The sequence below is a fragment of the Orcinus orca genome, chromosome 3, assembly GCF_937001465.1.
Source record: "Orcinus orca chromosome 3, mOrcOrc1.1, whole genome shotgun sequence".
In the NCBI taxonomy this organism is placed as follows: Eukaryota; Metazoa; Chordata; class Mammalia; order Artiodactyla; family Delphinidae; genus Orcinus; species Orcinus orca.
In genome coordinates this window covers 147436608-148013323 of record NC_064561.1, presented here as the reverse complement: position 1 = coordinate 148013323, position 576716 = coordinate 147436608, and the positions used below count along the sequence as shown (strand labels likewise).

The window sequence follows — 576716 nt, the reverse complement described above, 5'->3', positions numbered from 1 at the left end:
TAAGGCTCTCTGCTTCATTAATGCACCCCTCTTGCCTCTGGGAATTTGGGGTTTTGACCTATTTCTCTGTCTATATCACTCTGTTCATTTCTCATTCTCCCTTACCAGCTTCTTGTATGTGTACATAGTATATACATGCATTATATTTATTATGCTTTTATTCTCCCAAACTTGTAAAAAATACATCTTAAAAGTTATGTTTGTAATTACTTCTCCATAGTATTTGGCATGAAGGATTTCAGTAACTGTATATAATCATAGGAAGTTGAAGAATGTTTTTTGAACAGGTTCAGGAAGGATGTTATTCTCAAAAAGAGAGTCAAAGACTAGTACTTAGATAATGAAGGATTTCTCCCTTAAAAATATATTATCAATAACTGCCGTCTTTTGCTAGCCTGCTAATTTGTTAAGGAGAAAATAAACCAGGGTTAAGTAAGTTCACAGCGAGAAACTGTTTTTGTTCTGATGCAGGTAGGAGGCTGGATATTATAAAGGGTCTAGATCCTGGTTCTTTTAGGTGTCGTATAATTTAGGGTTTCATTAGGAAAAAAGATACTGCTCTAACATATTTCAAGCAGAAAGGGATTTAAAATAGGAAATTAGAGAGTTATAAAACTGTCAGAGGGCTGAGGGAATCAGATCAGGGAAGCCAATACTGATGTTTAGGAAATAATGAATTACAAAAACAGCAGGGCAATAACCCCAATGATTGTAGTGGTCTGAGGCCCTGAAATGGGTGATTAGTAGAAGAATGCAAAGAAGCCCGGGCAAACCTTTCTTATTTAACTGCCAATGTCCATAGGTCTCCCCAACTCTGAGTGGAACAATAATGGTTCTACTTCTCTTCCTCTTTCCAAATCTTGCACATGGAAACTAAACCAGAATCCCTCTTTTGTGCGAGTCTGGAAAATGTAGTTTCCAGTCTTCCAACCCCAGCAGTACAGGGACAAGCTTAGACAGGAAGGGATGGTGTTGATTACCAGCATATAATACATGCTAAATTAGGTAAAACCATGTTGACGGCTACCGGAGTTGAAGAGTATTTGTAAATTTTGAAATTAATCTATAGAAGCCACTCTGCAATGCAGTTAGTTTATACAACTGTTGAAGAAGGAGAACTGATCCTTTTCTATGGCAGTATTTTTCTAATATGTTAAGATGATATTGTCAGAGAGGTTTATTATAAATATGACTATGAAGTTTCATTCTATGAGATATCTATACAGACGTAGAAATATTTCAAATAATTAAAAAGGCTGAGAAGTGTTTTTCTTCAGTATTAATGAAAACTCTTCTGTGTTCTTAAAGCTTTGCTTTTTTCCAAAAATGTTTTCTTGTTTTTGTTAGCATGTTTTGCTCAGTTATTACTTTTCAGGAATGACTAACCGTGTACAAAGGCTAATAGAATCAAAGGCTAAACAGCTACAGTATGAGAAAATTGAATTATGACACTCATTTAAAACATGTTTTAAAGTATCAACTGTGAAGAAGACACTGGGTTTTGTGTTAGAATTTCAAAGAGGGTAAGATAGCCATGTGACTCAACTCTGAATGACTTAAGCCTAGTGGAGAAGTTTACAGACTAGTAGAACAACCAGTGGACAGAGAATGATACCGATCATTAATCTGGACATGGCAGGGGCCTTATTAAGAATAGTGCACAAGAAAAAGGCTTATGAAAATCAAGTGTTGAACACTTACTTCTCTGAATTAAAGATTAGTAATCCATGCCTCACTCAGGTAGCAAACCAGATAGAACTTCCAGAGCTTCTAAAAGTGCCTCATTTACAGTAAGAAGTAGCTGCTTAGGAAATGAAAAACTATGGTTCAGTTATCTTCTCAATGAAAATGCAACCTACTCAAGAAATTGTTAAATAAGACTGGAAATTATTAAACAGGAAAATCCTGATCATTGGCAGCTCAGGATCTCTGAATGGTGTTACACAAGAAGTTCCCTCATATCCATAATTCCATTAATGAGAGGCCTATATTTAGCCTGGAATCCAATTAGGCAGCACTGTTAACAGAAGAAGTGGAATATAATCCTCCTCAGAGCCAAAGCCTAGACACCTGCATTTTTGGTGACATAGGGCACACAAGGGCAGGTTACAGACGTCCTCGCAGTTTGTGGAGATGTTGGTGGAACAAATCATGGAAATCAAGACATAATGGCTTGGTATAATTGAGAAGATATCTGAGCAATGCATTAGGAAAATTTGAGACTAATCTGCAAGTAATAGCTCCCAAACAAGTAAGTGAATCAATCCCAGAGGAGACGGTATAGGACATACTGACAATGAGCAAAACTTGGACAATACAGTTAGAAGAAACTGGGCAAAAAGCACATTTGTCTTGGCCAACTTTTTAAATATCCTTGTCCATGTTTTATTGAAGAGGAAGTGAGAGTTTACATTGAAACACACTGTAAATCCTTTGTAGTATATACTTATGCACAAGTTTGTGTCTAATAAAATAGTATCATTACAAAATGTTGGTTCAATCATCCTCACTTAACCTAGTTATTGAGACACATGGTCAGGGTAGACTCTCATGTCAAATTATCTCATGATTCTGGTGACCATAACTAAAGTTCTTATTTCAGTTTGGTCATGCTATATATTGTCCTTAGCAGTATGTGACCCAACTTTTGGATAAATTTACCAACAGAATTAAAGTGAAGCTAAATTATAAAAAGCATTTGTTGTTAGAGCAGAACTTTATCCTCCAAGGTTAAAAATTGTTGGTAGAGAATCTTGGATTCCCTTATTTGTTATCCTGCTTTCACACAAGAGAATCGATATTTTTGAAAACAATCATTTTTCATGGGATTGATCATGCTAAGTAGTGAGCTTCTGAGTAATGTTACTTTCAAATCCGCATTTGACTGAATAAAGACAAAGAGCTAGAATGAAATATAATTTGCTTTATGTGATTTCTCGGCTTGAAGCAATTTATATGTGATAATAACATATAGATCATCTGAAAATTCTCTTCAAAAAATCAAACTTTATGACCTTTGGATTCTTCTGAATCTTCTTTTTGAGTGAGGCATTCTATTGGATGTAATAATAATTTTGATAACAACACAGATATATAAGTAGATGTAATTTGCTTTTATATAATAGTATAAATATATATTTAAAGCACAATATTCTATGTTATAGTAGTTAAAAGAGCACTGCATTTTCCAGTACAAGGAAAAAATATGAAAAAATAAGTATATTTTACAATTAATTTTTGCAACTTGAAAATGGGGAACTTATTTATTTGGTAATAATGAGTGGTATGAATATTTATCTTTCATGAAAAGCTCTATTTCAGGTATATTTACTTACAGACCAGGTGGGGAATCAGTCAAAAGGGGGTTCCCTAGTGTATGACAAGATCACCATTTCCCAAAGTCAATTCTGCAGAGTACTAGTCTGTCTGTCTATCTGTCTATCTATCATCTATCTATCTATCTATCTATCTATCTATCATCACCTACTGTGTGCTGTGTGTGTGTTAGCCTTTAGTAGACTAATCTATGTAAATCTCAGAGAACAGAATGCTATAGGCATAATTTCCTTGACTTATTTCACTTTTTGACCTCAGAGACCCACTTCCCCATATATTGTTTTGTTGTCTTTTGAATACATTTGGGTGGCCCAGCAACCTCGCCCAGTTTGACATAAATTTTATAATTGCTTCTTTAGAAATTTGCCAAATTTCTAAAGGCCAAGGCCAAATGCTAAGAGATTAAGCCAGGCAGGCTAAGTGTTACTGCCTGCTGACTTTATTACCCACTTTGATTCAAAGGTCATGAGAATCAGCCTTGAGGAAGTGCCTTAAAAACCAAGAGACCCACAAAAATAAATATTTTTTCTCAAGACCTTAAAATGCACATGAATTCTCTAAAACTGGTGGGTACTCTGAATATTTGAGAAATAATGAAAAATAAGGAATGCAATCAAAATTTTAAAAATAGTTTGCAGAGACAGAGAGATAGAAATAGAGTGATAGAGAGATTAGAGATGATTCTAATATTGTCTTTTTGAAATTTTATAAGACTTAACTCTTGCAAAATAAATCCTTCATGAAAATGATACACTTTATGGAATAAATCTTGTGGCATTTTATAGGGTGATAAACATTGCTATATATCTTTCAATAATATTACACAATATGGGTTTCTTGATAGATTAAATAAAGTCCTTTTTAAGAAGCAAAACCCACAAGAAAAAAATAGAATAAAAAGATTTCATGTTTTAAATTTGCTCTGTTCTTTCAAGGGAAAATTATTTTGCCAAACAGACTGCATATTTTTTCAGAAGTGGTAATTCTGTCTTCTCCACCCAGGCAAGGTCAATTTCGCCTCAGAAATAGTAATCTATCTTTGACTGTGGCAAATTCATGTCATCTCAAGGTGGGAATGAGAGGAGGAATCCAGCCCATTATTTTGTTAAGTTCCATTTTCTCACTGAGATATAGAAAATAATGGCAAAGGAAGAATTCAAGATTCCAGTTCCTAAACCCTGGCTATTATTACTTTTCTTTCTTTATCTTTTTATTTTATGTCTGACTAGACTGAAGAAATAATACATATGTACAATCTGAATAAATTATTCAATGTTAAGGGAATACTCCGCGTAATTTTCTATGGAAAGCAAACCATAGATTAGAACTCATTGCCAACGAATGCTGCTGGAAACAAAATGTTGTGACCACCTGAACCCAAGCCAGCACTGAATTAAGCTGAAACTTCTCTGGGCCAATATATGTCAGAGCACTGTCACATCTATTATTTCTGAATCTAATGATTCATCAAATAAGAGTAAGAAAATACAAGTCTGTAGGGGTGATTAGAAAGCTGAATATTTAGGAATTGTTATATTAATGGTACTTTTTGCAGTCACAAATCTAAAAATGAAATTTCAGAGCCAAATATGAAAAGATTCTGCTGTTAAGTGACTTAAAATGAACTTCTGTTTCAAGCTTTAAACATTTTATAGGGGGAACTCTGTCAGGATATTTGTTCCTACTGATATTTAAAAATAATTTAAAGGGGAAAGAGTTGAATGCTTTTTTTTCTCTGAGTTGTTTAAAATAGCACACATTTTTCCCCACTCCCAACAGCTCTTTTGGGACATTCTGCTATGGGAAGGCCTTACAATGACAAGTGCTATTGTCATTTTACCCGGATGCTGTCACTTCAAAGATTTGATTTTAGTCATTTCTGCCTAATGGGTCACAATTATTTTAATGCAAGGAAAATATGTCTATGAATACAAGAATCACACTCTGAAGTGAGGATTTCCCAAATAGTACATAAATATATTGTGAACCCACTGTGCTCCTAGGACTATAAAACATAATCTATTATTGAGCCTGTGACACTGTAGTGGACTCTGGACGTTCCTTATTAACTCATTTAATAGTAAAAAACACTTTAGAAGATTCCACTCCCAGATATCCATGTACCTTTATAAATTACATATATTTAGTATATATTTTTATTATGTTATTTTCATTAAAAACATAGCCAAGAATATACACTAAAAAGATAAATGAATATAAATTAAATAAATAATATTTTAAAAGTATTCTTAATTTTAATTATTAATCAGAAATATAATGACAAAAGTATGTTTATAATTTCTTTATGTTTTTGAAATTTTGATTTAATATTTTGTGGTAAGGTGATTGGAAACCCTGATTCTAAGTTCTGTATATTTCTGTACTTCATTTTAATAGCTGACATACCTGTAAAACTTACTTGTAAAAGAGAAATAGATCTGAAAGGCTTTATACATTGACAAAATTTATTAAAGCAGGACCCACTTTTTTTTCAATTATAAAAACCATAACTTAAAAAAAAAACTTGGTTCTAAGTTTTCAACTTTCCTGCTTTTAGTCTTTGTTACAAGTTTATTATAATGCCAATAAACTTTTATATTGCTAACAAATTCTTTCAAAACTCACTACACTCCATTTAAAAAGTTAAAAAATTCAATTTTCAGGTCCCTTAAGAATGTAGATTTGAGCAATTTAGAAATGGCTCACTTTACTTATTAAAACTAAAAATAATTTTAAATATTTTAAGAATCTCTTTATAGCAAAAGTTTTCTTTTGCTCATTTTTTAAAAATATCTTTGAAAGGATAATTAAGTTTTTTTTATAATTCGTTTTACAAATTGAAAGAAACCATGCCAAAGAAGCTATGTACCATATAATCCTATTTATATGACATTCTGGAAAAGTTAAACTAGAGGATAGAACACAGATCAGTGGTTGCAAGGGTTGAGCTGGGGGGGGGACGTGCTGACTACAAAAGGGCCACACGTGAAAAGTTTTAGGGTGATGGAATCCTTTTGCATAATACTGTAGTTGGGAGATGTGACCACGCATTTTTCAAAACAATAAAGAGTGTATTTAACTGTATGTAGATTAAAAATCAACTGTGATGTTGAGAATCTCAGGATAGAAGGCCCACTGTGACAAATATGTCACACATGGATGACATTCCCGAAAAGGTAGCAAAAAGGAGCTGACCTAAGAAACTTTGGAAACCATTATTTTGACTGGCTTCTATAGAGGTAAAGCAAAAAATTAAAGGTAAATTCATTCTGCACTAGGGCATGTGTTAGTAGTTCTGAAGCTACATGTATACTGAGGTTGAACAAAAATAAATAAAATGTACATAATTGTAGTCAAGTTTCTCACTGTCAGAGAAAGAGGTTATAAGTAAACAAGGAGGGATTAGAATAAACTCTGTGGTGCTGGACTACACTTATTTAATATATGTATACAGATAACAGACACAGAAATTAATATATCTGTATACATAGGATAGTAAATACATATATCTCCCAGCTCTCTCCACCAAGAAGTCCTTGAAGCAGTAACAATGAATGTACTTAATTCCTGGACTTATTCTGTAAATACCATTCTCCATTAATAGGCACCAGTGCTTCTGGAGAAATCAGCTGATTCTAAGGTTAGGGCAGGATAATACCGGTTGAGGCTGGGAGCATGTCTAAATGACACAGGAGACAATCTGAAAAAGCTCCCAATGGCCAAGCTGAAATAGTATGATCAACAAAATAAATAACCATAATATTGGATTAAAAACCAAAGAATAAAATAAGCATTCATAAATCAACACTGATAAAAATGATTGAAAAATAAATAAATAAACTGGGGAGAAGGGACAAATAATAAATGTAGAAGGATTTCAAATAATAAAGATTTCCAATATTATTCAGAAGAATTCCATATAATGAATGCAGAAGGAGTGAGGAAAGTAGAAAATCACCCTTACTACGTCGCGATAATTGCTGCAGACACAATCCATGGATGAATGCTAAAATTAGTAGACAAAACTTTAAGGAGAATAAGAATATTTGCATGGCCACAAAGTAATTCTCTTCCCAAATATTAGTTATCATAATATCTTATATTCTTTGATACTTCTCCCTCCAGGAAGTGAGGCTTAATTCTCCTTCCTTGTGTAGAGGCTAGATCCAGTGACTCACTGCTTTTTTTTTTTTATAACATCTTTATTTTTTTAAAAATATTTTTATTGAAGTATAGTTGATTTACAGTGTTATATTAGTTTCAGGTGTACAACAAATTGTTTCAGTTATACATACCCATATAACATTTTTTTCAGATCTTTTCCTTTATGGATTTTTATTACTAAATATTGAGTATAATTCCCTGTGCTACATAGTAGGTACTTGTTGGCTATCTATTTAGTATACACTAGTATGTATATATTAATCTCAAACTCCTAATCTATCCCTCCTCCCCTTTTCCCTTTGGTAACCGTAACTGTTTTCTATGTCTGTGAGTCTCTTTCTGTTTTGTATATAGATTCATTTGCATTATTTTTTAAATTCCACATATAAGTAATATCATATGACATTTGTCTTTCTCTTTCTGACTTCCTTCACTTAGTATGATAATCTCGAGGTCCATCCATGTTGCTGCAAATGGCATTATTTCATTCTTTTTTATGGCTGAGTAGTATTCCATTGTGTGTGTGTGTGAGAATACACACACACACACATACCACATCTTCTTTACCCATTCACCTGTTGATGGACTCATTTCTAATGAATACAGTTAAGGAAATGGAAAGACAGTAACTTTGTAATGAGAAATCTGGCAGACACCACCTTAACAAAGTGATCAAGGTTAACATTGCGAGTAAAGAGGAGCTTCAAGATGGTGGAAGAGTAAGACGTGGAGATCACCTTCCTCCCCACAAATACATCAGAAATACATCTACATGTGGAACAACTCCTACAGAATAACTCCTGAACGCTGGCAAAGACCTCAGACCTCCCAAAAGGCAAGAAATTCCCCCACGTACCTGAGTAGGGCAAAAGAAAAAAGAAAAAACAGAGACAAAAGAATAGGGACGGGACCTGCACCTCCGGGAGGGAGCTGTGAAGGAGGAAAGGTTTCCACACACTACAAGCCCCTTCGCGGGCAGAGACTCTGGGTGGCGGAGCTGGGAAGCTTCGGAGCCGCGGAGGAGAGCACAGCCACAGGGTGCGGAGCGCAAAGAGGTGAGATTCCCGCACAGAGGATCAGTGCTGACCCGCACTCATCAGCCCGAGAGCCTTGTCTGCTCACCCGCCGGGGCGGGTGGCAGCTGGGAGCTGAGGCTCGGGCTTCGGTCGGATCTCAGGGAGAGGACTGGGGTTGGCAGCGTGAACACAGCCTGAAGGGGCTAGTGCGCCACAGCTAGCCAGGAGGGAGTCCGGGAAAAGGTCTGGAGCTGCCGAAGACAAGAGACTTTTTCTTCCCTCTTTGTTTCCTGGTTCACGAGGAGAGTGGATTAAGAGCACTACTTAAAGGAGCTCCAGAGATGGGCGCGAGCCACAGCTAAAACAGCACGGACCCCAGGGAAATCGACAGTAACACAATCATATTAGGGGACTTTAACACCCCACTTTCACCAATGGACAGATCATCCAAAATGAAAATAAATAAGGAAACACAAGCTTTAAATGATATATTAAACAAGATGGACTTAATTGATATTTATAGGACATTCCATCCAAAAACAACAGAATACACTTTCTTCTCAAGTGCTCATGGAACATTCTCCAGGATTGATCATATGTTGGGTCACATCAAGCCTTGGTAAATTTAATAAAATTGAAATCGTATCAAGTATCTTTTCTGACCACAACACTGTGAGACTAGATATCAATTACAGGAAAAAAATCTGTAAAAAAAACAAACACATGGAGGCTAAACAATACACTACTTAATAACCAAGAGATCACTGAAGAAATCAGAGGGGAAATCAAAAAATACCTAGAAACAAATTACAATGAAAACACGATGACCCAAAACCTATGGGATGCAGCAAAAGCAGTTCTAAGAGGGAATTTTATAAAATACAATCCTACCTTAAGAAACAAGAAACATCTCAGATAAACAACCTAACTTTACACCTAAAGCAGTTATAGAAAGAAGAACAAAAAAACCCCCAAAGTTAGCAGAAGGAAAGAAATCATAAAGATCAGATCAGAAATAAATGAAAAAGAAATGAAGGAAATGATAGCAAAGATCAATAAAACTAAAAGCTGGTTCTTTGAGAAGATAAACAAAATTGATAAACCATTCACCAAACTCATTAAGAAAAAAAGGGAGAAGACTCAAATCAATAGAGTTAGAAATGAAAAAGGAGAAATAATAACTGACACTGCAGAAATACAAAGGATTGTGAGAGATTACTACAAAAAACTCTATGCCAATAAAATGGACAACCTGGAAGAAATGAACAAATTCTTAGAAATGCACAACCTGCCAAGACTGAACCAGGAAGAAAAAGAAAATATGAACAGACCAATCACAAGCACTGAAATTGAAACTGTGATTAAAAAATCTTCCACCAAACAAAAACCCAAGACCAGATGGCTTCACAGGCAAATTCTATGAAACATTTAGAGAAGAGCTAACACCTAACCTTCTGAAACTCTTCCAAAATATAGCAGACGGAGGAACACTCCAAACTCATTCTACGAGGCCACCATCACCCTGATACCAAAACCAGACAAAGATGTCACAAAGAAAGAAAACTACAGGCCAATATCACTGATGAACATAGATGCAAAAATCCTCAACAAAATACTAGCAAACAGAATCCAACAGCACATTAAAAGGATCATACACCATGATCAAGTGGGGTTTATCCCAGGAATGCAAGGATTCTTCAGTATATGCAAATCAATCAATGTGATACACCATATTAACAAATTGAAGGAGGAAAACCATATGGTCATCTCAATAGATGCAGAGAAAGCTTTCGACAAAATTCAACACCCATTTATGATAAAAACCTTCCAGAAAGTAGGCATAGAGGGAACTTACCTCAACATATTAAAGGCCATATATGACAAACCCACAGCCAATATCATCCTCAATGTTGAAAAACTAAAACCATTTCCACTAAGATCAGGAAAAAGACAAGATTGCCCACTGTCACCACTATTATTCAACATAGTTTTGGAAGTTTTAGCCACAGCAATCAGAGAAGAAAAAGAAATAAAAGGAATCCGAATCGGAAAAGAAGAAGTAAAGCTGCCACTGTTTGCAGATGACATGATACTATACATAGAGAATCCTAAAGATGCTACCAGAAAACTGCTAGAGCTAATCAATGAACTTGGTAAAGTAGCAGGATACAAAATTAATGAACAGAAATCTCTTGCATTGTATACACTAATGATGAAAAGTCTGAAAGTGAAATTAAGAAAACACTCCCATTTACCATTGCAACAAAAAGAATAAAATATCTAGGAATAAACCTACCTAAGGAGACAAAAGACCTGTATGCAGAAATTATAAGACACAGATGAAAGAAATTAAAGATGATACAAACAGATGGAGAGATATACCATGTTCTTGGATTGGAAGAATCAACATTGTGAAAATGACTATACTACCCAAAGCAATCTACAGATTCAATGCAATCCCTATGAAACTACCACTGGCATTTTTCACAGAACGAGACCAAAAAATTCACAATTTGTATAGAAACACAAAAGACCCCAAAACCCGAAAGCAATCCTGAGAAAGAAAAGCAGAGCTGGAGGAATCAGGCTTCCAGACTTCAGACTATACTACAAAGCTGCAGTAATTAAGACAGTATGGTACTGGCACAAAAACAGAAATATAGATCAATGGAACAAGATAGAAAGCCCAGAGATAAACCCACGCACATACGGTCACCTTATATTTGATAAAAGAGGCAAGAATATACAGTGGAGAAAAGAGAGCCTCTTCAATAAGTGGTCCTGGGAAAGCTGGACAGCTACATGTAAAAGAATGAAATTAGAACACTCCCTAACTCCATACAGAAAAATAAACTCAAAATGGATTAAAGACCTAAATGTAAGGCCAGACACTATCAAACTGTTAGAGGAAAACTTAGGCAGAACCCTCTATGACATAAATCACAGCAAGATCCTTTTTGACCCACCCCCTGAGAAATGGAAATAAAAACAAAAATAAACAAATGGGGGGCTTCCCTGGTGGCACAGTGGTTGAGAGTCCGCCTGCCGATGCAGGGGACATGGGTTCGTGCCCTGGTCTGGGAAGATCCCACATGCCATGGAGCGGCTGGGCCCGTGAGCCATGGCCGCTGGGCTGCACATCTGGAGCCTTCCCTCCGCAACGCTAGGGGCCACAACAGTGAGAGACCCACATACCGCAGAAAAAATAAATAAATAAATAAACAAATGGGACCTAAGAAAACTTCAAAGCTTTTGCACAGTAAAGGAAACCATAAACAAGATGAAAAGACAACCCTCAGAATGAGATAAAACATTTGCAAGTGAAGAAACTGGCAAAGGATTAATCTCCAGAATTTACAAGCAGCTCATGCAGCTCAATATCAAAAAAACAAACAATCCAATCCAAATATGGGCAGAAGACCTAAACAGACATTTCTCCAAAGAAGATACACAGATTGCCAGCCAACACATGAAAGAATACTAAACATCATTAATCATTAGAGAAATGCAAATCAAAACTACAATGAGGTCATCACCTCACACCAGTCAGAATGGCCATCATGAAAAAATGTATAAACAATAAATGCTGGAGAGGGTGTGGAGAAAAGGGAACACTCTTGCCCTGTTGGTGGGAATGTAAATTGATACAGCCACTATGGAGAACAGTACGGAGGTTCCTCAAAAAACTACAAATAGAACTACCATATGACCCAGCAATCCCACTACTGGGCATATACACTGAGAAAACCATAATTCAAAAAGAGTCATGTACCACAATGTTCATTGCAGCTCTATTTACAATAGCCAGGACATGGAAGCAAGCTAAATGTCCATCGACAGATGAATGGATAAAGAAGATGTGGCACATATATACAATGGAATATTACTCAGCCATAAAAAGAAATGAAATTGAGTTATCTGTAGTGAGGTAGATGGACCTAGAGTCTGTCCTACACAGTGAAGTAAGTCAGAAAGAGAAAAACAAATACCGTATGCTAACACATATATATGGAATCTAACACACAAACAAAAATAATGGTCATGAAGAACCTAGGGGCAAGACGGGAATAAAGACACAGACCTACTAGAGAATGGACTTGAAGATATAGGGAGGGGGAAGGGACAAAGTGAGAGAGTGGCATGGACATATATACACTACCAAATATAAAATAGATAGCTAGTGGGAAGCAGCCGCATTGCACAGGGAGATCAGCTTGGTGTTTTGTGACCACCTACAGGGGTGGGATAGGGAGGGTGGGAGGGAGGGAGACGCAAGAGGAAAGAGGTTTGGGGATATATGTATATGTATAACTGATTCACTTTGTTATAAAGCAGAAACTAACACACCATTGTAAAGCAATTATGCTCCAATAAAGATGTTAAAAAAAATTACGAGTAAAAAGTCAAGTTGATATCCAATACCCTCTGATGTAATGCGATGAGAAGGATACTTCACCAAAATCCATAACCCCAGTCTGATCATGAGAAAATATCAGATAATCCCAAATCAACATTCTTCAAAAGTGTCAAGGTCATGAAAATAAAGAAAAACGAAGAAGCTGTCATAGATTCTAGGATTACAGGAGAGTAAGGAGACTTGGTGACTAAATGCAGTATAGTGCCCTGAATTAGATTCTTCAACAGAAAATGAACAATAGTGGAAAAAACTTGGGAAGGCTGAATAAAGTCTGTATTTTAGTTATTAGTGTTGCACTGATGTTAATTTCTTAGGTTTTATAAATATATATAAAATTACATCACCTCATACTGTTATAATGAACATTAAGTAATTTAATAATGTAAAGCTCTTAGAACAGAGCACACACTAAATATTTAATAAACGTCAACTGTTATTTTTAATTTTATTTGACAATCTTATCTGTAAATAGAAAAGATAAAAGTTTTTTTTCCATTAGATTGGTTGAATATTTTAATAATATCTTTCCTGGTATTAAATTGAAATTCTTTGTGAAGTATTGAAAGATGTTAAGAGAAAAGTGAGATAATTTCAATTGCATGAACTGGACATAGCCACTGTTAACTTGGTGTTCTATTCCTTGCCAGCATTTTCTGGTATAAACATATATGTACTTGTGTGTAAAATATGATAAAGATAGTTTTTTCACCAAGTTTTGCAATAAGAGTATTTATGGGTGACTACAAGAAGGGTGTCTTCCTCAGAATGGGATATCAATACAAATTAACACTTAACATCTAATGTGTGTCATGCAATCTTTTAAATACTTTATGTGTATAATGTAATTTCATTTAATCCTCACAACAGTTTCATAATGAAAGTGCTTTAAGTATGAACCCGATTTTGCAGGAAAAGAAATGCCCTCACTTCTAGTGGATGGGGAGCCATGGCTTGATCACAGACTAGATTCCAGAGTCCACGTTGTTTACTGCTGGGCTTACAATCATCCGTCCCTCGGTATTCAGTATTCATGGAGGAATTGGTTCCAGGAACACCCATAGATACCAAAATCCACAGACGCTCAAGTCTTTTATATAAAATGCTGTAGTATTTGCAAATAAGATATGCACATTCCCCCACATACTTCAAATTATCTCTAGAGTACTTTTAATACAGAATACACTGTAAATGCTATGTAAGTAGTTACAAATTCAAGTTTTGCTTTTTGGAAATTTCTGGAATTTTTTTTCAAATATTTTCGATCCACCATTGACTGAATCCATGGATGTGGAACCCACAGATACGGAGGGCCAACTGTAGTGCCTCCATAAATTTGCTCTTACAAGATACCTCAGGCACTACAAAATTTAAACTAAGTCATGTCTTGAATTTGATGGGTCCCGGGGTTATACGAAGTGGAGCTACAAATTCCCCAGAGTCCTGGCTGGTATTTTCCAACCTCTCAATCTGTCCTGTTCAGGTAAATCCCAAAGAAACCATTCCCTGCATTTTACCTAGGAAAAGTGGTGGACTTGGGTCTACTTCTCCTTATCCTGCAGATGAAATCCTTGGAGTCACAGCTGGATGTGTGAGGAGTTCTAGCTAATGTCCCATCTTGGGCAGGCTCTGGGCTGGGATGCTTGCTGACCTTCCTGCTTCCACTCCTGTATGACAATACAGATTTGTAAAATGTAGAAACAATGAATAGAAATACTTATTGTAGACTGTATCTGAGTCTTTTCCTCTAAGGAATAAGAAGAGCTCAAAAATATAATCTTAAAAGTTTCATAAAGGAGCTTATTTTGATGCTTTGGAAAAGTAACAGAAACTGAGTAATACCAGCTGCCATGAACATATACTTTGAAATAGGGAGTGAATACCAGCCCACAATCAAGTCCATAGTTCCTTTTCATTTTTTCCAAAAGACCTTAACTGCCAAATACTGAAAATAGGATTTTTAAAATTTGTGATACAGAGTCGTGGCTGCAGATAAGAAGAGACTGATGCCTAACCAATTCAAAAACTTTTCTTGGCTGAAAATATGAGGGAGTAGAAATAGAGGGTGCAATTATTTATCGGCAAAATTGGCACATATTGAGTAGTACTTTTCTGAGTGCCTTATTCTTGATGAACAGCATCATGTGTTAAATTGAATTTGAGTTTTTGTGGATGACTGAGCTAAATTTATTTTCAAGCTTAGAAGCTTTCTAATTGTCTGTATAACTACATAGTGGAATAGATGCTGTATGTTAAAAATAACCAACCTGAATACATTTAGTGTTTTTTTCCTGTAGTAGCATAAAGCCACCTGAGTATCTATAAAAAATAAATTCAAATAGCCATATATATGATAACTTAAAATATTAATATGATAATATTTATGCTTTTAGGCACAAATGATTCAGTCACCTCATCAATTCCAAAGAGTGCAATGTTCATTATAGTACTTGAAGTAATATAATTTGTATGACCTGGTCTTCTTTCACCTGCAGATTCTTGGGTTTTGGCTACACCGTCCCCACAGTATCATCACAAGAACCCGTGTTCCCTGCATCAGCAGGCAGATTCTCAACCACTGCGCCACCAGGGAAGCCCAGACTTTTTTTTTAAGTGTGTGCTCTGTTCTAAGAGCTTTACATTATTAAATTACTTAATGTTCATTATAACACTATGAGGTGATGTAATTTTATATATATTTATAAAACCTAAGAAATTAACATCAGTGCAACACTAATAACTAAAATACAGACTTTATTCAGCCTTCCCAAGTTTTTTCCACTATTGTTCATTTTCTGTTGAAGAATCTAATTCAGGGCACTATACTGCATTTAGTCACCAAGTCTCCTTACTCTCCTGTAATCCTAGAATCTATGACAGCTTCTTCGTTTCTCTTTATTTTCATGACCTTGACACTTTTGAAGAATGTTGATTTGGGTTTATCTACTGATCCACAAACACCATCCTCTACACAAAAAGCTTTCCTGGTTAGAATCCATCTTTCCTCTGAGCTATCTTAAGATTTATTGTGGCACCGCTCATATTACAGATGCTGTGTATGGAAATAAAGCAGTAGCTTTATATCACAGCTATATGCATAATCATGCCCCACTGTTTGTACTTTTCAGATAAGTGCATTTTTATTAAAGCAATCATTATTAGAATATATTAACCATAATTAAAGTAATTATTCTTATATTATGGAAAACATGTTTTAAGTGTTCTTTCTTGCATTTTGCAGCTATCCAAGTCTCTGACTATATGAGATGATCACTAAGAACCTGTTAAATAAGCAAATTAATGAACTTGCACCTTTTAATTAATAAACTTTATCCTAAGAAGATAATATAAGAGGAGTGCACTCCTCTGAACTGACAGAACTGAGACACTTTCTTTAGGATGCTGAACCAACCCACTTATTTATTCAGCCTGCAAATTCAATGTAAAATGCAATTGAACAAGTAGCAGAGAGAGCTTTGTATAGACAAATATTACATTTACTAAATGGGTCTTTAGTAACTCATCATTTACTGAATGCTGAATAGCACGATTAGTGCTATTAATAGTGCTAATAGTGCTACCTCTGTACCATGGCAGTTACAAAATTTAATTGTACGAATAACTCATACTGTATGTGCTGAGTTATTTTTATTCATATTCTATAAATCAAGGAAAATATGTAACTTGGTTACTTATACAACAGAATACCCAAATGATATAACCACAGAGTAATTTTAATAGTCTTTAATGCCATTTTAACAAAATTCTGGAGAGCGTGCTGCTCCAGTATTAACAATTTATGGCAAGGACACATTTTTTTTTTTCCAATTTTGGAGAATAATAGAATCACCCTGGAAGACGTCAGCAAAACTGTTCACCGTGCTTGTTATTCATTGGCTTTAGGTAGCTGAAGAGGATCAGACATAAAAAAATTACATAAAGGTACAGTACAAGTTTCATTGCCAGGACATACTTCCCATTCAAAAAGTTTCTTGTATTTTAAAAAATGCACTAGTGTACAACCCATTGACTTAACTGGTGTATTATGTAGCATTCAAAACAACTAGGAATATAAAAGACTTGTGAAAGGTAAGGAAAGCCATGAGGCAAGAAAGAAGACTGGACAGATGACTCACAAGGTCAACATCTATTCCTTTCCAAAGATGCAGTCAGTTCTCATCTTCTTCATGTCAAGACTCACTGAGTTAAAAGTTCATGCTCCCTCAATTTGTATTATCCAGGGTTTGGGACCAACTACTTCATTTTCTTAAATCAAGACACAATTTATATTGTAGCTCTGGATTGTGACAAATAAGCACTTCCAAGAAACAAATGATTAAAGGACAAATAAGGAAACATTCCTATGCTTTAAATTCTAAAATATAGATAAAAATAAAAGCAGTCTCGCTTGTGGATAGCAATGGGTAAACACTGGGTCTATTTGAGAAGGAGTGTGGATGCAATTATCAAGAGTACAAATGTAGCTAAAAGCCTTGAGAGACAGCCTTTTAAAAAACCATTTCAAACATATTTGTATCATCTGCATGTGACAGCAGAACACAGTGACGGAGCTAAAAGCAGATATTTTCAGAATTCTGTTGTATCCTTTGTGTCAGATGAGGGCCCACAAGAACTGGCACTGTGGAGCACAGATTTCCTTTCTGTGTCTACAGAAAATGGTGAGAGAAATGGACCAGGATTTCTGTCTATCACCCTCTTCTTCAAGTAGATTTTGAATATGGAAGTTTTATGACCTTCTGAAGTCCAAATATAGAAAGATTTATTATATTTCATAGCAGGAGGATTTTAGAATGTTGTGACTCTTTCAGAAAGATTTTTTTTTAAAGATGTTGGGGGTAGGAGTTTGTTAATTAATTTATTTATTTTTGCTATGTTGGGTCTTCGTTTCTGTGTGAGGGCTTTCCCTAGTTGTGGCAAGCGGGGGCCACTCTTCATCGCGGTGTGCAGGGCTCTCACTATCGCGGCCTTTCTTGTTGCGGAGCACAGGCTCCAGACGCGCAGGCTCAGTAGTTGTGGCTCACAGGCCCAGCCACTCTGCGGCATGTGGGATCCTCCCAGACCAGCGCTTGAACCCGTGCCCCCTGCATCAGCAGGCAGATTCTCAACCACTCCGCCACCAGGGAAGCCCAGACTTTTTTTTTTTCATTCTGAAAAACACACCTATAGTCTTGGTGTGTTGCTTAAGGGAGCATTCTTTAATACCAGTTTCATCTATGCTCCATAAGGAAGGATTATCCCAGTGAATGGCAGCAAGATATAACTCATGTCCTCATTTAGGACAATTAGGTTTTTGCTGTACCAATGCTTTGGTCTGTGAAGTGCTTAGAAGTCTTGAAAAAACTATATTAGAATATTCAGCCTAAGAAAATACTACTATCAGCCGTACACAAATCCAGTATTCCAGAATGTGATCATTATTCGTAAGGAAAACTGCGGATCATTTCCTTTCTCTATAGACCCAATGAGGTTATTTGCTAAGAGTTACAGAGGAAGTTAATAGCAACAGAAGATAATTCCACCTTTAGAGTCATTAACAGTTTTCAGTGTTCAATAACAACTTCACAAATGTTGTTAATCCACAACAGTTTAAAACTGTAGGGCTCTCTGTGAAAATCTAACAAAAGAAAATAGTTGATAGTTGTTGATAATGTTTCTTGGATTGTTTTCTATTTTTTTTCTATTGCCTATACAGTATGAAGTAATACTAGTAGTAGTAGCAGCAGCAGTAGCTAAGTAGGTATTAGTAGTAGTATCTGTAGTAGTAGTAGTAGTAGCTGCAGCAGATATAGTAATATTGGTAGTAGCAACAGCAGTAACTGTAATTAGTAGCAGTAGCAGTAGTAGTAACTGCAGTAGTAGTAGAAGTAGTAGCAGCAGCAGCTGCAGCTGCAGCAATAATAGTAACCAAAGTAGTAGCTTTAGTAGCAGCAGCAAAAGTAGGACCTGGAGGTAAAGGAGAAGAAAGAATATATACCCAAGTACTAGGTAATGCACTAAGTACCTTACATGCATTAGCTCATTTAATGCCCAGTTTATATTTTATTTTTAGGATTAAGAGGAAGTTTTAAGGTATTAATAAACTTGAATTTGAGAAACACCCCCCCCCAAATATAGTGTTTATATTACTTGCCATGGTTCTGAACCAAGTAATAAGACAGATGGTGGCCAAAATTTTTTCTTTTTTATTGATAGAGGGGACATAGGAGAATGTCACTTATATAGGTGAGCAAGTGAGTTTCCCAACAGTGATCCCCTACATCAGACAGGTTGATCTACCCTGGAGGGGCAGAGCAGCGTGTGTGTTTCTTAAGACACCTCACTCCCAGAGGAGGAAAACATGGGAGGACTGAGCTATGCAGCTTCTCCTTCCACTCAGGTTGGTGATTCCATTCTCTTGGAGCAGAGAGAATGTGAGACTGGAGATAGGGTAGGAATGAAATGCTAATGCTCTTCAGGAGCGAGGGAAGAAACAACCTCCATGCCCCCCAAAGTTTTCAGATTTGTTGTTGGTGTTTCTTCCTTGCTTACCCTGCTAGGCTTGACCATTAAGTCAATATTCAAGGTGTGCTGAAAGCTCCCTCAAGGTATGAGGCTAACCAGCCATCAGGGGATCCTACTTCCCTTCCAATAAGTTCATTCCCTCTATGTACATCTCCAAGGTTTGGGCTACGCCTTTGAAACCACTGGTTGACAGTATAGATTTTGCCCCCAGTGGGCTTTGGCCCAATACACTTGGGTCCTTTCGCAGAAGATTAGGCACTATATCACAAGATACATTAAAAGAAAAAAAAAGCTTACTTCATTATATTGTATTATTTTAATATTATATTCCTCCAGGGTGGCGGGATTCATATTAGATTTTCCATTAGCCCTCAAGTCCTAGTTCATTTCCATCCATCATAGCAGATATTTCTGGAGCTACTCTCCCTATGAATACTGGGGAAGTATTAACCCGGTAATAAAAGGAGAAGATATCTTTTGAGAATAAAAGAGGACAAGCTCTGAAGTGGTTAAGGATGTGTTGGGGAAGAGATAAATGGGCAAGAAATATCTGAAACTGGCTGTTGGCCATAGCAGATGTTTTCTTACAGAAGAGTGAATAGAAGCACTGCCCAGACCAAATGTGACATCAGTTCCAAACTCTAATGAATTGTCTTTAAAAGACAAGATCGTTTTTGTCAAAATTTAAAGTGTTAAAGGATTTGACTACTATCACACTATCTGTTCCTTTATTTTGGAAAGTGGCAATTTGGTCCTTTTTCAAGGCCACATTTTGTTTGTGTGCCTTGTTTACTTCAAGATGTAGCAAGTAACATGTCAAGCAAATCAGATTTAATTGAATCTTTACCTGGCTTCCTTAATTAAAATAAAGAGAAGATGAATTCTCTTACATTACCTAAAATACATCTTTCATAAATAGAGCATTTATCAAAGTGCTGAGTATATTATGAGTAATGAAGTTTATTCAAAATTGAAGTCAGAAGATGTTCATTCATTGACACATCTGAGGCAGTATCTTCAATGTCTATAATAAGAAACTTTTCTTGTGGGACATTCTTGTAATGGGTTTGATATTCCTCAGAAAGAGATACAAAAAATTATTTTCTGAGCATGATGAATAAATTTTCCTCTTTTAATTCCTTCCTTCCTTATTGTAATGAAATCATTTGGTGGTTCCATTAGTGGGTCATTCATACTCAGCAGTCAAGGAAAGAAATCCCTAAATGTTAACTTTAAATCTTTTTTCTTTTCTTCTTTTGGGGTGGAACATGAAACATCAAGATTTGACCTTTTTATTAACACTAAAACTTTGTAAGGAAGGTGGAAAGACTAACTTGTTAAAATAGCACTCAGCAGTTTTTAACTATGTGCCTAGGACAATGCTAAAAGTTGGGGATATATAAAGAACATAACCCACTATTCCAGGATAGTAGAATTTGGTTGTAATATGTGATCTAAATTATATTTCAGACAAATAGTTTAAGCAAAATTAGGAAAGATTATGTGTGGACAAGAAAGAATTAGGAATGAGGGAGTCTGATATTTAAGGATTGAATACATGGATGTTGGAGTGTTCTTGTAGTTTCTGATAATGAGTCATTTGCATCATACTTACATCATTAAGTGAGTCAAAAACAATACCAATAAGAGAAAGGTCTTGGGTGATGAGGTCAAGATATTGAATTTATTTCTGGACACAATTTGAATATCATTGAATATGATTGTGAAAATCACCAGTGAGCCGTTGATAATCTGGATCTTGTGCTCAGTAAAGAGGACCAGACTGCAAAGGTAGATTTAAGATACATACCTTTCTTAGTATTTGAAGAATAACAAGTGAGGTCACCACACCCATTGATGGTATATCACCCGTAAAGAAAAAAAGACAAGAAGTTTCATGTTTATACCTGAACATTGGTAAAAATAATAAGAAAGGTCTTAGAAGCAGTATCCTTCAAAGAATCCTGAAGAAAGATCAGAGTGACTTTAGGGACAACCCTCAATCAATAGGCTACATATAATATCAAACATGTTCCTGTTAGTGTTTATGCTAAATTAGATAAAGTTTTATATTACTATTCTGAGACAAAGGGAAATAAGAAACAGCTGTATGGGTATAGATCTATTTTGTTGAATGCTGATGGTGACCTGGGCTATAAATAATACCTCAGAAGTGAAGGTCTACAATATGCTTTCCTCATCAGGCTCAGACAACCATTCCTCTGTCTTATTCAGGTTACACTTGGGAGGCATCGACTAACTACTATTAGCCAAGAGGATGACTCAGACAGCTGTCTGAGTCCATATGCCCTATACACTGATAGGTTTGTCCATAGCATGAATTTTTTTATTCGTAAGGGTCATAATGACTCACTCTGCTTCTTTTCAGTTTTATATACACTTTCAACCGTAAATCTACTTCTAAGTCCCCAACTGACAACTCGGTCAGTATGGAACAAACTTGGATACTGCGAATTTGCAGTGAATTAAACATCTGCCTTTTCATCAGAGGAGGTATGGGCCCAGCTCCAATGCAGCAGCAGATGTGTCTTAGGAAAAAAAAAATTTCTAGCTTCATACATCAAATACATTTACCTACCTCTAAACAAAAAATAGCCAAGATGACTTCCTCACCCCTGTGAACTTACCTACTCTAAATTGGAAGGTAAATTTGTGATACCATTAACAAATCAATTTTTTCCCTAAATCCATGTGGAAAATGTTATTTGGTTAAGGACAGAGGTAAAATCATTTAGTAGAATTCAAAGCTTTGGAACAGGAAGTTATATGTTGAGTGTGTGTGGGCGCATGTGTGTGAATACATCTAATTTGACCCTTTTAATATAGTCAAGATTGCTAACACCCTTATTACAAGGGAAAGGGAGAAAAATCTCATATTACAGGTTAGAAAGCTCAGAGAACGTCCAGTTACAGGGTAAGCTCCCTGTCTAATTTGACTTTGTATTGCACTTGGCACAGTGCCTGACCATCAGCAAGCCCATCAAGAAATGTGCTGTGACTAAATGTCTGTCATACAGAGTGCAGTAAGTCAGAAAGAGAAAAACAAATACCATATGCTAACACATATATATGGAATCTAAAAAAAAAAAAAGAAAAAACAAAGTTCTGAAGAAACTAGGGGCAGGACAGGACTAAAGATGCAGATGTAGAGAACGGACTTGAGGACACAGGGAGGGGGAAGGGTAAGCTGGGACGAAGTGACAGAGTGGCATGAACATATATACACTACCAAATGTAAAATAGACAGCTAGTGGGAAACAGCCGCATAGTACAGGGAGATCAGCTCAGTGCTTTATGACCACCTAGAGGGGTGAGATAGGGAGGGTGAGAGGGAGACGCAAGAGGGAGGAGATATGGGGATATATGTATATGTATAGCTGATTCATTTTGTTATACAGCAGAAACTAACACACCATTGTAAAGCAATTATACTCCAATAAAGATGTTAAAAAATAAATAAATAAATACTGGGAATGATACTAAAATAAAAGAAATTTGCTGTGACTAAATGAACGACTATGTGAATAATCACACTACCTTGCCTAGTTACAAAGGAAAATTGAACTCAATTTATCTAGCTCTATTTTTTTAGTGTACAGGAAAGAAAATAAAAGCAGGCTGATTTTCCCTGAAGAGCATAAATCCTAATCCTTGCATTTTCGTGAATGATATTATACTACATGGATCATCACAGCTTGAACAATAAAGATCAATGAGAACACTGCACTCTATTTTTCACCATTTGTTGTACACAGTGCCAATGCAAGTCAGTCTATAAAATTACTGATTTCTCCTCCATATACATTGAAAGCAGACATCTGGACTATTTGGTTTGATAATGTTGGCATAAGTTCGATTAACTTGAAAATTGAAAGACTGAATGAATCATAATGCACTTTATGAAAATATCTATTTAATCAAGTATTTTAGTCTTACATAATGCCAATTCACATATCATGACATGAACTCTAAGTTTTATGTTGTTATAAAAAATGTTTTTGGTTATGGTATTATTGTCCTGACATCTATTGGTTGGACAGACTTTAATGGTGAATTCAATTATCTAGATTTGAAAGTGACCTCAGAAAAATCAGAGAAGCTCAGAGAATGTCCTCTACCTAGGTCTGCCTCAGTTTTCAGTTCTTCTGAGAATGGCCCTTTGGGCACCAATGTTTCTGCAATTTAATACAACCATGCATTTTTATTCTGACAATACCAAACGTGGAAAACTTCTTGTAATGCCATTTTTAAAATCTAATAATATAATTATCATCTAATGTAATACTATAAGGAAATATGAGGAAAATTTTTAAATAGAAAATTGTATCTCAAGAGCTAGGTGTCCTGTCTGCAAATTTGAATCAAGAATTTTCATCTTTACTTGCAATACGTTTTGAGAATATTTTATTACTGTTTTAAGAGGTACAAACTACCATAGGGTCAATGCTTTCAACTGGTTGAGAAAACACAAAAGGCTGATTATTTCACTTACGAAATCCACAAATATAATACTAGTTTGTTGAAGAAAATAGCTAGATACCTGAATTACCATCCTCATGCATTTTCACAAACATTTCAATTTTTCATTGACACGATGGATTTGACTGAACTCCTCTACACTTTCAGCAACATAAATGTTCTCAAAAGCCTATTGTGGGCTTCCCTGGTGGCGCAGTGGTTGAGAGTCTGCCTGCCGATGCAGGGGACACGGGTTCGTGCCCCGGTCCGGGAAGATCCCACATGCCGCGGAGCGGCTGGGCCCGTGAGCCATGGCCGCTGAGCCTGCGCGTCCGGAGCCTGTGCTCCACAACAGGAGAGGCCACAACAGTGAGAGGCCCGCATACCACAAAAAATAAATAAATAAATATAATAACATATAATTAAAAAAAAAAAAAAAGCCTATTGTTCATTGGTCAACAACAAAAATTGTTCAGCTCCTGACTTTATTCTGAGAACAGAATGTACTTTTATCCTTTCCCCATCAACAGCAGACTTTGGTATTTTGACAATGAAAAGGATATGAATTGCATTATATTGTGACCAAAATCATTTCAGAAATTTTGTTCTTTTGGCATAACTGGTATTTTTCCCCTAGAACATAAAAAGCTCTCCATGATGTAAGTGCATGGTTGGAACTAATGTAGAGCTACTGAGGCAATGCCTAAGAAATCAACAGTGGAATCCCAGTTTATACAATACTCAGCTAAAAGGAATTCTCTATAGCATGTAGACATAGCAAGAACCGTTCCATGGTAAATTTTCTAGCACTAACCAATAATTACAGCTCACTTCATTTGTGTAACTCCTAGGTGGTCTCATTTATTTCAAAACTCTTATATTTTTCTGCTTCTCAGATTCATAAAGGCATATGGAGATATGATGGATACACCTGAAACACCAAAATTAACTTGGTAAAACTTCTAGGATCTCCCATTTGACTCAAATATTTTGCATGGGATACCAGTCTTATATAAAACAAATTTTAGATAGAAGAATTCAAGTATCATATATTTTTTAAGATAATAGAGGAATCCTACAAAGAAACTTCATTACTTTCTGCCTTTTCAGACTCATTTCCGCTAATAGATACCCGTGCTCTAGTCCATTCAGAGGAGGTCCCATGATCTAAATATGACTCCTCTCTCATAAATCCAAGTCTTTTTCCTGTAAGTCCTCAGCATTGAATACAATTTTCCAGCATCTTTCTTTGGCCAACTTGTAGTTCTCTAAGACACACAACCAACCTCATCTCTTCGCTCAGAAGGAGACATAGCTGTACTCTGGGTTAAGATAGCTTCCTGTATATATTTCCTTTTAAAAGTTTTCTTAGGCTCTATTGTTCACTTACCTGCCATTATTACTCGACTATATGCTCCTTGAGGGCCAAGGTAGTATATCTTTTTTTTTTTTTTTTTTTTCGGTACGTGGGCCTCTCACTGTTGTGGCCTCTCCCGCTGCGGAGCACAGGCCTCCAGACGCGCAGGCCCAGCGGCCATGGCTCACGGGCCCAGCCGCTCCGCGGCATGTGGGATCTTCCCGGACCGGGGCACAAACCTGTGTCCCCTGCATCGGCAGGCGGACTCTCAACCACTGCGCCACCAGGGAAGCCCAGTATATATATTTTTGAAGGAATTAATCACTTCCATCTCTCCACAGCCTTTAGTAAGATATTCATGTCATGAAGAACCTAGGGGTAAGACGGGAATAAAGACACAGACCTACTAGAGAATGGACTTGAGGATATGGGGAGGGGGAAGGGTAAGCTGTGACAAAGCGAGAGAGTGGCATGGACATATATACACTACCAAACGTAAAATAGATAGCTAGTGGGAAGCAGCCGCATAGCACAGGGAGATCAGCTCAGTGCTTTGTGATCACCTAGAGGGGTGGGATAGGGAGGGTGGGAGGGAGGGAGACGCAAGAGGGAAGAGATATGGGAATATATGTATATGTATAACTGATTCACTTTGTTATAAAGCAGAAAGTAACACACCATTGTAAAGCAATTATATTCCAATAAAAATGTAAAAAAAAAAATGATATTCCATGCTCAGTAAATCCTCAGCATATGCTATCTGGCTGACGTCTGATTTATTGAAATCACTCCATTATAAAATATTTTACATATGAAATATTAAGATATTTATAAGTTACGTTACAACTGTTTTCAAAAATTATGAGGCTGCTTTAAAATATACCTAAGGACATATAAATCACAAACCCAAGACCAGGTAAGCAAATTGAATTGTATGACTCTCATTAAGTTGCCATTTACTTTATCATCTTTGGGTATGTAAAATTATAAATTGGACATTAAACCTTAATGTAAAATTTTTAAAAAGTTATCCTTCATCTTATATTAGACAGAAAGTGAGAGCGAGTGTGTTAGCAATGTTTTGGAATTTCGCATCACAGTGTCATGTACCAAATGTAAGGGGGACAATCGAATAACATTACAATATCATTCTAGGAAATAATTCTTGTCAAAAGTATTTCCAGAGGTGATTCTTGATTTAGTTACTTTGCCAGATGGCTGTATCAAGTTCTATATAAATGAATACTGGTTTCCCTATGGAGGGAGGAAATTAGCAAGTAAATCAAGTATGAAGAATTCTTAAGAGAGGAGTCTTTAAAGCTGAAAAACTTTTTAAAAGTGACCCATTTCCACATAGTGTTACACAAAAGAATTTGGCTTGAATACTTATCATGAAGAGGCCAATATATATCATGCTTGATTACTGGAATTCTATAATAATTTCAGAGAGGAAAAATTGAGGTTAAAATATTTTGTAACACATGAAGACTATTAACAGTAAGAGAGTGGTGGAATATATGAGAAGAGAAAAAATATGATTTTTATGTTTTTCTTCTAGCTTAGAACAATCTTTTCACTTACCCATACCAATGGAAAGTTTTCAACCTTTTCAGATAGCAGATCATGCATAATTATACTTCTTAAATACATATATGTAAAGTTTTTAAAAAACATCTTAATTGGAGTATAATTGCTTTACAATGGTGTGTTAGTTTCTGCTTTATAACAAAGTGAATCAGCTATACATATACATATATCCCCATATCCCCTCCCTCTTGCATCTCCCTCCCACCCTCCCTATCCCACCCCTCTAGGTGATCACAAAGCACCAAGCCCTGTGCTATGCGGCTGCTTCCCACTAGCTAGCTATTTTATGTTTGGTAGTGTATATATGTCCGTGCCACTCTCTCACTTCGTCCCAGCTTACCCTTACCCTTCCCTGTGTCCTCAAGTCCATTCTCTACGTCTGCGTCTTTATTCCTGTCCTGCCCCTAGGTTCTTCAGAACCATTTTTTTTAGATTTCATATATATGTGTTAGCATACGGTATTTGTTTCTCTCTTTCTGACTTACTTCACTCTGTATGACAGACTGTAGGTCCATCCACCTCACTACAAATAACTCAATTTCGTTTCTTTTTATGGCTGAGTAATATTCCATTGAATATATGTGCCACATCTTCTTTATCCATTCATCTGTTGATGGACACTTAGGTTGCTTCCATGACCTGGCTATTGTAAATAGAGCTGCAATGAACATTGTGGTACAGGACTCTTTTTGAATTATGGTTTTCTCAGGGTATATGCCCAGTAGTGGGATTGCTGGGTCATATGGTGGTTCTATTTTTAGTTTTTTAAGGAACCTCCATACTGTTCTCCATAGTGGCTGTATCAATTTACATTCCCACCAGCAGTGCAAGAGCGTTCCCTTTTCTCCACACCCTCTCCAGCATTTATTGTTTGTAGATTTTTTGATGATGGCCATTCTGACTGGTGTGAGGTGATACTTCACTGTAGTTTTGATTTGCATTTCTCTAATATTAGTGATGTTGAGCAGCCTTTCATGTGTTTGTTGGCAATCTGTTTATCTTCTTTGGAGAAATGTCTGTTTAGGTCTTCTGCCCATTTTTGGTTTGGGTTGTTTGTTTTTTTGATATTGAGCTGCATGAACTGCTTGTATATTTTGGAGATTAATCCTTTGTCAGTTGCTTCATTTGCAAATATTTTCTCCCATTCTGAGGGTTGTCTTTTCGTCTTTTTTATGTTTTCCTTTGCTGTGCAAAAGCTTTGAAGTTTCATTAGGTCCCATTTGTTTACTTTCGTTCTTATTTCCATTTCTCTAGGAGGTGAGTCAAAAAGGATCTTGCTGTGATTTATGTCATAGAGTGTTCTACCTATGTTTTCCTATAAGAGTTTTATAGTGTCTGGCACATTTAGGCCGTTAATCCATTTTGAGTTTATTTTTGTGTGTGGTGTTAAGTAGTGTTCTAATTTCATTCTTTTACATATAGCTATCCAGTTTTCCCAGCACCACTTATTGAAGAGGCTGTCTTTTCTCCATTGTATATTCTTGCCTCCTTTGTCAAAGATAAGGTGATCATATGAGTGTGGGTTTATCTCTGGGCGTTCTAAACTGTTCCATTGATCCGTATTTCTGTTTTTGATACTTTCCGATTAGTAAAATATCTAACATGTTATCAGTGCTATTTAAAAACATTATCTGGATAACACTTCCTATATTAATAACACAACATTTTGATTATTCCAACCAAATCAACGTTTTCTCTTTTGTGGCCTATATCAATTTATAACTACACCACTAACTTTTAGTACTTACACCAGTTTCTTTTACTTCTCTCTCTCTCATGTATCTATACAACAACAAAACCAAGGCATACAACAGGGAACACTCCTCACTCCTTCAGCTGGGTCCAAGGCCGTAATCATATTCCTTGCCTCCTCTGCCAGCCATTCTAGTTTCCCATCAGCCTCAGGTCTCACTTCTGTGGGTCTGGGATGCTTGCCTAGTGGGGAAATCACTGAGGGGTCTGAGCACCTGGATACCATACCCTTGTCAAGTGGTAATTGCTAATATTCTCTATGCCTGTTTATTACTAGGTATGGAAGCACCAAGAGCTGCCCTAGTGACTTCCCTGAATTCCAGACATACTCCTTGACACCACCATTATATAGAAACTACTCTGCTTCTGAAAAGTAGGATCAATTACCACTGCCATGACAGTAATGCCCTTTTGAACTTAAGACAATCAGGCAATATGAACCATGAATGACTAGGTGGTAGCCATGGCATTAGGTTAGGTGGAACCCTTACTGTATCACCTGATAGAAGTTTCTCCTACTGGGAATCAGGATCTTTAACCTGGAATATCCTAAAGTTGAGAAAACTGGAAACATAATTTCCCCGAGTGAGCATGAGAGGTTGGGACAGATGCAAGTAATGTCTTACCGAAACCCTCACCCTGAATACCCCAGGGCTTAGCCTGACTTCCAGCTGCTAACAACTTCCTTTCTTTGCCTGAATTCCAGGGAATTAATTAAAGCTGCCAGGAGCAGTGCCCAACAATGTACTGACTGGAATTATCTGTGAATATCCCAGATTCCTTGCTTCTTGATGGGAGAACTCTGAGCTTGTGTGAGTTCACAGTTATTCCACCAGATGCAAGCCTGTGGTTCATGGTGAAAGCTGTGTGATAGAGCAGCATTGTCTGGCTCCCTTCTTCCTCTATCTCATCTCCTCATACCCTTATTATGTGCCCTTTGCCTCTCCAGTAAATTACTTGCCTAAGGGTCACTCTCTGGAGGAACCCACATTAATTCAAAGAGGCACTTGTAATTCCAGCTCTTGGTTGTTGGATCCAAGCATTCTAGTTATTAAGATCATGGTACCGTGTACTGTTACTAGTTCAAAATATGTATCACATTCTGAAAGACAGTATCCTGAACCTACAGTAACTTTCTTCCTGATCTGGTACTTGTAGTTGTACATTTAAAAAAATACTTATTTATTTGACACATGCAGGATCTTCATTGCTGCATGAGAGGTCTTCCAAACAGCATGTGGGATCTTTAGTTGCGGCATGCAGGATGTAGTTACCTGACCAGGGATGGAACCTGGCCCCCTTCATTGGGAGCATGGAATCTTAACCACTGGACCACCAGGGTACATTTAAGAAGCATTCAAAATGCTATCATTCCAGTTGCTTCTGGATGATGGGGTATAGTCAGAGAACCAATGGATTCTGTGGTCATGTGTTCGCTGTTACACATTCTTCATTATAAAGTGGGTCCCTTGGTCAAGGCAATGTTACATGAGATCCCATGATGATAAAACATTCTGTGAGCACTTAACATGGTAAGGCTTGCTGAGGGACTATGAACGCAGATGGCAAACTCCTATTATCAATCTCAGTATAGATGAATTGCTGCCTCCCTCCCTGGTTAGGTGGAAAGTTCATTTCAGTCAACTTGCCATCCAGGGGCTGGCTTGACTCCTTGAGGAATTATCTTCTCAAGACTCAGTGTCAGTTTCTGTTGCTGCTGACAGGTCACATGTTTCAAAACAGTAGTAGCAAAATCAGCCTGGTGAGAAGTAGCCCATGCAGTTGGCCCATGCATAGTCGTAATCCCTTCTACCATGGCTACTCTGATCATGGACCCTTTATGAAAGCACTGGAGTGGCCAAGTATAGAAGCTAAGTAGAATTCAGTGGATGTCATCCTATCTACCTAACTATTGAGAGCCTCTCCTAAAGACTGTAGTGGCCATAGAAATCCTCCAGGCAGAGTTGTAGGTGCTTGTAATTGAAAGTCAGTGTACATGAATATGCTTAGTGCCAGGCAGTGTAGATAGAGTGACAACTGTGTCTGCCACAGTAGTCGACACCATATAATACATTTTTCATTTAATCCTCCTCGCAACCTCTCTCAAAATTCACTCTTAGTTTCTCTTTAATCCAACTGTAAACTTTAAACCAATTGGCTTAGAAAATCTAAACAACTTTCCTATAAAACTTCAGTATTTTAATTCTAATTGCCATGCTTCTTTCACTAAAGCCCAGCAACAGTTAGAGTTATCCAATAGCTGACTTCCTCAATAAATCCCTATCTCTGATTTCAGAAGAGTGAATAGAATATTGGTCATAGCTGGGCCTCAATCCTTCCCAGAATATGTAATTTAGGTAGTATGAAGAGATTAAGAAATGCTATAGGAAATGACAGAGTTTCCAATAAATCTCTAGAAAGCTGAACAGAAGCCATAATGTTTCCTGTTCAAGCTGAAAGAAATTACTTTCTGGTCAGAAATCAGAAAAAAAGAGAAACTTAGAAGTTATTCTTTCAGAGAAAGAACCAGTATCAACAAGTTAGAAAGCCACAAACATCATGCTTGCCCAGATACATATTGTGAAATGGTAATTTGGTGTCAGCCTGCTTTGTGGAATGCATAGTGAGCACATTTGCTTTGGTTGACATTCCCATTCCTTCCTTTAATAGCTATTTAAGACTAAGCACATGAGGATGAAGGAAAAATATCAACCCATCCAAAACCAGAGAGAACACAGAAGGCTGAAAGCAATCTCAGAAACAAATATATGGGGCCTCATACTGTGAAAAAACATACTGTCCCTGCTACCTGGTTGTTTCTGTTGATTTAGAGTCGGGTTAGAAGCAGGGTACAAGTCTCAGAAGGAGGGAATTCTCAGCTTGGTACTTCATTACCAGAAATGTAATCTCTGCTTGAAGAGCTGTGTACCTCATATAGCCCAGCCTGTGTATGGTGGCAATTCAAAGCAACGGTCCCAGAAAAAACACTCTCCAATTTTGGTTTGTTTTTCAATAAAATAAAAATCAAGGTATCTTAAAAATTTCATTTTCAATCTCTGACACTCTCAATATCCTCCCCTCAAACTTTCTCTTTTTGCCATTTACAGTTTCTGAACAAAAATTCCAAGACATCCTACCTCTGTCTTTTTTGGGCTCCTTGGTTCTTGTTCTTTCTCCTTCTACATTCTTGGTGCTGTTAGTTTTCTGCTGTGAATAACTTTTCTTGTTTCAAAAAATAATTTTTGTTTTTGTTACACATTCATAGTTTTCCTCATGTCCTTGTGAGACATTAATATTTGTCCTTGATCATTGCCCAAATGATTGAGGAATAGGAACCCCTCAGTTAATCCTTGTTATCCTATGTGGTTAGAAATTCTAAATGCTTATATATTATATTAAAATACACACTGATAATATGTAAAAGCAATGCTAATATGAATCTATATTTATATATGTGTAAATATAATTAATGTAATTAGTAAATGCTTATATAGAGAGAAATGTACTAAGCACTATTGATAGTAATTTACATACTATAAGTCATATATGAACTTATAAGAACTCTAAGAAGTAGTACTCAATTAGTCTCACAGTTATGAAAGACTTAGTCTCAGTGAACTTACACAAATTGACCAAAGTCAACACATGGCTAGTGAGCAGCAGAGCTGGAATTTGAAACCGGGGAGTTAGGTCCTAGAGTCTGTGCTCTTAATCACAATCTGTACTGTACTGTTTCTCTCAGAAGAGCTTTGAATGTCTTGGATGCTTGGATTCAGGAAACAGGTGGTCCCACCAAAACAGCTGAATAGGACGCAGCACATGCCTGTTACGATGTGGTACAGGAGGTTTTAGTCAGAAAATTACTGTTATTATTCTGTTGTCCAGGATATAGCTATGAATTTTCATTTATGTTTTATAAATCTCACCCCTGTTAATTGGTAGTCCGTTTGTAAATTGTGAAGTCGTTGTCGGCCAATGACGTTGCCTGGCAGAGTGATTGGTTCCGGTCTCTGAGAGGGTGAGGTGCTTAAACAGTTAAGTGTTACAATCTCTGAATCAACTTGGAATCTGCCTTAAAGAGGCATTTATGGAAAAAGAGTAAAGTATTTCAGTGTCATTCCTAAAATACCTAGACTCATAATGGTTAGCTCATGAATTAAACATGAATTGATTTTTATTTTTCATTGCATATCCAGTGTTCCTTGGAAAAACTTTCAGGAAAAAAATAGGCAAAATGGAAACATATAAAAATGATGTAATGTATTGGATTCTCTTCCTTTTCTATGCATGCAAAATTTGTAATCTTATAAAAGTCAAATTATATCTTATATCATTCCCTTCTTAATAAATAATAGCTCTAGATCAATATACAGTACCTATAGATCAATAAACTCAATTCTATATCACAAAATAACATCTACATACTCTCTGTTTTAATATTTTAATGAAAATATTTATTAGGCATATGCTACATTGATACAATACTATTAGGTCTTGTTGATACAATTATGAATTTTTAAAAGTCCCTGTCTTCATGGAGTTTACAGTCCCTTGGAAAGAAGCTACCATAAGCAAACCAGTGAGTAAACCATGGAGTATGCCAGATGCAGGTTAAGTACTGTGCAGAAAAATTTTAAAAGACTAGATAAGAAGTATGCCAGTTTCCCTTTTAATTGGTCTGGTAAGAGAAAGTCTCAAGAAAAAGACAGTATTTGACTTGATTTGACTAGTCTTCTGTAGCGGAGGCTTCGGCTGTAGTTAACAATCATAAACAATGAAGCAATGACTACCTTTGACTTTTGCAGAGCTGACCATTTACTCTCCCAGGCCAAGAGAAAAAAACAAAATTTCTGTAATTTCGGAAAGAGCATATCATGGATTCTTGATATACTTTGTAAATTGTTTTCTTGAACATTTTATATCCTCACCAACATTTCCCCAAATCCTCATCAAATCTGATCCTCTCATCCACTCTTTTTATAAACTTTGTTAATCTGATGGGGGAGAAATGTTTCTCTTTCTTTCATTTACTGAGATTATTAATTATAAGCATTTTATATTTATTATTGCACATTAGCTAAGCCTTTAAAATTCATTTTTAAGAAAAATGTCATTTTTTCCAAAGGAATACATGAACACAGTTTAATAATTCAAATGGTACTGAAACACCTACAACACAGTTACCTGTAAGAATTTTCCCTACTTCATCCAACCTAGGAGCAACCACCTTGAACTTGTTTAACTCTATATTCTGGCACTTATACATCACTATATTTTTAAATACTTAATATGTATCTTTGATTTATCAATTTTAAATATTATTGTTTTCCCATTATGGTAGATGATGATTTAGCCCACTTAAGCTGCCATCTTGTCTAGTTCTCCTCTCCCATCTCTGAAAATCTCATATATTGAGATTCAGTGTTAAAATTTACACTCAGAAAATGTTATTCACAGATGAGGATTGTGAATGTATTGTGATTATGTGTCATATCTTAAGTTTTTCAGGATATAATAGCTTCTTTGTTTTGCTCTTTGATTAATTTCCTGGTCCCTGCTGCTAATTCTTCCTACACCCAGCAAGACTTTTCAGTACTATTTTCCACACAGTCAATCATGTAGGGTGACTTACTAGTTCAATTTTCCTTTTCTTGGAAACATCCATCTTGGAAATCTTTTACCTAAGGTAATTGCACTGCACATATGCTCCACTATTATAATTCCATGATTTCCCTTCATCATTATCCTCTCTAAACCTGCATCAGTGCTCCTGTTTTCTGTACACAGTCTTGCTTTCTATGAATTTACCCTATTGATTTGGTCTACAACATTCTCCATTAGCTTACTGAGAAAGTGTTTATGGGTGATGAATATCTTGAGACACTACATGGTTCGATTCTACCCTCATATTTGATTGAAAGTTTGGCTGTGCATGAAATTTTAGGTTGCAAATCATCTTTCTTCAGGATTTTGAAAGCATTACTCCTTTACCTTCTAGCTCCCAGAGTTGTGGAGAAGTGAGAAAGCATTCTGATTCTTCATCCTTTGCATGTGAACTGTTTTTCCCCAACCCTCTGGAAGCTAGCAGGATCCTATCGTTACCTGAGTGTTTTAAAGTTTTAAAATTGTGGACCTTAAGCCAAACTGATTTTATCTAGCTACCCTCTGGGCCCTTCAATCTGGAAAACCATGGCTTTCAGTTATGGGAAATCGTTTTGAATTATTTCACTAATGCTTTCCTCCCTTCCATTTTCAATATTGTTAAAGAGGAGGTACAAGACAATACATGTGTGTAAGTGGGACTTGATAGTTTAATTATGCTAAGGGTTAATATCAGGGACTTTATATTCCTTGTATTAACCTGATAAATTTGATAAAGCATCACATAATCTTCTTTTTTCGAAGATAAAAATCCCTTCTTTCTGAAGAAGTTGTAGAGATTTTTACTTGAGGGCTTCCCTGGTGGCGCAGTGGTTGAGAGTCCGCCTGCCGATGCAGGGGACGCGGGTTCGTGCCCCAGTCCGGGAAGATCCCACATGCCGCGGAGCGGCTGGGCCCGTGAGCCATGGCCGCTGAGCCTGCGCGTCCGGGGCCTGTGCTCCGCAACGGGAGAGGCCACAACAGTGAGAGGCCCGTGTACCGCAAAGAAAAAAAAAAAAAGGAAAGAAAAAAGGTTTTACTTGACATTTAATCTGTGTTGGAGATTTTAGGGTACCAATCCATAACCTACACATCCTGAGCTCTAACCAAGTTGCAAGAGGGAAAATGAAAAAAAAAGTAACAGCTTTACTACCTACAATCTAAGAGTTTCTGATAACGCTGGATTTGATGTGGAATTGCTTCCCACCTCTTCCTCTAAAGTGAATTTAAATACCCTTTCACTGGAGATTGCAAACCTCCCCATTGAGGGAGAGTTCCTGCCTCAGCCGGTTTACTAGTGAATGTCAAAAGAGGTGGAGAAAAATCATTCTCCTTGATATAGTGATGGTTAAAGAAAAAGGAAAAATAAGAGAGCCATTTTTATGCTTATTTCATTTTAATGCAGTGATTCTGCCTTTTGTCAAAGGACTCTATGGACTTTCCCTCATTTCACCAGAAAAGATATACTTTCTCCTTACTTCCTGAAAGTAAAGGTCATGGAGTGTTCTAGAGTGCTCATTCTAACTTTCTTCAAATGGCAAAGGAAACAAATTATTTCGTTATTGATATTGGCAGGGACATGGGAATAGCACCCCCCTGACACTGTCTCTACATTTGTGATTCTCAAAATGCAGTGTGCATAAATACAGACAGGGAAGTTTATTAAAATGTAAAGATTCTCATTCCGAGAATTCTCATTCAGTATGTGTGAATGAAAGATGCTGAAGTCCAGGAATATACATTTTTAATAAGCTTTTCTCTGGATTGTTTTTCACATGGTCCTTGGATTCCACTTTGAGAAACACTCAACACAGTGTCAAGTACCCGTACATAAATATATAAGTTCAAAGAAATAATAAACTCAGAAAAAGCTTCAAAAGTCTATGGTTTTTGTTTTGTTTTCAACAAGATGTGCGAAATATGAACACAACCTAAAACTTAATATTGTATAGATTTGTTTTGTTTCATGTTCACTAGTTGATACTCACTAATATGGGCTCCAAAATGGCAGGTAATATATTTTCTGTATCATTTTTTTCTTGATTACACCTATGTGCCAGGATTCTTCTCCACTCATGGCCTAGTTATCACTACCTACAACACCCTCTTTTCTTTCCTTCCATTCTCTCCTTTTTATTGGCCTGTCTAACTCCCAACAGTATTTTAGATTTCATTTTAAGTGTCACTAACTCAGAGAGTTCTTTCTGCACATCAAGCCTGAGCCACATCACTTTTATTAATTCTTGAAGAGCCTTGTATAGTTCCACCATTGCCATTTCCACAATTATGGTTATGGAGCTCTTTATCTGAATACTTTACCAATACCTGTCCCCATTGTCAGACTGTAAGCTCCAATAGAATATATTCATATTAATTATTTTTTAGCCTCCATTGGAAAATACCTCCTATGTGTCTCCTGTTCTTAGAAGAGTTCCTGCTTCATTATAGCCACTAATTCAATGAGCAAAGTAGACAACAATGAAGGTGATAATGCTAAAAATACCATTGTGTATGGTATTGGTTCTTGGGCGTTTATTGTAAAGTCTTAAATCTGTACTTTAATAATAATTATAGCCTAATAATTGCATTTTAAATAAGAGTGTGCCATGTAATAATGTCACCATGTTTTCACTTTCTGGGTTAAATCATAGCCAATAAATATTTTTCCCCACAATTTAGCTTAAACTTACCTCTTCACCTTCTTTGTCACTGTTTTCTTGACTAAGATCTTAACTGTCCTGAACTTACCATCCCTTAATATCAAAAAATTGCCCAAACTATGACTTTTTTTTTTTTTTTTGCAGTACGTGGGCCCCTCACCGCTGTGGCCTCTCCCATCTCGGACCACAGGCTCCGGATGCGCAGGCCCAGCAGCCATGGCTCACGGGCCCAGCCGCTCTGCGGCATGTGGGATCTTCCTGGACCGGGGCATGAACCCGTGTCCCCTCCATCGGCAGGCGGACCCTCAACCACTGTGCCACCAGGGAAGCCCAAACTATGACTTTTTAAATATTGTTTTCTCTACTGAGAATTCCTTCTTTCTTTTGTCCTCCATATAAATTCCTACTCAAACTTAAGTGATCTATTCCTGATTCTCTCAAATAATATTAATATTGCAATATTTCTCTTATCTAATTAAATGTATTGTATTATATTGTAATAATCCATTTAGTCCAATTTCTACTACATTGCACCTTTCTAGTTGGCACGGTATCCCTGTGTTCCAAATGGTTAAAATAGTGCTTAGCAATGAGTATATGTGAATGTACAATATATGTATATTGGGACTTAGTTGAAAGACATGTATATTCACATGTTAAAATTTGCCATAATCATATAACTTTTTGATGGAAGTCACAAAATTTTATACAGAAAAATATTTAGACTATATTCTTAGAATCACTAGAAAAACTTCATAAATAGCAAGATTCCGATTATAAGGTACAATAAGCCTGTGTTACAAAGTGGAATCAGAAATGTCAATAAACATAGTTTTTAGAGGATTTAGTATTATATGCAGTATATAAATAATTTGTTTTCTAAATTTACTCTTGTTTTCTCATTGTATCAGTGGGACATATTTTTAAATTTTCTCTTTATTCCAAGAATCATTACATAACCCCTCTTTAGTGGCAAGAATAATAACAATAGTATTAATTAATTGCTTTATTTTATTGTTATAACAGTCCTATGAAGCAGGTAAGACAATTATTGAGTTATATTATTTTGATTAGAATTTTACATATAGGTGATTCCTTTTAGATTTTATTACTATTATTTAGATGGTACTGAAAAGTAAAAGTATTTTAATTGTAGGATTTATATATGGAATACAAATTTTTAGAGATTAATACTTGTTTTATCATGGCAACTAAGGTTTATTATTATTATTATTATTCTGGCGATAGGAACACTACAGTTTTAACATTACAATTGCTTCCTATAGTAAGGACTTCACTTTGATGTTGTATGCTGAGGGATATAATTAGAATCGTATTTATGAAAGTTATCTCCATATTAGCCAGTTTATATTATACTACTGTTAAGGGGTTTTACAATCTAAAATAAATGTCTTACATTTTTATCAATAATTTAAGAAGAAATAATTAGCTATTTTCTAAGAAAAATACTAATATCCTATCTATGTATGATTTATTTCAAATTAAGTTTAACAAAAACAAATTGAATATTTTCTAATTATAGATATACGTGAAAAATAATTTTAGAGAATCTATTTCATCTTTAACAAAGTGTTTTTTGTTTAATTTAGCTCTGCAGGATATAAAAAATAAGGAATGAGAAAATAGGTCTAAATGGAAGATGTCTAGTAAATAAATTTTGAAATAATAAAAAACTAAAAGTCAGTCCTGAAAAACATAGCCTTTTGAATACAGTACAGTTTTGTTATAAATTGTATTTCCAAAATAATTGGAATTTGGCTCAATGCCTCTTTTAACTGAAAGATTTGTGAAAATTTTCTTCAGATGGAATTCAACTTGTATTTTTAAGTATTTGCAAGTTAAAAGTTAGAAATGGAATTTATATTCAAGCTGAATATCAATCTTCAGAAACAACTCTTAAATTAGTGTTGGTAACTAAATTGTTATAATTAGTGTTTATTATTATATCCTTGTATTTTCTAAGAATTCAAACTTCACAAGAAGCCACTCACTTTCTCTCTGACCCTTGGGCTTCTCTTTTTACACATGAGCCAGATTTTGCTTGGGCCCCAGGGTGAGCGAATACAATGTGAATGACCCTAGAATGCACACCACGTGACCCAGCATGTCTGCTGCCATCTTAGCCCCATTCTAGTTCTTTCTACACTTGTTCTTTGTGCGGTAAAGCCTGGAAGCCTGGAAATCACATTTGATCGACTCTCTTGCCATCGCCAGCTGAGGTTTCACCACTGAGAGGTAGGCGTGGTTCACAAGGTGGAAGAGAGGTAGACATCACTATTCCTTTGACAGCGGTGGATGCTGGTTAAACTTCAGTTGAGAGCAGGTAGGTGATTTGTCAGATTTCCAGGCAATCTGCAAATCACTACTTCAGGGCTACAGACAGTGAGCACGTCAGGGGTGGTTTTTTGAAACCCCTGCACCCACTTGATTTCCTAAAAGCTGGAAATGGTTTTCTCCGACCTCTAATCATGCAAGCTTTGTCAGGATTTGTAAACAACTAATCCCCACATCTGATACCATCCTATTTGGTATACTTAGGGTGTTTTTTTTGTTTTCTTAACTGAAAACTGACTGATATACCATTTATGGACTGAGCCAAATGTAGCCAACCTCCTGGTAACAAGTCTCTTAGATTTATTAATAGAAAGAATATGACTTATAAAGAGAGCACACAAAAAAAGAAAAGCTTTATTTCCACATGGCTGATTCTTTCCTCTCAAATTATATTCAAATTTACAAATATACACACACAGTACTAAAGAAGCAGAGGTAACATCTCAAAAAATGTCAAATCAAGGAGTGTTTTACTGACTTACTTTAAAAAAAAAAGTATTTTCTGTAATTCTAGGAGAAAAGCAAAAAGCTCCAAATTTTTGTTTTTCTTAAAATACCTGGTAATCACCAGTTGGAGATAATTACATATTTTTTTAACTTTTTAGGCTATGGCTCTTTTTATTTATTTATTTATTTATTTTGCGGTACGCGGGCCTCTCACTGTTGTGGCCTCTCCCATTGCGGAGCACAGGCAGCGTGTGAAATCTTCCCAGACCGGGGCACGAACCCATGTCCCCTGCATCGGCAGGCGGACTCTCAACCACTGCGCCACCAGGGAAGCCCAGGCTATGGCTCTTTTATCTACTTGTTTATCTAAGCATAAATTGTTCTCCTTGTTACTTTTTGGGGGGTAGACAGGAGGGAATGGAAACTCTCAGAAGACAATGGCACTGTGATTTGCCCCAGCACAGAGGAGAGGCCCCATTTGTCAGAACTATTCAACTCTTAACAGGTCTCCCCAGCCTCCAGAGTTGGCACCTCTAAATTCTGCCTCTGCTTTTTCAAAGCAGGTCATGCCATGACTCTACTTGAAATTCTTCAATGTCTTGCCATTGTTCGTAGGATATGTTCAAGCTCCACCAGGGCTCACAAGGCTGCCCACTCCTGGGTCCTGCTGCTGGCCTCACTTCTCTTTCTACTACTTTCTCCATTTACATGACACTCCAGCCCTAGAAAACAATGGCAGCTGCCTTTACCTGCAATTGCCTCTCTTGCCTCCGAGAGTCTCTCCATGTTCCCCCCTTTCCCAGAAGACATTGCCTCCCATGTGAATTTCTAGTTCATCACTTTGAGTGCCAGCTCAGCACTGACTACTCTGTTGAGTGTGTCTGATTTCCACTCCATGGTAAGGGAGAACATTTTATATGTTGTTTCACTTCTTCCTATTCTGTTGTACATCTCTGTGTTGATAATTATGACAGTTCATTGAATTTGTCTGTTCCAGTATCCAACTTCATCACAGAATGTGAGATACTTGAGAACAAGGAATACATCTTTCTGTCCCTCTGTCCTTAATATGTTCCACAGTACATACTTGGTGCTTATAACTAGTGCTACAAATGCTCATTGAACTGATAAATAAATGCATGTTTATTGACATACATTCATGAGCTACAGTTTACAAGTATTATTTTGATTTCTAGAGCTGCATCTATGACCGGTAATTGTGATGAAAATATAAAGAATTCATCCTACTATCTTATATATAATACATGCTTTAAGAAACTGATACAATTCAGCTTCTCTTCATATCCTGGATGCAGACAGAACTGACTATTTTTAATGAAACCATTCCCTGGGGCTATAAAGACAGGCTATTTTTTCCTTGGGTTTCATGTCTTAATCATTAACTTCTATGAACCAGTTAACTATATTTTATATGTATATATATCAGCTAGCACATTTCCAGCTGTGTGCCAGATTCTGCTGGGGAACCCAGAGTCCAAGTACACCCTTCCGTGCCTTGGTATTTGGAGGCAGTCAATAAGCATTTGTATCATGAATGAAGGCACTAACTGTCCAGTTGGAGGCAAAAAGATTAACACAGTTAAGCTAACAATGACCAGACAACACAGAAAACAAATTTTATGTGTGTGATACTGCCTATACAACACCTATGCTCTAAAGAGACACATCTTCATAAGAAGCGAGGTGGTTTAAATGTATGCCAACATCATCTGATAGGAGAATGGGATAAGGTGAATAAACAAGACTAACTATAACTAAGAGGGAAGAGCAAACTAATGCTGGGTCCCAAGACTAAAGGGACTGAGTGCAAGAGAGCAATGCTATCCATTGCCTTCCGTAGGATCAGCAAATGATACTCCTGAATGTGGAGAAGAAAATTCTTGTTACATTTGGAAAGCTCTGATAGGCTTTCTTTTATAGGAAAATGTAGGCAAGTGTGGCTGACTGTTGTACTTATTTTGAAGTATTGATCTTATAAGTTTTATCAGGGTCATCCTGGGATAAGGGTGGGAGAAGGGATAAGAGAGGGAATTAAAGTTGAAAAAATTAATGACAAGAACCACTTTGAAAGAGGAAGTAAAGTGCAAAATATGAGTTTAAAGGGAAGAACGCCTGTGACAGTTGTAATAAGTGAAGGGAGCTCTGGGTCCTGGTTATCCAGACAGCATTTTTCCACAAATAGGTGTCAGTAAATAGTGACAGAATTAAAATAATTCTGTAATTTCAGCTCTGAGGAACATATTGCACAATTGTAGCATGAAACATTATGAGGATTACAAATGCTTATCATTTATTTATTTACAGCTCAGGGCATTCTGCAAAACCAATTTTACTGTTTGCAAGGGCCTTATTTTTATTTGAACAGTGTTTTTTCTGCCTTTTTTTTCATTGTATTGTGTATCCTGAGTCACCAGTCTATTTTGTGTTGTCTTAATAATATCTGTTTAGATACATTCTTTTGAGCTATAGAAAGATCATGAACTTTGAGTCACGTGGTGCTTGGGGAAGTGATTTATTTTTTCTAAGTTTCATAGCCCTCATCTGTAACATGAGGGTAATAAGGCGTCTACCCACCATTGGGGATATTAAATGAGACTGTTTATGACCATGTTTATCTGACCCCAAACCCAGAGTAGGTGCTGTGGACGAGCTAGCTCCCCCTTCTCTTCTGTGTAATCCCAAATCTAAATGAGACAAGCTTTCATTGCAAAATAGAGTAAGTCCCTTTATTTGTCCAAAAATACTGATTCATGAAGTACTTCCCAATAGGGCTGCCCTAGCCCAAGAGTCCAAAGAAACATTCTGCTATTTCTCAAAAGATTTTTTAGCTGAGATAGCAGATTACTTTCACATAAACAATGAAAAGACCTCAATCTAGAGGAGTGTGGACCCAAGCTACTTTCATTCAATAATAATAATAATAAAATATTATCATATATAATCATATATAATAATAATATTTCATTACAAATTAGCTTAAATACTATGAAGGTGATCTAGCAGCTAGGGAAGATGGAGAGTAGGGCAAGAGGCAAGAGTTTTGGAAGAAGGAAAAAATAAGAATACTAAGATCAGTGTTAATAGCTGACACTACTCTGTGCCAAGCTCTACATTAAACATTACATGGAATATTGTACTGATTCCCTCCAACAATGCTGTTGTAGATACAAGTTCTACTACAACTTTACAAAGAGGGAAATTAGTTTGAGCTTGGATTTGAACCCTCCAGCCTGACTCCTGTAAAACCATCTGTTAAACCAGGAAGAGGTCTAGAAGAGGCAAACTGAATCAGATGAGATAAGATCAGAATCTTCGGCTACTTTCGTTCAGAAAAGGGAAAAAAGAGAATGGGATTACTGCCAGGAAAAGTGCTACTAATATTTATGAAATTTATCCTGGTCCTTAGATCCCTTTAATCCAGTCCCCATATTAGGTTAGATTTCTGTGCTGTCACGGAACCCCCCCTGACAAGTCATTTCTTCTCCTCCATCCTAAGAACTTTCCAGGGTTATTTATGAAATGGGCCCGTAAAGTGAAAGGTCCTCAGTACTATTGATTTTCTGCTTCAAATCCAGATCCGCAAGGTAAATTCATGCAAGCCATCGCGTTATTCAATAGCTTTCAAGCATCTACTCTGGAGCTAGATTGCTGGCTCAAATTTTGCCACCAATATTTACTTGCTTTATGACCTTGAGCAAATTGCTTAATCCCTGCACCTCGGTTTCTTCATCTATATATTTTAGATTAAAAAAATTAAACACGTCTACTGGTAAAGTACATTTGAGGATTAAATCAGTTAATCTATGTACTGTATGGAGGACAATACCTGACACATTATAAATGCTCATAAAATTTTCAGGCAAATATTCTTAGTTAACATAATGATATGCTAATAAAACTGTGATATGTTTCCTGTAAAATTCTCATTAATAAATTCAAAATTATTAAAAACTAGAGACAAAAGTTAAGAAAAATCTAAAGTTGATGAAATATTTTACTAATTACCTTATGTCTAGAAAGAGATCGTGATGTACGATGATGAGTCTGTCCCATTCCTTATACTATCTGAAAAAAACAAATAAAGCCCTAACATTTTATGCATCCAATTCTGTCATGAAGTGGTCACACTGACTGGTGGTAAAAACAATGCTTTTCTTTCACCTTTGACTGAAATGTCTTCGGAATCAGCCACTAAGCCTTGTCTCCTTCCTTACTCCCTGTCCTTCCTCCATCAGCTGCGTCCTTATTTAGTACTCTCCGAAAGTCGAACCACCATTATGAGCATAATAAGTAGAGGAAGTAGGGTAGGGAGAAGCTTTATAAATGGGAATAAAAATCACTAGGTTCATTTCCTCTCAGGGCCAAAAAAGATTACTCCTTTGTGTACAAAATTTTTCAAGGAAAAATTTCAAAATGCAAATTTTCCAAACTTCAAATATTTTAAAGAACTTCAAATTTGAAATTCCTCTAAAGTCAGAAAATCCAATAACCAAACCAGAAACTCCAACTTCACTTAGCTCTGCAGACACATAATGGGCATGTGTATTCTAAACTCAACTTTGTATAACAGTGTGGCCTCAGGCCCCTAATATTTTTACCAGAATCTAAATATGCACAGTGATATTGAATTCACAATTCTTGCTTCTTAAATCACAATAGGATCATTGCTGTACTCTAATCCCTCCAGCACGGTGACTGGCCAGTGGAGAAGAAAATCACCAAGACTTTTGCAATCACAGAACACTTAACTTAGATAATGGCATTTCAGAATTTAGAAGCTGAGTGGCATAAGCAGGTTCCAAGGTTTCTGGAGTGCAAAGGACCATGGGATCACTACTGGCTGCACAGTCTTGAGCAATGGGACTTATGACCAAATTGAAAAACTTCACTATAGATAAGACTCTTCAGCCTATGGTTTCAGCAATAAGGCAAACATTTTTTTTTAACATCTTTATTGGAGTATAATTGCTTTACAATGCTGTGTTAGTTTCTGCTTTATAACAAAGTGAATCAAGCTATACATATACATATATATCCCCATATCTCCTCCCTCTTGCGTCTCCCTCCCCCCTTCCCTTACCCATCCCTCTAGGTGGTCACAAAGCACCGAGCTGATCAATAAGGCAAATTTTTTTTTTTTTTTTTTTTTTTTTTTTTTTTTTTGCGGTTCACGGGCCTCTCACTGTTGTGGCCTCTCCCGTTGTGGAGCACAGGCTTCGGACGTGCAGGCCCAGCGGCCATGGCTCACGGGCCTAGCCGCTCTGCGGCATGTGGAATCTTCCTGGACCAGGGTACGAACCCCTGTTCCCTACATCGGCAGGAGGACTCTCAACCACTGCGCCACCAGGGAAGCCCAAAAAGGCAAACTTTTAAACTTCAGCAATGTTCTTATTGGGAACCTAGCAGGGATAGGATTAATTCGAATGCATACAGGGTCTTCCACCACTTGGGATTTTGGCGTTCTGTAGCAACTATTGCTTACCCTGCATGGTGACATCTGTGACGGTGTATGTGTGGGCAGGACAAGGGGGTAGGGGCGTATATCTTATAATTAGAGTGTGATTGGAGTTCTTGGCCTGTTCAAATGTGGTAGTAAAATAGAGCTCCCCTGACATTCTATAGTTGTAGAGATAATGGCAATGGAACTCCTTACAATGGTTTGATACCAGGGTATCCGAAGTACCCAGCAACCACACAAACCAGTAAATAGAATTAACCTGTGAAAATTATCAGGTAATGATAATTTCTTCTCTCTTCTTGGTATGGGGTATCACTCTAGTCCCTTTCTGCAACAGAAAATGCCTCCAAAGTGTAGTGCTTCTTTTGCGTTGATATGTTGTTGTTACGCCAGAAACACACTACTTTGATTTTTTTTTTAGTTTTATAATATATTTTATTTTATTATTATTATTTTTTAACATCTTTATTGGAATATAATTGCTTTACAATGATGTGCTAGTTTCTGCTTTATAACAAAGTGAGTCAGCTATACATATACATATATCCCCATATTTCCTCCCTCTTGCATCTCCTTCCCACCCTCCCTATCCCACCCCTCTAGGTGGTCACAAAGCACCAAGCCGATCTCCCTGTGCTGTGCAGCTGCCTCCCACTACCTATCTATTTTACATTTGGTAGTGTATATATGTACATGCCCCTCTCTCACTTCATCCCAGCTTATCCTTCCCACTCCCCATGTCCTCAAATCCATTCTCTACATCTGCGTCTTCATTCCTGTCCTGCCCCTAGGTTCTTCAGAACCTTTTTTTTTTTTTTTTTAGATTCCATATATGTGTTAGCATACGGTATTTGTTTTTCTCTTTCTGATTTACTTCACTCTGTATGACAGTCCTTGGTCCATCCACCTCACTACAGATAACTCAATTTCATTTCTTTTTAAGGTGGAGAAATATTCCATTGTAAGTATGTGCCACATCTTCTTTATCCATTCATCTGTCGGTGGACAGTTAGGTTGCTTCCATGTCCTGGCTATTGTAAATAGAGCTGCAATGAACACTTTGGTACATGACTCTTTTTGAATTATGATTTTCTCAGGGTATATGCCCAGTAGTGGGATTGCTGGGTCGTATGGTGGTTCTCTTTTTAGATTTTTGAGGAACTTCCATACTGTTCTCCATAGTGGCTGTATCAATTTACATTCCCACCAACAGTAAAAGAGGGTTCCCTTTTCTCCACACTCTCTCCAGCATTTATTGTTTGTAGATTTTTTGATGATGGCCATTCTGACTGGTGTGAGGTGATACCTCATTGTAGTTTTGATTTGTATTTAATGGTTAGTGATGTTGAGCAGCCTTTCATGTGTTTGTTGGCAATCTGTATATATTCTTTGGAGAAATGTCTATTTAGGTCTTCTGCCCATTTTTGGATTGGGTTGTTTGTTTTTTTGATATTGAGCTGCATGAACTGCTTGTATATTTGAGATTAATCCTGTGTCAGTTGCTTCATTTGCAAATATTTTCTCCCATTCTGAGGGTTGTATTTTCATCTCGTTTATAGTTTCCTTTGCTGTGCAAAAGCTTTTAAGTTTCATTAGGTCCCATTTGTTTATTTCTGTTCTTATTTCCATTTCTCTAGGAGGTGGGTCAATAAGGATCTTGCTGTGATTTATGTCATAGAGTGTTCTGCCTATGTTTTCCTCTAAGAGTTTTATAGTGTCTGGCCTTACATTTAGGTCTTTAATCCATTTTGAGTTTATTTTTGTGTATGGAGTTAGGGAGTGTTTTAATTTCATTCTTTTACATGTACCTGTCCAGTTTTCCCAGCACCACTTATTGAAGAGGCTGTCTTTCCTCCATTGTATATTCTTGCCTCCTTTATCAAAGATAAGGTGACCATATGTCTGTGGGTTTATCTCTGGGCTTTCTATCCTGTTTCATTGATCTATATTTCTGTTTTTCTGCCAGTACCATACTGTTTTGATTACTGTAGCTTTGTAGTGTAGTCTGAAGTCCAGGAGCCTATAATATAGTTTAATATTTAATATAGGAAGTACTGATTATAAAGGTGTTATAAAGTATGATTCTAATATTTTTATTAAAAGTGCATGGATTTCCCAACTTTCTTTTATTCACAGAATCCTATTTATGAAATATTATGTGTCACCTTAATGCATAAAACAGAACAAAAATGGAGCTGTCCCTATTCAGTTTAGGTGGAAATCCATATTCTTGACATCTTCTGGAAGCTGGATCCTGAGAACAGTTTGAAATGACCAGACCAGGCAAAAGTGTGGAACATGTTGAAATGATGAATTAAAGGATGAGTGGAGAAGAGGTGGAAGACAGAGAAAGGGAAGACTTGACAAGGCATAATCCTTGTAGAGATGGCAAGGGAGCATCCAGGTCACAGATGGAGAGGGAAAAAGCACTATTGAAGGAATATTAATCAAAATGTTAAATATATATGATACTTTTAAATTTAAAAATATTTTTAGTGTAATGGAAATAGCACAGGCTTTCTGGTCAGAGAAATTTACATTTGAATCCTAGATCTTATCTCTTCATTTGCTTTTATAAATTTATTCAATCTTCTTGAACTTCAAATTCTTGAATTGTATGGGTTGGGTAGTTATATCATAATACTTATCCCTCAAGATTATTGGGCAATATATTGTCAATGTATATGATATGTTTGACTAAAAAATAATGTAGGCAGTCTATAAATGCCTGTGTCCCCCTATATGATATTTCTTCCCTCCCTTTAAAACAATATATTAAATAGGTTAATATGAATAATCTGCCCTCCAGTATACCTTCTGTATTTCATCTTCCAAATTGTTAAACACTCTACCCAGTACGTAAGACTGGCTTACTGCTCTTTTAGTTCCTGCTAAATTAGCACTCTCTTTCACAAAGTAGCCAAGTGACCCTGAAAATGCCCTTGACCTAGGAGCTTCCATTTCTTCCTCTGTACAAAGAGTACAGTGGGCTCTATCCCTGTTTCCCAATGCTAATTCACAGACCAGCTGCATCTAAATAACCTGGACAATTGTATAAAAACACAGATTCCTTTGTCCTCACCCTAGAACTACCAACATACACTGATTTGGTTTGGTAGTTTATGTTTTTAATCACTCTCTGTAGCACCTCTGATACCACAAGTTAAGGGAACCCCTTCTGAAATCCTTTTAGTTCTAAAATTCAAATGTTTTTCTTCTTTTGTTTCCTTCTCCCCTAAACAGCTACTTACATTTTGATGTTTATTTACATTTTCTCTGAAAAAAAATTAAGATATGAAGAAATAAAGAAAAAGAGCTCTGCTTATATGAACTTTTCAAATGTAATGACATTTAGAGAAGTGGTCAGGCAGAACTAATTTAATTTTCCTTTTCACATTTGACTCCCACCAAGATTATCATTTGCCACCAGTTATTTAATATATGCAATAGCTAATTTTCATAAGTTGATATGGATACCTACCTTAGTACTTCTTCCCTGATATTTGAAAATGATCTTTGACAGAATTTGAGATAAAATATCATGAGCAACAAAAACTGATATGTGAGTAACAAGAGTATGAAAAACAACCCCATTTTGGCAAACTGTACCTTTTATATATTCCCTACTGTGTAGACTTTGCTCATTCATTTTTAGTCTCTGCTCTATGTGGCTGAAAGTTTGCATGTCATGTTGCAAACATAAATCTAATTTTTATTAAAATGGTTGATGTTGGGTAGATATGTAGCTATAAGAAATTCTCTTTAGCTAATTCTAGAATTTTTCATGTTGGAAAAGTAAGCATCTGGAGTCCTAAGACTCTGTAATAAAGTGAGAGAGAGAATTGAGGGTTCAGTTTGTTTTATTTTTTATTTTTTTATTTTTTTTTAACATCTTTATTGGGGTATAATTGCTTTACAATGGTGTGTTAGTTTCTGTTTTAGAACAAAGTGAATCAGTTATACATATACATATGTTCTGATATCTCTTCCCTCTTGCATCTCCCTCCCTCCCACCCTCCCTATCCCACCCCTCCAGGCTGTCACAAAGCACCGAGCCAATATCCCTGTGCCATGCGGCTGCTTCCCACTAGCTATCTACCTTACTACGTTTGTTAGTGTGTATATGTCCATGACTCTCTCTCGCCCCGTCACAGCTCACCCTTCCCCCTCCCCATAACCTCAAGTCCGTTCTCTAGGAGGTCTGCGTCTTTACTCCTGCCTTACCCCTAGGTTCTTCATGACATTTTTTTTTCTTAAATTCCATATATATGTGTTAGCATACGGTATTTGTCTTTTTCTTTCTGACTTACTTCACTGTGTATGACAGACTCTAGGTCTATCCACCTCATTACAAATAGCTCAATTTCGTTTCTTTTTATGGCTGAGTAATATTCCATTGTATATATGTGCCACATCTTCTTTATCCATTCATCCGATGATAGGCACTTAGGTTGTTTCCATCTCCGGGCTATTGTAAATAGAGCTGCAATGAACATTTTGGTACATGACTCTTTTTGAATTTCGGTTTTCTCAGGGTATATGCCCAGTAGTGGGATTGCTGGGTCATATGGTAGTTCTATTTGTAGTTTTTTAAGGAACCTCCATACTGTTCTCCATAGTGGCTGAACCAATTCACATTCCCACCAGCAGTGCAAGAGGGTTCCCTTTTCTCCACACCCCCTCCAGCATTTATTGATTCTAGATTTTTTGATGATGGCCATTCTGACTGGTGTGAGATGATACCTCATTGTAGTTTTGATTTGCATTTCTCTAATGATTAATGATGTTGAGCATTCTTTCATGTGTTTGTTGGCAGTCTGTATATCTTCTTTGGAGAAATCTCTATTTAGGTCTTCTGCCCATTTTTGGATTGGGTTGTTTGTTTTTTTGTTATTGAGCTGCATGAGCTGCTTGTAAATTTTGGAGATTAACCCTTTGTCGGTTGCTTCGTTTGCAAATATTTTCTCCCATTCTGAGGGTTGTCTTTTGGTCTTGTTTATGGTTTCCTTTGCTGTGCAAAAGCTTTGAAGTTTCATTAGGTCTGAGTTGTTTATTTTTGTTTTTATTTCCATTACTCTAGGAGGTGGGTCAGAAAGAATCTTGCTGTGATTTATGTCATAGAGTGTTCTGCCTATGTTTTCCTCTAAGATTTTGATAGTTTCTGGCCTTATATTTAGGTCTTTAATCCATTTTGAGCTTATTTTTGTGTATGGTGTTAGGGAGTGATCTAATCTCATACTTTTACATGTACCTGTCCAGTTTTCCCAGCACCACTTATTGAAGAGGCTGTCCTTTCTCCACTGTACATTCCTGCCACCTTTATCAAAGATAAGGTGTCCATATGTGCATGGGTTTATCTCTGGGCTTTCTATCCTGTTCCATTGATCTATTTTTCTGTTTTTGTGCCAGTACCATACCGTCTTGATAACTGTAGCTTTGTAGTATAGTCTGAAGTCAGGGAGCCTGATTCCTCCAGTTCCTTTTTTTGTTCTCAAGATTGCTTTGGCTACTCGGGGTCTTTTGTGTTTCCATACAAATTGTGAAATTTTTTGTTCTAGTTCTGTGAAAAATGCCAGTGGTAGTTTGATAGGGATTGCATTGAATCTATAGATTGCTTTGGGTAGTAGAGTCATTTTCACAATGTTGATTCTTCCAATCCAAGAACATGGTATATGTCTCCATCTATTTGTATCATCTTTAATTTCTTTCATCAGTGTCTTATAATTTTCTGCATACAGGTCTTTTGTCTCCTTAGGTAGGTTTATTCCTAGATATTTTATTCTTTTTGTTGCAATGGTAAATGGGAGTGTTTTCTTGATTTCACTTTCAGATTTTTCATCATTAGTATATAGGAATGCCAGAGATTTCTGTGCATTAATTTTGTATCCTGCCACTTTACCAAATTCATTGATTAGCTCTAGTAGTTTTCTGGTAGCATCTTTAGGATTCTCTATATATAGGATCATGTCATCTGCAAACAGTGACAGCTTTACTTCTTCTTTTCCGATTTGGATTCCTTTTATTTGCTTCTCTTCTCTGATTGCTGTGGCTAAAACTTCCAAAACTATGTTGAATAAGAGTGGTGAGAGTGGGCACCCTTGTCTTGTTCCTGATCTTAGTGGAAATGCTTTCAGTTTTTCACCATTGAGGATGATGTTTGCTGTGGGCTTGTCATATATGGCCTTTATTATGTTGAGGAAAGTTCCCTCTATGCCTACTTTCTGCAGAGTTTTTATCATAAATGGGTGTTGAATTTTGTCAAAAGCTTTCTCTGCATCTATTGAGATGATCATATGGTTTTTCTCCTTCAATTTGTTAATATGGTTTATCACATTGATAGATTTGCGTATATTGAAGAATCCTTGCATTCCTGGGATAAACCCCACTTGATCATGGTGTATGATCCTTTTAATGTGTTGTTGGATTCTGTTTGCTAGTATTTTGTTGAGGATTTTTGCATCTATGTTCATCAGTGATATTGGTCTGTAGTTTTCTTTCTTTGTGACATCCTTGCCTGGTTTTGGTATCAAGGTGATGGTGGCCTCGTAGAAGGAGTTTGGGAGTGGTCCTCCCTCTGCTATATTTTGGAAGAGTTTGAGAAGGATAGGTGTTAGCTCTTCTCTAAATGTTTGATAGAATTCGCCTGTGAAGCCATCTGGTCCTGGGCTTTTCTTTGTTGGAAGATTTTTAATCACAGTTTCAATTTCAGTGCTTGTGATTGGTCTGTTCATATTTTCTATTTCTTCCTGATTCAGTCTTGGCAGGTTGTGCATTTCTAAGGATTTGTCCATTTCTTCCAGGTTGTCCATTTTATTGACATAGAGTTGCTTGTAGTGATCTCTCATGATCTTTTGTATTTCTGCAGTGTCAGTTGTTACTTCTCCTTTTTCATTTCTAATTCTATTGATTTGAGTCTTCTCCCTTTCTTTCTTGATGAGTCTGGCTAATGGTTTATCAATTTTGTTTATCTTCTCAAAGAACCAGCTCTTAGTTTTATTGATCTTTGCTATCGTTTCCTTCATTTCTTTTTCATTTATTTCTGATCTGATTTTTATGATTTCTTTCCTTCTGCTAACTTTGGGGATTTTTGTTCTTCTTTCTCTAAATTGCTTTAGGTGCAAGGTTTAGGTTGTTTATTCGAGATGTTTCCTGTTTCTTAAGGTAGGATTGTATTGCTATAAAATTCCCTCTTAGAACTGCTTTTGCTGAATCCCATAGGTTTTGAGTCATCGTGTCTCCATTGTCATTTGTTTCTAGATATTTTTTGATTTCCTCTTTGACTTCTTCAGTGATCACTTCGTTATTAAGTAGTGTATTGTTTAGCCTCCTTGTGCTTGTATTTTTTACAGATCTTTTCCTGTAATTGATATCTAGTCTCATGGCGTTGTGGTCAGAAAAGATACTTGATACAATTTCAATTTTCTTAAATTTACCAAGACTTGATTTGTGACCCAAGATATGATCTATCCTGGAGAATGTTCCATGAGCACTTGAGAAAAATGTGTATTCTGTTGTTTTTGGATGGAGTGTCCTATAAATATCAATTAAGTCCATCTTGTTTAATGTATCATTTAAAGCTTGTGTTTCCTTATTTATTTTCATTTTGGATGATCTGTCCATGGGTGAAAGTGGGGTGTTTAAGTCCCCTACTATGAATGTGTTACTGTCGATTCCCCCTTTTATGGCTGTTAGTATTTGCCTTATGTATTGAGGTGCTCCTATGTTGGGTGCATAAATATTTACAATTGTTATATCTTCTTCTTGGATCGATCCCTTGATCATTATGTAGTGTCCTTCTTTGTCTCTTTTAATAGTCCTTATTTTGAAGTCTATTTTGTCTGATATGAGAATTGCTACTCCAGCTTTCTTTTGGTTTCCTTTTGCATGGAATATCTTTTTCCATCCCCTTACTTTCAGTCTGTATGTGTCTCTAGGTCTGAAGTGGGTCTCTTGTAGACAGCATATATAAGGGTCTTGTTTTTGTATCCATTCAGCTAATCTGTGTCTTTTGGTGGGAGCATTTAGTCCATTTACATTTAAGGTAATTATCGATATGTATGTTCCTATTCCCATTTTCTAAATTGTTTTGGGTTCGTTATTATAGGTCTTTTCCTTCTCTTGTGTTTCTTGCCTAGAGAAGATCCTTTAGCATTTGTTGTAAAGCTGGTTTGGTGGTGCTGAACTCTCTCAGCTTTTGCTTGTCTGTAAAGGTTTTAATTTCTCCATCAAATCTGAATGAGATCCTTGCTGGGTAGAGTAGTCTTGGTTGCAGGTTTTTCTCCTTCAACACTTTCAGTATGTCCTGCCACTCCCTTCTGGCTTGTAGGGTTTCTGCTGAGAGATCAGCTGTTAACCTTATGGGGATTCCCTTATGTGTTATTTGTTGTTTTTCCCTTGCTGCTTTTAATATGCTTTCTTTGTATTTAATTTTTGACAGTTTGATTAATATGTGTCTTGGCGTATTTCTCCTTGTATTTATCCTGTATGGGACTCTCTGTGCTTCCTGGACTTGATTAACTATTTCCTTTCCCATATTAGGGAAGTTTTCAACTATAATCTCTTCAAATATTTTCTCAGTCCCTTTCTTTTTCTCTTCTTCTTCTGGAACCCCTATAATTCGAATGTTGGTGCGTTTAATGTTGTCCCAGAGGTCTCTGAGACTGTCCTCAGTTCTTTTCATTCTTTTTTCTTTATTCTGCTCTGCAGTAGTTATTTCTACTATTTTATCTTCCAGGTCACTTATCCGTTCTTCTGCCTTAGTTATTCTGCTATTGATCCCATCTAGAGTATTTTTAATTTCATTTATTGTGTTGTTCATCGTTGCTTGTTTCATCTTTAGTTCTTCTAGGTCCTTGTTAACTGATTCTTGCATTTTGTCCATTCTATTGTCCATTCTATCTCCAAGATTTCGGATCAACCTTACTATCATTATTCTGAATTCTTTTTCAGGTAGACTGCCTATTTCCTCTTCATTTGTTAGGTCTGGTGCATTTTTATCTTGCTCCTTTATCTGCTGTGTGTTTTTCTGTTTTCTCATTTTGCTTATCTTACTGTGTTTGGGGTTTCCTTTTTGCAGGCTGCAGGTTCGTAGTTCCTCCTGTTTTTGATGTCTGTCTCCAGTGGCTAAGGTTGGTTCAGTGGGTTGTGTAGGCTTCCTGGTGGAGGGGACTAGTGCCTGTGTTGTGGTGGATGAGGCTGGATCTTGTCTCTCTAGTGGGCAGGTTCACGTCTGGTGGTGTGTTTTGGGGTGTCTGTGGCCTTATTATGATTTTAGGCAGCCTCTCTGCTAATGGGTGGGGTTGTGTTCCTGTTTTGCTAGTTGTTTGGCACAGGTTGTCCAGCACTGTGGCTTGCTGGTCGTTGAGTGAAGCTGGGTGCTGGTGTTAAGATGGAGGTCTCTGGGAGATTTTCGCCGTTTGATATTATGTGGAGCTGGGAGGTCTCTTGTGGACCAGTGTCCTGAAGTTGGCTCTCCTACCTCAGAGGCAGAGCCCTGACTCCTGGCTGGAGCACCAAGAGCCTTTCATCCACACGGTTCAGAATAAAAGGGAGAAAGAGTAGAGGGAATTAGTAGAAGTATGAGGAAAGAAAGAAGGAAAGGAGGGAAGGAAGGAGGGAAGGAAGGAAGGAAGAAAGAAAGAAAGAAGCAAAGAAGGAAAGAAGGCAAGAAGGAACGAAAGGAGGGAGGGAGGGAGGGAGGAAGGAAGGAAGGAGGGAAAGAAGGAAAAAGAGAAAGAAAGAAGATACAGTAAAAATAAAATAAAGTATAATAAACTTATTGAATTAAAAAATTCTTATTTAGGAAAAAAAAAAAGGGATGGATAGAACCTTAGGACAAATGTTGGAAGCAAAGCTATACAGACAAAATCTTACACAGAAGCGTACACATACACCCTCACTAAAAGAGGTAAAGGGGGAAAAATCATAAATCTTGCTGTCAGAGACCACCTCCTCAATTGGGGATGATTCGTTGTCTAAAGGAGGGAAGGAAGGAAGGAAAGAAAGAAAGAAAGAAAGAAAGGACGAAGGTAAAGTATAATAACGTTCTTAAAATTAAAATTGATTATTAAGAAAAAAATTTTAAGAAAAAACCATGGACGGATAGAACCCTAGGACAAATGGTGGAAGCAAGACTATACAGACAAGATCTCACACAGAAGCATACACATACACATTCACAAAAAGAGGAATAGGGAAAAAAATCATAGATCTTGCTCCCAAAGTCCACCTCCTTAATTTGGGATGATTGGCTGTCTATTCATGTATTCCACAGATGCAGGGTACATCAACTTGATTGTGGAGCTTTAATCCGCTGCTTCTGAGGCTGCTGGGAGAGATTTCCCTTTCTCTTCTTTGTTCTCGCAGCTCCCAGGGGCTCAGCTTTGGATTTGGCCCTGCCTCTGCGTGTAGGTCGCTGGAGGGCGTCTGTTTTTTGCTCACAGGACGGGGTTAAAGGAGCCGCTGATTCGGGGGTTCTGGCGTACTGAGGCCGGCGGGGAGGGAGGGGCACGGAATGCGGGGCGGGCCTGCGGCGGCAAAGTCCGGCGTGACCCTGCACCAGCCCGAGGCCCGCCGTGCGCTCTCCCGGGGAAGTCGTCCCCGGATCCCGGGAACCCGGCAATGGCGGGCTGCACAGGCTCCGCGGAAGAGGGGCGTTGAGAGCGACCTGCGCTCGCACACAGGCCCCTTGGTGGCGGCAGCAGCAGCCCCAACGTCTCCCGCCCGCCTCTGGGGTCCGCGCCTCCAGCCGCGGCTTGCGCCCGTCTCTGGAGTCCGCGCCCTCAGCCGCGGCTCGCGCCCATCTCTGGGGTCCACGCCCTCAGCCGCGGCTCGCGCCCGTCTCTGGGGTCCGCGCTTTCAGCCGCGGCTCGCGCCCGTCTCTGGGGTCCGCGCTTTCAGCCGCGGCTCGCGCCCGTCTCTGGGGTCCGCGCTTTCAGCCGCGGCTCGCGCCCGTCTCTGGGGTTCGCGCTTTCAGCCGCGGCTCGCGCCCGTCTCTGGGGTTCGCGCTTTTAGCCGCGGCTCGCGCCCGTCTCTGGAGTTCCTTTAAGCAGCGTTCTTAAACCCCTCTCCTCACGCACCAGGAAACAAAGAGGGAAGAAAAAGTCTCTTGCCTCTTCGGCAGGTGCAGACTTTTCCCCGGACTCCCTCCCGGCTAGCCGTGGTGCACTAACCCCTTCAGGCTAAGTTCAAGCCGCCAACGCCAACCCCAGTCCTCTCGCTGCGATCCGTCCGAAACCGAAACCCGAGCCTCAAGAGCCTCAGCTCGCAGCCCCGCCCGCCCCGGCGGGTGAGCAGACAAGCCTCTCGGGCTGGTGAGTGCCGGTCGGCACCGTTCCTCTGTGCGGGAATCTCGCCGCTTTGCCCTCCGCACCCGTTGCTGTGCACTCCTCCGCGGCTTCGAAGCTCCCCCCTCCGCCTCCCGCAGTCTCCGCCCGCGAAGGGGCTTCCTAGTGTGTGGAAACTTTTCCTCCTTCACAGCTCCCTCCCACTGGTGCAGGTGCCGTCCCTATCCTTTTGTCTCTGTTTATTCTTTTTTTCTTTTGCCCTACCCAGGTACGTGGGGAGTTTCTTGCCTTTTGGGAGGTCTGAGGTCTTCTGCCAGCCTTCAGTAGGTGTTCTGTAGGAGTTGTTCCACGTGTAGATGTATTTCTGGTGTATCTGTGGGGAGGAAGGTGATCTCCGCGTCTTACTCTTCCGCCATCTTCCTGCTCTCTTCCGCCATCTTCCTGCTCTCTCCAGTTTGTTTTAAATGTGAAATGATACATGTGTGGAAGTGAATATTTATGACTTTATAGGAAGAATAATGTGAACAAATTAGATGCTGAATGCAGGTGTTGAATAAAAGTTGTAATGTGTCCTAAGGCAATGGCTGTGATGTAGAATTATTTCTAAGACAGGAATCCTAAGACTTGGGGGCTGAATGTAAAGGGAGGGGCTAGGCCTTCAAGGAGTGTCTTAAATTGAGATGTGTTTTGGTGTCATTAATTAAATGATGGAAATATAGGATGAAACACAGATTTCAATGGAAGTTTGTTTTGCGACATAATAAAGCTTAGAAAATCGTAGATTTTATGAGTAGACACTTATAAAATCTTCCTTTACATTTACTCTCCATGACATGGCATATAGTAGATAGAAAATAAAAATTAAAAATAAAAAAGTAAATAGGTTGATTAAATAAAGGAATAATCTGTTGGCCATCCCAGCTGGAATGCTCAGGGGCAGTTGACACTATGAATCAAGAGTTCACGGGGCTTCACTGGTGGCGCAGTGGTTGAGAGTCCGCCTGCCAATGCAGGGGACACGGGTTCGTGCCCCGGTCTGGGAAGATCCCACATGCTGCGGATTGGCTAGGCCCGTGAGCCATGGCCGCTGAGCCTGCGCGTCCGGCGCCTGTGCTCCGCAACGGGAGAGGCCACAACAGTGAGAGGCCTGCGTACCGCAAAAAAAAAAAAAAAAAAAAAAAGAGTTCAGGACTAGGAGGTAAGATCGGGATCTCGGGAGTGGAAGCAATTGCCAAATTAAATAGTCTGTGGAGCAAAGTAAAGTCTAAAATGGCTCAAATCTGATAACTGTAAGGCTGAAAAAAAAAGTCATAATAATCAGCCCCATAGGCATAAAAAGGTTAGAACTAGAAAGGGATCACACCACTATTTATTGAATAGTAATGTTGCTCCGCCTAATCCCCAGATATACACACACACACACACACACTCATTTTACAGCTGAGAAAACGAGTCCAAATGTGTTAAGTGCCTTGCCCGTTTGTACCAGGTGGCTGATTCAAAACTCCTACTCTCTGTTCAGGGATCCAGGATAGCATCAAAACAGAATTGTTTCCAAGGTTTATTTACATCACTGTATGCATCACTGTTGGCACTTACATGGCCAAATATAATATTTGTTTATTCAGAGGTCTTTAAAATTTTTTTCTCAAAGTCACTACTGACTAGCAATAGCAGAAAATGAGGTAAATGTTACAATTACATATGGAATATGTTTTTTGCATTTTAGTATTTTCAGAGAATTATTGTTGGGGGCTATTAATTTCTAATTGTTCAATAAGTTAAAGTTTGTATTAGCATCATAAAAAGAATGGCATTCATGGGCTTCCCTGGTGGCGCAGTCGTTGAGAGTCTGCCTGCCAATGCAGGGGACACGGGTTCGTGCCCTGGTCCGAGAAGATCCCACATGCCGCAGAGCGGCTGGGCCCGTGAGCCATGGCCGCTGAGCCTGTGCGTCCGGAGCCTGTGTTCCGCAACGGGAGAGGCCACAACAGTGAGAGGCTCGCATACCACAAAAAAAAAAAGAATGGCATTCATGTGTATGCAAATCATTCTTCATTGTTTATGAATATTAATTTCTGTTTAGGCATTACATAGAAAACATAAATATAAATCATAAGGATAATTAGATCAAAACTTTTAATGTGTAAATAGCTAAATACTAGAGCTTCATAAAAGTTATAACATAAGACTAATGTGAAGTGTCCAAAGATAATGACAAGACAATAGAAGGCAATACAGCAGTGTTAGTGTATTGCTGTAGATTACAACCTGCATGTGATTGGAGAGTATTCTTTTATTTTTGGTAAGTCTTAAAAAATGGGACTGTATCTCAGCAACAAGTAAAATATCTATGACTTGAATTTGTGAACACATCTCAACTTAATAGTAATATTTCACATAGAAAATGGTATTTTCTTAAAGGAAAGGACTAGGTAAAATGATTCATATATTCTTGTTCAGGGCTTCGGTAAAAAGCATTTTTCTCTCTTCTGATATTTTTCAATACAGAGATTGCTCATTTTAGAAAACTCAGTTTTAATTCATCACACATCCTTAGCCTGTTAAGAGGACTTAATCTACTGTTTTTATAATCCTTACATATAAACCTAAAAACATGGTTTAATCAAACACTTTGATCAGTACCGTTTGAAGTATGGCTTCAAATGAATATTTCACACTTCTCTCAGTAAATAACTTTATAAGTATTTAATAATCAAGGGATAATAATAATATATAATAACTCTGGCACATAATAACTTCCAGATTTTCTTCTTCCAACTTTACAACAGTGAATACTGAGGAGTCAGGGGGGCAGAACACATAATTTAGAAAGATCAATTTCTTTCAGACAAGAAAAAAACATAAATATTGCCTGAAGATTAATATAGCATCTATGATTGGGGAAATATTATCCTCTAGCTGAACACAGTAGCTAGAACTTATGCAATAATCCTTCCATGAAGTAACAAACAAAAGGCAACAAATTCCACAAATGTTTTGGCTTTTTCACTGTACACAAAACATTCATTCGAAAATAAGTTTTATGGCCCAAACAACACACCATTAGAAGTTAAAGGCCACTTAGATTTGACTAAGGGTATTCTTTTAGGAATAGGTATAACTGCTTCTGATTTTGAAGGAGTAGAAACAATTCTATGTCAGGTATCATTTGAACTGTGTAGCAACAGAGATAATTGACAATTTAAGGTAGTTTTCATTTACGCCTCATCAAGTTCTTTCCTGAGCTTCCCTGGTGGCGCAGTGGTTGAGAGTCCGCCTGCCGATGCAGGGGACGCGGGTTCGTGCCCCGGTCCGGGAGGATCCCACATGCCACGGAGCGGCTAGGCCCGTGAGCCATGGGCGCTGAGCCTGCGCGTCCGGAGCCTGTGCTCCGCAACGGGAGAGGCCACAACAGTGAGAGGTCCATGTACAGCAAAAAAAAAAAAGAAAAAAATGTATGTACACCTAGTACAGGACCTGTATTAATCAGCCACTGGACATGGGCTGCCTCAGGGAGGGGTGTGGCCCTCAACAGCTGAGGCAGTCCCAGGAGGGATGCTGGCTGGAGGTTCCTGCTGACTGCATTCCCACAGTGGGACAAGTCCTTTACTTTGGGCACTTTGGGCAGCTCTCCTCCTTATCCACCACAGTCCTGTCTCTCGCATCACCTTTGTTCATACACATTATGGGAGCATTTCCTCCAGATTCCATTGAATCTCCCTTCCTGGAGAAAATGCACGAGAGGAAAGTCATTGGGCTGTACTACAACCTGCTCTCCAGACTCTGTGGTGAGCCTTGGGATCCAAACCGATCAGCTCCTTCTACCATCATCCACTCAAGCTCATGCTCACTCTCAGCCAGCACCTCCGCTGATCTTGGTAATTTCTCTGGTAGCTTGACATAGGTCTTCATCCTGAAGGAGTCTGAACCCCTGGTCTCCATGCCCTTCTCAGGCCAAGTTTGCTGCACTTGTCTATTTGCCATCCAAATTGGGCACAGCAATACAAAAAGATACACAAATGAATGGCCTTGACACTAAACCTAGTCCTGTGGTTCAGCAATGCTGGATAACATGGGGAAATACAAATTCAGAGGGATAGCAATCTCAATAACCATGGCTAAGAAGAAGATCCTACCCCCCCGCCCCAAACTTTTAGTGTATCTGAAACCTCAGCTGAATAGATAAAAATTTAATTAACAATGGTTTGAGAATCCTATAAATAGTCAAAACTCTTTTTGTAAGCAAAAATATTATGTTGCACTTAAATTCAATTCTTAGGGATGGACACTGACAAAATATTAACTTTACAGAAACCCATTCCCATACATATAGAAAATGATCCATGCTCCCACAGATTTAGAGTATATGACCATACCCTGTGAGTCCAATTTTATTTAATATTGATTTTTCAAAAAGAGTAAAAGGAACAACTTATTATTCTGGACTTGATCCCAGGACACATGATACATGTGAAATGTAAATTTTTTCGAGGCTACATTTGTGAAATGACTTTGATGAGCTGTTTATAAAAGGATGTTTTAATTGCAATAAAATTCTTACAGAATTGATGAAAATTGATTTCATAACAATAATATAATCATTGTAATGGAATTCATATTGAAAAGTGGATTGCTTTAGTATCTATTTTCCGATTCTTCAGGAGGAAAAATAGCAAAAAAAATCCAGTATTTCTAATTATAAAAGAATAATATAAAAATTTGTACATGTATGTGAGTGCAAGTATATTTATTCATAAACTCTGACTATTCCAGTGAATCATTCATGGCAAAGACATTGATATATAATGGGGAAAAAAGCCTGGGATTTTTTAGTTGGCAAACTTTGTTTGGAAACCTCTGCCACTTTATAGTCATTTGGAAAAGTCACTTGAGCTCACTCGGCTTCAGTTTTCTCATCTGTATGATATAGTTGAGGAGATCAGATGGGACAGTGCATATAAAAGATCCCGACACTATTTATCACAGAGAGGGGCTCAGGAAGGGCTGCTTCTCCTCTCTGTCCATAAAAGTACAGCAGAAACTGGCTTATTTCTAGCCAAATGGCAGTTGTTTTCTCTCAACCCGAGTAATTCCAGTAAGTAAAAATATATTCGACATCAATAGAGGTTAGAGAGTAAAGCCTTGAAATGCTGAAAAGATCAGACCTGAAAAAGCAGTAGGGTAGAAAGGGATCAAGGTTCAGATTGTCACTTTTAAAATAGTATTTACCGCGTTTGTCAAGTTGTGTGGCATACATGTTGTTATATATTGCTTAAGCTGTGCATGTTTTGTTGTTGTTCTGTTTTGTATTGTATTGCTTTTGTTTTTCCTTCAGGGAGCTTAGGAATACTGAAGCATATTTCAGGCCCACATGACCTGGTTTGGCTGGATATCAGCCTGTAATCTTTTTTTTTTTTTTTTTGCGGTACGCGGATCTCTCACCGCTGTAGCCTCTCCCGTTGTGGAGCACACGCTCCGGACGCGCAGGCTCAGCGGCCATGGCTCACGGCCCAGCCGCTCCGCGGCATGTGGGATCTTCCCGGACCGGGGCACGAACTCGTGTCCCCTGCCTCGGCAGGCGGACTCTCAACCACTGCGCCACCAGGGAAGCCCCAGCCTGTAATCTTAATTAAAGTGTGCAAAGCATGAAGTAAAGCTACACCCCATTTAGTAAGATTGCGATTACTTCTCCCTTCACTCCTGGCCTCACCCACCTTCTCCTTCCTTGTTCCACTTCCTCGCCTCAGGGATCACGACAGCTGCCCCACAGTGGGAAAACGACATCTTGTCTTTTTGTTTCATTAAGTGACCAAGCCACTCACCCAGCACTTCCCTACTTCACTTTAGGAGCCTGAACCATTTTTATATTTAAGATTCCACCAGGCCTTTCAGTGATACTGCCCTAGATTGTGTGGTGGATGGAGAGGAAAATTGAGATCTTTATCCTCCCCACTCCACTGGATTAGGAGCATGGGGAGAATATATAGTCACTAAGGGATGGTTTTTTTAATGTTCTATCTCTCTTTAACTGGCCAGCATGATATAATGGAACAAACCGTAGTCTCAGAATCTGAAGGAATAGTTCCAGTCTGCCACTGAGTCATGATGACTTCATAAAAACGTCACTTAACTTCTCTGAGTGTACCTTCTTCATAAATAAAATGTGGGGATAATATAGGATGCTCCCTGAGGGGCCATTTTAGCTCTAAACTTGTATCGCTCTACCTCAGATGGTTCCAAACCCATTCTACCACTTTCAGCGTGTAATTTATTTGTCGATTAAACACAGTTATGTCAAGTGAATAATCACTTTCCCTCCTCTCTCCCTGTTCACCCTCTAAAAAAGCTCTAACTAGAAGTTTCAATTCAGGCATGATTTTGAAAAATATTAACTTTAAAATCTTTTGTAAGTCTAAGATTCTAAGAGTTTAATGTTACAAAATGTATAAATTATGCTCTGAAATACCGAGGCAGAGAAGCATCTTTGTCAAATTTCATGCAGGCTTACTCCTAATTTCACTGTCATTTAACAGGTAAATGTTCAATTCCACACATGTGTATTCCCACTTTGTGTCAACGTGTGTGGTGAACTGCAGTTCTACACAGTATTTCAGTTACCTTTTCAGTCTTTCCCAGCTCTCTTTTCTTTGTATATCTCAAGAAAGAGAGAGGCTCTGGAAATTTCACAAAATGTGATGGTGCAAGTATATCCTGAACAGGTTAAAATTTTTCTCTCTTTTCTTAAGGGAAGATTTTGGAGAAAGTGATGGATGTTTACTGAAGGATAAATACTACTACTTTTAATAAAGTGGAGCTCTTATATCAGGGTCCCTTTCAAGTCTTACCTTCTCATAGTGATGAGTGAGTCAAGGTAGTAACATTTAAATACCAAACAAGATTTCTTATCAGTAGGGAAAGAAACAGAGTATTATTACTCATATATTTATTGGATGCCTGAGTGTTTTTCAGAGGAATTAGTAATCCTTAAAGAGTTGTTGTACTATTTAACTGAATAATAATAAACTAGATATAATTTGGGGCACAGGGTTCAAGTATATATATTAAGCAAAGAGGGCAGTACTCCTCCTTCCTCCAGGCCCTCTTACTGTCTTCTGTAAAAGGTAGAAGGAATATATCTTGCTTCTGAGATTTCTTTTAAACATTTGGTGTCCCTTCTCTTGTGTTATGCAGGTATGTTAGATCACTTTTCCATGTCACTTTCCACTTACTGACATGCATGTCTATTCCTAATACAAATATTGCTAAGGTTAGTAATAGTGACCATGATAACAACAATCAAATATGAAACACTTTTGTAGTGCCAGGTACTAAACTGTTTTATATGGTGTATGTCTTTAATCCTCCAACAACCCATTGAAACAGTGATAACATCCACATCTTACAGATAAAGAAATTGCAGCTTAGAAAGTGTAAGTGCCTTGTCCAAAGTCACAATGGAAAAAGAAGAGTTGGGAGTTGAACCCAGGAGTTTAACTCCAGAGCTCCAGATCCCAAATCGCACGGCCTACTAGGTATCTCCTGTTAAGTGTTCTGCACATGCTTCAAATTCAGCATATCAAGACACAAACATTACATATCTTTAATCCCTATCTATCAAACAATGGTTTTTTTAAAGTCCAGTGAACTTGCTTTTTCTCCTATGCTTCTCTTTCAGTTAAAGGTTTCACTAATTCCCAAGTTCCCTTGAAAAGGATATTTGATGTCAACTTTCATTCTTCCTTTTCTCTTACCCGATTTTCATATTCAATTTGTCACTCTTGTTGACTCAGAGTTTAAATATTATTTTTTCTCAATATCCTACCTGTAATTAGCCTTGGTTCTTTTAATTATGTCATTGAATTATGGCAAAGTATTATAACTGGTTGTTATAGGTTGAATTGCTTCCTCCTCAAATTCATATGTTGGAGTACCCACCCCCGGTACAAAATGTGACCTTATTTGGAGATAGGTTGAGTGTGGGCCTTGATTTGGTATGACTATTGTCCTTATAAAAAGGGAAAACTTAGAAACAGTTAAACACACAGGGAGAATACCATGTGAACATGAAGGCAGAGATTGGGGTGATATGTCTACAGATCAACGATCACAAAAGATTGCCAGCAAGCCACTAGAAGGTAGGGGAAAGGCATGGAACATACTCTTCCTCATAGCCCTCAAAAGGAACCAACTCTGATGATACCTTGATCTTAGACTTCTAACCTTCAGAACTGTGAGGTAATAAATTTCTGTTGTTTAAGGCACCTTGTTAAAAGTACTTTGTTACAGCAGCCCGAGCAAACTAATACACTGGTTTTCTGATGTCATGTTGCCATCAGATTTGAGTCATGAATTAGAGCCACTGAAAGCTGCTCTTTGCCAAAAGATGCTGCCCCTTCTTAAGCTCTGCCTTGACATATATACACTAATATGTGTAAAACAGATAACAAATAAGAACCTGCTGTATAAAAAAATAAATAAAATAAAATTCAAAAACAAAACAAACAAAAAAAACCTCTGTCTTTCCCAGAGCTTGTCCTTCCCCAAATCCATTTTCTCTTCATCAAGCAAAATTATGCTTATCTTTAAAATGCCAGTTTAAATAATATTTCCTTCTCTAACTTTCCCAAGTCTCAACCCACTCCACTTATGACAGAGGTTTTAGCTTCCTTAACTTTCCCAAGTTTGGGGTGTGTATCAGTTATGATCTGGACAGAAAACAGAAATTGCTGGACATTTGGTGAAACCATAGGTAATCACCATTTTTGCTGATCAGATTCAGTTCAGTATTAGTAAATGTATATGAGTCAACATAGTATTTTAAGCAGAGTAAATTTAGAACAGATAACTCTTTACACATAATGAAAAAGCTGAAAAGTTAAACAAAGGATGGTGAGGTGACCCAGATATTAGCAACACTGAGAAACTGTTGGTTCCCCTGAGACTGGAGAGACAAAGAGCGGAGCGCAACCCGGGAGCCAGCCTACCTGGTGAAGGTTGGAGCCATTGCAGGTCTGGAAGGCAGGAGCTTCAGCCACAGAGAAGGTTCAGAGAATCTCTCCAAAACAGGGAAAGAAATACTCCAACTTATCCCCTCATGCTGTCTTCTGCCAGTGCCCCCCATTGGCTAAACTTAGCTAAACACTAGAAGCCAGTGGAGCTTGGGAAGTATATGTTATGATACGGAATAGAATGGATAAGGGTGGGGAAGAGATGAGCGAGGAAACAGGTGAATAAAAGGCAGAGATTAAAAGGTTCTCTTCTGTTTGACTTCAATTTGTCAGCCACCTGCTGGGTCTTAGGCCTGATGCTGTTCAGGATCTATTGCTCCACAGAGCCAATTCCTACATTGTCTGTGCTTTTTGTATACCCTGAACTTAATCCATACAGACAAATGTGACAATGGAACTTGCCAGAGTTCTCACATACAGTTTCTGGATGAATTAACATCAAAGGACAAAGGAAAGTCTCCTAATAATGAGGTCATGCTGAGCCGCCAGTCTACTGGCCTCAAAGTAATGCTCAGCAGACTTCTGCTTCCCAGGGAGAGAGATCAGAGGCAGGACCCAAAATTGTGCACCTGCCTGTGGGCATCCGAACAGATGTAAGTCAGCATGCAGAACACGGGCCGCAGGAAATCATGACACGGCAATCCAGTATGGACTGGAGGTGAGTGGCAAAGAGCACACCCGCGGCAACTCAGGGACCGGGGAGAGGGGGGCTATTATTTTACAGGATCTATAGCATCTCTGGTACTTGAATTTTGCAAGCTGTGTGACTGGGTTTTAATTTTTAGAGATGAATGCCGCTACAGAGTTGAGGGTGGGTATCATTAGGTTTTTCACCATTGGGATCTCAGTAAACCCAGAAATGGTTCTCTAACTAAGGACTTTCCATCTAGACACCCAAGGGTAGGGGGCAACTGTACTCACACCGTGACATGAAATAAGCAAAGATTACTCAGCACTTAACCAGAGTGGAATGTTCCTACATGCAATCCGAATAAAATGGGGCCATCTTGTTCTCGCTTCCAGATCCCCCCTTAGCTTTGGATCACGTTAAAATGAAACATCAAATGTCACATAGTAATGAAGTTCTATTTAGGTTAGGGAGGGTGGGGTGTACAGAAAACTTTTAAACTTTCTAAAATATTTTGGGTATTTTTTCTTCCAAAAGTTCTAGAAAGAATGGCTACTGCTTAAATTAGTCATTCCTTCTTTCATTTCCTCCTTTCTTCATTCTCATTCTGAAGCTTCTCTGGGTACCTGTGCCCTTTCTACTACAGATCTAACTGCTGCACTCATCTGTAAACCCATCTATCCCTGCTCCAAAGAACAAAAGGAAGAATCCTCAAGACCCATGCTTCTTTGAAAGCTGAGAAGGAGCGAATCCTAAACACACCTTTTATTCTCATGTTTCTGGTACACATAAAAGGGATTATATGTAGTGTGGAGAATATTCTGGTATTAATTTTCAAGTTCTCCTCATTAAATAAAAATAAGTTTATTGACTACAGGAAGCTAAAGAAAATATCTCTGCAAATTTCTGCTCTGACACCTCGTCCTGATTTGGCATTGCACACTTTTATTTAGTCTTAACAAGCTGGTCAAGGAATATAAGAAAACATAGCTATTCTTAGGTCTAGTGGGACCTCCCTTGAAAGTCCAAATGTTACATCTGGATCAAAGACGAGTCCATTGAAAGACAAAGAGCAAGCAATTTACCAGATGGCTCTGTCATTGGTCAAAGTTCATTTCATAGCACCTCAATTTTTCTACAATCTCTGGTTGTATTATCTAGTGCTTTCAGGCGGCCAAGAGCCTCTGTATGTCAAGCTAGTTTGGATTTGGAAGATGAAGTTTCTGTGCCACTCAGTGGAAGCAACGAAGGCCATGTTAAAGCCCAACCCTCATCATCAGCAGGCTGAGACTGTCAGTGGCATTAGGAGATGACGGGAGTAATACATAATTTTCTCTGTCTCTTTCTCTCTTTTTTATACATATATGTATGAGCTATATATAGATTTGTCAGAATAATTCCTTGTCTTGATCATTTAAATTAAAAACTGTAAAATGCAAAATGATACAAATTCTACTTATAACGTTTTGGTCAGCGTCAAGCTAACGGCACCTGTTGTCTGTTACTGGGAGTAGAAGTCTGAACACTTCTGTTGGCTGAATATCGGTATTGGAGTCTCCATGGAAAACACAACGCAGTCAAGCACTAGATGAAACAGTGCTTTTCTCACATGGAGAAGAAATGGGGAAAAGTCAGCTTCAATTGTGGGTGTCAGTTCCCCATGACCAGCTGGTCCCTTCTAGCAGCTGCCACAGGGCACATGGCCTGGGTTGCACCCCTCTTGTGCTGTAGCAGAAGGTCCCTGTCCCCTCCCCATGGGGGACAGATATAACAGTTGGGTTGCCCAGGTGCCTTATGCACAAGCTTAAGTAGAACAAAGGAGCACACACTGAATCGGAAACAGGGAAAGATATTCCTACAGGAGGTGATAAGTCCATCACAAGCCCTGAGGACTCATTATCTCCTGATAAGGAAGTAATCCAGGTCCAAGACCCATTCTTCTTTTTTAACATCCTTATTGGAGTATAATTGCTTTACAATGGTGTGTTAGTTTCTGCTGTATAACAAAGTGAATCAGCTATACGTATACATATCTCCTCCTTCTTGTGTCTCCCTCCCACCCTCCTTATCCCTCCCCTCTAGGTGGTCACAAAGCACTGAGCTGATCTCCCTGTGCTAAGTGGCTGCTTCCCACCAGCTACCTATTTTACATTTGGTAGTGTGTATATGTCCATGCCCCTCTCTCACTTTGTCCCAGCTTACACTTCCCCCTCCCTGTGTCCTCAAGTCCATTCTCTACATCTGCATCTTTAGTCCTGTCCTGCCCCTAGTTTCTTCAGAACTTTGTTTTTTCTTTTTAGATTCCATATATATGTGTTAGCATACGGTATTTGTTTTTCTCTTTCTGACTTACTTTACTCTATATGACAGACTCTAGGTCCAATCACCTCACCAGAAATAGCTCAATTTCGTTCCTTTTTATGTCTGAGTAATATTCTATTGTATATATGTGCCACATCTTCTTTATCCATTCGTCTGTCGATGGACGCTTAGGTTTCTTCCATGTCCTGGCTATTGTAAACAGAGCTGCAGTGAACATTGTGGTACATGACTCTTTTTGAATTATGGTTTTCTCAGGGTATATGCCCAGTAGCGGGATTGCTGGGTCATGGAGAACAGTATGGAGCTTACTTAAAAAACTAAAAATAGAACTACCAAGACCCATTCTTATGCTGCCAGGTGGAGATGGAAAGATTACATCCACAAGACTGCCTTTCCCAACAGGCAGCATGAGAAAAAATATATTTAGCTTGAGGTATATAGATAATTAACTCATACCACATTGCACTGTTTGACATAATGAAATTAAGAAGAATAAAATCTGCCTCCTGTCAAGCAATTCCTGTCCCCATATTGCATATGCTTGAAAAATATTGACTAAAAATAGCGTCAAACTTTGAAAGAAGAGTATGTTTAATCCATCAAATGAAAATGTCTAGAGATCACAGAGGAGCCGTGATTTTGTCCCAACTGAATGGTAGTACACCCTAATATGTAGAGGATATCAGTTGCCCTCTTGTAAACAGCTCCCACTAAGAACTGTAGACTGGTCTCTGTAAGAAAATAAGGAATGGGCTTCCTGAGACCCACTGTCAGGAAGGCAAGCTGCCCAAATAGGTTTAAATCACAGCAAAAAGGGACGCACTCTGCAGTGATATTAAGGGTTGGGATGAGTGGATGGAAATGAGAGTCTTGGTTTTTTTAAAGTATAGATGTTATAAGCATAGCTGTCAAGTTTAATGTGGACTAAGAGAGAAAAACAAAAAGTACTGGGGTGAAAAATGCCAGTGATGACTGCATGTATGAAAAATAATAAACAAGTTTTATAGTTCAGGATTAAAGTTCAAAAAGTAGAAGAATATTGTCTAGATATATTTGAGCCTTTACAGAAATACCTAAGAATACACACCGACACACACCATCTAAATCTGTATTATAGAGGCACATCTCACTTTATTGTACTTTGCTTTATTGTGCTTCATGGGCATTGCAGTTTTTACAAAGTAAAGGTTTGTGGCAACCCTGCATCGAGCAAGTCTATCAGCACCATTTTTCCTACAGTATTTGCTCACTTTGTGTCTCTGTGTCACATTTTGGCAATTCCTGAAATATTTCTAATTTTTTCATTATTATTATATTTGTTATGATGATCCGTGATCAGTGATCTTTGATGTTACTATTGCAAAATGATCATGACTTGCTGAAGGCTCAGATGATAGCTAACATTTTTTAGCAATAAAGTATTTTAAAATTAATGTGTGTACAGTTGACCATAACCAACACAGGTTTGACCTGTTCAGGTCCACTTATACACAGATTTTTTTCACTAAGTTCATACTACAGTCCTACACAACTGAGGCTGATAGAATCCAAAGATGCAGAACCGTGGATACAGAGGGTCAACTGTAAAGTGATACTCGGATTTTGACTGCATAGAGGGCTAATGTCCCTGATCTCCACATTGTTCAAAGATCAACTGTACATAGGTTTTTGTTGTTGTTGTTTTTTACTTAATGCTATTGCACACTTAATAGATAACAGTATAGTGTAAATATAACTTTTATATGTCCTGGGAAACCAAAAGATTCATGTGACTTGCTTTATTGCAACATTTGCTTTACTGTGGTGGTCTGGAACTGAACCAACAATATCTCTGAGGTGTGCCTGTATTCATATCTCTATATATGTAATTATATATACACAGAACTGTGTGTGTATAAATGTATGGATACATCAAATGAGTGAGTGAAGAGCATAGGGTGAAGAGAAATTGGACTATTGGGTTCAAATCTGGATTCCTCCATTTACCAGCTTGTGATCTTGTGATTTGGGGCAAGTGACTTAACCTCCTTTCATATGGATTAGGTTGAATTATATGAAATTTCCATTTCTAGGGGTCAAAATATTTGGACAGTAGCTATATCTCGTTGTCCGACCTAATCGAATGGTGTGAAATAAGAGTAAAGCTTCATAATTGTTGTTGCAGGAATTAAACAATGCACATAGATTATATAAGATAGTCCCTGCCATATATTAAGTGCTCAAGTTTGTTATTAAATATGCATTTTCCATTTTCACCACAATATTGAACTCCAAACAGCATGCCAGGGGCAAGTGAGTTCTTGATGGTTTTTGTTTGTTTGTTTGTTTTTGTTTTTGTTTTTCAGTACGTGGGCCTCTCACTGTTGTGGCTTTTCCCGTTGTGGAGCACAGGCTCCGGACGCGCAGGCTCAGCGGCCATGGCTCACGGGCTCAGCCGCTCCGCGGCATGTGGGATCTTCCCGAACCGGGGCACGAACCCGTGTCCCCTGCCTCGGCAGGCGGACTCTCAACCACTGCGCCACCAGGGAAGCCCTTGATGGTTTTATAACCTTCAGTTCTAGCCTATAAAATACGTGAGTGGGAAATACTGGCAACCAAATATCTAGATAAACATGAGAATAAGCACAACTGAGCAAAATGCCCTCACAAAACCGGTCATTTTTGCCTGTGAATTATTATTTCCTCCCATATGAGACCTGATATCTGAAGGTGCACCAAATTACTGAGGTGACAGAAATGAAATTCCTTTTCTTTGGCACACTAAAAAAGAGAACCCCCCATTCTCTTTTCCGTATATGGTAACAAGAGGAAATTACCCTTTACTGAGGACTTTACTGAGGAAGAGGAACAGAAAGAAAGAAAGAGAATAAAATCAGTGAACGGCCTGGAAACACAGCCCTGCTCATTCCACAGCCAGCTTGCTCATCACAGAGAGGAATGTGCTGTGGACACCTCTCCCACTGTCTCTGGGAACTTGGCGGCTTTGCACAAGGATACTCATTGTTCTGAACTCGAGCTTGTCCTCAGCTGGGAGTTTACACCCTGCATCTCTGAAAGCCACTTGTGTAAATGTCAAGGCTCTCCTGACAGATGATCATTCACTCAAGTGCTGGGAAGGTGTCAGTGGCAAAAGCAGGGTTTTCTTGTGGTGGTCTCAACAACTGAAGGTGGAGTTGGTACAAACACTGCAGTGCCTGGAAAACCCTCTGGGGAGGTTTATCCTCCAAGAGGAATACGGCTCACCACAGTCAGGAGGAATAGAAACTGTGACGTGTCCTGAGTGATGGAAAATTACATTCTACCTGAAACACATATGTACAAGGATTGCTGGAACAATTGAAGTGCATTTTACGTAAAATCATAGGTCCCCATTTTGAAGAACACTCTCCAAAAATAATAAGCAAATACTTTAATCCCACTAAGTATGGTGTTTAGAAAACTGCTCAAGGTTCAGTAAGTCTTAGAGTCAGCCTTCCGTTCAGGGGAGAGCTTGTTCTTTGCTTTTACACTTTACCTGTAGAAAAAGTCCACACGGTAGGGTTTTAAAAAAATATTTTCTTGCTTAAGTTGAACTGTCTTCCCAAATGTGAATTTCGCTTCACAACCTGATGCTGACATGTAAGAATTTGTAACGTTCAAAGTGAGAATTAATCACATGCCAAGCACGTTAGAAAGACCATGTTTCCCATAAATTCAGTGCAATTATTCCCCTATAGAATTCCTGACCAGCTATGCTTCAATTAAATGCAGTGGCTGTTTTCTTCAACTTTTTTCCTTTTCCTTTTTGTCTGCCAAATATTATCTATAGTGTGCTATTGAAGCAGATATAATCTAGTTCAAAACAGCATAATTACAGCTCACTACTTGCCTTTTAAAAATATAGGAATGTTAAAAGATTTTCCTAAGATTTTGTAAAGATGGCCCTAAATAGCAATCTTTCTCTAATGTAAATAGTCTTATTTTGGCCCTCTTCAGATCAGTGGCTATAGGTCATTCACAAGATATGAGGGGAGAAGTACAGGAAAAGAGTAGGCCAAGTGTCACTACTTGTTAGTCTTTCTATTTTAACAGATGCTCCAAAGGAATCATTAGAATCACTATTTTGGCTCACATGACCTCTACCAATGGAAGAACTAACCTGAATTTCCAAATATTTCTTTTGCTCTGAGATTGAAAAACATTCAGGAATGTCTGTGAAATATACCTTGCTTAAGACACTGGTGTTATTAAAATCACTGAATGGTGTTATGTAGGAATTTGATTAGCTTTACTGTGGTACTACCACTTAACTGGATGTCTAGAAAGTGTCTAGTTCCCAGCTGGTAACCTGGAAATAAGTAGTGTGTATCAGAGTAATGGTTCTAAACACTTTGGGAGTCTAATACCCTTTAAGAGTCTAAGGGATGTTTTAGATTCTCTTTAAAATATATATATATATAAACAAATGTGCTTAAATTTTCATAAAATTTCCATCTCCCCAGCAAGACAGTTGACCCCAAGTTAAAAAGAACAATTTTAGAAGGATTTGAATCCTTGATTGCTAGCTTTCTTCACACTTCAAATGCCACTGGAACTAGGATTCTAAATCTTGAGCAAAAGGAGTACCTCATGATAATATATTTTCCATTTAGCACATGAAAGCAGTAATTAGTATGAAGTTGAAAAAAATGAGGAAGAAAATAGCAAAACTGGAAAATGTGAGATTAAGTAGGCTTTACGGCCTCTTCCTTTACCATGGAAGACTTATATCTAGATATGATGCATGACCATGTCCACCCTAGGACAGCTGACTGGCAGGGTAAAACTGACATCTTTCCAAATACGTATTTAGTATAAATAGAAAACAAAACTATATAATTACAGAATATTCTTACATTCTGCTGAAAATGACTAGAGTCTCATTTCTTCATTCACTCATTCATTCAAAATGAACTTGTCAAGCATTAAACACTGTAGGGAGACATCAATAAAAATAACACATGCTCATTGTACTCATGGAATTTTAAATCTATTTAAGCTGCTCACAAATTTTTTTGGCAGTTGAAAGTGGAAAGAATATCACATTTACCTGCACCACTCTCCCCTCATCAAGGTTGTTTTTTTCTAATAGACTCATCATAGATACCAGAATAAACCTTTAATCTATTTAATAAACCTACAAATCATGTGATGACCTATAATCTGGAGCACTGTATTAGGAATGTGCTATATTATTTTTTTCTAACCTATGTTATGGGGGCAAAGAGATTGAGAATATCTTTTATGAGCATTAAAATCTGCTTTATCGTAATGTAAATTTAATGTCATTATTTGAAAAAGATAAAGTAACATTTGGAACTGCATATCCAATGATCTGAATTTGTTTAACAAATTTGATTTTCATTTAGGTTCTTTCTTCCTGAAAAAGAACAAAACTATTAAATGAGGTTAACATTAATGTGTAGAGCTCTTGGGTAAACACTTCCACCTTGAAAGGAAATCTGATGACCTCTCAACTGAAGAGTGTTGAAGAGGGAAAGATAGAGTGGGTGTTGAAAATAATTTTTCTGAGAAGAGCACCAAAGGGCACAAATATACTCCTGTATCTTCCATGCTTTAATCCTGGTAAACATGAGAAATTATGGAGAGGAATACAGCAGATCTGTTTGGATGACAGTGATGGCTGAACCACAGGTATGCTTTCGGTATTTAACCGCCCCCCACGCTATGACTCAAGATTTTGAGGGAGTCTTTTGCAAAAATCCCAATCTACTTATTTGTGCCCAATTTTTTTGGACAGTTTAGTACATATTTTAAATAGGTAAATGTATATAAGAGCAGAGGCTAAAATCATTTCAGATCATTGCCATATTAGTACTTAGGAAATTACTTTGAATGTAGGTTAGTGGTGAAGCCATATGTATTCTACATGGTCAATCTGGTTTATGTCTTAGAGCAGAGGAAAACGTTAAAGCAATGTGGCAGTCAAACGGCATCGTTCCTTCCAGAACTGAGAATTTATTTGTATAGTACATTGACACAGGTCAGCTATATAACGACTACAAAAACAGGAAGCTATGTGATGTACTTTAACTTTCATAAATATGAACCTAGAGGGTTTTTCAGTCCACTCAGATACTGTTGTTTATCTATTGTCTTCTCCATGACGCTGCCCGAGTAGATTCCCTACTTTAGGAAATCCTTTTAAAAGCTGCAGAGGCTACAGTGTCCTTGTAATGGGGAAGGATTTATTTGCAACATTAAAACTCTACTCAGACAAAATGTCGGAAACACTTGATACAGATGAAGTACTTCTAGTGCTTGGCAACACATCTAGTTTTTCCTGTGTTCTGCATTGCCATCCATTTGCATTAAAAACACAGCCAAAATATCTGAAACAAATGTCGTCAACTGTCATGAAACTTTTCAAACTCATCAGCACACGGGGCTTAAATCACTGCCTCTTTAAATGGTAGAAAATCGAGGCAGCATATGAAGCTCTTACCTACTACCAAGAAGTTCACTCTCATTCTCAAGGACAAGTCTTAAAGGACAACATTGAACTCAGAACAGAATTTTCACATTTTAGAAGGTCTCTATTAAGACTCTTTCAAACAGAGACTTTGTTTTTCGTTTCGTTTTTTTTTTTTGCGGTACGCGGGCCTCTGACTGTTGTGGCCTCTCCCGATGCGGAGCACAGGCTCCGGACGCGCAGGCTCAGCGGCCATGGCTCACGGGCCCAGCCGCTCCACGGCATGTGGGATCCTCCCGGACCGGGGCACGAACCCGCGTCCCCTGCACTGGCAGGTGGACTCCCAACCACTGCGCCACCAGGGAAGCCCTAAAATATACATTTTTAATTCAAATCTGTATTAATCTGCTCAGGCTGCCATAACAGAACATCACAGACCAGGTAGCTTAAACAACAGAAATTTGTTTCCTCATAGTTCTTGAGGCTGGAATTCCAAGATCAAAGTGCTGGCAGGGTTGGTTTCTGGTGAGAACTCTCTTCCCGGTTTGTAGATGGCCTCCTTCTCGCTGTATCCTCAAAAGGCCTTTCCTCTGTGCCTGTACATACCTGACGTCTCTTCCTCTTCTTATAAGTATATGAGGCCCATTAGATTAGGATCTCACACTTTGCCTGAGTTAACCACCTTAAAGACCCTATCTCCAAATACAATCATCTTCTTTTGTATCTTTTTTTTTTTTAGATTCCACATATAAGTTATATCATATGATATTTGTCTTTCTCTGTCTGACTTAAAGACTTATCACTTAGGATGATAATCTCCAGGTCCCTTCATGTTGCTGCAAAGGGCATTATTTCATTCTTTTTAATGGCTGAGTAATATTCCACTGTATATATGTACCCCATCTTCTTTATCTATTCATCTGTAGATGGACATTTAGGTTGATTCCATGTCTTGCCTATTGTGAATAGTGCTGCAATGAATATCAGGGTACCTGTATACTTTTGAAGCATGTTTTTCTCCGGATATATGCCCAGGAGTGGGATCAATGGATCATATGGTAGCTCTATTTTTAGTTTTTCAAGGAACCTCCTTCATTCTGCTCTCCACAGTGGCTGTTACCAATTTACGTTCCCACCAACAGTGTAGGAGGGTTCCCTTCTCTCCACACCTTCTCCAGCATTTATGGTTTGTAGATTTTTTCATGATGGCCATTCTGACCAGTGTGAGGTGATATCTCATTGTACTTTTGATTTGCATTTCTTTAATAATTAGTGATGTTGAGCATCTTTTCATGTGCCTCTTGGTCACCTATATATCTTCTTTGGAAAAATGTCTACTTAGGTGTTCTGCCCATTTTTTGATTGGGCTGTTTGTTTTTATGATATTGAGCCACATGAGCTTTTTGTAAATTTTGGAGACTAATCCGTTGCTGGTCACATCGTTTGCAAATATTTTCTCCCATTCTGTGGGTTGTCTTTTAGTTTTGTTTATGGTTTCCTTTGCTGTGCAAAATCTTTTGAGTTTAATTAGCTCCCATTTGTTTATTTTTATTTTTATTTCCTTTACTGGGGGAAACTGATTGAAAAAGATATTGCTGTGCTTTATGTCAGAGAGCATTCTGCCTATGTTTTCCTCTAAGAGTTTATAGTATGCAGTCTTACATTTAGGCCTCACAGACTTAGAGAACAAACTTATGGTTACTAAGGGGAAAGGGTGGGGGGGGGAGGGTTAGACTGGGAGTGTGGGATTGATATGTACACACTATTATATTTAAAATAGATAACCAACGAGGACCTACTGTATAGCACAGGAAACTCTGCTCAATATTCTGTTAATAACCTAAATGGAAAAGAATTTGAAAAAGGATAGACACTTACAAAAGTTGCTCAATGATAGACACATATCTGAAGATGATCTCATTGTTATGATAGCAAAGGAAATCATGCAACTTGAATTCATTTTGAAGAGTTTTCAAGAATTACAGTATTCTTTGACACAGCCTACTCTTGTGTGTTAGTGGTAACTCTGGTCTCTTTTGTTACTATATATCTGTGTGTGTTAGGGTTTTTAGCATATGTTGCAATAAAAAAGTGAAAAATTATTAGATATCAAAATAAGTGGACATTGCCAAGACATAGACTCTTCTACAATTGCAATTTTATTTTTATTATAGATAAATAAAAATAGACAACAAGATTAAGAGGATTTGTATTTTGCAAGTGGCCACTAAATTTGCATTAAAGCAGAAGAAAAGGAAAAAATCAAACTAGTAGAAACAGAGTAGAATAGTGGTTGTCAGTGGCTGGGTGGTGGGGGAAATTGGGAGATAGTGATCAAAGGGTACAAACTTTCATTTATAAGGTGAATAAGTTCTGGGGTCTAATGTACAGCATGGTGACTACAGTTAACAATATGGTATTGTACACTTGAAAGCTGCTTAGAGAATAGATCTTAAATGTTCTCACTACACACACATACAAGGGTAACTATGTGAGGTGGTGGATGCATTAACTAACTTTTATTGTGGTAATCATTTCACAGTATATATATATATCAAATGGTCATCTTGTACAACTTAAATTTATACAATTTTATTTATCAATTATGCCTCAGTAAAGCTTGAAAAAGAGATATTACTTTGGAAAGATTATTTTTACATTCAATCTTATGAAAGGGATACACTAATACTACAATCGAATCAATTGCATACAAAATTTTGTGTATCTACATCCATCACTGCTGCCTGGCAGTTCCCATAATTGCTGTTATTGCGTGCATTCTAATGTAACAGCAGCTCACTTCATTTCTTAATCACATAGACATAATTCCACTTGGTTCTAATTAACAAATAACCTTTGGCAAAATCACTCAGAAGTTTTCTCATTAGTAAACAGAGAAAACTCTTCAATTTTATTCAGAGCTGTGTTTGCGATTCTAGAAGTTTAATTGGATTCCTCAGGTTAATCTTACAAGAATTGTGCTTTTCTCTAGCAGACACTCATACACCTCTAACATGCTTATAATCACATTACCCTCCTTAATTATTGACTTTTGGAAGGGTATAGATTCATAGTAATTACAACAGATCAGATATACAGGTTCGATCATTTTTCACATGATTTAATAACTCATTGAACTGTCTAATCTTTGTGCCTCTACCATGTTCAGAGTAAAAAAGGCAATTTAATTGGATGACACAGTCGTTCTTCTTTTTATACTTGTGAAATAGTTCATACAAAAAGGCATAGAAAATAGAAATATAGCAAAACACGTCTTAAATGTGTGGTGTGCTGGGTTTTTTTAGCCTCAGGCAGCATATACACTCTAGCAACCCCATTCCGAAATTTTGATTCCTTTCTCCACTGTCTTCCAGGGCAGTTCTGGCATTTCTTCATCACTCAACGTAGGCCATCTTTTTCTCCACGCTTTCAAGAACCAGCCTAGCATAGGTTAGCTACACTTTCTAAGGTCCTTGCCCAGGTATTGTCTTAACTCATAAGACAGAAATCCACTTTTAATAATTTCCCCTTTATCCAATTTTATATTCCATCACCCTCGACCCAGCACTGGAGTATATGCTCCTGGACCTTGACAGTATATATTGACTTACCCTGCATCTTCTTGGTATATAGTTCCTTGTCTTTCTTATCCAGTCCAGCAATTTCCTGATCAGGCTATGTTGTGACTTATTCCTAGTCATTAATTTGCTGACCTAGAGGGAGAGGGAGAGAGGATACTGAAGTGAGTTGGGTCATGTTGACTTGGAAGGCAAACGCCTCTGATCATCTTAAAGCAAAGAGGAGTGAGTGACTTCTGTATGCTTAGAGCCTTTTGAAGAATCTAGAGATTCAAGATTTCTGAGCACAATGACCTATACATTTCCATTCCAAGTCTCAGGGCTTACTTTACCGTCATGATCTTGGCATAGTAGGGTTGAAAATTAAACCTTCTCTGGAGCCCTTATACCTCTATAACTAAGGGTTGAGCCTGATCTTCACCTTTTTCTGTCTTCCTGCTGCAAGAGATGAGTCTTTTTATATATTTCCAAAGAGGTCCCCTGGCTTTCATCATTCATCATAAATGGGCCATCCTCAGCCTAAGCTTGTCTTTATCCTATGACTTAATAATCTTCATAGCCATCTAACTCCATAATCTTTAAAGTGAATACTTTCACCAACCCCCTCAACTGTCTGGTATCTATCAAATTATTCAATTATACCTCATTTTAACACCAATGAAAATTCTAATAATTGCACTACTACAGTATTTCAGGTAATATCAGTACTCTAAATCCAGTCATGGGTAACTGGCCAGAGGGTGATCTCGTTCCAAAATCTGATTTTATAGTTTGCTTCTTAGAATCCCTTCCATTGCCAACATTCTTTCTCGTTTGGGGGATTTTAAAACAATTGTTTCTGTTTTGGTTTGGTTTTCCCCAGTAAACTAGCTCTATGAAGGAGATTGGTATGCAGGAGTATTATTAGTGTGTGTTTTTAGAAACAAAACCTTTAAGGAAGTAATGGACACGGGCTTGAGAAAAAGAACGTGAACTTTCATAAATTTTAAATAGAAGCAGCCAATCCCTCAGGAAGCCCTAGGGCTGGAATGGCTCTTCAGACTCGTTCTAAATTGAGGAAAGGGGGCTAGGGTTTTTAACCACACATCTCTCACTCACTGGATGTTGCCTTCACCAGAAAGGGGCCATAATTTTGGGCGAGATGACTCTCTTCAGCCAACAGAAATTCCTAGAGATGGACCCAGTCGTGAACTATTAGGAAGTAACATTCCTAGCAGTTACTAGGAGTAACTGGGGAAATGAGTGACTTGGCCTACAAGAAGTAATCTAGGTAGTGGACCACAGTATCCACTACATATGGCTCCAGGGCAAGAAATAGCTATTAAAGATCATATTTTTAACAGAGAATAAAATTACCTTGTTTGGGAAACCAAATATCTTGGGGACTGAAACTCTAAGACAGATAGCTTTTATAGCTACGTGTAATTTAATGTTGTTATGTGTAATTATGAACTAGTAATTTTTTATTCTAATAGAGTCTACTTTAGCAGAGAAAACTGTATGTGAGTGAAACTAGTTTAGCATACATAATGCAACCACTAAAATTGTGCTTTTGTGGCAGTTATCTGGCTTATCACATCATATCTACTGTAAGTAAATTACTGTAATTTGCATGTTAGAAGTCAGAACACATATCAAATATGCATGTAAGATATGTTTTAAAAATTCAAGATAAATTGACTCTAAGTAATAAAAAATAAATGTGTATGTATTGGTTTGCTAGGACTTCCATAATAAAATACCACAGACTGGGTGGCTTAAACGACAGTAAATTATTTTCTCATAATTCTGGAGACTGGAAATCCAAGATCAAAGTGTTGGTAGGTTTGATTTCTCCTGACGCCTCTCTCCTTGGTTTATAGATAGCCTCTTTTTTGCTGTGTCCTCACATGGTCTTTTCTCTTTGCATGGATATTGCTGGTGTCTCTTCCTTCTCTTATAAAGACACTAGTCATATTGGACTTATCTCATTCAACCTTAATTTCCCCTTTAAAGTCTTTATCTCCAAATATAGTCACACTGGTGTTTAAGGCTTTAACACATGAACTTCGGAGGACCTAATTCAGTCTATAACAGTAAGGTTATACTAGTATGTTCATTTCCCCCAGAGAAGCTTCTGTACCTATTGGTAATTCTCTCACCCACAAGTATAAATTCTGGGTCCTTCTGGTAATATAATAAGGATGAAGAATTCTATTTCCCTTTACTTTCCTACTCCACCATTGTGTTTTGTTCATACACTAACACACACACACACATACACACCTCACCTCCTTGGTCCAATAGATTTTTTTAGGTCAGAGGCAGGTTGAGAAGTGAGACTACAAAGTCATCAGAACTGGAAAAGAGATGAAAGGAAAAGGCAAAGAAAGGAATCAGAAATGGATTGGTCTCATTTTATTCCCAAACAAAGGCAATATAAGCCTTTTCTCTACAGCTCCTTGTCAAAGTATAATTCTCAAAATAAAAAGAAATAATTGTCACACACCTAGATAGTAAGCACATGCCATGACTTAGGGATCTAAAAGGATGACAGAGCTATTTACAAAGACATTTTGAAAAAATGCCATTATATAGTTTATAAAAACAAAATAAATTTTGAAATGAAATGTTAAAGTACTACAAAATTGATTACCTACAGAACAATAAAACATAATTTTGATACAATCTTCTTTAATAGACAAAAAAGAAAATCACTGCATTTTATCAGTTTTCTATAAGTTAGTTTCTAGAGTTAAGAAATGTCTAGACAATCAATAGTAAGTAGTATGTTAAACAAAGTTACAATTCCCTGAAGGGTAAGATGACCTGAGGCAGGCCAGTTAAGACAATGCTATAGGATGACGTTAAATGCTTAAACAATCATCTTTGCCTTATTTCCTATATTGTAATATTTGTTTCTTTAATACTCTGGTATCATCTCCATGTAACCCAACCAAAGTGTGGCCAAAATTACAGGAGCAAGAAAACATCAAAATATTTTTGTTTTATACATTCTGGTAGGCCTAGATTCTTATTATTAGCACCGAAGAGGCTGTCATTATCTTGTAACTATAGTTGATAAATTTTGAAGTTAATAGGTCAGCCATGTTTACATTGTTAGAAATGTACAATCTAAATGTTCTTCCTCCACATTATAAATGTTGGATCCCTACTTACAATAATATTGGATATATTATAATCATTAAAAATTAAGGACATGTGCACATCTCTTTTACTGCTTTATAATACTTGAATTTAGTTCTGTAAAATATTGAAAGCCAATCATTAGGGAAAAAATCCCCACAATCAATTGCGTGCAGCATATTTTAAAAATTTAAGAAGTCATTGACCAGGTGGCCTTCACATTTCCCTCAGCTTGACTAAACTTTAGATGCATTTCTTTCCGCCTCTAAGTCCCTGACCTCTCTCTCACCCTGGCTTTATAAGAATTCTATAAGCATTCAGATGGCCTAGACATAGAGGTCCTTCTCCTCCCTTTACCTAGAGAATTTTTTAAGAAGTGTATGATTGTAAGTGATTTCTCTGCCTCTATGAAAGATAAATATCTTTAAAAGCCTCTTGCCAGTTTTACAACCCAAGGAATGTCTTTCTCCATGTCCTGGGTGTCATCCCATTGAAATATAATCACCAAGGAAGATAGCACCCATATCTCCCAGTCTCTGCGTAAGCGTAGGAGTCTACATTTCATGGACACTGATTAGAAAACACAGATGGCCTAATCACAGAGAAAAATGTTTGCAACTTCAGGAAACAACTCAATATACTTAACACGTGCCATTGATCAACCTCGTCTCTGACAACTTCCAGTACTTTTCCACTAGCTCATCCCAGTCCGTCAAGACCCTCCCATGCTTTTTTTCAACAGCTGAATCCAGACTGAGTTCTGTTCTCTCTTCCTCTGATAATAGCTTTGTATAAATCTTTGCCTATTTAACTTTGATGAAATTTTTGCTTTAAAACCATTTTCTGTGATGACCTCCTCATTCCCCAAGTAACATATTTCTAAAATTGTTCTATAGTTTTCTGTCTCCCTTTCTGTATACTAAACCAGAGTAAAATATTCAATCAACATTTTCCCTTACACTTTTATTCATAGGAAAGAAAATTCATTCAATGAGCTGGGTAAAGGTTGTGATGCTTATTACTTAAGAAAAATAACTTTAAAGATAACTCTTTGATATTCTAACTCTAAAACGAAAGGAGAAGCAAAAGTTTAAAGTTTATTTGAATCAGATGATTCTTTAAGTTAGACTCACAAAAACATATAGTTTGACAAAAGTTTACTTTTCCATAATTTTAACTCAAAAATAAAAATAAAAAATAATTTTTTCACTTGATAATTTTCAGAGATTTTTTAAAATAGCACACTGTTTAAAGATGCAGCAGATAATTGCAAACCTATTAAAATTTCATTTAGTTGAAAATTATAGTAATTTTTTACCCTTGAAAATTGAGAGTGTATGTGATTTTTATGATTTCCCAAAAATGTTTGGAAGAAAGGGTAATGTCTAAAGAAAGAAATGTTGATGATTCAATTATTCATTCTTAGGAAAAATTATTCTGGTCTTGTAATTTTCTTTTCCCAGCAGTAGATAAAGATGTTATCCTCTTTGGAGAATTATCTGTTCAGATCTTCTGCCCATTTTTAAATTGGGTTGTTTGTTTTTTGATGTTGAGCTGTATGAGCTATTTATATATTTTGGGTATTAACCCCTAATCCGTCATATCATTTGCAAATACCTTCTCCCATTCAATAGGATGTCTTTTCATTTCGTTGATGGTTTCCTTTGCTGTGCAAAAGCTTTTAAGTTTAATTAGGTCCCGTTTGTTTATTTTTGCTTTTGTTTCCTTTGCTTTAGGAGACAGATCCAACAAAATATTGCTACGATTTATGTCAAAGAGTGTTCCGTCTATGTTTTCTTATAGGATTTTTATGGTTTCTGGTCATTAATCCATTTTGAATTTATTTTTCTATATGGTGTTACAGAATGATCAAATTTCATTATTTTACATGTAGCTGCCCAGTTTTTCCAGCACCACTTATTAAGGAGACTGTCTTTTCTCCACTGTATATTTTTGCCTCCTTTATCATAGATTAATTGACCATAAGTACGTTAGGTGTATTTCTGGGCTCTCTATTCTTTTCCACTGATCTATGTGTCTGTTTGTGTGCCAGTGCCAACAGGCACATGAAAAGATGCTCAACATTGCTAATCATCAGGGAAATGCAAGTCAAAACCAAAAAGAGATAACACCTCACATGTGTCAGAATGGCTATCATCAAAAAGAACATAAATAACAAATGTTGGCGAGGATGTGGAACAAAGGGTATCCTTGTGCACTGTTGGTGGGAATGTAGATTGGTTCAGTCACTGTGGAAGACACTATGAAGGTTTCTTAAAAAACTAAAAATAGAACTACCATATGACCCAGCAATCCCACTCCTGGGTATATATCTGAAAGAAAGAAAAACACTAATTCGAAAAGATACATGCACCCCAGTGTTCATAGCAGCATTGTCTACAATTGCCAAGATACAGAAGCAACCTAAGTGTCCATCAACGATGAATGGATAAAGAAGATGTGGTATATATGTACAATAATATACTACTTAGCCATAACAAAGAATGAAATTTTGCTGTTTGCAGCAACATGGATGGACTTGGAGGATATTATGCTAAATAAAATAAATCAAACAGAGAAAGACAAATACTGTATGATATCACTTATACGTGGAATCTAAAAAGTACAACAAAGTGAATAAAACAAAAAAGAAGCCGACTCACAGATATAGAGAACAAACTAGTGGTTAACCATGGGGAGAAGGATGGCAGGAGGGGAAATACAGTAGTTGGGGATTAAGAGGTACAAACAATTAGGTATAAAATAAGCTACAAGGATATATTGTACAACACAGGGAATATAGCCAATATTTTATAATAACTATAAATGGAGTATAACCTTTAAAAGTTGTGAATCTCTATATTGTACACTTGTAACATATAATATTGTACATCAACTATACTTCAATTTAAAAAAAGAAATTAAAAAAAGATGTTACCCTTTTCGTATCTTCTCCAATTCATGGAAAAAAAGAAATAAAAGCTCAATGAATAGAACCAAGTTTATCTATCATCAAAATGGCAAATATGTTATTTAAAACAATTGATTTGGAAAAATTGAGCATTGACCATTTCATTACATTAAGAAGAATTCACTTAAACCAGCAGGGGTTCTTTAAATAGCATGCTCTCCTATTGTATTAAAAATGTATTTACACATCATTAACTGCTTGAAAGAGGAAAAGAGATAGAGAAACAACGCTTAAAAATTAAAAGCCACTGCTATGTAAATAGAGATAAAAACGAGCAATTGGTCATATAATGCTTCTTAGTATTAAAGTGAGTAAATTCACAAATAATCCATTTATACCCAACTTTACAGACAGTAAAGTTAGTACAGTTTCTAATATTCTGGCATCAGCAAGCAATTTTGGGTCTCTCCGTTTCATAATTAATGAGTTTGTTACAGGTAATCAGAGGCCATGACTTACATAATCTTTAAATTATTTTCACTAACATACTGGAAACTTTTCTCTCCTGTCCACCATGCACCCCACGAAAACAAACAAATGAAGACTTGGCCTCTATTTCATTCAACCATTTAACACATATGTATTGAATACCTACTATGTGCAAAGAAGGTTCTGTAGAATCTATAGCAGTAAACACGAGTTAACATAGTTAAAATCAAACTTGGAAAGTTTGAGTTTTATTACTTGCCTGCATTTGAGTTGAGCAAGTCAGTGCAGAGCAATATTATTTTCTCTTAGTTCATATCATGTCAAACGTTGAAAGAAAAATTTTCTTCAAAGGAGCAGAGTAAACAATGCCACGAGAGATTATTTATGACTCAAATAAATTTCCCAAAAGAAGTTTGAGATTTACTTCATTTCCAACAAGAACTTAGCATGAAATATTTATAATTACCCCTTTTACCTGTATTTGTAACCAATAAAGGGAACATTTATAATTATACAGGATCTTAGGATTAGGAAAGAAAAAAATGGACCTAAGATACAGAGGTTTGTTAAACTTCAGAAGTTATGTTAATATGAATACCTTTTCTTAATCTTAAAATTCAGAAACTAAAAATAATTTAAATATAAATGAACATCATCTTGAGCCTAGCAAATTCTTTCAAATATTTATCTAAAAATTCTTCCTAACAACGAATCTAAATGGTCAATAGAGATGGGAAATATGGGAAAAATAATAAAAGATGCTTTTTTAATCAATAATTACTTATAAAACTTTGTCCTGAATGATGGCCAAAATGCTGAGCTTCCTCTTATGGGATTCTGTAGTCCATGTGCATTCATTAAAATTGATTCTGTTTATTTGTTTTTAATGTAGGCCTGAGGTATGCTAATTGGACATATAAAGTATGTAAATAACTCTGAAGCTCTAGTAGGGAAGAGAAATCAAATGCAACAAAATGTTATAAATGAGTACAAGCAAATGTGTTTAAGTGGCCAAAACAATGTTAGTTTAGGAAAGAGAGAGGGAATCTGATACTTCCCTGGAATTTAGCAGAAGCAAATTATTTCAGGACCTGAGAGGGACACAACAGTTTAGCAAAACTGTGGATTGCACCAGTGGACTACTGAGTTAGTGTATTTCTAAACCTTAGGTCAGTTATGGAACGTCTCAGGGTCTAGAAGAAAAGGGGGTCTTTAAACTGCACATAGATCTAGCCTGGCAACAAGGGCAGAATCCCTACAATTCTACCATATATTTTGGGCTAACTCCCTCACAGTCCATTTTCAGAACTGGCTTATTTCAAATTTGTGTACCACTTTATTTCCATTAAGATCAAAAAAAGACAAAAGACATGTTGGACATAAGAGAAGAGGTTCCATAGAATATTGGTTAGCTTTCACGGATTTCTTTAAACTGGCTTCCATGGATATGGTCCCCTGTACCCTGGTAGACACTAGGGATAAATTCTAAACAGACACTGGTCCTATCCTCATGGGGCTTATAGATTATCCTAATAAGTCACTGCAAACAGTAATAAGGACTGTAAAGGACATGACATTTGAGTTGAGATCTAACTAAATGAAGAAGAAGAAAAGCTTTCCAAACCGAGCGAAGCATGTGTGCACAGACTCTTAGGCTGGAAGAAACATTCTAGGAAACAAGTGTATTTACCTACCCATTTCACACAATGGCTTTCATCTGAAGAGCAGTAAATGTCTAGCCCTTGACAAAGATGCCAAGGCATTTCAATGGAGAAAGGATATCCCATTTACAAAGACTGCTGGAACAATTCAGTGACCATTTGCAAATAAATGAATCCAGACACAGAACTTCTATCATTCAAAAAATTAAAATCAATCATAGATATAAATGTAAAATATTTACAAAACTATGCAACTTCTGGAAGGAAAGATAAAAGAAATGCTACATGACCATGTGTTTGGTTATGAGATTTTAGATACAAGACCAAAAGCACTATCTATTAATAAAAAACTGATTAACTGAACTTTATTAAAATTCAAAAAATTGGCTTGTGAATGTGACACTATTAAGAGAATGAAAATAGAAGCCATATACTGAGATAAAATATTTGCAAATCACATTTCTGATAAAGGTCTTGTATCCAAAATATACAAACACCTTAAAATTCGAAAGTCAGAAATGACAAACTGAGTTGAAAAATGGACAAAAGATCTGAACAGACACCTGCCAAAAATAGATAAACAACAAATAAGCATATTGGAATTGCTTAACATTATATGTTATTACATAAACGAACATTAAAATAACTATGAGAGACCATTACACACTTATTAGAATGACTGAAATTTAAAAATTTGACAATAGCAAATGTTGGCAAGAATGTAGCACAGCAGAAACTCTCATTTTTTTGTTGTTGGAAACACAAAAAGTTATGGCCACTTGGGAAGAGAGTTTGGCAGTTAATTACAAAGCTAAATATAGCATTACCATATGATCTGGCAATAACACTCCTAGGTACTTACACAACTTATTTGAAAACTTATGTCTATACAAAATCCTGAACACAAATATTTATAGTTGCACTATTAAAACTGTGAAAAACCAGAAGCAGCCAAGATGCCCTTCAACAGGTGAGTAGATAACAAACTTCTTTTCTCTGCCACCCGAGAGGGTCTAGAAAAAAATACCTCCATAGCAACAAACACATCTTACACTCAAATCTTTTTTCTAATATTATTTTCCAAAAAAGAGTAAGCGAACGGTCCTTCAAGAAATAGCTGATTCTAGTGCTGGAGCAATAAATATAACAAATGAGCCTGGAACATCAAGCACTGTCTGAAAATATGGAAGTACTCAAAAAATTACACTGATGGGAGTGTGTTAAAAGGACACAGGAACCAAATGAAAGAGCTCCCATTGGCCAAAGTGGAAAAATTTGAGCAAAAAATATATATAGTAATAATAAATTATAAACCAGAGTATAAGTATCAACAAGGCCATACTTACATAAATGAGTAATTGAATAAATAAATAAATTGAGAGAATAAACAAACCTCCCATGGAGAAGAATTCCAAACAATTTTTGTAGATGTTCTGTTCTCACAGAGGTGGATCATAGCTACTCACCCCTTAAGCGTGCATAGTGACTTCCTTCCAAAGAGGATGGTATGAGAAGGAAGAAAAGAAACAGTGCAGTAACCTGTCAAGCACCGCCTCAAGCCATGTGATCAAGGTTCACATAAACAGTGATAAGTCATGTTGAAATATGTACCCTTTATGTGATGTGATGAGAATGACATTTTACCTCTGTGGTCATTCACACAAAAACATACAACCCCACTGTAATCATGAGATAAACATCAGATAAATTCCAATGAAGGGGCATTCTACAAAATACCTGACCAGCATGCTTCAAAACTCTCAAGGTCATCAAAAACAAGAAAACTCAGAAACTGTCACAGCCAAGAGGAGTCTAAAGGAGTCATAATGATGATATGTAATGTGTTATCAATAGGTAAAGGCATTAGGGAAAAATGAAGGAAATCTAAAGCATGGGCTTTAGTTAATAATAATGTGTCGAGGAGACCTTCAAGATGGTGGAGGAGGAAGACGCGGAGATCACCTTCCTCTCCACAAATACACCATAAATACATCTACATGTGGAACAACTCCTACAGAACACCTACTGAACGCTGGCAGAAGACCTCAGACCTCCCAAAAGGCAAGAAACTCCCCACGTACCTGGGTAGGGCAAAAGAAAAAAGGATACACAGAGACAAAAGAATAGGGACGGGGGCTTCCCTGGTGGCACAGTGGTTGAGAGTCCACCTGCCGATGCAGGGGACACGGGTTCGTGCCCCGGTCCGGGAGGATCCCACATGCCGCGGAGCGGCTAGGCCCGTGAGAGAAGAGGGACGGGACCTGCACCAGTGGGAGGGAGCTGTGAAGGAGGAAAGGTTTCTACACACTAGGAAGACCCTTCACTGGTGCGGATGGGGGTGGCGGGGGGAGGGGGAAGCTTCGTAGCCACGGAGGAGAGCGCAGCAACAGGGGTGCGGAGGGCAAAGCGGAGATATTCCCGCACAGAGGATCGGTGCCGAGCAGCACTCACCAGCCTGAGAGACTTGTCTGCTCACCCGCCGGGGCGGGCGGGGCTGGGAGCTGAGGCTCGGGCTTCGGTCGGATCCCAGGGAGAGGACTGGGGTTGGAGGCGTGAACACAGCCTGAAGGGGCTAGTGTGCCACAGCTAGCCGGGAGGGAGCCCAGGGAAAAGTCTGGACCTGACTAAGAGGCAAGAGACCATTGTTTCAGGGTGCACGAGGAGAGGCGATTCAGAGCACCACCTAAATGAGCTCCAAAGACAGGCATGAGTTGCTAAGGCTGCTTCTGCAGCCACCAAGAAGCCTGTGTGCAAGCACAGGTCACTCTCCACACCTCCCCTCCCGGGAGCCTGTGCAGCCCGCCACCGCCAGGGTCCCGTGATCTGATCCGGGGACAACTTCCCCGGGAGAACACACAGTGCCTCAGGCTGTTGCAACGTCACGCCGGCCTCTGCCGCCGCAGGCTCGCCCGCATTCCGTGCCCCTCCCTCCCCCCCCCCCGCCCCCCCCCGCCCCCCACCCCCGGCCTGAGTGAGCCAGAGCCCCCTGATAAGCTGCTCCTTTAACCCCGTCCTGTCTGAGCAAAGAACAGACGCCCTCAGGAGACCTACACGCAGAGGTGGGTCCAAATCCAAAGCTGATCCCCAGGAGCTGTTCAAACAAAGAAGAGGAAGGGAAATTTCTCCCAGCAGCCTCAGGAGCAGCGGATTAAATCTCCACAATCAACTTGGTGTACCCTGCACCTGTGGAAGACCTGAATAGACAACGAATTATCCCAAATTGAAGAGGTGGACTTTGGGAGCAACTGTAGACTTCGGGTTTGCTGTATGCGACTGACTAGTTTATGATATTTATGTTTATCTTTTTTTTTTTTTTTTTCCTTTGCGGTACGCGGGCCTCTCACTGTTGTGGCCTCTCCCGTTGCGGAGCACAGGCTCCGGACGTGCAGGCTCAGCGGCCATGGCTCACGGGCCCAGCCGCTCCGTGGCATGTGGGATCTTCCCGGACTGGGGCACGAACCTGTGTCCCCTGCATCGGCTGGCGGACTCTCAACCACTGTGCCACCAGGGAAGCCCTATGCTTAGTACAGTTTTTAGCTCTTGTTATCATTGGTAGATTTGTTTATTGGTTTCATTACTCTTTTTTTTCTTTATTACTTTTTTCTATTTTTTAATTTCAAAAATATTGTTTATGTTAATAACTTTATTTTATTTTACTATTTTTTTTCATTCTTCCTTTTTTTTCTCCCTTTTCTTCTGAGCCATGTGGCTGACAGGGTCTTGGTGCTCTGGCCGGGTGTTAGGCCTGAGGCTCTGAGCGGGTAGAGCTGAGTTCAGGACATTGGACCACCAGAGACCTCGTGGCCCCAAGTAATATCAGTCAGCGAGAGCTCTCCCAGAGATCTCTGTCTCAATGCTAAGACCCAGCTCCACTCAATGACCAGCAAACTTCAGTGCTGGACACCCGATGCCAAACAACTAGCAACACAGGAACACAAACCCACCCATTAGCAGAGAAGCTGCCTAAAATCATAAGTTCACAAACACCCCAAAACACACCACTGGACATGGTCCTGCCCACCAGAAAGACAAGATCCAGACTCATCCACCAGAACACAGGCACCAGACCCCTCTGCCAGGAAGTCTACAAAACCCACTGAACTAACCTTCCCACTGGGGGCAGACACCAAAAACAACAGCAAATACGAACCTGCAGGCTCTGAAAAGGAGACACCAAACAAAGTAAGTTAAGCAAAATAAGAAGACAGAGAAATACACAGCAGATGAAGGAGCAAAGTAAAAACCCACCAGAGCAAACAAATGAAGAGGAAATAAGCAGTCTTCCTGAAAAAGAATTCAGAATAATGAGAGTAAAGATGATCCAAAATCTTGGATATAGAATGGAGGAAATGTAAGAAACGTTTAACAAAGACCTAGAAGAGCTAAAGAGCAAACAAAGAAAGATGAATGAAACAATACAAAAGACCTGTATGCAGAAAACTATAAGACACTGATGAAAAAAATTAAAGATGATACAAACAGATGGAGAGATATACCATGTTTTTGGATTGGAAGAATCAACATTGTGAAAATGACTTTACTACCCAAAGCAATCTACAGATTCAATGCAATCCCTATCAAACTACCAATGGCATTTTTCACAGAACTAGAACAAAAAATTTCACAATTTGTATGGAAACATAAAAGACCCCAAATAGCAAAAGCAGTCTTGAGAAAGAAAAACGGAGCTGGAGGAATCAGGCTCCCAGACTTCAGACTATACTACAAAGCTACAGTAATGAAGACAGTATGGTACTGGCACAAAAACAGAAATATAGATCAATGGAACAGGATAGAAAGCCCAGAAATAAACCCACCCACATATGGTCACCTCATTTTTGATAAAGGAGGTAAGAATACACAATGGAGAAAAGACAGCCTCTTCAATTAGTGGTGCTGGGAAAACTGGACAGCTACATGTAAAAGAATGAAATTAAAACACTCCCTAACACCACACACTAAAATAAACTCAAAATGGATTAAAGACCTAAATGTAAGGCCAGACAGTAGAAACTCTTAGAGGAAAATATAGGGAGAACACTCTATGACATAAATCACAGCAAGATCCTTTTTGACCCCCCTCCTAGAAAATGGAAATAGAAACAAAAATAAACAGATTGACCTAATGAAACTTAAAAGCTTTTGCACAGCAAAGGAAACCATAAACAAGACGAAAAGACAACCCTTAGAATGGGAGAAAATATTTGCAAATGAAGCAACTGACAAAGGGTTAATCTCCAAAATATACAAGCAGCTCATGCAGCTTAATATCAAAAAAAACACCCAATCCAAAAATGGGCAGAAGACCTAAATAGACATTCTCCAAAGAAGATATACAGACTGCCAACAAACACATGAAAGGATGCTCAACATCACTAATCATTAGAGAAATGCAAATCAAAACTACAATGAGGTATTACCTCACACCAGTCAGAATGGCCATCATCAAAAAATCTACAAACAATAAATGCTAGAGAGGGTGTGGAGAAAAGTGAACCCTTTTCCACTGTTGGTGGGAATGTAAATTGATACCGCCACTATGGAGAACAGTATGGAGGTTCCTTAAAAAACTAAAAATAGAACTACCATACGACCCAGAAATCCCACTACTGGGCATATATCCTGAGAAAACCATAATTCAAAAAGAGTCATGTACCACAATGTTCATTGCAGCTCTATTTACAATAGCCAGGACAGGGAAGCAACCTAAGTGTCCATCGACAAATGAATGGATAAAGAAGATGTGGCACATATATACAATGGAATATTACTCAGCCATAAAAAGAAATGAAACTGAGTTATTTGTAGTGAGGTGGATGGACCTAGAGTCTGTCTGTCATACAGAGTGAAGTAAGTCAGAAAGAGAAAAATACCGTATGCTGACACATATATATGGAGTCTAAAAAAAAATTAAAATATTTCTGAAGAACCTAGGAGCAGGACAGGAATGAAGATGCCGATGTAGAGAATGGACTTGAGGACAAGGGGAGGGAGATGGGTAAGCTGGGACAAAGTGAGAGAGTGGCATGGACATATATACACTACCAAACATAAAATAGATAGCTAGTGGGAAGCAGCTGCATAACACAGGGAGATCAGCTTGGTGCTTTGTGACCACCTAGAGCAGTGGGATAGGGAGAGTGGGAGGGAGGTGCAAGAGGGAGGAAATATGGGGATATATGTATATGTATAGCTGATTCACTTTGTTATATAGCAGAAACTAACACACCATTGTAAAGCAATTATGTTGTGATAAAGATGTTAAAAAAATAATGTGCCATTATCCTTTCATTAGTTGTGACAAATATGCCATCTTAATATAAGATGTTAATAACAGAGGAAACTGGGTTTGAGGTATATAGAATGTCTCTGTACATTGCTGTAACTTTTCTGTAGTCCTAAAACATTTTCAATAAAAAATTGTATTAATAAATAAAACTGTGGTTATGCTTCAGTAAAGCTGTTTAAAAACACAGAATAAAATTCCAGAAGTACTACAAAATACTTATCATTTCCAATTCATTTAATATCCAGGAATTTCTTAAAACATAGTTGATATTAAAAAGAATGCCAGCTATACATTAAAAGGCCTCAATTATTTTTAAAAATGTACTGGAAATCTCAACAGAGAATCACATCAATAATTTTTGAGGATGACTAAATAAATAATGGAATCTCCACACATCTCTAGTCATGCATATTCATAATTATTTCTTTATTCTGACCTGTGAGGGTAAAATTTAAATGCAAATGCCATGACTTTCTGATTAAAGCATGCACAGTTCAAGCTCTTCAGTTATCAAATAAGTGCATTCCATCTTCTGGGTAAGCACTAAACATGTTGCACAAAATTATCTTTAGACATTTAAAGTGGTGACTCTAGAGATCACTTAGTTAGTGAAGGCTCCTACAGTCATTTCAAAAGATTGTGTTTTCACTATGAGTAAATGGAAAATGCTTGCTTTTCCTTTACCCAGGGAAAATAAACTGAGATACAGAGGTGAATTTACAGTAACTCAGTTTTTATCCAGTTTTCTACCTGTATTGACAAGGTTGAAGCGGCCAAATTACTTGTCACATCACGATGATCCACTTGGGATTTCATCTAATGAAGGGTGAAGCCCTCTCAAAGATTTCTGAGCAACTGCAAAATGGCAGTGAGAAGGCTGAGAAATTCTTTTTCGTTTAATCTTATGTTTCATGGTTCTCTAATTGAACTTTTCTACTAGAAATGTTCCCTATGAGACTATTTTGTTCACTATGTTCTAAAGGAAAGTTTTGATTGTTTATTGAAATATTTAGAAGAGGTCCTCAGTGAACTGCAGCTAACTTTTGAGTCAAGAGTCACCAGTGAGATGGGTTCTGCATTCTCTGCAGCCAAATTCAATTACCTAAACAAACCTTTACCAACCACCTTATAATAAAAGGACCTTTGCTAGGCAGGAACTATACACCTTCATGAACTAAGAAATCAACAAAGAAGATATACAGATGGCAACTTAACCCATGAAAACATGCTTCACATCATATGTCATCAGTGAAATGCAATTTAAAACAGCATTGAGATACCACTATGCACCTATTAGAATGGCCAAAATCCAGGACACTGACAACTGCAAATGCTGGAGAGGATGTGGAACAACAGGAACTCTCATTCATTGCTGGTGGGAGTGCAAAACAGTACAACCACTTTAGAAGACAGTTTAATGCTTCTTACAAAAGTAAAGGATGGCCATATAATCCAGCAATCCCAGTCATTATTTAAATAAAGGAGTTAAAATCTTATCTCTACACTGCAACCTTCACACATGTTTCTAGCAGCTTTTTTCATAATGCCAAAACCTGGAAGCCACCACAATGTCCTTTAGGAGGTGAATGGCTAGATAAACTGACGTACATCCAGACAATGGAATATTATTCAGAAACGAGCTATCAAGCCATGAAAAGACATGGAGGAACTATACATGCATATTACTAGGTGAAAGAGGTCCCTCTGAAAAGGCTATGTACTATGATTCCAACGATATGACATTCTGGAACAGGCAAAACCTATGGAGACGGTAAAAATTTCAGTGGTTTCCAGGAGTTGGTGGGGAAGGAGGAATAAATAGGTGGGGCACAGAGGATTTGGGGAGCAGTGAAACAACTCTGTGTGTTACTATAGTGGTGGATACATGTCATCATACACTTATCCAAACCCATAAAATATACAACATGAAGAATGAAACCTAGTGCGAACTATGGACTTGGGGTGTTTATGTTGTGTCAATATAAGTTCATCTTTGGTAAAAAATGTACCACTCTGGTGGGGGATGATGAGAATGGGGGAGGCTATGCATGAATGAGGTCTGGGGATATATGGGAAATCTCTGCATCTTCCACTCAATTTTGCTATAAACCTAAAGCTGCTCTAAAAAATAAAATCAAATTTAAAAAAAGAAAAAAGCACATATTAATTTTTGCTGTGATTATTTGGATTAATTAAATTATTGGCATGGACAAGTCATAGATTAATAATACATCCTCTACGATATTGTTGACAAAAATTCCACAGGCCTTCTCCTTTTCTTTAGAGAGGGGTCCATAAAGTTTTGATGCCATAAATCCTTTCAGCCCCCTGATGAAACTATGAGCTCTTTCTCAGAACAATGTTTTAAAGGCATAAAGTCAAAAAAAGTAAACCAATTATGATGACATAGTCATCAAAATATTTTAAAGAAGTTTGTTACAGCAGTATATATGCTATTTTTATTAAAACATTAAATAATAACACTTAGCAACAGACATAATAGCTACTATAATTTTGAAGTAATGATGAGCATAAATATTACTTAAATTTAGCTGCAAAACCTATAATTTAATTTGAAAGTGTGTTATTTCTAATGATAACAAAATAAGACACTTCAAATAACTATATTGGTTTTTTTTCCTAGGTTCATAATTTAAGAAAATGATAGATTTCAGTTGCACTGTCCTCCTATTATTTGCTATAACAGAGCAAGCTCTTCACCAAGAAAACTTGTACTCGTTTTTCATCCTGCCTTGAATGGTCTTTCTCTAAAATCAGTAGAACTGATTTCTACTTGCCCTTCACAACTGAACTGCAGCTTGTCTTCCTCAGAGAGGCTTTCCTTGACTCCAAAACCAAAGCAGCAATTCAATTATTTCCTATACGTGACCCACCCTAAATCCTCTGCCACACACTTACTCTTATTCCTTGGTGGCTTTGGTCCTTCTCTTTCACCTCTATACCTTCAGTACCTAGCATGTTGCCTGGCATGTAGTAGTTAATGAATATTTGTTGAGTGAAAAAATGGACGGAATCTTTCCATTTGTGCCCTACAGTACCCAGCTGCTTCCTAAACTTATAATGTGATAATCCAAGAAGGCTAATGCACAGTGGGAGGAAAAGAGGAGAAAATTCACGATGCTGCCATCAGCTCTCCAGGGAGAAACACTCTTTTAGATCTGTGTATTCCTATTCTTCGCCCTTTACTTTAGCATAAGCCCAAACAATTATATACTAAAAATAGAAACGCTGTGGAATCTCCATATATTTTGATGTGTGTTTTCTTTCCTTAATTTGGCTTTTCTTCAAGGGTTTAAAAATACCACAAGAAATAGAAAAACATTAAAACTCTGATACCATGATTCCACTTTTATAAAATTAAAGAAATAATAGTTAATATAGGAAAAACTTCCTGTACATATGATTGTGGCAGTGTGACTGATACCAGGAAAAAAGGATAAAGTGAATCGAGATAACAATTTGGAAATGGTTAAAGAAAGAAAGAATATGTACATAGCAAAATACAAGGCAACCTTTAAAATTATCTCTATAAAATATTTTCAGTAAATAATTTGCTTATGTTGTACCTGTCAGTGAACAAAGTATATAAAAATTATATATATAGGAGAATCACATTATCTATCACATCATCTATTTATCAATCATCTATTTATTTTTCTTGTCTTCACTCATTAACCAACAGACTACTCAAAGGAATAAGCACATATAACTACAAAGAAATAGCACCAAAATTTTAATCATCTTTGGTTGGTAGAAATATAGATGCTTTTATCTTCCACTTGCTCCTTTTTAGAATCTTTTGAATTTCTGAGTCTGCATTATTTTATAATGCGTAAATATATTTAAGTCAGAGGCAGTACTAAGATGTTTATGGGTCACATCCTTTTCCCTGCTCCATTATTACTGTCATCTTGTTCTGAGATGGTGTGGCCTGAAAGAGATAATAGAAATCTTGATTTTACATATTAAGACCCTAAGGAAGAATATCAGCAGAGGGTGCCTCTGAGTGGCCAAAAGATGACATCAATTCATCTGCTTCACCATGCGTACTAAAACTAAGAAGTGTGCCCAGGAGATTCTAGGACAAATGTGATTCATGCTTTTATATCTCAGAGTACCTAAACCCTCTTTCTTATATCTATTTCCCTCACTCTTTAACACTTTGGTTCCTAAAATTGCAAAAAAAAACCCTGCTTTGTCTGTACCTTAGTCTATGAGTTTACATAACAGAATTAAAACTTCTCAGAAGTGAAATTGAGCAATGCTGAAAGCCTGGCCTCTCTGCTCATGTCTGTGTCTTCTCGAGCTCATCTCTAATCATGACCTCAGATCCCATGAGCACTGAGACATGTCTTTTTAAGATACCTTGTATTTCAAGTGGGTGTGTCATTATTGACTCCTGCTGAGTCCTAACTGGGAAATGGAAAGATGTGAAACTTAAATCAATCCATTTTCTCATTTAGTACCAATCTATGATAGGAAAATATTGTCTATACCTGAAATGATGTATAATTACAGGTTTTATTTCTGTCTATAGAACTGTCCTCAATCACTGGCAAATGGAAGTTGTCAAATTGAGTGAAGCGATTACCTACAAAACCTAAAAAGCTACAGTTCAGATGTTTGGGAGGCCATCTCATAAATATCTTCTGTGAGAAACAAAGAAAGATGATCAATAGATCCCAGGGCAGGCTCTATCTTTAAATCACAGGAGAAATTTTTTTAAAACACAGAATACTGGGTTATACCAGGTGTACTGAATCACCAGTACTCAAAAGATAGAACTGTAACATATTTGATTTTTTAAGTCTCCACAGGTGATTCTGATACGGTCCATTCACAGACTGGTACGTGAGGACTACTAAAGTAAATGATCTTTAACAATCAATCCGTTCATTTGTTCATTGATTCATTTATTCATTCATTCAATACTTATTGAGAACAAATATGCATAAGGCACAAGAGATTCAAAGAGGAAAAGATAAACAGCGTGCCTGCTCTCCCATGCACCATGTGTCTTACTGTCTGCCCTAGTGTATTCTCTGATTTGAAGGAGCCAACTCAGCACCGCCTGGAACTATGGAGCAATCCTCAACAATGGTGGATAACAGCTCATGGATAAATGATCCAGCTCCTGTCCTTTAGGAGGAAAATTCTGGGAGTTGTTTATATCCTTCTCAGGAGGTTCTGGCAGAATGGAGTCCCCATTGCCCACTACAGTAGTCTTTATAACACATCCTTATACTGGCTTTGCTTCCTTTCCTGTCTTACTTTCTCTGCTTCTCCAGTCCAGCACCCTGGGATTATCTTCCAAATAAACTGAACCCAAGAAGTTATCTCAAGTGTTGCTTTAGGGAGAAATCAGACCAAGGCAAAATTGAACGGTCAGCCTCTCTTCTTCTGTTCAGGTCCTTCAAGAAGGCACCAAGATATGAAGATGGTAAAGTGTTTGGGGGAAACACCTATGAGGTAAAGGGAACTGACAGACTGTGATACAAGTCTAGCCCCTGTGATGAAGATTGGGTCAGAAAACACTTAGACTGATGTGCAGTTCTAAGAACATTTTGACAAAGTCAGTAAGAAGCCGTTGAGCCAAGGTTGCCAGTCAAGGAACCCCACATCTCCCAGGGATAGACCTGCCTTATTATCTCTTCCTGCCAGTCATTGAGAAGTACCAGCCAGTGAGAAATGTAACTTTGTTGCAAACTCACTGATGAGTTTCAAACGAAGTGTTTGAAAACATCTATATCTATATCTATATCATCTATCTATATCTATATATAGAAAGAGAGAGAGAGAGGGATTTATTATAAGGAATCGCTTTACATAATTGTGGAGGCTGAGAAATCCCAGATCTGCAGTCAGTCAGTGAACTAGAGACTCAGGAGAACCAATAATGTAGTTCTAGTCCAAGTCAAAGGCCTGAGAACCTGGATGGCTTATCTAAGTTCCAGTCTGAAAAGCAGCAGGCTCAAGACCCCAGAAGAACGAGTATTTCCATTTGAGTCCAAAGGCAGGAAAAGACTAACGTACCAGCTTGATCAGTCAGGCCTTCAGTGGATTAGATGGGGCCCACTCACACCAGGGAGGGCAATCTTCTTTACTGAGTCTACTGACTCAAATGTAAATATCATCCAGAAATATCTTCACAGACACACCTAGAATAATGTTTCACTAAATGACTGGGTCCTCCATGGCCCAGTCAAATTGACATACAAAATTAAGTATCATACATATCTAGATTTAGTTTGCTATTCTGCCTCTGTAGAATCTAAATGAATCCAGGAGAGTGACGATGGAATGTAGACTAGTGTAGGCTTAACTAAGTAGAAGCCCTGCTTGCATCCATTGCACTAAATGTGGTGTCATTGCTAGAGTATAATCTTGAAAAACAGCTCCTGGTGTATGACTGGGTCCTGATAAAGAGAGAACGCTTGACCATGGGCGCCGTGTGCCAGAAGTTCATTTATCACCTGGCTCTGACAAGCCATTATTCTACCATGATGAAAAGTTTTGGTTCTCTGGATATCAAATCAGACACTGTGTCTAATTGTCTTCAGAATGTCTGGATATTCTTATTTCCCCAGGGTAAATACACCTAAGTAAATAGCCACAGGTTCCTTTGGGGAAGAACTGGGAGAATCTTCACAGAATCTCTTTGCCGTGGTGTTTCATGCTGCTTCCATTTAGTGAAACAACCACCTCTTCTGTCGATGGGTTCTGAATTTGAAAATGGGCTTAGTTCTAGGGTCTAAGCAAGAGAGTGACCTTTTACCACTTTCAGTCTTCTGTTCCTCCATTCTTGCACTCTTTCAGTTTTTGATATTAACCTTAAAAAAATACTTGCCCCCCTGCTTCTTTGTAGGGATACAAAGTTCTATTAACCATCTCCACAACTCAGCATGGGTCAAGTAGAGCCCACTGATGTCCCTTCAACCTTGATGGCCATTACAGAAATTGTTAGGCAATTATGCACCAACATTTGCCCTCTATTACTTTGAGGCATCATCATCTCCATGGATATTAATGATCCCAAGTCTATAACTGCTTCCCCTACCATCAGCCCTGACCTACAGAGCCATCACTGGACTTCTTAGTGCTGCTTGATATTCTTAGATCATTTCGGATAGATTTTGTAAATAGTGTGTCCTCTGAGCCCTTCCCTGGCACACAATCCTCTGGGAGATTTTCTTAATTTGCATAATATATCCATTCCAGCTTTTCCTCTTCCCTCAATCTCTCTGTTCCTTCTCTACCATCTTCCTAGGCAACTCAAGCATTCTGCTTTGCTCAGCATTGGCCCAGTCTTTCTTTAGACCTCTAAGAGCCATCTTAGCAGTGAGTTTGCCACATTTCTGGACATCTTTGCCAGAATTTCCAGTACCGTATCCTGAGAAGATACCCCAAGACAATAAATTATTGCTTATCCAGTCTTATATTCTGCCCCTTTCACCCAAATACATTTCCAGGAAGTCTCCTGACTCCTGTTAAGCAAGCAAAGCCTATGCAATAGTTATATCGCTGAGGTTCAAATCTTAGTTCCATTTACTTGGTTGTGTGGCATTGGGTGAATGAGTTAATTTTCCTATGTCTCAATTTCCTCACATGCAAAATGAAGATAATAATGTTAGTACCTATCTCAGGTACTAAATTTAATAATATACGCAAAGTGCTTAGTGTATGTCTACACACGGTAAATACTGAAGAAATATTAGATGCTGGTGGTGTTATGGATCCCATATAAAGGACGGGGCCTTTATAGGGGGCTTCTCTTTTGCCTACCATAAATGAGGTACTGGGATTTGAAATGACCCTGGATATTTCAACCACTTACCTAAATTACTGGACTACAAAAATAAGCTCCTAATGACCCCATTCTAAGAACTCTGTGATGGTTATTACAAAAACATTTAAAAAGCTGATATTTGTAATTTGCAGCCACTTTTCAAAACATTACAGAGTAGCACTGCTACAGTGGTGTCTCTTAGCTTCCAACTCTGTGTAGCCAGCTCTCATTACAGGGGAATGTGATGCATTTTAGAAGCTTCTGTCAGCTTTCCTCAGGAGTTAGGGGTTTTCACTTGATTCTAAGGCTGCAAACCATGAACTGTCTGTCTCTTTTAGCACATGACCAGCTGACCTTTCCCATGTAACAGGGCCTTTCAGTTGTGTGTCTTTGAGGATTAGACTGAGAACTTGGGCAAGATAGATGTCAGGAAAAAAGGTACAGATTGCATGTGAAATGACATGGCCCAAGAGCAGAGAACGTTAGGGAAAAATTAAGTACCTCCCCAGAAGAAGACATACATATAAATAGGAGTTAACTAAGTACTATGAATTAAGCTGCAAGGGGGATAGGTACAGGAAACACACAAAGGTGCACCAGAGCATATTGCAAACAATCCAAGTAGGACTTTTTCATTGATAGATACAAAGGCACCAGCCAAATTGGACTGGGGTGCAGTCATCAGACAAAAGGGTGGTAAAAACAGTGAGGCTTCTGGGAGGCTACTGGGAAAGGCTTGCAATGAAAATACTAATAAAATGAACAGTGGGTATTTCCAGAATTACTTGGGAGGGTTTATGATCTTGTTGGCTACACTAAGCCCCTAACAACTCTACACTCAACAAATAACTGTTTATTCAGAAAATATTTGAGGGCATACTGCACACACTCTAGTAAGGAGTAACTGATGACTTTTACATGACTTTGAATCTCGACTCCACTATTTACTAAGTGTGTGAATTAACTTCGTGTTTCTGCTCTTTCACCTATAAAAACATAATCATCCCTAATAGAATTGTTGTGAAGACTAAATGACCTCATGTATGTCAAGTGTCTAAAATTTTACCATGTACAATAAACTTTCAATAAAAGCAGCAATTAATATCATTATGATTATTCCTTTGGTACTAAGCTCTGAGTAAAACATGGCCCATCCCAGTTGATAATCTATCAAAATGAATAACAATCTAATAGTTCAATAAGGGCTATGGTACAATAGAACTCTTTAGAAGTATTTTAGCCAGGGGTAAACAGATGGCTTGATGAGCAAGAATAGATGTAAGAAGTGAAAAGGTAAAGATAAATTTTGATAAGAGAAGTTGAAATTTTCTTTTTCTTGTAAAAGAAGAAAATTAGGATCAGGGACTGCCGCAGAAAGCTGTCAGAAATTGGAAGTTCTTTTCTTTAAGGAGGTCCATATAGAGATAGCACTTTGCAGACATAGTGCTAGATACAAGTTTTGAAATGTACTTTTTCTTGTATCTTATTACTTATTAAGCGTGGGGAAAATTATTCCCCAAACTGTACTGCCCAAAATTTAGGAACTGATAAACCGCTATAGAGAAACCTTATACTAATACTAAAGGCACACTAAGTAAGACAAAAATCTAAGGAGCATCTCTAACTCAAGCTGGGCATCGTTCATGGCTTTTAATGGTACTTTGCAAAAAGAAGCATAACACTTTTTCCTGCACTGGGCACCCTGCCAGGCTGTTGAAAGCATCTGTACACTTTTGTGTAAGGCTAAATCAAGAATCCCCTCCCAGAAACTGGAAGGTAATATGGCACTGCTGGGTCCTTGGGATCTTGGAAGTTGATCCTTGTCCCAGGACATCCTTGTGGTCCAGTTTATGTACAGCAAGTCTGAAAGGGTCGTGGGACCAGTTAGTCTTTAAAAGGCAGGTCAAGTCAGTGTTTATTGATGGGCTGAAAAAACCTATATCTGCTAGAGCCCGCTCAAGGCCCTGTTTCCATATCTTTAGAGAAGACAAAGTTATTTTTATATTGGACCTTGAGATGGAAGACACTCAGGCCTTACTGTTCCATTTAGCTGTGCTTTTTTGTTGAGAAAATTGTCATCACCTCCGACCAAAAAGTTGTGTCTCCAGTGAAATGAGGAGCAAACTGAAAATTTTTTTCTAATTCTTCCATTAAATTTCAACTTATTTATCATCCAATAGTACACATTAGCTTTATATTTTATTTTGAGATCTAGGGCTTTCTCATAATCTCATTATTAACAATTAGAAGGAAAAGTTCACTGTCTTTCTCAATACATCCCCACAGATATGCAAGGAAGTATAATAAAGCTGTACCATTTGTTTATTTCTTTATTTTGGGGTTTTTCTTTCAGAGCTCTAATTAGAAAAACAATTTTTGATTGGTTGTCAAATTCATGCTTTCATTAATGCATTTACTCAATCAAAAAATATTTATTAAGTACATATTCTTTTTCACAGAAGATGATCATATAAGCCACTCTTAATTTCTGTTTGTAAGTCTATATGTGTGCTTATTATGCTGGAAGCAAGAAAACAAATGTGTATGATAAAGCAAACCACCACATTTTTCAGCTACTTCTATAATCCATCTCTCCAGCTAGGTCATTTATCCTTTATTCAACAAATATTATTAAATATCCACAGAGTTCCAGACACTGCTTTAGGCACTGGGGTTGCAGTAATAGATAAAAGCAGAGTCCTTGCTCTTATTTTGAGGGAGGGGGGGATGGAGACAAACAATAGCTGAATAACAAATTATAACATAATGGATCAGATGGTGAAAATACAAAGAAGAAAATTAAAGCAGGGTAAGGGAATAGAGGATCATGGTTGACTAGAGAAGGTGACAAAGCTAAAGTGATAAAGACCAGAGTACTGAATGGAATGAGATCCTCATTTGATCTCCAGAATTATTCCTGGGAAGGGGATCAGCAAGGTTATGCATGGTTAGCTCCATTTCTATCTGAGTTCTCAGAGAATTCACATGAACAAGGAGTCCAACTGTTAGGTAGCAGTATTCTGCACAAGGGTCTCCTTTTCCACCCACCTGAGAGGTGAATATGAATTCGTCTTGGGGAAGAAATACTGATGGTAGTCAGAGAAGCCAGCCGTGGCGAGCCTGCAGAGCCGAACGGGGGCAGAGTGAAGCTGTGTAAGCTTTTCAGAGGACAGTCATTCTTGAGAATTTCTAGTCTCTTCCGAACACAGCCTAAACTCATTTATTATCTCAGTCTTCTGAGTCAAAGCTGTGAGAAGGGAACATGTCAAGATAACAATGGAACAAGATAATGGGTGTAAAATGACAAAAAACAGGAAACCTCTTCTTGAATGATTCCAAGTATTGTCACAAAGAAGTCTGTTAAGCATGGGAAAGGCAACTAAAACTGTGGTTCAGCATCTATGAAATGACATGATAACTTTGCCTGGGTAAGAGTTCTGGTGAGTTACTGGCACAAATCATATCCAATTAACACAATAGCAGGGTTGGGGGTGGGTGTGTGGATACAGTGAACTGAAACAGTAGAAGCTTTAAGTGACATACTTTTGGTTAATGATTAGCTGGGAGGTGCCTCTACTTACATTATAATAATCTTTATTTTAAACTAAGACAAAAATAGGCTCTTAACAGAATATCAGTGTTGTGTTCTAAATTATAAAGTATTTTATACAGGATATATATTTTATACAGGATTATTGATTGATCTGAGAATACAAAGTTATAGTTTTCTTTGGTGAGACTGAGGGTCAATGATTGCATATTTCATGATGTACAGGAACAAAATAATTCTAGCCCTAACAAAGCAGACCCCATTGTAACAAGACAGGCTGATAAGGATGGTCACACTTACTGTGGGCGTTCTCAAATTTTCCTGTCATTTCCTATCATAAACAAAAAGTTTAGCTTGGTGATAGCTTGAATATATCTCCTCATTTGTTCTCAAATTCAATAAGAAAACTGACTGTGAGAAATAATTAATTTGAAGAGTGAAATAAATTCTAATAAGTAACTTTTATTCAACTGTTTCAGGGAAAAACGTTTTCATATTCCTGGGATTATGCGTAACACTTTTTCTTTCAACTTCTTTCAATTTTTCAAAATTTCTGCTATAAATACCTATCAATTTTATTATTTTCAAAGTCTGTATTAAAAAAACAGTAAAATTTTTTCATATAATGATTCAAATCTGTTTCAATTAAATTCCTTCTGCTGGTTCAGGTTCAAACTCGTAGGTCTACAACTAATTCTTCTTTAATTGACAGCTAGGCCACTTAAATATTTGAAGAGAATTCTCTTTTTTCTCGTTTCCTCTGACTGTTAATCGTTTATTAATCAGAACATTTTTGGTAACATAATTAACACTTACTAATGATTGCCCTTGCAATTGACATAGCAACTTTAAAAATAGGTAGTGAAGAATACTGGCCCTATTTCTACTGAGAAGATCAGAACGTTAAGATGGCAAGCTTGATTCCAAATCTAGATGTTCTGACCCCCAAATGAAGGTTTTTAACCTCTGCCATCCATAGTTGTCAATGATTCTTGCCCTTAATTTTCTGGCTTTGCATCACTGTCAGAAACCTCTGTGGTTGCTTTGTTTTGCTTCTCATCTTGCTTCTCTAGTTTCTTCCTCTTATAACTTGTTTAGCTCCCACCCACTGCTTCATGACTTTTCTATAAAAATACAAACATGTTAGGCTATCTTGAAAATTAGATCCTGTTAAAACATCTGTCCACCTTGATTTAGGAATTAAATATATTTGCATAAGACAAAGAACACCCTCTCTTGCTTAACCTGGATTCAGTCAGAGCTCCTTGTTAGAACATTATAACATTTAAATAAACATTTAAATGTACCAGCTGATCTGAGACATAAGGGAGAATAAAAACCATTTGGAGAGAGTCCACCCTGGGAAACTCTCATATAGAACGATAATCAAGTAACCAGATTGGAAACCTAGAGAATGAGGGAATTCGGGGCCTTCTGCCATCTGACTGGAACAAGTCAACAAAGTTCAGTCTGGCATACCTGGGAGACTGAGTGGAACAATTAGCTTGTTGATGACAGGAGAAAAATATGCTTCCAGCTGGTGCTAGAGAAGAACCTTTGCTCAATGTATCCCTCTGTTCCTTTACCTGTTTCCAGAGTTCTTGAGAATCTTTCACCCCCAAATCTCCAACCATAATCTCTGCTTCCACCTTCTCCTACAATCCCCTCACTTATTTCTGCACAGAATTCATGGGAGGGGAAAGGAAACTGGAGGGTGGATCAAGCCAGGGAATCCAGGGCAGAAGGCAAATTAACTACATGATAATGAGGAGCCCAGGATTCTCACCTCATCAGTAAGAGCTCTGTGGGCATTTCTGACATTCTTTTAAAAAAAATGCAGTGTTTTAAAGTTCTTAAAAATTCAGGCAATATGTATTTCTGTTTATTTATGAGGCAAATTTAAATTTTTAAAAGTTCATCCTTCATATTAATACCTGAAAATTTGATAATTATAAGTAATATAATGATGGTCACAATTTCAGATTCTGGATATTGATAAATTCTTCCCTTTACAAAAGTAAAGAAAAAAATATAAAAGGATATTTGCATTTAATACACACATATCCCTTTGACCATCAGTCCTGAGTATATTGAGGTCACACAAAAAATTTCCCAGAAGTGAAATAATGTTTCTCTAGGTCATCCACATCCTGTAGAATTACGAATAGCTAAGCTCTATCCAAATTCTTGACTCTGCCATGTGAAGATTTGGAGAGAGAGAAAGGTCTCAGAGTATGTCACCAAATAACATTATTTCAGATCCCCACAGGAGGCTAGACTTCTCGCATCCAAAGGCAGTGTATAGACTTTCCCATACTACCATCTAGCCAGAAATACACACTATTGTTTGAACATTATCTACCCTGTCTATCATTTGTATAATCTCTATGGGAGGCAACAAGGTGGAAGTGTCAGGATGGCCCACTGCTTCTATAGATTTCTGACTCCTTCCCTTTACTCCACCCCACTCTAGAGACTCTGTCTTCTCCATTATGATCGTGAGATCCATATGGGTCCTAACATTTCCTCATCTTATTTACCACAAACATGCCTGTAGTTTATCAGGAGGTAGGATCTGTTGTCTCCCTCTCTGTGTCATTGTGCAGTGGACTGAGCCTCAAGTATCTACTCTAACTCAGGATGGAAATACAGTCTCTGTTCTTCTTACATCCTTTTGGGGAATTTAATTAGCAAATTCATCCCCATGAATTTTCTCTTCGAGGAGCTACGTTCAAAACACGAAACAAATGATAGGGAATACGTTCCAAAAACAAAGATAATTTCATTAAGATAGTTTTGAACAACAGCATTCTGAATAACAAATAGTTAATGCTAATTTGGGACTTGGAAATTCAGGAAAGAGGTTCTTAATTCTGATTTCACTTGATTGTCTATTCCTTGGAGACATTAATTCAAGCAGTGCAGTGGAAACAAATACACCATGATCACTGTATGTTTAGCTTCTGCATAAATTAGTCAGTGATGGGAAAAGACCCTCCTTTTTCCTTATACAGTGTGTTCTTTTAGCATTCCTGTTTAGACTAATGATTTCCCTTAAGACTTGCAAATATTTATTTTTCATAAATATTTTTTATTTTTATCCAGCTATCCTAATGTGATTGTCTATTTTCCCAAGAATGAGAATTTCCTTCTCTCGGCAGATAAGCATCACATTTAGCAGTTCTCCTAGTTGTTTTCTTTTAAGGCACAAGAGCACACATTTAATAAGAAGAAATTTTTTTTAAAGTGTCAAATTAACTGCTTTCATTTCTGCAAACAATTTTCCCATACTACAAAGTCATATAACATGCTGTAAAGAGAAAATAGAAAAGTTGAAACTACAAGTAACCTTGGAAATGTTTCGTTATTAAACCAGTGACATCTTTTCCATTTTTCTTGACATAATGGAAGGAAAGGATCATATTCAGTTCTAACTTGTAATATGTTAAATTTCTTAAAATATATTAAATTTTTTACCAATTTTTCTTTGTAACAAATAATCTTATCTCAAGTTTTCTTTCAGTTTTGGAAATAAAGGAGAAACATGAGAACATCTTTATAATTTTTTCTCCCCTCATCTACCTCTTGTTATCCAATGAACAATTATAACAGAAATATATGGGATAGGGAGAGGACTTAAACGTTTGTTTTTAATTTGGCTCAAGGAAAAAGGTCCTATAGTTATTGGAAGTCTGATCATCTCAAGTTAAGGAAAAGAGAGACCCCTCATGGAATTCTAAAGTGGAAGTATGGGAATGATCTATGAAGCTGCACCAGTTGAGTACCTTCTCCACTCCCCTGTTTTCAAGTAGATATAGTGGCACATATGAAGTGATCACTAGGTGTTGTGTATACTGTGGAAGGTTTTTGCAGTATCCGGCCCGTTTTCACCCCTGCTGTATAGCAGCTTGTGGTTTGGGTGAGAGTGACCCCGGCACAGGCTCTCGTGATAGATATTTTAAATAAGCCTAAGACAATAAGTGTGTGCAATCATCGGGCTATGTTGTCTGATTCAATGTAGAAATGTAATCTAAGTTGGCCCAGAGTGAAGCACAGAACTATTGCTTAATAGTTAGTGCATGGGATGTAGTCTCTCCTACTGGAGGTGAACAAGAAAGAACAAGGTGAATAGTGAGTCATGTTTGCTGCTTGGAGACATCTTGCAAACATCTTGGTAAAAACTGATACTATTGACAGTAAAGAAGAGAGACAGAAGAAATCCAGTTCTTGGAGACCAAGTTAGTCCGTTGGATCAAGCCTTTTCCCCAAAGTGGAAACTTTTTTTTTTTTAAACCGGCCAAGATCTTCTTTTTTTTAAATTAATTTTTATTAGAGTATAGTTGATTTACAATATTGTTTTAGTTTCTACTGAAACTTCTGATTCGAGTTCTTTGAGCCAATAAATTCCTTTTTTTGTTGAATCTGGTTTTTGTTGTGTTGTTACTTGAAGATGCAAGTATCCTTACTATATAAGGAGCATAGACTACTGATCCCAGCTGGAAGACACTTTTCCAGAGCAGAGGTTTTGTCCTGTCTTTAACTGTCTGTGAGGTCACCTCACCCTACAAACTTCTTACTTAGACACCCCTTTATTGATGAAGAGGTTTTCTTATTTAGTAATATAGGTGACATGATTCAGCTTAATTTTAATAGCTTCAGTTAACATGCTTTTCAGACTCTATTTTAGTAATCTGTAGAGGCATTATATGTATATAAAATATATAATACACAATATATTTCCTATACTATATAATTGTCTGTCCCTGTCTCTCTCTTTCTCTCTCTGTATATAAACTTGGATATAGACTGGATATAGACTGCTTTACATTTTTCTCACATAATGATAATTCCTATTATTGCTATTGTTCAGTTGTATGCCTAACTTCTTTTAGTTCTTACAGATGCTTAATACTTAATTAGGATATACATATAAGGCAGAATATACAGCTAAAATATTCAGATATTTAATTTGGAAATATTCAGAAATTTAATTTACCTGTGACATTGATGAAATGCAGAACTGTGTACAATGAATATATTGCACAACAATTAAAAACTACATCTTACTTTCTTCCTACAACCATCTAAATCCATTATGTTGCTTCCTTTCTCCCAGCTCCTAGATGAATTTTTGAATAGGTTCCATTTCTGCGTGCTCACTTGCATATACCAAAAGAAATCTCCAGTCACCCTTAGTTACAAGAATAAATTTCAATTATTTCAGTAAATATTTTGTCCACTCTCATGTAATAAGCAGAAATCTGAAACTTATTAAAGTTAAAGCTTCTGAAAAATGTTGGTAACAATGCAAATTTCCAGAAAATGGTTGAATAACCTGTGTATCCACTCAACAGAATACTATGCAGCTGTATAAAAGAAAATGATACATTTCTATAAATGAATAAGGAACAATTTCCAGAATATGTTTTAAAGCAAAAAACATAAAGGCAAAAAAGTATCTAAAATAAGCTGTTTTGTGGGGAAAAAAAGAATTATCAAAAAATATAAATATCTCTTATCCTTTGTGTGAAAACTCAGGAAAAATAAACCAGAAATCAATGAAATATGTTGTTTACAGAGAGTAAGAATGAGGTGGAAAGGATGAAGGATGGATACAGTATAGAAAGGATGGGAGGAGGGACACTTCTTTGTGTATTATTTTTTCCATAATTTTGACTTTTAGAAACATGCTATTTTTACCACATACTCAAAAAATGTAAAAACAATAGAACAAACACAATTAGCCAGGTTGGGAGAAAAAATGAAAATGAAAAACTGTGATAAATGAAATAATCTGTGCTTAAAATAAATTACAAGACTACATAAAAGGGGGTGTTAATCCAAGTAACTTTGAAAATAGTATGTTGAGTGTATACCCTAAAGCTGAAGACAAAATATACTATAAACATATATTGAATTCTACTTAGGAAGTTTGTTTTTTGTAGTAGTATATATTTGAAATTCTGAATTATTTTATGTTTATTCTGAGAATAAGCAAATATATAAATGTTGTGTTCTTTATGAGGGTGAGATTTATTACTGTTGAAAGCTAAACATATAGAAAGGAGAAAGGCTAGAATAATCCCTATGGTGCCAGACTGAAATTGAAGGCACAGTTAAGAAATCACATTTTAAATTTAGATAGATAGATAGATCGATAGGTAGTGTGGATACAGAAGTAGATGTAGAGGTTTGTGTGTGCACATGTATTTCATAACATTGTCTGTGCTTAGGCCTAGAAGCAAAACGCTGCAGTTACAGTGAGCATACCTGTCACCCAGATCTTGATTTCTAAATATGATTTTCCAATAAAAGCAACCTGTACTCTCAAACAAATGATTGAGTCTTGAATTGGTGGAAAGAACATATAAAGATCAGCTTAGAACCAGAAAGAAACAGAGGACTCAACGAATGATGGGAAAACAACATAGGAGTGACCTGGAAGTAGCTTCTACTGACCAAATCTGGGAGAATGTAGGTATCAAAAAATAGTGATACTGGTAGATCATAACCCATAGAGTAAGTTAGGATTCAAGGGTCCATGCAATATAAATGAATATAATAAATAAACGGAGAGAAAGGAAATGCTTACTTAACAGGAGAATTTCAATAAACATAGAAGAAATGATAGAATTATAAAATTACCATTTCCCAGACATTACTATCATAATATTTGTTTAGGTAGGAATTATGTGGGTGAACTACAGTGGATGAACTTGTGACAAGAAACAGGATATTTACCATCACACAGAATTTCCCCACAAAATATTTATTAAGTATGAAGAGTTATAACAACCTTACAGTGTACAAATCTAGTAGATATCAGCTAAGCAAGTGACAAAAGTCACCCAGTAATGAGACAATGTGAGGTGCTTCCTGATATCATTCACTGAAAAGGACACATATCACTTTTGGGATACTCTTGCCAAAAATGCAGATCCTGAATCTAATCATAACAAACAAACACACACAATAAGAGATAGTTTACAAACAGTCTGGTCCAAACTCATCAAACATGTCAAGATCAGGTAAGATCATGGAAGACTTTTCCAGGTTAAAGACATCTAAATATAAATGACCTATAAATGTAATTTGTGATTTTGCATCGAATGTTGGACCAGGAATAAGTATATACATTATTTTGCTGTAAAGGTGACTAGTGAGACAACTGATGGAATTTTCAAATAAGGTTTACAGATTAATAATATTGTACCAAGTAATTTCCTATTTTGATCATTGTACTATCATGTAAAAGAATGTCCTTGTTTTTAAGAGATACACATTGAAGTATTTAGGAATTAAAAGGTCTGCCATAGCTTTAAGAAATGAGATATTGTTAGCTTCTTTATTTCTTCCTCATTTATTCTCCACTTTGGCTCTTCCAGGGATGAAACAGGAGAAGGAAACAATGTAAGGGACAAATAATATCCTTTTAAATTGGTATCAGTGTAATTTGCATTTGTGCTTTCTGGGTTTAGTGGGTTCACCAGAGAACAGAGAAAGAATGCTTCTATTGCTTCACTAGAAACCTTCCTCCAGGACCATTTAACAGGCTTCCCAAGAAGTGGACTGTGTATTTTCAGTTAGCTAAGTACATTTCTCTTTTTCAGTCCCTGGAATTTAGTACTTCAACATGTATACTGACGTTGGGCATATACCCAGAGAAAACCATAATTCAAAAAGACACATGTACCCCAATGTTCATTGCAGTACTATTTACAATAACCAGGACACGGAAGCAACCTAAAGGTCCATCGACAGACAAATGGATAAAGAAGATATGGTACATATATACAATGGAATATTACCCAGCCATAAAAAGGAACGAAATTGGTCATTTGTAGAGGCGTGGATGGACCTAGAGACTGTCATACAGAGTGAAGTAAGTCAGAAAGAGCAAAACAAATATTGTATATTAACGCATATATGTGGAGTCTGGAAAAATGGTACAGATGAACCAGTTTGCAGGGCAGAAATAGAGACACAGATGTAGAGAACAAACATATGGACACCAAGGGGGGCAAGTGGATGTGGGGTGGTGGGATGAACTGGGAGATTGGGATTGACATGTATACACTAATATGTATAAAATGGATCACTAATAAGAACCTGCTGTATAAAAAATAAAGTAAATTAAATTAAAAAAAACAACAACATGTATACTGACGTTACATCCCACTTCCTAGAAGTACTACCAGGCAAGGTTTAAAGCGTCTCCATATTCTTCTGTGAGAGGTGTGTCTTTGGCTTATGGTCTCATAAACGACCCTCTGTCTTGTCTTTTATAAATACTGCATAAGATGTCTACCACCTCTCTTTGAAATGGGAGAATATTTGCCATCTATTTTTTCTTGTTTTTGGCTTTCTGACACCTTAGCTAAAACTGAGAAAAAAGTTCCATCTTAACATCTTATTGTGTTACAAGAGTGTTCATCTGAAAAAGCAGCAGGATCTCCTGCAAGTTGAAGATGTACTGGGAGATGTATCAGGAGATGGTCTAGAGCACATATTTATTTCCAAAATTAAAATGCATTAAATATTAATTGTATCATGTCTCTTGGGACTTGGTGCTTTGTTCTATACAGTTTTTATGTGAAACACAGATGAAGATAGAGTGTCTAGTGGGCATCAATAACCATGTTGTCTCAAATGACAGGATCTCCTCCATTTTTAAGGCTGAATAATATTCCATTGTCCCGTCATTCTCTTACTGGATGTTTGAACAAATATTTAAAGAATAGTTAATGACTCCAGATGTTCAGCTTTCCCAGGCACCAAATTATTATTCTGCTTGGAGTTTTTACTTGTTTTGTCCCCTCCAGTTCTAGGCAAACATTTGTTGTGCTAAATTACATCAATCATCTTCCCCTCCAGGCATTAACTAAACTTAGGCTCTTTCTCCTTTCTCTTTTCTTTATACACACACACACACACACACACACACACACACACACACACACACGCACGCACGACTCTCATACATATTCCCTTCTTAAAACTTGCTGGCAGCAAACAATAGAAAGGCTCTGATAAAGCAATTAACACCAGGGTGTAAATAGCCGACAAAGCCTGAAATGTGCCAAGTCAGAAGTATTTACACGTTAATAAAGGACAAAGCATTTTCCCCAAAGACATAAGCTTTAATGAAGGAATTTTAACAAAGACATAAGCTTTAATGAAGGAATTTTAACAACAGGAAAATACAGACAATTTTGGAGTTAGGTTCTGTGTAGTTTCCCCTCTAGGTCTGTTAAATCCAACAGACAATTTTGGAGTTAGGTTCTGTGTAGTTTCCCCTCTAGGTCTGTTAAATCCAACAGACAAATACTGAGCATGGGAAGAATGACAGGTTTAGAAAATTCAGAGATATATATACAACCCAGATCCAGCTTCCAACAACGCATAATCTAATGGCAGAAGTAACTATAACAGAACGTAATAATTGCCATAATGAGAAGAGAAGTACAGAAAGCTAGGAAAGAATGGGGAAAAGGAAACTAATCAGCCTTGGTAATTAAAAAAAAAACTTCTACGACAAGGCAATATCTCATAGTGGTTGCTTCAGTGTTTGTGGTAGACATCTTTAACTTACTACTCTATCTTTAAGTAATACACCCCTTCACATACCGACTTCAGGGTTGTAGCAAGGATCAAGTGCATTAATATTTGTAAAACATTTAGAACAGCTCCTGACACATAATAAGTGCTATTTGTTTGTTAATAGTTACATACATTTTTAAATTGTTTGCCTTTTCCCTGTAGACTATAAGCTTAAGGAAAGAGGCATTTTTCTCTATTTTGTTCAATGTTGAATTCCAAGTGCCTAGAACATTTTGCTGATGAATTTTAATCAGTAGTTTAGTTTCAAAGATACTGATTGAGCCCAAATGCTTAGGGAACAATCTATTTTATAATTCCTTTCTTGGAATTCTTACTATCACTCATCTCATAGTGATGTGGTGAAAGTGAACTTAGCTCTACTTACAACCTGAGAAACTGGTTGCTTAGGAAAACTTAAAGCTATGGAAAAACTTAGCAAAGGAGAAGAAATCCTTCGTGTTGGCATGCTTTTCCTTGAGCTTATCTTTCTTATCTTGGATTTAGCTTGGCTTGTCTTTAGATATAGAGCTTGAAATATGAGTATATGCCTTTAGCAAAGGCTCTGATTTTGTCTGGTTCCTAAGTCTTTCTAATATAAGATAGAGGACTCTTGCATTATCATGTGAACAACATAGGAGACCCAAGTTCTAGTAAATTTCAAAAGATTAACATTCCTTATCTTGTCCTCTCTCCTTCCATCCCCCACCTTCCCTTCAGCCTACCAGTCAATATATTATTAATTGTTACCTGAAATAAACCTTGCAAGAGCTCAAGAAATAGACTGACTTCTGAACATTGATATAGTTCATGCTTTAGATTGCCTCAAATCTGAAATTGACAGTCTGGTATATAAGGCAGTTTCGGTATAATTTTAATTACAAAAATTCATTCAAGCAATATGCTGTAACTTGTAATAGTAATCTAATCTACTTATTCCCTGCTGGTGGAAACAAAGGCAAGAGATTGTGCTATCACTTATCCTCCTCGATATTCTAATTCTAAAAAGAAAAGCAGAAGTGAAAAAAGTCCCACAACAGCTCTAATTTACTTTCTAACTGAAGGAAATGGTAAATTATAAACTCAGACATTCCTGCAGTTCAACCATTAGTTATTTTTAAATGCTTTGGGGTCTAAATATAGTTAACTGATAGGAGAGTATTGGCACATATACTTTTACTTTTAATCCTTCAACTTGGGCTTCTTCCTACAGTTCTCATATTTCAAAAATCTTATGCATAGGTTACAAGGAGAGTGTGTTTGACAAAATACAACGACATCTCCAAGGAGATCAAGCAGGTGAATTTAGCACTCATCCTAAATTAAACTTTTATCATGATTTAATGCATCTGTGCATTAACTATGCACCTGTGCATCTGTGTGTGCGTGTGTGCTATGGCATTTGAAATCAATTTTCATTACCAAATATTATTCAAGTAATGGTTATTTTTCATCACTCATCTCTCAGAGTCCATAAACTAAATATTGAGATTATGGCCCATGACCTTCTGGTAACTTTCTGTTCTGCCAGCATCCTGCATTTAGAACATTAGTCTCATTCATGCCACCTTCCTTAGCCAAGTCTTCCATTAGGTCAAGATTGATGTAACTAATGAGCATTCTGTGCCTCTATTTAAACCCCACCCCAGCTCATCATTTGTTCTTCCCCTTTGTGATCTGTCATTATGACACAGTCACCTTTGAGATAATGGATGCTGAGCCAAGTTAAAAATCCTGTCACAGGCTTGATTCTCCTTGCTCTCCACCTCACTCCAACAGCCACCACCCTCTAGCATTTATGCTGTGACTTCTGATTAAAATAATAAATGCTCCTTTAAGAACTCAGGAGAAGATAAAACGTTTATTTAAATGTTGCAAGCTTTGACCTTAGTTTACCTGGCTTCCTGGTTATTTTCAAATCCTTCCTGCCTTATAGTTGGACGCACTAATGAGAAGAACAACTACTACTTCCTCCCAAAATAAGTCTAATTGGCAAGTTTATGAAAGTAATTGCAAGGAATTTTTCAAAAAGTTCTTGTCCTAGAAACGATCAAGAATTTGGTAACATAAATGCATTTTTTTGAATTCTAATCCGTTGAAAGCGTAAAGCTACCTTGTCCACTTCTCTACCTAGTATCTGTGGGCAAAACTCCACTTTAAAAAGCAGTAAACTAGGCAGCTGCTCTACATAGTTGAATTAATTATATGATCTGATTTGATACAGAGTAAGCACTTCCTGAAAATGACATGTAATGTATGGGAAATACATAAGCAAAGTCATACAAACTAGCTTGCAAGCATATAGCACATTTATTCCCAGAAATAAACAACTTTTGCCTTGGCTTTTTTTCAGTCTTCCTCAAGATGACCCCCATCTGTTTAGGTGTCAGAAGGTTAATATAGAAATTGTGTATGCTTTCTTCAAAATGAAAGAATCCAGACTAGGCATCTAATTAATTCTCTTGGAATCCTCCCAGGAACTCCTCACTTCTGGTCTTGTAATTTCCCTTGAAGAACTCAGATGCTGAGATGATAAAGAGGAAATGAGAGGGGAAGAGCAAAGTGGCCTTGCCAATCCTTGTACATCTCTTCCCATTTCTCACTTGCTTTCTGCCTCACTATAAAAGCACCTGGAACTGCAGCTTATCTGAAAAGCTTACCTGTGGATAAGTTCAGTGTAGAATGGAGGAAATTCAATAACTAACATGAAGCATAATTTCCATTATCTATTCCTGAAGGTTCTTATCATTCTACCATCCCCAATCCCTTTCACTTTTCTTCTTTTCCCCTTACCTAAAATCCTGATGTGAATTGAGAATCAGCAAAATACAGTTCAACACTTAAACCTATACTGTCTTGTATAGTTACCTAATTAATTCTTGGTTAAATGTGTCACTTCTCCAAGTCTATTAAAGTTCATTGAGAGGAGGTTATGTTGTCGATAGCACTGAGGTAGTGTAGGTAATTAACAAATGCATGTGTTCGTTTGATTGATTGGACAGTATTGAAAATCCATTGGACTTGGCAGAGTGAAAGGTATAATTTCTTTTTTTTCCTTCTCAGGTCCTTACAAGTACTACTTGACTTTTATGAAGTAAGATGCTTGTACCAGGAAGTCACAGTGAAAAATCAGAAAACAGAAATATAGTGGGTTTCTTTTCAGGCTCTAGAGCATCAAAACAACATAAGGGTAAGAAGGGAAAAAGAACATGGTGGTGGGAAGGAAATCAAGTTAGCCTGGTGTCTCTTAAGGTCATGAAATATCTCCTATCTTTTACTTGTATCTCAAGGTTGCTCTAATTTTTAGAGTGGAAAGCAGTGAAATGAAGAATCCCTGACTTCAAATTTTCCTTTAGCCCACTGAGGGTGAAAGCACATTACTGAGTTTAGGATGTCAACATTATAATAATTTTCAACCCGAATGTGCAAATTCAAGTCTTATCAAACTATTTCTTAGGTCTCTGGCCAGACTTTCTTAATGCCATCCATTTGTAGATCAATTAAATTAACTGCTCAGAATACTTTAAGTACACTTAGCAGCCCTTTAATGAATACCCAGGCATAAATATTCCTTAAAAACACTATTTTCAGAAACTAACCCATCAATAATTAGTGTGATATTAGAGAGCCTTCTCTTTAGCCTAAAAATATCAGGAAATCAGATCCACAGATAATGTATATTGTCATTTGGAAAATGAGAGGATGTAACCATTAAAAATTTCCCATCTGTCTTTTATGATTTAAGAATTGCTTGTGTTTCAGTGTAGACTTTGATCAGTTCTGTGTGTATAATTTCACACTGGTTTGATTTTCTCAGGGATTTTTTTTTGCCTCTAGCTTTCTACATAGGTATAAAATTATACATTGTATCTGATAAAAGATTGATGATGCCCATGTAAATTATTTTGCTTGGTTAGAGCAGGTTTCTCCTAGCTTTACCCTGCTAGTAGTTCACTGGGCTCCCAGGATTGCCTTGAGAGATTAGCCAAGCACACTTCTTAATATTTCAAAAGGCAACTTTTCTGTCAATCCAGGAATGAGACTCAAAAATTCATTTGACTTTTCTATGACCCCATGAAATATTGGACAACACATAGAACTACAGTTGTATACCTCCACCTGCCATCTCACTGTTCTGATTAAGAGACATTACTGTCATTCTATCATTTAGTCTTCTCTTTCTCCCCTAAATTCCCTTACTCAGTTTGCATGTGTATTGGCATGAATGTTTTCTTCTCCTTCAGACCGTATTCACTACTAAGAATTCTTCAGTTGTATATCTCAGTCTCAGGAAATGAGTCCACTATCTAAAATCTTTATATGTGTATATATACTATGTATTTGTCATGAGTAATTGATTTGTTATTTGTAAAGATGGTTCTGTTTTTTGTGTGCATTTCTTCTGATTTTCGGGGGGCCCTAGTGGAGTGTTCTTTGTGTGTCCAGATTCAGGCAATGAAGAATAGCAGGAGACTGAGATGGGACAAACTGTGTCTTCTTTACCTTCAATCTCATGCTTTTTTTCCTCTTGGCAAACTCCTGTTCAACATTTTCAGTATCACCTATAAGGTTTCACAACATAGATTTCTCAGCTCTTTCCCTGAAATTTCTCATTCAGTGGGTTTGAAATGATGCTTGAAATTATCTTTTTAAGAAATAATCCTAACCTGAGGACCAAAACTGTCTCAGATTTATTCAGTATGGTAATCTCAGTCCTTGACATAGTGGTTATTCAATAAATAACTTAATTAATTAGAAATTGAGGTATTACTCAACAGTGCTGTACCTATTTTTCCACTGATTGAAAATTGAGTGGGGTACAAAAAATATGACCAGTTTCTTGACCTTGAGGGGCTATACACATTAAATGATTAAGCAACAACTAAAGGCAGCAGCACTTGATTAATTATCAAAACACTGCGTCCAAGTGCTACATTTTTCAAAGACCAAGAAATTCAGAGAGCATAGGAAAGTTACACCCACCCATTAGCATGTCATTATGGAGCACCTGCTATTTGTGAAGCTAGTTTTGGGGAATCAGCAAAGAATAAGATGAAAAGTCTGATCTACAGAAATTCTTAGGCTAATGTGAGATAAATATGTAAAGTAATCAATAGTGCTATGATATCAACAAAATTCTATGGGAAATCAGAGAAGGGAAAGATTATTTGTGGCTGTGGTGGTAGTGATAGTGTTCAATGAAGGCTTCATAGGAGAGGCTGGAAGTGAATCATGTTATCTTTAGAGATACAAGGTCACTTATGCTTCAGTACTGCTAGTATCTCCTGGGTAACTTTGCATGCAAGCAATCTTCCCCTACGATGAAGTTGGGGGATCCCAAGGAGATAGTAGATCACTTAAGTATCATTCCTGCCTTTATAGATTTAGAAATGTCAGGCGTAGAGGTCCAATATCCCAAACTTTTATACATAATTAAGTTATTTTATCACCTCTAAAGACCACCTGAAATATAGTTTCAAATCAGTTGTAAACAAGATTATTCCATTTTGAAAGGAATTTATGATGCTAATGTTAAGCTTGTAAATTAACACAATCTCTTGCTAACTGAGAAAGATCACAGATTATTCTGGTCAGCGAGTTATGTGGCAAACAGTAATTATGAAATGAGGACATATATTCCAAGACAAAATTATATAGTTATAATTAACAGGCCTTAGAGTAGTTAAAGGAAGATGTATCTTTCTACATAGCAAAGAATTAATCTTGCTATTTCTTTAGTTGTTGTTATGGCATATAGTTTAAGAATATTATTGTCAAAATACTTAATCTATTAGTCTAAAACTCAACCACTAAAAATTCCTCAGTCCGCCTAACGTCCACACAGGGCTTCATATGATACAAGGATTAATACGTGTACCTTGACGAGTGTAATGCTGGTTGGGGGCTGGGGTGAAGAGGAAAAAGAGCATGTTACCTTAGAAATAGAAATATTTTCAAACTGGAGTCCATTATGATGGTATCCGCATTGTGTATGTGTGGGGGGATTCTCTATGTAATAGTAATAATGCATTTTGGGGCAAATTTAGCATATTAATGGTATTGATGTAGTCTCCTCTCTTCAAGACAGCTCACCCTGTCTTGAATGAAAGCAGAAAATTTACTTAGACCATTTTAGCTGTCTGGTGAGATAGCAGAAAGAAATTAGAGTAAGATAAGAATGTTTAACATGGGACTTCCCTGGTGGTGTAGCGGTTAAGAATCTGCCTGCCAATACAGGGAACATAGGTTCGAGCCCTGGTCCAGGAAGATCCCACATGCCGTGAAGCAAGTAAGCCCATGCGCCACAACTACTGAGCCTGCGCTCTAGAGCCCGTGAGCCACAACTACTGAAGCCCGCGCATCTAGAGCCCATGCTCTGCAACGAGAAGCCACCGCAATGAGAAGCCTGCGCACCGCAACGAAGAGTAAACCCCGCTCACCGCAACTAGAGAAAGCCCACGCTCAGCAACGAGGACCCAACGCAGCCAAAAATAAATAAATTTATTTTTTAAAAAAAAGAATGCTTAACATGGACACAGGTTATCAAGAGAGGCTCTTTAATCTTAATCCTGAATATTTTTAAGAATAAGATCGACTAGGGCGTAGGGAATATAACAGTGATAAGACGGGTAGCATAAGTCGAATCACAGTACAGGAGCCTTAAATACAGATGAGAGGATTAACATTTTGCTCTGTAGGTAACTGGAGAGTGACTGCATGTTTCTGATCGGGAAATTATATGATTGAACCTGGGCTTTAGTCGTATTATTTTATTAAGCCAGCAATAAAATCTTCTGCGTTTTATCTAATTAACTATTACAATAACGTTTAAGAAACTGCCAGAATTAAATATTTAAGAAGCTAAATTATAGTCTTTCAAATATAACCTTCCTGGCAGTGCTGAAGATTTAAAATTTTCAAACAGGATCTCTAACATCTAAGCCTGTAGAGACCTATTATAAACTGTATTTCTAAGATAATCCCAACTATCCTAGAGTTTACTCTACACTTCTTTTCTACGTAAGTTGACAGTTCAGTTCAGGTTTAAATTAAGGTTTATTTTTCCTATAAGTAGGACTTAAGTTATTCAGGACACAGAATAGGAGCCCTATACTAGTAGGAAAAGAAGGGGTTAAACGTCAAACACTTTGAGGCTAAAAGAAAGTAATAGTAGCATTATTCAGTAATGATGCTTTGATTTGCTGTTCAGCATTTGTAATGAGCATACACTATTTTTTTTACTAAATATAGGAGATTTTTGTTCTCATAAAATATAGCCTTGCAGGAACAAGAATTGCAGAAGCCATACAGGGAAATGTAATTCACACGTGGTTGTATATTCACGATGCTTCCTACAGAAGCATCTTCAGAATGTATTTCATGAGTCTGCTGACACAAGGGTTGTGTTTGTACATCCGAAGCTGGTATGCTGTGAAATAATCAGGGAAATTACTTCCATCTGCACAGCCACTTTTTAAAGAAATCAATATTTGCTTGACTTTTAACATAAAAGCTTGAGTAGAAAATCTGAGGCAAAAATTATTATTTTATTTTCAAGTTAAAACTAGAGGGAAAAAATGCCTTTAGTTAATTGTGGCAACCTGAGCCATATTTGAAACAATGTGGTTGAGAGGACAATTCTGGATTCTCTCTGAAATAAAGGAATTATACTAAAAAATCCTTTGACTTAAGACAGGCATGTGCAGTCACTGTGTGACAGTGAGCATGGTCTACAACCGCTGTCATCCATTTAGCAAATGTCTTCAGTTTCCTTGAATCTGATGTCCTAGAATGGAAGGTTGTATGATGCGGAGCAGAGTGTCATTAGAACCGTTATTCAGAAAGTAAGGGAAGAGCCTGGTAAATGGTCAGCAGTGAGCAGGTCAGAGATCCATTTCTACTTCTGAAGGCCCCAAAGACAAGCAAAACCTAGATAATCATAACTTGTTCAACCTGTATGGCCTTTAGTCTAATCTGGGAAAGGAAAGTTGGCAGGCTAAGTGCAATGGACTTTGTATGACGTAGTTTTTCACATGAATGCATTTGTCTTTTCTCAGGGAGAGAGAAGTAGAAAATCTTTTTTTTAATTTTTAATACAATTTTTTAAGATTACTTTCCATTTACAGTTATTACAAAATACTGGCTATATTCCCCGTATTGTACAATACATACTTGTAACCTATATTACACCCAATAGTTTGTACCTCCCACTCCCCCATCCCTATATCACCCCTCTTCCTCCCCACCAGTAACCACTAGTTTGTTCTCTATATCTGTGACTCTGCTTCTTTTATGTTATATTCAGTAGTTTGTTGTCATATTTTTTAGATTCCATATATAAGCAATATCATATGGTATTTATCTGAGAAAGAGAGAATCTTAACATAAATTCTTAACTGATTTAAGTGAATGGAATGTACAAGAAAGGACATCCTATATTTGGCACCAGTACTTCGACCCTGGGAGTTTTCAACATGAATAGGTGTGACTCATGATGCATCAACTTTAATTTTGTCAATGTCAGATCAGTTTCTTTTATAAAGAAACTGATTAGGTATTCATTCATTCTTAAGGTACATCTAAGATATCAAATATCTCTAAAAATGCATACAAACAGTTTGACATTGCTAATTTTGTTACAAAGTTAATCAATTGGTTATTTCTTTGTATAACAAAAATAGCCCCATGCATATCAGCATTCAGTAACAGGGACAAGGTAATGGAAGTAAATATGTAAAGACTTTAACTGCGATGCTTAATAAATGTCCTGAACTACAGAGAAATACAAATCCACCATTTTCCTATGATGATATCAAAGCAAGCAAACAAACAAAAAGAAAACAAAACAAAAGCTATAGGTAAAAAGAAATCCACCCGACTGAAAAGTCAGAAAGAGAAAGTGAAATATCCTGAAGCTTGTCTGGAAGGGGTGCCAGACACTCAGCCCATAACAACATATTTTGCCAGAAATGCAGTAGATTTGCTGGAAAAGATGCTTTAAGCTCACTAGAAAAACATTATTTCAAGAGTTCATTTGAGCACAACAAGCATTATAGTCGATGAAACATTAGGCACATACTGCCTTTGACTGACGGTATTGTTCTGTACTTCGCTTTCAACTACAAAATATAGTAATTTGTTTTACACTTCGCCAGAAAACTGTCATAGTCAAGAATATATACTGGAGGCAAACTCTTTGGGTTCAAATCCTTTTTTTGCCACTTAGAAGCTGATATCTTTGGTCAAGCTTTAACCTTTTCATGCTTTGTTTTCCTGGTCAATGTAATAGAGAAAATAGCACCTTCGTTATTGTTACGATGATTAGATGAGTTAATAACTGTAAAGGGCTTGGAACAGTGCTTGGCACATGATGAATGTGAAGAATGAGTCAACAATTATTACTCACAAGCCCAACATTATGAGAGTGAGATATACAAGTTAGATTGTAAAGGTCTGGGTGAATTTATTAATCTCTGTAGGATCATATGTTCTTCGTCTCTTAAATATGGATTCGAGCTGTGCTTTCCAATATAATGGTCACTAGCTATATGTGGCTACTGAGTACTTGATATGTGACTAGTTTGAACTGAGATGCACTATAAGTGTAAAATGCATTCCTGGTTTTGAAGACCTAAATTACCCCTTCAAAAGAAGAATGTAAAATATCTGAATATTTTTTTAATATTGGTTTCATGTTGAAGTAATTATATTTTGGTTATATTAGCTAAATAAAATATATTTTTATAGTAATTTAACTTGTTCCCTTCTTACTTATATTAATAGGTATACTTATACTTTACTTAGGTTAATATGGATACCAGAGAATTTAAAATCACATGTGTGGCTCATCTTAAATTTCTATTGGACAGGACTGGTTTAGAGTGTCTCAGCCTATCTCTAATATACTAGAACTGTCTGATTCCACTCTGAAATTGAGGTATGGATTACATATTTTTCTAAATAAGCCAGATAAATACAGAAGGATAACATAAATGTCTGTTACAACCATTCATATCTCAATTTTTATTGTAAAATTTCAGGAAATTCAGAGATTATGAAATCACCAGCCCATTCCTGAAGTGAGAAATGTCAGGTCAATTTAATTCCTCAAATCCTTCAACTTCACATCTCAAAGAAAGACTTTTGTAAATGTTTTTATAAATGCAATCAGCCTATTCTTTTGTTAGAAGAGCATTAAATGCCTTCATACTATGTTATCTTTAATGAAAAATTTATTGTTTATGTGTATTTCATTGACATTCCTAAATTTCATTAGGAAGATTCAATCTGTTTAGTTCTACTTAGCAAAGGCATTAATTTGGAACTCTAATCTCTCACCTTCCCATGATGATTTAAGACATTTTATAATGTAGACCCTAATATACTCTAATGTATATTATATATTAGTGTATATTAGAAGTAAAAACTAAGAGTCATTCTCTACAAGTGCTTAGCTAATATGAAGGCTGACAGCCAAAGATACCTGAAGGTTATAGTGAAAATGGAGCCAGCACTTCTGGCTTGCTCATAACCCATTCAGGAGATGAGTTTGAGAGAGAGAATCCTCTGTTGCTCTTTGAGAGGATACAATAATCCAACTCCAAGGTGAATCTTCAGCTAGCTAGAGAATTAAGCTATTAACAGGACAGATATCAAGAAGTGGGGCAAACCTTAGTGTATGCTACTGTTAAATGCCCTTTTCTCTTTCAACCTGGTGAATTCCTCGATAGCTCCCAACACTCAGCTCTAGCATTCATTCTTTCATTCAAAAGTTATTTATTAAGAAGCTACATCAGATAATCTTTGCTTCTCTCTTTCCCTGCCCTACTCCAGCATCTCAACTGTCAGCCAGTCCTGTCAATTCTAAATTTTAAATTCCTGTAAAACCCATCCTAAATCTATTCTCTTCCCTCTATTTTAACTTCTACTAACCTAGACCCAATCACCATCATTTCACATCTGTAAATTAACTCTTCATGCTGCTTCTTCCAGTATTCTTCTTCTATACTGTCCATAAAGAAATAGTAGTAAAATAAGTTAAAATGGAAACTAAATCATTTGCTCTCCTACCAAAAACCACCTTAGAATGAAATCTCGCTCCTAACTTGCTCTGGCTTTATACGGTCCAGCTCCTGCTTACTTCTTTGTCCTTGTGATATGATACTCTGTCATTCAAGTTTTGCCTGCAGCCTCAAAGGTCTTTTCTGGCCACATCTATAGAGCTGTTTCTCAGTCACTATGACAAAACACTATTATATTTTATATTATATTTTAATTACAGCTGGTATTTTGAATACTGCCTGCCTATCCCAACTAGAGTTAAAACACCTGGAAATAAGAATCATTTTTTTTTTCCGAATTATAAGTCAATACCTAAAATAGTGCCTAACACATAGCAGATACTTAATAAAAATTGTTGAATAAATACTGAATGTTACTCTGGTCTTTGGTACCATGGATGTCTCTAACACAATGGTTGTATCCGGAAAGATACTCTCTGATGTTTATATGTTTTCTTCTTTTCAAAGCACTTTTATATGCATTATCTCATTTGATCATGACAATCCTTTGAAACAAATAGTCAAACTATTGATCTGTTTTGTCCTTTGTAGATAATGAATTACTCAAGGGAGTCAATTTTTAATTTATATATTCCACCATCTTACACACTCAGATATTTATTACTACTGCTCATTTAATGATCCAAGTAAGAATAATTGCCCTCACCCACACGCCTTTACAACTGGAGAGTGCTATTTTTAGAAGAGTACCCAAGAGAACTCTGTGATTAAGAACTGAAAGAGAATTTAATGTTACTGTCCTTAATAGTCCCATGTACAATCACTTAAGTTGAGGTCCAGAGAAGGTGATTTACTTTTTCAAACATGTTAGTAACTGTTGAGGACTTGATTTTCACACTCCCTAACTAGTGTTCCTTTCTCATTACCAATTAACCTGTCTTAGAATTGGCATCTGATTTTATATTTTAAAAACTATGCTCTGATTCTAATTTCTTTTAGAATGCCTTCATGGATTGTACACATCAAAGCTCTTAGAAGCATCTGTAGCAGAAAACAATAAAACTTTGGTGTTCTTCAGTCTATCTGAATGAAATATTTCTACCCATTTTAAAACAAACACTTTCAAGCAAATGCAGTGTTTTTTTTTCTGTCATCCTGTATAGCCAAATCCTACTGGTTTGATTTCCCAAAATATCTTTTCAACCATTATTTTATCTTCACTTCCATAGGAGAGGTTCTCATTCTTTTTTATGTAGAATTTTCAAATAGCTCTGTTTTCATGTTAAGCCCCGCAAATGCAAGCTTGATATCACTGCCAGACTCTTATTCTAAATCAGCAATATTATATTATCAATATTACCCTCTTTAACGTATTTCAATAATGCTGTAATGGTTACCAGAAGAGTTGAACTCCACTATATGGCACACAATACATTTGAATATGCTATTACCCTCCTCAAATTCCTTTTCTTTGTTGCCTGCTTGTCAAATTTGTCATCTCTTCTGATATCTGGGACTTAACTGCCTATGTTAATTCTGCCAATAAGACTTTTCTGATGCCTTCTGTAGATTTTGGTTTCATTTTTCTCTGATGCCATAGAACATTGTGGACACCTCCATGATACGATGAATATATTGTGGTTATTTTATATATAGTTTTATCTCATTCATTAATTTCTGTTGTGGATATTTGTTGATAGTTTTATTTCACTTGGTAGATTATTATCTCAAGGTTAAAGGCCATATCTTCTGCTAATTTTTGTGACAACTATCATTTAGTTTAGAAAGTTTAGATTGCATTTTAATACTAGATGAACATGGCCTGAATTTGTTTTTCTAGTCCCATTGGTTTCCAATACAGTCTTTGGTTTCTAATTCTGTTAGTTTCTTCATCTGAAAAACTGAGGTGATATTTTATGATAGTGTTGAGAGAATTAAATGAGTTAACAGATGTGAAGTGTTTACTGTAATACCTAGAATCAAATTTTGTGCTTTTCTTTGTTAATGATGAGTAACATGAATAATGCCTTAAGTAAAAGGGTCATTCTATTACCATGCAACTTGGCTGAGATGCAATTTTAGGAAAGCCTTGAAGTTGGGATTATACTTGCAGTTTAATGATGAATACTGACCAAGAGATTTTTTTCTTTTCCATTCCATACATTATGCTTATTAATCAATTTTATTACTACCTGATTTTCTGTATATATGCTTTCTTAGTAATCGCTACAATTTACTCCACTGCATCTTTTACAGCTTTCTTTATTGGCTGCTTTGGATCAAGTGAGGCATTGCTTCACTTGACAATGGCTGATTACAGTGGCTAAAATACTTAAAATTGGGAAAAGATACCAAGGAAAGTGATAAAATAATTTTCTTAAATTATTTCCTAAATTTAGCTTCTAACAAAGGTAAAGCATTTTCTCAATATTAAGAGGATGTACAGTCACAAATTATTATAAAGGGGAAAACAAGTTATATTTTATAAATACTTCTTAAGGTGAAGTCTATCCTAGTTTATCAAATCAAGTGATGCACTGTTTGTTTCTGGCAGGTTTATAACTTTCATGATTTAAGTAATGGAATATATACATTATCTGAAGTCTTCTAGACTATGAAAGATTTGTTTTACTGCCCATTTAATCCACTTATAAGCTCAAATAATGGATTTTCTTGGGAACTGTATGAATTCAGGAGTAGAAGTTTTACTTGTTTCTTTTAAGTGCAGTTATTCCAAAGTTGATCAAAGCCGAAATAAGCTTGAGAATAAAAATAGAGGACATTTTTATCTGAGCATTCTATATTTATTCTCCCTTTCAACTAAAAGAAAATGTATTCTCTATATTGGTGATCCAAATTTGGTCATCATGCCCATCCTAGACATTAAACTGAAATAGCTCTAACACATTTAGTTTCATCATTTTCTGTATAGTATTCCAACTCTTTTAGATAATGTGGTTGTAAAAATAATTTTCCACTGAGCACACAGAGAGTGCTCAAAATCCCATTTTACAAAGCCCCCCAGATGTTGGATCAACTTTACTAGCTTGAGGACTTTGCAGACATACTCAGAGATGCTGATATTAGCTCTGTGGCCTGGTGCCACCACAGAGTTATTAAACAGACTTTACTCCTGGTATGAAATGGCAGGTACTCCTTGTTATGTTTGGATGATCTACCAGCAAAACTTGTATCCCTAAGAAACAAAATCCCAATCCATATAAATTAGTACCTGCTCCTGAAAGTAAGATGGAGATATGGGTTAGTTTCTAAAACATCACCAGTATTAGAGTGAAAGGGATCCCAGAAGTTGCCAAGAGCATGTAATTAGCATCACAAACTGACAAAAAGAAAGATGAAATAGTGAGTGTAATGAGTTCCAGCCTTTGACACCATTCAAATCTATAAGATGCCCCTACAAGCAATTAGCTGTACTCTCTGGATCTACAGCATCTGCAAGCCAGTTACAAAGTATTTCAAAATTAGACCTTCTTATTTTAAAATCCTGTTCTAAAATAAGAATCTGAGTATATCCAGCTGGAGAGATCCAATGAAGTTCAATTTAAACGAGCAGTTTGGAGACACTATGAAGCAGGTTAATTCAAAATGTGTTTTCCAAATCTTTGCTATATCAAATAGCCTTAACACTGGGAAGTGTTATATATAGTGTGGATAGAAAATGTCATATCACTTTTGAAGATGGATTCTTTTCTGCACATGCCTATTTTCCATTTGCACAAATGCCCACAGATGGTCCTATAGAATCATGGCAAGCATGAAAAATATTCCAGTGGCAAATTTCCACCAGAGCTGACTTTCTCCTTGTGTCTTTTGTTGGAAAATGTTGTTCAGGGCCTTCTTCTATGCTTTGGATGAGCCAAAAAATTAGCTCATGGCCTTTTCTGATAATAAGTTACACTAGGAAAAAACTAATCTGACATATGGAAATGAAATCCTCATTACTTCCTTAAAGTTCCCTGGGGTACATCTTTATAATTTACTCAGTGAGAAAGCCTGAAATTGAAATTCTGAAAAAGTCACTCTTTTAATTACCCTCAAGGCTGGCCAAGTCTGGTTTCTAGAGCCATTATCATCCTAGACAATCGTACATTCCACAGTAAATCAGTGATTATTATTCACACTTGATGGAGGCTTGGAGAAATAATATAAAAATTTTAAGAATAATATTATATGTATTCTGTTACATATAATATTAATGATATATAAGTAATATTTGAAACACACACCAAAAAACTATATCTACTTTGCTTAAAAGATAAATTTCAATTTTAAACTCTTCATTTGCAGGAAACACTTTCAAGTAAGAATGTGAGGGCAAGTGGTACTAACTAACTGCTATCATTATGTAACGTGATAATTTTCACATTGGTTAATAACACATAATAATGGTGGTGATCAGGGCCACAGATGGATACTTATCCACCTCAAGAAACACAACCAAGTTTAACTCTATAGAGAAAAAATGCCAGGGGAATCCATTCCCACAGGAGAGGTGGGAGGTGAGTAGATAATTTCTGTACACGATTCCTGAAATACATTTATTAGTGTGGCTGTGCTTATTTTTTATATTTAATTACTATATGTGACACGGAGAAATGTCCTTACTTGCTATTTTCTCTTTGAAACGTATAGGAGCTATTCATCTCAGAGTGAACTTTTAGAACACATTGCAGAAAAAAGGCACACTAAAAGACTGCCAAGGAAAATAATTCTTTATCCTCATATTTCCATTGCAGTCTGCATGGTTTCTGAGAAAAAGAAAAAACAATTAAAATAAGTATGACTTTTTATTTCATTGAGAAAGATAGCAAGAGAAAAAGATGTAGAGATTATTTATTATGTAATGAAGCTCCTTGGATGTCTCAGACTATTCTCTAAGGAAGCTTTCAACATGGAAAATATTCATTACAGAAGACATCTAAGGCTATTTACATAATGCACGTGTGTGCAGCTGAATATTAGCAATGGTGTATATTAATGCTCTATTTAGTAAAAAGCACCAGTGGTAACACGATATCTGAGGTGATGATATTATCTTTCCTACATTATTGCCTTTCTGCTACCACATGAAACCCGTGGTCCAACCAAACTAGACTGACCCATTTTGAGCCTGTCACTTTCCATGATTTATTTCATGCTACTTCCTCCATAGATGGCTCACTTTTACTCCCATGTGCTAATTCCATTCCTACCAATGCCTCAAATGTTTCACAAACTTTATAAACCCTGCCCTGCTCTTGGCACTCTGTTTCTAGACTTAAGCCCAGAGACAAAAAAAAAATTAAAAAATAAAGTCCAGCTTTTAAAAGAACTAATCACCATCCTTCTACCCCCTCAGAAAAGAAAAAAAAAGATACGCAGCAATCATTAGAAGAAATAAAACCATAAGTTTACCAGGGTGCTGTTAGTCGTGTTTGTAATTGGGAAAAAAAAAAAAGCAAACAAATATGTCAGTCAGTCTCTTCACATGATTATGCATCTACAAGAGTTATCATATATCTTCAGAAATCATATTGCAGTATTCAGGAACAGATTTGTTTTTACAAGGGCATTAGTACCTTTCAGTAAAAAAGGCCCAAGCCTTCATTAATTTAGGGGCTAGTTCTAGACAGGATGGCCCTGTTTCTGTTTGCTGCTTTGTTTGTATTTATTTCAGAAACAAAGGTTACTATGTTTCTATTACTATGTTGCTTTTACTATGGTATTGATGTGCTTAACTATAACAGAGGCAGAAAACAAGTCAGTTTTGCTTACTCAACTTCCAGAACTTTTATTATTTTAATAATCATTTGGAATTTAATCATGACGATTAGTATTATTATTGATGTTCTTGGTGTTGTTTTACCCTGACTAGAGCTCTTAAAATGGCAATACAGTGCTTTTTAAAAGAATTATCCAAAGAATTATTGACCATATTTTGAACTCTGAGCTGACTGATGTGTGCTAAGGGCATGGATCCCAGCTGATGAGAGGTATTAATTAGTAGTTGGGCATTAGCTAGTGGAGACATAATGGAATGTATTAGTGCAATGGAGTTAGAAAGAATGAGTCACATCATGTGAGTCTATACTCTAAAGAGGCAATGATGCTTAGAGGATCTGATCAAAGCCACCAGAATTAGCTTTTTATGTTTGCTTTTTACCTCCTCTCTCTGCTACCCTAGGCATAACTCATGTGGTTGGCTACTGCTTCCTTCTCCATACATAGTGCCCAAGAGTTCTTATAATAACTTTGCTAAGTGCAAATTCTCAGTACTAATTGGTATCTATGGACAGTATAAGAAATGTATCTGAAAAAAATTTTTTTTCAGTTTAAAACAGTGAGACCAAGGCAAAAATTCTCTAGAAAAGAGATACCAAAACATCATGAAGCTTTGGAAGACGTAAGGAAATAGAAATATAAAGCCAAGAGAAAGTGAGACAAGTTATCTAGAGGTGGTGGGAGCTGTATGAACAGTCGTCAGAGGCAAGTGACTGGAGGCAGGGCACTGGAGCAAAGACCTGTAGAGGTCCATTGTATTCTCATATATTGCTTACAGCCCTGGAAAGTCTGGAAGGGAGGCCAGTTCCATGATATCTTTACTTCCACGAATATTCTTATCCACTAAATAAAGGTGTTCTGCTCCTCCCTTCCCTGTTACCTGGAAGAGGCTATCATAGACTAAAATTTAATTTCATCAAAGAGTGTCAAACTTTTGCATCGGATCCAGCAGAAAGTGCCATGACATCAGTCAGTATTGCTTATTTAATGAACAGCTATTTACCCACTCATTCAATTAAAACCTGAATCATTCGACTAATAAAGAACCTACTGAGTGCTGAGAACAAAGTTTCAGTGTTCGTCCTCAAAGTGTAGAAGACAGATCAGGAACTAGAGAAATATAGTGGAAAAGGGTAGTATGTTGAAAGCTGACATGGATTGTTATGGGAATACATAGGATGGATACTTAACTTCATCTGAGGAGTGATGGAAGCATTTCTAGAGGATATGACGTCTGAGCTGACCCTAAAATGTTGTAGAGTGGTCATCCAGGTGAAGAAGGGGAATTTCTTTGGTAAATCATTCTTTCCATTTTTTTATACCAAATTTTTGGGCCAAGTGGATTGCTTAACACTACAGAATTGCTAGCTTAGTGAGAGCAACTTAGAAACAAACAAAGTACATTCTATTAATTCAAATTCTTCTGTAATCTATGTCAATCTCGTTTCATTTTCTTCTCAGTACAAACAGAGAATTCATCAGACCTGAAGAGAATGCAGCATGTTTGGGAAGCACTCCTCGTTTTCCCAAGTATCAGAGCTTTAATACACCTAGAGTACAGGTTTAGAGCCTCATCTGCAAGTATGAAATTCAAAAAGCTCTGAAATTTTTTTGGCTCCTTTTTTAAGAGAAAAACTTGATCTGACAGGAATCGGTGGGAGGTTATTTATAGTCTTTATTTATCCCATTTGTTGTAAATGTCTATATATTTCAGTTCAGATATATTAATATATTTGATTATGGGGCACCACCCATGCCACTTTGGAGATGTATTTAAGGCATATATACATAACACACCTTTTTAAAATCTGAAATATTCTGAATTCTGAAACACATCCAGCCCCAAACTTTTTGAATATCAGAATGTGACTTGTTGATGTAGGAAAGGGAAGAGAAGGGGAGCTAACTCTACCTCTTGAGTTGTGTAGGGTGGGAGGTACCGCTGTGCCCTCCTTCCTCACAATCGCCCTCCCTTCACCCCACCCAACATATACACCCCCCCCCCACACACACACACATACACCACAAAGGGAAATTCTAATGAATAAATGGTAAAGGTAAGAGTTAGAGTTAGGTCATGTTAGAAATGATCACCAGCTTGTGACCAAATTTCAAAATCCATTAAACTTCCATAAATGATGTTTCTTGAAAAGAAAGGAAAAATTGCTTATTTATGCCAGACGCCACACCATATCCTAAAAACTTGCACGTGTGTCTCAAGCTGGACTTGCTTCATATTAATTGAGACTAGGACTAGTAATCCAAATGTAAACATTAACTAATAAAAGGGTCACCTCTTTAGGAGTCAGTAAATCTGAATTAAGCTGTGATTCTGCCACTGACTAGCTATACAATTTAGCAGTCCCCCATCCATCTTGACTTTTGATTGTATTTATCAAATTCATTCCATTCATTCACACAAAAATTTATTGAGTACAATAATCTGCCATGTAATGATGAATTTGTGCTTTATAAACTTCAAAGCTTTTTCTAACTCCAACATTCTTTCTATTTTACCCAGTATTTAATTTTAAAAAGAGAAAGTTATGTATTTCATAAAGTCAAAACCATCATACAGTGAACCACGATATACCTACCACCTAGATTCTTTAGTGAATAGTTGGCTATATCACATATATACCTATCTACCTGTCCATCTTTCTATTCATCTGTCATTCCAACTTTTTTGTGTGTGTGTTATCCTATTTCATTCTGTAGGGCAGTTTGATGTCCACATGGATTGTTTTTAACAAGATAAGAATACTCTCAGCTACTTCACTGCCTCCATTAAGTTAAATAATCAGCTCCTTATATACAAGCCTTTTTAAAAAAGTGTTAAGGGTGCCACATATCATAACTCCTTCTTTCAAGTAAATCAAGAATTGAGGAGATTGGAAATGGTAGAGGACAAAAGGCAATTCATCCAGTGCATTAGCCATCAGGGAAAAAAACAGCAGAGAAAAAAATATGTATATTTATATATAAATTAATTTTTTTTCTGTAAACAAGAGGTTTTAAGTGATGTCACAGCAACAGACTTTTACCTTGTTTTGCCATGTTCCTTAGATTTATTAACATACTGTGTTAGTCAGTTTGGGCAGTTATAACAAAGTACCATAGATTGGGTAGCTTATAAACAACAGAAATTAATTTCTCATAGTTCTGGAGGCTGGGAAGTCTGAGATCAGGGTGGCAGAATGGTTGGGGTCTAGGGAGGGATCTCTTCTGGGTTGCAGATTGCTGACATATTGTAATCTCACATAGTGGACAGAGCAAGAGAACTCTCTGGGGTCTCTTTTATGAGGGCATTAGTCCCATTCATAATTACTCTGAAAGGCTCCACCTCGTAATACATCACATTGGGGATTAGGATTTCAAAGTATGAATTTTGGGGAGACAACAACATTCAGTCCATAGCACATATACTGCTTGAAAAGGCAGTAACTGGATTATAAGAGCTAAGTTTACACTCACAATTAATACCCACTCACAATTAATACATCTCCCCACCCGCTCACAATTTGTCTTACATCCACATTTAGCCCTTCAAAAGTTTCTCTAAATAGCTTTATAATATCACATTAACTAATCAATACCCATTTGAGGTAGGCTCATTACCTTTACTACACTTGACAAAACAAATGTAAAATAGCTAAATAGAGACACAGCTAAGGTCGCATCACTTGAGATTAAAAGAGAACGTTTTATATTTGTTCCACTACTGCGCTTCTATAATCTCCGTTCTAATGATACAACTTTCTTACTGGGAAGAGGCAAAAATCAGATTTTAACTAAACATTCTCAGCATATTATCTGTTATACCTTTAGCCTCAGACAGTTTAAAAAGTTGAGGAAAGATTCTGAAACTTGTATCAGGGATCTGAAGGAATCTAAAATAGGACTTCCAAAAGTTTTAGGCAAGTGAGCTAAATAACTGGGGACATTTGCTTGTCCATCCTTTGAAAACTCTTCCTCTCTGGAGTACTCCCAACTACATGGTGATTGGCAGAGCTCATCCCTTTTTATAATGCCTGACAAGAGTAGATGTCACTTTTTCAACTGCCAGGGCAGCTCAAGTATATGCACATCAACCAGGTATATGCACATCAACCATTCAAGTGCATCCATTTCCTGATGTTGAATTAAAAGGCAATAATGACATAAAAGAGTGACCACAGAGACTAATTCCTAGTGATGGTGGTGGTGGCATTTTGAAGCAGTTGCTAGGAGCAGTGGGGTCCGTGGTTATGACTGTGTTGTCCAGTGTCTAGAGCTGGCAGAATCAGCAGAGCAAGCCATATTGTTCCATGGGAGGGATAGCGATGATGTCATTATTACGTTAGTTCTCAGGCATGTTTTTGGCTAAGGAATTTAACTTTTGTTCCTTGTCATTTTCTGAACCTGTTTCTTTTCCTTTCTCTTCATATCATGAGGTACTTATCTCTTTAATAAATCTATATTAAAAATCTACTTAAATCAGGCTGAATAAGTTTCTGTTAATTACATTAAGAATTCAGATTGAAATAGGAATTGGAAAAAGTACTAGTTTCAGACACAAATTTTCAGGAAAATTATGATTTTAGTTTTCTGTCTTTGCCATAACAAATTTGCCAGAAATTTAGCAGTTTAAAACAGCACCCATTTATTATGTCACAGCTCTGAAGGTCAGAAGTCATAGTACTGCATGGCTGGGCTAGGACTTCTCCTTAGAGTTTGACCAAGCAGAAATCAAGGTGTTGTCGGGGTTATCTTCAATACGTGGTCAACTAAAATCATTTTCTTGCCTTAAGACCTTGATTGAGATAATTACCTTGCAAAGGAAAGTCATTTCCTATATGTCTAAACTCCATCATCCAACACTATCTCCAAAGCTTAAATACTAAATACTGGTAGATCCCCCTGTGAGGGGTGTGTGTGTGTGTGTGTGTGTGTGTGAGATTAGGTCAATAAAGCCCACATCAGATGAAGAAACATTCATACCAAAAAGAATTGCAAGACATTGATAATTACAGTAAAAATCAGGAAAATACATGTGAAAATTGCTTCAGAGAGCATTCAATTTGGTAGAGAAGAATACAATTGTCAAGTGAATTTTGTATATCAAAATATTACCTGAAATTTTAGTTCTAATGTTCTTGGTTAAGCAATTTAAAATATTTCTAATTGTCATCTTGACTGACTGACCAAAACCTGGACTCAGTAGTGACCTACTTTAAAAGAATTTCAAGTGTCAGAAGTTCTTGATATATTACGGAAACATGGATCTAAAAACTTAGACACTAAGGTAGAGTTATCATGCATTACTCTTCTCTCCACCTCCTGATCATGACCGTGAGAAGTACCTTGGTCAGACTAAGAAGGCCAGCATCTGTGAAATACATTTTAGTGGCTGTTCTCTATAGGCCAGCAGTCCTTAGTAGTTAAAACAGGTTGCCTCATTTATCAATGTGATCTTAAATGAGTTTCTTATCCTCTATGTGCCTTAGTTTGCTCATCTATAAAGTGGGTGGGTAGCAGTGGCTACCTCACAGGGGTGTTATGGGAATTATAGAAATTAATATTTGCAAAGCACATAAAAAGTGATTGACATATAGTAAGCAGTGTATGAGAGTTGTTAAATAAAATAATATGATTTCGGACTTCTGCTCCAGGTCAAGATGGAGCAACAAGTACCAAATATATCTGCTCACCTGAAATGATTAAAATATTGGGAAAGCTCTATGAGAGAAATCCCATTCAAGTCATTGAACAGCATGCAACGAGGGACAGCAATTCTTGAGAAATAGGAAACAAAGGAGATGAGACCTATAATTGTCCCGGTTTACTCCTGAGGAAAGTTTCCAGGTGGTGACTCAGGAAAAGGATCCCAGGCAGAGCCCAGTGGACCTCTTCAGTTGAGGAGACAGTGCTGTGAATCTGGGGATGACAAGGCGGATAGAACTTACAGGTCAGAGTATTGGACAGAAGGAAGATGCACCCGAAGACAGCTCCAGACAACTGCAGGGTCACCCTCAAGTACTCAGATCCAGATCACCACGTGAAGGTGAGGAAACTATTCTGGGCTGGGGAACAACAGATGAAAAGATTAGAGGGAAAAGTCTGGAAGCTTACACAGGGCAGAAGGAAAATGATAAAGATGGAAACCTGGATCTACATAAAGGTATGAAAAGGAATGGTTAATACATGCTTAATTATATTTTTTTCTTACTTTATCCCCTCCATAGATAATCAACTGTTCAGACATCAACAATATATGGGAAGTTTATAGCATATATAGAAGTTAAATGTATAAATAGTAAGAGCAAAAAGGTCTGGAGGAAAGAGATGAAAGTATAGAATTGTAAGGTTCTCCTACTATATGTGACATAGTATAAGAAAACTTGAAGGTGAAAGTGATTAGATAAATGCATATCATATAAACCTTAAAGCAACCATTTAAGTAGGGCAACAAAGAGATAAAGCTAGTAAGTCACTAGACAAGGTGAAAGACAATCAGAGAAAGACTCAATCCAAAATAAAGCAATAAAAGAGGGGGAAATGGGTAAAACTAAATATATATCATAAACTCTCACTTTGCATTTTCTTCCATTTTAGCTCCTTGGAGAGTTCTATGTTCTATGTTCTTTTTGTCTACCAGTTCAAAGGATTTAGAGTGGGTGGGCTCATGCAAATTTCTACAACTCCATTGTGTAGTATTTATAGCTTCTTAAGAGCCTTTCTTGATCTTGGTGTAATGGAGCAGTAGAGTGAAAATTCCTTCCTTGATGACATCCCAAGTCTCCTTATTGTCAAGACTTTTGTTGCTACCAACCCACGCAATGGGGAAGTTTGACCCTGGCTACACTTCCAAGCCTTACTATCTTCATTTCTATTCTCTTCCTCAAGCATGGTGTATTTTACTTCAGCTACTTTACTGGAGTTAAAGTAAATCAAAATAGTACCAGATAAATATAGGTAAGCAAATTGGAGACACACAGAGTGTTTATTGTCAATCTTTTATCTATCTTGTCCATTACTATTTCCCCAGAACCTGTAGAAACCATGGAATGTTTAACATTGCTCAAGTAATTTTTGAATAAATGAATGAATCTTAGATTATATAGTTTATACATTTCCAAACTTGTATTTTCTTCTTTCAGGCCCCATGAATTTGTGATTCTTAATCTAGTTGCCTTTTTGGCAGAAAGAAATAAACATGAAATTTGGGTTTAAATATTGAAATTCCATGTAGTAGCCACGTGATCTTGGATGAATTGTTTAACTTCCCTGAGTCTTAGATTCCTCATTTGTAAATAGAAACCTGTTAAAAGATAAACTGAAGCATACTAAAAATTTTAGGAGTTTATTTGGGTAAAAATTAATTGGACTCAGGTAACAGAACCAAACTTGAAGCAGGAGTACTCCCTGGACCGGAGGTAGCTGAAAGACTTACAGAGAAAATGAGGAAGCAAAGCAAGGAAATTATCTGATTGGCTACAGCTTAAGCATTTGCCTTATTTGGAAAGCCTAGTCACCTGTGATTGCCTTTAAGTTTTGATTATTTTTTTTATAGTTTCCTTTTTTAGTATGTGTCTTTTTCCTTTTTTAAATATCTTTATTGGAGTATAATTGCTTTACAATGGTGTGTTAGTTTCTGCTTTATAACAAAGTGAATTGGGTTTTGATTTTTAACCTTGAGGCATTGACACACTTAGGTTTCAGTGTGCTTGCTAGGCTGCTAAGGTATTAGACCCACCTCAGTCTCAGGTCCACCTTGTTTAATTGATTTAACAGACCACTATAATTACCTTAAATAGAGGTTGGAAGGGTAAAAGAAGATTATTTTCTTAAATGTCAATGGCAACTAGGGATAAAAACAACAAATATTTACAAATATTTCCTTTTCTTTTCATTTTTCCCTGGTCCATGAAGGACTGAGAAAAATATAATGTGTCCTCATTCTCCTAAGTCACTAAGACAAAAATTATGTCAATTTCTCACTCTCTTGAGTTTACAGTTCATAGAGCACTTCAGTTTCCTTTTAATGCCCCAACTCCCCATATATTTTCCACTTGTCTCATTAACGTACTGTCTTCTACCTGCTGACTCACAGTGAGCTTAATTAACTCAGTTCTGGGGTTACCTATCTGATGACTCATTTTATCTCTTACAATTCCCCCCTAGTCCTTTGACTTTGCACCTGGCTTCCACTTATCTCTCTAGGCTTATTTTGTATCCTCATGGACGCATGAAGTAGTTTTTTTTAGTTCTTCAGAATGAAACATGTTCATTTATAAGCATAAATGTATAAAATTTAAGGTGGTAAGAAGTTGACTAAGAGAATCACTCCTATTTAGAAACAAAAGAAAAGTTAATTTCTTCTCAATAGTGAAGATAGGTTTCCTATCTTCATGGGAGCTCATGACATGAGGAAAGTTAGACAGAGAATGCCAGCAAGAAAATATGTTAAGAGCGTGGAGGACAGAAAATGGACTAGTTACTTCAAGAGCACTCACTAGTCGAGAGGAGAAGACTGGAGATCCAGGAATAAAAAGAGAAGAAATTGTTGGAGGCATGGCAAAATAGATATTTCTGCATGACTTCTGATTTATTTCTCGAATGTCTAAATAAAGACTATTTAACATTCAAGGTTGTGGGTTGTGTCCAACAGGGAAAGATTCTGCCACGCATGATTTGAGGTTGTGATTTGAGATACATATAGAAGCTATATCTCCAGGTACTATATCTAAGTTTGAATGGTAGTCATCTTTAAATAATTTCTGTGTTTGCGCAGAAGTAGATCTTAAATAATATGGAATTTCTGCCATCACAGCATTAAAGGATTAGCCTGGAAATGTCAACAGAACTTTCAACTAGCTTTCCCATAGAGTATAATTAAGCCCAGAAACTTTTAATTCAAATGAAAATGCACAATTCAAGAGAACCAATATTTGGAAACCAACTCCATTTTATTTCTCCTTAAGGCACTGTTTCTCAAAGTGTTGTCTACCACCTACCTGCTACACCCTGGACGTTTGTTAAAAATGTAGATTTCTAGGCTATACCTAGGTCTCTCAGAATCACTGACCTATAACATTAAAAAAAAAGATTCCTCAATTAAGGTAGTAGTGCTTGAGTTAATAAGAGAGTGATGTTCAAAGTACCCAAAAGACATCTGACTGTTGAAATACTGATGCTACACTTGATTTAAGCTATTTTTAGTTTAGGAAGCAAGCAAAACATCATATTCTAGTCCTAATTATGCTAGCAGGTGTGCACCAGGTAATCAACTTGATTGATTATCCATCTTGGGTTCATACAGCCTGTATGAAAATGATTAAGGTAAAACTGCCAGCCTTGCTATCATGGCCATGGAGTTGAGGAGAGGGGATCATAGAAAACAATGCTCAATTACAGCAATATTTGTTGGGGGAAGACCTGCTTGTCTCACTAGTTATATTTCAAGATGCTGCTTCATGGACATAAGTTAGGGGCCTATGTTCAAATGTAGTTACAAAGCTTAGTTTAAAGAGTCAGGTCCCTAATGAGATAAAGAACATTACCAGATACTCTGAGTGTGGGAGGATTACAGATAGTTAAAAATTGAGTATTAATTTTATAATTCTGACCTCTTGAGCCAGTGGGAGTAAGCCTACTTCTTAGGTACTTGCAGACAGAAATCTCTCCACTGTTTGTCCAAATCTATGACTGAGACAGTTCCAGTTATGACAAGTCTTTTTAATACAATATGGTTTTCAGTTGTTCAACAAAAATCTATTGGGCACCTGTTTTCTAGGTACTTGGGAAACTGGTGAACAAGAGAGAAAAATTTTGCTTATCTAGTAAAGCTTGCGTTGAATGGAAGACATACCATTCCTGGTTGCTCCCTTCTCATAGTCATCAGAAAACAGTATGCTAATGTTAGCACTCTCCTTGTTCTGGACAAAAACCTCTGCTAGGTTGTTAGCGTCATTGGCAACCATACCAACCTTGTTGTTCTGTTAATCTTATGGTCAGCTGCAACTTCTGGTTGTCAAAGTTCAAAAATTTGAGGATCATTGATAGAACAGGCTAATATAGTCTGGGAACTAGACTCTTCCCAAAAGGGCAATAAAAATATTGAGGGGGTTGTTTGAGTAATACATGCTGAAAGAGAATACAGTCTACTCTGAGTTGAATGGTTTCTGAAGTGCCTTAGTCAGGGATCATTTTATTTCCAAGTAACAGAACTCTTTCAATGCAACTTAGGGATCTAAAGGTGAATTTATTTGAAGAATGAAGCTATATTTCACAGAGCAAAATGGCAGCAACAAAGGGTTCATAAGGTAATAAATTTTGGGTCCAGAAAGTCAAGAGGTCATGGTTTCTGGTTTATACTTTGTTCATATTGCACATGCCTTTATTCTTCCTGCTCATGCACATTCTTTTCTTTGTTAAATAAACGACTAATCCATCTCCAGCTTCACCTTGCCTTTTTTAAGCTTTATTAAGTTATAATTGATATATAAGAAGTTGCACACATTTAATATACACCTCTAGATGAGTTTGGATATATGCATATACCCATGATGCCATCACTACAATCAAGGTACTAAACATATTCATCACCTCCAAAAATTTTCTTGTGTTCTTTTGTTTGGTGCATGTGTGTGTGTGTGTGATAAGAACACAATATGAGATCGACGCTCTTAACATGCTTTGAAGTACACAAACATTGTGTTAACTATAGATACCATGGTGTTAACTATAGATACCATGGTGTTAACTATAGATACCATGGTGTATAGCAGATCTCTAGAACTTATTCATCTTGCAAAGCTGCAACTTTATACTCACTAAGTAACAACTCCACACTTCCTCCTCTCAGCCCCGAGCAACCACCAACTCTATTTTCTGCCCCCATGGGTCTGATTATTTGAGAGACTCCATACAGGTGGAATCATGAAGTACTTATCCTACCAAATACCCAACAGAAATTACCTAGTCAATTCAGTCTCAGGAGAGGAATTGATACCGTTTACAACCAGGTGTTTACCCTTAGTCCAATCCAGGATGATCATAGTGACAAGTTATATGCGCTCCCTGCATCAATCATACTTGTCAAAATGCCAACCCTTGATAAACCTTATCATCTAACTTCTCCATACCTAGAGGCAGTAGTTGAATTTTGCTGGGGAAAATTATACAACAGTGCCAAATATTTCCAATGCAATATGTCATCAAAAGAGTCAAAAGACACTTGAATGTGGCCAACATAGAAACAGTTCTTTTACAAGGCTCCCTTTTCTGCATTTCAAGATTTCATATCTTTTCTCTCCATGAATGCTACACCTTCCCTCTTCACCCTCACTTGTGAATGACAGGCTGGTCTCAAAGTTCATTGAGAAAACAGAAATCATCACCTGTATCTCCAGGCCACCCTGGACATCATCATTAACATCATCATCATTGTTGTCATCAATCACAACATTAACAGTGGCATCAGCAACAACAACAACGGCAACTGCACCTGTATCATTTCTTTTTTTTTTTTAATCTGTTACAATGGAAAGTATCGCTTATCAATTCTTCTATTGGCACTTATGGCTCCATTTCCTTTCACTTTTTAAGAGACTTTTTTTCCTTCATCTATCCTTATTCTTCTGCACTATTAATCTTTCCTCTTTTGGTCATAACCAGAAGTCTATCTATCTGATTACCTAGCTAGTCAAATATTGTAAAGCATTATATGTAATGGCTACAAGCACAGGTTGTATCATTCTTTTGAAATTTTTCAACTCCTAGAAGAAAACATAGGCAGAACACTCTTTGACATAAATCACATCAACAGCTTTTTAATCCATTTTCTAAAGCAAAGGAAACAAAAATAAACAAATGGGACCTAAGTAAACTTAAAAGCTTTTGCACAGCAAAGGAAACCATCGACAAAACAAAAAGATAACCTACTGCATGGGAGAATATATTTGCAAATGATATGACTGATAAGGGGTTAATATACAAAATATATGAACAGCTCGTACAACTCAACATCAAAAAAAAAACCAATTAAAAAATGGACAGAAGAATTGAATAGACATTTTTCCTAAGAGGAAATGCAGATGGCCAACAGGAACATGAAAAGATGCTCAGCACCGCTAGTCATCAGGGAAATGCAAATCAAAACCACAATGAGATCTCACCTCACACCTGTCAGAAAGCCTATCATCAAAATGAGCACAAATAACAAATGTCGGGGAGGATGTGGCAAAAAGGGAAGCCTCGTACATTGTTGGTGGGAATGTAAATTGGTGCAGCCACTATGGAAAAGAGTTTGGAGGTTTCTCAAAAAACTAAAAATAGAACTACCATATGACCCAGCAATTCCACTCCTGGGTATATATTCAAAAACAATACAAAAAAAGAAACACTAATGCAAAAAGATATGTGTATCCCAATGTTCATAGCAGCATTATCTACAATTGCCAAGATATGGAAGCAACCTAAGTGTCCATCAAGAGATGAATGGATAAAGAAGATGTGCATATATATATGTAATGGAATACTACTCAGCCATAAGAAAGAATGAAATTTTGCCATTCACAGCAATATGGATGGACTTGGAGGATATTATGCTAAGTGAAATAAATCAGACAAAAAAATACTGTATGATATCACTTACATGCAGAATCTAAAAAATGTAACAAACTAGTGAATAAGACAAAAAAGAACCAGACTCACAGATATAGAGAACAAACTAGTGGTTACCAGTGGGGAGAGGGAAAGGGGTAGGGGCAATATGGAGGTAGGGAAAAAGTAAAGATTTATTATGGAATTAAATGAAATCATGTGTGTGAAACTTTTGAAAATCGTTCAGCACTATAGAATTTAAAGAATTTTTCTTCCAAAAAAAAAAGACTAGGTTAGGGAGCTTTCCAGTGCCTCTTGTCTCCTGATTGTAAGGCTTAATTATGGATGTACAGGTCTATCCTTCCTACTTGAATACAAATCTTTTAATAATAGATCATATTCCCGTCTCCTAACTTGGTGTCTTATTTAGAGTGGATCCTAAACAAATGTTTATTGATTAACTGGCTTAGTTTATGTGTGAGGTATTGGGTTGTTCAGTAACTCAATTACATTTTATTTTGTTTCTTCCTGATTGGCTAAACAGTCTGAGTAAGGGCTCTTTCAATTGCATGTGATGGAAACCCAACTGGAACTAGTTTAAACCAAACAGAGGAATTTATACAAATTGACTTATAACCAAACTTCAGTAAGGAGGCAGAAGTGGACTTGGCCTTAAGGGAAACTTTGATTCAAGGATGGACACACTGTCAAAAAGGGCCTTCTCACTCTTTGCATCTCTTGTTATCATTTCCTTGTATTTAAGATTTTTTCTATTTTTTCCTGCAAATGGTTTTCTCCACACAGTAGGACACCTAGGTTTATATGTACTCATATACAACCAGTCTGACAATCTAAGATAAAAACAGTATCTCTCACCCAGTTCCAGTTGAAAATATTCTGAGGAAGAACTTGTACTGATCTATTTTGGTCTACCACAAGGCTCAGTCACAATAGCTGGGGAAATGAGACTTTATCAATTAGCTCTTGTTGCAAAACAACAAACTCCAAAACTTAGTGGATTAAATTACAGCCATTCATTTATAATATAATTCTGTAGGGTGGTCATTTGAATTGGGTTTGTTGGATGTTTTTTCTGGTCTTGACTGGGCTCATTTATATAGTTGGGGTCAGCAGCTCATCACTGGACACTTGCTGGCCTAGAATGGCCTCAACTGGCATATCATGTCTCTGCTTAATGTGGTTCTGGGACTTCCCTGGCGGCGCAATGTTTAAGACTCCACACTCCCAATGTGGGGGGCTCGGGTTCGATCCCTGGTCAGGAAACTAGATCCCACATAGATGCCACAACTAAGAATTCACATGCCACAACTGAGGAGCCCCTGTGCCACAACTAAGGAACCAGTGAGCCACAAGTAAGGAGCCCGCAAGCCTCAACTAAAGGGGTCCACAAGCCGCAACTAAAGGAGCCCACCTGCCACAGCTAAGACCCGGTGCAACCAAATAAATATTTTTTTTAAATGTGCTTCCTCATACTTTACTAGGTTATTTTGGGCTTCATATATTGTGGCTGGACAGAACTCCAAAAGACAGAAAGCAGAAGTGTGCAAGGATTCTTGTAGCCTATGCTTGGATCTGGACTTTACCAACTTGTACTGTACTGTGTCCTATTGGCCAAAAATGTCATAAGGCCAGGTCAAATTGAAGAGGGGGAAAAAGAGAGAGGTTTCATGGTAGGTTAATTGTAGGACTTGCAACTAGTGAGGATACAGGTAAAAGTAAAGGGTATGGCCATCTATGTAGTCTACAGCAGATGTACAGTTTTGATAACATATCACTTGTATGCATTATAAAGTATGGGTACAAATCAGAAGAAACAGTACAGCACGTACATAGCTAGTGGGATAATTCCTTCAGCTTCACATTTACTTCTGTTTCTGGCACCTATTTTTCTTCTATGCATTATTCAACAAATATAACTTGTGCTTTCTTGCCTTAGTGTCATTCTTTGCCTAACTGCCCATGTTTCTGATGTTCCTGACACATCTCTGCATATCTGTTACCTCTCTAGCCTTTAAACTCAGTTTGACTGTTTGTCTATGGAAAACCCACCACCTGTGGGAAACTTTCTATGATTATTCCAGGTGAAGGTAACTGTTTCTTCTCAGGACCTGTAGCAATGGTTCTCAGTTTTGGTTACACATTAGAATGTTGTGGAAAAATTAAAAATTCTCAATGCCCAGGTGACACCTCAGACCAACTAACCCAAATCTCTGGGAGAGGGATCCTAGCATCAGCTCCCCTGGTGATTCTAATGCACAGCTAAGGCTGAGAACCACTTTTCTAGATTAATTTCTGATAATCATTTGTTAATTACCAATGTAGGGGTACAGTGGTTTATTTCCATTTATACTGTAAGCTCTTTGAAGGCAGGAATCTTGTTTGTTGCTTCATACCTAGCTGGCACTCAGTATGGGATTGCTGATAAAGTGAGCTAGAATTAAGATCCTTTTTTTTTTTTGCAGTACTCGGGCCTCTCACTGTTGCGGCCTCTCCCGTTGCAGAGCACAGACTCTGGACACGCAGGCTTAGCGGCCATGGCTCACGGGCCTAGCCGCTCTGCAGCATGTGGGATCTTCCCGGACTGGGGCACGAACCCATGTCCCCTGCATTGGCAGGCGGACTCTCAACCACTGAGCCACCAGAGAAGCCCTAAGATCCATTTTTATAATAAAATCCAAAATGGCCATATAAATTTTAAATGAAACATCTTTTAAAAAAAGTCATAACATATTCTTATTTTAGAAAGTAAGTTAATTTCTCAGAAATATTTGTAAAGTCAACAAAATTTTTAACATTAAGAAACTGATGTGTATTTTTTAATATGTTAATTTGCAAATCTATCGTTTTTTCCACATAGATGTATTTGATTTTGTCTTCCCAACTGCTGTTACATTACAGGAAGTCTTTATTTTACATTACTTTGCAGCTATCCCCCTCCTTGGCCCAGCATAGTGTTAGGTGACTGATGTATTTCTTGGTATATTTTTAAAATCATTTTTAATGGCCAGAATACAAATAATTACTGTATATGTACAACTTCCGTAGAATTAATAATTGATTGTTGCAATGGCAGTGTGGGTGGCTTTTAGAAAAAATGTGTTACACTTGCCTTCAGACATTAAGAAACAGTATTCAGCTAAGCAGGAAATCAATTCTAAAATATAAATGTACCTTAACAGCAGCAGCTGATGAAGAAATGATTGACTTGAATTGCTAAGTCTTTTCACACAATGATACCAGGGTAAAATATTCCAAAATTTTTCTCACTGAATATTCTTCTATTCCTCCCACATACACAGAAGAAAAAGAAATCACAATACAGTCAAAGTCAATTTACATGCATATATACAATCTGAACTTCCTCAGAGGAACAAGAACATTTTTCTTTATTTCCTTGGAATATATTTGCTTGAAGAAAAGAGATCTTGCTCCTGTTATACTGAGTATTCATGTCTTCTATATCTAGAGGATAATGGTGGTTAAGAGAATAAAGAGGAAGGGCAAATATAAGATTTCTTTTTGTGGGAGTGTCTGTAGGTGCTGTATGTGTTTACACTTATTTGACCTACACTTTAAGAAGACATTAATTCATCACTCAATAAACACTGTACTGTTTCCACTTCCCTCAAAGTAAAAAAGTAAACAACAACAACAACAAAAACCCGGTTAGGTATATCTAACAAAAGGCAAAGAAGGACAGATGTTTTCGAAAAGAAAAAATCGTCCTCACTCACAAAGTCCTTGAAATACAAGTGGCTTAATATATATCAAAACTTGATTTAAGACCTTCAGATTTCATAACTGAGAAATAAAAAAGATCTTCTACCTAGACTCACTCACCTATATTTGGGAAGAGATGGGCAAAATGGTACAGTATTTATTTATAATAAATATTTAACCTGTTTCCCTATATCCTTTGACTTTCCCATGGTTTTGGAGTCATTAGTGATCTATATGAAAAGAGTAGACTAGGAAAGACTAGTGGGGAGCCACGTCAGGAAAATCAAGTGTTTTATAAAAAATAACAACACTGTTTTTCTTTATTATGTGAGCGGGAGAAAAGAAATATATAAAATTATGAGTTTTCACAATCACCTCCCTTCCTCCCTCATAGAAGAGAGTTTCTGCTAGTACTTGATCACCCAGGTTTTTGTTATACATAATAAAGATAATGGGCGATGGAGGAGGAAACAAAAGACTGGCTGGTTTTACTTTGGAAAGAGCTTTTGCTCAGAGAGGTAGTCTTGAAGTAGAGAAAAAGGATTCAAAAAACAGTAATAGAGTAGAACCACTAATACTAATGGAATTGCTGACTGCATTAGGCCAAAGGAGAGAAAGTGTGGGTATGATTTTCAGATTCAAGGTTTGGGCACCTATGGTATAGTGGTATAAAAATATAAAACATAGGAAGGACAGTAGGTTTGAGCATAAAAATATAGAGTTTAGTTTTGGACATCTTTGGGTAATTGTGGAATACACATATGGAGAAAGCAGTTGGATGGATGGGTCTGAAGTGCAGAAGAGAGGATTAATTGGAGCTGGAGACTTGGCAGTCTTCAGTATCATAACAACTAACACTTGAATAGTGTGTGCTGTGTTTTAGGTACTGTAGGAGCATTCACACCAAAGGTCTAGTCATTCAGTACACGAACCTTGTGAAGGAGGTACATCATTGTTATCATCATCTCCATTTCACAGATGAGGAAATTTAGGCTCAGAGAGGTTGAATAACCTGCTAAAAATTATCCAGGTAGGATGTGACAGTGGGAATGGCAATTGGTGGGTAGAATTAGTAAAAAGGAAGATATGAGTATGTCTATGCAGAATAACTTAAAGACATTAACTTGATTACTTTGGAAATCCCCTCAAACCTGGGTAGCAAAGTGAAATAAGTGGTATGTTAGGAAGATTATGTGGAACGTAAAGAGGTAGGAGCGTGTAGGTGGAGGAAAAGTTTTGCAGAAGCCAAAATTGGGAAAAACAAAGTTAGGGACAAGGGCTTTGATTGGGATAACAATAGTGAAAATAGAGTTGGCTGATTGAATGTAAGACAATTTGGAGGGAAAAAATGAAAAGGGAAATGTGACAAACTGTATTGCATAAAAACAGGAAGGGGAAAAAGTCTAATTGTAGACCATAGTTTCTAGTTTGAGTGTTGGTAAAAATCTGGTACCACTAAAAAATGTAGGAACATGGAACAGGGGACTCTTGTGGTTCAGGAGAATAAAATAATTCAAACTTGAACACTTTAAAACTGAAGGGGATAAAAGACAACAACAAAAGGTGTGCTATAACTAATGCATTGGAAAATCGAATCATGGAAGTCAAGGGAGAAATTTCAGGAAAGAATTGTATTGGGTTTAAGGGTAGAACAGACGATTACTTCAAAAGAAAAGAGATTTATGAAAATGAGAACTGTGAATAAATTGAATGAGGCAATAAGGAAACTTTTATAAAATGGTGGCAGAAGCAGAATTTTAGAAAATGAGGCAAGAAAGATTTGAGAGTGCAAAGAAAACAAGTCTGAAGTGAACTGAGAGAGAAAGAAGCAGGACTGGATTGCAACTATAACGTGTAAAAGAAAAATTTCATCTGACCAGTGAACTGAGCAAGGAAGACTTTATTTGAGACTATTGCAGTAGGGGAGAGATTGAGCTCAACTATGCTGAATGAAAAGCTGGGAGGATTCTTAAATGTAAGGGTGAGCTAATGGAAAAGTACCGGAGGACATTGCAGAAAGATTGGTCAATGTGATTAGGCCATCCGTGTGTTTGTTAACTGGCACTTACTGAAATTAGTTTCCTACCCTCCCTTAGAGACTGGGAGGGAGGAGCTCTAATTTTCTTGATGACTACATTTCAAATGAGATGACCTCTAGTTCCTTGAGAAAGACATTACAGGTTTACATCTCAAAAAGGGAGACAAAGAATTTACAGAGCAAGTTTTCTAAAATAAAGCAAATGAGGAAGTCAGGGGCCTACAGTTAGGAAGAAGGCTAATTAAAGTTTAGTTAAGCTTAGAAGAACACTGAGACTATCCTGGTCAAATGGGAGCCACAGGTAGGTTTACTTTATTTAAGATGAAAAACATGACTCTATGGTCAGCTTTGCCTGATGTTGTCTGACCAATGATTGTCTTCTTTGGTACAAAAGATAGAAGCTTTACTTCTCTTGTGAAATGATTATCAGGTCACAAAAAGCTACCATTTTATATTCAATACATAGCTGTTTTTGAAACCCTTAACTTCAGATTTATCAGTTATTTCAGACTCAAGACACAATTTCTGGAAGCTAACTTGTGTTGCCAAAAATACTGAACAATAAAGGATGATGCACTACCTCAAAGAATTTTGGTTTTATAGATAATATCTTAAATGGCTATATTCCTCCAGTTATTCTTTAAGAGAAAGAAGCAACAACTCCTAATACAAACACCAAATATATTTTTTTAATTTCTTCTAATAGGATATTTAGAATGGTTATACTTCATTCATTTATTCAATCAATCATTATTTATTGAGTATCTACTATGTAGTTGACACTATGTTTCAGTTTTTAAAATTTGTGATTTGTACAAATCAGGAGATCATTTGTATAAATCACCAACCTCACTGAAGTTCAAACCGCAAACTGAACTGGAACTCTTCACAAATCTGTTAACTCTTCTGTAAGATTCAGGCCTCTGCCACCTAACTCATCCTTTACAGTCATCCCTTGGTATCTGTGGGAGATTCATTCCAGGACCCCCAGCAGAAACCAAAATCCAAAGATGCTCAAGTCTGTTATATAAAAGGGTGTAGTATTTGCATATAACCTATACAGTTCCTTTGTATACTTTAAATCATTTCTAGATTACTTATATTAAGTACCTAATACAATGTAAACACTATGTAAATAGTTGCCAGCAGGCAGCAAATTTAAGTTTTGCTTTTTGGAACTTTCTGGATTTTTTAAAATATTTCAATCCAAAGTTAGTTGAATCCACAGATGTGGAAACCATGGATACAGAGGGTCAACTGTAGAATGATATTCTTTCTAAAAGGTTTTGGTTTTCTACTCATATGCCATCAATGGCATCTGCCTATCTATTAAGTTGAAAGTTTTTAGGGTTACAATGAAGGCTTTCCTTAGTCTAATACCTTCTTCTCTATAAAATTACTTCCCTCCAGTCAAATACACCTGGAAGAATTAAGAGCTAATTAACTCACTTTAAGTTTTTAGCGATATCAGATCTATTTTATTCCTGGTAAAAGTACTGAAAGATGGGCTTCCCTGGTGGCACAGTGGTTGAGAGTCTGCCTGCCGATGCAGGGGACACGGGTTCAAGCCCTGGTCTGGGAGGATCCCACATGCCACGGAGCAACTGGGCCCGTGAGCCACAACTACTGAGCCTGCGCGTCTGGAGCCTGCGCTCTGCAACGACAGGCCGCAATAGTGAGAAGCCCGCGCACCGCGATGAAGAGTGGCCCCCGCTCGCCGCAACTGGAGAAAGCCCTCGCACAAAAACGAAGACCCAACACAGCCAAATTTAAATAAATAAATTAATTAATTAAAAATATATATATACATATATATTTTTAAAGTACTGAAAGATTGCAAAAGGATGGAATAATATAGAACAGGGCAGTTAGATGATTCAAAGATGAATTCACTTTTATCATATCTACACTAAAATATAAATTGTAGGTTTTGCTTATGCATGACAAAAAAGAACTTGTCACTGAAGTAAGAAGTGTGCTAAAAAAAATGACTCAAGTGTTAATAATTGGCCGGTGTCTAGGAGAATCAGGTATGTTAAGAGCATGGGAAACATTTAAGCTTTTCATGTCATGCCCAATGTCAAAAATTCACGTCTATAAATTTTAGGTTAAGCTAAACTGCTAGCCTATAAAAGCGCCTTGTTTTAAGACAAAAAGAGGCAAAAAAAAAAGGGTCACAAAATACTACAATTGACATGTGTAGTAAGTTATCTCCCTAAAAATAGTATGTCTCTTTCCTAGTTATATCACCAGTAAAATGAAGTAACTAAATTTAATCTTTAAAAATAAAGGGAAATTTAAAAGTAAATTTCTCTTTCTGTCCTAACAGGGATTCATTCCCTCGACCCTAATCTATTAAATCTTACTATCTATTTTAGCAATAAACAGTGCATGAAGTGAACAGCTCTGGCCTTCTACTGATGGGCCAAGTATTCGATTCAATAGATGCAGCTGATTTGAAATTCCTGGAAGCTTCAATTTTCAGACTTCATAATTCTTTGATTATTTTAGTTCTATACTTTTATCACCTGTCTAGAGATCTCTAACAACAATGTTCACCACAGTAACACTAAAGCACTCTGAAATGAGATGGGTGTGTGTATGTATGTGTATATATATATATATATATATATATATATATCTCACAAAATAATAGTGAGAAGTTTAGATCTCAGCTCCTGCTGGGAACAAAGCTTTAAGAACTAAGTTCAGATGATTTCCTGCAGAGTTTACCCACCAAAACATGTTATGGTTTTGCAATTGCAGTAGGAGATTTTAAAGTATCAGTTCTAAAAAATGGTCTTATATCTCCCCCCTAAGATCTTGCTGCCCAGCCAAGAGCCTGAATTTAAAGGGAAGGGCAGGACAGAAGGTCAGATTCTTAGGGGCAGGATGCTTGCTTCATGCCAGAGGAGTTGGACTACACTTAGACAGCTATAGAGCTTCAGCTGCACAGTTGTCATCTCTCTCAGAACATCAAATAGAAATAGGCACTAGACACTTTAATTGGATCTGTACTTCAAAGAAGAGAGTACTTGGAGTGTGATGTCTTTCAGAAACCTTCCTCTTCCTAAATAAGTCATAAAAGACAAGGCTTTATATGTGGAACCAAACTCCTGTGTGTGTGTGTGTGTGTGTGTGTGTGTGTGTGTGTGTACTCACACATTTTAGTCATCATCAACATTACCAACAACATGGTGACTACTGCACTGTATTACAGATTCTTACTTTAAAGAGGCAAGATTATAATAATGTTTATCATCCCATGTGTCACACGTGCTGTCCTGTTTGGAGCTTCTCCTCTCATGCACCATGCCTACCTGGCAGTAGGATGAATTCTACTGTCACAAAGTTTATGTTAAGAGCAGGCTTATGCTCCCATTTCTGTCTCATATCTCATGGAGGCTCTTGCTGGGACCAGTGTGTTAGTGGAGGGACATTGCCTTATCAGTAGTAGGACTGATTGACACCAAGAAGACTGGATATGTGGCTGTCAGCTGTTTACAAAAGGCACCTGAAAATATCAGCTGCCTAACACCTGGAGGTCTTGGGTCCTGAGGAATGTTGTAGCGATTAGAAGCCTGAATTCCCCTGGAAAATCAAGACTGCATGCATAGCTCCTTCCTCTAGGAAAGCTGGGTTTGAGATGTCGGCCTCACCTAGTTCATATTCCAGGTAGCCCTGTGTGACTTAGAAAATTCTGCTCATTGCATCTAGAATGTTTGATGTGAGTCAAGAGTTGAGATAAACTTTTTTTGCAAAGCTTATCTCAGTTGATACTGCTAATCACCCTAGGAAGCAGAAACTATTTCCAGTCTTCATTTTCCAATTATGGAAACTGAAATATAACAAGATTATGTAACTCTACCATGGGTACACAGTGAGTAGGAAAGCCAGTTTTTGTAGCCGGGTTTTTGAAGCACTGCAGATATATGGATTTGGCAGGTGAATAGAAGGTCATTTACAAAGCATTGACCAAATTTATTTATTTTTATAGCATCAATGTATTTTTGTTAGCATTAAAAATGTTACAAAAAGCAATAAACATGTTGGATTGATGTGCGATTAAGAAATATGGCTGCTTATGGCGCCAAATTTATCCCAAATAAGGAAATAACACCATTTCTTCCTATTTATTTCTAATTAAGAATGCCAGGAGGCAGGCGTGGAAAGGCAGTGTGACCAAGAGTAAGTCCACGGACGGTCATGGGTAAAATTATCAAATAGGTAGTTTGTCATCAGTTTCAGTATCTTCATAAAAACTTCAAAATTCTTGGCATGAATGACTCTGTCCAACAACCCGTAACCCTTCACACAATGAGATTCGATGAAACTCTAGCATGGCTTCTATTGGCCCAAGTCCATCTCCCTAGAAGTGACCCCAGCCACCCTCAAAATACTTGCCTGAGAAAATTCAGCATTGCCAAAGAAATTTACTGTTTGTTCCAACCAAAATATGACTATGGTCCCCTCTCTTCCCTTAGAGTAGCTACTTTAAAAAAACTTGCAGTTATAAATCATTTCTCTCCCCTTTGAGATGTAAATACTCTACCACACTAGAAATATCTCCTCAAGAACCTAGGAGTCATCTCTTTGAAATGTAAACAACTAGAGACACAGCTGTCCTGCCTCCCGGTTCCTGTGCGAGGGTAAGCCCTTAACTATGGTGGGCACCTTGTCCAATTTGCAAAACTAGCTTCTCTCCTAAATATAGGAAAAGTTGTTTCTCTGTCAGATAAGCACCCATCAACCAACCACACTGACCACCTCCACGCCTCTTAACACCCTTACTACTTTTCTTTAGCACCCTTCAGCATTTAAAAAGCCTCCCACTTTTTTTTTTTTTTTTTTTAACCTCTGGTGGAGTTGAGTGAGCTCAGTTTACACTGAGTCTCTCTCCCCTACTGTAGTTGTCTGAATGAAATCTGACTTACTGGCTTTCACAGGTGTTCAGCTTTGTTTCTGTATGACATTCATGCTTATGTCAGGTCTTAACGCCCTTCCTGTCTAGCCTAGATCCCTGGCAGTGATATCCAACATTTGACTTGGTATCTCCAGAAATGTCCTTACACCTGAAATTTCCCTAAAGTGCCCCTATAATGTATTTACCTCTCCTAAAACTTTACTAGCCCTGTACTTTTCAAATATTAATCCACTTATGAATCACCTAGGGATGTTAAAATTCAGACTCTTGCTAGTAGGTACAGGGTAGGCTCAGGATCCTGCATGTCTTTCAAGGTCCCACATGATACAGATGCATGAACCTACTTTAAGTAGCAAGACACAGGAGGAGGCCTAGTTATATTGATTGATAGACCCTCTTGGGCCATTGTTTACTGTTCAACTCAGTGATGATCTCCTTGATCATGCTGCTTAAAATAGCAAATCCTTGACATGCGAGTGAGGGCACAGGAGAAGATGGCGGAAGAGTAGGACGCACAGATCACCTTCCTCCCCACAGATACATCAGAACTACATCCACACGTGGAACAACTCCTACAGAACACCTCCTGAATGCTGGCAGAAGGCCTCAGACCTCCCAAAAGGCAAGAAACTCCCCCACGTACCTGGGTAGCGTAAAAGGAAAAAGAATAAACAGAGACAAAAGGATAAGGATGGGACCTGCACCAGTGGGAGGGAGCTGTGAAGGAGGACAGGTTTCCACACACTAGGAAGCCCCTTCGCAGGCGGAGACTGTGGGTGGCGGAGGGGGGAAGCTTCGGAGCCACGAAGGAGAGCACAGCAACAGGGGTGCGGAGGGCAAAGCAGAGAGATTCCCACACAGAGGACCGGTGCCGACCAGCACTCACCAGCCGAAGATGCTTGTCTCCTCAACGGGCGGGGTGCGCGGGGCGGGCGGGGCTGGGAGCTGAGGCTCAGGCTTCGGGCGGATCCCAGGGAGAGGACTGGGGTTGGCGGAGTGAACACAGCCTGAAGGGGCTAGTGCGCCACGGCTAGCCGGGAGGGAGTCTGGGAAAAGGTCTGGAGCTGCCGAAGAGGCAAAAGACTTTTTCTTGCCTCTTTGTTTCCTGGTGCACGAGGAGAGGGGATTAAGAGCGCTGCTTAAAGGAGCTCCAGAGACGGGTGTGCGCCGCGGCCATCAGCGCGGACCCCAGAGTCGGGCATGAGACGCTAAGGCTGCTGCTGCCGCCACCAAGAAGCCTGTGTGAGAGCACAGGTCACTATCCACACCTCCTTTCCGGGGAGACTGTGCAGCCTGCCACTGCCAGGGTCCCGTGATCCAGGGACAACTTCCCCGGGAGAACGCACGGCGCGCCTCAGGATTGGTGCAACGTCACGCTGGCCTCTGCCGCCGCAGGCCCGCCCCGCACTCCGTACCCCTCCCTCCCCCCAGCCTGAGTGAGCCAGAGCCTTGGAATCAGCTGCTCCTTTAACCCTGTCCTGTCTGAGCGAAGAACAGAAGCCCTCAGGAGACATAGAGGCAGAGGCGGGGCCAAATCCAAAGCTGAGCCCCTGGAAGCTGTGAGAACAAAGAAGAGAAAGGGAAATCTCTCCCAGCAGCCTCAGAATCAGTGGATTAAAGCTCCACAATCAACTTGATGTACCCTGCATCTCTGGAATACCTGAAGAGACAACAAATCATCCCAAATTGAGGAGGTGGACTTTGGGAGCAAGATAGATTATTTTTTCCCCTTTTCCTCTATTTGTGAGTGTGTATGTGTATGCTTCTGTGTGAGATTTTGTCTGTATAACTTTGCTTTCACCATTTGTCCTAGGGTTCTGTCTGTCCGTTTTTTTGTTTTTTTTACTTTAAAAATTTTTTTCTTAATAATTATTTTTTACTTTTTATTTTAATAACTTTATTTTACTTTATCTTACTTTATTTTATCCCCTTTCTTTCTTTCTTTCTTTCTTTCTTTCTTTCTTTCTTTTTCTTTCTATTTTTTCTCCCTTTTATTCTGAGCCGTGTGGAGGACAGGCTGTTGGTACTCCAGCCAGGCATCAGGGCTATGCCACTGAGGTCGGAGAGCCAAGTTCAGGACACTGGTCCACAAGAGACCTCCCAGCTCCACGTAATATCAAACGGCAAAAATCTCCCAGAGATCTCCATCTCAACACCAGCACCCAGCTTCACTCAACGACCAGCAAGATACAGTGCTGGACACCCTATGCCAAACAACTAGCAAGACAGGAACACAACCCTACCCATTAGCAGACAGGCTGCCTAAAATCATAGTAAGGCGACAGACACCCCAAAACACACTATCAGACGTGGACCTGCCCACTAGAAAGACAAGATCCAGCCTCATCCACCAGACCACAGGCACTAGTCCCCTCCACCAGGAAACCTACACAACCCACTGAACCAACCTTAGCCACTGGGGACAGTGACCGAAAACAACGGGAACTCCGAAGCTGCAGCCTGCAAAAAGGAGACCCCCAAACACAGTAAGATAAGCAAAATGAGAAGACAGAAAAACACACAGCAGATGAAGGAGCAAGGTAAAAACCCACCAGACCTAACAAATGAAGAGGAAATAGGCAGTCTACCTGAAAAAGAATTCAGAATAATGATAGTAAAGATGATCCAAAATCTTGGAAATAGAATAGAGAAAATGCAAGAAACACTTAACAAGCACCTAGAAGAACTAAAAGGAAACAACCAATGATGAACAACACAATAAATGAAATTAAAAATACTCTAGAAGGGATCAATAGCAGAATAACTGAGGCAGAAGAATGGATAAGTGACCTGGAAGATAAAATAGTGGAAATATCTACTGCAGAGCAGAATAGAGAAAAAAGAATGAAAGGAACTGAGGACAGTCTCAGAGACCTCTGGGACAACATTAAATGCACCAACATTCGAATTATAGGGGTCCCAGAAGAAGAAGAGAAAAAGAAAGGGACTGAGAAAATATTTGAAGAGATTATAGTTGAAAACTTCCCTAATATGGGAAAGGAAATAGTTAATCAAGTCCAGCAAGCACAGAGAGTCCCATACAGGCTAAATCCAAGGAAAAACACGCCAAGACACATATTAATCAAACTATCAAAAATTAAATACAAAGAAAACAAATTAAAAGCAACAAGGGAAAAACAACAAATAACACACAAGAGAATCACCATAAGGTTAACAGCTGATCTTTCAGCAGAAACTCTGCAAGCCAGAAGGGACTGGCAGGACATATTTAAAGTGTTGAAAGAGAAAAACCTACAACCAAGATTACTCTACCCAGCAAGGATCTCATTCAGATTTGATGGAGAAATTAAAACCCTTACAGACAAGCAAAAGCTGGGTCTTCTGCCCATTTTTGGATTGGGTTGTTTGTTTTCTTGTTATTGAGCTGCATGAGCTGCTTGTAAATTTTGGAGATTAATCCTTTGTCAGTTGCTTCATTTGCAAATATTTTCTCCCATTCTGAGGGTTGTCTTTTCATCTTGTTTATGGTTTCCTTTGCTGTGCAAAAGCTTTTAAGTTTCATTAGGTCCCATTTGTTTATTTTTTATTTTATTTCCATTTCTTTAGGAGGTGGGTCAAAAAGGATCTTGCTGTGATTCATGTCATACAGTGTTCTGCCTATGTTTCCCTCTAAGAGTTTGATAGTGTCTGGACTTACATTTAGGTCTTTAATCCATTTTGAGTTTATTTTTGTGTATGGTGTTAGGGAGTGTTCTAATTTCATACTTTTACATGTACCTGTCCAGTTTTCCCAGCACCACTTATTGAAGAGGCTGTCTTTTCTCCACTGTATATCCTTGCCTCCTTTATCAAAGATAAAGTGCCCATATGTGGGTGGGTTTATCTCTGGGCTTTCTATCCTGTTCCATTGATCTATATTTCTGTTTTTGTGCCAGTACCATACTGTCTTGATTACTGTAGCTTTGTAGTATAGTCTGAAGTCAGGGAGCCTGATTCCTCCAGCTCCATTTTTCATTCTCAAGATTGCTTTGGCTATTTGGGGTCTTTTGTTTTTCCATGCAAATGGTGAAATTTTTTGTTCTAGTTCTGTGAAAAATGCCAGTGGTAGTTTGATAGTTTTTCAGAAACAGACATTTCTCCAAAGAACATATACAGATTGCCAACAAACACATGAAAGAATGCTCAACATCATTAATCATTAGAGAAATGCAAATCAAAACTACAATGAGATATCTCACACCGGTCAGAATGGCCATCATCAAATAATCTAGAAAAAATAAATGCTGGAGAGGGTGTGGAGAAAAGGGAACCCTCTTGCACTGCTGGTGGGAATGTAAATTGATACAGCCACTATGGAGAACAGTATGGAGGTTCCTTAAAGAACTAAAAATAGAACTACCATACGACCCAGCAATCCCACTACTGGGCATATACCCTGAGAAAACCATAATTCAAAAAGAGTCATGTACCAAAATGTTCATTGCAGCTCTATTTACAATAGCCAGGACATGGAAGCAACCTAAATGTCCATGAACAGATGAATGGATAAAGAAGATGTGGCACATACATACAATGGAATATTAATCAGCCATAAAAAGGAACGAAATTGAGTTATTTGTAGTGAGGTGGTTGGACCTAGAGTCTGTCATACAGAGTGAAGTAAGTCAGAAAGAGAAAAACAAAGACTGCATGCTAACACATATATATGGAATCTAAGAAAAAAAAGGTCATGAAGAACCTAGGGGTAAGACGGGAATAAAGACACAGACCTACTAGAGAATGGACTTGAGAATATGGGGAGGGGAAGTGTAAGCTGTGACAAAGTGAGAGAGTGGCATGGACATATATACACTACCAAACGTAAAATAGGTAGCTAGTGGGAAGCAGCCGCATAGCACAGGGAGATCAGCTCGGTGCTTTGTGACCACCTAGAGGGATGGGGTAGGGAGGGTGGGAGGGAGGGAGACGCAAGAGGGAAGAGATATGGGAACATATGTATATGTATTGCTGATTCACTTTGTTATAAAGCAGAAACTAACACACTATTGTAAAGCAATTATACTCCAATAAAGATGTTAAAAAAAAAATGCGAGTGACAGAGAGGTCTGCCACCTGCTTAAGGCCAAAAAAAATCCCCAGTGCCATGTTCCTCTCCTTGGTCTGACACCTCTGATTGCCAACAGTGTGCCCATGACACATATCTGTGAGAGGGGAAAACTGGGACCAATAAAGGGTTTCTTTTGACATTTCTAAAAAAACCCAAAAAAGTAGCAAATCCTCCTCAATCCCTATTCTTGACTCTGCCTTTTCTCTTTCCTGCATTGTTTTTCTCCAAAGCTCTTTTCACCATCTGAATTATTATATATCTTATTTACTTATGATGTATTCCTTCCCAGAAGGATATAAGCATCATGAAGGAACAGATTTATGTCTTTCTTGTCTACAGCCATATCCACATCATCCAGAATACTTTTTGCCACACCATATGTGTTTAAGGAATGATTTTGATGAATTAGTAGACCATTCTAAATTATATAGTTCCAAATTATAGGTAGAACTAATGGCTTAGTGTGATTGAACCACTAAGGCAACATGTATGTAAGAAATGGACACAAATGAAACCAAATGGAGTGATTAAATAGCAGAATTCTAAGCAACACAAGGGAAATATTATGGATAAAAGGACTAACAGACCTTCTTTAGATGTTACCATCCTGGTGAGTCCTCTGGCTGTTCAAAGAATCAGCTACTGCTGGGCAGTCTGCAAGATTGAGTGGTTGATTAATTGATTAATTAATTATTGCAAAATAAGGCCCATGATCCTTCTATTTTTAGGTTATTTTTTAATAATTATATTCTGCATTTTAAATTTTATAAATCTGATAATAGGAAGCCTGTAGGAAATATAGTCCAATTCTCATTTTCAAATTAATTTGACAACTTTTCCCTTGCTGCTGCCTATTCTTACTCATGTTTATTCTTCCCAACTCCAAATATTTACTTTCTATTATAAAATGTACTGTTATATAAAAGTTAGAAATCTGTTTAGCAGTAATGCTAATACAGAGAATGAAGCACAAATCCCTACACATATCAGTATTTAGGACAATGATTCTTAACCCTATCTATACCCCTTTCTTATAACTAATATTTTGTAATAATCCCATTACTCTTCTGAAATGAGTGTCATTGATGGAATAAAACAAATTTTTAATGAACACACGTTGTTTCTTATGTGCAATGTGAATCAGACCTTATAAAAAGGTATTTGTGGTAAAATAGTTTAAAAATTAATGTATAAATATTAGTACATAGATCAGAAATTTTTTTTTTTATTTCCTATACAAACCCCCACACTCTAGGGATTGGTACCCATTAGATTGGAGCTCTTTACAAAAAAGAATTCTGCTGTTGTAAGTACAGGAGACAATATGATAGTATGCAGTTTTGTGTGAGTGTATATAGTGTTAGTGGATTTCTTGTGTAATCCTTTGACAACCTTTCACTCTTGAGTATGCTCTAGTAGTAGCAGAAACCCTCTATGTGTCCTGCCCTAATCACCTAGAGATATCCCCTCCTGCTGAGCCATTCTTTGTCCACCAATGTGTTTGCTTCTTTTTCAGTTGAAAAGCTGCATTTTAGTTCTTTCTTATTTCTGAATAGGCCACATTTTCAGGCCTTTTCACAGTCTTAGTTCAATCTATACCCTTCCCTCTCCAAAATAGTGACTTTTTTTTGAAGGGAAGTACCCAGGATTTATATTGATGCTATGGTTAATATCTCATAGATAAGATGTAAGATTAGTTCTGAAACATAGGCATAAAAATATCTCAATGTTTCCTGAAAATTTCCTCCTTCCTAATGTATCTTATATTTCTAATATGTTGAAACTGAGTTCCTATAACCTATGGCTTCTCCCTTCACTTTCACCGTTATAAGCTAACTAGTTCTGTCTCATTATTTTATTTGTTACTTATAAAACTTTGTGATTTCCTTTGAAATGCGTATCTTTGCTTAAGGAATACATTTTTAGCTACATTATAAACAAGAGTATGTGATTATTTGAGAAGACTTGTCATAACAAATAAGGAGATTATTAGGTACATTGTTACAAAAGGTTCATAGAAAACATCTTTAAAGAGATTGAAGAATCTATGAAAATATAGCAGAAAGGAAGTAGGAAGAGAGAATGTGGTAATAAGTGAAGACAACAATCAGCCCCTCCATAATGAACCAAGTTCTATGCTACATATTCTAAAGTAGATCTTCATAAGCTCTTCTATGTCATATTCCTTTTTGTTCTTTAGAATTAAAGGTGACACTCTTCACTATCAAAATGAATATTTAAACCTCTTTTCATGTATATATTTGATCTCCTTCAGTGTCACTTTTCCTCTTTTCATGCACTGTACTTGAATTGCTCCTGCAATGTATATTGTTGGCAGAGTTTGTTTCCTTGTGAATCCAAGGGCCTGTAACCCCTTTGGATCCTAAAACAATTCCTGGTAAGGTGGGGAGGTAGAAGTCTTGATTTGCATTGATGTATAGAAGATTAGGTTAGGATAGCTTAAGAACGGAGATGTGAAGTGTCAGTTTTTGGCTGGTGGTCAATTCCCCTAATTTTTCTTGCTCTCAGATCTAAAATAAATGAAAAAAGTCAGTTTTCAAAATTTTCAAGTCATGATCTCCTTATATAACATAAGCCTTTCTGTCAAATACTTCATAATCTGGAGAGATACATCATCTTTAGAAGTGTCACAACTTATTTTTGCAAGAAACTATGCTATTTTTTGCCATGAAAGAAACATGTGTTTTGAGATTATGCTAAGAAAATAGTCAGGAATTACTTTTGATGGGCTATCACAGACACAATATTTTGCAGCTATAAACTAATTCTTTAGGTAGATATAATTATTGAAGTCACTTGAAAAGTGTGCAAAAAAGTTTACCTTTTACTGTCATATAATATATTTTGCAACTTAAAGGAAAAAGGTATATCTTAGACCTACTTAGGGCCAGAACTTTTTCTGGGACATATTTTACTGTCCTTTTGGAAAGCAGTTACCATTCATGTTAAAATGCTTGAGCAATTTTCTGACAGAATTTCAAGAAGTTAAGATCTTTACTCAGAATATTTCCTCACTCTACTAATACTCAAATTTATAAAGAGGTTGGTAATATTTAACCAGATAATTTTCTAAAAAGTGATTGTTAAACTGATTTTTTTTTTCTTACAAAATAGTTCAACCTAGATGGAACGTTTGGATTGGCTTACTCAGAACTCTCTTGTCAAGTTTGAACTAAAATTTTGACATACGTTTGTAATCAATTTATATGACAAATTGTTTTAATAAAAAGATAAAATCTCAAAGCTTGCCAACATTCATATCTTGGAGTAATTTACAAAATCATGTAGTAGAATTCTGCTTATGTGGTTCATGTAAAGCCTAATAATAAACTAGCTTGGGAAAGACTAAGCTTTCATTACGGGTACCAGCTTAAGGAGCTATTATCTGAGAGTTTCAAATATGGAGAAATTAAAATTTAATACTGTTTATTCACATAAATATAGGATGTCATATATAAGGTAAATAATCATTCCTTCAAAAAGAACTATGCAAAACAAGCCCAAATCAATAGGTTTGATCATTGTTCTTCTATTAGCGTAAAAAAAAACCCCCAAAAACCTTAGGTTATATATACAGCTATAGTTACTAGACCTTTATAGATAAATATTACAGATGTTTAGAATCTTGAGAGTTTGAATTTGGGAAGCTATACATATCTAAAGGGTCTTGGAACATGTCTAAAAGGCCTTCAGAGACAATTTATGAGCCACACATAAAAATAATCATAATTGTTTTTGATCGCAAATAGTGATGCCAAGCTAGATCATTGACTGTATGAAGAAAATTGGACTTCAAATGAGTTTTGGCTGACTCCCAAAATGGAATTTACTGTTACCCAGTAGAGAAAAACCACAGTTGTGGATACTCATATCAACTTGCTACTGGTCCTTAGATGTTCTGAATTGGGTGGTCAAATATATTTTGACTCATGCTACTGGCTTTGGGATATATGTTTAGCATTTTAAGGTAATTACTGTGAAGAGGACAATTACTTGAATCTTTCCATATGCTTGTTTATAAGCCAATACTGTTAATATCTATTTTTGATTTTTAGCATGGAGTTATATGGAGACTATATGCTATATAGTGTATGCAAGTTTTTTTATCCATTAAATACTATTTAATATTTCTCAAATGAAATACTTCATTATGTTAGATATCAGAATATCATACTTTGAGCAACTCAAAACTGCACCTTTTCAATACAATTGAGGGAGTTATCAATACAGAAAAGCAATCAAGTATTACAAAATCACTAATATTTTCTTCTAAACAATTATAATAAAATTATCTTTTTCTGGTGGCAGATTTGTGAATATATCATAAAATTTTTCCTGTATAGAGAAGTTCGTGCTTTCACACCCTGAAGCTATGAAGGAAATGATGAAGAACAAAACGACAAATATTAATGGAAATGTCAATTGCTCCCAGAGAAGGAAGGAATGTGGCCTCTGGTGAAAAACTCCAAAATGGGAGGAGGAGGAATATGGCCAGTTTGCTTCTGTTATAAATCCTTGATGAATTTCGGCAAGGTACTTTCTACTTTCTTTGTTCTCTTTTAAAAGCGGAGATTTTCCTCATGATTGACTTCAGTGTTGGCCAGTTTATAAAATATAGATGCTATTTTTTAAAAAGGATCAAAATTACTTAAGAAAGTCACTGCTTTTGAGTGGCAGTAGCAGGTATACTTAACCCTGAATACAACAGCAAATCTTCTTTCTTCCATCCGATTTTCTTGGAAAAAGGACAGAGTGAATAAAGTTATAGAGCTAACAATTCAGGGACTTCTCTGGTGGTGCAGTGGTTAGGAATCCACCTGTGATGCAGGGGACATGGGTTTGAGCCCTGGTCCGGGAGGATCCCACACGCCGTGCACGGAGCAACTAAGCCCGTGCGCCACAACTACTGAGCCTGCGCTCTAGGTACCGTGAGCCACAACTACTGAGCCTGTGCTCTAGAGTCCATGCTCCGCAACCAGAGAAGCCACCGCAATAAACCTGCGCACTGCAACGAAGAGTAGCCCGCCCTCACTCGCTGCAAAGCCCGTACACAGCAGCGAAGACACAACGCAGCCAAAAATAAATTAATTAATTAAAAAAAAGAAAAGATCTGAGTTAGAAGCACATGATGCTCAAAAAAAAAGAACTAACAATTCAATGCATGCAGCCAGTCACACTTTTAAAAATTGTGACCATTCCTTTCAGCTATTGATGCTCAGCACCCAATTATGCTATAAGGACCTCATTTCTTTCATATTGTACAGTATAAGCAATTTTTCAAATAGAGCATGTAATAAAACTTTGCTAGGTGTAGTGCATAGGAACAAAATAATCACATCTGGGTTTTAGGGCACATATTCTAGAAGGATAAGAAGGATAGAGGTAGAAGGGAGAGAAACCTTGTTGTAAACGATGGAAGTGAGATCCACAGTAGCGAAGTAGCATAGTAAAATTAACAAACATAAACACTTAAGTGAAAAAAAAAGGCGTGGAGTCTTTAAAAAGAAGCCTGAAAGACAGTAGAGATCGCTTGTACTTTGAAGTGTAAATAATTCAGGATTTGAAATAATACACCTAAAATTCAAAACACATCATATTGTTTAAATCACCCAAGTCCATTAGGATTACTCTAGTAACTCGACTGTGTACTTTATAGTGTCTTCCAGATGTTATGCTTGTTTAAGTTTGTAACTGGAAAAGCAACCACCTTTGGAAAGTGGAGCAGCAGCCATCTGGGAATTATTCACTTAAGGAGTGGTGATAGAGACCGGGAGACAGGCTATTTATTTGATGACTATAATCTATTTGCACTCCTGCCATTTTTCCTTAGAGTTTTTGAGAATCCTTCACTCACTGCAATATACTCTATCTCACGCTTCGGGTTTGATTCAAAATCCACTTGTATACGGAGGTTCTGTCACCGTCCGAAGCCTTTGCAAGACCGAAGGCTATCATAGAATAGGTTTGTATATGTAAACTATAGGGCAATTATTTCTCATCCCCATATCCAATAATAGCACAGAAATGCCTGTATTTTGAAATTGGACAACAACTGCGTGCTATGGAAGTACGGTGTGAAGAACTGAAAAAAACCCCCTCAACTTGTACATTATAGAAGAGGTAAAAAACACAGGAATAGCTGGAAAATCCATGTTCTATTTAAGTTCTTTTCTTTGTACAGTTAGAGAATACCTATAATTAATTTTATGATGATTACCAAGTAAAAGCCCTCTTGGAAATCTTATGATGTAAAGATAGAAAGACAGAGGCAAATCTGTACTCTTTAATAAAACAAAATGTTTGATTAGAGTATATTGATAAAATAAAATATTCATGATTTTACTTTATTTTCTGTTGAATTTATTAATAATCTTTATATATGTATGGCTTTGAGCAAAGACAAAAGAAATTCTCTAACTCATCCCTGATCATACAGTTGTTGTAAGAATCAGCTATTTTACTATTTTCCCAGCAGCAGAAAGACCAATCTTTTCAATAATACATTTCTTTCTGTACAGTTTAAAACTCCATACTTATGGGTTTACCTATGTACAGAGAAAAGAGGTCACTTTTCAACTAGCAATGGACTTCTATGTTACAGGAATGTGAGTCAATTTTTTTTTACCTAAGTATATATATTCATACATATATATGTATATAATTTACCCTGTACCACTTTATTAGTTTGACATATAAACCTTAGGGGTTTTTTTTGTCCATTCTATTACAAAGTGAATAAAAATTTTATGGTTGCACTGAAAGACCATGCAATTCAATTTTGCTTATGTTTCCCAATAGTGCTCAAAATAAAAAAAAATTTATATATATAAAAATATTTCACTACCAAACCCATTAGTCCTATCAAATGTAAACCTTTAATAATTTAAAGGACCAATACATGATCTTAATAAATTGAAGTTAATTCTCAATAGTTTAATAAAATAAGAGTTTTGTACTGATATATAAATGGTCTTGCAGCTTCCACATAGGTTCTAGGTAGACTGAACAATCCCTTTTTCACACTGTCCCTGATGCGCCATCAGAGGTCACCAGCACATTCATGATAACATCGCACTGACTAGCATGGTTGATTCCTTCCACACAAGCTGGGATCTGTTAGAAATTAAACATAACAACTCATTCTGATATTATAAGTATTATATCCATAAAAGGCATAACAGGCAGCATGGATCCATTTTAGAGTTTTTGCTTTTGTTTTTGTTTTCTGTCCTCAAGTCTATCTGGAGGCCCTGCCCCATTTAATGTGTAATCTTTGTTAAGTTCTTCTTAAATGTATCGCCAGTGTCAGAGATACGGAAGACTTCCACTTTAGGTCATTCTCTTAACGGGTTATTTACGGAAGTCGGTTATTAGGAATCTTCCAATTGTGTTCCAGTCATCACCACATTCGTGGGTTGTGTTAGGCACAAATGCTTTCTAAGGGACTTCTTTGAGAAGAAGCAGATGTTCACAGATCATGAAAAGAGTCAAGGAAACAGACAAACAACAAAAACGATGCTCACAGACATTCAGTTTGACCCCTGCTTGCTGTCACCATGTCTGTACTTTTTTCAGCACATTTAAAATAACAAACCTCCCATCTAAGGGCTATGTTAGTCACCACATGTCTTAAGATTTACTAACCATTTAGTTACAATACACAAAGAGCAAAGTGTGTGTTCCCAAACAGATATGATGCTATAGTGTATTTATTTTTTAAAATTAACACCGCAGTAAACTACCAATTACAGTGAAGACACAGAACACACTGGCAACTCCAAATCAAGCTGTGGTTTACAAATCATTATTTAAATGATGATAATAATAATAATAACATTAAATGAAAGTGAAAACCTCACTTCTATACTTAAGTCAGAGATCCAAGTCAGCCTTATAGGAATTTTAAGATAGGCAATTAATGAATGGTTATACTTTTCCAGAAATGAGAAATACTGTAAGCCTTTCCCTACAATGACTGCTTTGAATGTATTTTCTTTTTTTCCAAAAAGCATGCAGGGACTATTTTCAGATGCTTGATTATGGCAAGAAGGAAGAAAAGTAATGATTTTTGGTGTAATACAAGCAATTTGTAGAATCGAGCATACAATTTTGCATAAAACATTGCAGGTTAAAATAATATTGTAGGTTTCAAGCCATTGCATTACAGTTGACTAACTGTCACAATTAGGTGTTGTAAAATTTAAAACTCTAAGTTTTGAAGTGAAGCAATAAAACTAAATTCTTAAACGATGAATTTTACCTTCACACAGCACAGAATAGCTATCTTTGTTTGGGTTGAAAAAGTTATTTACAACTAACATTGATTGAGTCTTGGTAAAAGTCCGATAACACATGAAGAGAAATATCCCCTCAGCTTTCTGAAAGATCGATGGACATGTTTGTGGTTAGAGACAGTCATAACAGCATCAATGCTAGTCTCCTACCATGGCCAAGCATATGGTGTGTTCTTTAACCTAATTCAAAATTCAAAGCACCAAAATACAATTTAGATCTAGAAAATGGGACTTGCTATTTAATCCTCCGTAACTGATGATTAACAATTTAGATGCAGAGACACTGCTAATGAGAAAAGTTTTGATTGGTGCTGTTTAGTAGCTCATTTGAGTTGCCTTTTTAAAATCAGAGTTTTGCTTCCATTGAATCCAAGAACTCTTCATAAAATAGAGAAATACATTTATCAAAGGAATTAAGTAAAAGTAGGTTAAAAATAAATAATCTTACAACAACATTTTAAATCCTTTAATGATTTAAAGAAAGGAAGACATAAAACACTGAATGCTAAACAAGTCTTTTGAACTTTTCTTGAGATTTTTAGATATAGATTTAATAGTATATGTGTGTATATATATATATTTTTTACATTTTGCATGTAGGCCAGAGCTGTCTAAAATATCTCTTCATAGTAGGCTATAGGGATCTATCAGGAGATAGAATAAAATAAGATCTGAGAATATTCTCAGTTTATTAGAGTATTTCTTTCTGCTTTGACAATCAGCAGGCATCATAAATTTGAAGCAAATCTTGGCTTTTCTGTCTCTGGGTCTGTATGTAAGACTGAGGAAGACTCCCTCTGGTGAGCAGCTGCTGGTGGAGGGGGTGCCGGTGGGACTCCCCGGCTGGGGGGGATGGCTCCCGATGACATCTGTCGGAACAGGGTGACCCGCTGGGGGACCGTGCCCCTGATCCCTGCCTGCAGGCCCGAGCCGTGCACCGTGGTCACGGGTGGAGGGATGGACGCCAGGGACTCGCCCACAGTGGGATGTGGTCTGGAAATCAGGGTGGAAACCTCATGGGGCAGCGAGGGCTGCGAGGCCGAGAGGGGCCTGACTTCTCGGGTCAGGCTGGTGTTGTGAAGCGCCTGCGTGCTCTTGTGCACTTCGTTTTTCGGTGCGGAGCTGCTGGGTGTCTGTGGAGTCTGGGGCTGCTGCTTGGTCTGCGGTGGCTGCTGTGCCTGCTGCTGAGTGAGTGACAGCTGGGAAGCAGTGGGGGAGGCGTAGTGGAAAGTTCGAGTGGCTAGCGGGCTCTGAACGGGAGGGCTGCAGACCGCAGTGGCGTAGGAGCAGGGCGAGAGGATGGCCGACGGCTGGGGGGTCTGTGTGCTGGGGCTGGGGGAGTGCAGGTTGCCATGAGACAGACTGGTGGCTGTGTACACCGGCGGAGATTGCGTCCTCCCGCGAGAGGTCGGGGTGGTAGTTGAAGACGTGGAATTCAGGGCTGTCATTTGAGGGTAACTGATGGGACCGATGGCCTGCACCATCTCCCTGTCGTGTTTCACAATCTGCTTCAGGATCTCGTTCTCCTGATTGTTGAAAACTCCAGTGTTCAGATCCTTCTGGAACTTTTGCAGAAGAATTGAATTTTTCTTTCCTGTCAGCGAAAGGAAGATAGGCACTTAGAAAGTCTATAAGTGACTGATGACAACTCCAAGCGCGACTGGCTCCTGCAAACAGAATGATGGCAGTGTTTCATAGAAGAGGCTTAAAAGCCAAGCACTCACCTTTAGACACCAAATAGACACATGGCTCCTGTCTCTCACGCTTCCTGTATCTTTCTGGGAAATCTCACCTTCTGTACGAGTCAAGTTGAAAAGTCTGTAATATGGCAAAAGCCATCTTACAGAAGAAATGGAGAGATCTGCATGAGGGTTACCTTGGGAGAAGAAAGGGCATTTGGAGCAGGATGGGCCCGAAGTCAAGATTTCAGTTTAAAGCTTCTTTTTCAAGAAAGGGCAATGGAATACATACTATGTGACAGGCACCCTACCCAAGGCTTTAGGCAGATTTATTTTATTTAATCCACAACTCTTTGCGGTAAGTGTGCTCATAATCCCACTTCACCCAAAAGGAGACTGGAACATAAGAAGGTTAAGAGTAATGTCCAAGAAAACATAGTTAATAAGTGACAGAGCTGGGACAGGAAACCGGTAGATCTGATCACAGATTTACTACGGACTATGAAGCAGCCACATCTATATCACGTTGAGTGTTTGCTGGAAATGAAGTCTCCTGGACCTCATCCACTTGCTGCACCAGATGCTGCCTTTTACTATGATCCCCTGGTAGTTGTCACATGCAAGTTTGAGAAGCAAAGGCCTTTGCTTTTGACCAGTGCCCTACACCAGTGGTTCTCTGCTGTACCTGCATATTTTTGTCATCTCTAGAGCTTTAAGAGTTACTTATTTACATCTGCACCCTAACAATTAAATCAGAATAAACAGACATGGGTCCAGATTTTGGTACTTTAAAATAAACTTTCCCCAGGGGATTCTTGTGTGCAGCCAGATTGAGAACTATTTCATAATCTTACTTTTTTTTTTTTTTTTTGCGGTATGTGGACCTCTCACTGTTGTGGCCTCTCCCGTTGCGGAGCACAGGCTCCAGACGCACAGGCTCAGCGGCCATGGCTCACGGGCCCAGCCGCTCCGTGGCATGTGGGATCTTCCCAGAGCGGGGCACGAACCCGTGTCCCCTGCATCGGCAGGCGGACTTTTAACCACTGCGCCACCAGGGAAGCTCTATCTTTCCTCTTCTGAGAGGTTGTTGTGAGGATTCAGGGGCATAATGTATGGCAAGCTCTCAGCTCATTCTAGAACCTCAACAAGTATTACCTCTCCTTCTCGCTATTGTCTTTGGAGTGGTTTGCAATAAGGAGATGTTCTTCGGCAAAATAACAATTAGCACCAATTGTAGGTTGATGTAAGAGGGGAAAATCAGTGACTTTTTAATGGCATCATCACCTAGGTAAATATGGTAACTGAAAAGTAAATCAATTTGCCATATCACTAAATAAAGTATCACATCTAAACTAACAAGGAATATTTTCAAATGGAAATGTATGATATAATTTACTTGGCTGCTGGGAAAGGCAATCATTTTAAATGACTGCCAAAATGAATAGTTCTCTCTCTCCTTACAGAATTGTCCTAATTTCCCAAAGAACAAAGACTTCTACGTTAGTAGAAAACATAGATGCTTACTTTGCATATACCCTTAATTAACTATAACATATGCATTTATAAGCAATGGCCACAGCACTGAGAAGGATAATGTTTTTTTGTGATCATGTGAATAGTCAACATTTCATAATCTAAGTATCTGGGACCTTGTGGAAAAATACTATAACTTTTAATGCACTGTTAGAATTTTGTGAAGATTAAAAATGGAAATACTGGTGCTCACTAGCAATTTTATTGCCTATATTATTGATTGCAAACTGTTTCATGCAAACTTTCTTATAAAAAATTAACGGTAATAAGTTAGATGAAAGTGATGCTCTATCAGATTAACAGAAATTCTCTATTGAAATATCCTGATTTGATGCTTTTGCAAAATATGTTTAGCTGGCTTAGGAAGAAAACTCATATGCTCAGAAATTAGTCTCTGGCTCTACCATGAACACTCACACACCACAAAGAGGGAAGTTATTTTCAAATTAAGTAAAGATGCTTTTAGGTATACTCGCTTCTTTTATGGGCACTGTCTTCTGGACACTCCGTCCTGTTACATCTCTAAGTTATCAATAAGATTTTTAATATGTGTCCTGTGTCTAACGGTAATGTCCAAATACTACATTTACTTCTCCTAACCTAATTTCAGATCCTTATGCACTCTGTTGTCCTACCAATATAGAAGAAAAGAAAGATGTAAAGTGCAGAAGAAAAGCTGACACAACCATACGTCAATCAAAAGTCCTTACCTTTAATAAAAATGAAGCAGTTGAAGTATCTCTTTATTTACTTTCCAGTGATCCCAACCCCAATCTCCTTTGAGTTCACTGATTCCTTCATCCCTCCCTAACTCTCTTCAACAATATTCATTGTGTACTAGGCACTGTGAATGTAATAGTAAATGAGATATGATCTCTACATTCATAAAGCTTAGCATCTCTAGAGCAATTTAAATAATAAAAGCAGTGCTGTGATGGAGGAACTTCCCAGTAGTAAGGGAGAATATCTCCAGGGTACTCAGACTATTAAGAGGGTAGAAGGTCAAAGAAGGTTTCTACAGGGACCTGATGTCTAAACTGAGATATGAAAGCTAGTAGAGTTAAGCAGGGAAAGGGAACAGAGGAGGGTAGGGTGCAGGAGGAGGATCTGGGTGTGGAAGATGAATGCATATCACCTTCCAACATCAGAATGTTCTAGCATATCTTGGGAAGTTAACAGCAAGCCAATCTGATCTAACTTTACTATGGCAATTATTCAAATCTTTAAACCAGTGTAACTAGTAAGGTCTAACTTACATATTTTTATTTGAGAGCAGAGAAGATTTTTAAGATAAGTTGATGTTTGCAAAGTAAAGCATCTATGTGGGCACTTCTATTAAGGTTTTTTCTGCTTGAGTCTGTATTACAAACATTTCAAGAAGTTTCTACTGAGACAATGAAAATACACAAGTTTTCAATTCTTAATATAAGAATAAATGTAAAGTTGGTCCTTAAAAATGAAAAAAAAAGCCTTGTGATAAAATTTAGTTTGTAATGTAGACTCATACTATTGCATTTTTAGTTCTATTTTAATGCTGTGTAGAATTTTTAATCATTGTTTTTTACCTTAAGATTCAAATTGTTTTGGTATCACTGGTGAAATCAGATTGCGTAGCTAGAAAAAATAGAGATGAATAAACAAACCTAGAATACTTAGAAGAGAAAGTTAGATAGAGCCTCAGATCTTTCTAGAAATATGGCTAGAGCTAATTGCTATTTCTATATTTCTATGTTAATTAATAAGCAATCTATATACTAGCATTTGGGACTTATGATTGCAAATATGTATCAGCCCACTAGATTAAAACTGAATTGTGGGCTTCCCTGGTTGGCGCAGTGGTTGAAAGTCCGTCTGCAGATGCAGGGGACACGGGTTCGTGCCCCGGTCTGGGAAGATCCCACATGCCGCGGAGCGGCTGGGCCCGTGAGCCATGGCCGCTGAGCCTGCGCGTCCGGAGCCTGTGCTCCGCAATGGGAGAGGCCACAACAGTGACAGGCCCGCATACCACAAAAAACAAAAAACAAAAAACAAAACTGAATTGTGCACAAAGAAGAAAACTGAACAGAGTACCTATCCGATCTAGTCGGTCAATGGCTACTGTCTCAAAGGCTCTTCTCATCATTGGATATTCCTCCAGGACCTCATTGAAATTGTCCACAGAAAGCGAATAAAGACGACAATATGTATCAGCTCGAACACTGGCAGTGCGTCGTCCCTTGGTCAACAGGCAAATCTCTATAAAAACAAAGAAGAAAGATTTGTTTGGCAATTTTCTTTAAAAGGCCATTAAGACCTACCACAACTAAAAGAAAAAAGTCTCATGGTGTGAGAAACCAATGATTAGTAACATTTTCTATTTTATCAGGAAATCCTTTCTGATAATTAAAAGTGCCCAATTTCTAATACTCAATCTTAAAATATTATTTTTTTTAAACAATTGAGACTTTTGGTTCAAAGGGAAGGCTGTAACAAAATTATCTTCTTCCAGCTCCAATTCCAATTCACCTGAAACAAAAATATGCAGAAGAAAGAAAAATAAATCCAAAATGGAGTTGAAAACAGGAAGAGACTATTCTCAGATAGAAGTTCTTATGAATTCTGGAAGGCAGAGAGCAGATGGTATTATATAGACAGAAACCAAAGTGAGCCCAAAATCATTGGCTTAGAAAGTCTTATGATTAAGCAAAATTGAATCACAGGTTCAGATGTATGCATTATAGGAATGTTTTATGTAGTTCATATATTCCCAGTAAGATCAGTATAAAAATTATATTCCAAATGTACAGAGGGGATTTTCATTTAAGTAATTTCTAAGGAAAATATTTTGTTGTAATTTTGATTCCCAATATATGGTAAGTAAATATTTGCAAACGTGGATTTTCTTATTAGCTAGATAAATAAATGATAAAAGTGAAGATTTTCTATTTCATTTCCCAAAATTTATGTATTAAAATCCTATAGACTTTGCTTCTTTAAAAAATTTAAATAATTGAAAAACTTTCCTTCAAAATAACCTATTTGAAAAAAGGAATGGGAGAAGTGTTTCTGAAATGCACTGTCTCCTAACAAAAGGAAATAAGCAAAATAATTATTGAAAGGGGCCTAAATTCATACTCCTCTGAACTTATTTAAAGAATTTCAGTTCATGTTGATAAACATAGTGAGTAAATTATATGGTAGGCATTATGTCCTTGACGTTAGGGCTGGAAACATGAATCAAACATCATATCTACTTCTGTATTACTTATTTGCTGGTAGTAAAAAGAAAAAGTTCATTTGAATTAAGATTTCATTTAAAATGCAAGCTGGTGAGAGCAATAATATAGAAGGCAGGCACTCTGGGAGTACTAAAGAAGTGCATCTGAACCAATCTGGCAATTGAGAGGATTTTAGGAAATGCCACCTAAGCCACCAATTATGTTGTTACTGTTCGTGCTCGTAAACATTTCAAATTTAATAAACAATATTGTGGTCGGGCCAACATGGCAGAGTAGGAAGACCCTGAGCTCACCTCCTCCCATGGGCACACCAAAATTACAAATACATACAGAGCAATGTATGTATGAGAATGACCTGGAGACTAGCAGAAGAGATTTTCTACAACAAAAGATATAAAGAAGGAACCACAACGAGAAGGGTAGAAGAGGCAGACATGCTGTATAGTCAAGACCCATAACCCTGGGTAGGTGACCCACAAATGGGAGGATAATCACTATTGCAGAGATTCCCCTTAGGGAGAGAGGGGTCTGAGCCCCACATTGGGCTCCTCAGCCTGCGGGTCCTGCACCAGGAAGATGACCCCCAGAAAGTCTGGCTTTAAGGCCAGTGGGGCTTGCATTCTTGAGAGCTGGAGGGTTGTAGGAAGTAGAGACTCCGCTCTTGAAGGGTGCACACAAAATCTTACACCCTCCAATACCCTGTGCAGAAACAGTAATTTGAAGACGCCTGGGTCAGACCTACTTACTGATCTTTTAGAGCCTCCTAGATTGGCAGGAGGCAACTGGGACACACCCTGAGGACACAGACGCTGGTGGCATCCATTTTGGGGAGCTCATTATACCCCAAGGACACTGATGCTGGCAAGCACCACTTTGGAATCCTCCCTCTACCCTATTAACACTGGAACCCAGCCCCATCCACCAATGGGCCAGCGCCAGCCCTGGGACTCTCTGCGCCATGCAGCCTGCCATGCTGGGACCCAACCCCACCCACCAGCAGCCAGCAACCTCTGAACCAGCAGGAATCAAAGGTACATTAGATGATACAGAGGACTGGATCAGTAAATTGGAAGACAGAGTAGTAAAAATCACCCATCTGAACAGAAAACAGGAAAAAGGATTTTTTTAAAAAATTAGGATAGTTTAAGGGACCTCTGGGACAACATTAAGCATACTAACATTTGCATTATCGGAGTCCCAGAGGGAGAAGAGAGAGGAAAAGGGAGCAGAGAACACATTTGAAGAAACAATAGCTGAAAAATTCCCTAACCTGGGAAAGGAAACAAACATCCAGGTCCAGGAAGCACAGAGAATCCCAAGGAGGATCAACCCAAGGAGGACCACACCAAGACACATTATAATTAAAATGGCAAAAATTAACGATAAAGAGAGAATATTAAAAGCAGCAAAGTAAAAGCAACTAGTTACAAGGGAACTTTGCATAAGATCACCAGCTGAGTTTTCACCAAAAACTTCGCAGATCAGAAGGGAGTGGCATAATATGTTTAAAGTGATGAAAGGAAGAAACGTACAACCAAGAATACTCTACCCAGCAAAGCTGTCATTCAGATTGGAAAGAGAGATAGAGATTTTTACAAACAAGAAAAAGCTGAAAGAGTTCAGTACCACAACCAGTTTTACAAGAAATGTTAAAGGGACTTCTCTAAGCAAAAAAGAAAAGGACAGAAATAGAAATATGAAAGTTATAAAAGAAAAAATCTCATTGGTAAAGGCAAATAGACATTAAAGGTAGCAGCCCAACCAAACATAAATCTAGTAGAAAGGTTAAAAGAGTTGGGCACCTAGAACTAACATAGTGTTGTAGGTTAATTGTACTTCAATTATTTAAAAAAAAATATGTAGACACTGGGAGGAAATGCATCAGAATGCTAATGGTAGTTATTTCTGGGGGATGGGGATTATGAGTGATTGTTCTTTTTTACTTCATGCTTTTATGTAATTCTAGCTGTCTGCAATGAACATTCATTACTTGTAAAATTAGAAAGAAAACAATAAATGTGATTAAAAATGAAAAAGTAATATTGTGGACTGTTCATGTTTGTGTGCACGTTTGTGGGTGTATTTGTGTGTGTGTACCTTTGGTGTGCGTAGCAAGATAAACCTCTATTGGTCAGTGTTTAAGCATAAAGCATATTATCATATGATGGAATTTGTCAGCTACTCTAATTTTAAAAAAATGTAATAAAAGTATTTTCGACACTACCCCCAAATTAAACTCCTGTGTCACTATAGTACTAATGCCATATTACATAACTTATGATTGCTAAATTATGTCAAACGTACTGATGAGAAATGTTTTTATTGCTAAGTGTTGCTTTCAAATCTGTACAAGTTGTCATATAGAATGGTTATAAGCCTCTTGGAAAATAATCCAATGATACATAACAAAGACCTTAAAATGTATCCATACACTTTACCCAGAAATTTCACTTGACAATCCAGCCTAAGGAAATAGTCTGTAATCAGAACAATGTTATTTACATGGTGATATACATTATGCATTTATGTATGCATCTGAAAATATGGGAATGCCTTAAATGAATAATAAGTCAAGATTCATAATCAACTATGTGGCAATTATTAAAAGTAAAGCTTTTAAAGTCTATGTATTAATATTAATAGTAGAATGGTCATGAAAGTTTAACAGAGAAAAGCAGGATACAAGGTTTTAATTATAGCATGATAAAAATGATCACATATAGTATGAAAAAAATGACAATAAAATCTACCAATATGCACTGCTCTGTTGAAAAATATTCCTTTATGTAGATATACTGTTTACATTTTTTTCAACTTTCCTTTATCTAAATTATTTTTATTTGTGGATATATAACTTTTATTTTTTAAAAGTTACTTAAAATTTAATATCTAAGTGCACAGAAGAGAAAAAAACCCAAGATATGAAGGAATATAAACAAACCTAAAAATAGTGATTATTATTGTAGGTGATTTCCTCAACTTTACCTTTCATTTTTTTTTAATGTATTTTTAATTTGACACTTATATTTTTAATTTACAAATGCTTTCCACTTTCTTATATTTGTTGCTTTCTCATTATATCGTTCTCTTTTGTTGTGAATGTAATATCCTCTATCTTCTGGTAGTTGTTAGAGATCTGGTTTTGAATAATGAATATATGCTACAATATGGATATATTGTATGTGGATGAACCTCAGAATGTTTCACAAACATAGTGAAAGAAGCAACACATGACAGTCCATATAGTACGTGCTTCCACTGATATAAATAATCCAGAAAAGGGAAATCTATAGTGACAGATAACATATTAGTGGTTGCTTGGGGAAGTGGGTGGAAAAGATTAACAATAAGTGGGCAGGAGGAATCTTGTTGGGGTGATGAAAACCTAAACCTGTTTGGCTTGGCTTTCATAGTGTTGGTTTCATAATTTGGGAAATTTCTAAAAAGATTGAATTGTATACTTTGAATTATATATACATGTTGCAATAACACTGTAAAATGGAAACAAAAAGTTTTGTCTTTATATTTTATCTTTATTATATTTTAGTTTCTGTTCTGTTTTCTGAATTCTTTCTCTTTACTCTGGAATCATTGTTTTTGTCTCTGTGTCTAGATCTTTCCCTTGTATATTGAATGTTTTCTTCAAGTTACCTGTTGATGTCCATTTCTGTTGAGGATGAAAACTCTAGTGATGTGGCAGCATTTACTGATCTGGAGTTTCTCTTTAGGGTGAATAGGTGGGAAGTTTATCCTCAAATTTCCCTAAATGCCAGAATGAGGAGGGCTGTACTCCAAGGTTACCAACATCTCTCTCAATTGTTCTAGTTCTCTGCCTTGTTCAGTTACTTTAGAGAAGAACCACTTGCTTTTTTCTCTCCTCAGGAAAATAAATGCTTGGTTACAGCCTGTTCTGCAATGTCAAGGGAGGGACAGAGAGTCCACTGTACCACACAGAGACCTTCCCTAAGTCACTGTTTACCCTCACTTTTCAGTTGGCCCTCTGTCATCACACTGTCTCTTAGCTAGCAGCTTTTCTGGAGTTTTGCCAGGAGCTTTGCTCTCTTCTTGGTCATAGCCCTCAGCATTATATTCCAAGTTCCCTCTACTTTTCCTTCAAGTTTCATCAGTAACCACGAGCATAATTTTAAAAAAATTGTCTTAAACAACAGAAATTTATTTTCTCACATTTCTGGAGCCTGGAGGTCCAAAATCAGGGTGACAGTATGGTTGGGTTCTGGTGAGAGCTCTCTTCCTGGCTTGCCGATGGCCAAATTCTCACTGTGTCCTCACATGGCAGAGAGAGCCCCCATCTCTTCCTTTACCAACACTGTCACTAATCCCATCAGGAAGTTCCCACCCCCAGTCACCTCATCTAATTCAACTACCTAAGGCTCCACTTCCAAATACTACCACGTTGGGGATTAGGGATTCAACTTATTGAACTTGGGAGAGACAAGGACATCCAGTCCATAACACCATGTCTCTTGTCCTGAAATACTATTTATGTCCCTCTTGCTCTTTTAAAAAAACTAAGCTAAGAAACAAAAAACCAGCTTTATTGAGGTATAATTGATATACCAAAAATCTGCACATATTTAATGTATACAGTTTGATAAGTTTGGACATCTCCATGTACCTCTGAAACCATCAGCATATCCGTCACTTCCAAAAGTTTTCTTAACTGCATGTTACAGAATACCTGAATAATACTGGCTTACCAATAAAATAACTTAATTATAAAAATCTGGGAGGCAGGGCTAGTGTGGATTTAGTATCTCAGTGATGCTGAGGCACTGTGCTGGCATGACTTTATTTTCTTGGCCAACCTCTCATGATCACAAGTTCAAAGCAGCAACTACAAGAATTTACATCCTCATACAGTGTCCACAGAGAGGGAGAGACTTCCTTCCCACATTTCTTTCTTTTTATTGTGAAAGCAAAACTTCATAATATTCCTTTACTACTTTTAATTTGGTCTCTGGAAAGGGAAGAGATAAAGACAGGTATTGAGGATCATCTTATGTAAAGAAATGGATTTGTATTTACTTTTCTGTATGCTTAAAAATTATCTGAATATTTTTCACAACGAGCCTGTATTTATATATTACTTTTGTACTTTAAAAAATAAATTTAAAAATTAGAAAAAATATAGCTACTCTCAATACTTATAGTCATTTTGGAGACATAGTAAAAATAGATTTATTTCAGCATAGATATAAATATATTCATGTTTTCTCTAGATTATTCTTTGCAAATGATTTTCTGGTTTCTATTGTCTGGAGTCCTCGTATAATGGATATACAATATATGTAGCTAAATGGAGTAGATGGACATGTGTTACATGGTATAGGTCCCCATAATTAACTGATGAATCAGTTAAATACTGTCTTTGGTATGAGAAGAAATCTTCCTAGAGGATGGTGCTTAAATAATATTTTAGGCCTATATAAAAAAATGAGTACATGTTTTATGAGAAAACTTCAGAGGTGTTATTGTCCAGCAAATCTTACTTCTTAATTAAATTCTATTTAAAATACAATGTACTTATGTAATTCTTTACCTTTTGTGATTTTTTGAATGAAAACTGATATTTCAATTTGGTTGATTTCTTGCCAACTAATGAAGTAGAATGCTATTTTGGTGATTTTCTGCAGCAGTGATGGTTACCTGCTGATTCTGCTACCTTAACAGACATCCAATTTCTTAGGTTATTTTAGAGATTTTTTTTTTCTTTTTGGTGTAGTATAAAGAGTATTGGCCTGGGATTAGGAGTCCAGTGTTACAGTCTCAGACTGATTGATCTTGGTTGTGAAGATTTGGACAAATACTTATATTCTCTGGACCTTCATCTATTTATCTGTAAAATGTAAAATTCAATTATATCTCTAGAGTTTTATCAACATTTAGTCCATAACTTCAGACTTCGGTCATATTTTATATCTAAAGTTCCACTGAGTTTTATATCTTTAGTGCTTCCATGGCATCTGGTAGGTGTTTAATGTTTGCTGAAATGAATCATTGAACCAAAGAGCAACATGTTCTACAAAATGAGTTTCAATCACCTGTGGAAAAACTAAGGGCTAAATATAGATTTTCACTAGCAAAGTCCTTTCAGAAGTTATCTAGTGAGCTGTGCTCATTCCCAACATAAAACTCTTCAGTCTTTATCTCTCAACATCTCTTCAATAATTTCTTAGTGAGAAACAGATCAGATGAGGGTATATTCATGAGGGTATATTCTAGAAATAGTCACTGGTCAGTGTGAAAACCTATTTAAATAGTCCTTTCTTCTTTTAATGCCTCCATACTCTTTGTTTCCAAAACAAAATAAACAATGCCACACACTTAGCAATGAGAAAAAGTAACCCTGATCATAAAAGAATCTTAGATTTCATGAACTGAATTTCCAGATTCCATATGAATAGAGTAGGTGTTTCTTTGTAAATTAATTTTCTCTTGATAATAAGTTATTTTGGGGATCTACTTATTGAGTGAAGAGAGTCCTGTGTTAGGTGTTACAGATTGAGTTTTTGTGTATTTACGCTGTGCGTGCGTGTGTGTGTGTGTGCGTGTGTGTGTAAAAGACAGAGAGAAAAACCAATTTAGTCATTTGTATCTCATACTATCCTTTGGGCTCCTTAGGAATTATGTAGATATTAGTTCATCACTATTTTTAATTTCTTGTATTGTGTTTTCTACTTGTTTCCTAACTATTGACCTTATCTCCCTAGCTAGTTTAAGACATTTTAAAGACAACAACCATACAGTAACATTATTTTATCCCTAGCGGTGCCTGCTGCCTTGGGTTCTTAGCCCAGTGAAATTGTTTTAAAATGCTGATGAGTACATCAATGATAGTGGACAAACCCCAGATTGACACTAAATTCTAGCCTTAAGTTTTAAGATGGCATAATAATGGCTCCCCTGCTGAGGATCTTCTCTTTGCAACAGAACTTGCCGAACACTTTAAGCACCTTCTTTAAGCAGCACAATATATCTTTGAGGTTTTTGTGTAATGTATATAAGGAAGAAAGTACCTAGAAGGTTTGGTAATGTTTTCTTCAAGGTGGATATGTTATTACTCACTATCTAGAAAATTAACTTGCTTTTGGGTGCTCAGATTGACTTCCCAAGGAAAATAAAATAAAATATAAAATGAAATAAAATTGAACTCCCAAAGAACAGCTGAGTGCAGCTTACAGATATAACCTTTTAAAAACAAAAAAATAAAAATAAAAACAGAGTCTTCTGGCATATTTTCTAGACTCTGTTGCTTCTTTCAATCTTTCTGCCCTTTTTCCTTGTTTGTCTACTCTCTGAGAACTCAACTAGCAATTTCCTAGTGGTGTAATCACTGCTTTAAAAATCTTAATGCAAATTTACTTGGAAATATATCCTTTCATCTGGATACAAATTTCTAAATGATAATTAAGTTCACAAGTAATGGGAACTTGGCATATTAATTTTATTTCTGCATTATTCTCCTGTTTTCCTCTACAAGATAACTTATTTTCTTTACAGGTTAAGTTATTTCACTTACTCAAGAGGGAAACCGAGAGTAATGCATTCCATCACAGGAGTATTATAAATCTCTGTTTCCGTTTTTCAGCATCATAAGAAATGTGTCCCGGGAGATTAAATTTGGCCTACCACACTATATATATATATACTTTTAATAATCCTTAGGGTATGAGATATATCAACCACCCAATGCTATTTTTGCTGACATTAGTTAACCCTGATTATAAACATTTCAGTCCACCTGACATTACCATCACCTATATAAACAGTCATTTTATAAGGTAGGGCAAATGGCCTCAAGAATTTTGCAACTCAGAAATATTTCTCTGACCTCTAAAACAGAGCTTGATATTGCAGTAACACAGAGTTAATCATGAACTTATGACATGTTTTGTAAGGTAATGAAAGTGTTTAAACCTGAGTTTCCAGAATTTATGGGAAAATTTGTGCTCGGCTGCTCATAGTAACCTAAGCAAGAGCTGCTTCCATCTTTTATACCCGATATGATGAACTAAAAGTAACTCTCTGCTGTGCATTAAAATACTGATTTCCTAGAAATTATTTGGGTTTCTAATCCAGTGCCTCATAATAACGTGCAAGAGGAAATATCACTTTTTTTTTTTTGGTACGCAGGCCTCTCACTGTTGTGGCCTCTGCCGTTGCGGAGCACAGGCTCCGGACGCGCAGGCCCAGCGGCCATGGCTCACGGGCCCAGCCGCTCCATGGCATGTGGGATCTTCCCAGACCGGGGCACGAACCCGTGTCCCCTGAATCGGCAGGTGGACTCTCAACCACTGCGCCACCAGGGAAGCTCGGAAATGTCATCTTTTAGTTTTCTATTTGTATTTGTAATCTTTCCATATTTATATTAGTGAACTAGTAAAATATCACCTCTTATGGCATGGTGAGGTAACATTTGGCTTAAAGCAATTTGTGTATCAAGCTTGGCTGGTAGAAGAAGCACTTTAAGTGTCAAATGGATCTAAATAAGGATCTAAAATTTAGAGTAGGATAAAACATAAAATAGATGTAAATTTTGTAGTATTGATATTTGATGTATTTTGAAACATTTCACATTTTTAAAATAATTTTCTGAAAGAGAGATTAGATATAACATATTTCCAAACACAGATATATATTATATATAGATAGATTTTATAGCATGACAGCTATTCTAATAAACAGAAAACCCAATTCTGCTTTTTCTTCTAAATATCTAACTGAATATTTCAATTCCCAGAGAAACAGTGGTACTTACACAATTATTAGTGTCCTCTGCTGCAGCTCATGCAGTTATTTGTGATTATTTATTCATTTAAAGTTATTATCTTGTCAAACTAATCTTAGCTCTCCCCATATGTTTGGTCAATTTATTTCTCTTAAAACACAAGATTAGGGTGGTCACCTGGGGCTCTGAGTATTGACTCTAGTAGCGACACCTCAGACAACTTATGCACTGGCAAAATTGTTATGAGATTTACCTAAAAAAGTGCCAAAAAAGTGCCCGGTACAAGCCTACTGCAGTATGGACACGCTCACAACATAAGTTCCTTTTTCCCTTATGTTTCTACTCCTTTCTCTGTATTTTTTCCTGTGATTTTGGCTCTACCTGCTAGAACCAAGGAAAAAGTAATGCTTCATAGATCAAGTAACCTTCCAAATTTGTGAAATATAACAGCCACCTCCCACACCCTCCACCCTCTCATAAACAATTTGTTCATAAACTAACCATCCCAATTCATTAGACTTGTCTCAAGTAAGATGGCTTCACACCGATGGACACCTTTTCTTAGTTACCCCAGGGAGAATTCATCTTTGTGCCTCTACTCTACTTTGATCATCTTGCATCTTAGCCTCTACAGCACATTATTACACTTATTTGCCTATGATATTTCTCGATGCTAAACTATAAGGTATTCAATGAAAAGTACAACAATCACATTTGCAGTGTCTAGCCCTTACCATAGATTTAGTCACACAATATCACTTGGTTCACGGAGCAAGGAATGAATGAGTCAATCAACTGATGAGAAGCAGAAAGACTTATACACTGGATTGGAAACATTCTTCATAAAACAAGGTGCTAACATTTGAACGCAACATCCCAAATAGCCAGATCTTTTTGAGGAGCATTGGTCCTATTCATCAGATGCTACGTCACGCTTATCTTTTATCTGGTTCCTATTGATTATACTTTTAGGACATTACTGTTCCATTCTGTTGGATATGTGGAGGTTTCTATTAAGGTTTATACTTTTCACTCCTTAACCTCTCTCCCCTTCCCCTTCCTTAGGATGTCTGTGTCTTTACATTCCTAATGTCTGCATAAAATCAGCTTCACACAATACTATTTATAAACTGATATCTACTATACATTTATACTACTTGTCATCGGCAAATTACAATACTTATGGACTATCACAGTGATTTTCAGAATATCTATGGGGTAGATAAGAAACAATCACTGCTAGCCCCATCTTAGCCCACATGATATACAGAAGATTAAAGAGGATGTGTTATGGGATTGGAACAAAAATCACATAAAGATATCAAAGCTAAGAAGAGTAAGACTACAGTTTTCCTGCTTCTATCCATCTTTAAAAATCTACCAGACCACTCCAAATCTTTCCTTCTGATTTTAAATCTACCAGCACTCAACTCTTTAAAAGTTAATCAAACACCTTGAATTATAAATGCCTTTAGAAAGCAGTCAGCTTTTTAAAAATTCATCAAACAATTTCGGCTCTTAGATACCTCAAGTGTGTTTTCTAAAGTAATATCTTGACAGCTCTGTTTTCCTATGTGGTTTAACAAAAAATTTTAAAAAGTATAGCAGGAATAATAGTCTAAATAGAAAATATATTCACTAGATAATTATGAGGTGAGTCTACTACAGGAAAAAAGTTGTTCGTCTCCAAAATTTACCCTGGTTCTCTCTCTTTATTCTCTTTTTCACACAACACACATACACATGTGGAAGATAAAACAGAGATTTAAATACACATTTTCTTGGCTTATTGAATGTAAAAGTCAATGATCAACTGATTCAGACTGGATTCTTTAGTGCAGTGTTTCCCACATTTTAATATGCATAAGATCACTTTATGCACATTAGTGTCTTGCTGAAAAGAAGATTAGGATTTAGCAAGTCTGGAGTGGGGCCTGAGACTGCATTTCTAACAAGTTCTTAGGTAATGCCAATGGTGGACTTTTTTTGGAAATGAATTCTTGTAGCTGTCAAATTTGCATCTAAAATAGGGTTCTTAGTTTAAGATAAGTTGGGAAAAGGTGGCAAAAAGAAATGGAATTTAAGGGATAGCATAAATGCAAGTCAATGAATGATTTCCTTGTACCAGCACGTTGGAGGAAACTATGGGAAATATAAAAGAAATGAAAGATACTGATCCTGACTCAAAGCTTTTATAATTAATTAGAAATTCAAGTACAATATATAACAAAAGCTTGAGAATAATTCCAAAGCTAAAGCATTTGCTAGTGACTTTAAAGTTTATAAAAATCTAAAAATCCAGTTCTGTACAACTTTGGTGGCATTAAAGGCCTTAGGCTCTGAAAGAAGTGTAGAAATTGCACTGCTTAGACCATAAGGATGGAGAGGACAGGAAAAAAAGGAAGGGGGGTGGGGAAACAAAGGACATTAGAATGAAATAATCATGAGCACAGGTTAAGAGAACAGTTCATAAGGAGGCTTTCATGCAATTGCAAAAACAGCAGCTTCACAGGATCGTAGGATTTTGATTAGGCATAGAGAATATTCCTCTAAAGATAAGAAGTTGGGTCTCAATCCACAATGGTATTGCAATGCTCTTAAGGAAGAAATTTGTTTATAAAATATTGTCTTAGGAAAGGAGATTATATGAAATAGAGAGGGGAGTTCTAACTCTCTAGATATCATGCCAAATATAGGAAAGACACTCAACTTCTTTTTCTCTTGAAGGCAAATTTATTCTCTTTCAAATCTTTTGTTTCATGGCACAAGAATACTAATTTATAATTGGCTTGTAAAATGAACTAAGAGGGAGGTTCTTACCAGTTGAAATTAAGAGTTGTAAAGAAGTTTTGATAATAATTTGGGATATGAGGTGACGGGAATTTGCCTGAAATAAAGCTATAGCACCCAGAAATGATCTCTTCCAAGAATTCCTGAGAAATGAAGCTTCAAAAGAGCTTGAAAGGTGATGAGGCATCCACAGTTTTGAACTAGATGTGAAGGAAAACCACCTACGGGTAACTCTGCTGTGAGTGAAAGGCTGTTTTGGGAAAAAAATCAAGCAAACCTTTGGCATCCAGAGAAAATCAAGCAAAACTCTGGTATCCAAAGGATTTTCATTCCGCAGAAATCTACCTGACATTAAGCCAGTAGCTCGTGTCTATCAGATTGGTTAGAAGCAGTAGTTATTTGTGTGTACAAGTTTGCAAGCTTTTACCATATGACTCTGAATATCTGTGATAACTGATTCCAAGATTGATGCCTATCTCAGAAACAGTTATCTGTAACCTGGTCAGCAGCCCATGGGATGGCCTGGTTGGAGAACTCTTCTCGATGGGGACGCTTTATATTGGATTGTGACTAATTGGCCTAATTATATCTTCTCATGGGGAGGCTGAAAGTAAGGTATGAACATCCAGAAAAGCCAGAGAGTGCATAAGTTACGGGACTGATGTATCCCTAAAGTGGTTCTTGGACCTCAGGAATCACTGCATATCCTAAGGGGCATTCTTGCTTGCCACAAAGTTGGCCTCTGACTGTCCTGAGGTGATGTGCTGTGCTTCCTTTCTTCATGTGCTCCCTTACAATAGACTCTGTCACCTCAGCTGACTTGGGCTTGACTCTGTGCCTTTCAGCTCAAAAGCACCTCACCATCCACGACCTCTTTCTAGATGTTCACAACCGTCCATTTTATTAAAAGCCTCTACCTTTTCAATTCTTTCCTGCTCTTGAGAGACTGCAGTGAGTTCTTCATCCATAGAGAGGCCTTGAAGTGAGCTGAAAACTAATATCCTACCGATGGAGTTTTCATTTTCTACTTCTGAGTAATCCAAAGTATCAGAAGAGAGGTCAGCTGGAAATCTCTTTTTGTGCAAGATAATAGCAAAAATTTATTAGGCAAAAAAGCAATCCTACTAACATCTCCCCTCCAAAAAAAAATGAAAAACAAACCCAAAAAACAACCCAGGCACATTCAAAAATTAATACTAACAAAAGCAAATATCTGTTTATCTCTTCTCACCCCAAGAAACCTTACTCTATGTGACAGCAAATGAGCAAATTTAAGGTAATAATTACAATCATAAAAATGACACTGAAGTTTTGAATTTAAAAGTTTGTGTGTAGGTTCAAGTGTGTACTGAAATAATCTATGTCAGTAATTAGTTGGTTTAGTTAGCAGCATGTATTAGTTGACAGGGGTAGAATGCATTAAAGGGATAATAATAGTAAGTAAAGTATGTTTTATTGAATGCTTTTACCTATATTATCTTATTCAGAATGAGTTAAATTTGGAAGAAAGGATAGTTTTAAAATGAGAGGTTATATCAGGAGTCCTTCAGGCAAATGCAACAAGCATTTTTTTTGCTACTGAGTTAAGAATAGTTTTCATATTCTTAAAGGTTTGTAAAACAGTAAATAAATAAAAAGACAAATACGTGACAGAGAACACACATGGCCCACAAAACCTTAAACATTTACAATTTGGCTCTTTTCAGAAAAGGTTTGTCAACTCCTAGGTTAAATAGATTGTTTTCCCTTCCACATAGATGACCTTTACTATATCTTAACTTAGTCAAATAACAAAATCTGGAAGGAGTAGAAATCAGTGAGCTAAAGACGCATGAACCATGTTTTAGCTTGTTATTTTAAGCAAAGTGAACTGAAGAATTGGGTCAAATGCCCCAACAGTTTATCTGAACTACATTTTAAAAAATTCCTCCCTGACCTACTTGGTCAGTATGATAAATGGACACCAGGACACTCTTCCACCAGAGATGGTCTGGCTCCCATCCTGGAGAAAAGCTTTATAAGCCTGAGATGTGATTCCATCCTTTTCAAACCATATCCAATAAAAGCTTCACTTAACCAGATACTCAGTCAACCAGCATTTTCTTCTCAGGTTTGTGCAGAAGTTTGGGGTAGAGGGAACACATCTAAAAAGATGAAAGATACAAAAAGGGCTAATTTTTTCTTAATATTTTGATTGTTAAGGTTTTTATTTTAGAATATTTTAAATACATAAAAAAGAAGAATAGTATAATAGTATACTATTAAATACTAGTAGGATAGTATAATATCATAGTCTAATAAACTTGTATAGTAGTGTAAATAATAACAGTAAAATAAATCCCCATATGTTCATCACCTGGCTTAAATAATTACTGACTCATAGCTAAACTTGTTTCACTGATACCTCACATATTTCCCATCTCCTTTATTATTTTGAAGTAAATTGCAAATATATTAATTCAACTGCAAAATTTCCGTATGCATTACTAACATATAATCCTTCAATAAAAATCACCATAAAAGTTAACAATAATTTATTAATATTATCAAGCATTCAATTAGTGTTCAAATTTCTAAACAAGAAGAAATTTTGTACGGAGGCAATTTCCATATCATGTCACAACTCTCTCCCCTTCCTAGAGCAGCCTAAACAGAAATGTCCCCTAGAACCTATACACTTAAAATAATTAAAAATAAGTTTTGTAAGATGAAAGATATGCAATCCATTATAATACCGTACCAGCACAAGAGAAGTATATTCATGAGTTTCAAAAAAAGGATATTAACCTATTTTAAAAGAATATCAATTGAAAACAAAAAGGGATTTTGTTGCTGTTGAACACTAGTAAAATATAACTAAAATACCTTATGCCTGGAATGTTGACTTATCAAGGTATATCCTTATTTACTATTTTTTTGCATCATTATCATGATCATTATCAGAAATCCATAAACAGAAGGATGGATGACAGTTGAAAATTCAGACGCCATGTGAGAATGAAGGAAGAGCTGAAACAATCTCAGGAGAAGAAACAAATTCAAGAAACCTAGTTCTTGTTATCGGACTTGTATTTAGTATTGGACCTGTGTTCTAATATTATAATCAAACTGAATTAGAGTCTTTAGACCAGGGTTTCAGGGTTTCTCAGGGTTTCTTTGTCCCTTCTGGCCTTTGGATCTGGATAATTATTCGACGTCAGGAGTTGTCCTCTGTGTTGTAAAATGTTTCCCTGAATCTCTGGTCTCTGTCTACCAGATGCCAGTAGCAAACCAATCACACTAGAAGCACCATTACTATTGGATTGACAGTAGTGCTGATGAGGACATAATTTTGGTCTCACATCTCCATAAACCCTGCTCTAAAAATCTAAGGTGGCAAAACACTGTTGCTTTGTGTCTCTACAACTTTTACATCATCTCTACGACAGAAGCTTAAAATTATGTTTTAGATATCAAAGTATTCATAATTAAACTCTTTGGGACATTTGCTTTCGTTATGCCGTCTTTTTTGTATAATCTTGGAACACTGTAAAGGGAATGCTAATCACTTTGCTAATGAGAGAAAGCTATTAAAACACATTAAAAATGCTTTTTTGAAAGCTCCATCAATTTTCCTTTCCCATTCAAGTCTCCAGTAACTCCAACTGGTCTACTAGTTTAATTAAACAGGATAAAAGAAATCTGCTGAAGAGTTCATGACATTTAGATACAGAAAAAAAAATAAGAAAAAGGATAATAAAATTTATATTAGTGTCAATAAATAGTAACCAATGTGCAAACTGTTTATTGCAGATAAAGTTTGATTAAGTTGGGGCTTTCTGACAGTGTGTGGGGATACAAAATCATTTTAAGCTATGCAAACAAAGAATAGAGGGAAACTCTATTATGTGGACACAGCTCACATATGAAGGTGTTTCTTTACCGTTGGGATGCCTGGTTAAATTTATAGTATTTCCTCTGATATAAAAGCAGAAACTTTTTTTTTGGTAGGGAAAAATGAATGAAATATGTCCACTATGTACCATGTAACACTATCATATAATACCACAAGCAAGAGCCCCGGCAAATTGCTTATTGTCATGGTGATGACTGATTCCATGGAGTAGATGGGTGGGTAATCTGTGTCAGCCCAGTTAAAAAAGGTGCAGTGTTGGTGCAATATCTATCCATGGAAAGCCCTTACCCAGAAACTGTTTTGTTGTTATTCTCCATTTACAACTATCTGGAATTATCTTACTATTTCCCATTTTTATTGTCTGTCTCCTTTGATGAGAATGAAAGCTGCAGGAAAGCAGGCTATTGTTTCTCTTCCTCACTACCGTATTGTCATCACCTACAATAGTAACTGACACTTTGCAACTGTTCAAAACCTATTTGTTGAGGAAATAATAATTTAATTAATGAAGTGGTTATGATATATTTAGATATTATGGACCAGTAACATTAAGAATTGTTTAAGTAGGATTTAGAAATTGTCAGTATATGTTTTTTTCTAGGTTTGGACACAGATTAAAAAACAAGAAAAATCAATAAAATAATCATCCACCCAATCACCATCAGTGCATAAAAGAAAAAATATTTTAACATAGAAATAGCGAGAGTAATTTCAAAATAAAAAATAAGCACAGAATAAAGGACGGGACAGTTAAATAAACTCATCTTTAAAGGATAGCTCACTCCACTGTTATTATATTACTTATTTCGTCATAGACCAATGATATACGAGCTTGTCCACTGGGCTTTAGGGAGACAGCTACAAAAAGTGGCTTTCCATCAAGAAACATGGAGAGGAAATGAATAACTATTAATTGTTATTTTTATCACGAGCGCATATGTTTCTTCTGAGCCCCAAACTACTGAGTTAGTCTAACCATAAAATGTCAAAATATATATATGGTAAAGAGTGCTCGGTAATTGGTTTTAGGGTCAGAGGTTTGTCTTTACTCTGCTTGTCCTCATTGCCATAGCCCCTTTTGCTGAATAACTTTCGCTAAGGTCTGGTACGTCTTCTCAGCTCCCTTCGTTCTCCTACATAAAGGTTTAATGATGGCCTGTATCTTCCCACAATAGGAATAAATTGTCTTTTCCTCTGCAGAGACAGAGGCATTCTCTCAAAAGTGTTTGTTTTCATAGCCTAATTGACAATTAGCTTATTAGAGAGCATAACTGGATAGGGACCTCTGTTCCCTCTCTCCTATTATGTAACTTCAGAATTTTATATAAGAACTCTGAATGTTGTCAAATTCAGGTATAGACTTGGCCTTTTTGAGAACAGAAACTTCTAGTAATATATAGAATAGTTATAGAAAAAAAGATAGTGTTATAAACGTGGATCCAGAAACTCGCGAGAGGTGGATAAGGACACTGAATTGTACCCCTAATGATAGGTACATCAAAAGCTTCTTTTGTTTTCCCTGTCAATAGCTCAGAACACTTCCTATGGGAACTAGGTTGTTCTAATATTAGTGGGAGGAGGAGAGACTTTTTCAGCTAGGGCTTCTAATCTAAACCATACAACACAGAAAATCATTTCAGTGACTATTTTATTAATTCTCACAAGGATGGTACATAAGTAGTACCATTCTAGATACATAAGTGCTAAGTTAATTCATTCTTGCGATACACGCTTTAAGATAATAGAGATTGATTCTGTCTAGGCTCTGGTTCATAAGGGCTAGAGAGTAGCAGACTAAATTGGGAGAGGAGTTAATAAGTTACAATAAGTTGTAATAGCAACAGAGATACACATAATTTTGTGAGAATTCCTGCTCTCATGTTAGTGGCAGCTTTCAGAAGGGAAATTCATTTTCCTAATTTATTGTGAACCAGGTTCATCTTAATCTTTATTACGTGATTTCAGGCCCCTGGTACTCCAAACAGACTATTGATCCTCCTGGACATTTACAAGCTGCTTGTTCCACAGGCATTCATTCATCAACTCAACAAACAGATACTGGGCAAACACTTGTATTAAATAGTTGCAAACATGGCAGATGTGGCTGATATACTATATGATGCGTTCTTAGAATGTGTAGTCTACCAAGCCCAAAACCCAACTCATCTCTTATTTCCTCTCACTGTAACCTTGCAAACCTGCTTTATCTATACTCACTGTCATGGCAAATGGCATCACATCTACCCAGTCATCCAAACCATAAATATGCTACCATTTGTGAATCCTCCCTTTCTCTTATTCTCCATAAAAAGCAGGACTGCAATTTCCCCTGATTCTTTTTCTTTAGTATCTTTCCTAATCCTCTGCTGAAGATTAATTTAAATCCTCATAATTTCTTGACTGGGTTATTTTAAGACCTTTCTAACTATCTATTTACTTGTGCAAGTGCCTTCCTCTGTGAGGATACTTATTCCCAAACGCAAATTTGACCATTCCAGTCCTCGTTTTAAAAGCCTTCGATTCTTGTCCATTGCCTGTAGGATGAAATCCTAATTTCTTGCAAAGACATAGATCCACATTCACTCATCTGCTGCAGCCTGGCTCCCACTCTACGTCCCAAACGTTACGACGACTGTACGCGCATTTCCTCAAACCACAGTGCTCTCGCCATCCTCTGCTTCTACACTTGCTGCTCCTTCCCTGTGGAACGCTCACTCCACAAACATCCCCTCAATCTGCCATCTCCTATTCAGCCTTTGGAACTCACTTTAGGTGTCACCTCCTTCAGAGAGATTTCTTTTTATTTTTTACAGATTCCTCCATCTTAAGTTGTCTTTTTTTTTTTTTTTTTTTTTTTTGGTGGTACGCGGGCCTCTCACTGTTGTGGCCTCTCCCGTCGCGGAGCACAGGCTCCGGACGCGCAGGCTCAGCGGCCATGGCTCACGGGCCCAGCCGCTCCGCGGCATGTGGGACCTTCCCGGACCGGGGCACGAACCCCTGTCCCCTGCATCGGCAGGCGGACTCTCAACCACTGCGCCACCAGGGAAGCCCTTAAGTTGTCATTTTATCTTACGCTCTTAATGCACTGAATTGTGCTGATCTGCATGTTGGTTTGACTTCTTACGTGTTTACTTTCTTGAAGGCACACTGATTACAGGACACAGTAACTGGCATAAAGCAGGGTCTCCATAAAGCTTGTTGAACAACTGAACATTAGTTAAATCATAAGCTGTTAATATTCTGTTGATTATATTATTTATAACAACATTGGGATTTAATTTTAATGATTATTAGTATGCAATAATAGGTGGAAAAAAATTTTATGATGATAAATCAGTTAGGGAGATATTGATATGGAATGGGGAAGCAAATGATGAATGAGAAACAAAATACATTTGTATGTATGTATGCATGTATGTGTATGTATGTATAGGTATGTATGTGTGTGTGTATGGTTATTCCAACACACATTATTGAAGATCTGCAAAAGCCAGGGCCGGGGAATAGAGTTACAAAGTTTAAGAGGATCTAGTCCAATTGTCAAGCACAGATAATTTAATTGTAATATCTTCAGTAAAACGATAGAAATACACTGAGAATACTATGGACCAGCCTAGAGGTTCAGAGCAGGCTTGTTGGGAGACTGAATATTTTGAAGAATAAATTCAAAGTAGACAAGTGAAAAAGAGGAATGACAAGTTTGCGCCACATCTGAAATGTTACTAGCTATTACCTTTGACCATGAAATCTATCTAAAGAATTTCACTGGAAAGTGTTATTTTTTGGAGTTACCCAGACCTTGGGAGAATGAAAAGACATTGAAGGATAGGGTCAATCATTGCAAGCACACCACCCTATGGCAAATATTTATTTAATGAAATGGATATTCAGATACATGTGAATATGCTGATAGAGATATGGACCATTATAACAGATGAATGTTTGAATTTTACATCTGTATCCACTTGCATCCACTTTACCAAACCATGTCTGGTATTTTACACACACATACACACACACACACACACACACACAGGTATATACATACTTATTCCTTGCAACTGCCCTACAAAGTGAGTAGTAGTATCCTGATTTTACAGACTACCGTGCTCAGCTAAAAAAAATTGAATTAAGCTACTCTAAGGCCAAATAACTAGTTGGTAACAGGGTCAACATTTGATTCTCTGTGCAAGGTCATTCCTGTTACATCATGCCACCTTGATAGATATTTTATTGGGCTGATTAAAATGGCACTAATAAAGAAAAGAGAATATTTTAATACATGGTCAGCTTTTTCTTTCCCTACAAACATTTTTGAAATATCTTGAGGAAGACTGCATTCGTATAAATTGCTGTAAAGATGAAAATTAAAAGGAACGGAAACAAAAATATATTTAGTTGATAGCTAAGTAGGAGCAAAGTGATCCAAAGCATAGCTCCAAAGAGACTTAGCATCTGTGCACTGAAACACTTGTTTTAACAAGTCCAACTGTGTTTCCTAACTATGCCAATCCTTTCCCTTGGCTAATGCAGAATCCAGTTTACAGAATATATCAAACTGCAGCCCGCTTGCTGAGAGGAGCTGAATGCTGCTTTAATTTCCCAGCCGGGAGCTGGTATTTCATCAAGAACCAGGCATATTAAATTGTTGTGTAAATGGAAAGACCACAATGTCGGCCATATGGTAGTTTCTCTTTGTAGAAAAGGAGAGACCTTTAAATCAAACTGTTAAGTCTAATGTCACAGTTATTAATTTGGAGATAGGGATAAGAGATTTCTTTATCTCTTCTAAGTGTTCTTTCCTTCTTCCTATGCCCCCAAAGAGTGATGGGTCCATTTAAAGTTGAAAAGGCAGTGTAGGTCAACTTTAAATACATTACATTATGAACGGGACTTTCAGAAGTTTCCATTCTATAATAGAGGGGAAAATGCTTCTTTAAAATCCATTTTCCAAGTCTGTGTTTAGGGTTGTACTTCCACTGGAATGAGCTGGATTGGTTTCAGACTATCAGAGGAGGGTTTCCTGAGGTGAAAGGGCAGAAGTGGGTCCATATCATTTCATAAAACAGGCCATCCTTTCTTTTAATTTTGCTCTTTCCATCCCAACCTTTCCTTGGCTCAGCACACTACTGTCCAGTTTTTACAAATCAGCTCAGAAATTACTTCATTTATCCATCCAAGAAATTTATATTACGGTCTAGTGTGTGTCAGATTTCATTCCAGGTGCTGCAGGTGTACGACAAATTCCTTATTCTCAGAGGAGATGGAAAACCTTAAATAAGTAAGGTGACTTGCATAATGATGACTACTGTAGAAAAATAAAACAGGGTAATGTGATGGAGTGATAGTGCTTGTCTAAGAACATGATAATCACAGGATTGTGGGTGTTTTAGGACTTTTGATATCTATATTAATCATTTTTATTTGTTTTAATGATTAGATTTTTCTTCAAAGGTTTTCTTCTCCTCAGTTCAAAACATGTAGCAGTTTCTGAAGCTTTGATCTAGATCGAAAGTTCCTCACTGACATGTTCACAACCTCATCTTGTCTCCCCACTGCTGCCGTAGCAAATTCTAGTCCAAATCCCTGCAATGATGGCGATGCCATTACAGTTACTGATGGGGATCTTTTGAGAGAAGGCATATCCACTCCTTCAGAGTCACTGCAGAGTCAAACCCCTGAGGGTCATCTCTTTCACAGAATAATCATTTCCCTCTCACGTGGGGCTCTACCTCTTCCCTCTCCTGGTTCCTCTCAGGCCCTCAGGAATTTGGTTCAGGCACAAGTTGAGCCAATGAAAACAGCAAATGCAAAGAACTGAGCATTAAATCCAAGATCTTTCTAAATTGTTATCCTCTGGGCTGGAAATGAAATTTCACATCCCCTGGTGCCATTTGTTTCTCTCATTTTCACTCTTCTTATATCATTATAGACTTCTCACTCAGAAGCTGGTGGGAATTAGGTTTATTCTTAGGTATTCCTGAAGCCCTATAGAGTTAGACACTTTAAAGACACTAAATTTAATTAGGAAGGGTATTCCACTAAAATATTTTTACGGAATCTTTTCAGCTTTCAGTTACTAGAGGTTTCTATATTTTGACTTCTTACTTGTTGCTGCGGTCTCTGAGGAAAATCTCAAGACAACCATCTGAAAATGTAGCCAACACCAATTATCACCTGTTTCTCTTTCTTCACAGTTTTAGTGACAAAAGGGTTTGGCTCGAAGATGTTCAAATTAATGATGGCAGGGATGCTGATTTTTTTCCTCTAAAACAATACATACCTTCCAGCAAAACTGCAAGGTATAAGGCTATATTCACACAAAAACATGGTAATTATGACAAACGAGTGATTCAGAAGGGCTCCATAAACCGGAAACAACCTAGGATTTATTCAGCTGGATTCTATGATTCCCTTATACATGAGATATCAGACACCAGCCATTCCCAATTTTCTCTGATAAACTCTCTTTATTGTTTTGGGGAGACCTACAAAAGGCAAATTTAAGCTTTTAAGCAACTGCATAGTTTAGGAATTTATAACAACTAAGGTTTTGGACAACAGCAAACTTTTACTGGATAAGGTTCCTATTTAAGGGGGAGGAGTTATGATTCAATTTTTAAATTTTCTTTCTTGATCTCTCAATAATATATTCCCCAGGAGAAGCCCAAGATGCAAAATGATACTTTCAGAATGTATTTGCTCAAGTACAGTTATTTTCCCTAATTTAGCTTGCCTGAAATTTTCCATGTAAGATTATCTGTCTGGAGCAGAAGCATTTTGAAATCCTGTAATATATATTATTCTTTACTGTAACACTCTCTTGTCCTTCCACAGCTGATCTTATTGCAGCTCAAAGAAGTCATGTCTAGTAAGAAAATAAACCTCCATCTATGGTTCCTTAGAAAACTAAAAATAGAACTACCATACAACCCAGCAATCCCACTACTGGGCATATACGCTGAGAAAACCATAATTCAAAAGGAGTCATGTACCAGAGTGTTCACTGCAGCTCTATTTACAATAGCCAGGACATGGAAGCAACCTAAGTGTCTATCGACAGATGAATGCATAAAGAAGATGTGGCACATATACACAATGGAATATTACTCAGCCATAAAAAGAAACAAAATTGAGTTGTTTTGTGGTGAGGTGGATGGACCTAGAGACTGTCATACAGAGTGAAGTAAGTCAGAAAGAGAAAAACAAATACTGTATGCTGACACATATATATGGAATCTAAGAAAAAAAAATGGTTCTGAAGAACCTAGGGGCAGGACAGGAATAAAAATGCAGACGAAGAGAATCGACTTGAGGACATGGGGAGGGGGAAGGGTAAGCTGGGACGAAGTGAGAGAGTGGCATGGACTTATATATACTACCAAATGTAAAATAGATAGCTAGTGGGAAGCAGCCACATAGCACAGGGAGGTCAGCTCGATGCTTTGTGACCTAGAGGGGTGGGATAGGGAGGGTGGGAGGGAGACACAAGAGGGAGGAGATATGGGGATGTATGTATATGTATACCTGATTCACTTTGTTATAAAGCAGAAACTAACACACTATTTTAAAGCAATTATACTCCAATAAAGATGTTAAAAAAAAAAGAAAATTAACCTCCATCTATAACACAGTGTCTTGGTAAAGCTGTGTTCACACAATGCAAGGACATGAGCAGGCACCTGTGTGTTTAATTGAACCCAAGATGAAGTCAAATCAGATAATTCAGACTCTAGAATGATCAAATGGCTTAGTTCAAGTCCTTTCTTTACTCTGAACTATGCAGTTATAACCAGAATGCTGCAGTACTAAAGGCACTGAAGCCAAAAAATAAGCTAGACCAGGTCAAGATTCTCAGAAACTAGGAATCAACTTTTCTCTAGCTCACTTCCTTCCTAATTAGATAGGAAAAGGGGAAGATATATAGAACACAAGATATGGAAGTGCTATTTTGGTTGCTTTCTCACTGGTAAAGTTATAATGATAATAATAATGATACACTTATCCATTTATATTGTTTCTTTAAAAAGAACCTGTCAAAAATTATGAGTCCAAACACTGATATTGTAGCATCTCTCTTCTCCAACTTATAACAGTACATGTACATACATGCATATTACTTATATAAAAATGATTTCAGTACCAATACTTCCAGTTTCTTGTTGAGGCAGGAAACATTGGTGATTGTTTTACAACTACAAGTATCTCATAAACTCCAAGGAAACAAGAACTTTTAACATGCTCATATTAAGTCCTTACAATAAGAGGATAAATAAATATGAACTAATTAATAAGTGAACAATTGCATTGTGCAATAGATTCAATTAAGATTTCAGATGTTCTTCCTTTAAGGAGTCTGATCTGTACTAGACTTTAACTAATGTTCTCATTCAGTGCAGTGTGACTGTGTAAGTATGAGTTGCTGTTAGTTGACTCGCTAACATCAAGAATATTTAGACACACCCTTGGAACCTTGATTCCTTCTTTTGGGGCACCCATACATATCCCAGCAAAGGGAACCACTCACTGCATGCCCCTGAAACATCAAGTGTTGTTAATGTGTTTATAGTATGAGGTACAAAGAAACTTTTTAAATACTTCTGGCATTTTTAATTTGCTAAGGATATTAAAATATTTCAATAAATTTACTATATCCTACAAAATAGGTGATGAAAAGCAATTTAAAGTGACTAAACTTTTCCCACTTCCTTATCTTTTTGCTGAACTATTCTGACCGGTAATTTCACTCTTCCCTTCTAAGTAAATTTGACCATGGAGTAGTATCTCCACGGATAACAGATAGGTCAAAACAATCACACTTAAGTGGAGCATGCTTAGAATTAGTAAATGCAGATTATTTAGCAATAGGCTAGGAAGAAGGAATTGTAGGTGTGTGTGTATGTGTGCGATGTGTTTCACAATTCAATCTAACAGGAAAGAATTCTTGTTTTCTGAAATGCTATAAAGCAATAACATTGTAACAACTTGCAGATAACGCACCTGTTACTGTGTGAAGAGCAGTGGCCTAAAGTGACAGTCCATCCCTGTCACCACCGATCTCTGTGGCCCAGGTACCTCTTAGACTCCTCATTTGCACAAGGGAATGAGATAATGCATCCCTCCTAATTCCAAATTTTACAAAAACGTTTCTGAATAATTTAGTTTTTGAAAACTATATGTCTGTTCTTCCATTTCCCTTCTAATGCATTTGGGAAATTCATATTGAAAATGATAAAGATTATATACTTTTATAGTTATGCTAATCTAATGTGGAGTTATATGATACATTTGAAATTGGTACAATGCCTGGCACATTAAACTCCGGTTATTTGGAGAATTTGGATGTTATGAAATCTTAAGTATTATTTCTTGGGTGTGTGTGTGTGCATATGCACACACACACACATGTGTATATACAATGAGGGAATTAGGATTTTCCGAGTTGAGGTTACCTTTAATTTGAAAAGGCTTTCAGGTTATTTATTTCATCCTCATATCCTCACCCTCCACTATACACACAAATTGATTTCTCATGAATTTCTTTGCTTTTGCATTAAGACTAACTAACAGTGACTCAGGAGAATATACATATTGATTATTAGATTCCTTAGTGTTGATTAACTTGACATGAGCACCTATTCAAGAAAACCTCAGTAATGTCGTACACATGTGTCTGCTGCTCTATACGACACAAGCCTGGTGGCTTTTGTTGCTACCTAACATCATAGCACACATTATGTTCCAGGTGCCATTATAGGCATTCTGTATATGTTAAGTTACTTAGTCTTCTAAGCCAGCTAAATGAGGTAGAAATTATTATTATCCTGATGTTACTGATTTGGAAACAGGGACATGGAGAAGACTGGAGACTTTCTCAAACCCCAACAGCATCTCAAGACCCAACTCTAACATCTACACTCTTAAACAGTATCCTTCTGTCACACTTCAAAGAGCTTCACAACCAGCCCCTGATACTTTCTATATTTTCACTACTATGAAAAAGAGTTGTAGTTAATTTTCATCCACTAGAATATGAATCATCATAAATATCACCTGCCTCCATTTTTTTAATGCTGGGGTCTTGTCCTAAAAAATATCCTCAGTGATAGTACTTCAAAAATACCGTGGACTCGAGAATAAGCAAGACTGTATTTTAGATACTCAGAAAGCTATTAAAACAAGCAAGCTGGCAAAAAAGGAGATGCTTCCCAAAGTCGTCCCATTCCAACAGAATCATAGACCTGGAAGGCTGCAGATAGTGTCTATTTTAATAACCTCATTTTACTGATGTTGATCCCAAGCCCTAAAATGTTAAACAGGATGCCTGGGGACATGCAGTTGGGTTGGGTCTTATTGACAGACATGGGATTAGTACCTGGTTCTGTGGATGCTGAGTACTCTGCCACATCATGTTGCTTCCTAATCCTCTTATAGTTTTGTTCCTAAAGATAGAATTTGATCATTTGATTTGCAATATTATGAGAGGGGAACAGTCAAGCAACGAAATATGCTTAAGCTACTCAGACATAACCTTTTAAATTGCATATCATGCACAGTTCAATAGGTGATGCCTAGTTATATAGTAGTTGTATAGTTTCAGCAATGTGGACCTTCAGACTTGAAGGGAGGGTCTAAATTTAAGAGTAAATAAAACCTGGGCACAGAATAAAAGGCCTCTGTTATCAGCCCAAGTGGATCGTCACATAGAAAAGGAGCAAGCTAGAGACAGAGTTGAAATGAGGACAGAGTGAGAACATATCCATCTGTCCACCAGCAATTATGCGCATGAACTAACCACAGGACATCACTCCAAATGACCCTGTTAAAAGAATGGACTTTTTAAGATCATAATCACTATGTGTTGGAGGCGTTTATCAAATAAGACCTCAACAATGTTTTACACTGAAATAATACATTATGATAAAGAGCCCGGCATGCTTCACATGCATACCTGTTAACTCTTTCATAGGATAAAAATATGACTTTGAGAACATCATAAAATTTTTAATCGCTTCCAAATGTATACCTAATGCCTCAAAAGATAGCACTTATTATTCCCACAGAAAGATGGTCTTACTTCACCTCACCCCACTCTGGGCTGATAGTATAGAATAGAAAAGGTGAGAGGAAAACAAGGTAATGTTAAAAATAAAAACTTGAACTCCAGCTCTTTCCATGCTGTTGCTGTACTTTTATACTTTATAGAATATGCCTACTCAAAGACAGGCTTCTCTCTTGTTTTCTCTCCTAGACTCCACAAATACAATGAAGTATGATAATGATCCTTAAAGAAAGTGTCACAACAGACTAATAGTTTGCACAACTTTAATCCAAAGAACTCAAAGTATTTTACTAACGTTAGTTCATTCATCACACCAGGTTCGGACAGGGGGTGAACAGATCTGCTGAAGTAGGGCAAGAAGGTCTTAGCGATGTGTATTGAGTCTCTGAAAGCTAAATGTGAGGCTGGAGAGCAAAATAAAAGAACAAAGCCAAGAGCACTGAAACAAGAAACCAAGAAGAAATCTTGCTACTCTATTCAGCACTAAGTAAAGTATTACCAAAATACAAAGTGTAATGATGTGGTTTACATTTATGACGTCTGTTACAAATTGATAGGTGAAACAAGGAAGAGCAGACACCATAATTTTATGTTTGAAAAATTGAAAAGAAATATGAAGAGAGATCATTTATTAAAAGCTTGATCACCGGGCTTCCCTGGTGGCTCAGTGGTTGAGAGTCCGCCTGCCGATGCAGGGGACACGGGTTCGTGCCCCGGTCCGGGAAGATCCCACATGCCGCGGAGCGGCTGGGCCCATGAGCCATGGCCGCTGAGCCTGCGCGTCCAGAGCCTGTGCTCCACAATGGGAGAGGCCACAACAGTGAGAGGCCCGCGTACAGAAAAAACAAAACAAACCAAAAAAAACCTTGATCACCGACTTCGTGATATAGAATATTATTCAATTAAAGTTAGACTCAATGCCACAAATATTTATTCAATAAAAAAGATATATCAGGGAATGTGCTAACGATGAAGATACAAATAAAAACATAAAAAACGTAGTTTCTGTGCATCTTTTATATAAATGTTGTAAATAAATCACAGAGAAAAATTTGAGATGGAAAGAAAATAAGAAAATGAGTATAAATAATATATGAAAGAAAAAAGGGTATTAAAAGGATAATATCCATGAATTCTAGCGTTTTTATCTTATTTAATACTTTATGACAAATACTTAGAATTCTGTCTGGAATGTTGAAGATTTTCAAAATCTACATGTGAAAGAGAAAAGGAAAGAATGAAGGAAGGAAGAAAGAAGGAAGAGCAATATAATTTATTCCATTTATGAGATAAATTAACCTTTAGGAATATTTGGGGATTAACATGAAATAAAGATTTTTTGGAAGACTGGAAAATTTCTAAGAAGATAATAATAGAGGAGCGATAACACCCTTATACATTGTACTATTCTAGATACAATTGCCTCGTAAAGCCCTTTCACCCCATCCAGTATAGTGGGCACTAGCTACATATGGCTATTTATATTTAATTTAAATTCACTGCAAGAGGAAACATTAAATTCCTCAGTTGCACTAGCATCAAATGCTCAACAGCTACACATGACTTGTGGCTACTTTTTGAACAGTATTAAGTAGAGAAGATTTCCATCACCACATAAAGTTTCTACTTTACTTTTCTTCTACTTTACTTCTACTTTACTTTTCTACATTACTCTAGATTCTATTGTTTTAAATTCTAGAACCATATTATCTGATCCCTAATATGGTGAGATTCATTTAAAATTAGACAGAAGGTAATTTAAAATACTAACACTGAATTTCTCAGAAATAGGTAATGCCTTGTGTTTCATTTAGTTTGGTTTATAATTTATCATTATTATTTGTATTGGTTTCCTATCTTGAGATAAAGGTAATGAGTTTTAGCACAGTATAATGCCAAAGTGAATGGGATGTTTGACTGCTTTTCTTTTTCTAGGGCTGGAGACACAGCAGAAGAGATAGAGATAAACAGTAGGGACAAGGGAAAATACATTCATCCATCCATCCATTCATCCATTGACTCATTGTACAAGTTCTCCTTGAGTTTGTGTGAGAGTTCAAGCACTGTTTTTTGGTGCTGTACATTTGAATTGGAAAAAATTATAGTGTCAAAGCTCAGAAAATTCATAATCTAATATGGAAGACTGACATATAAAATTATAATAAAAACAGCTCAATAATAGGTTAAGGTCAAAGTGCTATGAAAACAGAAAGAACAAAACATCTGCCTGGGAGAGACTAAAAAACTAACATTTGAGTGGTGTCTTAAAAAAATACGAGAAGCAAAGTGTCAGCCTGAAAAGTGGAGAGGGTTTTTTGCTTTATTTTGCTTTGTCTTATTTTTTAAATCAAAGGGATCAATCTCTGCAAAGGCAACTTTTGTTCTTTGCCAATATAAGAACTAGTAGTCTTGGGGGGTTGGTTTAAGGGTATCTGGAGGGAAAGATATGCATTGAGATTAGGAAAATAAATTGGGCCAGATTGCATAGGGTTATGGAGATTTTGTTAAAGAATTTGTGTATTATTCTTCATATAAAGGGCAAGGGACACAATTCAGATGAACCTTCTTAAAAGAGGAATAGCTGCAAATGAATGAAAGCACAAAGAGCTTAGGGTTGAAGCCTCCTCTTCTGGAATCCTGGGATACAGGCATGAATGGGAAATGTTGCGCTTCAAAATAAGAGGCCCATTGGTCACTGTCAAATCACTAATGCAGAGTTACTCTAAGGAGAACCCTTAAAGAAAACATCAATCCAGGAGATAGTTTTTTTCTTAGACTGTCCTTATTGGTGATGTATATTCTGCTTAAAGAAGTTTTTCTTCCAGTTATACTTGATAGAAAGCCCTGCTTCTTTCTAACCCCTGAGCTATGCATACAAAGTGAAAAAAAAGTCTTCCATCTGTTCTTTATTACCAGAAATTCCCTTAAGAGCATTACAGAGTTTATTGTTACAGAAGTTAGCATTTGAATAATACAAGTAAAATGTGAATACCAAAGAGTATTGGTAATCAAAGCTTCACAATTTTTGTTTTCAAAAGAAGGAGAAAGAATATTTTAAAATATTCAAAACAACTTTATATTCTGAAGTGAATCATAACCTGCTAGATTTGTTTTACCTTGCAACAGAACCCCATACTTTTCACTAAAATCATTTACCCCAGTTGTTGATGGATACTGAAATTTAGGAACTAAGCAGAGGCGCATTTTAGAAATGAAATGCATGGATTAGAATGACACATTAGAAATTAGAAAGTACACTCGCCTTACAGAGTTGTTTTTTTTTTGGGCGCGGTTGCTTGTGGGATCTTAGTTCCCTGACCAGGGATCGAACCCATGCCCCTTGCAGTGGAAGCATGCAGTCCTAACCACTGGACTGCCAGGCAATTCCCTGCCTTATAGAGTTTTTATTTTAGTAGGTTCAAGATATGGTCTGGCCTCTCTAATTATAAAAGCTCCAAAGGTGGTGCCTTGTGAAAAACCACAAGAATACAAGAGAACCCAGAATTATAATAAGGACTTTTTCGTTTTCCTTTTCTTTTACCTCTTCCTCCTTTTCTATTTTATTAAAGAGGGAAAGACTTCATGACTTCAAAGTAAAATGTCTTAATGCTTATCCTGATTTTCATAAGTCTCTCAGACATTTGGATTTAATCCTTTATTATGCATTGATGTATTTACACATGACTATAGAATCATAGAACAATAAGGCGAAGATATAGATGGGGATTAACACCTTTATCAACCCAATGGTTTAGCAAAGGTTCATCCTGTGGTTGTACATTATCTGGTATTTCTAGGTGGGATAGGACCTGCAAAAAGATCCAATAGAGTTGTCTTATCAGTGTTGAATCAAATATTTCATTAGTCTGGCCTGAGGAGAAAACAAATGAGGAAGCAAAAGAAAACAAACAAACAAAATCTTTAAGAAGATTCATTGTTTTTCTCTGCTCCTGCCTCTTCTTCCTCATAAATATAATGGGAGAATTGAACTAATCAAGTTGTAACTTATTATCAACAGATTCCTCACATCTTCTAGAAAATCAGTAACAGCTTTTAGAAATATACAATGGACTGGAAGTGGAGTAATCTGTGGATTGGCAGATGTTTTAGTCCTCTTACAAGTAATGAATAGTCACCAAGACAGGGATTGCCTGTGCTTTTCCAAACCTGCAGCTCTTTATTTAAAAATGCCAGGTGAGGGCTTCCCTGGCGGCACAGTGGTTGAGAGCCCGCCTGCCGATGCAGGGGACACGGTTCGTGCCCCGGTCCGGGAAGATCCCACATGCCGCGGAGCGGCTGGACCCGTGAGCCATGGCCGCTGAGCCTGCGCGTCTGGAGCCTGTGCTCCGCAACGGGTGAGGCCACAACAGTGAGAGGCCCGCGTACCGCAAAAAAAAAAAAAAAAAAAAAGGCAGGTGATTTTAATCTGGCCAAGTGATTTGAGGCATAAACATCATAAATATGTACTCTAACTACATAAAGTAACTGGCAGTCTCCTTAAGTTGGCAAAATGTTAGACATGATTAAGCAGCATTTAATACCAAATGATTTAATGGCAAGCATCAAGGGAAGTATTTTCTTTCTGGTGGCTTTATTGTACACTACTATACTGTGAGAAGAACTTATGGGACAAACATTTTGAAAGAAGCAAAGTCAAGAGATTGAATCAACTGGAACACTTTGGTGTGGAAAGACAACCGCTATGAGGTGAGTGGACAGAAATATTAACGACGAAACATTATATTAGAAAAACAAAAGCTTTTCTTTAAAATCATGAACTATTGAATACAAAGATACATTATTTGAAATTTTAATATGTATACTAATGGCATTTTATCTTAGTGGATAATATATTAATGATATGATTACTTTAATAGGAGGGTCAGGTGGAACATATGAATAGATTACAAACTGGCTTAACAAAAGCATGTATAAAAGGGCCATGGGGCTTCCCTGGCGGCGCAGTGGTTGAGAGTCCGCCTGCCGATGCAGGGGACACGGGTTCGTGCCCCGGTCCGGGAAGATCCCACATGCCACGGAGCAGCTAGGCCCGTGAGCCATGGCCGCTGAGCCTGTGCGTCCAGAGCCTGTGCTCTGCAACGGGAGAGGCCACAACAGTGAGAGGCCCGCATACCGCTAAAAAAAAAAAAAAAAAAAGGGCCATGGATAGCTCTGAAGAGAAGATAAGGTGTACTCATGTTTAAAGGTTATATCCTAGGGGAGCATCATGCCCTCTCCTAGGAACCAGTGAGGTACAGTGGAGAAAACACAGGCTTTGGGTTCAGATTCATAGCTGAGTTTGGAACCTGGCTTTGTCCCTTTTCAGGTACATGGCCTTTGCCAGGTTAACGTCTCCGAGGCTCATTTCCCTCATATGTAAAAAGAGAATTATAAAAACTTTCCTCATAGGAGGAGACAAGGAGACTTTTCTTACAAGCAAGACCCTCACTTCTTAAGCACCCCAAACTCATCATCCACCTGGCCTGAGCCATGAGGACCAATCTCATTAGGTTTTTTAACCCCCATTCTCCATCACTCTCGATAGGAAGCCTAGAACTCCTATGTAATCCCACATGCCTGAATGCTAATCCCCACCTGGCTGTATGGGCAAGGAGGATTTCCATATCCTTCTTCCTTGCTTTAATTTTCCAGGAAGCATTTATAACCATCTGGTAATGTGGTTTACTACTTCAGTAATTTCTAGGTTTCTTTATTACATTCTTGTTTCTAAAATGTAAGTATCCAGTAAAATATAAGTTCCATGACTGTGGATAATTTGGCCTATTGTGCTCAATGCTGTATCCCTAGGACCCATAAACCTGCCTAATGCACAGCAGGCAGTTATCATATATTTATTTTCTTCCACTCTGTCTCCTAGAACATTACTTGGGACTCTCGGTGAGAACACTGAATACAATGACGCATGGGTTAATCTAACACATTCTATCTCCCACGTCCCCAAAAAAAGGAAAAAAAAACCTTTCTGGGTTAATACATATGCATATATATGTGTATATATACATATACATAATATACTATATATATATATCTGGATATATATGTATATCTAGAAATATAGTCTTATATTATTGTAGAAATAAATCAAGTTAGGAAGTTAGGTACAGAACACAAAACTCTGAATTTGATCTTTGAATGCCTCCTTATCTCAATATTTTGCTTGTCATTTAGTTGGGAGTGTGTTCTGTGCACTGATTATGTTTACTCAATTCAGACACTTTAGAAGATTGGAAAACATAACTCAGTTGATCCCAGGCTCTTCTGCTTAAAAGTACTGTGAACTTGCCATGCTCAGCTGACGCAAATGTAAAATTAGTGTACTACAAAAGTCTGCTTTATCAATTTCAAAATTTCATATTAGATATTTAAAGAGGTATAAATTGTAAACCCTAACATGCTAAATAAATACAAGTTGTTATTATTAGATTCTAACAGTCTTTACCTTCTTTGGTGTTTACATTGAACAAATATCCACTGTATGTGTAAAAGAACTGAAAGTAATACAGACCTTTTTTTTTTTCCATTAACTGTCCATCAAAGGACAGGTCCACTAATAGCCATTTGAGGTCACCATAGTAAAAATATGAATGACACTAAAAGCACTGAACCCAAACAAAGTATTATTTTACAGAATTTCTTACTGAAGTGAGTTGGGTTGAATAAGTAGATATTTGACTAATAGGAATAAACTATAGAGGAAATATTTGTTAAATGGTTAAAATAAGGGATAACTTCATCAGTAATTTTATAAAGCTAAATTTAGAACTGATCATTTATGTCCTAAAAATTTAGAAGGAGGATGGAGAAAAAATATATTTTATATAGAATTACATTTTGGTATTTATAATTACATTCAGCAATTGAAGACAATCTCTCTCCCCTTTTAAAATAAACCTCATCTTTCTTACACATCATGTATTATCAATGCAATTTATCTAACATCTTTGATATTCTGTAATTCTCCTATTCAAACATATTATATGTGTTTCTTTTCTCTCCACCATTCCATCCCCAAATGTTTCCATTTAAAATTTTTAAAAAGAATTTAAATAAAAGATAACTCATGTACTATACAATGAATCCAGATGGAAAGTGTAATCTATTTTTAAAAAGCAATATTGAATCACTATATTAAAAATGCAATGGAATTTAACCAAAGCAGTATAGCCAGATTTACGTGTACTATAAATTGCAGTTATCAAACATGAAGAGTGGTTGAAAATAAATACACTAGTTTTTAAACTCAAGAAGCTAAAAGAAAAAAAAGCAAAAACTAAAATGAAATGAAAGAATAGATTTAATACAGAAAAATATAGAAATTTCTGAAATAAAAACAAAAGTAAAAACTATTTCTTTGAAAAAACAAATATTTAATATAAGTAATTCTGAAAAAAAATTTTTTTAATAAAAAAGTACAATATTAGGATGAGAAAAGGCATAGAGATCCAGAGGAGATTAAACAAATAAGAAGGGACTTCTGGTTTTAGTTTTGACATGACTGGAAGATATCACTCCCTTCTTTCTGACAAGAAAAAGCTGTACAAACCTAAAAGCAATGACTTATCCTGGACCCATCAGAGACTCAGGTTTCAGAGCAAATGACCAACCAAATATCTGGAGAGACATGAATCTAGAGTGTCACAGCAGATCTGTTCACTGGAGCAGAAGCCACTGGAGCCATAAAGTGGGGCAATTACAAAAGATGTGACACATGCATAATTTAAATTCTATAAGGAGAAAAGAGACCAAAGCAGAATAAAATTTTGAAGTAATAATGGTTGAGAATTTTAAAAATTAATGACAAACGCAGATTCAGGAAGCTCAGACCAAAAAAAAAAGTACACCTAGGCTATCATATTCAAACTGCAAAAAACCAAAGAGAAAATTTTGAAAGAAGCCAGAGGAGGGAAAACATCTTACCTATGGAGGAACAAGGATAAAAATTACAGTGAACTTCTTGTAGGAAACCATACAAACCAAAGGTAAACAGAACAAAATATTAAAATGTTGAACATAAAAAACTCATCAAAGTAGAATTCTATGTTCAGCAAAATTATCCTTCAAAGTGAAGGAGAAAAAAATTTTCTCAGAAAAATAAAAACTAAGCTAATTCACTGTTAGCAGACCTGAACTGTAAGAAATGTTAAAAGATTTTCTTGAAGTGGGAGGAGATAATATAGATCAGAAACTTGGACCTAGAGAAAGAAAGTAAGGTAAAGAAGGAATAAATGAAGGAAAAATAAAATATCTTATTGTTCTTTTCCTTAATTAATCTAAAATATAGTTGTTTGTTTAAAGTAATAATAGTAACAATAAATAAAATAAATTAAATGAAATTAATGAGAGCAATGCTCCAAGAGATAGGAGGGAAGAATTGCTAATACTTTAAGGTATCTGAATCACATGTGAAGTAGATAGATGGCTAAGATGGTGAATTTTATGTTTGAGTATTTTACCACACTCAAAAAAAAAATTGAAAAAAAGTAACTATCTATAAAAAGATATATTATGCTAATATTAACCAAAAGAAAGCTGGGGTAGTTATATTAGTTTCAGACAAAGCAGATTTCAGGACAAGGAATATGATCAGGAATAAGGCAGGGTATTACATAATGAAAAAGGGTCAATTTTCCAAGAAGATATAACAATCCTAAACATGTACGCACCCAACAATAGAATGTCAAAATACCTGAGGAAAAAATTGATAGAGCTGCAAGAGAAATAGACAAATTCCCTACTATAATTGGAGACCTCAACACCCTTCTTTTACTAATTAGTAGATCAAGCTGCTGAAAATCAGCAAGGATGTAATTGGCCTGAGTGACACCATCAGTGAAACTGATCTAATTGACATTTATAGAATGCTCCATCCAATAACAGCAGAATATATATTCTCCTTAAGTTCACATGGAATATTCATCAACAAACAGAGCTATAAAATTTATAATTTAGCAAATATAAAATAATGGGAATCATACAAAATAAATTCTCAGGCCACAGTAGAATTAAACTAGAAATTAACAACAGCAAAATAGCTGGAAAATTCCCAAATGTTTAGAACACTTCAATAGAATATAGGTTAGGGAAAAAGTCTCAATAGAAATTAAACAAATATTTTAAACTAAAGAAAATTAAAATATGACATTGAATTTGTAGGAGACAGGAAGAGCAATGCTTAGAGAAAATTTTATAGCATATAGCATTAAATACGTATATATTATGAAGAAAGATATTAAATCCATGATCTAAGCTTCCACCTTAGCAAAGTAGGGAAAGAAGAGCAATTTAAGCCTAAAGCAAAGAATAAGGAAATAACAACAATTAGAGCAGAAATCAATAAAATTGAAAACAGAAAACAATTCAGAAAATCAATAAAAGCAAAATCTAGTTCTTTAAAAGGTTTTAAAATTTTTTCTAGGAAAGCTAGCTAAGAATAAAAGAGAACACACCAATTATCAACATTATAAATGAAAGAGTAATCATCACTACTGGTCCTGGGAACATTAAAAAGGATAATTAAGGAATACTGAAAACAACTCTACTCCTATAATTTGATAATTCAGATGAAATGGAGCAATTCCTAGAAAGTACAAACTAACAAAATTCACACAATGAGAAATAGATAACCTAAATAACCTTACATCTATTTTAAAAATTGAAAAAAATAATTAATAACCTTGCAGAAATTAAATCACCAGATGCAGATGTTTTCCCCAGTACATTCTACCAAATATTTAAGGAAGCAATGATACCAATTCTCCATGACCTTTTCCAGAAAATAGAAGCAGAGGGAACACTTCCTATCCCATTCTCTTAGATGAGAATTATCCTAAAGCAAAAATCCATAAAAATACATTACAGGAAAGAAAAAGTACACAGCACTATCTCTCAGGAACACAGACATAAAAACTGTGATCAAAAATTTAGAAAATTTAATCCAATTATTTTTGCCTACTTTAATACATTTTTATACATTAAAATTATTTCAGGTGTGCAAGGCTAGTGCAATATTCAAAATCAAATTCAAATAATGTAACACACCACATTAATAGGCTAAAAAAGAAAAACCATATGATATCAGAAATGACACAGAAGAAAATGATAAATATACAAAATCCATTCATGACTAAAAAAAGAAAGCTCTCAGAAAAGTAGGGGAGAACTTCCTCAATTTGAAAAGGAATAGCTATAGAAAAAAACAACACTTTCAAATAGCATCATATCTAATAGCAAGAAAGTAGATGCCTTACTCCAAAATCAAGGGGAAAAAATTCTCTAGGAAGACTAAGGATCAGGGAAAAAAATCTTCTCTATTTCCACTCCAGTATAACATAGTACTGGAAGTCCTCTCCAGTAAAATAAGAAAATAAAATAAAAGGTATATAGATTGGAAATAAAGAAATAAAACTCTGTTTGTAGATGGCATGATTGTAAATGAAGAAAATTTCAAATAAGTGACCTAAAAAACTCCTATAACTAAAAGCAAGTAAGGAAAGTCACTGCATAAAAAGTTAATATACAACTAAATTTCCTATATTATGGTGATTAACTATTGAAATAAAAAAAATTTCAAAACGAATACCATACTGTATGATTCTAATTATATGACATTTTGGACAAGAAAAAACTCGAGATAGTAAACAGATGAGTGGTTGCCATGAGTTTGGTACTAGGGGAAGGTTGAATAGCTAATAAATAGGTGATTTTTTGAGGGTGAGGAAACTATTCTGTATGATATTGTAATGGTGAATACAAGACAGTAAGAATTTTTCAAAACCTGTAAAACTTTACAACACGAAAAAGTAACTCTGATAGTATGGAAATTAAAAAAGAAATAATTTAGGTAGTCATGAGTTCTCAGGAACTATACTATACTAGAACTGAACAATTAAGTACTGAACAATTAAGAACTGAACAATTAAGTAAATGGATGGTGGATTGTGGGAACCTGATTTCTTAATTCTGAGGGGTGTACTACAGATAAACAAGGAAAGGAGGCTAGAATAATCTATGTGGTAATGGATTGGAGTTGGAAATATCAGTATGAACTCATATTTAGCTTAACTTAGAATCAGATGGCTACACATAGAAATATATATATATACATATATACACACACTATATATATATATATATATACATACACACAATACACATGATAGATAGATAGATAGATGGTAATATGTACATATGTATCACTTTGATTTGTCAGCTGAGAGAACGTGGAAGTAATAATAATAACTCGGTAGTAATGAGTGCACCTAGTGTCCAGATCATGGTTTCTAAAACCATTCTCCAATGAAAGGAACCAGGAACCAAACCATTGGAAAAATGGCTGATTCTAAGACTGAGTAAGGAAATATATAAGATGAGCCTGGAGCATCATCTAGTGCTAGAAACTAAGATAAATCTCAAACCAAAACAAAAAAAAAACCCAAATCCATAATAATGGGGTATTTCAGAGGGACACAGGGGCCAATAGAAAGAGGTCCAAATGGCCAAAGCTGAAATAATTTGAGCAAAACAATTAATAAAGTAGTATTGGATTATAACCCAAATTATAAAATAAATATCCTGGTGTTCATATTGATATAAAAAAAGGGGTGAATAGGGGCTTCCCTGGTGGCGCAGTGGTTGAGAGTCCGCCTGCCCATGCAAGGGATGCGGGTTCGTGCCCCAGTCTGGGAGGATCCCACATGCCGCAGAGCGGCTGGGCCCGTGAGTCATGGCCGCTGAGCCTGCGCATCCGGAGCCTGTGCTCCGCAACGGGAGAGGCCACAGCAGTGAGAGGCCCGCGTACCGCAAAAAAAAAAAAAAAGGGGGGGGCTGAATAAATAAATAAATGCAGGAGAGTAAATAAATTGCCTGTTTAGAAAAATTTCAAATAATTTATGTACATACTCTGCCCTTTTGGAGCATTACTCCTCAATTCTTAGTCATGAACTGTGCAGACTGGCTACTTTCCAAACAGCAAAGTATGGAATGGGAGGGGGAAAAAAAGAGTAACTTTACAGTGGAGAAGTCTGACAAACACTACCTCAATCTAGGTGATCAAGGTTAACATCAATAGTGGAAAGACATATTGATAGTATATACCATGGATATAATGTGAAGCGAAAGACACTTTATGTCTATGCTCTTGCTCATAGACAAGATCAAACTTACCCCAATCTAATCATGAGAAAATCACCTAGCAAATCCCAAATGAGGAACATTCTATAAGATAACTTACCAGGGCTCCTCAAAACTGTCGAGTTCATCAAAACCAAATAAAATCTTAGTAACTTTAAAAACTGAGAGCAAACTAGAGGACATTACTACTAAATGTAACAAGGAATTGTAGATGGGATACTGACAGAAAAAAGACATTGAGTAAAAGCCAAGAAAATTTGAATAAAGTGTATGCTTTATTAAGTATTTCTTAATAATACTGTATCAACATGGGTTCATTAATTGTGATAAATGTATTATAGTAATGGAAAATAATAATAGGGAAACTGGGTATTGGATAAATAGGAATTCTCTGTATAACCTTTGCAATAATTTTGTAAATCTAAAATTATTCTAAAATTAAAAATTAGGTCTATTGAAAATAAAAAATCATATGTACAAACATATAATTTGAAAATTATTTGGAATTTTCTGGGAATTTTTGTTTTTTTACATGCTGATGTTTGGATCTCAACTTTACTCAATTCCATCAGAAACTCTAGGGTGCAATTTTGGCTCAGGCATCCGGTTTTTTAAAAGCTTTTCAGTGTTATGAACAAAGGATTTAGATGAGCTGAACAATTACTCATAAAGAAATAGAAAACCTGATAATTCTAATGCCTATAGACAACAGAATCAGGCAGAAGTGGTTTTACTTGTGAAACGTAATAAACCTTCACATAACAGGTAATGCCTAGATTATTTCAACTTCCTTAAAAAAGAGAATATATTTCCTCTAAGATCAGGAACAACATATTATTCAACATAGTTTTGGAAGTCCTAGCCACGGCAATCAGAGAAGAGAAAGAAATAAAAGGAATACAAATTGGAAAAGAAGAAGTAAAACTGTCACTGTTCGCAGATGACATAATACTATACACAGAAAATCCTAAAGATACCACCAGAAAACTACTAGAGCTAATCAATGAATCTGGTAAAGTTGCAGGATACAAAATTAATGCACAAAAATCTCTTGCATTCCTATACACTAATGATGAAAAATCTGAAAGAGAAATTAAGGAAACACTCCCATTTACCACTGCAACAAAAAGAATAAAATACCTAGGAAAAAACCTACTTAGGGAGACAAAAGACCTGTATGCAGAAAACTATAAGACGCTGATGAAAGAAATTAAAGATGATACAAACAGATGGAGAGATATACCATGTTCTTGGTTTGGAAGAATCAATATTGTGAAAATGACTATACTACCCAAAGCAATCTACAGATTCAATGCAATCCCTATCAAATTACCAATGGCATTTTTTACAGAACTAGAACATTATTTTAAAAGTTTTCTTGCTCTCTCTAAGAAGTGAGGAAAACCTTACATCTAAAGTCATCTAGCTAGGGGATCACAAAAATAATCACTATAACAACATTACAGACCAATCTCACGTATAGATAGAGATGCTACAATGTGTTAAAGAAAGAATACATTATGACAAAGCAGTTTTTAATCCCCCAAATGATCTTATGGTTCAACACAAGGAATTCACTAATGAAACTGACCTTACTAATAGTTTAATCCATATAAATCCAGAGAAGTACATGTTCCAGTCTTTGTCATATTAGCAAATATAATTGTCTAGTAATTAAAGCTCCTTTGAATTCAAAAAACACATGTCAAATTGTAGAAATATATTCTTAATGCATAATAACAACTTTCAGAAATTCCTTTCTAAACTTTCATGTATTTGTCACACCTCCATTAATTGCCTCAAAAACCTTTTCCCCAAAACTACCTTCCCACAAAGCTGGACTATACTTTTATTTCTTACTATCAGCCTTTTATTTATTTCCATCAGCTTTCAATTTCTCTTTTTTTCTTCATTCAAACACTAATTCTCTGTGCTTTCTAAAGTAGACTTTTTAAAGTTCTTAGCTTTTCCTAATTTTCTCTTTTTTTTCTTAGCATAATCTGCACAAATGTGTAATAGGCTGATGAGGCAATGCAGAATCATGACAAAGAAGAAGAGGAAAGATGAAAACTTCAAAATTATTCTTAGTGAATGAGGAGAAAGTCAAAGAAGCTAATTATTTTGAGCTGATATGTTTACTCAGCTGCAATAGATTAATGGATAAGAACCTTATGGTCATTTTGATAAATTCCAAAAAAGCATTTGATAAAATTAAAACCTTTCCCAATAATTTTTTTTCAGCTGTTACTGAAGAAATCTTCTTAAACTCAGTGTGTTATTGTTATTATTATTTTAAAATCAAAAGGAATTTATTGTTTGGTTCCCAATTCCTATTAATTTGATTTGAATACGTTCTATCATTATCAATTTTTAGGGGATCAGATATACTGGTTGTTTATTCTCTAATGAACAAACAAATAAGATATTATCTCTAGCCTGGATTTATTGAATCAGACTCTCTGATGGGTGAACAGCTTCTCTAGTGATTCTGATGCACACATTGTTTGCCATCTAATATCAGAAGGAAATAGGTAACTAACTACAGTGTTAATTTCAATATGAGATAGACTGAGACCAGGACCCTGGAAAGCTGTGAGAAGCTATGGAGACACAGGGCTGGGAGCCATTAATTCTGACTGAGAAGCCTTCTACAGGCATACTATAAAGTCTGTGAAGAATGAATACAAAGTAATAAGAACCATTTCTTCTCACTCATGAGAAGAAAAAGAGTTCCACTTGAATTTCTCTTGTAGGATAAACCTGCAACTATTTGAAGGCAGATTTCCTGCCTTTTTTCTAAAGGAAACATTTCAGTTTCCGGCTATTGAGTAATAGTTAACTATTAAGCTTGCCAATGCCTGACACTGTGGTATTAATCACTGTCTTTCATGTTATAACAGAACTGGCACTAAGAAACATGAATAGTTGTTCGCCATCACTTCTTCTAACTTGTTCTAACAAGTTAAAATGGTAATAAAAATGTAGTGAAACTAAATAAAATATAGAATAGGGAAAACATTTTTACAATTTTGCAGTGTACAAAACCCAGTTAAGAAACACAAACTCTCTAATGCCTTAACGCAAAGGAGTGAGATTCAGATGAAATCAGCGATAATGAAAAACAGAATGATGAAAGAAAAATTAGAAAGAAAGTTAAAAAAGTAGTAACAATTTTGGAGAAAATAGTTACAGCATATCAAAAATACATTAGGGATGTTTCTGTAAATTGGTTTTAAAAAGACAAACAACACATTAGAAAAATATGCAAAAATAGAACCAGAAAAATAAAATACAAATGATCCATATCTATGAAGAAATGCCTCAACATCACCATTAATAGTGGAAGCGCAAACTAAATATTAAGGGGATGCCAATTTGACTTATTAAGAGGATAAAAGTAAAAGATCAATGGGCAAAGCCATGTAGAAATGGGCAGTCTCATCAAAGAAATAATTTGATGTTTATTTCAATTTGAACATATGCATAGTCTTTGACCCAGTAATCCAACTCATAGGTAAGTTTTGTACATTTGCACAAATATAAATATATATCTTATTATAGTAAAAAGTTGGAAACAATTCAAATTGTCAGAATTTTTAGCAAGGCAAACTGCCACTTGTGATGGTCAATTTTATGTGTCAACTTGACTGGCCATGGGGTGCCCAGAAAAATATTATTTGGGGTTTGTCTGTGAGGGTATTCCTAGGTGAGATTGGTATTTGAATCAGTGGACTCAGTAAAGTGGATTGGCCTCTCCAGGGTATGCAACCTCAAAATCCACTGGGGGTCTGAATAGAAAAAAAAGGAGGAAGGAGAAATATTTTTTTCCTGTCTCACTGCTTGAGCTAACGTCTCATCGCATCTTCTGCCCTCAGATTGGATTTACACTGTTGGTTCTCAGGCTTTTGGAATCAGACTGAATTAAACGACCAGTTTTCCTGTTTTTCAGTTTCAGATAGCAGATCATAACATTTGTCAACCTCCATATTCATGAGTCAATTTCTCACAATAAATCTCCTTTTGTGTATATATATATCCTGTTGGTTTTGTTTCTCTAGAGAACACTGACTAATACACCACTCAACTAGAAGCTACATTTCCCAGCCTTCCTTATACTTAGAGGTACGTTTGCAACTAAATTCTGGCCAATCAGATGTGAATAGCAGTGATGTTGGCTATTCTGGGCACACATCTAAAGAGAAATTGCTCACTCTTCCCTTCCTCTGTCCCCTCCTCCCCATACTGTGGTCCATATTGTGGAGAGAAACCAATTCCTCTCGTATAAATGAGGAAAGCACTCTAGAGGATGGCAGACCAGCAAAATAAATGAAATCTGGGTACCTAAAAACTGTCTTGGGGAGAGCCATCTAACCCTCCTGGGACTTTTGTGTGAGAGAAAAATATGCGTTCGATCTGTTTAAGCCACTGTTATTTGGTTCCAGTTTAAGAGGATGAAAGGATACTCTAACTAATACAGTAGTAAATACACATGCACTGAATGTGTGACACTGAAATGTGAAAACATACCACTCAGCAGTGAAAAACTGTTGCTTGCCATATCAGTAAACAAAGGATTTGCAGCCATCGAGCCATCACATTACAGCCGCTTACATTATGGTGAGCTCTGAGGGAACTCAGGATAGAAAAAGGATGCCTGCCACCTAGCAGTCAACTGCTGCAGCCACCCCAGATGGTGCACCCTGAGGAGACTCAGGATGAGAAAGCACAGGATACTGGCTCCAGATAGGTGAGGTGCACATCAAGGGAATAATTTCAGTGACCCCAGACTCTTGCATTTTTCCATACATAGAAAAGCACTAAATTCCTTAACTTGAGATATCTGGTTTTCTTTAATTAACAGTAATCTTTCAATGTTCCTACTACCTGGTCTTTGTTACAAAACTCCTATATATACTGGCTTCTCCCTTACCTCTTTGGAACAGTCTCTCAGAGCTAACTGAGATGCTGTGTCCTGGACTTAAGTCCTCAGTTTTGTCTGCCAAATAAAACATAATTCTCAACTTTTAGGTTGTGCATTTTTTTCAGTTGACACGCTATAGACACTTTTATCAGAATTCAAATACAAGTCCATATTCAAACCCCAAAAATCAACATTCTGACATCTCCAAAATTCTGATAAAGATAAATATTGTGAGCAAATTAGACTTCATCTCAGTTATATTTTCTTTTTTTACTAACCTCCAAAGTAAGAGCCATCTGTCAGCTTCATTTCTTTACTGGATTTTGTGATGACACCAGCAACACCATGCTGAATGAAATACATTTTTTTACCCACAGCTCCTTCTCGTATGATATAATCTCCAGGTTGAAACACCTCAAATCTCAACTTGCTCAGCATGGCAGTCACAAAATTAGGATCCGCATTAGCAAAAAGAGGCATTGTAGCCACTAGTTTTCGGCAGTTGAAGTTGACTATCTCCTAAAGATGGCAAGAGTAAACAAATATTAAGAGAGAGATTAATCATATCAGGAAGAAAAACATGCTGAAATTAAAATCTATACATAGCATAACACTGCAATTTAAATTAAAAACCAACAACACATAAATTCTAATAATCTAAGTATCTCTTCAAAACCAGGGATCATGTTTTATTATTGTGTTGAAATGTTGTATTCCCAACACATAGAGTAGTATAGGCATATATTAGACATCAATAAATATGAATTAAATATATACAAGTTTACATTTTATAACTTCCCATTCATTTATTATTTTTTATATAAAATTAGAATGAAAATGTGGAAGAGTTTTAGTCTCCCTTTTATCTGTTTTTATGACGAAAAGAAGCCACATCACTTCCTATTAGCCACGATGTTACCGCTTCTGTGGTCCACTGTGTTGAACAATCTAATTTGTACCTATTGACTAGAGTTCTGAAACCAGGGCCCAGCTGCCAACAAAATGCCAACAGTATTTTGATGTTTTTTCTTAATGTCATTCACGTTAAAGCAAGGAGACTTGATGTTCACATTACACAAAAGACACTCAAACTATAATCTCTAATTATAAATTCAATCTGTTTCTGGGTTAGATCAGAAAATTACTCTTTCCAAACCTCCTGGGTTTCCATTGGAAGTTTTGGACTGGACAGAGGCCATATTTTCCTTTTCCTAAATTGTTTGTTTGTTTTACTTCTGGGATCAGGCCAATTCTAAATTAGGAGATTTATATGTTTGATTTCATTCTGTGGATTCCAGTCCAGATTAGACATAGTGCTATCACTATGAACCAAAACAGGGATATGGGACCAACCAATTTTAATCCTGAAAGTTAGATATAGAACAGAATAAACAATGGGAATCTAAACTTTACCACAATGCCATTTCTCAGAAATATCTTCTCCAATGAGCCCCCAAAATAACAGGGCTGGACCTGAATTTGTGAACTTGCTTAAGAGACACAGAAAATGAAGTCACCTCTGCTAAGAGAGGGGAAAAGGGCAAAAAGATTCAGAGGTATTAAAAGAGTCTGAGATCTGAATTCCTGCTTTGGTAATAGAAACTTCTAGATTCCAAGACTGGGAAAGAAAGTTTCCTCAATCTTCTTCATAAAATAATCTGATATTATTCTAGGATAGTTAAAAGTTTTCCAGCTGATGCAGAGGGCACAGAATTTTGGGTCCAACGTGCAAAAGAAGATGTTTCATCCTCAACAATATGTTGTGAGTACAGCAGAGCAGAGAAGTATCTCTAACAGTGGAGTTTCATGGAGACTGGTAAAATATTTAAAAATCAGCAGCTATAGGGCTTCCCTGGTGGCGCAGTGGTTGGGAGTCCGCCTGCCGATGCAGGGGACGCGGGTTCGTGCCCCGGTCCGGGAAGATCCCACATGCCGCGGAGCGGCTGGGCCCGTGAGCCATGGCCGCTGGGCCTGCGCGTCCGGAGCCTGTGCTCTGCAACGGGAGAGGCCACAGCAGTGAGAGGCCCACATACCGCAAAAAAAAAAAAAAAAAAAAAAATCAGCAGCTATAACCAGCAAGTGAACATAACAACAAAAAGAAGAGAAGGATATAACATATGGTACTTCGTGCAGCATCATCCAAGCCCTACAACGCACAGTTGACCCGATGGGTAGCTATATCTAGGGCAATTTGTGGTCAATTTTAACTGGTGCTGAAGAGCTGTGGTGGGAGTGGGGGACTACAGTAAGTGCTCAATAAATATGCATACATGTATGAGTAGACCGAAGGAAGGAAAAAAGAAGAAAAGAAGGAAGGAAGGGGGCAAAAAGGGAAAGAAGGAAGATGGAATTTTGGCATTGGAAAAAAAGTGTTCACAAAGCCTAGTTTATATTCCTGTTGGGAAGTGGCTATTTAAAGCTCTTAGAATGCTCTCTCAAGCCAATAGCTTGAGAAACAAGTCTTACATGTAATATAAAAATGTGTTTTTTACTATTCAGAATATTTCCATATAAAAACCACATGAGTGCTTCCCTGGTGGCGCAGTGGTTGAGAGTCCGCCTGCCGATGCAGGGGACACGGGTTCGTGCCGTGGTCCGGGAGGATCCCACATGCCGCGGAGCGGCTGGGCCCGTGAGCCATGGCCGCTGAGCCTGTGCGTCCAGAGCCTGTGCTCCGCAACGGGAGAGGCCACAAACAGTGAGAGGCCCGCGTACCGCAAAAAAAAATAAAAAAACAATAAAAACACATGAAGATAAAAGGTGAACCATGCAAGGTACCCAAGGTAAGCACATGAGTTAAAAGAAGACAGAAATATGTCATTGAAATGATCAGATTTGTTGTTTCAAAGTTAATGATTTCATGTGTAAAATGACATAGAAGGATCCTGTGTAGGAAACTGAAAATAAATCATGTTGCAGAGAAAATAAGTTTTCAAACAAAAATAATAAAATAATCTTTTCATCTATGTTTTTTTGATTTGAACTATACAAATTTTTCTCTTCATTGTTTTCTTACCTTTTATTTTAGAAAATAATTTTACAAACAATTAAACTGTCTTTATTTATATGAACAATTCTTTTTCTATGATGCATCACATACCCAGGTGCACCTTGGAACTGCCTTGATTATATCACTGCGAAGATAATTTCGTATTATTGTTAACTTGAAGGAATCCATTCATTTTTTTTGTCTTTGTGGAACTTTTACCTCCACGTGAATACTTTCTGATTTAAACTGTAAATTCTAACAAATATTTGACAGAAAAAAATGTGATGGGACAGAAAATTATTTGCATTTAAAGGCTCTCCCTCGTCCCATGAAATCTGCTTGCTTTGAGGGTGTATAGTTTAATGGAAACAATCAAGTGAGCCTCAAAGTTAAGCAAAACTTTTAAAAGCTCTTCTCCATCAATCACATTTCTTTATAGCACATTTTCTTAGGGAGAACATATTTAGTTCAGTTATTAATATCTCTCTATTAGTAAAACAAGACTTTTAAAGCTCTTCCTCCATCAATCCCAGGTCCTTATAGCACACTGACTTAAATAAAACACACAGTTAAGTTATTAATATCTCTACTTTCCATCCAGATTCTTTATGGCAGTTGTTACAATGAGCTTTTTTAGGGATACGTCTGGCCTGAGTTAGGAGTATTGTCTATATGAAATAAGTTGAGGAATGTTCACTCCCTAAGGGAATCAGACACGTGACCATGACCTTAATAATAAAGTACTCCCAATTACCAGGTTTACTTCATAACTTAAAAATAGACAGTTATTTCTCTCCTGAAGCATCTTATCATACCAGAAAGTATGGCAGTGTTAGAAAACAAATAAGCAAACAAGCAAAAACACTAACAAGAAACCCTCACAATGAAAAGGATATTTCAAAGAGGCCAACTGAAAGAGCTACCCGACTAATGCTGTAACAATTGGAGTAACAAAACAAGTAATTTAATATTGGCTTAACCCCAAAGCATAAGATAAATATGAGGCTATACTTATATAAATAAATGATGGAGTAAATTAAAAAGTAAGGGAAAACAGATAAATCTCCTATCCAAATTCCAAATAAATCAACTTTTACCTATTAAAAACAGCATAATACAACAATAAAACAACAACAAAGAAGAAACCTGCGTTTGATCTTACTCTGACATAATGTCAGTTTATTTAAGATGCGAAATTCTTTTTCAGCAGTCCTTCCCATTATTTTGCTAAAGTACGACAGGATTATTCACATTCATTGTTCGGTCACAGTGCAGAGAGTATCTTTGTAAACTATAACATACATATAGTAAAGTACACAAAATTTCAACATACACAGATCCTTTGTGAATTTTTCATATATGTGAACCTATATAACCTCCCGGATCCACATACAGAACAGATTTCAAAAGGCTTCCTTTTTTCCTTTCCAGTCAAACCCAGAGGTTCTAGCTCTTCTGCCTTCTATCACTATAAGCAGTTTTACTTGTACTTGAAATTCCCATAAATGGCACCACACACTGCAGAGTCTTTTGAGCCTTCCTTCTTTTGCTCATCATTCTGTCAGTATGATTCATCCATGTTGTTGTGTGGTTGCAGTTCTTTCTTTTTATATTTCAGGCTGTATTTCATTTTAGGACTATACCACAGTTTATTTCTCCATTCTACTCTTCTTGACATTTGGGTTGTTTCCAGTTTTAGGCTAATAAAATAAGCCTGTTAGGAATATTCTTGAAGTGCCTTATGCACTGATTTCTCTTGCATATTTACCTTATGTTGGAATTGCTGGGTAATAGGATAAGCATATATTTAACTTTGGTATATACTGCCAAAATTTTTCTAAAATAATTGTATTATTTTTCTCATATACCAGCAGTATAGAAAGTTCCAATTGTCCTACATCCTTGGAAAATTTTGATGCTACCTCTCTTTTTTTAATTTTAGCCATTAGTAGATATGTAGAGATACCTTACTTAAACTTTTTTTCTCATTGTGGTTTTATTTTACATTCCCCCAATGATTAACGTTGTTATGCACATTTTCATAGGCTTATTGGTCAGACGAATATCCTGTTTGGTGAAGTGTCCAGTCAATAGTTTTCCCTGCTTTTTCTATTTGAAGGAGTCCTTTTCATATTCTTGACATGAGCTCTTTGTTGGGATATGCATTGCAAATATATTCTCCTCATCTGTGGCTTGCCTTTTCGCTCTCAATGGTATTTTTATTGTTATTGTTTTGCTGGTAATTTGATTTCTAGTTTGTTTAACTTTATGACAATAAGAAAAAAATGGGATTTGATATATTTAAATTGCTTCAAGAAGGATTTGTGTTAACCATAAATCTGTGCTTTGGAATCATGCATATTCTGAAACCCTGGGAAACTTTAAGCAACATCTTCTTTGTTATTAAAAAGAATAGCAATATTTTAACGTTCCTTCCAGCACTACAATTCTTTATTGATAACTTAAGTATCATTGTGGAAAGTTCCACTTTGTGAAACATTTAGTTCTCCTCCTTTCTACATTATTTTATTCCACACAGTATAGTTCTAAAAAGTTTTAAGCGTGGTCACTATAAATATAATTATCATCATTACAATAATGAATCATAATCTTAACAAAACAGCACTGCTGTTACATTGCTAAATTCCTACACCCAACACACTCTGTATTTTTAGACTCTGCGGAGCACACAAGCACTTCCTTCTAAGAACTTAAATCACACAGACATTCAAATGGCATCCAATGTTCAGACTTCCATGTTAACTTCAGAAACAAGCAAACACATATGGTCAGATCTATATCGAATGACACTTTATGACCTAGAATATCTTATAAAACGGTGCTGCTGGTGTTGTCCTAGTTTTTTTTCAGTTCTGTAGCCTGGAGTAGTTAGAATCAAAACAGAGTCACTGGATATGCTAGGGATTTCTTTAAGGTAGAAATAATTTTAAGAATGAACACAATAAAAAGGAGACAATATTTATTGAATTCTTGTTGGTTCCAGGTATTGCTTTAAATAAAGCTCTACAAGTATTAATTTATTTTATCCTCACAAAATCTTATGCCTTAGGTATTATTACTACCCCACTTTATGGAAGATATTGAGTAATATGCCAAAGACCACACACTTGCAAGAAGAGCTATGGTTTGTTGGTCCAGCTCCCTAACGTAGGGTTTTGACGGATTCTAAGAAGTCATCTTAACTTTGCACATATCTAAAATCGCTACAAACCTGAAGATTCTGATGTTAACCATAAATTTGTTCTTTCAAACTTTACACATTTTCAGAACCTGACATGTGAGGTGGCAAACCGATAGCTACACACTTGGCTGTTTTTATTTCCCCACAGCAATTATTTTTAGAGATCTGAATATTACGGTCTTTACATTGGCATCCATGCTCCAGGTTGCCACAGTTTTTAAAACGTGCTACTTCATACAATTAGGCTATCTGACTGGCTTCATAAATCAGTAGCATCTGAGATCTTTGAACCATAAAGCAAGGGAATGCAAGACGAGAAAGAGAGAACAGTATTTGATGTTGTTGTTTGTGCGGGTATGTCTTATGTTACGGGGACAGGGTCAATGTGTGCCCTTTACTTCTCCCTTTTAAGAAACGTTTCTTCAATGATATCTCTGCTTCTCCCTGCATAGCCCCCAAAGAACATTGTCATTTAATTTGACAAGTTAAAGATGGGATGTGGAAGGAAAAAGAAAGGGAACAAGATTTAGTGAGCACCCATTTTAAGCAAGTACTTTACATATTATGTCTCACTTATTCCTGGAGGAGAACAACCAAAGAATAAACTTGAATTTGGTTTTATTTCCCCACGTATACAAAAGAACGAAGATAGTGGAGCTTAGAGAGAGGAAATACATTGCCCAAGCCTCAGAGCTTGAATACATCTAGAGAAACTCATCATTCTATTTGACTTCCAAACCATTGCTCATTCAACCCTATCATGGGGCCTCCCTATTACCTGGATCAAAGTCACAAAAGCTTAGCACTAAAATTAACCTACGCCCTTATGTTTTGCAATTTCTTGTGCTTTGGAATGAAAATAAAGTCACTTTTAGTATTTCATAAATTTTTAAATCTAGAACTTTCCCCATTTCAGACAAATATCTATTTACCTTTTTGCTTCAATACATTTCTAAGAATATTTACATTTTTAACTAATTGGAATGCCACATTTTATGCAGTGTACATATTTTCAGGGCAGATTATTACATGGTAATATATTTACTGTTATGGAATTCTTCAAAAACACAAAATTCTAGTTAAAAAATATATAAAAAGCATCTCATTTGTGTTTATTATATGAGACCCAATTGTTATGAAAATACATCTGCTTGAAAAATAGTCAAAAATTATTTTGAAAACTTTTATTTTGAAAACTAAAAACTAATTAGTTTCAAAAAAACTAATTATTTTGAAAACTAAACTAAACTACGTACTAATTTACTTTTATCTTCAATTATCAACATTCATTTATATGTCTGGTAAATAAGAAGCATCTCCTCTGTACCAGAAATTAGGTAAGACGTAACTATGGAAGAAAACAAGTGATATCTTGAAGCATGACGAAATGATTTGGAGTGATATTGATAAATAAATGGAGCTTTCACAGGATTTTCAAAGGAGCCATTATCAGCAAGAGGGTAAGTACCACTGGTCTAAATGTAGTACAATGACTGTGATGATGCTGATAGCTAATATTTATTGAACGCTTTGTGTTTTTGCCTTTAATTATAACAACAACCCAATGAAATAGCTATACTATTAACCGAGCAGTATAGATGAGCCAAAGCAGTTTCAAAGAGGTTGTCATGTCACAAAAATCACAGAGCAGGTAGGAAGTGAGCCCAATACTTAAAAGCAGATAGTCTGTTCCTAGAACGACATTGTTTAACATGGTAGCCATTAGCCACATGGAGTTATTGACCACTAGTAAACCTTTAATTGATTTAATTTTAACCATTTAGGTTTAAAGTTAAAAGCTGATAACTCAGTTATTAGAAAATGTTAAATTGTTTGGAAAAACTTGCATAGGTGAATATGCTTTTCAACTGTAAATTTTATGAAATCTATATACACATCAAGCAGTTCTAAAAAAAATTAACATTCCAGTCTAAATGTTCTGTCAGAATAGCCTTCGTCAAAAAGTCTACAGATAATAAATAACGCAGAGGGTGTGGAGAAAAAGGAACCCTCCTACACCGTTGGTGGGAATGTAAATTGGTACAGCCACTATGGAGAACAGTATGAAGGTTCCTTAAAAAACTAAAAATAGAGCTACCATATGATCCAGCAATCCCACTCCTGGGCATATATCTGGAGAAAACTATAATTCGAAAAGACACATGCACCTCAGTGTTCACTGCAGCACTATTTTACAATAGCCAAGATATGGAAGCAACCAAGATGTCCATTGACAGATTAACTGATAAAGAAGATGTGGTGTACACACACACACACACACACACACACACACACACACACACACACACATACACAATGAAATGGGAAAGGGAGGGGAAGGAATAAATTAGGAGTTTGGGATTAACATGACACATTACTATATATAAAATAGATAATCAACAAGCTCCTACTGTATAGCACAGGGAACTATACTCAGTATTATGTAGTAATCTATAAGGGAAAAGAATCTGAAAAAGAATATATACATCTTTATATTTATATATGTATAACTGAACAACTGTGCTGTACACCTGAAATGAACACAACATTGTAAAGTAACTATACTTCAATTAAAAAATACACCAGATTCTGAAGACTTAATATAAAAAATGAATGTAAACTATCGCATTAATGATGTTTTTATATTGATTACATGTTGAAATTATATGTTGAATATATTTAGTTAAAATTTATCATACTTAATTTCACATATTTTTTAATTTTTAAAATGTAATTACTAGAAAATTTAAAATCACACATGCAATGTGATTCACATTGCATTTATACTGGACAGAGAGTACTACTGCAAAAGAAACATGATGCAATATGTGAGGGGATATGGAAAGTAGAATGCAGTTTTGGATTTTTTAAAAATCTTCATGTTAAATATATTATTTATTGAAGAATCCAACAAAACAAACATAAGGTATAATTTTTTGATATTTATTTATACTTTGAAGAGAGAGGTGAAACAGAATGTGAAACTTTCATAGAAGACTAAAATGAGGTTTAGTTTGACTCTTGGAAAGATTAGATTTAGATACTAAGACTTCTAAGAAGAGTAGATCAACATCTGGAAATTGCAACCAGTTTTTTAAGTAATCTCACTGAAAAGCTCTAAGGAAGTCATCTGCAATCATTACCTTTAAGACCACTACATGAAGTTTGTGAGGCAATAAATAAATAAAATAAAAAATCCATATCGGCTTCTGAACAGTCCTTAGTGTCCTAGGAGAGGGCACGTCTGAAATGACTGCTGGAGTGTCCAACACAGAGCGGGCTGCATAGAAAATGCCCAGAGTGGGGTAAAGTTTGTCTTTGTGGGTATGATGTAGAACCATTCTTGGGAAATAACAGAACATACTTAGGATTAGACTGTGGGACCTCGCCCTTATCATGGCTCTCAGGATGACAGTGTCAATAAGGGGGAAAAAAATGGCTTTGATGACTTGCCAAAGATGGCATTCTCCTCCCTGGATGTATTTATGATATTTTTCTAAGTTATAGTTTGCCAGGCTCCCATCCAGATCCAGAGAATCCGAATCTAAATCTTCAGGGGATATGAAAAAAACCTCTGTTTTTAAAAACACATTTCAAGTCATAAGCAGTCAGATGTGGAAACCACGGTTCCTAAAATAAAGAAGTATCTGAAAATTTACATCTAGCTGAGGAAGGAAGATATATATGTATATATTCAGTATAAGATAATTGTAAAAAAGTAAAATAAACATGGGTTAGACTCTCTCTCTCTCTTTTTTTCTCCAGTGTGCGAGTGTGTGTGTGTGTGTGTGTGTGTGTGTGTGTGTGTTTATCTGAGCTCAGTCCCTGATACCAAAACTAATTCACTCAGGGCCTGTAGAAAGTAACTCATACCCTTCAATTCTTAATCTTTTCGCCTGTAAAATGGAGATAACACTAGCAACTCTGTCATAGATAATTGTGATGATTAAATTAAATAACACAAGGAAAGCATTTAAGTTCACTAAATGTTATCTATTATTTACCATTATAAGTACAGTTGTATTATAAACCAATATCTGTTAATATCAAATGAATGGTAAAGACTACATATTCTACAAAATTCAAAGAAATAAGACTTCAGGGTAATTTGGTAAGAAAATATTAGGTCAGATTTTTTAAAAAAGACTGAGTGGGGAACTGGTTATTAAAGCCCAAAGTCAAGGTAGGTGCAGGGGTTCAGAAGTTAAAAATGACAAGATAGTGTTAGGGCATAGTCAGTGAAATTCCGTTTTGGCCAAACTCAAGGAATAAAATATAGGATTGTTATAATGACACAGCCCTAATGATAAAATAAATTTGGAAGGTGAATTGTAAATTAAATACACATTCTATTTTTTTAAAGGAAGCACATGGGGGAAATTTAAAAAAAAATTCCCTCAGCGTTTCCAACTGGCTTATATTGATCTGGTGGTTTGTCTTCTAACTTGCAAGATAGTTGCATATATCAGTAAATTAGCCCATACAAATCTTAACGCTTGAAAATGTTTTAAACATTTTTCCAAACATTGACTAACAAGTTAGGTACCTGCTTCAATTTCTTAAACTCAAAGCATTTCCCTTGAGTTCTGTGTTCCCATTAGGGAGAATTTATGTTGAGCTGTTTCTCTAGTTGGGATAATGTCTTATTTTTTTTAAAGAAAACATTTAACTCTCTTTATAACTCCTAAGTAATTTGAATATAAAAAATGTGTAATAAAATTCAAAAGTAAGAAATACTTACCTTTAATATTTATTTTAGAGAAGTTAAAGGAGTTAGAGATAAGATAGTGAAGACTGATGAATTAATATAGTGTGCCTCAATTTTAGTTTATTGTAGTTTTCCATCTCATTAAACAAGAAAGAGTAATCAATTTTTGTATTCACAAATTGTATTTTTAAAAATCTTTAAAAACAAAATGAATATACACACATCCCTTGAAATATATAAAAGAAAAAAATCTCTACATTTTCATCACCTTAATGAAAGTAATTTAATATGTTTATGTATTCTTTTAATATAATCTCTTATTCACCTTAACATAGTTGTAATCATAATACACATTCAATATTTGTTTCTTTTCCCCCCACGTTTATAACATAAAATATTTTCTATTTTGATATATGATCCTCATTGCCATTCTTTTTAATGGCCACACAATATTCCATCTTGTGTTAATCATAGTTATATTAAGAAAAATCCAATAGAGACAGAGAGAAAAATAGTCTGAAATGGCCTCTTAAATATTGGCAAGCTTTAATATTTTTCGCGATTTCTTATTTTGAAACTCAGCTGTAGCATTAGTTGCTAGATTCATAGTCTCTTCAAATTATGAGTTAAAAGGTAATTAGCCTAAAATCTCTGCATCTAGAAATGGCAAATTATGATTAAGTGGCTTAAGTGAAATCTGCCTGCTTGTGAAGGACAGACCAAAACAGGATGGATTTTGAGAGATACAGATTCAAAAATTTAAATGTTTTCTGTAGTTACAGCTATCATATCCATCTAATTTGGTTTTGAGATATTAAATCACATTTAAACTTTACAATATGAATGCAAATGAAGCTTGAAATTAATTTGGTCTTAGCATACTCCTACTGTTTTGCCTTCCTAGAATACAGGAACATGTTACTCTGTTAGGTATCACGCAGGATGTCAGCAGATGACATGAAATTCTCTTAGCATTCACTAAATTTGATTGTACATGAAAGGAAAGATGTAGAAACAGACCAAAAAAGCCTAAATCAAAAAATTGTATATTGACAATGACAGTGTTCATTAGTGACTTAGTATCTCTGCCCCACTTTGGAATCCCAGGTTTGAAGCTCACTTAGGATTTGTGTAAACACCAGCAGAGGGGCTTCCCTGGTGGCGCAGTGGTTGAGAGTCCGCCTGCCGATGTAGGGAACCCAGGTTCGTGCCCTGGTCCGGGAAGATCCCACATGCCGCGGAGTGGCTGGGCCCGTGAGCCATGGCCGCTGAGCCTGTGCGTCCGGAGCCTGTGCTCCGCAGCGGGAGAGGCCACAACAGTGAGAGGCCCACATACCGCAAAATAAACAAACAAACAAACAAACAAACAAAAACCACCAGCAGAGTGCAGCTCCAGTGGCCTGCAAACTGTAAACAAGGTGTAAGAGTGATTTGCAGAATAGGAACGAAGCCTACTTGACAGGGTATAAACAGATTAATTTGAACTGTCAAATACAGCAAATATATCAAACAGCTAAACTAAAAAAATATTATTAAAACAGGACCAGCAGATAGTACAGTGAGTTAGAAGACAATTCTGAGAGGTGATTTGGAGAATTTGATAAAAATCTGTATTTGAAATTTTATAATAGAATCCACATAAATTCCTTTTCATCATTAACAGGTCAGCAATAGAAATAACCCCTGCATAACAGTATGTGTACGTGTGCAATGGACATGAGGAAATCAGGCCACACCCTAAAACCAGGCAGTCATTCTAAGATGCATTAAACATTCATTTATCTGTCACGTTAGTTCGATTTGTATGGAGCACTGCATGTGCTGACAAGCATTATGGGCTGAATGGTGATGCCTCGAAATTCATATGCTGAAACCTTAACTCCCAGTACCTCAGACTGTGCCTGAATTTGGAGACAGGACCTCCAAAGAGGGGATGAAGTTAAAATGAAGCTGTTAGGGTGGGCCTTAATCCAATCTGAGTGCTATCCTTATAAAAAGAGGAAGCTGGGCACACAAAAAGAAAGGTGGCCATCTGCAAGCCAAGGAAAGAGGCCTCAGAAGAATCCAAACCTGTCAACGTCTTGATCTTGGGCTTCAAGCCCCCAGAAGTGTGAGAAAATAAATTTCTGGAGTTTAAGCCACTGTGGTATTTTGTGATAACAGCCCTAGCAAATTAACATAGCAAGTTAGGCTGGACAAAGTGTGGCAGGAAAGATGAAGCTGCCCCCTCTGAGTATCTGTCAGGACATAGCAGCACCTCAGCTCTGAAAGTAAGGCGGTGGCAGGAGTAAGATACATGAGCCAGCCAGGCTCGCTCTGAGGAGGTGTGGAACACAATGCACACACTGCAACAACTTCTGAGCTCTTCAGTCTGGGGTGAAATAAAATAAAATAAAAAATTTAGTTACAGGAAAAAAGGATTTTGCTTTACTTTTGTATTGAGTGTGAAGTATCATGGGCATTTAGTTGACAAGAGCTACAGGCAGATGGAAATGGCTTTAGAGTCAGGACTGGAGTTATAAGACTGGGTGCTGTTTTACAAGATTTTTTTAGATTTTTATAAAATATATACAGCAATATTTATAGTTTTAACCATTCCCAAGTGTACAATTCACAAGAATATTCACAATGTTGTATTACTATCGCCATTATCTATCTCTACCTAGAACATTTTCATTGATCTCGAGGAAAGTTCTGTAGCCTTTAAACTATAACTCCCCCCTTCTCCTTCCTCTCAAAACTTTGATAACTCCTATTCACTCTCTGTTGTTATGAATTTGCCTATTTCAGGGCCCTCATAAGTACAATTATGCAATATTATCATAGGACTAATTTTTGAAGTCCTAGAAATAAACGTTGCCTCCCAGAAAAATATTGGGTGAGGGGGGAAGTAGTGAAGCAATGTTAGGAAAAATCAAGGAAAAGGCCCAGTAATGTGGTTCTTGTTCAATGACACAAACTGTCTTCTCCCTGACCCTTCTGGTTTCCCTGATTCCCTATTCTCCACATTCTCCCCAGCACTTGTTATATCTTGTCCTTTGATAACAGGTGTGAGGTGCTATCTCATTGTGGTTTTGACTTGCATTTCTCTAATGATCAGTTAAATTGAGCACCTTTCCATATATCTGCTGGCCATTTGAATGTCTTTTTTGGAATAAAAAAGTCTATTCAGGTACTTTGCCCTTTTATAATTGGACTGTTCGTTTTCTTGCTATTGAGTTATGTGAGTTGCTTATATATTTTGAATGTTAACCTCTTATCAGATGTGTGGATTGCAAATATTTCCTCCCATTCCACAGGTTGTCTTTTTATTGTGTTGATCATTTCTTTCATACTGCAGAAGCTTTTTAGTTTGACATAGTCCCACTTATTTGTTTTTTTATTTTATTGCTTGTGCTTTGGGTATCAGACCCAAAAAATCATTGTCAAGACCCATGTTAAGAAGCTTTTTCCCTACGCTTTCTTCTAGGAGTTTTATGATTTCAGGACCATACATTTGTCTTCAATCCATTTTGAATTTTAGTGTGTAATCTCTGATTTTCTCTGGCAATTAATCATATGTGACTTCCTACATTTCTTGTATTTTTAGTAACGTATTTTAACTTTTTCTTCATAGTTCTTTTCATGTATTTCCATCTTGACTCTACAAGCACACAGTAAGCACTGTGAAACTGGAAACCACATTTTATAATTTACCTTTCCACACTTAAATCAATATCTTGCACACATTAAGAAATCAATAAATGTTTTTTGCCTGTTTCTTTTCTAGAAACAAGGGATGCAGGGGGAAAGCTCTAGACCAAAAGAGAGAAAAGTCCCAATTTCTTTGCTTGGTAATGTAACCAAGATCAGGCCACTTACATAAATTTCCTAGCCTTTGGTTACTGTGCCTCTTATATGTGTATATGATAATTTATAAGATCCCTGTAGAGCTTTGCAATACTATGATTCTAGCTTATTTTAATTAATCTGAGCTAAAGACATTTTTAGGAGACATTTAAAAAACCAACAAGCATGTACTTTAAAAAAATTATTCAGAATTGTACTAAATAAATATGCATGCAAATTATGATTTCTTCCCTAACAGTGTTTTCCACAAATTAAAGGTCAGAAGGACAGTATTATACTCTCAGCCCGATTCATGTTCTGTGAAAATGAAATATACTGACACCCTATATTCTACTGGGACACTGATCTGTACCTATTTTCAGTCCATGGCTCTTCACACTCCATTGTTTAAAAATAGATCAGTTCTGAATTTTGGAGACAGACATAGAAGGGCATTAACCTCTTTCTCGATTGTCAAGTTTACATTTTGCTGTAATCGAATCAGTATAAATCTGATCATGATAAAAATAGACCTTCTTACTTTGTACACATTCCAACAGGCTCTCATAAGCAGAGGGGTATGGCTCACTGAATTTTTCTAATTAGTTTCTAGTTTTAAATATACTCCTCCTTTTATTAAAGCGTCATCTGTTTCTGATCCTAACATTTCAACGCCAAGTTTTGATGCTAAGACACTGTCTCCAGAAGGCTGGCTATTAAAATGGAGGAAGGGCTTATTAGCAGATTGTTTGAATAAATGCCCAAAGAAATGAGACATATGATAAGGCTAGACTCGGTGTCCCTCTGGTGTATGGCCTAACACCCTCTGAGTGACCCACTCATAGCACTTACCCACAGTTATAATTGCTGATTAAATTTCTGTCTCTCACTAAGTTGTAAGAGCCATGAGGGCTGGGACTATCTTTGATTCTTCACTGAATTATAGTTATAACAAGAATCAAATTTTACTGTGTACTTACTATATGCCAGGCACTTTCAAACTTTTAATATTTTTTTCTCATTTAATTTAAAAACAACTCTGTGAGGTACTTATCATTATTCATATTTAAAGATGAGGAAAGTGAAATACGTACAAGTTATGAAATAGCCCAAAGTTGTACAGATACTAAGTTGTGGAGCTGCATTTAAATGAGGTTGGTGGCGCTATGGAGAACAGTGTAGAGGTTCCTTAAAAAACTAAAAATAGAACTACCGTATGATCCAGCAATGCCACTCCTGGGCATATACCCAGAGAAAACCATACTTTGAAAAGATACATGCACCCCAATGTTCATTGCAGCACTATTTACAATAGACAAGACATGGAAGCAACCTAAATGTCCTTTGACAAAGGAATGGATAAACAAGATGTGATACGTATATACAATGGAATATTACTCAGCCATTAAAAAGAATGAAATAATGCCATTTGCAGCAACATGCATGGATCCAGAGATTATTATACTGAATGAAGTAAGCCAGACAAAGACAAATATCATATGACATTGTTTAAATGTGAAGTCTAAAAAGAAGGATACAGATGAACTTATTTATAAAACAGAAATAGACCCACAGACATAGAAAATAAACTTATGGTTACGAGGAGGGGAAGGCGGGGAGGGATAAATTAGGAGTTTGGGGTTAACATATACACACTACTATATATAAAATAGATTATTAACAAGGACCTACTGTATAGTACAGGAAACTCTACTAAATACTCTAATAAGCTATATGGGAAAAGAATCTGAAAAAGAATAGATACAGTATCTGTATATGTATATGTATAACTAAATCACTTTGCTATACACCTGCAACTAACATTGCTATACACCTGCAACTAACACAACATTGTAAATCAACTATACTCCAATATAAAATAAAAATTGGAAAAAAAATGAGATTGGTGGAACTGGGGCCAAAGAAATGAGACATATGATAAGGCTAGACTTGGTGTCCTTTTGATTTACCCATGATGCTTCATAGTTCCTCCATAGTAGGTTTTCACTCATGATTTGAAAGTATACATATAAATATTCATGGCACTGAGAATATCATAAAGGCAATTTAAACTATTCAGAGCAATGAAACTGAAGGCTTCTGAGCAGCCAGGGGAAAACAGGAGCATATTTTAAGTGGATGGAAGGAGAAGGAAAGGAGGGAAAGCCAGGGCAGGTAACAACTGGGAGGGAGAGGAGGTTTCTAGAGATCACTGAAGCCCATCTTTGCAGACTTAGAATTTTAATTAGACACAGTCACAGAGCAACTAGAGAGTGAAGATTCTGGATGATAGATAATGCATGCATCACATAATAGTGGCTCTAATTTAAAATGCCAAGTTTCTGAGTACCATCATAAGTATTTTTCTCAGAAAACTGTTGTTGTTCCTTTACTTTCTGGTCCATGTATATTAGTTCACAGTGAAACGAAGATCATTTTTTAAGATGACTTTATAATCACTTCTCAGAATGCTGATAATGCCAGTGGGGTCAGTGCTCGGGTCAAATGGTCTAGTCCGAGGATGAAGAACACACAGATTTATCTGCCACACTGAATCTTCTACATCTTGAGGTGGCTCACGACTTAGGTTTGGACAGGGGATCCAGCAACTTCTGTTTTATGAGCCACCGACAATATGCTAGGCACAGCTGGCATAGCGATGTAAGAAAAATAGTATTTATTTTCTGTCTATCCCATGCATATTACTTTAGAGATTGGACAAAACATTGACATACTTCTTATAATGGTACTCTATTGGACTATTCCCCCACCCCCCAGGTTTACTTTGCAATAAATCACTAATGTTTATAAACCTTGAGAAAGTTTAAAAGAAAATTTAAAAAACCACATGCAAAATAGGTCTTTCTTGCTTACAGTGTATATATCAAAATAAAATCACAGAGGAATCTAAAGATGCCAGCATCCTTTTGTTATATATTAGAAACCATATTCTCCATAGTACAATCTAAAGTGATACTAAGAAAGTTCGGTGGCCACAGTACTTCATAGTTCGGGGCATCACTTTTCTTATGCATGCCAGCATCTCTGTTGTGTCTACAAAATGCTCTCTCCAAGCCCTAATAATCAATGATTCTTTGAGATCCTTTTTTAATTTGCTTTTGTTTATTTATCCAATAAGTAGTTATTAAATATGTACTATCTAGGGAGTAGAGCTATCATGGAAATCAAGGAAGACAAAGTCCTTGCTTTCTTGGATCCCGAGTTCCAAGAATGGAGAATTAACACATAAATAAAAAGGGACAACAAGGCAACAGAGTGATGTGTACACAACAACAAGGATGATGTGATAGAGAATGACTGCAAGGAAATTAATCTAGATGAACTTCTCACGGAAGGCCCCAGGTAACATTTGTACTGAGATTTGAACGAGTCAGGTATTTGTTGAAGGCTTTTCAGCAATTTGTCTCCAATTTATGAAAAAGATAAATCACCTAATTTCTGCACAGAAATGCTTTCAATAAAGTAGTGCTTTCAAAATATCTACTAGCTGAACTAATTTGCATATGCATGGTATGAGTTTTTGGTAAGAGCTTTCAAAGGTCATACAAATGATATTCTTCCTGCCATTTTACATCTTAGAGATTCTTCATATTTAAAAATATTCAAACACATTGAGAAAAAAGTCTGGGGAATAAACTGGATATAGCATAATATAGATTTAATTGATTATGAGTGATTATAGATTTAACTGATTATGAGTAAATAATTTTCATTTTCATAAGCATTGCATTTTACTTTCTTTCTATATTTTAAAGCAATGGGTTTTTTGCATAAGTTTTTTAGAATCTGAAGTTTGACCTGCCCTTCACTTTTGTACATTCCTGAGTACCCAGACTTGTGTTAGCAGAAATCACTGCTCTTAAGTGTATATTAGCACCTCAAATTATGCAAAATACTTTCTTAAAAATGAGCCTTCTGGACAATGAGGCATTTTAAGTTAAAAGTCTTGTTAAAATATAAGATGGTTGTTGGCTCTAACTTGAATATATGATTAACAATTATATGTGGTGTGTGTATGTGCACACAATGCAAGTCTTACATTTTTGCCTTTTATTATAAAATACATTATCAAATAATCTAGCTTTCCCTTTCTAAGTATCCTAGTTTCATTCATTTTATATTTATTGTAGCAATCATTCAGTGTCTTCTATTGTGTGACTTCAAAGTGCCAGGCACTTTGTGGACACTAGAGGCACAACAGGGACCAAAATACATCTTTGCACAGATTAACGCCTCATCTTCTAAATTGGAAGACAGCTTTTGAAAGGTGGAATGATGTATTTTACTACTTTTAAAATATTTCTTGTGATCTACCACTATGACCTGAATATAGCAGGTATATAAGACTACAATTTAATAGGGAGCAAGACATATTTCCCACTGTTCTTACTGAACTTTTCTGCATAAAACATGTCTGGCTTTTTTACATCTAGGTTTCATTTTGAATAATGACTTCTGTTATCTCTCTGCCAATGTCTTTGCTTACTTTCCTATTCTACTCTTCCTTTTCCTCTAAAGTCTTAATTCACATTAAATTTAGGCTTTTGTGTGACTCTGATGCCCGAAGAGCAACAGCTGAAGAGCAGATGAACAAATGGAGAACACTGTTTTCACCTTTTTAAGGTGTTAAGTGTTTGAGCATTTCATGCTTCTACTTCTAGGATCTCTAATCTTATTAAGTAGCCATGATTCTTACCCTGTTTTTCACTCATAATTCTGTTAAAGACCATTCACCCAATAAATATTTAATGAGCTCCTATCAAATACTTAGTCATTAGAGATACAGAGATATTATGGCATGGTCTCTATCCTCAAGAAGCTCACAGTCTTGAAAGAGACAAACAGTAAACTGACAAATGAAAATACAGTGATAGACAAGGGTCGGGGAAAACGTATGAAGGTTCTGCCTGGTAAGACTGTTTGATGGAAAGCTGAAGGTAAGCTGGGTAGAAAGGATTGAAGATAGAGAGGGTAGCATGAAGAAAGGCAAAGACGCAATCAGCAACATTTCTCCCCACCCCGCCAGGAAATTATCAACAATTTTCTGTTGATGAAGCATGAATGTAAAGAAATGAAGATGGAGGCAGACCAGGGAGCATCTCAGGTGCCATGTCAAGCAGCTTGAACTTTTTCTTGAAGGGGATAGGAGGTCATGGTTAGGCTCTGAGAAGAAAGTAATGTCAAACTAGTGTTGTATATCAATCAATATGGTAGCCCTGAGATGGGATGCATTTGAGCTAATTGACATCAAAGGCAGGAAGAAAAGCAGTGAGTGCACTTCAGAAGTTGAGGTAAAAGATGCTGAGACCCTGAACTATGGCATTTGCAAATATAAGGAAAAAATCAGTCTAACTTAATGACAGAATAGTTGTAGGAATTGAGGAGATTGGAGGTATGTCTATTGATGGCTTTAAGGGGATAAAAATGAAAAATGGAATTTTTTCCACTTAAGATCAGAGTAAATTAAAGTATGGCAAGATAAAGCAGTTAATAACATACACACGATTAAGAACATTTTCTTGTTATCCTGATTTTACATTACATTGAGCATTTTTAGCAGGGAGGAATGCTTCCCGTTTAAGCACGCAGCTTCTTTAGGGTTCATTTTTATGTTCACTTTTTCTATTGGCTTTCTGTATTCCCTCAATGACATTTCATGCTAGAATCCTTACTTTTCTGCTTCTTTGAAATAAATTTTTAGTTTTACTGTGTCCTCCTGCCTATTGATCCATCTTAATCCCTGATACTGTCTCTTCAATTACCTTTGTCTCCATGCTATGGTCTGTCCTACCCTGCCTTTGAATCCCCCCAGGACCTTTAGAACCCAACTTGGTTCTAGTGTCCTGAACTCCTGCCTCTTAGTGAAAGGAATTTGGATTTAAAATAAATTCTGTAATCCTACAGAGAGATAAAGCAAAGCATACTGATAGATTATTTTTTAAAATGATACATTACTTTTTTTAACATCTTTATTGGAGTATAATTGTTTTACAATGGTGTGTTAGTTTCTGCTTTATAACAAAGTGAATCAGCTATACATATACAGATATCCCCATATCTCCTCCCTCTTGCATCTCCCTCCCACCCTCCCTATCCCACCCCTCTAGGTGGTCACAAAACACCAAGCTGATCTCCCTGTGCTATGCGGCTGCTTCCCACTAGCTATCTATTTTACATTTGGTAGTGTAAAAAATAAGAAGTTTTGACTCTATTTCTCAAAGCAAAAATATCTGTACATTCTTATTTGATTGAGGACTCTAGAGAAAATAAGCTAATCAATAGCAGATATTTAGCTCCTTCTCTTTCCAAAACTCTTAACTGATGTCTTAAGGCTTAAAAAAATACAAATAACTTTTAATGGATGCAGATACTTAGGGATAGTTATAAATGGTAAAGATGTTAGTTGAAATAGAAATATTTATTGACTCTTTAACATATGCTACATGTAGTCGGAATTTCATGAAAAATTTAAAATATAGATTAAATGGTCTTTGCTCTTAAAGAACTTTCAAGACAAAAGTGGAGGAAACTAATGTGGAAAAATTGTGATAATAGACAAAATGGAAAGTAGCACACAAGCATTATGGACTCAGTGCACTGGGGGTTAGGGAAAGAGAGACCAGATCTAGTCTGGACAATCAAAGGAGGTATAAATAAAGAAATATTATTTATTACCTTTGCCAACAGATGAGAAACATCTGGAAAATGTACGATGCAAGTTGAGAAATTAGAATTGGTTTTTCAAAACAGTAAGTTGCACAATTTGGCTATAGGCCACTTTGGAACGTGTATGGCAATAGGGAAAAATAAAGCTGGAAATTCAGCAAGGATCAGAGCATAGAAGGGCTAGAATATGAGCCTAAGGAGGCTATAGTTGATTTAATTTGTAATGTAAAGACTGAACATTTCTGAGCAGAGACATGGCTAGCTCTTACACATAAAAGAAGATTAATCTGGCATCGCTGCTTTAAATGGTAGTTAGAGAAAACAGACCAAAGGTTGGAAGGTAAACTAAGGGGATACTGCAAATAGTCCATGTGAGAGGAATTAGGTTAGGGTAAGGGACTTGGGAAAGGAGACAAGGGCATAGGTGTAAGATATGTTGTCACAGTGAATTGACAGCATTTGGTAATCGACTAGATGTGCAGAGCAAAGAAAGATTTTTTAAAAAGACAAAAATTTTACATTCCAAATGACTCGAAGGAATAACTAAAACATTTACAGAGAGAGAGAGAGAGAGAGACTTCAAAGGATAAATGGTTTAGTGATGGAAGATAATGACTAACACATAGCCTACTATACATACATGGCAAGGGGATATCATGTAGCTTTTAAGAAAACAGAGGTTATGGCAAGAACTTGGAGCTCAAATTTATAGAACTGCAGAGATGAAATAAATATGAGAATAAAACTCAGAAATTCAAAATGAAAGCCAATGGCTCAGTAATGGCTTAGTGTTAAAAAGCTCCCAAAAGAGGTTCAGGATATGTGTTTTATTGAGTTTAAAGGAACCACCAATGGCTCAAAGACAAAGGATTTGAAGATTAAATGTTCACTTATAATTTTCAAGGAAACAATTTTGGTAAAGAAGTGGAGATTGAACCACAATGCAATAATTATAAAGTAATCTTTCGAGAAGGTTGGTAGTAAAAGAATGGAGAAAGAGAAAGACAGTGTAAGAAACACAAACAGTCAAGAGAATGTTCCTTTGATCTAGGGGTGACCTGTACATTCTAGTGGGCAGAGCGAAGACTTCTAGGGAGGAATGGAAAGGAGATGCAAGGCAAAGAGGTGGTTATTGATATTGCCAAGTGTTTTAGTGAGGTAACAGGAAATGAATTACTCATAACTGGTCAGGTCAGTCTGTGATCAGGGTCCAGGAGATGAACAAGGAAAATGAAGATAGGAGGAAAGTAGAAATCAAAAAGAAGTTAACGAAACAGTTTGGTGAGCATGAGATGAGAGAGTGGAAAACTGGGAAGATATGGACAATGGGGACACAAGAAGGGACTTTCTAACTAGGGATACAGAAAATAAAATGATATCCTGAGAATCATAATTAGAACAATTTCCAGTCTTTTTTTTAACATAAGTGCCTGTAAATGGGAGAACATAAGGGCAAATAAGGGCAACAAACAAGATGTTTTAACATTAAATTTTAATTTTTCTTTTAAGTAGTGTCAAAACATGGCATTGAGGATTTCCCAGGAAAGGAGAAAGTAAACAATGATCATGTACATGGAGACCGAGGACTATAAATCTTACCTCTCTCAGAGGATCATTGAGTTCATTGAGAATATTTTCCTCATCAAAGATTTTGCCTTGGTATCTGTGTTCATAGTAATCATGTATCTTCTGACGCATATCAGCTGGTAACTTATGGAATGACATGTATTGTTCCACTTGCTTATACTGTAAGGAAAGGAAAAACGGAAATTAGAAAACATTGTTAGGCTGTATGAGAAATCGTCGTGTTACCTTGTTGTGCTATATTCAATAGTAACAGTAACAAAAAGAAGAAATCCTTTAAGGGGAAGGAAATAATGTACTAGGTTGTAATGTACCTACTCTGTGTGACAGACTGTAGAAAGCATTTGTTTAGGTGAACATTTCCTGTAAAGACCTGAGATGTTATAGAGAGGAAGCATGGAAGGAGCTCAGAGGTAACTGGGTGCAGCCCCAGAAAAGCCAGTGATGAGGCAAGAAAACAAAATGTGATGTTATTTTTTGGATTTTTTTTGAGCTGAGTTCTAAAAGAAGTATGAAGTTGCTGTTTAGCTCTTCATTTGGAGAAAGAATCCCATAACTTTGGATAGTACAAAAGGTCTTATCTTAGACCTTTATAGCAAAAGATCAGACCTGATTAACAATTGAATCTGGAGGCAGAAAGCTTGGCAACCGTTTGCAGGTCATAGATACTCAAGCAACACGTGCCCTACAAATTAAGAGACTGTGTCAGGCTTCAATGTAGGACGTAGAAAAATATCAGAACGAGACTAGATCCACATAATTTTATAGCTGAAACTTAGACATTTAATTTCATTTAAACAAGTAGTACTTAAACTTGATTGTTTATAAAACTTGGGGTGAGGCTGTCTTTTGGGAATGCAGATTTGCATTCTTTTTTTTTTTTTTTTTTTTGCGGTACGCGGGCCTCTCACCGTTGTGGCCTCTCCCATTGCGGAGCACAGGCTCCGGACGCGCAGGCTCAGCGGCCATGGCTCACGGGCCCAGCCGCTCCATGGCATGTGGGATCTTCCTGGACCGGGGCACGAACCCGTGTCTTCTGCATCGGCAGACGGACTCTCAACCACTGTGCCACCAGGGAAACCCCCAGATTTGCATTCTTAACTCCAGATATTGATTCCGTTGAGGTACCTGCCTTTGTAAGTTTACATACATACTCATATACATATACATATACATACGCACTTAAAAAAATCCCTGCAAATCAAACAGGAACATAGAAGCATGGAGATTACTTGGAAGCTTATTAGAAGAGAATTTCAGGCTTTACCTCAGAGCTGTGAAATCAGAATCTGCATCTTAAGAAAGATCCCCAGATGATTCATACACATTTAAGGTTGAGAAATATTCCCTCGATGTTTCAAATGCAGGTGGTCATAAGACTATACTTTGAAAAAATCAGTTAGACCCCCAAAATTAGTTTCATTGTACGGATGATAAAACTGAGTACAAATAAAAAGGTAGGTAATAAAACTGGATGAAGATACTGGAATAAAAATCTTTGCTTAAACACAACACATTTGACATATTATCTATGAAAAATTTTTTTCAAATCTTTTCCTGTTAACAGAGCTCAGACTAGAAGATCTAGGTGACTGGACTCCTTGCCCATAATTACCGTAATTACAACTGGTAATTGATAATACATATATCTAATGGGAAACAGCAACCCATTGTATTGTATTTCTTCAAATTTTTTTACATAATTTCCTTACACATAACATTCATATTTTTGGACATTCCCTTTTAGAGTTTAGTATTCTCAAAGGAAATACAACTTTGTCATGAGATTCCTTTATTTGGTCACCAGACTGTTCCCTGAAGTATTTAAAGCCTGCAGGCCTACATATATATATCTCTGAAGCAACTTGATTATGATTTAGGCATTCTGAATTTAGGCACCAATGCTGTCACTGTCATTGTGTGTAAGTGGCTTCTAGTATATACTTGAGAAGGACTGGGTTAATTTTTCCTGAAGAAGTCAGAATCTGTATGCTAACCTTGGTAGCCCACCCTTAGCTAGAGACCTCAGATTCAGCCTGCTTTTTTTTTTTTTCCGCGGTACGCGGGCCTCTCACTGTTGTGGCCTCTCCCGTTGCGGAGCACAGGCTCTGGACGCGCAGGCTCAGCGGCCGTGGCTCACGGGCCCAGCCGCTAAGCGGCATGTGGGATCCTCCCAGACCGGGGCACAAACCCGTGTGCCCTGCATCGGCAGGCGGACTCTCAACCACTGCGCCACCAGGGAAGCCCAGATTCAGCCTGCTTTGACCCCTCATGCAGCTGGTCCAAAGGAAAGACGCTTCAGTGGCCCTTTCTACAAGAAACTTTATTTTTTAGAGACATCTTTGTATCTGATTTTTACTCTTAGCCAAGAAGAGGGCAGTGGGATATTTGAGGTACTGTTTAGATTCTGAAACTCCACTGGAGATCCACCTGAAACTCCACTGGAGATCCACAGGCTAACTTCTGCACTAATGATTTGCAAATAGCCTGCTTGGTTTGACTAGTTTGGATGGACTATTTAAAGAGCTATTGAGAGCTTTGTTGGTGAGCTCTCCCCAAAGCAAGACTCCTTGCACAGATCTTGGTGGTTCAGGCCAGTGAGTCAGTATGCTCCAGGGTCCCAGAGATTGAGCCCACAGGGAGGGTGCTGGGGAAAGGCTCTCGGGCCTCTGATGCTTGTTGGCATTCTCTTTCTCTGTTGCACTGACCTTTGCCTTTAAACGAAAGCCTCATATGAGTATAATCTATGGAGTCTGGTGAGCTCTGTCAAACTTCCGAACTTGGGAAAACAATAAAACAACTTCAGACAACAGGGCTGTCACTTACGGCATTGATGAAAGTCCTTTCAGTTCTGGTCAAATAAAGGATTCAGTGTTCTTCAAAACCAGTAGGTATCAAGTAATCTCTGCTCACTTTTCTCAGTAGAGTGCTTGCCCAAACACTGCTTGGGGTGGTGAGAATCTTTTTTTTTTTTTTTTTTGCGGTACGTGGGCCTCTCACTGTTGTGGCCTCTCCCGTTGCGGAGCACAGGCTCCGGACGCGCAGGCTCAGCGGCCATGGCTCACAGGCCTAGCTGCTCTACGGCATGTGGGATCTTCCTGGACCGGGGCACGAACCCGTGTCCCCTGCATCGGCAGGCGGACTCTCAACCACTGTGCCACCAGGGAAGTCCTGAGAATCTTTAACTTTAACTGGCATACTGAAGCTCTAGATTTCTCCCTTTTTTTGCATGTATCTCAGGGTTATGGGAGACAACATTATAACTAAGTAGCATTTTAATCATTTTGGGGAAATCTGTGCCTGTGTTTGAGGGAGAGTAGGGGAAAGAAAAGAAATTCAGTTTCTGACAAGTTAAGTTTAAGATGCCCATGGCACATCCTAACGCTTATATGTAGGTCAGGCACTTAGAAGAGAAAATATACGCATAGCCAATGACTAAGGGATCACTAAGGATGCGTCAAGTGAAGACATAAAAAGACAAAAAGTGGAACCTATATTTTAAAAGCAGTTGAGTCATGGAGTTTGACAAGTTAAGGGAACTCACATTAGCTAGCACGATGTAAGAGCAGGACCAGAAAAGCTAGATGAGCAAAATCCAAAGAAGGATAAAGTTTCAAAGGGGAGGGGGCCACTCAAAAGCAAAGATGCAAATACAATTCTTTCTTGAATATATAAAATCAAAAATTCATTGTATCAGATTTAAAAGACTATAAAACAAATACCATTTAAAATTCTAAGGAACTATTATTTTTTAAATGTTCTCTTCAATTAAAATTTTATATCTATATCTATAATGCATGTACATGATATTTTAGGGGTTCAGAACAGGCTTTTTCAAGATGTGACACTTTGGCATGTGGGTTATGTGCTAAAGGCAGTGGGGACCCAGAGGCTCAAGAGAAACTACTGTCCCTCCCTTAACTACTTAGGATAATTTAAATTGGGGATTTTTCCCAGAAAAAGGGTTATTACCAGGGATACATTTTATCTAAGTGGTCCCATCTGTATGGCAGGACAAACACCTAATTACGCAACAACTGCTCTTCTTTTTATCATCCTGTGAATTATCCTCCTGTTTCTGAGAGCTCCAGGCCCCTCTCCCATTCCTTAGCCCAGGATGGCATCTATACCTTATTTTACCTCTTTGTCTCTGAACCTCTCCTGTATGTGGGGTCTCTGACCCTATCAAGTATGTGAGATTCATGTACATATGAGAAATAAAATTTGATTTTCACCTGTAACTGGCTCATGTCAATTTAATTCTTAGACTGGACAGAAGAACCTAGAAGGATAGAGGAAAGTTTTCTTCCGCCTTGACAATATTAAAAATGTGCCCTAATAGAGTGATTATAACAAATAGCAACATTCCATTGTCAAACCCACCAGTCTCACTTCTCTCATGTCACCATTTTTATTTATTTATTTATTTATTTAGTTTGTTTGTTTTTTGCGGTACGCGGGCCTCTCACTGCTGTGGCCTCTCCCGTCGTGGAGCACAGGACGCGCAGGCCCAGAGGCCATGGCCCACGGGCCCAGCCGCTCCGCGGCACGCGGGATCCCGCCGGACCGGGGCTCGAACTCATGTCCCCTGAATCGGCAGGCGGACTCTCAACCACTGCGCCACCAGGGAAGCCCCTGTCACCATTTTTAAAAAGGTGTTTAGTTGGTATCACCAAGCAATATGCTTCTGTCTCTATTTCTTATATGGATTAATAATAGGCATCATTTATTGACTTTTTGCCATGACAAAGTGGTTTAACTACTTACAGTTCCCTGTATCTTCTCACCCCCTTTCTCATGCTATACCTGTGTCACTAGTGCTAATTGTTCCCTTGATCTCCTTTGTAACTTTACATAATCTATTTATACTTTTATTTCTTGTTCAGAGAACTCTAGACACATTTACCAGATGAAAGTAACAAACTCCCTCCTTCACTCCTACTTTCTAACTTCTGTCATCTCTACTTTTATGATATAAAGGTGGATTATAATTTCGTACCCGTAATTAAACCTACCAAACCCATAAAGTGTTTACATTACTTTGACCATGTATCATGATGCCAAGTGGAACATTTGATGACATTTCCTTTTGTTTCATGGATTTTTAATGATTTTCATTTCTTGCATAATTAGCTCTTATTTTAGTTTCATTTTTTTTTCCCCAGCCTTCTCATCCTACCCAATATTTGTTGAGTTTTCTTTAGGGATTTTTCTGTAGGATTTCTCTTTACAACATCTCTGGTTGGGTTCACTATTCTTAGACCCTATGTTTTTCCTTTGGTTTAGTTATTCATGTTGCTGGAACCAATCCCTAAGTAAACAACTAAGAAATACTGAGTGGGATATAGTTTTTTGGAACCATTTCTTCTCTGAAAATGTCTCTGTTAAACTCAAAGTTGATTGATAACCTGACTGCATACAGAATTCTAGGTTGAAGTCTAGTTGGATACTGAGCCTTTGGATAATTGATGCACTTTGCTGGATATGGTCCATGTTTCTCATTACTTATTTCATATATTCTTTCCCTGCATTTCCCCCTACATTTCCCTAGATTTCCCACATTTTCTCTACATTCCCCAATATTTCCTGAAGTTCTTTGAACTCATTTTAATTCCAAATATCTTTTCAATTCTTTGAGCTTTTATCTTCATAATTTTATTGCATTCAGTTTAGAAATATATTAATACATGAAGTTAAAAAGTAATTTTAAGGCATCCTTTTATTCCTGAAAAATCTGGGATGTCACAATACGGGGGAATTGAAAAGTATCCACTGGATTTAGGTTCAGTAAAATTTTTGGTGTCTTTGCACTCAGTGCTTTCATTGGACCGTGTGTGTACATCAGAAGTGGGGGCAATTCAAAACAGTTTGCAAATGTTTAGAAGTAAGAACTGAAAATGGAAACAGCAAATGTAACCGTCTCTCTGACGCACTCTAGTTAAAAGCATAGAGCTAGAATGATAGCATGGTAAATGTCAACAATTCCAAAAGTCTAAAAAAAAAGTTTTAGTCACATTTATATTGTTTTTATATTCTGAAATGACACACTTACCAGAAAACTGAATCACCCCTACTTTAATATCCCCTACTCCTTCATCCTAATCCTCAAGATAATATCAAATCATGTAAATTCTACCTGCTAAAGGTTTCAATAATTTTCCTTTCCCCTGCATCACCATTATTATCAACCTAGTCAAAGTAACTTTATTCATCCTCTAAACTAATTCCTAGCTTCCTAACTACATTCTCTGTATCAATTTGCACATGCCTTCTTACAATCCTAATTCATTTTCCATAATCCAGACAGAGAAGTCTTTTTTTTTTAACATCTTTATTGAAGTATAATTGCTTTACAATGGTGTGTTAGTTTCTGCTGTATAACAAAGTGAATCAGCTATACATATACATATATCCCCATATCTCCTCCCTCTTGCATCTCCCTCCCACCCTCCCTATCCCACCATTCTAGGTGGTCACAAAGCACAGAGCTGATCTCCCTGTGCTATGCGGATGCTTCCCACTAGCTATCTATTTTACATTTGGTAGTGTATATATGTCCATGCCACTCTTTCACTTGATGGACCTAGAGACTGTCATACAGAGTGAAGTAAGTCAGAAAGAGAAAAACAAATACCATATGCTAACACATATATATGGAATCTAAAAAGAAAAAAAAAAAGGTCCTGAGAAATCTTTTTAAAATGCTAAGCTTATTGTCACTCTTTTCCTTAAGGCATTTTAATAGCTTCCCATTGCCTTCAGGATCAAGTCCGACTTCCTTGGCCTATGTGGGCCTCTCCTGCTCTATCACGTGCATTTCCCCTTTGTTCGCTATGCCCTGGTATATTAAATGTCTTTCATATTCTTAAACTTACCCTGGTAGCTGTATGCTCATGCTGTTTCCTCAGTCTGAGATGTTTTTCCACCACGTAATTTCATGGCTAATATCTATTCATCCTTTAACTCTCTCCTCAAATGTACTATGTCAAGGAAGTATTCTCTGACTCCCTAGGCCATGTAAAGTCCCTAGGTATACACTTATAGACAATGCTGAGTTTACCCCTTAGTTACGCTAAGGGCACCTGCAATTGTTACATGTCTGTCCTTGCCTATCTTGCTCACCACTGACTCTGCTAACATATTTGCAAATAGTTAAGTTCTCAAGTATTCACTGATTGAAAATCTGGTTTGTTGCACACTTTCTGAAAATTCTTCTGATAAAGGAAACAAAAAATGTGATCTTCGCCTTCTTTCAGTAATAATAATGGTATCAATGGAAGATGCCAGATAGGGAGGTTCTTCCACATGGATGGAAATTGTGGATTTGTATTTTATTATTATTGGTTAGTATTGTTTATAATTCAGAGAAAATTGATTAAATTTGAGATTCTTAACTCTAACTTATTGCAATTAAAGTGGATTAATTTGTTCTTTAAAGAATCTGTGGTTTCTGTCTGAATCTGTGTTAGTCTTTATGTCAAACACAGCTATAAGGAGGAGGAAATTATTGACTGTAAAAGAGAAACTGCCTTCCTATAATTCCAAAATGCTTTTAACAATTAGGAAATAGCAGAAATTAATAAAAACACGTGCAAAGTGGTTGAGAGTCCACCTGCCAATGCAGGGGACACGGGTTCGAGCCCCGGTCCGGGAAGATCCCACATGCTGCAGAGCGGCTGGGCCCGTGAGTCATGGCCGCTGAGCCTGTGCGTCCGGAGCCTGTGCTCCGCAACGGGAGAGGCCACAACAGTGAGAGGCCCGCGTAATGGAAAAAAAAAAAAAAAAAATGGTGTCTGAAATGTTGTTCTTCCTACAGAATAAAAAATTAATGTAAGTTTTATATTCAAATGATTATATGTTGTAGATTTTAAACATAATTACAAAATAATAATTAATAAAAATAAAATATTTAAAATTTCCTTTCAAAAACCAATAATCAATTACTTTTTTCATTTTTAATGTTTAAGCCAATCATCATTGGATTTATGACTAAGCTATCTTAATTTTTACAAAGATATTTTTAATATTGCCATTTATTTACATGGTAACTGAAGCTATTTTGATCCTACATTTAAAAATAAATGAATCCCTTTTTATATATACATTAAAAAGCTAGGTTGTATGCAAGTGAGTTTACCAAGTACTATTTTTTTTATTAATTTTTATTGGAGTATAGTTGCTTTACAATGTTGTGTTAGTTTCTGCTGTACAGCAAAGTGAATCAGCTAAATGAATACACATATCCCGTCTTTTTCGGATTTCCTTCCAATTTAGGTCACCACAGAGCACTGAGTAGAGTTCCCTGTGCTATACAATACTATTTCTAAAATATTTACAGCAGACTGAATCATTTTCAAAAACAATGTTATAAACAGCAAAATGTTCAATTCATACTTACTGAGGAAAAAGTTTCCTTTAGCAAAAAATGGATTCCTAGTTATTTTGTGAAATTCTTTTAAGCATCATAGTCATATTAGACTAAGTCATATAATGATAAAGGAATCCAAATACACCTAAATTTGACTTCCAACATATTAAATGCAAACAAAATTAAAGACTAATCGTACATGAAGAAAATTCGATGGTTGCAAAGTTATATTTTTCTGCAGAAGTTTGAGTGGGATAATTCCATTTTTATCTTCATTCTACTTTATCTTTTTGGAAAGCTGGGTAATCAAATATGGGTTTCTTTGTAAGACAGTGAATTCTTCAGCTGTCAGGATACAGGGAAAGCTTTTTGTGATAGTGAATATGTATCTATTTGACCTGGAAAGCTATCAAAATTACAACCTAACAGGTGATCTTAAAATCCTTACAGAAAATATTACCAGATAAAAATGGTTATTCTTCCATCCAGAATGATCTCTTCCATTATAAACAGACACTTGCCATCTTATTTATGGAATCTAGCACTCACTATCTATTTAGATATTTCACAAAATATATTTGAATATAAAAGCAAGATTTAAAAAAAGTTGGAAATTGTATATCATAGCTCTTCCTTCTTCCCTCCTTCCCTCCCACTCTCCCTCCCTTCTTTCCTTCTCTCTCTCTCTCCTTCTTTCTTCCTCTGTTTCTTCTGTTTCTTCTAATAGTTTGACTTAAAAATGGCCAGATTTCAAAAAGTTTTCCAAAAGTCAGAGTATTAAGACTTAACTAAGTAATTGAAAACCATAATAGTAACGAGAGTTCAATGTATTTAGCAATTACAAGAAAATGCTTAACTACAAAGTAAATAAATTGTTCATATAAAACATTTTTAGAAAGTTAATTTTAGCCATTATAGAATAAAGGTCAGGGGGATAGATGACTGCTGGAAATTGAAACAGTCATTATTATCATTATAATAGAGTTAAAATGTGTGCTTGGTTACTTTAGAAATCCTTTAGAGTGTCTTCCTGCTCTGAATGGCTTTGATCTCTATTACTGCAATTTTTCTTGGTGTGTGTGTGTGTGCACTCACACCTGTGTGTCTGTGTGTGTGTTTGCAAATAAGAAAGTGATTTTGATCCTTAATTCAATGAGTACAGATTGACATACGATGATCACCTAATCACTCTTTCATTTTCTAATAGGACCATTTAAAACATACTATGCTGTTTTATTTCCCTCCCCCAACAAATTCTTTCATTCATAGATAATGACCTTACCTAAAATTTCAAAGAGAGATAGAAGACTTCACACACGCACATGTATTAACTCATTTAGAAACTCACCTATTTTTTCTCCCTCTTTCCTTCTTGGTCTTGCAACAATGAAAGAAGTGTCTTTTCTCTCATTTGAAGCTAATCTTTCAACTGGGTTTGAATATCCTCTCCCCATCCCTCCACAGAACCATTACCCTATCTGCTATACTTTCTATCTTATATCTTCAGTGTTCTCTATACATGTTGGCTCCAGCCAAATAGCTTTTAAATATACTCATTATATTTTAAATAATAAAATATATTATTTTATTAATAATAATAAAAAATAATATCTAACCCTTGGATATTACAAACTATTTTCCAGGAACTCAACAGTTTACTCATATTTACTTGTTTACAACCTTATGAGTTGTTACCATTATGTTTATGTTACAGATGATGAAACTGAGGCACAGAGAATTTAAATAATGTGTGTAAAGTCATGCAGCTAATTAGTGTTGAAGCTAGGATTCGAACCCAGGCAATCTGGATCCAAAGTTTGTGCTGTTTACTCACTACATGATATTCCTGTCTTCAAAAAATGGCTCTCAATTGAGCACAAGTAGTCCTCCATCTAATACCCTATTTTTCTCCTTCCTTTTGTCAATCAATTTCTTGAAAGAGTGGTCTACAGTCATTATCTCATTGTCTTCTTTACATTGAAACTTTAAATGTTGAATTATAACTTCCATTCCTTCTATTCCACTAATAACCCCTTACATTTCCATAATTTCCCAATGGTTACCAATAACTAGATACTTTGCAAAGATTTTCTTATTTTTATATGAACAGCATTGAACACTAGTAGCAGACACTAATGATTCCCCATGCAACCCCTCTATCCTTGCAAGCTGGCCAACTCTGATGTCAACTGTAATTATGGTGGAGAGTCCATCTAAGGGTTTCTGTCTCAGGGCTTTCTGAGAAGCCTAGAAAACTTGCTCAGCTCCAGCTAGAGTTGCATGGGAGTTTGGGGATGAAGAGAGATGTAGGTAACATTCAACCAATGAGGGACTTGAGTCTAACGATTAATGTCACAGTCTCCCAACCTTTGAAAAGACGATTAAAAGGAGAATTCTGCATGGTTCTTCAGAGGGTCTCAGTAGGACTAAGTTACACTTGCTCACATTAGAAAACAATTCAATAAAAATACACTTCATTGGTTTTCCTTTTTCTCTAGTCTTACTCCTCCTGTTTCCCCATTTTGCCTCTTGGAATTACTCCCCAGTGAATTACCTACACCCAAATCCTTTTCTTAGGCTTTTGTAGGACAACCCAAACTAAGACGTTACTGTTGATCCCTTCCTTCTAGAAAAGCATCTTATCCTTTAGCTTCTTCATCTGTATTATTTTCCTGTTTCCTCTCTTCTCATTGACTTCCCGCTGCACTCTTATTTGTTGATATGTCTTTCTATGTTGGTGTTTCCAAGAACTGCGTCCAAGCCCTTTTTAAAAAATTTTCACCTCACATATTTCCTTAAGCAATCCTTCCCACTTGCATGACTTCAGTCACTATCAATATACCACCAGTCTCCAAGTCAATGGCTCCAGTAGAGAACTAACTACTGATCTCTAGACTCATATGTCTACCTTCCCCTTAAGCATCTACCTTCAAAACATGGCTCAAGGGCACATCAAATGCAACATACTCAAAATTGAAATCATCTCTCTTCTCTCCCCGTACCTCCTCTATGTAACCATCAGCCTAAGCTATAGATCTGGTTTACAGGACAATCATCTTTCTGTTTCCAACACATTTTACCTTTATCCTCCACAAACTAACCATATTGCCAACTGGGGAGTTCATTTTTAATCACTTCCTCTGAGAATTTTCCCCAAATATCTGGCTCAGACTTTAATGCACATTCAAATAACATGGGGATCTCACTAACTAGAGATGTGCATTCGGTATGTATGGGGTTGGGACTGAGATTAGGTATTTCTAATAATGTCGTGGGTGATGCTTATTCTGGTTACCAGAATATCACAGTAGTAAGGATCTAGATTAGACTAGATGGGCCATTTGTGTTCTCATAATACCAAGCCCATATCCTGGCTATTTCCCCACTATCACAATTGCTTATTGGGACTTCCCTGGTGGTCCAGTGGTTAAGACTCCGCGCTCCCAATGCAGGGGGCCCAGGTTCGATCCCTGGTCAGGAAACTAGATCCTGCATGCTGCAACCAAGACCTAGTGCAGCCAAATAAATATTAAATAAATAAGTGCTTATTAAATTGCCTGTATTCTCTACTAAACGGCAAGCAACTTGAGGTGTCTGCTTACCATTGTACATCTATTCTCTTGTACAGTTACTCATGTACAGTAAGTGTTCAATATTTGCTGAATTGATTAGTTATATACATTCAAAAATATCCTTTTTTGTAAAATATATTGTTCAGTTTTGATTGGGTACCAGATTTAAAGTACTTTTTAAAGTACTAGCAAAAATGTTATTTTTCTCTGGTAAGGCAAATGTATGTTAAATAGTCAAGCTGTTTTACTTCTTTTTTTAATTTTAGTGATAGATTGCAGAGGAAAATCAAATACCTATTCACTGTGACAAAATGCCTGGTCTTCTGTTTTGTTTTTTCCATTTGAAAAAATGCCTTATTTGAAGCAGCTGAAAGATCCATAACATAGTTCTTTAACTTCTAATTTAAATGATTTGTCATTTAATTTTTAAAAATTAGATGGTGAAGGACAAAGTGTTTCCTAAAACATAAAGCTTGTTAGTCATAAATCTAGAGGTTACATGTCACCCCAAGGTTGAACCTTACAGGCTACCCAAGATTGCAGCTCTTATAATTTGGGCTAAAGTGATTCAAATGGTATAAATTTTAAAAATATTAGGTGTATTGATTGTTGTCACATTATGTCCTGTGTGTGCATGTGTATGTGTGTGACTCTTCAATGGAAAAATGCACGTTTAGTTACGTTGGGCCTCCATGGGAAGATCTAGTCACCCTGCAATGAAGAGTTGAACATTTCTTTTAATAGTGTATTTCCAATATCCTGGTTCCACCACCCTCAACCAACTTTTTAAGCTTTTACAAATGGGTAATAAATTATTTACATAAGCCATATATAAGTGCATTAAAAAGATTAATAGTTTGAAACTAAGGACATTGTTTAAATATCACTGATATTTTTCTTCATTATTTCTGGTCAAAATATTTCTTAGCATTAGTAATAGCTTGATTTACATTGAAAGTCTCTCTAGTTTGTTTTTAATACAAGTGTTTCCATTTCACTGTACATAGTTTCCAAATTCAAAGCAACTGAATATCTGAGGAAACACAACAATTACTAAGAGTAAATATCATCTCAGAATAACTAAAAGAAGACAATGAATTAATGACTCACCAAGAAATTACCATGGAGAAGCGACATATTTGGTGAAGAAGGGAGCTTTTACAATGCTTAAAATTTACACTCCTTTGTATTAATTTGTTTTTCAAAAGTGAACAATTCTGGCAAAGATATCATTCCTTCTGTACAAATTAAAAGCATAATATTCTTTTTTTTTATGGGTATCTTTTTTTTTAACATCTTTATTGGAGTATGATTGCTTTACAATGGTGTGTTAGTTTCTGCTTTATAACAAAGTGAATCAGCTATACATATGCATATATCCCCATGTCTCCTCCCTCTTGCATCTTCCTCCCACCCTCCCTATCCCACCCCTCGGTGGTCACAAAGCACCGAGCTGATCTCCCTGTGCTACGCGGCTGCTTCCGACTAGCTATCTATTTTACATTTGGTAGTGTATATATGTCCATGCCACTCTCTCACTTTGTCCCAGCTTACCCTTTCCCATCCCCGTGTCCTCAAGTCCATTCTCTACATCTGCATCTTTATTCTTCTCCTGCCCCTAGGTTCTTCAGAACTTTTTTTTTTTTTTTAGATTCCATATATATGTGTTAGCATATGGATTAAAGACCTAAATGTAAGACCAGACACTATAAAACTCTTAGACAAAAACATAGGCAGAACACTCTATGACATAAATCACAGCAAGATTCTTTCTGACCCACCTCCTAGAAAAATGGAAATAAAAACAAAAATAAACAAATGGGACCAAATGAAACTTAAAAGCTTTTGCTCAGCAAAGGAAAACATAAACAAGATGAAAAGACAACCCTCAGAATGGGAGAAAATATTTGCAAATGAAGCAAGTGACAAAGGATTAATCTCCAAAATTTACAATTTTGATATTGTATCAATTTTGATATTGAGCTCATGCAGCTCAATGTCAAAAAAACAAACAACCTAATCCAAAAATGAGCAGAAGACTTAAATAGACATTTCTCCAAAGAAGATATACAGATTGCCAACAAACACATGAAAGGATGCTCAACATCACTAACCATTAGAGAAATGCAAATCGAAACTACAATGAGGTATCACCTCACACCAGTCAGAATGGCCATCATCAAAAAATCTACAAACAATAAATGCTGGAGAGGGTGTGGAGAAAAAGGAACTCTCTTGCACTATTGGTGGGAATGTAAATTGATACAGCCACTATGGAAAACAGTATAGAGCTTCATCAAAAAACTAAAAATAGAACTACCATAAGACCCAGAAATCCTATTACTGGGCATATACTCTGAAAAAACTATAATTCAAAAAGAGTCATGTACCACAATGTTCATTGCAGCACTATTTACAAGAGCCAGGACATGGAAGCAACCTAGGTGTCCATCGACAGATGAATGGATAAAGAAGATGTGGCACATATATACCATGGAATATTACTCAGCCATAAAAAGAAACAAAACTGAGTTATTTGTAGTGAGATGGATGGACCTAGAGTCTGTCCTACAGAGTGAACTAAGTCAGAAAGAGAAAAGCATAATATTCTTTATGTACATAATATAAAACAAGATTGAAATGGATGTTACAGTACTTATCAAGTCTGACATGATGTCATATTAAGAAGCAATGAAGCAGCACACACATACATAAGCACAACCAGTCAAAATCCATGTTTCAGACCTGAGTATTGATCAGTTGTCAGTTTTACCATGGAACAATTTTAATATCTCTTTTAATCCAATGGAGAAGTTACATTACATAATTACTATCATAATTTTTGGTAAATACCTATCAGAGAGTAAGGAGATGTTATTAGAAAAAAAGTGCTAAGTATAGCACTGCAGAATGAGAAAAAGCATAGAGGTCTTGTTTCAGCAAGGCCCAGCCTTTAACAAAAGGTGCATATTGGTAACTGATATTAAAAGAAAATACACATGTATATATATGTTTGTATTCTTCATATACATATATATCAACATGCAGAAATATAAATTTATGAATATAAATTTATATATGTAATTCACATTGAACAACAGTAGTTTAAACTGGCCATGATTGAATAATATCTGTTGACACTGCTTTGAGTCTGATAGCAAACCAACATCATGCATAATAATATCAAGGGAAAGGAAACACTTTCAGAAAACCAGTCATGGAATTTATAAAAGAAAAGTTTCCAAACTTTATCAACTCTAACATTATGAAACAAATATTCTTTGGCTGATATAAAATTTGACTAGCTTTCCAGAACCAAGCCAACATCATAAGTTCCAAATTGTTTCCTGAAGTGGTTACAGATGACAAAGACTTCCAATCTAACTGGCATAAATTCACAAGTGCCCTATTAAAGTGAGAACTATTTAGCAGGATACTACAAAATATGCTTGCCAGGGAAACATCTTAGTTGAAGATGAAAGTAGCTGATTATTAAAATATTGGACCTACCACAAGGTCAGTGGCATCAGATACAATATGAAAATGAGTCAAGACACATGTGTTAACTGGCTTGCTATTGGCCAAGCAAAATGAAGAAGTAGATCCAATAAATGGACCTATGGGTCATCAGATAACCATAGTCAAAGACAGGTGAGCAGAGCCAGCAAAGTGAAGCAGTTTCCAATCCAGTTCCACTCAATCATAAAGGGATCAGGGGTTTGCATTGTTCCTAATAATCAATAAGATTTTTTGGTAATTTATTCTGATAGAAGTAGAGTCTGTTTCATTTGGTAAGTATTCATGGCCTCAAATGGTAATTACTCAAAATCATCTGAAACTTCAAGATGATGCGACTAGTTTGATCTTTTTCTTTTTTCTTTACTTCTCAGTGCTGAATGATCTTAAGGAGGTATATTCATTCAATCAGTAGTCATTGCTAATGAGTATCTTTTTAGCCAGGCATTTTCCTATAGTTTAGCTGGGCAGCTAGAGTGGGTTATAGACATTTTAAATAGAAATGACAGGTGATAGAGGAATTTGGAAATTATTCCGGTGCCCCCTTCTCATTTGTGTCAACATTCATTGACAGACAAATTGTCTTTTTCCTAGTTTCCTGGATTTAAGTTATATATATCATTTATACAGAGTGAAGTCCTCAATGTATACCTGCAGACTATATTTCTTTCAATCCAGATTTATATGTCCAATCGCCTAACTGGCATCTCTACTTGGATGTGTAATAAGGATCTCACATTTAACACATCCAAAGCTTAAAATCTCCCCCAAAATCTCATTTTACTATATATACACCTTGTCTCTGCCTGTTAGATAATGATGACTTCCTACCGGTAGCTGGGACCAAAAACACTGCAGTTGGCTTTGTCATATTTTTTTCTCTAATACACCACTTCTGTAGGCAAATCTTATTGGATACACATTATTTTTCTTTACAGATTTACAGAAGTATAATTTACATACAATAAAATTCACACTTTAACTGTACATTTCCATGAGTAATCACTGCCATATCCACATTTTAGAACACTCCCATCACTCCCCAAAGTTCCCTCAGTCTCCCTCGTGGTTATCCTACACTCCCACCCCTGGTCCTAGAAAACTACTGATCTGTTCTCTGTCATTTATTTTGCTTTTTCGATAATTTTATACATAAATGGAATAACACAACATGCAATCTTTTGCATCTGGCACTTTTTCACTTAGCATGATGTTTCTGAAATACATTCCTGTTGTTGAAGATATCAATAAAATTTTTTAAATTGCTGAGTCATATTCCTGGATCTGCTTTTTTAATATATTCATCTATTCATCCCTACTCTTACATACTTCGTCCAAGTCATCATTATCTCTTATGTAGTTGACTTCAATAGTCTTCTAACTCGTCTCTGCTTTAACTTTTGACTATGATTTATCCTTAAGCCAGTAACTAGTACTGTCCTTCTAAAAGGTAAGTCTGACCATGCTTAAAACCTGGTTTGTTTTAAAACATTAAAACATATTTAAAGTCTGGTCTTCGTTTAAAACCCTCCAAGTACTCCAGTCCTAGAGTGAAAGCTACAATCTTTCAGTGATCTACAAGTCCATATGTGACCTGGCCTCCTGCTGCTTCTCCTAGTACCATTTTCCTTACTCCCTGAACCAATCTGATGGTACCTTAAACCTGGAAATACAGAAAAGAGTACAAGAGTATCAGAGAAGACGTGGAATTATATATCATATATTCCTGAATCATTGGTCTTCTTCAGTGGTGAGAAATGTAAAGCCTTGTAATACTAAAATAAGATAAATTGTAGAATATACTGTAAAATCTGAATTTTTAAATAAATTTTCATATTGAGACAAGTGGCTTTAGTTTATACTCCAAACATTCTAGTGTATGTGTTTAAATTTCTCTATACTTTAATTGTACTTGGTAAAGAAGTGTGAAAATCATTGACTTAATTGATCATTCTGGATCATAAGCAAAACAAAATTTAATTATAGCTCAAGTTGAGCTAAGGCTAATGTAGGAGAACCTCTAGGAATGGATAATTTTAGCTCTGAATTTTGTTAAATTAAGTTTTCAAGTTAGTAACAATAACAGTGACAGCAACACAATATACTATGCTAGAGGATTCAATGTTTGACTAGAATTTTACTTTCATTGGGTGGAATTCAAACAGCATCAGCTAATTTTTACTTGAGAAAAATTAAAATGGTATGAGATTCATCTTTCCTTTAAAAATATAACACTGTATTCATGTGGGTCTATTTCACTGCTAATGGAGTATGTTAAAATACCACAATGTGAAAAACAGAACTATTCACACATTTATTTAGTAACAAATATATTTTCCTAACATTATCAAATTAAAAAAAACAGGATGGAATAAGACCCCTGAAAATGAAAATAAACTTGGGATCAGCAAACTACCGTAAAATAAAGTGTTAACTATAACACATGACTCATTTAGACTCCCAATTTTCCCAATTTAAAAATAATATTCCAGCACTTTAATATTTTTCTATAGTAAAGCAGATATTTTTAGTGCTTCAGAAAACACTGAGCACATCTCTAATAGCATATTATAGTTCTGATTAGGAAAACTGTTGAAATATAAATTGTTTCACATCTCTTCTGCACTTTAGCATCAAGTCTTTGAAGAAGGAAGAGGAAATTGGAGGTTATAAATAAATGAGAATATAAATCGAATGCTTAAATATTAGAACCTCATAGATTTTTCTTGGTATTTGAAGGTGTTAATGATTATAAATTGCTCTTTTCCTAAAGCAGACTAATATTTACTATTTATTAAATTTATACACCGCATTGTTCTTTTCCAAGTACTTTCTCTACAACTCTGTCAGCCCACAGAAGATTGTTAGTGACAGAGCAAAGACTCAAAAATTTTTCTCTTGACTGTGGAATGGTGCTCTCAGCTAAATACAAAGCACATAAGGATGCTAAAGATAAATATTGTTTCATGTGTATATAGTATGAAAAAAATAAAAAGAGAGTAGAATGATGACTAAGCCAAGTGGTCTATCTAATAACTTAGATTCTCCATTTTATTCTTTTTACTGACTTTCCACAAATGTGTATATCTGTTGAGTAGTTCTGTGATTGTTTGATTTTCACTTAAGTAAATAATGAAGACGGGAAGACTATCTCAAGTCTAGAAAAGAAAAGGCTACAGAAGTCAGAGAATCTACTGAGTCAGCAGACATGTGGACAATAAGAATTATTAGAAAGCAATCTACGGTTATAAAATTTACTGGGTGATGATAATAACAGTGATAACATTTCTATGATGATTTATAGTTTACAAAGAACATTTGCTCTTCCCAGCTACCACATGAGGTAGGTGGGTAGACATGGTTATGTTTATATCTTCATGAAAATATTGAGACAGGAGGGAAAAAAAACATGCTTAAGGCCATACAATAATTTCACTGAAGAGCTGAAACTCTGAACCATGTCCTTCAGACACAGAACATGTGTCCATGTTTTCTGTGGATTATGTGTTCCATAATGTTAATGAAGCCAGTGAAAATATGTTGCAGCTTCCTGACATCATTATTTCTAAAAGGCTTTAGTTGATTCAAATGTTCAGCCCAGGTTGAGAGCTACTGGTCTAAAACAAGAAGAAAGCAATCAGAAATTTGTAATATGAGAAAAAAATATGCATACTAGGACTTGTTGAGAAAAGCGGGCATGCTTTCCTGGAAAAGAAAATATTTGAAAGAAAGGGTTTGATTTAGCATTGTGCTCTGCTGTCCCTGGCAGAACTAGGGACTGTGGCTAGAAGCTAGAGAGAGAGAGAGAGATGCCAAATTAATAGATGGCTTGATATTCATAAAATTAAAAATATTTCAAAATAAATGTGTGCCTTGTGAAGCTGTAACCTCCCTGTCAAGGAAAGTGCTCAAGCAAAAATGAACAATTATAGATCAAGGAAAATGGCAGAAACCAGGAATGAATAAATTGAAACACGTAAGAGATAACTCAAAGACTCTTAAGATTTCGGGATAGTTATCCACATTCTCATTTGTCTTGAACCTAATTTCCATTCTTCAGTTCAGATTAGTTGAAACTTTGTGCATTGGTTAATTTGTTTAAAAACAAATGTGTTAAATTTAAAAATGGCTTCTGAACTAGGTCTTGTAAAATTTAAGGAAAAAATGTTCCCATGGACTGAAGAGAATGCCTTATGTCCAACCTAATTAGGAACAATTTCCTGCACTAGCACAAACAAGGACACTATGAAATATGGCCAAAGAAGTTCAAATATAAAAGGGCACAAAATTAAGGTACTTATATAAACATATTAAAATTTTAACTACAAGGAACATGAAGATATTTCTTTATTGCCCCCAAAATCTCAAATTTAAAGGTCTCTGCACAAACGACATTAGAATTCTGCAATTCTAAATCTTTCTCAAACACTTTACTTCATGACCAGAGTAAATACAGCACACTGAACATAATTTAAATTGTTCTTGATGACCCTTGGTAATCATTATGAATAAATAACACTTCCTATACTATACATAGTACAGTAGTTACTGCCAGGATTTTTCCATATTTCTGGATTGCTTTTTCCCTGGGCTTCTGCTTCATTTCTCATTTCAGAGGCTCATTATGTGGTACTGTTGGCTTTCCACTAAATTGTCCTTGCCTACTGCTGTTGCTGTTTTTCTAGCTCCTTTCTCTGTGATCTAATATATTTTAAATGATAACTTGCCAAATAGTTAGGTGTCTGTTTTGCACATATCACCTGCAACCTGACGTTTAAGGCCTTACTTGTCAGACTGCCTGCTCAAACTAAACTAGAAACAAAGGCTTTTGGTAAAACCAGCTAAAAAGGTGTTAAGTATTTGAGAAGGCAAGAAATGCAAACACTCCTTTCTAAAAAAAAAAAAAAAAAAAAGTATTTCTTTATTTGAAGTATAGTTGATTTACAATATCATGTTAGTTTCAGGTATACAGCACTGTGATTCAGTTATGCAAACACTTCTTATACCTATATGTTGACACCTATTTCCCTAAGACTCAGGAGTGTTTTAGCTTAATTATTTTTTGGCTTTGTGAATGACCTACTTAAGATAGTTGGAAGTCAGGTAGCTGTGTGATTGGGTGTTACTATAAATGAGTAATGCCATAACAAACTAGGTTGCAGCTACAAACCCAAAACTAGTGGAAGAAAATCTCCCAAGAGCACTATATAGAAATATAGTATTCAATATTAAAAATAATTGTTAGCATAAGCCCTGAAAGTCATTTACATAGAATAAATATGAGTCATATAATTTTAAGAAAAAGGATTTCCTTACCCTATATCCCCCACCAGTACAATACGTTAATGAATTATGTTTATAAGGGTGACCCAACAGGCAATTAAAGTGCCTTTTGGATCGTCCAAGGGAAATTAACATATATTTAGTCCAAAGGGAGACACTCAGATCTCAGGGCATCACAGAGATAATAGTTTTCGATCCTCTCATTTCACAGATGAAGAAAAGAGGCCTAGAATGGCAAATTCATTTATACAAGTTTCACAACTACTCAGTAAATGTCAGGAATGAAACCAGGTTTCTGAATTCTTAATGTAGTGCCATTTCGTTATCTCCATGGCCACCATACTATTCAGAATGTTTTATTATTCTTTGGTACTTTGAAAAAGATTAATTCTTGGGTCAAATTTTTAAAGCTCTAGCTATGGTTTGAATATTTGTGTCCCCTTAGAATTCATGTTGAAACCTAACCCCCCAAGGTGATTAGTAGGTGGGGCCTTTGGGAGGATGCAGTCCTTATGAATGAATGGGGTTAATGCCCTTGTATGGCCCAAGAAAGCTCCATTGCCCCTTTTGCCACGTGAGATTACAGCTAAGAAGGTACCATCTATGAACCAGAAAGCAGACCACATACAGCATTAAACCTGCCTGTGCCTTGGTCTTGAACTTCCCAACTTCGAGAGCAATGAGGAGTAATTCTTATAAGCCACCCCATTATGGTATTATTTTTAATAACAGCCCAAACAGACTAAGATAACCCTGTTAACTACAATAATTAATAAACTAGAACACCAACATCATTAACAACACCAGATAAAGAGACATTTAGAAAATGTTCCTTGAAGTAGAGAATTGTTCCCTCTTGGTGCAACAGCTTGTGTTTCCTCCTGAGCTTGAAGATGAGGCTGGAGCCAGGTAACATCAGAACACGTTCTCCAGCCCTCACTGTGAGTGTAATTACTCTTCTCTCCATGTGGAGCTCTATAAGTAACTGGTGTCTGTCCATCCATCCATCCATCCATTCACTGATTAATGTTACAATGTTGGATCACTAGCATTTGTTTTTTTTCTATGATGTACACTTTTCTATGAAATGGTCCTCTTAATCTGCACATTACTTAGGAAAATATTTACTAACACAGTCTCTAAACTGTGTATCTGAGACATACACTTTTTTTTCTGAAAGTAAAACATTATAATGATTTTATTTTTGTGTGTTTGAAGCCACATACAACATGTTTATTTTATTATCTGAATATTTTCCAAATACAAGTTAATCATTTATTGAACCAATTTAGAAACGTTACTAGCTAATAGATTCTGGGTTAATACTTTAAAGTTATTTTATAAGAATAAAATCTTTATTATACCAGTAAAATGTGTATCTCTTTCCTTCATATTTTTGTTGTTAAATTGTAAGTTAAAAATAATTCATCCCTATGAAATAAGAGGGAAAGATTTCAACAATAAGAATGATAATAGGCAATAATTGGCTTCAGTCTTTAAGCAAGTCTCATTTGAAAAGGAATAAATCAATCTTGACTAGAGTTAAGATAGAAAAGAGACTTTAAACTGATAATCTCAGTGGTCAAAGGCAAATTATGTAGATATCTGATTAATTTTTTTTCATTTTATTTGAGAAATAGACTAAGCTGTAACTGTGCACCAATGCCATATTTATTTGGTGTTCCAGGAATTAAACAGAATTTAAAATCACTCTTTCTGGAATGTTCAATACAGTAAAAAAAATACTATGATGGCATAAATAGACTGAGAGGAAAGAAGCCCTAACTCTAGTTAAATTTGAAACATTAATATTTTATGTATAATTTTGATTAATTATTTGAAATCAAGTTAAATTTAGAGATGTCTCTTAACTATGGCTTCTATATCTCAAGTGAACTCATTCTTTAACATAAGCAGTGATGACAAATTGCCAACAAATAACAGTCCAAAATAGATAAAAATGAGATTTTGTTTCATACTTATAATTTCAAACAACTATGAGACAATAGTCAAAGATGGATTAATCAAAATAGCCTTACATTTTGATTAGAAAATGAAACGGAATCTCCTGGATAAAGTCTAAAATTATATTATAACAAAAATAAATAGACTTTTATCTTTATAATTAATCCACAGTAACATGGTATTTCTTTGTTGCCATGAATATCTTATAAAAAGTCCCTATATTTTTACTTGCCTTCTCAAGGAAATAAAATAAAAAAATCATGATTACCATAAATCTATATAAGATCTATGAAGAAAGCTTAGACTAACAAATATTGCCCTGCAAAGCATAACAAGGATCTTGGGTAGCACCTTAAGGCACTATAAAACACAATCTTAGGTTCCATTTTTTTATTGATATATCTACTAATTTACTCAGCTACTACTTGATAGCAAGCAGATGTATAACTGAATCTAAAAGTTAATAGTAAAAATAAAAAGGAAGGTTGGGAGTTATTGTTTAATGGGTATAGAGGTTCTGTTTGGGATGATTAAAACTTCCTGGAAATGTACAGTGGCGATGGTTGCATACCACGATTAATAAAAAGAGGAGTGAGGTAGATTTACAAGGGACTCCTACAACTCAATAGTAAACAAAACAAAACAACAACCACCCCCCACCCCGCCACACACACACACAAACCAAACAAAAAACCTAATAACTCAGTTGAAAAATGGGCTAAGGCCTTGAATAGAAAATTTTCCAAAGAAGAAATACAAATGGCCAAGAGGTATATGAGAAAATGTTTGAAGTCACTAATCACCAGGGAAATGCAAATCAAAATCTCAATGAGATATCACCTCACACCTGTTAGGATGGCTATTATCAAAAACAAAGCAAAACAAAAACCAAAAGAGTGGATAAATTAGAACACTTGCATCCTGTTGGTGTTAATTCAAAATGGTGCAGCCCCTATGGAAAACAGTATGGGAGTTCTTCAAAAATTTAAAAGTAAAACTACCATATGATCCAGCAATCCCACTTCTGGGTATTTATCTGAAAGGACTGAAATCAAGATTTGGAAGAGATATTAGCTCTTCTATATTATTGTATCACTATTCACAATAGCCAAGAGATGGAAACAGCATGAATGTCCCTCAACAGATGGATGGATATAAAAATGCGGTATATGCATACAATGGAACACTATTCAGCCTTAAAAAAGGAAATTCTGAAATATGCTAGAACATGGATGAATCTTTAAGACATAATGCTAAGTTAAACAAGCTAGTCACAGAAAGACAAAAACTCCATGATTCCAGTTTTATGAAGCATATAAAATAATCAAATTCACAGAATCAGAGAAAAGAAAGGTGGTTTCCAGGGGCTGAAGGGAGGAGGAAAAGGGAAGTTACTAATCCATAGGCATAAAGTTTCAGTTAAACTAGATGAATAAACTCTAGACATCTGCTGTACAACATTGTATCTATAGTCAACAATATTTTGTATACTTAAACATTTGTGAAGAGGGTAGATCTCATGTTAAGTGTTATGACGATGGAATAAAAAATTTTAAGTCTGGTTCTTTTACTCAGCATAATGTCTTTGAGATTCACACATGTTATTGCATGAATCAATAGTCTATCTCTTTTTATTGCTATTACTCTGTAAATTTAAAAAATCAAAAAGTAAAGTATTAAAAAAAGAAAAAATAAAATAAAAAAAATTTTAAAAGGACATATATGGAAATATATATAGATATATTATCAAGTGAAAAAGAACTCAAACAAGTTGAGGTGTATGAATTCATTACTTTCTGCATATATTATGGACATCTAGGACATGCCAAGAAGACATTCTGGAAGAAATTAAGTTACATTGGGGGTGATATTATGAAGACATTAACGTTCTAAATTGCTGAGTCCTGGATTATTAAATATGTTTATAACACGTGAATAGAAAAATATGGTTAAAATGGTCAACTTTATGTTATGTATGTTTTACCACACACACAAAAGGAAAAACTAAAGAGTGTAATATTTCATGGCTCTAATGCCTGGTAAGACACTTATGAGTTCCTTGTACATCGTGTGGCCTTGCAAGACCGGTACCTCCTTTTACATACTACAGATATATTAATATTATATTTTGGAGTCAGATGATCGTAAGGAAATCTTTTTGTTATTTACAACACAAGGCTTCCCTGGTGGCGCAGTGGTTGAGAGTCTGCCTGCCGATGCAGGGGACACGGGTTCGTGCCCCGGTCCGGGAAGATCCCACATGCCGCGGAGCGGCTGGGCCCGTGAGCCATGGCCGCTGAGCCTGCGCGTCCAGAGCCTGTGCTCCGCAATGGGAGAGGCCACAACAGTGAGAGGCCCGCGTAACGCAAAAAAAAACAAAAACAAAAAAACAACACAGGAAGATATCTGGGACTAAGAGATTAAGACATCCTTTTGCTTGTTCAAATTGAGGTTAATTTCCTTACTCTTTGTAAAACTAGAAACGATTAAATGTTATTTCTTTTCTAGAGAAACTGGCACAGTCAAGATAAGTGTGCTGTGAGCACAGTAATTATTAGCAGTTATCTTCAGCTACACTGAATCATACAGTGTTTCCTTTAGGAAAGAATTGTTATGATGTTGCAAAGCTCTTTCCAAGGGAACAAAGTGAGATTCCTCACACAATTTCTTAAAATTAGTTTATATAAGAATCTTAACAAGTGTAGGATTATTAAGATGCAAAAAATAAGATAGCTTATTAATAAGGTACATTCCTCATAAAACGATACCTTTGAAGATAATTTAATATTTTTTTCTGAAAAATCTTAAGAGAAAATTTTAGAATTCACAGGAATCTAATCTATAATGTAAGAATTTCAGATAAATTTCTACAGAAACAATAGATCATAGGGTGGCCTTTCTATCACTGTGGAAATGTCAGGGCCAACATTATCACTCAAAAATTCTAGTAATTTGTTACAGATTACTATGCCGTGATACCTTTTGTATGTCTAATGTCACTATGTCTTCTTTTAAATTATTGTAAAATTTTGGACTAATTTTCCTGGAAAAACAAACCATTATTATTTTAAAACATGAGTACATAATTTCAAAATCTACAACTAAGTTTCAAATTCCATGAGGAAATTAAAAAAAAAAACTATTAATTTTCACTCATTTAAAATAATGGATTATTTCCTGCTAATGTCAAAATACTTAATATTTTAGCAACACTTTAATAGTAAAAAATAAAATAATAAAATACTAACTACAGTAATATTTCCATAGACTTAGCCAGAAAAAAAATCAGCTTATACAATATCTGAGAAACATGTACTAAGTTGCTAGCAAAATCCATGGAATTGACTTACTAATTTATATTCTAAAACAGTGAAATGCTCTGTGTCCTGAGATAAGTTTTGTAATCCATTTCTACCCCCGTTTCTCCAACCATTAAAAAAGAAAAGTAACTTCTCTACAGGTTTGTTGGGAGATTCTAATGATAAATGCTTAACAGCCACAGCATGCACTGTTTCCCTTTTTAATCTCTATATAGCGCTTAGGGTTTTTGTAAAGCTGCTTGTAACGCCAAGTACGTCTTCTTTTAGATAAATGCAAGGTTTGTGTATAAATTTTATTGAGAAATGTAATAAGATATTAATAACCCTCATAGGCATCTGAATGTGTATATTACATCAAATTGGGCCAAAGAAAAACTTTGGAACATATGAAATCTGTGGGATACTATTTTACCGTCAATAAAAACCACAAAATCGATTTTCTAAAGTGTAAATTCACTGTTTATAAAGCACTGTTTATAAATTCACTGTTTATAAAGCACTGTTTATTTTGCATTGGCAAAATAATTTTTTTAAGTGAAAAGTTATTTATATCTTGATACAATGCCCACTTACACTCTAGTTCACCAAACACAAGGGCTCAACCAAGGAAGAATGTAATTAATCTGCTTATCAAATGTTTGACCTAAGCATCTCTGCCTTTTTCAAAAAAATTGTTTATATAAATGCTACAATCTTAGAATACTAACTTCAGCTCACAGTATGGTCGTCTTTGGATGTTATGGTCTGTTTTTGGAGATTGAAAGAAAAGCGCAAAGGCTGTCCTGCAAAGTGCTTCTGAAAATTTTATCCTCTTTAGTTACCTATGCACCCCTCCAAAGCACAGTGGATTGAAAAATAAGAATGATGTTTTGTCCATTTGCCACTCTGCTAGTTAGATGTGTGAATGTGAAATGTAATTTAACCTCTCTGGATCTCAACCTTATCTCTAAAATGTGAACGGATTGAGAGTAAAATCATAATAAAGATAACTAAATAGGAAAATCTTCCTTCTTTCCAGTTAAAACCAAAGAACTTTACTAAACAGCTTTTAAGCTAAGAAAATGTTTATGTTAATGTTGTCTAGATAGTATTAATGATCTGGATGATAATCTAGCAATTTAAAAATGCAGATATGTCCTGTTGATCAGAAATAAATAGACTGCCAGGTATTTCTCCAGGAAAGATGGGTATATTCAGGATCAGCAGAGAATTGCAATTTGGGGTCTGCAACCAGGGCGAGCCACGTGCAAGTCCCTGCACAGCAAGGGGAGGAGAAGGCTTTTATAGAGGGGAAGAGGAAGTCGTGAGGGCTAAACAAAAAGTCCATGCTTTTCATGGCTGAGACCTTCCCAGGAAAGAAGAGTAGTCTTTCTTCTTCCTGTTGGACTCTGTTACTGCTGTGGGGTGTCAGAGGTACCACCTCTGGTCTCCCAACTCTATTTAATTAAGGTTTCGGTTTATCAATTTTTTAAAACTCCTTATAGATATGTTGTAACACTGATGAGCCCCATTGCACACTCATTCCCAGAATACTATTTTCTTTGTTATGATTCTTTAGAATTGTGTAGATTCAGCTTCCAGCTATTAATATCTAAATCGAAGATGAAAAGGACATGTTATTTTATAATATGTTTATAAAATATGGTGATATAGCATTCTTTATGCTAGATTTTTCATATTGCTAATAGAAGGGATTATCACTGTGACTGCATAAATACTTTATTAATGTTTTAAAGTTTGGAATCTAGTCATCTGACTCATTTCTAAAAAGAAGAGAGAATTGATTTGTAAATCTAATTCCTTAAATTTTGTGATTTCTCCAACATACAACTTCCTGGAGCTTGTATGACTAGAACACTAAAATATTATTGCCAAGAAGATGGGAAGAATGAGTCATTCAATCAGGGAACAATGTTCCAATAAAGAAAACTTCCAGACAATTCAGGCTTTTACCCCTTTACCCTTTAAAAACATTTAAACATATTTCAGAATAATCATTCTTCATATAAATTGTAAATTTTCCTGACATTTTAAGTAATGTTTGCCGCCTTTAAAAAAGTGTCTTCAGGTGTTTTTCTGTTTGTTTGTTTGTAGAATTTCTGATTTGGGTTTCTTTAAAATGTATTTATTTATTTTTGGCTGTGTTGGGTCTTTGTTGCTGTGCGCGGGCTTTCTCTAGTTGCATCGAGCGGGGGCTACTCTTCGTAGTGGTGCACGGGCTTCTCATTGCAGTGGCTTCTCTTGTTGCGGAGCATGGGCTCTAGGCATGCAGGCTCAGTAGTTGTGGCTCACGGGCTCTAGAGCACAGGCTCAGTAGTTGTGGCACACGGGCTTAGTTGCTCTGCGGCATGTGGGATCTTCCTGGGTCAGGGCTCGAACCCATGTCCCCTGCACTGGCAGGCGGATCCTTAACCACTGCACCACTAGGGAAGTCCCTGGTTTGTTTTTAAGTACTAAAAATTTTGGCTGAAAAATCTGGAGGAATTAAATGGCAAATACAATTAAAAATAAAAAGTAAGGTTGGGCAAACTGGAAAACAAAATTCCACAATTACCTTCTTCCCCTTGTGTCCCATGTGGCTGTCTGAGGATGTTCATGGCTGTTGGGAGCAGCATAAACTGTGCCTTATTTTCTGGGCACTGCCATTGCGTGATTTGGAACTTCCTCACCTCTAATAGCACCTGTGACCCCAAATTCTCATGTCTGTAGGACCAGCTGAGCTTTACAATCTGCCTGCCAGATGCCAGCCAAACAGAGGGAACTCTCTTTGTAATACACATTTTATAAATTGATCAAAATTTGGTGGAGCCCAGATGCGGGATGGGAGTCCTCCAGCCAGAGCCTGATCTAAACCAGTTGAAAGCTACCCTCACAGAGAGGCAAGGTGCGGTCTTACACTGCATTGTGCCACAGGGCTGGCTTAGTTGCTGAACATGGTTTTTATCATTTTCCTGTTCCTGCTCTTGCTTATAGATTCTTTCCCCCATTCCTCTCTATGCACCTACCTTTAGCAGCTCTGCATCTACTTCTAAGGTGTTGCTTTTCCACTAAATTCAGGTGTGGAGCTTAATACAGGAAGTCATGATTACTAGCAACTTGAGCTCCAAGTAAGTGAGATATTTCTGTTAATAACTGAAAAATAATCTGGTGCTCTAATGATCAGCCCACTACCAGGAAATAAAAGAAGAAATCATAACATTAAAATGAAACTCAGTACTTTATGTTCTCGTTGGGGAAAAAGTTGAAATAATCTATTTTCATCATTTATTAGACATCTTGGACTCTCTCTGTCACTTAATAAAACTACAATACTAAAGTTGAAGATCACTTTTCATTAAATATGCTAATGCTAGGTATTTCAATAGTGGCTTTTCCCCAACTGCTTGAATAACTTTCAAAATTTTAGTTCATTAATTTTAATAATAACTTGGTGAAAGTAGGTGAAAGTAGGAGGACAGCAAGAAATCTTTTAAAATGAGTATACTATTCTAAGATAATTTCACTTGGCAAAGCTTAAGTAGCGAACGTGGAATATAATCATCTATCTTATACTATCATCTGAATTACATTATGTCATATTATCACCTGATAATGGTCATTATCCTATCATTATATATTCAATTGATAAAAGAAGGTACACTTTAATTAAATTTGTGTTATTGTTATTTTGTTATTGTTAACAATAGGATAATAATAAACACAATAATCATATTGTATTTTGTTATTGTTAAATATTGCATTTAAGTAAAATATTGTTTAAGTAAAATATTGCTATAGTCCAAAAAAAGTTGAAAATATTTTGCATCACAGAGGTTTATAGTTGCTTCACTTGTATATCAAAGTTCTAAATTTGTATTTCAAGTTCAGACTATCAATATACTCAGTTCTAAATTCATGAGTTCTTATTTCATTTCATATAATCTTCAGAAAAAAAAATCCTACTTCAGATAGTGAATAGTGAATGCTATTTTATGACACATCTGGTGTAATTCTGTTTTATATGAATTGTTTTTCATTGAAAATGACAGAAAAAAATCCACAGTGGTGATTCAGTATGATCAGATCACAACTGAAAAGCAAGGGAAGATAAAATTATTGGTACCTAAGATTTTGATATAATAGATTTTCTTAACAGTAATATCTTTTTTAATAAAGAATATACATCTCACTAATGTTTTATTTAAGGACACTTCATTACCCCTGGTAGATAAGACAGTGCATTAGAAGCATTCTAGATAACCCATTTCAATTTTACTAACAGATGGCTTAATGGAAGACATAAATTCTTTCTTCCATTTTATTCTATCATCTCTTGTTCCATATATCTCCCCATTCTCTATCATCTTTCTTCTTACAGAGTCAAGATATATTCAAAATCTCAATGGCTCTCCATTACTTACCAAACCGGTACAAATGGCTTTAGGCCTTGTATCTACTATTGTTTTTCAAGTATGCTATAACCCATCCAAAATGTATGCTTCCTAGAAAATCCCAAGCATTTTCCTGACTCATTTTCACTCTAGTATCTGTGGCAGAGGCCACCAGTTTTACACCAAATCCATTCTCTGTCTCTTCTATATTGTATAGAGTTGCTAGTTAGTTGGTCACAAAGTTGCCCAGCTAGACTAAATTTCTCAGCCTCCTTGAGTATCAACAGGTATAAGTTCTCATCAACGGAATGTGAGTAGAAGTGATGTGTATCTCTCTCCTTCCTCTTGTCATGAGCTAGAAGGCAGACATGTCTGAAGCATAGCTTCAAACGTGCAGACAAGAACAATACCCTAGGGAAGTGGTTCTCAAAAGGTGGTCTCTGGACCAGTAGCAGCACCTGAGATATTGTTGGAAATAAAAATTCTCAGGCCCTACCCTAGGCCTAATGAATCAGAAACTCTGGAAGTGGGGTCCACAAATCTGCTTCAACAGGCTCTCCAGGTAATGATAATTCATATAAAATGTTAGAAAATATGGTTCCAGGCGATAGTAGAGGAACAACTTGGAAGAATCTGTTCTGAAAATGACCACTTGGAGCAGTGTCATCCCACTGACCTGGCCTCTCATCACGCAGAGTTTATTAGCAAAATTATACAGTTCTTTAGGGCACTGACTTCTTGGATCTTCTTCTTATAGCAGCTCTGCATTTGCCCTGAGTGCTATTTATTCAATGTGGAATGGCCTGCTTCATATTTCCACCCAATTTAATATTTGCACCAATCCTAGCGCTGGCCCCTTTACATAATGACAAAGAGCCCTAGATTATTTTTGCTATACTTTAATCTATTAGGCACACTGTTGACTGAACAGTCTTTTAAAAAAATCTAATCTAATTGTACCACTCTTCGGCTTCAAATTCTTACTAGACTCTCATAGCATTTAGGCTAAAATACAACATGGCTAAGTAGGCCTGTGAGGTGCCGTCCACCCTGACCCATGTCAGTCTCTCCAGTCTCATCCAGAGCCATTTCGCTTATCTCTGTGCTCTGGTCACACTTTCCTTTTGTCTGTTCCTGAATCACGGCAAGCTTTTTCACACTCAGTGCTTTTTCCCACGCTGTTTACTTCACTATCTTACCTCTATTCATTCTTCAGGTCTCTTCCTAAATATCAATTTTTCTTCTCTCCCACTCCCACCACATCCCATATGAATCAAGTCAGAGACTAAAAATCTCTTAGCAGACCTTCACATTTCCCTTCTTAGCACTTTAAAATTTTTATAATTTATTGCTTTCTGTGAACCTTGTTACTGTGTCATGCCCCTCCCTCACCCCTACTGTACTACAGGAATCATCATGAGAGAAGGTACCATATCTGTTTGCTCACTTTGTATGCGTAGCATCCTGTACCAGGCCTGACACATAGTAAGCATTCAATAAATACACATCAAATGGATAAAAAGTGGATTACTTGAGACTCAACTCACATGACATCTTAACCCCAAAGACTATTCGGATCCTACTTCTTTATAAAAGACTGTTGTTTCCAGCAGTTTTATTGATCAGAGTGTCCCTATCTACTTAAAAGGCTGGCATTCTTGTTCTGTTAATATATTTGTGCTAATGACTCTATCAGTAAGCATTTATGAAGTGATCTATTTGCTTTTTGGACCCTTACAATCTAGGTTAGGAGTACACCATATTTCATGCACGACTGTGATTTACTTTCTTAAAAGACAATTTCAATGACTACCTCCCATTGCTAAAATTTTGCAAGGGTTATCCTTTTCCCAACGCACAGTCTCATCCCTCCAGCATTGAAAACTGTTCTTAGGTGGACCATAACCTAAACTAATTTCACACTTTGCCCAGCAAGGTAGTTTTCATTTCACTCAAACTAGACAATTCAATATTCCCCACACATGGCCACCTCTGGGCCTTTGCACATTTTGTTCCTGTCAGCCAAGAATCTTCTCACAATTAGGGCTCTTTTCTGGGGCATTTCTCCAGTGGTGATCATCTCTGCCTGTTGATTTCCTCTACATTCTTCAAGGCCCATTTCCAATGGATCCCAGTGATCTAACTAAACAAATCCAAGTACATGCAGTGATTCTTGTCCATTGTGGGTTTTTGTCAGATTAGTGGATCCCTGGTGACAAGCTTTTGCCCTGTAAAAGTGCTTAATAGTGTATTTATGTCTTATAACATATAAGGGACACAAATACAATACAGCAAAACACTTGAAAAAGAACTTCAAGGAGGACATTCAAATGAAAATTCAAACATTTCTAAAAAATTATATCCATACATCAACCAATAAAAGAAAATAGTAGAAAATACAACTCTACTTTAGAGCCATTAGAAACAGGTATCAGATGTGCTGTCAATGATAAATGTAAACTGCAAGGAACTAAAGAAGGATTGGTGAGGACAAATCTTTAGCAACTCATACAGTCCTGAAACCATGAATACCCACAACAAAGACGCAGGAAATTTCAGCATATACCACTGAGTTTTGGTACGGAAAGTATCACCGAGTGAAAGGGATACCACTGGGATATATTAAAATACAAAGATTGAAAATCATTAGTAAAAGAGATTTACAATAGGCAAAATTCTGTTTTTCTCCTTGGTTAAATTAACAGCCCGAAGCTCTCTATCTTTACTTGTACCTATCTCTATAACAGTACTCAGTTAATGTACTAACACTTTTCCCAGCTGATCACATAAAGTATTATTCTGCCAGGAGCCCAATTTGTTAGCAGCTCAAGTGGCCACATGAAGCTAACCCAAGGGTTATGGCACTGCTATTTTTCTATGGGAAAATCTCGCAGATATTCCCAGTCTGAGGGTTGCCCTGGCCTGAGAATGTTTGGCAGTACTACCAGTTTAACATACCAGAGTTTGTAAAATTCAGCTCCTGGGAAGCAAAAGTATAGCCGAATTGGAAATCTTTCCAACTAATTAAGGAACCATGTGGGAGTTTTGCTTATGGCATTCTCATTTGTAAAGGAAGGAAGAAGGCATTTACTAATAATGAAGAAAACCCATGAAACATTTTGCTGAATGTATATTGATTTTAGAGCTACCTCTTCCCACTAAGAATGCGCTCAGTGGGCTTCCCTGGTGGCGCAGTGGTTGAGAGTCTGCCGCGGTACGGGAAGATCCCACATGCCGTGGAGCGGCTGGGCCCGTGAGCCATGGCTGCTGAGCCTGCGCGTCCGGAGCCTGTGCTCCGCAATGGGAGAGGCCACAACGGTGAGAGGCCCGCGTACCGCAAAAAAAAAAAAAAAAAAAAAGTTTGGACACCTGCAAATATTCTTAATCCTCACTGTCCCCTCTGAGCATCGCAGCACTGAGGCTTCTATGTGTGTGGCTGAAATACACAATAACAAAGACACAGGTCTTCCCATCATGGTGTTATATTCCCTCTGAACATATAGAATGTACACAATAAACAGATTATTATAGCTTGGGATAATCAGGGAAGGTGTCACAGTCTTCCAAAGGGAAGGGCAGAACCTGTGTAAACACTAAAAGGGATTAAAGTATGTAAGGAGGGAGGATGAAAGGTTCTGGAGGCAGGTCAGAATCATTTGGTTTGTTGCGAGAACAATAATTATGTGGCTGGAAGAGAGATTTGGCCATGAGATCCATAAGAGTTTAAAAGTTGGTTTGGCATCATTCCTCCTCCAACCAAATTCTTTTTGAAGGGCATATTACCATGAAAGTATATATATTAGCCATAATCACTTTATTTTAAATGACCTGAAATTTGCTTTCTTGCAAATGAGATTTAAGTAGCTTGAAAATGAGAGCAGGTCTTAGTGTCCAGCCTTTTGTCTCTGGTCATAACCTTGCCTTATACAAATTTGGAAGATTAGACTGATTAAAAATATTTCTGGGGAATATGAAATTTATGTGGCAGTCCTGACTATAGTCCTTCATTTACAAGGAAAGAATAAGTATCTATGGATTATGAATTAAAACCAAGGAAATAATATTTGTCTGAACTGACTTGGTTTAGGATATAGTGTTTTTCATATGATTACATAAAATTGTATAATTCAATATGGTTCATGCAGGATTACATATAACTCACCTGTATGGTTGAGAGACTACTTACATTAAACTGTACCTCCTTATTCCAAAGGGATTTTAATGGACATCATATAAACACTTGCAAACATGATAAAATTTTGTCCATTTGGATAAATTTAGAATTTCAATTTCTTATCATTATTAAACGAAGAATCAGTAGTTTTTACAATATTAGGCAACATAATCAATATTTGAAGCCCAGGGCAGCACTGGCTCACTGCCTTGTGCCCTATCACTAGAAAGCACAGTCTATTTAAACAAATCATTCCTGCACCTGCCTTAGGTTTATATACACTCTGCTTCCTGGATTCAGAAGCTATTCAGTGTATAAAGTTATTTCAATTTGATAATTTCCTCAATTAAATATTTGTCATGTTCAAATTTCACACTAAAAATCATTCATGTACATCAGGTACACCAAGGTGAGTTGAAAACTTCTTACTCTAAATTCATAATGTGTTTTGTGTTAAAATCTTGCTTATTACAGAAGGAAAATTGCACACCTAAAAGCTGCTATTACTATAATTATTTGACAGGAAAGAGACTGTCAAGTTTAGATATAATAGTAGGCTTCCCAGGGGTGCCCAAGTGTAAGGACTAAGATACAACAGTATAAAGACACAGTGATCTAAAGCAGTTTCATTTCAAGACTAGATGAACTGTGGATATATCTAGAGAAGGTAGTAACTACCCAAGGTCAGTTTAAAAAAAAGGAATGGTCACTGTGAGCAGTATGTCTAGATAGGTGTTTCCCAAAGTGTACATTAATCACTTAAAATACATGGGAGGGGGGCTTCCCTGGTGGCGCAGTGGTTGAGAGTCCGCCTGCCGATGCAGGGAACACGGGTTCGTGCCCCGGTCCGGGAAGATCCCACATGCCGCGGAGCGGCTGGGCCCGTGAGCCATGGCCGCTGAGCCTGCGCGTCCGGAGCCTGTGCTCCGCAACGGGAGAGGCCACAACAGTGAGAGGCCCGCGTACCTCAAAAAAAAAAAAAAATACATGGGGGTTTGGCATAGAGGGAAGAGACAAAATGTTCAATGCTCAGGGCACACAAACTTATAGCAAAAAACCTTTTCAATTCATTGTTTCAATCAACATTTCCAAACTCAGTTGACCAGGAAACAATTATATAGGTAATTCAACAATAAACCATATATATACATGTGTAGTATATATGTATACATATGTGTATGTTTATGATTTATTTCCATTATCTGTGGAAGAGGCTTTGAGAAGAGCTGAGATTTAAAAAAAGGTCTAAAAAGCTGCTAGACTAGGACTTACTCTTCCTTCCTCATGTTCACTGAACTGCTCATCTGCGATAGCAGAATATCTGATAGATATTCTGAGGCTCCTCTCTCCTACATGGATTTACAATCATAAACGATGATCCAAGGATCAAGACTTCTGCAGGTCTACAGAGGTCAGAGAGCAGAGTGAGAATTTTCCTGACGATAGGGAACTGATTTCTTTGAGGAGAATGATTGCTCTTCTCTGAGTCCCTTTCACAGCCTGCTTTGGGACAGGGGAGGCTATCTTCTAACACTTGACCTGTTGGGGGAGCTTCAAGAAAATCACTTGGGGATTTTTGAAGTAAGTTCACTAGTTGAGAGACGTGAGTCTGGGGTCTGATCACCTCCAAAAACATGTAAATAGTCTGTGGACACTGGGGTCTGACTCCTGCCAAGGAACTGAAGAAGGCTAGACACAGGCTCCTCATTGCTTTGGTGGAGGAGGCAGCAGTGCTGAGAGATGGGCTAAGAGAGGGATGCATGAGGGCTTCTCTGTGGACCAGACCTGAGTGATATAGGAGGGCCAGCATTACATCTTCGGTCCCGTGCAAGAGTGCCCACTGGCAGAGCAAGGAGCCCTCAGCAGAAAGAGGCTGCAGATGACTGCCAAATTCTCAGGGCCTCTTCTAGGGAAGTGCAGGGACTCAGTGGGGCTCACCTAAAATGCCCAAAGGATCTCTCAAAGAAAGTGCCAGTTTTACTTATCTGCCAGACCCACCCAGGGACACTAGTTTAACAGCTCTAGCAGGTGCATCCAAACTGCCTCTTCCCTTCCCTTTCCTCCTCACTGCTATCTTCCACCTTGATGAGAAGACATAACAGCAGCTCCTAGTAGGCTTATAATAGAAGAGAGAAGTGAGCCTACAGGGCAAGCCCAGCTTTCTCACTCCTGGCTCTTCCAGCCCCACAAAGTCCTGGGTGGGGATGCGGAAAGATTTAATTTGCCCAGGAAAGATGAACCTCACTAAATAAAAACAGTAACTGGAGATAAAAATAACAAAACAAAACCAAACCACTGTGTTTGGATATTTCAAAGTTGAGCTGGTTCAGTAACCAGTAACAGAAACTATGCAGACTGCTGGTAATCCACAGCAGAGCATCAGGGGAGGCACGTTTTAAATACTATGCATTTTACACCATAAAGTCTATACCTAAGAGAAGGGGGAAACATAGCTGTCTGAAATGTAAAAGAATACAAAATATGATAGCTCATGAAATGAGCAGCATACTATGTGCTTCAAGTCCAAGTTTAACCTGCAATGTGACAATATAAAGATCATCACACATTTTTTTGGTCAAGAGAGAAAGTAATGACAATGAGGATGATCGACACTATAACCCTGTCAGATTATCAGCATTGGTATATTGTGTAGATTAGGATCTCGTAATCGGGGGACCTTATTCTACTGCTCGGGATGATAGAACTACTTAAATTTGGGGGATCCAGACTGAAGAGATGTTCCCTGGGAAGGAAGAATTAAATGACTCTGAGATTCCAAAGTAAAATAGTGGGCTAGGTGACTTGTAGCAGACTAGACTTAAAAATATGTTCACCTGAGACAAAGAATATGGTAAGTGATGGAGAGGAATGAATTCTGGAGCCAGATTAGGTGGTTGAAGACCAACACATTCTGAAAGACTACTATAATAGCTATTGGTTACAGCTCACTTCTTTTGCATCAAAAATATGTTACTGGATACATGGCAGTGAAAGTAGTATCACTATTAATTTTGCAGACACCCATGGCAGATGGTTCCAATACCTAAAGACAAATACTAACTACAAAAATAATTAATCAGTTCCTCAAAAAGTTAAACCTAGAATTATTATATGACTCAGCAATTCCACTCCTAGGTATACACCTAAAGGAATGAAAATAGGTGCTCAAATAAATACTTGTACACGAATGTTAACAGCAGCACTATTCACAGTAGCCAAAGGTAGAAACAACTCAAAATCCATCAACTCATAAATGGATAAACAAAACATTAATTAACTAATTAATGGAACATTAATCAGCCGTAAAACGGAATGAAGCACTGATACATGATACAAACTGGATGAGCCGCAAAAATATTTTAAAAGGTCACATATTATATGATTGTATTTATATGAAATATATAGAATAGGGAAATCAATAGAAAGAAAGCAGACTAGTAGTTGCCTTGGGATGGGGGAGGGGAAAATGGGGAGTGACTGCTTAATGCTTAAAGGATGAAAGTGTCTTACAACTAGATAGTGGTGCTGGTTGCACAACATTATGAATGGACTGAACGCCATTGAACTGTACACTTTAAAACAGTTACTGGTGAATTCTGTGTTATGAGTATTTTATCTAAAAAAAAAACCCAAAGTGGCCAAATCACAAAGGAAGCTGCAAGCCAATCATACATTATGCAGAACAATTCTATAAGACTGAATTGAAAATAAGACATTTATTGTTCATAAAAGTATGCATTTAAAAAAGTAACACAATGTCTTTAAGACCTAAATTATGCTGAGTAGAAAATGGGAACGGTATTCTAGAACCAAACTTCTTGACAGATCTTGGTTTGAAGACCAAAAAAAATTATATTTCTTTAATCAGCTATTCCTGACTAAATTGCTTCAAATGTCAGAAAGTAACAAAAAGTTACCCCAGTATCCTTGCCCTCTATTAAGCACTTGTAAGATCAAGAATTTGATGACTTGAATTATGAAGAACATCATAACATATTTGCATGTAAATGTTTATGACTACATAGTTGAATAGATTGGGTTGCCAAGTTAAACGTGGCTTATAGAGCAGGTCTAAGAACATAAAAATGGTGAATTGACTTAATAGGCAATACAATGCTAATAGACGCAATCCTAGAAATTAAAGATGTGTTTATTTTATTTTATTTTATTTTTTATTTTTTTAGCGTTACGTGGGCCTCTCACTGTTGCGGCCTCTCCCGTTGCGGAGCACAGGCTCCGGACGCGCAGGCTCAGCGGCCATGGCTCACGGGCCCAGCCGCTCCACGGCATGTGGGATCTTCCCGGACCAGGGCACGAACCCGTGTCCCCTGCATCGGCAGGCGGACTCTCAACCACTGCACTACCAGGGAAGCCCAAGATGTGTTTATTTTTAAGAAAATATGTAGCAATGATGTAGGCAAAAAGGAAGTGGGAAAGAGCATTTTTATGAAAAGCAATATCCACTGAAAGGGAAAAAGAAATAGTGTAACAGAAACATATATGTAGTCTTATCTCAAATCCCCATAAATTTAGCCCAAATTCTATTGAGCATATAATTTTTACTAAAAATCACCATTGTATGAAGTTTCTTTCCCCTTACTATGTGCTTTGTTCTTTGCAGTTTAATTGGAGGCTTTATTTTAAAATGAACCTTGAAGCTATTTTGGTGGTTCATCTTTTCATTACTTCAGTAATAAAACATCAGCTTGCTCACTGTAATAGTTGGTGGCAGCGTAACTAAATTCAAGGGAAATAAAGTATCTAGGTTCCCTTTTTTCCTATTGTGTGACTAAAGTGTTGAAAACTTCTGTAAATAAAGCCACAAATGAAAGATCTTTGGCTGTTTTGTGAGTAATTATGAGTCTAAGCTGTTATCACTCACCAAGAGACGTATTCTAGAACTATTTTAACCATTACTTTCAGATATGTTCTTTGGCAAGGTGCATATTATATATTCTGTCATGTTCAACAGAGCTTCCACATTAGAAAGTCTTCCTTCAGTTATAAAACATTCTTATTGGGCTTCCTTGGTGGCGCAGTGGTTGAGAGTCCGCTTGCTGATGCAGGGGACACAGGTTCATGCCCCGGTCTGGGAAGATCCCACATGCCGTGGAGCGGCTGGGCCTGTGAGCCACGGCCGCTGAGCCTGCGCGTCCGGAGCCTGGGCTCCGCAACGGGAGAGACCACAACAGTGAGAGGTCCGCGTATCGCAAAAAAAACCCAAAACCAAACCAAAACAAAACAAAAAAACAACAAAAAAACCCCCACATTCTTATCTGTCAGAAAGTTACTGATATTTGGTGAAGAATATAAGTACTGGCTGATTATCCAGGGTCTAGTCCCAACCAAAGTAATTCAGCATATTAAAAAAATCCGATGAATAAATCAGTGAACGAATTTACTTTTTGTCTCTCTTTTGAGAAAAGTTTAGAGCACCAATCATTTAAATTAACATATTGTGCATGTGAATGTATGATAGCAGCTGTTAATATGCATTTTAAAGAGGGTGTGTGGTGACTTATCTAGCTACAAGGGCAACATATGTTCAGCTATGCATATGGACTTAATATAAATTATGATTGTAACATGCAGAGAGGCACAGAGTGATGTGCAATGGCTGCCTGTCTGCATTTAATCAGCTAACAACATATTTTTCTAACTGTATAAGAAAAATCTTTATATTATCTTAACTGTTGAAAAATTATAGAACATGAACAATGATAATACCTTAAATCAGTTTCATACATTTTGAAACAGGTAACTATTTTTTTCTGTGAATGAAAATTCAGATTTTTTAAAAAAATATGTATTATTTAAGAGAGAAATTGGAAACAAAAGCTACGAGGACCACCTTGAAGACACTTCAAAATATGGAAACAGATTGTGTTTTCCCCCTTTAAACATTTTATCTCATTGTAGTTTTGATAGAGGGCATAGTTTAGTTATCTGAACACAATTAAGTTTACAAACTAGCTGACTGAACGTATTAGAGATAAAACAAATTACCTTCTCTTGATATTGCCGCCTTGAAGAATCCAAAGACTGGATTAGAGCTGTGGCGTGGCCAACAAACATGGCGTAGCAGGTAGCTCCCACGATCATGCTCAGCATGGTGATCCAGAGGTCAGACATGCTCACTGGGGCCTGGGCCCCGTACCCGATGCACAGCATGTGACTCATCGCTTTGAAGAGTGCGTATGAATACTGCTTTCCCCAAGAGTCATTCTGCAACAGAAAAGAGGAAGTAGACTGAACCATTAGGATAGCAGAAGAAAAACCATGACAAAGTATGACCCGTACACAGAAGCATTATAACATTCTTGTAATGGAGCATTTACACAGGTACTTCTCCCCAGTAGCTAATCACATGACGATGTTTTTAAACGCTTACCCAGAAAAATGAAATAGAAATAGTCTACTGTTATAATACACAATCCTAGTCAGTTTTTGATGTGTTATTTTAAAAACTAAACACTCCTTTTGGGATAATGAATGAACGCTGATTAGCTCATTTTAAAGTTTCCAGGAAATCTGGTCATTCTCTAGCAATATATTTGCAAGCTGAGAAATGCTGCAGATAGATGTGAAGCAGATAGGCCTAAGTATAGGAATTTTTGTCAAAACCATGATGTTAGATTTTGAAAGTCCAAATGGTAGACTTGTGTAGTCCCTAGTCCTATACGTCTTAAATGAAAAATAAACATAATTTGGAAATACAGATCTGATAAATGAAAAGACTTCCCTGAAGCCTTCTCTGAGTCATGTGAGTAATGTTTATTGAAATTCAAATATCAGGGTTGTTGATGGATGAATCTTGTTGGCTTTCTATAAAATAATAAAATAAAATAGAATAACATAAGCAAAATAATATCTTGGCAGACACTGAAAAAAAAACCTGACTTCAGAGATCAGTTATTAGATGCAATTTCTGATGTCATTTCAAAACTTTATTCTAAGCTCAATTCTACAAAAATAAGCTGTTCAATATGTTTTATATAGTGTCTGATAAAATTTAAAGGACTTTTTTGATCAATTTGTCTCAAGCTCCCTAGTCCAGGATGTACATAATTTATGAGACTCAGTGCAAAATAAAAATCTGAAGCGCTTTAGTGCAAAATGTAGGGAAAAAGGATACTGTTAAAGATAATAATATATAAAGACTTTTCCTTAAAATATTTTATTACTTATAAAACTTAGGAAAATAGTGCTAGTTGAGTAACAACACAAATTTACACATTTCAAAAAGTGAAATATTTCTGTCATAATTATGTAAAATACAAGTAATACTATACTACTGTGATATCTTGATTGATCATACAATTTTTCTGGCGTAACTTTCTGACAAATTCATTCCTTAGGTCATCAAAACTCATACAATTAATAATTTCTTCTTCAGTGATAAAATTGAAAATGACATGTTGCTTTTGGCTAATGCAAGATCACAAATAATTTCTGATACATTTTTAATTTTGAGGAAGATCTTTCTGTTGATGCAACTGTTACTGGAACTATTAAGAGTATTTTATAGCCTGGGACATTAGGATAAATTTTTGATAAATTATTATTATTATTATTTTTTGCGGTATGTGGGCCTCTCACTGTTGTGGCCTCTCCCGTTGCGGAGTACAGGTTCCGGACGCGCAGGCTCAGCGGTCCAGGCTCACGGGCCCAGCCGCTCCGCGGCATGTGGGATCTTCCCGGTCCGGGGCACGAACCCGTGTCCCCTGCATCGGCAGGCGGACTCTCAACCACTGCACCACCAGGGAAGCCCCGATAAATTATTTTAATGTATAAATTTTAGTACATTTGGAGCTGATAATTCTCATGGAATAATTTTTAATTAGGATTAACTCTTCATATAAATCACATTCATGAAACTGAATGTGATTTTTTAAATTACAGTTTTTATTTTAAAATAACTATAGATTAACATGGAAATTGTAAGAAATAATAGAGAAATATCTCATGTACCCTTCATCAGTTTCCCTGAATGGTGACATCTTGCAAACTATAGTGCAATGTTACAACAGGAAATTGACATGGATACAATCCACTGATCTCATTCATATTTCACTAAATGTGTACTCATTTGTGTATTTAGTTTTATGCAATTCTATTACGTGTAGGTTCCTGTATTCATCATCACCGTCAACGTACAGAACAATTCCATCACAACAAAGAACCTTTACACTGCTTTTATTTTTATTTATTTATTTATTTTGGCTGTGTTGGGTCTTCGTTCTGTGCGAGGGCTTTCTCTAGTTGTGGCAAGCGGGGGCCACTCTTCATCGCAGTGCGCGTGCCTCTCACTATCGCGGCCTCTCTTGTTGCGGAGCACAGGCTCCAGATGCGCAGGCTCAGTAGTTGTGGCTCACGGGCCCAGTTGCTCCGCGGCATGTGGGATCTTCCCAGACCAGGGCTCGAACCCGTGTCCCCTGCATTGGCAGGCAGATTCTCAACCACTGCGCCACCAGGGAAGCCCTACACTGCTTTTATACTGAATTTAATGTTAAATGTAAATGTATGCAATGATATTTTAATATTTCCTCTGACATTTCCTGTAACTTGCCCAGGTCGTACAAGAAACCAAAAGTAGTTTCATGATTTTTATATAATCCATAATGCCTGTTTATGTATTCTATTCCTGTATTTTCTTTTTTTTCTTTTTTTTTTTTTTTTTTGCGGTACGCGGGCCTCTCACTGCTGTGGCCTCTCCCGTTGCGGAGCACAGGCTCCGGACGCGCAGGCTCAGCGGCCATGGCTCACGGGCCCAGCCTCTCCGCGGCATGTGGGATCTTCCCAGACCGGGGCTCGAACCCGTGTCCCCTGCATCGGCAGGCGGACTCTCAACCACTGCGCCACCAGGGAAGCCCCTATATTTTCAATTACAAGGAAAATTTAATTTAAAAATTGCCTTCCTTGTTAATAACTGGCTTATTTAAAATTTCATATGAAAATAGTGTTATTTTCCATTATATATGATGATCTGTAAATGTAATCCGTATTTCTAGGCTTGTGTATATTTGCTTTGCAGTGTTGCAGGATTTTTCAGATCTGGACATTTCACACTCAAGAATTTTAATAACTCCCTGATAACCTTTATTTCAATGGCCGTGTGAACTCCTTTATGTTGTAATAATTTATTGATAAAGTTTATTGCTTGAGCTCTGCAGGTTCTGTCTTGGAACTTAGGCGAGAGATTTAATATTTGTGTAGATTCTTTGGAGATGGGCTCCTGAGACTGATAGGCAGGTGGCCCTTACCATGGTCCTATCCTTGCTGGCATGGGAAGCCACTCCTATGTCACACTGCTGCTGCCTTTGCCACTGCTAACCTGAGCCCAGTCCGGCTTGGCCACACTGGGGACGTATAGCATCCCAGACTGCTGAGGCGTGCATATGTGTGCCTTGCTGCCTGGCCCGTTGCTTGGCTTCTGTACTTCCTGCTGTGCCCTCAGGCCTGGACCTGTGTATGCACAGCTGCCACCTTGCAGCTCCGATGCTCATATTCATGCTTTGTTGTCCCAGTGGACTTCACATACAAAACATAAATTCAACGATAACATTATTATGAATTTCAAGATGGCTGTAGCAGAGCTTTAATCCAAGCACAGGGTCCTTCCCAAAGTAGGTCCCTTTGCAACAGCCAGGTCATACACCACATACCCATGAAGCCATCCCTGCCTTTGTCAAATTAACTCTTAAATTATAAATTTAAGAAATATATTGAATCTATATGGATATTTTTGTTCATTGTTTTAATAGAGCTTTCTAAAATCAAATTTATAGATTAAAATAGAACATGATAAGGTTTAAAAACCCAACCTCAGGGCTTCCCTGGTGGCACAGTGGTTGAAAGTCCGCCTGCTGATGCAGGGGACACGGGTTCATGCCCCGGTCCGGGAAGATCCCACATGCCGCGGAGCGGCTGGGCCCGTGAGCCAAGGCTGCTGAGCCTGCGCGTCGGGGGCCTGTGCTCCACAATGGGAGAGGCCACAACAGTGAGAGGCCCGCGTACCTCAAAAAAATATATATATATATATTTTTTTATATAATAAAGGCATGCTGCCACAGTAAACTATCCAGAGAGAGAGAACTATAAAATAAAATTTAAAGAAAGAAAATTATTTGTATATTATATTATACAACGCAAATTGTATAATGAACCCATGCACAGTTTTAATTTTGGGGAATGAACAGAGTTCATATGTATATATATATATAATTACTCTCAGGAATACACTTAAGGTTCCCCAAATTCTAGATGTTCCATGAACAAGAAGTGGAACACTTAATTAACAAGCAATGTGTTCTATAAATATTTTGAGTGTACATGTTATTTAAAATGATATTTCATTCTTGAAATCCAACTCAATAGCATACTGATAATACTAAAATTGGATTCATTACAAACCATACTATAAAGTAAACAAAAAGCCTTTTATCCCTATGATCCATTCAAAGAACGGGTAGAAAGAAAACAAGCTTGATTAATTTCTTTCTGGCTTTAAATCTCTTTGGGGCTCCTAGAGAACTCCAGGTATTCACATGTCATGGTGACTTCTATCCCTATATGATGATCTTCTCACGTGCCTGCATCTCCTCATAGATTAGGGCACGGCCATGATACGTTGATCATGTTCTAGAGTCTAAACTACATGATTCAGTGGAGACACTCAACACTTTTATTATTGTCAAAAGAAAGAGTGAATAAATAAATTTTGATTATGATGTTAAATCTAATGCAAGAGTTCCTTCCTTTATACAGGGGTATAGAAAAAGCATGTTGTTCATGTTGATGAAATTAGATATAATGCAAATCATTCAAAAGTCCAATGGGATGTCCAGTGGAGATTGCACTTTAATTCTGTTCATATTGTTTAGTTGTGAGGGAAAGCAGCATGTGGAGCTGGAGTATTATTTCACAAAATAATGCAGTTAGATAGCAGCCAAACTATTTTAAATAAGAATGTGCATTTATGTTCATTTTCATTTATCTCCTTAGGCACACTCAGCAGGCATACTCTCTTAAACGAGTTAAAATAAATTTATATCATACATGCTTCCTGATCCTTTCAAATCATGGAAAACTTTTCTACTCTTGTTTTATCCATATTTCTCTCCCTTTCTCTCCACCTAAAAATCAGGTATAGATTTCTCTGTACCTTTTCCCATGCTGATATAATTACACGCACACGCAAACACACACACACACACACACACACAGACACACACACAGACACACACATTCTGGGATTCTGGTTTTTTTCCCTATAAAAATGGATTATATCATATATTTTTTTCTTCATATTGCTTTTATCACAGAAATATCCCTCCAAAAATCTAGTCTTCATATAATTGTTGATGCCATAGTTAATTCATCCATTTGCCTATTGTTTTCTAGTTTTTTTCCACTACAATCTATTCTGTAGTAAACAACCTAATACATATAACCCTTACATCTATCAATCAGATTCCCAGGAAAATGTTTATTGGGTCAGAAGGTAAAGTTTTCAATTTGATTTTAAAATATATTATTACCAGACTTTTTCAAAAGACTGTAATTTTTCCAAAAACAAGAAAAAATAGACTGCATCACTTTCTATAGTGAGAAATAGTTACCCATTGTTACCCTTATTTGCATTTCCCTGACTAGGGAATTTGAGAAGATGTTCATATACTTATTAACCAACTAGAACTCATTTCTGATGAAATTCTTATTTCTCCTTATTATTTTGTAATACTGTAATATTTTGAAGCCTTGATATCCATTCTTTAACTATGTGATTTAAATATTTATGCCTATTTACTCTTTGCTATACAAACATGTCATTTTATGTAGAAAAATAAATTGCAATTTCCTTGACAGCTACTGGATTTCCTGTATTGTTTTCAAAAACTCCCTAAATCTGACCTTATTCATATGTCCTAAATGTTTTTCTTGAAATTGTTATTTTTATATTTACTTATAGTTACATCTTTTACTTAAGTGATTTCCATTGGTATATGGAATGAAGTCCACATTTTCTTTCATTCTAAAAGGATTCTCTCTTGAGACAGCACACTAATGAACAACCTGATCTCCACGGACAGAAAAATGCCTCCTTTGTTATATATTGTCTACGTACATCATTGGTATTTGTTTCTGGGGTCAATATTTTGCTCCATTGACCTGTTAGACTATTTCTATGCTGATACCATATGGTTTTAAATTACAGTGACTATACACACACACACACACATATATACGCATATATATATCAAACACCCCTCTCAATTCCAACAGGGGTTTAAACTAAGTTACTATGTGAAGAAATTTGAGCAAGACCATGTTTTAAGCAGGAAAAAATCTGGAAAGATGATGCTGGAAGTGGGACAGGGTACTTGGGAGAAAACTCTGGTTGAGGACAGTCATCAAACCCAGAAAATTCATCATCTATCTATCTATCTATCTATCTATCTATCTATCATCTATCGGAAGAATTTTTCATGGATCAGCCAGTCTAAATTATAGTGACAATATGTAAGAGACTAAGGAATACACTAGGAAACCCAGTGATGGCCAGATCTGAAGGGTTCAGAACATTTTTTTCAGTATGATATGAGAAGCCTCTGAGTTTTTCGACAGGGCATGGTATGATTTGAACAATACTTTAGGAAGACTGATCAGGAAGCATTGAGGCACAGTGGTTCTCCACTGAGGATGATTTTGCTGCCTAGTGGACATGTGGCAACACAGAGAGACCTTTCTGGTTTTTACAACTGGGGGAGGAGCTATTAATATCTAGTGGGTAGACGCTAGTGAAGCTGCTAAATGTCCTACAATTCACAGCAAAGTTCTCCCACAGCAAAGAATTATCCGGCCCAAAATGCCAACGGTGGTGAGGTTGAGAAGTCCTAGTGTGGATGGTAGACTTAACAATAGATACAGAAGTCAGGTTAAGAGCTATTACAAGTTTAAGGGAGGTGAAATGAGAGCTAAAATAGCATAAAAGTATAAAGTATAAAACAACAAGAGATAATCTTGAGATAAGACCTATAGAATTTAGTATATCAGGTCTTTGTGAAATGGTAAAAGAAAGAGGATAGTAGAATACCTTAGGGGGTTATGAAAAAAATAGAAAGATTCATGCAATACAGGCTTTTCCTATGGGGGAGAGTGATTGGGTGGAGGGATCTTTTCTGTTATTTCATAAGACCAGTATCATTCTCTTCAGATGCTGAATTTCCTCTTTTTTTTTTCCTCTTGTGTGTACAAGAGCCAATCCAGCCCTCACAGTGGTATGTGGTGGCAACCATGATTATGAGGCTGTCGTTGAAAGGATCCCAAGTGGAGGAATGGTATTTTATACCATTACCTCCATCGTCTTTTATCCCCTCCTACTCTCCCCACCATCCCCACCCACCATTACAGTCCTAGAAACAAAAGATGCAAGCAGGAAATTTAGATTGACTGTGATAAAAACACACATACAGCATATTCTTGAAAAACAGTATGATAAAAACAACATGCATGGCTCTAAATTGTTCAAAGCACCAATTATTATATTAAGTCAGAATAGTCTTATCATCACACAGTTCTCATCATCACTTGATAAATGCTGACACTGAAACAGAGAACACAGTGACTTGCCCAGGGTTACAAGTTTGTAAGTGGAGTATTCAGTTTTTTTAATCCAGGCAGTTGGGCTCTAGAGACCATATTATTAATCACTGTATGATACTTATCTCAACTTTACAAACCTATTATATTTATAATTTCAGGCAAAATATTGAGGGTGAAAGACTAACTGACCAGCCCAAATTTCACATTTCAACCCTATTTAACATAGTAAATTAAAATAAGGCAAAGAGCAGACATAAAGAAAGGAAAGATATAATCTTAGAGGGTTTTGTGAAAAATCCAGGAAGGTTTCTATTCCCAATATGTCCTATTTATTTTATTATGTAGCTGTTCTCTTTTCATCTTTTAAAAATGATCCTATCATATTTTAGTGTACATCAATAATACCATGAATAGGAGACTGTATACTAACAGTGCTTTACTATACAATCCAAATATTACCAACTAACATATAATTTGAATCCTATTGAAAGTAAACAAATAAATTACCTGTGAGCTCTGATTTAATTAGGGCTTATCTTGTTTTTATTTTAGGTAATGATTTACCAACAAATTGCTCCTTATAGATTAATTTTTTATTATTCAGAATGTTCACTCATTTAATTCATCACTTCGCTGAGGTATCATTGAAATTGATTATTTTTTTGAGGAAAACGTTCTGAGCCAAGTTAAATGAAAATATATATAAGATCACTTGATTATTCCATCAAGGAACTTTCATTTAGAAAAAATATATTTTGAGCTTTCCCTAGGTTTACTTAAAATCCTTTCTAGGCATTTATTTTGACACCCTGGTTTGTACTGCTACTGAATTTGGGACAGGGTTAAGGGCTATGGCAAAAGGAAAGAAAAGAAAAGTTTCTTCTAGAGTGTCCTAGATCTCCTCACATAGGATATTCAAAGTCAAACTAAGCCACTTAGTAACCCACCATGGCAACAAAAGTTGTCCAGTTCGTCATCTATCACATGAACTAAAATTCTGTTAAGTTAGGAGGCCAAAATATTCCGTTGTTGAATACCTGAATTAACTCTTCATCTCTTGAAAGCAAATATGAATATGTTAAGTAGGTAAAATCGTAGCAAAATCTGACACATAGAATTTAGAGACTCAAAAACTCACACATAAATTGCTAAATTATTAAAAATCAGAGAGATAACAAAGTAGTAGAACTAGAAATCCTGGTGGAGAATGAGCTTAGCTGCGCTAGGTTACCAAATTTCCATCAGTGTGTTCAATTTACTTCTTCAGTCACTGAATACACTTACTACTTATATCAGCTATAGCAATGCCAATCAAATTGAAAGTTGCATTAAAGAGTCCTGAAGACAAGGAATACAGCACAACATAATCTGCCTGAAGTCATAGGAAGTGTCAGTAAAACAGGTCGCCAATTCCAAAGATACTGTGTTCACTTGAATATGCCATGATTTTACTTTATCTGTATATAAAAGAACAGAATCAGGGCAGTAAACAGCTGTTCTCCCTCAATTTCACAGTGCTGAAGAATGATAACCAACCATCACCAGACTTTGGGAGCAAACTTTATATTGATCAGTAATTGAAATAGAATTATCCCAGTTTTTTAAGTATTAATTTAAATTTTTTTGTTCCTTGAAACACATCCCCTAGAATTATTGGATTCATATATTTATTACAAACCAAAACATTTACACAACATTCTTGAAGAGGTCCCTATCTTGGTTGAATGAAACATAGTGACTTTTTGTTACAGATCATATTAAGTGATAATGTCACTAGGAAGACAAGTAGAAATCAACTCAATGAGCGCATGCTAAATGAATTATTCAGTAGGAATATTGTGCATGCCATTTCTAAGGAGACTTGTGGTAAAGACTGCCAGCAATGTTGGGTGTAAGGTCAAAATGGAGAGAGCCAAAAGAAATAACATTTCTTAAAAAAAAAAAAAAAATATATATATATATATATATATATATATATATATATGATGCAGCATTTCCCCTATAGCACAGTGCTGTGCAAAGTGAATATTAACTCTCAAGTGCACAAGAAGAAAGAGACCCTACCAACACCGCCTTATATTGATTCCGTGACTTATCAACATTGTTACGTAACATTAGCACTATATTTTTAAACGTATTAGGAAGTAGTGAGTTATTTCTCTTCCATTCACATGATAGAAGCTCTTGAATTCTTGGGATATATATTTGTATTCTTGATAGCAATATCTCCAGCTAATTTAAAAGCCATGATTTTTGGCAATGACATGGTTACATGTATTTTTTCAGTGGGAGAAATTTATTTTTCTTATTTGTAGTGTTATGATCTGCTTACAAACATTTGCACCTCTGACATCAATGCTTTTGCATTATAGGAGGGTTTAACAGTTTTTAGCAATAAAATATAAAGCTACTGAATAATAAATTGCTGATACTGTAAAAAGAATGATGTCTGGTCATTTTAAGAGCTTGTTCTAGACATGTTCCCTGGTCAATTAATCCTCTGAGTTCTAAGTGTACTCTCTCCTGTTTCAATAATGGTGATAAAATACAAAATTTGCATTAAGTATATTTATAAATTAAAATTTAATGATACTTGAGATCATGGATATTTTTCCTCACATTTCTTTTAATGTTGGTGCATTATTTTAAAATAAAAATTAATAAAATCAACCATGATCTGGTTAAACTATCTCCATTCTGAAAGTGATAGCTGCAATTCAAATTGTTATCACAGTATATCTGGGTAAAATGATGAGGCCATCCACTATAATCTGTATTGAGTTATCTACTTGATAACTTATAACTTATCTTGCCCTTGAGTTATCTACTTCAGGGAAATATACTTTTATTAGATCACTGGCTAATTAAATTATATAGAAAACCATTCCCCTATGCTCAAGTTATTTCAATCACAAGTTTGAAAGATAAATGCCACCAGTTAAAATTATTGTGTTACTTCAGAAAAATACTTTTAAAATGCATCTTCTTATTCATAGCAAAGTAGCAGCTACACAGATCAACAACAGTACATGTTATTTAATTCTAAAGGCATGACCTTAAATTGCAGACAAATAAAGCTTTCAATTACAAGTAACGCTAGCACTTGGTGTATTGCTTACTCAATCTAATAAAATAAGCCTAGGAAATCCTCCACTGTGTAAGGCTGTGCAAAAGGCAGAAAGTATTGGGCACTTTGAGTTATTTTTAGAGCCTAACCCACAACTTAAAGCTCTTATTCTATGACATGTATTCAGTGTTCTCTTAGCATGCAAGGCTTCTGTGTCAGAGCTACTGATCTGAGAGAATATTCTGCTTTGACTTCTAAATCCACATAAGCCTTATACAAATGTAAGTCTCTTGCGTTGCGGAGCACAGGCTCCGGACGCGCAGGCTCAGCGGCCATGGCTCACAGGCTCAGCCGCTCCGCGGCATGTGGGATCTTCCCAGACCGGGGCACGAACCCGTGTCCCCTGCATCGGCAGGCAGACTCTCAACCACTGCACCACCAGGGAAGCCCACAAATGTAAGTCTTATAATGTGTGGACTCCTTGATGTCACCTGCAACTTCACATCAAATTCAAATTCAAATATTTTAATTAAGAAAGGCAAAACATATTTCTTGATCAATAGAATCAAACCAAAAACCCTTTTTACTCGTACTACAAAGCTTAAATGCTACAGTCTCAGTTGTCTGTGATAAATCAATTCTCTACTCACATCACATTTGAGTGTGAGTGTGTGTGTGTGTGTGTGTGTGTGTGTGTGTGTGTGTGTGTCTATATATATTAGAAAGACAGAGGGAGGAAAGGAGAGAGAGAGAGAGAAGAATTTCTTCTTTTCACGGCTCAGACTATCTTCTTTCAGCCATATCCCTGAATTCAGATACAGACTGACTTGGAAATCTGTAAGCAAACAAACTATAAAGCAGAAAGAAAAGAATTTGAAATGATCTGTTTTATTTTCCCCTTCTTCTTTTTCTTCCAGCTTTTGGTTCTGTTGGCTTACAAGACTACGAAAATGGTGATTCAGACATAAGTTCCATCTCTGATGAGCTCCTTTCAATTCTCTAAATCCGAACAAAAATACATGGACGATTGTCCCATATTCAACCATGGCATTACTATCCAAAGAAAATATTAATGTGAAGTAAGTTCCCACTGAACTTCAGTAGATTCCTTTGAAATTCTGCTAATGAGCACATTCTAGCTATTTTCTTACGGCATGGAGAAGAAAACTAAGCTTATCTAAGTTTTAGGAAAGAAGCAGGTTTTAGTCTATTTCTGCATGATAAAAAATATCATAATAAAAAGGCAAATGCTACCAGAAATGAAGTGTCCCTAAATCCTTTGGTAGAATTCTTACTTGTTTTCAAGTCTAATATTACCTAATGCCAACACAGCCCACAATTCTAACCACTTTGGGTGTGGGGCATGACTTAGTGCAATTCCTGTAGAAGACTGATCTTTAACATCTAAATCAGGCAAAATGTCAAATTTGTCACAAACTGGAAGACTGACTTTAAGGAACACAGCCAGACAGGTCACATATATGCCTTCCTTAACTTCCTCTGATGCAGAAGGAAACAACGCCATGGCTTACTGGCAAAGCTAGAGAATGCCTTAACAGTTAACAGCATGCATTTCTCAGTCAACAGGGACTGTTCAGAAAAAAGAAGTAAACATTCAAAGCTTAATGATTTCTCTTGTGCATTGCTTCCATGACTCATGCCAAATTTTCCCAATCTAGTTCTAAAATGATTAATCTGCTCCAATGAGTAAATAGTCTTTCATCTTCAATTTCTTTGGACCCTAGTGACACAGGTTAACAAAATCATCTGTGTGTATTTTGGTGTGGGTATATGTGTATGTGTACCCAAGTCTTGCCTAGAAAATGTGTAGCATAGTGTACAACCTGTGTGCTGTCCCTGGTAGCACTGTGACACTAGATTTTCCGGACAGTGGAGACTGAAGCAGCAGTAAACCACAGTGGAGCCAACTTCTATCACATTGCAGATGAGGTTTGGAAGAAGAGTACCAAATTCTCCAATCAGAGAAACAAGACAATGAATGGCCTACTCAAAAATCTCTCCCATATCTTCTTCTAAGATGCTAGAAATTACCTTGAGTTTCTCTGTTCTAGGTAAGAAAGTAAAATCAATGACGTTCTCTGGAAGGTCATGATTTAAATGCTTGTACATTACCTAAAGTCAGTATATCCTTCTGCTGTGGCCTGCAGGTTCCTTGGCTGGCCCCAGTAGGGTTCAGGGTTGACTCTCAAGACACTGGAACTGGATGTGTATTCGGTAGCACCAAGCAGAAAAGGCATGAAGAGCATCTCAAGATGAGTTCTTTAGGGAATGATGAGGCATGAATGCCATAAAATTGAAAGCAAATGTCAGAAGTAGGACCTTTCACTTGCAAAGAGATAGGATTGGAGTCAATGTGTATCAGGTATATATGATGAGGTACAGGCAGATTGCTGTTGCTTTGGAATGGTCCATGGCTTGCCTTTGGCTATCACTGGAAATATATTATGTGGTTAGAATGGAATGGTTCAAACTATTCTTTTTATCCTCTATTCTGTTAGAGTGAGGTGGCATGCTGGGTTAGTGGAGAGTCACCCTTGAAGGTTGGCAAAGGATAAAAAGTCAAATATATATGTCTCCATATAAGGAATAGAAAGGATTATAGAAACTTAAAGTAGAAAATGAATAGCACCCAAAAGAGTAAATCCCAGAGCATCATGTACAATAAAAGTGAAATCTGAGCAATGGGGTAAGGTGAGTATCAATAGAAGTCAGAAAGAAAAAATTAAAATATTTTTTAATTAATTATTTTTATAAATTTCCCTGACATTAACACTGTCGAGATATAGGGCAGCTTTATGAGAAGAGGTAACATGTATTGACATTCTTTGTAAACCAATAGGTGCTGGTTGCCTGAGGATCTCAATTGTACATGCCAATTTGAAGGCATTCAGATTTGGTTCTAATTATGTGCTTTTCTCCATATTTTGTTAGCTACATTATGTAGGAGTAAATTGCACAAATACAATGGACAGATATTTCTACCAAGTTTAGATAGAGAACTTTCAGAGGTAGAAAACAAGGTGAAGAATACTTAGTATTTAGAATGGTAATACAATCAGAGAAATAAGAAGAGACAGAAAAACTGGGTTAAAGTAGTGATCTTGATAACATTATCAAAAAAAATTTATTTCAGAATTCACTAAAACATTTCTAAAGAAAAATTCAATAGTGAACTAAGGCATTTTCAAAGGCAATGATCTACCCCTTAAATTAAGTCTTCATAAAGTAGGTTCGTGGTATATTATCTCTTGATCGAAAATATACCTATGAACACTGAACACAAGGGATTTAGGCTATACTAGAAATAGAATTCACGTATCTAAGAGACCAACAAGTTGTCCCCAAAGTTTAAGAAAAACAACTGAGCCTTGCTGTGTATTCTGGATATTAATAAAGTGGACCATTTGAAAAGGAAAGAAGTTCCAGAAAACAAACCTTCATAAGCAACTGACCTTTGTTATCCTATCAACATATAAATCTGAAAGCATCACAGGGGTTCTGATGCCATTTACTAGACTCAGAAGGAGTTGTTCTTTACATATTTTTATTCACTATTGAGTAAACTATGACAGGTTTCACTCCAATCAAGAACTTATTTATTTGTTAACCTATCTCCCTCTTCCATGCTGCCTCTTCCCATAAAACAAGCATCAAACCCCAAACATATTGATTCATCAAAATAAGACAGACCACTCTCCTGACCTGTAGCCCTAACTATTTATGTGGATGTCCTCTACTTGGCTTTAAACAGAAGTCCCAAACTCTGTGTGTTCAAACAGAACTCATGTAAACTGAGCCTACCTGCACTGAAACCCACTGTTCCTGAATCCCCCAGCTCAGTTTACTTCCCCTCTCTCCACTGGGTGGACCCAAAGCATTGGGCAGAAAAGCAGCTAAGCAGTACCTGCTTCCACTTTACTACCCAAATAGTTCTCAGGCTAGCAGGTTGAAGGTACATATTTATCACAGAGCAACCAACCAAGCACCCATGAACAACAATTTAAAAGAATCACTCTTTGCCCCCTTTCTTGAGTGCATACAGGCTCCCATTCTCTGCCCAGTACTTCCCTCCAGGACATCTTATGATGTCATTTGGTTTTAGTCCATATTAAGCCCTGGGTTTTGTTACTTCTATTATGAAGTATTTATAATACGGAAAATAACTTGGCCTCCTTAATAATCATGATTGTCTTCTGTGTACTTCTTCCAGGATTGTGACTCTGGCCAGTTGTTTCCCCTCCAAGTTTTTAAAAATCAAATTACACTTCTGTGATGAATGCTATGTCATAATTAGATTATATCATCTTGTAAGATACCAGATACTACCATCTTGTAAGTGGTGCTTGATATTAAACTGATTTATACGGTGTTGTCATTTAGCTTCCGATGATTCTTGTGCATATTAAAAACTAAACACAACCCCCCACAATATTTTTACTTTCCAAAACATAATTAATCAGATATGATTGTTCTCAATATGCTCTGATTTTCTCTTTAGGGTCGAGAATAAAATGGCAGAGGTTTCTCCATATAAGAATAAGCCATGCATATTTGGTGAATAGAGGGCACTGAATTTTATCCTTTCCTCTACTCATCCCCCATACCTCCAACAAATTAAAAAAGGATAGAAAAATGCAGACATTCTATATTGCCTAATCTTGGAATTTCCTGGGCTTGCCAGAATCATTCCCCGTGTACGGACCAAATAACAGAGAACACACTTAAATACTCTAAAGTTTGAAGGTGCTTTCCCCATATCCCTGAACTAGTTTGACACTGTGTAGGACTCAAAACTCAGATGCAGTTTTCTCTTAGATCAGTGTCAGGCACATAGTGTGTAGCCATTAAATATTAGTGGACTGTTTTTGATGGATAGCCTGAGGTATTAAGTGGCTACTAATAATTTAGTATTAAACAAATTACCACTAATGATTTACTTTTCTGCCTACTATGTTAATGTAATGTTTCTGTAACATATTGTTCTCTGGAAAAAATACAGCAATTATCAGGGAACCATTTTTTATCAGCTTTTCACACTGTTAGGTCAAGCTCAGAGTTAGGGGCAGAATCTATAGTTTGAGTTTACTAGGTCCTGTAGTATTTGATCTTTAAACTGCTGTTTTGTTATGCCACAGCTATTGCAGAGAAAGCGGTTGTGTTATATCCAGTTTCATTGCTAAAATAAACACAAGGTCATTGCTTCCAGCAGGTGACTGGAAAGCATACAGTATAATCTTCTTGATTATGACACTCAAAGCAAAACTAAGAGTTTTTCTCAAGGCCTTTTGAACATACTGGGAAATATAAATAAATAAAACAATACATTACTCATAATCAGCTATGGTCAATTTAATTTGGCCAAGCATACAAAAGCAGCTTCCTTAAATAAGAGCTACCCAGGGTCTCATTAGTGCAGAGGAAAAAAAAAAAATCAAGGTCATGCTAAAGGTGTATGACTTCATGGTGGAAAATTTCAATCCTCTAAACACCTCCTGGATAAGAAACCAAAAAGCAACAGGAGCAACAACCGTCAGGCGGATTTCAAAATCATGTTCAGACCGCTGGACAAACACTAAGTTGAAAAAAGTAGAAACTCTAAATATACTGTGGTGTACATTTTTACAAAGTAAGGTTGACAAGGCTGGAGGTGGGCAGAGAACGTCTCTTATTAGAGTGGCGCAAAGCATTATCTCCAAACAAGTGTGCATGGGGAAAAGGGGGCACCTCAAAATTCCAAAGTGACCTTTTCATGTGAATTACATCTTAGGGGAAAAAAACAACAATAGTTTGTGAATTGATTTTATGAGTAGATAAAAACGCATTTCTCTATTTATCTTTTAATCCTGTCCTGCCATATTTTGAATGCCAGAAGAAAAAGTGATTATAATGTTGAAATGCAAGCAAAGAAAGGTGAGAAGACATATTCATTAAACTATATTTATTGAATAATATATGCAAACATAAACATTAAACATGTCTGCCCCATTTTACATGCTTCTATTTACTTTAATATATAATTAACTATATATCATATATATTATGCATGAATATATAAAATAAGGATAATTACCTATCAGAGTTCATCTGAGCTAAAAAATAATGCTGAAAGCATTAATGGACTTGTAATCTATTTAATATTGTTTTACATGCAGCTTTTAAACCAAGCAATCTGATCTTTTCCAAATGACGTTACAGTAGGAAAAAGGGCATGGGTGTAGGTTGGCAAGCCCGTGAGGAAAATAATAATAAGTTTCCACTTAGATTCTGATGCTGATAAATCAAAATAACTGTCAACAGCTGGATCCTAAGATTAACGCAGATGTGGGAAGAGAAAGCAAATGCAGTCGTGGAAATGGAAGAAAATACTATGCTTAGGGACATCAGCCATGTGTGAATTGCTTCTTTGAGCAGAATGTGTAACTCAAGGCAGTTTGCCTTCTCTGTAAAAGTATTTTATTTTAATTTGGAGATTTATATCTAATTCTATAAGCCATTGGCATAACTGACCAGAGTAAGACCAGAACATAAATTGCACATTTACACTGGAGTGACTTCTTTCAGCACAGAATATTAGGAGATAAATAGTGGTGTCCTTGGGCTCTTTTTGCATGTGTCCCTTTGTGCCAGGAAGCCCCAGTGATGCAAAACTTATGTTTTTGCCAGGTATCTCCTTGGACACTTTAAGGAATTTAGGAGGAATGTCTTTTTGTGGCAGTCTGGGTTTGCTTAAAAGAATCAAATACCTTGTGCCTTGTTTAGGAGAGCTCAGAGTGTGGTTCACTATGACACTATATAAGCTTCCTTTGATAGACAGACTTAAAAGGACTATGAGTTATTTCTTTTTTTTTTCCCAGTTCCAGAAAAGCTTTATTTGTGGACACTGAAATTTGAATTTCATGTAATTTGGATTTATAACAAAATATTTTTCTTCTTTTGATATTTTTTCAACCATTTAAAAATGTAGAAATCATCTCAACCTTGTGGTCTATAGAAAAACAGACAGTGGGCCAGATTTGGCCCATGAGCCATAGTTTGGCTTGTCAGCTCCTGGCCTAGGGCTCTGGCTATCAAATTCATGCTCTCCACAGCATCCTTCCAAATGTAGAAACTGAGATTATGCAATCACAGTAAAAACTAGTGTTTTTACCAGTGTGAAGTAAAAGTTTGAAATAATCATTTTTCTTCAAAGGAAAAACATGAATCTCCATTAGTTTCTATATAATTTTGCATCTTTTGATCCTGGACCAAAAAAGGAAAAAGCAGACTCTAATGGGGATTATGTTGCCTATCATCTATTTATCTTTCCAGATTCATTTTCCACACTGCTCTGGGACCGTATGAGCTATTATTTCATATCCTGAAAGAGCTATGGCATAGTTACTAGGATGGGAGACTCTCGTGGGAACACTGGAACAGTTTACCAAGTGGCTGTTTATCCAGTACTTGCAAGTAGCTATTGGGAGGTACCTCGAATGCAAGAAATCAGCACCCTACGGGAGAGGCTGATACCCTCACATCATAGGGAATGAGAGAGGAAGAAGCCAATGGTAGCATGTCAACCAGAAGCCCAAAGGAGTACTGATAACCAGGATGCTAGAAAAATTGAGAGCCAGAAGTCCCCTAAGATATTTGAGTAAATAAGTGAGTGTTTCTATTGGAGATCTCAGAATTAGCTGGAAATCTGCCTGCACTTCCATGTCTGTCCTTCACCCCTCTCTACCCTATCCTTTGCCCAGAAAACTGACCCATTTGGATTACACAGTAACTTGCTCCCTTGCTTCTGACTTCCAGTTGGATTAAGTCAACAGGAAACCCTGACAGATGATGAGAGGGAAGGAGAATGTGGTCAGTATTTTGGGCTTCCGCTTTGAAGAGAATGCATGGGCTATGTTTTCTGTTAAAGGTGACTACTCCTGTCAATGCAGCCCCATCTACAAGACTCCCTTTTCTGGGTTTTAGTGTTGGGAACAGTTCTGTGATTACCATCCTGGGCACTCTGCTATCTCTCGTGGTCCCCAAATTCCACTCACAACTTGGTAAATAGTCCTCTTTTATAAAACTTCCTTCAGCTTGGCAACTTGCGAATGCCATGTGTGTTCTCTATGGGGACCCTGCCTGTGTAGTGCTTCTGGTAGAAAGGGGAGGAATACATGGGGAAACAGAAGTAAACTTGCCTGAGAGTCAAGAAATGTTGGCTTAAGAGATCAGTCACTAATGATTCTAGGAACTTAATAAAGTCATTTACCTTCTCTAAGCATTTTCCATTTTAAAAAAGCAAATTTGAACTTCTGGAATGAAAGGTTTATTTTTGCCTCTAAAATTTTGTATTTCTATTATTCTAGACACAGAGACGATTTGTTTGATTATTAGACAACGGATGCCTATTTTACACTCTGTTTGCATCCTGTGGCACACCACTGATCACTTTATCAATATCCATCCCCTTTTCCCCTGCAGAACCCCATACAATTTGGGGTGACAATATGCCCAGCTTAATTAAAGACATTATTTATACTTCCTGAAAGAATGGGACAGCCAAGTGATTCACTATGTGTCAATGAGATGAAAGTCCAAGTTACTGGGCGGAGTTTCTGGAAACCTAAGAGGCCATCTCAGTTGGAGTTGCCCTTTTCTGCCCTTTGCCCTTTCTCTTCTTCTTGCCTGAAATGTGCACTTGATGGCTGGGGTAGGGAAGTCTTCCCAAGAGTGACAGCAACAGTCTTACTCTGTGGCAGATGGAGGCCGGGATCTGATAACATCATGGAAGTGGCAACCCAGCCTTGATCACCTACCTTTCTACCTACCTGGTAGAGCTTACTTAACGCAATCTCATGTTTCTGTAACATAAAGTCTTCTGTGTTTCTCTAACTCATAACAGAACATAATCAAGTTTCACACAAACCATATACTCTTGGATACATTCAGGTCAGAGTTCTACTCAGGTGCCCTAATAAACCCTGCTTCCCCTTTCCTTACCTTGTATTCAACCTATTCCCTCAAAATTTACCAGGACTATGCTAAAACCACACAGGGTTCTAACTTCTAAACCCAGAAGTGACAGCTAACTTGTTTAATTCATTTGATTTACATATCTTACAATTTCTCAATTCCACTTACAGTTAGATACCCAAGAGGAACTCCTGCACAAATAAGTGTGTAAAGAAGAATGTTCACAGAAGCATGGCTTTTAATTGGAAAGAACTAGAAACAGTATAGGTGCATTGTGGAATATTATGCTGCATTGAAAATAAGTGAATTACAGTAACATTGCAATGACAGGGATGAATATGTCAACAAAATAATGCGTGAAGGAAGCAGATCCAACAAGATGAATATAGAGCTTATTAAACCTTTCCATAAAGTCAAAAAACCCAAACAGTATGCTTTGTAAAATATACTGTTTAGATATGCATGTATGTTTTTACAACTCCTTCTTAAAGGCGAGGATCTGAAAAATATAGAGTTCAATGTTGAATATAAATTTTCTAATTTACAATTATTGAATAATTATAACCACAGGTATGTATGTGTGGACAGTCCCCTTATCAGTTTGAGATACCTATGTACGCAATATGACTTAAACAGGCTAAAAGTCTAGTATCTATCTCATAAATATTTTTTAGGCTTACTTTTTAAACTAATCCAATGTCAGCAAATGGTCCTTTCACTTGCCATAATTTATCAACTTGAAAAAATATGTATCCATCAACTATCCCGTCCCTTTTACACCTTCTACCATTCACAAGTTTCCTCAGTTACCCTGCAGCCACTTTTGCATTGCTGAGATGTTAATGGGAGAAACATTAGGCTCAAACAGGGGACTAGGCAGTGATTACTGCAGGCAGTTTAAAAATAAGAGTCCTTGGGCTTCCCTGGTGGCGCAGTGGTTGAGAGTCCGCCTGCCGATGCAGGGGACACAGGTTCGTGTCCCAGTCCAGGAAGATCACACATGCCGCGGAGCGGCTGGGCCCGTGAGCCATGGCCGCTGAGCCTGCGCGTCCGGAGCCTGGGCTCCGCAACGGGAGAGGCCACAACAGTGAGAGGCCCGCGTACCGCAAAAAAAAAAAAAAAAAGAGTCCTTCAGTGACTATCTCCTAAACTCAGCTTCCTTCAGCCCAGCACTCAAGGGACCCCACAATCAGGCCTCAGTCTACTTTTCTATCTTGTCTAACTTTATCTCCATGCTTCTCCACAAATTCTACATTGCAGCCAAGTTCCTCCTCTCTCCCAAACAACCTGTAGACTTTTCTGAATCAGAGTTCCTCTCAAGGGATATCTTTGTTCACTATATTCTGTGTGTCTGTGAAGCTCTCCTCCCCTCTTTCTACAGATTTAAAATCTATCCATTCTTCAAAATTCAGCTCAGTCTTTGCCTCTTCTGTGGCAACATTTCCTTGGAACCGCTATGATAATTTGCATTTGTAAAACATTCACTTGCTAACATATCCATACAACAACTTCTGCTCCCTTCTCCCTTGTTCACCATCATGTGCCTGGACTTCTCCCAGGTCTGGCACGTGACAGAGGTTGACTAAAGAGTTTCTGAATGTAAGAACTCCAAAATACCTTCAACTACTCTCTTGGGATATTCTTTAAATTATGTATTTTTATCTTTCTCTTTTCTTCCCAGCTAAACCTTTTCGAGAGTGAGAACTATGTCGATCACATACTTACTTTCCCTGATCTTGCCAAGTTCATTGTTTATAAAAAGTACTTCATAAAAATTCTGATTTACTGGGCTTCCCTGGTGGCGCAGTGGGAGAGAGTCTGCGTGCCGATGCAGGAGATACGGGTTCGTGCCCCGGTCCGGGAAGATGCCACATGCCGCGGAGCGGCTGGGCCCGTGAGCCATGGCCGCTGAGCCTGCGCGTCCGGAGCCTGTGCTCCGCAACGGGAGAGACCACAACAGTGAGAGGCCCGCGTACCGCAAAAAGAAAAAAAAAATGTTTTTTTGATTTACTTTATTTTTTTTTTTACTTTTTATTTTATATTGGAGTATAGCCGATTAACAATGTTGTGACAGTTTCAGGTGCACAGCAAAGCGACTCAGCCATGCATATTCATGTATCCATTCTCCCCTAAACTCCCCTCCCATCCAGGCTGCCACATAACATTAAGCAGAGTTCCCTGTGCTATACAATAGGTTCTTGTTGGTCATCCATTTTAAATATAGCAGTGTGTACATGTTGATCCCAAACTCCCTAACTATCCCTTCCCCCCATCCTTCCCTCCTGGTAACCCTAAGTTCGTTAAAAGAATAAAAACATTAAAGTTGTGATTAAGAGTTAACTCTACACATTAATTGCTTCATTTTAAAAAATACACCAAGAAACCAAGTGCTTATGACTTCTACAGAAATTAGAAAATTAATATTTATCTTCTGAGTAAGGCCACCTAAGGTTCAGAATCAAAAGTTATAGGGACAAAAACCAACTCTAAATAAACAAATTTGCCAAACTGTTCCAAAGACTGGGAAAAATATTACATTCACTAGTAAGGTGGGATGGAATGCCACTATTAAATTACAAATATTAAATTATTTTCTAAACTGCATTTGGGGATTTGTTTTCTTTAATACACCTTAACATATTCCCAGTATATACATTTTCACTTTGTTTATTGCTGACAATGTTGAAAATTTATCGAAAATACAAAATGTAGTCTCAGTATTTTAGGTCTTCATTAATAAATACATTTATTTAAATGTATAAATAATAGAAAAGAATGATTTCTATTGCTACTGTTTATCATGGAAAACATGCTCATTTTTAAAATATTGTGCATATTTTATATATTATATCTATAAGTTATATAATATATACACAGATTTATAAATATATGTGCCATGACTCATAGGAAAGTATTTGCATCATCCCTAATGATAAAAGATGTTTGTAATCAAGGAGTCATTTCTTATAATTCTCATGAACGGTCCTTAGTTTGGGTACTTAGTATGTAAACATAATGAAATCAGGAAAGATGGCATTGATATGTTACTACAATTGCTAGCATATAGTTCCTCACACATAATGAGTAATTAACAATGGATGCATGGTGGTTTGATATTTTCTTGCCAAACGTTTAAACTTGCCCATTGTTGATAGGAATAGTATAAAATCATTATCATAAATTCAAATACAGTGATGCATGCTCTCAGTTAACAGCTTGTATCTTCTTACATTGTGCATCACACAATAAAGCACTTATAAAATTTATATTCACATAATAGTGATTAACATCCTCTGTTTGGTATTTCATTTAATACTAAGAAATTCAATTATCGGATAATTTGATAAACTCAAAAATCCTGCATTAAATACTTGGAGATAAATAACAAGAATGCATGAAATAACTATAGGTTAATTTCTGGAAACATATTAGTAATGATGTCAGGTAATACTTCTAAGCACTACAGAGTGATTTAATAATTTTAGCTGGGAAAATGGCAGAGGATATTTCATATGAAGATGGTAGTGAGAAAGGGAGAGCAAGGAGAAGGCAGATATACAGGACAGAATAATCTAATTCCATGTAAGTGAGAGCAAAGGATCAACTAAGCATGTAAGGGGCTGAGTAATGGACCAGTGAGAGATGACATGTTTGAGGCGTTTGGGGAAGAGCTTTGAAGTAATTCCATGCTGTAGGATTAAGATTAGGGTTAGGGTTAGAAATGAATTAGAGTCTGAAATGAATTAGAGTCACTGTGATCCTGGACTGGAAAAGTGATTGATTTTTATTGATTGATTCATGAATTGATTAAGAGATGTGATATGGAATCATGCAAAGAGAGAAGGAGAGGCTGGAAAATTTACTAAAAGATTTTACCTACAATTTAAATATGAAATAATGATGACTTGAAGCAGACCAATACTTGGGAATAGCAGAAGGAACACACATAAAGCATACGACAAACTAAGATTTAGAACTTGATGACATGGAAGCAAAAATGAGTGATGAACAGTGTTGTTGTAATTCTGTAAGAATGAGATAGAAGATAGTAGACATTTACTTTCCTGAGCCTGGACAAGCAAGTTTCTTCCATTCTTTCTCCTCATCTAAAGAATGGCTTCATCTCTCCCAGCAGTTAATTTTATTTAACTGTTTGGAAAGGGAAAACTTGTTTAGATAAAGTGTGATGGATCTAATGGGTATGACTCTTACACTGCAATATTTACATGTACTCTGAATGCCTTTTCTCTCCATCTCCTTTAAGGATCATTTCTTTGGAACAATACAAACAAATGGATTATGGAGCAACTGAGAACGATAAGTCATATAAAGCTCCTCTTTCTTTTCATGGGAGCACGAATTTTAACAAGACCTTTTCCCTGAAGAGCGTACAGAAGCACTTATATCTGCTCACCATATGAACCCTAAAAGTTTCATGTGTTTTTGTATTTAACTACAGAGGAAAAAAACCACATTCCTTCTTCAATCACCTATTAACCGAAAGAAAAGGAAAATTTTTAACTCCAGAGCATATAAAAGAAAAATATAATCTAACTTCACAAAACAACAAAAACTCAGCAGTGTATATGCCTATTTTATGAAAGGCATAGTTTAGTTGTCCTGCTGTGCTTCATATTACATGCCTATAATTCATTTATATGCCTATAATTTACAATATGAATTACGCTATAATATGAAAGGTATATTCAAGTATTCTTGCTGTGCTCCAAATGAAATAAGGTTAAATTGCTTTGGCATAGCAGTATTTTCTGTGAATTGGCTCCTACACAGCTAGCTGACATTGGTCAGCTCTATATTTTCAAAAATGTTTACTTCCTAAGGTGTTTTTTACAGCTGCCCATTTCCAAAATACCAAGAGTTGAATACTGTACCTTGCAATTTCCTACCCTTAAATGTCAAATAACAACAAAAACAAAAACCCTAATGGCTGGCCTTCGAATGTAGTTCACTAGTTTACCTTTCAAAAAAAATATTTATGACCAATGGTCTAAAACCCAGCGTTTAGTTTATTAAAAACTCTAAAAAAAAAAAAAAAAAAAAAACCCCAAAACAAAAAACAAAAACAAAAAACCCTCCACAATTTTCTGGGTTTAACATTTAAGCTTTATAATTGCTCTGCTGAGAGAAATCCTTTTGCCTCTTTCTAAAATATCTGAATACTTGTGTATTCTCCAAAATCTATTCAGCCTTTTCTTTTAGATAGCCCTTCTTTCTCCTGCAAATTAGCCTGCAAATATAGGGGTGTTTTATTAGGTTTGACCAAATTGTGGACTTTGATGACATCATTTGTGAAGAAAATTTATTGTCTTAACATTGTATTGATTTAATTAGTAGTGGAAAAGTGTGATATTCCTAATATATGGATCTGTATATCAAATGCATGGTTCCACTAAATTACTTTTATTTTTACTTGTGCTTATTGGCTACAAGTTATTTTTAAAAATCTGTACAATTAAAACAAAGTATAAAATGCTTATAAAGAATAAAGGTCACCTTGAACTTTGATATATAAACTAGAAAAACACTTTCAATTTAAGTATTAACCCATAAAGACTTTAATTATTTAGCATTGATGAAACTACCTGCTTGGATTTATGGTACAATACATAATGACATTCTTTCTAAGTCATTTAAAGTACAGGGAGTATTTCATGTCCTTGCTCAACTAATCTTTGACTCTGGGAACAAATCCTACTTTACTAAGATTGTATGGAGGTAATTCTTGATTACTTCTCATTTTCAAAATTTCAGGGCATTTTCTGAAAAAGAACATTTTGTCTTTAGCTTGTAAAATCTGCAGTATGGTGGAAAGAGGGGGCATACTTTAAAGTGAGATGGTCCTTAAAATTTGTGTTTGGCTTCTCACTAGCTGTTTTATACTGGAGAGGCTGCTGAATCTCTCTGAGCCTCTGTTATCCTTTATAAAAATACAGATAAAACTTGCAGAATCATTACAAGGATTAAATGAGATAATGAATGCAAAGCCCCTGGCACATAGTTGAAACATAACTAGTAGATATTTTTTAAAAATTGCTCTACATATTCTCACTATATGTAAATTAAGTAACACTGTACAATTTGATTTTAGACATGATTTTAGTCAGTTTCAAATGTTCTACTATGAGTTCATTTCTGCTTTGAATTTTCTCCTATTTAAAATTTTGATTATCCATGTCAAGGTCATTCAGGTGTTTATTTTTTCTTCCTCTCTATTAGGATGTCTGCTTTTTGATCATTTTAATGCTAACTTGAGGCAATGCAGAAGCATTAACTTTTTAAAAAATATTCAAGTCACTCTACTTTAGCATGTACACTTTACGAATTTGTAAAAATGAATTATATTAGTAAACTTTGTATTTAAATGGTTAACAGCTAGTTTGTACACACATTTAATTATTAATTTTGATTTGCTAGCAATAAAGGCAATTGCACATTTTCATATTAAACATTTTGTCTGATTTGTAATGATTTAACATATTTCATGTATTATTAAATTCATACATTATTACCACACTACAGCTTTTGAAAATCAAATTTGGCCTGGGGATGATACAGAAGAAAGATAGAAAGGCAGGAATGAGTAAAACAGTCCGTTAAAATGGGAGAGAAAAAGCTGAATTAGAAACAAAACAATAGGAAAGACCAAGAAAAGATTAAAAATATATTAATAAAATATAGATATACAATATATTTTATATATAATCTGAAAAGAGAAAGGAACAGAGGATTGAGAGAAAAGATGGAAACAAGATTTTATACCCTGAGGAAAGTACTTATTATACAAAGTAATAATCACCAAAAACGAATGAGAAATTATTACAAGCTAAGTGACTATTCTAAGAACTTTAAATGCATTATCTCATTTAGCTCTCAAAATAACCTTAAGAGGTAGAGATTATAATTGTCCTTTTTTGCCAGATGATGAAATGATGCTTGAAGAGTTTAAATGGCACTCCAAGAATCACAGAGTTTCTGAGAAATGACAGCAATTAAATTATCAAGATTTTGTCCCTATAACCAAATATATATTATTACAAAACAAGTCATTGTAAAACTTACTGGCTTAAAATACAACAATCACTTACTTCGCTCAGGGATCTAAAATTTGGGCAGAGATCAGCAAGAATGGTTCATCCCTGATCTGTGAAGCTTTATATGGGGTCTTTCAACTGGGACTAGATAATTCACTTCTAGGATGTCACACACACAGCTGACAAGTTGGTGCTGGTTGTGTATTAAAACTTTGGTGCTGATAGCTGGGGAGGGAGAACTCTTACCTATTCTGGAGGGACAGTGAGGACATGAGTTGCATGAAAGATAAGGAAAAGAAAGTACAGTCAATTAATTGATTAAAGGTTCCAGTGGGCAGTAAAAAGTGTTGGAAGTTTTGGAATTGAGGAAATGTAGTGAGCTGGCAAACTATGAGGTGGTGGTTTGAAAGCAGGATATTTGAAGTTGAGATTGTGAAGGAGAATTAGATTGGTAATAAAAATGTTTGCCTAAAGACTAGCTGTGCAAGGGAATTCCCTGGTGGTCCAGTGGTTAGGACTCTGAGCTTCCACTACATGGGGCACGGGTTCAATCCCTAGTCCGGGAACTGAGATTCCCACATGCTGCATGATGAAGCCAAAAAAAAAGACTACTTGTGTGTGAAGACTAGCTGCGGTAGAGTGGAGGATAAGTTCACTGGAGGACATGAGTTTGAGGTGCTGGAAGAGTCATCTGTTTGGATATCGAAATCCACAAGAAAAAAATCAGGTGTACTGGTGGACACAGTGATAGTGAGCATGAAGCTGAATCCTTCAAGGAACATAGGAAATAATTTGCATGGGAAGGAGAGGCAGTGGGGTAGACTATAATAAGGAGTGGTAGTTAACAACAGTGAGGACATCAAAGCTGGATATGTTAGGAAGAAGGACAAGAGAATGAACTGTAAGCAGCAATATAAATAAGAATTGAGCCAATTATAAGTCCAAAGTATTTTTTACCTCTAGGCATAAATAAAAACAAACACCTAAAAAATCCCCCAATTTTGTTTCTTGTAAATCTCTGGATAATTAAATGAGTATAGAAGAACAGAACATCTAATATTCAACAAATTCTGTTTGATAATTAGGGAAATTTTCATTACAAAAAGCATAGGTAGCAATGACATCCCCAATAGCATCAGCTATCCAAAACAAGTTGCTGATTTGTGATGAGATCATACTTTAGTCAATGCTTTCTTTCCAGGTACGAAGGCATAGTTGCTTGTGTTTCTTTCTCTTCCTTTCTCCTCTTTTGTGGCTAGCCTGGTGAAATGTGCAAATATTATGTGCTTTTCTGAAGGTTAAAATGCTCAGGAAATACACCTTTTTCAGATTAGCTGTTTTCCTTTCTTGAAGTGAATCTAAAATGCAAAACATGTCTTTCCTTTCTTCATTGTTTGCAAGACTTAGCGAATGTCTGATTTATAGTAGGTGTTCAATTAATGTTTGCTGAATGACTGAATTCAAACTGATAAAATATCACACATGGAAAAAATGCAAAAACTGTTGGTATACCCTCAGATCTAACCAATGGGATCTGAGGGGGAGGATTATACATGCACGGTGCACTAGTCAATCAAACTGGAGTGGTGTCCCAGTGTTAGAGAAACATGAAGGTGAATTGCTCTCTCCCTATAAGGTGTATTCAGTAGAGGTGATTTAATAGCAGGTGTCAGCTTACAGCTCAGAGTGCTTTTCACTTCTCTGGAGAGAGTAAAAAGAAATGAATTTTAAGTTGGATATGAGGATTTATAGACTTAATATTTGAATCTTGTGACACAAGGTAAGGATTTATGAAGAAAGTGGTAAAATTTGCATTTTTATAAAGCTGTACAAGATGGTGGGTTCCTAAATATTGATAACATCCCCGGAGAGACACTTGGGCTCTTCCTCCTAAAACATTTGCCCTAGAATTATTTCAATCCAAAAGGCTTACACAGTACTGGAATGAATATTCCCAGGCATCCTTCTGAAATGAAACAAACTATTATTCCTTGCACATCGGACAAAGCTTAGTCAGTAGGGATCCAGGAGGAAAATGGAACTGAAGAATTCCAAAAAAACAGAAAACAGAAATTAAAGTAGATACAACCAGGAGGGATAGGGGTGACATTTTCCTGATAATAAATTAAATGAGAGAATTGTCAGTATCAAAAGGTGTAGGCTGAGAAGGTATTTGGCCAAAGACTGAAGAATATGGATGAATTTGAAATAGACAGTTTTGTCAAATTTTGGGACTAAAGACTAAATTGCTAATGGCTAAAATTTTTGAGTGCTGACTATATGCCGCATGTGCTAAGCATTCTACAGACAATGTTTATAAATTTTACAACAACTCAGTGGAGAGGGCATCATTGGGTCTTTCGACTTTGAAAAGGAAAATAAAGAGTAATCAAAATAAAGTTTATTTTCATAATATATCATAGTAATGTTCTAAAAGAATTACAGTCCTTATCATCAAAAGAGCCAACAGAGCATTAAAAAATATTGTAATCATAGATTATTGTTATTTCTCTTAAAATGGGACTTGCCATATTATTTTTAGGTTAAGACTAATGCAAAAGGGCCCAAAATCAAGGCTAATGAAAAATATCCAATATATTAGAGTAAGAATAACATTAATGATATTTTTGGCAAGATGTAAGAAAATATCTAATTTGAGATATAATTTATGTTACAAATTTATAATGAAATCACTAATTTGTGTACTAAAAAGGGAAATTTATTAGTGCAGAAAAATTTATAAAGACATGAATGTGATGACCTAAGCTTAAATATTATCAAGGCATTTTATTCCTCTGATGTATCTTTTGTAGAAAAGAACTAGTAGATATATACATACATATATATTATTTCACTTTACAAAGTTTTAAAAAGTTGATTTTCTTTTCTAACTTCCTCTGAAAAATTACTCATCCCAACATACAACACCTTTTTTTAGTAAAGTGATGTATAAAGAAAGAAGATTAGATAGATTTTGCTTTTTGGTAAATAGGTTCCAGCAAAACAGCTAGAAAAATCTATCAATAAGATAATATCACATTTATATTCTAGACAAGGCTCAGGCAACTAGATTTTATTAATGACAAGGACTAAATTTTTTAAAAATCAAAGGGATCTGTTAGACATAAAAGAATAAACTAGCCATTCATAACACTTTTGGAGATGGGGTGTGGGTTTAAAAATCCATGAAGAGAATAAAAGGAATTACATGAGACTTTGATCATCTGAAATCTACTAATCAAAATTCTCAATGACATTTTCTTTTAACATTCTTTAAAGAAAAGTCAATTCACAATCCCTGCAAAAGATATTAAAGATAAACTCACCCAAACATGATAAAATTAATAATTATGAGAGCTATTGTTTTCTTCTATAGAACATTTAAGGAAAAACAAACTACAGAAAATGAAATATTCGCATGTTTTCAAGAGAGTGTGCATTTCAGATCTGCTTCACAGACCACCACCACCCCCGAAACCAAAATGGAACTCCTGCTCATTAGAAAATTTAACCATACTGAAGATCCCATCATTTGAGCATTTTATCTGGACTTCCTGAATTATCCCATGCATGCTAACAAAAAAGACTAAGCTTCAATTTCCTCTGTATTTACAAATATTTAACATACATATATATGTATATAAACACATGACTTGAAGGATACAGAGACAGTACTTGTGTGCAACATGCTGTACGGCTTCTGTGAATGTCAGCAGATAAGCCTCCTTATGGCACAGATCTGCTCATTCCCACAGTTTTTACTTTATGTTGGCAGTAGATTACTCAGAGTTTCAGGGTTTGTCCAATGGGCTTTAAGCCCAGCACACACAGCCAATAACGAATTTGTTACCTAAACCCAACAGACTATACGAGATGGTCCAGATGTTCTTCTTAGCTCAAACATCTGATGCTTAAGACAAGAGAGGAGGTTCTGCATTTTATCACACCTGTGTCACTTGTTACATTTATTTATTTCACATGGCAGGTTGGTTGAATTTTGATATAGGCCTATGTATAGAGGTCGCTAATTATGATATGACAATGAAATGGTAATATTTATTCATAAGCTAGTAAAAAGAAGTGGTTATGAATTGACAAGAGCTCCAAAAGAAAAGCACTTTATTCAGATTATATTTTCCACGGCAAATAACATATTTGTTAACTGGTCTCTACTGAATAAAATTTTGTAATATTATAAATACAATAGTGCTAAAGAGCATCTAATCCATTAGGTTGTCACACCATGCTCCCAACATTGACAGGGCCTTTGAAGGACTTGGGGAGATGGAAGCCTAGACTCCAGGGCTCCACTCTTACTTCAGCCAGATCAGTTAGACTTTATTTTTTATACATATTCATTTATTTGACATATTGGTCCTCAGTTTTTCACCGAATACTAAGAATTCTAAGGCTAACTACTAATAGTCCAACTTCCTCATTTTACAGATAAGTAAAGAGTTTACAGAAAATAAGTTCTATTTATAAGATTAAATAGTGCAGAAAGGGAAAACTTGGATTAAAGCTCAGTCCTTCTAATTCTCTATCTAGTACTCTGCTTGGCATGATGTTGCCTTCTCAATGTTAAAACATCAAAAACCCCTACTCTAGATCCAGGTGAGTGTGTTCAGGAGTTTGGGATTAACAGATACACATTACTATACATAAAACAGATCAACAACAGGGACCTACTGCATAGCACAGGGACACAGGGAGCTACATTCCATATCTTGTAATAACCTATAATAGAAAAGAATCTGACAAAAAAATATATATATATACATGCACATGTATAACGGAATCACTTTGCTATACACCTGAAACTAACACATTGTAAATCAACTATACGTTAATTTTTAAAAATTGGTGGCAAGTCAGCATCAGCGTATTTTAGAAAGAAATGCAGTCTTGATGCCAGTTTAAGTATCAATTGGGAATTACACTAGCAAAGATATGCTTAAGTATACACATTAGGTTAATAATGTAATGCATATGCAAATTTTAGATATAAATAAATGGGATATGCTCAAGCCACATAGGAGAATCAGTTCCATTGTGTCATAATCATTGACATGAGTAAATGTAAACTTCCTATTACATGATTACAAAGTATAAATTATGAAATGTTTTTACTTAACATATTTTATTTTTACAAACAAATGCTTTTGATTTTATTTATTTTAACATCTTTATTGGAGTATAATTGCTTTATAAATGCTTTTTAATTTGCTTAGTAATAATTTCTTCAAAGGTAGTGAGAAGACAGATTTTATTCTGGTTCCAAATAACCACAAATTCTTAATTTATAGTGGAGGCATTTTACTTATTTTATTATTTTCAAGAATATTTCCTAATGACCTACATTCACATTCATTGTATGCACATGACAAATTTGTCACATTATGCATTTAACTCAGGACACAACTTTAAAATCTGAGAGTATCAAAGTGAATAAAAACTTTCATGAAGAATGTAAGATTTGAGGGATGCTCTCAGTGGAGAAGAAGAATGACTTGAAGGCTGCTTTGGCTAGGTTGACATAAAATAAAGTAAAAAAATATAATGCCAAGTGCATCAGTTATCTATTGCTGTGCAGGAAAATGTCCTCCAACTTTGCCAGCTTAAAGCAACAAACATTTATTTTCTCATACAGTCTCTGAGAATCAGGAATCAGGGAGTAGCTTAGCTGGGTACCTCTGGCTCAGAATCTCCCATGAGAGAGTCAGTCCAAAAATAAGCCAGGCACGCGCCGTCCAAAGGAGTGCTGAGGACCCAGTTTCAGCTACTAATGTCTGTTGGCAGGACGCTTTAGTGCCTTTCCACAAGGCATCTCACACATGGCAGGTGGGTCCCCATGCACACCCTCCCCAGCAAGGGATGAGAGAGAGAGAGAATAGAAGATGCACTTTTACCTTTTTTTTTTTCTGGGTAACACAAACCAACCCTGGTACAATATGTGAAGTGTGAATATCAGGAGGCAGGACCATCAGCAACTGGCTGCCACGACACATGAAAAATTAACATACTGACACATCCAATTTTGATCACCTGAAAGATGTGCCTGGCTGGGGTTAAACTGGAAGGAAGGATCAAAACAACCTAGTTGCTCTGTACTGAATTGTGTCTCTCCACCCCCTCCACACACAACTTGCCCAAGTTCTTATGCTGAAGCCCTAACCCCCAATGGGATGGTATTTAGAGATGGAGCCTTTGGGAGGCAATTTGTTTAGATGGGGTCATAAGGGTGAGGTCTCCATGATGGCATTAGTCATGAGACCTTATGATAAGAGACCAGGGAGTTTGCTCTCTCCTCCACGTGAGGATACGGTGAGAAAATGGTCATCTGCAAGCCTGGGAGAGAGCTTTTGCCAGGAACCAAAATGACACACACCTTGATCTTGGACTTTCTAGCCCCCAGAACAGTGAGAAATAAATACGTGTCATTTAATCCGCCCAGTCTGTGGTATTCTTTTCTTTTTATAATGGCAGCCCCAGCTAAGACACTAAATAATCAACAAAGTCCTGACGTTGAGACAGAATGTCTAAGCCATGAAAGAGATTTTGAGGCATGGAACCTGACTTAAATCTCAGCTCTACCATTTACAGTAGAGATATTAAGGACTCAGAACTCAAGTATCTTTATTATAAAATTGAGATTAGCAATGCACACTTTAGAGTTGGTGAAGATTAAATGAGATGAGGTGCACATCAGGGTTCCTAACATAGAGTGAGCACAAATATTAAGTAATATTGCCAAGTAAGCTGAAGAATACTCTAATTATTTTGGTCCCCAGTAGTGCCAACTATGTTTCTCATAGCCGTAGCTACAGAAAGAATATGCATTTAAATTATGTCTCTCTTCCTAGCAACCTCTGTGAAAATAATCATGCACAGCTATCAGATGCTTAATATGACAGCAAATGCACTGAAAGAATTTTGCAATTTTCTGCGTACTGCTTAAGCTCCATGAATTGCTTTCTTTTGTCAAAAGAAAATTTGTGACTCTTCTGCAGAACTGGAAGATATATTTCAGTGAATGCTCTGTGTGCATTCTCGCTTCATGATTATATTGTTAATAGAGCCCTATCTCCATTTAATAAATTGATTATTTTATGTTTTCAACTACCAGTAGTCAATTAAAATTTCACTGGAAGATACCTAAGAAATAGTTTCCTTATGAGTTGAATTGCAGCTTTCTCTCTTTCAGAAAAGTGTTAGGTGATGGAGTGAAGAGAGAAAAACAAATAGGAGCCTGAATGTAACTTCTTTTTCTTAAACTGAAGTATACGCCTCAAAGAAAATCTCTCTCTCTCTGACATAATTCCATATATGTTTCAGCTTCAGAGTGGTTATCATGCAAATCTGATTAAAAAAACTATATCATTATCAGAGAAATGGCACAAGCCAAATGATATTTTAGCTTTCAAATTAAATACACAGAGTGATTTAATACTTTCTAGTAAGTTTTTTCATCTAGGAAAAGAAAAAAATGAAGTATAATGATTAGCTAAAATGAGAAATACTGCAAATTAATATGTTATCTGTTGTCTTTTTTAGAAGGAAATGAGTCAAATTCAAATTTCCCTTTTATTTAAACAGGGTTTCGTTTGACCTTCGTGCAGTTGTTACTCGGTATCACTACATAAGAAGAGTGAAATAGAGCAAATGGCTCATAGAGACATGGAAGATGCTCTCCAGGGTTAAAAGAAGATGGCCGGTTAACCAACAGGATATTACTTTTACAATTGTAGCCTAATTTTTAAAAATGGATTCCTAACGACTTCAGTCGATATAAATGCAAGTACACAGAGTACTTTAACAGAGACTTCCTAGAAGCAGTGATATTAAAGGAGATTAAAGGAAGGTAGAAAGAAAAATCAAACATTAATTTTTTTTTTTTTTTTTTTTGCGGTACGCGGGCCTCTCACTGTTGTGGCCTCTCCCGTTGTGGGGCACAGGCTCCGGACGCGCAGGCTCAGCGGCCATGGCTCACGGGCCCAGCCACTCCGCGGCATGTGGGATCTTCCCAGACCGGGGCGCGAACCTGCGTCTCCTGCATCGGCAGGCGGACTCTCAACCACTGCGCCACCACGGAAGCCCAAACCTTAATGTTTTATGTCATTATACATATTGACAAAGCATCAGCTTCAATAGGCGTACATGTTGAGAATCTTTCAAATAATGAAGACAGAAACAAATCAAAGAGCTCAAGCATCAGTAAAGTTCCAAGACTGCCAGAAATCAAACATTTGTTTTGGTTTTTCTTCACTGAACATGATACTTGAGAAAATCAGGCTTACTCCCAATTATTCCTTGTATAGGAACAAGTTCAATTAGAATGTAGAACTCCCAAGGCAGGGTAATAGTACCTACAATAGTGCCCGGCACAGAGCAGACAATTAATTAATATTCATTGACTGACTGATATAACAAAAGAACAAATCTACCCAAATTATCCCTCCTTAGAAAAACATGAGGTCAGCTTAGTATTTATATCTAAATTAAGTTCTTAGCCACTCCCACCTTCATGACCAAAGAAACTCAGGCCCCGTCTTCCACCTGAAATGCTAAGGAATATGTCACATAGGTTTCAGATCAGTCTGACCTACTTACATAGGCCACTGTGCTTCCTTGCTCTCCCCAGGGGAGGGCAGCTGCTGCCCCACATCCGGACCTCACTACTCAGGTCAAACTCCCTTGCTCTGCCCTGCTGCCTGCAGCTTTCATTACACACAGCCGACCTCTGCACAGCTCTGGGCTCCACTGCTGCGGCCCAACCACTTGCTTGCTGTCACCTTACTTAGACATGTTCTCACAGTCCTGCTCCTTAGTGCCTGGTGTTGTAACTTGTTCTGTGAAATAGGAAAATAGGACTCCCTTCTCTGCATTCTGCAGTGGGAGGGGTTTTCACAGCGTAGGCCACTGGGTCTCATTCAGTTCTCCATTTTACAGAGAACAAAACCCCAAATCTTCCAGCGGTTTACAAGACCCTTTATGATTTGGCTGGTCCCTGGATATCTTTCCAACATCATTTTTGTACTCCTCTCTCACGCCACTCCAGCTACACCAGTCAGCTGTCCCTTCATCCTGGACTACGTGCCTTTAAATAGATCTGCTTGACCCAGGTCACTGTATTGTACTCCCTTTTGAGGTTTCTTAATAGGATTTGTGCTGCCTGGGATTATCTTTTATAGTTCTTTATTTTGTTTATTTTCTATATTCCTGGGAAAAAATAGACAACTATTAGGGCAAGATTTTGTTTGATTATCAGTCTATTTTCCCACTTGATCAGTGGGTACAAGAATAGTCAGTCAATAAATAAATAAATAGGTAAGCAGGTAGATAAGTAGACAGATAGATAGATAGATGATAGATAAATGCTACTAATGCATCCTAATCTCATGCAAATAAGTGGATGCAAACAGATCCTGTGGTGTGGAGGGAGGAGGTCTTATACTTAAGTACTGTACGATACTCTTCCAAATCGTATTCAGTACAGCCTGGACACTACATAGTTAAAACTGAACAACATCTCTAGTGATAAATTTAAGATGCTGGATATGTTTTCGATTTTATCACTAACAGCAGGCTGAGTCACTAATGTGGACAAATTCCCATTCTCCTATGTTCCCCAGGTCCCTTTTACATTAATCGATTTTTTTCCCTTTTGTAAATGGAGGAAAAAGGAGGAATTCTGTTAGGGCCTGAATCTGAAAGGACCAATGCATGCAGAGACAAAGCATGTAATCCTGGTTTCAACCTTATGAACTAAATGATAAATTTCAGAAGTTGGAAACTGATGGCCTACTGGACCTAAATCAAGCTTGCTGTCATTTTTTATTTTGGCATACATTATTTTTAAAAAATAATATTGATGTACAATGATACATAAGTATATATAATTAAATAATATAATATACATTTTGTATATATACTTGTGTATGTATATATAATTTTTGTGCTTATAGGCACACCTCAGAGATATTGCGGGTTTGGTTCCTAACCACTGAAATAAATCCAGTATCACAATAAAGTAAGTCACAGGGAGTTTTTTGTTTCCCAGTGCATATTAAAGTTATGTTTATACTACACTGGAGTCTATTAAGTATGTAGTAGCATTATGTCTAAAACAATGTATATACCTTAATTAAGAAATACTTTATTGCTAAAAAATGCTAACCGTCATCCAAGCCTTCAGTGAGTTGTAATCCTTTTGCAATAACAACAAAAATCACTGATCAAGATCACCGTAACAAATAAAATAATAAGTTTTAAACATTTGAAATATTGCAAGAATTATCAAAATGTGACACAGGGACACAAAATGAGCAAATGCTGTTGGAAAAATGGCACTGATAGATGTGCTCAATGCAGGGGGTTGTCACAAACCTTCAATTTGTAAAAAACACAATAAATATCTGCAAAATGAAATATTGAAGTGAAATAAAACAAGGTATGCTGTGTGTGTATGTGTATCTGTGTACGTCTCTGTGTGTCCGTGTGTGTATTAGTTGCTATATCTAAAAAGTTATGGCATTTCCCATAAAAATCTGAATATCCAGCTTTCCTTGATAGTTCTGGCCAACACTGGGTATAAACTTCCATGTGATAATTTTCAGATGAAATTGAGGAGCAGGTGTGTCCCTTAGACAGGATAAGCTTTGCCTAGCTCACCAGAGGCAAGACGTTGCTTTTTGTTTTACACTGGCTCTAATTCATGCATCTATATTACTGTATTGGCTCATTAGGCATTTAAGTTTGCTATCCATTTTGAAGTCAATTTGGTTAGATCAGATAGTGTTTGACTAAAACCTTTTGATTGAACTGACTGCATTTTCTTTTTTAGTTATTTTTATTTATTTTTCAAATGCTAGTTTAATTTGATAGCCTCAAGTTTTCATGTGATTATTAAAGAATTTTCTATGTGCAGTCCAATTTACATATTAAATTGTATATTTAGAAAACAAAAATTACTGGTTATTTTTGCTGACTTAGTTGACTCTTGTAGTAACATGCAATTTTTGGAGAAAGGACAGCCTCTTCAATAAGTGGTGCTGGGAAAACTGGACAGGTACATGTAAAAGTATGAGATTAGATCAGTCCCTAACACCATACACAAAAATAAGCTCAAAATGGATTAAAGACCTAAATGTAAGGCCAGAAACTATCAAACTCTTAGAGGAAAACATAGGCAGAACACTCTATGACATAAATCACAGCAAGATCCTTTTTGACCCACCTCCTAGAGAAATGGAAATAAAATCAAAAATAAACAAATGGGACCTAATGAAACTTCAAAGCTTTTGCACAGCAAAGGAAACCATAAACAAGACCAAAAGACAACCCTCAGAATGGGAGAAAATATTTGCAAATGAAGCAACTGACAAAGGATTAATCTCCAAAATTTACAAGCAGCTTATGCAGCTCAATAACAAAAAAACAAACAACCCAATCCAAAAATGGACAGAAGACCTAAATAGACATTTCTCCAAAGAAGATATACAGACTGCCAACAAACACATGAAAGAATGCTCAACATCATTAATCATTAGAGAAATGCAAATCAAAACTACAATGAGATATCATCTCACACCAGTCAGAATGGCCATCATCAAAAAATCTAGAAACAATAAATGCTGGAGAGGGTGTGGAGAAAAGGGAACACTTTTGCACTGCTGGTGGGAATGTGAATTGGTTCAGCCGCTATGGAGAACAGTATGGAGGTTCCTTAAAAAACTACAAATAGAACTACCATATGACCTAGCAATCCCACTACTGGGCATATACCCTGAGAAAACCAAAATTCAAAAAGAGTCATGTATCAAAATGTTAATTGCAGCTCTATTTACAATAGCCCGGAGATGGAAACAACCTAAGTGCCCATCGTCGGATGAATGGATAAAGAAGATGTGGCACATATATACAATGGAATATTACTCAGCCATAAAAAGAAACGAAATTGAGCTATTTGTAATGAGGTGGATAGACCTAGAGTCTGTCATACAGAGTGAAGTAAGTCAGAAAGAGAAAGACAAATACCATATGCTAACACATATATATGGAATTTAAGAAAAAAAAATGTCATGAAGAACCTAGGGGTAAGACAGGAATAAAGACACAGACCTACTGGAGAACGGACTTGAGGATATGGGGAGGGGGAAGGGTGAGCTGTGACAGGGCGAGAGAGAGGCATGGACATATATACACTACCAAACGTAAGGTAGATAGCTAGTGGGAAGCAGCCGCATGGCACAGGGATATCGGCTTGGTGCTTTGTGACCGCCTGGAGGGGTGGGATAGGGAGGGTGGGAGGGAGGGAGACGCAAGAGGGAAGAGATATGGGAACATATGTATATGTATAACTGATTCACTTTGTTATAAAGCGGAAACTAACACACCATTGTAAAGCAATTATACCCCAATAAAGATGTTAAAAAAAAAAGTTGGTGAAATATTTTTCATTCCTGTCATGTTAAATGTAATATTCTAAAATATATTACATTCTAAAATATATTACATAACTATTTGATAAGCAAGATTTTTTGTATTATGTTGTATATGCAACTGTAGTATGTCCCATGAAGTATAGCATGGGACATTATGCTAGACTGGGCTGAACTTGCATTAATTCCATAGTCAAGAATTAATTTTTAGAATAAATTTCAGATACTTTCCCCATTTCTCTTGCTGTTGAACTCTCTTGCATCAAATTATTGGGAAATAAGTGAAAAAATGAGCTATATAAAGGCTGTGATTAGTTGTGTTCTATTAATATTGATGAAATTGGTTACAGGTGTTTGGTTGATTGGTTGTTTATTTCATATCCCTTCTCCCAACTTTGCTCTGGATTTTCTAAAGAAATGTAATTTCACAAATGAAAGATTCATAGAGAGAGGATGAGTTAACTTATGATCTAGTATCTCTTTTATCTCTAAATAAAGAGATAAGCATTTTAAGCCACTGTAAGTTCGATTTTCCATAACTTGGCTGCAATGAAAAAAACAAACAGATGCATCACAATTATATTAAAAATGGCATTATTTTTGGTGAAGTCAAATGTGAAATATGCAGCTTCTGACTTTCTTCCGGCAACCTAAACAATAAGTTATCTTTTGCTCTGATCATGCCCCAAATGGAAACTGGCAAATGACTAATTATTCTAGGAGAATATTTTTGTTATAATTTTAAAGATTTTTCTTATTACAAGTAATAAAGAAAAATAGAACAAATGAGACAAGATGTTAATGGTTTGTGGAAGCAGAGCCACATTACTTCTAAGTTTCTCAATCAAGGAATTCATCAGAGTGATCTGTCAAAATGAGTGATATAAATTTATGAACTAAATTCAGCTACAGAGTAAGTGATGTACTACAAAGAAAGACACGTTGCAAACAAGGAGGCTTTGTTTCCTGTTTACATAATTGAAAAGATTAAGTGTAAAAATAATGAAATCTCTTTTGTTCAATTTGGCATAATTCCATTCTCTCAGCTGCACTCTCCCTAGGTTTTTACAATATGTAAATGTGCTTTAATGCTTTCTTAATGCCTATACACTCTGTTAAATAATAAAGTGAGCTATTTGAGAAAAATGGTTATTGAAAATCAAAATTGATTATTAATGAGTCACAATGTCCTTAATTTGTCTTACATACAAATGAATTTATTAATGGATCAAAAATAGTTTTAAAAGCATAATTTCAGGAATAAAAGATAACCAGTGAGGATTTATATTTCACAGGAATAAAGATGAGGACGTAGATAATGGACTTAAGGACATGGGGAGGGGAAAGGGTAAGCTAGGATGAAGTGAGAGAGTGGCATGGACATACATACACTACCAAATGTAAAATAGATAGCTAGTAGGAAGCAGCCGCATAGCACAGGGAGATCAGATTGGTGCTTTGTGACCACCTAGAGGGGTGGGATAGGGAGGGTGAGAGGGAGACGCAAGAGGGAGGAGATATGGGGATATATGTATATGTATAGCTGATTCACTTTGTTATACAGCAGAAACTTACACACCATTCTAAAGCAATCATACTCCAATAAAGATATTAGGGAAAAAAGAAAGAGATAATTAATTGGTTGTCTTCTGATCAGAAAGTAATTGCCGGGGCTTCTCTGGTGGCACAGTGGTTAAGAATCCACCTGCCAATGGAGGGGACACGGGTTTGAGCCCTGGTCTGGGAAGATCCCACATGCCGTGGAGCAACTAAGCCCGTGCTCCACAACTACTGAGCCTGCGAGCCACAACTACTGAACCCGCGTGCCAGAACTACTGAAGCCCGCGTGCCTAGAGCACTCCACAACAAGAGAAGCCACTGCAATGAGAAGCCCGCGGACTGCAATGAAGTGTAGCCCCCGCTCGCGGCGACTAGAGAAAGCCCACGTACAGGCACAAAGACCCAATGCAGCCAAATAAGTAAATAAATAAATATGTCCTTTTTTGTAAAGAAAATAATTACCTGTACAATTATAAGATCTTAGAATTTGATACCCAAAATTAATTCTTTTTCTTTTAAAAGTATTGACGGTTAGGATTTTTAAATTTATTTAACATGGACAGTATCTCAATTATTGACATATATTGAAATTATAGTCACCAAAATCCTATGTTTTTTTCATATCCTTGACTGAGCCATGTCTGATTCCTGTATTTGTCTTTTTCCTTTCTTTTTTTTTTTTGATTCTTATTATAAGACCTTATGTTTGGCAACATTAAAAAAATCCATTCTATTAGATTTGGTTCATTTTCCTATATAACAATATCTTCTTAAATACGAATCTATAACATGGTATATTAGCCATGTCTTTTTTGTTCCGTGTTGGCTGCATCATTGGTGGCTTCAGTCAAATTATTATTGATATGCTGAAAACACCTCAGATCACATTAATATGTTGAAAAGACATCATATCTTGCAAGCATCCACTAAACATCTTCTATATTGACATCAATCTATTAATCTACATTTTAGTGTGTGAGAGCAGAAAACATGCACTCAGCCACTTATTAATCCATCCAATTCTATTTTTGTTAGTCCAAATATTTCATAATAAGATGTCATGAAAAACCTTGCAGAAAGCCTTCTATAAACTGCATGTACCAGTCTAATGTTCATCTCAAAAAGGAAATAGTGGACTTGTATATGTCCTTAGCAAGGTTTTCAACAAATCTTTTTTTTTCATATCTTATATATAAAAGAATAAAAATGAGAAAAAGTGTGCTCTGTTTTGACTTGCTTTCATTAAATAAACATAACCTTTTCTCAGTACTCACAAACAATTTATTTTATAATTTCGTGCAGAGTCTTGTTTGGAATTAACATCAAACATATCAGATTGTAATTAGCAGCATCTTTCTTCATTCTCTTTTTGTCAATTCATGCATTATTTACATATACCATGGACAATCAGTGCTTTGCCCATTTTCATGGTTTATGAAAGAAACTATGCAATCAGTCCACCATTTCTTCTCCAAGATATCACCATTTTAAGGTGCAATTCACATGGGCCAGGTGTCCAGCCCATTTGGAGTACCAACGTATTGACTTGGAGTTCAATTTCCCTAGAGTTTATTTCTGTCTACTCAGTTTAAAATATTGATATTTCACTTCACAAAAGACATTATTAAACAAAATTGAAAGTATTCCACATTCTGTCATTTATTATCATTTATTATCATTCCATGAATCCCAAGTGAACGGGGTATCCATTTCCTGGTCTTTGCTCCAGGAAATATTAATGTCATTAATGTTTCTCTCATTCTAAATGTTATTTACAGCTATCATTATGGGTTCAGACCATTTTCTCTAGTATTTCCGTAGGTGGTAGGAAAATAAAAGCAAGGGTTTACTTTCAGATTCTGTTTTTTCCTTTTTTTTGTTTTTGCCCAGGCTTATGCATTACAAACTTTTTATTTCCATGCCATTTAATATTTCTAGGTATAGGGTATATCTGCTTCTACTTCAAGCTCTCAAATCACTATTTTTTTTAATGGGAGGATTATGTACAAATTTATAGACTAGAAAAATGAACTCTAGTTCACACACAACTACAACTATTAATAACTTGTGTGTATTGAGCTGAGAAATTTAACAAGAACTGTTCTATATATTTGGCACATATAAGTTCCTTCATTTACTCCAAACTCTGTGAAGTAAATATAATCATCATCCCCACATTACAGATGAGAAAACCAAGGCATAAATAGGCTAAGTCTCTTATCCAAGGTCACACAGCTGGTAAGTATGAGAGAACCAGTAGATGAATCTAACCAATCTATTTCCAGAGCTTGACCATGCTTAGCCAGTTTACAATAATACCATTTCTCATATTTAGCTCAAGATTATTTGAATGCTTCCTTTCTGATTCTTATCACTTATCACTAACCAACAAATTCTTCAATTTTGTTTGAAATAGACGCTCATCACTGCTGCTTGCTTTAGGAAATAATTTTGTCCATTAGGCGAGAATTTGTCAATATTCTGCTTTAACGAGAGTAAGTGTGCAGTCTCCATCACCGATACCCATTCCCAGTGCTATGATGTGCCACAAACCCTCTCCCATTTAACTAGCGTAGAACCTTCTGTATGTCCCTTAAATAATATCTCTTTATTAATGTTTTCTCTATACCTCTTTATTTCAATCTTCTCTAACATACTAGATTTCCAGTAAATGGGCACCTACTTGACACACGGTCTGCTCCAATTAGGTCAAATTCTTATTAAAGAAACCCGTATTTCAATCATGTATCTTAACCCACCAAATTTGATGAGTTACCATAGAATTTGTGTCATTATGCCCCTATCTACACATTAGAATATTGGAAATCCAAGGCCATGTGTTTTACTTATGGCTATCCTCAAACTATTTCCTTTAGAAGGGTCTGGTAAGCTCTATATTAAGAAAGCAATGAAAAGGAAGGGAATTTCTATTTTGCTGAATCATCTGGATGTATGATTTCTTCATTCAAAGTTTTCAACAAGTCTTCATTCATGCATTAATGGAAAATAGGGGCTAGTGCAAGTAAGGAGACTCCTGTCCTAGATGTAGTTCTATCACCAACTTTCTTTATGAACTTTACCAGATCTTTTGAACGTCTCCTTTAGTCATAATATATTCATAACATTGGTTATTGTATGTAAAAGTATCTTTAAGTGGCAAAGAAGCATTGTTAAGCTATGCCATTGTAATTAATCAGCTCTTCATTCATAACTGAATATAGACAATTTGCTGAGCATGGTTGTGAATGAATGTCACAAAACCGATAGATGCATAAAGAATCAAATAATAATAATACCTGATTGCATATACTAATTTTTTTTTTTTTGGTCACGCAGCATGCAGAATCTTAGTTACCCGACCAGGGATCAAACCCATGCCCTCTGCGGTGGAAGTGGGGAGTCCTAACAACTGGACCACCAGGGAATTCTTGCATATACTAAATATTAGATACCTGGTAGAAGTTATAACTCTGTACTGTAATAGGTTCTTATAAAAAAAAGTTGGTAGAAATATACCCATGAACATATTGTTACTTACTAGATGAGAAATAAAAGATCTTAATGAGACTATAGCTCAGCAAAAGAAACCAGCTATCTTAAACAATAGCTGGTGATGATAAAGGTATGTTTTCTTTCCTTTGGAAGAAACAAAGCTGGCTTCAAAGACATCTAGTGAAAATGGCCGATGACCTCAATAGTAGAAACAAAGCCTAAAGGAGAAAAGGCTATCTATCTTTATTGTATTAACTATTTGGTTCCTAATCTTCTACTTTTGTCTTTTAGTTTTTATTCTTATGTAAAATAATGGGTTTATCTTCCCCTTTCTCTTTCAAATTTTGTTGTCATTTAATTCTTATAGAATACCAAATTTGTTCACCCAATGCATTATGATACAAATTAAATGATAGAGAAGTACATTAGGAGACATTAGAACATGTCCTTCTCATAAATTTTCAGATATAAATGGTATCCAGACCTATCGTTTATAAGGTTTCCATGTTTATATATTTCATTGTATAAAAATAAATACATGGAATCTTTTTCATCATTTTCTAAAGAGCTATTTTTTAAAAAGTTCTGATCTTCTGGTTAAATAAAAATGAAAACTTATAGACAAATTATAACATCATAGAGTGAAATGGAAAGTTACCCTCAGGAGAATGACTTGTATAATTGTTATAGAATAATACAAACTTTAATTTGATTTACTGATTACATGCGTATGCCAAATTTGTTTTTTTCTTCTTCCTTAATAATTGATAACCTAGTTGAGAGCAGAATTACAAAAGTGCGAGACAGAATGTAATGATTTAATAGAGCATTAATGTTTTAGTTTTAGTTTGGGAGTAGTGGAGAGCTAGTAATGGGTACTGCCTGAAATGGTATTTTTCCCAATCATGTTATAATTTTATTTAACTAAATATTTTTTAAAAATATGAATCAATAGCTTACCTTAGAAGAAACACATTTTAAAAAAAAATCACCTAAAGGATGAAAACATAGTTTATTTACTCCTAACTGAAATGGTCAAACTGAATAATGTCCTCATTTTAATACAATTGAAATTAAAGAATTTTTTTTAAAATTTTTATACTGGAAGGCCTTTCCAAACATGCAGGAATCATGATCTTAGATTACCACATTGACCACAAAGGCTAGCTCAAAATGCTCTGTGTATGTAAGTCAATTGCTTTGGTGGATACTGTAAATAGATATTACAATTAATATTTATTTCTATCATTAGAATACATTTAGAGAAAAATTTTGTTGGCTTTATGATATGCCCTGGAAGATGCTATTGGAGTATAGAGACTATATGGGGGTTCACTGTTATATATCTTTTTATAAATTACAAAGATGTGGTGGTGGTGAATTCTCAATTTTCCTATGTGATTTTTTCATCATTATCAAGCTTATACAATTAGAATAAACGGTTACAGTCCACAGATGAATGTGCTCACAACACTAGGCATGGAATGAGTCAACAGTTTGTACAGCAGAATCAGGTGCTAATTAACTCTTCCTTAGGTAGAGCTATGTTTCTGAGGCACCTGGCTGGTAATACTAGAAGAGTATTTAAATGCTGGTCACACTGTACCCATCTCTATATTCTCAAAGCATAAAGACCAGCCAATGATTCTAGTACATATTCTTAATATCTTATTTGATAAATTGCCTATACTCTTTGGCACATTGTAAATATATATATAAAATAACTGAAATAAAATAAAGGTTCACAAGCCAAATTCAATTTTTCATAACGATTACTCATTTCCAGAATATATTGCATCTTTAAAAACTACTCAGAAATAATGGAGTATATAATGGGACTATGAAAATGTTTATGCTAAGATTCAGATAATGTTCCTACTGTTGTTTTCTTATATCCCTCACTTATTTCGTGGCTTTCTTCATGTCATGTGATACCTAAGTAAATGAGAAATTCAGAATAAATGGGAAGTTAAAATATCTTTTCTTTGCCAGATTTTCAGTTTTATGAAAGTAGTAAAACGAGAAACCTTAAAAACGAACATACACATACAAAACGCAATGAGTTTTTCAAATATTTTCATATATATTCCAAGTTCTTATGCTGGTACAATCAATTTATAGTTGTTTTCTGTAAACATGAATTGACAATTTATAATGGATGAAGGTCTTTGGGGCGCATGAAGTAAAATGCTATGGTAGGTTCAGCATTAATTCAGGGGAAAAAATTGATTTCATCATCAGTTCCCATACTGTCTGCTTCTGGCTTTCTGTAAATCTAATAACAATTCTCTGGGTCAGACTATTCATTTGCAAAATGGGAATGAATGTGCTTTCCTTTTATTTAGAATAGACACAATAATGTGTTACATGTACCATTACATTACATCTGTGAAAGTCTCCACAAAATTCATATATATTATACATATATAATATATATGGAGATGGAGAGCAAAGTCTAGTAAATTAATCTTCCTGGAGAAAATATTGAACTGTAAGATATTTTGTTTCTTTTCCAATTTTAGTTGGTGCCACTTATTAGATAAAGTAATGTCATGAATGGAGCTTGGTCTAGCCATTGGTTGCTTAAAATTTGAAAGCTAGTCTATATAAGAAAACTAATTTTAGAACTTATGGATTGGTCTTGTTATCACTGAAGCATCTTACTATAGTCATAGCTAATATATAATTTAAGTAATATCCTTTATCCTTCTCTATTATGGAACTATAATTCATGTTAGAGGTTTTCTGAAATGTACATTTCATTTGAAAACAAAATGTCAGATTATGATTTATTTCTATATGTTGATTCCCCTAAAAGAATACATGTCTGACAAGGAAGAAGACACCATGTGAATTGTTTCACTTTTGTGAAGAGGTTGTGTTTCTATCTAATAGAGAAGAGTCACCAGGCTGGCTTTCCTAATAGGCAGAAACAGGACAACAAAGGAGAATCACAGCACTCAGCAGTCTGCTGACCTACTTTGTTATTATAACTCATCAGAGCTATGAATGCACTTTTTTTCTCAGTAAAGCTACATAGTGACTTGTCAGCAAATTAATTACATCTTGTTAGGGCTTTAAAACATTCTGTTAAGGCAACACATTGTACTTAGGAAAAAAATCAGTAATATAATACTATAATTTATAATGTATAGAATTCAAATCTGAAATACATTGCTAGACCTCAAGAGAGGAGAAATACATTTTTAATTAAGAGATATCTAGTTTCATGTCTTAATTATATTATCTCAGTTGTATTATTTCAATCAGTCATTATCTAATTAGTTTATGGGCTTTGTAAAACAAAAAGTGAATCTATTTTAATTTTATCTTTATGCATTTGCTAGAATATCAATAGATAATAATATAGTCATCCTAAATTTCAGTATTCTACTTGTATATGGGGAATTGCATATGAATAATATGTATTCCTTTTTTTTTTCCAAATCATTCACTTAAAACCAATAAACAGCTCTTTTTACTCTAGCCCCCCAGCACACGTTTATTTTGACTATTACAGTTTTTGAGCTAAAAGTGACTGGAGTCTCAATCCCCACTCTTTGTCGAATGTTCCTGATCGAAAACCAGTTGACAGTAATGGAAATACAAGTCTCCCTATTTTGTGTCTCCACACCCCTTGGTTTATACCCCCTATAGTCTTTAATCTCAATCCACATAAGGCTGCCACTAGCACACTGTTATGTGAGTTTAAAAAAAAAAAAAAAAAGCACTCTCTGGGTGGCTAAATTAGGGAGGGAAAAATTGGAAGAAAGGCCACATTTTCAAGTGTACCTGTCTTGGCAAGCAGAAAGAGGGCAATACTTCCTTAGCACTTGTCTCCTTGCTCTTTGGGCAGTGCATACATTACAGAGGCCACAATTCAAATTTATATTAATGACTTTTGTACATAATTTTCTATTCATTTAGATTAGGAAATCTAATTATCTAATCTCTGTATAGTTTTCACACCTAGGAAGAAGTACTATGAACAAAAGCTCTTTAGAATGTAAGCACTCTGACGGCAAGGACTCTGTGTCATTCTCTACTGCTTGTTCAGCGCCTACAACAATGCCTGGCACAAAGCAGGTACTCAATAAGATTGCTTAAGTGAAAGAGTAAATAATATACCCTCATTTCATAGCTGAAGTACAGTAAAGTTAATCAATTTGCCTAAAATCACAGAGGTTGCAGGGGTAGACGCAATTCTGGAATGTGTCTCTATAAATTCAATTCTGCCAGCTTTTTTCCCTCTCTATTCTGCTGTCTAGGAGAGCCAAGATAAGCTATATTATGGTGTGGTTTACACATTAAAAGACAAGCCTCTGGAGAGGAAAAAGATAACTGGAGGACTGCATAGCAGCTCTTCACTGCTTAGACTTACAAGTAAAATATGATACTGTCACTCAGAGCCCACTGACCATCACTATCACAGGGCCCCATCCAACTGGAAGGGAGCTAGAAAATGTGCATAGTGTGTGGCCTTTTGGTTATTAGTAAGTGTCCCTGACACATTGCCTCAAATGAAAATAAAATTGCACAGTAATCTAGATTTTTCAATCAAATCTCTTATTTTCTCCACATAGGTTTTATTAATTAGACTCTTCCAGACATTTTATATCTTTTTTTTTCCTCTGATAGTCTTAGTTAGTATTGTTCATACATTTTAACGTTTTGCTGAAAAATATTGTCATTTATATAGAAATGAAAGGCTCGAGAAGCTCATTGATTTGGATTTCATGAATTTTGAGTACGTTATATTGCCCACAAGTTGGTCAAGTGATTACATATCTTTGAAGAAATCATTTGATGTACACATTATTATAACACAAATTATCCAAGGAACAACATTTTAAATGCATAATAGAATAACTCCTTTACACATAATTTTCAAATGCTGCTGTTAATTACCCATTCTGTTATAAATAATTAATATTTATTTAGTAATATGTGCAAGAGTGGTACAGGACATGTGGGGTACGCAGATACTTATAAGGCACATTGCTTGACCTCTAGAATGGCATCTCTCAAGATGAAATAATGCATAGATTCCCTCAAATAACAAGAAAATAAAACATTATAAGGAATGATGTTTGAGTTGGCTTAAATCATTTTGAGGATGATATTACTCAAATAAACACAACTATAAAACTAGATATGTTTCTTATCCTTATAGTTCTTGTAAAGCTGAAACAGACATAAATTTACAAACAAAATATTAACAAAAATAAATTAATAAACACATCTCAATTTAAATTTATTGTGATGGATGATGTTTTGTTTTGTTTTGTTTGCTGAAACCAAATAGTTGTATACAAGGTAAATATAGTGATGATTATTATAGAACTAGTTTTCCTAGAGTATGTAGTTTAACACACAAATTATGTACTATGTAATGAATGACTTAGTTTTCAAACCTATTTCTCCATTTTGCCTATGGTGAAAAATTTGTACAACGTCTAATATCATGTCATTAAGCCTTCATTTGGTACAAATGGATCATGTATTTATTAAGCCTATATGCCAGAATTATTTTATATAGCACCTCATGGCACAATGCACTTCAACCACAAAGGTAAATTCAGATGCTGTATTTAGGTTGATACTAAATTCATAATATGCTTACATTGAAACATTTCAAACTATTGCCAACATGTATCCATATATTTACCAGATTGCTGGGAGAAACCCTGTAGACTCCTTGATAGGAAACCTGAAGATTTCAATTAGAGACGCATTGCTCTAGGAATGTATTATTTAGCTGCAAATCCTTCTTTATTCCGTAAAGTCATTCCCTAAATTATGTCAAGATTAATATGCAAGTTCAGATGCACTGTATTTTTTATTTTCTTAGTTAGATTCTCAAATGAGTATTTTACAATATTTTATAATTTAGACCAAAAACCCATTGCCTCTGATCCCTTTAATTATCAAATGTTACAATTTTAGTGTGTGTGATACACCTAAAACACAGTCACAAAATATCATGGGAATGACAAGATTTTCAAAATTAATCTTGTTAAACATTAATTATCTGGCAAATCCAAGATTTTCATTCAGACAGAAATCTATAATTCAAACATTTCTTGAATGAAACAAAAGCAAATATTACAAATGCATAGCAAGATTAATTCCTATTCAGGTTGCATTTTGCAAGTCAGTATCTCTTACCTCTTCAGTTCAAGTAGCCCACCATGGTTAGTGATTGACTTTTTGTAAATTAAGTTTTATTGAAGTATAGTTGCTTTACAATGTTGTGTTAGCTTCTACTGCACAGCAAAATGAATCAGTCATATATAAATGGAGTGACTGACTTTTTAAAAAACATTACTTAAGCAATTATTTTAGTGGAATTTATAAGGACTGGAAAGGACTTAGCTAAGAAGAATTGGGCTTACTTCTATGGAATAAAATGCAGATTAGAAATAGTTAATATAACAATAAATATATTGAACAAGTTACCAGTTAGTGATATAGTACAGTTATGGCAATGCCTCTGAATTTGTCATCTTAGGGCATATATGGATAACTAGCTAGTAATGTATAAATGTAGATAAGGATATAAATACAAATGTAAACATCATTAAGGAGGATTTAAATATATAGAGAGATAAGGGTATAGATATACATGCAAATGTGTTTAAGAAAGATTTAAAATATATATATATGAAAATAAGAATATAGATATAAATGCAAAAATGGTTAAGGAGGATTCAAAATAGTACTTAAAAATATAAATCATTTAAGAGCATGATATGGAAAAGAAGGAAGGCATAAGGAATTCGCTGCACACTCTACCTAATCATTATCTTAAATCATTTAGTACCAATGTCAAATGTTAAAGCACAATTGTCAAGCCCAGACCCCAAAATGACTAGCATCAATCATGTCCTGCATCCACCCTGATCTGGCTTCCCAGTTTTGGCCTTCCCAATATGATTTTCTTTTTCTACATCTACGTCTCATATCAGTCTTGCCACTTTTTAGTATCAAAGCTCAAATGCTGATTTTCAAGTGACTTTTTACTATAATTGGTGTGCTGTGACTACAAGTTTCTTTTTTTGTAACTACTTTTTTAAACTGTTTTCTATAATCTGTGCAACATAAGGTATTCTAACGTAGTTTAGAACAGAAATTATAGAGTCAGATAGATATGCATTCTAATCTTGATTCTATAATCTACTACATGTGTGACACTGAACAATTAGTTTAACCTCTAAAAATCTCAGTTTTCTGAACTGCAAAATGTAGGAAAATAGTGCATACCTCATTTTTCTGCTGTGAGGACCAAATAAGATAGCCTTTCTCAGAGCACTGGGGTTTGTATACAGTAAGCATGATATGTAAATATAGAGTGCTTTTTTCTTATATTGGATTTTCATTTCTCCTTTATAACCCTCTTTGTATGTAAATACACTTTTCTCTGTTTTGTTGTGATGGATGGAAGTTTTTTGAGAACTCAATAACTTTAGGATAGAAAATAATATCTTCAAGGTCAAAAGATACTATTGAGATTCTCTATTGATTAAAAATTGTCTTTTTTATGGTTATTATCTCCTTCATATCACTAATATTCACAATATAGAAGAATTTCTGGTCCTTATAGTTGAATGTAAGACTTAACTCTTTCCTACGCTCTACGTTAGAGTTAGACGTGGAAATAATATTAAATAAATGTGAAAGAAAATGGGAGCCAATTTCCTAAGTAAAACTGCAGCCAAAAAGAAAAAAACCCAAGAAGCAAATTGCAAATTCAGGAAAGGTATTTTGTTCAACATCAGAATATAGCAAAGGTTTGACTATGTTAGATTAAAAACAAACACAGACACAAATGGGCACATATACAGGCATTTAAAGAAAAATGAGCAAGACATTAAAATTTTTCTTCATTAAATGTGTTTACCACTACACATATTAACTAGTATATTTCCTAATATTATAATTATACAACTATATGCCATTTATGGATACCTAATAACAATTCCTTTACTCTTTCAATAATGACAATTGCTATTTTTTAAAAGATACATAGAGAAAATTTAAAATAATAATTATTTGCAAACTTAAATATTAGTTGGTGCCAATGATGAATCATCTTTTGGCAGCGGTGTTAGTGTTTTTTATAACTATCCACTCAGTCAGCCGTGAGTTTATAAGAGCCGTTGTTTTTTCCTCATCCCCAAATATCTTAGTACTGTCTTTATGTTTGCTTCTTCAGTGATAAGAAAAGTGACAGATCTATAATCAATGAGACTACACAGATTTGAAAAGTGAGTTCATCAAACTCCTTGGTTTGTTTTTTAGATACAGAAAGTTCCATTAAGAACATTTCTCAAACTTTTGATGATAAGTGACTAGGTTACAACAAATTACTATGTTTGGCACTGTTGTAGGCAGTGGAGATAAAGTATAGAACAAAATCCAGACAAATTCTTTGACTGAATGGCACTTATGCTCTGGTGTGGGGAACACAGAAAAATATAAATAACAAATAAGTGTGTGTGTGTGCATGCCCATGTGCGTGTGTGTTGCTAAATTCTTTTAAGATAAAATATAAACAAATTGGGTAATATATTAGGGTGGTTAGGGAAGGCTTCTGTGAGGCAGTGACATTTAAGCAGATATGAATGAAATGAAGGAGAGATCCAGGTGAATACTGGGCCTCAAAGAAAGGAGTGAAAGGAATAAAGAATGGAGGAAAGGAGGGAGGGAGGAAGGGAGAAAAATACGTAGGCAAGAAGAGACAAAAGGGAGAAAACAAGACATTCTTCTCAACATGTGCTGTAACCCCTCTTGCCTTCAAACACAAAGCCTGAGCTTCATTGGTTAGGAGACAAAAATGTATATTCTTAAGATGTCTATGTCATTTTTACAATAACAATCTATGAAATTAATAATAGAACAGTCCGGAAAAGAAGAGGGTGTTCGATTTATGCCAAAGTTAAAATTCTGTGAAAGTCTCATAAAATTTACCACCTATAAAATGTGAAACATAAGAGAAGGCTATTCTGATGTGCAGTTAACTTAAATAACGTTTTATTAAATATAAGGTAATTAAAATGTAATGCAAGAAGAAAATATGAGAACTTAAAGAGAGAACAAATATCTGTGAATATATATATTAAAAATATTCACGGGCCTCCCTGGTGGCACAGTGGTTGAGAATCTGCCTGCCAATGCAGGGGACACGGGTTCGAGACCTGGTCTGTGAGGATCCTACATGCCGCGGAGCAACTAGGCCCGTGAGCCACAACTACTGAGCCTGTGTGTCTGGAGCTTGTGCTCCGCAACAAGAGAGGCCGCGACAGTGAGAGGCCCGCGCACCGTGATGAAGAGTGGCCCCTGCTCGCCGCAACTAGAGAAAGCCCTCGCACAGAAACGAAGACCCAACACAGCCAAAAATAAATAAATAATTAATTTTAAAAAAAATTCACAATTGTTTCATTCCTTTGTGAGTGTTGCACTATGTATATCAAAATGAATGCTCTTAAAATTAAATGTGAATATAAGTACACTTAACTATGTAAATCAAATTTCTATTTCACAGACATTTTTATATTTACATGTCTTTTATGGTAAAGTTTAAAGGCTATCTTTCCCATGATGTTTTCACTAGAAGGAAGTACTATCTGAAATATCATTGCATGTCATACATATCTCATTTGCATTTACATTGATGAAACATGTCTGCATGTTTACAATGCCTAGAATTGCATGTCTTGAACACAGTAAATGCTAAAATCATGTTGAAAGAAAGAAGTTATTCTGAGCAGTAGGCATTTTTAAAAGAATGTTGTACAATACTATGACTATATGTGTGTGTACCTTTGAAATAAAATGTCTCAATATACACAGAGTAAGATATCTAAAAAATAGAGGCTGTAACATATACATCCCCCTGGAACATTTCATGTAAATAAACTTTAGCTCTAGAAACAGAAACGTCTGATTTTATATCCATAGAAGCAAAATTAAGTTTTCTCTCACCATTTATGGGGCTAATTAGATCATTCTAACATAAATATTTAGAACTTGTTGGCAAAACGTAGAAAACACAGTGTAAAATAATACAAATTACTTACAACCATCTCATTTAGAGACACCCAGCAATCTGGTGGAAAGTCCTGCAGCAGTGGTACCAAGAACTGAAGACAGCCATCCCAGTGGCACAGGAGCAGCATCATGCCGATGAGGTTAAAAATTCTCACCACAGCGCTGGCGAGATCATATGTCATGTGGAAAATCTGTTGACCAAAATATAAAATCAATTCTTATAATCAAATTTTTAAAAGTCAAGAATACTACCAATGTCAGTAGACATTGACATTATATAGTACAAGTATCAATTTAATAAAAATACAGAAAGAACTTTTACAAATAGAAACAGAGATTGCATGTCTTTATCCTTACATTGAGGTCTGGCACTCTATGAGTATTACAACCAACTGTGGGTTCTCCATGAGGAACAGAGGTGACATGAATACATTAAATCGATGAGTCATGTTTTAAAGAACATTGGTTTTGCCAGTAGTTTTTCACTTACTGTCCTTCCAAGCATTTTAGCAAAGGTGCTTTAAAAGAAGTTAGCAAATTTGACAAATGATGGGCACACGCTTCTCTGCTTCTCATTCCTTGTTAACAGATTTGTTGAGAACCAAAAAAATAACCCAGGGACTGAAAACCATTAGCAAAAGTAGTTTAATTGCAAAACATAAAGGAAGATTGACAATTAACTGCAGTTAACTTTATAGCTATATGAGTTAGAGCTACTTCTTTTATTGTGCAGATTGAATGTGAATAGTGGCTTTTGAGATAAAAGTTCTCTGAATGGTTAAAAAACAACCGGGCAGCACATTTTAAAAATTAAAATTGTTATGTCCATTGTATTATCTGTATGCTACAGGTTTCCCTTTCCTGTGAAACTTTATTTGTATTTTCACAACATCCATTATGATAGGTTAGATTATTTCAGAAAGCACAAAAAATTATGACAAATGAACATTCTCTATCAGAATTTTACAAGTGGAAACTTACACAGAGCTTTATATTTATAACTTCTCATTCAGAACCTGAATCCTTTCTTTAGTAGCTCATGTGTTATATCACTCTTCCATTGCTAATACGGTTTCTGCTTATATTTCACCTAGTCTAGAATAACAAAATCCACTTGGGAGCTGATGTATAATTGTTAAAGGGCTACTGAGTTGATAAAATTAATAAATATGTATAAATACACAAAGAAACGACACCTTGAGATACTTAGGATCACATTTTGTATAATTCACCAAAAGAATGGTCTATTTTTGAAGTAATGAGGACACCATGTATTGAGAAATTAACTGAGAAACAGGAAAAAAACTCGCAAATTTAATACTTTGATTTAGAAACTATATCTTGGTAAGGAAACTTCTATAATTCTTAAGAAATGCATACTGAAGTGTGTAGAGGTAACATGACAGCACAGCTGCGTTTTGCTTTTATAAAATCAGCAAATCTATCTTTAATTGTTTTTCACTTTGATATATTTCTATTAGCCATTAATTCTTTCTTTAAATAATCTTCCTTTATGACACAGTAATCAGAGTGAGCAAAAAAAAAAAAATCCTTCTTTGTGGGAATGTACACACTGTTCTGAATTTTTTTTAAAGTAAGATTGGGATCCTGGATTTTAAAGTCAGCAGATCACATATTTTGATATCAGACAGCTTATATGAGTAGCAATTTATTTTAAAGCATTAAGAATTTTATTTCCTGTAAAATATTTTTATTTTATTTTATTTTTTGTGACTTTCAAGTCTTGTTTTATATTTTTTTAAATTTTTATTGGAGTATAGTTGATTTACAATGTTGTATTAAGTTTCAGGTTACAGCAAAGTCAATCAGTTATACATATTTTTTAATTTGGTTTTGTGTTTGGCAAACCCAAAGAAAAGTCCTTTTAATGTTCTTTCCTCTGATATTTCTTGGTCACTGAATTTGAAAATAAAATAGTACCAACATTTTTATCAATAACTTTTCATTAAAAGTAACAGTAAAATACAATAAAAAAGTTTTTTACTACTAAAGTAGGGAAAGAAAATCACCATGTATTTCATTTTTTTGTTTAGTAATAGAATTCTATATTTATATCTAAGCATTTCCTGACAAAATGGACATATTGAACAATATGTCTTTTGGGTAAGTGTTACATAGTTGAGAAATAGGGTAAAACTGAAGAACATAAACTTCTGGATCAAACAAGAAACTAATCTCCTTTCAAACTTATTATCTAAAATAAACAATGTCTGAAACTGTCTGCCAATTATCTGTAAACTATAAAATATGGGCAGCAATCGGCATTCAACTATAAGATTTTAGAATGAAGTTTGGGATGTTACAGAGAATTAGGGCCCATTCTCAGTATAGCTGACTTTTATGGATTTTCTACTTTCTTTATCAGGAGTTAGATTCTTTTTGTAAGGTCTTAAGTGATTATTTACTGAAATAAGATAACATATTCTAACAGTTATTCACCAATTTCTTTAATAAAACCCTGTTATTTCTAAATTGTTTTCCAGAGAAACAGAACCACTATTTTCATAAAGGAAGTTAGTGGGGTTATAAGGCCTTTCATAATATATTAGAAACACAATTTTTTTGTTTTGCTTCCATGTGATTACTGAACTCCTATTGTACAGGATAATCCCTAGAATTAAGCCTAACCTCTACCCCATTTCTATTCCTAACTTCACAATGTTAGTATACTATACTCATGCTAGATTTATATACTAACTCTACTGTAGAGTGCTCACATAATTAATTTCATAAACGGTCTCCCCTTTGGGCCTTTAACATTATGTGTTCAAAAGTGATCTCACTTTCTAGAGCTATTCCAAAATCTAACATTGGAAGAGGCACAGCAAGTTGGCTATTTTGACACTGGTTAATATCAAAAGCTAATTACAAATAGTCAAATCCATGTAGCTCCATCCTGATTTATCTACCTGACAAAAGGACATCATGGTGTATATAGTATTACTTTTGATGCATACATAAATATGTGTAGTTGCTTGGGCCCGATTTGATTGTCTGTTGAGCTCTTATAATTAATACACCCTGGAAGGCATAAGCTTCACATGTGACCAGTTGCTGAGATATTTATTTATTCATTCATTTATTTAATATTTATTATTTTTTAATTGAGATAACATTGGCTTGTAACATTATATAAGGTTCATGTTTACAACATTATATTTCTACTTCTGTATACACTACAGCATGCTTACCACCAAAAATTTGGTTTCCATCCATCACCGTAAACTCGACCCCCTTTACCCATTTTGTCCACCCCATGCTGTTTCCCCTCCGGTTACCACTACTCTGTTCTCTGTATCTAAGTGTTTGTTTTGGTTTCTTCATTTATTTTGTTTCTTTTTGGTTTCTTTATTTTTTATATTCCACAGAGGAGTAAAATCATATGGCATTAATCTTGCTTCATCTGACCTCCTTCAGTTAGCATAATATCCTCAAGGTCCATCCATGTTGTTGCAAATGGTAAGATCCCAACTTTCTTATAGCTGAGCAGTATTCCTCTGTATTTGTATACCACATCTTTTTTATCCATTCATCCATGGATGGTCACTTAGGCTGTTTCCACGTCTTGGCTATTGTAAATAATACTGCTTGAATATAGGTGCATATATCTTTTCAAAAAATATAGGTGCATATATCTTTTCAAAATTAGTGTTCTTGTATTCTTTGGATAAATACCCAGAAATGGGATAGTTGAATCATATGGTAGATTATTAATGGCCCTGGTAAAACCTTGCTCATGGAAGATTTGGAATGAGAAGACTGCTTCCTTATGGAGCACATACATCTGCAGATAGTCACGCTAACCAAAAAAGGAAACATCTGGTCTACTTTAAGCAAGGCCATAACTTCTTATTGTCTAAGGGTAGCTTGTAAGATAAGTCTCAGGGCAACTTTACTCAACTTCCTGATCAAGTGGCCAACATCATTGATGAATTAATTAATATTTTCAGCTTTTTTCCATCTATGAGGTAGAAATCCTAAAGTGATAAATTCCTATCTAAATCTATTATCTTAGCGCTCCTGCATGCAAACCTGACAACTCAAAAACAGCACTGTAGATGACACTCAAATTGTTCAATGAATTGTAGTTATTAATTGTTAAATCAATTGTAAATTGTTAAGTAAATTATTAAATGAATGAATGAGACTGTTGCAGGGGGTTAACAATAACAGCAAAAGTAACATTTTATGATCTTAAGAGTGGAAAGTTTTCGCTTTTGTGTTGTAAACCAAGGAATTTAAAAAAGAAAAACAACTTCATTATTTTCTACCTTCCAAGTAATCTGTACTTGAAACCTGATTTGCGTGCTCAGAGTGTGGGTAACAGAAAGACAGACCATTCTGACCCACCAGCAATATGTTTTAAGTGGTACTTACAAGAGTCAACAGAAAAAAGATAATTAAAATAAGTTTGAAAGGTAGCGCTTTAATTTTATTTTCACCAAAACTAGACTACAAAATATGTCAGTGGAAGGCACTGTGCTTTACATTCGCCCAGCTCAGAACATTGTGTTTTTCATATGACTTCAAGGAGAGGAAAGAGCTGGTCACAGATACTCATTGAATTACTTTTATAATATTATAGTTCTAGAATTCTGCCCAGATGGAGTCTAATAACTCCAGATAGAATTGCTGGAAGAATTATCTGAGTAAGATAATTTGATTCGAATCCCAAATCCTGCCCTAATATTTGCATATTTGTTCACCATAAGTATAATTTTTTGTGATATTTCTCCCAGGAGCAATGTATAAACTATCCTGTTCTTAAAAGGTCGAATCCCTAACTGTGTTATATGGAGATATCCATAAATTAGCAGAGTGACTGATTCCAAAATGCTTCCACACTCATTCTTGATAAGCTGGATTCAAGGGTCTCTCAATCTAATAACCCACCTATGAAATCGGTGAGACTTAACCAATCCTTAACTATTTGGTTTACTATGTTTTACTTAACCAAAAAATGGTCAGTTTGGGCTTCCCTGGTGGCGCAGTGGTTGAGAGTCCGCCTGCCGATGCAGGGGACATGGGTTCGTGCCCCAGTCAGGGAAGATCCCACATGCCGCGGAGCGGCTGGGCCCTTGAGCCATGGCCGCTGAGCCTGCGCGTCCGGAGCCTGTGCTCCGCAGCGGGAGAGGCCACAACAGTGAGAGGCCCGCGTACCGCAAAAAAAAAAAAAAAGGTCAATTTAAGGCCTTTCATGGAATATATTGATCTGTTCTTAGTCTTTGATTTCACCGATGGGAATCATTTATAGGTTAGGCTGCTTCTATGATCTCAGTATTGATTGAAGGCTTCAAATATGCTTTCAGAATTCTTATCGATGTAACATTAAGAAAATCAAATGGGTCAGAAATGGCTCTCTTGACACAGAACATTCTTATTTTTAAGATATTAAAATAAGTTCAGGTTCTTTGGTTTATCTTTATGTATTTGTACCTGCATAACTTGATATATCTTTTAGATGGAGTGTCTCTATGCCATGTTGACACAGAATACAAGAAAACAAACATTTAGCAACTTAGTCCGTTTCATAGCTAACATATATCCAGAATTCAATATGCAGTAGTCCGAATCAATAGTAAAATAAATATTTTAAGAGTCCTTTTGCACCTTTTGCAATTCTTACCTTGAAAACTATCCAGATTATCCTACCATGCTTTAGGTAAAGTGCAGAAGGTTTCATCTGGTGTATGAGAGAAGAGTATTCTTCACAGTGGTCTCTTTGAACACTGATAATGACTGCACTCATTGGACTAATTTCATCAGTCCCTCCTCTATCTAGGATCTCATTCAAATGGCCAGTCCATAACTTTCAGAAAAGTCAACCAACTGGGCCTCTAATCTTTATCAGCCTGTGTCCATAGTCAAAATGCAGTTATCTACTCCTTAGCTTCCCCTACCTATTATTAGATCCTCTTGCTGTGGAGTGCTTTTTGGAGGGTTTCTTCTTTCCATTGTCACTTCAAAACTCCTCCTACATTGTCGATTAATTCTCTTGTACCCTCAGCCTCATCATAAAATTCTTCCTCTCCTCTCTGCTTTTCCTGAGACTTATGACTGCACCCTGTCCTCTTCCCAAAGACTCAGTTTCTCTGGTAACTTTCTCAAACAGAGTTGGTTCAACTCTTTCATACTTCATAAGCCTTAGGTTTTGATGTCAATGCCCTCATTTTCTGAGGTCCCCTTTGCCACTTTCAGACAATAATTTGTCTAGCTGTGACAGGAAAATTCCTTCTCTTCAGTGTCCATTCTATTTGGCTATTCCACCCATAACTTTCTCTCACTTCTGGCATCTTACAACCTCTCAATCCCCACCCACCACACATCTCCATTTATTAAGGACTCTGTATTTTTCCGCTGCCCTTTTCTGCAAAATGTCAACTTCTGAGTAATCAAAACAGCCACTTTCTATACCTGAGCTAATGAAAATTACTGGATAGGAAACTGTAGATTGTGTATACTAATTTCTTTTAAAAAACAGTAACCTATTTGAAGTCCTCAGCTCTGGTCTATGCATTTCTCTATTCTTAGTACCTATGATTTTCCCTCTTACCATCTATCCAATATTTTTTCCTCTCTTCTCATGTCCCCAAAGACCATGACTATCCTGCTGAGTTTCAGCTTAAAATGTTACCTTTTCCAAAGGAAACACATTCTTTTTTTTTTTTTTTTTTTTTTTTTTTTTGCAGTACGTGGGCCTCTCACTGTTGTGGCCTCTCCTGTTGCAGAGCACAGGCTCCGGACGCGCAGGCTCAGCGGCCATGGCTCATGGGCCCAGCTGCTCTGCGGCATGTGGGATCTTCCCGGACCGGGGCACGAACCCATGTCCCCTGCATCTGCAGGCGGACTCTCAACCACTGCGCCACCAGGGAAGCCCGGAAACACATTCTTATGTTTGAGTTCCTTCACCTCTGATCACTCATGCTTTCCAGCAAACATATACCTGCAGCTTTTCTTACTGGCTTTTTCCTAGTATCAAAAGATGTGTCTTCTGATATTAATCTGATCTTCTTTTCTCCTCCAGGAACCTAAATAATTAGTTCAGAGATCTTCAATCTGTGATGAACACTAACTCTCTCCTTTGTCAGTTGTGGACACTTTTGTAAAGTATAGCAAAAATGAATTAATATAAAAATAAAATTTTAAAAACCAAGACACATGTAATACAAGCCTTCTGCTTATCCCTTATCCTCTTGGATATGGTGGCGATATCAAATTACTATAATTACTAGATTATGTTTTCCTCAGAACTGTTAACTTCTTCTACACTAGTTTTACTCTGTATATTTAGAAACAATAAAATTTCTCATTTCCTCCAAAGTGTTTTAAATTGAAAAAGAATCTTCACTTCCTAGGTACTTTACTAATTTTTTTGCCTTTATATTCTTCTCAGTTTAGCTTCTCAAAAAAACTCTCCTCACTGGAACTTTGAGATAGAAAGAGAGCAGGCCTGCCCTAGTGGGTAAAGTGGTTTTCTTTTCACAGTTACATGTGCAAATTACCACCTGCTACAAAATCTGACTTCCTGAAGGACGTATGTGTCATAGCTACCCTGTACTTCTTTCCTTCTCCCTCCTCCCCACATATTAGGGGAATGTAGAGATATTTAAGGCTGACTTCATTTCCTGAAATGTGGGAATGAAACTTTAAAAAAAATGTGCATCTATTTGAGCATTCTTTTTGAAGTGGCACAGATATTACATCATTAGAACTATAGAGAAGGCTATGCTTCATCACATAACTCTGCGGTAAACTAAACAGTACTTATAAGGTCATAACAACCACATACTTACAGAAGTGTAGTTATGGAATAGAATATACTAGTTATCAATCATGATTGTCAAAGATATATAGCTAACTATGCATGTGTTATTTTGATCATGCCCATATAGTTCTTTAACAAATATATATGTATATATAATAAAAAAAAAATTTTAACTATTTTAGTTGTAAAAAAATTGTCATGTTTCTTAACTATGATTTATCTTGACTATCACCTAGATTTTAGGAATTTGTTTCATTACTTTGATACTGTAAAATATATCAGCCATTTCCAGTCATACATATTTTTACATAGGATTTTAATTCCTTATACTAAACATTTAGAAAAAGCATCTCTTCATGCAAAAATTGCTCTTTGTTAGCCTTAGTAGCCTGAGAAAAAGCAAAGACCATGAGTGTTGAAGAAAACATAAGAAAAATGATAAAATAATATGGATTCTTTGAAGATTTCTGGTAGGAAATGATAGGAAACAGTTATAGTGGAAACTATAAAAGTACAAAACTTGAAAACTGGGAAGCACAATGTCTGGTGGTACAGAGTTTTGCTCAGAAAATGTTTTTTCTCCCACAGAGGTTATTCATCTAACAGTGAAGTTGCATAAATGGGTCAATGTTAATGAGTACCTAACTGAGATAGAGCATTTCTACTAAGATCACTCATTTTCCTTGGAATTTCAAGTCAGCGTCATCTGACGAATGGCAATAGGTCAGAAATAAAAAATGCTTATGATAGGTTACATTTTGTTAACTGAATATACCCAAATCTTCACATTTTTAAAGCTCCTTAGGAAAAAGTAGTACATCTTTTTAACTTATATGAGGACTGTGTAGTATAACAGAACATCTAATTATTGGACAATGCCCTAGAAAAACGAAAAAGCAAGCAGAAACCCCATGTGTTTAATTTACTTTAAGAAGTAGCTTACACATTGGGAAAATAAAATTACAAATGAATATTGAAAATGGTCCTATTAAGAAGAGAGTTGACTGGATTAGTACTACGGAAAAGAAAGTAATTAAACAATTTAAGACCGTTGTCAGGCTTCCCTGGTGGCGCAGTGGTTGAGAGTCCGCCTGCCGATGCAGGGGACACAAGTTCGTGCCCTGGTCTGGGAAGATCCCACATGCCGCAGAGCGGCTGGGCCCGTGAGCCATGGCCGCTGAGCCTGCGCGTCCAGAGCCTGTGCTCCCCAACGGGAGAGGCCATAACAGTGAGAGGCCCGAGTACCGCAAAAAAAAAAAAAAGTATTCTAGTTTTTATTACTATGTAGTTTATTTCCTCAGTATACAAAATCAATCACATGAATTTATGCCTTTTTGAAAAATATACCGTACAAAGAAATAGAGAAATGTACCTAATGTTATTAAGAACAGATATTTTATTTTTGAGACTTCAAGTCAGAAATTTGTATTTTAAAATTAATCTAAAAAATGAACACTCTTAAAACAGAGAGACCACTTCAGTGTACAATCTCTGGTAACTGAACTATAAAAGCAAATAAAGTAGAGGGTGTTTAAACTCATTTTATATATTCTGTAAATTGTTTTCCCATAGATAGTATCTTGTAGATATTACATAGTCAATAAGTTGAATTGCTTTGAAGTTATCAAGTAAGAATATGACATAGTTTTCCATTCTATTCATATATCAGCCAGAAAGAATTTTTGTACTAATTTTCAGTTAATCAAGTTCTATTAACTTGTCCACTAGTGGTCTCTTGATAATATATTTTTAAGTATACCCCCAAAATAATATTATATATTGTTATATCTTCCATTTTCTATACATTCTGTGAGAAAGAATCTGCTTCAATATTTTTGGTCTCACATTCATGTAATTTGTTAAATTCACAAGTGATGATAAATGTTTCGCATCTCAACCAATTTTTTTGGCTGAAAATATTGAAAGTTGTAGTGTTTGTAGTATGGTAAAAGCCTTTAAAATTTGTCATATACATTTGCATGGAACATTAAATTGCTTCACACCTAATATATAGTTTTCAAATCTTTGAGCAATTATTTTGTTGAGTACCAAAGTTAAGATGAAATCAAAAGACACTTACTAACCAAAAGTTTTGCCATGTAAGGACTTAAAAAACTTGTCTATTGGGGAAATGCATAATTTCAAACCATAAGACTGAAGTTCTTCATTAATCAGTTTCTAAAAACTTGCCTTAGCTTTTCAACTAAAAGAAAGAAAATGGGGTAAATGAACTTTGAAGTACATTCTACACATAAAATTCCATAATATCTTTACTTTAGAAATAAGAAGTACAAATTTTTAAAAAGTGAAACACACAAGGAAGCCAACATCTCACACACACACCCACTCCCACACCCCCACACACATGCCAAATGGGAGAGAAACCAGAGGTGAAACATTATTTTATATAAGTAATTTCCCTAAGCCTTTGTTGATGAAACACATAAATACAAGTATAATAAAACTAATGATAATATAAATGCATGGTAAAATAAAATGTGGCAGAGGCCATCATATTTAGATAAATTGCACAGTGTCTTTCTCAACATCCCCAGCCTCCATTCATCATGTATGAATGGTCATGTGCAACCAGCACATTCTACCATTTGCCAGAAGTCAACAGGGGAAACAAGAGAAAGGGAAGCTGACTTCTGAAAGAAACTGTTAAGATGAAAATGCTTCTTCATAATTTTTTAGTAGTGGCCATCAGAGTTACAACAGGCATTGGCATGTCAGCTAGCTGCTCTGGCTAGATGAGCCAGTCAAATTTGAAATATTAATTTATTTGAGTGGATTTGTGTCATTGATGCTCTGGAAGAGGAAGTGGTGCTGGTTCACTGTCTTGGCAAATGCCTTGGAAAGAAGGCACTAAATACATGATTTTGGTATGAAGCCAGTAAAATAGAACTAAGAATCTTAGTGAATAAATCACCTTATGACATTTGATGAAACCTAATAAGTGAGAAAGATATATTATTATTGCAACCTCCTAAAAAGAAACTAAAACTTTATTATTTGGGGGTTTTTCTGGCCATGCCATGAGATTTGCGGGATCTTAGTTCCCCCACCAGGGATTGAACGAGGGCCCCCTGCAGTGGAAGCTCAGAGTCCTAACCACTGGACAACCAGAGAATTCCCAGAAACTAAAACTTTAAAAATATGCAAGAGTTGGAAAAGTTGCTAGCGACCCAAGAAACATTTGAGTAAGATTTGATCTATTGGAAAATGGCATGGTTTCAGATTCACTAGTTGGACACCTTCCAGAACTAAGCATGCACTAAAATGCTTCATCAGTTCAGATAATAGTGCATCACGGTATCTGGCAGACCAACCAAAGTGTTGAAAATACTTAAGTATCAGAATTATTATAAGAAGCACATAAACTGATATATGTGGAAGGACCCTTAAAAGCGGTAAGCCATTTTTGTATAAATTTAGTTTTTCTTATCACCAAAACCCACCTAACGGGCTTCCCTGGTGGCGCAGTGGTTGAGAGTCCGCCTGCCGATGCAGGGAACGCGAGTTCGCGCCCCGGTCCTGGAAGATCCCACACGCCGCAGAGCGGCTAGGCCCGTGAGCCATGGCCCCTGAGCCTGCGCGTCTGGAGCAGGTGCTCAGCAACGGGAGAGGCCACAACAGTGAGAGACCCGCGTACCGCAAAAAAAACAAAAAACAAAAAACCACCTATCAAATAATGGCTCTATGCAGAATACAATGTTAGGCTCAGGATTCTTCAGTGCTCATGGCATCACCTTCACCACACACTCACACACACAAACTCTTTTTTCTCCAGAGACCACCCACCTGTTTTAAGCAGTATTCATTTTTCTCTAGACCTGCTGCAGAACTCTCATAATTGTTGTTTCCTTTAACACATCTTGTAGTAGTCATACTTAGTTTATACCTTTATTTGGGGTGGGAAAATGGTTAGGGCAGTAGGGACATGGGTGAGATCATCTTTCTCTTCTACTCCTTTAACAATAGCTTGTCTGGGTACAGAATTCTAGATTGAAAATCACTTCCTTCACTTTATTCGAAGACTTGACTCCATTCCTCCCACTGTCTAGTGAAACTGTATTTTTCCCCAATTATGAATTTAATTTCTTTAGTGAAAAGAAGAGGAATTGTACATGGGGATAAGTGAAAACTGCCCTAATTCTTTGTGTGTGTGTGGGTGTAAGGGGGTGAGAGATGGGTTATGAGTAATGACTCACAGAGTTTTCATTTGACCTTAAATTAAGCACCCTTCCTGTGTTAGCCCTACGGCTCAATTACATCCTGCCTTATGCATTCTAACTCCAACTCCAAATGTCTCAGAGGTTTCACAGTACAGTTTGGCTCTCACTTCCTTTGCAGACCCTTCTGTAGCATATTCCAGAATGTGATTTTCTCTCCTTGTGCCAGTCCTCGTTCTGTTCCCTTTGGTTTTCAATCTTTTAAAAACTTTGAGGACTTTCTCTTCTAGATAAGAGTCTCCTGTTCTTGTTCCCTTCTGTTTTATACATGCATTCCTTTTTCACTTTGATTGTTTAATCGTGCTGGAGTCTTAAGAGGGACAGAAGGCCCACCTATGTGTCTTACCTATCTTCTGGAATCAGAAATCTTTATTTTATAATGTATCCTTTCTGTAAACCCCTGATATAAAAGGACTTACACAACTCAAATTCATAGTTACATATTCTTTCTGGACTGACTGATTTGTTCCAATGAGCTGTTGATCTAGTCAAATGCCAATAACTCATTGATTAGTTTATCTCTGTAGCATATTTTTCAGCCTCTAAGTTACCCACTCTCAATAATTCTCCTTGTAAGTAGTTTGTATTTCATGCACATATTTAAAAATATATTTAGAATCACTTTGTCAAGTCCCTCTCCCATTCATAAAATTGTGTTAGGCTTTGTTGTAATTGATTTAATTCATGTTTCTCATTGTTTTTTCAACATTAATTACCTCATATCTCCAAACTCCAGTCTCATCTTCTCTGAAAATATAGTCTACTTGGCATACAGAGCTACCATTTTTTTTTTTTTTTTTTTTTGCGGTACGTGGGCCTCTCACTGCTGTGGCCTCTCCCGTTGCTGAGCACAGGCTCCGGATGCGCAGGCTCAGCGGCCACGGCTCACGGGCCCAGCTGCTCCGCGGCATGTGGGATCTTCCCTGACCGGGGCACGAACCCGTGTCACCCTGCATCGGCAGGCGGACTCTCAACCACTGCGCCACCAGGGAAGCCCCAGAGCTACCATTTTATGACTCAAACTTCATCATGGAAGTTCGCTGCTTGAACTTTTGTTAGAAATCCAGAGAATCTTCATGATGTCCAAACTCCAAAGGCCCCTTGTGATCTGCCCTCTGTCTACCATTTCACTATCGCCTCTCACCCTTCCTCTGTAGGTATTCCATACCGCAGACAGACCAAATTTGCCATAGTAGTACCCTTTACACAACATGATTGCATCCATTTACATAATATTCTCTCCTGGTATAATTTCTTTCCTTCTATCCCCTTTCTGACTGATGAGCTTATTCACACTTCAAAACTTGGCTCAAACATACCTTCCTCAGGAGGACTTGTTTGACCTCTCCAGGGAATGAATTAAGAGCTTCCTCCCATATGGCCTAGTCTATAACTCTTAAAAGTGTTTGACACTTGACTATAATTATGTGTTTATATATTTGTGTCCTCGCTGGACTGTGAGCCCTTAGAGGTCAAGGACTGCATTCACAAAGCAAATACTCAATGCATGTTTACAAAATAGAGGAAAGTAAACAGGGAGGAAAAAAGGAAGGAAGGAAGGAAGGAAGGAAGGAAGGAAGGGTGAGGGAGGGAGTGAGGGAGGGAGGGAAGGAATTCCCAGTTTAGAAATAAGTGACACAGTTTACTAGATGGAAACTTTGGGATTATTATATATTTTTCCAAATTCTTTTTTTTTGTGGGTAATAGAATGGAGATTTTGATTTGAAGAGAATTCTTATCATGTACCTGTAATGAAATAAATGTATATACAAATTTTGTTTGTAATTTTGGTACCAGTAATTCCAGAATATGTTATCCTTTGTCACATCTCAGTTACATGATCAATATCCATATAGACATTGTCATCATTGTAGCTTGTCCTTATTCAAGGTTTTAATTAGCAAAATTAATTCTCTGATGACATCTTTCTATCTAGTTTTTATTTTTCATTGTCTTTTTTTTCAATTGTTTGAGAGGAGTAGTATTTGAAAAGTTCTGTTTTCTTCCACTTTCTACTCTGCTCATCACCATTTCCTTCATTATGCAGTCTGACACAAAAATCCATTATTTCAACAAGTATCTTATCAAAATTGTCAATTCTCTTCTCCTCTGTTCTATTCTCATGGTAATATCCTGTTTCAAGATTAACTGACTGTCCACATGCTCACTCTTATATATGAGCTTCTATATACTGCTAGAGAGAACCCCACAACTGCACAGCTAGCTCACAGTTTTAAAATCAACTAGGTTTTCAGTGCTGTTTAATGAGATTGGCATGTCCCTAGACTGCACATATCTGATTCGCAAACTTTCTCAGGTCTCCCAAAGTCTACCACACCTTGCCTGCTCACTTCATCACAAGAAAATATTTAACATCCAATTTTATTGAAAATATACTGTCATTTAGAAACACATTTGCATCCTTTCTCCTTCTTGCTCTTACAGCATGACATGTCTCTTTTTTCTGTTTTTTTTTTTAATCTTACTATATGCTCAGTGACCTTGCTTTATTAATTATCCCTTTTCTTCCTTCTCAGACTCTTCTCTATATTTTTTCCTCATCAGCATTTAAGCATGCTTAAATCTTTACTACATGTATTTTAAAAATTGTACAGTGTACCTATATTCTACTCCATCCACTTTAATAACATCTACTTCTCAAATATACTAAAAATGTGTTAACACGTTCTTCACTTTTTCTCCTTATATTCAACTTTTAAACATTTTGGAACCTGGTGTCACCTATCTATCAACTGAAGACATTCATGGTAAAATTGGCATAGATCTCATGTTGCCATCATTGAACAATTTCCAAATCTCATTTGCTTGACCTTCTTTCATATTCACCAAGTTATACCTACTCCTTCTTGACACTCTGTTTTCTCTGTTTCTGATAATTCAATGTTCCTCATTGCTCCTTGTTTACTCCCACTTCTCTGGTTAATTCTATTCAGTGTCCTTAAGCTACACATTCTCTGCTTTCTCTAGGAGTTGAAATTAGTCAGTTTCCACTCTACACACTTTCCCTAAGGGATCCTTCCATGTCCATAACTTCAACTATTACTTATAGTCAGGGGACTCCATTACCTTGACCTGTACTGAAGACAACCCTCTTAATTTTAAAACCCACAATCCAGTCACTCTGCAGATGTCCAAAATTGTATCTCCCACCTTCCACATCCCAGCTGAATTCTTTGCAGGGACTAATACATATCAAGCCTCAAAGTAGCTTTTCATCAGTGTTATGCCAGACTTACTCTGTTCCCTCACCCTCCACATTCAATTACTAACTACATTCTATAAATCTTCCTCTGTAGAAGTTCTTAAATTTCAAAATCCTTAATTCAGACAATCTTCATCTTTCACATGGGTTATTTCAAAACTTCCTAAATTATTTGCATCTCTCTGGATTTGCCTTCCTGTACCCTGCAACTAGAGTTTTCTTTCTAAAACACGAATATGATGACATCACTTTCCTGATTAAGAATCTTCAACAATGCTCCAATTGCTCCTTTGACTTAAAGGCCAAAGTCCTAAGTGTAGCATATATGGCCCTTCATGATTCGGCCACTGCTTACTTCTCAAGCCGCCTGTATCCCTTTCTCTTAGTCTCTACATTATTTACTTCTGGTCATCATATTTGAACACTTCTATAATTCTCTCTTGCCACTGTCTCCATAAACTTGATGGGAAGGATCATATCTTACTGTCTTAGTATCTCAAAGTCTTTGGTACACTGTTAATTATAATAAACATGTTGAATGACTAGAGAATGGATGAGTGAAATTTACTACCTGTTAATATTAATTTAGTTTCAGGTCTATATAAAATAAATAGCACGCAAAGATTGCAATACAGGTGTCACTCAAAAATAAGTTGTATCATTTAAAAAGATCTGAATGATTTCAATCTGATATTTATTTTCCTATTAATTCCCGTAGAAACTAAGTGAAATATACGTTTTTTTGTCGTTGTTTGAGTATCAATAATGCTTGCATAATGAATGTGTAAAATAAACTAGTGATTAAATTTTGATTACACATAATAAGTGTATGAAAGTAATTTTAATTACATTTATGGTCATTTTCATATGTTCTATAATCATAAAATTGTTATTAAACAGAAGAACTTGGTTTCTATGGTTTGAATGCATGCTCTGCTTGCAGAATTTTTAAAATATTGCAGGATTGGCAATATTCTTTTTATGATGGTGCAGACTGTTTTGAGTTTTTGAGACTGTTGGATTCAACAACATAAATCCCACTGTGTTTTAAGGCATTCCAGAACCATTATGAATTTGAGCTAATGGGCTAACCCTGTAACAGACACCTAGGCTGAGCCAAAATTCACTCTAAAAAACTGTAGATTTGGATGTATCCCTATAGAATTGGCAAGAGTTAAACTCAATAGAATTCAGTATTTCTGACAAGTTCTAAATGGAGGAGTCCAAAAGGTTATTATTATCTGTGCTTTCACCCAGCATTCAAACTCACAAATCACTGTCATGTTTTCTGCTAAAATCATCATCGATTCTGGACTCCACAGGATTTCATTCATTTGGTATATTTATGTAGTATAAGAGTTTATAGAAGAGAATATTTTTGTATTATGCTCAGTAGTTTATTTAGAAAGGAAAACATGAATTTTTATTTAAGACTAACAAGGGTGAAAAGTTTTAATATGTCTACCTCTATAGATATATTTCTGTAACCACTTTTCCTAAAGCTCTTCAAAAAGAATCAGCATTTCCTAAAGGAAATGTTCTAATCTCATTCAATTACATGTAGATGTCCAGTTTTCCCAGCACCACTTATTGAAGAGACTGTCTTTTTTCCATTGTATATTCTTGCCTCCTTTGTTGTAGATTAATTGACCGTAAGTGCATGGATTTATTTCTGGGCTCTCTATTCTGTTCCATTCATGTAGGTGTCTGTTTTTTGTGCCAGTACCATGCTACTTTGATTCCTATAGCTTTGTCTTAAGTCAGGGAGCATAACACCTCTAGCTTTGTTCTCTTTTCTCAAGATTGTTTTGGCAATTTGGGATAGCCAAAGAGAATAAATGCCTTGACCATCACAATTAAAAAAATCAAGAACTAGTATTTCCACCGCCTTAGATGATTGTCTCATTACCATGATGAATTTCTCTGACTCTGTACCTGGCTTTTTACTTTCAAAATACTCTGAGAGGTGTGTCTGTGCATGTGTGTGTCTGTTTATTTGTCTTACATTTGTAATACATCTATTTATCTTTGACACCCTGATCATCTTGAATAACAGAGGCATTTGGGGGTTTATATTTTGTTTAAACCAGTTTAACTTAATCTAACATCTGCTAGCTAAATCTCTCACTGTGCCCCTACAATGATATGTGTATATCTTACTAGCCAGGCCGTAACGTATATAAGGGAAAAGCATAATAACACATTTTGGCTTTTGCACATTTTTTGAATTGAAACCTGGATTTATTCACTCTTTGAAGTATCAAAATTTAAATGCACAAACCCTAAAGACTGTCAGATTGTTCATCATAATTTATAAAAACTATTTTAAAAATATATTCATTCAAGTTAATAGAAAAATGCGTATCTTCTTGGCAATTAAAGTGGATGATGTATTTTCGACAGAAAATTCAGGTTCTACTTGTCACTATGAAAGATTAAAAAACAAACATGTTTTCCACTGTGACATAATTGTAATGATATTATTAAATATACACACCAGAGTTTACTGCAAAGTATGATTCGGTTTAATTCTAAGTGCAATAAACATTCTTTTAGATAAAGATAAGGTAATTTTGCATTTAAAAATAATCCTTGCTCTTTATTAATAGTTTTGTCTTAATTTATAGTTATTTAAATTTACTATATAAACTTGTCCTTAACTCTATCATATCACCTTTACTAAAACTAGGATACAATGATAGAAATGGTTTGTGATGCATTCCTTTTACTACATTTTGGAGATTATATATATAAATATATATAGACATATTTATACATATATAATATATATATATTTCCCTAAAGACAGAAGACAATAGCTATAAATTAGAATGTGCAGAAAACTTAATTACATTTTTCAGCAAAACATTTTTTTCTTTATTTAACAGAAAAGAACTTTATACTTATATAAAAAATATAAGCTGGAAAAACAAAGTAGCTTTTTACTACACTTAATAACATAGTTTTAATCTTTCTAATAGACTTCTTTATTAATAATGAAAAGTGAAAAGGGGGCTACTCTGTAATATTCACAAACAGAAATGTAGTTTTCAAATGACACATCTATGCATATAGAATGAGCTCAAAAATAAAAACAATAAGTAGTGCTCACCATGAGTCATGTTTTCACCACCACTTATTCTTTTAAACTTCTTTAAAATATCTCATCATTTCATCATTTAAACAAAAAGCTTTAAAGTGGCCATGGTTGCCTGTGAATTTCTTGCCCTTTTTTTCATCTTCTCTACAACTTTGTCTAACTCCTTTACAAATTTGGTCTCAGCATAGCCTTTACTTCCTCTAGATAACCTTCCCTGTGTCCCTTGGGATTGTATTGGAAATCCTTCCTTATGTGTTTCACAGCACCCTTATGCTTTACTTTAGCACTTATCATGATGAGACACAATTGACTCTGTTTGTCCTCTTCATAAGACAGTGTGTTCATGTACAAAAGGACTATGATTTGTTTTTCATTATATTTCTAGTACTTTATATGTATTTTTAGCTTTACATACAGCTGGGTAAATATTTGTTGAATTGAAAATAATAAGAATTTAAACAAATTTGCAAGATCATGTATCTAGCTGATTTCACTCCATACTGTTTCCAGGATACATTTATACCACCCTAAGACATACTCAAATGAGCCATTATAAACACATCAGGACATGACATCCAACCTAATTTCTAAATCTTACCGCCTAGAATAAACCTTCACTGTGCCAATGACAACACTTCGTATTATATCATCATCTCTCAAAACCAATTAAACCATTCTTTCCAGAAACAGAAAACCTCTGTTTTCTCACTTTACTGAGATCTGGAAGTGACAAAAAAAGAGGTGGTAAGTATACTATGCTATCACACCAATATTGCTCAAGGTTATGGGCACAGGTACATTTTTCATGGAGCGATTCTTGAGGAAAAACTTCTAATCATTCAGAATGGTGATCTAAAGTTAGTCTACAGAAGAAATATGACAAAAGCAAGTACCTAAAACAGTGCTTTGAGAAATAATAGGAAAAGCCAAGACTAATTCTTTCAGAGTCAAAAGCAGGTTTTGTACAAAAGAACAGTAGAAAGAAAAGGTCAAAGAGAAAAGATATACCCCTTAGTTTTGTTGGTGAGGAGGTCAATAAACTTGGTAAAAAGTATTTATGAAGCTAGCATAGGCAATAAACAAACAAAAAAGGTAGAAGACAAATTATGAGAAAAGTAGCAATAATTTTTAGTCAGATATTTTTAAGTTAAAGGGTTAATATAATTAATGTGCAAAAATGTATTACAAAGATACAAGGAAGGTGCCAAGATTCAAATAGAAAATTATGCAAAGATTATAACTATGCAAAGATTTTTCCATGAAAGAAAAAAATTATCTGATAAAAAAATACAAATAATGTTCAATCTCTGAATAATGAAAAATTATAAAATAATTTTGAAATGAGATGTCATGTCTCACCAATAATATAGGTTAGTTTGTAATACTTCTTTTCTAATGAAGACTTGGAAAAATGGATTCATTCACGGTTGGAATATAAATTGGTATAACACTTAGCTAAAAAATTGACAACAATGCATCAATATTTCAAAATATTCCATATACTTTGAAATAATAACATGTAAGGGTCAGCTGTGTGAAAATATTCAGGCCTGTGTTCAAATATTTATCTGTGGCTCTCAGGACACATCAGTGAACAAAACAAAGATGTCCACTTTCATAAAGCTTACATTCTAATGGTGGAGAAGGGGGTACACAGATAACACAAATAAACAAAAAAAAAAAACTTAAATCATGTAGTATATTAGAAAAGAGATTATAAGTTTTATGGCAAACAAAGTTGGAAAAGAAGAGCAATATCAGAGAGATCAGTAAATGCAAGTGGCTTGGCTAGAGCGGGGCAAAGGTTGAGCACCTACAGTATAAATTGGGATCATCAGGGTAGGCAGGCCTCATGGAGAAGAGGCTTGAATGAAGTGGCAGAGTTAGTCAATTCTGGAAGAAGGAATCACAGTGAGAGAGCTCAGTCAATGAATGTAAAGGCCCTAATGTGGCTGCATAGCTGGCACATTCAAAAATTGCTAGGCTACCAATGTGGCTATAACGGAGGGAGTAGAAAAGTTTTCCTCAAAAATAGTCAAGGAAGTAATGATTGTGGAGTGTGTATGTGTGTTGATTTTGTGGAGGAAAACAAGAACCTGACTGATGTCAAAAAGTTAGCTAATCCTAATGGTGGTAGGAATGGACACTGAGGAAAAATGAGCTAAGCACAGAGATGAGCTGGTAAAGAGCCTGGAAGTGAGAGACCCTGGTATGCAAGAACCTTTTAAAGAAATTCAGTATGAAGTATCAAAATGCTGAGTAATGAAAAGGAGAGAAAATCGGGATGGAAAGGATGGGCTGTGATGAAAGATGATATTGAAAGTCAAATATGAATGGCTTTAGAAGCCTTATTTAGGAAAATAAGAATGTTACCCTACGAGTTTTGAAAAGGGGAATGAAATGACCAGATAGCAATTTTTAAAAATATCACTCCAGTAATGACATTGGAGAAGGATTTGTAAAGGAGAAAATATAGCTAAAATGATATGGACTTCAACCTGTCATTGGAATAACTCAAGTTTGAGATAATGTCGTCCAAATAGTGGCAGAGGGATTAAAAGCAATTTAAGAAGCAGAACTAACAGTTCTTGATGATGAATTGGATGGATGCAGATGACAGAGGAGAAAAGAGGGAGGCATTTAGGTGAGTGGAAGTATCTAACATCTAATATAGAAAATATAAAGCAGTTTTCAGAGGGAAAATAATAGAATTTCAGTTTTATACATGCCGAGATTCAATTGCCCATAGCTTACCCCACTGGAAATATCCAAGGCAGTTGAAAATGTGGATATGACATTCAGAAAACGGATTTGACAAGAGGTAAGAATTTGGAAGGCACTGGAGTTTCTGTGGTCAGGATCACTGGTAGCCTATAATTCATAATTTAAGGGGAAAAAAACCAACATTTCGGGACAGATGATTAGACAAAGTCACCCCTCTGTGAGGTCTCAGCCTCACAGGCATGAGATTTGGAAGCTGCAGACACCTTTGTGCAAAGAAAACAGCACCCCTCCTCTTTGGCAGAGGGAAACTGTAACAAGGCTCATGACTTTGGAAATGGAAGAGGCTGGATTTTACTACCATCACAAACACCCAACACCTACCATGTAATTTGTGGTACCCAATGAATAATGAAAACACGAGGCCCCTTGGTCAAACATTTTTAAGAATTTCAAGATGGTGTCAACAGAGCATCAAGCCAAGCACAGGACCCTTCAAAGCCTGGGCCATGTGGGACTGCACAAGACACACTCCATGAAGCTGGACTTCCAACCTCCCATCTACACCTAAAATTGTGAGAACTAATGAGATATCCATGAGGAGAGAGTAGAATGAGAAAAGGTAATCTAAGACATATCCCTGTAGATTAACAACATACTGCAAAATGTAAGTGAATTTCTAGAAAAAAGGACTGGAAAACACAAAAAACAAGTATGATATCATGATTAGATTGATAGTAACACTTATTTTCTTTATAATATTTTTCTACATTTATAGAATATAAAATGTTTTTAATGTCATATTTTATAATCAAAAAACTCAATAAAGTTTTTAAAAAATTTCTACCTCTTTCCATTTAGGAAAAAGTTTAGAACTGAAGTAGCATCAATGCAATAGAGTGAATTTATAAATTAAAACTCTTGGTTTATCATATTGCTCAGGAAGCTGAAATGAGGGTAAGATTATCAAAATAAGAATCTAACAAAAGAGACATTTTTCCCCTCAGGTAACACAGCAGTACAGTTTTAGTTCTGTGGTTATTTAAATTATGAATCATTCCACACATTTAAAAAAAACATTATTCAAGGTAGGCTGAAATGTGTGATAAATTATCAAAGTAAGCCACCATAGCACAGCAACAATCATCTTTAGCCTGTACATATCCTGCTTATAGAATAGAAAAAAATAAGACAACTTAACTCTGACCTTCCAGATAATGCTAGAATATTTTCTAAAATACAAAGTAGACAATTGGTACATTCATTGTGAATAAAACTTAAGGCATTCTAAAATCCCATTTTTTAAAAGCAAAATGAATTAGCATGGAAAAACATCCATATATTCTTTTTTCACCACCATTTTCCTATATTGGCTTGGTCACTATTCTCCCAAGTTTTCATTTTCAGAGTTGGTTTCCTCAGGAGAGGATGTTGTCCTGACCATATGGAGGAACCCTCCAGTACAGGCTTGTGCTAAATGAAATTGCCAAACACTCCCTGCTAGCAATAATGACACCCATTACGAAAGGGGAAACAGTCCGTCATCCATGAAAATGTTTATCTTTAGAAGGTAAAGACAGAAGTTGATCTGAAAATCCAAAATGTTCAATGTTTGATGGAGCTTATAGAAGTTTATTTTGTTAAATGTAAACCAAGTGTTTAGTCATAATGAGTTAGATTAATGGTTATGTTGGCAACTTTCTCCTTGTGATATAAAAAGAGAGCAAAAAAGTGAGTCTACTGTGAAAAAGCATGTTTTCCCTGGTGATATTATACTACACTCAGATTTTCTCTTATTGGTCCACTGAGATCCAGCATTCATGAATTTATTTGAATTTATTCATGAATTTATTTTTTTAGGGTATGGCCTAAGATGGTATATTTCAGAGTTAATGTAAACTTCACATTTTGTATAGATTTTTGGAGTCTGTAAAATCATGGTTTGACTCATAACACTGCCACTGCCTGGTGAGAGGTGGTAAGTTACTTAATCTCCCCAAACCTCAGTCTCTTGACCTGTAAAATGAGAACAAAATTCCCTACTTAGTTAAATTACAGTGATTAATAAATGCAATAACACTTTAGCAGCAGCATGCATTCAATGAGTGGTAGTGATTTTTGTTATTGACTATATTTTTTAATATGCTGAAAAGAATACTGGCAGACAGTATTTAACAGAATTAAAATACTAGAGGCTTATTATTATTATTTATTCTACAATGATCTTGTTAGGCTAGTTTCTAGCAAATATTAAATAATTCCATATTCATTTCATATTTCCCAGATACTCATTTTGATTTAATAAACCATTTTTTTCAAGGGCCTGTGTGTGTAGTATGCTGCAGTACCTAACTTTTGAAATCCATATTTAACTGCCTAAACATTTTACTTCTTTCCTCTGAAACATTACTAGTTAGCTCCAGTGCGTGTAGGTTTGTGTGTGTGTACACATACATATTTACATATATACACATACATATGAAGTCTTGTACACTTAAACATTTGCTTAAACATGTTTTTATTTATTACATAAAAGCTTATAACTAATATTAAGTTTACAATTTTCACTATTATCAATAAATAAGTCATAAATATCTCCTCTTAGGGAAACAAGGGTAACAACTACAAGATGTTTTACTTAGTTTTATTTACTTAGAAATAATGAACTGTTCTAGGGGAAGGGGCTTCCTGCCCAAACTGGATGGGACATGCCCTGGGGAAGGAGCATGGAGGAGACAGAGGGGATATTTCCAAAGTTAACTCCACAATAATTAAGACAGATTCATCTCTGGCAAAGGCAAAAAACGAAGAACAACAACAAAAAAACTAAAATGCGGTTCCTATGTAAAACAGCTTAGATATGTTCAATTTTTACAAATCCAAGCAAAATTATAATAATAGAATAAGAGGAAGAAGGAGAAGAAGACGAGGAGGAAGGAGAAAAAGGTGGGAGGACGAGAAGGATGAGGAACACCAGCAGGAATACAAACTGGAGGAGAGGGCTTCCCTGGTGGCTCAGTGGTTGAGAGTCCGCCTGCCGATGCAGCGCACACGGGTTCGTGCCCCGGTCTGGGAAGATCCCACATGCCGCGGAGCGGCTAAGCCCGTGAGCCATGGCCGCTGAGCCTGCGTGTCCGGAACCTGTGCTCCGCAGTGGGAGAGGCCACAACAGTGAGAGGCCCGCGTACAGCAAAAAAAAAAAAAAAAGAAAAAACTGGAGGAGAAGATGACTCCCCAAATACAGTCAGATTGATCTACTTAACATTCCCAATATATTGATATGAATGAGGAAAATTAAAGAAAATGAAACTCATTGTAGTGTCAATAAAAATTACATTATAGTTTACAAAACATGAACATCCATCAAATCCTGGCACTGCTAGAACTTTCTCTATCTTCTAAAATTTCTTAGTAGATTTGATATTAATCACTAAGTTTTCTACAATAACCAATCAGTTATGAAAATAGCTATTCCTGGGAAACTGGAATTTTAAAGCTCTCACTCTACAGCATGTGGTGAAGAAAATGCTTTCCTATGGTATTCACTGTATCTGGAAGTGCTATAATTGTTAATAATACACTTAAATATTACATTTAGTGCTTAGGGTTAGGAGAAATAGTCTTCTGAGTCTTATGATTTTAAAATGCAAAAAATTTGCACTCTTTACTGGCCATTTTAATTGACAATTTTATACCTCATACTATGTCAAGAGTCTTTAATAGCTAAAATAAATATGCAAAGTATATGGGTATGATGATCAAATTAGTAGTAAGAAGTTGTCAACTTCAGTTTCACTACAATAATTTAAAGTCTTCTTTCTCGGTTGCCCACAGAAATTGCTTATCTATTTTTGACCCCTCTAGCTCTTGGGACTCTGTTACATCCTGTCCATACTTATTTTATAAAACCATCTTTCTTTTCATTTTGTAATCAATTTAAGGGCAAGATTTTCATCTCAATTGTCCTTTTTTTTTTTTTTTCAATTGTCCTTTGATGCAGATTGCCTAGCACAGTGGATGAATAGCTGGTTTGTATATTGTAAGTGCATCACATCCCAGGAGTGACTTTAACATGAGTAACATTTTAACATTAGTAATTGATTTCAGTATGGTGATATAAACATGAATGGTTTAAAGATAATGAAAAAAGGTAATAATTTCATAATTTTTTAGTTGTCATACTATTCACCCCCTTTATCCCCAATCTTAAGTCTTTGTTGAGACTATGCTCTCGACTTGGTCTCATTCCAGCCTCCATTTAGTTCTCCAATGAGAAGATTTATGGATTCCTGTCCCTTTCCCTCACTCATTGTCTCATTCCATACTGCCTGACCCCTCGCCACATTATTCATAACTCACACATTCTTCACCTAATTATTTGTCAATAATAACTTTAATGCTCTGTGGTGACCTAGATGGGTAGGATTGGGGGTGGGGAGGGAGGAGGTCCAAGAGGGAGGTGATATAGGTATACGTATAGCTGATTCACTTTGTTGTACAACAGAAACTAACACAACATTGTAAAGAAACTATACCCCAATAAAAAAAAAAGTCTTTAGGATATGCTATATATCAAAGTTCCTTGTTCAAACTATAAAATGCCTATTCTAATAGACATAAATACCAGTGATCTCACCCTGTGGAAAAGTTTGATAAAAATCTATTTCAATCTCCAAATCATTTCCTTCTCCTAATTCCCACTAACTGTCGCTAGAATGATACTTCATTAGTGGGTTGAATTTAAGTTAAACAAAAGATAAAATCCAACCAAATTCTCAGTTTGGCATGATTTGGATGTGTGAAAAGCTTGTTCAACATAGAAAATGTTCCTGCCTTGTGGACTGACACAACTAAAGTGGCCCTTATATTTGTTTGAGGAAAGATACTTTAAACTCGGCTTTTTAAAAGTGTGGTCAACAGACTGCTTACATTAGAATCATCAGAATCTCTATATATGGTATTTATTTATTTATATATTTACAACTGCTTTCATCCTAAAAAAAATTGAAAGTGGTTTACAACGCGAGGTAAGTTTAACAATGAACTAATTTAGGTGATTGGGGGGAATTAGAAGGGTAGGAAAAAATTTTAAAGTGATGAGGACAGTACATAAAATATCATACTCCATGAGGGGAGTAGCTTTGCTAGAAGATGAATTACATATATGTCTACACATTGTAAATCACCATTTCTGAGAGCAAATGAAAAAAGAACAATATAAAATCATTCAAATAAATTTTAAAAATTAGCTATGTAATGAATGGAGTTTTCACGGCTACATATGATTTGCTAATCTCATAACCCATCCCTTCTTCCACTCTCCACTCATGATTTTTAAAATTAGAATTATCCAAATACCATTTATATTTAACTTATTTCTATGATACCTCTTTAGCCAGTATTGGATTGAAAATCATTTAGATCAGTGTGAATTTTGTTGTTGTTGTTCATTTTGTTTTTCTTTCAGTCGCCACTAAATTTTGGAATTGCACAAATAATACATGCACACATTCTCTTTATAAATGTTCAAACAATACAGAAATATGTAGAATAAAAAGCAAACGTTTTCTTCCTCCTTTATAGCTGCCCTACATTTTTAACTTGTCAGTTCACACACTCATACATTTTACCTCACTATATTCTGGAAAACAGTGACAGAATCAATGACACATTAAACTTCCTAAAACACATCTCTGGTCATCTGATCCCCCAGCTTCCATGATTCAGCATTTTCTTCTGGAGTAAGTAAATCATCCTAGCCTACGAATTAAGGCACTCATGTCTCAACTCCTAAAATGCCAAAATAAACTCTTCTTAGATGTCTCTTTGTTTAAGACTAATTGAGTTATTTGTATTCTCACAAAAATGCTTACACACCTTCCCACATATTTACACCTTCCCACAGTTTATACCTTTCCACATGCGGTTCTTAGTAGAAATCCACACCACCAAACCTTACTTATTAAAAGCCTGCTCATTCTTCTAGGTCTAGCAACCTCATCTCTAAAGCCAGCTATAACACAAAGATCATCAGTGGTTTCCCTCTTGAACCCCTGTACTTTTATTCTGTAGTCTTCATATGCTGACTTGTATTCCAATTTTTTAAATAAACATCTTATATATTTCTCTAAATTTTAATCACTTGGCATACCTCTAGCTCTTAATACATATTTGTTAAATAATGCATTGCATAAAAAGGATAGAGTTTAACATCCACTGAAAACTCGGACAAGTTAAAGCATACAAGAGACAGCTGGGAGAGACAGCATTTACATGACAGCCATCAGAGAGAGAGAAAATGGACATGTCAGAACTGGTGATTTGTTCTGGGACTGAAAGCCTCAAATGAGAAGAAGGAACGGAGATCATGCCTTAACTCTCAGACAATGTCTGTAATGGACATAAAACTGTCTGGGAAGGTCAATAATAAAAGTCCAAGGATGAAGTAGCGTAAGTTTTTAAACTTGAATGTGGTACTATACAATGTCATTAACAACGTGCTTCCTAACTCAATCTTGAGGGAACTTGCCCCTGATTTTTTTCCGCAATCGGACTGTACGAAATTTAGAAAGGAAGGTAATTAAGAGAGATCTGCAATATTAGGAACATTGGGTTCAATGCCACCTTTGGAAGTATCCTAATAAAATTACAAAGTTGGCATGGGGAGAGTTCTTGTAATATAACTAGAATTTTTTGAACACTGTCAGGTGGGTTTTGAGAATTATCCTTCTACATATTCAGAAAACGCCAATCTCTAATGTTATAATGTTTGAAGATAAGGCTTAGAGTTTAAATAATGTCCACAAATTTATGCAGTTTGTTAATGTCGGAGAAAAAAAGTTTAATAACCATACTATACTGCCTTACTAGGGTCTGAAAGCTCAGGTTAAAAAAAAAAAAAGATGAAGATAATACAAATTATGTCAACAGAACAGCAAAGCACAACATGGTGTTGACCTATCCCATTAGGAGACTAAGAGAAGAACACTGCAGTTGATACAGTGGCAGAAGATAAATTAGCACGGATGGCTGCTGACATCTATTGCAACACCAACAAGGATATATACATCATCACCTGTTCCTCCTGTCAGAAAAATGAAGGATTTAAGCCACTTGCATTTCAATGATTCTTCTAATAAAGTTTTAAATCTAGATATTAATCTGGTTAGGTACATATCACTTATTTGCATTTTCTCATATTTCAGTCAGGTGGAAAGTAGGAAAGCACTGGATGCGGAATGTTGAAACAAGGTAGGATCCAGTGTGACAGGGGTTAGTGAGAGGGTGATAGAGTTTGGAGAGGAAAGAGGATTGATTTCAGACATGACTGAAGATTGTGGTTGGGCTGGTGCCTGGAGGACGGATGGATGGAAGGAACGTGAACTCTGACGTAGCAGCTGAGGGTAAGAGGAAATAATCCGCGATGTTGAAGAAGGAACTGGAGTAAAGAGTGAAGTAAGACCTCTCTTGGGGAGGCGTGGTCATGACAGACAGGCTTTCCTATCTTGCTTCCTGCCACACGCATCTATTCCATTTTCCTTTTACAGTCTCCTTCTTTTCCATTATGCCAGTTAATCCGGAGGAGGACGCAATCTGGTTAAGGTAGGGAGAGGGGGATTATCAGATTTTTTTGTTCTCTCTCCTTTTCCCATAAAAGAATAAGTTTGGCAGAGTCAAAGGAATATGGCTTTGAAGATCATTCGTTCATCCAGGTACGAATCTATCTTTTTCTGTTACTAACTCTAATTTTGAATATTTAGTTTACTCTCAGGGTCTCTATTTCCTCATTTATAAAATGGAGATGATAAAATATCTATTTTGAAGGGTTGTAATTGAGGATTAATTGAAATCTTCAAAAAAAAAAACCAAACAAACACTAAAGATAAGCATTTGATAGGCACTCAGTAAATGATCTTGGTTAGGCTTGTTATTGTTTTCCTTGTCCCTTCAATCGGCCTATCTCCTCCCTTCTTGTTTTGCTAACATTCATCTGATAAACAACTCTGACATCACTAGTATCGAGGACCAGGCAAAGATGAAAAAAAGAGGACAAGGGCTGAGTCTGAAGCATTTCAGAGATTTGCTGGTCTTCCGTGTGCTGCAATGTCTGGAATTAGAAGGTAAGCAGGTTCACAAACAGTGGCAGCACCAACTGGCAGGGAAAGGGGGCTTCATACTCCCCACTCATAAACTGGGTCTGCCCTATTCTCTGATATAGACTAGAGGCATGTCTCAATTTTATGTAAAAGGCTTTGCCTCTGCAGCTGCCAATATTCTGTATGCCTCCCGCCTCCTTCCAAAGATTCCCACCCTTAAGGTCCAATAGAAATTTTGGACCTACTACTGTTGAAAAAGTTCAAAAAGAAGACTTTCTCCAGCAAAACAGCTGGGGGCCATCAATAACTCTAAGATGGTTCAGGGACCTCCAAAGAGAGTTCTGAGCCTCACCAGCCCTGTGGAGGAGAAACTCTGGAAGCTGTGTTCTCATGAAAACTAAACTTTGACCATTATGGGTATACGTATGTTGTTCCTAAACTAAGGCACAGCATTACAGAAGCTCCTAGCTCTACCTATGTGCTGGAACATTTTTAGATACTTGATCTAGTTTAAACGTAAACAAATAAATCTATATACAAAATTGAAATGACTCACAGACACAGAAAACAAACTTATGGTTACCAAAGGGGGAAGGGACAGGGGGGAGGATAAATTAGGAGTATGGGATTAACAGATACAAACTACTATACATAAAACAGATAAGCAACAAGTATATACTGTATAGCACAGGGAACTATATTCAATATCTTGTAATAAACTATAATGGAAAAGAATCTGAAACTGTATATACATAACTGAATCACTTTGCAGTATACCTGAAACTAACATAATATTATAAATCGATTATATTTCAATTAGAAGAATAAGAAAGGGTATGGTAGAAATTCCTGATTGCCTATCCAAGAGCCCTTCACACTTTCTTCCTTAAAGTAACTTCATTTTGATAGTGTCAGAAAGGTTTCCAGTTATAAATTACATTTTTCAGGCTCCCTCAGAGATAGAAATAGGCAATCAAATGTAAACAGAAGTACTTCACTGGGGCTTCCAGGAGAGCTCTTTAAGGAGGGAAAGGAAGTGACTCAGAGGGGGCTCACCTCTTGACCTTCCCCTTCTTCCTTTTACAATGAGAATAAGAATGTGAGGCCTCCGGCAGTCTTATTGTGATTATAACGTAAAGTTGATCATGGAATCAACAGGCTAAGTTGGTGGAATGGAGAGAAAGAACTGGCCTGGGTCCCTGAGGACCACAGAGCTGCCATGTAACCCCTGGACTCTAGTTTTTTTTTGGATCTCTGATAATAACAGCTGAACCTGTTCCTAACTGATACAGAGCTTATACTTTTATTATGTTAGAACTTTTTAAAAAGAGATTAGAAAATGTTCAAAGTCAAGGTGAACGCCAGCGTTTGATCCAGAAGCAAGTTTCTGCGATGAGCTCCTGCTGGGTGTATGGTAGCACTGCTGGCCCAGAAATCATCAGGGAGAGAAGCTGTGCTGAAGGCCTGAACACCTGTGGTATATAGGGCACAGGTGGCAGTTTGGCAACTGTAAGCCTGCCTTTAGAGTCATGGCCAAAAACTCAATTTGGGTAAACTCATTACCCACACATTGCCCTAATTTCCTGATAGATTTCACTCAGATATGGTAGTTTTCTGTTAGTGTCCTTATGTTATCACTTATTATATTTGTTAACAGAAAAAATATTCTAAGGAAATATTCAGGAGCAATTGATTGGTTTGTGCTTCAATAAGGCTCTAAAGGAATTCGTTTACTTCAAATAAGTGATGATTTTCTGCCATGTGAATATCTCCTACACACACTTTATTCCAGTTCTTTTTACTTAGGCAAATGACTATCAATACTATTAAACCTTGAATGAAAACCGTATTCTTTCCCCCTCTTCCTCTCTTCCCCTGTTTTCTGATCTGCCTCCTTTTTCTTTTGGATGGAAGACAATTTTTTTAAAATAACTTTTTTACAATAAAAAATGTTGGGAGATTACTACAACAAAAATGATGAAAGTACAGACAACAATAGCAAAGTGAAATTTTAGTCTTTTTGCTTATTAAGCAATAAAACTGTTTTCATCTTGTTTGAATCATTCTATTTTATAAGTTCCCAACAACTTTTGCAGTAGGGAAATATGTATATTTTAACTAAGCCAGTCATTCAATGGCACCTTAAACTAAAGATTAATTTATAATTTATTTTTTATAAACGCTATTACCTCTTTTTCATTGAAGAAGAGTCAAAAGGAAATTTATTCATATATTTAGAAAAAATAAAATTCAGGGTTAGTAAAGAAGAAAATGGGCAAAAGATGATAGTGCTGTGGTTCAAAGCTTTACATACTAGGGAATATTCAAAAGGTCAAGATCAAGTATTTCTAAGTACTGAAGCTATCTTTTGTGTGGTGCAGGGGTGAAGGGCATTAAGAGAAATAGCATGGGGAGAAAGCGTCAGTGGTGGTAACTCCATGTGTTCAGAAATAGGTTTGGAAAGTATTCTCCTTCATAGATTTTGTAATAGGAGGAACCATAGCTATTACATATTGATTAATTTTAAGTGCTTAGGCATTTAACTCTCAAAAAAGCCTCAAGATTTGCATCATCCGATTATCTCCATTTCACAGGTAAGCAAACAACAGGTCATGGAAATTAGGTAACTCATCAAATTTTACCAAGCTAGAAGAAGTGGATCCATATTTCAAATCCATTCCCTCTATTGCCAAAACCTTGTTTTTTAACCAGCACCTCATGGACAAAGAGCTATTCTTCTGCGAAAAATCATATGAAAGATAAATATTACATATGATGTTAAATAAAAGATATACCACTCAGGGATGTATCCAGAATTATACACCACCAATTATTGTTGCATTAACTGTATCTATATCCTTTATGAAGGAATCATTCTTTCCCTATCATTTACAATGCATGTTTCAAGGTGAATTTTTAAGTCATTCAATAGAATTAACAATAAAACTATTAAACAACAAAATAAAGCACTAACAAATAAATGATGAAAAAATAATTATCTTACTATGCTTACATAGCCTGGCGTAACTACAGGGAGTAAACTTGGCTCTCTGTGCAAGAATAATTTCTCATCAAAATCTTTATTATAAGGAGGAACCAAGATGGCGGAGTAGAAGGACGTGCTCTCACTCCCTCTTGCGAGAACACCAGAATCACAACTAGCTGCTGGACAATCATCGACAGGAAGACACGGGAACTCACCGAAAAAGATACCGCACATCCAAAGACAAAGGAGAAGCCACAATGAGACGGTAGGGGGGGCGCAATCACAGTAAAATCAAATCCCATAACTGGTGGGTGGGTGACTCACAGACTGGAGAACACTTATACCACAGAAGTCCACCCACTGGAGTGAAGGTTCTGAGCCCCACGTCAGGCTTCCCAACATGGGGGTCCGGCAACGGGAGGAGGAATTCCTAGAGAATCAGACTTTGAAGCCTAGTGGGAATTGACTGCCGGACTTCGACAGGACTGGGGGAAACAGAGACTCCACTCTTGCAGGGCAAACACAAAGTAGTGTGTGCATCGGGACCCAGGGGAAGGAGCAGTGACCCCAGGGGAGACTGAACCAGACCTACCTGCTAGTGTTGGAGGGTCTCCTGCAGAGGCGGGGGGTGGCTCTGTTTCACCATGGGGACAAGGACACTGGCAGCAGAAGTTCTGGGAAGTATTCCTTGGCGTGAGCCCTCCCAGAGTCTGTCATTAGCCCCACCAAAGAGCCCAGGTACGCTCCAGTGTTGGATTGCCTCAGGCCAAACAACCAACAGGGAGGGAACCCAGCCCCACCCATAAACAGTCAAGTGGATTAAAGTTTTACTGAGCTCTGCCCACCAGAGCAGACATACACACATACTTTGTCAATCTCTTTTTAATTGTCTTGACTTAATAATACTGCCTATCCAAATAGAACTCATTACACCTACGTTAGAACTTCAGGGTGTCTGTTAAAATACCATCCTAAGGGCTTCCCGCTTCCCTGGTGGCGCAGTGGTTGAGAGTCTGCCTGCCGATGAAGGGGACACGGGTTCGAGCCCCGGTGTGGGAAGATCCCACGTGCCACAGAGCTGCTAGGCCCGTGAGCCGTGACCACTGAGCCTGCGCGTCCGGAGCCTGTGCTCCGCAACGGGAGAGGCCGCAGCAGTGAGACACCCGCATACCGCAAAAAAAGGAAAACAAAAATTTCATGTTCAATATCAAATACATTTTTGAGAACAGCACTAGTGGTACATTGAAAAGATCAGTAAAATGAGGGAAATTGTGCAGAATCAGCTCTATATATTCTTTTGGTTAGAGCAATGTATGGTGGCCCAATCACTATTTTTGATATATCTAGGCCATTTCAAAATTAAAGGCATATTCTATCAGAACTTTGCCCTAACATGAGCATCACAAACATGAAAATCTATTGTCATAAACGACTTTTTAAAGACATACGTACATACACAAGGACTTCTACTGATTTTTTATTCCTCCTGAGAAAATAGGCAAAATAATGTGAGCTCTTTTTCCAAGTTTTGATTTGAACATTTTTTTAATATTTTCAAAATAACCCAAGAATATTATTGTTATGAAGCAGCGTGTTACATGTATCAAGATTTGAAGAAAAATGCAATGAAAATTTAGTGAAATTATTTCTTTCAGATGCGTATGTCTAGATAGTTAAATAAAATAAAATTAATATCTTCAGGCCAAGTTGTTAGAAAATGCAAGATTGACATGTGCACCACATGGGTGAATTAATCTTGGAAGCTGGATTAAAGTCACAGCCAGATCCTATTGGCTGAGGGAGAGAGGAGGAAAGCAGGTTTTGAACTAGAAATACTAACTTATCTTTTGCTATTTTTAAAAGATACAACACAAATGATTTTCACACTCATGAGAAGCTGGACTACACTGTGAATATAGTAATCTTGACTGGAGAGTATGCAACATGTATTAAATAAGGACTGTCTAAATTTGGATGAATGCATACAGGACTTACCAGCGACATCTGCCATTATTCCTTGTTCAAGTCTTGGCGCTCAAATTTGACATTTCTCTGAGGCCTTTCCTGATCATCTGGTTTATTACGGCAAACTGCCTTCTCCTAACACTTCCCAACACCCCTGCTCCCATTACTCTTGAGGCTCTTACCCTGCTTTTACATTTTTTTACATAAAACTTTTTGAGTTCATAAAAGTATGTCATTTACTTTTTATTTTGTTCAGTGCTACATTCCTCTTTGTTAAAATAGAAACTTCATAAGAAAAGGAACTTTTTTTCCATTTTTTCACTAATAGATCCCAAGAACTTTAACACTAAAAGATAGTTAATAGTAGCTCAATAAATATTTGTTAGAAGACTAATAATACTTTGCATTGAGGAACACTGGACAAAAATATTTACTTTTCCTATGTTACAGAAATTCATAACGATCAAAGAGCAGACTGTTGATATTCATTGTAATACAAAAATAATAGCACAAGTCAGTTGTACTTTCACTGAATTCAGTATAATATTGCCTTGAAAAATATATGGCATTTCCATATTATCATAAAATATACTAAAATGCCCTTGGGGGCTACCAGAGTTCATAAAAGCCAATCTTTGAAATCTGCTATAACAATATGTATACTGGGAAAAAAATGGAGGCAAATCAGAAATTCCAAAGGTTGCAGTCCTATTGGGCTTGAAAAGGATGTATTAAGTCAGAGAATATAGGGGAAGGTATACAGAACCATGTAACTATATGATAAATAAGATCACAGCAACTGCTATTCCTCCATCCATTCCTATAATTAATGTTTAAGTATTTTTATATAGTCTATGATTTGATTCCAGCTGTTGTGACCACGTTTCTGTCAAGAAATTAAGGAACCAGAAGCCTTCCAAGCTAACCTCAAAGGCAACAAGGTTTGTGTTCTAGCCCTAAAGCCTTGATTGTACAATTCACTGGGTAAAACAGTTACTGAACATCTACCGCAAAAATAAATCAGACCACAGTTTTGTCCCCAAATAATTCATCATGTATTGGGAAAGGCTGGCATTACCTAATTCATTCTAACACAGGTAGGGCCTCAAGAAACTTTTGAATAGAGAATAGTTAATCTTGAGTTCAGAAGAAGGACATTGTGCCTGGGCATCACAGAATGTATGGTATTTTGCTTGAGTTGCGGTTTGGAGTAGGATTTCTGAAGCAAAGAAAAGGCAGAAGTATAGCATAAAGTTGCTGAGATGTGAAGTTTCACTGTGTTTTGGGGGAGAAGTAATAGTTTTGTATGATGGGAAGCCAGGGCATGCAAGAAAAAAACATAAGCATTATGGATGAAAAAAAAAAGTTGAAGTGAAGACCCATGAAATACACAGGATAGCATTTAGATTTTATTCTGGAAGCAATAGTGGGGAATCCCTAAAGGAATTCAACAAGAAAACAAAATCATATTTGGAACAATTCCAGAAAAAAGTGTTCTGATAATAAGCAGTTTGACAAGTACACAAGAACCACAGGACCACAGAGAATTGGTGATCCTTCAGAAATGCCATGTATCTCCCACACTCAAGTCCACCCATCAAAATTGTAAGGCATTCTCTGTCCCCAAAATCAATGACTAAAGGTATGGTCAAACTGGACCCTGGGGGCTTCTTAGCCAAGTCCACAGCCCTAAGGCAGCCAGCTTAAATTTCTCCATGAAGGGACTAAACTTTTTAGCATGACGAGCCCATAATGAATCAACCTATGATTTGACAGGCATTGTCTACGTGATGAGTCTACCAAGGTGTGTCCCTAGTCTCAAGAAGTTTGATCATCTAATGGGAGAGACAACCAGTCAAGATACAGAGTAGTAGACAGTATAATATATACTATATATAATATATACTATAGTGGGTGCTATGATAGAACATAAAAAACAACTAACCTAGTCTGTCTGGGGCTTACGATTAGGGTTGTCAAGTTTAGCAAATACAAATACAGATCATCCAGTTATATTTGAGTTTCAGGTGAACAATTAAATTCAAATGAACAATGGAATCATATTTTTACTATAAGTATAATCCCAAGTATTCACATTTAACTGGGGATCCTATCTCGGCAATCCTACTGATAACACTTCTTAGAGAGAATGTTTCTGGGACAGTACCTTGAAGGATATGAACTAAACAGATAAAACATGGTAAAGAGACAATCTGAAGTAGAGGGAGCAAAATGGCAACATGGGCAACATATGGCAGCATGAGAGAGAATTGCTTATTTGGAAAACTGCAAGGAAATCCAAACACGATTAGGTCACAGAATTCCAACAGGGCATGGCAAAGAGATGATTTACAAGGGTAGTCAGGAGTCTGGTCGTGTTGGAATTGGCCTTGCTGACAGATTAACTATGAATTCATGCTAAACTGAATTGATTGGTCCCCTCAGTGATGCCTGACAAATGTATGAGTCATGGGCTCTTTACTTAATACATCTAAAAATACTATTACTTGTTTCTCAACAGTTATTTCAAACTTTTGCATGTTCTTCCAGCTTCTTTGTGCCCTCTTCCTTCTCAGCATTCTAACCAAAGGACTTTGCTTCTTTCTTCCCAGAAAGAAACTATGATGCTACAATTCCCAGTCTGCCCCTACCCATTAGCCCTCCTCCCAATCTCACCTCCACTGCAGTGGCCACTGCTGCGGCTGACAAAACCATCAGCAGCAGTATTGAATTGTTTGACCAACTTTTCTTACTATTCTTACACTTTCCTCAGTGGAAGAGGAATCTTTCTTTTTATCTAACATGGACCTTTGCTCTATAATTGATCCCGTCCTTTACTAATCACACTTGACCTTGCTCCACCAATCATCCCTTGCCTAACCTGTTACACAACTTCTCCTCAAGTGGGTCTCTATTCCACTTATGAACTTGTCCAAGGATCTTTCATCTTAAACAGAAAACCTTTCCTTGTATTGCCCACCTTACCCACCCATTGGCTTCCCTGCCTTTTGAATCTTTTCTGTAAAAGCCCATTCTCACTTGAACTCACTAAGACTGGGTTTCTGCCACCTCCTTTACACTGAACCATCTTACCGCAAAGCAAGGTAAAAAGTAAATACGACTCAGAATCCATATATGAAAATTAAAAATTAGCATGTACTGTCCCAGAACTCTAAACTATTACACATATTTTGGAAATAACTTTTTTATTTCCATAAAGGTATATGCAAGCTAATTCATATTTGGTAAGCCTTTGTCATGCCAAACTTATCAAAAATCAGCCTGAAATTCATCCCTTAGGTTAGCAGATACAAACTATTATATATAGAATGGATAAACAACAAGGTCCTACTGTACAGCACAGGGAACTATATTGAATAACCTGTGATAAACCATAATGGAAAAGAATATAAAAAGAGGGACTTCCCTGGTGGCACAGTGGTTAAGAATATGCCTGCCAATTCAGGGGACATGGGTTCGAGCCCTGGTCCGGGAAGATCCCACATGCCGCGGAGCAACTAAGCCCGTGCTCCACAACTACTGAGCCTGGGCTCCAGAGCCCGTGAGCCACAACTACTGAGCCCGTGTGCCACAACTACTGAAGCCCGCACACCTAGAGCCTGTGCTACGCAACAAGGGAAGCCACCGCAATGAGAAGCCCGTGCACCGCAAAGAAGAGTAGCCCCTGATCGCTGCAACTAGAGAAAGCCCGCACGCAGCAACGAAGACCCAACGCAGCCATAAATAAATAAGTAATTAGAAAAGAATATAAAAAGAATGTATATATATGTATAACTAAATCACTTTGCTGTACAGCAGAAATTAACACAACATTGTAGATCAACTATACTTCCATAAAATTAAAAAAAAAAAGATCCCTTAATCCCTTACAAGGTTTGCACAAAGTGTTATCCATGCTCTAAATAATACATAATACTTCGGGGAGCATATTCTAATTTTATGCAATCCTTTGAAACACTCAAAGAAACTGAATTTGGGATTTTTTCCAGGGGTCTTCAACCTCCCCTCCCTGTGCCCAGGTCTTCACACTGTCCAAACCTTTGCCACTTCCTCACAGCTTCTCCAGTCCCTCACTGAGTTCCTTGGTGAGTTGCTTAACCTCCCTGAACTTTTCTGACTTCCTGTATGCTCAAGCATTTGTTCATTTATTCTGCCAATATGAGACGTGCTATTCCACGCATTACCTTAAGTTGAATAACATAGTTATGACCCTCAAGGCCTCTCATTTTAGCTGGGAAAATCAAAGGGGGTATTGTGAGGAAGAAATGAGAAAAATTTAATGTATGCAAATGCTTTATGGAATAAAATTGTATTTCTTACAGAAATGATACAGAGCTTCTATGAGAAGGTAAGGAAGCAGTGAAAGCTAGGCTCAAATTCATTATTTTTCGTGAATTCAAGATCTGACATAGGCTTATTAGATAATTAATGAGCACTACCTACATATAAATCTAATAGCTGGCCATGCTGACACTTTTAGGATGTTTTGTCACAACATGTAAATATATAAAAACAGGTATAACAGACCAAGAAAAGCATTTCAGTTGATCTCACTTCTTCACCTGAGAATTTAGACAATCACTGAATTTCTGGGCACTGTGTATCATACTACACAAGCAACAGATTACTCTCAAACCTATCACTGTGTCATAATGAGTGTCAGACCAGCTGGTTTCTCATAAGTAGCCACCATGTATAGCATTTAAACCATATTTAACCACAAAGCATTTCTTAGAAGGGTCCCTTCAGCAGAGGGTAATAAGCACAGGGGATAGGGAGCTATTTTTACCCGCTTCCAAATTAAAAAAATAATAATCTTCTTCAGTAGCTTTGACAAACAAGCTCAACCAAGATCCTTAGACTTCTTCAAATGAAAGAAGAATATGTATTTTTAAGTAAAACCCTCTTTATCTGAGCATGCAAGCATCCCTTACTAAACTTGTATGAGACTCTGGAGTGGCCAGCAATTGCTCTCTATTTTAAAAATAATAATATTACATTACATTTTAATATATTTATTTCTAGGTTATAAGTACCTTCCATAATCCTCTTATTTTGAATTTTATTCTCAGAACAACCCTTTGAGGAATGAGAAGGGACTAGATAGATCCCAAAAGTCAATGAATTGGCAAAGCTGGGACCTTCATTTGATTTAATATAATTTCTAACCCAGTGGAGTTTATAAACTGTTCCACATTTTACATTTGATATGTAAAATATAGAGAGAATACTTCTTTCTTATGTGGCAGAACAAAATAATTGTGGACTACTTCTCATAAAGATTTTTGTAAAAGATTTTGCTAGACTTTACAAATAAACTGAGGCTAAACATGGACTATTGAAACTTTATAGCTCAGTTGATACTGTTTTTTGTTTAAGTATTAAATTTCACCTTTATAATTAAATAAATCTACAGTGACAGACTGTTGATAGATAGATAGATAGGCAGATAGATGTAGATATAGGTTAATTTTAGTTACCAAGTAAAAAAGGAATAATGAGACTTCATGATCACCTGAAAACTTAAAAAATATTTTTAAATGGTAGACTATCACAGTTGGTCTGGAATATTTTGCAATCTAACAAAAAATAAATCTATTTTGTTTTTAAAAATTATATTCTAGGGCTTCCCTGGTGGCGCAGTGGTTGAGGGTCCACCTGCCGATGCAGGGGACACGGGTTCGTGCCCCGGTCCGGGAGGATCCCGCATGCCGCGGAGCGGCTGGGCCCGTGAGCCATGGCCGCTGGGCCTGCGCGTCCGGAGCCTGTGCTCCGCAACGGGAGAGGCCGCAGCAGTGAGAGGCCCGCATACCGCAAAAAAAAAAAAAAAATTATATTCTAATGTATCCACAGCCATGATTTTACCCCTATTCATGCTGTATTTTTATATATTCCTTTTATATAAGTGAAAGTTTATGTACTAAACTATATATGCTTTCTGAAAATTTATAAAAATTTACAATTATAAATTTCACTATTTTGTTTGCTTTTAGCATTTTCTCTTCACAACCTAATTTATTGATAATTTTTACTCAGATCTTTGCACATAGAAATGCTAGCATATGTACAGATAACACAAACACACACTGCTTTGGTTATTTATAATTTTGAAACATTAAATATTTGGCAATTATATTATAATTTTGCAATACACAAATTATATGGATATTATAGTATTAATAAACATCTTCTCTTGAAATAATTTTATCCCTTTGTAAAAATTATACCATGGTTGTTTATTCAGACAAAGATACAGATGACATTTTCATCTGGTGAAATTTCAAGAGTTCGGACAATTTCAAGGAATGCAAATTTTTTTATTTGAAAATTAACGTGCTCTAATCTAGATAAGACACTCTAAGTCCAACCCTGGTCAGAGTACAAAGTTTAAGACAAGCAAAAGTTTATGCCATTTTCTGGTGGATTTTTTTTTTTTTTTTTCGGTATGCGGGCCTCTCACTGTTGTGGCCTCTCCTGTTGCGGAGCACAGGCTCCGGACGCGCAGGCTCAGCGGCCATGGGTCACCGGCCTAGCCGCTCCGCGGCATGTGAGATCCTCCCGGACCGGGGCACGAACCCGTGCCCCCTGCATCGGCAGGCGGACTCTCAACCACTGCGCCACCAGGGAAGCCCTCTGGTGGATTTTGACAGTGCAAAAAATTAATGGTTCAGGTCAAAAATTATTGATTAATTCACCTAGAATAACTTTTCAAGATTGTGAAAATCAAGTTGAAATTAAAGAAATGTGTTTATTACAGACGAAATATTTATGCAGAATTCTTATGTACTTGTCATAGACACAAACAATTATCATAGTGCCTAATGTGTAATATATACTACGTAGATATAGAGGAAGGACTTTTGGATTAGGTGAATAAATATGAGGTACAGTAGAACTACCTAGTAAATTATCAACTTGTCGTTTCACTATGTAGCTTCAATAATCTATAGTTCTCATTTAAAATTGATTTGCATTTGTGCAATAATTTATCTGATCTTGGCACATAATTTAACCATTATTGGTCACCGTGGTGATACAGGTTAAAAGGTATGCATAATCATGAGTACATCCTAAAATTAATAGCTTGGACATACTACCTCTAATTCAAATTATAGTAGATGTAAGTCACTTCACTTGAGAAAAAAAATATATGTTCTATGAGCTAACTCATGTTTTTGCTTAACAATTCTCAGTAAGGGGTGGCATAATTTCCTCCTCAATTTATTAAAATTCCCAATGGCACTTTTTCTAGAATTTAAGAAAATTCACATCACGAAATGTGCCACATCTCTTTTGATGATTTTTTTCTACTTCACCCTCTATCCTAATACTTACTGAAAAATAAAATCATACGCTACCAGAGAGAGTAAAATATCATGGATTGATGACCAGTAACATTATACAAAGTTTGATATGCAAGCTCAAATTTGAATAGGTGGCAGTTCAAAATAATGACTGAGGGCAGCAGAAGCAAAATGACGGTTGATTATGATCTTCCCAAGGGCAATATCTACTTTTAGACAGAAAGATGCTAAATAATCCCAATTCTACCATGTCATACTTGTAACTAATTTTCTTTAGCAGTGTAAAGTCAGCCAAAGTCAACTAGCATTGGTCTTTGGGTGCATGTGTGTATTTTGTGTGGATATGAAGTGTTGACAATTAATCACCCCCTCCACCCTCTTTTTCTGTCATAATTTCCTAAAATATGAATGTCTACTAGAGAGTATTTTTAGAAATTGCTGCCCTCTCTTACTGGGTCCTTTACATGGAATGAACAGTGACTTGCCTTTTTGGTTATTAGATCACATTGCTGTATTGAGTAAATCTGAGATCTGGCCTCTTAACTCCTATAATCGTGAAAAAAAAGATTACAATCTTCCAAGGAGTAGTTCTATTATTTTATAATATTTTAAATGCTCCTATTTTCTTTCTGCACCCATTGCATTGTCCAGTATACACATTGGAATGTACACATCATCATTTGGAAATCACAAACGTAGAAATAAGAACTAATTCCTTGTCTAGACTTAAACTCATACAAACAAAAATTTTGAAGTCCGTGTTTATTCTACTCTTTCTCTTCCACTCTATACCTGAGGCATCTGAAGGCTCTAACTTTCAAATATACCAGAGCCCAGCCTCTTTCACCATCCTGGAACATACTGGTCTGACCATCCTCATCTCTCACCTGTATCACTAGAATAACCAAGGCATCTGTCCACATTTACACCATTATCAACACGGCAGCCAAATCACTAAAACCTAAGTCACATCACACCATTCTTCTGCTAAAACCTTCAAATGATTTCCCAACACAAGTTAGAAGCCAGTCTTTACGGTGGTTTACTAGGTAGTAGAGCTACATTGTCCACATGCGGCTACTGAGCACTTGAAATGTGGCTAGTCAGCACTGAAGTGTGCTGTAACTATGAAGTACACACTGAATTTCAAACACTTTGAAAGAAAAAAGAGTATAAAATATTCTGTTAATAATTTTCTATTGATTACAACTGAAAATAAGTTTGCATATTTTGGGGTAAATAAAAATTAATTCTATCTGCTTATTTGTATACTTTTATCATGGTTGCTAAAAATTAAAATGTACACATGTGGCTCACATTATTTTTCTCTTGGAAATCACTGTACTAGAGTGTCTGGTGCCAGTTACTTCTGTGACTTCGTCTCCTAACTCCCATCCCATCTTTGACTGAGCTATGGCCACTCAGGCTTCCTTGTTCTTCATTCAACATGCCTTAGGGACTCCATCAGTTCAAGAATAATATCAAATTTTCTGTGCCTTTAAGCTTATTGTGGGTCAGTCAGCTAGCAAATTTCTATTAAGTGTCGACAATGTCAGACAGCCTTTTAGCCACTGGAATTTTTATGGTTAACGTAATCGACAGATACTCTGCACCCAAGAAACCTGCCTTCTATTTGGGATTTGTTATAGTGCTTGTAAAAATGCAAATTTAAATGATCTACATGCATTCAACATAATGATTGGCTAAATATCTGAAACTCTGCAAAGTGAAGTCTAATCTATTGAAATAAAAATGTAGAGAATTTTGCTTCAGAAAATATCATTGCCACAGAAATGAGGATAAACAATTCAGACAGACTCAACAAAAATCAGTCTCTCTCTCTCTGTATATCTCTCTCTCAACTATACAAAAACATTACCCAGTTTTAATTTTCTGTGCAGCACTTCTTTCCACCTAAGATTATACTTTAATATTGTTAATTTTTATATTCCATTTTCCCGCAACTGAATGTAGGGTCTATTCTAGTTTATCACGACATATGGTAAGCACATATGAACATATATCATGAACATATTAATATATCATGAACACATTAATTAAATGTCAAATATTGATATATTGAAAACAGTTGTTATTCTATGTTTTCTGAAATAAAATTAGTATCCTAATTGAAAGTGGTATTTGGTGTTTTGAAAGAGTAATTGAAAGTGGTATTTGGCTTTTTTGGAAGATTAAATGAATATTGTGAATTTTAAAAATTATTTTGATTTTTTTTTAGTTATTCTGAACTTTAAACCAAGTGGATTTAAAAGTCCCTATCTATTACAGAAAATATTTGATAATAAATTAATGAGAAAAATGATGTTTAAAGGACAGTCGAATGTTAATACATTATAATACATACATAAATCTTTTACATAATATATTCTTAAAAGCTTCTTTTAGATCAGATGTAATTATTATGTTAAATAAATATAATTAAACAATAAAGCTTATTATATAAAGGAATTCTTTTGGTGAAGCTTTATATAAGGCAAAACTTTTTTATTTTACATACTACACACTCGTTTAGTTTTTACTGATAATCAGTTTGTTACTGCATAGAACTATTAATAAAAGCTATACTTTTATAATAGTAGTTTTGACACTAAGATTGTCATTTACAAATATCCTACTGATTGATTCTTTTATTCTAAATGGACAGCAAATAAAAAAAATAACTTTATTCAAAATAGTCTCATTTTGGGGACCAAATAATAAAATGGATAGAGGTGTATAATGAAAGTGAATACAAAGTAGAAAAAAAAAGTATTAATTATTATTTCAATCCTTCATATCTTCTCAATAAAAATATTCTAAAAATAACATCAATAAAAATAATATCAAGAATGTCTTAGAACATATTTGAGGGAAATGGATATATGAAAGGATACTTTTACCGCAGTTGATATAGGAAAAATGCTATTGTGTTAATTTTCTAATATGATATAGAGATTTATTTTTCATAAATATTGAAGCATCTGGTGTCATCTAAAGGTTCCTGGATACCTTTGGAATTTATATTATTACAAAAGAATGTAAAAATGTGCTTTATCTTTTCAGTAATTCAAATTTTTATGCTTAATCAAATACTTTGAACATCACTGCTGATTCTTATTCTAAAAGAAAAATAAGTACACATTTGTTTTCCTAAGAATAATACTAATAAGCAAACAAAACTTGTACATATTGCTTTGGGATTTTTAATAATTATATGGATGTCAAGTAATGAAATACCTAGGGAATTAAATTGAAAGGTGGCAAATTGCAGGGACTCCTAGATCACTTTATCTTACACAAGGACACATAGGTAGGACCACGGAATTGTATTTTTCACAGTTCATGAAGAAATATATGTATATTCCCATTGAGACATCAGTAGTAATAATTGCTTACAAATTTAAAGTATATTAGTCCCAAGTATATCTTTATCTCTACCTTAATAGCATAGTTTCCATAAAACACATATTTCAAATGTCTTAAATTCCCACTGATTACATAACATTATACTTTTATGACAAAATAGCTGATAGCACAAGATTTAAAAAGTGTACAATTCAAAAGTTTATGTCTTTTCAAAGGTAACTCTAAAGTCACTTCCCAGAGGTAACTCTAGAGTCACTTCCCAGGTCAATAGTTTATGTTTCTAGAATTTTTTAATGCAAATAATATACACATACATACAAACACATAAGCACAAGCATACAGACCTTTTTTTTTTTTATAAATTTATTTATTTTTGGCTTCATTAGGTCTTAGTTGCTGTGCTCAGGCTTTCTTTTCAATTGCAGTGAGCAGGGGCTACTCTTCGTTGCGGTGCGCAGGCCTCTCATCAATGTGGCTTCTCTTGTTGCGGATCACAGGCTCTAGGTGTGCGGGCTTCAGTAGTTGTGGCACATGGGCTCAGTAGTTGTGCCTCGTGGGCTCTAGAGTGAAGGCTCAGTAGTTGTGGCACACGGGCTTAGTTGACCCACTGCATGTGGGATTTTCCCAGACCAGGGCTCGAACGCACGTCCCCTGCATTGGCAGGTGGATTCTTAACCACTGCGCCACCAGGGAAGCCCCAGACCTTTTTTTAAATAAACATAAACAAGAATACTTAGGGCTTCCCTGGTGGCGCAGTGGTTGAGAGTCCGCCTGCCGATGCAGGGGACACGGGTTCGTGCTCCGGTCTGGGAAGATCCCACATGCCGCGGAGCGGCTGGGCCCGTGAGCCGTGGCCACTGAGCCTGCGCGTCCAGAGCCTGTGCTCCGCAACGGGAGAGGCCACAACAGTGAGAGGCCCGCATACAGCAAAAAAAAAAAAAAAGAATACTTACACATGCTTTAATTACCTTGTCTGTATTTGTGTCTTAAAAGGTTTTCTTTATTAACACATAGAAAATTTCCTCGGTAGACTTTTAACACTTTCATAGCGTTTTATTATGAATGTCCTAACATTCATTTAACCAGTATTCTGTAGATGAATACATTTTTTAGTTTAAAAAAAGCAAGATCATAAAAAGCGTTTGAAAATATAAATGTAACAACAAGAAATTAAAACATTGAACCACACACATATTTCCATCTTCAAAAATTTACTCACTGTTAACATTCTAATATATAACCTTACAATATCTTTATAGTGTAAGGATAATTAGCATGAACTAAAGTTATTCATGGATTATTAAAATCAGTTCATTTTCATTTACTTTGTTTTACCAAGTGCAGTCCTTGAGAGAAGATCATATCTTATTTATCATCTCTCCAGGGTTTAGGACAGAAGGAATGCTCAAAAAATAAATTTGAAATAGCTTTTATTTTAAATAGCTAAGTGCTAATTTAATGCTAGGTTCCCATTATGTTTGTTTTCATAAGAAGATATGAAAATATTTAAAAACTCTTCTGAAATTCAAATTTTCACTTTTTTAGTATAGAGTTATATTATGCCCACATTACCTAGACTGTGATTATATGTTCCTTTCAATCATTCCCTAATTTCATTTGTGTTGGAATTTTCCCCACAAACAGATTGTAAATCTTAGGGTAGAAACAATGTTTTATTAGCTTCCTGTTTTTTCCCTATATTATTTGACACAGTGGTGAACATGTAGTTAGCTTAGACCTATTAGAAATTTAAAACTACAATATATATTTGTATTATATTAAAGATAATGTCAGTCTCAGGACTACTGTACACAGTCACAGCATTTAAGAGTCATAGTCTCTTTAAGAGTCAGAAGGATATGGCCTCACAAATTAAAATCCAAATGTATAGAAAAGATTTCACTACAGCTACACTTTTATTCAGTATTTATATCCCTAAGAAAGACAAAGTTAAGACTTCTGGAAAATAGATGGACTGAGGTTAATGTTGGTCTGAAGCTGATGTACAAATGAAGATAACCTAAGAAGGGGGGAAAAAGGTAAAGGGTATGAACAGGCAAAATACCAAAGAACAAATCAGAATGGCCAATAAATATATGAAGGGAGGTTCAGCAATGATCAAGGAATGCATCCACCACTGTTTAATATTTAAGACAATCTTGGGTCAAATAATTTTGATTCTACTCCTTACTAGCTATGTACAAATTATTTAATATTTGTTCCTTTATTTTCCCACTTGTAAACTCAGAATAATTATAGTATCTATGTAATAAAATTGCTATAGAAATTAAATAAGATTAGCCAACAAAATAACTAAAATAAGGCCTTACTACATTGCGTTGGCCAAAAAGTTCGTTCGGGTTTTTCCCTCTTACAAAAAACCTGAATGAATTTTTTTGCCAACTCAGTAGTAATCACTCAGCAAATGTCAGCCAATAATAATGATAAACCAGTCTATACACATGAAATTAACAACAATAATAATAATGAGCATTTAATAAATAAAAACTAAACAGAGAATGTTGGATCATGAGAGATTTTTATGTCCTGCATGTGAGAAAAATTTGGAAATATTAAAGTAGAAATTGTCAAAACGTGTATTAGCATTTATATGGCAGCATTGTTTAAATCTATAAAAAATTGGAAACAATGCAAACGTTGGCATATACACATGGTAGAATACATCGCAATAGTCAAAATAAAAAGCATGTAAGTTAACAGAAACAATCAAGCATTTAGCTCTTCTTTCCTACATGAAACTTATTGTAGGTTAACAAAATATTTGATAAAATGTTAGGTATTCAGCAAACTAATGAAGGAGTACTTGAATTAGAATATCACTGCTTTGAAACCTTTATTGAAATAATGGATTTAGGCAATGGCTGCTAACTTCACAAGGAGAGAGACAATATGTTCCTTTTTGAAGTACACAACACCACTTGTGATTTAGTCTTGCCAAAAAATAATCAAACCTGAATCTCACCACCAATTTAAAGGAAATAAAGAGAAAAGAAGAACATTTTGAAATTAGCAAACTCCAGACCTTGGAAAACTCTAAAGGCCAATGAGTAGGTTTCTCCCACAAACAGCAAGGGAAAGCGAGAAACAGAGAGAGACAAAGACAGAGATTGACTTTAGATCTAATTCATATTAAAAGATATTTAGGAGACATCTTTGTTTGGATTCTGATTAGAAAAAAGCTTTATATGGAAAAAAAAGGAAGACAATGTGGAAAATTTGAGCAGTAAATACTTAATGAAAATAAATGTTGATTTTTTTTTAAAGCGTGATGATATTTTATATTTTTTAAAATCTTAATTTGTAACAGTTATATGTTTATAAATGAATGGAATTATATCTGGGATTTTCTTTATAATCATGGAGAGGGAAGTTTGCCTATAGATGAAGCAAGACTATCCAAGTCTTGAAAATTTTTGGAACTGGGGGATAGTAAATTAAAGTTAATTATACCATTCTATTTTTGAACATGTTTAAAATTTCTATAATAAATTTGTTTTTAAAGTGGATGCATATGTATTTAGTAAAAAATATTAAAACATCAACTAGAAAAGTATACACATGGAAAGTTACATTGTTCTCTGTACTTTCCACATTAAAATGTGTATTAATATATAAAATATATATATTATTTTATATGTATAAGGAAATACATAATAATATTTTACCATTTTCAAATACTAATTTGATTATTCATCAATACAATATGACTATAATTGAGCACATATTAGAAACAAGGAATGTTGGCTAATGGAGCTTGCCTCAACACATCAACATCCTGAACTAAGAAGTGTTATTATGTCTTAGCAAGTTCAAGTAACCTAAATAACACAAAGTGCAATCTTGCTTGTCCTCATTTTGTTGAAGTAACAAGAATTATAATTATGTGCACCAGAATAAAATAAAATTGGCATTTCTCCATCCTGTTAGATAAAAAATACAATTTTTTATTTTTGCAGATAATGCAATTCACACACAAAAAATAAAGTTTACTTACAGGTTACACTTATTTACCTACTAAAATATAGCTCAGACTTAGTAAGATTGCCATTTTCCATGGGAAGATTGAAATAATGTTTTGGAAAAAAAAATTACTTTATTGTTCTCAAGAAGACTTACACATTTTACTTCTAGGAATCAATCTATAAACAACTACATTTTCATGTTTGTCTAAATCAAAGGTGCCGGTTACCAACTGACTGACACCAGTCTGTGGGAAACAAAATCCACCTCAAATCTGATCTTCAATTTAAAAAAGTCTAAAAAAAATAATAAAGTAGTATGGAAATATTAAATAATAATTGAAAATATTACATGTTTGTATCTGTTTTTGATATTTTTCTCATTTTAATAAAATAAAAAGAAATTCAAGCAACAAATATAAATTGCATTTTATTAGTAAAAATTATAACTCAAATATATCTTTTTAAAAATGTTTTATTTTTATTTTATTTTTCATCTTTATTCATGAGTAGGAAAGGCTTTAAAACCTCTCCCTTAGAACAAACTGTTTGCTTAAAAGTACAGTTCTCTGGCCATCATCAAAAAATCTAGAAACAATAAATGCTGGAGAGGGTGTGGAGAAAAGGGAACACTCTTGCACTGGTGGTGGGAATGTGAATTGGTACAGCCACTATGGAGAACAGTATGGAGGTTCCTTAAAAAACTACAAATAGAACTACCATATGACCCAGCAATCCCATTACTGGGTTATACCCTGAGAAAACCGTAATTCAAAAAGAGTCATGTACCAAAATGTTCATTGCAGCTCTATTTACAATAGCCTGGAGATGGAAACAACCTAAGTGCCCATCTTCAGATGAATGGATAAAGACGATGTGGCACATATATACAATGGAATATTACTCAGCCATAAAAAGAAACGAAATTGAGCTATTTGTAATGAGGTGGATAGACCTAGAGTCTGTCATACAGAGTGAAGTAAGTCAGAAAGAGAAAGACAAATACCGTATGCTAACACATATATATGGAATTTAAGAAAAAAAAAGTCATGAAGAACCTAGGGGTAAGACAGGAATAAAGACACAGATCTACTAGAGAATGGACTTGAGGATATGGGGAGGGGGAAGGGTGAGCTGTGACAAAGCGAGAGAGAGGCACGGACATATATACACTACCAAATGTAAGGCAGATAGCTTGTGGGAAGCAGCCGCATAGCACAGGGAGATCAGCTCAGTGCTTTGTGACCGCCTGGAGGGGTGGGATAGGGAGGGTGGAAGGGAGGTAGACGCAAGAGGGAAGAGATATGGGAACATATGTATATGTATAACTGATTCACTTTGTTATAAAGCGGAAACTAACACACCATTGTAAAGCAATTATACTCTAATAAAGATGTAAAAAAAAATAAAAAAAATAAAAAGTACAGTTCTCTATAGAGATCTGGTTTTTATTATTAAATCAATTGTTACTCTTCTTTTCCATTCATTTAATATTAATCTTGATTATTATATCAGAAAGCTCATTATAGAAAATCGTTACTAACTCTAAAGAAACATCTATAAAAATATTTGTAACAGAATATGTTACATATTTAGCAGCTATAAAACTGCAAACTAATGGTGATACTGTCTAATAAAAAGAAATATTCCCACTGTCACTATCAGTATTAAATAGATATATCATTAATAAGAATTCAGGAGATCATTAGTCGTGAGGCTAAGGAGATAAGATAAAAAACTAATTTGTAGAGGAAATGTTTCATAGCAAGGCACTTTGAACAGAAGTTATATCATGAAGTTGGGAATTTTTTAATAGAGCATAGACATTAGCATGTTTTACATCAATAAAAAAAAAAACTAAACAGGAAATCTAGATTTCACATTAATGTGGACCACACTAAAGTGAACAATTGCTCAGCTTATGTGATGCTCCATGGTTTCTGCCCTTTCCCTTCCTTTTCCATATTTCCTGTCTATTGGAGAGGAACACAGCCAAGTTCAATTCACCATTGCTATACACAGCTTCCCTGCCATGCTGCCATGCCACTGGCACCTACTCCCTCCATCTGGCCTTAGTCTGAGCAGGGTTTCCTTTACAACTATTGCCAGTCTGTTGCCATAGCAGCAGCTAAGAGGGCTTTGACGGCATGGGAAAAGAAGGAAAGCATACTTCATTCCATGCTCCTCAGTGAGGTTTTGAAATGGTTCCACGGACCCACCGAAAATGTGACAGAAAAAACAGCTTTACAAAAGATATCCATGATAGAGAAACACCTTTTCCAAAGGGCATTAAACGTGTACTAGTGAGAAACATTTTAACCCTGCAAACTGAGAGTTAAGGAACATCCTTCCATCGTCAGAAGGAGACCCATGGACTATATGTTGAAGGGGTGAAAGTGATGAAGAAGGGTTTTTAGGCCCTTATTAATGGAAGGGTAGAAAGATAATCTCCAAGCAAAAGTGTTAGATCAATGTTTGGGAATTTCTTTTTAACTAAAAATCATGCACTGGCTTTTCAAACTGCTACATCAAAATTTGAACAAATATAAGGTAAGCACTTTCTAGCTACTATATTATAATTCCATGTTAAAAATCATAATTATCAATATTTAATTCCTGATTTTAAAGGAAAAACAGTATACCCTCAGTTTCCAGAAAATTATATTTTATCAGAATTTCACCAAAAACTTATTTTAATTTTATAGATTCTAAGGGTAATTAAAGGTATATACAAACACTGTGTGCAGAAAGGTAACATGTCATAAGCCAAGCATTGAAAACTAAAAGGACAATAGATAGCGATGAACTCTAATCTTAGCTTCAAAAAAGCCTATTGTGAAAGCTTTTGACAAGTAGGAATATTACTAACAGTTAAGGTTCATGTGATGATTACTGAGTTGGATGTCTTGAAAGGTCATCTTGTCTTTCTCCTCCCTCCAAGTAAGACTACAGAAAAATCCCAGATAAAGGCCTCTCTGTTCTACTTTTGAAAGCCACAGGGAGTCAGATTACACCACCTGTTTTACAACCCAAGTTATTCTCCATGTTCATAATTTTCACCTTTTGGTAATTTAAATAACAGAAGATAGATGGCCAACTGCTCCTTAATTAATCAGCATTACCTCTGTTTCTATAATCAAACCTGTGAATTGTCTTTTCTGGGAAGAATTAGGAAAAGAGAAAGATAAGGAGCATGTTGGACTAAGAATCATAGGACTGAAAATCTCCAATCCACAGGGCAGCCTCAATGAAAAGACTGACATTTTCAAGCATTCTCATTGAAGGTCAGTCTTTCCTATATAGGATATCTGTGATTTAATATTAGCCAATAATGTAACTTTACTAATAAAAGAAAGGATGGTTTTACTGACAATGGGTAAATTTGCGACATTCAGAGAATATGAGTGGGCTGTATTGCATTAACAGTTTGAGAAACCTAACAGATAAAACCACAAAGCCCATTCATAAGGCGAAGGTATTTGCTTCCAGATTTAAGCCTTTCAAAAGTCAAAGTCAAAATTGCTATGGCTGGTGAACAAATAGTTTATATCATCATCTCATTTGCTATAATTATATCTGAGTGTTCAGCCTGCTTTTTAAAAATGCCACTATTCCATTTTGTCAAACCTGCAAATATTTACTAAACGCCCATCCTGCCCAAGGCACCTAGATAAAAAAGTAATTTTCCTTACTTTCAAAGTTAAAACATTATCAACATACAACAAGCTTCCAAATTACAAATTACTTCCAAATTACAAATTACTATCAATGCTAGTATTAAACATGTTCTCAACACTGTGTCATTTTCTGCTAAATTGATCTTTTACATTTGTAATTACGAGGGCACCTCCACTCAAACAAGAACAGTGAGATTACCACACAATAAATGTAATATCCCAGAAGTGAAAGTAACCCAAGAGATTCGAATTGGTTGTTCAGGGGAATGAAACACATTTAGGCTATTTGGGTTACATAATGCTGCATGATAGAGTACATCACATGGATATTAAACTTACAAATTCAAGTATAAATGCTCACAGGCTAAGGAAGACAAAGAATGAAGAAAGGAAGAAAGGATGGAAAGAAGGAAGGAAGGAAGGGAAGAAAGGAAGGGAGAGAGGGAGTGAGAGAGGAAGGAAGAGAGGGAAGAAGGAAAGAAGGAATGGGGAAGGAGGAAGGGGGAGGCAGAAGGAGAGGAGGGAAATTGGGAAGAAAGGAAGAAATAGAAAGCAGCAGCAACCATTGGAACAGTTCAGAAGATTCCAGTCATTGCCACACTCCAGGCCTGTGTGCTGCAGTGTGAGCATGAACTACACTCACAAATGTCCAGGATCCTTCCTCTCGGTTTATATGTGCCTCTCACAGTAGGAGCATCTCAGTGGGTCAAGTGTGGTTCCAGTGTTTAAAGATAGGACTTCTGGGCTTCCCTGGTGGCGCAGTGGTTGAGAGTCCGCCTGCCGATGCAGGGGACACGGGTTCGTGCCCCGGTCCGGGAAGATCCCACATGCCGCGGAGCGGCTGGTCCCGTGAGCCATGGCCACTGGGCCTGCGCATCCGGAGCCTGTGCTCCGCAACGGGAGAGACCACAACAGCTAGAGACCCGTGTACCGCAAAAGAAAAAAAAAAAAAAAAGATAGGACTTCTTCATCTAGTATGGCCCCCAAATCCAAGCCAATTATTTCAATTTGTGTTCAACTAAAATAGAGTGTTATATTGTAATTTGCATGAGAAAACCGGCAGTGTTAAAGCTATTGACAGGTATTATCTACGATGCTGTTTTGAGGAATTTTCAAGTTTGTATATTTTTTCACTATAATGAGATATAAAATGGAATCTAAAAAAGATGTTCCTTGCAATGTATCCTGTTGTGGACAGTAACTGTTCTTCAGACTTCATCATGCCCTGGTTCAAATACCCTCCAAGCCATACAAGAAAGATATATTTTGATTCTAGAATCATCATGCAAACTTCTGACCATTAATCGAGATTTCCCGCAACCTAGATAAGAGAAAGGGAATTCCCTGGATAGTACAGTAAATACTAATATTACCTTCCTTCAAATGGAATGTCATTCACTGTAAATTAATAAAGTTGAATTATACCAGCATCTTGCATCCGCCAGAATTTTGGTAGATGACAATAATGCTTGAATGAAAATACACAACCAGTTTTCAGGAGCTTGTGGTCCACTAGATAAAGGATACAAGAGTTTAGATGAAGGAGTGACTAAGGCTACCTGGAGAAGTCAGGGAAGATTTCCCTGAAGAGGATGCTTCTGTTGAGTCTTAACAATTAGGAGATTTCCACGCAATCTCACAAAATGAAGGGCATCTCAAGTAGAAGCTTGTATACAAACAGGACATAAGAACTGAATGGTGTGTTCAGGAAACAAGAACTGAATTGTGTGTTCAGGAAACTTCCTATCATATGACTATAATACAGCCTCAATAGGGCAGGGACTCTAATTTCTTCTTAGCCCCTACTACAAAGCCTGGTTCACAGGAGGTGTTTAATAAATCTTTATTTAATTAGACATGAGTGGCTGGAACACATAATCATCTGAAGTGGGAAGCTGTTGGGCAACTGATTAAGATGTATTCAAGATTCATATCATAAAAAATCTGATATACCAAATATAATTAGGATTAGGTTTGAGTGTGAGTGAAAGGAAACCCCAAATAACAAGGGATTAAAAGGGAAATTTTTATGTCTCTCACTTTTAAAGTGCTGGCATCCCATGCCTTGTATGAAGACTACATGAAGAACAGAGCTCTGATTCCTTCTATCATGTCATCATACTTAACATGGCTGCTCTTTCTTCCACCATCATATCCACATTCCAGACACAAAAATGAAAGGGCAAAAGAAGGGTATGCCTTCTCCACTTAAGGACAAGAAGGATACTTAAAGATACCAGGTTCATCCCATCTTCAATAACTGTCACATGGCTACACCTAACTGCAAGGGGCTTAGAAATGTAAGATTTATTTTTGATGTCCAGATCCAGTTAATATTTAGGGGTTCTATTAAAGAGAACAAAAGAGGAAATAAATACTAGCAGACAATTAACAATCTCTGCCACCCATTTAATGGCGTTTGGATTTTATCATATGAAAAACATATTTTAAGCAGTTACTTAGATTGGTGAAAATTTCTGAAATATGCAAAAGTTAATAACACCCCAGTAGCAATGAGTACACCCAGTGCCTAGCTGTCGGTTTCTTATGCCATTTTTCATGAGACTGTTGTTTTCCCAATGACAAAAATTGGAAAAATTTAAGCAACAAAATAAATAGCATAGCATTGGACTATAATCCAAAGTATAAAATAAATATCCATGAGTCTTTAAAAATATAAATGAATAATCAATAAACAAATGTCAGAGAAGAGAAAAATACCCTTTGCAGAAGAATTTCAAGTAATTTATGTGGATATACTCCCCTAAAGAAAATAGAGCATAATTTCCCACCCCTTAAGTGTAGGCTGCACAGAGTGACTTCCTTTCATAGAAGACACTGTAGTAAGGGAAAAAAAAGAAACTTTATAGTGGAGAAACCTGAAAAACACCATCTCAGCCAGGTGATCAAAGTTAACACCATCAGGTATAAGTCATATTCAGGGCATGTACCTTTGATATAAATGTACCATCAGAGAACAGTATCTTACCTCTGTGGTCTTCTTCCCCAAATCTCATAACTCTTACTTACCATGAGAAAAATATCAGACAAACCCTAATTGAAAGACATTTTATATAATATTGTCCTTAAAGCTGTCAAAACTGTCATTAAAAACAAGGAAAGTCTAAGAGAATGTCACAGTCCAGAGGAGCCTAAGGAGACATGAGGACTTAATATAATGTATATTTTGCATGGAATCTTGGAACAGAAAAAATTTTTAAAACTAAGCAAATCTGAATAAAAGTATGGACTTCAGTCAATAATAATAATATATCAGTATTGGTTCATTGGTTTGACAAATGTATCATACAACATAAGATGTTAATAAATAAAGAGACTGGGTGTGGGATATATGGAAACTCTCTTATCTTTGCAAATTTTTTGTAAATATAATACTATTATAAAACGAAGTTTATTTTTAAAGTTTTGAGGCTGAGTTTAATAAGCTATGCAAAAAGAAGCCAAGTTTAAATCATGGCCTGAAAAGTTAAGGATAAGATCTTCAACTTCACACTGGGTATTCACATCTGGTAAGTGTACAAACGACTAGCTGGCTTTCTCTTCACTCTATTTTACACTCTATTTATGTAATTTGTGTTACATGTTCTACTGGTCAAAGTCATTTTTTTTACAAAATGCTACTTGCTCAGAACACCTCAGTGTCTTCTGAAGACTCAATGACCACGTCTTCTAGAATATGATATGGTTAATGTGATCCAAAGCTCTAGAAAACTGTTGAACAGCACTTGTGTCAGATGTAACCCATCTTTTTTGTCTTTTCCCAGTTTATGGTTCAAGATCTAATTTCAGGCCAAACTATTAGAAAGCTAGCTCCATATGGCTAGTTTCCAGACCCAACTTGGTATTAACATACTAGTATAATACAATGAGATAATTTTATTGATATTTATGTAGTCAATAATTTAGGTAAAATGTAGAGTTATACAATCTAATTTTCTCTGTAAGGCTCAACAATTTTTAAAAAGCTATGCCCCAGGCATGTTTTTATATTTTTATTGAATTGCCTCTCTTAAAAAATATTATTACTCTAGAGGACAAATGCTCTAGCACTGAATTCCACAGTAGCCACTATCACATTCATAAAAAGGATTCAATAAAACCCTAAATCTTACAAAGGAATTCAGAAGACTTAAGATGAATTAGAAAGAGATACTAAAAAAAACTATAAGTTGTACCAAGTTGCAGTAAACAAGCTTGATTTGCCAAAATACAGACCACAAGTATACCTGATTGACATAGAAGGTGAATGTGAGGTTTTAGATAGAGAGAAGTAATATTTAATAGAATAAAAACAATTTTATTTATCAATACTTATTTACTATGTTCCAACTCAGGCCACACACTGACTTAAAAGATGAATACAGTACTGCCCTATCGTTCAAAAAAATGTACTCTTCTGGTGAAATATAAAGATGCCAACATAACATTACAGTCTAATATATACATTATATACATACATTATAATAAATGTAATGTGAATTACATTTGAGAAATGTCCACAGAGCATTAAGAAAACATATGGCAGAGTGACAGCACTCAAAAGAGATACTTTAGGTTTGGGCATCACCAGTGAAACGTGAACACATCAAGAAATGACTGGAGATTAAATTTTGAGAAGGAGTAAAGAACAAAATACATCACCTACTTCTGCTTTAGAAAAGGGTACTAAGTATGCTAAAGCAAGAATAAAATTATAATGTAAGTAATTCAGTAGAAGCTTGGAATTTAGGCTCATGGGAGGGTATATCAGATTTTTAAAAGGAAGGAAGGAGTGGAGTGGAAGGGTGAGAAAGAAATATATAAAAACTGCATTTCCTACATGATTAAATTGCAGAATCAAAATAATCCCTACCTGCATCAAAGATACTTCTTTCAAATACATAAAACTATTCAGGTTAGAATAAGCAGTTATGTAGATTCACTATCTATAGACCTCCATATAAATAGGACAACATTAAGGTAAATAAGTAAATATTAAAAACTTGCAAGTTTATCCATAATATAAATATTTTTAAGGGAACACAGATTCTTTGGGTCTAAAGGGATACCAAGAGACAAGAAGAAAACATCCAGCATATTGATCAACGTCCTTGTTTTCTTTGGTAATAAATTTTCATCTGCTAATTGTTCCCAGAAAAGGACAAGTGAGGAGTTTTATTTCACAGAATGGTCAACAGTAGGGCTATCATAAGCCCAAGAGACAAAATACTAAAACACTGAATGAAATTTCTCAAAATTTATTCTCCTCACCTTCTAAATTAAAAAAAAAAAACCATAACTACCCATATATCTATATATCCTGTGACTTCTACTTAAAAATCTTATACTATTATTCAACATCGTTAGAAATCAGTATGCTGTTTTAAAATTCTACTTCAAATACTCTGTTCTGTCTTTTCTTCTTTTTCCTTACTATCTTCTATCATCCCTCATTTGAAAACAGCCTCCTAACCTTCTCTTCACTTCCAGTACTTCTGTTTCAATCCAACACTCTTATAGTAGCCAGAATGATCTCACTAAACACTAACTTGATCATGTAATTCAAAAACTTTAAGGACTATGCTTCAAAGAATAATTAAGTCTGAATTTCTTGCTGAGTTCAAAACCTGATATAAGGTGGTCTGAATTTTTTTCAAGGATATTTCTCCCTCAATATTTAATCATCAGTTATCAGGACACTACCATTCCCCCAGTTATTTCCTTCTTACGCGGGCCTCTCACTGTTTTGGCCTCTCACATTGCGGAGCACAGGCTCCGGACGCGCAGGCTCAGCGGCCATGGCTCACGGGCCTAGGCGCTCCGCAGCATGTGGGATCTTCCTGGACCGGGGCACAAACCTGTGTCCCCTGCATCGGCAGGCGGACTCTCAACCACTGTGCCACCAGGGAAGCCCCTATTTCCTTCTTCTTAATCTGACCAGTTGAAATGACCTTGCCTCATCTCACCCTAGCTGCTGAATTTCTTCCCATCTTTCAACATCCAACGAGGAGGAACATTTTCAATAAAACCTTGAATGGAATATACATTTGGTGAACGTTTACAGAATTGATTTGAAACCTATTCCCTCTATTCATGTAAGAAACTCCTGGCAAAAAATTCAGCCTCTACTTGAATATTTCAAAAATAATTCATTCCCTGACAGTCCAGTGGTTAAGACTTTGCCTTCCAATGCAGTGGGTGCAGGTTCGATACCTGGTCAGGGAGCTAAGATCCCACATGCCTCGTGGCCAGGGAACCAAAACATAAAACAGAAGCAATATTGTAACAGATTCAATAAAGACTTTTAAAATGGTCCACGTTAAAAAAAAAATCTTAAAAAAATAATTCATTGCTTCATGAGGCAATTCATTGTTAAAGATTTTTCTTTACTTTTTATTGAATTGGAATTTTTCTTCTTGAAACTTCCATCCAGTTATCCTGAAAATTTTGCTTAAACTGGAGTGTTTTTAAATGTTCTTCATATTAAGTTTCATTGGTAATAAAATTCCTTATTTATTTTCTGTTTATCCGATGATAGTTTGGAGATAAGAACTATTCATAGATGTATGCCCACAAAACCTTGTTATGTATATAGACCATATGTGCACAGTTTTCATTTTAACATATGGAGGGCAGAGGGAAAATCATAGTTTATGTCAAAACATATGACAACTGTTGTTACATTCTGTGAAGTCCGTCATCCAGGGTTTTTTTCTTATAGAGAACCTAGTTAGTTGCCCAAAGACATTCTGATTATCAGTAATGGGGGCTACTTAGTTGCATGGTGTCAGACTAAGGAACTTCAAGAACTTAGCATATTTGCCCAAAGCATTGGTAGAGTCATCGTTGAAACTACTGTAGTCAGTCAATGTATCCATTCAACAAAGACACACTATCTGTTGATGTCTTACAGAAATGTTAACAAAATCATGTAGCAATAAGTACCATTCAAGAAAAATGTATCAAAGCTTCTTCTCTATATAAATCACTTTCTCGATTAAAATAATATCACTTGTCTTCATGGTTGTTATCACATACCAGAAAAGCCAAGTATATGCTATTTTAACAGCTAGGATTATCTAATGTATAAATAGATACAGTGTTCATTCAATGATACCATAGTGAGTGAGGCCACAGTTCTACTAAAGTCCCACGTGTAGTGGATGTAGAGAAAGAGTTCACTGGTCCAGCCAGATACTACATACTTAATCCATGACCACTTTGTAAATATATACACTTTGAAATGTAACTTTAAAAAAGTAATGTCAAAATGTACTCCCAATGATAAAACAAAATATGAATCCATCAAAATACTTTATTATATTTACTACCAAACATTGCTCTTTCTTTCTTTTAAGAAAAACACAAAACATTATCTATAAAGACAGAAAGTGTCTCTCCAAGATATAAAAATGCAAGTCACCTTTTATTCATGACTCTAAGTTGAGAAACTCCAAGCAGCTATTTTCTTAATATCTCAGCTCTACTTATTTGACATTAGTATCCATCAAATATACATTATCCAATGAGATTGTTTACTTTCATTACACAAATACATAGATCATTCCCATGTTTGCCCTTCTGTAAGGTGTCTCCTCTTTGGAGTTGATATATCTAAATCTGACCCATTCTTTTAGGCACAGTTCACATATTTTCTCCTTAATCCAGCCTTTCCTAGTCATTTCAGCATTGAGCAATTTTTCTTTCTTTAAAGTATGAGAATATTTGTAGTTGGAAAAAACATTTGGCATTTCATTAAATACAGTATACCATCCATACTCCAGAAGAATGGTTCATGGAAAGTAACACACATATTGTTAAACTTATTTTTTAAAAAGGAATAAAAATTGAGAAGTGATATTACTTTGTTCTGTTTCTTTTCTAGTCGTTTGAGCGTTTCTTGAGATGCAAAGATAAGATGGACAGAATTCATAAGTAAAACCTCCTCCAAATGGAGTAAGTCAAGTCTGAATTTGGAGAGTTTATGGTAATAGAGAATTTTTTGTAACTGTATTTTCCGGTTTTATAAACTGCTCTAAACTTTGCCAATTTCAGGATGACTTGCAAATAGGTCCATGGAATACATCATCATAGAGTAATCTGATTAATAAGCTCAAGCTAACAATGCCTCTGGGGAATGCTTATAGTCTTGAGAATTACTGAAGAACCCCCCACCCCGTGATTTTTTTCATCTTATCACAGAGATTCGATCTTATTAGAGTCAAAGTCTTTTATGCATACACTATACACTATTCTCCACAACATGTCCCATATTACAGATTCATTAACTTATTAGTTATCTCATACAAGATGTAAACAAATTTCTTCTTGTAAAGTTTGTCAGGATAATGCTGGAGAGTAGAAGTACATAGGCTTTAGACATAGCTCTTGCATTTTTAATTTATTCTAAAGAGAACCTTAGGGCCTTGTGGAAATCTCTGTTAGGAAAAAAAAAAAAAGGTAAGACCTCTTGGAGTTTCTATTAACATATTCTGAGGCCTTTAATTTCACAAACAAGAATAAGTCATGGGCATAAGTTGTAGGACCTCAATATAGACTCCTGGTTATTGATGGTTAATAAGAACCTGTATCAAGAATCAACCACGATAGTCAGAATTAGCAGGCATAGACTCTAAATAAATATAATTTCTATTGGGACAAAATGAAGATACATTCTGATTACCCCTTTGTTTTTAATTCTATATCAATTAGTCGACCATATTTTTGGATAAGTTAGTTGCATGCATCTCTTCTGATCTCCACCGCCCCTCCCACACACAAACATACATAAATGCGTATCCACATATATCTGTATTGTGGAAAACAAAGAGATACTTTTCCTACACACAGATTATAGCCTCAAAAGTTATTTGATCTTCTATGGCAGAGACTGTATTCCCAATTGCCCCCTTCTTTAAAAACAGAACAATGATTTTTGTTGGGGTCAGCACTCTGCCCAGGTAAAAAGCTATGTTTCACTCTAATTCTAATAAATAGAAGTGTCTATGTAAAATAAGTCAAAGTATTAGCACTGAGGTTCCCAGGGAACTGACTCAAGCAGTCTGCATACTATTACCACTGGCTCTTTAGTTTTCCTTTTTTGAAAGAAAAAACAGGGGAGGGTGGAGCAATGGTTTGAGTTTCAAACATCTTGTAAGCATGAGGACAAGAACCACACCTGGAGGTGGTTGCTCAGAAAGCTGGAAAGAGATTAGTGCATTTTTTTTTTTTTTTTTTTTCGCGGTACACGGGCCTCTCACTGTTGTGGCCTCTCCCGTTGCGGAGCACAGGCTCCGGACCCGCAGGCTCAGCGGCCATGGCTCACGGGCCCAGCCGCTCCGCTCCGCAGTATGTGGGATCTTCCCGGACCGGGGCACGAACTCGTGTCCCCTGCATCGGCAGGCGGACTCTCAACCACTGCGCCACCAGGAAAGCCCATGATTATTGCATTTCTAATGAAATTGTGTTGTTACCATACCAGCTATTTACTACCTATCTTTGGACTCGTCTCAGTGTAGAAAACAAAAAACAAAACCAATCTTTAACCTACTGTAATCTGGAATTTTTGCTATACGTAGTCTAATGCAAGCCCTACTGCTACACTCTCCTAAGTATTACCAGAAATGAAAACTTCAGATAAACTCATCTTAAATCCAACTAATTAGTTTTGTTTGATGACACTCAGCATTTAATTGGCTCATAGCTAAAAGGCTCATACCATAAATTAATGTATTCAGTTGCCACAAGTGACAAAGAGACAAGTTTATCTTAGAGGATTTACCGGGAGAGTGCATCTCTCTAAATGAGACTTTCTGGGCACTTTATTAACATTTTCTTTGGATAACTAGTACATCTGGTAAAATCTCTTTAATTTATTTCAGGCTAAAGTTATTGAGAACATAATCTATGATGCTGAAGATTTGGCACCTTAATCATTTATTTCTCACAGCATTAAAGTAGATCCGAAGTTGTTATGGACAAAATCTCAATTTTGTTTATAGACATTCCATTGATCCACATCTACAGAGCAGCTGAAGAGCCTTCTCTTCAAGCTCACATGCATGTCAACCTCCTCACGTTGTTCAGCAAGTCAGCCCCTGGGTGCAGGCATGCTGGTGTGACAAGTCAATCACAAACTGGCACAATTACACTGGCTGCTGGGAAAAGCTTTCTGGTGCCACAGAGATGACCAGGGGTCTGAGCAAGATAAAGACTTGGAGAAGGGCTTCCCTGGTGGCGCAGTGGTTGAGAGTCCACCTGCCGATGCAGGGGACACGGGTTCGTGCCCCGGTCCGGGAAGATCCCACATGCCGCGGAGCGGCTAGGCCCGTGAGCCATGGCCGCTGAGCCTGCGCGTCCGGAGCCTGTGCTCTGCAACGGGAGAGGCCACAACAGTGAGAGGCCCTCGTATCGCCAAAAAAAAAAAAAAAAAAAAAAAAGACTTGGAGAAGGTCATATTGAAAGTAGAGATAACCTAAGATATGTACAGCTTGCGGAGAAGGCAAAGAAAGTAAGTGCTGTGGCACTGGTGGTGTGAAAGAAGGTACAGGAAGGAACGATTCCGTGGGCATTTGCTTCAGGAGATGAAGACAGAATGGCATGTGAGGACAGATTAGGAAAGAGGGAAAATTCAACCTGAGGGTCCTTATTTTTGGACTTCCAAGAAGCAATAAAAAAGTCATATGGTGAAGTACTTGGAGCCAGGAAGTTTTTGAAGAAGAGGAAGAGGAAGTGGATCTTGGCATGTGAGAAGCAAAAAGTACACTGAAGACATAAGTGAACTTTTTATAAGCTCCCAGAAACATCTGAGTTTCCTAAACTAAGAAAAATTAAGAAAATGCCTTCATACAAGATGGTGAGTGGCCTAAATGTAGACACAAGTACTGATGTTTAAAAAAATAATATAAATATAATTTTCACAGAGAGTACTAAGACCATCCTGGTGGCTGAATAGTAGAATAAGAAGAAAGCCATCACAATCAAAGTATGCTACCATATATCATAGCCATGTTAATTACAGGCAGTATAACCAATTTTATTACCAGGAATTTAATGCTTCCACATGGAGAAACAAGAGTGAAAGCCTGGCACCTGATTCTGAATAACACTGAAAAGTCAGAATCTGATTTTTCTCCTCCTAACTCATCAAGATAATAAGACCATGCCCACTGGCACTATGAGAAGTTCAAGCTTCCCAGCTGAGATTGAGAGAAACTGTTGGGTCCTGAAAAAAAGTTTTGATTTTTTTTTTCTTTGACAAGTATAGGGTATACTATACATAAAGCGCACATGCGCACACACACAGTCCTCACTAGAGTCCTGCTAATTTGTAAGTCGACTTGACTTACATGTAGAATAAGATTAGTACATGAAAGGTCATAAGTAGAAGCATCATGAGCCATGATAGTTCTACCTTTTATGTGCTGAGATTTGTAAGCATTGGATTTGTAATCTTTTGAAAGAAAGTAATGTGTAGTTTTCTCACTGAGGACAAGCAGTGAGCATTATGTGAACTTCCCCCTGATATGTTTCCCCCCTCAGGACAGCAAAAAAGAAATATGTGTGGAGTGTGAGCTTTCATTATATAGACTTTTAAAAGTTATTTATTCGATAATATTTTTCATCTCAAATAACTGATACAGGGCTCAAAATCCCAGTAATCATTGAAACCTGTTTTAGGAAGGACAAAAGGGAAAATGATATTTTCTGGCTTTTATAAACTTGCTTGTATTCACTCATTTGAATTTGTATTTCTATTTTTTTGTCACTTTTATCTCTTATTTTGTTTGTTAAGCACAAAATAAACTTAACCAGGTGATTAAAAATATTTATAAGCAGTTTCTACCTCATAGCCTGGCTTTCTGTAAAAACATGTGTTCATCTATAACAGTTAACAAATGGTTATCTGCATTCTTAGTACTTGTAAGACCTGAATTCATTGCTACAAAGTACTTATGGAAATAATAATGAGAAAAGTAATATTTATGATATAGATATCATTGGCATGAATCATAATGTCATCAAAATTATAGGCAGTTCATATATTCTAGGTCTTCTGAATGTATACTTAGACTAATCCATTCTGGCAGGGCACCAGATCAATACTGCTTTGCTTAGCCCGCTTTACTGGAATCATCTTTACTGAGCATTATTTGGGTATTATACCATTGGTCACAAGAGAGTATGGTGCAAAAATATCCTTATGAAACTGACTTTTCAATTATCTGTAGGAGCATATTGAAGCCATTGTTCACTACATGACATGCTCGCCTGTTCCTGAAGATTCACTGGAGATTAGTATTTGCATCTAGTCTCAGTATTTGGAATATGTGAGCACTGCCTAAGTAATCAGTTTGTATTTGAGTTATGGACACTGTGATTCATGTAACTGACCTTCTTTTGCCTTCACATTGTCTATTAGAAAACACAGAACCATATGTGTTATCTGCCTCATGCAAGTACATAACATATTATGACTTTTCATGTACCAGTCTTATTCTACATTCACATTTCTTTCTCTGACGTTATTAGCCTTTAGTTTTAATTTCTTTACCTATTAATTTTTAATATTATATGATGCTTATTTTTGCTAGGTACATGAAGTCTTTTTTGTGGACAAGACAGGATATGCAAACATTTTAAAAATAAATATTTATTTATCTATGCATCCATTCAATAAGTATATTTTGAGGACTTATATCATGCCAGAACCTGTGTAAGGTGTTGGCTTTAAAATGGAGGATAAATAGCTTCAAGGAACTTCTCTTTTAGATAGAAATATTTACTCAAGCAAATCATTATAATACAATGTGATAAGTGCTGTCATATGTACCATGGACAGTAGCTGAATAAAGTAAAGGGTAATCAACTCTCTTTAGGAAGACAGGTACTGTACCAGTCAAGATCCTGCCATGAAAAAGATGCCACACCCAAAACAGATGTTCTCATAAGAGTTTAATAAAAGGGTTATTTTAAGGGGTGTGGGAAAACACTTTGGTGCACAGAGACGATTACCTGGGCCTGGGCCTTGCAGTAGCAAGGAGCCCTTCGAACACCTGGACCTGAAGGGGCAAGGAGGGAGGGTGGCTTCAGGAATCCAGAGGGGATAATTGTGTGAAGAAGGCACCATAGAGGAGAGGGTAGCCAACCCAAGGGTCTTGGTCCAGAGGGAGCCTGGAGAACAAATGTCCTGACCTGGCTTGCCTCACCCTCTCCTCCCATCTTCTGGTGCCTCCCATTGGCTGAACATAACAGGAAGTCAGAGGGCGGTGTATCAGTTTCCAAGGGCTGTGGTAACAAAGTGCCACAAACTGGTGGCTTAGAACAATGGTAATGTATTGTCTCCTAGGTCTAGAAGCCAGAACTCTGAAATCAAGGTGTCCTCAGGGCTGGTTCCCTCTGAAGACTGTGATGGAGAATCGGCTCCAGGCTTCTCTCCTTGGCTCTATCAGCCTCAGCATTCTTTCTGTTCCTTCCCACCATCTTACCTGTGTGCAAGTCTGTCTCTGTGTCCATACTATCCCTTTTTGTAAGGATATTAGTCATTGGATTAGGGCTAACTGTAACTTGACTACCTATGTAATCACCCAATTTCTAAACAAGGTCACATTCTGAGGTACTGGGGCTTAGGACTTCAACATAGTTTGAGAGAGACACAATTTAATCCTTAACGGCAAGAAAGCCCTTGAAGTGGTTTAGATATTAAATGATTTTTATAATTTTACTTATTGCCAGTAAAGATACAACTCAGCAGTTTTCAATAATCTGGAATCAACTATATTACTAAAGAAGGAAACTATTACCTTTGGCAGAACAGTATTACAAAGTATTAGGGAGTTTTTAAATATAACCGAAAACTCAGATGACTTTAAGAACAGTCTAGAGTCTAACTGTTCATGGATGAGATTGATTTAACTCAGCTTAAATTATTCCTAAGTTTTAAAAGTCTCATTCAATCCTAATAGTCATACAGCTAAAAACCTTGATCTTATTCCATTAGTTTAAAATATAGAAATTTACTTTCTTAACAGTCTAATTTGATTCCCCTAAATTATTACAAAAGTCATCTATCCAGAAATAGTTTTGCTTTTATTATCTTCAGCTCCATTTTAGGCCACATATTTAACCTCGCTTTATAAATAATTAAATATCTGTGACAATTTTAACAGGTTATAGAAATTATCTTTAAAATCTTTGGGCAAAATCGACAGTCTTAAAAATTAATGTTAGATTTACTCATTTGAATTAAATCATGCATTGATTTTCAAACCTGTGCACAATGAACCACAGTGTGGCCCTTAGCAGCATCTCAAAGTATAAGCATTAATTAGTACTATTCTCCTACCACCATGATTTAGAAGGAAATGTAACTTGAAGGGATAAGTAATTTTGCTTACATTGCCAGCAATTTTACCCAGAAGATTCTCTGATTTAGGAGAAATCCTTAAAATGTGAGTCTCTTTTTATTAGCAAACAAAAGAAAATTTTAAAATACAAACACTTTTTATCCTAACCTTGATTAAAATTCCCTTTTTCCTAACTTAAAAAGAAAACATACAAAGTGTAACAGTTTTTCATAGTCAATTAAACTTGTAAAAGAAAACTGGCCTTGTCTGCAATGAATATACAAAAAATGGGTGACACTTTGTTTTGCTTTTAAGTTAGAAAGAGTTGAACATCTGCCTCAAGTAACTGTAACAATGATGATGAAGATAAAGAAGAAACTACTATTTCACAAAGTAAATAAAGTCCTGTACAAATTCAATTGCTTCTTTAAATCCTATTTTTAAATGGCCAAAATAAATATTAACCAATAAATTAAAAGTAAATTAAATATGTTAAAAAAATCATTATTAAGTCCTCCAAACAAAGTTCAAATGCACATGAGCAGTGTGAAAATAAGAGACGGTAATTGATTTTCTCAAAGCCACAGAACGAGTCACCAGCACAAGCTAGGGTTTAAAGTCCACTGCTGCTCTGCTCTGCCCACAGGTGCTATTGATAGTATTTAGCCTTGGTCTTCTTGTTGGCTAACTTGCAGTGAGTCAAGGAATTTATTATAAAATATGAGATTCTAATTTCCACTTTGGCCAACCATTTCTTCCACTGTTGGGGCCACTTGAGACCCTCCTTCACATTTGTCCCAACCCCAATTTCTTTCTTTTTTTTTTTTTTTTTGCGGTGCGCGGGCCTCTCACTGTTGTGGCCTCTCCCGTTGCGGAGCACAGCCTCCGGACACGCAGGCTCAGCGGCCATGGCTCACGGGCCCAGCCGCTCCGCGGCATGTGGGATCCTCCCGGACCGGGGCACGAACCCGTGTCCCCTGCATCGGCAGGCGGACTCTCAACCACTTGCGCCGCCAGGGAAGCCCTGACATATACTTTTAAGCTTTAAAATAAAAATAGATCATCCATAGGTCATCTATTCTCTCTTCATTAGTGCTTAATGTTCCTTAAAGTTTTTCTTAATGCTTCTTAAAGTTCCTAAGATCTTTTTTCACTCAGCATAAAGGAAAAAAAGAAGTTCATCATGATGCATTAATATTATTTTTTTCTCTAGTTTGATGAATTCAAGAATCCCTCCTCTAAACATTTCTTTCACTAGACACTAAAGAAAGCAGAATGCACATTCTCTCATTCTACTAAAACACATAAACATTGTATTTTACTTTACTCTTTCAATATGTATGAGCTAATTAGTCACTAATTAGGTAGATAATGAATAATGAGAGCAACCAAGAGCTCAGATAAAGCCAATTTTCATGATTTCATTAGACAATTGAGAGGTGGAGGCAAGTATAAAGGTCTCTGTGGGGGTTTATTCTAATAGTGAGTCTGTCTTATGTATTTTATTTGAGACACAGCCTCCTATTCACCTAAAATGTGTCAAAGTAATATAGGAAATACTGTGTAGCTTGATGGGACGGAGCAAGTAATTAATGGTGACTGTGGGAAAATCCAGAAATGAGGAGTGTATTGAAATCAAGTCATTTTGATTGGGTCCAAATGATGTCTTGGGCAGAACACCAAATTGAAATAGGCAAAATCAAAAGTACTCACTTGAATTTAAAAACAGCTGAAGATAAACATTTTCTCATAAAACAACTCTTAAGAGAATCTAGTATTCTCCACAGTTGCCAAATCACGTTTTATGTTTTATTATGAAGATTTGGTTTGCATTTTTACAGCTTTATTAATTGCAACTAAAGCAATTATAAATATTTCCATATTTAAAATTGAGTTAACCTTTAGTATTTTCTACAAATTTGCCAAATCTTCCCAAATCAAGGTGAAAAATTATAGACATAACTATTTCATAGTATTGTGTAGATACTCTAGATTCTTTAAAAAAAAATTATAGATTGCAGTAAAACAAATTTCTGGATTTTCTTCTCTCTTTGCATACTTACCCTCCTACACTGTTGGTGGGAATGTAAATTGGTGCAGCCACTATGGAGAACAGTTATGAAAGTTCCTTAAAAAACTAAAAATAGAGTTATCATATGATCCAGCAATCCCACACCTGGGCATATATCTGGAGAAAATTCTAATTCAAAAAGATATGTGCACCCTAATCACAGCAGCACTATTTACAATAGCCAAGGCATGGATGCAACCTAAATGTCCATTGATAGATGAATGGATAAAGAAGATGTGCTATACACACACACACACACACACACACACACACACACACACACACACTGGATAACTACTCAGCCATAAAAAAGAATGAAATAACACCATTTGCAGCAACATGGATGGGTCTGGAGATTATCATATTAAGTGAAGTCAGACAGAGAAAGACAAATATCATATGACAACACTTATATGTGGAGTCTGAAAAAATGATACAAATGAACTTATTTACAAAACAGAAATAGACTCACAGACATACAAAACAAACTTGTTACCAAAGGAGACGGGAGCAGAGACAAATTTGGGAGTTTGGGATTAACGTATACACAGAACTATACATAAAATAGATAAACAACAAGGACCTACTGTATAGCACAGGGAGCTATATTTGATATCTTGTAATAATTTATAATGGAAAAGAAACTGAAAAAGAATGTGTGTGTGTGTAAATGAATCACTTTGCTTTATACCTGAAACTAACACAACATTATAAATTAATTATACTTCAGCTATTAAAATTTGATACTATAAAGTAAAGCCACTAAAGTATAACCTAGGAATAATTTACATTCAACTGTTTTAAAAAAAACTAGATAGAGAGAAATTACATTTATAAATCATGACTTTAGGTATTAATTCCATCTATCACCTATTCTAGGAATGAGAGAAAATCTACCCTTGAATTAAAACAAATAAACAGAGTGTTATATGTTTTATTTTTATCACAACATATGGTACTAAGGCACTTCTTAACTGAGTATTAAGAGATTATCCTACAGTATTTGTTCTCCTTCAGCCAAGGTGGTCAGAATTTCTCTACTATGTTCATTTGGACCAGTGTACAGTATTCTGAGTTGAGTTTTTTATAGAAAAGATATTTTTATTATGCACTACTTAATTTATTTAGACAGTGCTTAACCTGCACTTTTCCTTGCAAATGGAGCTTTGTAAAGAAAAATTTATGTAATTCCCTGAGACATAACACATTCCAAAGCACAGGTTCTCTTTCTTTCTTAAAAACTGGTCTTATTCAAAGTGGCTATGAGACAAAGCAGCCTGGCAGGAACTGGCTCTTGAGACGTCACTGACAGAGACACATGAGTCCTAATGAGTTTAGGGGAAGTTTGACAGCTAAGATTTTGAGCTTTAAGGGAGGAGCTACTGCACTGAGGACACAATTCTAAATTGTGTCAGGTTCAGAATAAGCTTTGGAAAATCAGTGCTATTGGTGTAAGGGGTGCATTTTTTTACATAAAGTCTTTTTCTTTTCAGTAAACATTGTACATTTGCTAATGAGAATTGATTAGAAAAAAAATCCTTGCTTGTTCACAGCAACTCAAAAATACAAGCAATAAACAAACAAACACAGAAATAAAAGCAAAATCATCTCACTAAAATCTAGGACTCCAAGTCAGTTCCTTCCTACCTCCCCCAAATTTAGGCTTATTCCAGGGAGCTGCCTTATTAAAATGTCATTTCAGGTTTCTCTGAGTGATCTGATAAAGCCCTTTCTTTGCAAGGATTCTGGAGAGACAGGGTCATGTACTGACGTGCCTTTTTAAGGTGGATGGTAACAGGCTGATTCATATCCTCACTAATGTATTCCAATATTGAAAGGAATAGGGAGTATTTTCATTATACCAAAACTTCACATATACCCTCTAATATGCTCACAGAGAACCATATAGGAGTGTGGTAAGAGTTAGAGAGAGGTTCCCCCTATGGGCCAATAAATGTAGGAGAAAAGAAAAAAAAAAAAAAAAAAAAAAGCCTTCCTTTTGGGCAGCTTGCCAAGTGAATAAAACTTGGGGAACAGAGCCTGAGTTAGAATTCAGCCCTTACTCACCACTCCAGGAAGGGCCATTGTGTGCTGTGCAAACTACACGATTCCTCAGAAAATAGAGTGCTGACAACAGACTTATTAGTGGAATGTGGCAGGGCACAGTTCTGTTGGCTTGAAGCCATTGGCTAAGTGGCCAGTGGAGGGGAGAAGAGAAGAAGGAATGGCAAAATGCTGGCATCCTTTTAAGATGCACTAGCTAAAAGTGTGAGATTTTTAAGATAATTTAGTCCTACTGAGCACAGATTTCTGCTCTCAGCCACCTATGGATAATTATCCAATGTCCACATCGTATGTTCTGAGATGCTTGTTTAAATACGGAAAGTAATAAATTAATGACTGTGGATGGGAATTGGTGTGCTTTCCAGGGGGTTGCTTCTGCATGAAATTTTAGGGCAATCCTGAGATGCTCCAGAAAGGGAGAAAGACATTAACTTACACAGTATGTAAGAAACTGATAAGAGTTTATGAAGGAAGATGGGTGGAGATGTGGGTCTAGCTTAACATAGCCTGTAGGGAAATTCTAAGCAAGAAAAAAAAAAGTAAGAATCAGGCTCAACATGCAGCAACTGGTTCAGCAAAATTAGTTGGGAGGAATGATTCTGGAAATAAAAGAACTAACCTTACGCTTTGAATTCATTTACTGAATAGCCCATTTTAATGGTTAGAAACACATGGTTTCTTTTCAGAGCAGAGAGAAGTAAAGGTATCAGTCTAAGTTAAACATTTCTTCCAAAGTGTAAAATTCAAAATGTGAAAAACCATTTTAACCATAAATACATATTTTAACATACACATACATAAACTATATGCTTGACTTGAAAGCTATTGAAGACCTAGCAATACTATCTTTTCAAAATAAAATATTATTGTTCTGCTCAGTGCTACAATTTACCTGCTGTGAAACTAAACCATGTACTACAAAACGGAAAATAAAAGCATTATGTCCTTAGTGTAAAAAAATCATACAACACTGTGAATAAAGAAAATGATCTTTACGTAAAACAAAAAGATGAATGATATTTAGACTCTGCCACGTTAAAATACAAAACAGCAGACTATCTTACAGCACAAACATAAGAAACCTGTGTGGCCCTCATCAATACAATGGATGCAAATATCTTAATGTATTCCTTAATGATATCCCCCCAGATGAGAAAGATAATAGAGAAGCAAAACTCATCATTCAAAAATGTTACATAGGGCTTCCCTGGTAGCGCAGTGGTTAAGAATCCGCCTGCCAATGCAGGAGGCACGGGTTCGAGCCCTGGTCCAGGAAGATCCCACATGCCGCGGAGCAACAAAGCCCGTGCACCACAACTCCTGAGCCTGCACGCCACAACTACTGAGCCTGCATGCCTAGAGCCCGTGCTCCTCAACAAGAGAAGCCACCGCAATGAGAAGCCCATGCACTGCAACAAAGAGTAGCCCCCACTCGCCGCAACTAAAGAATGCCCGAGCGCAGCAACGAAGACCAAACGCAGCCAAAAAGAGAAAAACAAATACTGTATGCAGCCACAAATAAAATTTAAAAAATAAACAAATTTATAAAAAAAAAGTCACATATAATTCAATAAATCTCATTGTTTTACATGAAATAAATTTTAAAGTTAAAGCATTTTTCTTCATTGTCTTTTCAGTGTTAAAGCCGAAAACGTACAGTCTGCAATATGAATGTATATGCATATATATTGATTGCATACATTATATACATCTATTAAACTTTTCTGGTAGTCTTATTCCTTCTTGTAGATCTTGACTTCCATCTGGTGCCATTTCCCTTCAGATTTAAGATCTTCCTTTTCAATATCTTGGAGTATAGATCTCTTAATGATGAAATCTCTCAGTTCTTGTCTATCAAAAATTGTTTATTCATATTCATTTGTGAAGGAGAGCATCTCTTATACGGAATTCTGATTGCCAGTTATTTTTGTTTTTTTATTTGCCATATTCCCTATGTAATTAAAACTTTTTCCCTTTAACTTTAGATTTCAGCAGTTTGACTATGATGTGCCTAAGATGTGGTTTTCTTTCTTTGTATTTATCATTCTTGGTGCTCACGGAACTTCTTGGATCTGTAAATTGATGTCGTTTGGGAAGTTTTTAACCATTATTTCTTCAAATTTTTTCTGCCATAATTCTTGTCTCATTTTATTCTGGAATTCCAATTATATTATGTTAGACCATGTGAATTGTCTGTAAGGCTCTATCAATTTTTCTTCAATCACTTTTTACCTTGTCAATACCATAATACCTTAACTGATAGTCAAACCAACAGTACTGACAGGCTGCAGGAGTTTGAATCACCAAAGGATTACTTCATGTTCATTAAATATCACTGCGTTTAATGAAACTTGAAGTCGAATATAAGAGGTGTGTGTGTTTAAGAGAGAAAGAGAAAAGAAAGAGAAAGAGAGAGGAAAAAAAAACTACGAAGAAAAGCAAGATCATAAACAACACCTAATTTAAGATAAAGACTAGCTCCAAAAAAATGGGGATGCAGGTAATACAATTGCAGAGGGTCTTCAAAGGCAATGACATGGTTCTATTTCTTAAGCTTATGTGGACCCCTAGATATTTATCAGTATTCTTTAAAGAGCACATACATGGTTCAATGTGAACTTTTTGCACACTACATTATAATAAATTAAATAACACATTGAAAATGGAATTTCAAAGAGGTTTAAATGAAGATTTTCTAGTGAAGAGGCAGATAAGTCGGAGAAAAACATTCTTTTCCCGAGTATTACTGTTTCATTATCCTGGACATAAATATGCAGAAGTATGAGAAATTGTCATCAAAGTTTTATTGTTTAATACACAATTTTCCTTACTTTAGCAACAACATACATAGTCTTAATTGGTAAAAAAAAAAAATAGTGTGTTTGATTACAGAATACAGCTTCATTTTTTCCTCCCTAACCATTCACATGGAGACTAGAACTTTGGTTTTTTGTGGGTTTTTTTCTTCATAACTATTCACATGAAGATTAAATCTACACAAAGGCAATGTTAAAATAACCAGTTACTGTACAATAAAATATAACCAATTTTGTTCTACAGTATTCATAATGCCCTGAACTCATTTTGCTAAATAACTTCCCCATAAGTTGATTAATGCTTTTTCTTTGTATTTTAGACTAGGGTAGATATATCCTATCATATCCTGATATCTGACTGTTGTGTGTTGGAATTTTTTTTTTCTAGTGCATGTCTTTTCTTCTTACAATATCTGTTGACATAGTTTTAGTGCTTTTTTAGCCAAGGGAAAAAGAAGTTAAAAAAAACGTTATCAGTTCTTTGGGGACACTGCTGTGCTTTCTCTCTGAGGTGTTATTCTGATGACTACTATAGTGGTGACAGAGAGTGGAAGAGCAGCTAAGTGTCCTCTAATAAACTTAGCTAAGAACTATGACAAGCAATAGGCAGGAGAAAGTCACTTGAGAGGTCTGAGTTTCCTGCGTATTTTTCAGTGACAGGATTTCTGCTGTTTTTGTTAGGTTTGTGTTCCAACAGAGCTTAGCTGCAATCAGATCTTGATGAAGTTGGGAAAAGCTATTACACTGAGATATTGAACAGCATCACTTAAAAGAAAATGTTCTGGCCATTTAGAGTACAGTGTATGTTCAGGCAATTGGAGACTTGTTCCATACAGAAGAGAACTGGGCTGTGTTTTTAGAACACGTTTGATTGAATGTGAATATGTACAATAGAAAAATACAAATGTTCTTATCCTTATGTCTTTGCATTATAATTATTATTTTTTACCTCAACCTGTGTGAAAGTAAAATAACTCCAAACTGTTTTTGTGGTACAAATTAAATTAACTTGATTCTAAAGTACCATGAAGTTTTTAACAAAATCTAAATATGATTACATTTTGAATAAAAGATAGTTCCAAAGGTTGCTGACATCTTTCCTTCCCTCTCTGAAGAGTAATGTCACTCTTCTAATTTTAGATTCTTCTTATTCCCATAAGGAAGAACATTTTGAGTTTAGATGTATATTCAGAATGATTGCTGCTAGCACTGAATTTGGTAAATTAATAAGGAACCGTTTCATAATCAAAATGACAACGAAAACTGATGTATCCGAAAACCAAAAGTTTACTTTTTACAGTGACTCTATTAAAAGGGAGGTATTTTTTAAAAAATAAACTCAGAAGAAAACATTGGGAAAAATTCTGTGGAAATGTGTTACCTTTCTTACCTAACTCATGATAAACTAATCACTTGCTTTAGAAATCATTTCAACTGTTACTATCATTTTATTTATATCTCTCTCTTATCACTTAAAACTTCTACACTTTATTCCAACTCTCTTACGATTTTTATCTCCTTATTGGGATATACATCCTTGAAAACACAATCTTATAGCTTGTATTCAATAACCATTTTTTCAATTATTCGATGAAGGAATGAATGAGTGAACAAACGAATGCATGAATATTGCTATTTTGCACACTTCCAAACCAGCTCTAAATAACTCCCAACTGTACTGACAGAATACACCGTACCCATTGACTAACTATATGAGAGGAGTGAAGAAATTAAGGCAGATTCTAAAGCTTCCTAAATGAGCAACTGAGGAAACAGGAGCTTCTAGAACAGTAAAAGTCGAAGAATGGACAATTTGGGATCTTGAATTTCTGGACCTCTGCTACGTTGAGTATGAGTTAGCTATGGATATTAAGGGAACAATATAAGCTATTGAACAGAAAAAACATACTAGTAAGAGTATACATTCATTAAAGCAGCGTTGTGAGATCAAATAAGCAGTTACCCTACTCAGACTGAACATTCATGTAGAACCTACTGCCTACTGAGTTTTCTTAATATGGCTTCATATTCATATATATGAATATATCCATATTGCTTATCTATATTTTAACATTTTGAGTGTGTTTTGAACCCAAGTATGGAACATACATCAATGTTTATTAAAATCTACCTGAGGGTTTCCCTGGTGGCGCAGTGGTTGAGAGTCCGCCTGCTGATGCAGGGGACACGGGTTCGTGTCCCGGTCCGGGAAGATCCCACAGGCCGCAGAGCGGCTGGGCCCGTGAGCCATGGCCACTGAGCCTGCGCGTCCGGAGCCTGTGCTCCGCAATGGAAGAGGCCACAACAGTGAGAGGCCCACGTACCGCAAAAAAAAAAAAAAAATCTATCTGATTTGAGTTGATGGATCATTCTTCGTTGCTGCAGTGTTTCAGGTCCTGATTCTTGTGTCAAGCCATTTTTTAATATGTCAAGAATCTGTTTCATCTACAAATTTGGTAAATAAATATTCGATGTCTTCATCAAAGAATATATAAAACGTTGTGATAGATAGGAGAGATAAAGGAGTCTCTCCAGAAATTGTCTTTTATGCAGACATAGAGAATTGAGTTGAGGACATGGGGAGGGGGAAGGGTAAGATGGGACGAAGTGAGAGAGTGGCATGGACATATATACACTACCAAATGTAAAATAGATAGCTAGTGGGAAGCAGCCGCATAGCACAGGGAGATCAGCTCGGGGCTTAGTGACCATCTAGAGGGGTGGGATAGGGAGGGTGGGAGGGAGGGAGATGCAAGAGGGAGGAGATATGGGGATATATGTATATGTATAGCTGATCCACTTTGTTATAAAGCAGAAACTAACACACCATTGTAAAGCAATTATACTCCAATAAAGATGTTTAAAAAATTGTCTTTTAATAACTTTTTTAAAAAAGAAATTGTCTTTCAAGTTGATATTAATCCTTTTAATCAGGAACTTTGTTGTTATACCAATCTAATATTTTATCAATCACCTACCCATATCTCACTATCTTGTCAAAAGTAGATGTGTAAAATAGACTCAGACTTAGAAAACAAACTTATGGTTACTAAAGGGGAAAGGTGGGGGGGGAGGAATAAATTAGGAGGTTGGGATTGACATATACACACTATTATATATAAAATAGATAACTAACAAGAACCTACTGTATAGCACAGGGAACTCTACTCAATACTCTTTAATGACCTATATGGGAAAAGAATCTGAAAAAGAATAGATATATGTATATGTATAACTGAATCACTTTGCTGTACACCTGAAACTAACACAACATTGTAAATCAACTATACTCCAATATAAAATAAAAAATTTTTTTAAAGAAGCCCTGTAAAATGCCTATTCCAGACATAATAGATTTTCTGTATTTTTTGCTTGACCAGAATAGAAATTTTGTCAAAGAAAAAATAGTGTTATTTAAATACGACATGTTCACATAGTACAGTATCATAAGCATCTACTATCATCTCTTTTTTGAGCATTCAAAAATCATATATTTAATAAACGGTTTTAGAATTGCCTATAGTCTATCATCAGTCTATTGACACACATTTCTTATCTTCCCAAGAACTTTGTAAACTTAAAATAGCCATGTATTCTGGATTATTTTGATTTTTTCACTGAGACTACTAAATAACAATGCCTTGCATATAGTAAAAATTTAAATAATACACCTTATATAAATAAATTTTATAAGACTAGATTTAACAAAAGAAATAAGTTATGATCATCATCCTTCATTAAAATATGGGAGTTACTAGTCTGTGTGAATAAATAACACTGATTTAGCTTTTAAAAAACAGGTAAATATTGTATTAGATGAGCTTTTCTTTTTTTTTTTTTTTTTTTGTGGTACGCGAGTCTCTCACTGTTGTGGCCTCTCCCGTTGCGGAGCACAGGCTCCGGACGCGCAGGCTCAGTGGCCATGGCTCACGGGCCTAGCCGCTCCGCGGCATGTGGGATCTTCCCGGACCGGGGCACGAACCCGTGTCCGCTGCATCGGCAGGTGGACTCTCAACCACTGCGCCACCAGGGAAGCCCTGAGCTTTTCATTTTAATGGACAACTGCTAAAGCTTCCATTGCTAAAACATGTATATTTGTTCATTCCATAAGGAATTCCAAATGTATATTTAAACATTACATTAAACTTGAAAAATGTGACCATCATCTTCAAAAAATATATTTAATGTATTTTGAATTCACAAACTTCCCATCTGCCCGTGCTTAGAAGAGCAGTATAAAACTCATTTGTGGATTGAAGTTTCCTTCAATGTAGTTTCTAGGAAGCCATTCATAAAATCACAGCTGCAGCTAATTTTCATTTCTATGTATTTTGCATTTGTTAGAAAAAGAGAAAAGGAATCATACTATTTTTGAAAGCCATGCACAGAAATCTAAATGACATCATCTTAAGCATACAGATCTTAATAATTCACAAAATGGCAACTCATTATCCCTATTCTTAGGCAAAACTCTGACACATACTAGCATTCTATAATAGCCATTATATCTCTCTTCTTCACTGACCTAAATTTGGGAAAGTCACTTTGTATTCTGTGATATGCATATCTGACTGTCAGAATTTTATGCCCAATTGCCTGGCTGGGTATTGCAATAAAGAACTGGCCAGTAAACAATAATGAACAACTAATCCATAACCAAACGGTAAAAAATATATCATGCTCTTATCTATTACACATCTAATTTCATATCAAACACACAACAAAATGATACCACAGATTTTAGTAAAATCTGATAACACATTTTTTTGTTTGTTCTGTGAAAGAATATGGATATAAGTTCAAGTCTAGATAAAAATGAATAATATACCAAGATACCAATAGAACTTTCAGATGTCACAATGGAAATGATACCTTTGAACAATCATGAGGAATTAGAAAGTGGTAGAAAGTTGGAGATGGGTAACAGTTATCTCTATTTTCATAAAGAAGGCAAACCACTGCCCACAAAAAGAATTGTTGATTCAGATTATAGTCAACATCATGATATGAAATGTCATTGCTAAAGGACATGCATATTCACATTGTATTCTTCTTAGCAGTGATACTTATTTCTGGCAATTACCTCTTGCTTTTTGGCCTGTACAACTTGGTAACTGGAGGATGACTCTGAATAACTCCATCAAGAATTTATAATAATACGCTTTCATTAAAAAACAGAAAGGTGATTGAAAAAAAGGAATATATACTAGTAAAAAATAATTTGTAGATTAGTGGAGAAAATTTTTTAACAAATGACTATTTCTCAATTATGTATAAGGTAAAAAACTGGCCATTTTTGAAAAGTAATTTTATCATATGTAAGTACCAAAAGGGCAACAGATTAAGAAGCATAAGGGTATTAGTTTTATATTAGAATATGTCCAAATTCCAAAATAAATTTAAAATATATACACAGTGAGCACTGATTTGCTCTCTGACACTTCTGCTCAAATTTTAATTACACCTCAAGATCATCTTACATTCTTCAAGAGAAATCCATGAACAAGATAGTGGTTAACAGAGGCAGATTCATCCTGAAATTCTGCATCTGCACTTCAGCTAAGGGAAAGGCTGTTCTATAAATAACATCTTTAGTGAAATCTATCACATTTCTCTGAAGAACTGCAAAGTCTTCATTATATCTGACTTCTCCATTAATTTCCACAAGAGTACTTTAATGTTTGAGCAGTACTCCCCATCTTTCAAACTGTGAATTCATAATGCTGTTGTTGTTGACACAATTTACCTTAAAAAAAAAAAGCAGTAATGAACTCAAAAAAAAAATACAATAGTCAACAAATTACCATAGCTTTTTATTTCAATTGGCAGTTGAAGTTTTCCTATGCAATGTAGTTACATCTTGAAACCTTGTAACGAAGAAAACTACAATGTCCATAATATTATTTTATATTACTTAAGTATTTCTACCCATGAGTATAGTCAAGTAAGAGCCTTGAAATATGACCCTTGAATAAACAGAGCATATTTCTGTGACAAAGATATCATCGCATTTATTTTGTATTGGAAATGTCATGTCCAAAACTTTTTATTTATCAGGTCTTTGCTTTAAAGGAGGAATTGAAGGTAAGCGCTTACAAAGACACTGAGAAGGATTTGAAAAGTCTAGACACATGTTATGTTTTCCTCATGCACTCATTTATCTGACAGAAGTAAAATCTCAGGAAGGTCATGATGACTAATGACAAAGCTGCTTTGACCAGATGTTAATGGAGCTTCTCTAAACTCTTTTCTCAAGTAGGTCCTGACTTTTGGACTTCTGTGTTCATTTTTTCATTGTCCAATTTTAGCAAAAGTCCTACCAAGTCAATTTAGCCAGAATCCTGCACCCTCGATATATGATCACTTTTGGTATCTGATCAAAGCCCTCATCTTCCACCACCTCCCAGGTGATGTCTGATTACTTTGGCCTGTCTTCAGCAAGGATCCTGTGAGGCTTATTTGGCCAGAATCCCCTCTTATCCCTAATGTTTCCTTTTAGTAATTTTTTTTTTAAATTTTTAAATGGGCAAGATATTTTTTTGAATTTTATTTTATTTATTTTGTATACTACAGGTTCTTATTAGTTATCACTTTTATACATATTAGTGTATATATGTCAATCCCAATCTCCCAACTTTTTATCCGCTGACCCCCAACCTAACTTTGGCTATATATCCCCATACTTCCTTGTTGTATTAGGAGCTGAGCTTCATCTCTCTTCCCTACTGCAAAATCTCACTTCAGTAGTTCTTATACCTATGGTGATCATCCTCCTGAATAAAGTCTGCCTTAATTCTTTAACAAGAGTCATGAATAATTTTTTCTTTAATACTAATTGCAAATTTTTGTAGGTCTACCTTCAGAATTAGTACCTATGAATAGATGTTGAAGAGAGGTGATTTGGGTTCAATACAAGGATAAATGCATTCTGCATGATATAATGTACATGAAAAATGGAAAGCACCGCAAATGCAGATCCTCTTCATAGCAGATGGAGGCACACATAATGGGATACGATCTTAAAAGAAGATCACATAAGATAAGAATGATAAAATTAATCACAAAGATATACCTGGAAGTACGCTGCAACTACCCTATCTTTAAGAATGGCAAGTAAAATACTCTGTCACTCCTATGAGTCCACTGCATTTGACACCTCTGCTTTTTCCCATCTACCTCAAATTCTTACTGGACCCCAACAACCATGTTAGTTATAGGATCCCTGGCCTGGCCTCAGCCCTTGCCCTAGACCCCCGGCCTACCCCTGATTTCAACTTTTCCTACTCCATCTGACACATAGCTCATAGCAACTGTGCCGCAGAGTCCAGATACGGCAAAAAGAAGTTTGAAACTTTGAAGGACTAAACAAGAAGCTGTTGTTTACTATCATTAACAGAAAGGCCCATTGAAATATGGACTAGGCATCCTCATGAAAGTGTGACTCCCAGGCAGTGAGTGTATAAAATTAGAGGTCAGAGATGTTGTAAAGGAGGTTTTTGGGTTAGGAGGAAGGTTGCACTGGAAGACCCCTAGGTTCCCTTTCAATTTTAATGTTCTGTTTTTCATGAATTTTATAAAATTTAATATATAAGGTTCTTATTAATCAAACGTAATACTCTCTTGCTCACAGTCTTTGAACTTAATGAAATTCAGGCTTAATCGAGAGGAAGGGGCTCAGCCCAGGGTCACCAAATTGCTTCTTTCCTACAGATCTTAAAACCAGGTTAACACAATAAACAAAAGCTATTTAGCTGGACACACCATAGTCTAATCCACCCTGTGGGGATTCAGAGCGATCCTTAAGGCAACCAGCATGAAACCAAACAGAAAGCAATATTGGGCAAGGAGCTAATAAACTGCCCTGACTAACCAATGTGCATTTTGCTAAGGCCAATTTGATCCTGAAGATCCTCTGGTCTGACAAAATGTTTAACTTTTCTGAATAATACGTACATGAACATCTCATTCCTTTCTCTGCGTTTAATGGAGGCTCAGAGATAGGGATAGAGCTCAGGCATGAATAAGAGATTTCTTTACGGTTTTATAGTTGTTTTGATGAGTCTCCTTCAAAATGTCCCTAAAGCAAAACACCCACGTTAAAACACTCTTGATTTGGAATAAACATGTTCACAATTACTATCCTTTAAAATCTTGCAAAATGTTCACCTATGTCACTTAAATTCTGGAATTCTCATTTTTTCTTAAAGAGACAATAGAAAATTTCAGAAACATTTTTATAACCATGTAACTAATATTTACCTATTTGACTCAGACTTTTGAATTCTTCCTCTTCGCCTGTATATAGCAGTTCAATATTATAAGTAGTATTGTATTTCTTTAATTACTAATAAATAGACTGACTGCAATAAAAATCCAAAAAGTCAACCTCCTCCCATCCCTGTCAGTTCCATCTCCTCTGGCACTGGTCTATCACTCCTCTTCCCATAGACTTAGCACAATCTCCAATATCATTGAAAGTTTAGAGCCTTGTTTGTTTTAACCACCATAAAGCTAGAAATACCAAATCTCCCTAATATCACCCAATGTTCAATTCCAGGATTTGGGGGTTTTTGTGTTTTTGTTCTTAATTTGCTTTTTTCCTTCTCATTCTGTTTTCTTCAATGCAATGCACAGTGATCTAGAAACCCCAAATTCTCCAAGGTCCTCATGGAACCACTTGAATTTTTCAATAGGAAAGAATTGCAGCTTTTAAATCTTTTACTGTCAACTAACTGTTTTTTTAGTGCTGCTGAGTTTCCCTACTTGTCCTACATTATAAAAGTTTCAGTCTATCGCATACTTCTTCCAAATTGCTTGAAATGCCTTATCATTGCTACTGAGTCAGAAATATAGGAGTTTCTATGCATTATTATTATTTATTATTATGCTAATTCCTTACTAATAAACTGAAATTTTATGTCTATGATTTCATGTATATTTACATAATATTCATAATATTGGAAGTAAGTGATAACACAAAGAAAACCTCTACTTTAATATCATTTATAAAAATCACTGCATGGATGAAATATTATTGGGTAAAATAAATAACACTGGTTATAATATTTAATTAAGTATGGTACCTGAGCTTATCAGAATTGACTTTCTGCAGTATTGTATAGCCATTAAGAGCACAGACTCTAGAGATAGACTGCCTAGGACTCAAATACCACCCAGCTCCTTCAATTACTAACCACATGGCCTTAAACAAGTTACTTAACCTTCTTGGGCCCTGGGTTCTGCCTCAGTATAATTGGGATACTAATTATGCCTATTTTACATGGTTGTTAAGAGTTTGGGTGAGTTGATATATGTTATGGGCTGAATCGTGTATCTCAAAATTCATACATTGAAATCCTAATCCCCAGTAACTCAGAATGTAACTGCATTTGGAGCTAAGATCTTTAAAGAGGTAATTAAGTTAAAATGAGGTTATTAGAGTGGGCCCTAATCTACAAGCCAAGGAGAGTCTCGGGACTGAGAAGAAACCAACCCTAGTCTTCAGAACTGTGAGAAAATTAATTTCTGTTCTTTAAGTCATCCAGTTTGTGGTATTTGTTACAGCAGCCCTAGCAACCTGATAAAACATACTTAAGTACATAACTGCGTGCTCTTATTCCAGAATTTACGTTTGCACGTGTTCACTGCTTAATATCAACTTAGTGCATGGTCTCAACCAAAACTAGCACAAACATACAAATGTGTTCATAGTGCTTCTTGTATTCAAATTTAGGAAAGGGGGCACCTAGAAAATTTTAACTTTGAAAAGACTATTTGTTCACGGCACACACCTTATTGCTATAGGATATTTGGAACATTGGCTCTGAATTTGGAACTAGGCTCAGAGCACAATCACTACAGACCCTTTCAAAGTACCGTTGGCACTCTAGTCAGTCTAAACCTATTGAGAGTCTGACACAATCAAGAAAAATAAGTGGGCTCTCTTTCCAGTGGCCTCCATTTCTTTCTAAGAAAGGCAGTTGAGTGATCTACCTTTAAATAAAACAAAACCAAATAATCTTTATTCTAGCCTTTCTGCCTGGAAATATCAAGCAGGATACAATGCCGTCATGATAGCAATGATAATCTTCTCCTGATACTTGTATGAAAACCTTTTTTTAAATGTCTACCAGGACACCATTCCCAAATTATGTTATGTTTCAGTGATTGCTAAAATGAAAGATAAAGTAATAATTTTAACGTGTGTGAAAGATCAAAAGTGATATACCCTTGTAGGTAAAAGGTATTCTCTTTCAGAATGCACTTGTCCTCCAAATGATCTATACTATAAGATAGAAAAATCAGTTAGGACTATTTATTCTGTCTGAAGGATGAGACTAAATTATTTCAACAAAATTTGTTTAGTTTATAATCACGATAATCATGTCAAAAGAAACACTGTCATATTAAATTTTATTGGGTAATTTACTAAGACATGAATGCCTGTAATTTCTAAATGGTCATATTTAATAACTAATCATTAGGTAGGTAATTGCAAATATGCATTTACAAGTAGGGAAAACATTAAATCTTGTTTCCAAAGTAAGACAACTTTGAAAAATGAAAGTGAGCCCTAAAAATAATGAAAATTATCTATTTTTGAAATATTTATATACTGATAATAAATTGCTTTTATTATATGGATGGAACTAAAAATAGTCCTACCAAATTATTTTTGAAAATAAAATTATTTCTAACAAATAAAAATAATGCATGTATATTAATGAAGAAAATTAAAGTGTCTAACATTTAAAAACTAAGTAGAATAATAATTTTTGGTACATACTCTAATTTCTGTATCTGAGTCTAATATATATCTAAGTATTGATCTGAAGACTTTTTTAATACAGTCATATTGCTTTTTATGTTTCCTTCAATGGTTCATTTTATGAAAAACTGCTTGTACTTTTTATTAACTTTTCTCAATAGACTACAGTTTTTTAATTGAGAAAAAAATCTCTTTCCATTTGCTAAGACATCTGCTAAGCTCATATCAAATTCTGATAACTTTATGATATCCTGAGTTTTTATTCAGCCCGAATATTTTTGCAAGTCCTATCTCTCTGCCTCTACTCAGAGTGCCTTTCTTCAACAAATATTTTTAAAAGAGAAAACATGTCAAATCAATTATCTCTTAATGATCCTTTTGAGTGTTTCACCAAATTTATATTTTGTAAAATTTCAAAGCTTCCCACTTTTATTACACTCTGGTATAAAAAAAACCAAACTTTAAGTAAACATAGAAACTCCATCCAAAATTATTCACACAATGCAAGATATTCCAAAGCTTTTGAGCTATCTCCATTTAATTTGTTCAGTTATCCTTGATTTTATAGGAAAATTTAAGGTGTTCCTCTTTACAAGCTTTATTTTTAGTAATTTCTATTAACTGAAAGTTTCCAAATGAGATTTTTGGCATATCATTTGTAAAAAAATTTGATTAAATTTGATTTAATTTGATTAAATTTGATTTGATTTGATTAAATTTCCAACTGATTTTAAACAAAATGCAAATAAAATTTAGACGACCTATATTAGCAAAACATTTACTACCATTATGACACTTAGGTTGATTTCTAAAGTCATTCTTCAAAGGCTAACATATTTGATAAATCAGATTCGAGTGGCAAATAAAAAGAGAATATGTGTACTACCAAGATGAAATATATACTTTTATAATTAATACTGGACTCTTCACTATGGTATAATAAAGAGTTTGACTGGCCTTTGTCCCAGGATCCTGGAAACTCAAGTAATAGGTATGCCTGTGTTATTTATGAGCACCTTGCATCACACCTGAGTTTATACTAAGGCTATTACTCAGGATGGGAACTGGTCATCAGAAAGATCAACCAGGTGATTAGAGGGATGGGGCTTTAAGCCAGTCTGACTTCCAGGGAGGGGAAGGAGGTTGGAAATTCAGTCACGTGGGCAATGATTTATTGTTTCAATCCTTCATGTCTACCTAATGGAACTTCAATAAAAATTTTAGACACCAAAACTTCCTGGTTGGTGAACACATCTAGGTACCTGGAGGGTGTTGCTTCCTGATTCCTTGGGGAGGAACAGGAAGACTCTGTGTTTGAGACTCTCCCAGACCTTCTCCTACGTGTTTCTTCATTTAGTTGGTCCTGATTTGTATCCTTTAAAATAAAACTGTAATAAGTACAGTGTTTTCATCAGTTCTATGAGTCATTCTAGTGAATTATCAAATCTGGTGGGGGGGGCGGGTCATGGAAACCCCCAGACTTGTGGCCAGTTGGTCAGAAGTATTGATGGATTAAGGGCTCCCAAATTTGTGGCTGGCATCTGAAGTGACAGCAGTCTTGTTGGGTTTCATGTTCTTAAACCTATGAAGTCTGACACTAACTTCAGGTGGTTAGCATCACAATTATATCAGAGTACATGCAATCACACACATTTTGTGGTTTTCTTTTCTTATTATTATCTCTGTATGTATACATGTCATGGAGTGTATTTCCAAGATGCTTTCTCTGAATATCCATCAGCAGAATGATATCAGAGAAAAGGCCCTCGGAAAGTCCGTTGACTTAAAATTTAGGCGAACTTGACACACACACACACACACACACACACATCACAATAAGAAGTTATGAATGAATATCTGAGTAAAAAATAACCACAAAGGTAATTGCTTTGAGATGAAACCTGTGATTTGGAATATTAAGAAAGTGAGAATTGCCAAAATGAAAGTAACAGAAAAACCAAAAGGAGAAGTATCACATTTCCTTCCTACAGATGACCTCAGAATAAAAATAAGCTTAATAAATGAAAAACACTCTTGTGCAGATCACACTTCATATAATTTTAATGATTTCCTAACACCAGTGGTGACATATTATTTTCTGGATGGGCAAATAATAAAAGGCAACACCAATCTGATTAAACAAAATAAATAAGGTATGTGATGAATTGTGTAGAACTAGAACTTGAAGAGAGGAAGAGTATACTGCATTATAGCATAATATTGAATAGAAGAATACTGTACTGTAACAGTTTAGCTCAGGGAAAAATTCATATGAATAAAATTAAGTATTTTGATGGCTTTTCCTTAAACTGCCTTAATCAACCTAGGGTAAATAATTTAATCTTTAACATACCTAGATTTTCTTTTTTTTTTTGTGGTACGAGGGCCTCTCACTGTTGTGGCCTCTCCCGTTGCAGAGCACAGGCTCCGGACACACATGGCTCAGCAGCCATGGCTCATGGGCCCAGCCGCTCTGTGGCACGTGGGATCTTCCCGGACCGGGGCACGAACCCGTGTCCCCTGCATCGGCAGGTGGACTCTCAACCACTGCACCACCAGGGAAGCCCTATTTTTATTTTTATACAATGAATTTATGTAGTAAATTTAAGTTATGTAGTGAAATCCCTATATTACTATACTTCTCAATTGAACATATGCTGAAAGTAATATAAGATTTACAAACATAAGAATTCCTACATTTTTAGGAGCCAGATTTAAGAATTCTTAAATCAGGAAATTAAGAGAATGTAAATTATTCCTGCAAAATTTACAATAACATTTCACATTAATTCATAAAAAAATTTTGAAAATGTTAAAATTACGCTTTTTAGGAAATTTATGATAACTGTTTATGAACACTCATCATATGCCAGACACTTTTTATAAGGTTTCTTATAAACATTATCTCTAATCCTACCAATAATACTGCAAGGTAAACCTTTTGATCTCTATTTTACACGTGAATAGCTGAATCTCAGAAAAGGGAGCAACATTAGAAAGAATATATGGCTCTGAAGTAGCAGAAAGGGAGATTTTCACCCTGGTCCCTCTGCCTCCAAAGTCTAAGCCCTTTAAGTTAATTATATAGGTCTTTTTGCCTATTTCCTATGAGTTTTGTTCCAATTTCTCTCTAGGTTAGTTTAATTTTTACTTGGTATTAGGTGTTCTTCCATCTCTGCCCGTGTGTTAGAGCAACGTTTTAGTTGTGAACGTACAAACACATAAGGCCCCTGGGCAAAAGTATTGGTCTCACCACTGACCATCCGTATCCTCAAACTCACTCACATATATAGTAAAATTCTTATTTGACAAAAGATAATTTGTTAACTAATCAAAACTTAAACACTCAGTTAATTTAACTTCATTCTGCTCCACAATGACATTTTAAATGATTAATCCCCTTCTGGTACCTCACAAATGCATCTCCCACTCAGTATAAGTACTCTGAACAAGGAAATTAAGTGCGGATGCACCCACAGGAAACTCTTACCTCCAACTCCAAATGCCTATCCTACCGAAAATGTCATGTCCACATTAAAAAAATAAAAGTCAATATGTTTTCTTGGCTGCTTTAATGGTAGACTCTTAAAAATAGCAATTAATTATGTTCTGACTATACAGTCCTTTAAGCAAGTCTCATTTTATAAGAGCAAATATTCCAAGCATTATTTTCCTAAAATAGGCTTTCCATAATTATCAGTAGTAAGGAACATGAGATGCTAAAAAGGAATCATCTCAGATAAACAAGGGACAGGTGGCAGCTTGCGTTACATCTGGTATTAATCTGTATCAGAGGGAAAGGGAAGAAGATAGCAGAAGAAAAACATAAAGAGACTTGTAAGGCACAATGGAGCTACACATTTGTATTTGTTAAAAGCCTTCTTTCTTTCTCTGCCCTGTAAACTAAAAATACCCTAGAAAATAGCCCAGAGTAATTATCTTGTCAGAAGAATCTTGTAAGTATTATAGTCAAATTAAATTGAACTGAAATTTATCATGGGAAGAGGATACCAGAAAAACAATGAAAATGTAAACTAAAATTGAGCTGTCAGATTTAAGGGTCAGTCCAATGGAACTGACAATAAACTCATGAGTTATGATACACAGAGTGGGTATTTTCTCCTTCGATCCTTCAAATCCTCTGCTACATTCCTTAATGTTCTATTCAGGTGATAGTATCAAATTCATTATAGATTTTTTTATCTGCAGAAACAAATGGGAACAATGAATGCAGGAAGTGTGATCATTAAGCTGTCATCTTTTCCAGCACATATTCATTCTGTACCCTTGGGTGGCCTCACAAAACTAACTGACATAAGACAAATGATCTTCTCCTTAGAATATATTTGTGTGTATGATGCTTGTTCTACCATCACTAAACAATGTTGTAATGCAGAAGACAGTTTCTTTCAGGAGTAATATCTTGTATGCATAGGAATCAACTTATTGTAAGATTGTTAAAGAGTTATAAAAATAATAAGTAAGCATTCCATTTGATAAGATCACTCAGTTTAAAGACTGTCTTAATTGAACCTGATTTAAAACCTTGAGACAAAATTACTTTGAAGAATATTCTCATTCCGGCAACAAAATAAAACTGAATTGCATTCTTGGCAAAAATTGATAAGGTGTTGAAATGAGTTGCAGATAAGCAGCAGAACCTGAATGCTGCTATTTCATTGTGGATCTATTAAATTGAAAAGCTCTCACAACAGGTCAATATTATTCTCTCTCCAACAGAAGCCAGTGTTGATTCTATCATCTTAACAACGGAATTACTAATTTTTTCTTCATCTCTCCCAATCGGAGATTCTATTAACACCAACCAGTACAATACCACCTTAATCCTGCACATGTATGACGCTCCTTTTTTGATCTCTATAATTAGTCATCCCTTTTTCAAGAATGAAATAGGCCTAATAACTTAATTTGGGGAAGGTAATTATCTTAAATAATAACACTCTCTTGCCATTATTCTCCCACATTTATAAAGTCTAAAAGTTAATATTCAAATGCTTACTTTTCATTACTCAACAATTTTCTGCTACTAGGTACTTTAATATTTCAGTATAGAGAGAAGTTTTCTACTTAAATTATACAAGGAAGTCACAGTTATATTTCCATATATCTTAAATTACAATATTAAATTTTTCATCAAGTGTTTTTAAATAGCCTGGTCTCAAACGACAACTACAGATTATAAATCAAAATGCAGAATAAAAAAGGGTATACTGACACAATTCAAATCAGTAATCACAAGGTGGAAATTGATAATAATTTTTCCCAAAGAAAAAAAAAGAATAAAAAAAGCAGAGTACTGAGGCAGACTAAAATAAAAGATTCTCTTGATGACAGGCACCATGCCTAAGTGGAATTTTCCCATCATGATGGCTTTCTGTAAGATTAGGCCTCCCGTACTCTGGGGTGGGTTTCTCCCTATGAGGGAAAATGCCTGAGCAAGAATTCTCAGGTAGGGCTTCCCTGGTGGCACAGTGGTTGAGAGTCCGCCTGCCGATGCAGGGGACACGGGTTCGTGCCCCGGTCCGGGAGGATCCCACATGCCGTGGAGTGGCTGGGCCCGTGAGCCATGGCCACTGAGCCTGCGCGTCCGGAGCCTGTGCTCCGCAACGGGAGAGGACACAACAGTGAGAGGCCCGCGTACTGCAAAAACAAAAAAAAACAAAAAAAACAAAAGACAAACAAAAAAGAATTTTCAGGTAGTTTCCTGTGCAACTAATATGAGCTTTACAAAAGCAGAAATCCTTTGAATAAGGACACATCAATGTTAGGGTAAGCCATACACACCAATGGTAAAAGTGTCTATCTGTCCCCCTCATTGTTATTTTCTCTCTGATGCAGGTCGAGAATAACAAAGAACTCAGGCCCACCCTCAAGAGGAACTGAGTTACTGCAGATTTGTCCCCTGTAGCTCATGAAATATTTCAAGATTTAAAATTATTGGCCCTAATTCATAAGGAAATGTCACTTAATTGCTTTTAAAATTATGCATAGCATACAAAAGAATTAAGACAATCAAGATGAGATAATTGCATTAAAATGGAATCGAAACATACTGAGTTGAAATGTACTCATCTGCTGTCTGCCTTACAAAAATTTCTTCCTCTTTTTCGGTCTTCCTCTCTTACTACCTCTCTTCCTTCTTCAAAAATTATTCCATACCTACTATGTGCCAGAAACTGTTCTTGGCTCTGAGAGTGCAAAGTCAAACAAAGAACGCTCCTTTTTCATATAAAGGAGAGGAGAAGCTTGGTAATAGAACCAAGTCTAGCAGGGTGAAAGTACTGTGATGAATATCCACAGAAGGGAAGGAGCTGAGGGAGTAGAGAGCAGGGTAGCTCTGAGCTGTCCTCAGAACTAAGCATTGGTATGTAGAACCAAATCTTAAGGATTAACAGAGGTTATCTAGACATGGGAGGGTGAGGGAGAAGAGAGCATTTATTTTAGGCAAAAAAAAAAAAAAAAAAGTGCAAAAAGCACGATGGCACAGAGGAACACAGCTTCTCAAAATGACTGAATTGGAAAATGTGCTCTATGGAAAATACCCACTGACAGCACCTGTCAACCAACTGAGGGTAAAATTGAGTTCTAACTCTGAACCCCATTGAAAACAGCCATTTTTACTGTGCTTGGCAGGTTTTTAAAATGAAACTGGATTCTGGATTCAGCCTTCTTGGCATGGTTCTTAAAAGTCTATTCCATTTGCTTGCATTCAATATGACTATGTATTTATACCTATACCATCTCTATTTTTACTTTCATATATAACCAAAAAAATGATTATGGTACTTAAATGTTCACTAAAAGACTTGCCCAAAATTATATTGTCAGTAACGACTTAAAACCAGTATTATCCTAATACATGATTGGTCTTTCTTTCCACTACACTCATGTGTAGCCAGTTTTTTTGTTTTTGTATTTGCTATCTCTACAATTTTATCATTGTCATTTGTAATTGTACATTGAAAAAATCATTTTTAGAAGCTTTTCCCCTTCTTAAACTACTTTTGTATCAGATTATTTTTAAAAATTACATTTTGAACAAAGTCTTTTTAAAAATATTTGATCTTTGGTTAGCTCTTTACCTTAATAAACAGGATTGTATCATGAACACAAGCCAGTCATCCCTGTATGATTTAGGAAAGGAACAAGGCTTTGGGTTAATTTCCTGATAGCATTCATTTTTTCTTAATTATTAAGAGGAAAAGTTGGAAAAAACATAGTAAGTTGAACCAAAATAGTACTGGTCACAGAACGACCCCTCCATACCTCAGTTTCTTCATCACTTAATAGGCATACTAATAGTGCCCAATGCACAGTTATTGTGAGAATTAAATTATTTAATATGTGTAGTTCAGAAGATTTTTTAAAGTGCACAGAGTAAGCATGTATTAAATGTTAGTAATTTTATTATTATTATTAATTTTTAAAACAAAGCATATTAAGTACTCTACCATCCACTAAATTGGTAAGCAAAACAAAACAGAAAAAAAAATTTGAATGCCCGTTGAATTTTAAAGTATGCTTTAAAATTTTAGAAGAGTTGGGGCAACCAAAGAATTTTTACTCAAAACTTTCTGTTTTAAAAAGTAGCTTTTTTTTTTTTTGCAGTACACAGGCCTCTCACTGTTGTGGCCTTTCCCGTTGCGGAGCACAGCCTCCGGACGCGCAAGCTCAGCGGCCATGGCTCACGGGCCCAGCCGCTCCGCGGCATGTGGGATTTTCCCAAACCGGGGCACGAACCCGTGTCCCCTACATCGGCAGGCGGATGCTCAACCACTGCGCCACCAGAGAAGCCCCTAACAGACGCCTTTAAATCAGACCTTAACCAATTGAACATCTAATCGAATTACAGGAATTGTGAAAGACTTGGAAGGACTTCTCTTTGTCCTTTAATATTCTCCCAATGGTATCTACATATTTAGTCTATTCCTTGGCCTTAAAACTTCATTCTGTCAAGAGTCCTCAAAATACTATAAAGAGAATGAACTTAGATATCTTGCAGTCTACTCAGGGCTAGTATACTAAGGATCCATTCATTTGGAAAATATCTGCAAATATTTCTCCCAAGAAAGCATGGCTCTGTCATTTTCTTATGGATGAATGTACAACAGTTGCATTTCAGCCTATGTATAGTCAAGCTTTGTTTAATTGGAGAAACATGTTTATTCACTTTTAATGATGAAATAGTCTTACCACATATAAAAGACTGTTGATAAAGAATTTCAAGGACTAATAATTGACTCAGGACTTACTGATTCATTCAACAAAATGATGAGCACCTGTTATGTGTCTGGCACAAATTGGGCTGCTGGGGATACAGCATTGAACTCAAGTCGTTGCCTTCATGGATGGATTATATAGGGATGTGAGTGGGAGGAAGAGATAAAATAAGTGCAGTATATAAAATGTCAAATGGTGATTAGTGATACAGAGAAAAAAATGCAGAAGAGTAGAATAGGGAGTGTGGAGATAAGGAAAAGGGCTGCTTTATTTATTTATTTTTTTAATAAAAAGAAGGTCAAGAAAGACCTTGGAAAATGACATTTGGGTAAACACCTGCATTAGCAATTGCTGTGGCATGTTGTGCAAAATATTTTTGGTACACAGATATTCATGCTTGAGAGTTTGATGACAGGAGCTTGTTAGCTTTAAGAAATTGCCACGTGCATAACAGTGTCTATACATATAAAGTCTCTATTCAAATTTCCCAATAGAACCTCAGCTTCAAAATATTTAGAATTTAAGTCATCTTCTCCCAAATCTATTTCTCCTTTCTCACCTCTTACAACTTAGTATCGTACACAACCAACTATGCATTTCAGTTAAAAAAATCTGGACATCATTAAGAAAGCCTTCCTCTAACTCAACTCCCAGGCCTACAAAGGTGCTATCTCATCAGGGAAGATGCATTTCCTACTGCCAAAATCCCATTGCTAATATTATCTGTGAACTTCCTTTATCTTTTTGTTTACTTTATAAATTTGCTCATCGTGTCACAGAACTAAAACCAGTAACAGAAGAAAAAAATGGTTTTGTGTGCTACTAACAGGAATAGTGCCTTCCAGAAATAGAATCGCAGAATGCTCCCCAAGTGCCATTCCATTCACTACAGTCTCTTTGAGAAAAAAACTATGTGGATTGAAAAATGTTAAGATGATTGATTCAAGATATCTATTACTTCTGACTGCTAACATTTAGCCTTGGGAAATTACATTTTGAGTTGTGTTTTAAGAACTAATAAGTGAAGTTTCTGAAAAAAAAATGTATTTATATTGTAAGAAATGTTTTTAGGATTTGTGTTTTTAAAAGCCATTAAATGAGGTTTCTGAACAACAAAAAAGTATGTATTTATAAGAAATATTGTAAGATCTTGTCTTATAATATTAAAATTTGTAAGTATCACTTAAATTTAAGATAAGTAGATGCTCAATAGCACATGGTCACGGAACAGCTTACAACTGATCATTAAATGTAACATTCCATTTGAAAATGCCATTAAATAATAAAAATTAATTTTTGCTATTTATGATGCCATTACAGCTGAAAAATATTTACATAAATTCTTCCAAACTCCCCAACTAGTCCATCTTCCAGACTCTTGAATCATCCTGAACCTAATCCTTTACCTCTCCCACCCCCAAGGAAATATGCAAAGGCATTTTTTTCTTGTATTTAAACTTAAAGTGGCCTTAATGTTATGTCATGTTTTTACATGTCTTTGTACCAAATTAACGACTGACATCAATATTCTCTCCCTGAATCTACACCTTTATTTTGGCTGGGTTGGAGTATCACTAAACTATCTACTGGCCCGTACTCTCACTTCAAAGACACTTAATGGACAAATATTATTAACTTGCTAGTACAATTAGAGTGTTGTGGAAGATAAATAAAATGAGTAAAATTACTCTTCCTTTCAATGTTATTACAATATAATATATGAAAAAAACATACATAGAAATTATAGCAAAATGAATGGCATATGCAAGAATTCCTAGAGGTCAGAGGAAGATGAAATTCTTCTGGCTGGGATCATCCAGAAAGCTTAACAGAGGAGGTAACATCTATGCTGGGCCTTGGTGGTTAGATATAATTTTAAAATGTCAAGATGGGGAATTAGCTGTGCCATGTCATATTACATTTGGTTAAATGTACATAAAAGTAATTTCACAAATCATCATGTATTCAATTTGCAAAACATCATATAATTTTAAGTATATTCACATAGGGATGTTGAAAGTATTAAATTATAGGCCTAGCATAGATATATTATAATGATTACTTATATAAAAAATAATGCTCAGTTTTACAAAAGATTCTGCCTCCAGTCCTTAAGTAGCAAATCTTCATATGGATAAAATAAATCATTTAAAATATAATTAACATAACTTTCTAGTTATATTAAAATTTATATTGACAACTAATATGTAAATTATAAAATGAGCTCGGAAGGACTCTTCTCTCACAAGTGTGGTAAGGAAAGATTTGGTTGTTTTCATTGCTATTATTTTTCCCTGTTTGTCCTTTTGGATGACCCACCATTGGGTCCTGAGAAACCAAATGGGATGAACAGGCTCTAATGGAAGCCCAAATTAGTACAGCAGAAGGCCTCTCCTACAGGGCTCACACGAGTACATCAGGGATGTCAACACCAGGCTCTGAGCGCCTTCCAGGCAGTGATTAGGTGGTCTCTTCTTGGCAGTGAATATAAATTGACTTTAGATTCAGGCTTGACAGTAAAATATCTGAAGCTTTTGACCTCACACACAGCACATATTGTTCCTTCCTTGTTGCCATAGAGAGAAAAAAAAGGAAAATGCACCGAGTCAACCCCACTCCAGTGTGTTCACAGCTTTATTCCAGTGTTTCTAGGAAGCATTAGATAAGAGTGGGAGGTGGTGAGGCAAAAGTCCTACAGTGTCACACTGTCTCTGTAGTGCCACATTGTCTCTAAGCCAATTTTGGAGACTGTATGACTCCTGAATCGTACTAGCTCATCAGTACTGAGCATTTGCTGTTCTAAACAGGCAGTGTTCTAAGTGCTTTACATGTACTAACTCACTTAAATTCTCCCAGCACTCTACAAGGTAGATACTATTAATAACCCCATTTTACAGATGAGAATATGGAGGCCCAGAGAAATTAACTAACTTGGCCAATGTTGCACAGCTAAAACAACAGGGTTGAGACTCAAACGTGCCAGTTTTGCTCTAGAAAAAAGGGTAGATATTCTTGTTATTCTGAGATGGAAGGAAAGATACACAAAACAAAAATAATACAGTACATTAAAAGTGACATCTGGGCTTCTCTGGTGGTGCAGTGGTTGAGAGTCCGCCTGCCGATGCAGGGGACACGGGTTTGTGCCCCGGTCAGGGAAGATCCCACATGCTGCAGAGAGACTAGGCCCATGAGCCATGGCGGCTAACCCTGCACATCCGGAGCCTGTGCTCCGCAACGGGAGAGGCCGCAACAGTGAGAGGCCCACGTACCGAAAAAAAAAAAAAAAAATAGTGACATCTGAGTTACATGTCCACTATACTCTGTTGCCCTTCAGGACTTATCAGTATGTGCAACTAATTTTTTGCAGATGTTATTTCATGACTTCAAACTTCCTGAAGTAGCCTATCATACAAAAAACGATGCTTTTAAACCAAATTTTATTATTTGTCTATTACATGTAAATATATGTTTATAAAAGCTAGTCTAGTAATTCAATACACACAAAACTATTAAATAAATAGAGGAGAAATAAGACATGAAGTTACTAATTTTAAAACTTGAAGGTATCCTAAAAAATCAGTCCAATCCTCAAAGTTGACAAATGAAAAACAGAAATGCCACGTTACTGATAATCAAATAAACTCCTCATAGCTGATTTGGGTCAGTCTTTTTTCCTCTACACCAAGCTGTGGCGTACAAAGTCATATTTTTCCTACAGTCATCATCATCAAGTTCTAGGTTGTAAACTACCTCATAAGTTGGGCTCACTAACACCAACTCAGACAATCTCCCATGTCCTGTCTCAAGGCACACACAGAGAGTGAGCCCCTTCCCTTCCCTTCCTTCCTTTAATCATGTTTCTGTCTCCTATAAATGCCTGTCAGGGTCCCTCAAAAATCCTGCAACAAAATTAGCAAAAAGTGAATTCATCAAGGGGAGAATTTAGCTGTAGACGGTACTCAATTAAAACAAAAAGAGCACATACACAAAAAAGGAGGAAGTTAAATAAGTGCTGACTTACAGTTGAGTTTTTAATTGTTCACATTACAAGTCAAGGCTTAGATACAGAAAGAAACACAAAATATTTTTATATTTTGGAGGGATGAAAGGTATACCACATCAACCTGAATGATAAATTCGAAGAAATCTTTGAGTTGCATATGTACAGATAAAAGAGGAGGAAAAAAAAATATGACGGTCTTTGCTTTTTGTTTTTGTTTTTACAACAGTGCAGCCATGGGGTAGAATAAGTGAGAGAACTTCCCATTGTGGTAAAGGATTAATTTATATGACATAATGTACCTCTATAGGTTGACAGTTTGCCTTTTGCACTGATAAACTGTAAATATGCTAGCAGTCAGAAGAGTAGATAGCCTTTATGACCACGTTCCTCTTGAATATTACTTGAAAGGTATAGACTAAGGTGTCCTATTTAAAGCCAGGATCCTGCTGACAGCTTTAAGGATTCAATCCATACAACAATGTGAAAGTTGTGAAAGGCTGAATAATGGCCCTGCAAAGATTTCCATGTCTAAATCCCTGGACCTGTGAATATATTCAGTTACGTAGATAAAGGAGAATTAAGGTTGTACATGAATTATGGTTGTTAATCAATGGACCTTAAAATAGGGAGATTATCCTGGACTATCCAGATGGGCCCAATGCAATCACAAGGGTCCTTAAAAGTACAAGAGGGAGGGGCTTCCCTGGTGGCGCAGTGGTTGAGAGTCCACCTGCCGATGCAGGGGACACGGGTTTGTACCCTGGGTCTGGGAAGATCCCACATGCCGCGGAGCGGCTGGGCCCGTGAGCCATGACCGCTGAGCCTGCGCGTCTGGAGCCTGTGCTCCACAACGGGAGAGGCCACAACAGTGAGAGGCCCGCATACTGCAAAAAAAAAAAAAAAAAAGTACAAGAGGGAGGAAGAAGAGGACAGTCAGAGAAAGATATGTGACTAAGGAGTCAGGTCAGAGTGATTCGAATTGAAAAGGATGCAACACTCCATTGCTGGCTTTTGAGACACCAGGCAGCCACGAGCCAAGGAACACAGCAGCCTTTAGCAACCGGAAAAGGCAAAGAAATTGATTCTCCCCTGGAGTCTCCAGTAAGAAACACAGCCTGTCAACACCTTGACATTGGCTCAGTGAGATCACATCAGACTTCGGATCTATAGAACTGTAATATTTGTGGTTCCTGTAAGCCACTAAATTTGTGGTAATCTGTCATAGCAGCAAAATAAAACTAATACACAGGCCTAGCACTGTCACCAGAAAATAAGTCAAAAAACATTTTTGAACTCCTAAGCTTATGTGGTTTTGCTGTTTGTAACAGAATATCTTCAGAAAGCTTTTGGAATATTTTACGTTTTAAAGATAAATTCCAGAATCAAAAAAAAAAAAAAAATAGACATTTCAATTCCACTGGCCATCAATAGCCAAGGCTAGTTATAGTCTTCCCATCATATCTTCAAAATGGCACAGCTCAGTGACTTTCAAATCTATAAAATCAATGCCTCTATTTGTAAGAAATATTAGCACCATTTTTATTAATTAAAATTGAAAGAAATAGAATGTATAATCTATACAGATACATTTTAAAATATATAACCTCTCTAGGTAATACATAGGATGCATAACAATAAGAATAATGAAATAATGGGCACTTATGTGCAGGCAAGCCTATACTAGTAGACAGGATGGAGTAGTTATGTGTTTGCCCTTCAGGTGGAATCACCAAGAATGCAACTGCAGACTGAATGAGTCAGATTTGTTTCACTGGCCGCTCAAATACTGAGTGGAGAGATTTTGTGTGATATTGAATGCTACATGTTTAAGTTCCAAACCAAACACTATATAATCATTTGTTGATTTCCACAGCAATTCCTTTACTGAAAAAATGCAGTGTATGCTAACTCCAGGAATAGTTTTAGTTGTGTAGCATTTGCAGGATGGCTAGAAACTCCGCCCTATCCTTTAGATACCACTACCCCTCCCCCACCCCATCAGTCGTTCAGATAATAAGAAAAGGCCCAGGATTCCCTCTCCAAGCCTTTTATCTTTCGACTACTTCCTATTTATCCTTCAAGTCAGGGGTCACTCCTGCCAGGAAGAATTCACTGGCTGCCTGGGAGGCGAGATTAAGCCATTATACCTCTCTATCCCCAAATCTGTGTTTTCTCTATTATTGCTAATAGTAACAAATAAGAAAATGGTATAAACAATGGGTAACATTACCCTGAATGTTTATCATTTGCTGGGTTTTCTGAATTTTCCTATGAATTATCTCATGGATCTCATTTTGATAAAAATACTTTGGTTATAACAATGAGATATGATAATAGCTTGAAGGACAGCTTGTGTGCAGGGAGAAGGGATTGTTGATTTTGTTTTGTTTGCTTTGTTTAAGGTAGAAGAAAATCAAGTTTGTGTGGAGGTAAAGGTAGCGGCAGTTCAGAGGGAGAGTTTTTATGAAGCAGAAAGCAGAATAAGGTCTTAGAAAAGATGAAAGAGAACACATAGGAAGGCTCATCTTAGAAAGACAGACGCCTCTCCCTCTGCTGTGAGCACTAGCAGTGGGAGGTGTAAGAATCAGCTTCAGAAGCTGTTTTGAGCATAAAGAACTGCTGGAGTGGAGTATGTGTAATTGACAGAGAGAGGGCAATGGGATTAAGGAAATGATGAGACTATAATTGAAAGATCAGTTGTGGGGTCTGGAGTAGTAAGGGAGAAACAAGTATGTTATAGCAGGTATGAAACTGGCTGGATAAAGAGGATTCCAAGTTTGAGGTCTTGAATAGAGAAAACATTAAGTTTAATGAAAATAAGTGTGGTACGAGACATTGGTAGTGATTAGTGCAGCTGTAGCGTTTGGGGTGATAAAATGGCCATGAGTGTGGAGAACTGACATGGTATTGAGGTCATTGTCATGAAAGAAGTACAGACACTGGGACATCTGCATACTGGTTGGTTGTGGACAAAATGATAACCAATGATCCCCAAAAGGATGAGGATGTGAAATGATTTCAATCTAACATGGAACTGGAGGGTATGAAATGGAGAATCTCATGCATATGCCTTCAGAAGAACAAAAATTAAGAACTGAGAGATGGATTTCTCATAAATTCCTGATTTACAGAAGAGGGAGATTTATCTCCTGACCAATGAACATCTGCCAAGGATCACCATCCATCCTCAAGCCAATGAACTTGCTGCTTGGACTCTGGCTGGACTTCCCCATCATTGCACTCCTTACCCATAAACACATCCTGCCCCAAACCCTCAACGGACTCACTTGTAGCTTGTACAGCATTCATTTCCTGAACTGCAATTACAGAATAAACTCAATGTCTGGTAATGTGAGCTTGCCTCAGTTTACCTGTTATTTAGGTTAGTAAGAAGGAGGTGCTGCAACATGAGGTTATAAGCTCCAAAACAGTGAGGTTCTGTCTATCCTATATGTGCATTTGAGAGCATTTGTTACCTCCATGTAAATGGGAATATGTATTTCTTACGACCAGTAGTAATATTTCAACAGATTCTGGCATTCTATTTAATAATTCTTATTTAATCAATGGTTGCAAGTATCGACAGTTAATTAGAAGGAAAAAAATCACTTAATAGTTAAGCTCCTTTAAGTAATCAACTGACATTGAGACAAGTAGTCTAAGCAGGGCAGCCCCATGACCTAAACATGTGCAGGCTCATGGGTACACTGGCCACACCTTTGACACACTGCAGCATCTTTATCCTTGACTTCGGATGCTGCGTTGTCCACTCAGAAAGTAATATCGATCATCAGGGAGAAAACACCAGTTGGATGGGTGAGGTATTTATTTTACTTATAGATATGTTTTCTCCTTCAATTTTCTTATTTAAGTGAAGAAAACTTCTTATACTTATGCATCTTTTCAGGCTATAAAATTCCTGTAGTTCCAGGTAGATTGTGACTAATAGAATTGTTTGTATTGATATTTAATTTCTAATCTTTTTTCACATTATTTTGTTTAAAAGTTTGCCCCATGAAATTTCTCTTCATATTAAGTAAAATAGTACATTGTGAATGGAGACCCAAATATTTTTAAATATTTAAAATCTTAAAGTGTTTAGGGTTTATAAAGAAAATAAAAGGGGAATGAAGGAATTCTTAAGTGGAAATGTAAATAATTGAAGACATTTCACAAATGAGACTGATCATGGAACATCAAGGGAGTCATCATTTGACTGACTTTGAATATTAGCATAATCTTTCATTTTTCATAGGAGTCAAAAATATCTTACAGAAAAAAATAAGTATTAGCTGCTGATTTTCAATTATCCATGTAATCTTCTTTTCACACATTTCAATGGCTTTAATACATTTTATTTTATTATATCATATTTTCTAGATCAAAACGTTTGGTTTTGCATAGGAACTTTTCTTTTCCTGGAATGGATTTCTTTCCTTGGATTGTTTTGTTGCTGTTCATTTCCTTCTACTTCACTCAGTACATATAAATGAGTTTAAATTAATGTAGTTAAATAGTTTTAGTAAAGCTATACAAATTCAGGCAATCATTATTTTAATGCTTTAGAGGAGTCTGTATTTGCATGTCATAGAATGTCATAGAATAAGACATTATAAACCATCCTATGTAGTGTCCAGTTCAATGTAAGGGCAAGAGAAAGACTGAAGATTTAGAAACAAGGAGAAGTTGTTTTCTTGCTTCCCTAGATACCTTCACTAAGGCATTATCAGAAAATTCAGGCTACTTCTTTAAAAAAAAAATCATCAATCAAACTATTTCCATTTTGGAAATCTTAAGAAAATATGCCTTAAAATACTCGAATGCTTTTATTTTTAAATATTGTTTAATAAAATCACATTGTTTAATTTTCAGAAAAGAAAACTAATTTTAAAATAACAGATTTTTCCTTCAAATCCTTTGGTTCACCAAACAAATGTTTTTCATGTATTCTATACATACCTTTTCTTACTTTCAGAATAATGATGTTACTAGTCCTTACACACACACACACACACACACACACAAACATTAGTAGAGAAAGCCATATTGACAAAGACATAGACACCCAAACACACATATCTACGACACACGGAACACAGTGTGCTGCGTTCATGTTAGCAAACCACATGTTCAGTTTTCTCATGGCAACCTTACTTATCCCTGACTGTGAGCCATATTTAGCAAGATAGTAAAGCTGGTAAATCTCTATAACACCTGGGCGGAATTCCAGTGGGAATACCCACATGTTTAACAGACAGGCAAGAAACCTCATTTAACTTTGCTACTGCCAACACGAACATGCAGAGGAGCAAAACAAATGTGTCCTGGGCTTTTCTAAAAGGCTACAAGAAGATATTGATGTCTGCTATTATTATTCCCCAATTTTCCCTAAATTTAGAGTAACTTTGTTTCACCCTGAGCCTGAGCCAGACACGTTGGAGGTATATTAACACTTGCAGAGTTCTCAGGGAACTCTGAGGATTCGATGTCAATTTACTAAATAGCTTCATTTAGTGAAAGGAAAGCGCTGTCATGCCTCTCTCCCCAAGTGCCCTCAGACTCCCAAGATTCAGAGGAAAAAGGTGTTCCCTCTGTTGTTGGATAATGATGCATCTTCTTTGCTTTCAAGTGGCCAATACTGCATCAAGATATCATGATTTAATGATTCTGTTATTTTAAATTCAGATAAATTGCTGCCTCTGGCATCCTCTCTTTGAAATGAAAGAAAAGGCATCAGTTTTACTGAACCAGGCACAGATACCAGCCCACTGAGGTATTCATGACTCGTCTACTGAACATGAGGGGCCCTGGAAACTAGTTGTAGCTCTAAATGTGGACAGTTGCCTAATTTTCCTGAGTCGTACTTTTATCAGCTGAAAAGCAGAATCATTAGATGAATGATTGCCAAGGCAAATTCTGGCTGTAGCATTAGCTGACTTTTAGGCAATGAAACTCCATCATTAGCAATGCTACAAAGGAGTCTGAGAGAGAGAGAGAGAGAGAGAGAGAGAGAGAAAGGGAGAAAGGAAGGGAGAAAGGGAGAGATAGGGAGAGAGGAAGGGAAGGAGGGAGACAGAAAGAGAGAGGGAAAGGAAAGGAAAGGAGAAAGGAAGAAAAGAAAAGATGGGAAGGAAGGTAGATATAGACACATGTTCCACACATAGATTCTCTATTTCTCTAAACTACAACTCTATCTAATACAACATCCAGCTCTTTACTCCAACTGGATATTAGAGATGTCTCCTTACACTAACCACATTCATCATCTCTCTCACCCCCAAATAACCTCCCCCCAACCCCTCCTCCCCAGGCCACCTTCTCTCATTTGAATAATGAAGAAAGGACAGAAGTTATATCAGTTATGGGTGTAGAGAATGGAATTAGAAACTGGGAGGAAAGCTACCTGGAAATAGTGGCCTGTAGAATGCCTAGATTAAAACATCTGAGAGTAATCTGGAATTGGAGCTCAGGGAAGAACTGGAGGTGAAATATATATGTGGGAGTCATTATCATGGGAAGTTATATATTGTGGAATGAGTTTACCCTGGGAGAGAAATGCAAATGATCAAACAGGTATTAGGGGAAAAAAAGGAGGAATTTTTTTTTAAACAGAGTCCAAAAGGCACTGAAATGCAGATAAATCCAAACTTATAAAAGCTAAAAGCCAGAAGCCTTCTAACATCCTAACTGCCAGGACCAGTCATACACAAGGAGAAATTCAACCCTCAGGACTACATTATCACACCTGATTAGTTCACTCAGATTCTGACCGAGTTGGGGGCTCTAAGGATAATCAAAGTGATATATAAGTTAAGAAAGAGATGCTTAAACACCCTGTGGAGCTTTAATTTTTTCATATAATTTTGTTAAATCAAATATGTTTATCTCTTGATTATTCCACATTTAAATTTCAACAAATCATTGTATAACTCTCAAGATATGTTTAAATACAACTTAGTGAAATGAGCACAGACTATGAAATCCTTTAGTCCAGTATCTTACTCTGGTTCTACCACAAGGTAAGATAGATGATTTTACAGTTTTTATTTGACTGTGTATGAAACAATTAAACAATAAACAAACAACCAAAAGGCATTCTGTGTCACAGTGTCTTGTGGATAATTACGGCATTTGCCTCATTGAGGTTACTGAGAATTAAATAAGTGCACGAACAGAGACTTGCCCATAGTAAGTGATCAAAATTATTTGCTATTCTAAGTTGCATAGGAACTATACACAGTGGCAATGCCTTATACAAAGGCTGCAGTCTATAAATAATTCATTCAATCTAACTACCCATTCAAGAGAAATTCAGCTGACCAAATAGGAGTATCAAGGAACAAACAGTTTATGTACACAGTCATGCATGGGTCCGCACTACACGTGGAGACAGACATGAAACACCTAAGTGGCAAAAGCAAAACTCCAGCTGCTGCTTTTTCAGAACAGGGCATTAGAACATGGACCAGCTGGGTGAAGCTGTGTTTTCTCCCTGTCAAGTGGCCATGTACTGACAGTTTTTAAACAAGGACCCCTAGGTGGGGTTGAAGTTGCCCATGAGTCATAAAATTACGTGCACAGTTCTACGTTCTGCTATGCCCATTTTTTTTTTCATGGAAGAGAGTCCATAATTTGCACTAGAATTATGTACTGAAGGGAAAGTTGCTGACTGGGTAAACTAAATGAGAATAGCTTTGGAACTTTTGCATCATCCAAAATAAAATTAGAAAAATATCTAAAGTAAGACAAGAAAGAGCTAGAAAATGAAAAGGTGCTTAAAATTTCCTTCAAAGCAAATAGTACTTTTATCTAGTTGGCTGTTAATTATTTGTTTGTTTTCTTAAAAGAGAAAGTTACTTCTTAGGGGGTTCAGATAAAAACTGCTGAGCTTCCACTAAAAAAAAAAAATAGACAATCCCTTTATGTTTGGGGTTTAAAACAGTTTGAAGTTCCTCTGGTATCTGATGGTTCTCAGAAAAATCATAGTAAGTTGCTTTATATCACTGTTGGGAAAAAAGTTTTGTAATGTTTTAGATTCTGGTGATCGTTGCCATGGTGGTAACTGGCTGTGCTACTGGGTAAGTAGTCCCTGTGGGCTGGTTGCACAGTATTATTTTCTATTTTTTTAAACCTTTTTATTTTCTGTGCTATTTCACTGAAACAAACGTGAGGCTGAATTCACTGCAGAACTTAACATGGAACTTTTTCTCTTTCATAAAGGACACTCAGAGACAATAAGCTTATTAGAAATGATAATTAGATCATTACCATTTGTCCAGGCCTGCTCACAACTCAGCACCTACTGGCTTCAGGAGGATAAAGGCAAGAAACATCAAGCTAGCAAGGGTAGTTAACATAATTTGTTTACATATGTGGCCATGTCATTTTATAAGAAGGACAGATTAAGTATCTTGATTTGCTGTATAAAAATAGTAACAGGGCTTCCTTGGTGGCGCAGTGGTTGGGGGTCCGCCTGCCGATGCAGGGGACGCGGGTTTGTGTCCCGGTCCGGGAAGATTCCACATGCCGCGGAGCGGCTGGGCCCGTGAGCCACGGCCGCTGGGCCTGCGCGTCCGGAGCCTGTGCTCCGCAACGGGAGAGGCCACAACAGTGAGAGGCCCGCGTACCGAAAAAAAAAAAAAAAAAAAAAAAAGTAACAGTTATAAGCACAATTTCCCATTGTGCACTCTTTCTCTCTCCCTTTCGCTCTCTTCCTCCACCCCTGCATGTGTATGTGTGTGTATTTCTCTCTCTCAATAATGTCAACAGCCATAAGAAACCGGTGAGTTCTGAGCAAAAATTTTTGATTAAATGAACCAAAAATATCTGTCCTACTTTCTCCTCTCTCTTTTCCCAAAAATCTCATATACCCTAGATCAAAATATGTTAAATTGCATTCTTCAATCATGGTATGTTTCAAGCATTTAATAACTAATGTAGAATCACTGGAATTCTCATTTATGATGAAATGTTTTAGTAGCTATAAGAAACTCAGAGCCTTTGAAAATGTTCTTTTTCATGTAAAATTATGCTAAAAAATGATAACACCTGTTAGCAGATCCCACCAGAAATCTACAAGCCAACTCACATGGAAGGAGAGGTCTTAACAGCATCTCACTTGGAAGCTATCAGACTGGAAACAGTTGGAGAAGACAGAATGCACTTTGTTGGCAATTCCTGACCTGAGAACCAGAAAATTCATAGGGATATTGAACAGACCTCCTGCTGCCAAGAGGTTTGCAATCCATTTAAAGAAAAAGGCACACATCACCCAAGATGAATGCCAAGTGAGTGTTCCAGACAGTGGGTATTACTTAGGACTCCAGAAAAGAGAGCTCTGTGGGTTAGACAAGTTAGGAAACACTTCACACACAAAAAAATGGTATTTAAACATACTTTAAATAGCCCAAGTTTTTGTCTGTGAAAAAAGAACACAGGAAAGCAAGATGGGAAGAATCTCAAAAGTGAAGCTGAAGTACTTCACTTCTCTCCTATTGTTAAGTAAATAAGACTGAAATAATAAAGGGTATGGGAGATGGGTACAGGGTTGTCAAAAGAGAGTTGGGTTTTTTTCCTGTTTATGTTTTGAAAATCTCTGGCCACCTATCAGAAAGAGCTAAAAATGAATAACACTTCTGGAAATTAGAGAGTAGGGAAGGATTCACACAGATTAGCCCATCTTGCGTGATGAGTGAGCATGTCTGGCCTCTGTCACATATCCCTATGGCATTCGACTTATTGAGTAGATTTTTCTTCTATGGTACGGAACAAAAAATTCTAAAGAAATTTTTTGCTCCACTATGGGTATGTAATCACAGCAGCCTTTACCAAAAAGGAGTAACTTCTAGAACCTCAGATGATGGAACCCAATCCCAAAGAGGCAAGCAGCTCGTCTGAGAGCTCTGGATATGCAGCCAGTAAGACAGGTTTTAGTGTGGATTCTGCCACTGACCTTCGGCACCCATGTTTCTCACCTGTAAAATCAACAGCTAAAATCAACTTCCTTCTAATCCTAATCCCTTTCTAATGTTACAATTCCAGGAAACCAGATTATCGTTTCTGTTACAAATGTGTATGAATTAAAAATAAATCAGATCTGAGTTAGAGCCTAAAATATGTTCCTATGAGTAAAGCAGATGATCTTTTGCACATGGATTTCATGATATCTATTTTCGCAGCTCAGCATCTTTAAAAACTGGTTGTAGAGTTCCAGTTATTTGATTAGTTATAATATCTAGGGATTCTAACTGCTGCCTAATATTTTTGTTTAAAATGGAAAACAAAGCATTTACATACGTGTTCTGATAATGCATCTATATTTTCCAAATAGAAAGTGAGAAAGAATGGGATGTGTGCCATTATGGGCTGAGTTCTGTCCTCCCCAAACTTATATGTTGAAGTCCTAAACCACAGTATCTCAAAATGTTATGGATTTGGAGATAAGGCCTTCTAAAAGATTAAATTAAGTTAAAATTAGGCCACAGGGTGGGCTCTAATCCAATATGACTTGTGTCCTTCTATAAGAAGAGGAAATTTGGACACACAGCGACATCAGGGGAGCACAGGCACAGAGGAAAGAACATGTGAGGAAACAGTAACACAGTGGCCATCTACAAGCCAAGGAGAAAAGCCTCAGAAGACACCAAACCAGCTGATACCTTGACCTTGGACTTCTAGACTCCAGAACCGTGAAAAAATAAAGTTCTGTTGTTTAAGGCTCCAAATCCACAGTATTTTTGTAGGGCAGCCCAAGTGAACGAATACATTTGTCTTCCTCACTTTCCACTTACCAAAATAGTTAAAAAACTTGCCTGCTTCTTATTGAATATTTTTGTGATTGCTGACTGGGAGAGCAGTGCCAGAGTTTCTCTTTAGTTCTCCTGTGATTAAGACTGAGCATGTATTTATAACTTTGCAACCCTCTCTTCCAGATTCAGGTGTCTGGGAAGCACTCTGTCTGAGTGTTCATTAAGTTACTGGCAAATACACATGCACACAGCTTTGGCACAGTGGCACAAAAAGCTTGGGTTTTTTGTGGTCAGATTTCATTTCTATTCTTATTAACAATCACTGAAAGTAGATGTGTGTTTAAGCTCTTTTTTGTCTATTGTTTAGAGGCAATCTGTGCCCACATAATATCAACATAAACATCTATCCAACTCAATGGGGGAAACAGTCAAAGTGGTTATACAGAAAATTGTGGAATTTTAAAAATGTTTGGATGGATCTTGACTAATTATTTTCCATAGGTCACTATGAGTGTTGCAGTGTTCCTACCTCTCATGCTTTTAGAAGTTTAGGAAGACAGGGACACATAACCGATAATATCATAGATGATAAATCTATATTGTCACAGTATCTGATGTACTCTCAATCCATTTCCTTTTCTAGTGTTGCCAAAAATAGATTTTCCAACCAATTCTCTCTTGGTTTGCAGATATCTTTTCAAGCATATGGATCATAGATTTATATGGATCATACATATTCTAATGGCTAGAATAATTGCCAACTTGTTTCCAGCACTTTTCTGAATAAAACATTTAAGAAAATCATAAAATGTTATGCTATGATAAATATGAACAGGACAATTTGGCCTGGAAAGGCATTTAAAACATGATGTAATCTAGCTTCTTACAGATGAATATTGGATGAAAGTAGGTGACAACACATCTCCCAGGTAGTTTCTTTTAATGTAATAATTATTTTATGCTCTATGTATAGAATGTTTAAAATGGATTCTAAATATAGCATCAAATCATTGGATTCATTATGAGAGAAAAACAGATATATGGCTTTCTGTATGCAATTTACAGCTGAAAGCCTTGTCAACAAAATCTCTAATACCAGAGAAACCACTAAAGTGGTAATCAGTTGTGTAGGACCATGCCCAAAGGAATAGCAGAAAACAAAATGAAACCTAGCCAGTTACTGAAACACTGCCAATATGGATTTTAAAATATGACTAGTCGTATGACAAATTTTTCATATTTGTTATTTCTTGAAGCTACAAAGCTAAGCCTTTTTAAAGAAAAGAAATGGTTTCTGGTTTTCCTTTTGATCACTGCAATAAAATATTATGTTTGCTAGTCAACAGTTTTTTCTTCATTTTCCAAAATCACTTCTGGACTGTTGCTACACATTTAAAGAAGAAGTGGATCATTAAGATTGCTATTCTGATAATGTAAAAATAAAACATTTAATGTCATCAATTCTGGACAATTCCAGATAAAAGTTTTTGGAGAAAGCATAGCCATAGTGACCAATTTCATCTCTTTCTCTCTCTCTCTCTCTCTCTCTCTCTCTCTCACACACAAACACACACACACTGCCCATAAGATAGAGTCTGACTTAGTCTGGGGAGAGCAATGAATGCAGTGAAACTTTAGGATCCAATCTATACACAGTTTAAAAAAATAATTGATGACAAAAATCTTATATATTAATTTTTCTTAAAGGGGAAAGGCTGTCTTTTAGTACAGCTGGGATTTTTCTGCATGTAAACTTTTAAATTTCAGTATTATAATGGGTGCTTCTTTGATTTTGGTTGTTTTTGTGCTAATACGTTTTATCAATAGTATATACTCAACTGTCAATTGCAATATGATGAAGAAACCCAATTTTGTGCCCCCATCCCAGACACCTTCCTCCCTTTCTTTCCTTTCCTTTCCCTCCTTCCTTCCTTCCTCTTCATAACAACAGAATGAGAAAGATACTACTCTTGCTCCCATTTCATAGATGCCATTAACCAGAGGAGATAAGCAAGTTGCCCATGTCTGAGGTGGTACAGCCAGCTAGCGGCAGAGCCAAGGTTCCAACACACAGAGTCTAGTTGGCAAACTACACATTCTTAACCACTGTGCTACTAATGTCATTATTCAACATTCAAGTTAGGAACATTAGAAAAAGTCTGTGCTTTTGACACACTAAAGAGGTCCTATCAATAAATAGTGGCATTGTAAGAAATTAGGGAGTCAGTCACATAGGTGACAAGATATCTGTTAACTGCTGTTCTGCAGTCTACTGATAAATAACCCTTCAAAATGTATTAATAATAAAGGGACAGAAATTGCATGTTATATGTTCACAGAAGCTAAATACATCAAAGTTTTAAAAAAGAAAACACTTGAGTTAATGAATGCTTTAACATTAAGAAATGGCAAGTAAATGTAAGTGGACAATCTTCTCAGACAAGACATTTACAGAATAACTGTAAAAGCAATAAAAACCAAACCAAAGACACAACTTCAAAATATCAATGATTTTCATACCTAATTCATAAATACAGGCAAAGAGGGATATAGGTTTATAATCAGCAAATTACCCAAAGTCTGCATCTAAACAGTAATTTACTAATTATAAGTTACAAACAACACTATTGTGTGGTTGGGTTGGGCAGAGAAGTACAGGGAGTTAGCCATGTTCTAGCAAACATACAAAGCTGGATTTTGCCTTACTATATTTTCTGATGTATTTTCTGCTATATTTTCACAGAAATAAAACGTGAAAATGAACAGTGCAAATTTTTACATTTAAGGCTTATTAAGAGCTATTGAAAATGAAAAGAGCATACTATCTTACTGTGTAAGCATATAATCTAAATAAAATAAGCAGTAAAAGCAAGGCAAATATTTGCCTATTAGTTGGCATATATTTGAGACAGGTGTTTGAGATGTGTCGGTGGTTGAAATTAAATGGGTACCTCTATTTATTTGTGACTATAACCAAACATTTAATGATTTTAATATCTCATTTTAATGGTGTCTCTACAAAATTTAAAACACGTCTTTAACTCAGTAATTCTTTCTCTAGAACTTATTCTACAAAAACAATTGTAGAACTGATCAATGATCTGTGTGTGAGAATGCTTTTTGTAGCATTGTTTCTAACAGAATGAGATAGAATCAACCCAAATGCCCATTAGTTAAGGAATAACTATATGGTATTGAAAGCAAATAAAATTCTGTGCCATTATTTTAAATATTATGGTCGCTGTAGGACTAATATGAAGAGATATACATAATAGATTTTTAATTGAATAAAACTAGTTTCTGAATAATGTGGGTAGCATGGTGAAATTTTTTTTAATTTACAGATTTTATAGTCTTTATATATTGTAAATGACTGCATAAACAAAAAATCTGGGGTTGTATACGTTAATTAACAGTTGTTATCTGGTGAATGAGAATGATGGAATAAATGAAGACTGATTTTTCACTTTGGGGGATATTTATGATTTATGTTTAGAGTTTTTTTTAAGAAAATAGGATGGTTGCATTACTCTTGTAATATTTAAAAAGTGAGTAAAATTTAAGGAACAAAATTAAACTCATCTGTGAGACTACAGGATAAGTTTTTTTAAAGATTTTTAAAAAGAGAAATCAAAACATTTAAGGAAATAGCATTCCTGTGTTCACATTTCTAACGTGTGTGTGAACAGTGAAAATTATAAGAAGTAAAATCAAAATTCACAGATAAGAATGTCCTATAATTTTTTTAATATAAAACTTTTGCCTCAAACTTTGTGTCGTATTCTTTTCGAGGCAAGGTTAGAAATGCTAAGTCAGCCAATTCTTCCAGTTACGGTCCCACAGTCAAATACACCATGACTCTTCCACAGTTTAAACATCCATTGCCAGAAAAATTGTCTCACTTTTTAGAAATGTTGCTGCATCTAAAATTGATTTACAAAAGTCAACTGCATTTCTACATACTAGTAATATTAAGAAATAAAAGTTTAAAAGAAGGTACTATTTAAAATAAAAACTAAAATATTAAATGTTTAGAGATATAGCTAATTAAATATGTACAAGCCTGTATTTAGGGATTTATCTAACAAAATATGTGCAGACCTAAATTAATAGAAAACATACCATGTTCATGGCTAAAAATATTTAATATTGTAAGGAAATCAATTTTCTCCCAATATACTTATAGATTCATTACGATTTTGATCAACATTCCAAAAAGGATGTGTGTATATATGGGGGGTGTGTGTGTGTGTGTGTGTGTGTGTGTGTATGTAAATTTATGATAAGCTGCTTTCTTAAATGGCAAAAAACTTCCAAAAGAGTGAAATCAAGTGGGAAATCTTGCCCTACCAGCTTTAAATACTTAACCTAAGGCTACAGTAATTAAGATACTTTGGTATTAGCAAACTTATAGACAGGTCAATGGAAGAAAAGATAAAACCATAAAACTGACCTATGTATTTAACATATGTTTATACAGTTTATGAAAATCAATTTCAGATGGAAAAATGATATAACCCATTATGAAATATATATTTTAAATTGGAAAATGATAGAACAAAACTTTCTGAGAGACAGTGGAAAAGATGCATGCAAAAAAGCAAAAACTCATAATGGAAAATATTAACAAATTGATTCCTATGAAAATTTAAAATGTCTATACATCAAAAGACAAAATTAAAAGCGTACAAAGAAAAAAATACAAAGATAATCTACAAACTGGGTAAAGACATTTGCAAAATGTATAATTATGTCTTAAAAGTAACTCCAATGAAACAATAAGTAAAGATGGAAAAAAAAATTTAAGGCAAAAGACATTCAAGAAACTTGAATGACTCACAACTTGAAAACATGTTTAACCTTCTTAGTAATGAAGGAAGTGCAAATTTAAACTAAAATGAGATACCATTTCAAGTCAAAGAATGATAAAACTTGAAAGATAAGACAATGTGCTTAAAATGATACAAAAAAATCAATAACTCTCTCATCTGCTGGTGGGAGAACAATATATCATTCTCTTTGGAAAACAATTTGGAATAATTTTGTAAACCTGGAACTGCCCATATCCTGTAACTGGCAATTCCTCTTAGGTATACTCCATAGAGACGATCTTGAAAAGGTACACAAAAAGACATGTAAACAAAACAGAACAACAAAACTTGGAGTAAACCAAATGTCCATCAACAGTACAATTAGAGCTGTCATAAGAGCTCTTTGTCGTACCACAAAAAAAAAAAACAAAAAATACAATGAGCATTTTGAGCTATGTTACCTTAGTTTTGTCACTAAAATTTAAGTCCTACCCATTAAATTCCCAATAACAAATTTCAATTAGTTTCATTCTTTTCAAACTTACTTACTGTTAAAAATGAGAGCCATAAATAATCTTACAACTTACATATTATATTATTTCAGTATCATGCCATACAGCTGATATTAAAATGATTCTTCCTTTTAACAATTCACTTAACTATTTGGTAGACTGGGGAGACAGTCTTTGTCAAAACTTTGCTATTTTAGTAGGAAACATCCAATAACTCGGACAGTCAGGTTTAACCAGACTAATGATTATGAAAAAGTCACTGTCTATGGAAGAAAGGTCTGAACATAGAGCAGAGGTTGTCAACCTTTAAGGGAAGTTAGACCTCTTTATGAAGCTGGTAACAATTATGGACCTGAAGTACTTCCTATAAATATTTATGTTACACATACACATAAATGTCTGCAAATAAATTTTGCAGAGTTATACTTGAAGCCTATTCTCAGATTAAAAACCTTTGACACGTGAGTAACAAACTCTGTCACACTCATAATTGCAGTAACTAATCTGATAATTAATATCACTATCTTATTTCTTTTCTTTTTCTTTTTTTTTTTTTTTTTGCGGTACGCGGGCCTCTCACTGTTGTGGCCTCTCCCATTGCGGAGCACAGGCTCCAGACGCGCAGGCTCCGCGGCCATGGCTCACGGGCCCAGCCGCTCCGCGGCATGTGGGATCTTCCAAGACCGGGGCACGAACCCGTGTCCCCTGCATCGGCAGGCGGACTCTCAACCACTGCGCCACCAGGGATGTCCCACTATCTTATTTCTGATGTCTTCTTTTTCTCAGTCTCCTCCTTCTTATCTAAATAACGTTTTTATTTTCAAGTAGTAGATCAAGTCCTAGCTCCTCCAGGAAATCATCTTTGATGGTCAGTGATTTCCAATCTTTAATAGCAACTGTTATCTGTACCAGTAATATACGTTTTAGCCTATAAAATATATTATTCTAAGTTTTGGACTCAATGGGCTATAAGCCTCTTGAAGGTGGGCTGTGTGTATTATAACAATTTCCAATTCCAGTGCACAACTTAAAGGACAGTACAGTCATAATTGGAGTTAACACATATTTATTAAAATTTAAATCATTTTATTCTTATTTCTATAAATAACTACATTTTTATATAATCCCAACACTATGATGTAATCCAAATAAATATTTGTTTCCAGAGACCTAAATGTGTATAATTTGCACTCTATTGTTTTGTATCATGTTATTTTGTGAGTTCTTATACTCCTCTTGGTTTGTATTTACTCAATCTTCCAACTATGTTGATGAACCCTGAAGGCAAAGAGTCCATGTTTCAAACCCAGTGGGCACCAGTTAATGTCACTGACAAATATAATAGCCATTTCTTTCGATTATATTACCTTTGCCCCATTCTGTTTTCAAAAGGCTAAATGAAAACGACCTTGGAAGACAGAGGGGTACTTAGCTTTATGCACTGGGTATATTCCAGAAAAACAAAGATAAATGAAATGTTGACAGATGTATACTTTTATTTTAGGCTATTTTCAATTGGCCACTATCCCTAATGATTATTTTCAAGTAGTTAATTATTTAGAAAGACAAATAGTGTTCAGTAGAAGAATCTACTATCCGAAGTAAGTTAAATTTACTTTCTAATTCCTCAGTGAAATTAAAAAAACAAAAAACTTCTGCTGTATCAATGGTCACCAGCAAATGAGTATGTTTTGCACTCTGGCAGAAATTTTCTCAAGTATGATCCAGGGTATTGTAGATAATTACAGTCTTATGGGCTCACCAAATTCAAGGATAGGAAAAAATGATTACTGTGATAAACCAAGTTTCAGTAATGCACTTTTTAAATTTAGCTTTTGGACTCAGGTTTATTCTTGTCAAGTGCAGCAGCCAGGGGAAAACATACAAACGGCACCCCAGATCCTGTTTTTTCCCTATAGCTAAGACGGTTAGCAGCAATGGGATACTGCTGTTCACTGATAATCAGGGATCTTCTATTAACCCAAACTGCCATTTTTCAAATGTCCCTCCCTCAATGTCTTACCTTGAAGATCAAAAAAAAAAAAAAACAAAACCAAAAAAAACTCTATATTTTCATTTCCACCCTATGAGGCATTTCCCTCATTTATTCATGTTATATATAACTTCTATTCATCCATCTATCTCTTAGTTTTCTAGGAAAATAGAAATCTATTATTTTAATAAAATCAGTGATAAACATTCCCAAAAAAATAGGGATATATTTGTAATATACATGTCTTAAAACAAACTAGGGTTCTCATGTATTTTTTTATGCTGGGGGTATGCCATGATGTTCAGCCACAAGAGCGGCCAAGGGGATAAAGAAGAGAAAGGGGAAACTTGAACTACATCACTTCTGGTTGACAATGGTCAGAGGTTTAAGGTTACCTAAAGGTTTCTTGCTGTGGATAAGACTTTCAAATCTAATCTCTCAATTATTTAGGGACCGATTATCCAACTGATTGGATAATCAGTCCCTAACTAAATCTCCCCTTTCTCTTCTGATTTTTCTGCTTTGGCTATTTTCCTTTTAGTACTAAATGAACTAGACAAAAACACACAAGAAACTGAAACCAAAGCAGTAAAATTTGGTACATATCATCAGTATTGTGCAAGAATTTCAGTTGTGCCCATATGTTTTTTCAATTTTTTGTGTTGTATCATTTACATTTTACACATTCCAAATGATCTCACCCCACCCCCAACAATTATCTTCACACAGAGTATGCAAAATTTCACTAATATCAGGGTGTTTACATTGCCTGTTTCAGTCCTTTTATTTATAATAATTTACATAGAAAATATTCATGATCATTTCAAGAAGCGGTAGTTATCAATGCCATTCTAACATATAATCAATGTTATCTTTAAAAATGTAAGTTAACCCTTTATATGCAAATGAATCTTTAAGCTAGAATGAATTACAACACGTGGGATTTGTGTGCTAAAAGCAGATTAGTACAGCCACTGCGGAAAACAGTATGGAGTTTCCTCAAAAAAATTCAAACTAAAACTGCCATATGATCCAGCAATTCTACTTCTGAGTATGTATCCAAAGGAAAAAAATCACTACATTGAAGAGACATCTGCACCCCCATGTTCACTGCAGCATTATTTACAATAGCCAAGACATGGAACAACCTAAATATGTATGCACACGCGTGCACGCACGTGTGTGTGTACATACTATTCAGCCATTAAAAAAGAAGGAAATTCTGCCATTTGTGACAAAATGGATGGATTTTGAGAGGATTATGCTAAGTGAAGTAAGTCAGACAGAGAAAGACAAATACTATATGATCTCGTATTATGGAATTTAAAAAAATGAAAAGACATCAGATCAGTGGTTACCCGTGTCAGAGGGACAGGGGATGTGGGGCAAGGGAACTGAATGAAGGTGGTCAAAAGGTACAAACTTTCAGTTATAAGATAAGTAAGTCCTGGGGATGTAATGTACAAGATGATGACTCTAGCTAACACTGCAGCATGGTGTATCTGAAAGTTGCTAAGGGAGTAATCCCTAAAAGGTCTCACCACAAGGGAAAGAATTGGGGGGATACAGTTGTATGAGGAGACGAATGTTAACTAGACTTATTGTGGCAATCATTTCACAGTATGTGTATGTCAAGTCACTATGCGGTATAACAAACTTATACAGAGCTGTATGTCAATTACATCTCAATAAATAAATAAATAAACAGGATGAGATCATGTTTTTTAAAATGTAGGGAAATACAAACCTTTGTGTACAGCATATGTAACTATGATTAACATTTGAGTTTTATAATTTTCATTTGTTGGAAGTTGCTTTATTACTGATTCAATTTCATTTCTGGTAATTTGTCTGTTCATATTTTCTATTTCTTTCTGGTTCAGTCATCAGTGACTATACATATCTAAGAATTCATCTATTTCTTCTACATCGTCCATTTTATTGGTGTATGATTGTTCATAGCGATCTCTTATGATCCTCTGTATTTCTGAGGTGTGGGTTTTAACTTTTGGCTTTTAACCTTCCTACTAGCTTTTTACTTGGTTGATTTACTACCATTACTGTATATTTGCCTTTACCAATGAGACATTTCGTATCGTAATTTTCGTATTTCTAGCTGTCGTCTTTTCTTCTCTGCTTAGAGAAATCCCTTTAACATCTTGTAAAACTAGTTTGGTGATGCTGAATTCTCAGCTTTTGCTTGTCTGTACATTTTTCAAATAATTTTCATATACATTATATCACCTTGTTCCTCATAAAAATGTTGTGATGATAATGGGTAAGGGTACTGTGGTGATTCTAAATAACTTCTATCACTTTACGTGGCCAGGAATTATGAGAGCCAGACCTCACACCCAGGTCTTCTCATCTTCTCAAATAATATAGCTACAGATGTATAATCGTAGTTTGACACATGGACTTCCTGTGCTCAGGCTAATGTATATAGAATTTTGTAAATATACATTTCTTAAATACCCTTAAAAATATCTATTCGTTATTTTCTATGGTAGTTTCATATTTGTCACATGCATTTTAAATTAAGTGAAATTTTGCTGACTGCTGTTGGAACTTAATTACCAAGTATAACAATATTTCCATGAGAAATGTGTAGATGAGCTTAGTAGCCAATTCAAATTTGGAAACTCATCCATTGGCTATTTTAGTTGAAAACTGCACATTCACTGGTAGAGAGTAGAATATGTTTCAAAACCACAGAGCATTTCAAAAAAAACCTGAAAACTAAAAACTTAAGTCAACTTTGTTAATTTGGTAATAATTTCCCAAAGCTGATTTTCCTATATCTCAATTTATAGGTTTCTGAGCTAAAAGCCACTACTTCTTATAATCACATTTTTGCTGCCTTCAACCTAAGAGACAGTGCAAATAGCAATGAGTAGATAAGTATCTGTGCACTTAAAAAGAGAAGCTCACTTACATTAATTGTTAAACACAAATCCTTGCAACTTAAGCACTCTGATAGTCTCCTTGATAAATCTAGGTGTCTTAATATGGTAAATTGTGATCTTTTGGGGGAAAAAAGTGAAGCGGCCTCAGAGAAGTGGAATTTAACCATTTTTAATGTGAATGGTCATATGACTTTCTCTGGCTGCTAGGTATCTTCTTCCAAATATAAACCAAAGCCAGAAACAATACTGGGATATGTTTCATGCCTTAACTAAACAAAAGCTTTTTGCAAACATACTGCAACTTCATAGACATGTTAATGTTGGTACAGAATGCAGCATTTAATGGCAAGACTCCAGAACAGAGTCTAATGAAAGCATTCTCATTGGATCGTTTTAGCCTTTGTCATAATTCTTAGCCAAAGTCCCTTGGTATAACATATACTTAAAGAATAAAACTATATTAATATTTGTTTAAGGATGACATAATTTAAAAAGTAAATCTATTTCTCAAAACTCTCAGCTCATTTTAAAGCCAAATATAAGTGGCTGGGGGTCATCTACTATGTTATTATCCGTGTCCTGTTTCTCTTCTGATCATATGAACGACAGGATGAATAGGATGCAATGATCTCATTCCTCTCCTCATTTAATTCTGATTATAAATGATTCTCCTATGGTGATGACTTGTAAAATGGGTTGAAATACAATAGTTATTTAAAACACTGAAATTATTTTTCCAAAATGATTTTGGAAAACAAACTATATTAAAAAAATTTAAAGATATTTTTAAAGTACTATTCCAAATAATTTTACATATTTATGAAGTATACAAGTGATAGTGACTAAAAGATGTATTTGATATGTAATGATAATTTTTTTAAAGACAGCACTTTCTATCCAAAGATGTATATAGCTAAGTATTGGAAGACTGATACTTCATGTATAAATATTACAACTAACAAAAAAAGTAAGCTGTGGAAATAACTCTTCTCAGATAAATCCTCATAAAGCAATGCCCAGAGCTATGGTGTACAACATGCGATATAATACAATGGAACACTCTTTTCTGTAAAATTATGCTTATTTGTTTATAGAAACTTTTAGTATATTCTATATAATGGAAAACCAGGAAAACATGTCAGACAACCCATAACCAGTAACCAGAGTTAGAGAGCAGTTCATGTTATTCAAATTGTTGAGACTATGCCCAAGTGAGTAAAAAAATTAAAACAAGAGTAATAATAATAAATGCTAATATCATTTATTGACTTAGCTCCTATGCACTGTCTATACTTAAATAGTTTACCTCATTTATTCCTCACATTAATCCTATAAGCAAATTTTTGTTATTTTCATTTTACAGATGAAACTCTCTCCTATGTTTAAAGAAAATTTTCAAAGTGATATGTTCAGTAATGTTGGAACTATGCCAGAAAATTCAAGTTTTTCACATTAATAAACCCATGATCTTTACATTACACTAAAAATCCAGGAAAAGAAAATAAACAAGTTAGTGAAAAGATCTTTGGTTCCCTCAGTAAATTGAAAAGAAACATGGTTGATAGAAATATATCATCTAACTCCATTTCTCCTTCAGCATTTAACCAAAATAAAGAACCTATATTACCACGAGTGCACAACCACACTTCCAATACACAGTGAAAATCCTAGAAGTGTCACTGACTTTAATCAGTCACCAAATACTACTATGTCCCACATCTAATCAGCAATCATTCTAACCTTGAAGATGCCTGAGGCAGACACCACTGTGGAAATTGGTAACATTTGTAATGACAAAATTTTTAATGGGAGCTAAATGTGAGAGCAGTGATGAGGGAAATATCAATACTTGTCAAGACCTAAACAAAATTTTGAAAAACAGAAAAATGTATATTCACACTTAGTAAGGGATGCCATATAAGTTAAGAGAACATAAACTACGAAGTCAGATCAAACTTGATCTTTGATTGCTTGCACATATTTTACAGAAATGTGTGACCTCAGACAAGTTAAATAACCACTGTTCACCTCTGCATTAGTTAGGGTGATAGTAGCAGTTGTAACCACTAAATTGAAAATCTTGGGTTTTTAACAAAATAGAAGTTCATCATGCTCATTGAAAGTCGAAAAGATGTTCCTCATTAAACAAGTGTCTCTGCTCCAGGTAGAAATTCCGGGACTCAGGCTCCTTCCATTGTGTGGTTTCACTATCTGCCATAAGCAGTGACCATGGCTCAAGCCAGAAAAAGGAAAGGAGACTGGAAGAGAGATTGTCGGAAGGTTTTCTGGTCCAGGCATAAAAATGAAGTGCATTATATTCACTCACATTCCACTGGTGAGAACTCAGCCCTGACACTTCATTTCCCCCCTCTAGGTAGAATGGATAATACAGTATCATGAGCCCTAGAAGAAGCTCTAACAAACTCTGCCACCGCCTTAATTTCCTCATTTGTAAGACTTGGAAGAAAACCTGTTTTGTGGTGTTTATTGACGGTTAATTGAGAAAATGCATGTTAACAAATTTAGAAGTATTTTAAATATTCACTAAGGAATAAACAGTGTTGGTTTTATTTTTTTTTAATTTTTATTTTTTTTGCGGTACGCGGGCCTCTCACTGTTGTGGCCTCACCCGTTGCGGAGCACAGGCTCAGCGGCCATGGCTCACGGGCCCAGCCGCTCCGCGGCATGTGGGATCTTCCCGGACCGGGGCACGAACCCGTGTACCCTGCATCGGCAGGCGGACTCTCAACCACTGCGCCACCAGGGAAGCCCCAGCGTTGGTTTTTACACTAGTTCTCATCCATACCATCTTATCAGCAAACATGATGAATTTCTAGGAATAGAAATTGAATTCAAAAAAGGACATTCTAAGAAGACTATAATTGTTCTCCCTCCACATCAGCCTGCTCCAGAGTCTACTCATCCATTCACTACAAAAGATATTACAGACCTACCATCCACCAGGAACTGTGCCCATCATTAGTGATACAACAAAGGGATCACCTGGTGCATTCCTCAGGTGCTCACACTACTAGAGAAGGCAGAAACAGATGGGAAATTATGATACAGTAATTAAAGAAAAGTGAAAAAGATAAAGCAGGTAACGCACTTAGCAGATATCTTGGCATGTTTTAAACAATAATAACAATAATGACAAAAATGCAGGTAGCAATGATTGCACTGAAAATCCACTAACCCAACCTAAGAGATGAAGTCAGAGAAGGAATTCTAGAAGAGTGTGTGTGTGTGTGTGTGTGTGTGTGTGTGTGTGTGTGTGTGTTGTCATGAGGGGTAAGAAGAGATAGGGAGGCATTCTTGCTAAGAGTATGCAACAGGCAAAAGCACAAAGCCACTAAGAAACAGAAGCCAATACCCAAACTGCAAGCATTCAGTGACTGTGGGAACACTGAGGTTTAGAACACTTTGTATAATATTTTAAGGAGCTGGACTTATTTAAGTAAATAAATCTCATTTGAGACTCATTTGAGAGAATTTAAGCAGAGAAAGTGTAACATGATAAGACTTTTGCTGGAGCCTTGAGAAGAATGAATTTGGGGAAAAAAAGGCTATATAACCAAGACCAGTTAGGGAACAGGTGCAATTCACCTAGTGAAAGTGAATTTCTGAGCTAGGACAAGATTAGGAGAGGGGAGAGAGAGGGAGAGAAAGGGAAGGAAAGGAAATTGATTATATTGAAAGAGAAAGTAAGATCAGCAGGACTTGGTCATTGATTAATTGGGTGAGCTGATAAAGAGTCTAACTTAAATGACTGTCATTAAGATATATAAAAAGGGGAAGGATCAGTTTAAAAGGTATGTGAAGAATGCACCTTTCACCACACTAAATTTGAGGTACCATGTAGATTTTCAAGTAAGAACATTAAACAGGGAGTTGGACACAATTCTGAAACTCAGAAAAGTGATTTAGGGTGCAATTTGGGGAGTCATTATTTTGAAATCTTACTCTTGCTGATATTTGCTTTAAAAATATTTTTTAAATTATTTTAACATTTTATTACTAGAAAAAGTGGTAGAAGTGGAGAATCAATCATATTAAAGTCTTTAATCATATTAAAGTCTATAATCAATCATATTAAAGTCTTCAAGTGGCAAAAGTATTGAGAAGTGACAGAAACCAAGCATCCCAAGAAGTGTTTTCATATGTAAATGCTAATCTAGATTAAAACTGCTTCCACTGTCTGTCTGCTAAGAGGGCCTAGAAGCAGTGACACCTTGGTAGCAATGAGCACACCTGAGGCTCAGATCTTAATTTCTAAATACCATTCCAATAAGCATAGCTAGGGTTCCCTGGAGAAACTGCAGATTCAAAAGCTAGAGAAAGGAAAATACAAGATGAATCTGGAACATCATGTAATGTCAGAAAGTAATGTTGGGAAAAAAAGGTTAGGGACATCACAAAAGGACACAGGAGCCAACCTAAAAGAGCTGACTATAGCTGCAACAATCTGAGCAACAAAATAAATAACAATAGTATTGGACTAAAACCCAAAGAATAAAATATATACTCATGAGTCCATACTGATGTAAACAAATGATTAAATAAATAAGTAGAGAAGAAGGGGCACATTTTCCTTACAGAAGAATTTCAAATAATAAATGTGGCGTTAGAATACCACAGTAATATCTGCCGCAACCAAGCTCCAATGAAGGTTGGTAAAATGAGTGAACCAAAGGCTAAAGCTAAACAGGATAGTCACATAGCCTAAAGCCGTCTCCTCTTGAATACTATTAATTATCACAGTGATTTTAACTCATTTCCACAGATTCTTTGATATCTCTCCCTCCAGGTGGCAAAGATCAATTTCTTTCCCCTTGAGTATGGCCTGTACTTAGTGACTCACTTCTAATGAATAGAATATGGAAAGGTAAAATAGTAGCTTTACAGTGGAGAAACCTGGCAAACACCACCTAAATCAGGTGATCAAGGTCAGCACCACCAGTGATAGGTCATGGTGATGTCATATACCCCAATAAGATGTAACGAATAGAACACTTCAGTAATATTATTTCTTGAAAAACAAAAAAAGCCATAATTCAAGTCTAATCATGAGACAACTTCAGAAAAAATTTTCTACAAAATAGCTACCAGTACTCTTCAAAGTATCAAGGTCATGAAAAGCAAGAAAAGATTGAAGAACATTACATTTCTCTAGGGAGATATGATGACTAAATGGGATGTAGTATCCCAGAATCTTAGAATATGAAAAGGGCATGAGTGGAAAAACTGATGCAATCAAAATAAAGTCTGTAGTTTAGTTAATAGTGTTGTAAATGTACAATGCACCAAAACTAACTTCTCTTTTTTTTCTTTTATTTTTATTTATTTATTTATTTATTTTTTTTTCCTGTGTTGGGTCTTCATTTCTGTGCGAGGGCTTTCTCTAGTTGTGGCAAGCGGGGGCCACTCTTCATCGCGGTGCGCGGGCCTCTCACTATCGCTGCCTCTCTTGTTGCGGAGCACAGGCTCCAGACGCGCAGGCTCAGCAGTTGTGGCTCACGGGCCCAGTCGCTCCGCGGCATGTGGGATCCTCCCAGACCAGGCTCGAACCCGTGTCCCCTGCATTAGCAGGCAGATCCTCAACTGCTGTGCCACCAGGGAAGCCCCTAACATCTCATTTTTAATAAATGTACCATATTTGTGTAAAATTTTAACATTAGCAGAATCTGGGTGAAAAGTATATAGGAATTCTATCCACTATCTTTACAATTTTTCCATAAATCTAAAATTATTTCAAAAGAAAATTTAAAGATATACATCACTGGTACCAGAAGACAAATATGGAGAGGATTAAGGGACTAAATTATGCAAGGAAATCAAACAAAACATACCTGCATGATTGTTATGCCAAGGCCAGTTCTCTACTACATAAATCACAGTTTTGCAGTTGAAAGAGGGTTAGGGTCAGAAACACAAATACATGCAATAAATGACCTAGATGACAAAGCAAATTTCAGCAAATGTCCAGAAGCTCAAACCTCCTGTGTGAGCATAGTAAGAGAAAATCATTAATTTCATTCAAACATTCCCCCCATAGTACTGCTCCCTCACAGGTATCCTTGTATTTTCTCTATGACACACCTACACCACCTCATGTAATGAAGCAAATGAAAGTAGTGTAATGACCCACTTATTCATTCATTCCACCTAGTATTTATTGAGCTTCTATTATGTGCCAAGCACTATTCTGAGAGACTGAAACACACTGATGTTATTTAAAGTTAAACTAGATAATCAATCCCTAATTATTCAAATGAGAAAACTGAGGTCTTAGAGTTTAAATGATCTAACCAAGGTCACACAGTCAGTTAAAAACAGAAGTAGACTAGAAATGTCTCTTCAGCAATTTTCTTCTTAACCTAAACAATGATTCTGGGTGGAGGAGAGACACTAGGAGAGGTACAAAAAAAGTTTGTTTCCTTTGTGACTGGAAAAAAATTCTCCAAACATTAAGGGTGATTTGAGTTTATCATCATGATTTATTCAAAGAGCTCTAGGTTCTAGCAACCTTTATTCCAGGAACTGGAAACTCACACTGTTTAATCTTCAGAAAACCCTTGTTAGATAAATCTCATAATTATTCTACTCTTTTTTTTCTCTTTCCCCAGAAGTGGAAAGTCAGTTTTCGAAAGGTTAAGTGCTTTTCTGAGCTCATTTAATGAGATAGTGACAAAGCTGAAAATAGAAGTCCCTGATTCCTCAAGTTTGCCTTATTTCACCTCGTTATCTCACTGAATAAAATTCTATTTTTCTGTAGTAGTACTTTTACTATCAGAGTCAGGTGTTCTGAATCCCTGTAACACATAGAAAATGGAGACCCCCCCAACATAGCATTAATATACTATGAAACTCACATTTATATCATCAAACACTTTTCCTTTAAAAAACATTTTTACTGATTTCCTCTCAGGTTTCTTAGTTTCTCTGAAACTGAGATTCCTCACCCTCGAGAGGCATAAATAATATCTACTTTTGTAGCTATTGTTTTGTGGTTTTTTTGACTATACAACTCTTTTTTTTTTAACATCTTTATTGGAGTATAATTGCTTTACAACAGTGTGTTAGTTTCTGCTTTATAACAAAGTGAATCAGCTATACAAATACATATATCCCCATAAACCCTCCCTCTTGTGCCTCCCTCCCTCCCTCCCTATCCCACGCCTCTAGGTGGTCACAAAGCACTGAGCTGATTTCCCTGTGCTATGTGGCTGCTTCCCACTAGCTATCTATTTTACATTTAGTAGTATATATAATTCCATGCCACTCACTTCGTCCCTGCTTACCCTTACCCCTCCCTTTGTCCTCAAGTCCATTCTCCAAGTCTGCATCATTATCCCTGTCCTACCCTTAGGTTCTTCATAATCTTTTTTTTTTTTTTTAGATTCCATATATATGTGTTAGCATACGGTATTTGTTTTTCCTTCTGACTTACTTCACTCTGTATGACAGATTCTAGGTCCATCCAACTGACTACAAATAACTCAATTTCGTTTCTTTTTATGGCTGAGTAATATTCCTTTGTATGTATGTGCCACATCTTCTTTATCCATTCATCTGATGATGGACACTTAGGTTGCTTCAATGTCCTGGCTATTGTAAATGGCGCTGCAATGAACATTGCGCTACATGACTTTTTGAATTATAGTTTTCTCAGTGTATATGCCCAGTCGTGGGATTGCTGGGTCACACAGTAGTTCTATTTTTAGTTTTTTAAGGAACCTCCATGCTGCTCTCCATAGTGTCTACATTAATTTACATTCCCACCAACAGTGCAAGACGGTTCCCTTTTCTCCACACCCTCTCCAGAATTTATTGTTTGTAGATTTTTTAATGATGGCCATTCTGACTGGTGTGAGGTGATACCTCACTGTAGTTTTGATTTGCAGTTTCTAATGATTAGTGATGTTGAGCATTCTTGCATGTGTTTGACGGCAATCTGTATATCTTCTTTGGAGAAATGTCTATTTAGGTCTTCCGCCCATATTTGTATTGGGTTGTTTGTTTTTTTGATATTGAGCTGCATGAGCTGCTGGTAAATTTTGGAGATTAATCCTTTGTCAGTTGCTTCATTTGTAAATATTTTCTCCCATTCTGAGGGTTGTCTTTTTGTCTTGTTTATGTTTCTTTGGCCGTGCAAAAGATTTTAAGTGTCGTTAGGTCCCATTTCTTTATTTTTGTTTTTATTTTCATTTCTCTAGGAGGTGGGCCAAAAAGGATCTTGCTGTGATTTGTGCCATAGAGTGTTCTGCCTATGTTTTCCTCTGAGAGTTTTATAGTGTCTGGCCTTATATTTAGGTCTTTAATTCATTTTGAGTTTATTTTTGTGTATGGTGTTAGGGAGTGTTCTAATTTCATTCTTTTACATGTAGCTGTCCAGTTTTCACAGCACCACTTATTGAAGAGGCTGTCTTTTCTCCATTGTATATTCTTGCCTCCTTTATCAAAAATAAGGTGACCATATGTGCATGGGTTTATCTCTGGGCTTTCTATCCTGTTCCATTGATCTCTATTTCTGTTTTTGTGCCAGTACCATACTGTCTTGATTACTGTAGATTTGTAGTATAATCTGAAGTCCAGGAGTCTGATTCCTCCAGCTCCTTTTTTCTTTCTCAAGATTGCTTAGGCTATTCGGGGTCTTTTGTGTTTCCATACAAATTGTGAAAATTTTGGTTCTAGTTCTGTGAAAAATACCATTGGTAGTTTGGTAGAGATTGCATTGAATCTCTGCTTTGGGTAGTATAGTCATTTTCACAATGTTGATTCTTCCAATCCAAGAACATGGTATATCTCTCCATCTGTTTGTATCATTTTTAATTTCTTTCATCAGTGTCTTATAGTTTTCTGCATACAGGTCTTTTGTCTCCTTAGGTAGGTTTATTCCTAGGTATTTTATTCTTTTTGTTACAGTGGTAAATGGGAGTGTTTCCTTAATTTCTCATTCAGATTTTTCATCATTAGTGTATAGGAATGCAAGAGATTTCTGTTATTAATTTTGTATCCTGCTACTTTACCAAATTCGTTGATTAGCTCTAGTAGTTTTCTGGTAGAGTCTTTAGGATTCTCTATGTATAGTATCATGTCATCTGCAAATATATGACAAACCCACAGCCAACATCGTTCTTAATGGTGAAAAACTGAAACCATTTACCCTAATATCAGGAACAAGGTTGCCCACTCTCACCACTATTATTCAACATAATTTTGGAAGTTTTAGCCACAGCAATCAGAGAAGAAAAAGAAATAAAAGGAATCCAAATCAGAAAAGAAGAAGTAAAGCTATCACTGTGCAGATGATATACAACTCTTATTGAAAGCACTTAATAGAAACACTGTTGAGAAATGCTGAACCAAGAAATTTCTGAATTATTGTACAATACCATGACTCTATAGTGATATCCAGGCCATTGTTCTAATCCTTTAGGGACCACATTCACATCTTGGTATCAGACTTTAAGTCTACTGTCTCAGAAATTTGTCCAAGGAGTAAGAGATGCAGGTAAATGGGCTTACAAATTTTTAGTAATGTAGACTTGAATCCTAAAATATGTCCGAAGAGACACATAAAGACTTATGCTGTTACTGACATTATTACCATTTATGGGTAAAATATAATTTTTCTGACAATAGGAATGAAAAACTTTAGGCTTTACATTAATATTTTGCTCTGACTTTACTGAAGTTGTTGAATTAAAAGTAAATTGTTTGGCAAATTTATGGTTACCAGGGGGTAAGGGGGGGAGGGATAAGTTGGGAGATTGGGATTGACATATATACACTACTATATATAAACTAGATGAGTAATAAGGACCTGCTGTATAGCACAGGGAACTCTACTCAATACTCTATAATGGCCTATATGGGAAAAGAATCTAAAAAAGAGTGGATATAAATATATATGTATAACTGATTGGATTGTTTGATATAATGTATGTGAAGTGCTAGCACAATATCTATACATGCTAAATTAAGTTTTGCCTCTATTTTCCCATCAATTTTAGCCCCACAAATCAAATTTAGAATGTAAGATAATTGAGCAAGAGTTATTTGTATAGCTACAATATGAATACAGTAAAGGGAAAAAAAATATCTGATAAATGAAGTTTTCTGGAAACATTTTGAATATCACATAAGTATAGATGTTGAACTGCCATAAAAATAACGTATCAAACAATCTGAATCTTTTATTTGATCTGCATGAGTCAAAATGTATTATCTGGGACAATATGAGTGGAATTTTGTGAACAGTTTAACCTAATATAAGTATTTAAACAATATTTGAATAAACTGAGCAGAAAAAAATATGCTTCATTTACCATTTAGTGTAATTTCATTTACCATTTAGGGCCAATTGTAGACCAACAGAGTACATTAAAATAAATTATTTCCTTATGTTCATGTACATGGAACAAAGTATTTTAGAAACATTGCATATGTGTTAACTTCATATTCTTCTTAACATTCATCCAAAGACTTCCATATGGTAGGACTTATAAACCTTTTTCTCGAGTAGGTTAATCATTCTCCTTTCAACATTTAAACAACGAATTTACTTGGAAATCTTGTTTCATAAATAATAGAGAGAAAATTAAATGATTTCTCATTAATTCCAAATTTGATTTCTCAGTTTAGTTGTATTTTTACTTCAAACCACATTGCCTTTGGGAAAAAACACGTGACTCAATTTTGAATTAATCTAAAATTTCTGAAAAGAACTAATTAAGTAACAAATAAAAATCATGTAAAAGGAATTTTTAAAAAAATATTTATCACTGAGAGTAATGGGTAGCTTGTGATAGGATAGTTCAAAATCTATTGGTCACCATGATGAAAGGTAAAAGATGCTAATCATCTTCTATAACTTCAGAATTCACCATTAAACTCTAGCTATGTCCATATTTAGGCACTCATATTTTCCTAATTTTAAAAAGTGCACCTGGAGCAGAATTTTTTCTCCAAAAGAACAGAGCCAGCTGGAGAGACAATTAAGCCTGATTGGATGACTCAGCAATAAAAATAGGAAACTAGCTGGATGAGAAAAGAGGAGCTACAAAGAACTAGATTGTCAAGAGAGGGCTCTTTGGAGAGGTTGAACTTTTCAACTAATGGCAAACTCATTCCTGAAATTGAAAGAAGAGTCAAAGAAATGTTTTATTCATAGTTAAATTGTGTATAGGGCTATATAGTTCTCAATGTCTATTATGCTTTAATAAGTAGTTAACATAACAATAATAATACCAAATTGGGAGTCTAGCATTATCAAAGGTCACCCAAGCCTTTCTACAGTCAGGTGACAGCACTGTGCTCCTTCCTGCCCCTTCCAGGAACAAGTGTCTGGTCTTTTTGCCAGAAAAATAATCCCCTCCTCTTCCTCTTGCTAACTCCTTCTCATCACTCAAAAGTCCATTAGTTTCCTGATTATACCTACCCAAGGAAGAGTTGCTTTACCCTTCAGATTGGGTCATTCTCCTCTCATAAATATATCACTTTTTAGATGCTGCCTTCTTCAGAGTACACAGTCCAAGAATGTATCTGTTTAACGTCAATATTTTTAACATTTATCTCCTTTCCTACTGTTAAGATCCATCAGAGGAGATCTTGTATCTGTTTCCTTGACCACAGCATACCCTGAGTAGGTGCTCAGTGAATATTCACTGCTGAGCGAATGAATCCTGAATGGAAAATAATGAGGCAGAGATGCAGCCCTGCCTGCCAACTGATTAGTTCCATTATTTCGGACAAGTTCATTTTGCCTCTTTATGTCTTAGTTTCCTCTAAGATTACGTCCATCTCTAAACTTCTAAGCTTTAATAAACAGGTTATATAATATCCTTTTCTTGACTTAAACATGAAATTTTCAAGAAACTTTTCTTAACTACTATAATATTATTATCCTGTATTCATTTTCTTCCCATCCTCTATTATTTCACTGGAACTTAGTAAAGGTAGTTTTTCTCTGTAGGTAGGGGAAACATCTCCTAGTAATTAAAGTGAAGAATCCATTCTCTCTAATTCAGAAGAGTAATGAGATAATTTAAACATTCATTCAACAAATAATGAATATAAATCTACTAAATCCTAAAAATTGTTCTAGGTGAAGAGGACAAAATAATAAGTAAAAAAAAGTCTCATTTCTCCTACAGCTTTCATTCTATGGGGGATGTGGTAAATAAATATATAGTAAATGAAGTTGTGATAAGTGCTATGAAGAAAAAATAAACCCAAGCAGGATGGATAAAGAACAGAGGAGAGGAGTGATGCTTTATATACAGTAGTCAAGGAAGAGCTCACTCATAACTTGACCTTCTATCCATAACATGAGTAGGGACCTGAAAGAGATGAGAGTCTTTTCTGGTGAAAGAGCATTCCAGATAGAGGAAAGAGCTGGTCCAAAAGACATGAAAGGCATTCTTGGCAAAGTTCTAGATATAGCAGGGAGACGGTATGGCTAGAAGGAAGTAAAAAGGGACTGTGCAATAAAAGATGAGATCAGAGGGGTAGTCAAGGAGTCAGATAATGTAGGAGGACCTTATGGGCCTCTTCATGGGATTGAAAACCATTGTATGGTTTGGAGCCACGAAGTGACATGATTTGCCTTAGGTTTTCAAAGGAATGCTTGGACAGGTATATGAAAAATTAGCCCAAAGTGTACAAGGGTAGAAGTTAAGAAACCATTTAGGAGGTGTTACAATAACCCAGGTGGCAGACGATGATGGCTTGAAACAGAAGGTAAAGGTGGAGATGGTTCAGGAATGGTCAAATTCCAGATCTATTTTGTAATAGAGTCAATGGATTGGATATGGAGATGTTGGGAAGAGAAGTCAAATGGGCAACTGGCTAGAGGGAGGGGAATGGGCTATAACTGACTAGGATCAACACACCTCTCTCACTTGCAGGGCCCAAGGATGAGCAGAGGAAAAAAGTCACCACTTGCATGGTCTACAGAGGAAATAGTGTCCTCAAGTGAGGACTAGGTTTCAGTTTGAGCAAAAAAAATAAAATTAGTGCATGGAATATTTAAAGGAGAACTAAAGGTCAGAGGGATTTTTTTGCTAAGACCTCTAGATCCATAGCACCCAGTGGACAGGGTGAGGGATAGGGTTGGAGAGGAGAGGGTCATGAGAGGAAGTCAGGGTAGTGGATGTCTGGAACCTTATGGGATGGGAAAATGTGGTAATCTGAGGCTTCTTGCATTTACAGAGGCAAACTGGGATGCAAGACATACTGGCATTAGGCTGGATGATGTTTCAGGAAAACTGTGGTGATGAGGCTATGAGTCAGTCCTGGAGGAAGGAGGCTTCTTCCTGCCAGGAAGCTGTGATGCTCTGAGATGATGAGGAAGTACATGCTCTGTCTTCTCTGCCCTCAGGTTCCTGGCCAAAATATTATCCTTGCTTTTTCTCATGGGAATGCTTGATCTAATAGCATGTAGTTATTTGAGGTACTGGGTTATATATTAGTACTAGATAAGTATTGAGCTGCATGTGCAGTTAGTAAGGGTTTACCTTTTCTTATAGAAAGTGCAAAGATAAGGTAGGCCACCCCAGCTCCCCCAGGCTGGCTTACTACCCATATTTCCCACCACCACACACCACTACCCTCTTCAAACTTACTGCCTGCACATACTATGGGGCAATACATATTTAATTTGTGATGCATCTGTTCTTGATCAGGTATGAAATGGGAAAAATATACATGGCTCTAATTAAAAACTGTAAAACGCTTTCAGCTAGGAAGGAGAAAAAGAAGCCAAAACTACAGATTTTCAGAAGCCTAGAAGGGTATGCAAAAACATATATCAATAATATATTTATAAAATATATCAATACAATGCAAAAAAAATTAAGATGCAGGATTGTATTGAGCTAAGTCTTGACCTCAGGGTACTTTGTGAAATGTATTACTTAATTACAAAGACCAGAACAGGATAATTAAATACTTCAATGCATTATTAAGCCACTCCTTTGATTCATTAGTATTAGAATCTCTCTGGTTTTATTTACATAGAAGGCATATTTACAGCAAAAAGAAGAAAATTTGGAATGATACAGACAAAAGTTTTATGTTAATGATTCATAAAATTCCTTCTATGTGGCAGGCTCTGTGTTCAGGCTCTGTCCTGGGCTCTTTACAGACACACTAGATTCAATATTTACACCCTCTCATGAGTTATCTATTATTCCTGCTATATAGATTGGGACATGGAGACTTAACAAGGTTACAGAGCTCATAAGAAGCAGAAACAAAATTTCAACACAGTCGTGTACCTCAACTACACCACACTGTTGTCACTTACCAAGTTTATGATAATGACGTAAAACTATTTGTGTCAATTGCAAATAAACATCTAATAATGCTTCTTTGTTGAAAATAATTACATAACTATCTAGACCATCAGTTTTGAATATTGATGTGGAAATCACTGCGGTACCACAGTCAGCAGTGACTGCTCTCAGGAAACATCCTTCAACAATCACTACTGTGTTCACTATGTGCCAGGTACTACTGAAGCACTGGAAATTCAACACTAACAGAGGAAACTGAAGTTTATACTCTCAGCCAACTAACATCCTAGTGGAGACACACAGAGCAACAAATCAGGAAACACATAAACAAAACCATTCTAAGTGCCAAGAAGCAAAGACCCACATAATGTGAAGGTGAATATAGAGGAATAACAACTTGAGCTAAACGTGTCCAGAAATATGGCTCTGAAAAGATAACATTCGAGCTAAGTTTGGGGAGGCAGAGAATACAACCAATGCAAAAATTCCTAATGAAGGATCCAGCTTCAAGAAGAAGTCTAATGAAGCCAGTGAATGTTCTGCAAAGGAGAGAGTGATATAAGCTGATTTTGGAGAGATAGGCAGGAGTCAGATCATTCAAGGTCTTGGTGGTCATGGTAAGGCATATTCAAACTTTATTTTAAGTCATTGGAAGGCTTTAATCAGAGGACTTAGAGGAGTTACAAGATGCAATTTAGAAAAGAAAGCTAAAACAACCTCACAGAAAAGACATTACTATGTAAATTATATATAAATATATGCTTATATATATGCCATATGCCATGTATATATACGTTATGTGCATATATATGACAAACAGGGTCTATCCATTTGCCTACTCTTCTATTTCAAATAGATTTCTCAAAGTCAAATGCTTAAGAACTGATGCTGAATAAGATGACTGTGCCTTCAGGCAGGATGGAATACAATTCTGTAATTCTAGTAATTCTGATTTCATCTTGTTCTTCCTCTCTAGATGACAGGTTTCTTTTTGGTAACTGACATTGAAACGCAGAACCTGCAAAATCAGCCATTTATCATTTCAAGTCACTAGAAGCCTTCATATCTGAATAGCAGGAATGTCGTCTCCTACTAAGTTACATGTGTCATTTCTTTCCCAGAATAATTGGGATATGATTGCATATGATCAGTTTGCATCACGTGAAAAGGATGCATAAAGTTCTCTCTCATCCTCTTGATGATTCACTTTAACTGAGCCATCACTACAAAGGCTCCTCTGTGGGCCAGGAGCAGCCATGGTGATTATTTTCACTGACCTGGGGAAGCAAGAGTTTTTTGTCAACTGCTCATCATGGCCTTTTACATTTATAGTGTAACAAGAATACAAGAATTCCCCCAACTAAATACATTTTGCACACAGACATAAAGAACAGTAGTTTGAAGAATCTCCAAAATACTTGCTTTCACAAATCACGGCAGGGTGCATCTGATGAGTTGGGAGAAGTATGAGAATCAGAGAGTTCCAGGCCTCAAAAACCTATTCAAGATCACCCAATTCAACCTCTTCTTCACAGAGGTGAAGTAACCAAGACCAAAAGAAGGACGTTAAGAATATTTTCCAGTCTAAGGACAGTCTTACTAATTTGATCATAAAAACGACTAAAGGTTAAAGAAACTAGAGGCATTAAAAGGATATTTGCTGGTTAAACATAATCATGATGGAACCAGTTACTGAAATATGTTTTTTCAATGTTTCAAGGTTATTTAATGCTTATATTACTTATATTACCTGATTATTTTTATTATGCTATAAAACTATATTATATCAGAGAAAGCATTTTATATGTCATAATACATGTACAAAATTGAGAGGTTAAAAATGGAGCATCTGATGCATGCTGATATATTTGGAGGAAGCAGACTGTGAAAGACTGTAGTCTGCAGCTTCCTTTGAAATGCATCAAAGAAAAAAAATTGGTATGTGAACTGAAGAATAAATATGTGGTACAGAAAATGTACTAAGATGTGAATTAAAGAATCGAGGTAGTGAATATATGTAAGTATGCACTGTGAAATTCTACCAAAATTTGTACATTTGAAAATTCTCATAATACTTTGTTGGGAAGAGTTCAATGCCTAAAAAGATCTGCTATTCTAGAAGAAAGTAACCAAGCCAATTGTTAATGGATAAATCCACCGTAACTGCAGGGATGAAGCCTCATATTCTTTAATTCTTCAGAGGGGTTCATCATTTGTTTTTCTACAAAGGGGCACAAAATCTGTATGTACATTTTCACCTAGATCCATAAAAACATATTCTTGATTATAATTCCTTTTGTTTACTATATAAACGTAAAATATACTCACTATCCTCACTGAATACATTTTATCCTAAAGTACTGTTGTATTGGCAGATCCATTTAATTGAGATTAGAACCACTTCCCCTGAGTATCAGGAGAACAAGGTTGAGAATTGGCTAGAACCATGTCTGTTTTGAAAATGGTTATTGGTCGCAGAAATAAAAACAAAGTAAAAAATTTTGTTTTAAAAGTATCAGTTAAGGGCTTCCCTGGTGGCACAGTGGTTGAGAGTCCGCCTGCCGATGCAGGGGACATGGGTTCGTGCCCCGGTCCGGGAGGATCCTACGTGCCGCGGAGCGGCTGGGCCCGTGAACCATGGCCGCTGAGCCTGCGCGTCCGGAGCCTGTGCTCCGCAACGGAGGAGGCCACAGCAGTGAGAGGCCCGCGTACCGCAAAAAAAAAAAAAAAAAAAAAGTATCAGTTAAAAAGGAATGAAAAAAAAATTTAGCCAGGACTGTCACACTACCTCATTAGCTCCCTCTAAAAGTGCCAAGTGAGAGGTAAATAAAATGCAGTTATTCTATCATAATAAAATTATCTGATATTTGAATTATTAAGAAAAGCCCTAGGCTACTTCAATGTTTTATATTCTTGGGAGAAATAGTTTTGACTTTTCATGTGCCTTTTCCAGAGTGTCCAAAATGACGAATTGAACCCAGGTGTTACTTTGTATTGTAGCCAATAATTATTTTTTGAATCCTTTGTCCACAAAAGGAGCATACCTTACATCTGGCATATAAATTGCCCACATTGAGCGAACTAACTGGGAAAAGCTAACCCAAAGCACTGGGTATCCCAGTTGTAGAAGCCAGGACCTAACAAACCACAGTTGTTAATTTACGCCTAATCATGGCTAGTTAAGCATGATATTAAGCATGCAAGGTCAATTTAATGGCCTTTACTTTTTCCATAACAAAGCTTTCTATGATGCATACATTTATTCTGTTTGTCTGAACCTTCTATATAGAGATAACTACATAAAGAAAATTATGCCATATATCACAATTTTGTTGCATCCATAACATAAAATTAGTTTTGTTATTATACCATATAAATTGCAAAAACTATGATGACCTTATTGTTTCAAATTATACCATACCCATCTGTCAAATCAAAAATCTCTCTATGAAATAGGATATTTAGGGCTTCCCTGGTGGCGCAGTGGTTAAGAGTCTGCCTGCCGACGCAGGGGACACAGGTTCATGCCCTGATCCGGGAAGATTCCCACATGCCGCGGAGCGGCTGGGCCAGTGGGCCATGGCCACTGAGCCTGCGTGTCCGGAGCCTGCAGGAGAGGCCACACCAGTGAGAGGCCCATGTACCACAAAAAAAAAAAAAGAAAGAAAGAAATAGGATATTTACAATTTTGAAACAAGGCATATCATCCTGCTTCTGACCATAATGGAATAACAGGGACCAGGTTTCCCTTCCTGCTTTAACCAACTGGAAAACCTGACAAACTGTGGGAAACAATGGTTTTCAGATATCGAATCACAGGCAATGCAAAAGAATAATTCCTGGAGGAAGGGAAGCAAATAAGGTGATCCCTAGCCCTGCACCAGCTCCTTGCCTAGAGTGAGTTTCCAGGGGACAGTGCAGAGAAAAGAAACCCAAATAGAGCTAAGTGGTCTTGTAGAGTTGAGAGACAAAGTGTAGAGATAGGAAGGCCATGGTGGCTGGAACTTGTGGGTCAAAATACCAGAGCTGAGGAAGCTGCACAGAGCGAGAGCACCAAGATCAGCAGAGGGAACCCTGCAAGGAGTCTTTGAGCACGGCACATGCATGTGAAGTCACTACGAAGGCCAAGGAAAGAATTATCAAAAAAGGGTAGATGAAACAGAAAATACATGAAGAAATAATGGCCAGCATTTTTTACAAATTTGATGAAAACTATAAACCCAAAGATCAAAAGCACTCAACAAATACCAAGCAGAAGAAAAATGAAGAAAACCATACTAAAGCACTTAAAAATCAAATTGTTGAAAAGTAATGTTAAAGAGATAATCTTAAAAGCAGCCAGAGAAAAAAGTCATATTACATACAGTAGAACAAAGAAAAGAATGACATCAGACTTCTCATCAGAAACAGTGTATGCAGGAAAAAAAAAAAAATCGACTGGTATCTTTATAGTACTAAAAGAAAAAAAAAATCTCCCTGGACTCCTTTATGCAGCAAAAATACTTTTCAAAAATCAAAACAAATAGTGACTGTCAGGCATACAAAAGCTAAGAGAATTCATTAATAGTAGACTAGCACTACAAGAAATGTTTAAGGAAGTTCTGCAGAGAGAAGGAAAATGATACCAGATGGGAATTTGGATCTATACAATGCAATGGCAACAGAAAGCACAAAGGGCATATTTAAACTCACTTTTAAAAATACTTTAAAAGACAAATATCTGTTTGGAGCAAAAATAATTACAATATATTGTGGCATTTATAACAAACATAGAGGTAAATTATATGATAACAACAACACAAAGGCCAGCAAGGGAACAACAGAAATATACTATTTTAAATTTCTTATACTATATGTAAAATGGTATAATATTATTTGAATGTAGACTGTGATAAGCTAAAGATGCATGTTGTAAAACTTAGAGCAAGCATTGGAAAAAAACTGAGGTATAGTTCAATAGTGGAGATCAAATAGAGTCATAAAAAATACTAAATTAATATAAAAATAGGGAGAAAATTGGGAAAAAATAACAAAATACATATGGGATAAAGAGAAAACAAATACCAAGATGGCAGATTTAAATTCAATTAAAGAATTTACATTATATGTAAATGGTTTAAATTAAATGGTAGAGATTATCAGATGCGATTAAAAAAACAAAAGGAAAATTCAAAAGCTGTATACAAAAGACTCACTTTAAAATAAAAACAGTCTGAAAATAAAACACGGAAAAATATATACCATACAAATACTAATTATATAAAGATGGAGTGGCTTTATTAATATCGAAGTATATATCAGAGATAAAAACGTCATTTTATGATGCTAAAGAGAGTAATTCATCAAGAGGACATAACAATCCTAACTATGTATGAATCTAATAGGACAGCTTCAAAGTACATGTAGTAAAAACTGTTAGAACTGAAAGGAGGAATGGATAAATCCAAAATTATAGTTGCATATTTTAAAATCCCTCTCTCAAGAATTGCCAGAACAAGCAGTCATAAAATCAGTAAGAATATAAACAATTTGAATAACAGAATTAATTGCCCTAATTGATAACTGTAGAACATTCCAACCAATAACAGCAGGAGACACATTTTTTTCAGCACATATAGAACATTCACTCAAATAGACCTATTCTGGGCCATAAAACAAGTCTCGATAAATTGGAACAAGATATAGAATTCAAAAATTATTAAAGATATGATAATATTTAGTGGTAATATCTACAGAGTCCAATAATTATATTTGATTTTTAAGTACTTTTCAAGTCTGAATTATTTTAAAAATGAAGTCCAAACAAAAGTAATATATTCTAAGGAAAATAGATATATTATGAGCCACACGTAAGATTTGGTTGTTTAATGCTTGCATTTCAAGAGTTCTCAAGATTTCCAGTATAATAAATTTTCTTTGTAAAATAATTATTCTGATACTATCACATATTCGTAACACTTATTGTTCTATATTCGATTGGGCAAAGGTCTAAAATTTAAGCATTGTAATTCTTTTTAGCATGGGTAAGAGACTGAATTATGCAAATATTCATCCATATTTAATAAATGACTAAACTCACACTAAATCTGATGTTTTAAAGCTTGGAAATCAGTACTTCCACTAATAGAGTGATTTAAATTCCTGTTAAGGTTGAGTTCACTTACAAAACTAAGTAAAATAAGGATTGCCTTATAATTGATATACCCAAGAGGCATCTCTGAGGGAGTCACCCAGGGTAAGTGTCAGTTCCCTTTGATGCCTAAAGAAATGTCCATCAGTTTCCTAAGCACTCTGTGAGTTTAGGAAATGTCATGAGGTAGTACTACTATTGGCACCCCAATACCTCATCTCTTGTCTAAATTACAGCACATGCCACTCATTGGAGACCCTACCTCAAATCTTATCTGTCTCATTTCCAGACCACTTGTATGCTGTTTTTGGTCATATTTACACCTAACACAGGACAGCAGAGAAGGAGCAAGACCTATTCGTTAAAATTTATTTTGGATCATGTAGTAGACTGTAAGCTACTATTTAAGAGTAAAAACTATTTCTTGTGTACTGTTATAATCTATATGCATAGCATATAGTTTGAGTCCATGATATATTTATTCAATAAAACAAAAAAGGATTAATAATTTAATAAATAACTGATATAATCACTAGTTTATAGAAAAGTACATGTTTTCTCCATCATGACATCATTCACTAGCTAGAAGGTTGTTTATCTAAGACCAGAAATATTCATGAGAGAAAAACAATGGGATTATCAAGCAGACCCCTGATTTTATTTTGAATAGACCCAAGTTTATATGCAAGTTAGCCACAGGCCAACTTAGTGATCCATTCCAGACACACCCTGTCTCCATCTCTCGGCTATTCCAAGTACTGAAGTAATGCTATCAAGCAGAGAGCTCCAGCTCTTTGCCTCCCAGGTACACGGTGGGATTGCTCTTCTTGACGTCTTGTGGCTAGGTGAGGTCATGTGACAAGTCTGGGCCAAATAATTATAGAAAGCAATATATATCATTTTGAGTCAGATCATTTAATTGCCCACCAAGACCCTACGAGAAGCTACTAAGATATCTTGGGCCAAGTGATAACACTCTCAACACTAAAAAACAAAAAGAAAATTTTGTCTTCATGAAGCCATTAATAACTCACAGACCACACACTGGGGAATATTGAATAAGATTTCTAAAAGCTCAGAGCATGAGGGAAACACTTCTAAGGAAACCCTCTCCCAAATTTGATGACATCTTGATTTTGTTTTGCAGCCACAAGTTTGTAATGACAACACGCTTACATGACTGAACTGTGAGAAAATTATTTTGATTTTTTTCTTTGGAAAAAACATTGAGCTATTTTCCTTTAAGAAAATTTTAGTAGCATAATTTGGGAGAAAATGTTTATAGAATAATTGTGAAATTTTATCACATTTAAATTATATTTTTAAGCTGAAGCATTTTCTCTCCACATCAAATAAAATAACTGAATAAAATAAATTATCATCTGAAGATCTGTATCAAGTGAAACGGAAGATAATCTGTTATGTTTGGTCTTGCAAATTGAGTAAGTTATTTTGCCAATTTGGAAGTGTTCTATTTTGAATTTAGTCATCTCTTTAATTGCTTTTATTTTTTTCATGCAAGTATTTATTTTTTCTCTGTTTTGGAAGGCAGAAATAAAATGATATACCAGTTAATGAATAGATAAAATAAATGGTTCTCCAACCAAGGGGTGGATCACACTGATTTTTTCACCCCCAATACTCCATCCCTCAGATGAAGAAATAATGGGACATATAGTACCTTAAGTCCTGAAATAGGATGTATTGGCCTTATGTGAAGGCTCTACAGTGTCTGTGTCTCTCCTGACACAAGAATTATATTTCTTTTTTCCCAGCTGTAATAAAATGACTAATAGATATTTTCCTTACACTCTGTTAGCAAATCTTCTAATGGGAAATGTGACAGAAGAGGGCAGGGAAAAATTTCTGCCTCCGTAAAGATGATAAAAGAAACTCATAGTATTGACAGGACCTTTCTTTCTCAGTAGGCAGGGAAATGAGTTGATTTCCTGAGGGCTACAAATAGAGCTAGGGACATCTGACCTCTCACTTCTTCAAAGAACAGGTATCTAACCCGAGATTCTGGGTAATTTCACTGCCTACTTCATCTCTCAACAAGAGTAACAACAACAATAAAAACAATATTAATAAATAGTTGTTCTTGAGAATACTTTTGGATGGAAAGAATTCATTCCCTTTGCAGGTGGAATCTATCAACAGACCGATTCATGAGGGAAAAAAAGCCACAGCAGTACCTGTACCAGTCATCCATGTTACAGGCGACTCAACGCAGGAAGAAGCTGGGAGGCCACAAGGCAAACGAAAATATACGTATGTGCGAAATGTGGAGAAAACTCAAGCATTTTGAATGGAGCTGCTGTTTCCATAACTACAGAATAACTGATTTGCTCTTGGGCACCCAGATCCCTGAATGCCCTTCAGTCTCCTGATATCTGATAGGGATTGTTCATTTAGTAATCGTGAAGACACATTTTCTGGTTAGGAGTCTTGCGCAAAAGCATCCGTACTACAGAAAAGAGGACAAGAGAGTGAGCAAGTGAGAAACTATGTTCCTTTTTGTTAAATTCTCTCACTAATTACAGGATTTATAATATTATGTATGAAGTTTAAATATAATGTCCTTTCTGCTTCCTAAAAAACGTTCTACATTTAGAAATCTTTCATAAATTTGTATGATTTTAATGAAATGAAAATGTTTCATAGTCCAGTAATGGGGACTTATTTTGCAATCTCAACACAGTATTGATATTACTTTAAATAAAATTGTTTCTACTGTTTGTAAAACTCAACAAATTTTACATTTTAGTGAAGCATGGTATTTTACAGCTCATTCTATTTCAACTCATTAATCAAAGGAGGTTAAATATCTGACCCAGACACCACCACTCCCCACTCCTGCTCCTTTAGCAGACTTAGTGAATTGATTGTGGAGGCCTTTCTGCCTTAGCTGAGATACAGTCTTATAATCATTCTCAAAATCTTCCATTCAAAAATTTCTAATAGATATCTGTCATGATTGTTGATTTCCTTTTCTAATTCCTCCACTAGACTACAAAATCCCTTTTAGCAGTAGTCTTGATTATTCATCTTTGTATCCCTATATGTAGTACAGTGCTCAGCAAATTAATTGCTCAGCAATGAATATATATTAAATACTATATCTGATAATAATATAAAGATATGAAGTTCACAAATGAGGAATAAGGAAAGTAATTACCTAGTCTCTTATTTTTCGTTAGAATGGTTAGTATGTGATTATACATACAATGTTTAATTGGACGTACAGAATCATACATTTAAGAAATGTGCTACTAAACAGAATTCTTTCAAAAACAGCAGCATTTTTCTAGGACATGTGCTAACTAGAAATTTTTTCATCTGTAACCACAGAGTCAGCTTCTAATTTGAAGACACGGGAGATTTTTGGAACATCTGAAATAACAATTCAACTAAATGGAAAAGGGGATGGATGATTCAGCTGGTAAAACTCCCAGAAATAACAGTTAGAAACATTAAAACATTTGTCCTTGACATTAGGCAAATACTGGTAATACAGCAACAGGGAAAGACTTCAGCAAAACTGTGAATTTTTTTTTTTTTTATCCCTTGCTGGTGTCTTTCTGTCTCCTCTGCAGCCCAACTGAACTTCTCAAATGTGGTAGAACCCCTCTCTCACACCCATGCACCTCTCACTCAAGTTGTGAAACCCATATTCATATACCTATATTTTTTTGTGTAAGAATTACTCTCAACTACTTGCAAATTACTCTCACTACCTGCCAACATATCGCCTGCTAAAGTGTTACCTGGTAATGGCTTAAACTATATCTGAAGTTCTATAAGAACTTTTGTTTCTTGAAGAAACAGCAATGAATCATTCTCCAATGGTGAAATTTTAGTCATGAATGTCACAAGTCTCAAGATGTGTCTGAAAACAGAAAACAAGTCACTTAGAACTTCTAGAGTCCACTACTCATAACTTGGCTTTGTGTGTGTCAGGGTAGTAAATACGTATACAACTTTTTGAATCCATTCATGTTCTAATATTTTTCTAAAATGATTAATATATGTGCACCTAAGATATCACAAATCTATCAATAACTCTTTCCTAACAAATTTTATTAGCATTTTTTACTAATTATTGTCATTACAAAATTATTCTGCTTCTACAACAACCATATATGCAGGGGGAAAAGGGGAGGTAAACCTACGCCAGGTTAAGGACTCTCTAAGTTTGCATTTCTCTGAATTTCAGATTGAATAAAAATGGAGAAGCATTTTTAATTGTACAGCTTTTTGGGGGGTTTTTTTTGGCTGCGTTGGGTCTTCATTGCTGCGCGCAGCCTTCCTCTAGTTGCGGCGAGTGGGGGCTACTCTTCGTCGTACTGTGTGGGCTTCTCATTGTGGTGGCTTCTCTTGCTGCAGAGCACGGGCTTCTAGGTGCACGGGCTTCAGTAGTTGCAGCATACAGGCCCTAGAGTACGTGGGCTTCAGTAGTTGCAGCATGTGGGCTCAGTAGTTGTGGCGCGCAGGCTCAATAGTTGTGGCTCACAGGCTCTAGAGTGCAGGCTCCGTAGTTGCGGCGCACGGGCTTAGCTGCTCTGTGGTATGTGGGATCTTCCCGGACCAGGGATCGAACCCGTGTCCCCTGCATTGGCAGGAGGATTCTTAACCTCTGCACCACCAGGAAGTCCAACTGTACAGTATTATTAAAACCTGTGAATTTGAATGCTTGTGATTCAATGTCAGTCAGTTGGAAGAAGTTCTTCTGAATGTTTATCCTTCTCCTCAGTATCACAGAGACTAATATTTTCACACAGTGGAGAACTGCTTCCCATACTAAAACAGTGTAGCCTCCACAAAATTAGTTGATTCCCCAAACATTTCTGTTAGATACTATTAGGGAGTTAAGCTCTTGCATGCTACACACTATCACAAGCCGAAAGCTACCTTTACACTCTGGTAGGATGCCAAATATTGAGGAAGATAGGAATTTCATTTTTTTCAGGGATTCTGTGAAAAAGATAGCAAAATAATTTGACTGGCTAATTATATCTCACATTACTATGTTCTTTAGACTTTCAATTTAAAGTTTACAAAGCACTTTCATATGAATTTTCTTTTTTATTATTAAAACAACCATATGAGCCAAGTAGAAGCTATCATCCACATTTTTCAAATGAGAGAAAAGTGTCTAGAAATGACTTGTGCAAGGTACTCCTGACTTTCATTTCAATTCAGCTGAATTTCCTTTATTTCATATGTTCACCCAGCTCCTATCTCCACATCAGTAACCGTGAAAAAAGCAGCACATTGAAGTAATCAGCATATTATTGCAAATACTCCCACTGATGACCAACCCTAACGGAAAACCATTTTGATCCCACCACTCCTGACAAATAAGATTATCTCAAAATAGCTACTATTCTCTTCCTTCACAACTGCTTTAAATTATATGAAACTGTGGGACTAGTTTCCAGAAGCCTTGCTCAATGTCTACTTTCACTTTAAGACGTAATAAGAAAAAGACTTTGCCTCTCTTTTTAAAAAAATGGCCTAAATGGTAGACGTAACTCAAAATAACCACCAGAATTATATAACCAACCAAATGTATTTCCCTTTCACACTAGAACACGACTTCTCTAATACAAAATCTAAAGTGTATACATCAGCAAGACAGAAAGAGAAATCAAAGTAGGTCTCTCTCATCCATTACTCAGTGCAATTCAAGGGTTCTAATTTTATTTATTCTTGAGCTTTCATAACACAGTTAATAATGTCTTATAAAACTGACTTTCTGTGACAAATTCTCATATATTTCAATGACTGTGCTTTGCTCAATGAAATTTGAATTAACTACTACTTTTGACATAATGCAAGCAAAATTTTGTTTTCCAAAATATTTCAAATTAATAAAAACACTTCTGACATTGTATCTGACTAAAGTGAAAGACTGACTTGTTAGAAACTGACAATAAAAAAGCACATATTTTCCCTCTGTGATTACATATTCAACATTTCCTTCAGAGATGAGCTAAATTTCACCTCATTGTTTGTAACAACAAAATATTCTTGGGTGCTACTGTATCATTTTCCAATTTAAGTCATGTCTCTTCACACCTCCTTTTTGTAGACAGGTGCATCACAGTATGTATACAAGACTAAAAACAGTGACCTTTTCAGTTGAGATAATTACCCAGATAATTAAAGTAACACAGTATAAAGTGTTTTTATGAAACACTCTGGCAGTTGAACTAGAATTCAAGTTTAAAACAGAATCACATCACAAATTTTGGGTCCAGTACTCAGGAACCAATGGCATTCCCAGTTTGCACTCTAATAGCACACAGATGAGTCTAAAATAACAGCACGCATAATACATGTTATGTCTGTGTGCACAATGAAATGAAAAACTGATACATTTCTCCAGAAATTCTGGAGAAATGAAAGACTGAATGCACTTTGTCCTAAATTAGCCTGACTCATTTAGTGCTTCAAATCTTTACTGGCTATATTTTGGACAGAAATAATGCATAATAGTATTTATAATGCTTCCAACATTTAGAAAGGCAGTAAGCACACTAAAGGGCCAAGACTTGAACCGTCTGTTGAGATTTTACATATTTTAAACTAGTGGAGACTTTTATGATAACAGTAATGCACATTTCTATAAACTTTATAGTTTCTAAGTATGTTCAACAGTTACATCTCATTTGAGCCTCAAAGCCATTCTATGAGATTGGGCAGAAAATCACTATCATCCCCATCTATAAATGATGAGCTAGATTGAATTCATCCATGATTTCTCAGTTCTCTTAGAATATTTCCCAGGCTTACCCACTTGGAAGGATATATACTTTCAAGCTTGGTTTTCAAAGTGGCCACATTTATTAGGATGCCTTATTTAGAGCCTCTCCTCTACCCTCTACCACACTCTCATAGTACATTTCTCTCTTTTGTTTTTTTCTATACTATAAATGCTTCTAATATTGGATTTAAGACATTCTACTGTTTTTCTTACATGTTTGAATGTTTACATATCTGCTGAATTGAAATTCCCTTGAGGGCATAATTTAACTCATTTAGCAAGTATTCTTGTGCCCGTATTTTCCAGATACTATGCTAGCAGCTGAAGATACAGGAAATCTATGGTTTCTGCCCTTCTGGAGCTTAATATACAGTTGGGAAGGCAGAGTTTAAGAAAATTACAAAAGTGATGAATGTTACAAAGCAAAAGCATGTGAGGCCATTTCAGCATATTACAGTTGGAACTAACATTACCTGAAAGATTCGTTAATTCCACCCCAGGGTATCTTAAGTTAAAGTCAAAGAAGTCATAGCAACAAAATGTGATGGATGAATTGGGGTTGGCCAAAGGAACAGAGTTCTAGGAAAAGTGAACAACGCTTGTAAAGGCCTTAAAACAGTATATGTGACAAACATAAAGAGGTTCAGACTAGTTAAAAATTAATGAGCAAGGGACTTCCCTGGTGGCGTGATGGTTAAGAATCCGCCTGCCAATGCAGGGGACGCGGGTTCGATCCCTGGTCCGGGAAGGTCCCACATGCCGAGAAGCAACTAAGCCCGTGTGCCACAACTACTGAGCCTGCGCTCTAGAGCCCGTGAGCCACAAATACTGAGCCTCCGTACCACAACTAATGAAGCCCGTGTGCCTAGAGCCCGTGCTCTGCAACAAGAGAAGCCACCGCAAGAGAAGCCCACACACCACAACGAGGAGTAGCCCCCGCTCACCACAACTAGAGAAAGCCCGCGTGCAGCAACAAAGACCCAACACAGCCAAAATAAATAAATTTATTAAAATAATAATAATAATGAGCAAGAAGTTTTCCAGGCTGACATGGTAAAAGAATCAGATTTCAAAGGACCGTGAATTTTGGAATTTGTCCTTATGATACTGAAACACCATAGAAATATTTTCAGCAGGTAAATGATATGGTAATACTTGCTCTTCAAAAATGTCACTTTTGAGGCCCTAGGAAGATAAGCAAGGGAGAATTTTTAAACCTAGTAATGACTCTACTATAAAAATGCAAATGAGAAATGACTGATGTTGGCTTGGACTAGGATGGTGATAGAGAGGACTGAGTGAAGGAATATTAGAATTCAAATCACATTCCAAGAAGTAGAACCAGTAGAAGTTGGTTACTGTTAGCTATGGAGAATGAAAGTGGAGAAGTCAAGGATACCTCTTGGATTTCTGAATTGAGCAACAGGAAACAAGAGAGAAGGAGGAGACTTGAAGGGGAAATGAACATACTGAGCTTGAGGAACTCAGAAGATATCTCTATAGAGATGTCATGTAGATTTTGAGGCATAAGGGTACATAGTTTGGAAATTTGGGATATGAGTCTAGTTATCAACATATAGCCAAGGAGGCATATAAACACATGCAAAACAGGAACATAGATTGGGCAATGATGGGGCATTAAGAAATTCTAATGTTTTAATATGAAAATAGAGTCCTGGACATTTCAAATTTGATCTTATATTTTAGCGTTAAACTGACATCGCCATGTCAAAAGCATCAGGATTATATAGATCTGCTGCAAGGTACTAACCAAAAAGCATTCATAAAATTATATATCTTACCCCTAACACACACGCGCACACACATACTTTGTCAATCTCTTTTTAACTGTCTTGACTTAATAATACTGCCTATCCAAATAGAACTCATTACACCGCACGTTAGAACTTCAGGGTGTCTGTTAAAATACCATCTTAAGGGCTTCCCTGATGGCGCAGTGGTTGAGAGTCCGCCTGCCGAGGCAGGGGTCACGGGTTCGTGCCCCCGTCCGGGAAGATCCCACATGCCGCGGAGCGGCTGGGCCCGTGAGCCATGGCTGCTGAGCCTGTGCTCCACAATGGGAGAGGCCACAACAGTGAGAGGCCCGCAAAAAAAAATACCATCTTAAAAAAACACACAGTATAATACTGAAAACAATTCTCTTGGAATAAAAATGATTTTTTAGAGAATGAACTTAACAAACTCTTTCTTTAACCTGAGGAGAAAGTATAGATAAAGAGAAATAATCTTTACATATACGAATATTCATTGTTGTCTATTTTATCTAGACATAGATAGCCAAGCAATTAGGTGATTCTAAGAGAGTATAAATGAATAATTTCAAAAAAGACAGTTTTGGTATTTCAGAATATAGAACTCTGAAGTAATACAACCAATAGAGGACACCTAGTGGTCTTTAGCAGAATCAATATTTCCCTGAAAAAAATATTACGCAACTCACACACACATAATAATGTTCTTGTTAGTCAATGTGCTAATCTGAGAAAGATGACATCGTGAATACTCATATGTATAAATATTATAGGCATACATCAACTTGAATACTTCAAATAATTTCCATATATCTAATTTCCTTTGAACTTCACAACTGTTCTATTAAGGTTGTAGGCATAAAAAAGTCACTTTAAGCGTTTTTCCCTAGATTAAATAGAAAATAAAAGGCACAATTTGAATAAACATCCATAAGTGCTCATTTCTAGCACAGGATCCATTTTACACCATCACATTTCTGGTGGTGTGAAATACAAAACTCAAATATAATTGTATCAATAATATAATATAATTATATTAACACATTAATATATTATTCTATTAATGATTATTAATTATATCAAATATAATCAATATTTAAATTTTATAACATTACAAAAAGTACTTCATATAAGGCCTTATCATATTTTATTATTTGATACAAATATTTCAATGGCAAGAATACTTGGCAAAGATAAACCTCCCTTTAGATATCTAAAAAGTATCCTGCCTGACACTAGCTATATATAAAAAATGCAAATGTGTGATGAATCTCTCTCTTAACTGATATTATTAGTTCCATCCTCAGTTGTTTCCAATCCTGTTAACTCTGCAGTATTCTAAAATGCAAATCCCTCAGCTAATATGCCTCAATGACACCTTACTGAGTGAGTCCATCATTAGCACAACTTCTTGTCTATACCTCCAAACTCACTGCCTTTGCAACCTAGGCTCTAGAGATGCAGAACTGTGCTAGGTTGCTTATGCTTCATGTCTTACTGACTGTACTCCTCTGCCCCCTTTTATTCACCTTAGTAATCCAGACTCCAGCTTCAAAACTCAGTTCGAGTATCTCTGAGGCTTTCTTCTCCTGCAAAAAAAGCTGTGTTGTTCACTCCCTCTTTTATGCCATCACTTACCGCACCATCTGTGATTATTTGTTCACATGTCTGTTTTTCCTGCAAAGCTGAGATATGCTTTGTATTCTCATGTTTAGCATCTGCATATAGAAATTATTCAGTAAATGCTTGGGAGTGAAGAATACATATACCTTTGCAATTATTTAATGGATTTAGAACATGGAGCATTGCCATGTAGTAAGCAGATAGGTATACTCAGATAGCCTATTGTGTTTAGAACTCTATACTAGTGTACAAGGATATTCAAGGGCGAAAAGTTGACCCTGACTCTTCCCTACAGACATTTATGCCCAGGAAAAGAAAAGGAAATGCATATATAAGTAAGTATTCACAACCCAGCTATGGGCATGAACAAATGCACGCAGAGACAGTAGAATTGTTCAAAGTAAAAGTATTGACCATTATAATGCAGTCCATCAATGCAGAATATTTTCTGGAGATGAGTTTGAGCATAAATTTTAAATGAATAATAGAAAAAGAAAGCCTTTCCAAATCTGAGGTGTGGCACATGCAAAATTACCAGAAGCAGAAAAAAAAAAGTCATTCTCTGCCAGAAGCATTATAAAACTAAAAAACAAACAGAAAATAGCTGTTGGGCGCAAATATGAAGTGACAATGGTGAGACAGGGGAACGGTTTGCTGGAGAGCCTTGAAGGCACAGCAAAGAAACACAGATTTGATGTGATAGGCAATAGGGAACCTCCTTAAGTTCTAGCAGAGGGCAGGTTTAGGAAAACACTGGTGTTTGCTTATGGCAAGTCTTAGAATTCTATGTGTTTTCTACAAAATGGAAGGAGTTATAATATGTATTGCAATTTATAGCAAGAGCTAGTTTCTAATCTAAACCAATTAGAATGCTAAAATTAACCAAAGACAGAAACTGCAGTCTGTATTAGCTCCCTGTAGAATACATTTCCTTATTAATGTTCTGTTGTTAAACGTAATTTGTACATAAATCTGCCTCTAAGGCAAGATAAAAATCTAATACTGATTGCTAGAAGGGCATTGCAATGTTCCAGACACATTATTCATCTGAAATTGCTATAGACATATTTGAAGATCAGAACCACAGCCCTCTTCCTTGCCTCAAAATAAGCAAGTTATTTGTGAGAGGGCTAAAATCTATACAAGGAAAGTTGAGGGGATAGTAAATATAGAATGAAAAATAAAATATTATAGGTATGTATTCCAAAGCCATAGTTATTACAGGAGCTTCATGTGTTTGCCATCCATTTTTAACACTGCCCATGAAGAATTTCCACTTTCTGTGACATTGAATCCTACAAATAGATAACCATTACAGAGGAATATTTCTCTTTTCAATTACTATTTCCAAAATATCTAATAATTTCAAGGATCATCTGCCTTTGATAAAATGACAGGGATCAGCAGCTACAGCATTCAATGTTCCTGGAACTCTTCACCTTTAAATAATCTCCTATTTACTAAGCTCTTAATCTACCCTTTATTGCTTCAGTGGCTGGTGACTGTCAAAAATTGTAAATAATATTCCATTTAATTTCTGAGGATTTCCTCACCATATGTCTCTTTTAGGAGGATCACAGAGAACGGGTTCTCTGTGATAGGTTACAAAAGAGCACTCTGGCCCAGGTCACTGACTTCACTTGAAATACAACAATAACAACAACGTTGAATTAAGGGAATGATTTTTTTAAGCCAAATTACAAGAGTGGGAGAGATTCACCTCTGTTTTCGGGCGTTTACAGGAAAAGGAATTTTTTGACCTGATTTATCTAAACAATTGCCACAGATTTTCACCTCACCTGGCCATACATGTAAAGTTTCAGTACAGTGTCAGAGAGCCCTAATTGTGCATCCTAAAGCCATTGATCTTATCATTGCCTCATGAAACCAACTTTCCCCCTGACTTCTTAACACCATGTGTTTCATAAATCAGTTGGCCAAATCAGTTCTTTCCTTCTATATTAACCACTATATTCAACTTTAGCAAGGATAGTAACATAAGGGCTAAATTTTAAAGTTTCTGTATTTCATTCACAATATTTCTCTAATTTATCTGGCTTTGGCACTTCCTGTTGTTTATCAGTTGAACTAATTCAGATCGGAAAAAAAAAAGTCTCATTGAAGATGGAAGCAGTTTCCTATAGAAGGCAGCCACTTTCCTTGGGAATGATTCATTTAAAACGGTGGCAGCTCCCAGACTTCACACATTACTTCCCCAAATTTGCTGAATTTAGCATTAGCCAGCTTGGTACTAAAACACTCAGAACTCAAAGACATGTGGGTGAACCCACATCTTCCTCTGTACTCTTATTCTAAATGCTCATAGAGCAACCTGATTATCTGTTGTGTTTCTACTTGTAAACACATCCTGGTGGCATTTATAAAACCCAGGTAGAGCTTTACCAATTTGGAACCATTCAAGTTTCTTTGTGACTTTGGTTTCAATCACGTAGGTGATGAAATAATGAATCCTTATTAAATTTGGGTTAATTACTACTGTATTTTTTCTCTGCTTAGCAGTGTTACTAACAGACATTAAATATCCATGATATATGTGATATTATATGGGGATATCATATAATCAAGAAAACATTCTTCATGAAGTAAGCTTATGATTCATTTATTATCAAGGTCATTTATTTATAAGAAAGATCTTGCCAACTCACAACTCTAGCTTGAATGGGTTTGGTTACCAAATGTCTGTAAGTGCATATTAAATTGCATTTTACAGTAATGATGGCAGTGAGCTGATGCTCCTGAATTATATCCTGGCATCTTTGAAACACCATCAAGTTACACAGACCTAGGTGTCTGTGACCGCTGCCAGGAACTAGAGGACAACGGTATTAAGCAGTGTGCTCTTCTATGACTGTACAGCCTGCCATTTTATCTGGTAGAATGCCATCTGTTCATCCTTCTGCCATTCTCTAGGGTAACTGGGTTCAAACTACAAGACACTGAAAATAGTCGCATTGCCCACTGTATTTATAATTGACTGAGTATTTATATCAGTGACTTTTCTTCTCACAGGCTACTCATTACAATATTTTTTGTGACCATGTTTTAAGAAGCAAATATTCAGATTTTATGTTGCTTGGACCACAAAGTTCAGTTAAGAAAAGTTTCCTACAATTTTTGATTATATATATAAAATGGTGTAATATTAAGGTATTTCTCATTAAAAGAATATATATGTTATGGTGAGAAGCTATATGGTTATGTGGTTAAGAGCTTTGCCAAGGTCAGGTCAGGTTGTCAAGGTCAGGTTGCCAAGGTCAGAATCCCAGCTCCACCTATTACTAACCCTGTGAATCTGGGCAAGTTAACCAGAGTTATTAGGAAGATTCAATGAACTAATCCATGTAAAGAATCAAACATATTACTTGACATATAATAAGCCATCAATAAATATTAGCTATTTTTATCAATTATCACCTTGTTTTGATATTAACATTAGCATAATAATGTTTGAAAACCAAACATTTTTTACATGTTAGATGGAATGTGCTATATAGAGACACATTATAAGATGAATCCAATTTCTCAAATGTGCTTCATCTTATTTTAAACATAATCCGTATCCATATTTTAAGAATGATCCATTTTTATGTCTTTTTAGCAGTGTCTTATGCAGTGTCTTATTATTGTATGTCATTTCCTGAAATCCTAGGAACCAAAATGTCATCAACAAGCACACACAAAACATTGTTACAGTCTCACAGAAAGCAGAGCTAATGTTCACCGAAGTTCCATTTTATGACTTGTTTAAACCTAAATTCCAAAATATAATTCATCCTAAAAAGCATTTCTGTAGCTAGTAAAGTGGCGATTCATTCCTAGCCAACGTATGGTTTTCTTTAGTGCAGGTTTAGGCACTCTGGAGGCCTCTTTGACCCTCATTTTTATGCAGACAATAAAGTTCAAGTTATAATTAATTTTTTTAAGATACATTTAGAAGGAAAAGAAAATCAAAAAGTTAATATGCAGACTCTGAAATTAGGGACATAACCTCCTTTGCTTGGTGATGGTACATTTAACTCAGATCTTTGGAAACTCCAGTTGGCTGAGCCCTTTCAGGTCCCACCAATTGCCTAAGAACAACAGATGCCTTATTCAGCAAAATATTGGCCAGATTCACTGTATTTATTCACTGTAGTATTTGTGTTTTTTTATGTAATAATTTCCCTCCGGGGTATGCTGTTTTTCAGTATTATGAAATGAACTAGTAGAGAGAACCTATAATAAATAATTATAGGCAAAGAATAAGAATGAGCAAAATTATTATACTAAAATCAGTCTTTACACATACAACTTGGAAATACTAAAAAAGAATCTGTTTTCTTCAAACACAAATTCTCTGAAATTTCAATATTAGAGGAAACACAGTCCACATTATTTCACAGAGCTAATGATACAAACTAGGTTAGCAATCAGACCCTACAGCTTTGTCAAAGATGGTACTTGATGTGTTAGATAAAACAAACTAATATTAGATATTAAATAAAAACAATCTCCCATGGTGGAAGAGGGGCTGCACTGGTTAAGATAAAAATTTGTTGATTAAAGTAGATTTGCTTTAAAAAAAAAAAAAACTAGTATGGAATCTAAAAGAAAAAAAAAATGGTTCTGATGAACCTAGGGGCAGGACAGGAATAAAGGCGCAGACGCAGACGTAGAGAATGGACTTGAGGATACGGGGAGGGGGAAGGGTAAGCTGGGATGAAGTTAGAGAGTGGTATGGACATATATACACTACCAAACGTAAAATAGATAGCTAGTGGGAAGCAGCTGCATAGCACAGGGAGATCAGCCCTGTGCTTTGTGACCACCTAGAGGGGTGGGATAGGGAGGGTGGGAGGGAGACGCAAGAGGGAGGAGATATGGGGATATATGTATATGTATAGCTGATCCACTTTGTTATAAAGCAGAAGCTAACACACCATTGTAAAGCAATTATACTCCAATAAAGACATTTTAAAAAAAGACTGAATTGGCGTAAGACAAACGTTTTACAATCACTAATTTTTTCACTTCACTCAAATCCAGTATTCGACCATATCTTTTGAGGATACAAATATACCACTTACATACCAAAAAAAAAAAAAAATGAAATTTTTCTTTTTGAATTTCATAAAACTCATTATACATAGCACAGTTGCTCATTTTGAAAGTTATAGTTTAAATCGCATGGTATAGTAGCTTTAAAAATGTAAAAGATATGTCTTACCTCTTCCCACTGATGTATGTATCTAATTAACCTTGAAAGTCGTAATAAACGCAAGAGACTGAGAATTTTTGTAAACCTCACAATGCGAAGTGCCCTGGCTGTCTTGTAAACTTCTGAATCCATTCCTTTTTCTACAATGAGAAAGATATAATCCACTGGGATTGATGAGATGAAGTCAACCACAAACCAGCTTTTTAAATAATTCATCTTGATCACTTTAGGGTCCAGGATGATTTCAGAACTATCTTCATTGACAGTCCCAGTCCTGAAATTCATGATCAAGTCCAAAAGGAAAACTGTATCTGAAGCCACATTGAAAATAATCCATGGTGTTGTTGTCTGTTCTGTAAAGAATGTGATTCCAACTGGTATGATGACCAGATTTCCAACCATCATTATAAGCATTATTAAATCCCAATAAAACCTACAATAAATAAAAAAAATCAGATTTTAAGATGTAGACAATGACCAGCCTGTTCTCCCTGCCCCCCACCACCATAAAAATTATTACTGACTTATGGTTAAATAAATGACTAGAAGAACAGAATGTCAGTTTGGTAAATAAGATAGCTCCTTCAGTGGCCATAAAGTTAAATCTAAGTAAAATTAATATATTCCTAAAGCAAGGCATTGTGATTATAGAATTCTAAAAATTACTTTCTTTAAAATGTTATAGAAATAAATTCATGAACACCCATACCCCCATTTATCTGATAAAGAAGCAAAAATAAACTCCCCTATAGTTAATATACAATATGGATGAAAACAAGGGAGAAGATCCAGAGATCTATCTTTAAAAAAGCTGCCTTTGAGAAGACTCTTTGGAGGTGTTTTGAAGTACTTTATATGTAAAATTACCAATCATAGATTAGAATAAACAGTAATAAATAGGGCACATGAACAATATTGGTACTGCAGATTTATCTCTAGAACTACAGATTAGGTCAACCATAAATTCTAGAACCTCCATAGCTTCACAGCACTCCAAATATTTATGCTTTATTCTTCTTAATTTGAAATGAGAAAACTAATTTTGTTCTGAGGCTGAAAATACTTGAACTGACTCTAGGTTTGAAACTAGAATCTAGCTAAAATTTGCACTTTTGTCACTGCTTCATTGAACAACTTTAAATATATTGCCACTATTTTTCCAAACAATACTTTCCTTAAAATTTCTGATTTAATTTTCAACACAGCTATGATTACTAACTACCTTTTGAAACACTCTTATCCCACCTTATTTTAAAATTAGGAAATTTATTCCAGGTTAATATAGCATTAATATATAGTTAATATTTATTAATATAGAATAAATTCAGCAGAGATTATTGTATTATTCTCATTTGGTTTCTTTCAAAGTCTATTGACACTGTATTTAGACTAGATAATAGACTATACTTGTTACAGTATATACTTATAAAAATAAAGAAACAAATCAACTAATACAACTCTATAGTCATAAAATAGTCTCTGGAAACATGAGCTACTTCATTCTAGTCGAAGGTGTACTCTCTTAGCAGTTGTGTTACAAAAATGGTATAAACTTTCATGACATTTCTGTTAACCAAGATATTATTTTACATTAATTCTCCTACTTAGACTATTTGGGCTACATTTTGGTAAGGTATATGAACCATATGGTAAGGAATGAACCTTTCAAAGTTATTATCATTCCTAATTATGAGTGACTCCTGGGTTAAAAGCAGTAGTACAAGAAAGAACTATAACAGTCCCACTCTGCCCTGTTTTCTACCCCCCACCCCAGGATTATATAAAAGATAAATGTTTGTCATTTTGAAGATTTCACCAGTCTTTCCGTCAAAACTTACCTATAGAGTTATGGACAAGTATACAAATACCCATGTCAATCATACATCATGCCCTGGCAATTTCAATGAAATTTTTTCTCTTTTTTTTCTCCTCTCCTAATGGAAATGCAAAATGTGCCATTTAATACACTAAGGACAGAGGAGAGATGTAGGGCAGATGCAATATTGTAATAGCTGTTTCACAAAAAAGTGACATCACTGAACTCTAAAATGAAATTGTGTGTGCCCTGAGGATTTTCACTTTACTGGACACTCTTATCAGTCTCTTCTCTGCCCTCCTCTCTGCTTTCCCCTGAAAGGCTGCTGTTCCCTTGGGTGTTACACATAGCCCTTTTATCTTCTATTCTACACATGTTCTTTGGGCAATATTATACACTCATCCATGTCTTTAATGATTAATTCATAATTGATGACTACAAAAGCATTATCTCCAGTCCATTCCTGTATTCTAAGCCTCCTAATCCTTATAATAGCAGTCTATTAAATCTGTCCCCTTGCATATCTCACACTCATGTCAAACAGCATGCCCAAGCTCAATCTCATCACCTTCCCTCCCACAGACATCCACCAGATATTCCCTGTGTCAGAGAATGGAACAACGCTCTACCTGATTTGCAAGCCAGAAACCTTGGAACCATCCTAGATAACCCCTGGCCTGAAATCTACTTAATCTCATTATTCAATCAATTACCGAGGCTTTTTGGTTCTAACATGTAGATGTAAGTTGTATTCATCCATTTGTCCTTTATCATTCCCACTGCAGCTGTCTTCAACCAGAAATTCTCAACAGTTGCTTAATTTAGAGACAAGTTACTTAAATTCTCTAATCCTAATTTTTTTCATTTGTAAAATAAAGATTATTATAGAATCAAATGTGTAGGGTTTTACAGATTAAAAAAAAAAAAAAACACTATATGAAAATCACAGCTCCTAGCAGAGAACAAGCTGTGGCACACGATGCTGGTAGCATACTTAGTATTCATCTACCTTTCCTTGCTTACCAAAAGATATCCAATTTGGGGAAAGCAGTCAGGAGCCCTTTGAAAAATACTCACTTTTACATACATGCTTGTATTTCTGTTACTAAGATAGAAGCTATTTTTAAGGAAAACTCATACTCTATCCTTCTTAGTCAACAGAAATGAAAAGGATGAGTGCCATCCACTCTTTATTTTAGCAATAATGTTTGACACACCGTAGCTTTTTATGTGGTGCTTACTATGGACTGAAGCCATTAGGTATCAATATGTATCAATATGAAGCTCAATTAAACCTTATAATTTCCTTTTAAAGTATCATATTTTGCAGTCATAAACACAATTCTATAGACTTTGCATAATATAACACTTTCTTTGGTTAACATGGATTCATTCCTTAGCTAGCCAAGGAAAATACAGTTATCACCCACTTTAGAAGTTGCTTTAAAAAACAGCAATGAATATGTTCCTGAAAACTGACCTCATGAGACTCTCATGCCTCCCTGCCCACGAGTTTCTCTTAGCTTTTTGCTCCGAAAATTTCTTTGGATACTCAGGCCCTCCCTTTTCCTTAACTCTCAATTTCTATGTCTTGCACATTTTATTACAGAATCGTCTTTCCTACCCACTCCCTCTTTGCATTCCCATTGTTATCTCTCTAGTTTGGGCAGAGCTAGCTCTCGCTTGGAATATCTCAAAGAGTCTCCTGTCTATGGAATCTGATCAATTCTACCTGCCAGTACCAGAGTGACCATCTAACGTGTAACTTACCAGGTCAAAACCATCATGGACCCTCTCAATTAAGTAAAAACATCAAGGCATTCCCTGATATAGCCTCCTCCTCCCTTCCCCGTCTCTTCTTTAACCCTTTATGGCAAGTACCTCATAGCTCAAGCAAGAGTACTTGCTCTTACCTTGCCATCATGCACACCTAGGTACACATACAGGAGATATGGTTACTTCCATTCTACCTGTTCCTTTTCGTATCAGCATTCTACCTGTCCTTCAAGTCCCATTCTGGCAATGAATTTCTTAGTTGTTTTTTTTTTTTCTTACAACTTCCAGAGCAACGTTTATTTTCAGTATGCTTCTTATTTCACTTTTGCTTTTGTTACTATTTGCCTTTGTTTCCTCCTTGGATTTAAGTTCTTTGAAGTTCAAAACTATATTGTCTTCTGTTTAATTTCTGCATAATGTAGACAGTATCCAGGACAGCAAGTGCTAAGAAGATATATTAATTAAATTTTAAGTGGAAACATACACTTCATGAGGATATTTAAAGAAATCCTTTTTTAATAAGTCAAAGGCCATTAATGCAGTAAATACTTTCCCAATATATCTTTTATATAACTCTAGATTTTTATTCATTGAGGGCTTTTATAATATAGAATACATTAAAATAAATAGGAAACAAAGAGATTAAAAATATGTTCTGAGGTCAGACCGCCTGCAAACTAAACAATTTTGGATTTGCACCTGGTTTTGAATGTTACAAAAACCCCCTCTTATTCATCTTGCTCTAGAGAGACTGTATTTGTCAAAGATCTTGATTGCACTTTGAAGGCAGCCTAGGGTTCAAATCCTAGTTCCACTAGCTGTATGGTTTGGAGCAGGGTATTTAACTGCTGTGAATTTCAATTTTCTCCTACTACTCTCAGAGTTTCTCTTCCAGGAGGACTGCATACAATGATGTGTGCAAAGCATATAGAACCTGTGATATAGAAAGTCAACTTTGTCTGTAAAACCAACACTCACTGCAAAGCCAAGTCTTGACAATTACAGTAGAATAATAACCTAGGTAATCATTTTTACTTTATACTAAGAGTAGATAGAATATACAAAATAAAATGGTATTTCAGTCATAATAGTTCACTAAAACTATGGTCACTTTAATTACTAATAAATAATTTTCACAGACAAATTATTTTTATGTTAAGAATTCATTTCTCCCTTAAGTTTTTAGAAGAGAAAAAGTGGCATTGCAAAGATTAGTCCATGATCTTAACTGTGAAGAATTCAGAATTCAGTCATGCTCCTTTCTTTTTACCCACTTGGATCTCTCTCAGGCTTGTGGTGAATAAAGACCACACTTCTGTCCTAACAAGAATTTCGCACTCTTTCAGGTTCCCCTGCCCCCTTATGACATCTGCTCTAGTTGAAATAATCTGATGTCAGACGTTTCTACCCCAAAGTCTTAAAGAGATTAAAACAATTCCCATATTTCACTACTGAAGATGCTTATCTTTAAATTTTTGTCTCTAAGTATTGAGTAAAAGGTTCTCTTCTCCTCTCTCTCTGATGAAGTAAATATTTGTCATTAAATGGAATGGAGGAAGGGACTTCTGGTCAAACCCTGAAATGGGACCAGATTTATACATGGCTACTCTTTTGCCTGTTGTTGAAATCAACTGATGCGACAAACCTGTCCCACTATTCACACTTGAGTCACTCCTAACAATTATGTCTTCAGATGTCAAACATAAATTGGGCATACACTTGTAAACCAACTTATTTATCAATCTAAACAAATAAATAAACAAATGTCCAGCTGGATTTACTTTTTATAAAACACATAGTCCTTGCAATTATATTTTAAATTTTATTTAAAACTGATTCAATTTTCAAAAGTCCAATTAACAGCCTGATTATTAGGCACATATCTCTTGAAAAATAACAAGAAGTGTCTTCTCTTAAATGCTAGGTCCTCTTCCTAGTACTGTCAGTGGCAATTCACCCCACCAAGTCTCAGCAGCCAACACCTGAGCTTTGATCTAATGGGTTCTCAGACATCCTTTGTCACCTTGCAAACATCATTATTTAGAATATTCACACTGGGACTGACGTTCTGTAGGACATATGCCTATCCTAAACCTTGCAAAGAAGTTTTCTAGGTCAGGTCTATTATTTAGTCTAATGCCTTGCTATCTTGCAAGGACAAATTCATCGTCTATGGCGGGTGGGGAGTGAAGAGATCAGAAAACACAGACAACTTAAATATGGGTATTTTGAAGTGAAAATACACTAGCTTTCTTAATAAAGATCCCAGTTGTAGGAAAGTTTAGCCTAACTTATGGATAAAACTAACTTAAACCATATTTGAAGACAAATGATTTCTGGTAAATAGCAATTTACCCAATAAGAACTTGAGATGGGTGGGAGGTACATTATGTTTTAGCTATCTTATTTATTAAAATGAGCTAATGAGACAGAAACTTAATCCCTACGAAGGTATTAAGATCTGCACCAGTACAGGAAAAAGTAAACACGTTTTTTCTACTTCCCCCTTCCTCTGAAACTGAACTTTATTCTTTGTGTGTTAATCTTCTAACTGCCAATATTAACAGCCTTATATTGGTCCATGAACTCTTGTTTGTGGCACTTTACAACTTTGTTCACTCCTCCTACTTGAAACTCTCCCAAATCTTCAGTTTCTATGATTCTGCATTTTTGTAGTTTCTCACTCATATTTATATATTAGCAGAAATTAATTTTCCTCAAGCTTTACCTGACTTCTCTTCTTCCACCATTCAAGTTGGCATTCTACATTACTATCTCATCCCACTTTTCATCCCTCTATTCACTCGCTCATTGGTCTCATCAGTCACCACAGGCTAAACTGATACCGTAAAGTAAATTGTTCTCAACTCTATCACTGGCCTTAACCTCTGAGATGGAGTCATGCATTTCTAACTACATCCTGCATAGTTAGTGGCCTCTAAGTGTTCCAGTGGAATAGCCATCTCAACAGGCTGAAATCCAAACCAATGAACCTTACGGCCCCCAAATAATTCTCCTGATATTTGTATGTCTGTTTATTGTAGCATAGCTTCTTCCTTTTTTTATTTTCGTTAGCCAGCCACTAGGCATAAAATTTTAAAGTTATCCCTGATTCCTCTGTTCGCCCAGCTCTGACCTTTGATCCTTTGCCGAGCCTTACATTCCTTCTAATACAATAGAAGCTTTTCATTTTGTTCCATTGCCATCATCTTCTATGAAGTTTTTATTACATCATTATTCTGCTTACTAATTTTCCTGTTTCTACCTGCTCCAGGAAATTACTTCCTATTTATATCCAACAGACTTTTCCTATTGCTTGCAAAATGAAATGTAATCATTCAAAATCCTCTAGAGTATGTCCCAATTCTATACCTCAAAGCTTAACTTTTTGTACATGCATGATCCTCAGCTAAATTAAAAAAGACCCTGTTTTTCAGACTTTTCATCTTTGTCATTGCCCAACAGATGTCTGGGATTTCCTTTCCTAAAACCCAAACTCAACCTCTACACTTCCTAACATTATTTCAGTGGTCAACTTAAATGCCAGTTTCTTCACAGTACCCTTTTTTATCCCATCCCCAGATCAGTTGGAGTTTATCTCCTCCCTGCCCCAACTCCTACTTCAATCTCTCTCTGCGATCTCCAGCATTTGAGGACACCAACTAGTGAACACTGAATAACTCACCATAATGAGGTGTCAGTAATAATTTGATAAAGACCATTCAATAAACGTTGTCTGAAAACACTGCTTTTGTGCTCATTCCAAGCCAAACTCTATGCCAATTTTCTTTACACTTAAATTGACTAGCAAATAGTATACATGTGTCTGATTTCCCAACGATCAAATTCCAAATTAATCACATTTATGTTAATGAGGTTTTACTACAATATTATAAGATTTTAATTAAAACACATATGATCATTTGTTTTTTTGGATGGTTTGGAAATTAAATAGGTACAAGCCTTTTTTTACTTCTTCTTGAGTGGTATGGCATATCTTTAAACTATGCTAAATTCTTGCTTTAGACAACAGGAAGAAAGATGTCATTCAAGGGTACTTTCATTATGTCATTCAAATTTACTTCAAATGAAGCCCACAACTTTCATTCCTTTGAACCAAAACATCCACTTATCCATAAATGTCCCACACGAAATACATTTCTATAAGTCTATAGCTTTTTTTAAAAATAACTTTATTTTATTTTATTTATTTTTGTCTGCGTTGGGTCTTCGTTGCTGTGCATGGGCTTTCTCTAGTTGCGGCGAGCAGGGGCTACTCTTCGTTGTGGTGCGTGGGCTTCTCAGCGGTTGCTTCTCTTGTTACGGAGCACGGGCTCTAGGTGTGCGGGCTTCAGTAGTTGTGGCTCCTGGGCTCTAGAGCGCAGGCTCAGTAGTTGTGCTGCATGGGCTTAGTTGCTCCTCGGCATGTGGGATCTTCCTGGACCAGGGCTCGAACCCCTATCCCCTGCATTGGCAGGCAGATTCTTAACCACGGCGCCACCAGGAAAGTCCCAGTCTATAGCTTTAATCAGAAGTTACAGAATGAAGCAGAACTCCCTGAGAATTAAGCAGGTCTATGCTGCGGTACTCTCCTTATGATGACATATAGATTTTCCATAAAAATAAAAGTCCTAAATGTATAAAAGGTGAGTAGAAAATGTGTAAAATAGCTCCTAGTGTTTAAATTTAGAGTTCTTAAAAAAGTCCAACGTAAACCTACTCCTTAGCTTCTTAGTATTTTTTTTTAATTTATCACTGAGTGATTTTTAAAACTTTTATTCTCTCCTTTGACAGTCAGCACTTTAATCCTTTAAGGAAAGCAGAAATATTGTCAGAGGTCATGTCAGCCAAAATGTGTCCTAGTTCCAGTGTCCATTCACTCCAGTATAAAATTCAGTAAGTTGAGTCTATTTTTTAACTGTTTCCAGAGACAGACTAAAGGACATTAGGTGATCACACTGACGGACAGTCCCATGACATAGACAATGAACACACCTTTATTTTGAAGCTCAGTTAAATGACTATCAGTTGATAAGGGCTTTATATTTGTTGATACACTTTCATCCAACCACTTTGAAATTTTGAAAAGGAAGGTGACTGATTCTTCCCTGTCTAAATACATAGCTAACTTAAGGTGTATTCAGGTTTGGAAGTTTCAATTTCAGAATAATTCTCCTCTCATAAGCTTCCCACCACATGGCTTATTTTCAAATCATCCATTTTATTTTCCTGTGGTTGATAATACATGTCCCTTGTGTTTCTTGTTACTCCACAGATCTCAGTAAATCCTTATCCTCTTTGTCCTTTCTAAGCTGCCGATGCCATGTAGATCTTTTGCATTATTGCTCCAGTTTGAGGATGTGATGGAAGGTTCAGAATCAACGTCCAAACACATTATTGTGTCTGGAAGTCTACAAAATGTCTGCATTTTACAGAAGTTTTGGAATGTGCCAATGATTCTCATTTTTATATATAATAATACCTCACTGAATTTTGAAAAGAAAAGCAGCATCAAGGCAATGAAGTGTAAGTAATATTTATCAGATAATAGGCATTTTGTAAACATTGTTTCATTTGATATTCAAAACAACCGAAGAGGTAGGCAGCATAACCTAAATTTAACAAGAGGAAACTGAATCTCATCCAGCAAAAGACTTTTCTTAAATTCTTGTAGACAGGAAATGAGAAAAATTGCTTTGAACCCACAACCAAGTCCCATGCTTACACTCCTTCTACACTATTCAATGCCTGAATAAATGATGCAAGGATTTTAAGAGTAGCATTAAAAAACAACAACAACTTTCCCACAATATAGCCATATGTTCACCTGTCCTTATCAGTCACCCATCTGAAATGAGAACAAAATTGTTTCACAAGGAAAAGTCTAAACCCTGAAGGGAAGTAGACTGTGGTGCTGCAGATATGGCTCCATGGCTGGGCTTTGGTTTCTGTGCCTTTCCATGCAGAAACCATTGAGAGTTTACCTACATCCCCAGAGAATCAACATGATAGTTCATCTGTCCCCACACCCATATAGGAGCACACATCTTCAAATAAAGGAACTATGGGATTACCTGCTTCAAACTCTTTCTGCCTTGACCTACAAAGATATCTCACTACTGTATAAACCGAAGTTAGTTCAGATGCTCTATAGTTAAAAAGCGCTTGGAAAGCAAGAGTCAAATTTAGTATCAACCAAATATTTTCTCCAAGTAGTTACATTATAATAATTCCAACAAATATGTATTGGCTATCTTCCACATAGTACACATTGTTCTAAACATTCTGAGAAATGCAAACATAAATTATAAACAAACTCTGAAATCAAGAACTTCCAACTTAATAGGAAAACAAAGACTTGTACTTATTAAATAAGACCAGGAGAGAATTTAAGACATGTTCTAAATAGTACACTACAGGTACTCTGGGTTTCCCAAAGAGAGAAACAATTGGTCAGCTATTTAAAGAAACTATTATTATTAAAGAAACTCAAAGACAGCATTTGCTGAGGAGTTCCTAGGTTGCATTTTACTCATGGCACAAACATTAATTTATGAACATGTATGTGCAGCTTCCTGGGCTCGTCATTATATATACAAAGAGAATTAGACACGGACCCAGTCCTCAAGAAAATAAGGACTAGGGAAGACAAACAATCAATAATGTCTTCTAAAACAGGCTTATAAAAGAGCAATACTGAGGCACACAAAGGAGATAGTGATCAAGTATTACTCGGGGGAAGGATAGGAGAAGTGGGCAGGATTTCACAGTCAAGAGTTGATACTTTCCCTACACAACTGTAAAAACTTGTTTTGGTGTATACACTACACCACAAACATTTATTGCGCACCAAAACTGTGCTAGTTTCTAGGTTGCCACTAGGCACGCACTAGAGTTGCCACCAGAATACCAAGAGAAATAGACACAAAATAGGGAGGTAAAGGGAATAAATGCCGTGAAAAGTTAAAAGGTCTGGTGATGTATTTACTTTTTAGTTAATGTTTTAGCTCCAAGGGTATATCAAGTGTTTTCTCTTCATAAATTTTAAAATTTTGTTTTCCCAGTTAAGATGAAGGACCATGATCAAGAACAGCCAAGAATGTGATCAAATAAAAGCTCAATAAAAAAATGTTAAGTTCTGGGCTTCCCTGGTGGCGCAGTGGTTGAGAGTCCGTCTGCCGATGCAGGGGACACGGGTTCGTGCCCCGGTCCCGGAAGATCCCACATGCCGCGGAGCGGCTGGGCCCGTGAGCCATGGTCGCTGAGCCTGCGCGTCTGGAGCCTGTGCTCCGCAACGGGAGAAGCCACAACAGTGAGAGGCCCACGTACCGCAAAAACAAAAAGTTAAGTTCTGTTTACAGTTATAAATTTCACAGTACCATATTTTTTCTTCAGAATACTTATTTAAAATAATCAATATCTACTTATCTATTTTAACAGTAGACTTCTGAAGTTAAAGATTAATTTCCACAGGTTTTAGGTTCTATATGCATAAATAGGAATATCACTTCCATTTAGCTGGTTTTTTTCCCTAAAACAACAATACCTAAAGATGGTATTTCATACTTGAATTGAGGTTTTCATCCACTTCCAGCTGCACATTATCTGAGGAGCAGAAGGAGTGATGTGTCAAGGAAGAAAATGCTTCTACCAGGAGCATATGCTCCCAAGTCTGTAACAAGTATCCAGGGTGTGTGGGCAGAGGAGCATTTGCTGTGGAATACTTAAGAATTGAGGACCAAAGTTCTTGAATTGTCTGGGCAACTCACACAAACATTAGGGCATATATTAAGCAGAACTGCCAGTATAATGAGAAATTTTCAGTCACCTACAAAGGAACCAAATAAACACACACTCCAATCCACTTCAGTCCCCACCAACAACTCATATATGTTTGTTTCTGCATAGCTGTAACTAGAAATGTTTGGCCTCTCTTCATTCATCCCTTCCTTCTTCATTCAGTGGCACTTATTAAACCTTTTCTTTTTGCTTCAAAAAGGAAATATATTCACAATAGGAGGTTTCTCAGCAGATAACTGAATCCCATTAATAGGTTGAAGTTACATATACTTTTTTATGCAGCCCAGTGACTTGAAGGAAAATGTTACACTTATTATAAATTTACTAAATTCTTCAAGAGGTTTTTGTGATTTGTACATTTCAGTTCACTTTAAAAGATATGGCTTCTACCTTCAGTCAAGTGACAGGTTGGGTGTTTAGTTTCTTCAACAGCTAAACAAGCAAATAACAAAAACAGGAAACTTGTGAAGAAATATAATCTCAGACTTCTCTTTGTACCAGAGAGATAATTGAAAAAAAAAAAAAAAGTAAAGACTCAAGAACTTATCTTATATATGTGTCAAAGATAGCAATTCTTGAAACAGTTATTTTGTTGTTTTGTGATGACTAATTCAAAAGTCACGATTCCAAAACCCATCTGGTGCTATATGACAACATAAAAGATTAAAAGGAAATACCAACCTATAGAATACTCTTATGAGAATTAAATCATGCCAAAACTGTTGGCAATTTAAAATTGGTGTAAATGTCTTAATTTACATTTCTACCTATCTCTGACCTTTCCTTTCACTAATCCTCAACCTGATCCCAGAGCTTTAGACAGGCTAATTTAATTATTTATCCTTCATGCAGACTTTTCTTAATTTCTTCTGCACAACTGCTCCCTGCAAGAGCTTGGAATACACTTCACACCTTTCTTCTCTTCTTAACCTTCTCCATCCTCAAGTGTACCAACAACTCCTCTAGCCCAGTCCTGAATTCTCTAAGCCACAGGCTCTCCTCTTTTCCCTCCACCTGTGTGGCACATGAACCTTAGAATGTGTTAAGCCTAATCTAAGAGCACGCAAGAGCATCTCCAAAACATCTTTTTGGATGGGACTGAGGGGGTGGCAAGCTTTCAGTACGGGAAAGGGATTTAAGAGGATTTGAAGTAAAACTATTTCCTTAGCCAGCACATTGTTTTTGCTGAATTAGTTTAATTATGGGTCGATAAAAAATAACAATATATCCTAAAGAGATTTCACACAAGATTGCAAAAATCATTTGGGTGGGCATAAGCTCTCACAAGCCACCCCTTGATATTTTTATGGAGAGCAATGATCATTCTATTGCATTTGAAGAAAACCTGCAACAGTGCAGTGCACATAGTAAGCCCTAGAGAAGCATTCAGGGACTGAATGAAGAAATCACCTCCAGGCTTGGCCAGGTGCCCCAAGCATACAGTCCCTAAGTACCTTGGCTTTTCCTTTACACACAAAAAAATGCTTTGTATTTTTATATGCATGTGGACAATTTTTCTAAGGTCTGTTTCTCCAACTACAGTGGATGTACCATGGTCAGGAACTTCATCTATTTCTCCTTTCCACTATGTCTCCACTGTCTAACACAATGCCTGCAACTAGAGTGAATTCTCTAAACATCTACTGAATAAAGGAATACATGAATATTCAGGGCCTTAAGAAACAAAGGCACTGTAATGGAATTTCGGTGTACAAGTATCGGTCCCTTGAATGTTTTATTCTGTTTTGGATACATTAATGTCATAAAAATATGGACAAACTAGAAAATGTCCATAAAAGAGGAAAGGAGGAAAAGGTAATTAAAGAAATGGGAAGCCTTACTTGTGAGGAAAGACTCAAAAAGCTGAATACGTAAAACTTGGCTAGATTAAAACTCCGAAGAAATGTGAACAGATTCCACACATTCTTGAAAGTAAACAAGGACTTAGTTTAAGCAGTACAGTAAGAGGGTAGAGGAGGAGCCATGGAACTCACACTGGCTGGACTTACAAACCCCAGCAGCTTCCAACAAATGAGCCACAGAAGGGCACAGTAACTAATGCTTAGAGGAATATTTTTCAAACGTCAGGGGCCACTGATCCTAGTGGTTTGTCTTGAGATCAGAACCCAAGGATTGTTTGGTGTGCAACCTGTCAGGAGACCTATGCTGGTATTGGTGAGAGGAAACTGTCATTCTCACATTGCTTGCTGAAAAACAAACATCCAACGGAAAACTATTATATTTGTTTCACACCCATTTGTCTTATACTGCTCCTCCTTTGAATTGAAACTGTATGTTAGATTTTAAAAGAATTAAAGCTATTATCTTAGAATATCAAACCCCTTCACACTGAAAACTCTTATGTTTTCCAAAAAAAACTGAAAAAAATATAACCATGTGTTGAGGCATTTTAAGTACTAGTACAGTGTCAAGTGTGCTGGAAATATATTAGAGACTGAGGCCCTTAACAAATTTACATCACATTACATTGTAAAACATGTATTGAAAGAAAATCGTGTCCAGTATCAGCATGAAATGTTTTGCAAGTTATCAACCTGAACATTCTAGAATTCTCTGAATTATAACTTGATGAAATTCTAGGAACTAATACTAGTAAGGTGAATCAACTTTACAGCACTATTTTGTTACCCTTCCAATTGGTTGTCAAAATACTATGACATGGTAGGTGTTTGTCAGACAATAGCTATTTCCCAATTGCTATAAAACAACTTAGTAGTCACAAAGTATGTTCACGATAATCATTTTCATTTTATTTACTCAACAGTTCTGTGAGACATACCTGTTTTATTACCTCTGTGTTTACAGATGAGAAATCTGAAACAAAATGGTATGTGACTTAGCCAAGATCACTTGGCTAGTTAGTAGCTTCTGAAGCTTGAAGCCAGGTTTTCTGGTAACTAACCCAGGATTCTTTCCAGTCTAACATCATGCATCATATTATTTTAATTTGTATTTATTTGTACTTTTACATAAAAAGCAATATCGTTTATGCCATAGCCATGGCACAATTTTCCTTATATGCTCAGGAATGACTTAATGGAAAATAATTAGTATTAATTATCAAAATAGATAGCCACAAATGCAAAATCATGTATTTCTCTCTGGCTCCACTCCAAATATGTTCTACTGAAAATACTCCCATACAGCAGATCCATAATTTGGACTTAGATGATATCCATTTATTAAATTCCAACCTTTATGGATATTACCAGACAAGCAAGCATTCTACTGAGAGACAGGAGTCTTATTTAATAAGCCTAATGTTGGCTTTTTGCTTTAATATTTTCCAACTTAACTGCTTTTTCTTTTAGGATAAATTTATAGAAAAATTGTAGTTATGCCTTTAAGCCAAAAATAGTGGTCTGTTATTATCTTGTTGTCAGTTGTATTTTTGTTTATTATTGACCAAACAAGTTTACTGGTGCTAGGGGAAAAAAACCTACCTACGAATAAGCAGAATAATTAGCAGAAAGAAGACTAGACTGGATGCAGAAATGCTGAAATTCTGATATTTAATACTATCTAGACCTTATAATCTTGAGAAAAATCCCCTCAGTATGGATCTCTGTCTTCTCCCCTGTAGAAAGTGAACCTAGATGGGCCCCAACAATCTTCTCAGATCTAAGAGTTTTATTTTGTAGGAGTTATCCGTGTATCAGAGCAAGAAACTGAGAGAACTGAAGCAATTTTTAAGAAATTTAATTATGAAAACTAACTTGGGGAAGGCAGAGAAGAGGAGACAGAATAGTGGGGTGATTGGGCAGGGATAGACTGGGAGTTTGGGATTAGTAGATGCAAACTATTACATATAGAATGGATAAACAACAAGGACCCACTGTATAGCACAGGGACTATAGTCAATATCCTGGGATAAACCATAATGAAAAAGAATATATATGTGTGTGTGTGTGTGTGTGTGTGTGTGTGTGTGTGTGTGTGTGTGTGTATAACTGAGTCACTTTGCTGTACAGCAGAAATTAACACAACATTGTAACTCAACTATACTTCAATAAAAAATAAATTAAGAAAAACAAGAAAAAAGAGAGTAAAGAATCCTTGTGAGGGAAAAATAAGACATAGGACTGTCTGGATTTGGGGAGAAAGAAGTTAAAGGAGTCAAATACACTCCTGTGTCTCACGCCAGAGAAACTAGAAAATGACAACATGAAAGTCTGGAGAGTAGATGTGGGAAAGATTACAAGTTCAGTTTTAGAGATAATGAGTTGAATATGGTTCATATTCATATGACAGAAGACAGTTGGAACCGTAATATTCTAGAACTCAGAAGGGATGTTAGGGCCGGGGAAACAATTTTAAGAGTCTTTGTGTAGATTTGAAAACTGAAACTGCGGGAGAACATGAGTCCTTTAAGGGGGACATTATAGGCAGGAAGGAGGAAAGAGCCAAAGTGATGGTCATGAGCCAAGTCCATTCTCAGGCAACGAGAATATGAACCAGGAATGAGGTTGAGATGGAATTTCTGAGAGAAGGAGGCAGTGGCTTGGCATGGAGAGTACAAAGAGACATCTTTCTAAGAACGATGGAGTGACTAATCCAGGAGAGTTATATAAATTTAGTTCTTATATCTCTTTACAAGTCTTAACAATTAATATATTTCTCTGTCACTTACTTGCACCATTGTGATAGTAAAGTTTTTCTAAAATGGAAGTTGAATATGTTATATGATTCAGTTTTAGGAATAAACACATATTTGTACAAGTCTGTCAGTAGGCTTCATTTCAATAACCTATGCCAAAGAAGGACAAGCCATTATGTAATAATACTGATCAGTGTGAAATGCTATGTTTGAATAATTCACCTAAATTTAGTATTAGTAGTGGCATATTTTGACTTCAATCCAACAAAATTTTATTTCAATTCAGTAAAATTTTTGATCTTTTATACTTTGCAAGACATCATGAGAAGTGTAAGCAAGATGTATGAAAATGACTAGAATACAAGGTACAACATGATCAATTTGTATGACAATTAATAGAACATAAACAAAGCACTTTGGAAATTCAGGAGAAAGAGAAAGTATTTTAGTTAGTTCAGGGGACTGGAAGAAGCTGCAGAGAATGACATTTAGCTGGTCCAGGGATTTTGATAGGTGAAGATGATGTCGGGGCTAAAGAAAGCATTTCAGATGGAAAAAAAAATGAATTAGGAAAGGCCCAGAGGGAGTAAATACAGAGACTGTAGCGTCAGCATTTGACTTATTCCTGGCAGACAGTAAGTGCTCCAAACATATTTGTTGTATTGATGAATGAATAAATTAATGAATTAGCAGACAAGCCTTGGAAAGTCAGGATTCTATCAGGATGTAGATTGCATCAAGGTGAATGGAGGTAGTTTTGGTTATTGATGATACTGTTGTTCTCTGCCCACACAGAAGAGTTAAGAAGAATCACTGTCTTCACTGAAAAACTTGAGCTTGTCAAACTGCAGAAGCCTGACTTTAAAAATTAAGTGAATTATTAAAAATTGTGATGAGAATATTTGCCCTGAAAATATAATTATAATTTCTCACATATGATACTACAGACACTTCAATAGCTACTGTAACAGCCAAATCTTGAAAATGTGCATATTGATCATCTAAATTTTTCCAAAGCTTTAATGTTGTTTTCACATTAAGTGTGTATGAAGACTGCATTCATCTTTATGTGCACAGATTAGTTCTTCACCCAACAAGGGGGTCATGAGCAGTGATGCAAGTTGAAGAATCACAAACATGAAGTAAAATGAGTGACGAAATGAGTGTGAATAACTGTATTATTGATCTTAACAGCTGGCTGATTTTCCTAGACTCAGCCAATAATTACTACCAAGCTTTGTGATGAATTCCTAAAAATTCAGTTGAAGACAAAAAATGGAACACACCTGCCTGGAAGGAAGAGAGAAGGGGTTGATGAAGATAGATCTGACAGGTGGGATATGGACAGGCAAAATGAAAGGGGCAGGGGGAATAAAACACGCCAATATGTAAAGAAGTGTGGAAGTATTTGAAAGGCTGGGCAGAAATCAACCCTTGCAAAGCAGAAGAGTAAATTCTGGAAAGAAGTTGGAAATAGAGAGGAATACGTACAATGGAGTTCCATTAGAAAGGAATTTAAAAGTTGCTAAAAGAATTTGGAGTCAATATGGAATACAATAGGACAGTTTGGAAATTCTTGAATAACTGAATGACATAATGAAATATGATTTTTTCTTTTGGAAAATTTCTGTGAAAGCAACGTAAATGAAAAATTGGAATGGAAAGTGAGTTCTGTTAGGAGGTTATGGCAGCACGAGGTGATGGGGATGATGAGAGTTTGACTTGGTTGGAGACAGTGGGAATAAAGGAGAAAGGGGAAAAGTTCTGCTTTGTGATGATACCTAGTGCAAAAGTGGAAGGAAGGATGGAAAGGGAAGCTGATTCTAAGATTTCCAAGCGGAGAACATGGAATAAAGGTGTTAAAGGTGATGCCAGGTACAGAAATGAGTAATTAGGAAGATCTAACTTATGGTAAGATTTCATTCACATGTGGACATGTTCATTTGGAGGAGGCTGGAAGAACACTCTGGTAAAAATGTTCTGTTTCAGTTGAAAAATGAAATTTGTCTAAAGAGTAAGAAGACTGGAGGTCAGGAGGGGAAGTGCTGGTTTAGGAATCATGTGAGTAGCGATGATGAGTAGTGAGTGTAGGGGCAATAAAGAAATAGAGTCTAAGGATAGAGAGCAGGAAGTTCAAGGTTGGAGAAGCACAGATAAAACTAGGAAAAAGCCACAGGAATGATGCTCAAGATTTGAGAAACATAAAGGTGGAGAATAAATTTTTCGATTAATCATGCAAAGATAGGATACCATTATAAAAACAATGGTAGTTAAGCTATTATGAAGAACAAATTACAAATTGTTTATTCTTTTTGTTATCTAGATAAATCTCCCTCTGTGACTGGAGTGAGGGGAGGTGTGTATATTTGTTTACTGTTTTTCAAAACTAGGAGAAATCTGATCATACTTGAAAGTTGATTGTATAGAATCTACTAATAAAAAAATTACTTTGAAGAGTAAATACACAAGAAATGAGGTTGTAGATGAGGGGTGAAAATGGAATACAGACCAAAGGGGAAGAAATTTGCTTTGAATCATGGATGTGATATATTCAGTCGACATAGATTGAAGGAAAAGGTGGAAAGGCAAATTCAGGAACACAGAGCCAAAAAAAAAAAAAAAAATCTCTGAATCTTCAAATTATGCTTTATCAAAGTTTTTTTTTTCCTTAAAAAAAAGTTAATTGAAACATTCTAAATCTAACACATTCTATATATTTTTGAGTTAAACCACAGAAATGAGGAGAGAATTTTAATTCCTAGTGCAGACCCTAGGCTTCTTTGGCTTCCTTAATATTTTAAGGAACATAGCAGTGCATTTTCCTTAAGTGATGTAGATGGAGGCTAACAAGGAATCATATTCCAATACAATATGATATAATTCAAGACCATGCATTTGAATAGGAATACTTTGTTAAACTCTCAGGTTCCTACACTACTGAAATCCAAGGAAGCTTCCATTTTTACTGTGGTATAACCTGCAAATTTCTCCTATGTTTGATCTATATCCAACATAAGCTCTATTACCTCAGGATTTATCTACTGGGGAAAAAAATCTCATTTTTTTTCAGAAAATGATTAAATCCTTTTAATACATGTTTTTCAAAGGATATGAGCAACATATATAATCACAAAATTCTACAAGGTAATTAATTACAATGCATTTATCAGCAAGATCTCCTCCAAAAAAAAAAAAAAAATCAGTTTTTATTGGAAAAATGCCAAGTAAACAGCACATGACAAAACAGATTCAAACAAATATTCCTAAATCTCACTTTACAAGATTAACTAATACATATGGATGAGACAAGAAATTTAATTACCCTAAATTACATTTGAAGTCATACAATCAAATTATTTTTAATATAATACCAAGTGCTTCAGTTCCTTGGAAAGTGGCAATACATGTACTTAAAACATTAATTAAATACATTCTCAATCAGACCCAAACACATTCCTCAGTCATTGTTGAGAAAAATTAATTTTCCATATACCTTCCTTGGTACCTCCCACTACTCTTTCCTACTATTCTGTTGTTATCACTCATGTTCTACCATGTGCCTTAAATTCCTGTTCTCTCCTCTCTATCTCCACCACCCAAATCCCACCTCTCACCAAGGTCTAGTTTAAATGCGACCTCCTTTAATTCTTTGGAACTTCCCAGTTTGAAGTAATTATTCTGTTCTATTAACCCTAATGTTTATTACCAGAAAACTATTCTCAGTACGCATTAGATTATCAGACCACATGTATGATGATATATTATTAAATTACCTTATATAAATGCTACATCCCCCAATCCTATCTCTATTAGACTATAAGGTTTTTGAGAGCAAGATTCATGCCTAACTCTTCTTTGAATCTATTTCAGTACCTAGTACACAGTTATATATAATTATAGCTGCATACTTGTATGTTAAGTAAATTTTGATTATTCTTTGATAACTACCACATAGAAAAAATATGAAGGTGGAATCAATTCCAGTTGTCAAATAATTATTCAGTTCAATATAGTCACCTTCAACAGAAAAACTCTGAATGAACGTTCCACTATACACATTAGTTAAATATTAAAACTGTGTCTTTATGAGACTGGCATGGTTTCGGTTCTAAGTTACCACTAATATAAATGAGTCAGAGGTAGCAGAGAACCTGCTATCGCTACATTCAAGGATCTGCTTTTTGCAAAGTCATTAAATCTGACTTAGGAGATAATACATTTTTTCTTAGCTGGTTTAAAGTTTATAATACATATAAGAAAGATGTTTCATTCAATGATCTGCGTTTTGCAAAGTCATTAAATCTGACTTAGGAGATAATACATTTTTTCTTAGCTGGTTTAAAGTTTATAATACATATAAGAAAGATGTTTATGCCAAGAGTCAAAATACTTTCATTAAAGCCTACATTTTAAAATGCCTTTTCTCCTGAATTTTAAAAAATGTCATGGGGAAATGCGAGGAGGGAAGAGAAAGAGAGAGAGAAAGATCGCTGTGGGATATATGTCATTCAATACTGCATCTATCTGTATAAATTGCTTTGCCTATTAGAAAACACCAAAGAACTGTGGATCACTAGGCTTGTGCCCCAAGCCTCAAACTATTTGAGAGCGTCCTATCAAGCCACATTATCTACTGTGCACAGACAAAGGCTACCTTAATTATTAGAGTATTTGTACAGAAAATGCTGGATGTTATTGTACACACATCTACAGAATTTTGGTTTTTTTAAATGCTATTATTAACATCATGATAATGAACTTCAAAAGCTGGGAATGATAGTAAAATCTTCCTTCGGCTTCAGTAAGCTTGTCTGGTCACCGTGTGTTTCTAGAGGACCCCTCTCTAAACTAAGTGTATGGCTAGTATTCACAGGCGTATCACTAGCATTCATTTGCAGACCCAGCTTGGAACAAAAGAAGTGAATTTCATAAAGTAATTAAAAATTGTTTAGGGACATCAGTCAAAATAACTGACTAGAATAAATAGATTTATTTTGCCTGAAAGTGCCTACTTTTGGTATAAGTATCTGGAACAGAAGGTTGCCATAGTAAACAATTCAGAAATACAGTATCATGAAGAAAATGAAGAAAAATGTTACACGAAAGAGTACTATTTTTTTTAATTAGAGAGGTTTGTAGCTCTTCTTATGTTCTCTGAGTGTCTGGTTGTTAAAAGGTTGTTCTGATTGTCTTTTTTAAAAAAAAATTTGTTTTAGAATAATCTTAAATTTAAAAATAATTGCAAAGATAGTACAGAGTTCTTTTACCACACACCCAATTTCCCCTATTTTTACATCATGTATTAGTCATAAGGAATGAACCAATATTGATATATTACAATTATCCAAAGTCCCTAATGTATTCAGAAGTCCCTATTTTTTATCTAATGTCCTTTTTCTGTTCCAGGATCCTATTCAGGATCCCACATTACAGCTTAGTTGTCATGTCTCAATTCCTTTTGGTTGTGACAGTTTCTCAGACTATTCTTGATTTTGATGACCTTGATATTTGAGGAGAGTACGGGTCAGATATTTTATAAAATATCCCTCAAAATTAGATTTGTCTGATGTTTTTCTCATGATTAGACTGGAGTCATGGACTTGGAGAAGGAAGACCACAGGGATAGAAACCACAACATGTCAAGTGTATGTAACTAGCAACATAACCTACCTCTGTTAATCTTGATTACCTAGCTAGTCGTGTTGGTCAGGTTTCTCAACTGCAAAGTTACCCCTGTTTTCATTCTCATTTTGAAAGAAGTCATTATTAACAGCCCACAATTAAGGAATGGGGAGTTACAGTGCGCTACCCTAAGGGATGAGTAGCTACATAAATTATTTGGAACTCTTTGACAGGGGAGATGTGTCTCTTCTGGATTTATTTATTGATTCAGTTATTTATTTATATCAGTATGGACTCATAAATACTTATTTTACACTTTGGGTTATAATTCAATACTATTTTATTTATTTAGTTGCTCAATTTGTTCCATCTCTGGCCACTGGGACCTCTTTAGGTTATCTTTTTAAATTCCACCAAGCATCCCTAGTCATTAGGGACTTTTTCAAGTAGCACGATTCTTTGCTTATATCAGCGTCACAAGTGGGGGGTTAGAGGTGATAGAGAAATGTGTTTGTCTTCAAATAAAGTTTTCTATAGCTACAGTCAACTGATAAGACATTCTAAAATAGACTCCTAAGCAACCATCACGGACTTGACCTTATGCTCTCTACCACAAGAAAGGCACAGCAGAATCATTCTAGTACTAGCTTTTATTTCATTACTCACAATTTCAAGATGAACAAATACATTCCCCCAAGTTATTTCCCGTTATTTATTTTCATTTTTAAGCGATTTTTCTTTTAATGAATAGAGTACAATACTGTTTTTCTCTTTGATGAAACAACGAACTAGGACATTTAAATAATAAATGAAAACCTTTTAAGTATTATATAAGCTTTCCATGAGATAGTTATGCTTTACATTTTAATATTACAATGTTAATTTTCACTGACTTTTAGTCTATACACATACACAAATTTGCCTTAAATTAAGCTGCTTGTTATGAATTATGTAAACTAGCTCTTTGGGATGCATACTCAAAAAATTGTTTAATATCTGCAGTTAGAATCTAATTATTTAAAACTATTTTATGAGGAGAACTTAGAGGCTTATATTTTTTAAGTGCCACAGAACTCTCTGAGGAGGCAATTATTAAAACTGCTCAATAAAAGAATAATGAACAAAAAGAGGAAAACATTCTACAAAGAATATATTTCGTCACTGAATATTTTCTGTCTACATAATTTACCATATTTGTTCATAATTTTATGTTAAGCTTACATTATGAACTGTAGCAAAATTTATTATAAGGATGAAATAGAGAATATTTATTTTGTGACTTATACCAGGACTAATAGTAATGCATTTTTATTAGATGTAAGTTAACTTTTGTGTCCATTTCCAACTTTTAGAATTAATCTAATATTATCTTAGGTGTATTTTTAGACATTGCATGTAAATCAGGAAATGATGTTAAAACTGACAAGATTCTTCAATATCACGAAAATTGAATGCTTTATTAACATATTTTAAAGTACAAGTATTTATGTGATTTAAAACAAGAACGTGCAGAATGAATGTAATGCATTTTCAGTAAGAGATGTGTGAACATAAAAGCACGTACTCTATGTTGTATGTAGGTAGCACATAACCTCAGAATTCCCAAACAACGATTATTATTTGGAAGAAACAAATAAGTGGCAATATAATTTCTGGGAAAATATGATCCGCTAACCTTCCTGGAATCAGTACTCTCACTACCACTCTGAATTTTATAAGATATATCTTGGGAGAGACATACTGCCACATACTTCCAGATAATTTGCAGCACCCCTCTAATATAGAGTCTGATACTAGCTTTGCTCCTAATTTAGATGTGGTATAAAATCAACATTTGTCCCTTAAGATATCTTAGGCCAGCCAAGTCCTCTCTTTCTATTAGATAGTCACATTACGTCTTTTACCTATTCATTCAAACCTTTTTCTCCCAAACACACTAGACCTCATTGTGGATCACCTTGAGCGCTCATTCTCTAGCCCACTGAGTCACTAGCGATCTTTCATTCAAACACCTCCACCAGCCAAACCTAAATGTGGATCTGGGCTACAGTCTGAATTCTCTCTGTATACACAGAAATGCCGAACTATTAGAGAAAAACCACACAACCATGCCAGGGATGGCACTACAAATTTATGTTCTTCAACCTCAGCCCCATTTCTTATACTCGACTGTACTTTCTGACCTTTCCTTGGATCATTCCAAAGCATTAAGTCAGCTTTACCTTCAGGAACAGCCAAGTAAGCCTCATATGATTTAAGGGTCTTCTCTGTACAGCTCCCATCACCTACCCTCATCCAAGTATAATTTGCTCACTTCTTTCCACTGTGCAAAATTTCTTGTCTACCATTAGATATAAAAATGTAAGTAGAAAAATAGCATAAAATCACTTCAGTGTGCATACACTTAAGTCTAAATATCATTAATAATGATTAATGTCAGATACTTTTCTGTTTTAATGGGAAAGAGGCTCAAGAGTGAAAAGGGAAAATGCTGTTGGAAAAGACACATTATTCATACTTCACAACTTTGCCCAGACTCTGCCCTGTTGGTCATGAAATAGATCAAGACAAATAGGGAGCTCTCCACTGCAGTTGTGTGTGTGCTTCCCTGCTTCATACATTTTATAAAGTATGTAGGTGCATGTATGTGAATGTGTGAGTATATTAACATGGCTGGACTTTATACACACAAGCTCTATTCCCAGAAGATTTGTTTCTTGAGGTATCACTTTATTTCAAATCTTCATATACATTTAGCACTCAGCTTTTCCAGTATAATATGCTTTGTCATCAGGAATACTAGCCAGATTGTCTATGAAATCTTCAGAAAAACTACCACATATTTTTTGTAGTTCCTCTCTGTTTCTTTTATTTTTTTATTAGTTATCTATTTTATACATATTACTGCATACATGTCAATCCCAATCTCCCAATTCATCCCACCCACCCCACCCCCCACTTTCTCCCCTTGGTGTCCCTACATTTGTTCTCTACATCTGAAACCACCACATTTTTAATATGTATCTTATCATTACATAAAGAGTAATACATATATGGAAAGAGTGACAATTTACATTTATCTCATAACTCTGTCCCCCTCTTCAAGTTCTTACAAGCCTTGAAATATTTCTTTAAATTTCTGGATGAAACTGAGTACTTTGGTCAGAGAAAAAAAAAAAAGAATAAAATCATGGTTATGGTTTCTGTCTGTACTTTGATTCTTGAAAAAAATTATGTAAACATATATGTAAAAATATATGTTTTATTCTAAGCCTTTCAAAGTATTCAGAACATGAAAATCTTATAACAATGCCTATGTTGCTGTTATCAAATATAAGATGTGGAAAAGGTAAAGGTCTTTAGAAAATTAATAAAACAATAACATGTTGCTTAAATCAATTATACTGATATAAATATAAAAATGTAAAATTTGCTATTGGATTAAATGATCTTTCCTATAGTGTATACAGATTACTGGTAGATTAAAAAATTTTTTAAATCATAGAAATAATTCTTTTTAAAAGAACTTTTATTGTTTTATAAGACAAATCATTTTACTAGTTTTCTTTTCAAAATGTTACTAGATACTCTTGCCCTTTTTTTTCTTCAGAAAAATCTAAGTATGCACATTAAATCTCTAAAATCTCCCTTTAGAATTTCAACTTAAAAATATGGGTATAAATAAATTTGGGAAAAAATGTTAACTTTAAAAAAAAAAGAGTAATACAGGTATAACTTGCTCTAGAAAAACACACATACAAGCAATTCTATATAAACCTATATAGTTTTATTTATCAATCAGATAGATTAGAAATCATATTAAACAAAATAAAATAAAACCATAATTGCACTATTCAAATATTTTTGATATCTATTTCTCTATAAGAAACTCAGAAGAAGAATTTTACCATATTTGGAGTAAGATATGTTTGAAGCATGTCTTAGAACAAGACATTCAAGTTATTCAGATAAATGGTACGGGAGGGAACAAAACTGAAATGAGGTTGAAGACATAAATGCTCTGAGAGGAATTTGAAAAAAACAGAGGAAAGAATAGAATGGCTAAAATAACCAGAAAGTGTATGCAGTCTCAAGATAATGGAATATGAATTATAAACAAATTCCAAGAGAATGCAGAGTAAAGGGACGGTCATTTATGTGTTGAAAGATTTGTGGGAAATCTGAGCCTTGAATGGGAGTATATTCAAATACAATCATGCCAGAGGAAAAATAGACAAAGGCTGTAATGACACATTATAAAAGAAAGAAATATGCGGTGTGATCCTTAAGAGGTACTTAAATATTACCTGTCAATCTATCTATCTACCTATCTATCTATTTATCTATCATGAGCCTATCTTATCTGTCCAACTAATACTGGTGGAAAATAACTCAAAATATTGTCAGCAGTTGCTTCCTTACAAGTGTCATTTATCAGATATTTTAGTTCTATCCTCAACCATACCTGAAACTACTGGTTTAATTCACTAATTAATTAATTAACTAATTCCTATTTGTCTTTGAATTCTAAGCTCAATTGTCACATTTTCATGGATGCTCTTCCTAACCCTCTGGATTAGACAAAACCTCTAGCTCTGTTCCTTCATATATTACACTGTAGTTTATTACAGTGATCATCTCTCATTACTCATTTAATGCATGTCTTTCACAGGAGATTGAAAGCTCAGAAAAAGCAGGAGTGATGTCTGCCTTCTTCAGTGCTTTATCCTGGGTCTAGCTCAGTGGCTGGCACATACTAGGTGATTAGTAAATCAGTATTAAATTGAATCACATGGCTGTGGAGTTTCAGAGAATTTTTCCAGAGCCCTGCCTCTTGAATTTCATTGCAAATTGTCTGGCTCTGGTTTATTATCTCTAGTTTAATTTTGTAACCCAGCACTGTTTCTCTGCCTAACTCCAAAGAATAACTAGATAAAGTTGTCTACTTAGGTTTTAATTTTGATTTTGTCCTTAGACTCATATTAAATGGTTTGGAAAATGTGAAAAAATATAGACACATGAAAGACCATTGTATGTATGTTGACAAAGAAGCAAAATGTAGTAGGTACAATGTGGTGTTGGTTTGGAAGACAGAAGTGGAGCCACACTAGAAGCCAATGGATAGGTCATAACAGAAAAATAAAAGAGGACGAGGACATGATCCATGGTAGTGGTAGGATTGTTCAGGAGATATTTAGGAGGTAGAAGAAGTAAGGCATGGTAAGTCGTGTGTGTGTCTGTGTGTGTGTGTGTGTGTGTGTGTGTGTGTACATGCCCATGTGCACACCTGTGCAGTATAGGCTGAGTGCCAGGGAAAAACAAGTAGGAGCCTAGGATAATAATGAGATTTAGGGTTAAGTACCATTGTTAATCACTCCATTCTTAAGGAAACATAAGTTGAAGAGCAGTTTTAGCCATCAGGTCAAAGGTAACATAATAAATCAAAGAAGCATTTGGATACATGGTCTGATGCTAAGGCATATACCCTGGGCTGGACTAGATCAGAGAATCACTAGCATGTAGGCAATAGTAGTTCAAGACATGGCAATGGATGACATTTCCCAAGGAGAATATGTACAGAGATGAGAGAAGGGGCCTTGAAGCTGGATCTTGAGACTCAACAACATTTAAGCTAAGGGTGAAAGAGCTAGAGCCTGACAGGGACCTGCAGAAGCAGTGGGCAGAGATGTAGGAAGATAATCAGAGAAGAGAAGGGTCAGAGAAGTCAAGAAGGAGTGTCAAGTGCCAATAAGGGTTCAAGTTAAATAAGGTCTGGAAAGTGTTTACTAAATTTAGAAACAAGGAGGTTAAATGACATTTACAAGATTTGTTGTTTGGTTGGTTGGTCGGTTGGTTGGTTGGTTGGTTTTTTCAGCATACTGCTCAAATGGAAAGCCAGGTAATGCAGGGTTTAGGAGTAATGATAAGCAAGGGAGAAAGAGTGAAAATAAATTCATCTTTACAAGTCTCTAAAGGTAAAAGGTAAACTATGGAAGTAGCAAAAATAACCAAGAGCCAAGGGTTTGTTTTGTTTGGTGTTGTTTAAATGAAAATGCTTTGAGCATGTTCTTTTTTTTTTTTAACATCTTTATTGGAGTATAATTGCTTTACACTGTTGTGTTAGTTTCTGCTGTATAAGGAAGTGAGTCTGCTATACATATACATATACCCCCTTATCTCCTCCCTCTTGCCTTTCCCTCCCACCCTCCCTATCCCACCCCTCTAGGTGGTCACAAAGCACCAAGCTGGTCTCCCCGTGCTATGTGGCTGCTTCCCACTAGCTATCTATTTTACATTTGTTAGTGTATACATGTCCATGTCACTCTCTCACTTCGTCCCAGCTTACTCTTCCCCCTCCCCGTGAGCATGTTTCTTATAGACAAAGAATTTAAATTTACTTAGAGAGGATAAATGATGAAATACATTTTTAATTATTCATCATTATCCAGGAAATTCTGATCTTGATGGTTGGTGATAATATCACCTATCTCATTTTTCCAAAAATTTAAAATTAATTCTATTTTTAAACAGATACGCTTCAGAAGGATTTTTCCTAATTCTCCAGTATCTCTGTTTTTGGTGCTCCTAATTCTGTTTGGGATTTAGTTTCTCAGGTTATTTCTAGCTCCACAGTCCCAATAAGTAATAGTGAGTTATGAAATAATTGTTTTTGGAAACAGTGATTCCATTCGGTAGACCATCCTGTTATCAGACTTCAGGATACCTGAGGAAATGGTCTCAGAGGTACAGCAGGACTATAGTTTGGGGGGAATTTCTTGGGCATCTGCCACATAAAACTGTACACTGTTACCTTACATTGTTTCTTGCCTTTCTTAGCTGCCTTTTTTCAGCAGACTCGAAGTCTAATAAAAACCCTTCTAAATTTTCCCAAGCAATTGTAATCCATTATTATTCTAATAAACTCCAATTTATAAGCTATCTAACATTTATATGGTGGTAGATTGCAATCTGATGGCAAATCTTGACCTTTTTGTGCAATAACTATATCTCTCTTCAACATTACCTAAAACTAAAGTTTATAGCGTCTTTCTATCTCCAAATACCTTCCAATGCCTTCCTCATTAGTACAGCTCTTCATTGCTATTTTCATCTGAATAGTCTGTTCATTTTGGTATATAAGCACTATCACTGAAAAGAATGCAGAAAAACATAATGAAAGGAAATTACAAGTATCTTTAGGAAGTAGAATTGTTTTCACTGGTTCTTATATTTTCTGGAGTATTACACTTGAGTAGAGTCAAAAGAAGTCATTATAGTTTTATTTCCATTTTATTTGCCTGCCTGGATAAGAACATTTCAGTTTTTAGGATTTACCTTGAACTCTTTACTGTCAAACATTTAGCTTTTTAGAAAAACAAATGAGCATCTGAAATAATTAGGTGTTGACACACAGGATCCAATCCAACATGATGAACTAGAAATGAAGCTCTCAGAAAACTGCAGCCAGTATTTGGCTAACGGGGCACCATTTCCCACTCAAGATTATTAGCTGAATAACTAAGATTCTTATGGCCAGGAAAAGAATGTATGTTCTAACAGTACATTTTTGTAAAGTCAGAGAAAAAGACTGAGTCACTGGATCAGGACATGACTGAATTCCTCTGGGACAAAAGATAGTGGTTAATACCCTGAGTTCTCACACAGATCCCTGGGTTCAAATCCCAGCTTCTCCACTTCTAAGCTGTGTGACTGCTTAACCTCTCCATAATTTGGTTTTCTAAGCTGTAGTATGACACAAATAGTATCTGTTGCAGGGTTACTCTAAGGACTCAGTGAGATAATATAAAGACACTTAGAACAGTGTCTGACACACAGTTTGAACATAACAGGTAAGGCTGCATTCTGACCATCTTTTGTAGAATAAAACACTGACTGTTGCTTTTCCCATGTGTGACCAGTTAAAACATTTCAACAGTAATCTTTCCCCCATTAAATTAATATAAAAATAACAGTGACAGATAATGCTTAATTTCTTGATTTACTGTGGGCATTTAAGTCAACATAATAGCATGCTTTTCAAAGAAAACAATGGACAGTATTTCTAGGCACACAGATTGCATATTTTTTAACTTTATTCTAACTCAAATAAAGTAGAACCACCTCAGGTATAGTTATTGATGATGAAAAGAATTTGAGACTGTGTGGGTATTCAGCTTCTTTAAACACTTGATAAGAGAAATAAAATGTATAAAACCACAGAATTATATATGTAAAACATCACAGTTAGTGAAGTTATGTTTCTAGGAAGGAATCCTATTTTCAAACATCACTAGCTTCTAAGTATTACCTTATATAGTGGTATTTCCTAGTTACTAAACGTTTATAGCATTGTGCTCGTGGTATCCTGGCACTGATTTAAGAAGACATTTTGGTCATTACTATCTCTTGCTGTTTGCCTATAGTGAGCTTTCACATAATTAGGGCTGAATACAAGACACTTTTAAAATTAAACCAAGCCTCTGGGAAAGAATCATGGAAATAGACAGTTAAAGGACACCCAGACAATTAGCAAGCATGATAAAGTTAAAAACTGAAGATAGGAAAGTAGGTTAAGAGCTTTTCTCTCTCTTTCCAACATGATTTGTTAATACAGAAGGATAGCCATTAGCTTTATTTTACATAGGAAAGAGATATAGAGGCACTCCACTTTTCAGTCAATAAATAAATCCCTTTGCTATTTTCCAATGGATTTTTCTCTCTTTTAAGCACACAATTCTGAAATAATTCTCCATTTGATTGATTTTTCAAACAAGCCTGAAAATACTTTATGCTTTCTGGAATCACAACAGTGTAACAATGGACTAATAAAGATTTAAATGTTAAAAATGTGAGAGAATTTTACCCTAGCAGGGTAACTGCTTTTTTAGAAAAAAAAAAGAAAAACAAAAAATACATGCGAAAGTACTGATTATTTGTAATCATTTACCAAAAAGAAATCTGAGAAATAGTGAAAAATACTAAAATTTAGCTGATGATTAAATATTATGGAATTAATGCATCATGATTTTCTCTAGTGGTATATTATTTTATACAGTTTTCCTACTGGCATTCTTTCCTTCCATTAAAATTACATCCTTATGTGCCTGTCTTCTTTAGTAGACAAAAAGCCTCTGAAAGCTTGTGACTTGGCTTCATTCTTTTTCATATCTAAAACGCCTAACCGTCCCTGAAAACATACTCAGCACTCAATAAATATTTACTGAATGAGTGAGTTCATGTGTGTAATCTCACGTCTTTTAGAAAAAACACTATGATTTATTTATTTGTACTTATATAACATTAACAGGAAAACAAAAGAAAGTGAAAAGGGAATTTAATATTTATCACATATTGGCTATGTGTCAGGCACTTTTCCTGTATCATCTTATTATCATAACATTCTTAAGGGGACAGATATTACCTTCTCAAATTTTACAGATTAGCTTCAAAGAGGCTGAATATCTCTCCTCAAATCAAGTTAAAAGACTTAAGGTTCTGACTTTTCTGAGATTATGTCTGAGTCATTTTCCCACCATAAAGTTGCATCCAATTGCTTTGCCTTAGCATTGTTAGGGTTTTGTTGTAAATACAAATCAGATCTCTGAGTAACACAGAGAGATAAACAGTAATATTGTACTTCTTTTCATTATATATTGATCTTTCTTTTTGAAAATTAAGACCTCTTCCCTTTTTTTCCTTTACTTTTTATTATAAAATAAAACAAATGCAGAAAACTAGAGAAAACAGTGATTTATCGTGAACCAAACAACCTTGAAATCACCACCCAGGACAAGAAATAGAACTTGGCCACCCACCCAAGAAGCCCATCCACGTGTATAGTCCCAGTCACAGCCCCCTCCCACCCTCCAAAATAACAGCTCTGCTGCCTTTCGTAGTAGTTGCTTCCCTAAATTTTTCTAAAGTTCCATCACAACTGTGCATCCCTAGATTGTATAGTTTGCTCTGTCCAAACCTCCATTTTCAGAACGTCTCTTAATTTACAAATTCTCCTTCATCCCATTCTTTTCCTTACTATTTATCTGTTAAAGAGCCTGGCTAGCAGGCCTGACAGTTCTCCAACACTGGATTTTGCTCATCACACGCTCCAGGTGCAAGTTCATCGTATTCCTCCACCCTCTGTATTTGAATACCTATGGATGCCAACAGCTAGATGCATTCATTGAATGGGAGTGGTAAAATCGTTATTTTCTAATTGTATCATTATCTTTTCATGTATTAGCTTTAATAATTTTATAAGGACACTCTTTTCCTCCTCTACTATTTGGTTATACATTGGTTCAGATAATATAGGAAAAGCTTGATTCTTTCCTTTTACTCACCCAGGTTTCAAGGTAATGAATTGGGTCCCTATGAGCTTCAGTGGGTAATGATTTCTTATATTATTATGAACTTAAATTTAAACTTCTATTAAGTTTGAACTCATTGAAATTCTTATGCTTTTCTGAAGCCCATCTTGGCTTTTTTCAAGTTGACTCATATTTTTTAATATTACCCTGGTTCTCTTTGACAGCTTCCCTACTATCTGGTATGTTAAATTGTTCCAGGCCCTTAACATGTATTTCCTGCCACAAACCTGGGAACAGCATTTTTCCTCTTCAAATGACTGCAGAGCTCCCACTACTGTGTTGTGCAAATCCCATCTCAGTTTCAGCTGCTCTTCCAGCAAATACCTGTTGGTTATGCGGCAGGTCTACCTGTCCTCAGGTCTATCAGATGACTTTGTTTCCCATTACTTCCTTCCTTTGACGTACATGGAGGTTCACAAAACACAAGTCTTGCAGTTGTCACAGGTCAGTCCCAACTACTTATCTTTTAGGTTCAAGGGACAGTTTTCCTGTAAAAGTTGTCCAATGTGTTTTTCATTTTGCTCTCTATTTGCTCTGCTTTTTAAGTGCAAAAAACAAACTATCACTGTCTTCTCAGATTCAAGTTCCCTTTCCTTTTGAAAATTACGCCAACTTCAATTTTCTTGTATCAAGATATATGATATCCTTTCCATTAACTACACAAGGATCAATTTAATAGTGCTTACTCAGAAAATTTTTGGTTGGAATTTTTGTTCTTTGGTGAACACAGTAAAAAAAAGCTACTTACCACAGAGCTAAAATTCAAAATTAATCCTCTTTCAAAACACTGACTCAATCTTTTATTAATTATACCTATAGAGACAGTGCTAATTTTCCATCTCTATACAATAGGGCTTGAAAGGAAATGTGCACTGCTGTTACACCAAGCAGTGCGATTTGGCAAAAGCAAAAAAAAAAAAAAAGCTACATACAAGAAAGTAAATGTGTCATTCTTTCTTAATGTCATTACCCAGAGAGATATATTTCAACTATTCTGATGAAGACAGCATTGATTACAAAGGCAATGACATTTAAATAGTTTTTATAGGGCTGTGAAACAACAGCCATCCCAAAAGATCCACAATATATATCTCCCCCAAATTTTTTAAACTACATAAAAACAAGCATTACAGTAAACAGAATTAATACAAGTATGTATATATGTTATTTTAAATGGCATAAAATCTTATTTCTAAATACATGTCTCTGTATGTCAGATTAAACTATCTACACTAAATTAGTTTCGTTGCAGGAAATATAGGGGAAAAAACCATCTGGTTGTTGGAAATTGTGTATAAAAATCAAGATTAAGGGGCTTCCCTGGTGGCGCAGTCCGCCTGCCGATGCAGGGGACACGGGTTCGTGCCCCGGTCCGGGAAGATCCCACATGCCGCGGAGCGGCTGGGCCCGTGAGCCATGGCCGCTGAGCCTGCGCGTCCGGAGCCTGTGCTCCGCAACGGGAGAGGCCATAACAGTGAGAGGCCCGCGTACCGCAAAAAAAAAAAATCAAGATTAAGCATAATGTTCATAAAATTTCTTCATTCATTCATATTTATGAAGTGCCTACTTTGTGCCATGCATGCATCTAGCCCTAGGAATAAAATGGTTACAACAATAAAAAAACCCTCCTCCTAAATTAGGCTTAAATTATAGATGAGGGTAGCTAATCAAATGAGATAAACAAAACATTTAGTATAATAAACTGTGAGAAGTTCTATGAAGAAAAGGCAGGGCAGAGATATGGAGAATAACTGATAACCAGAGGTTTAGGATAGGGTTGAAATTTTACTCAGGTTATATTTGTTTATAATTTTCTATTATTATGAAAAGTATTTATAGGAATCATCCTTGTATCCATGTATTTACATGTGTCATATTTTTTTCTGTAAAATTAGGTAGGGGCCTATACATTTTCAAGGACTTTTTCTATAGGGTCAAACTGACATTTAGAAAAGTTTCAACAATTTACAGAGTCTTTGGAGTCGAATGTTGGAAAGCTTTCCCCCGTAGCAATATTATTAAATAATTCACTAATATTTTTCTAGGAACTCTGATTTAAGTTATTTTTACCTTTTATAAATCTAAACCTATTTGGATTTAATTTTGTTGTAAACTGATAACAATGCATTTTACTCAATTATTTTATTTGGTTAATATTACGTACTGTATAACTCACCTTTTTATATGTAGTTTATATTTTTGGTTTTTGTAGTCAGTGGTATTTTTTTGTATTAAATATCCTCAATCACAGTTGTTAACATATAGGAAAGTTACTGATATATTTTAATATATTTTTCTTATAATAAACTCTCTTAATTAACTTTGCAGGTAATGCTATCATTTATCAGTTAGTTCAATTAGCTCTTTCAGGCAGATAAATATCTTCTGCAAAAAAATAATTTAGCCTCTTCTCACCCCAAATATATTCTACCTATAACTCTGTGCTTGATTATGCTGACTGACCCAACAACAGAATGATTGTCTCTATTCAATCCCTGTGGATGAGGTATCCAGCCTCAAAAGTGATCTAACTTGGCTGATGGAATTCTCTCCCTCTCAAGGCAAATCTTTCTAACTACAGCTTTAATTCTTAAATGTCCAAGCAAAACTCTGTCTTCCATGCATTGTTTTTAGTATCATATTTCTGTGTAAAAATATTAGTTCAAGAAGTCTTAACTTGGGGTCCGAAAATAAATGTGCTTGAAGGGAACCACAAACCTCTTAAAATCACAAACAAAAATTTTGTGAATACATGTACTTTTCCAGGCTGAGAATCCACAGATTTCATCTGATTCTTAAAGTATTCTCTGAGCCTGGAAGCCTAAGTGTCACTAACATAAATGGATAGCCAATGAATGATTAGTATAATCAATAATTAAGTTAATAGGATTCTGGGGTTATTTATATTATTCAATATATGTACAACCGTAACTAGGTAATTTTAGCACATATTTCTGCTATTTTATATATTTAAAAAAATACATCTGAATCCTGGACAATATATCTGTTTCTAATCTTCATCCTAATTCACTTACATGATTTTCCAAGACAAATACCAAATTTATTGCTCAGAACAAAGATTATTTTTAAAAATAATTATTTAAACAATGAATGACTCTTCTACCAAAAAAATAAGGAATACTCGTTCTCCCTATAAATATTACTCATATAACCTTCAATATTCATTTTCTCAGCCTCTGTTCATGTTTCTCAAACAACCAAGATTGTATAATTTTTCATAAAGTATACTGTCTTTAAAAACTAACAATGCTAACATAGGGCAATAAGTGACATCTGCTCTAAAATGATGTAAAAAAGAATTTTTCCTTAAATTATATTTCTAAATAACCATTTTTCATAGACTATTAAATTTGACAATAAATAATAAATAGGTGATGGGGATTAAGAGGTACACACTTCCAATTATAAAATAAATAAGTCATGGGAATGTAATATACAGCATGGGGAATAGACCCAATAATACTGTAAGAACTTTGTATAGTGATGATAACTAGACTAATCATGGTGATCATTTCATAATGTATAAAAATATTGGCTTACTTCGTGGTACCCCTGAAAACTAATATAATATTATAAGTCAATTACACTCCAATGGAAAAAAAATTGACCATAAAAAGGAAAATGAAAGAAATTAGCAAGTTATGAATCATCTTATTTGACTCATATATAACATTTAACTGATTTGAAATAAGATCCCAAATGGCTTATGCCATTTTCTGATGAAAATAAAGAGTAATGGGAAGGATTAATGGCAACTCAGTGTCATCAGAATTTTCCCTAAAAGCTATTTCTCAATGTTCAACACTGTAGCACTCTATACCAACTTAGAAGATAATACTGTTATATCTTGAAAATTTTGCAGATAGAAGATGTATTAGATGTTTTCCAATGCTAATTCCCTCATGAGTGAACTTATTTCACAGAGCACACACAAACACGGCCACTACACATCAGGGCTTCTGCTGCCCAGAAGATAAAAAGAAAACAGAACAGCATATCATTTACATGGCCCTGCCTTCACTGACACATTTGCTAAAGGAATTCTGAAGACTGTCAAGCATCTACTTAGTATTCTCCTTTCTCAAATAGTTCACACTCCTTAATTCTGCTCCAATTTTACTTTCATAATTTTAGCTAACACTTACATAGCATTAAGAAGCAAAGTATACTATTTCTAAGCACTACATATCTAGACACTATATATTCATAATACAAATATAAAATATGTATCTTCCCAACAACCCAATAAGATATATATATATTCTTTTCCTCGTTTTATAATTAAGGAAACTGAGGCCCAGATACTAAGGTGGTGGACTGGGATTCTGACCCAAACAGGCTGGCTCCAGAATCTGTGTTCTTAACAAAACGATATGTCACCTCAAAACATACCCATAATCTTTTTTTAACAAGTAAAATAGCATTAAAGGATTATAAGAAGATTATAAGCTCCCTTCCTTTCACTCTACATGCCCACTTCTTAAACACCCTAATTTTTTCTTTCGACATTAAATTCACATTTCAAAAAGAAACTGATACATCAACTTTAAACCCTGCTAATTTCCAGTTATGGCAGATGAGGATTTAGCTTTCTTAGGACACCCAACCCTCATCTACCTTTCTCTTTCCTCCCAGAATAACTGGACCATAATCTTTGTTTAAATCAGTCAACCTTGTTTACTTTAAAATGGCCAGGTAAGTGTTATTCACTGCTGATCCAAGCATTGTAATTTTTTTTCCTTTTTTACACACCTTCAAATCATCCTGGAGTTGATAAAGATCTTTTGTTTATTTGTTTCTATTTAATGTACTCAATAGGTATTCATATGAAGGTCATTGATATCTTGTTCCAAAGGATCTGTGGACCACCTATTAACACTACTTTTCAACTGCTGATTATCCATTTTCTCTCCCATGAAGGCCTTTCTCCAGAGGCCTCTGCTTTCTGGTCCCTGTCTAGACTGGTTTCCTTCAAGACCAGCTAGCTACTCAGGAGTACTCCTGGGACTTTCTTTCAAGGTTCTTCCTTGTGAGATCCCATATCCCGTCTTCCGTTTTCACGCTATTTGGTGTGATTCCTTGTTTTGCTGAAGCACATGATCCAATAACTTTGTAAGAAAGGATACATGGGTGGTTAATATTAGAGTTCTTGAATTCTAATTGGCTTTCTTTAATCTTCATATTATGGCAGGGTATACAATTCTTTTAGATGTCACTTTCTCTCAGAATTTTGTAGACTTTGTCACACTATCATTTAGCTTACAGTATTTTCTCACTTCTTGAGAAATACTGTAAGCTTATAACTTTCTCTTAGGAAAGCTTTAGAGTTTTGTTTTCTTTTGCTTTTTTCTGATTCAGAGGTGTGTGAGGTTCCTGATGGGGTCTTTCCCTTTCTTGGAGCTGAGTGCTCTATGACTTTCTCAGAAAAGACGTTTCACTCCCTGCTATCTGGAAAATTTTGTTTAAAATGTCTCTGTTAATCCCATATGTCCATTTTCACACTATGTTCTCATCTTGAAACTCCTTTTATGGAGTTTGACCTTATAAATTATCCTTTATTTTGCTTATATTTTCTGTTTTCTCTTTTTCTTTTTGCCCTAATTCTGAGAGATTTCCTAGACTTTACATGCCAACTTACTACAGCCTGGGTATTCTTTTCATAGCATATTGTTCTTACTGTACAGATAAAATATCTTTCTGAAGATATAACTTTTAGAGTATTTTTAAATAATGTTGAGTTTCCCCTTATCCCAAATGCTTCTTTGTTCTCGGCACTTTCTTTTGCTGTTTGACTTAGTTTTTCTCTTTTATGATAAAGACTTTTCTCAAAAGTCCTGTAATCTTTTGCTTTTAGATCATATCAGATGATGTAATACCAAAATATACATACAGTCTCTGTGTACAAATGTGAGGCTTTTTGCAAGGTTATTAAGTAATAAATAAGAATTTTTATTGGAAGACATTGAAGTGTCTCATCTCCCATTGGAGGTATTTTTTCCCCAGTGTCCTGCCTGGGGAGAACTGACCAGGCTCCAAGCGTTCTGATGTCAGATTAAGAGTTCTAATGATGAAAAATCTGAAAGAGAAATTAAGGAAACACTCCCATTGAACATTACAACAAAAAGAATAAAATACCTAGGAATAAACCTACCTAAGGAGACAAAAGACCTGTATGCAGAAAACTATAAGACACTGATGAAAGAAATTAAAGATGATACAAACAGATGGAGAGATATACCATGTTCTTGGACTGGAAGAATCAATATTGTGAAAATGACTATACTATCCAAAGCAATCTACAGATTCAATGCAATCCCTATCAAACTACCAATGGCATTTTCCACAGAACTAGGACAAAAAATTTCACAATTTGTATGGAAACACAAAAGACGCCGAATAGACAAAGCAATCTTGAGAAAGAAAAACGGAGCTGGAGGAATCAGGCTTCCTGACTTCAGACAATACTACAAAGCTACAGTAATCAAGATAGTATGGTACTGGCACAAAAACAGAAATATAGATCAATGGAACAGAATAGAAAGCCCAGAGATAAACCCATGCACATATGGTCACCTTATTTTGATAAAGGAGGCAAGAATATACAACGGAGAAAGGACAGCCTCTTCAATAAGTGGTGCTGGGAAAACTGGACAGCTACATGTGAAAGAATGAAATTAGAACACTCCCTAACACCATACACAAAAATAAACTCAAAATGAATTAAAGACCTAAATATAAGGCCTAAATGAATTAAAGACTATAAAACTCTTACAGGAAAACACAGGCAGAACACACTATGACATAAATCACAGCAAGATCCTTTTCGACCCACCTCCTAGAGAAATGGAAATAAAAACAAAAATAAACAAATGGGACCTAATGAAACTTAAAAGCTTTTCACAGCAACGGAAACCGTAAACAAGACAAAAAGACCACCCTCAGAATGGGAGAAAATATTTGCAAATGAAGCAACTGATAAAGGATTAATCTCCAAAATTTACCAGCAGCTCATGCAGCTCAATATCAAAAAAACAACCAACCCAATCCAAAAATGGGCAGAAGACCTAAACAGACGTTTCTCCAAAGAAGATTTACAGATTGCCAACAAACACATGAAAGAATGCTCAACATCACTAATCATTAGAGAAATGCAAATCAAAACTACAATGAGGTATCATCTCACACCAGTCAGAATGCCATCATCAAAAAATCTACCAACAGGGCTTCCCTGGTGGCGCAATTGTTGAGAGTCCGCCTGCCGATGCAGGGGACACGGGTTCGTGCCCCGGTCTGGGAAGATCCCACATACCGCGGAGCAGCTGGGCCCGTGAGCCATGGCCGCTGAGCCTGCACGTCCAGAGCCTGTGCTCCTCAACGGGAGAGACCACAACAGTGAGAGGCCCAGGTACCGCAAAAAAAAAAAAAAAGAAAAAAATCTACAAACAATAAATGCTGGAGAGGATGTGGAGAAAAGGGAACCCTCTTGCACTGTTGGTGGGAATGTAAATTGATACAGTCACTATGGAGAACAGTATGGAGGTTCCTTAAAACACTAAACGTAGAACTACCATATGACCCAGCAATCCCACTACTGGGCATATACCCTGAGAAAACCATAATTCAAAAACAGTCATGTACCACAATGTTCATTGCAGCTCTATTTACAATAGCCAGGACATGGAAGCAACCTAAATGTCCATTGACAGATGAATGGATAAAGAGGATGTGGCACATATATACAATGGAATATTACTCAGCCATAAAAAGAAATGAAATTGAGTTATTTGTAGTGAGGTGGATGGACCTAGAGTCTGTCTTACAGAGTGAAGTAAGTCAGAAAGAGAAAAACAAATACCGTATGATAACACATGTATATGGAATCTAAAAAAAAAAAAAAAAAGAAAACATTATGAAGAACCTAGGGGAAGGACAGGAATAAAGATGCAGACGTAGAGAATGGACTTGAGGACATGGGGAGGGGGAAGGGTAAGCTGAGACAATGTGAGAGAGTGGCATGGACATATATACACTACCAAATGTAAAACAGATATCTAGTGGGAAGCAGCCACATAGCACAGGGAGATCAGCTCGGTGCTTTGTGACCACCTAGAGGGATGCAATAGGGAGGGTGGGAGGGAGACGCAAGAGGGAGAAGATATGGGGATATATGTATATGTATAGCTGATTCACTTTTTTATACAGCAGAAACTAACACACCATTGTAAAGCAATTATACTCCAATAAAGATGTTAAAAAAAAGAGTTCTGTACTCACTAAGGAGACCCTTACTTAATCCTCCTAGTTTCAGCCTGGCTTTCCTGGAAACTCTCTCTTAACTGCTCCCTTCATTTCCTGAACACTTCTGCAGTTCAATGGTGAAGGATTGTATAAGTAGAATAATTTCTCCATTAGCTTTCTTTTCCAAAATGTTTTATTTTCCAAAATGTTTTTGAGATCTCTTGTTCTCTGCTTTCTCCTCTTTCTTCTAGTTGTCTATGTATTTTTGTGTTTTTTTCACATTATTTGGGGATGGTTTCGGGAGGGAGGAAGAATAAATGATGAGGTCTAACATACTGTTTTCCCACAGGTGTGGAGAATTATTTATATCGGCAGCCTCGTTTCTTTTTAGGTAAAAGAGTTGGAGTGACAGAATCAAGATTCCAAAGAGCTGAACTCCTGGCCCAGTTCTTACTATCTATCTATGTCACCAGGTTTATGCTGCTTAACCTCCCTGCAGTTTCATTTAGTCCTCTGTATATTGGGCAGGAAAATGTAATAGTTGGGACATGTACTTGCAGGTGGCAACAGGAGGGGATGCCAACTATTGCTGTAAGGGAAGAAACAGCTTTCTTTATCTGGATTTATTAATGTAAAGAATAAATGTGGCACACTCTGGTTGGAGACTAATTCTTTGCCCATTCATTCAGTAATATTTTTTAAAAGTCTGTTATGTTGACCCAGAAATTTCACTTCTAAGATAAATGAAAATACACCTCTGCACAAAAAATATATAACGGTGTTCATACCAGCAGTATTCATAAAACCGAAAGCTAAAAGTAATCCGGATATCCATCAACTGATGAATGGATAAAATTTGGTATATGCATATCAAAACAAAGTACTGAAACATGCTGCAACACAGACGAAACTTGAAAACATTATGCTAAGGGAAAGAAGCCAATAATGAAAGGTTACATATTGTATGATTCCACTGATAATGAAATTTCCAGAATAAAAAAAGAATTCTATAGAGGCAGAAAGTAGATTAGTGGTTGGACAGAGCTGTGAGGGGAGGAAGGGAAGGAGAAAGACAAAAGTGAGCGCTAATTGGTATGGAGTTCCTTCTTAGAGTGATAACATTTTCTAAAATGGATTGTGGTAATGGTTGCACAACTCTGTGAGCATACTAGAAAGCAATCATTCCCTTTAAATGAGTGAACCGTAACGGTAGGTAAATAATATCTCAAAAAAACTGTAAAAAAAATAAAGCATCTGAGAACGCTTAGCAGGAAAAAAAAAGTCTATTATGTGCATTTTTATGGCATTAGGAATATAAAATTGAATAATACTGATGAGGTTGTGAGCTTGAATTCTAGTGGAGGGACATACATAAAATATAAATTCTGATGAAACAAGAGGCCCAGAGAGAAAATAAAATGGGGGGTGGTGGAGGTGAAGGTGATCACAATGATTAAACTGAAATCCAGATGACAAGGAGAAACAAGCTATGATGCAGAATGACAAAAAGTGAAAGGAGAATTTCAGGCAGTGGGGTTAAACGTCACATTAAACTCTCTGTGGCAGGAGAGAACTTCAGCTGGTTCTAGGAGCTGAAAATTTACGCTGGTGGCTGACGACAGGGAGGAAGCGAATGGTGTGTGACGAGGTTGCCCACATAGGTTGAAATTATGCAAGGTCCTGTAGCTCATGTAAGGTTTGTCAAATGTATTCAAGAGTAATGGGAAGGCGGCCTCAAAGGACTGTAAGCAGTGCAATAACATCATTAGACACTGGATAACAGGACATGACATAAGATCTCTCTTACCACTCTATGTACTCTGTGATGAATAGAATGGAGGACAATTTTGACTTTCCATCCTAAAACTGCCTGTGAATATCTAAACAGGAACATCAGAACTGGTGAACCCACGTCACTTATACTTTTAAGATGTGTCTCAATTGATAGCAGTATTAATTGGTAAAATCAACAGGTACAGAATATAATGAAGAAAAGTCATGCACAAAGATGTTTGCTGCAGCACTGTTTACAATACTGAAATACTGGAAACAAACCTGAACATATAAAATTTGTAAACAGTTGCTAACTCTATCTGTATGTAATTAGCCTTACTTCTTTAGAGTTATAAATAACATCTTGAAAATAAAAACAGGTCTATGTAAATAAGATTGTTAAATTGTAAATCTGAGGCATGCATAATTTTGCTACCTTGCTTTAACTGAGTGGTCAATTATTAGGTCAAACGGTTGAAGAATATTACGAGGAAATTAATGAATAAACTTGAAAAGGGTCACAAAATCAATTTTTTTTTTTTTTTTTTTTTTTTTTGCGGTACGCGGGCGTCTCACTGCTGTGGCCTCTCCCGTTGCGGAGCACAGGCTCCCGACGCGCAGGCTCAGCGGCCATGGCTCACGGGCCCAGCCGCTCCGCGGCATGTGGGATCTTCCCGGACCGGGGCACGAACCCGTGTCCCCTGCATCGGCAGGCGGACTCTCAACCACTGCGCCACCAGGGAAGCCCCACAAAATCAATTTTTATCACTCAAACTTGGGTGAAGTGTGTCATATAAATGAGCATTTATCAGATGTCCCTTGTATACAGATGTCCCTTGAACAGTTTCTCTCTCTCTCTCTCCCTCGCTCTCTCTCACGCGCGCGCGCACACACACACACACACACACACACACACACACACACACACACAGAATTAATAGAGCCATGAGGTTTATTTTGCAAAAACAGAAAATTCCAGGATGAACCAGGAAGCACCGCCATTTTCCCCTGATTTTTTTTTTTTTTTTGGTGGAGGGGGAAATAATGCTAAGTTGTGCATTAAGATGCCTTCACACACACACACACACACACACACACACACAATTATTTTTAGAAGAAAATGTAAGTGAAAATAGTTTTTTATCCTAGTGTATGCAGAATTTTTCTTATTACCACTACCTCTCGTCCTAAAATATATGGTGTCAGCCTAATTCATAGTTTGCTACTTCTTTGCCCAACATGATAAAATGAAAATTTGTCACAGACCCTGAACATGTTCAGTACTCTTCCTACAGTGCTGATGGTCTACCATAATTTGTATGATACTTACAAGAAACTCTATTGGAAAGTCTTCATCCTAAACCCAATTTTTGTCTCCAAGTAAGGGAGTGAATTATCTGCTAAACATAAGAATTACACTCAGGATAGCAAAATGCTCACATCAGGATCACAGATATATTTTGCTTGCCTCATACTCACTCGGGGACACAGGTTCATTGAGTGGAATAATGCAGAATTACAGATACTATTTAAATTGTTTTCTGGTGTTGGTGTTATTTTGAGTTCTGGTTTTCGATCAAGCAGATATAGTTTAACTAGATTCTGTTAAATGACCCTATGATAACAATGGTAAGTAATATATGGTTCCAATGCATTTGAAACTCTTTCATTATTATTCACCATGCAAGTTCATAAATACAAGCCCACATAATTAAATATGAATTGGTAAAAGTGCTTCTGCCCAATGACTCAATTTACACCATGTCCCCAAAAGTAGGTTTAAAGGCAAAGTTGCTCAGAAAAAAAATAGAAAATATCTTGTAATATTTTAATAGTATGATCACTATATCTATTAACTGCAATTAAATAATGAAATATTTAATAAAATTTAAAGTTTTATAGTTTACATGTATACTAAGAAAAAGTAACTGAATAAATTCATACCTCCGAATCTTTCAAATAGTTTCACTTTAATTGGGCCTAACAGTTGCTAGAGCCACTAAGAAGAACTGAATTGAATTTATAAGCTATAAAAAGGTTCACCTAACAGGAAAAAAAGTAAATTCTTACGGTCAATTTTGGCTGTGTTGATATGGAAAGCAAATAAAATGAGCATTGCTGGGAGAATACAGTGTATTCAGCACAAAGATAACATAGCAGTAGGCTAATTAGTCCTTAAACCCCAGAAGGTTGAACTGTTTTCTCAGGAGAAGCTCCTAGAAACAAGCGTTCTCTCTCTGACTAACTGTTCTATGGAGGAAGCTTCCCTTCACTAATGAACACATCAGTGATCTCTGACATCAGCACAGTTGTAGATGCAACATGAGGCAGAAACGGAAGCCCAGATATGGCAGAATCTTCAGGAAGTGACTCCCATCTCTAGAATCCTTGTGTACTTACGACACAATAAGCTTTTCACAGTTATTCACACTAATTGATGAAAAGCAGTGGAAGAAATAATGAGTCAAGATATAAAATCTCCTCCCTTACCAGAGGCAAGAGGTTTGCTGGCAATATATATGGAATGGGAGCATTCTTTTTAAAAAAAGCACTTATGTAAGCATGATCCAACAAAATAATGTCAGAATCTCTGAAATGACAAATAATCTGTTGATAAATTCTTCTAAGGTAAATTACTCACGTAATAACAAACATCCACAAAGGTCCTCTAGCTATTCTTTCAATGTACTTGAATGATTATATCGTAACTATGGATTGGCTATGAAAGCACAATGCTTGACCAGTGTCACTTTTTTATTTAATGAATGAAAGGTAAAGTTTTAGCTAATAAATGTAAAATCACTGTTAGTAATCTCAAAATCATACTTAACCTTCAAATTAAATTATTTGTGTGTGTGTGTGTTGTTCACATGAAACTCAGTAAGACTGAGACCATGTCCTCACCACACAAAAATCAGTGTAATCTTATTTTTTAAGTAACTATATTTTCCCTAGTTTGGGTGATTATATACCATGGTATAAACAAAAACATACAATTTTTTTTTTTACTAAATTCTCTAGCTCCCCCCCAGCTATTTCCAACAGTATTGATGGTATTTGACGCCTCTTTAGTCCCTGAAGGTTTCTAACATCATCCTCCCCTGAGAAGGAAGGGAAATACAGGGCTTCTGCCCTACTTACACCAGAGGTAGGAGAAAACTACCCTCCAGACACAGCAATAGCACTCTTGGGCCCAGGCGGGTGAGAGCAACACCGAGCTAGCTCTCTGGGAGTCTCAGTGGGAGCACAGCCCTGCTGCCTGAGGGAAGGAGAAAGGAGCCTGACTTAGAAATCAATCATCCTGAGAAGGGACTAGACCGCTAGCCACAGCGTTAAAGTCCTGACATGCCCTGGAGTGGCGAACTCATGCTACACTCAGCAGTGTGGGGCTGACCAAAGAGCTGCCTGCAAAACTTAGCTGGCCCTGCAAAGGCTTAGGATAGTGAAGGAAAAAGCCCTGGGTATGTTTAATTTCTGGTATCTCCCCCGTTCTCCATGGAAATGTATTCTTAAGTGTCACTTTTTCAGCCACTAGATGATTACTGAGCTTAAGTTTGGCATTTGTATGAAACATAGCAAAGCACTTCCCTTAAAGTGTCTTCACCAGGGAAGGGTCTGAGGTGAAGAGATCACGACTATAACATTTCTGTTGTGTGGGTGATTACTCCCATATGGCTTTTCCTTTAGGAAAAAAAAAAATACTGCCAGAATTGTCTTTCTTATTTTTGCTTTTTTCATTATGTTATCCTGACATGTTATAGATTTTGAGAAATCCTATATTGGTATTAAGATCATGTAAAGACATCAATGAAATACTAATAAGACTTAAACATATGCAAGCAAGTATTTATATTTCTTCCTTAGTTTGTCATTTTAGAAAACCGGTGTATATAGTACTTGTGAGTTTTTAAATCTATTTTTTTCAGATTCCTTCCAGTTAAAAACCTAAATCATAGTAGCTGTTTAATTTATGTCTATCATTTCCTTTTTCCAATTATGCAAGGGAAAATCAAATATTCCAAACTGTTCCACAGTAGAGTTTGTTTAGGGTATTAGAGCACTCTTTAATCATCTCTCATTTCTTTAAAATGCATGATAAAGTTAAACCATCAACTGATTTCAATTTCTTCCTCTGTTTAGTAACAATTTTTTTTGTTTTAAAGAGATATTTTGTCTCATATGATTCACTTGGGAAAATGTGGAGAATCTTTAATTTCATGAATTTCATTCATTCAAAAGATTTTGGCACAGTATGCCGATTCCTGAAAGGTGGCCCCATGGTTTTTATGTAGTAACTGATGAAAGTTTAATTATTTGATATAGTCTACCATTTTGAAAAAGTGTAGTCTCTTTTCACACTGTTCAAGAAATAAAAGTATCATAAGTAACCATTTAATTGAGTGTGAAATTAAATAAACAAAGTTTAGCATTTTATTTGCATGTAAATATTGAACTACATATATTTCTGGAAAGCTATGCTTACTTTTCTTATTAAGACTGAAGGCTGTTTCCATGTAAAGTTTTTTCATGAAAAAATTATAATATGGGTTGCAATATATTTCCATTGAAGACTGAGGTACAGATAGTATTCTACATTTTATTTCAACCTTTAAAATTCTAAAGAACATGAAAATCTTATATACCTTAGAACAGGGCCATTCATAAGTTTGTTTCTATAAGTATCTAATGGAGGAAATATGTTTGATTATTTAGTAGATCCTTTTCATATGAACATTTTTTCTGTCAAACTCTTCATTTTCCATAGACTAAAATGTTGTTAGGTTTTATAAGTCCTCCTTTGGACTTTGCTATGTGGTTTTGCAAGTAAGAACCTTACACATTCCACACTTCCTAAAATCTATTCACCCTATTCATAAATAATAGTGGCTACTTATTTCTGAGAATATATGTTGTGTATAGATATCTCAGAGAAGGTGAAGACAGTTAGTTGCTCCAAGGCTTTGTGTGGCAGGAGTATGGGTTTTCCATAGCTAATGTCATTCAGAACTGTGGACAGCTCCCATTAAGGCGTGGAGTTGAAGGCAATGTCCCTTAGCTTGTAAACATAACTCAAAGTAATGCTTCTTTTTATTGCTACATTCGTTGGCTGTTTAACAGCCGCCTATTAAAACTTCTTAGTTTGTGCACACACTGTTTTTCTTCTTTTTCCTTTCCGAAAAATTTCAGCAATAAATGGATAGATAGATGTCACCCAGAGTTTTAATTTTGGTTTTTTTGTGGGTTTTTTTTTTAAATTAAAAGCCCAGCCTTCTTCCGGCGCTAATATAACGTGACAGCAGGGTGTTCGCGCACTAATAAGAGGATCTACTTCACGACCTTCATTTGATAATCTCTAAACATGCTTATAACCGAATGAATACTTGGGCGACAAATAAGATCAGGAAATGTCTTAATTTTAATTCGCCGAAGCAGAGTTTCCTTGACAGCTGACAGCTCTCCTGCCCTTGTTCCCGAGTTGGGAAACGGGAAAGAAATTTCTGAAATAGACTAGTAGCAAGGTCAAGAAAGGGTGTTCCTGTGTTTCAGGAAGGGGGCTCTGGAAACGCCCCCTGTCTCCGTTTCGGGAACTCGAGGCTTCCTGTCACGCTCCTGCCCCACCTGGCAGCGCCAGCTCCACTGAAATCTCAAGTCAGGGACTCTCCAAGCGCAAATTACCAATCCTCAGCCTGCCAGCCACTATCCTGAAGCAAGGCACTGAGGATACCCAGCGACTATAAGCATTTGAGAGACAGACTAATAACACTCCCCACAGGCGAGAGAGGCTGGACCGGCTGGGACCTGTGAGTCACTGTCTCCGGTCGCCCCATCCTCTCCTCAAACCCAGGGGCGCCTTCTTCCCCTCTGGGAGGGACCCACTTCTTGGGGGAGTAGCGCGAGGGAGGGTGACACCCCCAAGACGACTTTCTGGCCACTTTCTTACACTCTCATCTCCGAAGGGAAAGTTTCCCTGCACAACTTAGCATCCTCCCATCCGGGGGTCACCGTGGCCTTCTTGCCCGACCTGGCCCCAAAGTTCCCGAGGCAAAGCAGGAGAACCTCCCCGGGGTGCCCGGGCAACAGGAGCACATCAGACAACCTCCTCCTGGGTGGAAACTAGTTGTGGAAGAGTCGAGCCTGTCGCCCGAGTGCAAGCCTCCGGCGGCGCCGCCCGCCGCCAGCCCGGCACCCCCTCCCCGCGAGTCCCCGCGAGTCCCCGTGCGCCCCCTCCCAAGAGCGGGGAAGCGCGTTTAAGGGCGCGCCCGGAAGGGAGGGTGGGGCGGCGACAGGGAGTCCTCACCTGAAATCGCTGTAGGGGTGGATTATCCAGAAGCCTGCAGTTTTAACCCTTTCCTGCTCCTTCTCCACCGCCTTCTGGCTCCCAAACATGCGGAGGGAGAATTTGTTGACCCCGGGCTGCAGCATGGAGGTGAACTGCCGCTGCATGAAGCCGTACTGCCGCCGGGGCCCCTCGGCGTCCTCGAAGCCCCCGGCCGGCTCCTCGCCGCCGCCGCCGCCGCCGTCCACCTTGAAGCACACGGAATTGCCCTGCTCCTTCCCGCCGGCCCCGCTGCCCCCCGGCGGGGTGCCCAGGCGCTTCTCGGCCGCGGCAGGCCCCGCGCCCGTCGCGGGCGCCTTGGTGGGGAAGACGCTGTTGCCATCGTCCCGGCTGTTGGACGACGAGTTGGGCTTGCCGCCTCCTTCCATGCCCGGGGGACGCGGCCGGCGACGGCGCGGGCTCCAGACTCGCCGGCCGCCCAGCGCCGGGGACACGAAGCGGAGGGGGCAGGGGCCCGATCCGGCGGCCGCCGAGCCCGGCTGCCCGTCGCGGCGGCGGCGGCGGCGGCGGCGGCTTCTGCTTCCCGCCCGCGCCGCTGCTCGCTGCGCGCTTGGCTCCCGCCGCCGCCGCTGCCCTCAGTGGCTGCGCTCCCCGCTCCGGCGCGCCAGGTGCTGAGGCTGAGGCTGTCCGAGCGAGGCGAGGCTCCGCTCAGCCCTCGCGCGCCAGCGCCTCCCGGCGGCTGCCCTCTGCTGGCTGGAAAGGGAGTCTCCCCGCCCGCACGCCGCACGCTCTCCCTCCACTCTTGCTCCACTTCTGCCCAGCGTGACATTGAACTCAGGAGCCCTCGAGACATTTATTCGCACGTGTTGTGAGAGACTCGGTGTACGTTTGCATGAAAAAGGAGAGAGAGTCAGAAAAACAGAGGGAGAAAGACTGAGCCAGCGGATGTATATTTTTCCAAAAGAAACAAACATCCTTGAACTCATTGAGACCTTGTCACATTGAATGCCTGTTTGAATGATGTTACAGATCGGGAAAGGGAGATAGGCTGGCTCTGCGTGCAGAAAATTCAGCGTACAGCTAGGTGTACATAAGAAAGTCAGATCTGACAATGGATGATAAATTTAATGAGTGGAAGTGAACTTGTGTGTGTGTGTGTGTGTGTGTGTGTGTGTGTGTGTGTGTGTGCACTTGAAGGAGAGAGGCAGACAGGGAAAAGAGACTAGATTCTGTGTAACCCAGGGTAATCAGCTGCTTGGGGCTTTTCAGATGAAGCTCTGCACCTAGGGACCGACAGCTGACCTCCTTACACTTATCCTTGTTTATTCTCTCCGAGCTCGTTACGCAGAAGATGGGATTTCTTTCTTCCCAAGGCCACTCACATCAATACGCAGGTCTTCCAGCGGCCAATACTGAAAGAAAAGTGTGTTAGGGAAACCTCACCAGAGCTGACCTAACTTTTCATGTTATGTAATCAATAAAACACACTAAGAGGCATGTATGTTGGGCAGTGTTCACCTATGCCTCACCAGGAAGCCAAGATGTCTTAGAATCTAGGCAGAATGTAATCACAATTTCAGACGGGGGAAAGTATTCTCAAGTGAAACTTACAGCATGCTGCTGATGCTGAAGAAAGCCTTCTGAGATTCCTCTTATTCCCTCAGTGTCTCCCAAACCCAGTGGATCACCTAAAGGAAGCAAGATGTTCTGCCAAACTCACCAGTCCCTCGGCAGGGCAGCCCCAAGTCTGAAGAGCTTCAGGACTCCCAAATGTCCCAAAACATCTGTTCCAGATACAAGCATTGCCTTCCTGCCAGCAGACTCTTTAAAGGAATTCCTGCCCTGCCAAGAGTCCCTGATCTCATGGGTCCTGTTGACTACAGCCACCTTTTAGGGGGAGAGGAGTGGGCACTTTGGGGAGGGAATCTGTGACAAGCTGGCGACCAACGGCCTAGCACGAAAAAATGAGTGGGCCGAATCAAGGTGCTTTCCTGAAAAGCTGAATGGGGATGAAGCCAATTGAGACTAGGAGAGGCAGGGATAAAGACAGAGGAAGACAACTAGAGGCCCCCATGAGGGGTTAACAGGGGCTGAGAATGGAGGCAGAGAACCGAGAAAAAAGAAGAGAGAAGCAGAAACTAGAAGCCTTTAGGCCTAGCTGTGCTCTAATTCTGTAAGATTCCCCTTTCCATTCTACTTACCATAGTCTATGCTAAATCTCTTTGTTCAGTGAGCTCCAGCCTGACTCAGACACCATATGTTTTCAGCTAATCAAAAACCAGAACCTTAAGAAACAAGCATAGGTGGCCAAATTTCAATGGTAAGACATAAGGAAAATAGGAACAATATAGTGCTGCGATCTATCAGAGTAGGGACTCTGGAAATCCAAGAGGTCAGGTGAGGATACCAGGTGCTGAGGGAAGAAGGAAGCCAAGGGGATAGATAAAACCCAACACTGCCTAAAGCACAGTTCTTCCTAAGAAAGGCTGGATTACTCAGGCAGCTTCTCTTTATTAGACTAAAGATGTTCCCTACTTTTCTCCCATTCTGCAGGCTTCTCCAATCCCTCTATTTTCAGTCATGAGTGTGACAATGTATATTTTAGCATAAATTTTAAATTTTATAATAATTTAAAAATATACCATCAAAAATGTTATGCTAACTGAGTTTAAGTCACTTTCTGTTTTCTTCAAGCCAATCCTTCTATTTGTTCTTTTTCAACTTAATCATGATCAGGCAGTTATTTTTGTCAGAATTTTTCTCAGTTTCAACGTCTGTACTAAACTAATATGACAGAATTACTGAAAATCAAGTTTTCAAAATAGAACAAAGAAATGTTTAAACAGGGTCACAAACCATTCATTGGTTGTTCCAGGTATAGCTTTTAGGCCATTTTTCATTCATTGAAATTCTCAAAACAATATATTGTTTTTTAAAATTTGGAGAATATGTATATTATACCTGTTTATTAACTTAAAGTTGCCAGCAATAGAAAAAGTCAAGTTTCTTCACTATCCTTTCAGACTGTTGATATAAAGTCATTTAGAACGTGGACTTACATTAAAAGCTTCCTTATAAAAAGAGAGAAGTTACAAGAAGATTAGAACAGAGTGAAAGCTATAAAAGAATGAAAATAATGAGTGACAGAAAAGATAGACAGAATTAGCAAATGTGTTTTAGAATGTGACCCAATAGTGAAACAACTTCTGTGGCTAGCACAAATTTCTTTCATTGTTTAGTTGTTCTATTCTATTTCTGAATTCACTGAATGAATTAGAGAAGTTTTTGACCAAGGAAGAAATTAGGGACTGATTATTCGCTCAGAGTGAAATTGAGGAGATAAGGGCAAGTTAGGGTTTGCACCTGTTTATCTTCCTACTCTCAAGCCCCAGACGTAAATGTTACTTTCCTATTTTCACTTCCTCCTCTCATCATCCTATCCCTCCTCTAACTGCTCCAGACACATATGTATCATATCCAGAATAGGCCTGAATTTTGAGGATAACCTCTCCTCAACTTGTTTCCATGTCTGTTCATTGATAAACCATCTCAGGCTGAAATCCATAGAGCTAAATTAGAGTGTTTTCTTTTTTTTTAAGTCATCTTAGAAGGAGGACTACCATCACGTTTCATTCTACGTCATTAGATGCTCATGATGTCAAAGTGCCTTGTATTTCAAAGGAATTTGATTTCTGAGGTCTCATCAGAGAATATCAATTATGAATTCATTTCATGAGAATGTCCCTTTAGTAGTTATAATGAGGGTTGTGCAGTACATACAAGGATCATGCATCTTTTTAAATGTTCTCTGTTTCCTTTAATATTCTGCTTAGAATCAAATTGCAGGCAGCAGCAGCAGATTAATATGAAAGTAAAATAAAATCTGCATGCAGCAGACGCAAGCACATGTGAAATGAGACCAAAACCAGATAGATGGGCAACCTGAAGTTTGACAGCTTATTGGAAAATTCTTAGTGAAATTTAAAGGTTTAAGGGGTAAAACATTTCAGTCCCCGTACTAGGATAGAGGAATATGTTAAATACACATTTCACATGTAAGGAAACAGAGTCAGATCTGTCTCTGTTGAAGAAGGCAATGGCTTACCATTGCACTGAAAAGAACAGCTGACGAAAGGCAGTCTCACAGCGTCTCTGTCTCGTGCACAGGCAAACTTGAGTGTCTATGTGGAAAGCAACCACCAATATCATGCTTAATGTGAAACACTAGTGCTATTAAAGTCAGAACAAGACACTCAAACTCAGCATGTCTGCAATATATAGTATTTTCAGTTGATAATATTGCCTCCCTGGAAAACTAGAAGAATCAGCTGCATTACCTTTACAATTAATAATAGGATTTAGAATAACAGAAATTAGAAAGTTCATACAAAGTAAACATGGAAAATTCATGGAAGGTGAAAGGATGGAAAAATATAGTCCATGCAATAGTAACCAAATGAGAGAAGAGCTAGCTATATTAATATCAGACAAGATAGACTTTAAATCAAAAAGTTATAAGAGACAAAGAAGGACATTATATATTAATGTATAATACAGCAAAAAGACATAACAATTATAAACGTTTACAAACCTAATGACAGACCATCAATATATATGAAGCAAAAACTGACAATTGGAGAAGTGGACAGTTCTATAATAATAGTTGGGGACTTCCAAACTCTACTCTCAACAATGGACAGAACAACTAGAAGATAAGTAAGGAAACAGAGGACTTAACAAAATAAACCAACTAGATCTAATAGACACATACAGAACATTCCCTACAGCAACAGCATACACATTCTTCTCAAGTGCACAGGGGACATTTTCCAGGATAAACCATATGTTAGCCCACAAATTAAGCCTCAATAGATTTTAAAAGATAGACATCATACATAGTATCTTCTCTGACCACAACGGGAAGAAGTTAAAAATCAATAACAGAAATAAAACTGGAAATTTCACAAATTTGTGGAAATTAAACGGCACACTCTTAAACAACCAATGGATCAAAGAAGAAATCACAAAAGAAGTTAGAAAATAGTTAAGATGAATGGAAATAAAAACAGAGCATACCAAAACATATGGGACACAATGAAAGCAGTGCAAAGGGGGAAACTTATAGCCATAAATGCTTATATTAAAAAACAAGAGAGGGCTTCCCTGGTGGCGCAGTGGTTGAGAGTCCACCTGCCAATGCAGGGGACACGGGTTCGTGCCCCGGTCCAGGAAAATCCCACATGCCGCGGAGCGGCTGGGCCCGTGAGCCATGGCTGCTGAGCCTGCGTGTCCGGAGCCTGTGCTCCGCAATGGGAGAGGCCACAACAGTGAGAGGCCCGCGTACTGCAAAACAAACAAACAAACAAACAAACCAAAAAACAAACAAGAGATATCTCAAATCAACAACCTAACTTTACAAAATAAGGAACTAGAAAAAGGAGAACAAACTAAACTCAAGTTATCAGAAGGAAGGAAATAATAAAGATTAGAGCAGAGATGAATGAAACAGAGAATAGAAAATAATAGAGAATATTAATGAAATTAAAAGTTAGTTCTTTGAAAAGATCAACAAAACTGACTAACCTTTAACTAGTTGGACTATGAAAAAAAGAGAAGATTTAAATTACTAAAATAAATTGAAATGGGGACATCACTACTGATTCTACAGACATAAAGAGGATTATACGAGAGTACTAAGAGTAATTGGACGCTAACAAATTGGATAACCTAAATGAAATGGACAACTTCTTAGAAACCCAAAACCTACCAGGACTAAATCATGAAGAAATAGGAAATGTGAATAGACCTATAACTAGTAAGAAAATTGAATCAGTAATAAAAATTTTTAAAAATCTCCTCCCCCCAAAAGAAAAGCCCTGGACCTGATGGCTTCACTTTGGTGAATTCTACCAAACATTTAAAGAATAACAAATGCCAGTACTTAAACTTTTCAAAAAAGTTGAAGGTTACAGAACACTTTTTAACTCATTCCATGAGACTAGCCCAACCCTGATACCCAAACCAGACAAATAAACTACAAGTAAAGAAAACTATATACCAATATCCCTATGAACACTGATACAAAAGTCCTCAACAAAATAATAGCAAACCAAATTCAGCAGCATTTTAAAAGAATTGTACACTGATCAAGTGGGATTTATTCCTGAATGAATATTTTGACATAAGAAAATCATTCAGTGTAATACACCACAGTAACAGAATAAAGGAAACAAAACTCACATGGTGATTTCAATTGATGAAGAGGCATTTGACAAAATCCAATGCTCTTTCATGATTAAAAACCTTGAACAAACCAGGATGGAAGGAAACCACCTCAACATAATAAAAACCATATATGAAAAACCCATAGCAAACATTGTATCAATGGGAAAGATGGAAAGTTTTTCCTCCAAGATCAAGAACAAGATAAGGATGCTTGCTTTCACCACTTTTATTTAACATAGTACTTGAGGTTTGTTTTGTTTGTTTGGATAAATTTTTGGCTATTAATTCATTTTATATATCACTAAGCATTTCACTGCTATAGGGATGATCACAGCGCATTATAATTACTGATGTGTATCTTTTATCCTAGAGTGTGGGCAATATTAGTTCTATAGCTTCTAATGATAATACCAGCTTACTCAGTCCTGGGCCCCGTGCAATGTGCTTTACAGATATCTATCTCACTTTAAGTTCATAAGGCAGAGATTGTCTCTATTTTACATGGTAGGATAAAGGGCTAACTGACAGAAAAATGTGACACAGCTTTTATGTGACGGAGCTACCGCTTGACCATGCTGCATCTAACTCCAACACTGCCTATGCCACTAACTGAAATGATGTGCCTCTTATTTTAATAATAGCTGGATAGATAGATATTTTTTCAAGCTCACGTTTCTTGGCATATTTTTTTAAATTTATTTTTTTATTATTTATTTTTGGCTGTGTTGGGTCTTCATTTCTGTGCGAGGGCTTTCTCTAGTTGCAGCAAGCGGGGGCCACTCTTCATCGCGATGCGCGGGCCTCTCACTATTGCAGCCTCTCTTGTTGCGGAGCACAGGCTCCAGACGCGCAGGCTCAGTAGTTGTGGCTCATGGGCCTAGTTGCTCCGCAGCATGTGGGATCTTCCCAGACCAGTGCTCGAACCCGTGTCCCCTGCATTGGCAGGCAGATTCTCAACCACTGCGCCACCAGGGAAACCCTTCTTGGCATATTAAAAATCATTAAATGATTTTTAATGTCACCAGATGAATGAATTAATGAATAAGCAAATAAATGAACAAGACAAAATGGGGTTAATCATTTGCCGATGCTGAATTGATGGATTTTACTTTCCTTCTTAAAGTTGTATTTTCCTTTAACCTTTCATTTCCAAGGCCAAACCTCATGACTCATTGTCTGAAAGAGAGGAGGTGGTACTGTCACCAACAAAGAGGCCATTGATCACCTTTGAGTCTCAGAGCTGACTTTCTCCACCTCCTTAGCAAGAAATTTCAGAGTCTGGAAATGAAGTTGCATACTATTTTAAGTGAGACTATTATTGTTCTGAATCAATTAGAATGCATAAGTTGGGTTAAAGAAGGTTAATTTTTGTGATTCTTGTTGTCTCTAGCAATTGACAGACCCTACTTGTTGAGATTTTGTTTACCTGTTTTGTCCCCCACCCCTCACACCCCAACAGTGGCAATTGTTACTAAACCGACCCATTCACATATCCTCTTCTTAAGATTTTTATAAACAAAAGCTTTTATTCTAAAATAAATGACCTTGAATTGGGGATAAAATTTTAGCTGGAAAAAAAGAGGGTAAAGAATCCCACAAAAGGACAAATTTTTGACCTTATTGGAATTGAGAAATGAATTAAACAACATCACTGTATTCTGAAATATTGGTGTCCATTTTGAGAAGCTTACTTTTTTGTTAAAAAAATATTGGATATAAATATTTTAATATTGCAGGAGACAGCCTTCTGCTGATTTTCTTGGTCTATAATCCCTTTCTCTGAGATGGAGCCCTTTTCAAATTCCACATGGTTAGGATTGGGCTCTAATCCCTGGACCCTGCTACCCTTTCCTCCCATCACAAGTGTGGGTGCTTGACTCAAAGCCAGGTCATGAAAGTTATTCTCCCAGAACCTGAGCTCTTCAACACAGACTAAGTGAAATTGGCAGCTGGGGCTGAGTTTTCCACAATAACAATGTAGAGATGCACTCCACGGATTCTCCTACAGGAATTCCATAGGGCTGCCCTCATTTGTGTCTCACTGTTCGGATCTTCCTTAAATTATATGAAGCTCTGGGCTGTAGATTCTTTATTTCTCCCTCCAGAATTAATCTCTGCCCCCTTCTCATCTCCCCGTGCCCCAGAGGCTGAGAGCCATGGCCTGCCCATCACCAGGACTCCATATACTCTGACCTCTCAAGGCCAGTAGGAGGGACCAAGAGAAAACAGAAGGGCAAGAGGAGAAAAAGCAGCAGGTTTTTATTCCCCTTATGCCACTTTACTCCCTTCCTTTCCATGATTCTGTCCTGGGCTGATTTACTCTGTGGCCACAGCACCTACAGCCTTCTCAAGGGCTGTAGCTTCGCACCCGGTGCGGTAATAACTGCCACTTTAGGAACAGTAATGCCTCCCAGCTGTGCCTATTCCCATGTGGCTGCTTTACCATCCTTGTGGGTCTCCTTAACTCTGCCCATATCTCTGCATGCCACATCTCCTCTCATTAAAATATCTTCAATGAAATCTGCTGAGTGTGCCACCTTTCTCTTGCCAGGATCTTGACTGGTAAAGCTTCCTAATACATGTCTAATAAATTTCTAATAAATTCCTTTGTCAGCGTTGGCATCTTTTTTGTTTTTGTTTTTGGCTGTGCCATGCATCTTGTGCGATCTTTGTTCCCTGACCAGGGATCGAAACCAGGCCCCCTGCAGTGGAAGCACGGAGTCCTAACCACTGGACCACCAGGGAAGTCCCAAAGTTGGCATCTGTTTCCCACACCAGAGAACCCACAGATCCATCGGCCTTTTTGTCTCTCTATATTCATCAAAATTGTTTAGTTTTCATTATATGTATATGTGAAATTATGAACTAACTATATATAATTCAATACACATTCTCTAAGAATATTATTCAGCAACACTTGGTTTTTTTTGTTGTTTTTTTTTTTGCTGTACGCGGGCCTCTCACTGTTGCGGCCTCTCCCGTTGTGGAGCACAGGCTCCGGACGCGCAGGCTCAGCGGCCATGGCTCACGGGCCCAGCCGCTCCGTGGCATGTGGGATCTTCCCGGACCGGGACACAAACCCGTGTCCCCTGCATCGGCAGGCGGACTCTCAACCACTGCGCCACCAGAGAAGCCCTCAGCAACACTTGTTTTTAGAGAAGTTTCTTAACCCATATCTGCTTTGGTTAACAATCTTTGTGAAACATCAACTATAACTCTAATATACATTCCACCTGTTCAGATTAAAAAATGGTTTTATCGCTGATCTCTCTGCCTCACTTCCACCTTTTATCCAATCTGTCAACAATTCCTATTTTCTCTACATTCTAAATCTGACCTCTTCTCAATCCTTTGCCTCTTTATAATTTAAATTCAAACTCTCCAGCCACAATGAGTCATTTACAACAGAAGCCAGGCCAGCTCATTTCTCTAGTCCCAACCCTCTCAGGGGATGACTCTCCCAGTAAAAGCCACAATCTTGACAGTGGTGCCTGAGCCCTGTCACCTCTCTGACCCCATTGCCTACCAGCCTGCTCCCTCAAACTCTGCTCCAGCTACACAGACCTCCTTGCTTTTCTTCAAGCTTCCAGGCAACCTTCTACCTCAGGACTGGCAGATGTTGTTCCTTCTACCTGCGATGTTTTTCTCACACCTCAAACAGGTGTTTGCTTGAGGTGTTCTTCTCAGTAAACCTTCCCTGATCATTTAACGTAAAAGGCAACTCTTCTTATTTCTTCCAGTCTCTTCCTTGCGTTATGTTTCTCCTCTGCTCTTGACCCCAAGTGACATGCTCAATATTTTACCTCTTTATTGATTGATTGCTTGTCTCTCCCACTGGAATGTGAGTCCATAGGTTTTATTCACTGCTGTGTTCCCAGGATTTAGAACAGTGACTGGCACCTAGTTTTATTCAATAAGTTGGTTTTGAAAAAAATGAAATAATAGGCTTATTTTCTTCCTTTGAGGTAAGAAACTTATAACAAAATATAATTAATTATATATTAGTAATTACATAATTATTGCAATTCTTATTTTTAATACAACGGACTAAAGGCTTAAGAAGATCCTCTTACCAGGTAGAATAAAATTCACAGACTACTGTTCTTCTATCTTCATCTGTATTTTTGCTGAAATATCACCTTATAGAACCAGGATCATTTCATGACAAATCATATAATAGCAGTAAAATTACTGAGTCCATATTATAATTGAAAATGATTCAGGTTCAGGTGACTTAATGAAAAGGAGAACGGACTCTAAATTTTAGATTTAACAATATTTTTTCTAGATAAAAGAGAAGAGATATTAGTATATTATTACATAGATACTAAATAGAATTTGGGTGAAGTGCTATTTATAAACAATATCTTGAAAAAGTAAATTTTCTGTAGAAATAGAAGTTGGCAGCTTATTACAGCATATATTAGAAGTTGAAGGAATTAACAGTAAGTTATATTGGGGTCTTTAAATGTGTAATAAATGAACGAAAGATCCTTATTCATCGGCAGCCTTGGAGATAGTTAAATGATACAGATCAAGTCACTTATCCAGGACCATTGATTGACCAGACTTCTCAGGAATAGCAAGTCTTGAAAATAAGCCAAAGTAATCATCCCAAGGGTGGTCCAAAGAGTCAGAAACTCACAGATTCACAGAGTACCAGAGCCTGAAGTAGCTTTAGGCAACCTGAGTACTGGCCCTAGAGTTCAGTTGAAATAATTGGTACTATGGGTTATGAATGAATGAAAAACACTTTTTATTTTTGTGGGTTGACTTTGGATGGAAGTTGGCAGTGTTGGTAAGCAGTGCATGGAAAGTCGGTCAACGAGCCGTCAAAAGCCTGCTTGTGTGAAGGCTGAGAAGCTTCCTAGGGAAACTCATACTAAGGAAAGAAGCAGGCGTCATAAACCTGAAGCGTTAAAACAACCACAAGATGAAGGATGTGGTGATTCTGAGACCGTGTTAGTGCCTGTTGCTCAGCCGTACCCCTACCCACACTCACGGATGGCTGAATATCCTGGAGAGAGGAAATGAATGGACTGTTCACTACAAGCGTAAAACATAAGGGAAATGGATTATTGGGGTGCTTATAGCAAAGCGTAATGGGGAGAGGATGGTCCTCTCTATTCTGACTCACACATACTTATATATATACCTTTGTCACACGCAGAGCACCAGCAGCTTTGACAACACAGTGGCCCCCAGCATTAGAGGTGTGTCCCCTGGGAGGAAGCAGAGACCATGGCGTCCACTCAGAGATGCCCTGTCTGCCACACACAGGCAGCTCACGGCAAGGTCTTCCGTGCTTGTGCTCCCTGGAACAGCAGCCCTACTGAGCGTGAACTTCTTCTTGAGCATAAAGGCAACACCCTCGGGGACTTCCAGAAATATGCAGTCGGGAGGAAGGTGGTTAAGAACAAAGAACGTTTGAGTTGCTTCTGAAGATAACCTCAGCTTTACTTACCAGCTGCTAAATAAGTGAATAAGTATGGGTTACATAAGGAGTGATTTTTCCTTCTCTCAAAATCAGGCTTTTCAAGAAAATGATTCTGCAAAGATCTGCAAAGATTTATTATTATTATAGTTAACATCATTGAACATATGTATCTTCAATCAAATGTGTATAAGTACAGGTGTACAAGGAAAACCTGGGACAACAGACTAGCATAGTAATTCTGCCCTTTAATTATTTTACTTAATTAAGAAGATAGCAATAACTCTCCTTCGAATGCACGTGAATGAATTTTAAACCCAGTGAGTAATATCAAGTCAGCTCTAGTTTATTTGGACTAATTGGAGATAGCAGCTAAACGGTGAAACTGACTTCAGTGATTTTTTTACTTCTTAGCATCCAATTCTCATATCTAACAGCCTTCCAATTTCATTTTGAGAAATGACCTCCCTGATTATGAGCTATCTTGGTGGCATGTTGCATTAAGTTTCTCTGTCCTCCCCTGTGAAATGTGAAATAATGCAGAGGCTTTTAAGAGACAAATCTCTTTTCTCACCATTCCAGGACAGCCAAGGGAAGAACACATGATCTGAGCTCTTTCTCTCCAGCGATTTTGAATCCTAAGTAGTGTGCAGTAAGGACAGAAAAAAAAAATGCATATGATTTTGCCTACATATTCCAGTAGTGGCACATGAATGAAACTTTTAAGCTCTTCCTGCCTCAAAATACCCTGGATATACTCGTTTTCTGTACTCTTCAAACTGATTTCTTCAGCTTTCTCTTCAATCTTATGGATTTTCTTTTTGCTAAAGTTAATTTCTGTGACTTATAACCAATTATCTTGACATGGACATCAGGTAGCGCCAGAAGTGTGTGGTGTCAGAGTGGGGTACAAATATAGACTACTATGGTTTGAATGTTTGTGTCCCCCAAAATTCGTATGTTGAAATCCTAATCCCAAGGTAATGGAATTAGGAAGTGGCCTTTGGAAGGTGACTAGTTCATGAGGGTGAGGCCTCATAAATGGGATTTGTGCCTTTTAAAAGAAGGCAGAGGACACTCCCTAGTCTATACTGACTCACAGAGCTCCCTAGACCTTCTACCATGAGAGGTCACAGCCAAGAAGTCAGCAGTCTGCAACCTGGAAGAGGGCTTTCACCAGAACCCCACTGTGCTCGCATCCTGATCTTGGACTCCCAGTGATCTTTCTCCAACAGTGAGAAAGAAATATCTGTAGTTTATAAACGACCAAGTCTGTGGTACAGTCATCTCTTGGGATCTGTGGGGGATTGGTTCCAGGACACCTCTCCCCCTTCCCACATGTATACCCAAATCTGCAGATGCCTTACGTAAAATGTCCCTTATATAAAATGGCCCTCCCCATGCAGAGTTCCACATCCTCTGAGTCAGCAATCTGCAGACTCAAATCATCTGCGGTTGGTTGAATCCACAAATGGAGAACCTGAGGATCCAGAGGGTTGGCTGTCTTTTATTATAGCGGCCTGAACAGACTAAGACACAGACCACCAGAGAGATATGAGGTATTTGAAATTGATTAAATTGCCGAGACAGAACTAAACGCAGCAAAACTCCATGCATATCCTTGTAATGGAATCCAGAAACTCACAGTATCAGGGGAAGTGGCCAAACAGCTAATTAAGTGCTCACCTGTGTCCACTTGGAACCAGTCGCCCATTGAGGGCAAACCAATGGATTACCAGATAACTAGGTTGCTATGAAATAGTATAAACAGCATAAAGGGTTTCTATTTTGTTGTTTTTACAGCACTTATTTGAAATGTTATTTTTATTTGTTAAAGTTGCTATTTTTGGCCTTTCTCCACTAGAAAATAAACTCCATGGAGACACTTAGTCCATTTTGTTCACCATTCAAATCTCTAGAGTTCCTAGTATATGGTAGGTATTAATGAATATATACAGAGGAATAAATTAATTCTAGAACAATGAGATATGTCTGCTTCTGACGGTGTGCTCATTATTAAGCCATTGTCTCTCACATATAAACTGGTCCTTCTCTGCTTATATCTGGGACTCCACAAACCACATTTCTTTTTTGCCAGCTGAATCACTATTAGGCTCTCCCAAAAGGGAGTACTAGAGGGGACTGAAAATCTGGAAAGGGGAAAAGAAACACACTTCTCCTATGTTTCCTGTTCCTGTCACCATCACATAGCAATGGTTCTTCACCGTGACACTGACAGTGTTTCTGGTAGCAGCAGGGTGTGCTACTTTGCAGATTTTCTACACCCCAGGACCTCCCCAGCCTGCTCTCTCGGAGATACCAGCAGCAGCTGAGCACTCACCCTTCCTCAGAGGTCAGAGTCTCAGCATCACAGGGGGGTGAGTGAGAAGAGGGGAAACTTCAGTCCTTGCTTTACACAGTTCCAATGTGTACGAATCTTAGTTCCAATAGCAAAACTATAGGTCTGATGAACAGAGAACTGATTTAAGCCACTACAGTAAAGTCTAGGCTTCACGTGCAATTCCCACACGAGCCAATTCACAGACCCTGAGCTCCTTGAATGGAGGCGAGAAAGCGTCCATTTAGGAAGGAGCTAATTAGGTAGTTTGCGGTTTGATCTCCTGGGTTTTTCAGCTAGCTTGCTTTCCCCCTCACTCACAAAATGGTCCTCCTGTTATTTCTCTGCTTTGTCCTTCACTGACCCCTTTTCTTCTCTCGTGCACACCACTTCCTAACAAACCCAGTTCCTGGGGATTCAGACACCCCCTAGTGTCAGCTGGTCAGCCTGGGGCTGAAGGTAGTAAGAGGATCACAGGTAGATTTACCATGATCTTGACAAGCTTCAGGGCCCTTACCTTGCCCAGCCTTAGGAGGACCCTAGCAGTGTGTCACTATTTTCTTTTAAATTTTGTAAACATAAGGTATTTTTATCTTCTTTTTCTTAAAGAAGGCGCTTCATAGTGTATAAGCTTCAGGTCCCACCAAACATGGATCTTCCCCTGAAAAGGTGATGAATGGAGATTTAAAGTAAGTCCATACAACCGCAGGCCCAGTGGAAACACTGAACATGATAATTGCCCAGTTCCTAACTGTTGCCAAAAATCTCTGTTGGCCCAAGACTGTGGTTCACACTTATTGCCCCACTGTGCTCTTAGACTCTGAATTTGTCCTGAAGTTTTCATTTCTTTAATACAGTATGGAGTATATTATTAATATTTGCAGCAGAATAAATCAGGAAGTATATGATATATCTGTCTCATCTAGTATGTGAAACATGTGCAGTGAGTTAAGTTCTTACTGTAGTGCATGGTTGACTCTGCCAGGTGACCAGGAAAAATGTACGTCTTTTCCCCCAGCACATTTCAGAGATGATGCATCCAACACTTCCCTTTCAAGGAGAGCAGGAAGGCATTCACTGATATAATAAGTTTACTTGGACATGAGAGGCTAGGAACATCAAACACCTTCAAACCTCCAGTGAGAGTAGAAGAAACAGGCAATGATGCTGCTACTTGGTGTACACTTGGTGTACTGGGCGGTGCACCACAGACCATGCTGGAAACTGCAAGACACACGAAACCACCAAGCTGCACTTGGTGAAGTCAGAGTAATTACATGTGACATTTTTTGTTATGAATGTGATGTTGGATACAAATGAAATTAAATTTGAGAGGTTCTATGATTCCGTAGCATCTAAAATTTGACAAAATAGAATCTCAAAATCATAAAAATCATTAAGCATAAGTCAGTCAAAAGTAGCGACAATATTGATGAGTTTTAGCTTGTGAAATATTAGCTTAAAATGATATCCTGGAATGGTTAAAAATATAGTATCTTCAAAAATATTTGAACAGAAATATTTATATATCAAATTGATAGAATCCTCCAAAAATAATTACTGTTCTACTTAATTTATTTTTAAAATTCATATAATTGATAGAAGTATTTTATACTATATACAGATATGCTGTTTTAAAATATTACAAATAACTGTATTTTTGAAAAGGTGCCTAAAAAGAACTATAAGTTTAGCAATATAATAAATTTGTCAGTTAATAAGTAAATACTCAGAAAATTAAGTACTTTTAATTTCTTGGTGCCCCTTTTCTCTGTTAAAAGTGTCCAGTCTGGTTTTGATAATATGGTTGGCTAGAACAAGACCTCCTGAGAAAGAGGCAGGAGTACCTTAGTAGATTCCTGACCTATAAAATAAGCTTTTCTGGTAGGAAGAGCCAAGGCTAGGCCCTAGAAGTCTTTCTCCCAATCAAAAATTTAAATCAAAAAGTTTCATGGGCTTCCCTGGTGGCGCAGTGGTTGGGAGTCCGCCTGCCGATGCAGGGGACACGGGTTCGTGCCCCGGTCCGGGAAGATCCCACATGCCACAGAGCGGCTGGGCCCGTGAGCCATGGCCGCTGAGCCTGCGTGTCCGGAGCCTGTGCTCCGCAACGGGAGAGGCCACAACAGTGAGAGGCCCGCGTACCACAAAAAAAAAAAAAAAAAAGTTTCATATTCTTTGATGGGTAATAGGGAAAGCTGTGCCACTATTAATACTTGAAAGATGCAGAGCTGTTGATTCATAGAATGTGCCAGTTTCCCTCTCTAGTTTGTCCAGTGCATAAAATGAATGGGTCTTAGAGAACAGGAGGTGGTCATCGTAAGCTTAACCAAGTGTGGTGATGCCAGTCCCAGCTGCTATTCCAGTTGTTGTCTCCCTGCTGGAGTGAATCACTATAGTCCCTGGCACATTGTACCCAACTTTTAGCCTAGTGAATATTTTCTTTCCTCGGTCCAATTTAAAGAAGTTGTCATACCTCCAGAGCAATTTGTTGCACTTTGGGACCACATATGTCCCTGTGTTCTGACAGAATCTTCATTATACAGAAACATTTTCAACACTTCCTTGTATCATGAACTAAGAAAAACACTAATCAGAGAGAGATTACCTTAGCATACCTGTAACATTAGATGCATCTCTGACTTATTTGACAACCATCCATCCTAACATCTTTTCATAGTACTACTTTGAATCCTTTATCATTGAACATGTCTAGCATATTTCATCTGCTTTTAGCTAAATTGATTTCCTGGATGTTAGATGGCTGACTGAGGCCCCGCTGGATAAAATTACCTACTGTCATTCCAATTGCCATATCTTCAAAGTCTTTGTCTTGGTATTTATTTATTTTTCAATGAGACAGAATGTGTGACAAGCATTTGTTTCACACTTCTAATTAGATTCAATACAAAAGTAGGAACAGCTGACTCAGAGATTTATCTTGTGAGCTTGATTTATGCTTTCATGAAATCATAGTGCGCTAGATGAAGGCTGGTCTCCCAGCTCAACAGGAATTATAGTGGTATTTGTCTTTTCAAGTGGCATCATTTAACCAAAGAAAAAGGAAGGCAGCCTTCCAAAACCTATTGGCTGCCAGTAACCCGAAGTGCACTTCTGAGGGGTAGTTTCCTGTTGAGTATTTGCTGGTAAACTTGGAACTGATATACTGCATACATAAATTCAAATTTAGCTGCTTCAAAGAACATTTTTACAATAATACCATTCAGAAAGGAGGAGAGACTAAAGAAGATGTGGAAGGTGGGGGACATAAGAGAGTAAAAGGAGAGAAATCCCCCCCAGAGAACGAGTAGTATAGATTTTTTTTTTCTTCTGTCAAGACACTCTGGGTTTTTCATTTCTTCATTCTATTGCCTCATCAAAATCATAGTCTTTAGACAACAGGAGAACTAGTAGTTAGTGATATAACAAGAAACTCTAAAAATTGAATTTTCCAGTCTGTCATACAGAGCGAAGTAAGTCAGAAAGAGAAAAACAAATACCATATGCTAACACATATATATGGAATCTAAAAAAGTGGCACTGATGAACCTAGTAGCAGGGCAGGAATAAAGACGCAGAAGTAGAGAATGGACTTGAGGACACGGGGAGGGGGAAGGGGAAGCTGGGACGAAGTGAGAGAGTAGCATTGACATATATACACTACCAAATGTAAAATGGATGGCTAGTGGGAAGCTGCTGCATAGCACAGGGAGATCAACTCAATGCTTTCTAACGACCTAGAGGGATGGGATAGGGAGGGTGGGAGGGAGGCTCAAGAGGGAGGGGATATGGGGATATATGTATACCTATAGTTGATTCACATTGTGCAGCAGAAACTAATACAACACTGTAAAGCAATTACACTCCAATAAAGATGTGAAAAAAAATTGAATTTTCCAAACTCTCTGTTTGGACGAGTAGAAAGTTATTAATAACAAATACTGATTGTCCCATGAACTTCTCAAGTCATTAAATACTAGCAATATGCTAGGTCAGGAGTGGCAAATACTTAGCAAAACACCAGTCACTCCTTTCACCCATGTCTTTGGCTATTACAAAAGGATCATGGCATTATGCTTCACTAAACACAGATGAGTCCTCAAATACTTTTTTTTAATACCACACTGGGAAGACTACCACCTGGTTATAGATATCAAGCAGTATAACGTTTACTTGCCCTTTCTTTTCTAAATGAAATATTGAATGCAGCATAAAAGTGTCTCCTTTTACCTACACTTTTGTCCTCCCATCATCTCCATAAGTTTGTCATAATTCATAGGAGGAATGAGGAGGTACATATGAAGAGGAAAGAGATTTTTTTTTTTTACAAAGCTCATTTGAACATTCTTATATTATTGAGTTAATTTCTGTTCTTTAGAAATCAAGCTACTTTATGGTAAATACTCCCACTTTTACCACAGTACACCACTCCTACATTACAAGAAACTAACCATTTTCATTTCTCACCTCCCATTCATTAAAAAAATAATAATAATGCTTTAGATGCTTTGAGTGTCTCATAACTATCACAAAGGAACCAGGTCGTTCCAAATCATAATTCTATGTTTATTCATGAAACTTTCTCCACAGCTTCCTTCCACTGCAGAAGTCTGCCTTTGCCATGTTATCTCTTGTTTCTGGCATTTTTTTCAATGATTGATATCTCTAAATTGTAAATTATTCTATTCATTCTCTTTGTATTTAATAAATTTCAGATTTGGGATAACTAGAGGTTCCAGAGAATGAAAATGCTGTGGGGGGATGAGAAATAACAACACTTGAGTTTTCTCCTTCCAGGCAAATACATTCCAGTAAGTGGAAATCCTGTGCAAAATGTAAAAAATAATTTTGGAACATGTAATGCACATTATACATACAAACCTGCCTGACTTATTAAAGGAAGCTAATGCTTCTAATTTTGTGTTGACTGGTTAACATGTTTAATAACTTATAGACAGACCATCGGAAGATACTATGATGGAATCCGCTAGAAGACTTAAAGCCACTTCCCAAAGGAACATAATTCAGAAATACTAAATTATTTCTTACCTTTCCAATATCTCTACTGTAGGATATTCTGTACCAAATTAGTATTCTGTGGGAAATTTTTCTCATATACCGAGAAGGCCTTACAGTAGATATATAATAATGTCTGGATTTTTTTTTTTTTGACTAATAGAAAAATCTGTAATTTAAAATTTTTTTATGTTTTTATTATATCAAAAAGAAACTTGACATCACTTTACCAAACTTATTTGAAAGCAAGGCGCTTAATGTATATTTTACTTCTCTTAATAAATGATCAATACAAAGGAAAATGAACTTTATTTGTACATTTTTGGGAATACTTGATTCGTAAGTCATGGAACATATTTTTTGTTACATATAGATTTTCAAATAGTTGGAATTTTGCAGATATAAGCCTCCTGAAGAACGTAAGATGGTATTGATGTAAATTCTGACAGCAAAATATAGTTAAAAACAAAAGCTTATCCTGTTTCTTACTTTTAAGAGTCTTTTTTTTTTTTTTAAGATGTTGGGGGTAGGAGTTTATTAATTTATTTATTTTTGCTGTGTTGGGTCTTCGTTTCTGTGCGAGGGCTTTCTCTAGTTGTGGCAAGCGGGGGGCCACTCTTCATCGCGGTGCGCGGGCCTCTCACTATCGCGGCCTCTCGTTGCGGAGCACAAGCTCCAGACGTGCAGGCTCAGTAGTTGTGGCTCACGGGCCCAGTTGCTCCGCGGCATGTGCGATCTTCCCGGACCAGCGCTCGAACCCGTTGTCCCCTGCATTACCAGGCAGATTCTCAACCACTGCGCCACCAGGGAAGCCCTAAGAGTCTTTTTATTTAAGTATCAGCAGTGTTTATTGATTCATTTATAGTAACACACTAATTATAAAGTATTTTCTTTTTCCCCCCAAATAATAAAAATATAGGATTATTTCCACCTGTGGAGCTTGATCAACACTGAAATGTAAACTTAGTCATCTCGGAAAGATAACGGCACTTAATTGATACATTTCTTCTGGTACCTTTTTGTTGTTAATCCCATGACTTGTTAGAGCACTCAAAGATTTGAATTCTACGGTTGTTTTTGTTGAAACTTAATGATTTCTTTACATAAAATAGTATAATAACGCTACAATTTTTTTTCTTTCATTCTTCTACTTTTCCTTTCTCTTCCTATTCTCCTTTCCTCCACACTCATCCCTTGCCTCCCAATCAACAGGTAAAAGGCAAAAACAACAGCTATCAGTATGGAATGCCTACTACAGCTCAACCACTGAGATTTTATATGTTATCTCTTTTAATCTTCTCAATCATCCCATGATAGAAACAAAGTTCAGAGTTTATTTAATTATCCCAAATCCCACAAAGTAGCAGACACAGAATTAAAACCCTTTCCACCCCTCCAAGAAAGACGTTGGTTTGGAATATAGGTGTTTACTGACTTCAACACACATTCCTAATGTAGTTAAATTTATAATTAGAAATGCTTATGTTCCAAAAGTTTGTTCGTCTAGCCATTAGTTTAGAACTTAGAAAATAAAATAAGGTTATGCATGCCATGCTAAAAATAAATAGCAAGTAGGTCGATCTTTTAAATTTATAATGTAATAGAAGAATGGGATTAGCGATGTCTTTCCTGCATGTCTCAAAGGCATCATTCCAGTCTCCAAAACGGTATATCTATGTGATTTATCCACTAGTTTTCTTCAGTGGAAAAGTGCTTTTTGCATTAAAAAATTTTTTTCCTCGTTTAATTTTAGGTTGTGGATAAATATGTTGATGTCACTGAATAAGAGGTATATACAGTAACATGAAATAATTTTTTTAGAATATTTGTGCATGGTAAATGGAGTGGAAATGCCTAGTCTTTACATTTTACTATAATTGAGGTTAGTCCTGTGTATTGCTTTGTTTCTCCCACTCTTTTTCCGAAGGTTGAAGTCTTTCTTAGTGAACGCTGCACACTAAGAACGCTGCTCTTTGTCTGCACTCCCACAATGCATTCTTGCTTTCTCTCCTTCTTCCCCCAAAACACTCACAAAACAACTGCTCCTTTGTAGCATGTGTGTTGCTTCTGAGCCAAATTTAGTAGTATTTTATAAAGGCCCACAAAGCATGGGTGGGCTGGCAATCCAAACGCGATGGCCATGTCCTTCATTTTGTATAAAACTTCCAGAACCTCATACACAGAAATCATTTCTTTCTTTTGAGATATTGTATGAAATATATGCAAAGAACAGTCCATTTGAAGTCACACAACATGGATTAGATTTCCATTCCCTCAGCTTACAGTTGAGTGACTTTATTCTTTATCCTCATTTGTAAAATTAGGAAAATATTAAATATTTTCCAGGATGGTGGTAATGATCAAATGAGTATATGTCTAAGGTAGGTAAACATTGTGTGTGACAATAAGTGAGAGCTCCCTTTTTACTTTCCCATTTAGCTTCCTTTCCTAATTGGCTATGTATTTTTAAAATCTTTCTATCCTCCTAGCCATTCATATATAATTATATGTAATGATTCTGCAGTGACTAAAATAAGTCAGGAGTCAAACTGTAAAATATTCCATAAAAATTTTGTATATGTATGTTTGGATCATTTGTATAATGGCAAATTCAGTGTGTAAACAAAGGTGAAGGGAGTTAGAGGGATTTTTTAAAAATTCAGGTATGAAGTAATTTCTTATGTGATAATAAAATAATAGCTTACAACATGCCTCAGAATATGGATGTTTTATCCCTGGCTGAGGCAGAGCTTGGTACCACTTGTTAATTTTCTTGCACTTCCCTGTCTGTCTACTGTCCTGTGTTGAGGTTGTCTTTCCTTAGAAATGTCAAAAAAGAAAATCTCTTCACTTTTCTTTTCCCAACCCCAAAACTCTTTTCATCCTCCTTCATTTTATTCTTGTTTCCTGATGCCACTGTTCCAGGCACTATTTGGACAAATTAATCTTCATAGCTTTGCCCTGATAACATAACATACAAATAATGATTTTTCACATTCTCAGAAGATAGGATTAGAAAATTGCTTCTATAGACTATTGTACTGAAAATAGTCATGGTTAAATCTCTGTGACGTTTTCCAAAAAATAAATAAATTTCACTGGTTGCAACAAATAAAACACACAGTGTTTACAAAGTGCCATGTGAATACTCTTCAACCAAAATTAAAGAAGCCAAAATTAATACAGTAGATAGACGAAAACTACTTCTGACTTTAGCCAATATTTAAAATTATACTATAGGTCATCTAAGTCAAAAACCTGAAATCAGTCCCAACTGGTCTCTTTCCCCTACCCTGGAAGTACAGTTGATAGACAAGCCCTGTTATGTTTTTACTTTTAAATTTGCTCATTCAACAAATTTTTATTGTGCCTGATACTATCCTAAATACTGGGAAATAAACATGAATAAATAGACAAACATTGATGTCATCGTAGAGTTTACATGCTGGTGTATGCATTGGTGGAGGGTTAGAGGGGGTGAGGAAGTGGGACAATCAAATAAGTAAAATATACAATATGTCAGAAATGCTTGGAGAAACAAATTAATCTTGGGGAAAGAGCACAGGGACTACCAGAAGGAAGATGAGTGGCTCATCGTTCAAAGAGCCAGATGGGGTTAGAATCTAGGGATGAAGAATGACCTGGGAGTCCCTGGGCTTCTTGTGATGACTGATGTAAATGGGGATAAAGGGCATAATGAGATTTTTACTGATGTTGTCAACAGAGATGATGGTGGTGACGCTGGCAGTGCCAGGAGGGAGAAAGCAGGGGAAGAGTTTCCTGCCAGGAGAAAAGCTCCTGGAATAAGACCTCTTATTCATTCTTGCCAGTAGTGATGAGGGGGCCAGGAAAGGCATTTCTGAGAGCCTGCAGAATTCCTAGACCCTCTCTGGACTCCTGCCAATGAAGTTTGTTCCTCAAATATCTCCCCTCCTTTCCATCTCTCCTTAGCCCTCTTCCAGTTCAGGCCCGTAACAGCCATTCCAGGGCTTTATTAGTGTTGCTTCCAGGAGTCCGTTTTTCACACAATGAGAGAAAACTACCTGAAAAACAAATCCGGCCATGATACTCTCACTCCAAACCTTTCTCAAAAGTCGTGAGCACATAACCTACCCCCTTGTTCCTGGCTCATACTTTCTGTTCAAATAATACAAAGCTGCTCTTAGTTACTGGCCTAGAGCATCCTTTCATCCTAAATATTTTTTTCTTGCCACTCCTTTGATATGAAATGCCCTTTCTCCTTTCTTATCCTGACAAAATCTGGCTCATCTTTCAAGACACAGCTTCAGTGTTCTTACCTCCAACATGCTTTTCATGAAGCCCAGTAAAAGTGCTGTGTCTCAGAACCACCATTCTACCCCGAGAACACCTTTTGTGTGGTTCCTAAAGTATCCTGGACTGCTAGATCCACAAGGACAAGAATCATGTATTATTCATCTGACACTCTTAGAGGACAGCAAGGTGTCTGTTTGTTAAACAAATAAAAATCAATAGGCTACACTGAAACCCTGTTTGCTAATCCTGTTTTCTGACCTGGAATGCAGTCTCTTCAGGTTGCCATTGATACAGTGAGAAATTAGTTTGAAATATACATTCTTATTATTTTCTTTTCTCCAAGTCTTTAGTTCATCAGTACCATCTACACTGCTTCAAAGAGAAATAGGATTGTTACAAAGGAATGACAAAAGAAAAAAAAAAACAGGCAAGGAAGGATTCATGTTGAGTTTTTTAACTTCCAAACAAGGCTTTGAAGAATCAAACAAAATAACCAGGAAAATGGGCACAGAGTTGGGGTCACACTGATAGAATATAAGAGGGAATTGCAGAAAAATATTCCCCTTTTGCCTGTTATTGAAAGGAGTGTCAACCTAGGTTATGGGCAGACTTGCAATGAGGTTTATCTTAGGGAAGAACAAGAGTTGGAGAAGAGGATTCTGACATATGGTGATTCAGTACAGAGAATCAAGGCCAGCCTCTGGGAGTGACAAGCATTTTAAGGGGACAGCACAAAAAAGGAAAAAAAGTCAGTGCTGCAGACTATCCTTAGCATACGAGAGAAAGCCAAAGCACATCCATGCTGAGGGGCCATGTTAACCCTTCACTGTGAGGGCCATGGACAACTTCATGTACAGCAGCCTTTGTCCAGAAACAGGGTGACTTCCTGCTCTTGAAGGAATTATGTGACTGAATTGGCATGCCGCTCCTCCTAAAGAGACACAGTGCTAAGTTCTGGGCAACTCTTTAATAAAATTTTATTTACTTCTTGATTAAAATCACGCTGAATCCAAGATTTATGTATGTTTTTAAAATAAAAGCTTATAGTAAGAGAGAGCAGCCTCTTGTGTGGGGCTTTAGTGTACACTTGAACTTTGACTAAAAATGAAAATTCGATCAAGCCATATATACTATCTGGCCCTAATTCTGCTCATTGTTAAAATGAACCACTATCTCTTTCCTATCACTTAAAAAACAAAATTAAAAAAAAATAAAACTTAGTTTTACAATTCTAAATACTCAATTAAAAAAATCTAGACTCTTTGTTCTGATAGAAGGATTTTATTTTTTGACCTACCAGTATCTCCCTCTGAAATCTTTGGCAAATCAGATAACCACAGAGCAGGGAGGAATCAGAGAGAATCTTGTACAGGGATTTATAACTTTGTTTTTTAAAGTAGAACCTATTTTTTAGATTAAATTTTATAGAGAATTTTGATTTATAGCCAGACAGAATTAAGGCTGCTTTGGTTAAAGAAAGAAGCCCAAAGTCCCAGTGTCCTGAGGCAGCCCTAACCCGCCTCTGTGAAATTTAGGTCTCCAGAGGCCATGATTTGAACACCACTGATCTAGGGCAACTTTTGTATTTTGTGGATGAGGAGATTGGGTTATGATCAATTTAAATGATTTGTCGTAGAGTAAGGGAAATCTGGATTAATGATATCTAGGGCTACATCCTAGATTTTTTTTATTGATAGCCCAGTTATTGGGTCACATTTACCTATGTATCTCAAAGGCACCCTCTCTAATTTAGAAGTAAATATGCATATACTCCTTCACTTGAGGGATTTTTGAGAGGCTCCAATCAGTAAGTGTGAGAAACATTGAAAACATAAACATTGTACAACATATCGATATCTGTTTTGCAGCTTCTCTACAAGTTATAAAAAATCAAATTGCCCTATTCTTAATGAGCTAAGGCAGTACACTACATCACTATTAAAAAATCATTTATCAACCAGATGGTAGCACAATTAATACGATTAAATTTATGATATTTAATAGGGATGTATGCCATATGTTATCTACAAAAACAGCTTACACTTGACTTTTTAAATGTAAACTAGAACACCCTCAGTCTCTTGTAAGAACTCAGTGTAACACATGGGACATTACATCATAAAAATGTAACACACATTAATAGATTTTGGTTAAGGAGTCTACTTGGTTCAAAATCTGATCCTCTTCATTTTCCATTGTGTTATACGTTTATCCCTCATAGATCACAAATCAACAAAAGAAGCTTTTAAACAAAGAACTTACAGTTTTTTTTGAAGGCTGAATCTCACAATATCACTTTTTGAACATAATTAGGAAGTAATTCTCTCTGATAATTTTTTACTGTTTTCTCTCCTTTACGTGCTACCAGAAATTATAAACACTTATTAAGCAATTTTATGGAAATCAAAACAATTTATGAGGCAGCTTACTTACTTAGAATGACAAATATAAGGGCAGAATTCATTTTAAAACTACATTATAGAAGTTTCCAAATATTATATCCACAAATATACTATTACTAAAGTTTTTCCTGGTAATGTTCATCTTAACTAAGTGAACAGTGAAATGTCAAAATGTCCTTCCCAGTCATTCTGAGAGTTTAAAATAAATCTTAATGTGACCTAGGCACCAAATGCTTGTCCACATAAAATTACAGGAACAAATTTTTACTGGACACCTTGGTAAACCTCTTTCTTTTCCCTAAATAGCTTTTCTGAGGATAAAATACAGTTACCTTAATAAGAACTGTCACTTAAACTTCCCTCAGGGCATGGGGAAGAATTCTGTGGTTTGGCAGAAGGTACGGATTCAGTAGTGGAAAAACCTAATATTTATGAACTTAAAAATCATGATAACTACTATTTTAAAACACTGATATGAAGGGCATCTCAGAGTATAACCTGCTGTATAGTTAACTCTACAATATCATGGCTGTGACTACTTTTTTTAAGCCCATGATTTACTAAACTATATCCCAATGCATTTATCTCAGAGCTACATACTAAATGATAGTTTACTCTATTTCTAATTTGTTTTATGTATTTGTTTCAACTTACCAATAAATAAATTAGTAGTTATTGAATTCTTCATATACACTTAAAATTGTGTGTGATACAAAATATTTAACAAGAATAAGCAAAAAATCTCTTCTGACTTCTGATCCCAGGAAGGCAGAGCAAACTTATTTTTCCTATTCCTTCCTAAGTATTACTAAAAAACCTTTAATATTATTCATAAAACAAACATAAATAGACTCTGAAAGATAGATGAAGGCAGACTGGCTAGAAACCTTGGAACCCAAAGAAGAGATTATGGTACTTCCCTAGGTTGTCTTTTTACCTCATATATCTCAGACTGAGAGTTTCAGAGACTGGCAATCCAAAAACACAAACAGGTACAAACAAACAAAGAAGCACTAACAAAAGTATGCTCTCTCCCTAGCCAAAGAACATCCAGGAAAACAGAAACCTTTCTGACAATAACCACTCTATTTCAGGAAAACACCACAGAAAAAATACCCCATGTACAACAACAAAGGCCAAATTAGACATCAAAACAAACAAAAAATTATCAGAGACAAAGAAAGATTTTATATGATGATAAAAGGGTAGTTCCACAAAAAAGACATAGCAATCCTAAATATATATGCACCAAGCAAAACACACAAAGCAACGATTAATAGAACTGTGGTATAGACAAACCCACAATTATATATGGTGATTTCAATTCCCCTCTCAAAAGCTGAAAGAATAACTAAAGAGAAAATCATCAAAGATATAGAAGAACTAAACAGACCATCAAATAACAGGATATAATTGACATTTATAGAACAGTTGACCAAACAATAGAATTCACTTTTTTTTTTCCAGTGCCCACAGAACAAATACCAAGTTAGATCATATCTATAGACATAAGATAAACATCAATAACCTTCAAGTATTAAAATCACATAATATTTTTAATAACCACAATGGAATCAAATTAGAAACCAGTAACAGAAAGAAAACAGAATCTGCAAACACCTGGAAACTAAACAACATACCTTTAAAAAAAGCATGGTTTAAAGAGAAAGACTCAAAAAAAGAAAAATAGGGCTTGCCTGGTGGCGCAGTGGTTGAGAGTCCACCTGCCGATGCAGGGGACACGGGTTCGTGCCCCGGTCCGGGAAGATCCCACATGCCGTGGAGCGGCTGGGCCCGTGAGCCATGGCCGCTGAGGCTGCACGTCCGGAGCCTGTGCTCCGCAATGGGAGAGGCCACAACGGTGAGAGGCCCACGTACCGCAAAAAAAAAAAAAAAAAAAAGAAAGAAAAATACACTGAATTAAGTGAAAATTAAAATACAGCACATAAAAGACAAAGCTAAAGTAGTCTTGAGAGGGAAATTTATAGTACTAATTAGTACTAATTACATACATTAGAAAAGATTAAAAAAAGTCTTAATTATCTATGCTATCACTTCAAGAACCTAAAAAAATAAGTGCAAACTAAACCCTAAGCAAGAACAAAGAAGGAAATAATAAAGACATAAGCAGAAATCAATGAAATTGAAAACATAAAAAGAAAAAATTCAGTAAGACAAAAAGTTGGTTCTTTGAGAAAATAATAAAATTGACACATCTCTAGTAACACTGCCAAAATAAGAGAGAAGACATCAACTGAAGATACTGAGAATGAAGCAGGCAATATCACTACAGACCCTGCAGACATCAAAAGAATAATCATAGGATTCTAGGAATAACTCTACACACATTAAATTTGACAACATAGATGAAATGGACCATTTCCTCAAAAAAAACAAACTACCACAAATTGTCAAATATGATATTCATCATTTCAAAAGCTCCATAACTATTAAAGAAATTAAATTCATAATTATGTATACTCCCAAAATAGAAATCTTCAGACCCAGATGGTTACACTGGAGAAGTCTACAAAATAGTCAAAGAATTAACACCAATTCTGTACAATTTCTTCCAGAGAGTAGAAGAGAAAGGAACACTTTCCAACTCAGTCATAAAGATAATATTACCCTGACACCAAAATCAGACAAAGATGGTACAAAAGGAAAACTACAACTCAATAACCCTCATGAATATGGCAACAAGAATTCTTAGCAAATTCAACTATTCAATATACAAAAATAATTGTACAGCATAACCAGTTGAGATTTATTTCATGAATGACAATTGATTATTTGAAAATCTATCAATGCAGTTCCTCATATTAACAAGATAAAAAGAAAGATCACATGATCATATCAATTCAAAATAAGCATTTGACAAAATTCAATACCCATTCATAATAAAATCTCTCAGAAAAATAGAAACAGAGAACTTCCTCAATTGATAAAAAGGAAATACTAAAAAAATAGAGCTAACATTGTACTTGATGAAAGACTGAATATTTCCTTTTTCAGATTAGGAAAAGTCAAGCACGTTTGCTCTTATATCTCTTATTCACCAGACTTTTGGATGTTCTAGCCAGTGCAAAGTCCAAAAAAAAGAAAAAAAAAAGAAAGACAAATGGAATACCAATCAAAAAGGAAGAAATAAAACTGATGCATCTCTAAAGAATTATGCTGAGTGAAAAAAGCTAAGTCCAAAAGATGTATAGTGTGTGGTTCCATTTATGTATCATTCCTGAAATGGTAAAATTACAGAAATGGAGAATAGATTACTGATTGCCAGTGGTTAAGGAAGTGGGGGTGGGAGGGAAGTGGGGATGGTTATGAAAGGGCAACACGAGAGATCTTTGTGGTAATGGAAATGTTCTATTGCCAGTCCTATCAATGCCAATATCCAGATTGTGATATTGAACTACAGTTTTGCAAGAGGTTACCACTAGGGGAAATGGTAAAGGAGATATGAGATCTCTGTATTATTTCATATATGTGAATCTACAATTATCTCATAATAAAGAGTTAAATTTTATAAAATGGAAACAAAAAAGTCTCTTCTCACATGGAGCTGTCATCTAGTTAGAACATAGGAGAGAAACAAAACTTAAAAAAGTAAAAGAGAGGGCTTCCCTGGTGGCGCAGTGGTTGAGAGTCTGCCTGCCGATGCAGGGGACGCGGGTTCGTGCCCCGGTCCGGGAAGATCCCACATGCCGTGGAGCGGCTGGGCCCGTGAGCCATGGCCGCTGAGCCTGCGCGTCCGGAGCCTGTGCTCCGCAATGGGAGAGGCCACAGCAGTGAGAGGCCCGCGTACCACAAAAAAAAAGTAAAAGAGGAAGAAAAAGTGAGAGATATGCTAAGTTGTATTACACAGAATATTAGTACAGAAAGAACTAGAGAAAGGAAAAAAAATGTGTCAGGTATATTTATCTTAGTTTTTACAGAGGAGGGAATGGCCTGGAGCTTGCCTCTTGAAATTACACTGGCACATGCGAACAAACAGAACAAGCAAACAATCGCATAATACAAACCTGTCTGCCTCAATCTTATCGAAAGAATGGAGAATTAGGAAAAATTGTTCCAGTTTTGAAAATTCAAGTCCTCTTACTGGATGTGATACTCTTTTCTTATATAAAATTGTTGAGAATCTAAATTACTTAATGCTTTAGGGCTGAGAAAGTTTTCTTCAGATTAAAAACAACCATGAAGTAACCCCTGGGCTCTAATTATCAATAATTCCTCCAGACATTTATTCTTGGAAAATTCTTAGATCTGTTCCCCAAAAGCAGCCCTGAGATCAAGATCTGTGTGTAAGTCATTTATTGAGGACGTACTTTGAGGAAAACCATAAGGGAGTGGTGGAAGCAAGATAAGGAAGGGAAAGAAACCGGGGACATTTGCAAATTCAGGCAAGATCCCATAAAGGGAAGCTTCAGCCTGATTCTGGAGGGGATCTCAGAGTTTATCCTAACCAGAGGCAAGGAAACTGAACTTTTATATCCCACGCCAGTCAGTCAACATCTAAGGACCTTGAGGTGATGGTGGGTGGAAGTAAACTCCTAGGTACTTTTGTCTCTCTAACTCCACAGACACAGCAGCTTTAGTAGCCCAAGGGAAGTCTGCGAAGAGAAAGTAAATGTTGGCCAGAAACAGAAGCACTGAGAAACCTGGGAAGGCATGCACAGAAATGGTAGAAGACATCTAAGGGAATCAGAGCGGATCTTTGCCAAAAGCTGCAATAGACAATTTATATGCTTAATATCATTTAACATTTATAGCAATTACATGGATAAAATTATCATTGCCATCTTGCAGAAGACAGAACAGAGTCTCAGAAAGATGAGTAACTTGTCCAATGTCATACCACCAGGACGTCACTCACAAGTCTTCCTGATTCTGAACTCCAGGTTCTTTCCATCACCCCACTATCAGCCACCCAGGAGAGGAGTAAGAAAGTGGAAAAGGGACTGCAGGAGAGCAAAAATGAACACGCTTCCTTTCTGATTTTGCCTATGTCCAGCTTCTCCTGTTCTGATACAAATCATTTCTTCAGTCTAACTATTCATTAATTTATTCAGTGAATAATTACCAAGCACTCGCTATATGCTATCTGTGTTTTGAATCCAACCACTTCTAGGTCCTGGGAATCGAGGAATAAAACTGGCAAAGTTCTGCTTTCATGATGTTCATATTTTTCTAGTGGAGGAAGGCAGATAATGAACAAGTAAATAAGTAAAATACATGTTAGATGTTGATGAACAGACAATCAGGAGAGACTTGACTGATACAAAGTTAATTTTGCAAAACTGAGGATGATTTTGAGAGAGAGCATAGGCCATATTATGTGCAAAGTTTCTGAAGCAAGAACATATTTGGTATCATGGAGGAATTGCTATACAGGGTGAACAAAAGGAAAGGGCAGAATGGTAGCAGTTCAGTTCAGAAAGATAATTCTGATATGGTCACGGGCGATGGAGGTACAGAAATTGAATAGATAGCACCTCATAAGCCACACTAAAGTCTTTGATTTTCATTTCAAGATGGGAAACCATTTGATTTTTTTTAAGCAAGAGAGTGGCATGATGTTTTTAAAAGAATGTCTCCCGCTGCTTCAATGAGATTTTGACTGACGTTTGGCAGGGATGGAAACATGAAACCAGTTAGGAAACTAAAGCAAAAGTCCAGGCACAAAATGATAGTACTTTTTACCAACGTGATATTGATAGAGGTAAAGAGAAATCACAAGATTCTAGATATTTGTTTTGAATGTAGAGTCAACAGAATTGGCAGATGTGGTATGTAAGAGAAAGAGAGGAGGCCAGGGTGATCCCGAGGTCTCCCAACTGTGCAGTTGGAGGAATGCGGTTGTTAATTGCTGAGATAAGAAATTGCAAGAACAGGAGTTATGGGGGAGGGGGAGTATAAGAGGGCAGAGGACAGGTAATTTTGTTGCTAATTATTCGCGACATGGCTTTACATCTCCTTAGAAAAAATTCTTGATGAGCACAAAACAAATAAAACTACTTCATTGTACTCTTTCCCTATTCCATTTTTATGCCTTTATTCTGTCCTTTTCATCTTCTTGTCTTTCTTTGTCTCCCTTTTTCTCTCTCTCTCTCTTTCTCTCTCTCTCTCCCCCCTCCCTTTTTTCCCCTTTCTTCCTTCCCTCTCTTCCTCCCTCTTTCTTCTCTCCCTCCATACAACTTTTCTATGTGTTTAAAACACACCACTGTGGTCATGATTGTGGAGGATAGAGGGTCAGGATTGCATTCAGATAGAATGTCACTATTGGGAAAATATTCTGGGAGGTTCCCCTCAATATGAAAAACATGAATAGAGGCATTGTTGGGAAGCTTTCATTCCTCATTTGATTTTTGTAACTCAGTCAATTTTCTTGCTTTTGTTAAATGGAAAGACTTTCAAAGACAATGATCTTTATACACCTGTTTTTATATACCGGCTGATTTGTTTAGAATACCAAGTTGTCCAAATTATAAAGCCAATTGGGGGGAGCTATTTCCAGAAGGAAACACAAAGGTTGCAAATTTAGTTCTTCTGAATTTTTTTCACTTGTCTTACCCATAATTATTAACAATGAACATTAATGTATTTTATTAGTATGGAAATGATAACTAAAGAGCATTTTTCCAGCATACATTTTCATATTTTTGACTTTTTAAATCTTTTTTGGAAACTGTTAATTTGCTATGCTATATTCTTACACTTATACTTCTCCCTAAAGTTAAAAATGTAAAAAAAAAAAAGCAAGCATAGCTAAAAATAATGGGTCTCATGGAAACACATAAAAGTGGAGTCTTTTAAAACCTTTTTTTTTTTAAAGTGAGATGCAGAATATAAGTCTTGTTTGGTCTGGTTTGACTACCCAAGGTCAGAAGCAATGTTGGCTTCCGTCCAAGCTGTCCACCCCTAGCCTTTGAGCCCTTTGGATACCCAGTAGGTCAGGACTTATGACTCCTAATGAGTAATGCAGTGGTACTCAAGCTGTTGCAGATGGGATGGGAATAGCAAAAAAACACACCTCTCTAATTACATGTGTTAGCCCTCTCGCACTGGGATGCCTTCTAACATTTGGGGATGGGGGGAGCCAGCTGAATAATCACATGGAAAATACAAATCTGCAGGAGCTGCCAAAGTTGCCCCAGATTCCAGCTGCCAGAAGGTCTTTGCACTATTCTGATGTCAGTATTGACAGCCTGCCTACCTCCTGTGGATGTCAAAGCCAAGGTCAAAGCCAAGGGAAGTGAACAAGCTGTCAACCTAGCATAAGAAAACAGGTAAGCACATCCTGAGGAGGATAAGGAAGTCTCCATAACTGGCAGAAAAGTTGGGCGGAAGCTATAGGTCGTGACATTAGTGGAAATCTATGAGATCACTCCCTCCTTAATGTTCCCACAGGAAAGCAAAACAATCAGTACTTGATGAAAGGTCAGCATTTTATGGACTGACTTCCTCTCACCTATACCTTTCAAAAGCCTTTCTTTTTTTAGACTTTACAACCTGTTTACTTTCAAGATCAGCTCTTTATTGGAATGTACTTGAAGAACAATGAATCTATGTGCTTGTTAAGAGTTAGGTAATCTTAAGGTTTTGGGCAATTGCAAATGATGGAGTTATTTTATAATAAACTAATGGAAGAAAGAAATTAAAAACTGGCCCTATCACATCTCCTTATGAAAGGCTGTGTTAATGAAAAACATAGCAATCAATATAAGTGAAAACACTAAGTGAATTTCCACTCTGAAATATAGTTAAAATGGGGAACTATAGCATCACAATTTATAGTAAAGTACCAAGATTCTAAATGGGTTAAACTGTTTATGCAGGTATTACATACTTTACATAACAATAATACTGATGATCATTGAATTCTTCTATTCTGCCAGACCCTAGGCTAAGCCCTGTTACATAAATTATTCATTTAATTCACAAAACAAGCCTTTCAACTAGGTTTGTATGAATGGTTGCTTAGAGGACATTGATCTAGTAAGTGGTGAGTTAAGGCCTCAAAACTAGACTTGTCTGACTGGAAAGTCTTTACTCTTAACACTGCAGTTTTCTCTGTTTCTTCACAGATGACTCTGAAAAGATAGTGCAAGTGTAGAAGGAACATTCAGTGAAGTAGTGGTTTGAGAATATGGCAATAAACTGAGGAAAGCTAATTGGGTAAGTACTGCTTTGGTCTCTAATTCGTATTATAATTTAATCTTTCTAAGGCTCCTTCCCATAACTTCCTCAGAGTTACTTAAGAAATGCTTGATACAAATTCAGATACTTGGGGGAGAAGATATTTTCCCGTCAATACAAAAATAAATATAAAACCAAAATAACAAGTGGGTGCTAGCATATATCTTCTTCACAAGATGAAAAAGCAGACTCATTTTCAAATAAAAATAATAAAGCATACTTCTGCTGGATCAGAACTGGAAAATATGCCAGTAAGGTCAGAGTTACCTAATTAATAATTGTGAAGCAATTCTAAAACTATTTTAAATATGTTATAGGATGAGCAAATGTGTTAATGTGGTTGGGAGCCACATCACACATGAAACGGAGAAAGACAAAGAAAAAAAATACTCTGGGAAGATTGGAATTGTATATTCCTGTGCAAACTCCTGATTTCTAAAATATGTATGTTTTCCCTGATACGGATGCATGTCAGTATGTGTATATATGAGTATGTGTGTGTGTGTGTGTGTGTGTGTGTGTGTGTGTGTGTCTGTATTTTTTCCTAGGTCTGGCTGCTGAAAGGGCCAAGAAATAAAGATACCACAATAAAAATCACCATACAGTGACCAGAGATTGTATCTTTATTACTATTCTCCACTTAAAATAATACTGGGTTCCTTGTAAAAATGACTGCAGGGCTGGAGCAATTGAGGTGGAAGATGAGCCTGGAACATCTTGTTATACCAGACAGTAAGGAAGTGATCAAAAACAATTTATGTAGGCTTGTCACAAGGATATGGGAGCCAGCTTGAATAGGCTCTCACTGGCAAAATCTGGGTCACTTTGAGCCTCAAAATAATTACAAACAAGAATAAATTATAAATTTAAAAAAGATAAACAGATAAATAAGTGGGAGGGAGGAGGAAGACCTTTTGCTGACAGTAAAATACCAGAACAATTGCTTACTAGTATGGCCTAGTATGTACTACCCTTCAGAGTACTTATTAGTTGTAAAGAAAGTGTAGTAACAATAGGGTGCAGAAATTAGACAACTCCTTGACCCACTGATCAAAACTGTCATCATTAACGAGGATTGGATACACATCATGTGCCTACAGATGTGATTCCCTGAACAAGATAACAATATCACTTTGGTATCTTTCCAGTCGAGAATGCATAATCTGACTCTAGTTATGAGAAGATATATCACACAAATCCCCAAATGAGGAGCAGTGCTGGAAAAAAAGAGACAGAAGGAGAGAGTTCTTCAAAAATGCTTACATGAAAAGCAAAGAGTGTGAAAATGTTTCAGATTAAGAAGACTAACTCATCAAAACTAAATGCAAAAGCTGATTCTAGACTGCATTTTATACAGCAGGAAAAACAATTCTATCATGAACATTTGGTGTCAATTAACAAAATTGTAATATTTAGGGTAGATTAGATAAAATTATTCTATTGATATTAAATTTACTGGAATTGATAACTGTGAGAGAATATCCATATTTTTGCCCACATCTCTGGATACTGTCAGCATCGTGCTTAGAGAGATAGGATGTTTTGTTATTTGAGGATAAATAATACCAGAAAATGACCATTTAAATTGGGTACTCAATTTTTTTAAATGGTTTGATTTGGATTTTCTATTTTGAAATTTTCAAACTATTTTGTATTTAACAAAATGAGTAATTACCAATGAGCTTAATATTTGAATGATGAATGAATCAAATATTTATTTGTCTTCATTTATTGAAGAATCATTTTTCTGACAAAGTTTTATGGTATCACAAATTTACAGTCTTTACATCCCATTTAACTTTCATGGCTAAATTACCTCTCAAAAAGCATATTTTTGTGCACAAAATGATTCATCAGCATTTTGTCAAATATTTTAATTCTTTGATGGTCAAAATGTTCTCTTTTGTGACACCTACTGTTCTCTCATACAACTTTGTCCAAAAATTTACCTGATTCAAAAACACACACTCTTCATTCATTTTGTTTATTCTTAGAATTAGTGGGCTTTTTCCTTGTGTGTCTATTCGAACTCCATTGTACCTTTACTGGGTAATCGTTTGGCATAGAATTTCAGCAGTTGTCCAGCATCATATTATTGGTTTCATAAAATCTTGACATTGCCAATTTTACTTTCTCATCAATTTGCTCTGTACTGCATTGTACTGTTGCAAGCATCCAACATTTCACAAAACAGTGACCATATAAACACTAGGGGGAAGGGAAATTTGAATTCAGACTAATTTGAATTCAGACTAATTTTATAAGTGCTCAGTTCACTAATGAATTATATTGTCTTGTGCTTATTTTGCTTCACCATTTACCTTGTAACCATGGAAACATGGAAAATGAATATCGGAAAATTAGAACCACTTGTATATGTTTCCTGGCATACACTGCTACTCCTAGCTATTCTCTGAAAGATTTTGATCCCATCCAGAATGCCTTGCTCCAACAATTAGATCATAGCGCATATAAGACTTCATTGCACTGGATCGGAACCTGGATATAGACCAGTAGTATCCTACCTAATTTGCATATGGACTTTCAGCTAAAACAGCTGCAGTAGCCTAGGGAAACCCTGGTGTGGTTCTAGTCTCATGCAAGAGGACAGAATAAAATGCCCTTGAAAATAAAGGACAGAGTGACAGCAAATTACCAACTTAAATACGAGTACATTTCATCTTCAAAAGAAAAACCTATGGGCAAGTTGTTGTCCTCTGTTAGGATCCATTTATTGATTAATTCAGTCAATGAATATTTAGTAAATATCTTCCATGTACCAAACACTGTTGTGTTCTACAAGTCAAAGGTGGTAAAGAGGGATTGCATAAAATGAAAAAAGAGTGGGGAAGAAACATTGTTTACCTGATGTTCTACCTTTACAACGCTCTAAGGAATTCTAATACTACTGAACAGTGATTTAGAGTGAAAAAAAATTATTCTGAAAATAAGGTTGAAATAAATGCTTTCTAATGTAAAAACAAGTTGAATTGTTTTAACATGCCTCAAATAAGTCATTTGTTTAACTGAAATCAGTTTTTATTTAACACCGATTAGCAGTTAAGAGGATATAGCTGACTGGTTAACATGCAACAGACTAAATTGTTCTCTGGGAAAGGAAAACACTGACCTGACACACCAGTGTGAACTGAGGATAAACATTTAAATTGCACAGACCCAGGATGAGCTGAAGATACACGTGATTATGAAATCATACTTCCATTTGCAGGCTTCTGTCCTACAAATGTGACATAAGTAACCATTTATACAAAACTTCACGGGCAGTTTAATGTAATGTATTATATTCTTTTAGCAGCTAGAATATAATGGTCTAAAAATCAACTCCCACATGTCACATGAAGAATTTAGTGGTTTCAAAATAAGCAAAATTACATTCTACAGAGAGTACCACAGCCACTAGAAAATGTTTGATTCTAAGTTTTGAGGCCTATTTATCACAACAAAAACTTGTTTTATCTGTTCTTATAAACTTCAGATCTTTGTAGAATCTACAAATTGAAAACTATGCTTATACTGCCAAGACTTCTTTTCAATTTTCAATGGATTGTTTCTCAGTGTTTGTTATGATATTTATAGTTGGATTATGTAACAGAATCAAGCTCACTCACTTTTTTTAAAAAGTATCTAAATAATTTCATGAGATTATCAGTTGGACGCCTCGTGTATGTACTTAATATTATTATAATCATTCATTTGTTAACTGTATGTGCACGGCATTATTATAGGACTAGAGGATTACTGAAATGAAAAGAATACATTGGTCTCTGCATTGGAAGGTCATAGTCTAGGGTGGAGACTAAGTCAAATATGAGGAAGTTTATTGATTATGAGCAAAGCAGAGTGTTCCTTGCAGAAATCAATAGAAAAAAGGGAAAAATAATACAATTACACCTACAAAAAATTTTTTTTTGTAAAATAACCATACTGAGATTCCCTGAGCTTGATTTGTCCCTTTATTCGATAAAGGTCTAGGTGAATATCGTGTGACCTTAGTGCCTGCTTGCAAACTTCCCTCATGTAAGAAGTGGAGTGCAATGCCACATAGAATCAGGCAGTTATCAGCACAGTATGTCAAGTGTTCCTCCTCTTCCTGCTTTTGTCTTTATCCCTTTTGACAGTCAAGAACTTATGATGAATTAGAACCTCTGAAGGCAGTTAGTACCGTGAGTCTCCCACCAACAAGCTCCCTGGCAAATGTCCCTGGCTCTGGGCGAGAGGCACTTTGTGAGAGATCTGTTCCTCTTTCCTGCTGGGCAGGGAGCTTGCTGTCTGCAGTCTGGAATTTCTGTTTGAGCCGAAGCCTTACTTGGCTCTCTAGTGAACTCAAAAAGAGCTGAAAAATAATAATAGCTAATATATATTGAGCACTTACAAAGTGCAGACCTTGTATTCATTGTTCCAAAAACATGGCCCTACAGAACAAATGAGTCCCCACTCACCCTCAACTCATGCCTGAGAAATACCCGAAGACTAGTCAACTCCCATTTAGAAAGCAACTCAGATAATCTAATATCTATCTCATTTATGGGATTCATAATTGATTGATGACAATATTATCTAATAATACATTGCTTGGACTTTAATAAATCTGATTTCTCTAACATCCACTGTCATCAGCTGATGACAGATCTAGCCAGAACCAAAATATTTTGCTCTGTAAGACTCACTATGTCTCATCTGAAAGAGAAAGCATCCTATGATCAAAAACCACTCAGTATGGAATTCAAAGACTTATGGTTCCAATGCCTGCCCCCTCTTTTACTAACTTGTGATAGCAGTCAAGTCATAAACTTATCTGTAAAATGATTAATAATATGGCATGGTTATCTATTTTTCAGGATGACAGTACATATAAAAAAGCTTTTTGAGATTTTATATACACGTTACTTGGATTTTGGGTTATGCTATACTAATTTACATATTTGTCTTAGGATCAAAAACTGTCTTCCTCATCTTTGTATCTTCCTGTAGCACTCAGTACTATGCCTTATCCTACGTAGGAACTCAGTAAAATGTTGACATTTTCATTGTTCAGACTCAACATTTCAATAAAGCTAAAGTTAGCATATGTGTTAATATGGCAACTTTACATGAAAATTTAATATATCTAACACCGTAACTTAAAACAAATGTGTTTCGAGCTTTTGAAATATTATCATTATTACAACTATTATGATTTTTCAAGGCGGTTGTCTTATCTAGCTCCACCCACATTCTCTCAACTTTGGCACATAGAATGGTCCAGTCTGTGCTCTTAAAGTCTAATTATCCTAAATGAGAATTCAATTAATAACTATTCTATGGTTGAATAATATATCTTACCAACTAAGCAACTATTTATATCAATTTACGATTAAACTTAGATTTGCTTAAAAAATGTTTTTAGATATATAGTAGAATGCAAATTACACATTATTTAATAAAAACTTTTAGACACAAATTGTTAGCATTTTCTGTAAAAAATCTTGGGGGCAGATTATGATATCAATGTTTCTGAATTATGCTGGGTTTCCTATGAAGTGATTTGTAAGTGTGAAAACTTATATATATATATATATATATATATATATATATATATATATGTGTCATCATAATAGTTGTAGAAGTTGTTTTTACTGTTAAAAATTATCGGGAAAGAAATATTATTGAGATGTTAAGTGTCGTATCCAAAGGCTGGAATGAGTTAGTGAACCCCTGAGAACTGAGTGATTCTCCAGATATCGGCATGACATAGTTTACCAGTCTTGCCCTCAGACCTGGGTAACA

At 36.3% G+C, this 576716-nt stretch overlaps 1 protein-coding gene across 1 annotated transcript; it reads right to left on the bottom strand.

The window, feature by feature from the left end:
- Nucleotides 1-165435: 165435 nt before the first annotated feature.
- On the bottom strand, nt 165436-537757 carry HCN1 (hyperpolarization activated cyclic nucleotide gated potassium channel 1). Its single transcript, XM_004265943.4, has 8 exons — nt 537065-537757; nt 488745-489168; nt 335215-335376; nt 280956-281174; nt 240397-240543; nt 217662-217902; nt 172669-172833; nt 165436-168980 (listed from the first exon to the last, which is right to left on the bottom strand). Exons 1-8 carry the CDS (start codon nt 537469-537471, stop codon nt 168115-168117), a joined length of 2631 nt encoding a protein of 876 aa, XP_004265991.1. The 5' UTR covers nt 537472-537757; the 3' UTR covers nt 165436-168114.
- Between the last annotated feature and the right edge of the window lie 38959 nt (nt 537758-576716).

Excerpts from the sequence above, each read along its gene's own strand:
- HCN1 (XM_004265943.4), bottom strand. The coding sequence starts at position 537,471 with ATGGAAGGAGGCGGCAAGCCCAACTCGTCGTCCAACAGCCGGGACGAT. Across the intron at positions 335,377-488,744 it reads ACATACATCAGTGGGAAGAG|ATTTTCCACATGACATATGA; the intron begins GTAAGACATATC and ends TTTGGTCAACAG. Across the intron at positions 168,981-172,668 it reads TGACCGACTAGATCGGATAG|GAAAGAAAAATTCAATTCTT; the intron begins GTACTCTGTTCA and ends TTTCGCTGACAG.